Below are 576,716 nucleotides of genomic sequence, written 5' to 3'. Positions count from 1 at the left end.
CTATGGGATTCAGCAAAAGCAGTTCTAAGAGGAAAGTTTATAGCAATACAGTCCTACCTTAATCAACAAGAAACATCTCAAATAAACAACCTAACCTAACAACTAAAGCAATTAGAGAAAGAAGAACAAAAAACCCCCAAAGTTAGCAGAAGGAAAGAAGTCATAAAAATCACATCAGAAATAAATGAAAAAGAAATGAAGGAAACAATAGCAAAGATCAATAAAACTAAAAGCTGGTTCTTTGAGAAGATAAACAAACGTGATATACCATCGGCCAGACTCATCAAGAAAAAAAGGAAGAAGACTCAAATCATCAGAATTAGAATTGAAAAAGGAGGAGTAACAACTGACACTGCAGAAATACAAAGGATCATGAGACATTACTACAAGCAACTCTATGCCAATAAAAATGACAACCTAGAAGAAATGGACAAATTCTTAGAAATGCACAACCTTCCAAGACTGAACAAGGAAGAAATAGAAGATATGAACAGACCAATCACAAGTAATGAAACTGAAACTGTGATTAAAAATCTTCCGACAAACAAAAGCCCAGGACCATATGGCTTCACAGGTGAATTCTATCAAATATTTAGAGAAGAGCTAACACCTAACCTTCTCAAACTCTTCCAAAATATAGCAGAGGGAGGAACGCTCCCAAACTCACTCTACGAGGCCACCATCACCCTGATACCAAAACCAGACAAAGATGTCACAAAGAAAGTAAACTACAGGCCAGTATCACTCAGGAACATAGATGCAAAAATCCTGAACAAAATACTAGCAAACAGAATCCAACAGCACATTAAAAGGATCATACACCATGATCAACGGGGGTTTATCCCAGGAATGCTAGGATTCTTCAATATACGTAAATCAATCAATGTGATACACCATATTAACAAATTGAAGGAGAAAAACCATATGATCATCTCATTAGATGCAGAGAACGCTTTTGACAAAATTCAACACCCATTTATGATGAAAACCGTCCATTGTAAAGCAACTATACTCCAATAAAGATGTTAAAAAAAAAGAAAAAGAAACCAAACCAAAAGTGGCTCAGAGACAGAATAAAATGCAGCAAGGATTTGTCTCTAGGGGGACCAGAGGAAGAGAAAATTGAAACTGAGGCATCTAAATCTTTAAATAACTTTGGAAACTAGTCCAAAGTTTTCTACTTGAACAAAGTTCACTAGAAATCTTCAAAAGGGCATTCAGTTCCCATAGGATTCGTCATTATCTCACCCTGGGTGGTTTAAGATATGGATGCTAGAAATATTTCCTTACACATAAGAATACATTTATTTTGTGTTTTTATTCAGTTGGAGGGTTTATGCTTTTTTTTAAATTGATTTCACAAGTAGCAACTCAACCCTGTCTATATATGTAGCCAAAATTCATCCAATGCTTAACATCAAGTACATGCTGTACACACTAGGTCTCTACAAATAGCTGTTGAATTTTTATGAATTAGTAAAAAATGAATTACATACATTTGGGATTCAGAGGGGGAGACAGATGTGCCTGGCCATCAAGAGGCTATTTTTCAAGTCGTAATACTATTCATCCCATGAATGAAACAGTGCATCAGGAAAGTCATTTCAAGGAAGTGATCTGCTAGGCAGAGAAAGCTCCAGCCAAAAGTATGATGATTAATTAAAATGCCTTTTATTGCATGTAAATAAATTATAAATATTTGACAAGAAAGCTCAACTGTTGAAAGCAAAATTACCTAGGTCCTATACTTGAATTCTCCCTGAATCAAATTAAAAATAAAACCAAATGAATTAAGAAAAGCATAATCCTTCTAGAAAGAATCATTTTGCTTTTGAATAGTAGACTTTGTTGTCTCAACATTTTCATCAGTTTAAAACCACAAGGAGCTTGGCAAATGATTAGATCTGATTTAGAGTCCATTCTCTTTAAAATCTCTAGCTCTGAAGAAATTAATAGACCTTTCAATATACCAATCATAACTTTCAAAGGGAGGGCAAGGCTTGCTGTGACATTAACACTGGCACGAACAAGAACTGGCAATTATTTGCAAACCGAGAAGTTAATCTGGGTCAGAAGACAGTCTCTGTGCTTGAGAGTGGCAATAATACATTATGTACTTATTCTAGAACAGAGGTGGACAAACTCTGGCCCTTGGAACAAACCTAACCAACAGTCTGGAGTTATAAATAGTTTTATTGAAACACACCCATACTTATTCATCTGTGTGTTCTTTGCTTTCTCACTACAACAGCAGAGTTGAGCAGTTGCTTTAAAGACCTTAAGGCTCACAAATCCTAAAATATTTACCATCTGGACCTTTACAGAAAAAGTTTGCCAGCCCTGTTCTAAACTAATATTACCTATGTAGGGTTAAGAATAAAGCTCCATACATTCTGTTTTATTTACCTTTTTTTGCAGATGTTTTCAATATTTTCTTCATAATGAGTGAAACATGTGATGTAAAATATCAAATTTGATTTCCATTGAATGGCTTCCTTCCTTTTTGCTAAATAGATATTAGATCACCATACATTTTGTTTTTGTTTTTAGCATCTATCCTATAATAAACGGTATTGTTTTATTAAACCAATTTTTTCTGATACTAATTACAGAAAATTAGATTGAGAAAACAGAACATTGTATGATATAAATAACATAAAACGATTATGTGATTTGCATCCCTTTCCTTTTCTACTTTCATTTTTCTACTCATGGATGGAACTGATGCTGAAAACTTTAAAGTAGTATTATATATGTTTGTCTCTGACCTAAGCTTGTTGTTTGCCCACCTTGTAATCAGTTTTGCTGGAGTTTCAGTTTCTTCTCTCTCATATATTATTTTTAAATAATACTTCATTTTCTTCAAACTGATTTGAAAATTTGTGTTGCTGTCATTTTTCAGAGGCATTATTTCCTTTTAACCCTGAAAAAATTATTTTATTAAATACTCTTTCAGTGCACTAATTTGTACTGCACTTACTGAAGAAATTATAATACCCTTCTTAGAAATCAAACTTTGGGGGAAATATATGCCACATTATTTAAAACAAATGAAGAAACAAAACTCTAGCCTAACATTTAGTGTTATATTTTGCCAAATATCGTATTATAATGACACAAGAAAGAATAATACAAAGCACTTAACAAAAGCACAGACCACAGTATGTGGGTTTCCAAAGAGTTTGGTAAACTCTGAGCCAATTGATAACCTTAATTTATTGAAGATGTGAACTCAAGGACATAAAATTATGTTAGCCAAAAGAAATATTATTTTACATTTGATTGTCTAATGCTGTCTTTTGGAAGTGAAATTAAGTGTATGCAAATAAATGACTGCATTTTCCCAATTTGGGGGATCATCTAAAGATAGGTAATTGAATGGAACTTCAGTGGATCGTAATAGAATGGAATCTTTTCCATTGTCTCAGAATTCCTGCTGAAGATAAAAAAGAACATTAGCTAATAAGCTTCTCCACATTCTGAAGAGGAGCTTTGAGACACATAGTCACAGGATTTACTAATATTTGACCAGACCTTCTGCTTCCTTACTCCCATTACTCCGTCTAAGCCGAATTAAAAAATGGCTCAAATTTGTCAGATGAAAGAATTCTTAGTGTTCAGTTACTATTAAGAAACATGGTGGTACTTTCTGTCCCAGACAAAGCTAATTGGCCTCCAAGAAAATCATGCACAGAAACTGGGGAGCCCACTGAAAGCAAGGCGCACATAACATCCCCCAGATGGATGGTTGCTGAGCTGGAGAAACGTGTGTCAAGGTGGTCTTCGGTAGAAGAGTTTTTGGTGAGACTGCCAGGTAGCCCCTTGGAGTTTCAAGGCATATGTGAGTGTAGAGGCTGAAAGCTGGTTCTCTTCTACACATTTCTGAAAATTAGATTCCAGATGGAGTAACCACATAAAATGAGATGACAAGAGAGAGAAGCATTGGGAGTGCCATATAAGTCCATTTTTAGTGGAGTAAGAATTAGGGTTGACATAAAATACAGGGTGCCCAGTTAATTTTGAATTTCAGTTAGACAACAAATAATGTCGAGTGTAAACATGTCCTAAAAATTGCATGGGACATACTTATTTTAAATATGATTTCTTGTTTATCTGAAATTGAAATTTAAGTTGATGCCTTTTATTTTTATCTGCTAAATCAGAGAAGCCTAGCTAGAAGGCATGTGTGAATTAGTTAAAGTACTGCTAGCTGCTATGACAAGCTCCAAAGTGTATTATACTTCCAGTATGATTGAGGTTATTTCTTGCTTATGAAAATTACAAAGGAGCTTTTCATTAATTGGATCCAGATTTATTTTATTTTGTGGTTCCATTATTTTCAAAGGCTCCTTCCAAGGTCTCTGTGCTCATCTAGGCAGATGTGAAAAGAACATGGAGGATTGTAGATAGGAAGTTTTAGTGCGCCAGGCCTGGAAATGGCACTTACACTTACATTTCATTGGCTAGAACTCAACCACATCCATATCAGATTCAAAGAAATCTGGGAAATGCAAAATAGCTTTGTTTGCAGAAAGGAAAGGAAATGGGTTTGATACACAACCAATTTCTAGCGCGGTACATTCCCATGTACCAGTGGAAAGTCCGGAAATTAGCTTCACCTTTCTTTAGAGGAACTTGTCAAAGAAGGCATCCTCCACAGTGAGGAGATTCAGCAGTGAGACGTTAGAGTGTATACCTGTGGGTGAAGGTGAAGTGGAGAGAGCTAAAGAAGGGTTTCTGTGGTTAGACGGAGTATACTTCCATATCATAAACTGTTCAATGTAAGGATGCCAATAGACATCTTCATAAGCCCACAAGTTCCATCCAAAAGAAATTCAGCTTTTAAACACTTGTAACAGCACCTCAGGCTCCAAATGATTACTCCTCTTTCCTCCATGCCTTCTTTACCCCAGTAGGAGCCAGGAATACAAGTAAAGAGGATAGCAAGAATGAAAGAACAGATTATACCATCCACACTGTAGGTCAGCTCAACCTCAGAGGCAGGAAAAATGGGGAAATAAAGTCTTTCAGTTGAAGTGAGAATGAATTTATTTGACTCAGACTAACTGACACATAAAGCTGTCATATCTACTCAGATGGACTCAGGACTCAAGAAGGAAAATCTAAAATGGAATTGAAGACCATGGTTGATGAAAAACTGATTAATACCTTGTTTATATCCTACACCTACCATTCAGATTCCTCAATAACCTGGTTACATATGAAAAAGAGAAGTTATCAAGGGGTTCTTCTAAATTCCAATAATTCTAGCCTCAAATAATACCTATTAGTATATAGCAAGTGTCTTCTCAGAAGCAAACTTTTTTTTCAAATTCTATTGAATTTGAAATAGCCATGTGTGTTATATATGATTGAATTCCAGCCAGGAACAGCTTAAGTGTGGGACAAGATGGAAGTTTTGCGTCATGTTGTCTGGTGGAGATCGATCCCAGGAGCCAAACTCTCTAGTTCAAGATTTGATTGTACGAGGGAAAACAAAAGAAAAGAAGAAAAAAAGAGGAAGGAGAGTTATGAAAATTGGCAATAAAGATTGCTACAAATCATAACTGCTAATAAAAGGCCAGAGCTGCTCTTCTTACATCATTGGCTCACAGTATATAAAGTTTCTCAGAGTTGTGCATAAAATATTTTAAATCTTATACTAGGGTTATTAAAACTTAACAGATGGGCTTCCCTGGTGGCGCAGTGGTTGAGAATCTGCCTGCTAATGCAGGAGACACGGGTTCGAGCCCTGGTCTGGGAGGATCCCACATGCCGCGGAGCAACTAGGCCCGTGAGCCACAACTACTGAGCCTGCGTGTCTGGAGCCTGCGCTCCACAACAAGAGAGGCCGCCATAGTGAGAGGCCCGCACACCATGATGAAGAGTGGCCCCCGCTTGCCACAACTAGAGGAAGCACTCACACAGAAACGAAGATGCAACACAGCAAAAATAAAATAAAAATTAATTGATAAACACCTACCCCCAACATCTTCTTTAAAAAAAAAAACTTAACAGAGAGTACTTATATTTTTAAAAGTATATTTTTCTTTTGGTGTGTATGAAAATACGGTTATTAAAACTTAACAGAGGAGAGACCTTCAAGATGGCACAAGAGTAAGACGTGGAGATCACCTTCCTGCCCACAAATACAACAGAAATACATGTACATGGTGGAACAACTCCTACAGAACACCTACTGAACGCTGGCAGAAAACCTCAGACTTCCCAAAAGGCAAGAAACTCCCCACATACCTGGGTAGGGCAAAAGAAAAAAGAAAAAACAGAACCAAAAAAATAGGGATGGGACCTGCACCACTGGGAGGGAGCTGTGAAGGAGGAAAGGTTTCTACACACTAGGAGGCCCCTTCGCGGGCGGAGACGGGAGGTGGAGGAGGGGAAGCTTCAGACCAGAGGAGAGCGCAGCAACAGGGGTGCAGAGGAAAAAGGACAAAGCAGAGAGATTTCCGCACAGAGGATCGGTGCCGACCAGAACTCACCAGCCCGAGAGGCTTGTCTGCTCACCTGCCGGGGCGGGTGGGGGCTGGGAGCTGAGGCTCGGGCTACGGTCGGAGCGCAGGGAGAGGACTGGCGGCGTGAACACAGCTTGAAGGGGCTAGTGCGCCACAGCTAGCCGGGAGGGAGTCTGGGAAAATGTTTGGAACTGCCTAAGAGGCAAGAGACCATTGTTTTGGGGTGCGTGAGGAGGGATTCAGAGCACTGCCTAAACGAGCTCCAGAGACAGGCGTGAGCCGCGGCTATCAGCACGGACACCGGAGACGGGCATGAGATGCTAAGGCTGCTGCTGCAGCCACCAAGAAGCCTGTGTGCGAGCACAGGTCACTATCCACACCCCGCTTCCAGGGAGGCTGTGCAGCTCGCCACTGCCAGGGTCCCGTGATCTAGGGACAACTTCCCTGGGACAATATATGGCGCACCTCAGGCTGCTGCAACGTCACATCGGCCTCTGCCGCCGCAGGGTTGCCCCGCATCCATACCCCTCCCTCCACCCGGCCTGAGTGAGCCAGAGCCCCCGAATCAGCTTCTCCTTTAACCCCATCCTATCTGAGCGAAGAACAGACACCCTCTGGTGACCTACACGCAGAGGCAGGGCCAAATCCAAAGCTGAACCCCGGGAGCTGTGTGAACAAAGAGAAAGGGAAATCTCTCCCAGCAGCCTCAGGAGCAGTGGATTAAATCTCCACAATCAACTTGATGTACCTGCATCTGTGGAATACCTGAATAGACAAAGAATCATCCCAAAATTGTGGTGGTGGACTTTGGGAGCAACGATATATATAATTTTTTCCTTTTTCTCTTTTTGTGAGTGTGTATGTGTCTGCTTCTTTGTGTGATTTTGTCTGTATAGCTTTGCTTTCACCATTTATCCTAAGGTTCTGTCTGTCCATTTTTTTTGTTTTTGTTTTTGGGGTTTTTTTTTTTAGTATAGTTTTTAGTGCTTGTTATCATTGGTGGATTTGTTTTTTGGTTTGGTTGCTCTCTTCTTCCTTTTCTTTTTTTTTAATTACTCTTAAATATTTTTTAATAATTATTTATTTTTTATTTAATAACTTTATTTTCTTTCTTTCTTTGTATCTTTCTCTCTTTCTTTCTTTCTTTGTTTCTTTTTTTCCTACCTTTTCTTCTGAGCCGTGTGGCTGACAGGATCTTGGTGCTCCAGCCAGCTGTCAGGCCTGTGCCTCTGAGATGGGAGAGCCGAGTTCAGGACATTGGTCCACCAGAGACCTCCCAGTTCCACATAATATCAAACGACAAAAGCTCTCCCAGAGATCGCTCTCCAGAAATCTCAAAGTGGTTCTCTGAGAAGATAAAACAAAATTGATAAACCATTAGCCAGATTCATCAAGAAAAAGAGGGAGAGGACTCAAATCAATAAAATTAGAAATGAAAAAGGAGAAGTTACAACAGACACTGCAGAAATACAAAGCATCCTAAGAGACTACTACAAGCAACTCTAGGGCAATAAAATGGACAACTTGGAAGAAATGGAAAAATTCTTAGAGAGGTATAACCTTCCAAGACTGAACCAGAAAGAAATAGAAAATATAAACAGACCAATCACAAGTAATGAAACTGAAACTGTGATTAAAAATCTTCCAACAAACAAAAGTCCAGGACCAGATGGCTTCACAGGTGAATTCTATGAAACATTTAGAGAGCGCTAACACCCATCCTTCTCAAACTCTTCCAAAAAATTGCACATGAAGGAACACTCCCAAACTCATTCTATGAGGCCACCATCACCTGATACCTAAACCAGACAAAGATACTACAAAAAAAGAAAATTACAGACCAATATCACTGATGAATATAGATGCAAAAATCCTCAACCAAATACTAGTAAACAGAATCCAACAGCACATTAAAAGGATCATACACCATGATCAAGTGGGATTTATCCCAGGGATACAAGGATTCCTCAATATACACAAATCAATCAATGTGATACACCATATTAACAAACTGAAGAATAAAAACCATATGATCATCTCAATAGATACAGAAAGAGCTTTTGACAAAATTCAACACCCATTTATGATAAAAACTCTCCAGAAAGTGGGCATAGAGGGAACCTACCTCAACATCATAAAGGCCATATATGACAAACCCACAGCAACCATCCTTCTCAATGGTGAAAAACTGAAAGCATTTCCTCTAAGATCAGGAAGAAGACAAGGATGTCCACTCTCACCACTATTATTCAACATAGTTTTGGAAGTGCTAGCCACAGCAATCAGAGAAGAATAAGAAGTAAAAGGAATACAAATTGGAAAAGAAGAAGTAAAACTGTCACTGTTTGCAGATGACATGATACTATACACAGAGAATCCTAAAGATGCCAGCAGAAAACTACTAGAGCTAATCAATGAATTTGGTAAAGTTTCAGGATACAAAATTAGTGCACAGAAATCTCTTGCATTCCTATACACTAATGATGAAAAATCTGAGAGAGAAGTTAAGGGAACACTCCCATTTACCATTGCAACAAAAAGAATAAAATACCTAGGAATAAACCTACCTAGGGAGACAAAAGACCTGTATGCAGAAAACTATAAGACACTGATGAAAGAAATTAAAGATGTTACCAACAGATGGAGAGATATACCATGTTCTTGGGCTGGAAGAATCAATATTGTGAAAATGACAATACTACCCAAAGCAATCTATGGATTCAATGCAATCCCTATCAAATTACCAATGGCATTTTGTACGGAACTAGAAGAAAAAATCTTAAAATTTGTATGGAGACACAAAAGACCCCGAATAGCCAAAGCAGTCTTGAGGGAAAAAAACGGAACAGGAGGAATCAGACTCTTTGACTTCAGACTATACTACAAAGCTACAGTAATCAAGATAATATGGTACTGGCACAAGAACAGAAACACAGATCAATGGAACAAGATAGAAAACCCAGAGATAAACCCACACACCTATGGTCAACTAATCTATGACAAAAGAGGCAAGGATATACAATGGGGAAAAGACAGTCTCTTCAATAAGTGATGCTGGAAAAACTGAACAGCTACATGTAAAAGAATCAAATTAGAACACTCCCTAACACCATACACAAAAATAAACTCAAAATGGATTAGAGACCTAAATGTAAGACTGGACACTATAAAACTCTTAGAGGAAAACATAGGAAGAACACTCTTTGACATAAATCACAGCAAGATCTTTTTTGATCCACCTCCTAGAGTAATGGAAATAAAAACAAAAATAAACAAATAGGACCTAATGAAACTTCAAAGCTTTTGCACAGCAAAGGAAACCATAAACAAAACGAAAAGACAACCCTTAGAATGGGAAAAAGTATGGGCAAATGAATCAACGGACAAAGGATTAATCTCCAAAATATATAAACAGCTCATGCAGCTCAGTATTGGCGCAGTGGTTGAGAGTCCGTCTGCCGATGCAGGGGACACGGGTTCGTGCCCTGGTCCAGGAAAATCCCACATGCCGCGGAGCAGCTAGGCCCGTGAGCCATGGCCACTGAGCCTGCACATCCGGAGCCTGTGCTCCGCAACTGGAGAGACCACAACAGTGAGAGGCCTGTGTACCACAAAAAAAAAAAAAAAAAAAAAAAAAAAGAATCCCCAAATGGGCAGTAGACCTAAATAGACATTTCTCCAAAGAAGACATACAGATGGCCAATAAGCACATGAAAAGCTGCTCAACATCACTAATTATTAGAGAAATGCAAACCAAAACTATAATGAGGTGTCACCTCACACCAGTTAGAATGGGCATCATCAGAAAATCTACAAATAGCAAATGCTGGAGAGGGTGTGGAGAAAAGGAAACCCTCTTGCACTGTTGGTGGGAATGTTGATTGATACAGCCACTATGGAGAACAGTATAGAGGTTCGTTAAAAAACTAAACATAGAAGTACCATATGATCCAGCAATCCCACTACTGGGCATATACCCAGAGAAAACCATAATTCAAAAAGACACATGCACCCCAATGTTCATTGCAGCACTATTTACAATAGCCAGGTCATGGAAGCAACCTAAATGCCCATCGACAGATGAATGAATAAAGAAGATGTGGTACATATATACAATGGAATATTACTCAGCCATAAAAAGGAACGAAATTGTGTCATTTGTTGAGACGTGGATGGATCTAGAGACTGTCATACAGAGTGAAGTAAGTCAGAGAGAGAAAAACAAATGTCATAAATTAACACATATATGTGGAACCTAGAAGAATGGTACAGATGAACCGGTTTGCAGGGCAGAAATTGAGACACAGATGTAGAGAACAAACGTATGGACACCAAGAGGGGAAAATGGCGGGGGAGGTGTGTGGTGAATTGAGCGATTGGGATTGACATGTATGCGCTGTTGTGTATAAAATTGATGACTAACAAGATCCTGCTATATAAAAAAATTTAAAAAAATTACAAGCATTTAACAGTTTATTCAACCATGTAGTTTGTAGCAGAATACAAATGGTCTTAAATTATTGCATTTTTTTTGGAATGATTATTGTATCAAGAAAATCATACTTCACCAAAACCACAGCATACACTTTCAAACACTGTTTTCAAAGAGTTTCTGATTTTCAGCTTAGGAGAGAAAAATAGCCTTTCATGACTGCATCTTTTGCATATAAGATGCATGATAGACTATATTAGGCTCTTCACAAGAACTGCAACGTATTCATTCCCTTCTTATGTCACCAAAAATAAGCACACAGTGTAAATATGAAACAAACAAAAAAGAATAATAATTGTTGCAGGCAATCTTGTTTCAAATATTTTCATCAGTTGCTTCACAGAGCCCATTAAAAAACTCATACTGACTCATGCAGGATTATTTCCCAGGTTCTAAAACACTTTTATGCCACCAGGAAGCCATAGCAATCCAGTTCCAAGGATAGAATAGAAAATGCTGCATACAAAGCATATACCAGACCACCTCAATCTGGTATTAAAGCTAAGGGACCAAACATCCAGGATCTCTGTGGTCAGGCTACGCTCTTTGTCACCCTGGTCACTCAGGAACCTCTGCAGCTTCTTCCTGACCATTTTCCTGGGCTGAACTGCTGACTATTCCTTCACCTCCCCTTCCTGCCCAGAGGAAACCCTTGGTAACCTTTAACCTACTTTCTGTCTCTATGAATTTCCCTATTCTAGATATATCATTAACTGGAATTATACAGTATTTGTCCTTTTATGTCCAATTATTTCATTTATAACAATGTTTTCAAGGTTTGTCCATGTCGTAGCATGCATCAGGATTTCATACCTTTTTAGGGCTTAATAATATTTTCTTGTATGTATATATCACAATTTGCTTATCCATTTATCTGTTGATGGACACATTTTTTGTTTGTTTGTTTTTACTTTTTGTCTATTGTGAACAATGCTTCATTGAACATTTTTTTGGATCCCTGTTTTCAACTGGGGGAAGTATAAACCTAGGAGTGGAATGGCTAGGTCATAGAGCAACTCTATATTTCGTTTTTTGAGGAACAACCTGTTTTCCCATTTTACCTTTCCATCATTTTACATTTCCACCAGTAATATACCAAAATTCCGGTTTCTCCACATCCTCATTAACACTCGTTATTTTCATTTTTAAATTTTATTTTCTTATATCCATCTTAGTACATGTGAAATGATATCTTATTGTGGTTCTGATTTGCATTTCTCTAGTGGCTAACGATGTTGAATGTCTTTTCATGTTCTTATAGGCCATTTGTATGTCTTTGGAGAAATGTCTATGCAAGTCCTTTGCCCATCGTTTGTCTTTTTGTTGAGTTTTAAGAGTTCTTTAAATATATTGAATTTTAAATGTTTATCAGATCTAGGATTTGCAAATATTTTCTCCCATTCTTTAGGCTATCTTTTCAACTCCTTGATAATGTCCTTTAATACACAAAATGTTTAAATTTTGATAAAGTTCAACTTATTTTTTTGTGGTTGCTGCTGTGCTTTTGGTGTCATATTTAAGAATCCGTTGCCAATCCCAAGGTCATGAAGATTTACCCCTAGGTTTTCTTCTAAGATTTTACGGTTTTTAGCACTTATATTGTTGATCCATTTTTAGTCAATTTTTGTATATGAAATAAAGTAGGTGTTCAATGAAATTCCTTTGCACATAGAAATCCAATTGTCCCAGCACCATTTGTGGAAGAGATTATTCTTTCCCGCTGAGTGGAATTGGCATCCTTGTCAAAAAGCAATTGGCCATAGCTCTATGTTTTATTTCTGTACTCTCAGTTCTGTATATACAGTTTTCTGGAGAATGAGTTAATTGCTTTCATGGGAAGATGCAGGGTTATGATAATCTCTCCCTCCCTGCAAAAGAGTTAAGTTCCACTATTTTGAAAGAAAACTAACATTGTCAACATTTTTTTAAAAAATGCATCTGTTAAACATATGGGAAAGTAATGGAAGGGGGAGGGGGAAGGGGGAGGGAAATATATGATTATGATGGAAAACTCAGAATATTGATCTTCATTATTGAATAAAATAAAATATATATAAATAATGTAAAATAAAATATCTTTTTATTTCTCTTGATTTAGAAAGGAACAGAATAAATCATATTCTGTACTAAGGTTGTCTTTATAAATAAAACAAGACCAGTTAGACAAGCTTTTATTAAATATACATATTTTAGCATCTTGGTCTTTGTGTGGATATAGAGCAATAGTTCTTAAATTGTGGTCCTTGAGCAGCAGAAACAGCAACTGGATGCTGGTTAGAAATGCAAATTCTGTGGCTCCAGGCTAGACCTACAGAATCTGAAACTCTGGGAGGAGGCCAAGCAATCTGTGTTTTAACAAAGAGATTTAAACCAGGGTAAAATTTGAGACCCACTAGTAAATAAAGGTAATAGAATGTCCATGACCTCAGATGAATGGCTTCTCTACTTACCTCCTTTAATTTCCCAAAACCAGCACCAGATCAGAGGACCTGAATATATTAAGTATTCAACAAATGTTTATTTTGAATAGGCAACTATTACCTAATTAAACCCTGAGTTAGATTCTGGGAACAAGAGAAAGAAAGAAAAGCATCAGCACTCAGGGTGAAACAAACTTGCACAAAAGCCTTCTGAATCACTGATAAGCTGAGGGCTGTAGCAGTTATCCCCAGAGAGTGTCATTAGAACCCAGAAGAGTTTTACTTAGCTGCCTGGGTGGAAGAGGAAAGGATAGTGAAAGCTTACTCAGAGGAAGAGAATCTAAGCGGTTTTTAAGGATGAATAGAAGCTTTAGAGAATGACAGTGGGTGAAGGGTATTTCTTGCAGGGGTAATTGTACATGAAAATATGATACAGCAAGGCTTATGTGAGGATTTGGGAAATAACAAGTCTTTTTCCTTTTGAAGGAGGTATGGTGCACATAGAAGCTGACTGTGCATGGCCGAAATTGAAATTAGAGAGATAATAAGGTCTGGATCATGAAGGGCCTTGACTACCATGCTTAGGTAAGTGGCATTCTTTCAGCCTTGACCACCATGCTAGGTAAGTGGCATTCATCCTTGACTACCATGCTTAGGTAAGTGGCATTAGGTAAGTGGTAGGCACTGTGCATCATGGAAACATTTTAAGCCAGAAAGTAAAACAAAGATCCTTAAATTTTAGAATAATGATGTTGACAGCTGATTAGCTGATAACTGGGAAAGGAGTCAGTGAAGAGAGAGAAATGTGTTAGACGTTTATTATGTATTTCTTGCAATAACTTCCTAATACATCTAAAGTGAGACAATAGGTTGAATACATATGAATGTGTTCAGAGCACAAATATTTATAGTTTAAAATATGAATTTTCTATTTATAACGTTAGTGATGTCTTCATTGATATGAGGTAAAAACTCTTAAACAATTGTATTAAAGATCTCAGTAAAGAACGTAGTGACTCTATTACAAAGTAATTTTTTTATGTCAAATGAAAAATACTTGCATAGGTGACTTTTTTGGTTTTTCCTCCAAATTTTTAACCTCAAGGTGCATTTGAAATGTATACTTAGGAACATTTACTTAATAATTGGTTTATAGGATATGGTCCTCAGTTTAGGAAAGAAAAAGATTAATCAGTTGGATTCAAAATAGTAATATATAGCTTTAATAGCATGGAATTTTCAATAGACATACCATTTTCTTTCCTCTTATTGTTCATATATTGTCAATTGATTATTTTTAAATTGGGGTTTCTGTCTTATTTCCTCATAGAAAAAAATTTTCACAACTAAATAATGCTTCACCTCTTTCCTCCTTTTATTCTCCCTTCCTAATATTTCTGTCACCCTTATTCAGGGCCTTTAAGTAAAATAAAGATCTTCTTTCCCCTTTTTTTCTTTCTTCCTTTCTAATTGCTTGGGACCTATAGATTCAAGGGACTCAGGTACCTAGAACACATTTCCCATTTTTGTACACAGAAAAACTCCTGTGATAGACAGTTATAGCTCAGGAAAGGTTAGTAGTTATATGTGTCTAGATCTGAGAAGACCAAAAGATATCACCATTAAATTGCAAAAAGAACACTCACTTCTGCTTAAGCAGATAGAATATAATATTTCAGGAAATCTAAACTCTCAAGAAAAGGTTATTATTTAGTAATAAAAGTAGATGAAATATTTAATAAATTTTTATGAAAAATAAAAACTATACTTGGAACTAAACCAAAAGGATGTTATACTGAAACATTGCCTAGTAGACCCACACAAAAATCATTTAATCATCTAGGCCTATGTTTGACTTGCTGTTTATTATTAATTAAATCTCAAAGTCTATGAAGTTACATCTTGACTTGTGGATTTTTGTCTGGTAGAGATGTAAATTGTCTTCTGTCTGATGGAACCAATTGCCCCAAAGGTTATAGTTTTGTTGCCTTATTGAACATTAACCAGTTTGTATCTTACCACGTCCTTGCTCAGCAGAAGGAGCTAGGAATATCTCTGGAGCCTCTTTTACGGGACACCAGTCTCATTTATGAGAGCTCTGCCCTCATGATCCAATCACTCCCCAAAAGATCTCACCTTCTAATACCATCAACTTTGGGAGTTAAGGTGCAATGTATGAATTTGGGGAGAACACACTCAGACCTTAGAATAGAGTCTATAAATATTCAGATATGGCTTTTGTGGTGTGTCAACTTGCCTAGGATAAGCTACATTCTCCAGAATTGCCTTTCTAGTATGTTTCCAGCTATGGTGGGCTACAGAGATATTCTTCCTGAGAGCTGGAGGACAAAAAAGAAGCAGCAACCATTTTCTAGCATGAATCTGTATTCTTCCAGTTACCCAGTCAAATCCTATCCTAGGTGCTTCTATGAAGAGATTTGGCAGATGTAAAGTTCCTGATCAGTTTTACTTTAATTTAGGGAGACTACTTTGGGTGGGCCCACAAGTTAAGTATTCTGTAGGAAGGCCTTAAAAAGGGTCTGAGCTTTCCCTGAGGACACACCCTGAGCTCTATTGGGTTCCAACCTACTTTTAACCATTCTTTCCTAACTGCCTGTCACAAAAACCTTTGGCTCATGCTGTGGGTGCCAGCCTGCTTGTGATGTTCCCTTCCTGACTTTCTGACCTTTGGGATATCAGATTTGCTTAAGCAGTCCTCATAATTTGTAAAACAGTTCCTTGGAATAAAACAAAAAAATCAATAAATGTGTTCGGGAGGAGTCGTATATCCATATATCTTACTTATTCTGCTTACCTGGTTGAACCCTGAGTGATAAACCTCATTAATAAGTTAAGTAAACCTTTGCTATGTTTATTCTATATTTGTATGAGATTCACACTTTTCAACTTTTAAAAACTTTTACTTTGACAAGATAAATAGTGAAGATCAGCAGTAGTTCCTTTGGGCTCTGCTTGGATTCATAAAGTAAAAAAACAAATATTGTGTCTATTTGAAACAAGTTTCTCTTCATGGTTCTGAAGTAATTCACATTGAGTTGTTACCATGACACTATTAAGGAAGCATCTTAAATAATAATAATTATTATTATTTTTATTATTTAGAAATAATATTGTTTAGAAAGTAGGTTACCTAATTTCTTCTTTAGCATATAGGATCTGGTTCAATTTGGGGAATAACTTTGCCAGAATGTTTCAAACAAGATACTCTAGAGCTGGAATGCTTACTGACAGTCACTTATTTTGCTTATAACCCACTCCATCTGACTGGTTTAGCCAGGTTTAACAGAGACAGGAAAAATACAAAGGATGATGACCAGGTAAGCTACTCTGGTCAAATGCTGCATCCTATCAGTCAGTTAAAATCAACAAGATGGAATGGCAAGTAAGAAGAAACTCTGGGAAAGGCCGACCGTTTCTATTAAGTGTTTCTGTCAATTGAGTCAAAAACATGACTCAAGATGACTTTTGGCAGCTGGAGGGACAGAAAACATTGTTATTTTTTCCAAATGAGCCCTTGGAGAGTTACATCTGGTGAACAAGCATACTTTTAAAATAGCCCTTGAGATTAGAAAAGGATGGGTAAAGTAGGGATGATAATTAGAAATTGGAGGAAATGAAAATGAGTAAGAAAAGGGGGGGGTGGAAATAATGCAGATGAAAAGAGAAAAAGTGACAGGGAAAAAATTCTCTTTCAGATCACTGCCCTATACCACAAAGAGGAAAGCAACCAGCCTGTGGGATTTTCTGTTGGTGACTCAACAGTGGCATAATTAGTTGTAGCTCAGATAGGGGCATGGTTTATGAGCCAACTAGGGCTCTCTACTAGACAGGGAGGGTGCAAAGGGGGAGAATTGGCGGACCACCACTCCTTGTGACTGAAAGAGGAAGGATGTAGCCTGTTTGCACTTATCCTGCATTTCATCAATTCAACTTGTGATGTTTTCATTCACTTAAAAAAAAAAAATGATGAAGTGCTCCCCAATGGGTGTGTTTCAGTTTCTAAACAATAAAGACGTCTGTGTTTTTGGTGATGCTAGAAGAGTACATTTTCACCAACCGCTTTTTCCACATTACACAGGGAGGGTATCCAATATCCAAGTGGGTGGCTCCCTGAAAAGGACCAATTTTGGAAGCACCCACCTAGAAAAACATTTTAGATTTTTATGGTTCTTTTCATCCAAAGATCTCAAGGGATTACCAAGCAAAATATGAGATCCTTGACAACATTTCAAGGTGGTAGGAGACAAGAGTTGCTGACATCCCTTGGCAGATGAAAAAACAGTGGGCAAAATGAGGGTACTATGAGGCAGAAAATAACAACAGAACCAAGAATCCTATGCCTCAAACTACTACTGCTGCCTCTGAAACTTTTGTATACCTCTGTCATAACACAGTCTCGGTGTCATTATGTACAAAGTAATTCCCCTTTATTAAAGTACCGCCATTACCTATGTGTCAGTGTGTATCATTACTTCCTGAATGAGGCACACAGTTTCAAGGTCAGGGGTAATTTCCATTATGTATGTTATATAAGTCTGAATATTTAGTAATTTTTTACCTTTAATAACCATAAGATTCCTTTGGTTGCTATAAATTTACTTGTGTGATTAACAGGCAATTTGGAAGGTTAATTATGCATATGAGAATTATAGGGTTTTATGTCACTATAAATTGAACTTTCAGTAGAATATGCCATTTGGCTTTACTTTGCCAGTGGATTATTTTAGTTTGATGAATGGGAGGGGAAGAAGATTAGCAAATACATCCGTTTATGTCCCTGAAATAGTTATGCTTTATTTTAAAAGTGAATTTTCTTCATTTCCACATAAACCTTTTTGCATTTCACTACACTGTTGACTATAATTCAAGTTGACTATAAGCTTGAGAGTTTTCCCAGGAATAGGTTAAATCAATTAGCATTGGTCTTATCCAGTCTCTGAAAATGCAAAACGTATCTTCAGAATATTAAGTATACTTCCTTTAAGTTCCAGAGCTCAAATTCAAAATATACCCCTCATGACCTAAAAAATATATCATCAAATGAGCTGCAAGGAAAGGTCTTTTTTGTAATATTAGGAAAAATGTTTGCCAAATGAGTCTCTGTTCCATGTCTCAGAAAATTCCTCATATACATATTTCAATATATTTAAAATGCTGAATCTAGAATTGGAGACTGTTAAAGGGCTCATATTTATTTTCTTGAATGTCAAAATGTAGCCAGTGCCAAAAAGCCTCTGGGTGTATGTACAAAATTTGTAAAAATACATAAAAACCTACTGAACCAAAACCACAGTGGAACTCACAATAACTTTCCAGACAGCATAATTTACCACTTAGTCACTGGGGAATGCCAATCTCAAAAGATAGGTTTTACACCAGGCCAAGAAGATCAACAAAAATAAACCCTTCTTGGACTAGGAAAAAACGGAAAGTCCCATTCCAATGGCCTTAAAACAATACTAATATTAATGATAATCATAAATTAACTGTCTATTTTGGTGTGCCAACATTTAGTTGAATGATTTTTCTAAACATTGTGCCTTTTGAAATGATAATGAATAATTAAGACTCTTAGAGTATGTGGTATTAAAGCATTTTCTATTTGTTGTACATTGAGCTCTCTATTTTTTTTTTTAGGCAGGTTTCATATTAGATTAGCAGAGAAGCTGAATTAGATGTGTTTAGCCACAAGAGATAATTATAGTGAGTTTCTGACCTCTCTTATCCCTCTGTAGTCTGAACCCAGGTAAGGAGTACAGAAAGTCCCATCTACTCTATCTCCAGCACAGATCCTAACTTGGCTACCTCTGTCTCCTTCTGCACTGCCCTCCTTCAGACTGGAGGGATCTCTTGCATGGGCAGCTCTAGCAGCCTCTCTTCTGCTTCTGCTCGTCTTTACGTTCCTGCTTCACCACAGCAATTTCTCAACTTGGTCTCTCCTCAGCAGTTCGATTTGTCTTTTAAGAAATGGTCATCAGACCACTTCATCCTCTAGCTTATAATTTCCGGTAGCTTCTCATTGCACTTAGGATAAAATCCAGTGCCTACAAGAATCTATATTACAATGTGTGTAGCACCTGCCTCTTTCTCTATTGAGCATATGTATATACAACCTGCAGGACTGCAGTATAACAATGAAATGCTGAAGTTAAGATGAGTTGTTAGTTTGTTAGACTTCTGTTCTTTAAATGTACTATACACATATATAAATCTAATAAACTGTATTGTCAATGTGGATTTCAGGTGGCTTACTAAGAGAGAGGAGTTATCTTGTTTTAAAAGATAAAACATGGAAAGTTATATGAGGTATGTTGTGCATAAATCTGAAATTCTGGATGTTGCCATTTCACTTACTACGTCATTTTGTGCCTTTCCTCTGCCACACCAAATATAGAATGTTCATGTAAATAATTTATAAAAGTCTATTCTTGGGGAGCCTAGGGCAGCTAAAACAAAAATAAAATAGATAACAGAGTAAAGTATATCAGAGGATTACCATGACATATTACAAGAACTCAAAGGAGTTCTAGTTTGTTCTAGGTTCTAGTTTGGTTTTGCCAGATGTGTGATCCTAGAGGAAAATAATGTCTTAGACTCTATTCCTTTGTCTGTAAGATGTAGTAATGAAGATTTCTGTGTTCTTCACGAATGTACTGTTGAAATGTGATGCATGAATGTGTAGTGAATGGCAGTTTGACAGTCAGCTCTCTTTTTTCCCCCCATTCCTATTACTCGTATCCTTCTCTGCACTGTTAAAATGGTAGGAATATCAGCCTTGGGGTCCTGAGTAGGGCATCCAAGTATCACTTAGAACAAAGAACTCAACTGAGAAGCTAAATGGATTTTGAAATTCATAAACACAACTGTCTAAAAGCCAAAGAGTTATTTACATGTTAGACCCCAGGCATTTATTATGGGGACAGTTTTCAGTTTGTGGTTTTGAATTACAAAATAGGCTTGTCTTGGAAGAACAGGAGGCAGAGCCTAGAAGACTAAACAAAGTCTATGAAACAAGCACAGAGTGAAGGAGAACTGAGGATGGTATCCAAAGAGCAGCTTCCCTGCTACACAGGGAATAGCTAAACACACACAGACCTCTGGAAAAAGGAGGAGTTTGGAGAATATTTGAAGGTAATAATTTAAGGTTTCGATGCTCTCTGGATTCCTGAAAAGAGCGCCAGATCCCCTCTTTTGAGTCTTGACCTGTTGAAGTGGAGAGAAAAGAAAATAGGATATAAATACCCAGAAAGGATTGGCAAAATCCCAGTAGAGAAAATTTATACCTTACATCACAGGAAACATCTAAGGAAATTTCAAGCTTTTTGAAATTCTTTACTTGGAGAGGTGCCTGAAATCAAGACACACCTGGAGAGAGATTAAAAACTGGTCAAAGAGGTGTTTCCATGGATGAACCTAAGGACACACCTTACAAAGTCCAGTGGGGCTAAGAGTGGTAGGGAGGGCAAATGAGATCACACAACTCCCAAGGGGTGAGGAGAGGCAGAAGCACACTCACAGGGTCTTCTTTAGACTGAATGAACTTTGGCCAGGAGTTGGGACAGGTGGAGAGACCACATGACCAGAGACCACAGGGACTAGGGAAAGTAGCTGTGGATGTCAGTCTACAGAGCGCCAGAATCAGACAGAACAAGAAATACCATAGCAGAGGGAAGTCCAGACAATGGCATTTATGTCAGACTCCCTCAGGAGGGAGATTGTTGGCAAACCAGAAGTGACTTCGTTTTCTAGAATTTTCTAGATTAAGCAGGTTACATTGTGAAAATGGGAGTTCCACAACCTCGTTAAGTTCACTTACTAAAAAATAAAGACAAAATCAACTTAAATAGGGCTTCCCTGGTGGCGCAGTTGTTGAGAGTCCACCTGCCAATGCAGGGGACACGGGTTCGTGCCCCGGTCCGGGAAGATCCTACATGCCATGGAGCGGCTGGGCCCGTGAGCCATGGCCGTTGAGCCTGTGCATCCGGAGCCTGTGCTCCACAATGGGAGAGACCACAACAGTGAGAGGCCCGTGTACCGCAAAAAAAAAAAAAAAAAAAAAATCAACTTAAATAAGTACACATCTGAATTGTGACTGCAAAATATCTAGTGTCTTATAAATAGGCATCAAGGTATCTAGCAGATGGAATTTTAATTTATTCTTGTTGCTGTTGTTGTTGTTACTGAGATAATGGATCACTGAAAACGTACAGGCTGCTGCCACTTCTAGCATCAAAGATGACAGATCTCTGCAGAGCAGTATGCCCGTCCCTGAGACTGTTGATCAGGATGGCAGCAAATTACGTGGACCATCTCTTCTTCAATATATATAGCTAGAACAGAAAACCATCTCTTTTAATTTCTTTTTTTTCTTCCTTTTCATAGGGAGAATTTAAGGGAATGTGATAGCTTCTATGAGAGAAAACACAACCTTTCATATAATAGTGATGCATAAATGTATCCCTTAATGTGAACATAAAGGCTTGTGACATTCTGGAGCTGTTGAAGCTGTTGAAGGAGAATCTGATATTACAAAGGAAATATTGCAACTTACTGCCTGGGAGAGTAACAAATATTAAGGGATAGTCAAATTATGTATGTCTTCTTTAACTACGTGAAATCTTATGAATGTATTTAAAATGAGGTTACAAAAAATTGAATCAGAAACATTAACTATGCAGCATAATCCATTAACTCAAGATTGTCTGTAATAAGATACTAAATACACTCAAGAGACTTACTCTTATACACTGGTGCTAATTCAAAGTATGATTCTATTTCTCAGTCACAGAGAGGGAATCCTTTATTCCACCAACTTTACAAATTCTTAGACTCATTAAGACTTACTATAGGTACCCTGAAAAATCACTCAGCCTTCCCTCTGACTATGTGAAAAGCAGAGCAATGAAAAAGAAAATCATATCACTTGATTATATGCCAAGCGTAGAATTGTCAGGATTCTATGGAAAAATGGGGGGGGTTAGAAAATGAAAAGGGGATTTATATTTTTATTTTCCAAATGTTTGAAACATTGTTGTCTTGAACCAAATACACTCTGATACGAAATGTAAACTAAATAAAATGACTGTTCAGGAAACAATGCCAATAGCTAAAGGATCGTAATTGCATGGGGAGAATTTTCAATGCTCTAGAAATATGTTTCAAATATTCTGCCAACATATGTTTCAGTTGCCAAGTCTTATAAAAATATAGTCTTCCCTGAATATTTTGAAATATATTTGTAATAGCTATATTCAGTAAAACCTCATTTATCTGACAACAGCTCGTTCAAAATAGAGTAATTTGAAGAACTACTATGCTATAGTTGGAGAGATAGAGTTTTTCTGTTAATATTCATCATATATTTTGAAATAAAGTTTCAAGGTTACAGAAGTATATGTAAGGAAATCAGATGGCTACTCACCAGTTGTGAAACTATGCTATGCTTCTCCATATGCAAACATCACAAAGATCAGGACATTTTCCCTATACATTTAAATGGCTTCACAGTAAAGCCCAATCAACCATGACTGAAATAGTCACAAGGTGGTCCATTTGTTCTCAAGGTCACTAAAATAAATAGGCTGACCCTGACATTTCTACTTAAATAAGAAAAAGCAGCCTGACTTAGGACTATATAATGGAGGAAAAAAATCCTTATAAATATTGCTCTATATTGTTAATAATATTAAACTTTTACTTTAGTATCTTCCCCAAGACCACAAACAAATATATTTAAAATATTATTTTATAACCAGGACATGGAAGCAACCTAAGTGTCCATTGACTGATGAATGTATAAAGAAAATGTGACACATATATACGATGGAATATTATTCAGCCATAAAAAGAAACGAAATTGAGTTATTTGTAGGGAGGTGGATGGACCTAGAGTCTGTCATACAGAGTGAAGTAAGTCAGAAAGAGAAAAACAAATACCATATGCTAACACATATATATGGAATCTAAAAAGAAAAAAAAGGTTCTGAAGAACCTAGGGGCAGGACAGGAATAAAGATGCAGACATAGAGAATGGACTTGAGGACCCGGGGAAGGGGAAGGGTAAGCTGTGACAAAGTGAGAGAGTGGCATGGATATATATACACTACCAAATGTAAAATAGATAGCTAGTGGGAAGCAGCTGCATAGCACAGGGAGATCAGCTCGGTGCTTTGTGACCACCTAGAGGGGTGGGATAGGGAGGGTGGGAGGAAGATGCAAGAAGGAGGAGACATGGGGATATATGTATATGTATGGCTGATTCACTTTGTTATAAAGTGGAAACTAACACACCATTGTAGAGCAATTATACTCCAATAAAGATGTTAAATCTATATATATTATTTTAAATTAACAAGAAAGAAAAGAATAAATACTATAGCTTTTCTTTTTTAGAATTTATTTTTCTAAAGTTGTGATAAATGCACAGGGAACAGAGTTCAAATGATATTAACATATATATGATTAAAATTAATTTTCTTTTTCACTTCTGCCCAGCTTTTGTCCCCAAAGGCAACTGCTATTATTAGCTTCTTGGATATCCTTCTATAGATATTCTATATACAAATAAGTATTTATATGTAGATTTTTTAACATAAATATTAGCATATAACGAGCTTCGCTGGTGGCGCAGTGGTTGAGAGTCTGCCTGCCGATGCAGGGGACACGGGTTCGTGCCCTGGTCCGGGAAGATCCCACATGCCGCGGAGCGGCTGGGCCCGTGAGCCATGGCCACTGAGCCTGCGCATCCGGAGCCTGTGCTCCACAACGGGAGAGGCCACAGCAGTGAGAGGCCCGCATATCGAAAAAAAAAAAAATATATATATATATATATATATATTAGCATATGGAGCCTTTTTTTTGTCTTGAATTTTTTCACTTGATATAAATGGGAGATCTTTCAATTTCACTGCCTATAAAACTTCTTTATTTTTTTATATTTGCATAATATTCCATAGCATGGATTTACAATAATTTATTGGAACAATCCCCACTGATATATATTTTTCAGTACTGCAAAGTCTATCCTTATACATACATTATTCTGTGCATGTGAAAGTATATCTGTAAGATAAATTCCTAGAAATTGAATTGCTGAGACAGAGGACATGCATTTACATTTGTGATTAGATAAAGATGTATTTAATTACAATTATATCAATTTATGCTCTCATTTAAAGTATAAAAGATCCATACTATAGGGTTTAGAACTTATTGCCATTTTGAAAGTCACCAAACTGAAGACTTATTTGCCTACCACTGCAAAATTTAAAAGAAAGAAAAAAATATAAACATGAATTAGAATTGAAAGGTTGCATGTTTCCTTTCAATAAAACCAAATATAATCTCCAAATCTGAATTTTCTTTGAATGGATAAGCTGACATCATTTTTCACAAAGCCAAGTTATGTAAGACTAACAATTTTCTCCAAATTTCAGCCTCATTGCAAATAAACCAAAATAAAATAACTTCAATATGAATGGAAACAGTATAATCCGTAGAAAGCTATGCAGTTCTTCATTTATATCGTAATGAGGTAGAGAATGTTAGTAATCAATTTAAGATCATTCAACAGTGGCGTAGTGGTTAAGAATCCGCCTGCCAATGCAGGGGACACGGGTTCAAGCCCTGGTCTGGTAAGATCCACATGCTGTGGAGCAACTAAGCCCGTGTGCCACAACTACTGAGCCTGCGCTCTAGAGCCTGTGTGCCACAACTACCGAAGCCCGTGCGCCTAGAGCCCGTGCTTCGCAACAAGAGAAGCCACCACAATGAGAAGCCTGTGCACCGCAAGGAAGAGTAGCCCCCGCTCGCCGCAACTAGAAAAAACCCAAGTGCAGCAATGAAGACCCAGTGCAGCCCAAAATAAATAAATTAATTAAATTAAATTAAATTTTAAAACTCTACTTAAAAAAAGATCATTCAACAGACATCAAATATTTAATTCTATTTTTCCCAATTTACTTATTTTCTCAATATTTTATCTTTTTTTCTAAAATAGGAAAACCTGGGGCTTTAGTTTCTCCAAAAAAAGTACACTCTTAGAGACTAAAAGAAAAATCTTCAGCAAAACTTTGCCTCTTTCAATGACTAATTCTTTCAGTAATTTTTGGAACAAATTTGTGGACTTCTGCATAGAAACCTTTACTCTCAACTTTAATACCTGAGGAATTTCAAGACAACAACGCCTGATTGAGTTACTTATTAACAATATTTTCCTCTAAACAAAAGCACATTTAAAAATTAATTAAAACTGATCAAGTTGATAAATACATTTTTGCCATATTATACCTTCGCATGAAGTTTTTATATTCAAAAGAGCCATGTGGATGTAAAACATCCCGAATGCCTTTGAGGTGTTAATATTTTTCTGTTTGTCCATTAGACATGGGAATAAATTTTCAAGCAAGGAGAAGAGAACTTCTTGAGCATTTAACTATGTGTTGTGGATAAATTCCACTGCCCACAATTATGTTTATTTGCTACTTTATTTTCTATAGGTTGGCTAACTTTCTCTTACATTTCTTTGCATATCAATACACATTCAGAGTAGCGTTTGCTCTGATACAGCCCTATTCATTTTAACCTCATACTTGGAAGCATGAGGCATCAGAGTTAAATGAAACTCCCTGGGTGTCAAAAGTCTTCTTATAAAGAGCTGCTCAAATTTATATCTCTTAGAGATTCAAGAAAAGGCATGCACAAGGCTGGCTCTCTGAGCCTCTTCAACCAGAGTCTTGTGACACTGCGTGTAAAGTCTGGCCGGGGTACCAGCCTGACCTATCCTTGACCAGTGCTGGGTTAAGGGAATATCCAGGCATGACTAAATAACAGTGGCATGAGGTCAGTTCCACTGAGGAATTTGAATGAGGCTTTCAGTAGAAGGAGAAAGAAGGGATGCCTGGGGAAATAGGATAGAAAGAAGAGCCTGAGGTGTGTCTCCGATTTGCTTCAGATGCCTAGCTCCAAGGATCCTTGTCTGAGCAGAACCTGAAAGATTTTCATGAGACACTAAGGCATAATCATAAGGCTTCAGCATCATAAAATACTAATATTCTCCTCCACAGTGACTGTGTAGCCCCATTCTTGCAGTGAGGTTTCATTATGTGGAAACAAATTTTTGGAAATTTCTTATAATTGGAATTATCAGTTATTGATATTCTCTAATTCATAAAAATATGTTGATGTCACTGGCTTTTACCATAGTACATGGGACTTAGAGCATTAAAAACATTTGTCTAGGGCTTCCCTGGTGGCGCAGTGGTTGAGAGTCCGCCTGCCAATGCAGGGGACACGGGTTCGTGCCCCGGTCCGGGAGGATCCCACGTGCCGCGGAGTGGCTGGGCCTGTGAGCCATGGCCGCTGAGCCTGCGCGTCCGGAGCCTGTGCTCTGCAACGGGAGAGGCCACAGCAGTGAGAGGCCCGCGTAACGCAAAAAAAAAAAAAAAATTTGTCTATAATATCTTCCCACTATGATCCATAATCAGCAATGTTGTCAGCTGTCTTTCTAAAGTGAGGCCTTATTAAAGGTCTTTCCCCACATCGCCTACATGATCTGGTCCTCACCTACATCATTTGGTCCTCACCACCAAGAGATAAAGTCCAAACTCCTAGAGTATTTGATATACTATTCAGAATCTGGCTCCAACTAACTTCTAGGTCATATCTGTCTCCATTCACCTATACACATTTTGCATTGTGGACATTCAACACTTCTTGAAGTTCCTCAAACATAACATTTTTTTAATATAACTCTGTGCAATTGTTCTTACCAGTCTACATGGTACACTCTTATTATTTCTTCAAGGTAAATCATGTGCCACCTCTTATAAGAGGCCTCAATAATCACTATAAGAAAATTAGTAACTTCTCCCACTATGATCCCACAAGTCTACTAGAGATTGTGTTAACTTGTAATTATTTTTCTATATATGCTTACCCTTCATTAGACTATTAGTTAATTTTCAGGAATTGATTTTCATATTTGCACACCTAATGCCTACATGACATTTGGCCCGTGGTAGGTGATCAATAAATGTGAGTTGAATGGATGAATAAACAATGAATTAAATACGCAAATGAAGCAAAAATACACAGATCTATAGAGTTAAATATTTTTCTTGTAGAAGGCTGCCTCATTTTTAATATAACTTTATAGAATATATATTTCTTAACACAGTAGTTTTTTGGCCAATATTGATATAGAAAAAATTCATTTATATCTCTAAAACTCAATATGACATCTTTAAACAAATTACATGGGGAAAAGTAATTTTCTAAATAGAATTGATAAAATGTCAAAATCTCATAGATATTTTGAGAAGAAGGACAAATCTCAACAAAGGGGATATTCATCTTAGATGCTGCTGGCACCAAGGAAGCCCATGTTACTCCAATGTTTTGTTTGTTTTTTAAATAAGCATATCAATTACATTTGGTGACCTGGAAGAAATTTTTTAAATAGTTAATAGACATGTATAAAAATTGTACTGTTTTTTAAGAAATTGGGAGTGCGGGGCTGATGAGTAACTTGCTATATATTTTCCCATATAAATAATGGGAATAAACTTCTGGTTAGTATTTTCATTCAGACTGTCTGATTTTGAGGAACAGGTTCTTATTAATAAATGGGAGATAGCTGTATTAAATTAGATATTTAATACATTCACATTGTTGTGTTGTATGTTGTGAGAAATATAAAGATGATTTGTGCCCTACCTTCAAAGAGCTTCCTTTTAAGTTCAGGTCTGAGAATTATGATAGGATCATAGTTAGTCTTCATTTCCAGTGTTAACTACATAGCGAGCTATGTTCGTAAGGATTCTGAGGCCACAGCTCAGCATGGGAGAACGCCATGACTATTAGCGATGTTTGTAACAGAAACATACTTGCCACCACTGCTCTAGGGATTCATAGGGAAAAGAAAGCACTTCTTGTTGAAGTGACAAATGGGAAGCTGCTGCACAGCATAGGGAAATCAGCTCGCTGCTTTGTGGTGATGTAGAGGTGTGGGATAGGGAGGGTGGGAGGCTCAAGAGGGAGGGGATATGGGGATATATGTATACGCATAGCTGATTCACTTTGTTGTAGAGCAGAAACTAACATAACATTGTAAAGCAATTATACTCCAATGAAGATGTAAAATAAATAAATAAATAATTATTAAAAAATAAATCTCCTGAAAGAAGTGACACTTAAGCTGGGTAGGGTAATTTTAGAAATAGGAATGGAAAGAAGTGGTCAAAGTGAAATAGTGCCAGAAGCAGAGCTTAGAAAAGAGAGGACTAGGAAAATTCAATAAAAGCAAGTAGTCATGTTAGTTGAAGCCAGATGAATTCTTCTTGTCCTCAGAAGGGAAGTATAGGGTAACTCCTAAGAAAGTCTCCTTCAACTGGACCAAAATGACCAATGAGAAGCCTTTTCAGTGGAATAGCAATCTCACAATGACTTCAAAAATTAAAACTGAGAGCTACCAATTGCTAGTATATGGGAGGAACTAATGTTAATTGTAAGACAGAATGTACTAAGTAAAGGGGAAAAAGTGAGGAAAAATCTTGACATAACTTTGATTCCGTTAATGAAACATGGGCTAAAAAAAAACATATAGCATTGTAGTTAATAATCTAATTAATAGGGAGCAGTAATAAAAAGGGAGAAATTTTATTTGGGACAAAAATACAAAGTTGCTACCTTTCACAAGGTGAGCTTGAAAAGAGAAAGAAATTATTTCTACCCGCTGATAGACAAAAACTCCAAAAACCTCAGAGCTAAATCTTCAACAATACCTTTTCAGGAAACATTATGCATCCCACGTAAGTACTTTAGACCTAGGAATTATACATCCTGGGGTATTAGTCCTGATGGAAACACAAACAGTTCAGGATCATTCTTAAATTGGCCTCAGAGTCATCTTCATGAAGAGGAAATGAGAGAAAGTATATTTGCATGGAAGGCAAAAGAGGCTTACTGAGAAAATTAAATTTGTTTTGTTATCAATTTACCACTTTTTTTTTTTTTTCGCGGTAGGCGGGCCTCTCACTGCTGTGGCCTCTCCCGCTGCGGAGCACAGGCTCCGGACGCGCAGGCCCAGCGCCATGGCTCACGGGCCCAGCCGCTCCGTGGCATGTAGGATCTTCCCGGACTGGGGCACGAACCCATGTCCCCTGCATCGGCAGGCGGACTCTCAACCACTGCGCCACCAGGGAAGCCCCCAATTTACCACTTTTATTTAATCTCTTCTTAGTCTTTTCTGTATAAAAAAATTCTTGCCTTCTTATTCTTAGCCTCTTTACCAGTCTTGTGTCAAGCTAATAGTAACTTTTCAGCTCATAAAACGCTTCTGTGCCTATCAGCTATCTTGAACATCACCTAATAAGTAAAATATGATTATTTTATATCCTAACCTTTCTTCTTCCCACTCTCCATTCACATGCTTCAATGCCTGTTGTACCAGTCTGGGTTCAGAGTATGGAAGCAGTAAGAGATACATATTAAGAGATTTACTGCAATAAAGTGGCTTACACGATCATACGGGCTAGCTAGGCAAGTCTAATATCTACAGGGCAGACCATCAGAAACGTCAGGCTGGAACTTTCCAGCATGGATTGAAGCTCTTTTCCACAGACAGAATTCCATCTTCTTTCAGGAAAGTTTCAGGTTTTAAGGCCCTGTTTTTAAGACCTTTCAACCTATTGAACTGGCCAACCAAGATTATCGGGGATAATCTCTTTTACTTAAAGTCTCTTTTATTTAAAGTCAACTGATTTTAAGCACATCTAAAAAATACCTTCATAGCAACACGTAAGTTAGCACTTGATTGAACTACTGGGTACTGAAGACTAGACAAGATGATGGTCCAAAAAATCATCACGGCACCCCCCCTTGTCAACTTGGCACCCATATACATTTTATTAAACCATACTGACTATCCAAATGAAGACAATAACAAAGTCATGTTTCCATCTAACATGATACAGCTATCCTCCATACAATTGAAAATACATTAATACTTAACTCCAGAAGAGGATTCAAAGATCTTCCCTGATATTCACTATTCTCTTTTGATATCCTGTAACTTAAAAACTGTGATATACAATTAACTATTATTAATATATCTTATGTTCGATAATAAGGAGATAAGAGAGGGAAGAAAGCAAAATTACTTGGTTAATATATATGCAAACATATTTATAACAAAATAATCAAGAAATACTCATAATTATTACAGTCCTTGTTTCTGCAACTAGTAACACAGTCGCTGTAGGCATTTATGACTACCTTCTTCCACTGCCCATTTTTTATTCCCTTTTCACTCAGCAACCGCCTAAACTGATTATGATTCTTTGCATAGCAAAGTGACCCAAACCTTGATTCATGAAGGTTCTGGACCATTAGCACTCCTGCCTGAATTGGGTTATTTTAGTTTCGCATTGACTTTAATCATAGGACATGGTAGAACTAAAATATATCCTAAGGGATCTCCAATGTTCCAGACAAAATCTTCCATACTTCCATTTTTCAGTAGCAACTTTCCCTTGGCAATTAATATCATCCCAGACAGTACTGTAACTCCCTTCTTTGCCTGTTGATTCAAAGATGTGAAGAGGCTGGGTGACAGTCTTAACTTTTAGTCCACAGTAATAATTGTGTCTCCTGGTGGAAGCATTCTTCCCAGTGGAACTAAGTCCTCCAGACCATCATAGCCTAAGGTTGTGAGGACTAGAAGTGAAAAATTTGCTGGTGGAACACTAAGAGTAATAGAGAGTGGAGCCAGTCCCATTTCTGTGTTTTCATTCCTGTACCAGTGGGAGAAAGAGCAACATATATTGGATGCTGATTCAGAGCATATGCAGCCTCCTGCAGAGTACTGCCCCAACTCTGAAAACATGGCCATATAGCTGACATTGCAACAGAGTCTTTAAAATGTCATTTCACAATTCTATCAAGAAAGCTGCCTTAGGTTGGTTGGGAACATGATAAAACCAGGGAATTCCGTGAGCATAGGCCCATTGCTCCACTTCTTTTGCTGTGAAGTAAGTTCTTTGATCAGAGCAATGCTATTTAGAATATGGTGATAGAGAATAATGTATTTTATAAGTTCAGCAATGGTATTTTTGACAGAAGCATTGTGTGCAGGGAAAGCAAATCCATTAGAGTAAGTGTCTGCTCTACTAAGAACAAAATTCTGCCCTTTTCGTAGTGGAAGTGGTCCACTGTTATCAACCTGCCGTCAGCTAGCTGGCTAATCATCCCAAGAAATGCTACCGTGTTGCAGACACAGTATAGGTCTCTGTTGCTGGCAGACTGGGAACTCATCAGTGACTATAGTCAGGTCAGCCTTAGTGAGTAGCAGTCCATGTTATTGAGAATAACCTCCATCTACGATGGTCCATCGTACGTGACAAGAGTGGCTGGGGAAAGAGACTGACAGGTATCCACAGAATGGATCTTCCTATCCACTGTATTATTAAAATCTTCCTCTGTTGAGATCACCCTTTGATGAGCGTTAACAAGGGACACCAATGTCTTTACAATCTTTGCGCATTCAGAAAGAGCTATCTATAACTCTCTTTCCCAGTCTTCCTTGTTATGAATTTTCTAATTATATTTCTTCCCAGTCCCTGACCATGTAGCCAAATAATTGGTCAGAGTCCACGAATAGGCCTAGACTCAGAACTTCGGCCATTTAGTCTTCCAGGCAAAATAAACAACTGCGTACATTGCTCTAAGCACAGCCCACTAGGAGAGTTTCCCTTCACCACTGTCCTTCAGGAATATCCCAGAAAGGGGTGTAGTGATAGAACTGACCACTTTCAGGTGGTGCCTGCGTATCATGCAGAGCCATCTATCAACCAGGCTTGAGTTTTCCCTTCCCCAGTCAGTTCATCACAGGGAATTCCCCATGAGGTCCTAAGTGCAAGCTAAAAGATAGGAGGCAATGTAGCAGGAGTATTGGCCTTGGGTATTTGGGCTACTTCTTCATGCAACTTACTTACACCTTTAAGGCATACTCAAGCGTGATCTCTTATAACCACCTTCATGTCATGGTTACTGTACATGCCCAAATTTATGGTTTTATGGGTCAAACAACACCCAGTTCACAATGGAAAGCTCAGTCCACAAGATAATTTTGTGGCTCATGATTAAGTATTCAGTATCTACTCAAGGCCCAGGATGGATAGATAGGTGGTAGATAGATAGATAGATAGATAGATAGATAGATAGATAGATAGATAGATAGATAGATAGATAGATGATAGATAGTTCAGTTCTATAGTTTCTGTTTCCCTGGAGAACCTTGACTAATACAGCCCATATGAATAAATTTATCCTGATTCAACGTTATGTTTCTTCCCCCATTACACCCTTATTATCCATTCCCACACATATTTCACAGATTTCTATCTATATAAATTGAAAATAATGCAGTTATGCAGTTTTTTTGGTACATGGTGCAGCGTACTTCCTGGCAGGTCACACTTTGTTCCTCATCTTTTGAGAACTGCTGGGTCTTGAGTCTAGTTATAGGTCTAGAAACTAAGACAGGTAGTGCAGGTAGGTCATGAGGAGAAGCAGCAGTGTTTTGTAAGGTAGCTACAGCAGAGGAGGCCATTACAGGTGCTTTAGGCTAAGGAAGACTATCCTCCTCATAAGTGAATATTCTACATCATTTAAAAAATTTGTTAACAAATACACACACACAATTCATCCTCTAATTTAGCATCTTCCACGTATTTCCAATAACACACTTCTCTACTCTGAGATGTGTTGGAGACCTAAAATAATGACTGAATGATTATTAAACATTTTCTATTTTTTTTCATAAAGCAAGTTATGTTCTACTAATTGGCAAAGAGGAAAAACAAAAGACTCAGATGGAAACTGTGGAAGTTACTATTTTGCAAGAGTCCAAATCTAGCTATAAAATGCTTATCCTTTGAGGTGATTCATCTTTATACAAATTTAAATCTCCTTTGTCTTTATGTCAGTGGTTCATTTCTTAGTTCTATCTCAGTCCATCCGACTCATCACAAAACACTGTTTCTTTTATACATCAAGAACTCCCAGTTGACTTCAAAATGTATTTTTGTCTTATTTTCACAACAAGTTAATCTTTACTCTCTGATTGCACAGGGAGATTTATGTATATATATGTGTGTGTGTATATATATACACACACACACATAAAAATACATGTATATTTTTTAAGGATTTGACATAACAAAAACAGGATAAAAAGAATTACCTTTTATTGAGAAGTTACTATATAAAAGGCACTCTACTGATTATATAAAAAGAGAGAGAGAGAGCCTTCCTTCTGTAAGACCCTATTGTAGAGTCTATTGTGAAAGATGAGGTTACTATAATATTATCCCTGTCTCTAATGTAAAAGACAGATATATAGGCATATGTCATTATATGAGGGAAAATAAAGTATTAGAATACAGATATGAGTAGAGTGCCCTGACCATGTGTGGTACATGGAATCCCTAGATTCCCATCCCCTGGGGCACATGCCTTTATAACCCCTTCCCCTTGAGTCTTAATCCTGAATCTGTTGACTTTGAGTTAAGCAAAAGGGAGATTATCCTAGGTGGGCCTGAGTTAAACAGATTAGCTCAGAAGTCAACTACTCAAAGCAGCAACGGACACCCTCCTCTTCTGTTGGCCTTGAAGAAGCCAACCACCATGTTATGAAAAGGGTCACATGGCAGGAAATTGCAGGCCTCTCTGGAAGGTGACAGTCTCAGCCCCATAACCACAAGGAACTGAATTCTACCCACAATCTAAGTGAGCATAGATAAAGACTCTAAGCTCCAGATGAGAATGCAGCTTCTCCAATATCTGATTTTGACCTTGTGAAACCCTAAATGAGAATTCAGCTACACTGTGACTCAACTTCCAACCTACAGAGACTGAGATAATAAAGGGGTATTGTTTAAAGACCAAGTAAGCGAAGTCTGTAATAACTTATTATATAGCAGTAGAAAACTAGTAGAAAAGGAAGGGTAAAGAATTCAAAATGAATTTGCCAATGTTTCATTTTAAGACAAATTTCCAAACTGATCAGAAGCCCTTTCTAAGTGCCTTCTCTTGTGATCCTGGCTGTTATACTGACTTTAAGCATTTCCTGTCTTTCCAAAAGAGATGTGCTGCTAGGCATACCTGCCAGTGAAATAGGCAGCCAGCCAAGTCACAGAGAAGAACGAAAGTCTCAATTCCAATGAAATCCACTGAAGGAATCGAAGAGCAAGCCAGCCTTGAGTGTTGCCACAGGCTTACTGCTCTAGGATTTCAGAGGCCGTATTTTCACCAAGCTTTGTCTCTTTCATCACTCAGACACAAATACTATGAATTCAATAAGTCAGTGATTTCAAAGTGATTTGGGTAGATCTGTATACTATTGGAAAAAGTTTCTCTTCTGCAGAAATTCCTTAATTGGTGGGAATCACTTCTCTCTAATAATATTTTTTTCCCACTCCAAATATGGGTGCATAACTTCCTTCTGTATGGACTGCAGACTTAGGTTAAATGTATTTGATTATTTACATCTTCTCATGCTCACTTGCCTAGAAAAGCATTCTTGTCTTAGTGGACAGTTGCAATTGCTTTGCTTACACAAATGAACATAACTACAAGTAAATATGTGGTGATATTTAAAGATATTTAATTTTAAAAGCACCATATATTCCAATGGAATACTAAAATCCGTGTTCTTTTTGCATTAATTTTAAGTCAAATCATTAAATTCCACTAATGATGATTTTTCAGTAGTTGCCATCATTCAAACAGTGCTGTCCAAGAGTCACTACTACACATGTGACTATTTAAATCTCTATTTAAATTAAGCAAAACAAAAAATGAATTGCCTCACTCTTGTTAGCTACATTTCAAATGCTCGATAGCCTCATGTGGCTAATCTCTGCCATGTTGGACAGTACAGATTATAGAACATTTCCATCATTTCAGAAAGTGCTATTGGACAATGCTGAATTAAGCCCAGATCCTCAGGCATTCTGTTAAAGCTTTCAGGTTTTATCCCCTCTATGTTTTTATATCTAACTTCTCTCTTCCTGCCACATCTAGCCAGTACTCTAACCATTATAAATTACTTCCCTTTCACAAATCAGATATTATTTAACCTTTGTCCATATCGCTTTCATGGTCATTAACATCATTTATTCCCTGGTCCAATTGATGAATTTCTGCTAATCCTTTAAAACTCAGCCCCACTATCACCTCCAGTGAAACACCTTTCTTGATATCCTCAAGCACAGATAAGTGTTTTCTCCTCTGACCTCCCATGACGTCCTATTCACACCTTGATTATAGCAATGTTTATATGAGTGTAATTCATTCACATGGGTTTGTCCTATAATTGATCACGAACCTCCAGAGGAAAGAGACCTTATTCTTTTCATCTTTATATTCCTCCATACCAAGTATGTAATAGGCACTAAATACCTCGTAATATATCCATTCATATGCTTATTTTCCTCATACTGTTTCCTAACTGAGTGACTTTGGGGCAATAACTTTATTTACAGGTTACAGAAAGGAACCAAAAATAATCCATATGTGATTAATCAAAAGTTGACCTTAGGGGCTTCCCTGGTGGCACAGTGGTTGAGAGTCCGCCTGCCGATGCAGGGGACACGGGTGCATGTCCCGGTCCGGGAAGATCCCACATGCCGCGGAGCGGCTGGGCCCGTGAGGCATGGCCGCTGAGCCTGCGTGTCCGGAGCCTGTGCCCCGCAAGCGGAGACACCACAACAGTGAGAGGCCCGTGTACCGCAAAAAAAAAAAAAAAAAATGACCTTATAAGAAGGAAGCTACAGTAAGAGGAAAGGTAGAGCAAGAAGCTGCCTTAAAAAAAAGTATGATTTGGCAGATAGTGAAACAAGTGAATAACTTACTCAATGAGAAGGTAAAATTATCCTTGAAACTCTATAAAATCAGATACTATCATATGTAGAAAACTGACTATACACACACACACACACACACACACATATACATATATATATATATATACATATATATATAATTTACAGTTCCATGGTTCTTGGCTCCCAGAGAAAGTGGTAGGTAATCAGAAAATTCACTGAGGCCGCTGACGTTTCCTTTATAATTTGGTGGGGTGAGCGAAGGGACAGCTTTCTGGTGCGTTGTAATTCTTTCACTCTATAGGTAACCAGACTCAATTTATAATATATTCACTTGGATATTTTCTTAAATTCTAATTATACTATTCTCTATTATGTTTTTCTGTCTCATTCTAGAAGGTGGTTAATTGTAAAAAGAGAAACTAAGATGTGCTACTAGTAAATGTTGCACTTATGAATAAAAATATTGTTTCACTCGATGTGAGTCATAATTTTTGTTTGTTTTTGTAGCCTTTTAAAAAATCAAAATGCTCTAGTAGCTTCCTGTGGCAAAAGCAGAAGAGCTCTACAGATTTTAGTCTAGCTGCCTGCCAGCAGTCACAGAGCTGGAAAGGACCTCGAGCACACAAGACCATCTGAGTGACGCAGAAGAGTCCTTTTCAAGGGTCTTGGAACATGCAATCACTTGGCTGCCATCAGACATTTCTCGAGGAAAGGAATCCTCAAGTCCAATAGACCAGAGGGTCTTCTGGCTCTGCCAAGAAGAGTGACAGAGGCTATAAAACTGTCTGCTCTCCTCCTCTGCTAAATGTCTTGCCAGGAATCACACAGACTCAGAGCTGTTGAAAATACGGCTGCTTTATTTCAAAATGCACCCTGAAAGACGGGTTGCTGCCTACTCTCTTGCTCCATCTACTGGAGTTTACTAAAAACACTGATCTAGTTAACACTTCGGAAAATTACATTCCAGAGTAACTTCCATTCCCTTAGTGTTTCCCCTTAATCATTAAATCCTCAGGGAGCAATGCATCTGACTGCCTGAAATGTGAATTTGTTTGCTGAATATTGTTTTTAAAGGGAAAAGAGCAATGGGCCAGCTGAATAAAGCAAAGTCCATTCTGAACACATATCTGCTTTATAAGTTCTCCTTCAGAATAACTTTTACTGTTTTCTCCAGAACTCTCCTCCTTTTCTATATTTACCTTATAATTCGTGGTAATTATATCAGTAACTTGCAGTAGAGGAAGGAGTCCAGGATTTGAAGTCAGAGGATAAAAATCCAGTTCTCATCTGCCTGCCTTAATACCAGAGATACACTGGTGTTCTTTGTGTCCAGAACAGATGCTCTTACTTATGGGGACTCCATTAAAAACTCTGGTGTGACAAAAGAGGTTCTCTGTAATATCCCTACTATCCCTAAGTATGGAACACCCACCCTCATTTCTGACCCCTACCACTCTCTCCTGTTTGCCCCTTGCACTTGCCCATAATCTTTTGCAAAATTATTATTGAATAAACTTTATTTCTTAGAGCCATTTTAGGTTTACAGAGAAATGAACAAAGTACAGAAAGTTCCCGTATACCTCATCTTCTCCAACCCGTTCACAGTTTCCTTTATTTTTAACAGTTTGCATTAGTGTTGTATATTTGTTATCACATGTGAACCAATATCATTGATGAACAGTATTAACTAAAGTCCATAGTTTACATTAGGGTTCACTCTGTGTTATACAGTTCTGTGGATCTTGTCAAATTCATAATGTCATGCATCTACATTAGAGTAGCATACAGCAGCTGTCCCCAGCCTTTTTGGCACCAGGGACCAGTTTCATAGAAGACAATTTTTCCACGGACTGGGAGCCGGGGGGATGGTTTGGGGATGATTCAAGTGCATTACATTTATTGTGCACTTAATTTCTTTTATAATTACATTGTAATATATAATGAAATAGTTATACAAGTCACCATAATGCTGACAGGAGGGGGAGCTCAGGCGGTAATGGGAGCACTGGGGAGTGGCTGTAAATACAGATGAAGCTTCTCTCGCTTGCCACTCACCTCCTGCTGTGCGGCCCGGTTCCTAACAGGCCATGGACCAGTAGTGGTTTGTGGCCCAGGGGTTGGGGACCCCTGGCATACAGAATAATGTCACTGCCCTAAAATCCCCGTAAAATCCACTTATTCATTCCCTCCATCATTGATGACCACTGATCTTTTTACTGTATAGTTTTGCCTTTCCCAGAATGCATATAATCGGAATCATAAAGTATGCAGGCTTTGCAGATTGGCTCCTTTCACTTAGCAATTTCCAGTTAAGGTTCTTCTGTGTCTTTTTGTGACTTGACAGCTCATTTCTTTTTATCAGTGAATAAATATTGCATGGTATGGAGGTACCACAGTTTGCTTATCCATTCATCTACTGGAGGTCATTGGGTTGCTTCCAAGTTTGGGCACTTACGAATAGAGCTCCTATAAACATTTGTATACAAGTTTTTTATGAACATAAGTTTTCAACTCTCTTGGGTAAATACCTAGGAGCATGTTGCTGGATTGTGTGGTAAAACTACGTTTAGCTTTGTAGGAAACTTCTAAGCATTCTTCCAAAGTGATTGTGCCACTAGCAATGAGTAAGACTTCCGGTTGCTTTATATCCTCATTAGCATTTGGTATTGTCAGTGTTTGTACCTTACCCATTCTGTAGGTATATAGGAACTTTTTATTTTCATTCCCTTTTCTAATGGCTCTCTGAGCTTCCCTGTGATCTCTCCACTGCTGCCTGGTCTTGCGGGCCCTATAAGAATAAGAACATCGTAATGAGAGTATCTGCCTTTGTCTATTTCCATATCTCCAGTGACTACAAGGCTTGGCAAGTAGAAGGTCCCACACATTGAATGCAATCTCCTGACTCCAATTGTTCTTTCCCAAATGTCCTTGGTACCAGTCTCTGTCCAGCCATGTCACTCTGAGCACCTCATTTTGTGGTGATATGACCTTGTGCAAGTCACATAATCTCTCTGAATAGCTACTTATTTACTTATCTAAAAATGGAATTTTCAATAAGCTCCATGACTGTCATAAAGAATGTTGGTAAAGATGAAATGAGTCAAATATGAAGCTGCTTTGTATGATGCACAATATAAAAGTCAATTCTTTCTTTTTTAAAAAAATTTTATTGGAGTATATTTGATTTACAATGTTGTGTTACTTTCTGCTGTACAGCAGAGTAAGTCAGTTATACATATAGTCACTCTTTTTTAGATTCTTTTCCCATATTGGTCATTACAGAGTACTGAGTAGAGTCGTGCACACATATTGTGAAACCACCTAATTCAGGAAGCCTAAAGAAATCACTTGCTTCAAAATGTCTTCCTCCCCTCTGTTCTGGAGTACATTATATTATAGACACACACACACACACAACACACACACACGTACAAACACATGCATAAAACTAGTGTCTGAATTGAATATATAGCCAAATCATAGTAATATTTGAGAATGTGTCCACATAAATTATAGTACACACCAAATATTTGCTCCTGAATATAACGTATAATCAATTATTGTAAATTCAAAAAGTCAAGTTTAGGGCTTCCCTGGTGGCGCAGTGGTTGGGAGTCCGCCTGCCGTTGTAGGGGACACGGGTTCGTGCCCCGGTCCGGGAGGATCCCGCATGCCGCGGAGCGGCTGGGCCCGTGAGCCATGGCTGCTGAGCCTGCGCGTCCGGAGCCTGTGCTCTGCAATGGGAGAGGCCACGACAGTGAGAGGCCCGCATACCACAAAAAAAAAAAAAAGTCAAGTTTATTATTTATTCTTTTAGTTATTTTGTGTGAACGATTCCCCAAATATCTGATTATAATGAAAGGAGTTGATGAGGACAATGTGGCATTGGTGTTTGGTAACACTAGCAAGTGGTAATCAACAATGCTTAAATATTGCTACTCTGACATAGGAAGCAAGTGAAACTATGCTTCCTGTATTCCAGAGACTAGTATAATGTTGTCCAAAGCCATTAGGATCTGAGATGAAGATAACCATATGATTGTTTTCTGGACCATAAACACTTCAAATATGGAATTACTATGTAACTTGCTACTCTTCAAACTCACAGGTATTTGGGCCATGAAATGTTTGGTTTATGTATCTTAATAATATACAAACTGACCTAGATTTGCAAGAGATCCTGCCTCTAAGAATATTAGGAAAAGAGGAGCTATTGAATGAATGCTTCAAAGAAGCTGACTTACCAACAAATATTTACTGAGCATCTACAATGTCTCAGGCATTGCACTTTCTCAGTTTTTGTTTGTCTTAAAAAAAATCTCTACTTTGCCAACGTTATTGAAGGATAGTTTCAATGGATTATCAGTTATTTCATTTCTTTTATAATATATCTCTGACTTCTGTGTGTCTTTTAAGAAGTCAAATATTAATCCACACACCACTCTTTGAAGGTAATCTGTATTTTTTGCTCTGGGTGAGTTTTAAGATTGTTCACTCTGTCTCTGATATGCTGAAATTTCACTTTAATGTGACTGAGGTTGAAATAATTATTATTTCAAGTCCTCTTTGAGATCCATTGGGAATCTTAAATCTGTTTCTTTCTCAGTTCAGATAGTTCAATAAAGTTTTATTCATTATATTTTTATGTATTACCTCTTCTCCATTCTCTCCACCTTCTACTGGAAAACCAATTAATCATACCACTTAATCTTCCTTTGTTTTCTAAACTGTTCTACATATTATCCATCTTTAAATTTTTCTGTGTTAACTTAAAGATAATTTTTTCTAACTAATCTTTCAGTTCCTCTTCTCTCTTCAACTTAATCCTCTTTTAAAATTATCCATTGAGGTTATACTTTCATTTATTGCATTTTTTATTTCAAGAAGTTCTCTTTTTTTTAGATTTCCTTTTTTTCTTATTTATTTTTATTGAATTACAGTTAATTTACAATTTTGTGTTAGTTTCACGTGTACAGCAAAGTGATTCAGTTATACATATGTGTGTACACACACACACACACACACACACGTATTCTTTTTCAGATTCTTTTCCATTATAGCTTATTAGAAGATATTGAGTGTAGTTCCCTGTGCTATGCAGCAGGTCCTTGTTGTTTATCTATTTTATGTATAGTAGTGCATATATGTTAATCCCAAACTCCTAATTTATCTCTCCGCCTGTCCCTGCTATCCCCTTTGGTAACCATAAGTTTGTTTTCTATGTCTGCAAATCTATTTCTGTTTTGTAAATAAGTTCATTTGTATCTTTTTTTTTAGATTCCACATATAAGTGATATATTTGTCTTTCTCTGTCTGACTTACTTCACATAATATGGTAATCTCTAAGTCCATCCATGTTGCTGCAAATAGCATTCTTTCATTCTTTTTTATGGCTGAGTAATATTCTATTATATATTTATACCACATCTTCTTTAACGATTCATCTTTCAATGGACATTTAGGTTGCTTCCATGTCTTGGCTATTGTAAATAGTGCTGCTATGAACATTGGGGTGCATGTATCTTTTCGAATTAGAGTTTTCTCCAGATATACACCCAGGAGTGGGATTGCAGGGTCATATGGTAGCTCTATTTTTAGTTTTTTAAGAAATCTCCATACTGTTCTCCATAGTGGTTGTACCAATTTACATTCCCACCAACAGTGTAGGAGAGTTCCTTTTTCTCCATATCCTCTCCAGTATTTATTATCTGTAGACTTTTTAATGATGGCCATTCTGACTGGTGTGAGGTGATACCTCATTGTAGTTTTGATTTGCATTTCTCTAGTAGTTAGTGATATTGAGCATCTTTTCATACGCCTGTTGAATAGAAGTTCTCTGTTTTTTAAAAAAAGAAATCTTTTGACCATTTTTTCACTTTTCTACATGTATATATTTTCAGGCTTATCTTTTTATTTTTTAAGCACAGTAAGTATATTTTATACTCTGTCTCTGAAAATTACAATATCTCTAATCTTTGTGGCTATGTTTCTGTCATCTATTGTTTTTGCTGATTCTGACATGTAAGGCTATGAATCCTTATATGGTTGGTATTTTCAACTGTGTGCTGCTCATGGTCTTGAAAATTTACAGCTGTGGATATTTTGAAAATTTTAAAAAAAAGGATACTTTTCTACAGATTTGCATTGGTTTCTTGAAGACACCTAGGGGCACTACTACTCTGTGATCGCTTTGAAATGTATTCACAGTTTGTAGGTTATTTTATAACTACCAGATGATGTTAATTTGAGCTACAAATCTTTTTTTCAAGTTGGTTATAATTATCATTTCTTAGGGCTTCCCCCACACTCTGTTCTCCACATTTCTAAGGCAACTTTCCCCAATGTTCAGGGGATGGAAGGGAGATTCATTTCTGATTTACTATTACTCTAATGCTGTAGTCCTCTGAAGCCCTAGCTTAATGTAGGAAAAATCTCTTATCAGATTTGTGTGGTTGACAGATTTTGGGCTTTAACTTCTATTCCCCTCATGTTTAAGCCATCAAAACTAAAGTACAAATTAGCCTTGATTAATAATTGCATCTCGGGCAAAAACAATTTCAGTACTCCTTTACCTCTTGCACTCCAGATTTTCCTTGGACTTTGGCTTGGTAATTCCTTACTATCTCATCAGATTTTTGATGGTTTTTGAAAGGTAGTCATAAAATATTTTATCCAGCATCTGTTGTTGGTTTCAATGGGAGGACTGGTTTGAATAACCCTACCTGCTGTAACCCTGGAAAGAGAACAAGACATGCAACATTTTCTAAACAAATTGCTTAAATTGAATTTGAGTCTAAGTCTGATTCAAAGTGGAACAGGACGCTTTGTGAAAACAAACCTGACCAGAAAGGAAATTCATGAACCTACCCCAGGGTCTCAGAAATAGTGATACTATTATTCTGTAATACATATGTACTGGCAAGAATTTTGCAGTATGCTTTTCAGGGACTCAAAGTACAACTGAAAACTGAATTTAAAAAATCAACACTGTACTTGAAGAGAAATTTTTACAATTGTGGATAGAAAACAAAGTGTGTCTCTCGAACAATAATAAAGTGTCTTATTCAAAGAAATGGCAATTCAACCTAAGCTGTAGTGGTACAAGAATGGGATGGAATAAAGAGAAGACTATTAAAACACTGCTAGTAATTAAAGAAGATAAATTGGAGACATTGAAACCAGTCCTGCCAGAAATTCTTTGTTTCATAACTAAAGATTTTACCAATTTCATAATGATGAAACATTACAATTTCATTCTATATCATTCACAAGTTTAATTTCATTATATAATTCTACTCTAATTAATTTAAAGTAAATTATGTATAACTCCCTTACTATAATTTGAGCGCAGTCATTTTTTTACAAATCTTTTTGTAGTCTATATAACATCTCAAGTTAAAGAGTATCTCCTGGAAGTGTCACAGGTATATGTCTGGATCTAAAGAGCTGTACTTTTTTCAGAATATTATCAAGTCAGGCTTTTTTTCTGGCTGTCTATCTACAAAAGTAAGATACAGATATATAAAGGACAATAAATGTTCAATATTTCTTTGTTTTGTTTTGTGTTCTGGACAGGAGCATAGGAAATTGATTCCCCAGCAGGAATATCGTACTTTGTAAGTTGTGTAATTATGTAATGTAGACATTTCTTTCTATTTATCTCTGTCTTTTAAAAATTCTATTATCTAAATTCTGACCTCCATAAGACTGCATATCAAAAGCTTAATCATAACATTTCAAGTTAAAATGGTCTTATGGAAACCTTCATTACTTGAAAGGCTTTGTCATCCACTTTCTTGATCAAAATAGGTAGTGACCTGTAAAGCAGCCAAGAAATTTATATTTGGAGTGCTTTCTTCTGATGGATGAAGGAGCAGGCAAAGATTCTTCCTGGTAAAGTGTGGGCGGATAATTTTATGTGACAGACTCATTATGAATGAGGCAATATGAGCATGAAGTAGTTCACAGCACTTCTATCGAGTTCTGCTGATTAAAAAAGCAAGGTGTGGTTCAAAAATATCTGAGTCTCCAATAATTTTTGGCTTCTCTGTAAGTCAGACTACACAAGAATACCCTAGAGGTTCTGGACAGGAAGCCATGTCATCATTGGCAAGAAGGCTTCTAGAACTGGCCCCAGTTGGTTTAACTGAGCCTTCCAATGCAGCATGAAGGATGGAACTGGTGCATGTAATGGCATGAAGCCTTATATATTAAAACTGAATATCACTCAAAGCAATTGTAAGTTTTATCAGAAATCCTAGACACAGGCATCTTTTCAAAAGCTCAAACATTGAAAGGATCTTTTATAATATTGCATACCGTATAACAAACATTGTTGTCATCAGCAGGTTTGGATCTTCTGGAAGTCTGCATTCTGTCAAGGCTTTTGGCAGAGATTCAGGTAGAGAAACATTTACTTTAAAATGATTAATGATTCCCAGCTCTATTTTGCCAAGGACCAAGCTTTTTGTCCTCTCTTTTTAGTCATTGATCCTGAAACACTTCTGCAACTTACTCAGCTTTCAAATTAACATATATACTTTGAAAAATACACATACTTGATTAGATCTTTCTTTTCCCTGGAAACTGATCACAGCAGGCTCTGGGACAAGCACTATGTACATATCTATTTCATTAGTATTATTATTTGAATGGAGTAATTTAATTATTCTAAACCACATTCATGGGCCAACTGGTGAAGCCAGGATTCCATGCTATGACCTTGATTGGATAGGGTTTTAATAATACAGTTATTGTAACAGTGTGTATGTATTATACAGCAATACCATTAAACTATTTCACTATAAACAATAGAATAATCTAAGACTCTTTTTTTTTCTAGTACATGTGACCTGCAGCTAAGAAGTCAAAATCTCAGATGGTTATAAATATAAACTTTGTTATAATTCATTTATACTAGTATTGAAATATACTTAAAAACTTTCAGGCAAGTGAAAATGTTTGCTTCATGTCTCTATCAGATGTGCTTTGCTTTGAGGGAAAGTTTTCTCTCTCCCTTTAGGTAAGGGAAGAAGGGGGTCAGAAGTATTGTGTTTTCAGGTGTTAGTGTGTGTGCATGTGTGTTTCTTAATATGACCAGTTAGTGAAATAATGTAATTCATTAACATAATTTATTACACTTACATTTAAATACATGTTTAAGTCTAAAGTTTTAAAATAGTTTAATTTTTGTTTGGGTTGGGCAGAAAAAAATTTAATAGGAAATTATTTTGGAGTCAAACTTTCTCATCAGCTTTTATTTGTAGGAAAAAAGATTGGTCAAGGGAGATAATTTACTGGACATCCACAAACTTGGAAAACTTGATGGGAAAACTTACTTAACACCAAGGAAGAGACAATCCATGCTCGGCTCAAACGTACAATTTGCACCTCCTAGTGGGAGGAGGCAACATATCCAAACTTTTCCAAGAATCAATAAAATTAACAACTTTTCCATGATGATGATTACATTATACAATTAAGAATTATAAAAACTCTTAATCTTTATTGTCTTTTGACTTGTACTTATACTATAAAAAGTGATTTTTAAAATCAAAAACTACTGAAAATTAAATCTTGAAATCTTCCCCATACAAAATTCTCACATCCATGTATGAATACAGGTATTCTTATAAATTAACCATTACTGGATTTCTTTGGTTGTAATATGTTATAGTTGTTGTAGTGTTTACTGGTTGTAGTGTGTTTTCACTTCCTATATCATTCAACAAGTATCTATTAAGTGCCTGTGTACCAAACCCTGTTCTAGATGTGGGAATTAGACAGTGAACAAACATACAAAACTCCTGTGTCAAGATTTATAGCAGGGATCAACAGTCTATGGCCCCTTAGTGAAACCTGAGCCCCTGCTCTTTTTAAAAAACATTTATTAAGGTATAATTAATACATAAAGAATAGCACATAATTAAAATGTATAATTTGATGAATTTGAACATATGCAAACATCCATGATACCATCACCACAATCAAGGTAATAGACATATCCAGCTGCTCTCAAACTTTCCTTGTGCCCCATTGTTTTTGCTTGATCTTTTTGTTGTTGTTGGAAGAGCACTTAACATGAATTCTAACTTCTGAACAAATGTTGAAGCTCACAACACTATATCGTTAACTATAAGGCACTATGTTGTACAGCAGATTTCTAGAACTTGTTCATCTAGCGTAAGTGAAACTTTATATCCATTAAATGACGCCTCACTTCCCCTTCCCCTCAGCCCCCAGCAGCCACTATTGTTTCCTCTATTTCTATGAGTTGGACTATTTTAGATGCTTCATACAAGTGGAATCTTACAGTATTTGTCCTTCTGTTGTGCAAATTGCAGATTCCCGTCTTTTTTAAGGCTGAATAATATTCCATTGTATGTATATACCACATTTTCTTTATCCATTTATCTGTCAATGTTCAGTTGGGTCATTTCCATATCTTAGCAATTGTAAATAATGCTGCAGTTAACTTGGGAGTGTAGCTATCTCTTTAAGATCCTGATTTCAATTCTTTTGGATATATATCCAGAAGTAGGATTGCTAGATTTTATGGTAGTTCTATTTTTCATTTTTTGAGGAAGGCTTATTTTCCACAGATGCTACAGTATTTGACATTCCCACCAACAACATACAGGGTTCAAACTTCTCCACATGCTCACCAACACTTATCCTTTGTTTTTTGGGGTAATAGCCATCCCAACAGGTATGAATGGTATCTCATTGTAGTTTTACACTTCCCTGACAATTAATGATGTTTTTTCATACACCTGTTAGCCATTTGTATGTCTTCCTTGGAGAAACATCTGTTCAAGTCCATTGTCCATTTTTAATAGAGTTATTTCTTTTTTGCTATTGGGTTGTAGGAGTTCCTTATATATTTTTAAAATTAACTCCTTATCAGATGTATGATTTGCAAATACTTTCTCCCATTCAGTAGGTTGATTTTCATTCTGTTGATTGTTTCCTTTGCTATGCAGAAGCTTTTTAGTTCAATGTAGTCCCACTTGTCTATTTTTGCTTTTGTTGCCTGTGCTTTTGGTATAATATCCAAAAATCACTGCTAAGATCTAAGTAAAAAGCCTTTTGCCCTGGTTTCTTCTAAGAGTTTTAGGTTCAGGTGTTATGTTTAGTCTTTAATTTTTTTGAGATAATTTTTGTACATGGTATAAGATAACATTTTGATTACATTTCTTTCTTTTACATGTAGATACTTAGTTTTCTCATCACCATTTGTTGAAAAGAGCATCCTTTCCCATTGTGAGTTCTTGGTTCACTTGTCAAAGATCAGTTGACTTTATATGCATGGCTTTATTTATGGGCTCTCTAGTCTGTTTCATTGGTCTATATGTCGGCCTTCATGCCAGTACTATACTATTTTAATTAGTATAGCTTTGTAATATATTTTAAAATCAGGATGTGTGGTGCTTCAAGCTTTGTTTTGCTTTCAGTATTGCTTTGACTGAATTCAAAGTCTTCTATGGTTCCATATTGAATTTTAGAATATTTTTGCAAAAAGTGTCGCTGAGATTTTGATGTGGATCCCTTTGAATCTGTAGATTGCTTTGGGTTGTATGGACATTTTAACAATATTAAGTTTTCTAATCCATAAACATGGGATGTCTTTCCACTTGTTTGTGTCTCCTTTAATTATTTTCATCAATGTTTTTCAGTTTTCAGTGTACAAGTCTTGCAATTTATTACAACTGAGTATGATGTTCGCTGTGGACTTGTCATATATGGCCTTTATTATATTGAGGTTCATAGAATCTATGCTTAGCATTTTTTGTGGAAAAGTGTTGAATTTTGTCAAATTATTTTTCTGCAACTATTGAGATAACCCTGTGATTTTTATCCTTCTTTCTGTTACTGTAGTGTGTCACATTTATTGCTTTGTGTATGTTGAAACACTCTTGCATCTCAAAGATAAACATCACCTGATCACAATGTATGATACTTTTAATGTGCTGTTCTTTTGGTTTGGTAGTATTTTGTTGAGGATTTTTGTATCTATGTTCATCAGGAATATTGGCTTGTAATTTTTTTCTTTTGTGTGGTGGTGGTTTTGTCTGGCTTTGATATCAGTGTAGTTCTGGCCTAACAAAATGAGTTTGGAAGTATTCCCTTTTCTTCAGTTTTTTGGAGGAGTTTGAGAAGAATTGGCATTAATTCGTCTTTAAATGCTTGGTAGAATTTACTAGTGAAGCCATCTGGTCCAGGATTTTTAGTTGTTGGAAGGCTTTTATTACTGATTAAATCTCCTTACTCATTACTCTTCTGTTCAGACTTTATTTTTCTTCATGATTCAGACTTGGTAGTTTGTATGTATCTAGCAATTTATACTTTTCCTCTAGATTATCCAGTTTGTTGGTGAAAAATTCATAGTAGCTACCTATAATTCTTCTTATTTCTGTGGCATCGATTTTAATGTCTATTCTCTCATTTCTGATTTTATTAATTTGAGGGTTTTCTTTTGTTCTTGGTTAGTCTAGCTAAAGATTTGTCAATTTCTTTCTCTTTTTCAGAAACCACTCTAGGTTTCATTTATCTTTTCTACTGTATTCATAGTCCCTATTTCATTTATTTCTACTCTAATACATATTATTTCCTTGCTTCTGCTAACTTTGGGCTTTGTTCTTCTTATAGTTCCTTGAGCTTTACATTTAAGTTGTTCTTTTGAGATCTTTCTTTTTCAATGTGGCTGTTTATTGCTATAAACTTCCCTTTCAATATTGCTTTTGCTGCATCCCATAAGTTTTGGCATGTGGTTTTTTCATTTTCATTTGTCTTAAGGTATTTTTCTGATTTCTCATTTGATTTATTCTTTAACCCATTGGTTGTTCAGGAATGTATTGTTTAATATTCATATATTTGCATATTTTCTCATTTACCTTCTCTTATTGATTTCTAATTTCATACCATTGTGGTTGGAAAAAATACTTGGTATGATTTCAGTCTCTTTAAATTTGTTAAGATTTGTTTTGTGACCTAACATGGGATCTATCCTGGACAATGTTTCATGTATATTTGAAAAAAGAAAATGTGTATTCTGCTGCTGTTGGGTGGAATATTCTGAATATGTCTGTTAAGTTCATTTGAGCTATAGTTTTGTTCAAGTCCCCTTTTTCCCTACTGATTTTCTGCCCAGATGTTCTATCCATTATTGAAAATTGGGTACTGAAATCTCCTACAATTATTGTATTGCTATGAATTTCTCCCTTGAGTTCCTATAATTTTTGCTGTGTATATTTTGGGGCTCTGATGTTGGGTACACATATAATTGTCATATATTCCTGATGAATTGATCCTTTTATTATTATAAAATGTTCTTCTTTGTCCCTTTTGACAGCTTTTGACTTAAAGCCTATTTTGTCTGATATGAATATAGCCACCTCTCTTCTCTTTTGGTTACTGTTTACATTAAGTATCTTTTCCCATCCCTTAACTTTCAGACTATGTGTGTCCTTAATTCTAAAATAAGTCCCATTGTAGGCAGCATGTTGTTGGGTCTTGTTTTATTATCCATCAGCCATGCTATGCCTTTTGATTGAGGAGTGTAATCCACTTAATCCAATTACTTTAAAAGTAATTGTTCGTAGGGAAAAACTTACTATTGCTATTTTGGGTTTTGTCCGTTTTGCAGTTTTTTGTTCTCTTTTCCTTCTCTTGCTATCTTCTTTTGTGTTACTTGATTTCCTGTAATCATATTCTTTGATTTCTTTCTCTTCTTTTTTGGTGCATATTTGTATGCATGTTTTGTACCATAAGGTACATTTTTATGTACCTTGAGGCTGACATAAAACATCTTATAGTTATAGCAGTCTATTTTAAGTAAATAATGATTTAACTTCATTTGCATACAACAGCTCTATTCTTTTACTTCTCCTGCCCAACACACTCTATGTTACTGATGTCACAATTTATATCTTTTTATATTGTGAATCCATTTACAAATTTTTGTAGCTGTAGTCATTATTAATATTTTTGTTTTTTAACTTTATTATAAAATTAAAAATGATTTATACACCACCATTATAGAATTATAGTATTTTATATTTGTTTTTATATTTACCATTACCAGGGTTTTATACTTTCATGTACTTTTGTATTGCTGTTCAGTATCCTTTTGTTGCAATCTGAAAAACTCCCTTTAGCATTTCTTGTAAAACAGATTAGTAGTGATGAACTCCCTAAGCTTTTGTTTGTCTGGGAAAGTCTTTATCTCTCCTTCATTTTTGGAGAACCGTTTTGATATGTATAGTATTCTTGTTTGGATATTTTTTTAAATTCAGCACTTTGAATATATCATCCTACTCCCTTCTGGCCCACAAGGTTTCTGCTGAGAAATCTGCTGATAGTCTTATGGGGACTCCCTTGTATGTGATGAGATTTTTTCTCTACTGTTTTCAAAATTTATTCTTTGTTTTTGAATTTGTCAATTAGATTATAATGTGTCTCAGCATAGACTTACTTAGATTTATTCTATTTGATGTACTTTGTGCTTCATGAATCTGAATGTCTATTTCGCTCCCCAGTTTGGGAAGTTTGGGGCTATTATTGCTTTAAATAAGCTTTCAAATAACAGTGGCGTCCAGAGTGGTAGCAAACAGACTGATCTCATCACCCCCTTAATTAAAATTGCATGACTTGTAACTCTTTTAGATCTGGGTCCAGCCCACCTTTTCAACCCCCTCTCTCCCCAACACTTCTCTCTCCATCCTTCAAAGCATAAACACTGGTCATCCTGGAAAATTTGTATCTTAAGACCTAAAATATTCTCAACTTCTTCAAAAATGCTTACAATGGCTTTGCTCAGCTGACTAGTTGATACATTAGCAGATTTCCTCTTCCCAAGGAATCATCTATGTTCTTCTATGGCACCAGCATTTCTCCCTATCAATTATCACAGTGTATTCATTCATTCACCTGGCAATATTGAGCACCTAGTATAAGCAAGCATTATCCTAGTTGATGCATAGATATTACTCTTATCCTTTGAAACGTCAACATCTAATAGCATGTCAGAAATGTCAGCCTACTTACTTCCTATCTCTCAGTCTTCTCTGCGACTGGGATTCAGAAAGAGCTATTTATAATATAAGCACAATTTAAAAGACAATAAAGTTTAAGAGTTTTATAATTCTTAATTGTACAAAGTGATCATCATTTTCTTAGTTTGATAGGTGCTTTAGAAAGCACTCAATTCAGATTTCTGAATGAATAATGAAAGAGATGGTCACCAAATACCTCCTTGGACCTGAGTTGTCCATCTTATATTTTTCTTGTCTTTTGGTAGTCTATCCTTGTTGATAAAGAGACACCTCCAAGGAGCCATTGCTCTTCTAAAATTTCAAGGCTGCTGGTGCAGTTCTGTAGTACAATAAGACCTCCCTATATCACACACCTAATTAACATACCTGAGACCCTCTAGTATAGGAGGTACATATTCCTCAGAGCCTCTGCTCCTCCAGGAAATAATGCTTGATCTGTTTTTCCTAAGACTACCTGTTTCTCAGCAATTTTATTTCTCTTGTTATCTTGTTTTTTTGGCAGGAAAAAAAAAAAAACTGTTGTGTACTTACAAAGCAAAATGCTTGAAGATAGTGACCAAAAAAACTCTTTAAAAAGATATTCTAAGGGCCATCATCAAAAACAGTCCTCTACTAAATTGTTGATATCACATAACAGATTCCTAGCAAACATGATATTTTGGCCATGTATGAACAAATAAAACTAGAATAAGGGAAAATATGTAGAAAAATATTTTCATTTTCTTATTAACTAGAACCTTTGAATGCACTGAGTTGTAACATACTGATTTAACATTAGCCTCATACTAGACTCTTTATGAAGCAGAAAACAGGACCAATTCTGTGATCTCACACATGGCACCCTTTTAAAATCCTAGAGCAATGGGTGAGGTCCTAAAGTAGAAACCCAAAAAATGAAACCATATGCAAACTGCATCACCTCCGTGTAGGTCATCTATCTTCTGGTGTTTTTATGTCTGCTTTATTACCAGTTTTATTTAGGTTACAGAACCACTGGGTTGAGGCCACATCTGTCTTTGTGTTGTGGAGAGTTCTTCACACATTATAAGTACTTAGGAAACGTTTTCCAATGGTAATGATTCAACAAAACAAATCACAAGTAGTACATTCTGTTGCATGATACGTTTATTTATTAGTGCTCTCCAAAATAGAGATTATTATTTTGCAAACTCTGTTTACTTATTTAATGCATTTTCCTAGCCAAGAAGCAATTTCACACCATTCTGAAATACACTCTGTGCCAGCTACTTGGGTGCAATTAAGTGTCACATGAGTTTTTACCTAAATTCTTGTTTGATACTTTCTCAAAGTTTAATAAATGTCTGTCTCAGGTATGGTCTTTCTTCTTCAGAGTCTTTTTAGGTCCCACTTGAGTTTTGCAGTTTGCATCAAAAATCATTTGTATTTAACATATGCTATATTCCTAAACTTGTGAATAACGCAATTTTATATACTTTTTAAAGGAAGCTCACATTTCATTGCCTGACTGACAAAGCTTCATGGAAATTGTGGCTTAGAAGTCTGTAGTCACTTTTACCAGAAGTTTGACAGTGATATCTTGGCTTGGCCTCTTCATATGGTTCATAAAACTTTAATTCCTACAAAATATCCTGACATTTCTGAGTCAGTTTGGGTCCCTGGCATTTTTTAATTAATTAAATAGAATTTTCGAACAAAGGCAATATTGTATTACTTAGTTTTGATGAATATAATAAATACACAGTTACTCAAGAAGTATTTTAATTTGTAAATAGTATACTTAGCTTTTTAAATGTTGCACTTCCTTGTCAAAATCCAGAATATGTTAGGGGAGTGGAAAGAGAGACTCTATAAAGGGGGCAACTTTTAATACAGTTTCTGAAAGTTATGTAGTAGAAATGTGAAGTTGATGGAGGAGATAAGTGCAAGTTCAGGGCTAGTGGTTAGATGTTCCAATATGAGCAAGTCCTTCAAGGAAAGATAGAACAGGAAATATTCAAAGAAAAAAGGAAAGCACAGAATGCATGAAGGGGGATTGCAGGAGGTAGTATCAGAAAGGTAGCTTTAGGTCAAAATTTGGCAGTACTTGGGACTTCCCTGGCTGTCCAGTGGTTAAGACTCCACTTTTCCAGTGCAGCGGGCACAGGTTCGATCGCTGCTCAGGGAACTAAGATCTCACATGCCGTGCAGCGTGGCCAAATTTTTTTTTTAAAAAACCAACTTGGTGGTACTTAAGAGGTTGTGGAGAAAGACAAGCAAGATTGTCCAGTGAATAAATCTTGAGGCTCAGACTGCCTTGCAAAGGACTGACAGAGACCAACCACTCCCCTGCTTTGGTGGCAGGGACTGCAACCCAAGCTCAGCTTCCTGTGGGTCTGAGTTAAGTCCCTTCCCCAAGCAACTGGCATTTTCCAGACAACTCTGAAGAACTGGCATGAATACTCATATTGAACTTTGACTCTTGCCTCTCCCAAAGGGATTCTCCCCACGTACAACAAAGAGGTAGTCTAGCAGAGAGACAGTTATGCCCACCTGCAACACAAACTCTTGTTGTATCCAGAAGGATCCTGTCCTCAAAGAATCTCTCTAGGGGATAATGAGGCATCAGGAGACGACTGTCTTCTCTTGCTTCACCTTGCTATATGTGTCCCTATCGAAGCCTATTCTTTATATTCAGACCCTTACAACATTATGGAATTCTCTCTGATATACTTCCCTATGGTTGCTGGGTATTTTTTTTTTTTTTTTTTTTTTTTTTTTTTTTTTTTTGCGGTACGCGGGCCTCTCACTGTTGTGGTCTCTCCCGTTGCGGAGCACAGGCTCCGGACGCGCAGGGTCAGCGGCCATGGCTCACGGGCCCAGCCGCTCCGCGGCATGTGGGATCTTCCCGGACCAGGGCACGAACCCGTGTCCCATGCATCGGCAGGCGGACTCTCAACCACTGCGCCACCAGGGAAGCCCTGCTGGGTATTTTTAATCACTATAAATCGCTGTTAATTTTTGAACAGTGAAATTTCATTACAGAGGCATTCACTATCCTGAAAAGAATACACATGAGAAAGAAACAGCTAGAATCGAAGAGATAAGTCAGGAGCTGGGTAAGATTAAAAGATCTTAGGAGCCCTAAAGCTTGAACATTTTATGGTATTACCTCCCCTGACTGTGGATCAAAAAGGAAAATCAATGCTTAACTATTAAGAATGAAACATGTGTAGCAAATTTCAATATATTTTTCTAGGTTTTCTGATAGAAAAATCCTGGAAATTTTCGTCAAAACTGAACTTTATGATATACCTGTTTTGTGGTGCTCTAAGGCTATGCTTGACTGCCTTTTGGGTAATCCACCCTAGGTTTGGGGCTAGTGCTTTCTAGATGAAAGGCATGGACATATATACACTACCAAATGTAAAATAGATAGCTAGTGGGAAGCAGCTGCATAGCTCAGGGAGATCAGCTCGGTGCTTTGTGACCACCTAGAGGGGTGGGATAAGGAGGGTGGAAGGGAGACGCAAGAGGGAGGGGATATGGGGATATACGTATGCATATAGCTGATTCACTTTGTTATACAGCAGGAACTAACACACCATTGTAAAGCAATTATACTCCAGTAAAGATATTTTTTTTAAAAAAGAAGTCATAGGAATATTAAACATGTGAGTGGCAGTGAGCATGAAATGGTGGAGACAGCTAAAGGATGTGCGAGCGAAATTGACCTTAGAAGGATATGAATTCGAAAAGGGAAGAAAGAGAATGAATCATGACCCTGGTTTTGAATGTCAATGCCTGTGAATCAGTAGCAGAGCTGTAATGGCATTATCAGAGAAGCAATGGATATGAGGAGGAAGAAAGTGCAGAAAAGGAGGAAGAGGAGTAGAAACAGAAGGAAAAGAATAAAAATAATATTATTACAGCAGTTAACATTTATTGAGCACTTACAAAGTGCCAAGAACGCTTCTGAGCGCTGTATCTGCATTTCCTCACATGTCTTGGCATGTGATTATTCACAGGAGGACTGGTCTGCTTTACATGAACATATTTTTGGCTGAACATATGCTCTTTGCATCTCACTTGTACATATATGGAATTTTCACAGAAATGTATGGCTATATTTCTCTCCTAAACATAGGGACATTTAATCTCTTTAGGAGCCGGAGTCAATTGTTCTGCCCATATGAAATATAACTCTTATCCGGAGGAGTTTCTATTATATGAGTTAAAACTGGAAGATTCTGTAAACCACTGCTATGACCAGCAGCAACCTGTCCTCAACTTCTGGCTTCAAAGGAGTGAATATTAGGTAGTATCTGTGTAAAATAAGTGAGTTCATCTGGGAGCTGGGAGCTGGACCTCCTGGGCCACTATATGTGTGTAGTTCCCTCTCATGATTTCATCAGTTGACCTGAACACAACTGATTCACTGTAAAGGACTTCCAGTGGTTTCTAAAGGTTTTAATTTTTTTTTCTTACTAAGAAATTGTCTACTTGGCTTCTCTACCTATGTGTGAAAACACCAGACAACTGTCATATCCAAAACAAATTCAGTATCTTCCACCCACTCGCACACATTATTCTGTGGTAACCCAACAGAGCAGTCCTTTCTCTCTTGATTCCTCCACTATGGAAATTGGAAAACCTGAATACAGGCACCTCCCACATACTATCAGTAATTCATTTATGGAAAATCCAATATTCTGGGTAAGAAATTCCAAACAGGAACTTGTTTCCCATTATTTAAAGTGGGAAAATTATAATACATTGCATGTGAACACTAAACCTGTAATTAATTTCCTAAAACATAAGTAAAGCATACATATATAAAACACCCACCTATATACAACTAACACATTATAATATATTACTAGTCTCTAAACAAATATGATATTCTGTTAAGAAACATATATAGAAACATGACATTTATAAGACAGCATGACAGGTACAAAATAATAAATAAATTGATTTTAAAAATGCAACAACAGGCTTCCCTGGTGGCGCAGTGGTTGAGAGTCCGCCTGCCGATGCAGGGGACACAGGTTCGTGCCCCGGTCCGGGAAGATCCCACATGCCGCGTAGTGGCTGGGCCCGTGAGCCATGGCTGCTGAGCCTGCACGTCTGGAGCCTGTGCTCTGCAACGGGAGAGGCCACAACAGTGAGAGGCCCACGTACCAAAAAAAAAAAAAAAAAAAAAGCAAGGCAATTCCTTATGACATATTACTCATCAAGTCAAGTGGAGATTTAAAGAAAGTCGAGAAGGGAGGAGGAGGGAGAAAGTGGAAAAGTCACTATTTGCCATTAGTTGTGGAAGATGATGGTTCTAACAAATGAGTAGGGAAGAGGCAATTTTAGACGTTCCAGTTGTTTTTTGCTGTATAACAAACAGTGGCCTAAAATGCCAACTCATCATTCTCCCTACCTACATCTACCTAACTAACGAGGAGAAATTCAGCCTGCAAGTTTTGAAGATTCTTTCTTCCAATTTGTATGGTACGAAGTTATAGGAGAGCAATCTACTTTGACCATGCTGGTCTACTCCATGCTCCTTGCTTATTCTCACAGGGTGTTTTGAGAAAGGCAGTGGTACCACCTCCCATGATAACCTGGTGTTCCCAAGGCTAGTGCCTCACTGATCAGGAATAACCAACACAGACTGACACTCATGAGCTCTTACAGCAGAGATCCAGTCATCTCTCAGCAGGTTCTTTGCCAGGACCCATGCCAATCTCAGGACTGGCAAACTCTCATCCTCTCCCCACTACCAGGGAGAACTTTCCAAACTTCTCTTTGGTATGACTCTGTCCACCTTCCATCAGATTCGTAGCTCCCTTCTCTTCCTTTTACCTGGTAGACCACATGACCTCATCTTTACATGCCTTGAAAAACACAGTACAGTTTCCTTTCACCTGCAGCTGACAGCAGAGTCAGGAAGGGCTGTTTTCCTTTGGTTTGGTTCCTTTCTAACTCATTCAGTACCATGTAATCTATTGTTTATATTATGGACAGACACTTTTTAAAATTGTACATAATGGCATCCTCTTAATCTTAAGAGTTTAGTAACTTCCCATTAGGATCAAGACCAAAATACTGAACAAGACCCATAAAGGCCTGGAGGATCTGCCTCCACACTTCCCTTTCCCCTTTCTTTCTCAGTTCCAGCCATGCTGGCTAGCTTCCTGATCCAAGCAGCACCGAGGTTTGGCAGCTGGTAAGCTGTCCAACTCTCTCCACCCTTCACTGCCTTCTTCTTAATGCCCACTCATCCTTCAGATCTCAGCCTAAATGGTAGTTTTTTAGTAAAATTCCCTACTCTTCCATCTCCCAGGCTTTATTTAGTCACTTTGTTAAAACTCTAATCATTCCCTCTCCCTTGTACTTTTTCTTCATAATGCTTAAAATATTCTGTGGTTATACTCTTTTGGGGTGATTCTTATTTTACTGTCTTCTCTATTAATCCATAAACCCCATGAGAGTGAGGAATCACATCCGTTTGCGTTCCCCTGATTTTTCAGTATCTATCTAGCGTGTGTCTGGCACATAACAATTTGTCTAATTAGCTATAATGAGCTAGTGGTAAGTGCGAACCAGTATGGCTCACGGAAGATTCCCCGTAATGGTAAAATCTGACTTTGCTTTTGTGTTCCTTATTTTTCTCCTCTGGTCTGAGACCCTCGCTTCTTGCTTCAGGGTCCATCGTATCAAGACTTGGTCTTTGTTAACATAAACCCCTACTGTAGGAATTTTGAAAACCAAACCTTTATTTGTTAACCCCTCAAATACCTATGTAACTCATTGTTGCATTGTTCTGAATAGAGCATTTTGTGTCTATCATTTCTCTCCTGGTCTGTCTGTGGGGAAAAATGCCATTTTCTGCCTCAATGATGTGCTCTCTTCACCTAAGTGTGAAAGGGGTTCTAAAGGCTCTCTGGGTAGTCTGTTCCTGCTTGGAGACTGAAGGAGGCATAGATTCTCCATTTGGGCAACAACCATAACTCTTACTGCATAGCATCATTAAAACTTCCCAAGGCAACAGTAGCTGGGAGACTTTCTGTTTAATCACTTTATACCCAATAAAGTGTGGATTACATAATATTTTCATAATGCCATGGAAACCTAATGAGTCATCTTCCATTATAGGCAAGCATACTTGTGTCTATGATCAGGGCAGAGTGTCATCAAAGCTGGGAGGGAGGCATACTGACAGATTCTTACCAACTTTCCTTTTTTTAGACTTTATGATAACCACCCAAAACGTTTGCCATAGTCCCTGAGGCAACAAGCTTAATCTTGCAAAATACCTTCATTATGTATTGTGATTTTCACATTTTGAAATTATTTAAACTTGATAGCATTTAAAGGGACCAGGCCTCTGATGACATTGTGAAAGTTCTTAATCTTATCAATAAAATATTTCCAATTTATGCTGAAGAGTGATAACTTCTGGGTAGTTTTCCTGCCCGTGGGTGGTGATTGGATTAGCTGAGATTGCAGAGATGCCCTTCCCTGACATGGATTTCTTATTCACTTCCTTATCTGTTGTCAGTCATTTCTTGTTCTGCAAAGTGGCATTTTCCACAAATTAATATTTTCATTCCCTATTTTACTGACAGAAGAAAAAAAGCAAGTTTTTTCACATTACTCAGCAGACCTGTTAGAATAGATTAATGTTTTTTGATATACTAATCCACTCAATCTCTGGTTAATTTGTTCTCTACCATGCATTAACATCCTGATTTACTGTCTGTCTGTCTGACTGTTTGGTGGAAATGCTAAAGAAGATATTTATTTTAAAATGTCAAAGTATCATTGAGAATGCGCAAATAATGCATGACAACGTAATACCTAATTTAGCATTCAATTTGGTAGAATAACAGACAGTACTAGAGAAGTTCAGAGGAAAGGAAGCTCAGTAAGATTTGAAGACACAGAAGATTTGGAGAAGGAATAACTGAGTTTTCACTGAACTTAAAAAGGGGCACTGAGCATAAGATTTACCTAAGGAGTGAAGGGAAGAGCAGTGAGCGATCCAACTGAAATAAATTATGTGAACACAAGAACACAGACACAAAGAGAAAAGTATGATCATGGACGATGAGAGGGGATAAGTGGAACAAAGGACAATTGCTTTAGGGATGGAATTTACAAATACAGCATTTGGCTGAATTTTACAAAAAGGCAGAACATTAAATGCCAATTCCCTTAACATTTTCTGAGTGTCAGCATCGGAACAAATGGACAGTGAAGCCAGGCCAGAAAAATATGGTTTTAAATCCCAGAATGCTGCATCCTGCCTCTGAAAACTTAGGTAGTTATTTAACTCCTCTCAGAATTAGTTTTCTTATCTGTAAAATGGGAGGAGGAGGGTTGTCTCATGAGTTTTTTGCGATTATTATACAAGACAATGCATGTAAAGGACTTAAACTCTCATTATATATCAGCTGCTCTTATTATATCCTACGGAGGAATTCCCAGCATCTAGAACAGTGTCTAGCATATATTAGGTTCCCAATATATTTTCATTAATTGAGTGAATGATTACTTTTAAGTGTCCCAAATCTCTCAGTCTTATTCATTTAGACTCATGTTGTTGTTACTGTCGTTATTTAAAAAACAGGCAAAAGAGTAAAGATGGACCAAAGAATGTTAGTTAATAGTGTCACCCTCATATATGAGCCACACATGTTGAACCAAGCAGTAATAGAGTAAATAACAAAATCAGCTATGAAATAAGAATTTCTGATTATATATGCTACTAGAAGTCAATTGTAGCTCTAACCTCTACCTGCTAAACTCTTTGTAATTTCCATAGAGCTATCTGAGAATTGAGAACAGACCCCCCCATCATACCCCCAACACACATAAACCAACAGTTCTGTAGATAAACTTAGTTACATATTAAGCATACATTTCCAAATGATTCTCCAGTTCCTAGATTAGTGTATATTTTTAATAAGATAGTCAAGTTAATTCTTCCTAAATAGTAAAGTAAAACTATATTTTTGCAATATTTTGCAATTTGGATTCAAAATATCCAAAGAAAGACACAAAATAAAACATAGAAAATATGTTACCCTGCTTTCATTTACATTACCTAAAAATGGTACAAAGGTAGTCTATAAATATATGACAAATTGATGAAGAAATCTGGTAACTAAATCCGTTACCTGCATTTCAAATATCAATGCAAAGAGGGCCAGATGGTGAATTAAAAATCTGCATAAGTATTGACTTTTAATGAAAAAACTTACATGCTCTTCATGGCCACAATTAGTATAGCTTCTCTGCTCTCCTCCCTTGATGCTAGGACCTTGTTACACTGACCTCTTATGTCAATAAAACCAGCTTGAAGTTCACATGCAAACACACTCATAGTAAGCAACCTCCCCAGCTAGTTAGAAAGGTTAATCACGGGAAAGCCCTTGGTAGAGGCAGGATATTTATTTCTAAATTGAAAAGTCCTCTTGATATTAAAGTTTGGAGAGAAAAATATATGCTAATCCTATAAAATTGAATTATCATCAAGCAAGGAAAGTTGTTCTGCATATTTCCTACATGAAAAGGAAATATTTGGTATCCCTTCAATTTTTTGCTCCTAAGTCCTGTCTTAGGGACTTTGCACACATATGAATGGAGAAAAAGCATGAAACGAGTGCAATACCTTTCCAATAAGTTGCCTCACTTTCTTCCTGAAGCCCATTTTTTTTCTTTTTTTTTTTTTTTTTTACTGCTGTGAAAAAATAAAAAGAATATACAGGACACAGAACAGCAGTACTCAGACTTTACGCTTCATGAAAACCTCATCTGAACAGCTGGTGTTCAGAGCTGTTGGGGAAGGATGGACATCTGCTCTACAGATACCTCACTTTAACCAATATTAGTTTTCTTAAAATGGTAAGTAATATGGATTGGGATATCCATCTGTCCGTGTACTTGGTGTGAATACTAGCGTTGTCGATTTCAGACTTTTCTTTCTCAATATGACTTTCAGAAAAGCAAAATGAAAAAGAACTGAAAAGCCAGCAGCAGTTCTAGTACACCATGTAGAGGATCAGGGAAACCTGCATTTAACGTGGGAGACAGGATTTCACTGGTAATGGCACTGAAACCCGTCAATTCTCCTTCTCATTTCTAGGATATGAGGGATATTATAAATGTTAAGTATCTGCAGTATAATCCTGTTCCTCATAGGATTTTCAGACTTATTGCATGTGTCTTTTAATATCTACCCTTTCCAGGAATTTACTTTCTTGTACATTTTTTTTTCTTGCACCTACATCACTAGCAGTTAAAGCTAGTAATCTTCTGAGTATTTCATAAAGAAGACTAAACAACTCCAACCAGTGCCACCTAAAGAGCTCAATACTGATTGGTATTCTGTCAATTCACATCAGAAATTTTTGTAATAAAACTCTAACAGAACAATCAAATGTATGTTGTGACAACAACTGCTATAAAATCAGAGATGAAGGTATTCACTCTAGGGGGAAGAATCTATAAAAAGCTTCATAGAAATGGAGTAGAAAATATCCCCTGTGACTGAAACTTGTTTGGTTATTAACTTGAGAGAAATTTTAAAAATATGCTTATGGAGATACACAGATAAAATGAATGGTGTAAAGGCTGGGTGATGTGGTCCAGCCTAAGAAACTTGTAAAGGGTAATTTTAGCTTAATCCTTAAAATATTTTTGGATTTTGATAGGTAGAGAAAAAAGAGCTTGGTATTTTTAAATGGAGGAGATATATGAGGGGAAAAGGTAGTAGGTCTTATGGGGCACCGTGGGTCCAAATAATATAGGCATTAAGATCATGGACTGCTGTCAGAGAATCTGTCCTGAACACCAGCTTCTCAACCTACTAGCATGTGACTTAGGATAAATTACTAGACACCCCTGTTCCTCAATTTAAGCATGTACAAAATGGGGATAATAGTACTTACTTCTAAATGTTGCTCTACAAAATTAGTAAAGACAAAGAACTCAAGACAGTTCTGGCACATCACAAGTACTCAATAAAGATGAATTCTTATTGTTATCATCAACATCATCATCATCATTATTGGCTCCAAGATATGTGTGTTAAATGAATCAAAGCATTCAAGAATGTGTGAATTAATGATAGCTACAGGAACAATAAGGAAACAAGCTCAGACTGAGTAGAGGAGGTGAGAACTGTAATTGGGAGGATCCTTCCAAAGCCTAGATTGTTTTCTTATCCTACTCTTCAGGCTCTGAACACCAGCTGTACAGATGAGGTTTACATGAAGGGCTTAGGGTCAACTATGGGGTAGTTAAAAGTAAGGCCTCTGGACTAAGACAGACCTGCATTTGCATTCTAGTTTCAGTCCTTGCTTGTGCTTGATCTTGGAAATCTGTTTAGATTTCAGCTTCCTCAATGATCAAATCAAGAAAATAATAGAGTCTACCTAAAAGAGTTGTTGTAAATGTTAAAAAAAGATAATGCACAGATAGTTTTTGATCACAATGATTGGAACATAGTATTTAGTAAATAATGACTTGATTATTATCTTTATTAGCATTCTTCTTTTTCTTCCTGAGAGGAGCATTTATAGTATAAATAAATACTTATTTGGGTATGTATGTGGGGTCTCAGGGGGAGTGGGTTTCAGAGAGATATTGGCCTGCAGGCAGAAAACTGCATTTAACCAGAATGGAAGTAATAAAGTTGACAACATTGATGCAACCATAGAAAAGAAAAGAACAGGAGAGATAAAAGGTATGTTCAAGGATGAATCAATTAATCATCTGAGTTGGCCTGAATAACTATGGAAAGTAAAGACCAAAAGGTCTTTGCATTCCAATTAGCAGCAAAACAAGACAGCATTAACTCAATGACTAGTCAATAATGACCTCGAATATCTGGTAGACCTGTATACTAACTTGTAGGGAGCTTTCCTATATGCCACCTCAGCTTATTTTCATAGAACTTTATAATGTGAATTTTATTATGTTTTTTTATTTTATTGGAAAGGGAAACAAATATTCCCAGGAAGAAAGGAAATACTCCCAAGGTGCCATAGCCAGTAAGTGGTAAAATCAAAACTCTCATCCTAGTTTCTAATTTGAAATTCCATGGTCTTTCCATTATATGATTGCCTTTCTGGAAATTAGGTTGTCTCTAAGGCCTTGTCTGTGTAAATCAATTATGAGGAAACAGTTGATGGGTTTTCCAATACTGAAAATTGAATTTGACCAATCGACTTTTTCAGTCATTCCCGACTCTGATTCAGTAAGAGTGTAAAACCCTTGGGGTCAGTCTGGGTTTACTCAAGGAAAAACTGAACCGAGGAATTGTTCTCAGTCCACAGGCATCGTTTTGGAGGTGAACGGAGGGCTGTTTGGTTGTTTATTTCTAACTGGCACAATTTGCCTGACCTTGACCTAGTCCTGAATCAAGTGAGAAGCAGGCATCACGATATTATTGTCTAGCAGAGTGGTTCTCAAAGTATGGTCCCCTGACCAGCAGTAACAGCATCCCCTGGTAGTATGTTTCACATGCAAATCCTCAAATCCCCTCCCAGATTGAATGAATCAGAAACACTTGGGGTAGGACTCAGCCGTCTGTGTTTTAATAAGCCTTCCAGTGATTCTGCTGCACATTAAGATTGAGAACCACTGATGTAGAAGAACACCTTACAAAAGCATTTATTTCATGGCAGAAACCATGTTGTAATGTCGCTTGGCATTCAGATTTTCCGGCGTATTATAGCTGTCTAATAAATGTTCAATAAAGCAATAAGTGGGGATCAAGCAGTGGCACTATCTGCAGTTTTAAAGCCCACATATGTCTTTATTTTCATATCTGCAGGTTGTAAAATTTTCTTTTCATGCCTTGACAGAATTTTTTTTTTATTCATTTATTTAAATTTTGGCTGCATTGGGTCTTCACTGCTGCACATGGGCCCCCTCTAGTTGCAGCGAGCAGGGGCCACTCTTCGTTGCGGGGTGCAGGCTTCTCATTGTGGTGACTTCTCTTGTTGCAGAGCACAGGCTCTAGGTGCACGGGCTTCAGTGGTTGTGGCACACGGGCTTCAGTAGTTGTGGCTTGCGGGCTCTAGAGCACAGACTCAGGACTTGTGGCGCACAGGCCTAGTTGCTCTGCGGCATGTGGGATCTTCCCAGACCAGGGCTCGAACCCGTGTCCCCTGCATTGGCAGGCAGATTCTTAACCACTGCGCCACAGGGAAGCCCCAGAATTTTTAAACTGTTTATTACATGACTTGTCAATGTATTGCCACTGGAAATCAATAACTGGCACATTTATGCATTGAGAGTGGTCAAGGAGAGAAAAGATCATCTGGACACGGTGCCTCAGAAAAGATAAAAATTAAAGAAATATCAGAATAAGAATTCACGTGAAATATGTAAAACTGAAAAATAATTTGTTAATAAGAAATTTACAATTTTATTTATTTTCCACTTAAACAGTATTACTGACCTGTAATAACCCAATACACTTCATGGAGGGTCCTGAAAGTGACTAAGACAGCAAAAGCAGATGACCTAAACAAATTAAGATAGCAAGTCTCTTATAAGAAGTTTCCCCAATGAACCACATTCCCTGCAATTTATGCCTCCCGTAGTGAATTTGGTCTGACCCTGTGTAAACAATAGAATTGCTTGGTTTCTGAAGCTAAGTCACAAGCTTCTACCTCGGTTTCTTGAAACATTCTGGGGAGAGTCCGTCACCATATATATAGTTCAATTCTCTTGAGACTGCGATTTTTTGAGGAAGCCAAACTAGCCACGTGGAGAGGTCAGGTAGAGAGAGTATTCTACCCAGGAACCTTCCAGGGGCTCGAGCCAGCCCATCTGAGGCACCAGCCGTGTGGATATAGCATCTGTCTTAGCTGTCTGGCTCAGCTGAGCCCTCAAATAACTCATCTCAGCCACCATTTTACAGCAATCTCATGACAGACTCTTAGTTAGAAGAGTCCAGCTGAACCTGATCCGTCCACAGAACTCTGAAGAGAATAATAAATTATTGTTTTAAGCTGCTAAGTTTTGAGATGGCCCTCTTTACATCAAAAGATAACAGAAATACTAATGTTCATTTCAAACAATCTTTTTTTTGACATGCATTAATTTTTTTATTTTCCTATTAATATATTTTTTATTGCTTTACAATGGTGTGTTAGTTGCTGCTGTATAACAAAGTGAATCAGCTATACATATACATATATCCCCATATCTCCTCCCTCTTGCGTCTCCCTCCCTCTCTCCCTATCCCACCTCTCTAGGTGGTCACAAAGCACCGAGCTGATCTCCCTGTGCTATGCGGCTGCTTCCCACTAGCTATCTACCTTACGTTTGGTAGTGTATATATGTCCATGCCGCTCTCTCACTTTGTCATGGTATCAATCACAGTGACAAAATATACATGAGTGCATATTAGACATATCTTGCTATTTGTTATTATTTCTATCACTTCTTTTCAAGCCATATGAATGTAGATTTACCCCTCAAATGTGCTAGAAATAGCCACAAAAGTCTTTCCCTTTCTACCTATGCAATTTGATCAACCCAAATTTGGAGAAATCTGAATTTCAAACCAGAGAATTGGTGCAGTTTTATGTACACAATATCACTCATCAAATTACTCTCCATTGAGCTGTGAGCCGTAAGAGAGGGGAAAAAATAAGAACAGCACAGCAGGTAATGAAGCTTAGAATATAAATGAGAATGGTTGAAAGACAACTCTAAACAGTATGATTGAGGAAGTTAATATGCTTAATAAGATGTAAGCACATTTATATTTTTATTCATAATGCTGCTCTTCACACATTGATAAATCATGGATAAAGAGAAGCTACTCCTCTTTATCATTTGCTATTAAAGATAATCAGCCGCTGCTTTTGTCAACTTTACATTGTTGTTAGGGAGGAAATATGCAGCTAAAAGAAGATAATATATAGTTAATATGTAGTCTTGTTTTATACATTAGAATATAGATCACAGCAGGGAACCAGATTGCTGCTAAAATATTATTAGTATGGCTCATCCCGTTCACATAAATTGATCCATCCATGTGCAGGTGCAGATGAATTCCAAGAAACAAGTTTCATGTAGTAATTTTTTTATGTAGTTTGATTCTTTTGGTCATCATGTAACAGAGTCCAACTGATAATATAATTGACTGCAGTATGTGAAATTTGCTATTAAGGAGCTGCTCGATTTACCGCCTTCTAAGATTTGAGTTAACAGAAGACATTTATCCTGGCTCAAAGAAAACTATCTTTTCCGGACCAATGGCTATCTGTTTTATCTTCAAATCATCCATCACCTTCATCCCAGAGAGGCCATATGGTGTAATTGAATGAGCTGTGGACGAGAAGCATCACTCATTCAACTGATGCTGTAGAGTTCTCACAAATGGCAGGCTCCCCATGTTAGGTGCTGGGGAGCCCAGCCCCTGTCCCTGTGGGTTTTAATACTTCCACATGTTAGTGCTAACCCCATCATAAAGTATCTATGTGAACAAGAAGTCATGTGACATTAAACACATCAGTTAAAGACTCTGATTTTGGATTGTCACTTGTGAAATGAGATTTTTTTTTTTTTTTTTTTTTGCGGTACGCGGGCCTCTCACTGCTGTGGCCTCTCCCGTTGCGGAGCACAGGCTCCGGACGCGCAGGCTCAGCGGCCATGGCTCATGGGCCCAGCCGCTCCGCGGCATGTGGGATCTTCCCAGACCAGGGCACGAACCCGTGTCCCCTGCATCGGCAGGCGGACTCTCAACCACCGTGCCACCAGGGAAGCCCGTGAAATGAGATAGATTAGGTAACCACCAATATATCATGATCCTAATACCTTGGAGGAAACTTCTTCCTTAAGTTCTAAACACACCATATTTTCATCAAAATATGATGCTTCATGATTCAACACAAGACAAATAACATTACTCCTCTTTTTATCTGAATAATAAAAATTTTTAATGTTAAATCCTATTTCACTTTTTAACACATTTTACATTTCTTGTCCTTTTAAAGTCATACTGTCTAAAAAGCTTCCTGGATGCCCCACTAGTTTATTCCATTAAAAATCTTTGCACTGAGTTCCCACCTTGAAAATTAACAAAGAACAGCCATATGCTGCAAGGGCTAAAAGTTACCCGTGGGAGATAGTCACAGAGTGACAATTTTTTTTAAGTGTGGAATAGTGTGCTAAATATATATGAAAGCTACTATGGAAACACTGAATAGGAACACTTAACATGACCTAGGTGGGAATCAGAGAAGACCAGAGGTATCTCTCTTATTAAGGATAAAGCTAACTGGTTCTCTACAAAGCACTTTTGGTACCTTGGATGAGAATAGCCTTCACTGTATAGAACCGTACCTTGTATGGCGGGTCATTTAGCGCCCCCTGGCCAATACCCAAGAAATGGCAGTGGAAGTCCCCAGGCATGTGATAAAATCATTCTCCAATATTGCCCAGTGTTCCCAGGGAGAGGGGTGATACCACTGGGTTAAAGGATTCCATTATCTCCTGTCTGCTGAGACGACTTAGACAAATTGAGAGAATGAATCTGTTTACTTGGGAATAACAGGAGAGAACGTGAAATGAATAGATTCAGGAGACCTTATGTTGTTCATTGGCTCGGTGGAAATAAGATGAACTTTATCTTAAATCCCAATTCTTTGGCAATATTTTGTTTACTGTTTAGAGACATGGTTAACTATTCATGAAAGATAAGAAAACCTGTATTCTTTAAAATCCAAAAGGAAACACTTCGTTCAGTGAAATGAAATAGGAGAAGTACATAGTACACTCACCACATTAACATTGTCTTCTGACTGAGGGAGGAAAAATAAAAAATTTAAACTCATGTCATGGTTTATGATCTTTTTCATGGACTGGGAAAGTCCAAATGAGGGAAAAAATAGAGCTTGTAATATCTTAGCTAGTAATCTTATCTTTAAGACTTGTTTTCTTTAAGGTCTCTACCTAATAAATTTGAGAGACCAGAGCATTTAATAATCTAATATAGTCAAACCAAAAAGAACAGAACAACTATAACTCTTTTTAACAGGTAACTATTCGTGTTACTGTTGGTTATAATTTTCTTTGCACATAACATGCAATACTACTAAATATTCGCCGACAGAGGCAATTAAAGCTTATGCCCACCATGAAACTACTTGTAGGCAATAAGGCTTTCGCTTATGCTGACCTGCTTAAAAAGATGTAAATTGTTAGGAAGTTTAAATGCTAGGAAGTCAATGAAAATTATGTTTTGGGGCGGCACTGCACTAGAGATTGCAAGTTATGCTGCATTAAATTGCCATGAAATATCAATAAAGCCTCTTGTGCGTACACATTCCAGCCTGAAACATATTGCTTTTACCCCAGCAATGTAGGCTCAATCTCTCACAGAGGAAGTTTCATTAAGGGACATTAGGGTAACTCTTTATTCTTCCTATCTATATGGGGACACATTTTCACCAGTTCCAAATAGTGCTTCATAGAAAATACTGATCCATGTATAGAAACTGTCAGCTCCCTGTGTGCAAAACAGCTCAGTATTCAGAATAATGGTGTTGCTGTACCAAAAAATAATTTTTTCTTTTTTTTAATTTTTATTGGAGTATAGTTGATTTACAATGTTGTGTTAGTTTCAGGTGTACAGCAAAGTTAATCAGTTATACATATATGTAGATTATTTTCTCATATAGGCCATGACAGAATATTGAGTAGAGTTCCCTCTGCTATACGGTAGGTCCTTATTAGTTATCTATTTTATATATGTAATGTGTATATGTTAATCCCAATCGCCTTTTCCTTTACTATTACCCTACTGTTTGTTTCCTTCATTTTCCCTGAATTGCTTACAGATTCATTTCTCAACTGTATGCTTATTTGCCAGTGAAAACACATACGGGCAACATACACACACACACACACATTTTGCCTCACGAATTATGTGAAAATAGACCAAGAATAGCTAATCGAGGTGTAAATTATTAAACAAGATCTTAGAAATTTTTTCTCATTAACTTTTAATCGTGTTGATTTAATCACATGCATTGAATCATCATAATAATGATATGTATGCACTTAAAGAAAATTGCACCATAAGCATGAAAATGAAAGACTAGCCTCTGGTACTATTTTCAAGCAATTATAGGAAAAAAGTGGAGAAGGACAAAACTGAACATAAAAATAATACAAAGCCCGAGGTAAACCTAAAAAACTAAGGAGACTTTTAATACAGACCCACATCCATAGAGAACTATTTCAATAATACAGCCACTGATGTTTTCAGTAATCTAGTTTGTATATGTCTTTAGTGAGGAAGTCTCTGTTTCTTCCCCCAGGAGATTATCTCAAAATCCAATCAGTAGTATCAAAAGATTTTAACTAACTGTCCTACTCTGACTTCCCTGGCATTGGGTAATAATGCTTTGCTCACTGCTGTTTACTGCTCTTTTATATTTATGACTAGTTTTCTTGCCATTCCTCTGAGGCAATTCAGCTAAATAAAGTAAATATATATATATACATATATACACATATATATAAATGAACATGTGCATATATTATATAATGCCTGTAAGCACACACACACTCACACATACACACCTCCACACATGCACACACATACTTTATAGAAAAGAGACCTAAACGAAAATTGAAATCAGTATTACTGATTTCAACCAGAGCAAATTTTAATATCAATTAAGTTTGCAACGTTATTTATGGTTGAGAACATGCAGGAGAAAACATTTTTTCTCTCAAGAATATTTCCAGTTAAGATGTACAGTTAAGGTAATCATAGCCTCACATTGTGGAAAACAGAGAGCAAAGGAGGTGGTGGCATTCTGTCATTTCTGTTTCCAATGCCAATAATTATACAAGAGTTGCCCACTTGGGGACGGAGGGGAAAAGGTTTTAAATACCATAACTTAAATGAATAGAATTAAAGCAATCTATTTGCTGCAACCTGTGTGTAACTACATTTAACCAAACCAAAATTACATTAAAAAGCAACTGGGGGAATTCCCTGGTGGCGCAGTAGTTAAGAATCCACCTGCCAATGCAGGGGACACGGGTCCCAGCCCTGGTCCGGGAAGATCCCACATGCCACGGAGCAGCTAAGCCTGTGCACCACAACTACTGAGCCTGCGCTCTAGAGCCCATGCTCCACAACAAGAGAAGCCACCGCAATGAGAAGCCCGTGCACCGCAACGAAGTGTAGCCTCCACTCACCACAACTAGAGAAAGCCGAGCACAGCAACGAACACCCAACGCAGTCTAAAATAAATAAATTTTTTTAATTAATTAATTAATTTAAAAAGCAATTGGACTTCACTGTTTTTGTTGGCCATACCAGGCTTGTTCTAATTTTTAAGCACAAGAATGGGTTAATTTTTCTGGAAAGAAAAAATATTCCGGCAGGCATAACCAACATATTAAGTAGTGTTCTAAAAATAAGAGTGTTAACTTTGAACAAAGGAAGCATTGTGTCTATGGCGTCACCTAGTCATCAAGATAACCCTTTAACAAGATACTTGTAGCACCGTTTCTGGTGACTTGACACCATGCTCTTTCCCCTTTCAGTTGTTCCAGCATTGCTGAAACTTAATTAATAGACAGACTTTCAAGCCTCCCTCTGCTGAATGATCCAGGAAGTATCCAATAGGATACAAGAGTCTCAGTACTAATGAGACATCTGAAGTATATACAAGGATATCCACTTCTGAGACAAGGGCATATGCTGGGGAAGGCAAGATGTAACTAAATGTTTGGGAGTCACAGGTGCCAAACTCAGTCTTCTGGGAGACTTGTCAATTGAACAATTGAATAGAAATTGACTAAATATCTCCTACATGCTGAGTGCTAAGAACGTAGCAGTGAACAAACCAGCCAGGTAAATACCTATCTTCTGAAGCTCATATCCTACACAAACCTGTCACCTCCACCCTTATCAACTTATTTCAGAATGCCAGGAAGCTTACTAGGGAACCCTAAATAGGATCCACTTTTTACCTGAAGGCATTTCTGTGGAATAACAACCGTCACAGTCGGCTATGGCAGTTCTGTTCGTATGAATGCAAGAAGCTAGCAAGGATGAAGTAAGTGTAGGAGCATTTTGCAGTACCCTCAATTCAAAGTTCAGCTGTTAGTCTTTCAAATATTCTGTGCCTTGAAAATGGTCATGGAATCCCTCATTTCTTTCTCAAGCTAGTCTCCTCTCTGCCAGCCCTGAACTTGCATCTCTGGTTACTCTGATTAATAACCAATTCAACTCTTGGGTTTCTGAATTACCTTAAGTGACAGGTGGTGCCCTTTGCTGTCCCCCAACCTGTCACCAACTTAAGCACACATAGCACCAAAAGTTACCCACTTCAAAATCATTAAATAAGAGGGTGGGAAAATATTTCCTCTTTTTCCTCTTGCCTTTCCTCCCTCCTTTTTTCCCTCTCTCTGCTTCTCTCCTCTGTCTTCTTCCTCCCCTCCTCCTCCCTTCTCCTCCTTCTTCTTCTTCTTTCTCCCCCTCCTCCCCCCTCTTCTTTTTCTTCTTCTTATCTTCTTACTTCCTTTGCTTTTATCCCTTATCCTCTTCCTGCACCTCCTTCTAGTGATTTATTTCCATATTTCCTTCTTTATTTGAAAGATACTCCTCTCCCCCTTGCATCTTCTAATGGATGCTCCTTCCATTCCTATCACCAAATTTGTACCTCATTATTTTATGTCAGTACTTTAGTCTTATATCACAAGCAAGACACAGAACATCACATAATGAGAAAATTGTTTCAATTTCTATCTACTTTTTAAAACTATTTCTAGCAAAAGATTAATGGGTTAAAAAAAAAAAGAAAAAAGGAAAAAAAAACCTCCAGAGGAAGCCTAAGTCATGAATAGATGCCAACTCTGTTTAACAAAATGAGAAGAAAACTCCAGTGTTAACATAATTCTTGTCTGTCTGGGCAGCCCAGAGGCTTGTTAAGTTCACTACCTGCAAGCTGGAAAGCCTGAGGAATAAACTGCAGGCATGTTCCAATGCCAAAGTCCTCAGTGGAGCTCTGTTCTCTTAAACACATTTTTGCTAAACTGAGAAAAACAGACACATATCATAAGAGCGTATTTAATCCATGCAAGAATGTAACTATTAACAAGGCTTACTCCGCCACAAGGAGGAATTCTAATATTTCATTTTTTTTTTTTATATAGAGTACCATGACCCTTTTCAGAATGCTCACCACTCTGACACAATAAATGCGAGGTATTTTCAGTCGTGCAGCAGGTCAAAGTGATAGCATCTAAACCTCTGGGGTTTTCACATCCTGTCTCTCAGAAATTCTTGCTACCACAGGAATATCTTTCAGTTTGTTCAGTCTCATATCAGCAGTGACACCCAGTGGATGGAAACATCTTGAACAAGCTGGCTCTCAGCTCTCTTGCTGTCCCCCTCCTCCCCTTCTCTCTCCAGGGAAAGAGTTTTGTAAGTGCTTTGTTTCTCTGACCTTCTTACAGCTCTCCACAGGAAAAGAATTTATCAGATTGCCTAATGCCAGCCAGCTTGTCTTTAAAATTCACTCAAATTAGAAAGCCTCAGACATTTCCTTTGCACTGAAGACATTTAAACCTATCAAAATATGTTCAACTAATCTGATATTTGGTTTCTAAAAATAAAACCAGATTATACAAGTGTAGGGATAAAAGAGGAGAGAGGTGGTCAATTAATTTCCTACATTTTGCACTTAAAAAATGTGATTGCCGGCAGAAATCATGGTTTTATTATTTATTCATAGCAAGTCATTCAGAGCATGTTAGACTAAATTGTGAGGAAAAAAATAATATAAACTGTGGACTAAAATCAACTTCATTCCAAATGATGGCTATCAGTAAAAATGTATCTACTCTTTCTAATGCAACTATTTTATTAATATTAACCAGTTCGGCTGGTCTGAGTGAAATAAATGTCTTCTGATTTGATAGAAACTAACAAGCTATAACTCTGTAAAAACTTTCTCATTATAGCTTCTTTATTCCAAACTCTCATTTGCACAATCTTTTTTTAATAAAATACCTTTAAAAGCAAAGACAGAATTTTATTTTATATTTTCTTTGAAAAACAAACTATTTTTTTCCTCTGTGTAGTTAGAGCTAAAGGAGATATTGTGCACCTTTAAGTAGATCATTTTCTAGAATGAAACACTAGCACCAGGTCTCTTAGTTACTTAAATATAAGTCAAGGAAGCACTTACTGGCAAAGATTAGTGGAGGTGAGGCTAAGAATATTTTCTGACTTTAACAAAACAACTACTCTGAGATATCTGGTTTTCCAAATGGAATCTAGCATGGAAGTGGATCCATTTGCATAGAGAACTGAGGGGATTTGGGAAGCAAAAGAACCAATGCTCAATCTTATTAGTGACTGTCACCAAAGTTAGGAAAAGTCAATACGTTCCTTGAAATAAAATTACCTTGAGGGAATAGGAGGTTGTGCTGGTAACCCAGGCTCAAGAAAAGGGGTGTATTTGGTGGGAGATAGTTGATTTGGTTTGGCAGAGTTTATGCGTATTGTTGAAAGCTCCTATATACTTAGATACCATGAGATTGACCGGAGACTGACTGAGCATGGAAGTATGAAGTAACATTCTTCCACCGTGCCTAATATAGAGCAACATTCCCCGGCAGGAGTGAGTCCATTGGATCGGCAGGACAGTTAATAGGAGAAGCAGGATTTAAGAGCCATGACTCCTCTTAAAGGGCATTCAAAAGGTTGTGTTTCTTTTTTTTTTTTTTTTGCGGTACGCGGGCCTCTCACTGTTGTGGCCTCTCCCGTTGCGGAGCGCAGGCCCAGCGGCCATGGCTCACGGGCCCAGCCGCTCCGCGGCATGTGGGATCTTCCCGGACCGGGGCACGAACCCGTGTCCCCTGCATCGGCAGGCAGACTCCCAACCACTGCGCCACCAGGGAAGCCTGAGACACCTTTTATCTCTTCAATGATGGAGTAAAATGTAGGCGTCCTGGCTAGATGCTGGAGCCGCAGGAGAGAGGCAACCCCAGCATAATACGTATGAATCCACATGGTCACGCACACACATTTGGAGGAGCACAGTCTTCCGCTCACTGGAGCAGCTGTTCCTGGCCCTTGCTCTCCTGAGGTTGCTTCTTTCGTCCAGTCTCAGCTTGTGGACATCAATTCCACCTGCTCACTCACTTTCACCCTACTTTGAATGTGACAGGTTGCTTTACTTGAGAGGGCATATATGTGTGCACAGCCTCTATGGCTCTAAAAAGCTCTCCTGGACCAGGCTGTTCAGATTGTGCAATAATAAACTCACTTCCAGCAAATTTCATTTTCACTTGAGGAAGGAACGCTTTGTCTAATGCTCACGAAAGGAGGCATCACCCAGGTTAATTATACTCTAGTCTTTTCTCATTATTTGTTTGCAAACTGGAATAACCCTCTTTGGATTATGTCTTCTGCTATTTAGAGAAAAAAAAGCTGAGGGCTAGAAAAAAAGGTCCACTAATGTAAATACTAAATATGTTTGTAATTGAGCATGTGATGCTCAGAAAAACAGTTATTGGAACAGTGATTGGAAAAATAAGAGAGATTGAGCCATTTTGTACTTACAAAGTGAAACAGGCTATACCATCTATTTATTCGTTCATCCTTTGTTAAACATTTTTTTAGTTCCTACTGTGCACCAGTTAAGGTGAGCAATGCTGGGGATCAAAGATAAACAACATACCTTCTCTGCACTATTGACCTCTAATATGTTGTACGTGTGTATAGGGGCAAGAGGGTAGTTGTGGGGAGATGGCAGGGGTTAGTTACAAATCTTTTCCCCCAAATGATTTACCTATGTTGGTCTCAGAACACCTTGATCATCCTTCTTTCATTTAGTCATCATGTATTTCTTTGATTTTTGTCTCTTTTAAAAAGGGACTGTGAGTATAAATACATTAATTCACATGGAAAGTTGTTAGAAATTTTCCTTTTAGCAAAGTAGGGTGGGGTTTTTTTTGTATTAAATAGACTTTATTTTTTAGAGCAGTTTTAAGTTCACAGCAGAATCGAGCAGAAGATACGAAGATTCCCTATATACTCCCTGCTCTCCCTGCATGCATAGTCTCCCCTGTTAGTCACATCTTCCACAAGAGAGGTACGTTTGTTACAACTGAGAACCTACATGGACCCATCATTATTATCCAAAGTCCATAGTTTCCATTAGGGTTCACTCTTGGGGTTGTACACTTTATGGTTTTGGACAAATGTAAGAACATGTGTCCAACATTAGCAAAGTAGGTTTCCATCAAAGAAAGGAGGTTTGTAAATCCTGATATCTTATAAGGACTTAACCCAGGGATCAAGAAAGGTACTGAAAAACAAGTTGGGAAAAATGACAAAGGGAAGGAAAGAGGGAAGGAAATATGAACAAGAAAGGGACAAAAAGGAGGAGGAAAAAGTGACTGCACACTAACTTCATCTGCTTTAATTACTGCCAAGAGTGGCCAATCTCAGATAAATTGATTAACCCTTGGAAAATGTTTTGTAGTTCTGGCCCAGGAAGCTCTGAAGGCACCATTTACCTACCTGAATGGCAAACATCAGATGGAAACCACTGATGTAGGGAAACATTCTGCAGGCCTTGTGAAAAGAAACTTAAAAAAAAAATTCATATCCAAAATGGAACATGGGCTTCCCTGGTGGCGCAGTGGTTGAGAGTCCGCCTGCCTGATGCAGAAATAGGCTTAAACGGTTTTCTTGTTTTAAGCTTTTTGTAATTTTTGTTTCGTTTTGTTTTGTTTTTTGGCTGTGCTGCATGGTATACGGGGGTACCATACCCAACCAGGGATAGAACCAGTGCCCCTTGCAGTGAAAGGGCAAAGTCCTAACAACTGGACCGCCAGGGAATTCCCTATTTTAAGTTTTTTGGTTTGGGTTTATTTTCTGAACTTCTTATTAAACTATTAAGATATTATTTACAAATGCACAAATAATAAGTGTACAGCTTGGTGAATTTTTGTAAAGTAAACACACTCAGGTGACTAGCACCCGGATCAAGAACAAGAATATTATCAGCACCCCAAAAGCCAGTCTGAAGCCCCCTCTATGTTACTCCCCTAAGACCCCTAGGAGTAAACATAACTTGCCTTCAAACATCATAGAGTAGATTTTTAATTGCATATAAGTGGAATTGTACAGAATATATTCTTTGGGATTCTGACTTCTTTCGCCCAATGTTAGGTTTGTGAGATCCATTAATGCCATTGCAGGGAGGAAAAGTTTGTTCATTCTGTGTTATACAATATTTCATCAAAGAAATATACCACAGATTATTCAACCGTTTTGCTAATAATCAAAGCTTATATTTGTTAATATCTGCTATTAAAGCTAATAGCAAATATAATTTGTTAATTAAATTAAATAAATTAAATTAAATAATTAAATATAATTTGTTAATTAAATTAAAGCAAATATAATTTGTTAATTAAATTAAATAAATTAAATTAAATAATTAAATATAATTTGTTAATTAAATTAAAGCAAATATAATTTGTTAATATCTGCTATTAAAAAATATCTGCTATTTGCAGTAAAAAAAGAAACTTTTAAAATTTTTCCATGAACTTATTTTTAAAGTAGATTCATATAAGCAAGGAACAGTGTCATATACATATTGTTCTTAATTAAATGAATTATTAAACGGCTATGTAAAGGAGGGGAAATTGAGAAAAAGTCTTCTTGCCCCAACACACACACACACACACACACACACACAGACACACATACACATAGGTTGAGTGAAAGAAAGGAAGGCAGATTGGGTCTGTATATTGAATGAACAGTGTGGGAAGGAAAGTGTGGTTGCCAAGTTATCTTTGAAACCAACTGAGCTAAGCCCACATTGGAAAAAATATTTATGACTGATACCACTTCCCCAAAACACAAATGGTTGCAGGTCGATAATGACGCTTATAAAACTCATGGGCTTATTATAGAATGATTTTATTCATGAACAATAAGAATTCCTTATTCCAGATTAGGTAAATTTCTTAAATCTATACAAAAAGAAAATTACAAAAGTTGGTTGGGGTTGGTTTGTTTTATATCTGTGTGTGAGTTTATGCATGCTTACACACACACACACACACACACACACACATACACACACATACACGTGCTATACACAGGCTGAAAAATAAGTTGTTTATAAAACCTACCTACAGAGATTCCACTGAGGAATGAGTGAGTTATATAACTACTCCTTTTCTTTACTGAATTGAAAAAAAAAGGTCTATTTCACAAAATACCTGTAGCATTCAATGAATCCATTAGAAGTACAAGTTTATACAGGTTGCCTGTATAGAAGTCTACATTGTACTGACCTAAAATAGAGGCCTGATCTCAGTTTTAACCTGATGATGGACTCCCTCCATGCCTGTAGTGTCACAGCAATAAAATCTTTGCTTGATGACTAAATTACCCTTGTAGACTGGCCATTTTCTGTTCCACTACATTCAGAAGTCACTAATGTCCTGGGTTCTCCTGGTACATGCACTCACCTAGTAGAGCTAAAGGGACCTAGTTGTCCAAAGTGAAGTTGAAAATTTGCTTACCCACCACTTTGCTACAATGAATATAGGTTTAGTGTGTGTCTCTGAGTTGTCAAATTTAGCTGTCTACACAGCCTGAAATGAACAAAGTTTACTAATTCTCCACCCCCTTTTTTGGCTGTGTTTGTGCGTGTATGTGTGACTTAACACAAATTTTATCATTATAGAAGCAGACATTACTAAGCTCAAGAATAAAATCAAATGTTACCCTGCCTTACCAAAGATTTATGGTTGGAATTTTATTTTATTGGGAGATCAAATTTTATACTTAGGGGGAGGGAGGCACTCAATGTATATCCTTCCCAGCATATTCTCACTAAACAATTTCTTCCAAATAAAAGGAAAAGGACTTAGCTATTTTTAAAATAATATATGTCAACTCTTAAATAAGTTTCTTTTGGCCACAGTGATTATTCTGTCCTCTCTTGGAGAGAAGAGAATTGCAAGTGAGTTTATGAATCAATTCACTCCTGAATATTTACCCTCTTTTAGCCTAATGTTGCCTCAGTTCTTTAATGACTTTGACATGTATTGATAGTATTTGGGGAACCAGTGAGGTGCTGGTTTCCAGAACTGAGTGGGTAAAGGAGGAAACTGAATAGGAACATAGGGGATTTTTCCTTCTCTCTTTACATCATTACGATAAGAGAGGAGAAAGCACTATTCCTTCCAATGATACAAAGTAAATGATTATCACTTCCACTTGCATGCTGCTGAGTTGGCCTAATCTGGGCATTGGTCACAGAGTTCGGAAAGCAGATTGATGATTATTGTAGAATAGTTATTGTGGAGTTATTCTCTGGGGGCCAGATGCTTTCACACAGTTTACTAATCCCTATTTCAAAGCTCATGTAAGAGCTGACTAGTATTAGCTATTCACAGATGAGGACTTTTCCATGTGGTCTCTGCAAATTCAGACATTTCTGTAGTATTCGTACCATGAGCAGATGATATATGCAAAATGAAGTAGAATTTAAACTAATATCAAGATAATTCAAACTATATAAAAACTTTGCCTGATACCTCCAGGTCATTGAGGCAATATTATTTAAAATATTCCTTCAATCATGTGAATTGTTTCCTCTAGTCTCCATTTCACTTGTACATTGTTGGTGCCTCTGTGGGGAAGGCAGGATTAGCACCTCTGCTTCTGCAAACTCAGCTGGGCCTCTTTGCTAACATCATCCAAGAGGAAGACTGCCAAAGAGTTGGGAAGTCTATTTGGGTTATGTTCTGAAGGCTGTGGTCACTGGAAGAAAATTCCAGTCTCCCATGTTTCCAATTCCTATTTCTGCATCACAAAATTAACCCAAAGCTGAGTGGCTCAAATCAATCATTTCATTATTCTCACAGAGTCTGTAGGACAAGAATTTAGATAGGAAACCTCAGAAACGGACTGTCTCTGGTCCACAGTATCTGGGGCCTCCCTGGAAAAACTTAGAGGTTGAAGATGACTTGCAGGCTGGGAGGTGGAGTCATATAAAGATTTCTTCACTCGCATGCATGACCCCTGGGCTGGCAGATTTATGCTGCCAGAACACCTACCATTATGTATGGCTTCTCCATGTGATTGGGGTCCTCACAGCATGGTGGCATCGGGGTAGCTGGAATTTTTTACGTGGCAACTGAGGTTATCCTTTGCAAGTATTTAAATGAATAAGGGAGAAACAGCATTACCTTTTTGATTCCGTCTCATAAACCACATGGTGTCACTTCAACCATGTTCTATCTGCTGAAGTAGTCATAAGCTCAACCAGAATTCTTTAAACCTGCAACTCATCTAAATATGGTAGTGGGACTTCCCTGGTGGTGCAGTGGTTAAGAATCTGCCTGCCAATGCAGGGGACACGGGTTTTATCCCTGGTCTGGGAAGATCCCACATGTCACAGAGCAACTAAGCCCGCGTGCCACAACTACTGAGCCTGTGCTCTAGAGCCCACGAGCGACAACTACTGAGCCCGCGTGCCACAGCCACTGAAGCCCGCACACCTAGAGCCCGTGCTCCGCAACAAGAGAAGCCACCGCAGTGAGAAGCACGCGCACCGCAACAAGAGTAGCCCCCGCTCGCCGCAACTAAAGAAAGCCAGTGCGCAGCAACGAAGACCCAATGCAGCCAAAAATAAATAAAAATAAATAAATTTATTAAAAAAAGAATATTACCTTAAAAAAATAAAGATGGTAGCAAATGTCAAAGGTGTTTTCCATGTATTTATATGAATATAATAAGCTTTTTGATAATATCTCCTGTAGAAATTGCCACACATGTCTTTTTAAGACATCAAGAGAAGCTAGAATAAACCTAGTTTTCAGGTTACATTAGCTTATAAAAAAATATCCATTTGAAAACTTAGAATTTTTACTCTACACCAAACGAGAGTCTGGCCTACCTATTTGGACTGAACAGCAAGTGGTTGACTGAATTATTACACAGGGTCCACTGATTTATTTTGTACTTTGACAGCTGAGCAAAACTGGCTTTCTTTTTTTCAATCTGTAGTTTCCATCTTGTTTGAAACCTATTTCTCTTCTGAAACCAAAGAGGATTATCTAGGTTTATGGTCAAACATTATTGAAAATCCCCAAGACTATGTAGTTATTACTCAACATATTTTTCTACTTGAACATTTCCAGCAAGATTAGTTACCTACTTCAAAAAAAATAGACAAAAATAAAAGCCTACATATTAAAATATCTATTTACTATTTATGTTAACACTTAATTTACATACAAGTGATAATGAGAAAATTATGTATATGAGAAAATCATAATGAGCTTTCCTTTATTTCCTGCTTTGCTGAATCTACTTGGAGATAACATTCCAATTTTAATGGATATCACAATCCTAAAGGCCCCACTATTTCTTAGGGGTCTGTGTAATCTCATGTTACACAGAATGATTAGGTTTCAGAGATGTATTTTTTTTTCCAGAAATGCCAAGCTGATAAACATCTGAAATTTCCACACAGCTGTTCTGAGTGATTTCCTCATTGCTATAATCACATCGAGAAATCAAAATTGGAGTAGAATATTTGGAACGCATTTTCTCTCCTATTTAATGACCTGTTTGAGTGTTTGTGGTGAGGGGATGGTTCCAAGGGAGGTGGGAGAAGAGTTGTCTTTTTCATAATTGTCACTATGTGTTTAGTGCTTAAAGGGAGGGTTTTCTGATATCTGCCTCAAATGTTCCTTGGGTCTGATGGTTGGCATCTTTTCACATATAACTAAGAAGAAAATTCATTTTGAAACTCAGACTAGCTTTACCTACTCAAGGAGAGCGTGGAATTGAATAAACAATTCAGGTTATCCAGGCCCTAGATTGCTTTCATCTCCATTTTTAAAATGTCTTTGGTATTTGATTTCATTGCAGCTACATTTTTACTGATGAACTAATTTAAAGGATGGAAAAGCCAATATTGAAACCTATCAGTAGCTGCTTCAAAAGCCTACACTAGCCTGGTAACATACCCTTAGGTTGTTTGATTTGTATTCCTCTACTATGTCTCTGGGTCCTGTAACACCTCTCATCGCTGCTGCAAAAGATCCCTCATGTTAGGAGCAGACACCAGCATTTTTATCAGAACAGAGAATTCTATTTACCAGGTAATGGACGTAACTATTTCTGAAGCTTTTCCTTCCTGTAAAACAGCAATAAAACTAATGCCTACTTCATAGGAATCAAATGGCATACTGCTTACGAAACCGCTTTGTAAATAGAAACAGGCCATACAGTGAAAACGGATTCAAGGTCCAAGGCCTAAAAATGACTGCTATACATTAACTATGAGTTTGTTAAAAGGGGGCTATTGTGGGGCGTATGGAAAAAGGAGAGGTGCAATGCAATGAAGTATGTTCCCATGCATTCATTCGTTCAGTGTGCCGTGAGAATGAACAAAAAGGGTGGGTTCAGATTAGATTGGGGAGTGAGCTAAGATCTGAAGGGTGGAGGACCGTTAACACCCTGAGGAAATAGAGAAGAGCAGGTGTGAATATTCTGAGCCTCATTAGAGCTTGGTGCGTTTAACGGACTCAAAGAAGCCGTGAAGCCGTGACTTCCTGTATTTGCCAGTTTCTCCAATATTGGGGGCAGTTCCTGATTCTTCAATCTGTTCAACTTTGGGCTTATCAGGATGGAGTGGCAGTTTCTAAGCTCCCCACATGCAGAACCAGAATCCGAAAGTCCTTTCTTGTCCCTTTGTTCTCACTTCTCATCCCAACTATTTTCCACCAACAGTATGCATTTGGTTTGTATGAGTTCCCTGACGATGCAGGAACGGTTCAGGACTGCTCACAAACCTAAGCCTCTCTTCATTTCATGGATTCAACCTCTATTAGCGCAGAGGGTTTTGTCTGTCTGTTTGTTTTTGTTTCTGATTTTAAGATTCTTTTTAGAGTGCTTTATAAGTTGATTCAAATTTTCAGCCTCTCTTTTGTAACCCACCTTTTGTTGGAGGTGAAATAAAATGGCCTTCCCATAGTCCAGAGACACAACAGACATGTGAAATGACAAAAGCAGGACAAGACAGTCACTAGTTGAGATCCAGGCTTTAGCGCCCTTTGAATGAGATTTTTCTGGGAACTTCTACTGTGTGCAGGGAGGGAGAAATCAAGCGTGAGGCTGGTAAACTTCCCACTGGTCCCAAGCAATCCGAGGCCTTTGGCACTGACAGGTATGAGAGGAGAGGGAAGCCAGGGGTTACTGGGGAGAATGTGCACCTTGTTATAAAAGTAACTCCCTGAGCTGTGATCATAAGCAAATTGGGAATAAGGGTGTTTCCTCCACAGGGTGTTGTAAAGGTAACAAAGATAACAATTGTGTCTACTGGTTTGTTAATGGTAAATTAATAGAAAGATATTATCTGTAATTTTTATCAAACCATGAACTCCTTCAAGGTAAGAGGGTGAGTCAAACTCATTGCACTTTCTTGTATCCAACACAGGGCAGTGCAAGACAGGACATCTAGATGACTCTAAATAAATGTTTGTGGAATTAAACAATGAACCTTTCCTTATTCTGGGCAGTTAACAGTCAGGAATGTTAAAAGTCAGAGAGAGCTGGCTTTGCTGCTTATTTACATTAAATTGTATCGTATTGTATCATGTTGCGTTGAGTTGTACAGTGGTGTGGGGTAGTATAATATCCATTTCTCATAGCCTCATAGCTTTTGAATATCCACTGTAATGTAGAAGTCAGAGAAGGTAATTGTGTGTGTGTGTGTGTGTTGAATAGAATTGGAGAGAGAGAAATTGATTTTTCTTAATGACACTGAGAGCCGTCTTTCTGTAAATAAAAGTGAGAATCAGGGCTAAGGAGGGCTATAACAAGGGCTGATCACAGGATTTGCACAGGAGGAAGACACATTTTCCATCAGAATTCTAGGGCAGGTGGGTTAGTGGGTGAATGGGGGTGGTTGCTGGCTAGGAAAGATGTTAAAGCTTTAATAAGGCAGGTTCCATGAAAAGAGCCGCTGGAGCTAATTCTGGCCCCTTTCCAGGTGGTTTTATGCTGCAGGTGGGATATATATTGTCTCCAAAAAGAGAAAACAGGGATGAAGCCAAACAGAAAAACAGTAGCTCCCATTTTATTTCTACCTGCTGCAAATAAACCGCCACGTAGTCCCAGTGAAGTAACTAAAACAATGTTCTGCCTGTTGTAGTTACGTTTCTTTTAATGGCCATATTTAAGTGCCACTTTCTTCTTTGGGTACAGTGTTCTGTACCCAAGAGGAGAAGCATAAAAGAAGGTGATCTAATGGTTATAACTTTGTAAGAATCACAGGAGGACATACATTTAATAAATTGAGAAACTGAGAGTTTAAGCCAGGTTTATCTGGTCACAAAGGACAGGAAAAATCCTCCATGATACCTGGGTAACATAGGTAGCCAACATCTCCCCTGTTTTAGCCATGTCATATTCAGTCAATCTGTCTGACCCCCATATCCTAAATAATATAAAATAGTATATATGGTTTACAAATTAATAATCAAGATAATCTCTTAGATGTATTTTAAAGCCCTTTTGGTTATTATAAGTCCATATGCAGGACCATACACTTTACGATGTAGAAAATTCTGAAAATGTTTTTATGGACAATCTGACATGGTCTCCATTCTTCTTTTATTCATTGACTTTAACCAGAATACACACTCCACTCTGATAAGAAAAAAATGCTGGAGAAAAACATAATTTGAAAAGACACATGCACCCTAATGTTCATTGCAGCACTGTTTACAATAGCCAGGACATGGAAACAACCTAAATGTCCATTGACAGAGGAGTGGATAAAGAAGATGTGGTACATATCTACAATGGAATATTACTCAGCCATAAAGAAGAATGAAATAATGCCATTTGCAGCCACATGGATAGACCTAGAGATTGTCATACTTAGTGAAGTAAGTCAGACAGAGAAAGACAAATATCATATAATATCACTTATATGTGGACTCTAAAAAAGGGTACTTATCTACAAAGCAGAAATAGAGTTACAGATGTAGAAAAAAACTTATGGTTATCAGGGGGTAAGTGGGGGGAGGGATAAATTGGAAGATCAGGATTGACATATACACACTATTATGTATAAAACAGATAACTAATGAAGACCTATTGTATAGCACAGGGAACTCTGCTCAATACTCTGTAATGGTCTATATGGGAAAACAATCTAAAGAAGAGTATATGTATACGTATAATTGATTCACTTTGCTATATACCTGAAACTAACACAACATTGTAAATCAACTATACTCCAATAAAATATTTTTAAAACCTGTTTAAAAAATATAAAGAGGTTTTATACGCTTTTGCAATAAAAGAAAAAATGTTTGGTTAGAAGATCTTGCTATTTATTTCGATACATGAACGTTTTCTAATTCATTCACTTAAAAGCTTAATTTTAAGTACTGATAGTTGGGAAATGTTTTAACAAGTGGACATCCTGAAAGTACTTTACTCACCAAGTTAATCATTTTCACTTGCTTTTCCTACACAAATTACAGAGAGACATGAAGAGAAATACTTTATAGGCATTAGAAAGAAATAAGATTTAAGTTTTAACTCTTGAAAATAATTACAAGAACACCTTGGATGCCAAAGGAATACAGTAATAAAAGAAAATTAGTTCTTTAACCCCTGCTGAATACGTAATTGTATCCTGATGGTTGCAGAAATTTAAATTACCTGCAGTTTGAAAACATCAGTACCTAGCGCCAAATACTTGATTTTTATAACTCTTGGGCTTTGTCTTAGCTTTTTTGATGAAATTCCATAAGTATATCTTTCTACTCATTGAAGTTTAAGGGAAACAGTTTACTTCTTCATGAAGTAAAGGCTTTGGGAGAAAAAGCTGCAACAAAATGAAAAGAGCACCAAACCGAGAACTAAAAAGTCCACGTTTTTGTCCTTGTTCTGCTAGTGGTATGCTTAATGATCTTGGACAATATATTCTGCTTCTTTTTAGTCTTTTCTTTCTTCTTACTCTTTTATGCCTTTAGCTTTTATATCTTTAACATTATGTTTGAACAAAATGTTCTGGAGCTAAAAACAAAAACAACATAGAAGGTGGAGAAGGTTGATAGGAGAAAATTGTGGATTAGACAACTGCTAAATGTTTCTTCTATGTCTTAGATGATACCAAGTTATAGTAACAAGCACAGTCCTTGATAATACGAAAAGTTATATTATCTAAAGCACTTATGAAAGTAACATAATAGTTCTATTTTACAAGGTAATAATACAAGCCACCATTTATATTGGAGATTTATTTCCTCCAATGTCACAGAAGATAAAAGAGAAGGCGTAACAAATGTAGATGGATTTGTATATTCGGTGTTCAGAACATGGTGGTAATTCCTGGCTAATGACTTCTGTTTCCTTCCCTAGTTTCTAGACAAATGACTGTGGACAAAATACTTCTCTGAGTTTCAATTTTCCCTGTAGTGACAGGTTAATATGAGAAAACACGTGTGAAAGAGGCTCATACATACCCATTGCAGGTACTCAGCAACAGCGCATTTCCGTGGGAGAAGAGAGGAAGAATTGTGTTCGTATTTGGGCTGGGACAGCAGCAGAATAAAAAGGGTTGTCATGAGAGACTTAATATAAGAGCCAAATATTTGAGAGTGAATAGAGTTTTTGTAAAAATATGAGACAAGGATATTCAGACATGGAGGCATGAGTACACCGCGGTACATATGGGCAATGGAAAAACGTTTGCTATGGCTGGAAGGTGTGTTGGAAGAGGTGGCAGTAAGAGCCATTTTCCATAACTCATAGAATAGAGTTTCAGTTTTATCTTATAAATATGAGCTTTCCAATACAGTAGCCACCAGCCATCTGTGGCTCCAGGGCATTTGAAATGTGGCTAGTGTGACTGGAAATTAAATTGTTGATACTTCTCTTCAGTTAATTGAAATGTCAAAGCTGAAGCAATGCAAATTTTGTGTTGTTGCTTGTTAAACATAATGATTAAGAAGCAGGACTTCATTTCACTTTAAATGCTAAAATTTAGCATCCTAATTTAAATATTTAAAGTGTGAAATACACATCAGAGTTTGAAGACTTGGTACCAAAAAAGTGAAGTATTGAAAATTTCCAAAGTAATTACATGTCGACATGATAATACATTGAATATTATTGGGTTAACTTAAATATATCATTAAATTAACTTCACCTGATTTTCTTTATTTACTTTTTTAATGTGACTAGACATATGAAAATGTCTCTCCCTGGAGTGAAATGTCTTCCTATTATCTAAAGCAATGCTGTCCAAGCACTGTCCATGTTATTGTTCTAGGATCCATGTAATTTAAGATACTCTTGTTAGAGAGAAACAAGAAATTAATATACAATCTTGGAGAATATCCACATTTATATGGGATAGAGAAATAAAGTAGAAGTAGACTAACTCCCTACCCTCCACCCCAGATGCAACTGAAAAATAGTTGGCAGTTTTTCATAGGTTTTATCATGTATTTGAAAAACTTGAAAATGAGTGTTTGCTGGCTGGAATTCTTCATTGTTTGTGTGCATGGTTCCCATAAAAATAGTTTTTAGATCATGCTCTTTCTTGAATATCTAAGATGCTGTATCTGCTAGGGTATCTGTATCTGGAAGTAAGATCTCCATTTTTAAATACCATTTCCTGCCCTGAAGCTGGGAAGTGTCTGGCTGGAACATTTGTGAGATAATCAGCTACTACTCACCAGCTATCTCGATGGCCTGGCGTCCTGGAGCTGGTCATTTCAAAACAATGCAGAGACTGAGTTGTAACCCCATGGGCAGCTGAGAATTTAAATGGATTTCAGGTGCAGAGGTATATCACTTACAACTGAACACTTATAACTAGAACAAGCTTCAGACCTGGGAAAATTCAAAGTAAACAGAACAGATCTAATCATGACGAGCCAAGCCATAGCCTTGTAACTACAGCCCCAGCAAGCTGCATGGATCAGTTTGGATGGACATAACGCACTCATCATAATGGACTCATTGAATAATTAGTCTAGATCCAAAAGAAGACAATATAGTTTTATCCAACACAGCTTTTCCCAGCATGCTTTCTCAAGCTTAAGAACCCATACAGGCTCTCTGTCATGTGGGTTTATGACAGAATTTTGCTGTGGTGTAGACTGCCTGGCAGTTTATAGAAGGAGTACAGGTTTGTGAAAGGGAAGAAGGGGTTGACGTCAGGAGACTTTGGTCTGGGAGCCTGAGCTATGATCACCAGGCATGTCCTCCTCTTCTCAGAACTTTAGCCTCCATCTTTCCACTAAGGGAACATGCAGTAAAGGATACTGATTTTCCCCATCTTTCCTGACTTTCAATGATTTGCTATCAGGGCACCCTTAATAACAGGAAATACGACATTGTGCATGGCTTCCGTCCTTCCTTAACTAGCTTAAAAGTGAGCACTATATCTTAATATTAGTTCCAGTTCGGGGAATATAGATAATTAAACGTTTTGTGTTTGACCATAAACCCAATCCAGTTATTTTTACTCCAAATGGTGTCCAAAATTGAATTTCTCATCACTTTATGCAAATCATAGCAAGGAAAAAAATAAACGAATGAATGCAGGTTTTCTTTAAATGCTTCAGTGTCAAGTAACCATAAAATTTTAGTAAAGATTTTTATTGTTTCCACATGTTCATATTTTACTTTCAACTAAACATATATATTTTTTAATTTACTTCCTGCACTTACAGAGTTTATTCAAAATGCAGATTTTGTACAAATTTTTAAAATTTGTTTAATCTAAGTCATAACCTGCGAACTGCTGATAGTAGTAACCACTTTATATTACTAGGCTCCACATATATGAAAGTCACCATGCTAAGTACATTATAGATATTATATTTCGTCATCACAACTAGTAGATTTCACTTCCCTGATCTAACATGAGAACATTTAAAGATTATGTAAGTAGTCTGGCATTAAGTAGCAGATAAGTTGCATGACCAGGATTTGAACAAAAATCTGTCTGACTCTCACCTCCCCTGAACTTTTCATTTTGCACCTCCTACTCTGCTACTTCACTGACAGTATTTTTCTCATCTGTCGTCTCTCTAAGCAGTTAAACATTGCATATGATCTGAGACTTGTCTCTGGCGGTAGCATAAGCGCTCTCTTCGTGGTCTTTGAACAAGACCTTTACTGAATTACATAAGTACTGACTTTTGTGGTGAAAAACGTTTATATCTACCAGCATTTGAAATTTCCCAATTTTTACATAATTAAGAAAGAATGTGGAAAGAAAATTAGAGAATTTGAAGTTGCGCAACGAGTCCATTTACTATAACGGTGACAAAAAAACATTCAACTTCTGCTTGAATCCTTTCAATGACAAGAGATCAGTACATTAAAGGCATTTAATTCCAGTAAGGTGAATTTCTAACGTTTTAAAAACTATATCTATGGAATAAATAATGTATATACATTTATGACAAAGCCTGAATTTTAGTCTAGTGTTTCTCACCTAAACTTCAGAACCATATATCCAGATATCAATCCCTCTGTATGTTTAGATTGTTCGGAAGCAATTAAAACTCAGTATGTTTCAAAGTAAACCCATTCTCTCCTGCTCCATATCTGCTCTTCTTCTAGTTTTTCTTACCTCTGTAAACAATACCTTCACCCACCCAATTCCTCAAGACAGAAGTCATCTTTCATTTTTTACCCAACATTCCCAAGAAAATGCCAAGTCTTCTTGTTGATTCTACCAACAAAAAAAGCCTTTGATTTTGTCTGTTCTCCATTCTTACTAACACCATCATATTGTTGCTGGTTTTCTCAACTTTCTCTTGATTAATTTCCTTTCAGACTTTTGAAAAACTGATGAGCATGTAAATTTGAACCACATAGACTGAAACTTGAAACCAGAGGTCACTGTGACCAAGCCAGGACCTAGACTAACTACAGACTCATTCTATAATTGTACAAGCATTTTCCACAAGATCACCAACTGGTATACTACGCAATAATAACAAATGCTTATAACTGGAAAACTGAGCAGATCTTCCAGAAGTAGGACTGAGCCACTTGGTAGAGTGAGATCCAGAGACTATGGATAATTCAGGGAAGAAGCAGGAGGTGTCAAGAAAAAAACTTGAATTTATTTTTTAAAAAGGTAATGAAGGGCTTCCCTGGTAGTGCAGTGGTTGAGAGTCCGCCTGCCGATGCAGGGGACACGGGTTCGTGCCCCGGTCCGGGAAGATCCCACATGCCGCGGAGCGGCTGGGCCCGTGAGCCATGGCCGCTGAGCCTGCGTGTCCGGAGCCTGTGCTCCGCAACGGGAGAGGCCACTACAGTGAGAGGCCCGCGTACAGCAAAAAATTAAAAAAAAAAAAAAAGGTAATGAAGCCTTGGTTATGTAAATAATAATAATAATAATAAATGTTATATAGCAATTGTATTCCTAATTAGTGAATCAGGGGAAATCATTTACATTTAAATTTGAATTATTTTCATTATATTTCAGTAACTAAAGTTCCCATATTTATCACAACAGCATACCTTCAGACTGCTTATAATGTGATAAAAAGTAAACTACTATGTTTTAAAGGTTCATAGTAGAGTTTTCTGTTCTTTGTAGCCAACCCAATCGCTAACCGGTATACCTACATTGGTCCCTTTATTTTTCTCCTATGTGAAATTCTTTTCCTCTTATCTAAAGTATTTTACCTCCTAAATATAAACTCACAATTGTCAATTTTCCAATGCCTTACTGTTATTTAGTTTATCATAATTTAAATTTGACATCACAGCAATCTTATTATATTCTTAAAATGTTTAGACATTAACTTCTGAGCCTGAGATTTGACAGAAAGTAAAATAACCAGAAAAAATATATGAACAAATCAAAAATTAAAGAGAGAAAGGTATACATAGTGTGACTCCTTGGGAGTTTTTCAATAAAATAAAATAAGTAATGAAGCAAGCTACTTTGTATTAATATATGATTATTAAATGAGAGAAATAAGCAGTACTCCCAGTCTATATATACATGACTGTATTCACCCAGCATCAGATGAATCCAATCTAGTGACCAATTATTTTGAAGTTAGTATTTACTAAACACATGTTTAAGCCAATTCATATGGGAGACCATGCCATTTGATTTGCAAAGAGCAAAACGTAAACAACAATCTAAGACAAAATTCTATCAAATATAGTTCTTTTTGAATTACACTTTTTCTCCCAAGGAAAGCATATTCTTCCATCCATCTTTGTTTAATGGGATTAATTGACTATTGCTACAGGATTTTCACAGCTGTATTTTTAATGTCTACAAATTTTAACTGAAATCGCTATAACTACAAGTCAGTCCATTTTCACTAGGGCCATTATCCTCATCCCCATTCCTACCAGAATAAGTCTTTATAACTAAGAAGGGAGATGGTAGAAATAATTTTGCCTCAAATATTTAGAAACTTATATTAAAGCAATTGTTGAAAATTGATTATCGCCAAAGCCCTCTGCATTGCACAGCCCCAGAGGGCACCGTTCTTAGAGAATAACCCAGCTTGGATTTCAAACACACTACTCTTTCCTGTAATATTTTTTTTGCAAATCTGTTAGGGACAAGTCCCCAATTGACTGTTCTGTCTCACCCATAGATCAATGTCTTCAGTGGCAGAAGTCATGTCTTTATCTTTGTATCATTGTCTAGTACACTGGTTGCTACAGAGTACAAAAATTGTTCTTTGAACTGAATCAAACTGTCTGCTTTTCAAAGCATCAACCAGGGAGCTAGTTTGGAGATTCTTATCTTTTGTCTCATAAACTTGACTGTGACTTAATGCATAGCCTTAGGAGGTAAACACATGGAGTTTGGATAAAGAAAGGAAACAGTTGCCAAACCTGCTATGACACGAAATCAACCCTGGGAATCCATGAAATGCAGGTAACTTGAGCTGAACCTCCTCCATATACATAACCAGTCACTTGCCATTCTAGTCAACCTTCTCTAAAAGTTAGCTCTTACCTCAAATTTGCACATCAATTCACCATAGAGTTTTAATTTTTCAGTTCTAATTCTTGCTTTTTTTTTTTTCAGTTTTAGTTGCCAATTCATCAGCTGTCCACATAGGACAGTCCCTCTATTCCTGCATCACTGAAAACTCAATTGTCAGCACATGTCCAATATCTTGTGAAAAACATTACTCTATGCTTCAAATGGTAATTTGAGGGAAAGAAATTATCCTTCTAATTTTTGACTTATTTCTAAAAGGGGATTGGTGTTAAAATAGGGAGTATTTTTTCATTAAAATATTTACCTTTACTACTGTAAATAATTTCATAGTTTAACTCTTTCCTCTCTCCCCATCACAACTGAAAAAACGCTCATCCATTTTTTTCCAAGTGTAGTGATCAGAGATAACCCCAAAAAACACATTTAGAGAGTACTGTTTTCCCCCTAAGGGCTAAGGGAACAAGAAGGAATTATTTTGGATTCACATCTAAGGATATAAGTTTTGAGATTCTAACTGTGGAACTATGATGCCAGACCAGGAAGAGACTTGAGATGTATTTGTTGGCAGCTGAGCTTGGACTGCGGGAGAGAGAGACAGAGAGAGACAGAGAGAATATGGGGGGTTCTTATTGTTAGGAACAGAGAAAATTGAGAAGTTCTCCCATCAGTTTCAGAAAGGATGTTCCTTTGAACTGGTCCGGAAGTAGACCATGGCAGACTGAATAGAGTGCTGGAAAATTTGTACTGTGTGACAACACCCAGGGTTCAAGTGATGTACACTGCAGTTAGATTGCCAGATGCAATACTCTCACCTATAGTCAAGGTAAATTATTTTTCCAAATAGAACAATGGAATATTCTGAATATTTTTGGTGCTAATAGCTCCTTGTCTTTAGCATATATGGCAGGACCTGAATTAACCAGGGTGTTTTCAGTATTTGCTATTTCCTATATTTGAAGATAATGCTACAGTCGGCCATCTTCTCACTTTCAGTAAAATAATACAAATATTAAAATATTGAATAAGTAAACTCAGTCAAAAGGAACTCAGTGTTACAAACTGAAACACAGTAGTTAACTTCCTAATAATATATTAGGAAGTACTGAAGAGAAGTCTGATACATGCCCTTTACTAATGTACAGAAATGTTATTTAAATGAGAAAATAGGTGTGAAGCATTTTGAGAAAGGTGATATGTACCTACAAAGTGTCATTATGATGTTCAATCTGGTATTTTGATTTTTGTGTTCTAGAATTCTGTTTCTCGTGGAACAAATCCTTTAGCATCTTTCAGAAGATTGCTGCACGAGTCATTCTCATGTATCGGATCTAAGAGCCCATATGCTACTTAGGAAACATTAACACCTTCCTACAGAAATATTAACACATGATGCAAACTCTGTAGCATTAGTTTGCAGGTGGAAAATAAGTTATAATATAAAGACATATGAGTCCCAGTTTTTAAAACATTTTAAATTGAGTTTTTAATTTTAATCATTTTAAAAATTATTTTGTTCTTGTGGAGGAAAAAATATTCTTGCACACTTTTGAGCCAACGTTGCACAAAAATTTAACCTAACTTCCCATTAGAATTCAAAAAGAACTTGACAAACATTAATTCTCAAACACAGGCAATAATCTCAGTTTCCCCATAACTGTTCTCAGAACAATAGACTGCATTTGTAACTCTCCCTGCAATCTCCTGGAAAACTAAGCCCACTAGAGGTAGGACATTTAGCTCAGGGACACTGAAACCAGTAAATGTCATGCTAACAATAATAATAGAAAGAGAAGCTGCAAGAACTTTCTCTGGAACTTTCCTAAGAGCTTTTCATGAATTGCCTCATTTAATCCTCAGGGCAGCCCTAGGGAATGAATGCTACTCTTCTTTCCATGTTATAGCCAAGGAAACTAAACTGGAGAAAGGTTGGAACTCAATCAAATTCACAGGACTAGTACCTGGAATATCTGTGATTGAAAGTTACCCAGGGCAGACCAGACCCTGGGCCCTGTCACTCTGTAGGACTGCCTGCCAGCAATTTTTTTTTTTTAAACCGCTGAATTCTTCAACATGTAGGATAAAAAGTAGAAATCTGGGAGAAGACATTTCTAAGTGATTATATTTTTGTTATATTAGACAAATTTCACTCCTGGAAAGAAAGTACTATAATTAACAGAACTCAAGTCACTGTTATAATTCCTAATTTGCCAGCTCAGTGCCTTTACTGTGATGTGTGCAATTATCATGACTCAGAACCTGGGTACCAAGGGGTTAAGTCAGTTTGTGTTCATAGTTCGACACTAAGATTTCTATGAATCAGAGTCTGCATTGACAGTACCTACTAGCCCTGTCTTCTCCAGCTGTGCATCATCTATGCAGAAATCAGGGCCAGATAGCTAAGAAGCTGATTTACAAAGGAAGCGATCGTAAGTAGGTGTTGGAGAGTTTTGTTCTGGCTGATTGTAAATCTATGCAAAATATGTGTTCAATTCAGGAAGCAAGAATACATGTATAATTATCCATTCATCAAATATTTATTGAGAACTCACCATGTACCAGGCACCATCGTTGGGTATTGAGCCTATGAAGTCCCCACTTCCATGGAGATAACTATTCTACCTGTCTAAATAAAATTATGCAATTCTAAATTTTAGATATGTAATTGTCTAAGAGCAATAGGCAATAAACAAATAAACCAGCAAATATTCCGTCAAATAGTGGTAAGTACAAAAAGATAGATGGGGCTTCCCTGGTGGCGCAGTGGTTGAGAGTCCGCCTGCCGATGCAGGGGACACGGGTTCGTGTCCCGGTCCGGGAAGATCCCACATGCCACGGAGCGGCTGGGCCCGTGAGCCATGGCCGCTGAGCCTGCGCGTCCGGAGCCTGTGCTCCGCAACGAGAGAGGCCACAACAGTGAGAGGCCGGCGTACCGCAAAAAAAAAAAAAGATGTATGGTAACGTGGGTACCATTTATCACCGAGAGATAAGTGAAGGTCTCTCAGATAAAGTGACAGGTACCTGGAAGAAGACAGGGAGTGGCCCAGGTTTTATAAGGCAAAGAATAGCCCAGGAAGAAGAAGTAGCAAGTGCCCGAGACCTGGCGTGAGAGAAGGCTCGGTACGTTTGTAAAGCTCATAGGATATTGGTGTGGTTGGAACGGAGCTGGGTGGGCTTGAAAGAAGTGGTGGAAGAGCAGGGAACCAATAGGAGGTTAGGTCATGGGAGTAGTGATCGGGGGAGAAAGGTCAGATCTTGTAGGGCCATGAGGATCACAGCCAAATCTCTAAATTTTTCGCTGCAGTGAAATGGAAAGCCATTGGCAAATTTTGAGTGGAGGACAGATATGGAATGATGAACTTTAAAAGAATCACCCTGGAAGCTATGTCGCAAGGAGTCTGTAGGGCAGCCAAGGTGGATACAAGCGAAAGAGTTAGAAAGCAACTACAAGGATCCTGTCAAGAAATGTGGGTCTTAGATGAGCGAATCGGTGGTGGAAGGTGAGAAGTGCATTGATAGTGGATATAGCCGACGACAAAAATGACACGATATGATGACAGATTGGATGTGACGTGTGGCAGAAAGAAAGGAATCTAAGGTGACTGAGGGTTTTGACATAACCAAAAAACAGATTGCCATAGTCTGTGATTGGACAGATTAGGGGAAGAGACTTCAGACTTTGGTTTTGAACCTGGTAATTTGTGATGCTTATTAGATATTCAAGTGGGGGTGGAGAATATACAAGTTCAAATGGCAGGTGAGTAGTCCATGCCAGAGATCGAAAGTGTGGAGCCATTAGCTTTAGATAGTGAAAGGCGTTAGTTGTAAACAAGGTCACCTACAAAATGAATATAGATAGAGAATAAAGTCCCCTTACAGAGCCTGAGGAATCCAATGACTAGAGATCATACAGCTGAGAAAGAGAACCTAGTAAGGTAGAGAGGAGCCCAGAAAATGGAGCCCTGGAGGCGATTTGAAGAAAGGGTTTGAAGAAGGAGAAAGTGATAAACTATAAAATGCATCTGGTGGGTCCATTCTCATGAGGACTGAGAAACGGTCACTGAATATGACATTATATAGACAGTAGTGATCGATGTAGGGCTGTCTAATTCAGGGGTGGGGAAGAATCGGGATCAAATGAATACAGGAGAGGTTTGAAGAAGACAAGTTGGTAACAACACGTATAGTCACAGCATGGGGATTTTATTTACCCAACAAAAATTCAGGATATATGGTTTCATATATCATGTGTTAGGAGTTGGGACAATCAAATTTAAAACTGTTCCAACAAGTGCAAGATCTACGCTGTTAGGTTACAATGCAAGTACATTTACAGTGACTTCCTTTTTATAGAACAAACCCAGTATAACTTTATCTTCACAAATCTCTGGTTCCTAAAGACAGCTTGTCAAAGCACGCATCCTACCGTAGACTGGTAAATATCGATCAAATGCTCTAGTCATTGTATGATTTAGGAGGATGTTTCCTGAAGCATAAGGTGAAATACTATTTCTAATTTTAAAATACCCTACATATGACGTTTATGCATGTGTGCGTGCTACCACATTTCTCCCCATGAATAATGCATGTCCTATGTAACTTGAATCCAAAATGAGAAAAAATGCCAAGCATCTAATAGTCTACGTTAAATACAAGAATAAAACTGCTGTGCTTGATAATATAAGCCTTGAAATAACAGCAGTTACTGGGTTAATTCTATACAGAAAAAAATAAGGTCAAATAATTGTCTCTATCTCTCTCTTGTTATATTTTTTCCTGCCTTTCATTCACATAGTTGTTCAAATAAATGAACTCCACCTTAAAACTACAAGGCAAAGTGTTTATTTTTTGAACACCAGCTAATGAATGGGTCATTATAGACCAAAGTTAAAAAATGACAGAGGCAGTTGGAAGTGTACACAGCTGGAATCAAGAGATGCAAATTCCATTATTACACATGTCACTAATGCTTCTTTACTTCAAACAAGTCAGGCTACCTCAGTCCAGTCTAGATTATACAAAAATTATCTTACTACAAATTTAGATTCAAAAGAAAACACAGTTTTGACTATGGAGCTGCAGGATTACTTGTGACTAATTATTTTAATGGATTGACTAATTTGTCAGCTAGAGTTTAATAATGTATGCTAGCTACTAATTAAACAGTCCTGGTCCCCGCTGCCTCTAGGGGAGTAAACTCGGGATTCAGCTCTCAGGAGAGTAGGAATTGAGTTTTAGCTCTCAGATATATGAGGTAAGTGACATTTTGTACGTTATGCAACCGTGCATCTTCATTATACTATCCACAGATTAATAACATCATGGTGATTATTATTGTGTGCGTGTTATAGAGAGAGAGACAACAAAGAGACACCTCAGTGAGACAACAGGCTGTCTAATCCGTTCCCCGTTGTATCCTGAGACACTTCACTTCCCAATTATTTCCTTCCTTTGTCTTCAGTTTGTTTCTCTCTTCTGCTCAGGGTACTTTAACCTTAATTTCTCTTTTAGTCACACTTCCTCTTCCATCTTTCATTTCCTTCTTCACCTTTAGAGCCAATTTTTTAAAAGAGCTGTCCACATACTCCTATTCTCCTCCTTCTCTCTCTCTCTCCCCTCTCTCTCTCTCTCTCCGCCCTCATTTCTCTCTCCCCTCATTTTTCATACAGTATTTTACTATAAATCTTCTTATCTGTGCAAGACTTACCTACAAATCAATCTCCTTCCACAGTAATTTATTAGTATTAGCCCAATACTCATTTTTTCTCTTATATTCTTATTTCCCAGGAAAGAGTATGTACAACAGGAAACAGTATCCTATTGCTCAAGCCATAAACCTTGGGAGATGATCTCAACATCTCCCCTTCCCTAACCCACTAACTTACTACATCACCAAGTGTTATCGATTCTACCTCTCTGCACCTTATTTACTCCTCTCTAGTATCATAGTTATATTGAGTTACATCCTCAATCCTCTATTGTCCGCATCCCCCCAGTAGCATCCTAACTGGGCTCCTTGCAAGCAGCCTTACCCCTGTCTGTATGTTATCTCTGGGAAGCCAGGGTAATATTTCTAAATGCAATCTGATCATTCCTTCCTCCTTCTAAGACTTTTCAGTGGCTCCCTATGACCTCCTTCTGTATTTCCTTAGTATACAATCTAAATTTCCTGAGATTGTTTGGTTTAAAAAGGCAATTTTCATCTACATGGTAACTAATCTCTCTACCCTCACCCCTTGACACTTCCCTGCTCTAAGCTGTATACTAATGATTTTGAATTATTTTCCCTCCCTTTTATTTTTTTTTTCATGTACTATATTTTCCCATCTCTAGATTTTTAAATACTTGATTATCTCCCCAGGTAGACTTTTGTTACCCCAGGTTTGGAACAAGTGCCCACATTGTGAAATCTTCTCACAGTCAGTTCTTCTCCCATTGTGGCCCTTTCCACATTATAATGATATTGACCACCACACTCTGAGAACCATGTCAATATATCTGTTGGTTTAAGTTGGATACCTTAGAATCTTCATAGTGCTTGGCATTTAGCAACCAGTCAATGAAAGCATCTGGGAAAGAACTGTATAAATTGTTAAGCATTATACAATTGAAAGTTACAACATATCTTACTGAAATTCTTGTAAAAGGTAGGCATAGAAAATTCAAATTTTATTATAACAATTTCCCAGATGACAATTTCTTAGCTACCTTCTTTTTTGAAGAGGTGCAACTATTTGCTTAATTTACAAACAACTGAAACCCAAAGAAATTTTCTGATTTTGTTGGTTGAAACTATAATTATACTGCCTTTATATGTTACATCTATTTATTTACATTTTATGAGATACACAGATATGTGCTTCTTTTTTTAGATCAATATAAATATACAATATATATTGATTTTTACAATGAATAATGTAATGGAGAAGGACTTCTATTAAGTTTAATATCTTTTTTCAATTCAACAGTAGTTCATATAAACAAAGGAAGGAATTAACAATTTTAAGGAATCTTGAGGCAAAATCTTTTAAACAGAGAATAAGCTGCCAACAAATAATCAGCCTCGATTTCAGTTTGGTGAAAAAAAATTCTCTAGTTTTTTTTTTTTTCCCAAAGAAATTCCTATCTATATCACCAAGAAAAGAAAGAAAGAAAAAAAAAAAAAAAGAAAGAAAGAAAATCACGAGTGACTTGGTCCATGATAGAGAATAAGCACAAATATAATTAGCTGCTACATAATTTTAAAATATATGACTAAATACCTCACTTAATAAATTGCTGCAAACTACTGAAAGCTCTCTTAGAAGCCTTTAAATGTTATAGTTCTTCATAAAATCCTTTCTTCTTCGGGAGCTATTTATTAGACTGTGCTCATATAACTTTCATAAAAACTACCCGTTTGGATTTTGGAAGGCACAGTAACTCAACGGTGGATATTTAATTTAACCATTGCTTCATTAAATGGATTTTTCTTCTGAAGCTATTAAAAAAATAGCTGAATACAGACATTATAAATAAATAACCTAAATGGTAGTGTTTCTGTTGTCTGTTGAATAACAAATCATCTCAAAAGTTATTGGCTTCAAACAATGATAATTAATTATTTCTCATGACTCTGTGAGTTGACTGGGATTAGCTGGATGGTTCTTTTGTAATTAAAGTCATTCATAAGACTACATTCAACTGGGAGCTCAGTTATGGCTAGAACATCCAAGATGGCCTTTATCCTCCATCATCTCATTTCACATAGTCCTCTCATCATATGATAGACCAGCCCAAGCTTCTTTACAGCATAGCATATGGTCCAAGAAACAAGCCCAACATTCAATTGCTTTATCAGGCACTCTGCTGTATCATACTTGCATGTGTCCCATTAACCAAAGCAAGCCACACGGCCAAGCCCAAAACCAATATGTGAAAGAACTACACAGAGGCTTAGAAACTGTAAGGCATGGCCTTTAGGAGACACCAATGGAAGTCTACCATAGACATTTTAATTTGTATACTTGTGTTGTCTGATCATTTATTAAAATTCTAATCTAAACTCTCCATCAGCTTCTGTGTCAGCATAATTTGATCAAAACAACCTTAAAACATGACAGTTTCCTTTTATAGTCTTATCCTATAACTTAAGTATTAAAAACTCTAAAGTCAGGGCTTCCCTGGTGGCGCGGTGATTGAGAGTCCACCTGCCGATGCAGGGGACGCGGGTTCGTGCCCGGTCTGGGAGGATCCCGCGTGCCGCGGAGAGGCTGGGCCCGTGGGCCACGGCCGCTGAGCCTGCGCGTCCGGAGCCTGTGCTCCGCGGCGGGAGAGGCCGCAGCAGTAATAGGCCCGCGTACCGCAAAAAACAGAGTTTTGATACTGGTTTGCATTCACTTACTTTTCCTAAAAGACTAAAGCTTCATACATACTATTGTCTGTGTACTTGAACTCTTCTAAAATTTGGATTTTACCAGTCTTTGAATTGTTTTCATTTTGACATGAATATTATGTTGTATAATATTCCTTAATACTGGCTTAGAGGGCTTCCCTGGTGGCGCAGTGGTTGAGAGTCCGCCTGCCGATGCAGGGGACACGGGTTCGTGCCCCAGTCCGGGAAGATCCCACATGCCACGGAGCGGCTGGGCCCGTGAGCCATGGCCACTGAGCCTGCGCGTCCGGAGCCTGTGCTCCGCAACGGGAGAGGCCACAACAGTGAGAGGCCCGCGTACCGCAAAAAAAAAAAAAAAAAAATACTGGCTTAGAGAAAAAGAAGTTTAACATCTTCCTTTATTGAAAAGTCACAGTAGCAAATTCCTTACTTAGAAGGAACTTGCTATTTCCAGAGTCCTGGCCTTATTATGCAACATTTTCCTGTCTTATTAACAACTAGACTGAGGTTTTGTAAGAACACTTCCCATTCATTCAGCAATCCTATCTTGAAATTCAAAGTTGGAAGACCAGAGAAAATACTGGCTGAGTAGATTGTCTTCTATCATTTCAAGAATTCCTGGAGTTACAGAAAGTCTTCCCATGTAAATAAGAAGAGATTAGAGCACTTTACTTTAAAACAAAGATTGTGTTCACTTAAGCTTTCTTGCTACCCTTGACCGGGCCCCTTTTAAAATGAATCATTAATTAGTGAGATTTAGCATTTAGGAAATGATTCTAAAGCTTACTGAGTTACCTTAGTTCTCCTTTGGCTTTATAATTAGTACACATTAGTTGGAATTTTAATCATGGGGCCACACAAGGCAAGTCTAATCCAGCATCCATGGTTTCTCTGGTCAACAATATGTCACCATTACCTAGACTAGTAGCTCATACATAGTACATACTCAATAAATGTTAGTCAGAGACTGAGAGAAAGAGATACAGAGGGAATGTTAACAATTATTACATGTTTACAATATGTTAAACATTGTATTAACCTCCTTAAATGCTGTGCATTATCTCATTTGAACACATTTATCAAACTTCCTCCTCCCTATGTTCCAGTATTTCTTCTTCAAGACTAAATAGCCAATGGAGTTTCAACCACTCCAAATGTAGCCTTGTTGTCATGGGTTGAACTATGTCCCCCCCCACCCAAAATTCATATGTTAAAGCCCTAATGCTCAGTATCTCAGAAAGTGACCTTACTTGGAGAGCTTGTTTTTACAATTGTAATCCAGTAAAAATGAAGGCTCTATTCCATTATGACTTGTACCTTTATTAAAAAAGGATATTCGGACAAAGAAATACATGTAGAGGGAAGATTATGTGAAGAGACAAAGGGAGAAGACGGCCATGGACAAACCAAGAAGAGAACCCTGAAAGAGATCCTTCCCTCACAGCCCTCAGAAGGAATCAACCCCACTAACACCTTGATTTTGCACTTTCAGCCTACAGAACTGTGAGATAATAAATTTCTGTTGTTTAATCCACCTAGTTTGTGGTACTTCGTTACAGCAGCCCTAAAATAGTCATAAATTGGTTTTCTCATGATTTTGGTCCACACTCTTAAGAATACTAATTACAATATAATACCTACCATTTATTCAGTACAAGAACTTTACAAATATTATTATCCAATTTTATGCTGAAAAGATCAGTGCAAAGAAGATATTATTGATCACTATTTTACAGATGAAGAAATGGAAGTACAGAGAGATAGATTCTCCCGGTGTCCGACAAGTAATAGCAGAGCCAAGATTTACACCTGTGATTACAAAGTCATTGCATTTAAACCCTGCTTTATACTGCTATTATTTAAGTTTCTAAATTTATGGTGGTTAGAAGTGAGCATGGTACTTCATTTGTAAACTTACTGTCCTGTCACTTAACTAGGACCCCATACAATCTATTAGTCAATTTTCTATGAATTTCCTAGATAATCAGGCATTTAATACATATATTTTGAGAAAGGATCAAGAGTGCTAAGGAATCCCTAAATTCCTTTCTACTATCTCTGACCCTGTTTAGTTTAACACATTTGATTAACCTCGTTTAAACACAAAGATTATATTTACAAGGAATTACATACAGAATTTTACTTTGTCAAGTAGTGTTCCCAATCCTCATACAATGATCTGCAGTTCTTTGGAGGAATTCTTCTGTTACTCCATCATTATCTCAGTAGATAGATAACCACGTGAACCTCAACCCATAGCATGTTATCCAAATAGGATAATCAAACTCTCTCTCTCTCTCTCTTTCTCTTAAATTTGATTCTTGGGGTTAAAAAGCTTTCAGGGACATAAGATAGTTGGAAATAGGTTAGGGTGAAGACAGAGCCTTAAAAAGTTTGCCCAGGTAATCCTGCCGAGTTACGAGGACTTCTCTAGATTTTGTGTCTTCCAAGGGTCTAATTTTTCAGCATTTCCTTCTTTTTTGTAATTTATCTAACACTGTTAGAATAAATTGCTTGTATTGTTAAAGATATTAATCTATTCTTAGCTGTTACTTGCAACAAAGAACTAGAAACAATGCAGTTAGAATTGGTGATATTCCTCAGAGGACCTTCATAGTGTTGCAGGAGAAACATATTAATGGAGACTGAGACAGACTCACAGGCAATTGGCCAGAATAGGAGAAATCTAGAAATGTAATGCTGCCTAGAAGTATGGTCTGGGATACTTAACCTGCCTACTAGAAAGTGGGCATCCTCTATCAAGACCAGGGATTATTCTAATATTGTTCCACCTCTAATAAAATGTGAACGATATTTAAAATTCCCAATCTTCCCTTTGCTTAGATGTCAAAAATAATATCATATTTAATGCAGATTTATACATCTGAATCTACAATCGAATATTCTAACAGTACTAGAAGTAACTGGATGGAATTCATATGAATTTACCTGTAAATTTGAATCTGTTGACCAGACTTCAGCAATTAGACAACTTGAGTTCTCTCTCTCTCTAAGAAAACTCTCTTGACCCCAAATATTCTGCACTTGAGTTTGAAACCCGGTGGTCTCCGTAGCCAGTGCCACCTGTCACTGACACAGAATCGTCTTATCCTGACTTTAGAATTTTATATGGCATCTTATGCTCTTTACTTTGGTCTCACACAACTTGCTTCTATTCTCTTGTGTTTCAGATAACTTCTCTTCACTTACTAATCCCTCTGTTTCTGAATTTCTATTGAGAACGTAGCCCTAATTGCTCATTTATACTCTCTAACTTGAACTATAACCCAACTGATAAACTTCATTGTGACGCAGCAGGATTGCCATGAGCCTCTTCCTCTGGGACAGAAAATCACCAAGAACCCCAATTTTATTGCCACCTTTTATCAAGCAACTCACTAGAGCATGCTGTTTTGATACTGACATAGAAGTGAGAGTACTGTGGAGGCCTTTTCTCTGAATCTGTGAGGCGGCCACATAAAACCAGCCTGCAGAAAATGTGGCCAGCATGTGAGACCTGATGAGGTGTGTCCACGGCTGGGCCTGCCAGGGCACGTCAGGTGGGATGAAGGCTCTCACTATATCTGTTCTCCACCACAAGGGCATGATTTGTCCCAGTCCTGCTGCATAAAAGTAGCCAAGAGAGGCATTTAAGAGTGATATATGAAAAGGGGAATTATAAGGTTTGTGTGCTGATATTTTCAGAGAAATTCTAAACTTCAGCAAGTGATGACACTCCATCAATATCTTTCAGTAAAAGACATATAGATACTAATGAACAAATATGCACTAGAGTAAAGGCTTTCAGTATGCACCAACTACAGTAATTAATTTAGGAAAAGCGTACCATCTGTAGGGAATGAAAAATTAGATATAATTTTTTTAAGGCATAAATATAAACACAAAATCACTTTCTTTTTCTTGCTTAGCTCTGAAAGAAATTCATCGTTTCAGGAAAACTTGGTTCAGACAGGCTCAGTTACTCTGGCAATGTATTGGTTGAGGAAGAAAACCGGAATGATGGGTAACTCCTGAGGGTACCAACATATTCAAGTGAGAAAAGCACAGAGTTGACTGCTTGGTCCCTAGTGGTTTTGTTGTCATTCATTGTTGTTGTTGTTGAAAATAGTGTTAAGAATTTTTAAATGTAAGCATGGCACAATTGCTACTCCTGGTTTTCTCACACATGTAAGTATAAGTGGAAAGCTCGCTACCTTGTAGCCTCATCATTTTCTTTCACTCCCTAAATCACAACCAGAGATTTTTCCGTGTGATCATTTGGAAGCAGAAATATTGGTAACCAGTAACTATATGCAGAAATCCCATTTTTTAGCTCTACCTTGCCCCACTTGACTGTATTTCTTGTCTTTGGAAAGAAAAAAAATCGGAAGTTTTAGTTCCATTTCCTACTTAAACTGTCATATCTACCCAACTCATATTATAAAAATCTCATTTCATGGGGATGTAGCTGTCAAATGAGACAGTGTCTACAAAACGCTCATTTGCTGAAAACTTTTAAAGAAATTTTCACTGAATCCAGTTCATGGCATTAAGGTTTTAACTTATCAAGTCTTTCGCTTAGTTTTCAACCTTTGTGAGAAGCCTGATAAGTCACTGTCATCAGCTCACTGAGAGGTAGCTTCAATATTCGTGCAGAAAGTGTGCAGGTTTACCTACTTGGAAGTGATTGGGTAATTTTCTCAATGTCAAGTTCTTCATTACAGGCAGCATTCCTCCTAATGAATCTCCAAATAATCTAACAACCACAAAGTAGCCAAGAACAAACTCTCTAATTTAGAATATTTTTCTTTTTTTAAAAACATCTCCAGTTTGTAATCCGTAGGCGTACGTATAGCCCTCTGCTTACAACTGCATGACTGTTTTGTCATTGGCTTAGAGTTGTTGATCACAGAAACATTTAATCCAAAGATGATGCCTACCAAGATTTTCAGCCTCAGAACCAATTGTGAACTAATTAGTTCACAAATCGTACTCAGAGGTGAAAAATGCCACTGGTCATTAGAATGAAATAAAGATCAGGCATAAGAAGAATGAAAGGTTTCAGATCACAAGAAATAGAATTTTAAAAGACTTCTGAAAAGCATCAAAATATATAAATTAATAATAATTCTATACAGTAAAAATAAGTTTTTAAATTGGCCGTCTTAGAGAAAAAAAACTTTAAAGTTTTAAGTAACTTGGGTAAAGCCTGAACTGAAAAGAATTAGGATATTTATTTAGGGGTACAAAATTGTGAGACTGTGATACAGTTTTTTTTTTTTTAACAAGAAAGCTATTTTTCATTACAATGTTATAGAAACATATTTCTTTCTGATAACTGCAGAGTTGTTCATGTGTAATCATGGGAAAATTAGTTTCTGGGCACCTCAGTTTCCTCATCTATAAATTGAAATCATAATACTACCCACACCACAGAATTGCTGTAAAGATTAATGGACTTAGTATATGTAGAACAGCCTCTGGTACATAGTAAAAGCTTTATAAGTGTTTATTGATATTGATAATATTATTATTCAATACATTACAATGTAGCCAAGCATTCAATAAACACTGACAATTCAGTGGTTAACAGGATAAAGTTCCTACTTTCATGAAACTAACATTCTATGGTGAGGATAAGTTTCCTTATTGAATCTACACAGAAGCCATTCCACATATGGATAGAGAAGCTGCTTTCTAACAAAGCAACTACTTAGAAAAAGTTTTATCTATACAATGAGTGAACACAGAGAACTTGTGTGCAGCAAGAAAATGTGATGGGACTCTTCACAGCAGTGCACTGGTAAAAGTTTAGAGAAGAAGAAGATTTTATTGTCAACATTTTATTCTTCCACTCATAATCTTTCATAAACTGTAACTATGTATTTTTAATAACAATGTTTGCTAGTATTTTATGAGTTTTTTTTTTCTTAACATCTTTATTGGAGTATAATTGCTTTACAATGGTGTGTTAGTTTCTGCCTTATAACAAAGTGAATCAGTTATACATATACATATGTTCCCATGTCTCTTCCCTCTTGCGTCTCCCTCCCTCCCACCCTCCCTATCCCACCCCTCCAGGCGGTCACAAAGCACCGAGCTGATCTCCCTGTGCTATGCGGCTGCTTCCCACTAGCTATCTACCTTACGTTTGGTAGTGTATATATGTCCATGCCTCTTTCTCGCTTTGTCACCATTTACCCTTCCCCCTCCCCATAGCCTCAAGTCCATTCTCTAGTAAGTCTGTGTCTTTATTCCTGTTTCACCCCTAGGTTTTTCATGACTTTTTTTTCCTTAAATTCCATATATATGTGTTAGCATACGGTATTTGTCTCTCTCTTTCTGACTTACTTCACTCTGTATGACAGACTCTAGGTCTATCCACCTCATTACAAATAGCTCAATTTCGTTTCTTTTTATGGCTGAGTAATATTCCATTGTATATATGTGCCACATCTTCTTTATCCATTCATCCGATGATGGACACTTAGGTTGTTTCCATCTCTGGGCTATTGTAAATAGAGCTGCAATGAACATTTTGGTACATGACTCTTCTTGAATTATGGTTTTCTCAGGGTATATGCCCAGTAGTGGGATTGCTGGGTCATATGGTAGTTCTATTTGTAGCTTTTTAAGGAACCTCCATACTGTTCTCCACAGTGGCTGTATCAATTTACATTCCCACCAACAGTGTAAGAGGGTTCCATTTTCTCCACACCCTCTCCAGCAATTATTGTTTCTAGATTTTTTGATGATGGCCATTCTGACTGGTGTGAGATGATATCTCATTGTAGTTTTGATTTGCATTTCTCTAATGATTAGTGATGTTGAGTATTCTTTCATGTGTTTGTTGGCACTCTGTATATCTTCTTTGGAGAAATGTCTATTTAGGTCTTCTGCCCATTTTTGGATTGGGTTGTTTGTTTTTTTGTTATTAAGCTGCATGAGCTGCTTATAAATTTTGGAGATTAATCCTTTGTCAGTTGCTTCATTTGCAAATATTTTCTCCCATTCTGAGGGTTGTCTTTTGGTCTTCTTTATGGTTTCCTTTGCTGCGCAAAAGCTTTTAAGTTTCATTAGGTCCCATTTGTTTACTTTTGTTTTTATTTCCATTTCTCTAGGAGGTGGGTCAAAAAGGACCTTGCTGTGATTTATGTCATAGACTGTCCTGCCTATGTTTTCCTCTAAGAGTTTGATAGTTTCTGGCCTTACATTTAGGTCTTTAATCCATTTTGAGCTTATTTTTGTGTATGGCGTTAGGGAGTGATCTAATCCCATACTTTTACATGTAGCTGTCCAATTTTCCCAGCACCACTTATTGAAGAGGCTGTCCTTTCTCCACTGTACATTCCTGCCTCCTTTGTCAAAGATAAGGTGACCATATGTGCGTGGGTTTATCTCTGGGCTTTCTATCCTGTTCCATTGATCTATATTTCTGTTTTTGTGCCAGTACCATACTGTCTTGATTACTGTAGCTTTGTAGTATAGTCTGAAGTCAGGAAGCCTGATTCCTCCAGCTCCGTTTTTCGTTCTCAAGATTGCTTTGGCTATTCGGGGTCTTTTGTGTTTCCATACAAATTGTGAAACTTTTTGTTCTAGTTCTGCGAAAAATGCTAGTGGTAGTTTGATAGGGATGCACTGGTAAAAGTTTAAATTCCTGTTCTTTAAGGAACAGCAACAATAAAGAGGCTCCGGTTTGTAGCATTTGCCAATTTCCATGGTGTAAATACTCTCACTAGGGCTGATTTCAAGCAATCCATGTGATATTCATGAATGGTGGAGGTGGGAAGAAATACACCGTATACATACCATTGTGCCATCCAGATTTCCAAAATAGAGATATGATACAAAGAAACGCTGTACAGAAGCAGTACAGTGTAGTAAAATAATTAGGAAGTGATAAATTTTGAGTCTTTATGACTTTTGTTTTTATTATAATATAACTGTACACACATAATTTCATTTTTATTAATGGCTATTTTTAATAACCAGCTTACAAAATTTCTGATAATTTAACAATTAGCTCTCATGAGTCAGTACAGCCACTTCTAGCATACCACTGCTTCCCAAGCACAATCCTACCTAAAAGACAGTTTGCACCATCTGTTATTGTATTTTATTATGTAACTGGGCAAAGTAAAGAAGAAAGTCAGCATTTGGAGAGTCTTCACTGTTGGTGAATCTGAATTTTGAAAAAGCACAAAAACTGACAGAACTAGATGGCCTTAACATGATTTCTACATTCAAACAGAAAGGTTTTACAAGTGTTTCCAGTTAACTTATTTCTCTCATGCCATATTACACGTTGACAACTTGTCTTATTCAAAGAAATCATGTAGCTGCCCCAACCCTGGGCTTGAATAGATGTCATCTGGGGACACAATGAGGAAAGGTGACTAGAAGCGGATGGGTTTTAGTCTAGGTGTTGGTATGGATTCAGAAAGATGGCTTTGAGCCTAAAACTTTAGCCCATGTGCCTACAGCAAACAATCAAGGGAGTTCTAATAAAATGAGTGCACATTTTTTATGATCCAGCAGCCTTTAATGTGGACCCTAAGGGGATGTCCCATTAAAATAGATGGAAAGAATAAAAATTTAGAATCTGAACAGGAGACACTGAATGAAATGAAGCAGGCTTTATGTTTTTAGAACTCCCACCTAAAGATAAATTTTAAGGAAATGGATTAGATTTGTTGGACTTAATCAGGGGATTGCAAAGTCTTTAAATCTGAAAAACTCTCTCTTCTGGAATCTGAGGAATGTTCTCATAGTGGCTCACCACAAAGATTAAATTCTGCTTTTTGAAGAAAAAAATGTTACTGTTTTGATCACAGAACAAACAGATCCCCAGGAAAGAAGGACCACCCTGCTCAGAGGGACCCCTACAAGGAAGGCAGCTTGAGAAGTAAATCTGCCTATAATTTTTGTTAATAAGACAAACCCAATGACATAAATTGACAGAAATCTGAAGCCACATGATAGTGTTTTTTCCAATATTAAAGTGATAAATTAGTTCAACAATGTGGGGCTTATTGCCTTTAACTGTTAACGGCATAGGTTTGTATATTTCTATAGAGTTTAAAAAGTACATTAACATTCACTATATCAAATGATTCTCAGAAAAACTCTATGATAGTTTTTTTTTTTCTATAGACTCACAATTTATAGGTAGAAAAACAGCCTCAGACATTAAATGACTTACCCAAGATTTGATCATTAGGGAGGCAGGAAGTCAAAGCTCACACGCAGATTTTCTTGTACAAGTCTAGAGCAGGGTTTAGAAAACTTTTTGTCAATGGCCAGACGGTAATGATTCTCAGCATTGTAGGCCATAGGTCTCTGTGGTGACAATTGAACCCTGCAATTGAAGTGCAAAAGTAGGCATGGACATGGCTGTGTTCCACTAAAACTTTATTTTCAAAAACAAGAAGCAGGCCAGAGTCCACCCTTGTGTCAGACCATAGTTTGCTGACACCTGGTCTAGAGGAAAAGCTTAGACTTTTAAGATAGAACTGAAAAAGTTCGGATCTACCACTGAACATCTATGTGATAATGTGCAAGGTATTTTGAGACTTAAATCAGGTAACACTTATAACATGTAAGCACATATCGACAGCCTCCTCTCTGTTCTCCCATCCCATATTTTATTCTTCTTGAAAGATATCTAATAAATATCCCCTATACTACAATTAACTGGAATATCTTTGATTCAATTTCCCTTCTCCTCAGTATTTTTTTTCCTCTTTTCCTCTCTTTCTCCATATTTTTTTAAATGTTCATATTATATTCCTTTCATAAGGCCTCTGTAACAAATTACCAGTCTGGGTAGCTGAAAACAAAAGAAATTTATTCTCTCACAGTTCCCGAGTCTAGAAGTCTGCAATCAAAGTGACAGCAGGCTCTCGCTCTCTCTGAGCCTTTAAGTAGAATCCTTTTTTGCCTCTTCTAGCTTCTGCCGGTCACCGTAACCGTCGGTATTCCTTGGCTTGCAGTTGAATCGCTCCAGTCTCTGGTCTTGTCATTACATGGCAGTCTCCCTGTGTGTCTCTTCACATGGCACTATCCTCTTCTTGGAAGGACACCAGTTATATTGGACTAGAGCTCACCCTAATGACCTCATCTTAACTTGATGACATCTTTAAAAACCCAGTGTCCAAAAAAGATCACATTCACAGGTACCAAGAGTTAGGACTTCCACATAATTTTGAGAGGGACACAATTTAACTCATAACACATACCACTGCTATCATCTTCCTTGCATAATTTCTCTTGGTAGGCACAGAAAAAAGCCAGAGGAATAGATATAATTCACATTGATCTTTACAGCAAAACATAAGGGCTCTATGTGATTTTCTAATTAACTGGTTTCTCATATACAATATTCAAAATTATCAACAAATGATTATGTTTTGGCACTTAACTCTAAATTGAAAACTGTCTGCATGCCAAATAAAACAGCAGTGTGCCACTGTCTGACACACTACAGAAATTCTCAGATATTACTTTAAGCAATGCCAAAATTAGATATCTATTTACTTTTAATCATTCATAAAATGAAGTGTTTGCTAGTTATATCAGTTAGGATATGCTTTATTGCAAGCAGGAAAAACCCAGCTTAAACTCTTTAAACAAATAGCAAAATCTATTGGCTCACTTAATGCTGAGGGTATAAAGTGTCAAGGTTGATTATATTCTGTAGCTTTAAAAAATAAAATTGTCTCGCTCTTCACTCTTATTTTCTGTGTGTCAGGTTCATCCATAGACTGCCTTCTCCTTTATTTCCAACACCAACAATTTCTTGGAGCTCCATTCTCCCATGTTGGCATTGAAGACAAGAGAGAAAGTTGTTTCCCAAAATTTATCTCAGAGTTGCTGGGAATTATCTTTTTGAGCAACATGAATTAAATCTCATTTATACCACAGTGGCTAAAATTAGGCCTACGGTTGTTCTGGAACCAATAACTGGCCCGAGGAAGACATGCTGTATTCCCCAGTTGCTGAAGCTAGAATAATAGTCTCAGAGCACATGGACAGCTCTAGGTCAAGTAGATATTGGAAGAAAACTGAGGGAGTTACTGAACTATTAGAATGGACATTGCAAAATGTTGCTCTATATATCAAGGTTCAACCAGAAGGAGGTGTGAGTGTGTGTGTGTCTGTGTGCAGAGAGAAAGAGAGAGGTAGGGAAAGAGAGCTTGATGAATTACAAGGAATTGGCTTTTGTTATTGTGAGGACCTGCTTAGCCAGCTGAAAGTCTACAGGAAAAGTTGGAAAAAGGAGATCATGACTCTCTAGAACCCCATGAGCAAAGGCCATTCACAGTCTTTAAACTCAGATAGGGCTTAAGTCCTCTTTTAAAGGCTTCCCTGAATAGGTCAGTCCCACCCAGAATAACATTCCTTTTCTTTAGCATAAAGTCCCTGATTAGGGACTGTAATCATCTGTGCACAATTCCTTCACAGCAGCACCTGCATCAGTGTTTGACTGAACCACTCGGGACTGTAGTTCAGCCTAACCAAGTTCATACATTGAAAAGCCATCACCTTTGCTGAGACTTAGTTCTCTACTTCAATTTTAAAAACTGTCCAGTTTAGCTGGACAAATTGCCACCTAGATAAAAAACTATATTCCCGTCTTCCTTGGTATCTGTGTGTAGCTCTTTTACTGGCTTCTAGACAATATGATGTAAGTGGCAGTATCAGTACTATGTGGGATTTCTAGAATGTCACTTTAAAGAGAGAGAGTAAACTTTTCTGGTGACTTTTGCTTTTCCTGATGCCTGGAATTTTGATGTAATGGGAAGAGTTCAAGCAGCCTCTTGAGCCATGTGGCTAAATGCTAACTATGTTGTAAAAACATCAAGAAGAAACCGGAGTTCCTGATACCAATGAATGGCCACACCAGCCATGGACTGCTCTACTTTGGACATCTTTTACATGAGATAGAAGCAAACTTCTACCTTGTTTAATCTCTTATTTGGGCATTTATATTTAACCAGCCAAACAAACCCCCAACTAACACTGAGAAGAAGCCACAACATCCATTAAACTACGATAAGATTGAAACAACCTTTTCTAGTATGTCGCCCAAACAATAGTCTATTACCAATTGAGGGGGACATTAATAAATACCTCTGAATTTTAAATTTAAAAAATTAAGTATTTTTTTAATTTTGTAGGTTGGAATAGAGTCTAAAAATGCAAGGGGAAAAAAGTCATGCTGTCTGTAAAGCTGTTTCACTAGGCCGCATCTAAAGACAGGAAGGGCACTAATATGATTCCTCTAATTTAAAGGGTGGTTAACCCAATTGATACAGGAAAGTTCAAATTATCCTGCACAGCCAATACCTCTATTGTACTAGAGTCTGTAATATTATTAAGACGAGACACAGACCCTTTAACAAAAATTAAGTTGGCTTATTGTACTTCAAACAAAGAAAATATAGCTTTTAAATTAACATAATTTGCCAAAGAAGATATCAATTCCTTTCTTAAAATATATATGAATTCTTCCTTAAATTTTAAATCTGTGTCTCATTACACAGAAAAAGAAAGCATTGATGGGCAAGTTATATCACAGCCAAATGAAGAAATATGTGGGAGATATGAAGAAAAAAAAGCAAGACAGTCTTTTGTTTAGCCTGCTATATCTCAAGCGTCACCAAGTTTTCCAGGTTTGGGGGTTGTTCTTTCGTTGTTAAAATAAAATATTCCAGTTTTGTTCTTACTGGAGTTTAAGAAAATTGTGTAGGTTTGGTTTCATTAAAATTTGATCATAGGTGTATGCCTGAATAATTTTATTTTTTTAAAGTTTTGCTTCTTTGTGGGATTTACTTGAAATAAAGTGGCTTATCCATCTTTGAACACATTTCTGTGATTTACTTCAACTTTTGGATCATAGTTCAATTTGGTCAATACCCCTCACCATGACAAGGAAAATAAAATGACTCAATATGAAACTGATGAATATTGGAGAAGATTTCTTTTGTTTTCATATGAAATACAGCATCAGACCAGAAAGAAGGATGGGAAACCATAAGTCTTTCAGGAAGACTTCAGAGAGTGGCATACTTCAGTAAATCAGAGTTCACAGGAGATTACACCAGAACAAAAGCTGTGGCATTCCATTCCATCAAAGTCCTTATACTGGCAAATTATTAACATTAACCAATTGAAAAATCTGCATTCTACTGATGTACACAGAATCTCCTGCTGTCTACTTTGTTGTCTTGGTGGGTTTTTTTTTTCCTTAACAAACTGTCTTATTTGAACCTAAAAAACCTTTGTATGAAGATCATTGTACAAATGCTTTCTGAGGCATGCTGTCATAGAAAAATGTGTGCACATCTTGTAAAAGGGCTTTTCTGGTCTTCTCCTCAGAGCACAAATTATAAACACACCTCCTCTTTTAAACCACAAATCACTGTTGGCAAAGTCTAAAAAGTATTATAATCACTCAGACTGAAGATGAATCAATCCACAACCTCATAATATGAAATATATGCATTTTATACAAAATGTTTAGTAAATTGGTTGCTCTATATCCCAGATGGCTCTACAATTTTTGGCTCATAACAAGGTAGTGGTTTTTTAATTGGCCTTTGAGGGAAGCTGAAATTTTCACTGCATGGGTTGGCCTTCTTAATAGCATCTGTGACTTTGCATGGCTCAAAGTCTGAAGATAATTTTTTGTTAGAGCAGACTAATTATTGCTTTCTATGGAAAAGTGAAAATGTGATTTGTCTGACTGGAATATAGTTAGACTGACAATGACTCTATTCTTATAAGATAGAGAATTTTCCATCATTGTAGGTTTCTGGCTGTGGAAAAAGTCTAACTACAAAATAAACAAATAACATATACACACAAAAACTAACAAAATCAAAATGTCACTTACAGACTTTCAGTTTCAGCTATGATATGTAAAGAGCTTGGAAGCTGTCAATCTTGTCCTTATAAGAGGAAAAACCTCAACAAACTAAAAATTAATAACTCTTCTTGGATTCATTAGAAAACTGAAGATGCAGGGAATACTGCCGCCCTGAAACCTGAAAAGATACTCACATCCAGAGAGATACAGAAACCAAGATCTGTTTACCTGCAAAAAAGTTGCTGGAGCCACAACTTGTAAGAATACTTAAGAGGTAACTATAAGGAATTGCATGAGGCTGAGTGTAGCCTAGAATGAGAGTGAGACATTCCTGGGCCTGCAGTCTTACTGGGGCCCCCACACACCTGCAGGTTTTCCCTACAGTAATCCCAGCAGGTTCACACGGTGAAGATTTGAGAAATGTGCCCTCAAGTCTCTGGAAGGGGAAAGGGAAGAGTAATCATTTTAAAATACACCCAATGTCTTCCCCATAACATAGGTCTCTGCTCCTAAGGAAAAGATGACCAGTACTGTGTCCCTGCTGGGGAAGGCATTCCTCTAAAACCCCAGTCATCTGGGGTGGGAGAGTGGAGTGGAGGATGGGTGGGTATAGTCAAGAGTGTTCAGGGCTTCAAGGAAATAGATTAGAAACTCTGTTGTCAGGAAAAGGAATAGGGAACAAAGAGGCAGAAATCTATACTAAAAGAGAAACATTTGTGGTGATCACAACCCTGAAACAAGCCTATGAAAAAAACATAAATTTATTCAGGTTATAGAATTCTTCCTCTCCTTCACACTTGACCCTCACGTCAACAGGACTTCAGGATGATAACAGTGACAGAGCTGCAAGACAGGAACTCTCTAAAGGAGAATTACAAAAGAAAGCCTAATACAGGAAAAGACACAAAACAAGAACTCTTAGAGGAATTTGAAGCCAACAATGTAGTTGAAACACTAAGCAAAGCAAAACCCCCTAGCTAGATTAACATAAATCCTCACAATGAAGCCTCTTTGCCTCAGTTTCTAGTATCTGAAGCAATGTGTCTGACTTTCAACAAAAAAATGGTAAGGCATACCAAAAGGCAAGGAAAACCCGTCTGAAGAGACAAAGCAATCATCAGAACCAGGCTCAGTTATGACAGAGTTGTTGGAATTATCAGAGAATTTAAAATAATTATGATTAATATGCTAAAGATTCTAATGGGAAAGGTAAATATTATGAAAGAACAGATGAGCAGAGAAGTAAGAACTCTAAAAAAAATCAAAAGAAAACATTGGGTATGTAAAACAATTTAACAGAAATGAAAAATGCCTTCACTGGCTTATCAGTAGAATCAACATGACCAAGGAAAGAATTATAGTAGACTTTTCATCAGAAAACATGGAAAATAGGAGATAGTGTAGTGAAATATTTGAAGTATTGAAAGAAAAATCTACTAACCTAGAATTCTATATCCAACAAAAGTATCTTTCAATAATGGAGATATAAAGCCTTCTCAGATAAACTGAAGGAATTCATCTCTAGCAAACATTCTCTGCAAATATAATGTTTAAAAAAGTTCTTCAAGCAGAAGGATAATTATATGTCAGAAACTTTGATCTATGTAAAGAAAAGAAAAGCATCAGGGAAAGAATAAGTAAAATAAAATAAAATAATAAGTAAGAATAAGTAAAATAAAATAAGAATAAGTAAAATAAAATAAAATATTTTATTTTATTTATCTTATTATTAATTATACCAAATATAACTGTGTGTTTAAAACTTAATAGTAATGATGAATCAGATGATTACAGCAAATATAAGTGAAATGAATGACAGAATGTCACAGAGAACAGAAGGGAGAAATTGCACATACTTTGTTGTGAGGTACCCATTCTACATGTGAAGTCATGTTATAGTATAATTTGAAAATGAATTTAGATAAGTTAAAAATGCATATTGCAAACTCTAGGGCAACTGCTTAAAAATTTTTAGAAGAAATATAATTGATGTCCCATGAGATGAGACTAAATGGAACCATATAAAATGCTCAGTTCAAACCAGAGAAGGCAAAAAATGGACATGAGGTGAAAAAACACAACATATAAAAAACAGTTATAAACATGATAGATATTATATCAACTGCATCAATAGTCATTTTACATCTGAATATATAACTAATATACCAGTTAAAATACAATTAAAAATGAGATGATCAGAATGGATTTTTTTAATAAATTTATTTATTTTATTTTATTTTACTTATTTATTTTTGGCTGTGTTGGGTCTTCGTTGCTGCATGCAGGCTTTCTCTAATTGCACCGAGTGGGGGCTACTCTTCATTACAGTGCACATTCTTCTAATTGCGGTGGATTCTCTTGTTGCAGAGCATGGGCTCTAGGTGCACAGGCTTCAGTAGTTGTGGCTCACGGGCTTAGTTGCTCTGCGGCATGTGGGATCTTCCCAGACCAGGGCTCGAACATGTGTCCCCTGCATTGTCAGGTGGATTCTCTACCACTGCACCACCAGGGAAGTCCCAGAATGGATTTTTTTTAAGAAATCCAATTATAGGTTGTCTATCAGAAACGTAGTTTAAAAATAAAGACATAGTTAAATTAAAAGATGTAGAAAGACATAGCATGCTTACAGTAACCAAATCAGAATGAAGTACTTATATTAATTACAGACAAATCAGACTTCAAAGCAAGAAAAATCATCAGGGTTAAAGAAAGGCAGTAAAAAATTATAAAGGGATCAGTTCTCCAAAAAGACATTAAAACTTCTAAATATGCATACACCTAACTGCAAAACATCAAAATGTGTGAGGCCAAAACTGATAGAACTGAGAAAAGAAATAGAAAAATCCACTAGTATCATTAGAGGCTTCAAAACCCCTCTGTCACTATTGATAGGTCAAGCAAACAGAAAACTAGTAGCAATATATAAGACCTGAACAGCACTATCAATCAACTTGATCTAGTTGATATGTATAGAATATTCCATGTAACAATAATAGCAGAATATACATTTTTTTTCAAGCTTCCATGGAACGTTCAGCAAGATAGGCCACATTCTATGCTATTAAAAAACAAAGCTTAACAAACTTAAAAGTATAGAAATCATACAAAGAATGTCTCAGATGATAACAAACTACAAATTAATAACAACAGATAGTTGGAAAATTCCAAAACATTTAGAAATTGAACAACACCATTATAAATAACCCATGTGTCAAAGAAGGAGACTCAATAGAAATTTTTAAATATTTTGAACCAAAGGAAAATGACAACACAATTTACCAAAAATTGTAGAATGCAGTATAAGGAGTGCTCAGAGGGAAATTTATAGTGTAGTAATACATTTATATATTAGATGAAAGATGTAAAATTAATAACCTAAACTTCCACCTTAGGAAACTAGAGGGAAAAGAGCAACTTAAGCCTAAATAAAGAAAAGAAAAAAAATAACAAATATTAGAAGAGAAATTAATGAAATTGAGAAAAGAAAATCAATAGAAGAAAAGCACAATTGAAGCAAAAGCTGATTCTTTGAAAGATCAATAACTGAAAAAACCTTCAGGAAGATTAACCACCACCAACAACAACAAAAAACAAGAGGGAATACATAAATTACTAATGTCAGAAATGAAAGAGAGGTCATTATACCAATATCTCAAACATTCAAAAGCTAAAAGAATACTGTGAACACTGTGCCCAGAAATATGATAAGTAGGTGAAATGGATCAATTTTTTAAAAGACATAAACTACCAAAACTTATACAAGGAGAGATAGATTACCTGAATAGCCTTATGTCTATCAGAGAAAGTGAATCAATGCTTAATAACTATTCAGAAAAGAAAATTCCAGACCCAGACAGTTTTACTTGTGAATTCTACCCAAAACTGAAGGGAATACCAATTTCCCACATAGAAACGGAAAATAAAAAGAGTGAACACTTCCTAAGATATTCTAAGAAGCCATAATTACTTTAATACAATTTTTTAAAAAGATAAAGACATTACAAGAAATGAAAAATACAAATCAGCATCTCTCACAAATGTAAATTCAGAAATCCTCAACAAAATACTAGCAGATCAAATCCAACAATGCATAAAGATATTATACATCACAACTAATTGAGATTTATTCCAAGTATGCAAGGCTGGTTCAACAATCTAAAACCATCCATGTAAACCTTCATATTATTGAGCTAAAAAGAAAAGTCATCTGTTGATATTAATTGAGGCAATAAAAACACTTGACAAAATCCAAAGCTTTTCTAGAAGAGAAGATAAAAATACAGATAAATATCTGGGTTCTAGGTGCTTGAAAAAGAACGAAATCTAAGAACAATTCTTCCCATGTCACGTATCACCTTTCATATCACTTGGTCTCACTAGGAAGCACAGTTCTACACAGATATTTCTGGTCAATGATAACCATACAATCAATTAGCTGAGTCAAACTCACTTGTTTGAAACGTAAATATAATAGTCCAGATACCTCAAAAATTCCTCCCACTACAAATATCTAGAATTGTTAAATAAAATATAGCGAGTATTATTTTAAATGCATATTTAATAGCATCTTATAGAATATCCAAGCTCACATGTGAGTGAGGTGATCAAAGGAGAAGATAACAGAAAACCAGAGTGGTAAGCATTAAGTTGCCCTGGGAAATTGTCAATGCTAGTAACTTTAGTGCTTTAATGTTCACTTGAATACAAGTGATGAGGTCCTGGGGTCATATACATTGAGAAATTGGAATTGAAAGTTTGAGATATGTAACAGATATATACACATATATGCACACATACAGTCAAAGCCAAGACACTGGAAGGAAAAAAAATTCTATCCACTGCAAAGGAAATAAAAAGAAAGTCTTTTTTTGCTTATGCTCTCAATAGAAAAATATATATATTTCCAGGAAATTAAAAAGTACATTCGTTAACCCACATGGCTCTGAGTTTTAGTTACAATCTTCTCATTGTGTGGGAACACATGCTTAAAATTTAACAAGGACCTTTGTACCTGGCCAGTGATAGCCTGAGGTTCCTGGCAGAGGCACAAAACAAACAAACAAAACTGGAAGAAATTTGCAAACCCAGAACACAGGATATATTTTTTCTCCCCTCTCTGTCTCTGTCTCTGTCCTCTCTGTCTTTTCACTTTCCCTCTCTCTTTGTACACACAATCCCATTCAAGATGAGTTCACAGTCAAAAATTGCAAAATACATAAAGATATATCTACCAATAGTGAAAGTGGGCATAAAAAGCAGCAGAATTACAACTTCAAGGCTTTGAAATTATAGAATAAGATGAAAGGGAAAACACATTTATTTAAATTGCTAAAGAAAAAAAAACTGTATGCAAATTTGAAAAAAAATATACAGAATAGGAGTTGAAATGTAAAAAAATAGATATTAAAATGCAAAAAAAATGGCTACATTAAATAGCAAATTTGACCCAGCTAAAATAGATTAAGCAAATTGGAAGATAAAAATGAAGAAATTACACATATGCAACAGGGAGAAATAAGACACAGCATGTGTGAAAAAGAAGTTAAAATATACACAGAATAAAATGAGAAGAGCCAACATACATCTGATAGAATAAGGAAAAATAGAGTAAGACACTTAAGTAAAAGCGAATGGCTGAAGACTGTCCAGATATTATAAAAGTCTTAGATCATCAGCATCAAGAAAAACAAATGTCAAAGGTGTTAAATGAAAACAATCCTACAATTAGACACAGCAGGATGAAACTACATTAAACTAAAATAAAAAGAAAAAAACCTTAGAAGCAATGAGAAAATGCTGCTATAGACTAAAAACAGAATTTTCCACAGCAACAATTTCTTCAGTCTGTTAAGATAAAATAATTTTGAACTAAAAATTCTATACCCATTTAAATCATAATTTAAAATTGAGAGTCGGGCTTCCCTGGTGGCGCAGTGGTTGAGAATCTGCCTGCCAGTGCAGGGGACACGGGTTTGAGCCCTGGTGTGGGAAGATCCCACATGCCACGGAGCAAGTAGGCCCATGAGCCACAACTACTGAGCCTGCACGTCTGGAGCCTGTGCTCCACAAGAGAGGCCGCAATAGTGAGAGACCTGTGCACCACGATGAAGAGTATCTCCCGCTTGCCACAACTAGAGAAAGCCCTCACACAGAAACGAAGACCAAACACAGCAAAAATAAATAAATAAATTACTAAAACTCCTACCCCCAACATCTTAAAAAAAAAAAAATTGAGAGTAAATAAAAGACATATCCCAGCAAATATGACATTTTTTATTCACAAACACTTACTGAAAAATACTGAAAGATTTACTTGAGGAAAAAGGTAGTCAAACCATGAGAAATAAATGGAATTAAAGAAGTAATGAATACTAAAAAAGCTGTATGCATGTTGAGAAATAAAAGAATTATAATACAAAAATAATAAATAATTTTGATTTATTAATAAGGCAAACTAAAATACAGAAAAACAATAGTATGTAAAACAGAAGAGAAAGTATTGGGCATTAATGGTCAATTATGGTTAGGAACTGGGAAGAGAGTAGAGATAGTGATGAATTATATAAATAGAGAGAGAGAGATTTTAAGGAATTGGCTCAAGCAAATTTGGAGGCCTGGTGAATCAAAAATCTGCAGGGTAAGCTGGCAGGCTGAAGACTCAAGGAAGTGATATAGTCGCAGTTCAAAGGCATTCTGCTGGCTGAATTCTGTCTTGCTTGGGAAAGGTCAGTCTTTGTTCTATTAAGGCCTTCAACTGATTACATGAGACCCACCCACATTATGGAAGGTAATCTACCAATTTAAATGTTAATCTAATTCAGAAACACCATCAGAGACACACCCAGAATAGTGTTTGACAAAATATGTGGGTGCCGTAGCCCAGCCAAATTGATGTATAAAATTAACAAACAAAACGCCCAAATTTTTAGAGGAAATGAAAGAGAAATACAATATTAATGCAAGAAGAGACAGGAAATGAGGAGAAAAACATGAAATAAGGTAAGAGCATCGTTTAAAAATGCACAAATATAAATCCAAACAATGTTAAAAATAATAAATCAACTTAATAGTTAAAAATGGAAATTCAGAAGAATTTTACATCCAGCAATACAGTGAAAAAAATAATGTGAAAGGCCCTCTTGCTGCAGACAACTAGATCCTGCATAAAACACTCCTTTTATTGTAACCTTGTGGTTTCAGGAAGCAAAGAAAATCTCCAAGGGCCACCCACACACGCGCCCTAAAAAAAAAACAAAACAGAGTTCAAAATGGTTAGCAGTAAACACACTCAAAAGAAAGAGTTCTCTGAGGGCCAAAGACTAAATAAGCACCACAAGAAGAGTAATAATCATGGGGTAAGTGGCACTATGAAGAAATAGAACTTGAGGCTCCTTGTTAGGCAGGGACCTTAGAAGGGAGATAAATTGATCACAGGCTGGTAGCATCCCTATCTTATAGCAAAAGAAAATAGACATTAAGATCAACCAAATATAGGGACATCCCTTGTGCCAGTGGTTAAGACTTTGCCTTCCAATGCAGGGGGTACAGGTTCGATCCCTGGTCAGGGAGCTCAGATCCCACTTGCCTCGTGGACAAAAAACCAAAACATAAAACAGAAGCAATATTGTAACAAATTCAATAAAAACTTTTAAAATGATCCACATCTAAAAATCTTTTTAAAAAATCAACCAAATATGAATTTATTAAAAAGATTCTTAAAATAGCAGTTTTCAAATATTGAACAACATGTAGAACAAGCCTCAGATTCTTTAGAAGAAGGAACCATATGAGATAAGATTTATAATTGCCCTAGTTTTGTCCAGGAGGAACTAACATGTAGGCTCACTGAATTGAGGAGATTGGAATTGAGGATTGGAATTTGACATGGCTGAGAGGACTGAAATTTGTGTGGCAGAAAATCAGAGATGGAGGAGATGGACAAAGAATTAGCCCCAGAATTTGGCATTCCTGTGAATGTATGCTAAAATCTAAGCTGTGCATGCTAAGAATGCAATTTAAAATTTCCAGTGATCACAGATTATTGGTAAACATTCCATTTCCAGCCTGTGAGGATTAAAAATCTTATTTGACTGTTCAAGACTTTCAATAAACACTGTAAATCTTAACAGGAGAGCAAAACTAGTCTAGATTAAGACTATCCTAGATCTGCTTTAACAAAACATAAACAAAACTCAAAAGGATTAAGTTAATCCACGTGTAATTTAACTAACTGCCAGAACAAATTCCAAAACTCTTTAAAGGAAAACAATAAAATCCAGCAACAATGGCATAAAATTCAAAGCATCGCTTATGCAATAAAAAATTACTAAACATGAAGAAGCAGGAAAATGTGACCTATCACCATGAGAAAATTCAATAAATAGAAAGAGATAAAAAATGACAGAGATGATGGAATTATCAGACAAGAATTAAGCAACTCTTCCTCTAACTATGTTCAAGAAAATAAAGGGAAACATGAACATAATGAGAATGGAACAGAATATTTTTTAAAGAACCAAATGGAACGAGTAGAAAGGAAAAAGAATCTGAAATAAAAACTTCACTTGATGAGTTTGGCAGCAGATTGCACATTGTAGAAGAAAGGACCAATAAATGTAAAGACAAAGCAATGGAAAATTTCCAAACTGAAGCCCAGTGAGTAAAAGGCAAAAAATAAATAAATAAATAAAACAAAACACAAAAAACAAAGGGAAAAACAAAAATTAAAAGAGACATCCAGGGCTTCCCTGGTGGCGCAGTGGTTGAGAGTCTATTTAATTCAAATTGATTAAATTTGAATCAAACAATATATATTAAAAAGTAAAAAGATGTATTGACTAAGTAGAATTTATTCTAGAATTGGAAGGTTATTTTAACATTCAAAAATCAAAAATAAATGACTGTTTAAATGGTGGTAATAAAGGCACTTAACCAAACTAAAAATCTATCATGATTTAAAATATAAGCAAACTAGGAACAGGCAGAAACTCCTCATCCAAATAAAGAATATCTATCAAAAATTTACTTTTATTTTAACATCAAATTTAAGTGGTGAAAGATAAAATGCTTTCATTCAGACTGGAAGTAAGGCAAGGGTATTTGCTTTTTCCACTTCTAGACAACCTTGTAATGGAAATCCAAGACATAGCAATAAAATAAGAAAAATAGGACTTCCCTGGTGGCGCAGTGGTTGAGAGTCCGCCTGCCGATGCAGGGGACACGGGTTCATGCCCCGGTCCGGGAAGATCCCACATGCCGCGGAGCGGCTGGGCCCGTGAGCCATGGCCGCTGAGCCTGTGCCTCCGGAGCCTGTGCTCCGCAACAGGAGAGGCCACAGCAGTGAGAGGCCTGCGTACTACAAAAAAAAAAATAATAAAGAAAAATAGGGCTTCCTTGGTGGCGCAGTGGTTGGGAGTCCGCCTGCCGGTGCGGGGGACACGGGTTCGGGCCCTGGCCCGGAAGGATCCCACATACCGCAGAGCAACTAAGCTCCTACGCCACAACTACTGAGCCTGTGCTCTAGAGCCTGTGAGCCACAACTACTGAGCCCACGTGCCACAACTACTGAAGTCTGCGCGCCTGTAGCCCGTGCTCTGCAACGGGGGAGGCCGCGGCAGTGAGAGGCCCGTGCACCGCAGCGGAGAGTGGCCCTCGCTCGCCACAACTGGAGAGGGTCCACGTGCAGCAACGAAGACCAAGTGCAGCCAAAAATAAATAAATAAAATAAATTAATTAATTAAAAAAAAAAAAGAAAAAGAAAATAAAAGAGTCATATATATTGGAAAGAAGGAAACTGTAGATATTAGCAGACATTACCATGTATATTAAAATTCTTAAAAATTCAGCACAATAGTTACTAAAACAAATAGGAAAATTTAGTGAGGCCATAATACAAAAGAATAATATACAAAAATTAATTGTATTTTACCTACTAGCAATGAAGAACTGAAAAATTGAATTTAAAATTTCTTTTTAAAACAGCATTAAAAACTTTGGGATACATTTAACAAAATATGTGCAAGACCTGTACAATAAAATCTACAAATCTTTGCAACAGAATTAAAGAAGAATGTAATAAATTAAAAGACATGTCACGTTTGTGAATTTGAATATTTAATATTATTAGGTAATTATTCTCTAATTATTCTCTAGATCTACATATAATACTAATTAAAATTTTTGCCACAGTTTGCTGGAAACTGAGAGGCTGGTACAGAATATTAATTAACCACATGTGAACTATCTAAAAATGAAATCCCAAAAACGAGCCACCCAAAAGGAAATCAGAAGAAAAATTATACCTTCAATGCTGATAGTAGAAAATAATCAGGTTTCAAAATTAACAAGCTAAGTATAATTCAATTTAATACATTAGAAAAATATTACATTAATCCTCTGAAAAGTTGAAAATATGATTAGTAAATATTTAATAATAAACATTTCATATTAATTAAGTAAAAAGTGTCTGAAAATATTGATAGAGTAGAAAAATCCTCTGACCAAATATATTAAAGCAGAAAAATATACTAGTATATAAAAGGACAAAACTACAGAAAGAGCAAAGGTAAGAAAAAATGAGATTATTTAGAAAATCTAATCCTAATAAGTTTGAAACATAAATGAACACCTACTAACATAGCTTATCTTTTAAAAACTTACTAAAAATGAAATAGTCACTTAGAAGTTAATAATTAATTGAATCATTAATAGGAATTTCTCCTGAAAGTCAACTCCAAGCCCATGTACATATACATGTGAGTTGTACCAAATATTCATGTAATTGGTCATTTAAATATTATTCAAATACTCCAAAAAATAGGAAATGAGGGTTTCTAATCATTTTATGAGGTCAATATAACCTTGGTATCAAAACTGGATAGAGACATTATGAGAAAGAAAAATTCCAGACTAAACTCCTCCATGAATATCATTGCAAAAAATATAAACAAAATATTAGTAAAATGAATTTAATAAACTGTGTAAAAAAGTTAATTATCTCTGGAATTATCTCCAACAACATTAAAGTAGATCTCCGCATATGAAGAGATTCATCCTGTTACACTATAAGTAGAATAAATTTATAAAAATATAAATTATTTCAGTTTTAACAATAGTTACAATCTAAATTCCAATCAAAGTGCCAACAGATTATTCTTAAGAAACTTGACGATCTGATTTAAATTATTTGAAAATTTAATTATTTAATTATTTTGAAATTTTTGTTTAGTTTATTTGGAATTTTATAAGTTGCCCCAAATAATCAAGATACATCTGCAGAAGAATAATAAAGGAGTGGCATTTGTCAACCAAGAATTAAGGTTCAGTTTGAGCTATAGTAATTAAGATAATTTAACATTAGTTCAGAAATAAAAAATTAAGCAATGAAACATTATAAAAGCCCAGAAACAGAGCCAGACTTAAACATATATGTAGAAGTGGCTTTGCAGATCAGTGGAGAATGGAAAACAAATTTTCAATAACATATGAAAAATGAAATTAAATTCTTAACTCAAACCATATATAAAAACCCATTCTTGGTGAATTAAAGACTTAAATGTGAAAGATAATTATTTACAATTCATTTTAAAAGCACTCTTTAAAACAATATAGAATAAGAAAGAACAAATAAAACTACATAAAAACCACACTTCCTGAATCACATCTGGCTTTCATTAAGGGACATGAGAGTTGAGAGGAGCATCATTCCCACCCTCAAAATTGAAAAGAACTGACTCAAATTCAAAACTCTTTTAGAATCTGTTGGACACTGACGTCACACATCAGCCAATCATCCGGATCAATCTAAGGACAAAGGAGCACCCTCAAAGAGAGAGGACATGCACGTACTCATTTACCTGGACAAGAAGCAACCAGACAAGAATTCAACAAGAAAAACCAATGAGTTGCTGAAAGATGAGAGGATGCTGGTAGGACTGGTTGAAGCACTTGAGGGATCATCAACTGGGAGTGTCTGCATATTCTTAAGAAAGAGCCCTAAGAAAGAATCTATAGTAGTGTGTACATGGGGCTGTGGAACAGCCACCATGAAGGAATAGCATGAAATTTCCCCTAGCCTCTTCTCTGCTCTCTCCCCTATAGAGCAAAAACCTTAATTTGTAGGGAAAGAGTATCAAGCACTCACACTCTTAGGGCACAGGTGAATACCCATTGCAGCTAAGGAAAAGGAACAGGAAAAAAAGTCCTATTTCCGGGGGAAAGGAAAGGAATACACACTGAGCCCACAACTAAAGCTGGCGGAAGGCAGGAGAAGTGAGAAAATCACACATTGAGTCCCAAAGACACAGTGTATTCTACCAGGATTGAGCAAATAATTAAATATATTGTGGACAATGAAAGCCAGTTTTCTCAATCATCAATGTTGGAAAAAGAAATTACAAATAAGAAAAGATATCAGAGGTATCAGTATGAACTCATGTTTTTTTATATATGTACAGATAGAGACCGGTACAATGGTGTGCCTACACTCAAGCCCATGTGTGTATATACATATATTTAGTATGTATGTACTAAATACATACTCTTAAGAGGCTTTAGAAGCAAAGGCACCCCGATAGCAATGAGCACATCTAGCATCCAGATCTTGATTTCTAAATGCCATTCAACAGTGAAAGGAACCCAGACTACATGGAAAATTGTCTGATTCCAGCAATGGGACAGAGAAAATATAAGATAAACTTGTGGTACCACAAAGTAAGGAAGAACTCAAAATGTGATGGGAATTTGTTGAAAGGATATATGAGCAAACTTGAAGTAGTCCCCCAAAGGCTAAATTTTGGGCAATTAGAGCAACACAATAAATAATGATAGTAATGCATTATAATCCATAAATAAAATAAATAACCATAAATCCATACAAGCATAAATACTTGAAAAAATAAATAAATGAAGGAGAAGGGACAAATTTTTCTACAGTAGAAGCCCAATTTATAAGTGTAAAAAGAAAAATGGAAATAAAAAGCAGCATTTGACAAATAGTACAGTAATAATTGTCGCAGACAAAAATCATTGACGGAGGTTGGAAATTAGCAAGTGAAAATGTAATGAGACTACATATCTTCATTATCTCAAAATATCTTCCTACAAGATACTTAATAATTATAGAGGGGAAAATAGTAATTTAGTGTGGATAAACCTGAGAGACATTGTCATATACAAATTATTAAAGTTAAAAATTATCAGTAATGAGACATATATATATCATGTACATCATGATATAGTGTACTGAAAAAGGCAAAACATTACTTTTGTGATATTCTTGCCACAAATGGATAACTTCAGTCTAATCATAAGAAAGCAACAGAAAAACCCATCAGAGAGACATTTTACAAAATAATTGGCCAGAACTCTTCAAAAGTGTTAAGGTCATTAATGATGCTGAAGAATCGTCCTTTATTGGAGGATGATAAAGCTATCACACCTAAATGTAATGTGGAATACTGGATTGGACTCTGGACAAAAAAAAGGATATTAGTGGGACAACTGATTAAATTTGAATGAGACAAGTAATTAGTTAATAATATTGTATTAATGTTAATTTTCTGGCTTGAATAATTAAACTACGGTTACATAAGATTTATTTGGAGAAGCTGGGTGAAAGTATATGGAAAAATCTGAGTACTAGTTTTGCAACTCTTGTAAGTCTAAAATTATTTCAAAACAAAAAGCTATGAAAAAGATTGATAAATTTAACTACAATAAATATAGGTATATATTGAAAAATAGAAATAATAATATATAGCATAAATATATAATTTTATATTATATATATTCTGATACATCAGATGTCATATAATAAATGTATGAAAAATACTTTCAGATTGAATTATAAAATCCAGTTTCATGGTATTTACAAAGAGATAAGCCTAAATCATATCGATAGGAGAGCTGGAGGAAAAGGTATGAAAATAATACACTTGACAGTTACTATTAAAAGAAAGTTATATATATTTACATGCACATATAAAAATGACTTAATTGCAAAAAAATTATTAAGTCTGTGTTAAGGCATACTATTTGATCAACATTCTGCCAAATTATGAGCCCTTAGAAAAAAGCCCTACTAAGTGCAGTGTCTATAATTCTCATTTTCTCAGAAGGGGCTCATAATCTGTCCTCTCTTTGATTCAGTTGAGGAGTAAATAATTGTTGGCTTTTTTGAGTGAGTACACAGAATCTTGCAGCATTTTCAAATATTACTTAACTAAGGTATAGCCAGTCCCTGTGTATCGTCTAATAATAACAAACTTCCTGCTTGAAAGATATCTCCGAGTCCAGTAGCTGTTCTGTCCCCAAAACCTGACACATGAAATGTATTTGATAAATACTTATTGAGTAAGTGAATAAATGGAGGCAGAAAAGATTAAATGCACAAAGTTTAGTTTAGTGTCTAGGGTACTATTAATAAAATCCACAAGAAAATAAGGGAAATGTTCCAATGAAAGGACAAAATGCAAAACAAATGGTTATTTTAAAATAAAAAGATAGAATTCCAATCTTGATTTTATCAAAATTTAACCCTTCCTCTAAATTTAACAGAAGTCAATAGGTCAACCCACAGTTACTGTTTGAAATCTACACTGAAAAGTTAAAATTAAAAAATACTGTTTAAAAATTGGCATACAGGGCTTTCCTGGTGGCGCAGTGGTTGAGAGTCCGCCTGCCGATGCAGGGACACGGGTTCATGCCCCAGTCCGGGAGGATCCCTCATTACGCGGAGCGGCTAGGCCCGTGAGCCATGGCCGCTGAGCCTGCGCGTCCGGAGCCTGTGCTCCGCAACGGGAGAGGCCACAACAGTGAGAGGCCCGCGTACCGCAAAAAAAACCAAAAAACATTGGCATACAATTCTAACCATTTGAGACTTTAATTACTATTATTCCAGAATATTTTTGTAATTTATTACTGAGTAGAAAATTAAATAATTTCATTTCAATGGATTTATAAATATTATGTAATAAATTTAATAAATATTAATAACAACTACTTCCATATCCTACCATCAGCTATATCATCCTACATTCAGACAAATGAAAATTGAATCGTTTTAATTACATTCAGGAAAAGAGATGTCTCACATTCTTTAAGAAATCACTTTGAGAGTCAACTTGGGGCTCTAGATTACTTTAGAACTCTTTTCAAATTCTCTATTGCATTAGTTTAATTTTAAAAATAAATTTTAAGTAAATTCCATAAAGGTAAAAAACAAATAGGTTTTATTCTCAAAGATTCTGCTTGTTGCTGTTCTACATACTTGCTCACTTCCCCCTCAACCCATGCAAAGCATTTTCAGAAGTTAACTAGTGTTTTGCACCTGGAAAATACAGGCATTCATGGAGAGTGGGAAGAGGATTCAGCTGGCAGGATTTAAAGTAGAGTTCTCAGTTGTGGAAGATCTTGTTGCTGGAGAAAGCTGGAATCTTCCCCTTCTGGTCAGCAAAGCAAATTAGGATGGTGTTGAAATTATATCTGTCTTGTCATCTCCCTGGCAGGACACCTCTTGATAGGGCCTTCTGTTCCTCCCATTTCTTGGCAGCATCTGCCTTTGGGATGTCTGGAAATAATGGAACTTTCAAGACTAAATAATGGAGCCTGGCAGAGCTTCTGTAGTTCTTACTTAAAGATCTAAATCATATGTTTGCATCAGGTCATTTAAAGTAAACTCGAAGCACTTGAATTGAAGCTTGAAATATAGCTGCTCAGCAGTAGAATTCAGTTTCGTCAGATCTCCCTGTGATGGCAATGTCATCTAGAAAACAGGGGATTGCAGGATTTCGCTAAATGTATCCTGTTGCTTTTAAAGTATACGATGCTTCACACTTTAGGGAAGAAAAGATAAAATATCCAGACAGATGATTTGGTACCCATCATTGGAAGCAGATGCATGGTTTTTACATGTGGCAAGTGATGAAGATCTGCCTGTATCTGGTTTTGCTCTATCCTTCACTGACTTGAGCTGAGCCGGAGGTCTTGCTGATTTCAGAAAGAACACTACGTCTTCGACTCCAGAACAAACTCCTGTATGCAATTTCACAAGGCACAGAGCAAAACATGAATGTGTTCTGTACTTTCCAGTGTCAGGATGATTCATGTAATATTCCCAAATACGTGTCCTCTGAGTGCTCGGTCACTTGAAAATTTTTATGTATCCCACGATGAGGTCTAGATTTTATTTCTGGTGTTTTTCAGAGGCAACAGATTTAAGTAAGACCATTTTCGTAAGCACTGGAGGACCTCATTCAAGCCTTACTTTTGTTAGTTCCATTTTAGTCTTGAACAAATATGACTGTATAAACTGAATCTCAAAAATATGCAGAGTAAGAGAAGCCTTACACAATAGAGTATATGTTGAATGAGTCCATTTAGATGAAGTTCTAGAGCAAGCTAAACTAATCAATGACAAAGTACGGTGGTCCCTCAGAATCTGCAGGGGATTAGTTCCAGGACCCCCACAGATACCAAAATCTGGGGATGCGCAAAGCCCTTATATAAAATGGTGTAGTATTTGCATATAACCCATGCACATCCTCCTGTATACTTTAAATCATCTCTAGATTACTTATAATAAGTAATGCAATGTAAATGCCATGTAAATAGTTGTAAATACAATTTAAAGAGTTGTCAGCACATGGCAAATTCAAGTTTTGGTTTTTAGAACTTTCTGGAATTTTTTAAAAATATTTTTGATCCACAATTGGTTGAAGCCGTGGATGTAGAACCTGCAGATATAAAGGGCTAACTGTATTCATAAAGCTTTATGAGTGGGAATGAGATGTGTATTTTTTTTTTTTTTGCGGTACGCGGGCCTCTCACTGTTGTGGCCTCTCCCGTTGCGGAGCACAGGCTCCGGACGCGCAGGCTCAGCGGCCATGGCTCACGGGCCCAGCCGCTCCGCGGCATGTGGGATCTTCCCGGACCGGGGCACGAACCCGTGTCCCCTGCATCGGCAGGCGGACTCTCAAGCACTGCGCCACCAGGGAAGCCCGAGATGTGTATTTTGATTTATTTCAAAGTGTCTTCATTTGCAAATTCACCTGAAGTAATAGCTGATACTCAGAAAGGATGCCTATTAGCAGATAACATTTCTCAGCTAAGAGGTAAGAAGCAAGGCATCTTTTAATTTTAAAAAATGTTAACATTTTTTATCGTGATAAAATACACATAACAGTTACCACTGTAACCATTTTAGGGTATTCAATTCAGGGACGTTAAGTATATTCACAATGTTGTGCAAACATCACCAGCATCTAGCTCCAGAACTTTTGCATCAGCCCAAAGAATCTGAACACCTTGTACCCATTAAGCAGTCACTCTCCATTCTCCTCTCCTCCTAACATTACTTTTAAATGCATCTTTTTTCTTTCACTTATTTATTAAATGACCATGTTTTAAGGGCCTCCTATATCCTGGCACTGGGACAGGTGGGCAGATACAGCACCATCAGAGACAGACCCACAGGGTCTGTCCTCTATTTGAATGGCTCCTTCTCTGCCCTCCCCAAAAGAAGGCAGTAAATAAAAGAGATAGAAAGAGAGAGAAAAGGAAGCCGGTGTTTCCAAAGGGTAGCTTTGGCAACATACAACTGCAATATTTGTTTTCTAGCAACACTTTGTAAAATATTCTTCCCTTGGCGAAATTCAGAAACACAGACTTTCATGAAAAGTTTTCCATTTACTTTGAAAGAAAGCCCTTGAAGTGTTTTGACAAATTAGTGGCATCAGCAGAGGAAAGGGAATCAGGAACTTTTGATTCTATTCTTGTATACCGGTGGCTTCCTGTGTGGGTTTAGGCAAATCATTTACTGTTTGCTGTGTTACTTATTGGGGTGTTCTTTCTCAGAATGAGTAAAACAGTTCAATCTCCTGAATTGGAAGGGATGTACAGAATATACATTGCGAGATTTTATGCAACAAGGGTAATAACCTACTTTCTGAATGACTGAGACGCTCAGTCTTCCTCAGCATGACCTTTTTGCCTGGCCTCATCGGCATCCATGTAAATAATGTTAAAAGAGCAACATTTGACAAGTACTGATCATAATCACACACCAAACAAGATTCTACACATATTTTTCACCAGCAAGAGAACGGTCACATTGTCAGGCACATTCATACACGTGGAAAGGATCAACATCTTCTCACACACACACACGCACACGCACACGCACACGCACACACACATATTTTCCTCCGATTTCTCAGTTCAGTCCCAACTTCCAATATCAAGTCCTTTGACAAATAAAGCGTGACAAATGTTTCCTTCTCTGGGCTATTCATTCTCATACCTTCTACTCACGCTCTCATACACTCATATTTCTAGACTGCCACAGTCTCTTTATGAGGAAATTTGGCAATATACCAAAAAATTAAATTTTAAGTTAAAATTGAATTATACCTTGATCCTGAATATCTGATTTTAATATTTATCCTAAAGATACAATATGTCAATAAATAAATAAATAAATATGCAATAGAATAGTGGAATATATATTATCATATAATATATAGTGGGAAAAATAGATTAAAAATTTTATTGCAGCATATTTTAATAGGAAAATTAAAAATAGAAATGGCTTAATACTGTAATAATCTGTATGTATCCGTGTAACTAAATCCATGTGATACATCCATATAACTAAAAACCAAATAAGGTAGAACTTATACTTACAGATATAGAATGATTACCATACTACAGTGTTATGAAGATCATTTATTAAATCAAAAAATAATTATTGAGCACCTATTATATTTCAGGTTTTTAAAATTTATTTATTTATTTTTGGCTGTGTTCGGTCTTAGTTTCCGTGCGAGGGCTTTCTCTAGTTGCAGCGAGCGGGGACCACTCTTCATCGCGGTGCGCGGGCCTCTCACTGTCGCGGCCTCTCACTGTCACGGCCTCTCTTGTTGCGGAGCACAGGCTCCAGACGCGCAGACTCAGTAGTTGTGGCTCATGGGCCTAGTTGCTCCACGGCATGTGGGATCTTCCCAGACCAGGGCTCGAACCCGTGTCCCCTGCATTGGCAGGCAGATTCTCTACCGCTGTGTCATCAGGGAAGCCCCCGGTATTTTTCTAAGTGCTGGGGTTTGGGTTGAACAAAACACATCCCCACCCCATGCCAGAATGAAAAGGAAGATCCAAAGTATGGGTGAGCTGGGTTAACACCTACACAGGCTTCGGGTGCTATTAATCAAGTCCTCTTTGATAAGGTGTATCAGAGCAGGGATGTGAAAGCAGTGATAGACTAAGCTCTGTGGACATAAGAAGGAAGAGCATTCTGGGAAGATGAAAGGGTAGAGAGTGGATTTGAGGGAATTATGCTTGGCACATTTCAGGATAGCAAGGAGGCTGGGCTGATTGAGTAAATGTGGGGCATAAATAATAATGATTGTAAGATAACACCATAGGAGTAGCAGAGATCCTAGCCCCAGAGAGCCTCGTGGGCTACTTACTCTAAGAATTTGTCTTTAATGCTGGGTGACATGGGCTAAAACCAAGAGGATGACAAGATCAATCTTACGTTAAAAGATCATTTTGTCTGCTCTAAGGAGAATAAACTAGGGTCAGGATGCAAAAGTGGAACCAAGGAGACAAATTAGAAGGCAATTGCAATAATTCACAAGAGAGGATGGTGGCTTGGGATAGTATGATGGCACAAAAGGATTAGAAGTGGTTGGATTCTGCATATATTTTAAGGTACCATACACAGTGGGGTAAAAGTGAAAAAAAAGATAATAAATATTACATGCAGTATGATACCATTTGTTCAACAGAGGAGAGAATAGAAAACTCTTGACTGTAGTTACTTCTGGGCAATGATTGGCCCTGGGCGAAAGGAGATATTTACTTTTATTTTATATTGTTGTATAAAACTTTATTTTTTTGCTGTTATTATCAGTAACTTTTAATAACCAACAATAAACAAACTAGAAAACGTGGCTCTTGATTGTACATACTGAAAAAACAAATGATTTCAAAAATATTGTGAATTACAAGATAGAACACTGAAGGAATATATTCAAATTACAGGCATACAAATTTTTCAGTGAAAGAGAAGCATGCATTCAGGTGATGAAGAACTATATCATAAACCATCTATTTGGATCCTCCCAATAACCCACAACTAGCTATCTGAAATGTATTCATTAATTCAACATACTATTATTGGATATTTTACTAGATGCCAGGAATTACATTAGACACTGAGGAAAAAATTAGATGAAAGCAAGCTCAATGTAAGCGTGCAGGGTGCAAGGTATCACTGCTTTAAAAAAAATGAAAAAAAGACATTACATTGAATAACATGAACAGGAGTAAAGGTAACAACTCAGAAACAACTGGTCTACTATAGTCAGCATTTAAAATTCTTACCAGATTATTGTGTCCATTTTGGGGCTCCAAACTACAGACAGATATGAAATCTTGGAGACTTTTCACAGCAGAACCATGAAGGGATTAAGGGATTAGGAAGAAATGTTTATGAGAAAAGGGATTATTTAGCCTGCAGAGAGGATGTGAATGGTGACTTAATATTGACCTTTAGAGTAACCAAATGTTTTAGAGATCCTGACTAACTATTCTGTACCTCAACTGGGAAGAGAAAATGGTTTAAAGCTGCAAAGGCAAGTTTGACAGCAGAGTGAAGGTTTTTAGGTACTGGTATGAAGGCACGGCATTTCTTCCTCGGGGGGCTTGGTCTTTAAAACAGAAGATCAATTTTCATCTGTCTAAATGACTTCCCAAATCCCCTTCATCCTTCTGATTCTCTCTCTGGAGAAAGAGATTCCTTGACCTGGCTTAGCAATCCATTCCTATGCCAAATAGCCTTCAAGGTCAGGAAGCTCTCTAATATAATTCACTTAAATAGATCCGGCTTCAACTTGAATCCATTTCCTCTTGCTCTGGCCTCAGTGGAGAGAAAGAAACATTTGTCATGGAGCTCCATTTCAGAACATTTCAAATAATTCAAGACAGCAATTTTGTGCTTTCACCTTACTTTCTCCATGCTAAATGATTTCAACTTGTTCAATATTTCACAAATTTTGCCCACATTTTAATCTAGCTCATTATGGCATCAATCATAGCACCTCAATTTACAGTAGTGAATTGAAGAGAAACTCTTCTGGAACCTCTCTTTCTTCACATCTCTTCTATGCAAAGGAACAAGCTTTGATAAGCGTCAGCACCTCTAGTCTCATATGATGTCAAGAGATGCATAAGAGCATAACGTTTTCATGCCTTGAAAATGGAATGATCTCTTCAGCTGAATATTCAGCTTCAATAATCCACATCCATGAGGTCAGGTCTTATATTGGATTGTCTCCTCTACTTCCTAAAACTTAAATGTTTGTGGTTCCTGGGTATATTAGTCAAAAATCTTTTTGCTGCAGATGCCAAAAACCCAATTTAAACTAGCTAAGAACAAAAAAGGGAATTGATATGACCAAGCCACAGAGGCACGGGGACAGCTGAGCTTCAGCGATTAGGATAAAAAATCAAAACGACCAAGACTTTTTCCTCTTAGTCCCTTGACTATGTTTCTTTCTGCAATTCAGTTTCAGTCTAACCAAATTCAAGAGACTTTAACTCTTAAATGTCAGTTAAATTTGCCCCCTCCTCTCTATTCTTAATTCAATAACTACCAATGTGTTCCTAATTATCTCTTACGAAGATTAATACAAAGTCCTACTAAGAGATTCCCCTATTCTCATCCTTTTTCCTTCTAATCCATTTTAAATTGCATCTTGTCAGTTCTCTGGTAATAAAACTCCAAAAGCTCTTATCCTTTGCCTAGAGAATAAAAACCTAAACTTCTACAACTCAAAGCCTTTAATGATCGGCATACTTTTGATTTCTCTAGTTTGAATATCTCATTACAATTTAACCATTCTGAACTACTTGCATTTTCCTGTTTCTGCCACAAGCCTCTTAAACACCCATGATTATTGGAGCTGGGACTCCAGTCTGGGTGCTCCTCTCTTCTTTGTCTACCAGGTGACTTATTTTTTTGTCATCCTTCATGAATGGACTCAAGTTAGATACCTTGTTTTAATGGCTCTAGACAGAATCAGTCGCTCCTGTGGAAGAAGTTGTGTTGCAATGTAATATTAAGCACTGTTATATAGTTCATTTTTGGATTATTTAGTTTATCATCCCTGCTAAAGTACGAACTTTTGGGGGAAGCAGAGTTGATTTTTTTTTAAATCCTCAAACCCCACTTAGTTCTTTACTTTTAAAAGGGGATGATGAAAGTATCTACTCCATCGGTTTGTTGTGAGGACTAAATGATCAACACATATAAAACACAAAATAGAAAAAGCCTGGCATGGGAAACGCCCAAAGAATGTCAGTGGTCATTGTTATTATTGTTATTTGGTATATTTATTCCATTACTCCTGGTTCACTGTAATACTCAATAAATGTTGGATGAAGAAATGATTCGATCCGTGTGATATGAAACAAGGGAATGAATATATCTGGTGGCGTCTGAATCTCCAATAACACTACTGCTTAAGCTTCATAATTTCCCTGAAGTTTTTAATGTCAGCTGGGACTTGGTAGTAGCCAGAAGTTTTCATTAACAGAGAGATATTGGATGATGGGTGAAAATAGAGATGGAGATGCCACTTGGGCGTGCCTTGGCATGGCACGGAGCCCGTCAATCACAGCTGCACTAGCTGACAGGAGAGCCCAGATGGCTCATAGCAAGACCCTCCACAGGGTCTTATCTCCCTTCAAAGAATATCCTCTCTGCTAAGGTCAATATCTACTGGAAAGGAAAACTGACAGTCTATAGGCTAGGCAATCGCATCACCTCTTTCCCCAAGTCTTCTCCGTTCTACATTTTATCAGCACTGTGAGATTACCCTTTTTCATGAAGTATATACCAGTCTTGTGGTACTAATGTTTCAAGTGGGCTACATAACTAATAGTAATCCAGGAGATGTCTTATCATTCTCAAATTACAAACCAAGAAACTAATAAACTAAACTCAATGTCCTTTCCACTTTATCGTGTTACTTCTCCAAAATCTACTTTTAAGAGAACAAAGGTAGAAGATAGGAAATACAGATGGGATTCATCTTGTGTGTTTATCCTCTTTTGGAATCAGAGAGATGGACTAAGAAAACCTCTAAAATGCCTTTGGAAAGACGTAAATAAAAGAGAGAGAGAAAGACAGAGACAGAGACAGAGAATGTAGTTAGTACTTGCCAAGAAAGAGCAATAAAATGCAGACTTGAGAATAAAGGTGATGTGACTTGGGCTCTTATTGTTCCTACTTAGTTTTCAGACCTTCTCATTGATCCTTCAGTGTAACATAAGTCAGATTTTGGAGTCAAATATCTTAGTCTCACCTCTGTTAATGGCTGTATCAACTTGGGCAAGCGTGTGCGTGCGTGTGTGTCTGAAAGAGAGACAGAGACAGAGAAAGAAAATGTGTGTGTATGTAGTTCCTCCTTACACTCATAAATTTTCAAGATCTATCTATTTCATCACCAAGAAGAGAGGAAATAGCAGTATACATACATTGTAAATCTTATGGCTTGTGTACTGCAAAGTATCTGCAAGATAACCTAGGCTTGTGTCCTCGTTTTACAGAGCCAAAGTACTTAGAAAACTAATCTTACCAGTCTAAATGTGTCTATGCCTTGTTTTATTCCACTAAAAGAATTTCAGAAAACTTTGCTTTCCTCCTAAACAGGACTAGGAATAAAAGAATTCAGCTGTAGGTAGCACCGTTTTTAAGTTTACATCCATCCATAGACCTTATATAAGAACAAGCTATCATAAGTTAAACAGCAAGTGAGAACACGGTCCCTTCCCATTGCTTTGCTCACTAATAAGGAAAACTACCACAGCTTGTAACAGAATCATAGTGGCAGGTCTATTTCTGAAAGGGTTGCATGCCTGGGGCACACAAAATGAATAACAAGATGAGACTCTGCTCTGTCCTATTTCTCCCTCATAACAGTCTTGCACTTAATGCACTGTTGGTGCTGGTCTGCTACCTACTGGGCCACCATTTGTCACGTTACTACAGGGCTTCTGAAGTAGGAAGCTGAAACAAATTTCTGCCCTGGAACCTTTTTATCCTATGAGGCTCTAGCTTCTTTTTCTTTTGCTTTACTTTATGGAGTTGATTTCCATAGTCATTGAAGGAAAATAATAACCATGATATAATAGATTTCTCAGCAGAATGCTTGACTAGGTCACAGAAATATGACTTACTTATAGAAATTTCTCCTTGATCTTAAAATTGCCAATCATTTCCACCAGCCAAACCTCTAAAAGGCTTTCAAGAAGAGTGGAAAATTTTGATGTTTAACCAACATAGGCCTGTAAAACTTCTTTTAAAAATTTAAGAAACTGGGCTTCCCTGGTGGCGCAGTGGTTGAGAGTCCGCCTGCCGATGCGGGGGACACAGGTTCATGCGCCGGTCCGGGAAGATCCCACATGCCACGGAGCGGCTGGGCCCGTGAGCCACGGCCGCTGAGCCTGTGCGTCCGGAGCCTGTGCTCCACAACGGGAGAGGCCACAACAGTGAGAGGCCCGCGTACCGCCAAAAAAAAAAAAAAAAAAAAAAAAAAAAATTTAAGAAACTATTTACTTTAGTTCCAAACAAAATAAATATATGTGTGTGTGTGTGTGTGTGTGTGTGTGTGTGTGTGTGTGTGTGTGTAAGTTATTGTAAACGGATTTCTTGAGGTTTTTTTTCTCTTCTTTTTTAGTGTCATGTTAGAAAGAACACTAACTCCTCATTTGGAAATGAGGAGATCTGGGTTTGAGTCACAGCTGTACCCATAGCTAACTTCGTGCCTTAGGAAAAGCAGTAAACTTCTTGTGTACAGAAGGAAGGGCAGTTCAACCAGGTGGCACGTAAAGCCCTTCCACTATAAGTATTCCACTCTCAAACTGGAGTATCAACCTTTTCTGAAGACCAAATTCTAATTTGATCTTGAAGAATCCTTCAAGATCTAAAGTCACTCATCCCACCCCAAAATGATGGTAATACACATTGGCTGTTAATCATAATTATTCCCCGAACTTCTTTCGAAGTAGCTGTTGTCTGCATAATAAAGGCACAGAGGCGAAGCAAGAGGGAATCTAGACTACCTTGAGAAAAACAGGAGGAGTGATACTCCGTCCTTCATCAAAAGCAAGGGTGACATTGATGTACGGATTAACCCTACTATGACCCTGTTCTGAGAGAACATGCTGAAAACGTGCCTATGGAAACCTCATGGGGTGCTGGGCAATGGCACAACCTCATCAGGTTACATGTCATTTCCTGTGTAGTGTTATCAGAGAATGCAAAAATAAAATCTTCAGCTCAGGCAGCTGGATAGTAAAGCAGCAGCTTCAGCCTTTGCTCCTCTGATGGCCTGCGCATGTCCACCCATGGCCTCCACGAGGTGCTACTGAGTCTGAGGCAGAATAGACAAGTCTCCCTGAAAGAAGGGGGCAGAGGTAGGACCCAGCGATGAAGCAGGGCTACACCAGACGGAGGGCCTCTCCCCAGGCCTGTTCTGTTTCTTGGCTTTGTTTTTTCGTTGTGTTTTGTTTTTCATTACTTACCCTCACAGAAAAGCCATAAGATTTACTGACTTTGCTTCTGATCAACTTACTTTTGCTTCAGAAAATCCACTCTCTTTTCTGAACTTTTATTTTATAGCCCTCTCCTCAGATTCCCTTAATCCTTCAATAATGTCTCACTCTCAACCGCATAAACAAAACTGCATTTTATTCTCCATGCTTCCCTTATAAATGAGCAGATTCAAACTTATGTCTGAATAGTAAGTTTTAGCTCTGTACTCTCATGTGAACTGTGTGCTTTGCAAAGTCTTCCCAAATTCTGATCTTCATGCCAAAAGCTCAGCCTCTGTACACCGGTGCCAAATCGAATCTCAGAGACAGAGCTTTGGGTGAAGTAGAAAAGAATAGCTTTATTGCGTTGCCAGGCAAAAGGGGACACAGCAGGCTCCTGCCCTCGAAAACTATGTGCTCCAACCCTGGGGAGTTTGGTGAGGAGTTTTATGGCAATGGTTCAAGGGTGGGGATGCTGATAAGATCAAGGTGTGTGCAGGGCCTGCATTCCTTTCATCTTATCTCAGGTAATCTTCTTGATGAGCTTCTCTGGTTCCTTTGGTCTGACCTCAGGTGTTCTCCCATATGAAGAATGCTGACATCTTGCATTTTCTGGATTTTAATTCTATAAAGGGCTTAAAGACATGGTTATGTGTATCCCTTGAAGGGGAACCAGGGCCCTGCCCCAAGGCTGTACTATTGTTTCTTGGCCGCCCCTCCCTTTTCTACGCATCCTTTCCCTTCACAGATTAGCAACTGTTCAAATCTGCCCTTTGGAACTCAGGGAAAGTCATGGAGGCTGGAGGGAGACCAAAAGACTTCTGTGCCTAGGAGTCCCACAGGGTCCTGCTTGGTTTCAATTTCACAGAATGAGGCAATGCGGTCTTGAAATACAGTTTTCAGAGCAGAGAGTGTTAAATCCAAACTCTAACCCCAAGTCTCTTGAGGTCATGAGGAGGAAGTTCACCCAGCCTCTCTGAGTGAAAAACAAATCCCTACTTTGGAGGATTTAATGAGTGTTTATTTGATAATATCAATGGATTCAACACAGTTCCTGACACACAGTCAAGATTTTTTAAAAAGATGTTTAATTTTTATGCTCTTACTTCTGTTACAAAACGTGAAATTAAACAAACTAAAAAATATTAAATGATGCAAACAGTAAGAAAGTATAGTCATTGTACCTAAAGAATTTGCAATCAATTAATGATTCTATAGGAAAGGAAAAACCATCTGAAGTAAAAATGCACAACGTGAGACCTGTGAATTTCAGTTTTATTTGGGGATTTGCTGAGGACTAGAGTCCAGGAGACAGCATTTCAGTTAGCTCTGAGGAACTGCTCTAAAGAAGTAGGGGGAGAGGTCAGTATGTATATGATTTTGGAGAAGGGGTACATGTGATAAAGCACACATCTTGGTAAAAGTTTGCTGCTAGTCATGAGGAATAGACATCTTAGTTAATGGTTTTAGTGTTTTTCTAAGTATGAGAAGATGCAAGAATTGTGGTTCATAAAATGTTCTCCTGAAAACAGCTATCTCAAGGCCTGTTGTGCCAGTTTTCCCACAGCACAGAGTGCCTCATTCTTGATCTCCACCCTGAGTTCCTTTCAGGGTGTGTTGAAGGTCAGCAAGTACAGGGCAAATGACTCAGTCCTTGTAGAACCAGATGGCAAGTGACATTCTTTAGTTGGCATCTTCCACCCTTCTAGGTTCTTGACTGAGACCTTTTTGTAATAAAAGACAGATTAACAGGAGAAAAACAAACAGAAGTTTAATATCATGTATAGCTCCTGTATACGTGGAAGATACTCAAGAAAACTCAGTAGCTCCCAAGTCACCACTTTAAATACCATCTCCAGCAAAAGACAAAAGAAAATGCTGGGGCAGAGGATACCGGGAGGGAAGCCAATTGTGGGAAGCTATCAGGCAAAGCACAGTAAACAATTACAAACTTGTGATGCAGATTTAAGTCTGTTGCCGTCTCCATTGATGAGAGTTTCTAGAGATTTAGTCATCCTCTCTTCTTCCCGGTACAGAGAGGAGACACCCTTACAAATGGAAATTTCCCTTATAAATGGAAATGTCTCTTATAAGAGGGTAACTTCTTGGTTTTCAGAGCCTTTCCAATGTCTGCTCTTTCTTTAAAATAATCAGCCTAAAATAATCCTTATGCCAAAGGGACATATTTTAGGGGCTAATTCTGCTCCCCTTCAATACAATTTTGAAAATTAAAATTTCTTTCCTTATTTACATTGCAAGAAGGAATTAAGTTGAGAAAGATTAAACCATTTTTATAGATTCTAAATAATATCCGTCACCAAGAATAATGTCTAAGAATATTAACTGCTTAATAAATATTTTAATAGATGAATAAGTGTCTCTAACATTTTCTCAAATCAGGAGAGACTGGAAAATTTCTACCTTCACTCTCTTCACTTGTGAGCCATCAAACCTGGACCAAATCCCAGAAGCCTGACAAAACTTTCTGATCAGCAGCTCCATTCCCTACCCTCTATTTATTCCCACATGCTCTGTAACTGCTGAAAGTGCAACCTTCAAGTAGGGCATCCAATTATCTCCCCTGTCTGCTCACTTTGGTCTCCGTCAGGAGATTGGGGTGATTAGATGTCTTTAGAGTACAGCATCCTGGTCATGAAAGAGGTAATGGAGCCTCTATCCTCTGGACAAAATTGCCCATATTAGCACTCTCAAGTCCAATCATGGGTGCTCATTTTTAAAAGGAGCATTAAAAAAAAAAAAAAAATAGAGTACTAAATGTAATGCAGTATCCTTGGACTAGATCCTGGGACAGAAAAGGGACTTGAGCAGAAAATCTGGTGAAATCTCAGTGAAGTCTGTAATTTAGTCAATGATATTGTATCCATGTTAATTTCCTAGTTTTGCCAAATGGACAACCATTATATAAGATGTTAACATCAGGGGAAGCTGGGTGAAGGGTATACAGTAACTCTCTGTGTTATTTTTGCAGCTTTTCTGTGAGTTTAAAATTAAAAAATAAATTAATTAATTTTTTAAAAAATGGCTGATGCTCTGTATTTCCCTACTTTTTACTTTGTTCTTAAAATAAATTTATTTATTTATTTTTGGCTGTTTTGGGTCAGAAATGGCTGATGCTTTGTATTTCCCTACTTTTTACTTTTTTAAAAAAAAATTTATTTATTTTTGGCTGCGTCAGGTCTTTGTTTCTGTGCGTGGGCTTTCTCTAGCTGTGGCGAGCAGGGGCTACTCTTGGTTGCCGTGCATGGGCTTCTTATTGCGGCAGCTTCTCTTTGTTGTGGAGCATGGGCTCTTAGGCGCAGGGACTTCAGTAGTTGTGGCATGCAGGCTCAGTAGTTGTGGCACACGGGCTTAGTTGCTTCGCAGCATGTGGGATCTTCCCGAACCAGGGCTTGAACCCGTGTCCCCTGCGTTGGCAGGCAGATTCTTAAGCACTGCACCTCCAGGGAAGTCTGCATCAACCATTTCTGCCAGGGTTGATTCGGGAACAACATCAACATGGGCATTCATTCATTAATTTAGTCAAAAAGCTGAGTAATTCAATTTTTAAAAAATAAGCCTAGCAAGTCATCTCGTATTTCATAGTGTAACAAATATTAAGCAATTGTTGCAATTAAATAGTTAATGTAATTTAATGCCACAATAATTCATTAACAGAGTGAAAAAATTTTTGAACATCTGCATGTGTGGGGCAGAGAATCAAAGCTGGTTGAACAGAGGAGAATAATATGTATTTTCTGCCCTCAATATTTGGAAAATGCTTACAGTTGGGAGATATAGACTTAAGAGATAATTAATTACAATAAAAGGTGATAACTGCTATGATGGAGATAGGACTAAAGAGTGGGGGGGCATTTAAGCCTGATGAGAAAAAAATGTTTGAACAATAATGAACATTTTTTTAGGTGGAGAAGAGGGGAAGAACATTCACAGAAAAGACTGGGAGATGATGAAATCTGAGAGGTTTGTGTATCAGTTGTATGGAAGGAAATTGGTAGGAGTGGAGGCAAGGGCATCAGTATAAATTGAGTGTGATTGGCAAAGACCAAGAAGGGGAATCAGATGAGGTCTGTAATCAGGAAACGACTTTGATTAGATTTGATTTTGAAGAATGGCATTAACTATACTATTGTGCACTGACCTAATCAGGTCACATCTGGAACATTAGTTCAATTATAAGTGTCCCATTTTGAGAAAAAAATATTAACAAACGGAAGCATGTGCAGAGAGGCTACCAAGATGGCAAACGAGCTGAAAGCTCTCTTTAATAATTAGGAGGGAGCATATTTAACTAATTTCTGCTAGTGTGGTCAAGAGCCCACCCCTAACCCTTGATGTCAAACCCATCCCCCCACACAATTTCACCCAGATCCAAAGGAAAGGTATCTTCATTACTATGCGAGGAAGCTTTTTTTATTTTTGTAAGTGAGAAGGCAGAAGGGTGGGGTGGGAGCAAGTGTGTGAGAGAAGGAAGAGTTAATTGCAGAAGAATTGAGAAGGATAGAATAATATTTTTATCCCACTAGTCCTTTGGATTAGGCATAAATCTACTATGGAGAAATGAGAAGAAGATAATAGAACTTCTGAGGGGACTTGATGACAGGACAAAGAACTGCTTCTGGCATCTGAAGGTAATTTAAGACACAAAGGGGAGGGAGATGCACCCTTCCTCTGTTTGGCGTGGTGCCCAGCACTGTTTTGTGTAAGGTTTGGAAATCTTGGGCTTTTCGTGGCTGGCAGTGATAACAGATATGGACAAGTGGGAGTCAAAGCAAGGTTGAGGCACATGGTGATATGGCTGAAGAACTTGAAAATTCCTTTGAGGCTCTCCAGATAGAGCCAAGGGCAATTTGAGGATGAGAGCCAAAGTACTGTGACATCACAGGAGGAAACTATCAAACCAAGGGACAATTGGCTACCAACTGAATATGGTTCACCCTGAAAGATTGTAGACTGGAAAAGATGATTAAATCCTGTTATGAAGAATGAAATACTAGAGGAATGGGTCAGGAATAATGGATAAAAATAATACAGAATTGAAATGTTTAATGAGATTAAATTACTGGGTATTTATAAGTAAAATCTCAAACTGTTTGAGCTTTGCCTGGGTTTTAAGCAAGCGGAAGCTAAGTACCAATGTTCCCTACAAGGTGGAAGAAAATGGTGAACCTAGATGAGACAAGTTCCAAGTTCCATTGCATGTGACTTTCATTTACACTCAGCTAAGACTGAAAAATAAAGAACTGTCATGGGACAAAAATAAGCCATGAGAGTTTCAACTAAAATTTAAGGTAGAAAAGTAACTTTAGGAAGCCGTTATGTCTCCAAGTAATCCATCCTGTGGCCAAGAAAGTAGTAACTTTATAGACAGAGTAAAGTACCATTGAATTAATGCCTGACAAAAATAAACATGCACACACATTTCTCTGGGCTCCAAACACACAGAGATCCTTCGTTGCCCAATTTTCCTGATTCTAGGGCTGAAGGTTCCTGACACCTATATTTATGGCATTGGCAAAATATACTTTTTTGTTCTTGTAGGACTAAAATTGAGCATAACTCTTCACATGACCTCACTAACCCAGCTATCAGGAACTCTGAATTTTAGTTTCAAGAGTTAGGCTAACTGACAAGAAGATAAATGGGGATGTGGGCAAAATAGAGTGAAGGTGTTCCCACCTAGCAAGTAGCACTGGGCATGAATGCATAATAATTTGCTAGAGTCTAAGAACACAGGTCGAACAAACTAGTGCCACTAGTTCTTCAGGATGCTCATGACACAGTCAAATAACCCCTCACGAAGCATCTAAATCCTTGTTTCTAATGCAGAGACTAGAAATGATATCTTGGGCTCTTCTGCACACACAGCAGGAGAGTTCATCAGTGTCAACCTGATACGACATATTTCTCTTATCTCTACATAAATAAAAATAAAAGCTACATTCCAATGGAGCAAAAACAGCCTTTTGGAAACCACTGCTCTCCAAACCTTTCTGATTGCCCACTACATCGCTAAAATTAATTTACATGCATCATTCATATGTGTGCTGGTTTGTTTATGCTGTATAGACATAAAAAATCATACCACTAAGTTAGCTATATTATAACGTATTCACAAAAATACGTATTTCAAAGAAAAATGAAGGACACATTAGGCGAATAAGATTTGTAAAGAGTTTTATTTTGCTTCATTTATTAATGATACGAATTATTAATGCTCTAAATAATGCTACAATATTAACTGTAAAAATTAGTCCCCTAATAAATGTAATAACTAATAGTTTTTGATATCTAATTTAAGGTCTGTTATAGCATAAAGGAAATCTTATAAGAGCTTGTACATACCAATGGGAGAAGTATATTGTTGGCCACTTTTCATTCCCACCTACAGATAACCAAAGTTTCAGCTTTTAAGAGCGCTGGTCATATTCCATCTTCTCACATAGTCATGAAAAATTAGTTCATCCAAATTAAGGCAAATAGGTTACATTTTTCTACTTTTAATAAATTGATTTAAAATGTATTGAAACAACTTTGGAAGATTTTTTAAAATTCTATTTGCAAGATGTTAATTGTGACGTATCAAAGTTTTGTTTATAGGAGACTCACTTGAATGCTATTTAGCAAAAAAACTCATGCAGTTCCAAGTATCTTTTTCCAAAATACTCTTTCCATAGCGTATGTATTTTTAAAAATCCTTTCTCATCATCATCTTAAAGAGAAATATTGTGTATGTATTGATTTTTGTAACTGTTAGTGGAGCTCCTAGTGTTAACTAAAGCTGTTAGTCATCACAGCAAGCTTATGAACTCTGTCACTCTCATCTTTTGTAAAAGAAAAATGAATAACAATCTGTAACTTTAAAACCCCCTTTAAATATTATCAGATATCAGCTAAGTTGTCACCAATTATATTCTCCTCTTCTTTAGTGCAAGGGTCACCAGACTTGAGCTGGGTACAGGCACTTGGAGCTAATGTTTACATTTCTCAGTTCCTCTTGCAGCTGGGTATGGGCGTGGGAAGAAATTCTGGCAGACGGGAAGGGAGCTTAAGCGAAACACGGGACTTCCTGAGTATACCCTCCTCTTCTTCAGATCCTTTTCCTTTGGTGGCAGGAAGGTGGCCTAGCATTGAACTGTCTTTGTGCAAATGAGAAAACACCTTGGAGTGGCAGAACAAGAAGACAGAATGAACCCAAGTGTTTAATCATCATGAAACTACCAATCTAGCCCTGGATTGCATGACTTATTCTACAAGAAAGAGAAAAAACAGAAATAAAGGTTCTAGCATCTTCTTTCTGCCCCACAATGGATTGTCTTGAGCAACTGCACTTTAGAGAACACTGCTTCAGAGGAGCAAATGGTTAAAAAGAAAAAAAAAAAAAAATGTCCAGGAGGGCTCATCAAAAGGAGGAATCTAGGGAAATGGCTTCCTTCCTTATTTTCCTTGTGTTCTACTCTTCCTTTTGCTCTGTTTTTCCTGTTAATTTGACCTCGAAAGTTAATTCCAGACAATTTAACTTGTTCAAACACGGCTTTGTACAGTTATTTAAGGAAGCATACACAGCTTCTACTGAAAGGCTACATTGGAAATACCACATTCAATTATTATTTGAAGAATGATTCACTTCATATTCTAAATATTTGTTTAAATACACTCTGTGCATTCACTTTACCTCTCTTTTTCCATTTATTATTCCTTTCTTTGTTGAGTTTTATCCATTTCTGAGAATGTACCATTTGCTGTCCTTCAATATATTCATTTTTTCTTCCATTAGTAATACTAGTAATGCTGCTTTCAGAATACTGTTCTCCCTCGTGTGCCTTTTTGTGGGACTAGAGTGTCCGACTTTGAGAAAATTTTTGAACATCCTATGTCGATTTATTAGCTAGCTCTTGAGAAGGCCTTATGCCCACTTTTAAATTTAAACTGATGCTGATCACCAACATAATTAGTCCTCAGATCTAACTGACCTCCAAACATGTGTACGTGTGCATAACATAATACCTGCCTATATCAAGGGGCAGGGTAGCACAGGATACATTGCCTGGGTCGAAATCCTTGTTCTATCATTCACTAGCTCAATAAACTCAGGCAAATTGCTTCATCTTTTCATGCATCCATTTCCTGGGAAATAAAATGAGAATAATAATAATTGTGCTGAATTATAGGGTTGCTGTGAGGATTAGATCATGTTAGGTGCTTAGACCAGTATCTGGCACATAGCAAGTGCTGTAACCGTTATGATTTCAAGCGACTACCTCATTAGATTTACCCCAGCTAGTCAGATACCTTCCAAACTCTAGCATTTGTGATTCAGTACATAGGTATAAGTTGCACAGACATTTTGGAGAGTCTATCAAACAAGACACGTCAAAGTGAGAGAGGAAATTTTAGCAGGAGACAGAGCCGATTTGTTTTTTGCCTAGGCCGAGGTTTCCAAATAACGTTTTATTGGAACAAAACCATCCCCATTCAATTAGGTATTGTTTATGGCTGTTTTTGCACTACAGCGGAATTGTGTAGTTGCAACAAGATTGTATGGCTTGCAAAGCAAAAAAATAATGACAATGTATCATACAGCCCTTTAGAGAAAAAGTTTGCCAACCCCGCTCTAGGCCGTTGTTCATAGTTCTTTCTTCTCAAAGGCAACAAAGACGGCTGTGACCCTGATATGCCTGGAGAGATCAGCTGTCTCTCACACTACCACACACTCAGCACACCTTTCTGTTCTCAGGGCTGGAGCTGTCCCGCGTGGTCCGCCCCTCAAGTTGCGCCATCACTATTATGAGGCTGCTCAAACTGGCTGCTCCTTTCCCGTGAGCTGGAAGCTCTGCTGCGGCGGCACACGCTGTTGATGCCCAGACTTCCTCGGTTCCGGCTCGCTTTGCCTGTTGAGGAAGCCTGGGAGATTCAAACATGGTTAGGAAAGAAGGAGGAGAATCAAGAAGGGGAGAAAAGCGATTGGTGTTCAGGTACAATCATGAGCAATGGGAGAGGGTCCTTGCTCTTTTTTAATGTGAGCTCCACGATTCAAAACCCACTCCTCTACTGCCCAGGGGCTGCATCCCAACCTAAGTCAGACTATCCAAAACCGTGTATGAAAGAGGATTTAGAAGTATTGATTTTCTTTTCCTGAGGTTAGAAATGACTCTAGAGATTCTCTGACACAGTGGTTTTCAAAGTATGATCTGCAGACCATGAGGTACCTGGATACCTCTTCAGGGTCTCAAGGAGGTTAAAACTATTTTCATAATAATACTAAGATAGTATTTGCATTTCTTAAGTTCATTCTCTCAGAGGGGACCGTGAACTTTTACAAATGCTGCATGACCTGTAACATCAAAGATATTTGGAAAAGCCACTCTCAATTTTTTTTTCTGAAAAATGTAACTACATTTCATGAAAAGATTTAGGTTAACATATATTGGACCTAGTTTCATTTTCAATTACTTAATAAATAGATATGTTTTAATTTCTCAATTTTAGTTTCTTCCCTGGTAAGTCAGCAATATGCTGATAAATCAGCTCACTCGATGGATAGCATTTGCCGATTGGTAGAATTTGCCGATTTCTCTGATGTAAATATTCCCTCCACGGTTGATTTCAAGCTACCAATGGTTTAACTATAAGGTTGTAGAATTCTTGAGGAGTTAATAATTGGCTCTCACAGCACAGACACTGGATTAACATCCCCCCCACCAAAGAAGCTCTATAGGACCTTAAGTGATTTGGGAATATAAAGGGGTCCTGAGACTATAATGTTTAACAACTGCTTTTTTAATAAAATCCCATCTTTCCACAAATAAGGCAGTGAGACTCAGATCCCCATATCTGAGATAAGTGTCTGGCTCCAGGTTACCGAAGTAATCAAGTCAAAAGTCTACACCAAAATTCAGTCCTCTTTGCGCTTATTTCTCGAAGCTGAACTGGAAAGAAAAGGAATCTTTTCCCAGCACAGTTAAGCACCTAAACCTGATTAGATGTGAAAGGTAAGGAAGGTACAGAGATGGGTAGTGAACATGAAAGAAGGATTATGTCTCCAAGTAGACAAATGCATATAAAACGTAAGAAATTTTTTTTTTAAATAATAGGATCCCAGAGGTAAGCAAAATTACAGAAAAAGGAGCCTCCCAAGACCAAAGCCTCCTTATTCCTTGAATCTCCCATCCCCGGTGAGAAGAATGCTTTAACAAAGGACATAATCCTTTCAAAAGAAATAAATCATAAGTCAGATAAACACACGGTGTTATGCAGTTCCCCTTTATTTGAAGGATGAGGCCACAACAGTCCACTTTGAAGGAGAGCAATTACAGCTTGATGCCCCTAAGACACCCTCTGTGCACTTCCTCGTAAATCAAAGTCGATCTCCAAAGGAGAGATACTCAATTCTATCTGTAGAAGTAAGTCTTCCTGTTTGTTCATCACTCCCTAAGGAGAAAGACAGAGAAACTTGGGTTAAATCTCCCTTATCTGAGTCTATCCAGAGTGTTTTCCAGATCTATTCAGATATACACTTATGATGCCACATTCCTGTAGAATCCTGTAAAGTACAGGACCAAGATGACCTGGGGACAGCATACTAGTAAATCAGTATAGAATTTATAGGAATCTGTGGAGCACAATCTCAGTTACCATTGGTAAGTTACAGTGACTCCCGTGAAACTCCAGATTTTTCCTGATCCAGAAAGTTTCGTGAAAATGGAGAGTGTGACAGATTTTCAGGAGCCAAACAGCATCTCAAACCACAGATCAAGACGGTATTCTGATCACAGCAGCTAGTGTCACAGGATATTTAAAGAAATCACTGATAACTGCACGAGTGCACAATATCCAACTCAACTGAAACTTAAACAATTACGAAGCAATTCCAGAAAAGTTTTGAAAGGTAAGATGTCCCTCAGGAAATCAACTATGGTTCATCCTTTAGAACTTTAGAATATTCCTAAACAAAAATTCATCTGTGTCTATGCCCCTCTCTAAAATCTCCCATCTATCATTGTTTTTGTTCTGTTTTCATAATACTGATTATGGTCTGAAATATATATTTATATTTTGTTAGTTCATTTGTTTTGTTTTGGGGAGTTTTTGTTTGTTTGTTTTGTTGGTCTCTTCACTCACTCATAGAATATGAATTTTGTGAGAATAGGTGCTGTATTTCCAGAACGTAGAGCAACGCCTGCCACATGTAGGATCTTAATAAATATTTGTTGGATGCACAAATGCACGAACGCAGGGTCACTCTCTTCTCTATTCAATTTTTCCTTCTCTTCTGTCTTCCAGATCTCACGTGCATGCCTCTCATTGGAACCATATGGGGAAGGGAGGCTCAGGGAATGCAATTCCTTATTTCTCTTCTGCCTAATAATGCGTTGGTGGTGAACCTGAGTTGAAAATACACAATATGTCATGGGGGGTTTGTACCCTGGCTTTCACCCCAGGCTCCCTTTGTGTTACGTTACCAAGAGAGTTGTAAAAAGTTTCCTGCTATTTCCAAAACTCCATCAAACATAAAAGCAAAAACATTATTCTCCTGTAGGGAAAGACACTGAGAGTTTGCAAGCAACAAAATGGAGTAGTGAGCGAGTCCCCTAGACAGGCATGATAGAAGTGAAGTGATACTGAACTACCTATGAACAGAAACCAAAAGTAAAATACATCAGGGCAGGACAAAGAAGGGTTGGTGGTGCATTTTAGTCATTTTCTATTGCTTAACAAGCACTGCTCCTGATGTCAGAACAGGCGGAAACTAAGGCTGGTGTGATCTACATGCAGGTGTGTAAGCAGCTAATGGAAATGACAGCTAAGATGACATATAACCAGGGTGTTGAAAAATGAATTATCCATGTGGTTTAAATGGGCCAAATGCATACTGGAACACCATGTGGTTTAACACAAAGCATGGCATTCAAGATGGAAGATCCAAACCCTAACCCTGGCTCTCACACAGGCCACTTTTACGAGACTGAATGAGTCATTTTGACCACACCGTGCTGTGGTTTCTCCCTCAGTCAAATCAGCGTAGCAAAATGTATTGCCCAGTCACAACATAGGATGTTGTGAGGAAACAAGGGAGGTAACAACAAAAGTAGCCTATTCTGAAGACTGCAAGGTGTATGCATTGTGCAAAATAATGGCTCTTAGGTGCGACTGTCAAGGCAAGACTCCTCCAAAATTAATTTGTTCTGCAAACTGAAAAACTCCTCTTTTCTAAACTGGTGCAATGCATTAGAAATATTAAACTTCATTGCTTTAATTGGGTATTCCTTCCTTTTACATGAATTTACATTATATACCACAAACATTTAGAATCAGAGAACTCATTTTCGTTAGAGCAACTGTTGCCAATACTTTGCAGCATTTTACCGCAAGACCCCTCTGGCCAGAAACATGCATCCTTGTCCCTGGATTCACAATCTTATATTTAGTCCTTGCCAGCAGGCCGTTTAGGTTGCTCCAAATCAAATAAACTGTGAAGCCCACACAGTAAGTATTAGATCATTACTGAGCAGGCGGTACACAGGCTGGGGGTGCAAACAAAACTCAAGGCAAAAGGGAATCACCAGGCCTGAAATTAGACACAGAGGTAATTCAATTATAGCCAAGGGGAAAAAGCACAGGACAAGGAGTCAAAATAGTTGAAGTTAAATACCAGCTCTGACACTTATGGTATGACCTTGGTCAATCTCGAACGGGACTTTGGACCTCAGCTGTAAAACTGGGATAAGGGGTTATGCCAGTGACGAGGCAAGAGGGTAGGCATCCCTCAGTTCAGCACATACCGAGTTTCTGTAAAAGGACAAACTTTAGAGTCCACTGCCTGGGGCTTAACGCTAGCTCTCACTCTCACCATGTGACCTTGGGCAAGCTACTTAACCTCTCTGTGCCTTCAGTTTTCTTATGTCTAAAACGAGGACAATAATAGCAGCTACCTCACCATGAGAGGAGAATTTAATGCGTTAACCTATATAAACCATTGAGAAGTCTGTGGCACGATACTGTAACACTCAATAAACGTTGTTTATTATTACTATGTGTCCGGCATAGAGGACATAAAGATCAAATAAGGTATCATCCTTGCCCAAAAGAAGTCCTAACATACATCTCCCAAGGTCTCTTCCAGTTTCGCGACTCCCTTAATTTTAGTTATTTTAAGTTTTGCTTTCTCATTCTCAATTCTTTCCTTACTGCCAAGGTGATTTCATGACAATTGGATGTTTATCGCAAAGAGGTTGCTTGTCTGGCATCGAAAGCTCTCTCTCCCCCGAGAAACAGCCCTCATCGGTGGCAGTGGTAATCTTCTCTGTAGCAACTGCTGTATCACGGAGAACTAACCACCATGGGACCAGGAGCAGGGTGATAGGTATACCGAAATCAGAACAGTTTTCATAAACTTCTTGCTAGAAATAAGACAAGGGGTGGCAAATACAAAGAAAACATTCTTTTTATTCTTTCAGTGAATCTACTCTTTACTGAAGAGCCTCATGGGTGAGGAAGAAAAACCAGGTTTAATCAACTCTAAATTAAAGACACTTGGAAAATGCTATTCTGGTAAGTTTCCTAATACAACATTTTGTGGCAATTACTACAAACCATTTGCCATCTTCACAAACCTCTATCCTACCTGGTATGTTCTTCTCTCTCAGCAGATGTCTTCACTGAAGGCCCCATATTTTCTGTGAAAGACACACTCTGTTGGCTTCACAACACTCAATGTATAAATTTTCCTTTGTCACTTTCCCTTCTAGGCTTTATTTTTGGACAACATTCTTAAATGGAAAAGCTGTCTCTCATTCTTACAAAGAAATCCTGTGTAATAAATCACATTCGGTCTCCCTACTGTAATTCTCCCATATTTAATTATCCTTATCCTTACTGCCCCTTTCTACTGGTTCCTCCTCTTCAGCATATAAACTCAATCCAAGGGGTCAAACTGTAAAAAGGAAGAGAGAAAGAAAGAAAGAACAAATTCTCCCTAGCACACACTCCTCTAGCTTCAACCCTGTCTTTTTCATCTTGTCAAAAGCCACAATGCACAAAACATTGCCATTTTTTCACTTCTCTTTTCACATTAACTCACTCAAAGCAGGCTTCTGTTCCACCGAAACTGTTCTTGCTGAGATATCCAATGATCTCCACCCAAATCGCTAAATCTAACAGACTCCTTCTCGGTTTTTATTTTGCTTGACCTAGCAATGACACTTCACCTGTTAACCACTTCCTCCTTACACACACACACACACACACACACTTTATTCAGTGTCAACACACCACACATTCCTGCCTTCCCACCTACGTCTTTAGCTGTCTTGCCCAGATTTGTGGCTTGTCATCTGCTACCCATTTTTTAAACGTTGAAATTTACCAGCACTATCCCCAAGACTCCATGCTTATCTCTCTTTCCACACCTCTCTAAGTGATCTTACATACGTCCGTGGCTTCAGTAAATCTCACCTCTAGTCCAGACTGGCCTTGTCTGATTTGCAGACCCATATACCCAAATATATGGTCCACATATCCACTTGAGATGCCTCCCGTACATCTCAAAATCAGTTTTCCAAGAATAAGCATAGCATCTCCATTGATAGGTGCCCAAACCAGTACTTGGAGAAAAATCTTACACTCCACCTTCTTACTTCTCACATCCAACCCATAATCCAATAATTTCAACTTCCTCATTTATCAGCTCAAACATCATTTCCTAAGAATAGCCTTTCTTGCATCCAAAGATATAATTAGCTCCCTTCCCTTCCCCTACACTATATTGTCCCATACGTGCTTTCCCTATGTCTCCAACTCTATTACATATAAATCCAAATAACCAGGAGTGTTTTACACTCATCCTACAATTTACACAGTGTCTGTCTTCCCCACTGAGTGCTTCACAGACAGCTGGTCTCACAAACCTGCTCAGCCCATCTGAACTTCCTTCGCTGGTAATAATGCAGAAGTATCCATGAACTACCTACACGTAAAACAGAGGATGTGACACTGAATTTCCACTAATAGTGTAGTAAGAGTGATACACAAACATGTCTTGGCCATTAATGCCTGTGTGATTTTGCTCACTTTGGCCTACCCAAAAAGCCACTTCTCATACCTGGGCCACTCAGGCAATGTTATTCACCTCTTCTTCATGGCTCCCAAAGTTTCAACCATAGCGTCATAGTTCTAACCATAAGTTGGTACACAGCCTTGGTTCAAGTATCTCTTGCTAGGGCAACCTTTTCTTATTATCTTTGATTTTTCTTTCATCTAGCAGACAGCCAGATACAAAAGCACTCAATTTATTTATTTACTTACATATTTAAGTTGAGAAACTGGAAATGAGGCAAACCAGTCATTAGTCTAAAAACTAAAAAGATTTTAGTCTCTTTTTTCATGAAGTTGGTGGAACGTTTAAGAAAAAAATTTTTTTTAAATCTCAATCAGAGACCATCAATGGGCTAAGCACAATGTCATATATCCTCTGAGGAAAAAAAAAGATAAATTATTCTTTACTAGAAAATGGGGGGAAAGTCATAATTAAAGATTCATGCTCACTAATGTGAAAAAATAAAACTCTGATACTTATTGTTAACAGTTTTTTTAAAAAAATAAACAATATGCCAATTCCCTTAGGCTTTTTCTAAAAACACATAATGAGAAGTATTTGAAGAAACTCTGGAGAAAATTCTGAAGAAGCTCTAGGAAAACATTGTCTTGATATATAACATTAATAGCCTGCTGATATTAAAAATAATTTAGCCCTGTCTCAAACTAGGAGAAGAACATAAAGTCTTACAGGAATTGGGCTTAATGGTAAGAAATCACATAAGGGGAATTACCCTCTTCCCTTCTGCCAGGCAGTTGGAGAATATTGCTAATTTTGTTGTTGAAGAAAATCATGTTATATTACATTGGTTGAACTCTAAACATGTATTCAGATTATACTATGTGTTAATAATAGAGAGAAAATTCTGAAATGGTCTCTTTCAAGAGTTTTCTCTCTGGTTGTGGAGACACAAAAGTAAAGAAATAATCTCAATATACTTGCTTCTATGAGTTAAAAATAATAATAATTCAGAGGAGAGAGGGTAATGAATGGTAAGGATGAAGGGTTCAGGAGAAATTCATCAGAAAAGTGATGACCATTGACTGAAGTATTGAGATTTGTTTAAATGTTTTATTTATTGTCAAAGTAACACATTTTAATTGTTAAAAAATTGGAAAGTACAGACTAAAATAACACCTGTAATCTAATACCACCACCTAGAGTTACACACCATAAAATTTTAGACTTTTTTACATTATTTTCTACCTACTTTTCTTTACATCATTGGGTTAGCACTATACCTTACGCTGTGTTTTCTGACAGCACAATGTAATGACCTTGAAATACTTTTAGTAAACTTTAAATCTTTTTGTAAACATGACTTCTCTAGAAGCATCATTTTAAATTATTTGCTCTAATACACTAAACCATCCTCTAGTGGTGTGATTTTTTCTGGTTTTGAGTATCCTATCTACAGTTATTATAAACACAATTCTAATAAATATTGATAGTTGTCTTTATCAATCTTTCTCCTCATTTAAAATAAGAATTTGGTATAGAAATGGCAGAGGAGAGTATTTGATCTTTTTTTAAAAGATGAACAGTTTTCACTGAATAATCCGCATTCAATACATTCCTGATGACAAGCTAGGCATTTTAGGACTCTGGAAGAGACCATACAAAAGCATACAACATTGACACATAGTAAGGGTTTAAAATTCACAAGCACATTGTCTTGTTGATCCATAAAGATAATTCAGGTGAGGAGTAATGAGGGATGAAGCTGAAGAGCTGGGAAGAACCGGATCATGAATATGCTTTTATGCCATGATCAGTAACTTCTCTTTTACCCTGAAGGCAATGGAAATTCAGTAAATGTTTGCTCAATGTAATTGATTTACTCACTGAGGAAGAGTTTGCTTCCTTACGTAAATAAGACTAGTAATGGGATATCTAGCAAGGACCCAGGTGAAAAGTATCCTTTAAAAAAAATATCCTTTCTTCAGGAAGTGTCCCTTACCTTCCTAGCTGAACTTAGAGGAAGCCCTCTTCCAACTCATTCAGGACTTCCAGTTAGTTAATTCATCCAAAAAAACATGATAGCCACAAATACTTTTTACATGTTACACACATATTGTTAATGGACTTTGAAACTTAGACAAATGCTTCAGTTACAAACTTTTGATGAGGGCCAGAGTCTTTTCTTTGATGAGTGATCCATTGATCAGAGTTCTGCCTTCTGTTCTTTGAGTAAGACACATCCATAATTCATGATACATGATGCCTATTTTTTTATTTCTGCAAGATGCAGCAAGACGTTTAAAATGTGCGAAGCACTCTAAATGCAGTGAAAATGTTTACCCTTGAAAATTTTTATCAGTCTTATGTTTTACAAACTTTTTCAACTTTCAAAATTTCTACATCTAATTCAACAGCAAAATTTTCTTAGCAACTCATATATCAATTATTTCTTTAAAAACACATTCCACTTAGATTTCCTTGTAAAAATAAATTTCATGTAAAATTCATATTCATTAGTTTACTTAATATTGAATGCTTTGAGTCATCATATTAGTGAAACTGGCTTAATCTGGTTTGGTTTACTTAACAGCATAATCAGATTTCCAACCAACTCTTAATCTGAATTTAATACAGTCTGAATTTAATACAGATCAGAAGGGCAAGGGTATTAGGGGCCGAGTGGTTAGTTTGCTGTAGATTTCAGTCAGTTTTCCTTACAGAGGGAATGCAGGGCACTGGGAAACACCTCTTAAGTGGAGTCTTGTCAAGGGAGTTAATACTGAGATTTCTCTTTTTTCCAAATTTCCAAAGTCCTTTATCTGAAACTCTCATCACTAACTTCCCAAATATATAATTACTTAGGTACATGATTTTTCCCCTTTGAAAAATGCATTTCTGGTTTTTCTTTGTGTTCAGCCTATGAGAGCTTTCATTAAAATTTTATCTTATTGATGGTAAAGCTAAAAATATTGAAGTAATTCTACATGGACTTTAAAAAATATAAATATTGTTTAAATTGATAAAAACTTTCAATGCATCCTATTACTATTTTGTGTGGGTTTCCTCACAAGTACTTTAGTCATTTAAACACATCTATGCAATAAATGTTTATAACAGATTTTTATGGCTGGGTGACATAATATTATTTTTTAATGTAATGATCATGAAAAAGATAATACAGAAAGTGTTCTAGGACAACTGAGACCAGACAGCCCTGTGCTGGTGGTTCTATTTTTGCATATTCCTTCCCTGTGTATTCTCCATACTTCCTGCTCTGATCCCTAAGAACTGTTTCAGCCAGTCTACATGGCTTTGGAGGCATTTAACTAAGAGCAGGCACCAGCAGATGACTGAAAGATGGAAGGAGACAGTGGCCAGAAAATTTTGATCCCCACTCCCACCTTATCTCAGCAGCAAAGTTTTTGCAGTGGCTGTGTTTATTGACAACTCCTGTGAGGCAGTCTAATTCCCAGGGGCTCCTGAAAAAACACGTCCTCTCCCTGTCCCATCAGGTTGAGGTTACTAAGAGCTTCTTTGTGGAACTCCACATCCTTTATTGGTTCTCTTAATCCCACCCACACTTCTGTAAATAGTCCCTCAACCAATTTTCCTCAAGATGTCAGCTAAATATGCATTCTGTTTCTTGCCAGGACTCAGGCTGATACAACCACCAAATATTTGTCTATAAATCCTTGCATTAAGTTTCTGTTATTCAAAAAACTTAGAAGTTTTTGCTTTTTTTTTTTTCCTATTTGATTTATGTTGCATAAATGTTAGGTCTAGCTGAGAGCCTAGAGGTAAAAGTACTCTGGGTATTTAATAAAACTTGAAAAATAATTTGATAGTACTTTTCAAAAATTTAGCATGACTCTACCCTTTGACCCAGAAATTTACAACTTAGGCTGCTTTAGTACTACAACCTAACTTTTTAATGATACATCTCAGGGATCACAAACTTAAGGGCCCATGAGAATCAGGCAGGTACTGTAAATGAGGAAAGCCAGCCAAGTGCAAGGCAATAGAGAAGGCAGGAGGAATAGATAAGATTTTATAATTGCAGCAGCCTCTACTCTGTCAAACTAGTTATTGCAACTCAAGAAGTAGACCCAGAGGTTATTGATCTTTAGATTTTTTAAGAGAAGAATCCAAAAATCTGGATTTTCATCTAAATTCTCTTAATTTATAAATGTTGACTCAATTTTTTTAAATGTTTAAAACAGCTTGGAGCCCAAACCAGATGAATCTGCACTCTTAATGTGACCTCCGGGGCCAGTTATTGAACTTTGATGGATGTATAAGAATGTTATTGGCTGCATTATTTGAAATAGCAAATATTTAGAGACAAACTAAATGACATTCTTGAGATAGATTTTATGACACATACCTTCTAGGGACTAGTTTGTTGCAATTAAAAGAACAAGGCAGATACATATGCATGAACCCAAAAGGATATGCTATGTATAGTTATTTTTGTAAAGCAATTTGGAGAATAATATGAAGGCAATGATCTAATATTTTTAAAGGGTCCGTGTAGTGTAATTATGTGTGCATGACTAGCAAACAATACAGAAAAATACACATTGGGCTGTTGACAGTGGTTTAACTATGATCAGTGGGAATGGAGATGGTGGACATATATTTATCTTTTCATTTCTACTTTTTATGAATTATTTACAATGAGGTTGCAATATATGTGTAATTAAAATAAAAATAAGATTTAGCTAAAAGTATCTGAAGCTTGTTTACCAAATGTCTTTAGAGCATTTTAGTCCATCATAAACTAGAGCAAAAAGAAATAGTTGAGAGTCAATAAATATTGGCTATTAAGTTGTGCCAGGCACATTTCTAAGAGATGTCCATGTATTAACTCAAAATTCATAACAATCTTATGAGGTAGCTACTATTATTTTCCCCAGTTAACTGTTGAGAAAACTAAGGCACAAAAGAGTTTTAAGTGACTTACCCCAAGTCACACAGCTAACAATTGGTGGAGCTGAAAATCAAACTATTAGCTTAGCTCAGGAACCCACACACTTAACCCCAACAATACTGCCTAAATGCTGTCCTGAATTGCCAAAAATTCAGGAATGGTTCAATATAAAGTAAGCTAAAGTTTTTCAAGCTATTATTCACAAATTATATAAACTGAATTATTTAAAAATTCCAGTAATATTTAATTCAAGATAAAATAGCTCTTTTTATAGGAAAGCAAGCAACTCACAAAGAATTCTCCATATCTCTTTTGAGTAAATTTTTGCCAAGGTTGAAGAATTTATAGATTTACCTTATCCAAATGAAAGTAGTCAATATCTGTCTTTTAAATATTCAGCCAAGGAAGAAGCACTTCAGTTTCCAAGATGTCTTGTGATAGATGCCAAAACTGTGATTTAAAGAGAAGTCGAGGTCATTTCATCTTCTGTGGAGGAAAAATGAGTTAACTTGACCTTGTAAACTCAGAGAAGAAGAAAGGAGAGCAAAACATCTTGAAGACGTGCCTTGTACTATCAGATACTTCTTTTGTTAGGTATGACCACAACAGACATGTCTAGGAAGAGCCATTGCTTGGACATATGGGCTTGGTCCACAGCAAGCAGTATGTTAGAACATGCTAATGTGACTTCAGAATTTTCCCTCCACAAGTTTCTACACTCTGTGTCACTTCATCTAGCATTAGGCAAGGCAGGACTGAGTTTTGACTGGAAGGACTATAATTTTGCCATTAATACTTTACAGGAAATGGCATTTTTGATGGCAAAATCTATCTCATGCTCTTGTTAATGTTATGTTAGTACTTAAATTTACACATTTACCAAGGGATGAAATTTGGCATTCCTTCCTTCTGTTCTCAAGCACTGGTAATTCTTACCCTGATTCACTCAATCAAACATACAGAGCTTATCTGCAGGGCATTTTCAAGGCATCAAAAATAATAATTTTTTTTCTTTTTTCTTTGCCTTTTTGCTAACTAGGATAACTAGATATATTGCACAGTTCCTTTATCTGGGAAATTCCTAAAGTTGTAAAAATTGATTCCTAAAATCCTTATACATAAGAGAGAAAGAATAAGTAAAAATGTAGCACATCACCAAATTATCAATTTCTGTGAGGACATGACAAACAAGGGAGAAAGGGAAACATTTCTGTGCCAAATTCCACCAAATAACTTGAATTCATTCAAGAGATAAAATGGAGCAACAAAATTAAAACTGAGAGAGAGATAACTTAAGAGACTAACCAGCTTATTTATTTATTCTCCTCTCTGCCTCTTACCCCTATGATCAACCACATTGGCCCACAAAACACAAGGCCATTTCCCAGAGCTAAGAGTATGGGGCCTAGAAGATAAATACATAAAATTATCAGTTCTAAGATCAACTGATACCAAGGTCCTATACCAAGGACCAGATTTGACAGATTTCCTGATCACATCTGAAGAAAAGGACCAGTTTGAGGAAGAAACAGACCAAGACCAAGGAGGAGATGACTACCTCCCTAGTGAAGTCATATCACCTTTGCAAACCAAGATGAAAGCTACAGATATGCAAGAATGAAATACCTTAAGATATTCTATTCCAGGATTCTACATGCTAGAGTTAGTCCTTCAAACACCTTTTATCCTGATTAGTTCCCCTATTATCACTTTCTTTGAAAATCCAATAAAGCATTGGCAGTCCCAGAGGTTTCTTCAGGACAAAAATTTCGAGGGATTATTATAAATATTGATCTCTTTTCCAGCTATACAAAGGTTCTTAAAATGTTGATTGGGTGGTGAAATCATGTGACCTCTTTAGGATATTGCAAACACTATGAACCCCTTCTCCCAGGGAAACACAGACAACAGCATTTAGTTATAATTTCAAGGTGACTGCTGAATATCTTCCATACTGGGAACCACTGCCCTGCCTAGGTGCAAAACAAAACAAAAACAAACAAACAGGGACTTCCCTGGTGGTGCAGTGGTTAAGAATCTGCCTGCCAATGCGGGGAACACAGATTAGAGCCCTGGTCCGAGAAGACCCCACATGCCACGGAGCAACTAAGCCCGTGTGCCACAACTACTGAGCCTGCGGTCTAGAGCCCAGGAGCCACAACTATTTGAAGCCCGCGTGCCTAGAGCCTGCACTCCACAACGAGAGAAGCCACGGCAATGAGAAGCTCTCACCGCAACAGAGAGTAGCTCCCTGCTCAAAGCAACTAGAGAAAGCCTGCGTGCAGCAACAAAGACCCAACACAGCCAAAAATAAAATAATAAATTTATAAAAGACAAACAAACAAAACCCTACATTTATAGTTTTAGCTACAACCTGAAGGCAGATGACAACTGAATTTATGACTCTAACTCAGACCTTATTCTTAAGGTCCAGAAATGTATTACCAGCTGCTTTTTAGACATCCCAACCAACCAGGATACAGTGGAAGCTGGGTCCAAATTGTGTGAACTCTTGAAGAATATGGACTTAACTTACCTGGGCTTGAATCACAACTCCACTACATTACCTAAAGTACCCCTGATTCCTTATAATAATTGCATCTATCTAATTAGATTGTGATGAGGACTAAATGTGCTTGTATGTACCAAACACATGGCACAGCCTCTGGCACAAAGTCAATACCAAATAAATGTTATATTATCATCACCAGCATTACTAGCATGATCAACACAGTATTAATACTAATAATACAGACCTCTTCATCCATTCCCTAAAACCATCTTGTCCCGCTGCATTTCCTATCTCCATCAACCGCAGCTCAACGTACTTAGTTTTTTTTTTTTTTTTGGCGGTACGCGGGCCTCTCACTGTTGTGGCCTCTCCCGTTGCGGAGCACAGGCTCCGGACGCGCAGGCTCAGCGGCCATGGCTCACGGGCCCAGCCGCTCCGCGGCATGTGGGATCTTCCCGGACCAGGGCACGAACCCGTGTCCCCTGCATCGGCAGGCGGACTCTCAACCACTGCGCCACCAGGAAAGCCCCGTACTTAGTTTTTTAAGTCAAAAACCTACAAAATATCTTCTCGATCACCTCTTCTCCACCCCACACTCACCTGCTTGTTCCCTACCAACACGAACAGCTCTTTCTCTTATCAAGATCCTATTCACTACGTTGTGTCCCGTCCAACTACATTTTACCAAAAATACAACTCTATTTTTGTAATCCTCTTTCCCACAAACTTTATTGGTTAGTCTCAGTTTCTAAAAAAAAAAAAAAATTGTTAAATATCACTACCTTTAGAAATATTTCTATAATACTCACCCCACCAAATCAGGCAGAATTACTTACTCTCCTCTCTGTTCCTTCCTGTGAATGCCCAGGACACACTTGGCCTACATCCAATGAAGTCATTGTCATAATACATGGTAGCAGGTAGGCTTCTTATCTATATGGGCAGTCATTAGGACTGTGTCTTGTTTAGCTCAACAGACCCAAGAAAATCACAGTGACTAGCATATGCTAAGCAATCCCAAAGATTTATTAAGTCCATGTAGATAAAATCAAGGATACAATTGTCAATAGCAAATACAGTATAACTTAACAATCATCCTCCCCACTCCTGATAACAGTTGAGTGAGAAAGTAATTTAAGAAAACTTGATCACTCCTGGGAATGGAAAAATTAAAACTTCATCACGAATGTATTATTTCAAAGGAAAACAGTTACGTCCAAAAAAGTCAAAGTGGCACTGTCCTTCTTCCTGTGAGTTATATAGTTATGGAATTTTGCCTCCAGTGATCAAATGCTTTTAAGATACGAACCACCAACAATGCACAGAAGGACTTCCCTCATGGCTCAGTGGTTAAGAATCCACCTGCCAATGCAGGGGACACAGGTTCAAGCCCTGGTCCAGGAAGATCCCACATGCCGCGGAGCAGCTAAGTCCGTGCATCACAAATACTGAGCCTGCGGTCTAGAACTCACGAGCCACAACTACTGAAGCCCGTGTGCCTAGAGCCCGTGCTCCACAACAAGAGAAGCCACCACAGTGAGAAGCCCGCACACAGCAACGAAGACCCAACGCAGCCAAAAATAAATAGATAAATTTATTTAAAAAAAAACAAAAAACAATGCACAGAGACTAGAGATTCAGATTAGAGTAACCAAATCTCTTACATTTCTTAACGTCCCTGCTCATCTCAAGATGTGTTTTCCCGAAATCAATTCTTACCTTGTATTGGGTTTTCTAATCACAAAATACTACATTAGTCCATTTTTATAATAAAATATGACTCTTATACAGGCATTACTGTTACACTCTAAAAATTCTGAGGCAACATGCCTGAAAATGTATATTTCATTGCCATCAAGTTATAGGCAGAAATGTGAAATGTCTAAAAAGAAATGCTTTATAATATATCTCTATCTTCCTGACATTTGACAAAATTAAGTTACAGAATTTAACCAAAGGGGAAAATATTTCTAAATTGAATCTATTTGTGATATACTGGTTGCAAATTCAACTGCCAACATATTCTGTTTACTCCCCTGGCTTCTGTTGCATCTGCCAACTGGTGACCAAAAATTAGAGCAGACTTAACTAATTAGAAGAGTCCCCATCTGGTAGCTGAACTTCTTGTTTAAGCTTTCTTTACATTCTAAGTACAGAGATTCGAACCAGAATTTCTGCGTTTTGTAGCAGAGAAGACCCTCTGGCCAGCTTACTTGCTATTGTTCTGCTGAGCTGAACCTGGCGCAGATGAAAATGTTCTGTTTTATGGTCTCTCTTCCTGTGTTCCCCTTGAGAAGAATCATCTTTCCCACAAGAGATACCCTTGTCTCCCAAAACAATTTCTCAGTCATTTTTATCTCTATAGGCCTATATCTAGGAGTAGGAGGACTTTATTGACAAATAAAACTTCCAGATAGAATCCATGATTTGGTAAAGCCAATACTATCTTTCCTAGGAACAGAACTAAAGGAAAGAATTAAAGGAAAACATCATAGTGTCGTTTATTTCTTCGTGGTTTTTATTTAATTCTTGTGAGTATAGCTTGATAATAAAGCAAACTCCTGGCAGAATCAGGCAGCAGTTACCATCTCAGGCTTTAAATAGGACTTCTATTGAAATTTTGACCCTGCCTATTAGGTTAAATTGACCGAACTTCACTAAACCTCAGTTTCCTCATATGAAAATTTAGAATAATATTTTAATTGCTGTTTCATAGTATGATGAAAATGCATCAGTACATGACATAAAGAAAACTGACAAAAGACCTGTCATTACTGAAAATAGAGGCTGAAAATATTTTTTTAAATAATAACTAATAGTCTTTTTGATATAATACATGTTGCACCATTTGGTTGCTTTGAAGTTCAGTTCTTTTGTAATATTTTTAAAGTTTCTCTTAGAAGCATTTTGATTTCCCTGAGCATATTTCATTCAATATTAGAGGAAGATTAGACACATGCCGGGTGGCAGAAGAAAGCAAGCATGAAATTAATGTATTATGAAGAGAAACACAATGACTCTATTTACTTTACCACATTTTGCCTATATTCCAATGTTACTTTTTCCCCTAAGTGGACAAGAAGAAATAGCAAATTTGAAAACAAACTTACTTGGAGAGATTGAGGAGTGGTTCAACATCTGTTAAACACGTACTATGTGCCAGCAATGTTTTAAGCCCTGGGAATACAAAGATGCTTAAGACATGTTCCTTGTCTTCAAAGAGTCCACAATGTTTTGAGGGAGCCAGGTATATGAATAAATAAGTTTCTGTATAAATAACCCCAAGCCTGAATTGTAGTGTCTGGCAATACTTCCTAGGAGAAGTGACTCCTGAGATGAATTTTAAAGGATTCATAGAAATTAGTGGAGCTCCCCTGAATAGTGATGGTTGAACTAAAATCCCATATGCTGTGCGGCACAGCCAAAAAGTAAAAATTAAAAAAAAAAAAAGGATAGAAATATGGGGGGAAATGAACTTTTATGAGCCAAAAGAGGAAGAAGAACCCACAAAAGATACCAGAGAAGGAATAGTCAGAGAAAAAAGACAAGCTAGAATAGAATCATGAAAGCCAAAAACATAAAGCATTAGAGGAAGGGCAAGAGTGAATATGCCTAACGGAGATTCCGTAACATAATAAGAGCTGAAATGTGTAGTGAGTTAGCATGGACTTTGGAGTCAGGCAAACTTGGATTCAAGTCCCTCTTCCACAACTGACCATTTGTGTGGCTTTGGGCAAGTTTCCAAATCTGTAAAAATGATGCAGTGTATCTCCCTCTGAGGTTTGTTGGACACTGTAACAATAAATAGAACAATGTACGCAAAACACCTCGGCACAGTGCTGGGAAAACAGTAATATAGTAATCTCTACATAGGGGCATCTATTTTCATTAGTTTCCTCTAAAGTATTAGTACTATAAAGCGATCCTATAGTTCAAATTTTCTAGTCAACAAATTAACGATATGATCTTTACCTGATTGTTGCACTATGAGTGTTAGTTGTTCCCCCAAACACCTGGAATATACCTGAGCATATGAATTAATGAATGAGGCATAATTAAAATGGCAATTCATGGTCAATTCTTATAATTACAGGTCTAACATTTCATCAATTTAGGTAATACCTTTCAATGTAATGGAAATTACAAAATTGCAATCATGCCTTGATGGAGGTTTGATGGAGGATTTATCACATTATATGCAACAAATTTTAGACTTTTAAAAGGATTTGGCTCTAAAGTAGATTTGCCTATCCAAATCCCCTTTTCTCGTACCCATAAAATTAGATGCAAACTACCTGCCACAGGTGCTCTCAGAAAGAAGTCAGGCAGAAAAACATGAAACATACAAAAACCAAAAGGAGGCACAGAATACAATAAAGCTACAAATACAATCTGAATGTTACCAGATCAAATGGCTTATATTAGCTTCAGTAAGGTACCCAAAAGAGACTGCCCTGAAGAAACGTATCCTCTAGTAGCAGAAACAAGACATTTCAAAAGACGAAGAAATCATTTCAGCATGAGCCCTCAGAAAAAGTTTCAAAAGGAAGATTTTATCAGAGATGAGATAGTAAATAAATAAGATATTAAATAAAGAATAACCTTGCAATAAGTTGACTCACTCAAAAATATGTATTGTGTGTCTGTGCTGGGCATTGATTTCAAGGTTGAGGACTTAATGGCAAATAAGAGTTTATCAAGTCTAGTGACTTGTCTGTTAAGCATAAGTTGAATCATTTCTAGAGAGAGGGAGCCACCCATGCAAGGATCTAAGGCTTTCCATTGAGTTAATAAACAGTAGAGTGAAAGAGAAAATTCAATATTTTAACTATGATATTTAAAACTATCTTGCAGTAAGAATAACCAAGACTTGAATATTTTGTCATTAAAATTATAACTCATTTGATATCATTAAAATTGACACAATTCACATTCTTCTTACTATTTCATTGTAGTATACCCTTTATACAATTTGTCAAAATAACATGAGTAGTGGCTGGCCCAAGGACCTAACTTACGTGTGGCCTCTGTTATGCTCCTTTTGCGGTAGTCTGAGCCATTCTTAATTCCTATGGGATATAAACATTGTATAATAAGACACTGACAGAGACAGGTTACTGTGGACAGGCACCTCCTAGACCCACTGCAGGTCATGACATCTTACCAATGTAGAGCAAACTGTGTGTTTACACTGGCGAACTATATCTAGAAAGATAGTCATTAGTGCTGCCTTTTTGATCTCTTCAGGTTTTTTGGATTTTAGGATAGGAGTTGCTATCAATATTTAAAGAAGCAAACCCCCAATTATTTAAACATAACAGAGGCATAATTGACTGATCACCACTGGAATGACAAAATTAAGACATTCTGCAATAAGATTCAAAAAACTCTTGTAAAAATTATTTCTAGGTGTGTTTTTTCTTATTTTTGATAATGTAATATTTAAAAAATTCTAAATAATTTAAAATGCATAATGAAATAGTAGGGTGAACCACACCAAATTGACTTTTTTTTGTTTGTTGAGTTTTTTTTTTTTTTTTTTTTTTTTTTGCGATACGCGAGCCTCTCACTGTTGTGGCCTCTCCCGTTGCGGAGCACAGGCTCCGGACGCACAGGCTCAGCGTCTATGGCTCACGGGCCCAGCCGCTCCGTGGCATGTGGGATCTTCCCGGACCGGGGCACGAACCCGTGTCCCCTGCATCAGCAGGTGGACTCTCAACCACTGCGCCACCAGGGAAACCCCAAATTGACGTTTTTGTAGATGAAAAACAATTTCATCTAGTCCAACCTGATATATACCTGGAAAATATCATAGCTGATAGCAAATATAACATCAAATCCATGTAACCAGCTCCCAGATAAAGAAATAAAACCTTACCAGTTATGGCTGAGCCCTTCACCCAAACAATTGAATTCCTCAGCCAAACAGCCAAATACCCTGACCTGCATGCCCCCTTCTGATCTCAATTCCACCTCCCTAACGCCACGGTAATTATCTTAAATATTGTGATTATCCTTTTAAGCGTTCTTTATACTTGATTCAAACGGTGCCCTCCTGGCCTTTCTTGCACAGGTTTCCTTGAGCAGATGCAGAAGAGTTCCCCTAAGAACACTAAGGAGCGAAGGTATTGGCTCCCTGGATATTGCCGATGGTTCTGCAATGTGGCTGTTACAATTTATATTCTCACCAGCCAGTTAAAACTTCCCATGGCTCCACATGCATCACCACATCATTGCCAGACTTCTCAATTGCTTCCAGGGTGAAGGGTATAAAGTGGTCACTGTGGATTTAATCTGGGTCTTCAAGTTCACTAGTTAAATAATTAATATAAATATTGTAGTTTCCAATTTGAGCATCAACTCTGTATTCACTCCAAGTGTATGAACTGTCTTGGCATGTCTGTGGGGCTAAAGAAGGAGATCACTTGAAATCTAGTTGAATATGAGTCCTGGGAATCTCTTGGGAGACAGGGAATTCCTACTCCTATGCACTCCTTATGCACACACCTAGCATAATGCCATTGGGATACTATCTAAGGGGAGAAAGTGAGTCTGGACATTGTTTAGGATGGAAGCCAGTGGTCCTCACCATTCACTTCTCTGGACCAGCCTCACAGACTCATGAATGAATCCTAGAAAGAGAGAGAGAGAGAGAGGAAAAAGAAAAAAAGCAGTTAAAAAAAGAACACTTTTGTTCAAATCTCTAAGACATTGGAAGAAGTTCAAGGACACAATGCTTTGAAGCTCCCACAGGAAACTGTATCACAGATTTCACACACATGGCTCCTGCCATTTTTCTCTGTGTTCCCACTCTGGACCCGGCTGGGGCTCTGACTATGACCCCAATGCTCTGTGGGCCTGTCTGCAGCTAAGCCCAGCAATTGCCAGGCCCACACTAAGGCTTCAAACAACGTACTCCCCACGGCTCTGTTCCAGATGTGAAGCTAGCTTGGCTTCTCCTTATACTGCCCTGTAATCTGCTTCAACTTCTCCCTTTCCATTGCCTCCTATCTTTAACAACACAACAAACCCTCCCCTTACACAGAGCAGAAAAGAGTATAAAAACAGAAGGAAAGGGCACAGAGCACCATGTTCCCACATGCTTTGTTGTCATTTTTTTTTGGCTTTGGTTTGTCATCATTTTTAGTGAATGTACCCAAATAGGCAAAACAGTAATTATGTTGCCTTAATTATGGAGATTAAGAGTATGAAAGAGAAAAGGAAAACAAACAAAAGAAAAAACAGTAAAGCTTAACATTTTGCTTCTGTTTGTGGTTATTCATTGCACTTTACATCTAAGACAACCCCCCACCCCTGCCATATAGATTGTAAGCCCTGTCACTGCTAGTAGCACTTTCTGTGTCCTTTGTGTCTTGGGGTCCTACACATGGCATCACACATGCCCTATAAGTATTTGTGACTAGTATCACCAATCAGCACTTCGAAGTCCACATAACTAGGTGGATATCTTGAAGAATTAACTCTTACCCTTTTGGTTTTGCCTAAGAAAAACTGATTGCTGTTAAGCAAAGGAATAATCCAACATATTATTGGATCCAACATATAATCCAAATATAATCCAACATATAATCCAAAAAGTAATATTAGACTACTTTTTATGGAAGGAAAGAATGGGAGATGGAAAAAGAATGTGATTAGTTTTTACTTATAAAAATAACTATGAAAACTTCAAACAGTTAACAAAGGCTTTCAAATAACAATGATAACTAACACTTTGGAACATTATTGAGTCAAGCACTTGTGTCTCTGTCTCTCTGTCTCTCTGTCTCTCTCTCTCTCTCTCACACACACACACACACACACACACAGCCAGATGTTCAGATCTCATCTGCCTGTGAATGTAAAAGCAAGGTTGTTTAATCTCCCTTTAGTGACTTTGAGTCCCTACCTATTAAATTTTCTAAGAGTCTAGTCAACTCCCAGGGTTCTCCTCTCAAATATTCCCAGGTTTTTTCACTTCTGGAGTTGGTTACTTAGACTTGCTCTCAGCCCTACACCCATCTTTTTCCTCTCTACTCTCTAATGCTGGGACTAGGGTTTTGTAAACTGCATTTCTCAGGTTCCCTTGCCAACTGGCTTGCTGCCTTTTTGCCTGTCCTAATAAGAGGGCCTGACAGGTTCATAAGCAAGAAGAATGAAGAAGGCGTGTTTCTTTCTTTCTCTCTGTCTCTCCTCTATATTCTTTTCTGTCTTGCTGCTTTTAGCAGCAGCTCCTGAAGTTGTAGCAATTTCCCAGAAACCAAGCCTTTGCCTCAGTGACCCTTGTCCACAATCTCAGACTGGCTGACAGCCCCGGGCCTTAGTGCACCATCTCCTTTCTTGTTTCCCTAGCTAGAGTAGCTATTTCCTGCCATTATTTATCTCTGGATTACCTCACTTCCCCATCTGACATCCTCAGCCTTTTCAACACTGTGTAACCAATTCCCTACATTAAATTCCCTCCATTTGAAACACTTAAAGTATTTTCTATTTTTCTGACTGGACCTTGGCGGACGCACTTGTCTGTTAATCAGTCTCCTCAATCTTCTGCTGGTTTGCCAGGAGTGTGGGAACTCAAAAACATCCCTCCGCACGAGACTCTGCAAATTTTTGGTCTTATATGTATGTATGGTACACACACACACAAACACACACTCGCACACACACACACCTTAAGGAGTATTCTCAGAGAAGCCTATCTCAGTATAATGCCTTTTATGTAAAAATGTACACACACACACACACACACACACACACACGGTCACATGGATCATCACACTAACAATTATCTCATGTCATGGTAGAGAACATTAATGGTTTTTACTCTCATTTTTTATGTTAAAAATAGGTCTCATTTCACAAAGCTATTTTTATTTTGAAAAAATTCAAATATCTTAAAAGAACGTGAATGCATTATAAAAATTTATGTTCATTAATTTGATTATATTAATTGGACAGGATATGTAATGTGAATAATAGGGGGTGAAATATCAGATACAATGTAAAATAATGTGACCACAATGTGCCGTTCTAATAGATTTAATAAATGTTTATTACATTAATATTTTTTTAATTTAATTTTATCATATTGTGTGTCATTGTCATTTCTTCTATTAAAGCATAAGCTCTCTTAACTTTGATCAATTCTACTCTAAGACATCCTTGCATACATTAATCTGGTACCAATTGGAGTACACAGTAAATGAACAAAAGGCTTTGAATCAAAAGAAAAGCAAGCACCAAATGTAAGATTGATAATTACCTCTCCTGGGCACCTGTTTTTACTATAACTGAACAGCAGGATACTGCATGACTCCAAATAATGTCTAAGAGGAGTAATAAAGCATTTTCCACAGAACAAGTTAAAGACTGAATGACTCCATTTTGCTGGTTTGTGTTGCAAACTTAATGTTATTTAAATGTATTTTTTATAGTGTGTTAATAACAGTAATAAAGAGGAAAAAATGACAACATACACTATGTTACAACAAGCAGATGGTGGCTGGAGATGGGCTGTTCTCCAACTGTTCCTATCCTTTTCCAATTCATGATCAGTAAAAGGAATATACATTAGTGTTCCCCTGGTCTGCCATAATATTCCAACTATAAGGCTCAGAACATCAGTGTCTCACCAGATCAAAATTCTATACAATAATTATTTACCATTCTAAATTCAGAATTCTTAAGTAAGTGATGATTTAGAAAGTTCAAGAGAGTCATCCTTTTGGAATTATAGACAAAATTTGTCTTCTGCCTCCATTAGAAAAGATTAACCAAGGGCAATAATTTACAGGCATAATTTATTAGCAAAGATATATTTTTATTCCCCTCAAAATTTATTTGGCTACAAATTGTTTTAACGAACATCACAATGGAATAGATCAGTCATAAATATTAGGGTCCATGTTTGCAATCTGGTTTATGGTGTATTTTTGCCAACATGAACTGGCACTGATCTTTACATTCCATCTGGGGACGTATTTACATTTGGGGACACATTTAGAAAAACATACACTGTACGTCAAATAGATTCACCCAATCATGGTGAATTTGTGGTGTGTGCTTAGCAACTGGTTTTATGCCGTGCAAATCAGCATCTTCTCTAATTATCTTTACAACATCTAGATTTATACATTCTTTTTTTGAATTTTATTTTATTTTATTTTTATACAGCAGGTTCTTATTAGTCATCAATTTTATACACATCAGTGTATACATGTCAATCCCAATCGCCCAATTCATCACACCACCACCCCCATCTGCAGGCCGCTTTCCCAGAAATGTCTCAATTTCTGCCCTGCAAACCAGTTCATCTGTACCATTTTTCTAGGTTTCACATATATGCGTTAATATACGATATTTGTTTTTCTCTTTCTGACTTACTTCACTCTGTATGACAGTCTCTAGATGCATCCACTTCTCAACAAATGACACAATTTCGTTCCTTTTTATGGCTGAGTAATATTCCATTGTATATATGTACCACATCTTCTTTGTCCATTTGTCTGTCGATTTCCTCTTTCATAGATGTTAGCAGTTGCCTTATGTATTGAGGTGCTCCTATGTTGGGTGCATATATATTTATAATTGCTATATCCTCTTCTTGGATTGATGCCTTGATCATTATGTAGTGTCCTTCATCGTCTCTTATAACATTCTTTTTTTTTTTTTTTTTTAATTTTATTTATTTATTTATTTATGGCTGTGTTGGGTCTTTGTTTCTGTGCGAGGGCTTTCTCTAGTTGCGGCAACTGAGGGCCACTCTTCATCGCGGTGCGCGGGCCTCTCACTATCACGGCCTCTCTTGCTGCGGAACACAGGCTCCAGACGCGCAGGCTCAGTAACTGTGGCTCACGGGCCCAGTTGCTCCGCGGCATGTGGGATCTTCCCAGCCCAGGGCCCGAACCCGTGTCCCCTGCATTGGCAGGCAGACTCCCAACCACTGCGCCACCAGGAAAGCCCATCTTGTAACATTCTTTATTTTAAAGTCTATTTTATCTGATATGAGTATTGCTACTCCAGCTTTCTTTTCATTTCCATTTGCATGGAATATCTTTTTCCATTCCTTCACTTTCAGTCTGTGTGTGTCCCTAGGTCTGAAGTGGGTCTCTTGTAGACAACATATATATGGGTCTTATTTTTGTATCCATTCTGCAAGCCTGTATCTTTTGGTTGAAGCATTTAATCCGTTCAAGTTTAAGGTAATTATCGATATGTATGTTCCTATTACCATTTTCTTAATTGTTTTGGGTTTGTTTTTGTAGGTCCTTTTCTTCTCTTGTGTTTCCCACTTAGAGAAGTTCCTTTAGCATTTGTTGTAGAGCTGGTGTGGTGGTGCTGAATTCTCTTAGCTTTTGCTTGTCTGTAAAGCTTTTGATTTCTCCATTGAATGTGAATGAGATCCTTGCTGGGTAGAGTAATCTTGGGATCCTCCCGACCAGGGCATGAACCTGTGTACCCTGCATTCACAGGAGGACTCTCAACCACTGTGCCACCAGGGAAGCCCAACCACTGATATTTTTACTGTCTCCATCATTTTACCTTTTCCAGGGTGTCATATAGTTAGTTCACACAATATTTAGTCTTTTCCAACTGGCTTCTTTCACTTAGAAATATACATTCAAGATTTTCTATACCTTTTCATGGCTTAATAGCCATTTCTTTCTATCATTGAATCATATCCCATTTTTTGGACTTATCACAGTTTGTCCACTCACATATGTTGATGAACATCTTGGTTGCCTCCAAGTTTGGGCAGTTATAATAAGGCCACCATAAACATTCATGTGTAGGATTTTGTGTGGAATAATTTTCAGCTCAGTTGAATTGCAGGATTATATAATAAGCTTATGTTTAATTTAGTAAAAAACTGCCAAGTGTCTTCCAAAGTGGTTGTACCATTTTGCATTTCCTAGCAATCAATGAGAGTTCATGTTATATTAATCCTCACCAATATTTGTTTCCTTTAGTTTTTAAGCCAGATTTAATGCAATTTTTTAGATACTCATAACTGATAGAACTCTAACCAATAGAGAAAGCATAAGAACAAAAGTGGGAAAAATACATAGGCATAAAATAAGGATCCAGGTCCATGGTACTTGGATTGGAATTCTAGTTCTTTCATTTATTAAATGTGAGATTTTGGACAGGTTAATTAACCTCACTGAATCTCAGATTTTTTATTGGTATAGAAAACAGGGAAAATGGTCTTCCCAAGACTGTCATAAACCCTGAACACAACTGACCACTTAACAATCAGTGTATTTAAGATCAAGACTTAGATTATCACCCTGGAAATTAGAAAAATATAAGTGAGAAGAAATGGAAGAATACCATTAAAACTTCTTTTGGTACAAACCTCAGATCAGTTTTAAATCAGTTTAAAAGTAAATCAGTTTAAAGTAAATCAGTTTAATTTCCCCTTTTGTGTTCTTTGTCAAAACAAAATTTAAAAAAATTAGAAGAAAGCTAAGGCATACGTCTCAGAAATCTCTCTTCCAAAATGGCGGATCTGAGCTCTAGTACTTTTTGCTTGCCTCTGCCTGATTCACTTCCATGCATTTCATGAACTAATTAATGAAGCACAAAAATATCAGTTTAGTATTCCTACATACTGATTACATGGAAAGTGGTGTCATCACTTTTAAGTGGAAAAAACATGAAATAAAAGAAAGATGATGCTGAACTTTTTATTAAATAGATTTCCTCTGCACAAATAGAAAAACTCATGAGGAGACATTTTACTCTTACCTCGGTACTTTGTGTACATCTCTTCCCATGCCTGTCTAAATGTTCCCTTTCTTTTCAATATTTTCTTTGTCTTCAAGAAACAGATCTTCATTCACTAATCTTCTGGCTCACTTTTAGGGTCCCTAGCCACAAAACTTCCTTATATGTTCTTGTACCTTTCTTAGGCCAAATTTAAGAGTAACGTGGATGAAGTATTAAAATATTTCAATATGTATCATTTCTTTATTTTGCTTGAGGAAGGTCTTCAGCAGACGAATCATTCAAAATGCAATATCTATCAAGTGGATCTTTTTGCTAAGTATATCGTAAGAATTCCTGGGAAGTTACAAAGAACTATAGAAAAGAAAAAATCTCTTTTTTCTCTATTGTTTTTGATGTTCACTTTTCTTAAGGATTCCATAAGCTCCAGCTACCTCTTTAAACCCACCAAATAACTGTTGGTTTCTCATGCTTTCCTATTTCTCAAAAGCTTATCTTTTCTTTTTTCATTTTTGCTTCCTCTTCTCTGCTAAACATCAATTTTTATTTATTTATGTCCCTTAATAAATTTGTAATTATAAAAATTGCTCAAGATCTAGATTATAATGATAAATGTAATACAATTCTGAAACATAACATAAGCAAGTCATTGCTTTTTGAAAGTATATAGGTTGTATTCAGCCAAGCAACTAATAAATGTATTAAAATGTAGCAACAGATAGTTACTACCCATTATGTGTCAGGAGCTGTTGCGTTAGATATGAGAGATACCAAGCTAAAAAGAGTCCATTCTCCAAAGAAGTTAAGAGTCTGGTAGAATGTGAACATACAAACAAGCACAACAATACTGTATCAGTCAGTGTCTACCCAGGAAACTAAAAATCACATTAAGTACAACAGAAGGAATTTAATGCAGGGAATTCTTAGATGGGTGATAGGAGAAGTGAGAAACAAACAAGGAACAGGTAGGTAAATGAGAGATTAACAATAGCAGGAAGTCACTCCATCACTGCAAAAACAAAGGGGCCAGAATCACCTTACAGAAAAGAACCATGGCTGACCAGCCAAGAGACAGAGCTGGAGCTATGGAGGAAACAGAGCTCCTGCAGGGGAAGCAGTCTGAGGCAGAGAAGGAGGGGGAAATATCTTGATTTTCTCAATCCTCCCTTTTGGATTTTCAGCCAGTGTGTTCCATTGGCAAATTGAGCAAATCCAACCGGGATCTAGCTGACATGGGAACCTGAAAAATTCACCCCACATCAGTTAAGCTCCCCACAAGACAGAGCAGAGCAAGAGAGAGACACAGAATAGCTCAGAGGGCCAGTGGGCCCAGAAATAGCACGTATACTATGATAATAGTCTGAGCAAAGCAGAGTGGAGGCATAAAAGAACTGATCAATTCTGGAGTGAAAGGGGAATGAGCAGTGAATTCCTCATACTAGTATCTCAGAATAGACATCACAAGGATGGGAGGAAGGAAGGAAAGATGGAAGGAAGGAAGGAAGGAAGGAAGGAAGGAAGGAAGGAAGGAAGGAAGGAAGGGGAGGGGAGGGGAGGGGAGGGGAGGGGAGGGGAGGGGGACAGAGAAAAGTCATTTAATCTTGAGCCTTATTTTTTTTTTTTAAGTGGTATATACAGTCTCTGTTTGTGAAAAAGCAATGTTAGGCTATTAAGATGCAAACTGACCCAGAGAGAACATGTCTATGAGGGTAACATCTCAGGGCATGTCACCACCAGATAGAAACTGCTCTCTAATTTAGTGTCCCAATGGTCATGCATGAAGATAGAACAATAAAAGGCTAGCTCATAAAAGGGAAATTTTAAGATTTACCCTTTAGGTTCCAGGGGACTCCAGGAATGGTGGTGGTGATTCAAACCCTATCAAGGAAACTTTCATTTTACATGTTCATTACAGGATGGTAATCTAAACCCACAAAGAAATCCAAGTGTCAAATCTTTTACATATCATAATTTGTTTCATGCTCCAAGCCTGGCAAGGATCAAGAAAAGAAAGGAAAGTGTTGGGGGCATGAGTTGTAGAAGAAACTAAGTGAATCAGAGACCCAAAACTTCAGAAACCACATTGGAACAGAAGTCTTAGGCTATTCAGCACAATGCACAATAGCCAAGAAGAAAATAAACTGAGAATCAATAACCTCAAATTCTGAAATCACCTGAAAACTTTAAACATGATATTTACATTTCCTTTTCAATGAGATACACAACAGGGTCACAGAGCCACATGGAAACCACAACCTGGGAAATTTTATCTTCCCTGACAACCTCACAAATCTTATTTTGCCTTGTGCCCAGACATTACCAGGGCTGTATACACCTCTTGATGTGAGAAACATGCCCCTGAAAAGACTGCAATTAAAGGTTGTAGTGCTCTATAATTCTGTCTGCATGTTTTTATTTCATTTATGTCTTCCAATATCTTTTTTCAAGATGTACTTGTTAGAAGGAAACACAAATCAGTACTTTTGATTTCCCAAATTTACTGTTTATGTCTTTCTCTCTTTTTGCCTTCTAGTAGAGAAAAACCTAAATTCTCAAAAGATTAATGAATTCACATTGTCAAAATTAGTTCACTTGAGGCCAGCAGATCTTTCACTAAAAAGGGAAAAACATTGCATGATTTAATCCCAAATCTTTGAACTTTATTATTGCCTCCTTTGTATTCAGTTTGTCTCTCAAAATTGTCAAAAGCCCTAAAGTCTTTTTTTTTTTTTTTTTTTTTTGGCTGTGCCCCGCGGCACGTGGAACTTCTGCAACCAGGGATCAAACCCATGGCCCCTGCGTTGGGAGCACAGACTCTTAACCAGTGGAGCACCAGGGGAGTCCCCTAAGGTCTTTTTGATGGTCACAAATACCCATTTAGAAAGCATTTTACTTAGTCAGTGGACAAGAAATGGCATACTAATATTATAACCGTGTCTGCAAATAAGATACTCCAGGTCGGCCTTTGGATGACTGGGAAGGGTGTCAGGGAGATTCCTGCTTTGAATAGACCCTCAATCTTACCCAGAATTTGTAGAAGAAATGACATTTAGGATATTTTTAAAGATTACTGTATACACCTAAAAGTAGGTAAAACAAATAAATGTAAGGGAAGCTTTCTCTAAGGATTCTGTTTCTCTGAAATGACTCAGAAGTGAGATTCACTACAGACAAGCTTTTTGCTTCAACAAGACAGGACCATGTACTTAACCTGCAGTGCACTTAACCCGGAGGTTGTCTAGCTGCTAAGTTGACTTACCATTCCTATCTAATTTATCCTAGTGTGGTCCCCATGATTCAAACTGTTTGCGAGAGTACTACTGGAGGTCTAAACAACGTCCAAGAGAAAAGCTAATAAACTTTCTGAGAACCTCTTCCTTCAAGGACTCTCATCATTCCAGCTGGTTCGCTTTCACCCAAAAAGCTGACCACTTTTAAAGAGACAGAAGTGGAGAAGAGGACAGAATTGCAAAAGATCACCTGGTTCAATCCTTCATACTAGTAAATGTCTGACACCCAGAACAAATACTTAGTTTCTTGAAGACCTCAGAGAGGGAAGGGATGGGAGAGAAGGGAAAGATTTATTGAGCACCTAACAAATGTAACCTCAACATCTGCAATATCCCTTGATACCGAATTTCATCACCTTCACATTAAAAAATTTCTTCCTTGTGCCTAATTCTAATCTTCCTTCCTTTATTTTTACTGAAATTTATTATATTTTTGTGGTCTAGAATTATAGAGAATAACTGTTGAGCAAACCTCCTCAATTTAATATATGTACAGATAAAGATAAAAATCAAAACACCCTTTGTGCTTCCCTAAGCCCCCAAACCATATAATCATTTTCATTCTTTCAAGTATCTTGTAATTTTCCATTTGCACATCTCTTTAAGTACAGAAAAGTAAAATAAAAAGATTACAGCCTTTGGTCCGTTGCATTCTTTTCTCTACACTAAATCAGGTGGGCTTATTTCTACAATGGCATCACATTGCTGACTAATTCAAAATTTACTCAGCCAAGCCCTAGGTCCTTTCCTCTGTATTCTCGTGCACAGACAGTTCTTCCTCAAATTGTATTTATAATGTTTATATTTCTGTCCCTAAGTAACTGAGCAAACATATTGTGGTTATAGCCAGGGGATGTAAGGAATGAAAGACAACAGGTTTTAGAGAATCACGTTTAGAATTACTAGTTCCCTCCAGCACCAAATATTAAGAACAAGTTTCAAAAATTTTTGGAATCAATTATGATGAATATGTCCCAATTATTTTTTTAAAGTCTCACTGATAAAAGGTAAAATCTTGAGCTGGTCAACAAACTACCTCAGCTGATCTTAGTTCCTTAAGGAAGAGATGATATATAGAGGGAATTATGCTTTACAGTAGCAAGAATTTGCCAAAATAAGTGAACAAACAAAAAAGGTTGATTTATCATAATATCATGAATAAAATCTGAAAATACTACACAAACAAGTATAAATTTTGATATTTGGATGCAAAAAAAAAGATAAGCAAGAGACAGAAAGCTAACTCCTCTCAGCCTCTGGGTAGCTTTCAGTGGGAAAGTTTCTATATCTAGGAACAAATGATAAAAGACTCAGCCTGAGGGGGCAGTGGCTAAGAATCCTCCTGCAAATGCAGGGGGCAGGGGTTTGATCCCTGGTGTGGGAAGATCCCACATGCCAAGGAACAACTAAGCCCATGCACCACAACTACTGAGCCCACGTGCCACACTACTGAGCCCATGTGCCACAACTACTGAACCCGCATGCCACAACTACTGAAGCCTGCACACCTAGAGCCCATGCTCCAAAACAAGAGAAGCCACTGCAAGGAGAAGCCTATGCACCACAACGAAGAGTAGCCCCTGCTCACCGTAACTAGAGAAAACCCGCACGCAGCAATGAAGACCCAACGCAACCAAAAAATAAATAAGTAAATAAATAAAATAAAATATGTATGGAATCTAAAAAAAAAATGGTTCTGAAGAACTTAGGGGCAGGACAGGAATAAAGACTCAGACGTAGAGAATGGACTTGAGGACGCGGGGAGGGGTAAGGGTAAGCTGGGAGGAAGTGAGAGAGTGACATTGACATATATACACTACCAAATGTAAAATAGATAGCTAGTGGGAAGCAGCTGCATAGGAGAGGGAGATCAGCTCGGTGCTTTGTGACCACCTAGAGGGGTGGGATAGGGAGGGTAGGAGGGAGACGCAAGGGGGGGGACATGGGGATGTATGTATATGTATAGCTGATTCACTTTGTTATGCAGCAGCAGCTAACACAACAATGTAAAGCAATTATAAATAGATATTCCCTTGGAAACAGGTACATGCCTCAATAAAATTCAATCTTGATAGGATATATACCAATTTACAAGTGTAACCAGTTTTTAGAAAATCTTAATTATATTAACTATAAGAAATAGCCATTATTTTACCTAGTAGGGTGTAAAAAATTAATAAGCAAAAGCCTCAATTAAGTAGAGTTGAGATGCCAGAAAGGGAGCTCTCATGCCCTGTGAGGATAGCAGAGCCCAACAGGAAGAAGAAAGACTCTTCTTGCCTGGCAAGGACTCAGCCAGTAAAAACCTATGGACTCATTGTTCGCTATAGCCCTCCCAGCTTCCTTATTCTCTCTATAAAAGGGGCTCCCGTTCCCTTGGGAGTGGGGACTTGCAGGTGGTTTGCCATGGTTGCAGACCCTGAATTGCAATTCTCTGCCAATCCCAAATAAACCCATTTTTGCTGGAGAAATAACTGCCAGTCGAAATCTTTTAGGTCAATAAGAGTTAGTTCCAACATGCCTACTGAGACATCGCTTAATTTATTCTCATAAAACCTAAGTATATACACTTTTTTCCAGATTGGAATTTATGGGTACCTTACTTAGCAAACTGCTGGAACTCAAACTTTACTCTTTCTTTGACACCACCGTTCATTTGATCTCACAAGCTCAAAATTTCAAATATTTTTATTCTTCCTTTATTCCATATGATCAGTTGTCACTGACCAATACATGCACACCTTCCTAATCTCAATAGTCTGCTGATCGATGTAACAATTCTCAGGTGATCTTTTGACATTTGTTGATATTCTTTTTGCTGTTAGAGTGATTTTTTTAAAATATTATTTTGTAGTTTTACTTTTTCACTTCTTTTTGACTTCTGTATCATTTAGGACATTGGGTTACAAATTACAGAAAACTCAATTGTGTAAGAAAACTTAGTCACATGATTACACATAGCCCCTTGGGAGACTAGGAGATGTAGTCTCCATCTGGGTAGCCACAGACAAGCTAAAACCAGGGTATAAAATCTGTTCATCACTGAAAACATAGAGAGACACATCCTGGTATTATTAGTATCTTTATAGTCACACAAAAAGACTTTGTAATTGTTCTGTTTTATTTTTAAAGGACCATACTAATAGTATCTTTAAGTTGAAGTATATAGTATGATTAGTCTAGCAATATTTTTTTAAAAACTTGCTCTGCTAAGGTTTAATATTCTGCCAAGATGTTCCTAGGCTGCCTCTGGAGCAAAAAAGTAGTTGAGTAATAAGAATTCTGGCCCATCAATTACTCTTCAACTAAAATAGCACCAGCTTTACCTGATATATATATAGAGAGAGAGAGAGAGAGAGAGAGAGAAAGAGAGACTCTATACGACACGGGTTAACCATAGACATTTTCTCATCCCGGGATAGATAAGTATTCTTCTTGACAAACCTATTTCCATTACTTGAACAATTATGTTTTTAAGGTCAAATTGTATTGAAATCAGAAGATTGAACCTCTTCTCAGATTTTACTGTATAAGAGAGAAGAAAACTGAAAAAAAAATAGTTTGGTATGTATGTGAGAAATTTTTTCTACTTGGAATGTGAGAAGAGAATTTGTTAATTTGGAATGTAGAGAAGAAAATGATTTATGGATAGGTACACTCAAAAAATAAGAAAGAACAACTTTGGTCTGAACTGAATGTTAGATCCCAATATTTTTTACCTTCCTGTTGAGTACTTACAACTTCCTATGAAGTCTTACAGTGCCGGTGGAAACAAGGAATGGTATTCTTTGAATTCTCCAAGCCTTTTCCACACCCATCCACTTAATTTTTTTTACATTTGTCTGCTACATGTTTCTTGGTATTTAGAATCTTAGAACATTTTCGGTAGACAGAAAGCTGACCTCCGACATCTAACACACAGTTATAATTTCAGTTCCAAGTGAACACCCACTCAATCCCTTTGACAGTAATCCTAGCCAAAGCTTTAATACATAGGGTGAAATCTCCCAAGGCTAGAACTTTTTCTTGGCAGAGGGACATCAAGGGGATGGAACATGCTTTGAAAGAAGGACCTAAGTTTTGTTTTGTTTTGTTTTAAATTTTTATACACTAAAGCTTTACCTTTGCCAAGCGCGCTTCTTCGAGCGCTTTGGCAAAGAGCGCTTTGCCAGCCTGCAATGTCTAAAGGATAGAAAGTATATATTCTTATGAGATTTTGTTACAATAGAATTTATTAAAGGACTTCATGTGGTTTACACCTTCAGAGATAGCCAAAGGACCTTGGCACTCATATTCCCAACCTGGCTCCGGTGATCTTTGTATCCTTTCACTTCCTCTCTCAGAATTTAAGTGTAGAATCCACATCACTGTAATATTTTTACTCATTTTTTCTTGTAATTTTGCTTTTTTATTTGTGATTATGCTGTTTTTCCAGTTTCAAAATGTATATTATTTCTAATTTTATTTCTTTTGCATTTTATCAAAGTACCCATTAAATTCTGGTTACATAAAGGAAAATTAAAAATAAACCATCCATTTCTTGGAGCTGTATTGATCTACCATATTAACCCTGTGTGAGGCATTTCTTCTGGTCAAGTCCGGAGCTTATTTTTCTATTCTAACATTCATTTTCTTTGTTCTCTTAATTCTCATTTAGGGCTTTCATCATAATAATTTATTAACCTACTCCAAGTAGTTTCCCAGTACTCATTCCTTAACTCTTTATCGAGAAATCTGCAACTGGGTAGTCTTTGTAATAAAAAAATCTGGGTGAATGTATAGTATGTGGTGTGACTGATGTAGGACACATTTTAAATTTATTTGGCCTCCTCTAAAGAAAAATATTTCATTTTAATAAATTGTCTGTGTTCATTAATGTTTCTACTCTCCTCAAATAATAGGTAAAACAATAGCTCTTTAAGGCACTGAGTCAGTCAAAATCAGGAAAATTTTGTGAAGGGTAAGTATCTCTAGGTGATCAATATCAAAGGTAGAGAAATGTTGGTTTCAAAAATCTTAGTCTTCAGTAACCCTACATCCTCCTTTTCTGAAATCCAACCCCTCAACTCCCTCACATGGCTTGAGGGCATAAGGATCAGAACAGTTCAAAACCACTTAATTTGTGAAAACTAATTAAACACCCAAAGAGCATTTCAAAGAGTGAAGATCAAAGATATGGAACTACCATCACTGGAAAATATTTTTCTTTTTAAAATAAGGCAAATACATTATGTAAGGTAAAATTGAAGCATCTGCTACTGTTGTAAATAAAAATTGCCAGGGAAATTAAAATATCCTTTGGCAAGTTTACCATGTGAAACCATTGGAAAAATTCTGGACATTTTGCTTAAGATGGTAACATTAGGGTGATTATATGTATTGTTCAAGCTAGGACACTTGTAAGAGTGAAAGCGAGCATTATTAATAATTAGGTGGGGACTGTTTCCAAACAAACTGAGATATATATATGATCATTCTAAAAATATCACTGATGAACTTTATACACTTAGATATAAAAACAGCCCATAATTCCATAACTATTTTTTTAATAAAAATGTTAAAAGATCCCCAGATACACTAAAAAATGTAGAAAGAAAAAAAATAAAGATAAATTACAATGGGACTAGTTTCTATAAAGAACACCGAAAAGCAGACTTAAGAACTACCACTACAGATAAACAAGGTCCTACTGTATAGCACAGGGAACTATATTCAATATCCTGTGATAAACCATAGTGGAAAAGAATATAAAAAAAGAATGAATACATGTGTATAACTGAGTCACTTTGCCGTACAGCAGAGATTGGCACAAGATTGTAAATCAACTATACTTCAATTAAAAAAAAAAAAAGAACTATATAATTAGTGTCCTAGAATAGAAAAGACAAATGGACAACGGGAATAAAAGAAATGTCCTGATTTCTCCTTCAATTCAAAATAAAATTGAGTAATAAAATGGAGATAAAAGAATGGGGATTTAAAAGAATTTTAATCCAAGTCAACATGATAAAATTAAATAACAGTATGAGCTGATCATCTAAAAGTGTTGGTTATCTATCTGATAATTTAGTCATTAGCAATGATGAAAACTTCTATGGCATGAACCTTCAGGCTGATATACTTAGGTCCCCCTTTGTTAACAGTCTACCCACTTCCGGGATATGAGCACACATATAATTTATCAATAGGCTTAAAGAATTTTTCTTATTAATTAAAAGAGAGCTAAAATTGCATAAAGAAGGGAAAGTGCTTCTTATAAATATTCATAACCTAAAGCACTTATTCAATGACTATTTTCACATGAAATAGGTTAGAATTTGTCCTCAGAACATTATCAAAGTCTAGTGCTTGTTCACAAACAACAACAGCAATGTTCCTTTACTTCTAAAAAAGACAGGCCATAAAGGTTGTAAGAATCATAGAATTCTAGAATAGAGGCCGAATCATAATTGCTTTTAAAGCTGTAAATACAATAAATCTGTTGTTAAGAAAACACTCAACTTAATATTGAAAAGTATTTGGATCATTTATAATAACATAACATTTTCTAACCTAATCTACTACTCATAATACTAGCTCTATTTAGAAAGGCTTGTAAAACAAAACTACAATATTCATTTTATTATCATTGGAACAAAAATCAAACATTTAAAATGATACTCTCACAAGTTATTTCGATTTGCAAGGCTCTGTCTTTGTTTATATAGTCTCACATGTGTTTAGCAAACTGTAAACAATTATTTCATTCTCCAATAAATAAATTCAAATTTATGAAAAGAATATTTATAAACCTGCTTAGATTCCCTATATCTTCTAACACAATTTTTAGAACTAAGCAAAGAGTCTTTTTTTTTTTATACTGTAAATGCTTTTCAGCAAACACTGATTTCAGAATTTCCTATGTAAAAATCAGATTTTTTTTCACACAGAAGCAGACAGAGCTTCTCATTTTTCATTGATATAAGGAAACAAAATATGTTCTCTATTTTCCCTAGCATATCAATATTAATCAGTTATCACTTCCTTCATCAGAAAAAAGATTAATACAACCCAACTCTCACAGAAAGCAGGGCAGAGCTATGGAGCAGGGAGTTTTTCTTAAAGATCAGTACACTTACCATAAGGTCTGAATGCAGATACTTTTCATCTGAAATCCTATGGTTTTCAGATCAAATAGGTTTTAATGCTAATAAATTTGCCAAGATTTTTTTGGTTTTATACAAATAATTAGCTGTAGGGTCTTGTGAAATGAAAATCTTTTTTTTTTTTTTAATTGTTTTGCTTTGCTTCGACTTTCAAATGTATCTTTACTTTGTGTTTCCGCAGTACTGCAACTCCTGGGAACGATAAGTCAACCACCACCCTCCACCCTCCACCCTCCACCCCCAGCCCCGTTTCTGGCCTATTTAAAACCTCCCTAGGTTGCTACCACAAACAGGACTGTGGTTAAAGCAGGCACGGTTCGGTGGGACCATTAATTCGTTTGAGGCTATAATTTTTGTTCCAGTAACTAACACGTCATTAAGTTGAAATAGTTTCATTATGAAAGGAAATATTCACAGAGAATTTAACCAATGAATGAAAATTACTAAGTTTCCAACCAGTTTGATTCAGACTAAATGTAAAGCTTACTAATAAAATTGGTTCACGTTTTGAATTTTAAAAAATTTTTTAATCGTAGGAGAATGAAGACAGGAGGTATTTGTAAGCTTTCAAGTTTACCACAGTGAAACAAAAATGGCACGTAAAAATACTTAATTACTCTTTAAAAATATGTCAGCCTCTATTTCGTTGAAATTGAATCAAAACATATGCTTTGTTTTCTTTAAAAATATATATTTCCTGGGCTTTATGCTTTCATTTAAGCAAGAAATTTAGTCTTGTTTTATATTGTTCATTCATTCACCAACTATCTACTGAGCACCCACTTTGGTCAAAGCATTGAACTAGAACAGGAAGGCAAATAAAACCGTCATCTGTTCTCCCCTGGGGAGCTAACGTTACAGGCAGTGATACAGAAATTACATAACCAAAGCCAAGATTATTTCATTACAACCGTGATAAGCAATGTGAAGGTGAAGTGCAGGGTACTAGGAATGCTTCTCTGAAGAAAGATCACTTAACATCTGAATGAGCAGGTTGAGTTAGGTGAGGAAGATAGGAAAGATAATTAATTTAATAATTTAATAAGAATAGACATCCTAAGGAGGAAAATAGGCTGGTTCATTTGAGGAAAAATAAAATAAAATAAAAATATAAAAAAATAATAAAATACAATACAATAATAAAATAAAATAAAATAGCTATTGAAACTGGAACACAAAGCACCAAGTAGAAAAGTGTGCTGACTGGGCTCAGATGGTTTGGATTCAGATCCTAGCTCCACTGTGACTTCCATGTTTTCTGATCTTAGAAAACTTCCGTTTCCTCATTTATAAGATAGGGAAAGTAACAGTATTGACTATAGTTGTTGTAAAGATTAAATAGTTAATTATTTTAAAAGCTTATGGTAGTGCCAGGCACATAGGAAATACTACAGAAATGTAGTTGTTTTTACTATTAATCCCAATTAGAGCCTAAATATATATGATATTTATTATAGTTTCTTTCTCTCAACTACATCCTCAGTTATACAGTAGGTTGAGAACAGGAATTCTTTGTATTCCCACAGTAGAAGTTGTACAACGTAAAGCAGATGGACATCATGGCTGAAGCACCAGCATACATTTTCAAAAACTGTTTGCAAAGATCTCTTAAGTTCCAGTCACAGGAAATTCAGGTTTTTTTGTTGTGGTGGCCATTGTAATCATTATTATTTGGTTTAGCTAAACCAAGTCTTTACTAAACTAAGTCTTTAACACGGGGGATCATTGTTTTCTGTATCTACCAAGTCTAGAATTAAGTTTCATTATTATGGCCAGACTCTTATAGTAAAAATTCTTTTAGGTTTTTTTTAAAAAAATGCATTCATATGGTACAACAGTAGGATCCATAATAGAGAATAAGGCAATACAAACATAGGTACGTGTCTTTGAACCAAACTGTATGCTTTAAGCTTTAATGTTGATTTTTAGTTTTTGTTTTCTTTTCCTTCCTTCCTTCCTATTTAATGTCTTACTATTTTTATATATTTCTTACTATGTAGATAACACAAGCTATACTGTCCTTATTTCTTTTGAGTCTTGACCACTCATGTTCAATTAGATACTTCTTATTTTGTCTGACAATTATTCTTCCTTTCCTGTCTTTGAAGACTGTGATATTTAGGGCCTCCCCATTTTAGAAGGATTAGCAAAGCCAGTTATTTTAATGTCATTTGCTATATATCCAGGAGATGTTTCCAGTCCTGTTCTCTGATCCGAGGTCATAAAGTTCTCACAAATAGCTTATAAATGCAGAATTTACTATAGAGACCAGCAAACCCACTGATAGTGATGTTCTTACTCCAAGTACTTATCTGACATTCCTAGTGCAACAGAAATTCAGACTCTGGATAAATCCCTTTATGCTCTCTTGGAAAGATTCCCAGCTTTACTGATGTTCACTCAGGAAGAGATTCAGGATTTTTCTAAATTTATCAGAAAATGAAACTACTCAGGGGAGTGACTACAATCCATTTATAGTCTGGCTCTGCATGAACATCTATCCTGAAATCTGCCTACAATCGTGAAAGAGTAAAAGGACTCACTCCTGAAGCCCAAATTAATACTTGCCTTATTTGGTTTCCAAATTCTGTGTTAGGGCTTTCAAATGTTCATTAAAGGCTTCCAAGATCCATATGGTTCCCCAGTTATCTTAATTTTAAAATATGCGATGCTTTATTTTATTATAGGCAATATCATGAACTCCCTCATTCTTAATTGTTTGCAGTTCTACATTTTTTCCTGATTATAAAATTAATAATAAGATCATTATGAAAAATTAAGAAAGCAGAGTAACACACATCCATCACCACCCACTTCCCCAAGAAGACTCACTGTATTTCAGCATATTTTCCTTCTAAATTTCTAATATTATTTAAACAAAATGAATTTTTTTCTCATGCAGTTGAACTCCAGAAAAATAGAATTTTCCTATTCAAACTGAAATCTTTAAGAGTCTATATCCACCTGGCCTTCCCCTAATAGAACACGTTAATTTTTCTCTCATCTTTGTAGCATTTTAACATATAAAGAGGAGCATATGTTTTACAGTTACCACCATTCCCAGGGCAATATAGTTTTCCAGTTTAAAAAAGTGCAATGAGAAAGTTACATATTAGAATCAATGACCCTCTTTAGATAGTAGGAGAGAAAAATGCCTTAAGTTGAACAAAGATACAAGTTCATATTCTTTCCGGATTTTTGCATTTTGAGAAAAAAACATAATATGAAGGCACTAAGCTCTCCTTGACTTCTTACCTTACCAAAAAAATCTGTCATCCTAATTAAAACATATTTCATAATTCTGGGTTTTTTAAAGTAAAATTGCACACCAAGTAATTGTGGTTGAATGTGAATCCATCCATTTCAGGGCTTTTTGTAAACACTATTCTAGCACATAATGTAAATATACACATCAAAATACTGAACAAACCATATTAAAATAACAAAAATAAGTCCCCTCCCCTACATTTGACAATGTAATGTCCATAAAAAGCAGTCAAAGAGAACTGATGAGTAAGCTTGAGAAAGATGATTCAATCTTTATAGGATCTCAGAAGAATAGAAGTCAGTTTTCAAAGTGAAACATTTGTTCACTTTTCCAAATTTTGCCAAACATTCTAGCCAATTAAGTTCTCCTCAATTCCAAAGTATCACAGAAGCATTAATACTCTGGTCTTCCTCTATTTGTCAGTGAGAATAACAAAATTTATTTCTCTGAGATGTACATTGCTCTTTTTTTATTTTACTTTCTTTTTGAACTTTGAGGAAAAACCACTTCATAAAGCTATATGACTGCATTCATCCCATATTCCCACGGCACTTATATTGTTTATTCTATATTAATCTCATGTAATCTAAGAAAATTTTCCAATTAGTTTTCCAAATGTGTTTTTAATCCTCTCTCAGTAATCCAAATGATTCTTGAAGAAAGGGTGGTAGGTCTTGCTTTTCTTTTGTTGTTCTTCAGAATGACTAAAAATATGTTCCGTATATAGTAAGGACTCAATCAATAAATTTGGTTAAGTAAAGGAAAAAACAAACAGTAGACTTAGGTAAGGAATGACATTAATATCTACTATAGTCAAATAAAGTAAATTAGCACAGATAAAATTATTTTATGGGTCAAATAATGAACACACTAGCATAATAATGGGCCATAAATCTCTTGGTTATGTCCACATTGGCATTATACTACAGTATCAGTATCAATCTCTACCAGATTAAACTCTTATAATCAAAGCTTTATAGCTATAATATATAGCCACTTGCCCTTTTAATAGGAAGAAATTAAAAGATATAAGTTTGATGTTCTGTAGTACCATTAAAAATATTGAACATCTAGAATGATCAAGATGTGAGACATCTTACTTACATTTGAATTACTGAGTTTACATACCTATTTTCTAAGACCTGACAATTGACCTCTTTAACATGTTCAAGAAGAGCACAGCTATTCAAATATTGGTATCTGAAAGAAATTTTGCCTATGGACCTGACAACATTTGAATGCAGTAAAATCTTCAAAATTATCTTTACAGTAAATATAATAAAAAGTTTTATGCCATTTCTTATCAAGTTTTTTAACATAGATCAATAGTCTAAGTAAAAATAATTCTACAAAGGGTCAATGAAATATAGCCTACATAGGTAGTTCTCTGATAATCTGGTTTAATTTAAATACTAATTTTGAGTTCTGGATAAATTAAGAAAATCCATCAGGATTATAATTTATTCCCAATAAATTTGAGGAAAGTATTGGCTGGCTGTGAGATGATTGAAGATACAGTGTTGTCTGACAGCTACAGAGGAGGATAGTAATCTTCTGTACCCATCAGCCAAGTACAAAGTAGGTTTGCTCTGCTCTTGAGATAGTTGAAAACTTTAAAAGATTCAATGTATAAATAAAAGCCACTCCATTTTGGCCCAGATTTTATCCAAGGGAACCTTCATGGATACGGCAAATACACGAGACAACGATTGTGAATCTGCTCCAATACAAATGGACTAGACGTCCTTGAAATTCTACATCATAAAAAGACATAAAGATTTTAACATGAAAAACAATTAGGGAAGTATTACACAATTTCAACACTGACTACTAAAAAAAAAAGAAAAATGAACAAAATGTCTCTAGCATGTGAACACATGTTAAAATATTTGAAAAATAAGCTTTCCTTTCCGTTGCTTTGCTGTCAATATTATAAGCTATAAAACAATTAAAAGATGGAGAATCTCTACTAAGTATTACAAGATGAATTTGGACAGAGTTAAACTATTCTTTCGACCTGTTACTTGTTACCAGAACCGTCTCCCTAAGGGCTCTCCCTGTTCGGGAAAAGAAAGCCACATCACCTGTACATGGACACACCAGCAAATATAAATTATGTAAGTAAAGAAGTAAATTATTATCTATACATTAGGAGGAAGTAAGTTCATATTAAAATAGATAAAGGAAAACACAAGTTTGACTTTACTATTTCACCTTGACTTAATAATAAAAGATAAGTTAACCATTATAGAGTGTTTATTAAATATGTGGCATTGTGCTAAATAGTTTTCAAAAAATTTCTCTTTTAATCTTTCTCTTTTTACTGAAAAAAGCCAATGGACAGGTGATGATACTGAGGCTCCGAAGTTTTATGTAACTTGCCCCAGGTTACAGAGTTAATAAATGGAGGAGCCAGCACCTGAACTCACAGTGATGGTTTCTAGAGCTGGGGCTTTTAAGCAAATCACTGTGCAATCTCCCCCGTGGGGTGACTGTGGACGTTCTCACAGCAATTAAATGAAACTAAGAAAGCAAGAGGAAAATCCAAAAGCCAGTTACATAAAACTGGGGTCCAAGGAATGAGGAAGTTATATGTGTCATAATCTAAACAAAAGAGAAATCAGGATAAACTTCAAGGCAGGCTTACAGGTAGTAATGATGGAATAATGCACTTGGAGGAGCAGTGGCGGTGATGATTTGTTAGTTCTAACATTGTCATCTTGTCAGAGAGATGGACAAAAGAACACATTTGGGGAGCAAAGAGGAAACACAATAGAAAGAGGGTCAGATATTTCTCAGAGGAATTGATCCTTGAAGTTTAGAGAAAGAAGGACATTCCAGAGAAAGAAAAAAATCAGAGGCAAATGCAGGGCTTGATGAAGAAAATAATCCAGCAGCTTCAGGTAATGGGTACTGGGGAGGGCAACAGAGGGAGGAATTTCCTGAAAAAAGTAATATCAGATATGAGGCTCGTTGAGCTGCTGAAAATAATGTTTCCACATTTGTAAATTAATCTCTCTAGATAACACCTTGTAATTCTAACACTAGAATTAAAGTAGAAAATTTATAAAATTTATCTAAAGTGCCAGAGAAGTCTCTAAGAACATGCATGACTTTGGACTGGCTGTGGGAGAACTTAAAAATTATCCATTTGATTGAAATGGTGGAGATAAAAGCAGACCAGAAAACTCAGAAAATAAACTGGATAAGAGAAAAATAAGAAATGAGATGAGAAGGCCTATCACTTTTCAGCCTAAAAGACAGAGTTAGAATTAAAAGTTTGTTTTTTATTTTTACAAGATCTGGATAAAATGAGATGATTCCATCTGAAGACAGAATTTTAAAATCATGAATTGTGGTCAGTGTTTTCTAACCTGAAATCTCCAAGTGTTTTGAAATTCATCATTAATTGTTGACTATAATTCAGCCAGTAGTTAATTAACTATTGCTTTGAAATTGCCATGACCTAGGGGGCCCAACACACTATAAGCTGGAAACTCAATGCTGTAGTCTGCTTAGAGAAGAGCAAATAACCAGGACTAGAAAAGTGCTCACCAACCCAGAAGAGTTTTATTCACAAAAGGATAGCTGTATATGCTGAAATCTGGTTTCATTTGGGCTAACATTAATATCCAAGGCTTTCAATCTATTGTTGGACATATAGTAGCAAGATTTCCAGTTTACTATACTAACCAAGAGCAGCTACATGGACTGAGCAATCATGGTTTGATTAGCAGAAGGGGAGTATTTGTCTTCCTGGAGGACTAGCAACTAGACCGATATCAGTGCTGATGTTTCCAATCGTATCCACTGATTATATCAAGAAGATTCCTCCCCTATTTAGAGTGACCTGAAGAAATAGGTGAAACTGAGCCTGCACAGGACAAAAGGCTGTGAACACAGTGAAAGCAGTATCTGTGAAGTTACTTTGTTTTTTTCCCTTTTTTGTTATTTAATTCTTACTATATTACTATCTAAAACATCTATTACTAGTTTCTGCAGCTAGATAGTAAATTTTCAAGAAAGAAGACCAGGACTCATAGGTTATTGTATTCATTCCATAGCACCAAGCCCTTAAATAATATTCAAGATAAGTTGATTAATTTTTATAAACACAAATCCTCTAAAGAGATGAAATTAAAAGATTGTGACATTAGCAATATGGCAGAATAAGAAGCTCAAGACCCTCCTTTCTCCCACAGACAGTTATTCAACAAAAACATGTGGAATAATTCTTTTTATGAGAAATCTAGAAAAGAGCTCAGGGACCCCTGCACCCCAGGTGAGCATAAAACCAGCTGCTTCAAACCCAGTAGGAAAATTGTTGGAGTCTTCTCATCATGAGCTCTCTCACATAATCAGAATAAAACTCCCAGCTTCTGGCTTCTTCACAGAGAGGCAAACAGAAGACTGAAGAGTGTACATCCAACATTCTGACCTTGAGCAGTGAGGGCTGCTTCTTACTTAGAGCACTGACAGGACCCAGCACAAGCTAGATGCCTGGGGGCCACTGAGAACAACAACAAACAAAAAAGCTGGGCAGCATTCTGCTGCTCCAGAGGACACACAGTACAGCAGACACAGGCTGCCGTAGCTCAGCGTCTGCATCCTCGGGGGAAAGAGAAGAGTGGAGCATACCTTCAATGTTCCAGGTTTCCAGGGGCTGCTTGAGGGTCTGGTTCTGTCTACTCCAACTTGGGGACCTGATGTGACCTGACATAATCTAAATGCCTACAGGCTGTTGAGAACAAAAAAGAGTTGGGTGTCCTGTCACTGCTTCAAAGGACCTGTGGTATAGCAGAGAGATGCCAGAGGGTGCAAGAGATTACAAGCTCCTTTGAAAAAAACAAACCAAAAAAAACCAAACAAACAGTATATCCCTTTAATCAGGAATCTACACAAAGCACTTGTTTGTGTAGATTTGTAGTTAGAGACACATCCACAGAAAAAGTCTGAAAGGCCCCTAGAATCTCTATTCAGGCTGATGGGTGAAGGTCTTTCCCTGTGTGGAGCCAGTCCATAAAGGCTGGGAGAGGTGACTGTTTTTTCACATGCACGGGTACCAACACAAAATTATTGATACAAAGAACGCGAACAGGAAGAAATGGCCCAATCAAATGAAAAAAAGAAAAATCTCCAGAAAAAAACACGAAAGAAATAATGTATATGAATTACCAGGCAAAGAATCCAAAAAAACACATAAAGATGGTCAAGCTAAGGAAAATGATACATGAAAAAAATGAAAATAGAACAAAAGAAAACAGCAATGTGGCAAAGAGATAGGAAATATAAACAAGAACCAATCAAATTTTGGAGTTGAAGAAGACAATAACTAAACTGAAAACTGTATTCAGTGAGATGATATATTCCAAGTGTTGAGTGAAAAAACTGCCAACCAAGAATACTATATCCAGCATAACTGTCTTTCAGAAATAAAGGAGAGATAAAGACTTCCCCAGATAAACAAAAGCTGATGGATTTTATCACCACTAGAGACAGACAACCTACCAATCATGACAAAATAGAAAATCTGAACAGACTGATTACTAGTAAGGAGGATGAATCAGTAATCAAAAACCTCCCAACAAACAAATGTCCAGGACCAGATGGTTTCACTGGTAAGTCCCACCAAATATTCAGAGAAGAACTAATACCAATCCCTTCTCAAACTCTTCCAAAAAATAGAAGAGGAGGGAACTCTTCCAAACTTTTCCTTTTACTTAATGAGGCTAGCATTACCCTGATACCAAAACCAGACAAGGACGCCACAAGAAAAGAAAATTCCAGGCCAATATCTCGGATGAACATAAATGCAAAAATCTTCAACAAAATATTAGCAAATCAAATTCAAAAATACATTAAAAGGATTATACACCACAATCAAGTGGGATTTATTCCAGGAGTGCAAGAATGGTACATCTGCCAATCAGTCACTGTCATACATCTCGTTAATGAAATAAAGGGAAAAAAATCATATAACTATCTGAATAGGTACAGAAAAAGCGAATGACAGAATTCAACATCCATTTATGATAAAGACTCAACAAAGAAGGTATAGAGGGAATGTACCTCAGCATAATAAAGACCTATATGGCAAGCCTTCAGCTATCATACTCAACAGTAAAAAGCTAAATCTTTTGTTTTTTATACCACAATAAAAAAGGATTTAAAAAAGCATAATGGGGCTTCCCTGGTGGCGCAGTGGTTGAGAGTCCGCCTGCCGATTCAGGGGACACGGGTTCATGCCCCGGTCCGGGAGGATCCCACGTGCCGCGGAGCGGCTGGGCCCGTGAGCCATGGCCGCTGAGCCTGCGCGTCCGGAGCCTGCGCTCCACAACGGGAGAGGCCACAACAGTGAGAGGCCCGCGTATCACAAAAAAAAAAAAAAAATCATAATGGAGATTAGTAAGATAAATATAAATTTACAGCCACCATTTTGGAACTATAAGAAGAAGAGACTCTTCTAAAGTTTTGAAACAATGAAATTAAGACAAACAGTAAACTGAATAAACTATTGAATTATGCTCAGGAAGTGGTTATCTGTAAATGTAGTTCAGATGAAAAATATAAATAAGTTCAAGAATTATTTTACCAAATCAGCAGAAAATAACCTCAAATGAAATTAGTTGAAATTACAAAATTTTCCCTATCTGACATTGAGATCACAGAGGGTGATGTGATCTCTTAAAAAAATAAAATAAATCCCCTGATGAACTTGACCTCTGTGTAGTTCACTAATTTTTATCACAAAGTCACTTAACCAAGCTAAAAAAAAAAGCCTGGGAGAATAATACTGACACTAAAAGAGATGAAGGAAGGAAGGAAACTTTCCAGCTCTTGAAAATTTTATGCTCAAAAGTGCTGATGACACAGCAGGAATTAAGCCTTTATTCCTGAAGCCAGGTCTGGTTAATGTTTCATGGAGTCACCTCTCTTCAGAAGTAACCACATTAATTCAGTGGCTACACTGAGATCTGAGAGCACACAGCTTCCTCACATACACACTTTACAGAGGTTCAGCTTCCTGTGAAAGCTGCTGGAGCTCTGTCAACACAAGGGAGTCGCCCAGTGGAAGAGGCTGTAATGCCATGCTGGTAGCAAACAAAAGGAGGGAACGTACTTTGTAAAACAGCCCCAGGAAAACTAACACAACCAACACACTCCAGAATCCTGTCAATCATCGAATTTCCATTTTTATTTTATTTATTTATTTACTTAATCATTTGCAGACGATCTCCCTCTCCAAATGAAGTTCTACTCGGAAATCCAATATATAAAGCAGAAAAAAGAAGATCTAATCTGTTTGAAATGGGATGGGGAATACAGAGGTCTGCTTACCCTCCTTGGTTTCCCTATCCCCATAGTGTTTCCCACATTTGAGGGGAACTCCAGGGCTTTCCAGAACATAGTCTGAAAAAGAATAGATATAAGCCATTTCTATGAAGATTTCAATTTTCTTTTCTTTTTATTTAGAATAAAGATTACTAAATATTTTCATATAAATGAAATAAACATAATATTCACAAAAATATTTTTAAGAAAAGTCATCATTCCTGGTGGTCAATCAACTTGTTAGGTAGCTAATCCAGGGAACCTGTGGAATATGACACATTAAAAAAATTATTTAGCTATTTAAATTTATTCAGCAAGTATTTAATAAGCATCCCAGATCTACCAGGCGTGGACAGGTCCTGAGGATGTATAGACAGCTTGTAAGGCCAAAAGTTCAAAAGATTTTGTGTATAAAATTGGGTCACATTGATTTAATACCACTTCATAAATCTCCACATTTTGGGACCCACCAGCTTGACTGGCAGGAGCCCACTCTTTCTGGGGAGCTCCTCCCAAATATTTCTGGAGATTCCTTGGGATGCTTTCCTGTGTCTACAGAGCATACCTGGTCATCTCTTCTCACCAGTGGGGTGGGAACTCATACATACTGCTTAAGGCTCTAAGTCACAAAAACAGCAACCTCAATGATCCTCTGAAAATGCTGCTCCTATTAACTTACCCCTTTCCCCCACTTGCCAATATACCTCAAGCACAGCCAATGATGCTGCTGGGGAAAGGAAAAACTTTTCATTGTTGGAGTCACTGAAGCATACTGAGCGTCTGTGGGCTTAATCCTCTGCAGTTCATAGGGATGTGCCTTGTCTCACTGGCCTTGTGCAATGCTAATTACACAGGCATGATGGATCCAGGGCATGAGAGGTGGACTGTGCCCTGCTTTTGTTATGCACTCAATCAGAGGGTGAGATGCAGCAGTTCAGCCAGTAGGTTAGGTGGAATGGAAACTCACCGTCACACTCTACCTCCTTCCTGGCTTAGGCTCCATCTGCCCCTGTGTTAAGCACATCAGGAGGTGTTTCATGTGGGAGGATGGAGAATAAAGAGGAGGCAAGAGGAGATAAATAGAATATGCATTACAAGGAAGCAAAGAGCGAGGAAAGAAAACCCTTTCGGATATTTTATAGTAATTAAAATGAGAAACAATGAAGATCTAAATCTTGTGGCAGAAGGTATTGAGAAGAGGCTAAGATTTGAGTAAACTCTTGAGAGATAATGCAGTTGAATTGAAAAGAGTACAGTTCATAGTCAAAACTTGTTAGTGTGATTATATATGTTACGATACGTGGCCAAGATGATAAGAAAGCCAAAAGGATTTTTTTTTCAGAGAAATTACTCACAACATTTTTATGAATTCAAGAAGAAGCCCCTTTCTGGAAAAGGATTATGATCGGTGAAACCAATGGCTGTATGGCTATAAAACCAACTCTTGGTTTCCTTGGAGCCTGGCTACTCAAAGTTTGGTCTGTAGACCAGCAGCATTTGGGAACTTGGGATTAAATGCTGAATCCTGTGGCCCACCCCACCCCTTCTGAATTGGGTAATTCATTTGCACATTATAGTTTGAGAAACACCACCACAGAAGACTAGGAAGGCAGGGTTACTTTAAGACACAAGGGGCCCCTACAGAAACATACAACAAACATCACAAAGAGGAAGCTCAGGTTAGTGTAACCTACAGGGAAACCTAGCTCAGAAAAAAACAATCACATCTGCTAAATGCAGCATATAAATATCTTCCTAACTAGACAGATTTCCATCACATTCGGCACTAAAATACAATTTAACAAAAGTTTAAATGCAAAATGTGAGCAACTGATGTCCAATGAGATAAATGAAGAAGTATATTAGCAAGGGTAGCATTAACTTGGGCAAAATGATTTTAAGGAAGCAGTAGCAGCAGCCCCTGTAGCCACAAAACGATACAAGACAATATGACTACCAAGAAAAAAAAAAAAAAACTCAAAAATGATGGATATGAGAGAAAAGAGCCAGGGCTAGGACTTTGCCCCTGATCACTCATCGTTGGGTTACTCATTCTTAATGAAAATAGCACTTGATTCAAAATTGGCATCTGTATAATAAATGATGTAATTAGGTATAGATACATGTAAATAAACTGCTAAGTAAATCCAAGTATCATTTACCTTCTGGCATTCCTTTAAGTTATTTTTTTTTTTCCCCAAAGGAAAAACCCAATTCATGTGCAGAATTTTGCCAAGTCCCATATTTATTGCTCCTATAGCAGTGTTTTAACCCATGGTCCCTAGACAGATCACCTGCAGAATCACATGAGAGCACTTTGTGAAAATCAGTCTCCTAGATTCAACTACAGACAATGATTCATAATCTCTGGGGATGAAGCCTAATAATAGATATATTTAATAAAATGCCTAGGTGATCTTCCTTCATTCATTCAAATATTGCACTATGTCTGGCACTGGGCAATGAACAAGAAAAATACTTAATAACTGTAACGTAGGAAACAAAAGAACAGCCATTCCTACATAAAGGGATCAGGAATACCTCCCTCAGGAGATGACTTGGATCTCTGGGATGCTCAGCACAGATTCAGAGGGGACCAATTTCAGTAGGAGCATTGAGCCAATCCTCAATGTGCAGGTGTTGCGTTTGTGGAGCCCCAGAAGCTGGGCTGGTGCGTTCAAGCATTACAGGAATTAGTTCTGGACACTGTCAGTATTAGAAGTCATCATCATAACCATCCAGAGCTGGGAAGCAGGAAAGAGCAGAAGCTAGAAGGCATCCAACACGGCCATCCATCAAGCGCACAAGATTCCCCATTAGGATCCTTAGAGCTATTTCAGGGAAATGTAGAACTAAAGGATCTTTAAAGCAGGTAGAGAAAGAATAAGAGAAATACGATTGGTAACTTCATGTGATACTATTCTTTCCATCCCTTCACTTTCCAAGATTGCCTCTCTGTCCCTTCTCGTCACCCAGTATATCCTCAGAAACATGAGTTTACTCTGATTTATAGGAACTCCAAAAATTGATTCTTAAGGACCTTGTAATTTGAGGGTAGGAGAGAGTTCTCGGAACACCCTATTGAAATACCTGGGCATTAGATTTTTAGACTATATGGAAACATACCAGCCAGAGAATATTAGCCTTACCTTGTTAAAGGGAGGAGGAAAACCATATGGAGGATTTATCAGTGCGGTTTTTATCTGTGGACTAACTAGAAAAGATATTCATGACGACACATTGGGAATTTTCAATACCTTTTTCAGGGTAGGCAGATACTATTTACAGATTTATACACAAACCTAGAACTACTTGGAAACATGTCAAAATGTCTACCCTAGCTCTCCAAAATCACCTTAGACTTAAGAAATGAAGGCTTCTTCAGTGTTTTTTCAATACAGTAAAAGTGCGTATATTTCTTTTAATTTTTTTTCTTCCTGTAAAAGTATTCAGTTGGTCAATATCTTCTTGAATGGAGCCATATATTCAGAACTGGAGCATAGGAAAACTATATGAGTCACAGCGCCTAACGCCCAAAGCTAGAAACTTCATGAAAGAGGACAATGTCAATCCTTCTGAGAGTAAAAAACAGAAGCAAAATTACATAATCAGTTAGTGATATCGCCTTGGTATAATTTGTACCAAGGAGCTATCACTAACTGATTACGTAATTTTGAGTAAGGGTGAGTCAGGATGAATGGCACCTGTGGTTGTAGAAGTAGATCAAATTTGTCGGAAAAGACCAAGAGGAAAGATGAAGGAAAAAGAGTTCAGTAATGGTTTAAATGATTATAAAGCAGGATCAAGAGGCTTAGAATGTCATTCTAAGTGGAAAGTGCCTATAAAAGAAGAAGCATCGCATTATTATCAAACGCATAAGAAACAAAGAGTAATTCCGGGCAGTGGGCTCAAGTGCCATCTGAAATGAGGTTCAACAAAAAAATGAGTAGATTTAAGTCTGCAGATACCATAATTGGGTACAAATCTTATATTTGACTGTGAAGAGATTTACAAAATAATCCAAAACATGAATGAGAAAGATTATTCCTCTTATACTGACATACAAGTAAAATTATATTGTGATATTCTACTGAATAAAAGGTAATTCTATTTGTCAACTTGGAAAGAGAACTATAAAAGAACTGAAACTGTTTAATAAAATTAAAGAAATGATATTTTCAATGTATGTTGGGCTTCAAAGGAATAATATGGAAGAGACAATAGTGGCAAAGATTTGCATTTTAATGACCAAATGAGCCAGGAGCGAAACATAATAAATTTTACCATTATGAAACACATGCCTGAAAAGTGAATAACTAAAACCAGAGAACTCAATTTTTTCAAATAATTTGAAAATAATTAAACTGTAATTATATAAGATTTAGGTCCTTAATATGACACAAAAAAAGCCTACATAACATAATTGAAACTATTTAGATGCTGCGTAAAACCACAGTCTAGATATTTCTTTCTTTCACAGACTTATAAATACTGACATTTCCCATACACAACTGATGTGTTTTAAAGTACTTATGAAGTTGAAATTCTTGACTAAATAGCTAGTGAAGTTGCATGAATTAACAAAATACAATGAGCAAAACAATCAAATACACAGAAGTGAGATTTTATTTCTACAAAACCTCAGATTTGGGACAAAGTATGACTCTTTCTGAGAACACATTTTAAAAAAGCATTCTAGGATCACTTAGGGCAATGAAATAATAAGGATACTATAATAAATGGATTCAAAACACTGTTAGGGGTATAGTTTATACAGCTGTCCCTCAGTATCCGTGGAAGATTGGTTCCATATAAATGTGTATCTTTTGTGCAAAAAGAGGTACCTTTAATCAGGAATCTCAGGAATCTCAGGAAACAGCAGGAAGGATTATCAGCAATATTATCAGTTTCCCCAATTCTTTAAAATCCCAGGAGTCCCCCTCAATTTCTCCACTAACTTCTTGGATATTACTACTCCATGTCAGGTCGCTAGGAATGCACCAACTCCCGCTTTCCTCTCCATCAACTGAAGCTAATTCTTCCCCCAGTAATTCTAGTACGCCCCACCTCAGTCCAACTGAATCAAAATCTCTGGAGAAGACCCAGCATTTCATTTTTAAAATTCCCCCCAGTGATTACATTGTGTATCCAAAGCTGAGAACTAATGTTTCATTTAACTACTGTTTCTAAACTTTATTGTGCATAGGACTCACCAGGAATCTTGTTAAACTGCAAATGCTGACCCAGTGGTTCTGAGTTAAGGGTCTGAGAATCTGCATCTCAACCAAGCTCCCAGGTGTTGCTGATGCCAGTACTTGGAGTAGCAAAGTGCCCTTTAAACTTCTTGGAGGAGGGAAAATCTTTTTTCCTTCCCCCTTATAGTGGTCCACAGAGCTAAGGGACCAGTTTAGCAAGCTTTTTTTCCTTTTTTTACTTATACTCCTCCCCAACCCTCTTTGCTTCTTTTGTCTCAATAGACCCTGATGATCCTTTTGTCTTGGAGCCTGGCTCTTGGAAAAATAACTTTCACTTGTCTGAGGGAAGGAAGGGGATAATATTCAAACTCTCTCAGAAGATAAAAGGCAGTATTTTTTCTGTAGCAAATGTATAGAATAAAATCAAGACAGTGAAGTTTCCATGTTATAGCTATCGAAAAGCCCCTAGCCAGCCACAGTTTGTTCATTTGAAGGTCTCATCCTACATCCTGTAAGATATAATCATAAAAAGAATTTGCTACTGGAGAGAAAGAGAGAAAAAGAGAGAGAGAGAGAGAGCAAGATTATAATAGTGAATAACATATTTTTTAAAGAAAAATATACACTCTTCTGGTTAAACATCCTTCTCCCTTGATCTCTCCACCTCTCTCCCACCACAATCATTTTTAAAGTACCTTTATGATAGTACTTCTCAACTCCAGGTGAAAACACCAAAGGAGCTTGTAAAAGTAGCACAGCCAAGACCCCACCTGGAACAACTGATTCAGTCTCTTGAGATAGAGTCTGAGATCTGTGATTCTTCCAATTCCCCACTCAAGCACACGGAGCAAGTTATGAATTCCTGATAGAGATGGAGAGGGAGGATATGCCATGGGCTTGTGGGCACCCTACACTTCTAGGCCTCCAAAAGGAATGGCTAATGGAAATTAAAGAATAAACAAAGCTCAGGAGATTTTGAAACTGCATTTGATAAAATTCAATACTCAATTGTGAATTAAAAAAAATAGTGAACAAAAAATGAAACAACATTCTCTAACCTAAGTATTCTATCAAAAGCTTACATCAAATGATAAAACTTTCGAAGTTTACCCTTAAAAGTATAATTTAAGGACGGCCCTATTGCTACTGTTATTTACCATTGTCCTGAAGGTCCTAGCTAAAGAACAAAGCAAGAAAAAGAAATAAGGCATGATAGTTAAAAAAAATAAAAGAAAATACAGGGCTTCCCTGGTGGCGCAGTGGTTGAGAGTCCGCCTGCCGATGCAGGGGACACGGGTTTGTGCCCTGCTCCGGGAAGATCCCACATGCTGTGGAGCGGCTGGGCCCGTGAGCCATGGCCGCTGAGCCTGCGCGTCCGGAGCCTGTGCTCCGCAACGGGAGAGGCTACAACAGTGAGAGGCCCGCGTACCGCAAAAAAAAAAAAAAAACAAAAAAACCCAAAAAGCTATTATTATGTGCAGACAATATAATTATCCTCATGGAGAATCTAGAGAGAAAGTTTTAGATCTATTAGACTTAAGAAGGGTTTGTGGATATAAGGACAACATTTTTTTAAAAACTCAATAACTTTCCTATTCAACAGCGGTAACAGTAATTGCAAAACTTTGCAAAAACTTGAAAAATTACTATTAATAAAAACATGGATAAATTGTAGTACTATATAATGGAATACAGTTCAGCACTATAAATGATAAATTATTGCTGTTTGTCACCATGGATAAATCACAAAAAATATAATTTTGGAAAGTTTCATAATAAAGCATTCCCAATGATACAATTTATTAAAGTTTATAAGCAAATAAATTAATAGCATATATACATAACTATTAATACCCATGTAATTAAAGTATGTGCAGGTGAATGAGAACAGTGTTGAATTGAAACAGCAACTTCAAGATAACTATTGCCTCAGGTAAGAGAGGGGAATGAAATAGGAGAGGAGTAAGAAAGAGAGTTTTAACTAGTGTTTGCAATATTTTATTACTTAAAAAAAAGCCAAGCAAATAGGAAACCAAAATGTTGCCTTTACCTTGAATATTTGTGATGTGATTCCCTGTGGCTTTTGGTATGCATGACATGTGTTATGATAAACATTATTTTTAAAACAGCAATGAGAGATGTATGAGGGTAACTATGGTCATAGGGAATCACAGAACATGAAGGAGGTGTTTTCAGCAAGAAGGAATCTTATCCTTTTGAGCTGCTACAACAAAATACCATAGGCTTATCAACCACAGAAATTTATGTCTCACAAATCTGGAGGCAGGGAAGTCCAAGGTCAAAGCACTAGCACATTTGGTGAGTGGTGAGGGTCTTCTAGCTATAACTTTGCATGGTGCAAGGGGCCTGGGGTCTCTAGGGCTTCTTTTATAAGGGCGTTAATCCCATTCACGAGGGTTCCACCCTCTTGCCCTAACCACCTCCCAAAGGCCCCACCTCCTAATACCATCACCTTGGGGGTTAGGATTTCAACATATTTATTTGTAGGGTGGGAGGTAGGGTAGGGGGGTGGATGGACATAAACATTCAGTCTATAGCAGAAGGTCTATAGTATCAAGGGGTCCATTTGACTGGGTGTTAAAAGCTCAATGATTCATTAATCGACATATAAGTAGAATGGATAAAACTTTGGAAACAAGTATCAGATGGACATGAGTTTGAATTTCTATTTGGTCACATATTAGCTGTGTGGACATGGTTGGTCTAAACTTCACTAAACCTCCATCTTTTCATCTGTAAATGTTAGTAATAATAGTTCCTGCTCAGGGGATTATTTTGAAGATCAAATGAGATAATGTATATGAAGAATTTATTATGAATATTGGTGACCTAGTCATTCGCATTACCTCTCTCAGGCCTGAGAGGATTGATTTAGTGAGATAACCTTCCAAGTATAATAAATTCAACCCAATTGGGATCCATCTGTTCTTCCAAAGAATTTACAGTATCATTAGGGATGAGGACCCTGGGAGAGATTCTGAGTCAGATAAATGGGGCTTCTTGTCCAGGCTCCTCCACCTAAATGACTTAAATCGCTGTGTTTTCTTTCCAAGACTAAAACAATGGAGATAATAAAACATTTTTCACAAATTTGTCCTAAGTGCTGAATGAGATAAAGTATGCAAGAATATCGACCATAAACTATAAAAGACTTGCTCAGTACATGTTCATTGTCTTTGGAAGGACAAGAATAATAGGAAATGTGAGAATAAATCACCAGAATGGGTAATCAGATGCCAAAGTGGGTGGTACAGATAAGTGTTCCAGGAAGAATATGGGTAAAGTGCATAAGAATGTAGGATGTGCTACCATTTTGTTCTGGTAGGATTATTCCAAAGGTGTACTACTTATCGAGACCAGGCAAAATCGCTCGTTTAAGGAAGCAAGAAAATAAAACTCTTCCTTCATCTCTCAGAGAAGCTATTGCATTTTTTTCTCATTACCTTTGAGACGCTTCTTCATCAGTCTTCTGAAACAGGACCCCTTGAGGCTCCACTCTCACATCTTACCTAGCTCAACAAACCAGTTGTCTTGTTCTCTCCTGTTTTAATCTGGAGGTTTCTGGGCATATTTGCCTACATTTTCATGCCTCATTTGCAAGGCAGAAAGCTGTTGTTAAATAAGGCTTGGCAACAGACTGCACGGGTGCACAATTAGTCTGGAATCATCTGAGAGAGCTGAGATAACCCTGGCAAGAGAGTCTTATCTGGCTTGTTTTTACAAGTCGAAAACAAGTTGCTGAACACGGGTTTATCTAAACCAGGAGAGCTACCTGAACAATTCAGATAACCTCCTAATTGCCAACCAACTTTCTGTTATTGGGAAATACTATACCAAGAGGCTGACTGTGTAAAATATGTGGAAATTTTCATCACGCATTTATATTCCGGCTAGAAAGATGATGTTTAAAGAACAGGCAAGGGTTGAAATGCCATTGAAAGTGTACAAAGTCCCTGCTAGTCAAAAAGCTGTCCCAACTAGGCTCAAATATCCACAGCATTGTGACTTTTTGTTTTGCCTTTATCACAGCTTGGTGTATAATGAGCCATTTACCTGCCTGGCACAGGGCAGTTGCCATTTCCCTCTTTTGTTTGAAAAGGTGTGTTTCAGAGTCGTGTGCTTGATGCTCTATACACAAGAGCTTTCTATTCGTGGCGTTCCCAAAAATCTCCAAGAAATTCGGAAGATACGTTTAGAACTCCTCAAGATCAAAAGCTTCCTGTGAAAATTGAGGGGGTGGAGAGGGACTGGAATTCCGAAGCCTTCAAAGGAAAGGAAAAAACATGCTAATTTTCAGCCATGGAATTGATTACCAAGAAATATAAGTGGTTTATCCCACCAAAGAGGACAGGTGGATGGTACATGCTGTTTCCACACTTTGGCAAGAGGGATATAGTACATTGCCAGGGAAATACCACAAAGGGGAGGAAAACATATTATTATGGGAAGATAGTAAAGTAAAGAAGGCTAGAGTCTGACAGTGGGAAGAAGCAGATGCATTCCAGTGACGCTCTGCAGGAAGTTTAATAAAATGTTGCTTCAGATCTGGCAACTACTAAACAGCAGGTCTAACTGAGCATTTATTCAAGTCTTCTAACAGTCACAGGAACAAGAAACTGGAGGATAGGCTGAAAAGTAAAACTAAACAATAACAAATCTTTTGTATGTGGCAAACTGCAGATTAAAACCAACTCTGCTTCTTCTGGGGGATTTCATTATGCAAAAGGACTCAGTTCCACACGAAATAGGACACTTTTTTGAAATCAGCTGGCAGTAAATTTGGATAATGAAGAAGATGAACCTCTCGATTTGAATACATTTTTGAAATAGGAGTGACAAGAAGGAAAAACGGTGTCAAGAACCAAGGTAGAAAATAGCTAAATCATTTACCAACAGGAAGTTTGGGAGAAAACAAAATGAAACTTTTAAAGAAATCTAACTCTATACCTAGGAACTGTGAGACTCTTAAAATACCTGTGAAAGAATTTTTATCTGTGAAAAGTCATTCTCAGCCTCTTACGTGGGATATAAATTCTTAGCTTGAGTTCATTCTAGAATTCACGTGTGGTTCAAACACAAGACTATGGACCAGAAGGGACATGTAACCTTAAACAGCTTACTTCCTGCTCTGAGACGCACAGCTTACTTCCTGCTCTGAGATGCAGTTTTGCTCTCACAGTAAAACGGGAATGATATTGATCCCTTGAGGTTAATGTGATGATAAACAAGAATATTTATAAATACTTTCACACTTCCTTGGCATACAGTAGATGCTCAACCACAGGAGTCAGTCATTATTAATCTTATCATCACAGTCACCAGGATCTTGACTCACTTTGCCCCAAGACCTAAGACACAAGGAACTTTGCCTGAATTCTGAGGGGAGGGCCTGTAATTAAACAGAAATAAAAACTAACAAATTTTCTAACGAATATTTTTCTAAAGAAAAATGGTTCAGTGAGAGCAAGCAGTGTTGACAGTATTAATGCTTACATGCCAGCAGGGTTTAGTGCCATGAAGTAGGAATAGTGCCAAATCAGGCAAAAGCTGGTTAGGATGTTATGACACCAAAGTGGCTACAGGACAGGAAGTAGCTAAACATGGCATTAAATGTCACTGACTTCCTTGCTGAGAGAGTTCTTTCTCATTCAGTTCTTTTAGTTCCTAATTAACTCCAGGGGAAAGTATCAGTAAGCACTAAAACCTCTGCCTTTTTAACATCTCTCTAACCCTTACTTATCTCCCTGTTAACAAAGAGAGAGCAGACCTCAGGTCTAGAGTTCTTACAGGTAAGCATGTCTACCTAAAACTTATTAACATGATTTGTTTTCACTGTCTTTGTTCTATGACTGCCTTTTATATATAACAATATGTTGCTTTTCCAATTAAAGTTAGTAATAAAAAATCTGCCTTCAAAATACACATATGTACATAAAAATGAGTATATATAAAGAAGAATATTAAGTAAATAATTGCTCAGCCTGTCACTAGTTGTACGTTCTTGGTAAGATTGCTTCAACTTTCTATGCCCTAGTTTCTTACTTTATTATGGGGTAATAATTGTACTTACCTCACAGGGCTTTAAAAAGATTAATCAAATGATATCTGTGAAGTGTTAAACAGAATGCCTAGTGTGTAGTAATACAGGCTCAGTAAAAACTTGCTATGATTTCAGAAGTCAATTCCTGAGTTCAAAGCATCATTCTATGTAACCAATCTTCTTAACAGTCTGGTTATCCAAATTATCTCCTACTTAAAAGGGGGTAAGTTAATATTATTATTAAATAAATAGTACAAAACATGTACATCCACATAGCCATACAGAGCTGTCATTTATTTCACTCCCAATAATTGATAGACTTTAAAAAATTCAGCAAGGCCATCCAGTATATCAGAAAAGAGGTTCATATAGCTATATGTGATTGAATGATAACCAAACACCAAGCATCCCAGGAAACATACAATAACGCTTCTGAGGTTCTCAGAGGTTGAAGAAAGCAAAGAGAGAAATGTAATTAAAAATTAAAGATAAGGGAAAATAGGGAATGGAAGGGCCCTAGCAAAGAATTCCTTCTATAGTATGTTAACAACTATTCAAATTCCCATGACTGCATGAAACTCTGTTGACCAACTCTCCTAATCCCTCAGATGACATGGAGTGAAGACAGAGAGGAAGTTATCCCATGTGTTCTCCATGACAGGAGTAGAGGAAGGAGCAGGTCTATCTCTAGTGCTTGTAAGGAGGCCCACACACCTTAGACCTGAATTTTTAACTTATAAATAAAGCTAACAAGCTGATAAATTAAAAGGTGTTCAGTTTTACTAACATGTTACCAACTCACAGAATTGACTCAAATTTAGACTTATTGGATTCTGTGAAGTTTCACACCAAAACATGAAGGTGCTGATAGATTCAACTCCTACACCTTCCCCCAATCTCTCCCCCTTTTCTTACCACCCAGACTCCATCCCTAACTGTGAAAGGCCTCACAAACACACGTGTTGTTAAGGACTAAATATTTGCATCCCCTCTTAAATTCATATGTGGAAGCCCTAAACCCTCAGTGTGGCGATATTTGAAAGTAAGGAAGTAATTAAAGCTAAATGAGGTCATAGGGTAGGGCCCTGATGCCATAGGATTAGTGTCTCTATAAGAAGACCTATCAGAGAGCACTCTCTCTCTCTCTCTCTCCATCCCTCCCACTTGCATGTGTGCACACACACACATTGAGGAAAGGCCATATGAGGACATAGGGAGAATCTGGCCATCTACAACCCAGAAAGAGAGTTCTCACCAAAAATCAAATTGGTCAGAGCTTTGATCTTAGACTTCCAGCCTCCAGAGCTTTGAGAAAATTAATTTCTGTTGTTTAAGCCACCCAATCTATGGTATTCGGTTATGGCAGCCCCAGCTGACTAAGGCATGTATGAACAGTCTGCACTGCACATCCAAGCTCTGTCCACACTCCCTACCAACAGCAACCCTTTATTCACCCTGTACCTGGGGATGTGCACTGTGATGACACAGGATGCCATCAAGAGGAGAGCCCTGTTCATTGCAGCTCTATCTACAGTAGCCAGGACACGGAAGCAACCTAAGTGTCCATCAACAGATGAATGGATAAAGAAGATGTGGCACAAATATACAATGGAATATTACTCAGCCATAGAAAGAAACAAAATTGAGTTACTTGTAGTGAGGTGGATGGACCTACAGTCTGTCATACAGAGTGAAATAAGTCAGAAAGAGAAAAACAAATACCGTATGCTAACACATATATATGGAATCTAAAAAAAAAAAATGGTTATGAAGAACCTAGGGGCAGGACAGGAATAAAGATGCAGATGTAGAGAATGGACTTGAGGACATGGGGAGGGGGAAGGGTAAGCTGGGACGAAGTGAGAGAGTGGCATGGACATGTATACACTACCAAATGTAAGGTAGATAGCTAGTGGGAAGCAGCTGCATAGCACAGGGAGATCAGCTTGGTGCTTTGTGACCACCTAGAGGGGTGGGATAGGGAGGGTGGGAGGGAGATGCAAGAGGGAGGAGATATGGGGATATATGTATATGTATAGCTGATTCACTTTTTTATAAAGCAGAAACTAACACGCCATTGTAAAGCAATTTTACCCCAATAAGGATGTTAAGAAAAAAAAAAAAAAGAGGAGAGCCCTGGGCAGAGACCCATGCAGATCCTGGAAGCCTCCTCAGAACTATTTGTCCAGGGAATTTAGAAATTATGAGTACCCAGAACGTGGTCTGAAAGGGTGGGCACCGGCTCTGGGTGAGCATGCACCCTTGACTCTAAGGAATCCTCGCCTTACAGAGAGGAGTATGAATAAAGGAGGCCCAGAGGGTCCTCTCAATGCTCAGGGTGTACATCTAAAGACTCAAATTTTATAGGTCTGTGGTGCCTCAGAGAAGTAGAATTTTTCCTTTTCAGAATCTCTGGTGACTCTGGCAACCATGGCCCATTGGAAAACACTGTTCTAAAGAGGAAGTATTGTGTAGTAGTTTGGTTAAATGCATTCTAATCCAAAATATCCAGCCTTGAATACTTCCCCTATTATGCTAGCCATGGAACTCTACACAAATTACTTATCTACACTCGATTTCCTCACTGTCAAACGGGATGAATATAGTACCTATTTCATATGGTTGTTACGAGAACGAGATGAGTGACTATATATAAAACACGTATTCATGTGTCTCATTCACAGTAAAAAAAAAAATCAAGAAAAGTTAGTAAACATTCACTCCTATTTGAAATAGCCATGGGTTCAGTGTGCAGGGAAAAAAGAAGTATTTATCAATTAATAAACTGCAAACACTGGATAGGTAAATATATTTAAACCAATATCTATTGTAAGGTTTTTGACAGATGAGAACATTTAAACCCTCTATGTGTTCTTCCTATATTCATTATCTTTCTCTTTCATTAACTCTCATAATTGAAAGGTGGTTTGAAATATGAAACGCAATTGGGCTGCCAAGGGGATAAAGTTGTCGCCTCTACATAGTGTGAAAGTCATTCTGTCTCTGGTATGTAAATTCCCATTAGTAAAAGTGCCAAGTCCATGTGCACCTAGAAGAATTTCCCATTTCTAGGATTACCAAATAGTCCTGTGAAAGAATACCTCACTGCTCGTTTCCAGCATACTGAATTCCTAATGACTTTTCCCCCCGTGGAAAAGGCATGCTTATTCTTCCAGACTAAGCAAATGCTTATTCAGAACACAGATCTAAAAAAGCATGCAGGCTAATGAAATAATATTTCAGATCTCACATTTCCATGTGGCAGAACAGGAATAGAAAGAAATCCTACTAAAGCTGGTACTGACATTCCCAGATGTGCAGCCATTAACACATGCTAAAACTGGCTTTTTAAAGGGTCTATGCATTTTTCTCCAAAGGAATATAAAATATTATTCTCCAAAGCAGCCCCATAATGCTCTGTCTTCCTTCACTTAGGAGTTATCAAAGCAGCAAGAGATGTTCTGGAACATTGCCACTGTCGTGAATGCCACGAGTGGGGAAAAAGGAAGACGATGTAAATCAGTGTGGTATTTATATTCCTTCTTGGTTCTTTTGAGTTCTTACAGAACCATGCAATGTTGATTTAGGGTGGGATTAGCCCAAAGTTGTCCACGCATCCCTGAAAAGTTTAGCTGAGGGCCTGTTTATTGTTTACTGCAGTCCAACATATTTCTGGTGATAAAGATGGAATCCTGTCAAAAAGTTCAGTGAGAGTAAGTAAATCCACTCTCTAGCAGTACTGGTAAACTATTAAAGGCAGCCTCTGCCTGGACCAGTGGTACATGTTGTGATTGAAATGACTCCTTTGGGGAGCATTGAAGAATTTTATGTCATCCAACCTTTCAAAATGTATTAAAATGAAGTCCAGACATTATCATAATAATTTACATCACCTAGAGTCAGAAGCTGTTGATTATTCACCAGAGAGTGAAGCCACAAGGATGATCCCATAAAGCCTTAGGACGCTGCGATAGTTACCACAGTATTCATAAATGCCAAGTCCAAGATAGGTTTGGATTCCAACTCTGGCTTACCAAAAATCATTGATGATATTAAACAAAAAAAAATTTTTAGAAGCTTCCTTGACAAGGTTTCTGAGCTCAGCATCCACTCTTCAGGACCACATTGGGTTCACAGGTGTGCGTGAATATGCCAATGTTGAAATTTCCCAATAAGCTTACATTAGGCATAAGAATGTCTTAGTCATCACTACATCCCAACTCCTTAGTACCATAGCTGACCCATAATAGGCTTTTAATTAAACATAAAACTAAAAATATGATAAATTTCTATTCAATAGTAAAACGGCCATCATCTTTACTGGTTCGTACCACTAACTTTATTTTCATCAAAATCGTTTTACTACGGGACCTTTCAGCAGATTCTTCAAATGGCAAGTTACACGGAGGAGTGCAGTAGACTGACTGCATTAAGGCAGCCTTCCCGTCCCCATTTCACCCGTTTCTGTGTCCCAGATCTTTGTCATATAAACTTATAATCTCCCCAGCTCTGAGGTAGGGCCTGATTACGTGACATGCTTTAGCTAAATAAATGTTTTGTTTATTGTTGTATGCCACCGAAGAGTTGTGATTGTTTGTTTTATGACATTAGCTAACTGATTCAGGGGGCTAGTTCAGTGCTCCTATATTTGGCTTGTGTGCTAAGTCTTCTGGAAAATAGCATTGACCTTTCTGCTCAAAAGCAGGAAAAGTAGAAAGTTTGTCATCTACTCCACCTAAGTCATTCCTAGCTTACAGCTTTTTGGTAAAGTTTTACGTAATATGCATAAGAATCTACTTTTCCACCTTGAGTATTCAGTGCCATACCCATTTTTTTTAAAAAACCTTACTTTCTGTTTAATTTGTTTTGCCAAACAAGCACAGTGAAAACTTTCGTCTGACTAATTGTACAGGAAACAGAATTTGTAAGCAGGCCATGCCTTTTTTCTTTTTTTTTACCTCAAAATATCTATACTGCTCCTAAAAAAATACATGTAAGCGTGCTACAATACCGTGAGTGTGAAGTTGGACATGTATGCTTTCCTTTCAATTGCGGAACGGGGCTTTTCCCTAAGAGCAAGATGGCTCCGGGAGAGCCAATGCTTACTTCTCACAGTAAATATCATCTTCAGAGTTAAATTATGCATAAACCGACAAAGCAGCTTCAGTGGTCCCACAAGAGCAGGGCATCACAATTCTGTTTAGGAGATGTACTGATCATGAACTTCTATAAGAATTTTTTTTCCCAAGCCAAGAAAAGACTCTTTGGCATGTCACCAAATAGTGCAGAAATGTCTTTGGCTTCGTGCTAATGATTGTAACAGACTCTGAGCTCTTTGAAGGTGTAAGCTGGGTTTTATTTGTCTGCTTATGCCAAGTATTGAGAAGGCACTTGGTAGAAGCTACTTAATATTTGCCAAATGAATGGCTAGATGATTAAACACATTCATCTCTGAAGGCACTTCTGAAACAGCCTGGTTAACCATCATGGGAAGGGTAAAATTCAAAAGGGCGGAGAATTGAAACTAGACCCATCTATGAAGATTAGGTATTTGGCCAATGTACTTTGCTCCGGGCCCTCTAATTTCAACAAGAATCGGTACTGTCACACCTTCCCTGTCAATCTGCTCTTAGACAGGTGAGTACACTGCTGTATGTACTGCTCTTGGTTAGTTTTTACTAACTGTATTCTTTATCAGGAATCATAACTGTTCCTGCCTGTATAGCCAGACCAGACATTCATTCATTCATCTATTGATATGGTGAAACCTATTTGTATCCTCCACGTGTTCTCCAAGAATGTTCAGTCAATTAGAGTGTGAGAGCTTTAAACAAATAATTTTAAAACAAAATAGTAAGTGCAATACCAGAGAACACTGGAACAAAATTTACTACTCTCTAATTTCTCTTCAGCTGGAGACAACATGAACTCCTTATAAAGGAGGTGACATTTATGCTAAAACCTAAAGAATGAAAAGGAGTTAATTCCACATTGGGTACTTAACTGTATTTTGGGATATGTGAATACCACAGTGAATAAGAAAGATAAGGTTGCTTCTCTCATGTGGCTCATTCTCTAATGATGGAGTAATAGACAAAATTACAATTACAATATACTTCATCAAATACAATGATATTAGGAAATTATCAAACCTAATAAAAGAGAAAATTGGAAGCGATGGACAGGACCTTGTCTTATTCCTCTTTCTGCTATAGAACTGATGCAGTACCTGGTACATGGTTCAAACTACGAAATCTTATCACATGAATAAATGAAGGTCACAAAATCTGTACTGCAAAATTCAAGATTCACTGACCTAGATAGGCTATGATCAGCTAACGCAGCTTTAAAAATGCCCCTCTCATATGAATCTGAAGCAATACAAATGTTAGGAGAATTTTCCCTAGAGCTTAAGCATCCATAATGTAGTAAGAAAAAAAAAAAAACTCAATAAAGTATACTGTCCCTCTGTCTGAGTGCACGTGGGGATTGAAAAGGAAAAGGTACGTGAAATGGTAAGAGCTCAGTCAGAAAACAGAAGCCATTCCAGATAGTTAAAGAAGAGAGACATTAATACAGGGGATAGACTATATTGGTAATTGAAGAGCTGAAATACTAAGCAGGGGATTGTGAAGTCACCCAGATGTCATCAACAGCAGGAAGCTTCTACCACTTACTTCTAAGAATGGAGGGAACAAGGGAGCTGGAGCCTCCTGCTGGAAGGAAATAATTCAGTATACCTGGTGCGAAGCAGACCTCACTGGAAAGTTCTCCACCCACAGCTGAAGCCACAGATGAGCATCATCTCTACTAGAGGCAGTACCTGAAGCACAGAGAGACAGAGAGGGGGGAGAAATCCTCTGGTTCAGTGGTGTGCTGATAATCAGGCTCTCCCTCTGCAAAATAAATCCCCAATTTGTAGTATTTGCCAATTTCCATATTGTAAATACTTTCAATGTCATTGATTTCAAAGTACCAAGAATTAACAACCCACTTGAAAAATTAATGAGGATTTCACAATCTGTTCTTGCAGCCAGTATCGAGTGGTTTCAGCACACTGCCGGGGCTTCTTCCTGCGCTTCTACCAGAGCTTCCTTCCCTGAAGCCAGGGGAAGAGGCAGCCTGAAAAAAACGTATAAAACATTCACGGAACCTGGACACAGTATTCACAGAGATTATCGTGTTATGCTCTAAGGAGTGCTATTCCCACTTTATTCTTTGTGAATTTTGCCCCTGGAGTTCACCTTTCTGCTCTACATGTGCTCAACACAAAAAACACTTCTGTGTTTTCTGGATGCAGGATCCATCGAAAAATATACAAATAAAAGTAAACTTTAGAGGAAAGCTTTGCACTAGAATTATATCAATAAGGATTCATCAAGGTTCAGAGAGTGTAGGAAGCAGGTGATTTTTTTCTGACCACTGTAACTGCTAACGTGGAATTCCACTTCTATGCCCTAAGGAAAATACTCAGATTTTATAGCTACAGAGGCTGTTTAATGGTGTTACATATGGACTTTCAGGATGCCATGATTTATGCACTGCAGGAAAGGCTTTTCAGATTTAACTCAATCTCAAGTTATTCTTTCCACCAAAAGCAACAAGGGTATAAAAGCATCCTGTGACTGTCACAGCCTGGCAAAAAAATTACATTAATTTGAGACATGATTCATCCCATCTCCAGTGTTTTGTGTTTTTTTTTAAGGTAAAAGCTTGTCTTTGATTGCTATTTATGTTTATACCAAACATTCCTTCTGGATTTTTCTTTAGCCTTTCAATAGTCTATGTCATGTATATTTAATCTCTCAAGAAGTCTCCAAATATGTGTCAGTGAGATTGTCCCTGCTCTTCATTCACTTACTCTAAAAAAAATAATAAATTTTGTCTGAAATTAAAGTGGTAATGGATTCAGTTTGGAGAAGGGTTTGTCTTCAAACAGTTGGGATCAGAAAACAAGTACTACCATTGATTTTGTTTTTAATAGCCATCATTTTCCCCAGACTTCCCCTGGGAAAGGATTTGAAAGGAGTCAAGGTTTTCCACTTATATTAGAGTGAGCAGTTCAATTCAGCTCTGTTTTTATGTCTTGGAGCTATCTGGGGGATTACTTTTATGCTATCCTAAAATGTTCACTATTAAGACAATGGGTTAGTTTTTTACATTATCATAAGCATACTACTTTCAATAAATATTTATTAATGTTCCTATCTTAGAGAATGTGCAAAAGAAAAATAATAGATATACAAAGATTTTTCTGAAGTACCAGTTTGATGGAAGTGGATTGCTATGGGATCCAAATTCCCATGCATGACTAACAATGCAATCCTCACAACTCCATAATAGACACTGGAAAGCTGAGCAAGAAGAACCTTCTGGAAACATAGGAGCTGGAGGTAGATAATATATTTTTAGATGGCAAATTTGTTCATCTAGTAATTTAAAATAATCAAAAGACATGAAAATGTTAACATTTGCTTTAGAGTCTTAAAAGTCAATCATTTGAGACTAAGGTTTGGAAGAGGACTTAAAAATTTAGATGTTCTTACAGGGGAGCAAAATTTGCCAACCCAAAATGTGTCTCTTTGGCATGAGGATTAACTTAGGCTGATTTTTTTTTTGTTGTTGTTGCGGTACGCAGGCCTCCCAGTGCTGTGGCCTCTCCCGTTGCGGAGCACAGGCTCCGGATGCATAGGCTCAGCGGCCATGGCTCACGGGTCCAGCCGCTCCGCGGCATGTGGGATCCTCCCGGACCGGGGCACGAACCCGTGTCCCCTGCATTGGCAGGCAGACTCTCAACCACTGCACCACCAGGGAAGCCCTAGGCTGATTATTTTTTAAAAATAGCAGACTGAGAAAGTTTTTCTTTTTACCCCCTCCCCCATTTGCCTAAAAATTTGAATAATGGACCTGTTCCCAGAATAGAGCTAGCACCAGTGATATCTACAAAAATTATGGGACAGATGTGATAGGGGGAAACTTAGAAGAGTCTAGAGATCAGAGTCCACTCTGTGTCCCATTTTCTCTGCAAGGCTAAGCAAACATTTATTTACCAATCATTTGCTTGTCCATCTCCATGTGAATTGCCTTCCTCCCCTTTGAAGTCCCAAACCCCTATCCCCAACATCCTTTTTTGTCTTTAGTTGAAGATGGTATTTAAGTTGAGGGCTTTGGCCATTTTGTTAAGTTACTCAGTTTTCCTGGTTCTCTCCCATGTGTACATGTAATTAAAATTTTGTTTGATTTTCTCCTGTTAATCTGTCTCATGTCAACATAACTCTTAGGTGAGACAAAGGAACCTAGAAAGATAAAGGCACATTCCTTCTTCCTTGACATTCTGATAGAAGATCTACTCACAATACTTGCACTTCTGTTTTCTGCTTTGAATAAGTTATTTTCTACCTAACGAACCACTATAGTTCCCAAATTGTACATCTAGTGCCCAGAATAGACCTTTGATGGGGAGATGTGTGTGTGTGTGTGTGTGTGCGCATATCCATTTGTTAGGTAACGTGCATGACCGTGCTCATTTGCTTTTTTCCCCTCTAGGAATTCTTTAACTTTAGATGTTCTGAGGCAAGCTTTGTCAGCAATTTTCTATGAAACCCTAAATAATTAACTTAATGTACTTACATTTTATTTAACTTATTTGCAAAAGGGAAAAATAATATTGATGTAGATAACACTTTTACTTAGAGAAATTATCAAGGAAATTATTTTCCAGCTATCTGAGAAAACAAATTAAATTAGTGTCCATTCAGAGTTTTTCAGAGACTTTCAAATCATATAACTCTCCAGAGTAACTAAGTCTTGACTTAGGCAAATGATAAAACGAAAGTAATTTTAAAAATGATTCATTCCCATAATTTATGTAGCTTATATACTGAAAACATTAGACCAATCATCAAGTATATAAATTATTATTGTTAGGAGTATGTTATGGAGTGGACTTCCTTGGCAGTCCAGTGGTTAAGACTCTACACTTCCAATGTAGGGGGCATGGGTTCAATCCCTAGTTGGGGAACTAAGATCTCACATGCTGTACAGTGAGGCTAAAAAAGAAAAAAAAAAGTCAAGAGTATGTTATGAAGCGTATGTATGTTTGTTATGTAACACGACAAATGTAATTATTGAAAAAGATTCTATACCCCACCCATGATATTTTGTTTTCAATTAAATTATGTATATGTCCATTGCTGTCCTTGTATTTTTTCTACTGTTATTTTTCCCCCAAAAGAATCATATTTGTATGCAGTTGCAATTACTATTGGAGTTATTCTGAAATTTAATTCTAAACATGCGCAGGTAATATTACAACCACCATTTACTGAATTAAAACAGCTTTTCTGATGTACAACATCCCACAAATCTCCATTGCAAAGAAATTCCCACAAGGTAAAAATTCAAGTAAAATGTTATCTTTCTTCCAGGTCAACAGCTTTACTATTATTCTCATTCTACATCTCTCTTTTAGGTGGGAATTTTTAATACACCTAATCATACATTTATACTTTTCTCAGGTTTTCCTTTTTTAACTTTGTGTATTTGTGTTCTCTTTCAAGGCACTAGTCACCATGTCACACAGTAAGTAAACTTCAGATACTTATGTAGACATATAAGGTTGGGAATTATTTTCCAAGGATTGGTAGAGGAGTTTCCCTGCAGGGTTTGATTTATTATTTGCTGTTGATGAATAAATAATGCAACAAAATCATGAAAAACAAAATTTGTATGTCAAAATAAGTTGCCACTAAAAAAGTCCAAACCTTCCTCTGTAAAAGACTAACTCCTGGGCTTCTCTGGTGGTGCAGTGGTTAAGAATCTGCCTGCCATTGCAGGGGACATGGGTTCAAGCCCTGGTCCGGGAAGATCCCACATGCCATGGAGCAGCTAAACCCATGCGCCACAACTACTGAGCCTGCATGCCACAACTACTGAAGCCCGTGCGCCTAGATCCTCTGCTCCACAACAAGAGAAGCCACAACAATGAGAAGCCCACACACCGCAATGAAGAGTAGCTCCCTAGCTCCCGCATGCTGCAACCAGAGAAAGCCCGCGCACAGCAATGAAGACACAATACAGATAAAAATAAATAATTTTTTTAAAAAAAGATTAAAAAAAATCTTGACCAATACAGATACTAATTAAAATGCAATTAAAAAAAATAAGACTAACTTCTACTTTGTATAAAAATCTGTAAAATACCAGAGGCTATATGAAAATCCCCACAGTGCTTTCTGAGAGAGAGACTTAAGCATAGCAATTATTGCATTGTCTGTGGTTACAGTGCAGTTAACCTCTCTTTGATATGTCCTTAGGCACAGAAGGAAAATTGACATAACCAAGACTTTAATGTTTTTCTTCCTTTCTTACCTAACATCTTTGCATTAATAACTTTATAGTATGGGAGCTATAGTTTTTTTTCTTTTTTAACAGCAGAGGAAATGGGTAATATTAAGCATATTTAACAATCTGTTCAATATGGATAATGCTTAATCAGAATGTTGCCAAACTACAGAATGGATCCTGTCTGTAAATAACTCATACAAATCAGCTGAATAGCAGCCTTGACACAGGCTCATAGTCGAAGAAATTTCCAGAAACACAGAAAGTTTCTGTTCTTTATTCCTTGTCATTATCTTTAAGTGTGTTCCTGATCTTTGGTGTTTTAATAGCTAGACTGTGTGTGTGTGTGTGTGTGTGTGTGTGTATATATATATATAGTTATAACAATATTTTTATAAAGCAGCCATACAGTAAAGAATTACTAGGCCCAAATGGAAGGAAAATTGAGGACTAAGGGAAGAAAGCCAGTTTGGAATCTGCTTTTGTCTCAAGAGGATTTGTTGCTTCAGGAAAATTACCATATTTGTTTTGTCAGCTTCACAAAAAAAGGGGGGACAGAAATCAAAGCCTGGCATGTATAAGGTGGAAAGCTAAGCAGGAAACCCAGCTGAACAGACTATACTCTTCAGGTGAGGATGAATAAGAAATAGTGTATCCCACAAGGATTTATACTCAGATTTTAATCTTCCATGTTCTTCAGGGATATTTTAAACCTTGAAAATGTATTAAAGTAGTACTGGAGGCTGTGACCATGGTCTTCTAGCAGAAACAAATGTCAATCTTCTCTGGAGAAAAGTATTTCCATTATAGACTTCATTTTATTTCTGAAAAGATTTTTATCAAATACATTGTGCAACACACAGTGATGATGATTCACACAGGGAAAGTAAACTTTATGAGCAATAACCAGAAAAAATAACAGACATGAGCAACAAATCTGCATAGAAGTCAGATTTGGGAAATATTCAGCCCAGATTATACAATAATTATACATCTACATTTAAAGAACTAAGACAGTGACTATAAAACTATAAGCTATAAGAAATGACATCAAAGATCTGAAAACAAAATACATTTTCTAGTTATTGGAATAAATAACTAATTAAACAAGTTGTAAAGGGAAACTAGATACAGTTAGGGAGAGAATTACTGAATTGAAAGATAAATTAGAAGAAAATATTTTGAGACAAAAATTTGGAAAATAAAGAGGGAGGGTAAAAGAGAGACTACCGTGAGAAAGTCAAACATAAGTTTAATCAAAATCCAGAAGAAGAGAATGAGGATCAAATAAAGGATCATTTAAGGAGAAAATAGTTGAAATTTTTAAAAAACTCATTAAAGACATCACAACAAATATTCAAAAAGCTCCAAGAAATCCCAAGCAGATTAAGTAAATTAAACAGTAAATTTACTTAATATATAATGGATTATATTAAATATAAGTGTACCACATATATAATGAATTATATTAAATATAAGTGTACTACATATTCTAGATGAGTCACAGATTGCCAAACTGGATTATGAAAAAGGAAGGTATAAAACAGAAGAATGCAGAAAGATTAAAAGTTAAAGGATAGAAAAAGAAATACCATGAAAATCCTAATAAAAAGAAGCTGGAATAGTGTCAGGGAAGATAGATCTTATGGAGAAATACTGGTAGAATTAAAAGTCACTTCATCATGATGAACAGGAATCAATCAACCTGGAAGTTACCTCAATTTAAATTTGTATGCAATAATAGTATAGCCTTAACATATATCAATCACAATTGATAGAGACAAATGTACCATTATGTGGATGATTTTCATACACCTCTCTCAATAACTGGTAGGAAAATCAGACAAAAAGGCAATTAAGTATATAGAAAATTTGAACAGCATAACTAGCAATGTGTACTTCAGGAACATTGCTAAAAGTTGAGCATGTATCAGGTCATAAAACAATTATCAACAACATCAAAGTATTGAAAATTACATAGAGTATGTTCTAAACTAGGACATAGCAGAAAACCCTATAAATTTAGAAATTAAAAAGACTCATGATGCTATTTCTACTGCCTCTGACTAGTCAAGGCAATTAACATTGGAAAACCCACAACTATCAGGGACTTAACAAATTTTCTGTTAAATAGCAGAAAATCCTGATAAGTTTAGAAATTTTAAAATATACTTTTAAATAACCCAGTGGATAAAAAAGTAATTGCTATGGAAATTAGAAAACATTTGAAACTAAAAAATAATGAAAACTACAGGCCTTGATTCAGTATTTTTTTATTTGGCACAATGACATTCATTCTTTTTTTTTTTAATCCCTCACATTCCCTGATGTTTCAGTATCTCCAAGTAATGGAGAGTGCACTGTCTTAAATGATATATTCTGTATTCCTCTCTTCTCACATCTAAACTATCTCTAAATTTTGTCTATCTTTTAAGTGATCCTTAAATCTGCCCCTCAAATCTGCCCACTTCTCTTCATCCTCACTGCTATTTTCCTAATTCAGGCCACCATTATCACCTCTCTCCTGAATTACTGCAACAGTTTCCTATATGGTCTCTCTGACCCTGTGTTGTCCATCACCAACCAGACTGATATTTCTAAAATTAAACCTAGTCATGTCACTTCCCTGCTTTTCAAAGAAGAGAAAAGAAAGCAAAAAAGCATGTTGGCTTCCCCTTTCCCATGGGATATAAAACATCTTTAATCTGTTTTGAAAGATTTAGAAAATTTCCTTAATCCATTTACCTCTCCACCTTCATCTCTCACCATTATTCTCCTTAAGCTCTAAGCTTTAACCATCAAAATATTTAAATTTATCTTACTATACCATGTCTCTGAGTACTTGTATTTTCTGCACTTTCTGACAGCAACGCTTCTCCTAACGCATCCCCTTTCACTTGACTAGTACATAATCATTCTTTAAATCTTGGTTTACACTTCACTGCCTTTGAGGACCCATCCTTTACCTACTGAGCCTAGCTTAGGTGTCTTTGCAATGTATTCTCATAACATACCCTAACCTACCCTATCATAGCACTTCATAGACCATGTATTGAAAATATTTTCTTACTAGTCTGTATTTACCCACTTGACTGTAATCACAAAAAGGCCAAGATTTTATCTAGTTAATATTATAATCCCAGTACCTAGTACTATATCAAAAGATTGGATCAAAGGTAATACTTAGCTATATTATTTTTGAAAATAAAATTTCAAGTTTTTCAATAAAAGGCAAAAACTCTCAGATTAGACTGTATAATTGTACAATTTCTATTGACCTGAATCCAATTCACTGACACTTTCTTCTGCTATCTCAAATCTACTATTCGCCCCTTCTAGTGAATTATTAAACACGATTTAGCAAATTTTCAGTAAAAATAATGCATTATGACCAAGTTAGATTTATTTCAGCAATGCAAGGGTATTTCCTTCTGTCTCCCTCGTTCCTCCCACTAAAATGTAAGCTCTTTTAGGTCAATGATCTTTGTTTTATAGACTGATGACCCTAGAATTGTAGAATAGGGTCTGCCACAATCTAGGAGCTCAATAAATACTTTTGAGTGGATGGAAGAGTAAGTGAATGCTGTGCAATATCATGAAAGTCAATAAAAAATAAAGAAAATATATTGGCATTGCAGATGACAGTCAAGTAAACTGATATTTATGTAGTTTGACCTTATAATGCCATTTATACATATTTTTATATATTTATTTAGCTATACCTTTTTTGGGGTATTTTGGCCTCACGGCTTGCAGGATCGTAGTTCCCTGACCAGGGATTGAGCCCAGGGCCTTAGCAGTGAAAGCACTGAGTCCTAACCTCTGGACCACCAGGGAATTCCCATTTTTAGCTATATCTTTTGAGACAGAAAGAGAAGGAGGAAGAAACCAACATGGTGGTATGGGATTATTATCTCTGTTATATTTATTTCTCTTTTAAAATTTTTCTTAAATTAGCATATAACTTTTATAATCAGGGAAGTGTAAATATTAACTCTCACCTCCACTAGCAATGCCTATCTGATCACTCAGTCTGATGGAAATTCTCATTTTCTCTGAGGCATAGCATACCTGCAGACATTTAAACCACTGTGAGCTGGTTAATCTAGCCCTGCAGACTGTTAGCTCTTTGAGGAAAACGGTCTTCCTTTATTTTTGTGTGTCCTCACTATTCTGTACAGGACTTCATTACATAAGCAAGCCTCTGTCTCTTGATAATATGTTTTCATTTCTCCAGCAGATGAACCAGTACAATTTTAGAGCTTTCTTTTATTTTTTTTTAAATTTTGCTACCTCACTTAACAAATAAATATTTATTTTTATATGCCCAAATTCTGATCCTTGAATTACTCATGAAATCCCATATTTTTATGTCTTCTCAGTAAGGCATAAATTAGCTGATACGGATATTTTTTTGTCACTCAAATAAATCTCTTATTATAATAATTTGAATTTTATAACAAAAGCAATACATATTCATTGCAGGGAAAAAAGCAAATGTATTCCACTTTGAAAAGAAAAATCACTGTTAATATTTTTGCATTTGTTCCTCCACATTTTTCCTGTCATAGAATTAGATGGATATTGATGCTTATTTAGTTAGTTATTGCAAAGTTAGAATCATAAACCTGATTTTCCTATCAACAATATTTAAGAGTAAATTCTCCCATGTCAATTACACATTTTTATAATATTTTAATGTCTCTATAGTGTTCCATATTATGTTAAACATTAATATTTTGTTTATGTTTTTACTCTTCTGAACAACGCAGTTTTGTACATACTTGCTTATACATATTCTTAATTGTTTCCTTAGAAAATATTCCTAAAAATGAAATTATTGATTACAATGGATAGGGATGTTTTAAATCTTTTTCCTAATGAATAGTTAGATCATTAAAAGTATTGCGTTATCGCGTCCTTTGACCAATGCTCTCATTTTCAGCGTTGGTAGAAAATACTGATCATTTTTAACACGTTTGTGAGCTTATTGGTGAGACCTAAATTTTGATATTTAGATTCTCTTTTGAATGAGCAATATTAAGTGCCTTTTAAATTACTCAAAGTCTAGTCAGAGCAAGTCAGAAAACATCACAAATAGTTTCAACAATCAAATATGGTCTGTTGATATGTAAGAGGTGGTAGGTCCACATGAAGAGCTCTGAAATAAATCACAATTACTTGGTGCTGTAAGTGTGTCCACTAAGTGTAGGAGCACAATTAGGTGCCTAATTATATGGAAAAATGTAATCTCATCCCAGGCAGGAGCCTAAGCCACAAAACCTGTTCCTACCTGAGCCATTGTGTTCTACATAACCCTGGGACTCTACAATGGTTTCAGTGCTTTGCAGACTTTCCACAAATTTGTCCCAGTTTTTACTTTACATCTCTGTCCTTCATGCCCAAGCTCTCTCATCCTCTCTGTCATATTATCTTCATTAAATTCCCTTTGTAAATTTTCTTGGTTTATTTCAGACCATCTGTTCACCTAAGTTGCCCACAAACTTGCGTAGTCAAACCCTGCCAAAAAACAGCATTCAAAATTTGACTTCCACCCTGAGACACCTTTATGATTAAGAAACCAGAAGTGTTTGGCAGAAGATTCCAGCTCTCAACCAATCCTTCCCACAAAAGCTACAATTAAACAAAACTCTTTCCTCTGTTTAACCTATAACCACAAAGCTGTATCTTTAAAAGATTCATGAAAGTATAGAAGACACAGAAAACATAGAACCATATGTTTGCCACTTTATTGTTAGCCAATGTGAAAAGCTATAGACTGGACAAAAAAGTTTTAATTTGGGAAGGATATATGGCGCCCATGGTCACCTAACTCCAAGGAATCAATGAATATTATTTCCTAGTAGAGCCCATGAGGAGTTTTTGCAGGGGAGGGAGTGATGGAAAGAGTTAAAGGACCAAAAGCATTTAGTCACTTAAATCTATCTAATAACCCCATTTTATCATCTATTTTCATTTTAATTTCACTATATAATCTAATCTGAGATAATGCAATACTATGCTTGAAAGTATTTTATTAAACAACGTATCATATGCCATTGTAACAAAAATATGCATATAAATTGAAATTCTCCATTTTATTTTGACTTCATAAGATCATGAAGCTCTAAGTTAAAAAAAATAGAAAAAGTGTTATTTTAAGAGTCCAGTTAAATCAGGGTATAACCATATAGTGGGATACTACGCAGCTTAAAAATCAATGGTGACTCTCTATGTCTTTATAGACTAATATAGAGCATATCCTAAGGTATGTCAAGTAAAAAGCAAGGAACAGAATAATGGGTTAAACAGAGAGTAAAAGAATTTATATGCAGATTTGATTTCTTAAGCAAAAAAAAAAATACCCTCTAAAATATTATTAAGAAAATATGAAGTCATCACATATGATGGGGGTAGAGTTGAGAAGAGACAGGGTGGTTGAAGAATGTTCACTAAATAACAATTAATTCTGCGTTTTGAAACTTTGAATATTTGCTGTACATACATTTGTGTGTATGTGTGTGTGTGTGTGAGAGAGATTATTACTAATATATCATGGCAAAACACTTTGAAATATTATAAATTTTGATAAATAATAACCAAAAATACATTTCAATGAAAATGTATCACTTAATGAGATGAATGGGGCTGGATTTTTCCAATTAAATTACATATGTATGAATTAATATTATTTACCACTACAATGTAACAGGAATAATTCTACTCCTACCCTATTTTTCATGATATAGTTCATTTGCTGAGAAACCTTCTACGCAATACAGCAAGTAGATGGGAGAAGGAATTTTGTATGGCCATTGCACCCTTTTTAAAAACAATCTCTTTCTAAGTTTTATGCCAAAAATCCTATAGTGAACTATCATAAAAATTAAGTTTAATTATCAGATAATAAATGAATTAACTCCTCCTTTTACTTTGTTTAAAGCCAATAACTGGACAACATCTAATTTGCAAAATGATTTGTTACCTGGACTCTAATAATAATGTCATTAACTGTTTCAATTTTGTAGAAGCCTATAAAGATGCTGTAAAGAGTCATCAAGACCATTATTGATACCTTTAATCTTTTACTTAGAGGCACTTTTTTAACACTAAGAAAGAGTTGAGGAAATAAAATTATTGTTAATGTCAATAACTTTTCCACTGTAAGTTTTCTTTTTTTTTTTTTTCGGTACGCGGGCCTCTCACTGTTGTGGCCTCTCCCGTTGCGGAGCACAGGCTCCGGACGCGCAGGCTCAGCGGCCATGGCTCACGGGCCCAGCTGCTCCGCGGCACGTGGGATCTTCCTGGACTGGGGCATGAACCCGTGTCCCCTGCATCGGCAGGCGGACTCCCAACCACTGCGTCACCAGGGAAGCCCTCCACTGTAATATTTTTAATGAAATAGTTTTATCTTTTCCCATGTTTTCAATAAATGTTCTTTAAAACCTTGAAGCTGCAGATTTAGTTTATTTAATTTACTTAAATGTCTTACCAGAGACTTCCGGGAAGATGACGGAAGAGTAAGACGCGGAGATCACCTTCCTCCCCACAGATACACCAGAAATACATCTACACGTGGAACTGCTTCTACAGAACACCCACTGAACGCTGGCAGAAGACCTCAGACCTCCCAAAAGGCAAGAAACTCCCCACGTACCTGGGTAGGGCAAAAGAGAAAAGAATAAACAGAGACAAAAGGATAGGGACGGGACCTACTCCAGTGGGAGGCAGCTGTGAAGGAGGAAAGATTTCCACACACTGGAAGCCCCTTAGCGGGCGGAGACTGCGGGTGGCGGAGGGGGAAAGCTTCGGAGCCGCGGAGGAGAGCGCAGCAACAGGGGTGTGGAGGGAAAAGCGAGGAGATTCCCGCACAGAGGATCAGGGCCGACCGGCAGCACTCACCAGGCCGAGAGGCTTCTCTGCTCCCCCGCCGGGGCGGGCGGGGCTGGGAGCTTGAGGCTCGGGCTTTGGTCGGAGCGCCGGGAGAGGACTGGGGTTGGCGGCGTGAACACAGCCTGAAGGGGTTAGTGCGCCACGGCTAGCCGGGAGGGAGTCCGGGGAAAAGTCTGGACCTGCCGAAGAGGCAAGAGACTTTTTCTTCCCTCTTTGTTTCCTGGTGCGCGAGGAGAGGGGATTAAGAACGCTGCTTAAAGGAGCTCCAGGGACGGGCGCGAGCCGCGGCTAAAAGCGCGGACCCCAGAGACGGGCATGAGACGCTAAGGCTGCTGCTGCCGCCACCAAGAAGCCTGTGTGCGAGCACAGGTCACTATCCACACCTCCCTGGGAGCCTGTGCAGCCCGCCACTGCTGGTCCCGGTATCCAGGGACAACTCCCCCGGGAGAATGCACGGCGCGCCTCACGCTGGTGCAACGTCACGCCGGCCTCTGCCGGCCGCAGGCTCGCCCCGCCCTCCGTGCCCCTCCCTCCCCCAGGGCCTGAGTGAGCTGAAGCCCCCGCATCAGCGGCTCCTTTAACCCTGTCCTGTCTGAGCGAAGAACAGACGCCCTCCGGTGACCTACACGCAGAGGCGGGGCCAAATCCAAAGCTGAGCCCCTGGGAGCTGTGAGAACAGAGAAGAGAAAGGGAAATCTCTCCCAGCAGCCTCAGGAGCAGCGGATTAAAGCTCCACAATCAACTTGATGTACCTACATCTGTGGAATACCTGAATAGACAATGAATCATCCCAAATTGAGGAGGTGAACTTTGAGAGCGAGATTTATGGTTTTTTCCCCTTTTCCTCTTTTTGTGAGTGTGTATGTGTATGCTTCTGTGTGAGATTTTGTCTGTATAGCTTTGCTTCCACCATTTGTCCTAGGGTTCTATCCGTCCGTTTGTTTTTTTTACATTTTTTTCTTAATTTTTTTTTATTTTAATAACTTTATTATATTTTATCTTACTTTATTTTATTTTACTTTATCTTCTTTCTTTTTTTCCTTCCTTCCCTCCTTCCTTCCTTCCTTCCTCCCTCCCTCCCTACCTTCTTTCTTTCTTTCTTTCTACTAATTATTTCTTTCTACTTTTTCTCCCTTTTATTCTGAGCCGTGTGGATGAAAGGCTCTTGGTGCTGCAGTCAGGAGTCAGTGCTGTGCCTCTGAGGTGGGAGAGCCAACTTCAGGACACTGGTCAACAAGAGACCTCCCAGCTCCAAATAATATCAAATGGCTAAAATCTCCCACAGATCTCCATCTCAACACCAGCACCCAGCTCCACTCAATGACCAGCAAGCTACAGTGCTGGACACCCTATGCCAAATAACTAGCAAGACAGGAACACAACCCCACCCATTAGCAGAGAGGCTGCCTAAAATCATAAAAAGGCCACAGACACCCCAAAACACACCACCAGACAAGGACCTGCCCACCAGAAAGACAAGATCCAGCCTCATCCACCAGAACACAGGCACTAGTCCCCTCCACCAGGAAGCCTACACAACCCACTGAACCAACCTTAGCCACTGGGGACAGACACCAAAAACGGGAACTACAAACCTGCAGCCTGCAAAAAGGACACCCCAAACACAGTAAGATAAGCAAAATGAGAAGACAGAAAAACACACAGCAGATGAAGGAGCAAGACAAAAGCCCACCAGACCTAACAAATGAAGAGGAAATAGGCAGTCTACCTGAAAAAGAATTCAGAATAATGATAGTAAAGATGATCCAAAATCTTGGAAATAGAATAGACAAAATGCAAGAAACATTTAACAAGGACCTAGAAGAACTAGAGATGAAACAAACAATGATGAACAACACAATAAATGAAATTAAAAATACTCTAGATGGGATCAATAGCAGAATAACTGAGGCAGAAGAACGGATAAGTGACCTGGAAGATAAAATAGTGGAAATAACTACTGCAGAGCAGAATAAAGAAAAAAGAATGAAAAGAACTGAGGACAGTCTCAGAGACCTCTGGGACAACATTAAACGCACCAACATTCGAATTGTAGGGGTTCCAGAAGAAGAAGAGAAAAAGAAAGGGACTGAGAAAGTATTTGAAGAGATTATAGTTGAAAACTTCCCTAATATGGGAAAGGAAATAGTTCATCAAGTCCAGGAAGCACAGAGAGTCCCATACAGGATAAATCCAAGGAGAAATATGCCAAGACACATATTAATCAAACTTTCAAAAATTAAATACAAAGAAAACATATTAAAAGCAGCAAGGAAAAAACAACAAATAACACACAAGGGAATCCCCATAAGGTTAACAGTTGATCTTTCAGCAGAAACTCTGCGAGCCAGAAGGGACTGGCAGGACATATTTAAAGTGATGAAGGAGAAAAACTGCAACCAAGATTACTCTACCCAGCAAGGATCTCATTCAGATTTGATGGAGAAATTAAAACCATTACAGACAAGCAAAAGCTGAGAGAGTTCAGCACCACCAAAGGAAGTTTACAACAACTGCTAAAGGAACTTCTCTAGGCAAGAAACACAAGAGAAGGAAAAGACCTACAATAATGAACCCAAAGCAATTAAGAAAATGGGAATGGGAACATACATATTGATAATTACCTTAAATGTAAATGGACTAAATGCTCCCACCAAAAGACACAGATTGGCTGAATGGATATAAAAACAAGACCCATATATTTGCTGTCTACAAGAGACCCACTTCAGACCTAGAGACACATACAGACTGAAAGTAAGAGGATGGAAAAAGATATTTCATGCAAATGGAAACCAAAAGAAAGCTGGAGTAGCAATTCTCATATCAGACAAAATAGACTTTAAAATAAAGACTATTAGAAGAGACAAAGGACACTACATAATGATCAAGGGATCGATCCAAGAAGATACAACAATTGTCAATATTTATGCACCCAACATAGGAGCACCTCAATACACAAGGCAAATACTAACAGCCATAAAAGGGGGAAATCGACAGTAACACATTCATAGTAGGGGACTGTAACACCCCACTTTCACCAATGGACAGATCATCCAAAATGAAAATAAATAAGGAAACACAAGCTTTAAATGATGCATCAAACAAGATGGACTTAATTGATATTTATAGGAAATTCCATCCAAAAACAGCAGAATACACATTCTTCTCAAGTGCTCATGGATCATTCTGCAGGATAGATCATATCTTGGGTCACAAATCAAGCCTTGGTAAATTTAAGAAAATTGAAATTGTATCAAGTATCTTTTCCGACCACAATGCTATGAGACTAGATATCAATTACAGGAAAAGATCTGTAAAAAATACAAACACATGGAGGCTAAACAATGCACTACTTAATAATGGTACTGTGCTTCCTCAAAGTGGCTAAGATTTTTTTTCTATTTTTGTTGACAAAAGTAGAAATGGATTGTGAACACACAAGCAAGTTGAGTAAAGTTTTATTTCTGCAAATTCAAGTCATTCTGAATAAAATTATCCCTATTACAGTACAGATCAGAAATGGATTTGGAGATGAATTTTACTCAAGACAATTTGTCCTAGGAGATGGGGGTCCCAAATGCTATTCTATTACAGTCTACAATACTGCGGGGAAGGGGAAGGTGGGATTTAAACAATTTTTAATAACAGAGCTTTTTTTATTTCCCTAAGGAAATATGACACTCAAACACCACACACACACACACACACACACACACACACACACACACACACACACACACACACACCCCTATAAAAAGAAAGGTATTTTGGTTGAAGCCTGAGTTGAGAGTCCAGATCCTCAACCATCTGGTCTCCTCTTTGCCCCTCAGATCTGCTCTTGATACCCCTTCATGGAAACTTTTGTGAAATGTTGAGCCGTGCTGATCTCTTTATGGACTTTGAGATCAAACTTGTAGCAAAATCAACATTGAGAACATAGCTGAGAAACTCAAAAAAGTAAAAAAAAAAAAAAAAAAAGTTTTCTGAAGTAACTGATTCAGCACTAAAAGAGCTAGGGAGTCAGGCAGCCTGGATTTGAATCCTAGCTCTGGTATTTATGAGTTGTATCAGTAACTTGAATAATAAATTTAATAAGTTACTAAACATATCTGCAACTCAATTAGGCCATCTATAATCACCTAGTTTACAAGATTATTAGAAAAATTAGTGATGATACATGCAAAGCACGTGATACACAATATGTACCTGCTACACAGTAGGGGCTCAGCCAATGATAGATAACTTGACGAGATTTAATTTTTTTATTAAGCTACATTTGACAAAGTTCCTTTCTGCATAGCTTATCAATTCATCCCCTCTTCAACAAACACGCCAAATTTCTTAAAGCTTATTTGACTGCCCTTATCTTTGGGATACAAGGAGAAAACAAAAAGCATATAAGTTCAGATTTTTGAATATTCAGGTAGAGAAAATAATCTTAGGGCAGATGGCTCAGGTCTAGAGAGAAAGGAGTGTTGGATCATTTTTATACACTTCCAACATTTTACCTGATATTTTAGAACCCAGTGAAGTCCAAGCCCTAAATGAGAATGGGGAAGATGTATAGAGAGGGTCACACTGCAGCAAAAGTGTATTCAGATAGGAAAGAAAATAAGAACTATCTTAATCTATAGCAGAGGGTCATCATAATTTTTGAAATCATCAACAAATGATTAAACTATCTTCCACATTTTGTATTTAATAAATAAAGTAAATAACCTTAGAAATGCCACAATCAAAATTACATTCCATTTTTTTAAAACTTTGGCACTTAAAGTTTTTGGTTTCCTTTCTCCAGAAAATCAATTTATGGGCCCTACACATTTACTCAATAGTGATAGGAAGTATTGTAGCAGAGCACTGAAAAGTTGATGCCCTGTGGGCATACCACATGATTTCACATGCAGTCAGAGTAGTCGAGTTCAAATTCTACCTACACTTATCCTTAAGTATGTAATTTTGGGCAAATTACTTTTAACCCTGCTAAGGTTTATTTTACCAATCTGCACAATAGGATTAATAATAATAATCCACAGTTTTGTTGTGAGAAATGAAGACGATTATCCAGGTGAAATGTTTAGTGCAGTTCGTGGAATATAGTAAAGACTCAGCAAATACAGGGTCTTAGTATTACTACTCTTGCTACTAGTACTGTACTGTACTAATAGTGATAGAAATAGTACTAGTGATTGTTCTAGTATTACTGGCATTACTGGTGTTACAGAGTCTAAGCTCATGCTGCTCGTCACATGACAGGTCAATAAATCAAGAGATGAGGTGTTGGGGCAAGGAATAGCGACTTTATTCAGAAAGCCCGCAGACAGAGAAGATGGTGGACTATTGTCCCAAAGAAACATCTTAGCTGAGTTAGAATTCAGGCTTCTTTTATACTAAAAGGGGAGGGAGTGTGGCTGATGGTTGCCAACTTCTTGGTGCTGGAATCTTTTGTTTTTGCAGCTGTCCACATAGGTCTGGTTATAACGTTCCTGTAAACTTCCAACAAGACAAACGTTATTTTCTGTTCTGCAACTTTTTAGCTCCATATGAATGGAAAAGTGCTGTAACTTTAAAGGTCAGAGCCTTGAGAATGAGCTATCCTATATATTTTAGGCTGTAGGCAACATTCTTTTGCAAAAGTGCAGAGCCAGCATAACTAAGCACAGGCAACAGAGCACAAAGTTTAGAGCTAAAGGAATAGATTCAATATGGAGTCAGGTTTGTTTTTCTTTGTTACACTAGTATTAGTATTACATATAGGTATTTCAATTTCAAACATTTCAGATATTTTAGTACTGGTTTTCCAGCTACATTATAATTTTCTTCATAATAGGGTCCATTTATCACTTTCTAAAAATCTGCCATCATTCCTAGCACAGTTCTGGTCTTGTAGTAGGCACCTAGTAAATATTTCTTGATTGGATGAATAAGAATTCATTTGCATTTCAACTCAACTTAAAATAACACAGCTTCGCATTTGATATCTTCTTTTACTCAACTCTGTGTTGCAAACAGCTAATTAGTGATGATATGGCACTGTTTGAGTTTTGGCAGACTATAATCTGTGGATTTTAATACAACCAACTGCCTAATTTATCTACATTGGTCCACATGCCAGGAAAATATATTCAAATTGAAGAGTATTATTTGGTTAAAGAAAATCAGAGGAACGGACTTGACTAATTATGACTTTTGGAGTCAAAAATTTAGCTTAGAAAAACGGTTCTATTGATGCTTTCATTTATACTGAGCTTTGTTTATGTCATAAGTACTAAAGAAACAGCATTTTGCCCCCAGGGATATTCACAGGTATAGCATTAGCCAAGTGAACATGTCATTAGTTGTGGTAATGTGTTCAACATTTTTCAAAGAAAATGGAACAAAAACATTTCAGTTAAAAATAAATTTGAATTCTGATGTCCATGAAAATACCATTTTTAATACTCAGATTTTCAACTGATGGGGCTTTTTGTGGAAAAATTCAGAGGAGGCAATCAATATATGTTTGCTGAAATATTTTTTCACTTTTCATTTCTACTCCACACAATTAAAATTAGATACGTCTCTAATTTTAACAGAATGGGACAATATTAAATAATACATATCATGTCATAGCTTACGTAAAACTGTGGTATATAGTTTTGTGTTTCGTTTTGTTTTGTTTTTGGACTGACCAGATGTAACTGATGGCGTTAAACCCATGTGAATCATCTCTCAGAATCTCTTGGAGTATTCAATTGCACCAAGCAGTATTATACTATAAAATTATGTAAATTGAATACATGGCATCGATATTAGGTAGATGATAGATAGATAGATAGATGATAGATAAGACAGTTAATAGACTGATGGGGCATAGAGACAGACTTCAATAATTAATATAATTATTTGTAATAATCCACTTCCTCATGCCCTCTCTTCTCTACCCTATGTACCTTAATTTTTTTTATCTGTCTGAATACACTAGAGACAATAAATAATCAGGTATGTAAATACAAATTTTTATTATGTTGATTTTATGATGAAGAAAATAGCCCCAGGAAAACTAAATTAGATTTCCTTTTTCTTTTAAGGAAAGTACACAGAGTAGAAAGGAAATTGATAGAGAAATCTTAAAGACAGTTGTGAAAAGAACTAGAACCTGTTTTTGACAAGCTAGAATGGATGATTCGATACAGTGGCAGACATCATTTATTGCCATTCTAACATCTATTCTACTCTACCTTACTGATTCTGTGTATGTCAATAATATTCCTTGCGTCCCTCCTGGAAAACAGCTAAATCTCACAGGCTTTCTTTTAGCTAGGAAAAGCCAAGTACTGATCAACGAGGTGGATCAGTGGGAGAGGATGGTTTAAGCAGGGAGGAACTTCTAGGAAGGAGACAAGGCAAAGGAAGAGACTCAGTTGATGTGCCCCTTTCTCCCTTTGACCTTATCATTCTTCCAGCCTTGAATGATGCCCGCTGGAGGGTATGATACTGGAGACACAATAGCCCCCTGTCACCACAAAGTGATGAGCATTAAGATGAAAGCCACATGATAAGGCTGGATAATGTCCATTAAAAATCCAATTTTTTTTTGTAAAAGGCTCTTTTGAGGAAAAGAGGGGCACCCAGCAAGGAAGTTACTTTTGGACTATGTGCACGCCCCCAACAAGGAAAAAATAGTTCAGAGAAACTTCTGTTAATGCGAGACTAATATTCTGTACCTTCTAACAACCCTCATCCTCATTAGTTCTAGGTTGACTCATGTTCATCTTTAAATAAGCATGTTTGTGACTTCCTCAAGGAAACATTTCTGACACCTTAATCCAGATCCACCATTACAGACTCTCATTTTTCCATGTCATTTTTTTCTATAACATTTCTTGCAATTTAAAAACTATTTTATCATGTTTTTCTGATCATCACCCTGTTCTCCATCATTTATATGGGGGGCGAGAGATATTGTGCAGTGCATCCCTCTGTCCAATATAATATCTGGCATATAATAGGTACGTACACATGTGCACTGTGTAGACACACTCTTTCTGTCTCCGTTTTAGTTGAGGCTTCTTAATGCCTAGAACAAAAGAACAGGTTACAAGTGAACCCATCTTTCTAGTGACTTACTAGACCACCAAAGCAGGACTCGCAAAGGTAGTGGCCAAAGACCAATTTGGGACACTTGCCCAGTAGCCATATGAAAAACCCCAAAGGGATACTGGAAAAGAATCAGATACAGGAAAGAGTTCTCTTTCATCTTTAACCTGTGGGAAGAGCTCCAAGAACACCACTGGAATGATTAATACGTGGTCCTTGGAGTTTGCAGCACAGAAGACTGTTGTTTGAAACACACCAGAGAAATTGAATTGTAAGGGGCTATGGCTATCAGCCTGGGCTGGGTTGACAGTGAGGATGAATGGCTATTTCTCGCCGGCTGGAATCATTTTACGTTCTTTGCAAGAGGACTTTCTGAAATGATTACCTGACCTTAACATAAGGGGTAGATCCTTCATGCACAGGGTAAGATGCCCAACCAGAGGAGATGAATAATCCATATCACAAGAGATTAGGGTGAAATAACATTCCTAGTGAGTCTGCAGAAATGAAAGTGTTTCATGAGAGAATAATTCCAGGATTTTTCCTGTCTCACATCAACTTCCTACACTTGCCCGATCTCTAATCCTGTAAGAGACAGAGACAGCCTAGTGGTGAGAGGGTGGAAGAGGAAAGAGAAAAAGATGATGTAGCAAAACTCCCCTTCCCCCTGCAGTTTCCAGCCTGAAACAGATCCTAGCTGAGGAAACAATAATTCCCTATTAAGTTCAGAATTCTAATTTTACACTGGAGTGAAAACAATAGTTACAAAATGAGACTTTTGGGGGGGACACTGAAAATGCCAAGAGGATTTTTATTATGTGAAAATTACTAGAAAAGTAGAGATCTGTCTCAAAATTTCAAGATGTGAGAAGGAATAAGCCTAACAGAGTGGGTTTGATCAGACAGTTGTAATGGGGGTGGAGGAAGTTATTTTCTAAGAAGTTTCTATGAAGTTACACTCTATAGCGATATATTCTTTCAACATAATGGTTACTTTTGAATGAATGAAAAAAATGAACATAAATAGCCCTATTGTCAATGTTCATTTTAATAATTTATTGTTGAATGGAAGTACAACATAGGATTTTAAGTGGCAATCAGCTTTTCTTTTGTGCCTTAAAATTATGTATAAAAATTAACTAAATTGATTATTTTTCTTGTGTTATAAAATATAATAGACTGCTATATTTACTGCATTAATGACACTGAAAATTTGCAGGGCATTAAAGTGTTGCTTGTAAGCAGAATTAATAACTTGACTATCTAACTTTTGTCTAGTTTATGGCATACTACATAGATCTAGAAAACTATTACAGCCTTCATTAAAGTTTTAAACAGTTATGAAATAGCAATATCCACCAATGGTTTAAATATTTTATGCAACATCTTTAATCACCCTTTATAATTTACAGTATAGATTGTAAAATCATTACAGATGTGTGTTAATAATTAATATGTAATATTATCTTCTTATAAATATATGTCATGGATGCATTTAAATCCTTTGCTTGCAAGGTGAATAACAGAGTTTCTTTTACAACTGCTACACACATTTTAATTTTGTTTTAAACTTCTGTTTCATGGTTAGTTTTTCAGTCCAATTATTGTCACCTCTTAAGCATCCTGATAACTACCCTTTGGATTGTACAGATAATCCCTATGTGGTATTCATTAGGACTATTCACAAACATTCAAGTTTTCCTTCCGGATACGTGACATTCCCTTATCCGTTCCCTTGGAGGATAAACATGGTCCTCTGACTTGCTTTGGCTAAAGAAGTACAAGTGGAATCGCTGTGTCACTTCCAGATGGAAATTTTAAGAGCCCCAGTGCAATTCCCCTGCTCTTAGAAGCATGTATCGGGATGCAACTTTTGTCAACCTGGGACCCTGCCTTAGCACGCATGCCCACCCCCGTTAGTCATGTAAAGTGAGTGAGAAATAAATGTTCTTATCCTCAGACCAAGCAACTTGGGAATTGTTTATTTATTCCTACAGCACAGCCTACACCAGGAAGTGGCAAAGTTTTTCTGTAAAGGGCCAGATAATAAATATTCTAGGCTTTGCAGGCCATAATATCTCCATTGCAACTGTTCAACTTTGCTATTGAAAAAGCAGTTGTAGGGGGAAGAAGATACAGGAATAAGTGTGACTGTGTTCCAATAAAACTTTATTTATAAAAACATGGTGTTGGTGAGTCAAGTTAGGTCTGTGGGGCCCTAATTTGCCAATCCCTGGTCTAGCCTACCCTGACAGATAGACAGTTGGCCTTCTGTATGTGTTCTGCATCCATGGATTCAACCAACCACAGATTGAAAATATTCTTTTTAAAATCCAGAAAGTTCCAAAAAGCAAAACTTGAATTTGCCTCACACCAGCAATTATTTACACAGCATTACTTTGTATGAGGTATTATAAGTCATCTGGAGATGATTTAAAGGATATGGTTGTGCTAGGTTATATACAGATAACCAAGCCACTTTATTATAAGGGACTCGAGCATCTGAGGATTTGGTATCCTCAGAGGTCCTGTAACCAATCCCCTGCAGATAGCAAGGGATAACTGTAGTCTTATAATGGAGTAATAAAAAATACATGGAGGTTAACTTAAAGTCATGTATTTTGATTGATTACCCTGATTTATTTTTAATATCTTGGAATTTAAAATAATACTTCCAGAGATTTTCAGATTCTTTGTGGTTTTCATTTTCCATGTATTTTCTAAATAGTATTAGGACTGTGTTCAAGTTAAATAAAAAATAAACATGTTTATACACCCTTGAATTGAAATATTCAAATAACTTTCCTTTTTCTTGGGCTACACATAAACATCTTGGCGAGGTTTGGGAAACATTGTTTTACATTTCAATTATTCAACTATAGGAAAGTGAACCATTCCAATATGTCAGACTTTATACCTGGATAGAGATACAAATACAAATTTGCCTGAATGGAATTAGCAAAAAAAAAAAAAAAAAAAAGTTTATCAATCCAACAGGAAGTCTTTTCCCTAAAACTTAATGGAACTATACTGGTGGGAATATGGCTAAAAATGCCTAGGTATATATTAAAAAATATATATTCCGGGGACTTCCCTGGTGGTCCAGTGGTTAAGACTGCCTTCCAATGCAGGGGGTGTGGGTTCGATCCCTGGTCGAGTAGCTAAGATCCCATATGCCTTGTAGCCAAAAAACCAAAACATAAAACAGAAGCAATATTGTAACAAATTCAACAAAATACTTAAAAAAATACATATGTCCACTTACACACATTATTCACACACAAACAGTTATCTATAGGGAAAACAGTTAAAAAGGAAAATATTTGAGAAAGCATCATTTCTCTCCAAGAAAAACTATATACCCTGAATTCAATTAATAAATAAAATCTAGATTCCTCTTATTCCTTGTGACTTACATTGATTTTTATTTTAATAAAATGTATTCATATTCTTCATTCTTTTCTCTCAGACTAACCTCTTCATCAACATTTAAAAGAAATGAAGTGAAAATGTTAAAAAATATGTGAAGTATTTAAGCATTAGTGTAACAAGTAACAGCATATTTCAATGAACATACTACTTTTTGGCTATTAGACCTGTAAAGAAGTCATTATGTTTCATTTCAGCCAATTCAATGAATGGATTTTTGACAAGGCAAACTGTAATAATTCCTGTAATAATTCCTTTGGATCCATTACTTTTTTTTTTTCCATGTAAAAGCCTTTCAGCCTTGGGATTATTAGGATAGTAGATTTTTATGCTTCTAAAAGTGTTGATGAATTGGCTGGCCTACAAGAATACTCACTTAAAATTTTTTCTATTCATAAATGATAAAGAAAATTAGGTCAAGTTATAGACTAAATGCTTCCCAAAGTCTTTAATTTTCATTCTGGTAGTTGTGAGCAAAGGTTAACAAAAGGAGTTAAAGCATTGAACTTTCTTCTTTGTGTGTGTGCTTGTGTGTGTGTGTGTGTGTGTGTGTGTGTGTGTGTGTATAAATATAAACTATCTAAGCATGTAAAATATGCATTTGCTCTGATTTTCTAGATTTATCCTAAAAGAAACATTTAGAGTCTGGTATTAAACCAGTCAACATTGTGGGTTTTAATGGAAATGTTGCCCAGTCTTTCATGTACTACTCTAAATAATTAAATATTTTTAAATTCCTGGTTTGGTTTTAACTATGTAGATGCATTTATTCCACTCATTAGTGGAACATCGTATAACATAGCCCAAATTAACAAAATGCAAAGAATGTCATCCCAGCAGGAACCCTGGAATGTGAAATGCATTTCTATCACTGGAATTTTTGTTCGAGCTCATTTGGGTACTCTCGATATGCTGTCGCAGTTACTGTTATGTGCCCCGTTCTCTGGCTTAATCTTATGATTTTTATCCATAGGAGGGTAGAAAGACCTTACAAACAAGCAATGTGTGTGGATGCCTTGTTTTGTTTTCTTTTGATACTTTTCCCCTTCGGACTTGATTTATAATTAAAATAAAGTTACTTATGTGGAGGTCTTGAAATTTCCTCCATTCTTTTTTATATTTTAGAAAAATCCCTTTGCTTCTGAAGGGTTGAAAAATTCTTATTACTTGGGTTTAGGTAAATATGTTACCCCCAAAACTGGGTTCCTCCTCTTGGTGGGTGTTGAGCCAAAAGACACAACCAAGGCAAAGAGCAGAAGAGAAGATTTATTACTGGTAGCAAGTAAGGAGAACACCATGGATTTTTCCTAAAGCAGTGTCTCCCCAAACAGCAAGATTGGGGACGTTTTAAGCTAAGGGTACATGCATATTCATGAAGGGCTTGGGCAGTAGACAGAGCCCAAGCATCAGTTGATTGAAGTCATGAGGGTCAGAAAAGGTCAATGTTATCATCCCTTAGATTCCAGTTGCTCTGGTGGTTGAGCGCCAGAGGGGGGAGTTAAATTCTGCAAAACAGCTTGAGACAGGGCTTTAGGCTAATCTTTACCATTGAAATAGAACGGGGAGTCTTTACAACTGATTTGTTACTCTTGGTATTGTTACTTCTCTTGCCTGATAAGTTTGTCCTTTTGTTCCCTTTGTTGCAGGTAGGGGGACCCCTTCCAGGGCCCAAGAGTGGGCTCTTGTCTAACACTTGGAAATGAGTTGTCTGAGGAGACACACGTACTGACAGAGCAAAAGACTTTATTGGGAAGGGGTGCTTGGGCAGAGAGCAGTGGGATAAGTGAACCCAGGAGAGCTGCTTTGCCACATGACTCACAGTCTCATGTTTTATGGTAACGGGGTTAGTTTCTGGGTCATCTCTGGCCACTCATCTCGCTTGGCCCATATTTGGTCTGACTCAGGGTCCTTCCTGGTGGCAAATGCATCTCTCAGCCAAGATAGATTTCAGCGCAAAGGATTCAGGGAGTTTGGGGGACTTCCCTGGCTGTCCAGTGGTTAGGACTCCACACTTCCACTGCAGGGGGCACTGGTTCGATCCCTGGTTGGGGAAATAAGATCCCACAAGGCAAGGTGCAGCCAAAAAAAAAAAAAAAAACACACACACACAAAGGATTCTGGGAGGTTGGTAGGACAATCTTATGGGCTGGTGTCTCCTCCCTCCTTTTGGCCTCTCCTGAATTCTCCCAGTTAGTTTTCGGCAGCACCATGTTCCTTATCAGTCAGGGCCTCCTGTTGTGAGACAACTCATGCAAGTGGTTATCACTGTGCCTGGCCAAGGTGGGCAGTTTCAATCAATGGTTCCCTAACACTTTAAGATCATTAGGTACTGAAATCAGTTTAAGGATAAGCATTTTGCTCGGGCTTAGCTCACAAAATGGCTTAGGCCAAAAATGTTTTCTCTTATGTCAAGAAAGCCATGCCTGGTTCTCTTTCTCTGGGGCCCCTCTACCCTATTTGCTTACAAATATGTCTCCTTTATAAGACCTATTACTTTCTTTAAAACATAGTCTTCTAGATAGAAAAGATAAGGTTATAAAGCAAACTATGAGATATGTTATTAATTTTTAAACCACATGTTCTAAAGGGGGAACAGAATTTGTCAGCCCAAAATATGTCTCTTTGGCATAAGCATTATTTTGAACTGATTCTTTTTTTAAAAACAGTAGAGGAGAAATTCTGAAAACCAAGTATTGATATGTTACCCTTTTGTAAGAGCTATTTACATTTATAAGGGAAATCTCTATTTGCATGGATATCTCCCCGTTCTGTACCAGGAAGAGAAGTATGACTAAATCTCTAGAAACACTTATCAGTGGAGAAGGAAGTAATTTAGGTCTGCATAACAGCCATACCCCTGTTTACTGTGTTTTTCCTGGTAACCTCCCATAACTGGCTTCACTCACGCACCCTCCCCCCACTACACACACACACACACACACACACACGCACACACAAACATCTTTCTTTTGTCACTAATTGGAAATGGTGTTTCAGGTGATGACTTGGGCCATTTCAGGGAGTTACTCGGTTTTCCTGGGTATCTCCCGTGTAAATATGAAGTGTACATGTTATTAAACATCTGTTTATTTTTCTCCTACTTATGTCTTTTATTACAGGAGAGGTCTCAACCAAGAGCCTAGAAGGGTAAAGGGAAAATTATTTTTCTTCTCCTGCTGTTTAAATTCATACAATGTCTATTGACTATCTATTGTAAAAATAAAGAAATTAGTCTCTCTATACTTCCTCTTATTTTTCCTCCTAAAAATTTCCTGGGGTTTATTAGCTATATTATAATGATATTAATCTACTTAAATAGATTCAATAATCTCCACTAGTTCAGTTTCTATGGCTTCTCCTTTCCTAGATTCTTTGTTTCATCTCTTGGTTGAAAGATTTTGTTGTCAAGTTGTTTTTTTCAATAAGGATGCATGGTGCTTTCTAATCCTTCCACACTTGACACCATTTGCTTCTTACCCTTTATGCCTGAGGTGCAACAACAAAAGGTTTGTAAATAAAATTTTTTTTCTCCCCTGAAAAATTTGAATATGTTGCTCTGCTACCTTCTGGTACTGAGTCCTTCTGTGCACTTTTGGTAAGTCTAAGTTTTTCCTATTGACCTGTTTTTATTTTTTTTCCCCCCTGCTTGAATGCAATATAATTTTTCTTCATTACTGATGTGGAATAACTCTACCACAATATTTCCTGGTTTCCTTTTGATCTGAAGATTCAAGTATTCCTTCATTGCAGGAATATTTCCTTAAGGAAAATTTTCATTGTTATCTGTTCTATTTGTTCTGCTGTCTTCTATACTAATTACAGTTTCCAACTTATCTTCCATATCTAAATCTCTCTTTTATTATTTCTATACTTTTCTTCTTTGGAGTTTTGTTTTGTGTGATTTCTCTCTGTTCAACTTGTTTTACTGCACTGAATATGATTTTCTTCCTGCATCATTTTGTTTCTCATCCAATTCTTTCATAAATTTTGCCATTTTTTTCTTTTCTTTTGTTGTATTCTTGTGCTGCCTTCATCTTTGAACCCTTGTATCTCTTTCTTGAGCAGTTAATTTAAGGTAAATCACATCACCTACAATTTAATTAAGAACTTGGAATAAGTTTGTCAGAATGTTTCTTCTGTGTCCTTGAGTAAATCTTTTTACAATGTATGTTTATTCTTTATGTGACTTTTCTGCTTTTTCCTTCCATTGAATTTGTGTTGCTTTGCAGCACCTTGGGTAGAATCCAGTGAGGACTACTGTAGGTATTTCAGACAGAGTGGATTCCAATACAAATGTACTGAGAGGGCAGGAAAAGCAAATGGGTGATGCCAGTGCCACACAGATGTCCCTAACTAGAGGAAACCACTCCATTTTCTAGGGCTGGAGAAGCAAATGGAAGAAAATAGTGTTACCCAGGGCCCATAAGTGTGCTGCCACTGAGGTTACTGGAGTGACAGTTCTGTCACTGCTCTGATTAGAGGTCCCACTGCTGAGGCCAATGCAGCCACTGCATTTGCCCACCACAATATGCTTGCAAACACCTTTATTGCAGGAGGCCCCAATCACCTGCAAAATACCACTCACTGGAACAAAAAGTGGCTTCTCCTTCCCTCTTGCCTTTTCGTCTCCTGTCAGTACCTCTTATTGGACGATCCTCACTAGAATCCACCAACAAGGGAGGCTGTGAAATAGAGATTATAGGTTTCCAGCCCTCAGAAATACAGGAAAAAGTATAGAAAGACAAATTGTGGCTGAGGTCCAAAAGACGAAACCGACATATGTGGTATCCAAGCATAATTCTGGTGCTTTCCCCTTTGAATTGTTGTGTGTGTTTGAATGAGCAAAATGTGGGGTGAAACAAGAAAGTACGAACAGGTGTACATTGTAGCTCTGATCCAGAATTTCAGAATTTTTCCTTTTGAACATTTTCTCACCCAAACTACTCTTTCTTTTTCTCTTATGTCTCCCTTCTGATTCTTTTTTCCTGCTGAAGAGGTTAGTGCATTTCAATTAGAACCACTTAAGTTACAAGCACTTTTTGTTGAAATGTGATAATTGCTCCTCTCTCCCTTCTCTGCTGTCCTTCTGCTTAAAGACTGTCATTGTGACAGAGAAAACTAGTGCTCACCAAATTTCTACACCTCCCCACATCCCCAGTCTCCTTGCTGATAAATGGAAGACATGTAGCTCTTTACAATGACTGGGTTGTGAGCAGAAGTAATATATGTCACCTCCTCAAAGGACCCATTCCAGATGGCAAAGATAAAAGTGAAAAAGAGTTGTCCAACCTGTAACAAACTTTACACAAGCAAAAAATTAAGTCATTGATAGTTGTGGGTTTTCCAGTGTTAATTGCCCTGACTCGTCAGAGACAACAGAAGTCGCATCATGGGTCCACGTCACATACTTGCTCCTCCAGCCCCATCATTTTCCCAGTCTATGGGTTCCAGCTAGGCTCTACAGGAATAGTTTTCACTTATCTTATGGGCCACCCTCATTCTCAGATTTCATTTTCTAATGAATAGACCTTATGTAGATTTTTTTGCAGACAATTTTAGGAAAATATTTTTCTGCTCTGGTTTCGAGAAAGAATGTTCCAACGCTCAGTACTTTGCTTCACTAATACTCAAATGTAATAGTATAGTATTACACAGTTTTTGTTTTGGATTTAGAGCCACCTCCCTGTATGACTGAAGACACAATTTTCTCCATTTTTATCCTTTCAGACTGTTTGTCTTTTAAAAGATTTTTAGTGAGTATAAAAGATAATATTTTCTCCATCATTTGTAACTCTTCCCTGCAATTTTGTACTGAAATTTTACATGTACTATAATACGTAGTGGACCATGTTGGTTCACACACGTTTTCCTTGCCCCTTCCCCTTCCCTCATCCCCAGCATAAACCTCACACCCAAAACAGACTAAACAAACATTCAAAGCAATATTTATCCCCAAATTATGATGAAATTATGCATAAGAGAAGGGTTGGAACCATTATTTGAGTAAACGAATAAACTAGAAATACATTTAGAAAACTGAGTAAAGTATATTTTTGGTATTTTTAATTTCCCTTCGAATCTTAAAAGAGTATTTCACAATTACTATGTTCATGAACTCTTTTGATAAGACATATGCTCACTACTCAAGAGTCTCGCACTCCTTCTCTCCATTTCTAGCTCCCAATTCCTTTCTTGTATGAACACTCATTTTGGTAGTTTTTCACACAATAGGCAGAGAGAAAAGAAATGGTACCAGGTTTCTATGGGCAATTTTTCAACAAATAACTGCTGTAAACAGGTCAGAGTTGTTTGAACAACAATTTTCCAATAGATAAAGTAATACAATCATTTTAAATCATATTATGTCATAAAGCCATATTTTAATTATATTATGTTTAACCATATTTTGACATAAAGCCATATTTCTTAATGGTTCATTGTTATGTTTATATTAAGCAGGTATATTTTTATTGTACTATATTCCTATAAAGTTTGTCAGTCTTTGTATAGATAGGAAAAATAATGAGAGCAGGCTAGAAACCTAGTAAAATATGACTCGTATTTTATTTAATATGAATATAAGGTAATATATTCATATTTATAAATGTTTATAAATATGAATATATTACTTCGGGAAAGTTGCTTTGGATACTCCACATCTCATTTCATGCCTCAATATTTTACACCAAAGTAATTAAATAATTAACTGTCCCCACAGCCATCACCACCACCCCACACTGCCATTTTTTTATCCTCAGCTAAAATTAGTCCTAGCCACCGCCCTAACACCCGCTACTGGGACAACATCAGTGAGACAACCCTTCAAATGTTCATCTCGTCACTGACCAAGACTTCCCTGTCAGCACTTTGTGACGCATCCTGTTACTACTAGTATTATTTCTTCTCTTACTATATTACTACTATTACCATTGTTATGGAATTCATTGATGAGTTTAGCAAAAGTTGTTCAGGTGAAATAATTGGAGTAGGACCCAAAATCACAGTCAGCAGGAGTGAGAATGAAAACTGAGAAAACCATGAACACAAGTAAAAGTAATTATTTTGAAAAGATTGGCTGAAAAGGGGTAGACAGGTATAATGGGAAAGTAGGTATGAAGTCCTGTGTGGTTGATTTGTTAAAACTGAAGATACTCAAGCATGTTTAAAAGTGAGAAGGATTCCCTTGAAGGGAAAGGGAGGGTGAACACATGCAAATGAGAAAGTAAGAGTGAAATGTGAGGTTCCCGAAAAGGCAGGAAGGAATTCGATCGAAAGCTTCCACCCAGGAGAAGGGATTATCGTTAAAAAGAAGTAAAAGCTCTGAGTTTTCTTGGAGTGGAGGAGGAAATGATCAGAGCAAATGTGGGCAAATCTCTAGTTTGCCAGTGGTGAATGGAAGGATTTTCTGTAGGAGGTTGTGTTATCCGCTGAGGGTGACAAGGAAGAGGCGGTGATTAGGATGTTTAAGGAGGATGGAAAATGCACAAACTGGCCATAGAAAAGAACAGATCAGATAGGTCACCAGAAAAATGTAGGGAATGGTCAGGTAGTGTTCAAAACCCATTTGAACACAGTGATTCCAAATTAATAATAGAAAATATGTGCTCTCCAGGGTGACCATCTCCAGTAATGCTCAGATGTTCTCAGCGGTATCTGCACTGACAATCTGAAGGGTTTTACCAGGAGGTGTGAGGAAAAAGTTTTTTATTTTTTTTTTTATGGTACGCGGGCCTCTCACTGTTGTGGCCTCTCCCGTTGCGGAGCACAGGCTCCGGACGCACAGGCTCAGCGACCATGGCTCACAGGCCCAGCCACTCTGCGGCATGTGGGATCTTCCCGGACCGGGGCACGAACCCGCGTCCCCTGCATTGGCAGGCGGACCCTCAACCACTGCGCCACAAGGGAAGCCCAAAAAAAGTATTTTTTATAATGGAAAGAGTTATAGAAACAACAACATATAAAAATCTGAGCTGAATGATAAGAAAAATAAAGAAATGATTTTAAAAAGTAGAGAGATTAACACACTACCATTTTTGAAGACATGGATATAGCTAAAGTTGTAGATTAATTCATCCTCGACTTTCTTAATTAAGCAGAAGCCTAGATTTTCTATAAAGCATGAGATTGGGGATATAATATAACTTGAACCATCTTTGTAAAGTACAGGTCATCCCTTGTACTACATGAATTGTTTGTGTGAGAGCCAAATTCACAATTTCACACTAAAGTTTGTGTTTGTTTTTGTAAGGAGTAGGCATTAACGAATTGTTTTTTAAATTTACTGAAATGCATATTCTCAAATGCACATTTCCTAAATGAAAGCAGATAGCTATTTGTTGAAGTAATCACTAGTTCAAGTTAGGTGCCCTTAAGCTTTTCATCTAAAAGTTCCAACCAGCTCTGATTCTGTACATCAAATAACATTCAGCGTGGATATATACAACACGTATATGGATAACTAACATTATATATGAAACCACAATAGTACACATTCCTTTATAATGAAAGGCACAATTCACTGTTTTAAAAAAAGAACAAAAATAAACAAACATAATAAAGACATTTATCCCCAAGTTTAACTTCCTTGTATAATTTGACTAAGGTCCAAGATTTTTTGTTTTGTTCCTAAATGTCCATGAGCTTCTTGAATAAAGTTAATAGTATTTTTTGAAGAAGTGATTAAGTTCCTTCAAAGGTGATATAAGATGCAAGAAATATCAAATAGAGGTTTTATTATTCTTTTTATGAACAGATAATGAAAATACATCAAACTGCCTAATGGTTTCCTAAACTGACTATTTAAAAATATCTAAGATCCATTCTAAATTAAAGAAGTTAACTTGGCTGAGAAGAAGAGCTTGGATGGGATGATAAGAAAAAAAGAGTCATTTCTAAATATGTCATAGGACAAATTTATTTCTTATCTTTGTCTATCAGATTCTTCCTACTCAAGTAGATGTCTTGAAAGCAGCCTAGAGAACTCAACCATACACTGTTTTGTCTTCTATCAATAGAATGTTTTTGTCCATTAATTCCTGAATTGATTTCTATAACCCTGGAGTTTGCCAATGTCGCAATACATAAAGCAAATAATTGAAATCTTGGATACACATAAAAATATTTGCTGGACCAGTTAGTTTATCTATAACTTGTTAATATCTCACAGTGTTCAGCAAATAGATTTTGCTTCTGTTCAGTGAACTGGTCTCCACTTAATGATTTATTTAATGGAAGCCTATTGTTCTTCTTAGGAAATGTAATATATCAAAACAATCTTTGTTTTGTTTTGTTTTGTGTTTATTTTTTAACATCTTTATTGGAGTATAATTGCTTTACAATGGTGTGTTAGTTTCTGCTGTATAACAAAGTGAATCAGCTATGTGTATACATATATCCCCATATCTCCTCCCTCTTGTGTCTCCCTCCCACTCTCCCTATCCCACCCCTCTAAGTGGACACAAAGCACCGAGCTGATCTCCCTGTGCTATGCAGCTGCTTCCCACTGGCTATCTATTTTACATTTGGTAGTGTATATATGTCCATGCCACTCTCACTTTGTCCCAGCTTACCCTTCCCCCTCCCCGTGTCCTCAAGTCCATTCTCTACATCTGCATCTTTATTCCTGTCCTGCCCCTAGGTTCTTCAGAACCATTTATTTTTTTTTAGATTCCATATATATGTGTTAGCATATGGTATTTGTTTTTCTCTTTCTGACTTACCTCACTCTGTATAACAGTCTCTAGATCCATCCTCCTCACTACAAATAACTCAATTTCGTTTCTTTTTATGGCTGAATAATATTCCATTGTATATATGTGTCACATCTTCTTTATTCATTCATGTGTTGTTGGACATTTAGATTGCTTCCAACCTAAGTTGGAACCTAACCTAAGTCCTGGCTATTGTCTAGCAAAAACTCTGACCCTCACTAGACATTAGTCAGTTAGAAGTAATGCATGCAACAGGAGAGAATGGATACAGCATATGCCCAGACCATCAGAGTTGGAAAGAACCTTAGAGATTCTCAGGTTCAACACCTTCATTTTATGTACAGGAAATTGAAATCTAGAAGAAGCGATCTGCCAAAGTTTACACAAGTACTTATAAACTGGACCAGGACCAGAGCTCAATTCTCAGACTCCACATCCAATAATCTTTCCTCCAGCTGATGATATAACAAGAAATATACCATTTTTGCAACATATTAGCTCCATATAATCTCATAGATAGTTTTGTAGTCTCTTCAACACATTGGAGAGCTAACCTTGGACATGAGAATTACACTACAAATATACTTGTTATTTTCCCATTCTGAAGATGTTATAGATAACATACATAAAGAGTATAAGTTGGGCTTCCCTGGTGGCGCAGTGGTTGAGAGTCCGCCTGCCAATGCAGGGGACATGGGTTCGTGCCCTGGTCCGGGAAGATCCCACATGCCGTGGAGCGGCTGGGCGCATGAGCCATGGCCGCTGAGCCTGCGCGTCCGGAGCCTGTGCTCTGCAACGGGAGAGGCCAAAACAGTGAGAGGCCCGCGTACCGCAAAAAAAAAAAGGGTATAAGTTTATAAACTTATAATTCAAATTTACATATAACCATCACTTAGTCCCCAGACAATTCAAGGCACCATGTCTACTGAGATTATAAATCAACAGAGTAGGAAGCAAAAATGTAATTGTTTAAATGGTTTTCAACTATTTCTTCTTGATAAACTTATGATAACTTTTCACTTGTTTGGGCTTGAACAGTAGAGAGTATTATATATTTTTCATCAGTTGCACTATACTCATAAGGTATTCAGATGAAAAAAGAATATGCTATATATTCTATCAATAGAATAAATAGGTGAGATTTTAACTTTACAATCTGTTGTTATATGTGTGTAGATGGTGAACTTCCTGGGGAAGAGTGTGACATATTTATGACTGTAACCTATATGTCCTGTTTCATCAACTTGGGTATAAAATGAAGTCTCATTTTACATAATAGTGCATTAAAAGAGCTAAGATACCATACTAGATAAATTTTGATTCTTCCTATTGTTTTCTGTGATGCATTCAACAGTTCCCTGGGAGTGCTTACTAAGTCCCGGTTACTGTCAGTAAGTAGAGAAAAAAAACAAAAAATGTAATCTACCCACCAGAGGGTCCCATATGTTGCTACGGTCATTAAGGCGACTACACATGGCATCACTGTTGAAAACAGGAGCTTCTGTAGCCCAAATTTTCTTGCCTACTGCTGGCAACATCCAGGCACACTACACCAAAATATATCACTGAAGCAATTTAGTAAATTCTCTGTCCTCTACTGAAAGATTTCATGTCAGCTGAGCATAATTCATAACCAAAACCAAAGTCCAGTCAAATTTCTATGTACTGGGAAAACAACAATTGGTGTTGAGGAAAGCACCATGACACTCTGTGACAGTAGTTTCCCTGTGTCTAGTTTTCAGGCTGTTGGCAGCAGAGGCTCTTGCCCCACCAATTTATAGGCCTGAACTGCTAATAGTCGGACAGCTTACCCAAGACCTGCCTTTCAATTTACCCAAGTCCTGTCTACAAGGTCAGTGTGACTGGAATAGGCAGAGTCTTAATTTCAAGCTCAGGATATGCCTGAAGTAGCATTTCCCCACAGTCAATTAGGCTTTGGGGTTAAACATGGACCATCAATCCTGGTGGCTCAGTCCTGTCCTCCCTAAAAGCCAAGCCCTATACTTACTCATTACTTTTTCATTCCCATGCTTCTCCCGTCTTCTCCTCATATCATTTTCTTTTCTCTCCTACTGAATCATTTCCAACACGATGCAAGTATAATATTCCAATTAATTTTTTTCTCTCAACCCTATTTCCCCCTACATTCACATATCAATTTGTGAATTTCCCCCTACATTTACATATCAATCTCTTTTATGGCAAAAAGAATTATGGATTCTCAATGTCTTCAAGAAAAGTCTTCTCTGAGGTGGCTTAATGTCTATATCACTCGAGATTTTTAAATGGTTGTCATTTTTAATAGCAGCTTTGCTCTCCTTTTAAAAAGAGAAAAAGTATAAGTCAATCTATTAGGTCCTGAGTTATGAAAACAAACAAACAAAAATATTGTATCATATCATTTCTCTCATATGGATCTACGAAATGTTTAAAAAGGTAAGTGGTTGGAGTTCACAGATGTGCTTATGGGGTTTATCTCTGATGCATTTTTGGAAATCAAATAGGCAGCAGAGACACAGTGTATCTGCCTTTGCCACCATCCCATCAACCCCAAGCTCTATCCTTTGCTTTTTTCATTCAATATTAACTAATATTTATTAAGAATTTATTGTGTATTTGACCTTATAATGTCTCTTGAGAGTACAGTAATAGAAAGACATGGTCTCAGCCCTGAAAGTCTCAAAGCTTAGACAAATAGATATGCAAATAGCATGTATAACTAGTAAGGTACAAAGTATTACAGGAACAGGGATCTGATATTTGCAGGATGCATAGGCATTGACCAGGAGAGGTAGTAGAGAAAGGGATATTCCAAGAGGAGAGAACAGCATTTGCAAATGCAAAAAAAAAAGGATAGGGCTGGACACCAAATGTGTAGGTTGTTTCCTATTTCTGGACTATAAAACTTGAAGCAGGAATGGCCAGGTAATGTTGAACAGAAAAGTGTGGACCACATCCTAACAGCCTTCTGTACTATGCTAATTGGAATTTCATCCTGTCTGTCAGTCAAAGGCTCTGGGGAGAAAATAGGAGAATCACATGGGAACACTTTTCTAAATACACATCGTTACCATATGTGTTCTGAAAAATGTCTCAGATGATTGATATAGCATCTCCTCCTTTCCACCTAATTTGAAAAATCACTGCTGTAGATTATGGACAGCCATTGATTAATTCTGAGCAAAGAAATGAATAAAGAGATTTGCCTCCTATCCAGATGTATAGGTCCTCCATGGCCACTGGGTATCACTTCTTACCCAATTCCTACCTTGTAATTATATTTAGCACTTTGACCAATTCCCAGGATAGATCCAACTCCACAACACATTAAACAGAGATGCAAATATTTTGCAGAAAATTTCATAGGGAAGCTTGTTCCATACAATAGTAATAATAAAAAGTTCACAGTTAAATATTTCTAGTCCCCTCTACTGCCATTTTGTCATTCTTCCTCTTTCCTTTGTCCAATTTCTAAAAAAAAAAAAATTCCTCAGTCATCCTGAGCAATTTAATTTTTACCCTCAACATGTGTACCCCATTCAGGATAACAAAAGTCCTGCAGCTATTATCTTTTTTTTCAAACACTTGCCCTGTTAGTCTCATCCCTCTATTCCAAGTAGTTTATTAAATTATTGAATTCTTTTTAAAAGGAGAGTTTCTAAATTAATAAATTTTTTTCTCTATTTTTATATATATTAGAAACATCAGCATAATCATTCATTCATTCATTATATCAACATTTCTCAAGTGCCTACCATATGCCAGCTTAACTTAATTCATAGCTACTATCTAGTTGTACATCTTGCCATCGCTATCTCTCCAAGTCATAAGAATGTTCTTATAACAGTGAAAAGACAATCATAAAAATACCTTTTTATGTATTAACTTTATTTTTTCAATTATAGAAACACTGCTGCGAGCTTCTGAAAAAGGTTTTTCAAAGAATAGTCTCGGCCCTTGTATATATATTTTTAGTGAAAATGTTGAAACTTCCACTAGAGATAGAGAAATTAAATGGTTATTTTTGTCCTTCTGTCATACAGATAACAAATTTCCCCATTAATTATACAAGCTTGCCATCAATTTAAAAAAATAATGTAATTCCTTCTACATACAGGGAATTTATCCCCCCCAAAAATCAGCAGGCTCTATTTTTATAATCCTTATAATTATTTCACATTCCTAAAGTATAATAAATTAATAACCATAGCAAAGCAATAGCATCTACCTAGTTGTAAAGATTTCGTCTCAACCAAGGATAGATGGTTAAAATTCTCCTCATGCCCTGTTTTCAAAATGTTGCACTGTCATTTTTGAAACTAATTTGGTGAGCCTCAGTGTAGGACATGGAGAGAAATTGCATTTACTCTGAGCTGTTTCCTGGCGAAATTGTTTAGCCCTCCAACAATAAGAAATTACAGGAGGACATTGAATTACTCCCTACTCAAATCTAAAGTTCCAGTTGGGAATGTTTTCCTAAGAAATGTATTAATCTGAAGAAGTCCATCTTCATATCTTTTATTTATCTAAGTCAAATATTTGAATAATACATCAAAACTATCCTTAAGACAAAGCATGCTTTTTTAAAACTCCCTTCAGACACAGAATACTTCTCTATATTTTTGCATGTGATCCAACTCTGAAGAAACCTGCTTTGAGTTATAGGCAATAGATTTCAGGAAAAGAGATTATTTAAAACTAGAATTTTATGTCAGATTTTCATTGTTGTTGTTTTTGTTAAAATGTTATACAAATGAAGTTATTTTACAGAGTAATCACATCCATCAAACAAAGAAAGGCATTAGCAAAGAGAATTACACATTCTCACTAAAACACCTTAAAATTCATCGAGGACTTTTATCCCCTCAATCAGTAGGTGCATGTATGAGGTGGGGGATGGAATATTTTAAAAGAAGTTATTTAAAATTCATTTTAAATTAAAAATAAAAAAGTGGGCATGTGAATTGCTTTATTAAATACTATAAACTCTTATCCTTATATGCACATAGTATACGTACGGTTGCCTGATTTAGCAAATAAAAATACAGGATTCCCAGCTAAATTTTAATTTCAGGTAAACAACAGACAAACCTTTAGTGTAAGCATACACCCTGAAACATTTGATACATACTTATTTTAAAAATATTTGCTACAGGGCTTCCCTGGTGGTGCAGTGGTTGAGAGTCCGCCTGCTGATGCAGGGGACGCAGGTTCGTGCCCCGGTCTGGGAAGGTCCGACATGCCGCGGAGCGTCTGGGCCCGTAAGCCATGGCCACTGAGCCTGCGCGTCCGGAGCCTGTGCTCCGCAGCGGGAGAGGCCACAACAGTGAGAGGCCCCCGTACCGCAAAAAAAAAAAAAAAAAAAAAAATTTGCTACAGCCTGTATTCTCTTTGGCAACTCTAAGTACGTGAGTAAAACGTATTGAGACTTTAAAGAAAAATAATTGGACAAGATGCAAACCTTATGTTGCTTTGATGTTTGCTGAATCACTTATAAATTGTGGGTCCATCCCATTCACGTCCTGGCATAATGTGTTTGTGATTAATTTTTAAAGTTTGGACCTAGAGATCTGACTGTTGTCGAGGTCACAGAACTTGAGCAACCAGGATACCATGGGCTTCTGTATCTGTACTGAATACAACACATTGACTAACTAGGAAAATCTGTTAGGTCTAATCTCATTGTCTTCACTCTCTGTTATGATTATTCATTACCACATTCCCTCTGAGTGGCATTGGAGACAATTCAGTTTAAATAGCAGTGTTGAATTAATTTATCTAATTTTCCAAAGCACCCAGCCACTTTACAAGTTGTCCCTTACATATCTGATCATTCTTTGTTCTTTACCTTAACATTGTCCATTCTGTTTCTGGACTTTTGTAATATCTTCCACTTGCCTGTATGCCTAGTCAAACTCTACCCCATCACTTCTTTTAACAATGATTTTACCTCTTCTAGCACCTTCTCATATAATCAGATAAAGATCAAACACTGGGGAAGGTACAAATACATGTGGATGCATAAACACGCAGACACAAATTGACACAGGGGCTAAAGATGGTCTAATACCCTTTTGAATTTTTCTCCCACTTGAGTGGTTTGAGGAGAGAGCATCTATGAAGTATCTATGAGCTTTGAAAATATCAGGAAGGAAAGGAAAGGCGTTGTTACACCATGTGGTGGATTATAACTGGTCTCCTTTGAGTTTCTCTCAGAAATATATGTAAAAGATTTAAGTTATTTTTGGCTATAGAATTAGGGTTTTTTTGAATTGCAGCACTACTCCAAGATTGTACCAAATATCTAGGAGATTACATTCAGTTAACATCCTAAAAACAACGAACAGAAAAACAGATTTAGATGTACCTTATGCACAAGGTACTGTCCTAAGCTGTGTACATGTTCAATCACATTTAATAGCCAAGATAGTTGGATAAAGTAATTTCTATCTCCATTTTAAAAATCAGGAAAATGACATTCAGTGAGGTTTCATAAATTTTCCATAGTCACATAGCACTTCAGATTAATGCAGGTGAAATACTGCATTAAGGTGAATTTACTGTAATTCTGGCACTGAGTTAGACCCGAGGTGTCAAAACAGAAGGAGGAGAAAGAAAGGAGGATGCTTCGCCTCCTATATCTTATAGTCAATTAGGGGCAATATATATGCAAAAAAATGAATCTAATCATATATTATATTGTATAGAGAATAAAGAATACACAAATGGCTAGTTTTATGGCAGATGACGAGGAAGGGCAGGCGCAGTGAAGTATTCACACGTGTATTGAAAGACAAGACTTTGAATAAGAATCCATGAATGGATGTGCGTATGCAAAGTTTTGTGATTGTGAAACCAAGTGATGTGTTGGTGACACTATAAGTAGTTCAGTAAGATAAAACTGGAAAAATCATGAAGGACCACATATGAAGGCCTTGAGGTGCAGCTAGATGGGATGGGGAGTGTAATACCTCATTCAAAAAATAAGTCCAAATGCCTCCATATAAAATCCAGACTCCTAAGTCTGATGGTCAAGTCTTTGAAGAAATGGGCCCAGACTGACCTTTAAAACTTTATCCTCAAGTACTCCTGTAAATATTCCTTTCCAACCATATTAGTCTACTCGTTCTTTCACAAAATACGCCATGCATACTTCTTCCTCTTTGCTTTTGGCTGTCACTTTTTTTTTTTTTTTTTTTTTGCTGTACGTGGGCCTCTCACTGCTGTGGCCTCTCCTGCTGCGGAGCACAGGCTCCGGACGCGCAGGCTCAGCGGCCATGGCTCACAGGCCCAGCCGCTCAGCGGCATGTGGAATCTTCCCGGACCGGGGCACGAACCCGTGTCCCCTGCATTGGCAGGAGGACTCTCAACCACTGCGCCACCAGGGAAGCCCTGGCTGTCACTTTTTTGATACACTTAATACACACACACACACACACACACACACACACACACATACATGCATACACACGGTTTCTCCGTTAAATTCAACTTAGATCCCTCCTTCTCTACTTCTTTATTATTCAGTTACTAATGAGTTGCCTCTTAAAACATGGTTTTGATAACTAATACGAGAATTTCTTTTAGGAAAAGAATTATCTACTTAAAGAAAATACCTCAGTGAGCTGTTTGGCAGTGTCTTAGGGCATGAATTGAAAGCAAGAGACAAAATCTTACTTGCTTCTCAGATTCTACTTCCTTTGAGAAGCCTTTAGTGTCCCCTCCCCCAATTTTGTCGTGTATTCCTCTCATGTGCCCCAGAGTACTCTAGATCAACCTTTAGCATAACACTCAGCAACTGTATTGTAATGATCAGTTGACCTGGCAACCACACTTCCCACTAGACATTTGAACAGGGACTCTTTGAGGGCAGAAACTTCATAATAATTCCTACTGTTCCTGTAGCGCCTGGCACATAACAGGTGCTTAAAAGTTGTGAATGAATGAACAAAAGAACCTCCCCGGGACAGATAACAGTTCATGATTATATATACTAGAAGAGTGAAGGATCAATAATTCCTTGATGACAATATAGTAACTTGAAAACTTTAATAGAGCTTGGAAATTTAGCTAACAGACTTCCTCGGATAGCTCATATGTCAGAAGAATATCGCATTACCCACCCAAGCCATGTCACACAGGAGAGTTAATGACCTCAGTTGACATAAATAGGTCATGAAGGCAAATTAAAATTAAATTAGTGTAGTTGTTAGTGACTGGACTGGAACTGTCTGTAAAATGGTACCTGGGGCAGTAAGGCTAAGGATGCCACCACGTTGGCCTTTAGGTAGCAGAGGGATACTCAGATGGAGGTTGTGTTCTGAACTTAGTGACACTGGAGATCCACCGAGATCAGTAAATAGGCTGAAAGTCACAACTACGGAGATAAGTAATCCCTCATCTCTTTAAGATTTTCACCAAACAGCCAGAGTCCCAGTCCTTCTAGATGAATGTGCTAATTATTTCTAATGGGCTTTAAATAACAAAAGGAGGTGATTTTTTTGAATTTTAGATTAAGACTATTAACTCTTACTGGATTTTAGATGTTTATCCCTTTCATTTATAAAATCATTTGTTCAGGTATTTATTTATCTAAAGTGTATTGAGTAACTACTATGCACCAAGCACTAAGTGCTGGGCATATAATGAGGAACCACAAGCATATACTTGCTTTCGACCCTCAACAAGTTTATAATAGAGCAGGAAAGACGACACGGAGCAAGTAATTAAAAATGTGAAGAAAAATTCTGAAGTAGTACAGATGGCTTGGGCAGTTGAGGTAGTGTGATCTAACCTAACATTTAATTAAAATTTTTGAGGAATAGAATAGGCTGGAATACTACTGGGAAACTCAGCTGACCCACCCGAGATAAGTTTAGAGGAAGCTATGCTAAATATATGTTATTTTGCTGTCCTAGAGTTTGAAGGGTAAAAGAAAACAAAACAAAACAAAATAAACCTCTCATCCTCATGGATAATTTAGTCACAGGATATTTAGGAGAAATGGGGGCAATTGGGTCAACTATTAAAGCCTCAAACCCTTATTTAATAGCTGAAAAGAATTAAGACCCTATGTGGTCATATGATGGGCACCAGGATTACACGGCTTATAAACAGCAGAGCTAAAACTCAAATCCAAGTGTTAAGGCCCCTGAAAGAGTGTTCCCTGTACATAGAAACTGAGAGGAAAGACCAGTTAATCTTCTAATACTCTCTTGGTTTATCTCTCACCATAATCTTTTAAAAATTATTTTGGTAGGGGAGCCGTCATGGTCATAGGTTTTCAGAATTTGGGGAATGGAGGTGAGGATATAGAGGTTCCGAGAAAAGGGACTCTGAAAAGAAAAAAAAAAAAAAAAAAGAAGCCCAGTGTATAAAAATAGACTGGCGGAGATAAATAATGCTAATTCAGGCAGGGACACAAAGGTGTCCCTCGTTCCTTTTCTAGTTCTCTGAGCAGTGGTGGCACAGGGGTGAGGGGGTGAAAAGGAGGGGGATTAGCAGAGCTTAAGCTCTCTCATAATTTCTACCAGCCTCTTAAGTATCCTTTAATAAGGACAATTGAGTTTCTCAGCCTTATGTCAAGTGTGCGTAAAAATATATGTAGAATGATTTCCCTCTTTTCTTTTTTTTAAGCTATAACAGAAAATCTAAATAGAAACTTAGTCTTCGTTACTCAAAAGCATTTTTCAAGACAGTTCTCTGGCACAATTCCCTTCCTTCACTGCGCACTTCCAATTCCATTGCTTTTTCAGGATACCGCTCTTTAGAAATTTTGGAGCACTCAAGCCTGCAGTAGCAATGAGAGCTGGTTCCCTGGATGATGATGTCACGAGTTACCGTGTATTTTGCACCAGGGCAGCCTTCTTTTGATTGAGCCAGGCAGTCACTGACTGCTTGCTTCTTCACCCTGCATGACCCCATTTATGACCCAGACTCTACTTCCCAGCAACAAAAGGAAAAAAAATAGTTATCCGTTTAAAAAAGAAGTTTGCTTTGACCTGCTTAATACTAGAGGTGGTGTTCAGTCCACATGCAGCAGGGAAGTTTGGGGTCTTTTGTTCCTTGGTTTAATGTTTGACCTTCCCTTGATATCTCTTCCTTTAATGGGCTTTAACCTTTCCCTTTGATCTCTTTTCTTCCTTTGTAGAGGAGAGAAGCCAACTTCTGCTCACCCACGCCACTCACCACCCTTTTTAGCAGCTTTTCCTTTGGTCTTCACAGCAGCTCCTAAGGTATTGGAACCTCTTCAGCAAGGCCCTCCCCCCAGACCCCACCATCAGAATTGTCACCTTCCTGATTAATACCTCCACCATTCATCCCCATTTCCAAGTACTTGTGACAGGTTTGTTCCAAGAAGAGAGTTAGGCTTTTGTGAAATTTCTCCCCAAAGCGTACTTTACTGACCGTCTTTCACCACGTTTTCTTTAACAGCAAGCACTATTCACCCAACAGAAATTCAGATGAGAAAATCATATGAAACCTCCACTTTGAGCACATTGAGGAACTAACTAAATTATTTCAGACCATAAAACATTACCTGGTGCACTGAAGGGAAACTGTAAAAACCGGACCTTCATTGAACTGCTACTTGTTGTTTTGTGCAAAGTGTTTTCACAGACATTATTTTATAACCGTGTAAGGTAAGCAGGCCAGAAGAGAGAAGGAGACCAAGACTCCAAACGGTTGAGTGACCTAGCAAGGCTAAGGCTGATATCCCTACATCAATCATTCAACAACCAAATATAGCCATGCCAACTGGTAAACAGCGGCTGCCTTGAGACCCCTGAGTGCCACTCTACCTACAGCCCCGGCCCCTCCCAGGACCTTCCATTCCTTCCATAGTGCCTGGCAGTACGGAATGGGTATACTACGTTATGGTCAACAGCTCTGATTGTCAACACCCAGCATGTTCTTGCTGTTCAATGTGCAGTATCAACATAGGACTACATCAAGCTAAATTTTCAGCTTTTCTGGCGGGAGGGGGTTGGTTCAGGGAGTGGGGGGTGGTCACAAAAGCAGGGTAGATTTCAGCTGCAAATCTTTGGGAATGCCACGTTGTGGTTGGGAATCTTCAAAGATCTCTTTTTCCCTGCTCCCACCAATAGTCAACATTGGCACAGACAAGTATGCCTGGGCCTTCTAGACAAGAGATTTTGTCCTTAAAAATAGGTCATCCAGCTTCCCTGGTGGCGCAGTGGTTGAGAGTCCGCCTGCCAATGCAGGGGACACGGGTTCGTGCCCCGGTCCGGGAAGATCCCAGATGCCGCGGAGCGGCTGGGCCAGTGAGCCATGGCCACTGAGCCTGCGCGTCCGGAGCCTGCGCTCCGCAACGGGAGAGACCACAGCAGTGAGAGGCCCGCGTATCGCAAAAAAAAAAAAAATAGATCATCCTTTGGTGTCTGAATTTTATCCGAGGTTCGCCTTGCTCTCTGGCGCTCTGACCTGGGTCCTCAACTTTATCTGCTGTCCTCTGCTAACGTGTGCCTATTACAACTCAATCTAGACCAGTGATCCGAGCTGCTCCCAGGCAAATGCCAAACCTAGCACTTGCGTACACATCTGGACTTAAATATTTCTGGGCACTGATTATTTCCTTTATTTTACTGCTTGTTCAGCCAGGCTTTTAATAAGATTTAATATTTAATCCAGCATTTCTTTTTTTAGGTGTTCGATAATGAGAGAGCGTCCTCAGAATAGCTGGTCCTCCCTAATGCCAGAAGCAGAAGTCTTTGACCCATAATTTGTTACGTTGTCCTTTATTGGCTGCCAGACATGCCATACACAAATCTCAAGGAAAAAAGAACTTGCAAAATTGGCATAGAAAAGTGGAGTTACGTTTCACGATAGTGCGTGGAAATGGACCCCAGGGGGGTGCATGGAAGCATGGGAGGCTGTGAAGTCACTGAAGTTGCTATCATCTGGAAAAGATGATGTGATCATCAGCCAGACACATGGGTTTAAGCAAAAGGAAAGTTTACACATTTATTAACTAAGGTTTTCTTTAGACAGAGAGAGGATTAAAAAAAAAAAAAAAAGCCGCGGCTGCCATGGGAATTCTAGTAAAAGTACATTACAGGAAGCGGGGACCGTGGTGGGCCTCAAGCCAAAACAGATTGCGAAGCACTAGTATAGGGGGAAAATGCACTCATCTCCGTTTGGAAGAATGAGAAAATTTGACTTTCCCCGTTGTGCCAGGGAATACACGCTCCCTCGGGGGCCAAAAGAGAGATGTTCCCTCCAGCTCTGTCCACAGTCACCTTTTCAAGCGGATTTATTCTCAGCCAAAGGGAAAGCTCCAGCTCCAGCTGCAAGGTATTCTATTTGCCTGCTGCTAACAGATTTGTTCATTAAAGCAGAATTACTTGCTCTATATGACTGGAAAAATCTTCTAAGGAATGGGTAGAGTAACAGTATGTAGAAAACATCTCAAGCCTATAGGTATATACGAAATATATTGGAAAAGACAAACACCATGTATTAATAGGAGGACAATTACACCAAAAAACTCTGTTGTAAAGCAAATACTGCGTTTGAATACTACTGCAAGCTAAGATTCTTCTCAAGCACAAAGAGAAAAGAAAAGGCCGTTAAAGGTCAATTAGAGGAAGAATTCTAGCACATCTGGAAAAATAAACTCATAGTAATTCATTCACACCCCCTCCCCCAGAAATATTTGTTGAGCTCCTACTATGTGCTAGGCAATGTGCTAACAAATTCATCAGTGAACAAAACATAAATTACTATAGCTGGTAATATATTTTAATATAGGTCTTTGTGGATTTCTAATAATTTTTCTGCCCCTAGACTATACCACCTTCCCTTCGTGGATTGCCCAGAGCTTTGCCCTTCCCTGTTCCGTGTATATGCGTGCCTTTGTGGATTTTGTGGCCAAGAATAGTTTCAGCAGGTTCTCAATCTACATGTGAGGGAGGAGGAACGCCTCTGTCCAGCTCACATGGATTGGCCTTTGTGCCTGTGAGCTTATGTTCTCCCAAAAAAGATGATTCAGGATAATGATTCTGGCACATTATCTCATTAGGCCTCCTGATACTAAATGAAGAAGGCAGTTGAAAAATAACACTCCATTTCACAAGAGATAAATCTGGGGCATGGAGAGGTTAAATAACTTCTCTAAATCAAACAGCCAGCAATTGGGCCTGGGACAAGGACAGAGATCTTTAAAATTCACATCACATTTTCCATCCCTTACATTGCACTGACTTTAGATTAAGTTTAAAGAATTCTGGCAATAATCAAGGATATACAAAGAGGAAAATATAAATTTAAAGAGAGTTGCTATTTCAGAATATTGTTAAAATTTGGATATTGTCAACACTAATCCAAGATACAAAAATTCCATATGGAAATGCATTTTTTAATGAATTCTTATTTTCCTTAATTAGAAAAAACTGTAAGATTATATTAAAAAAATGTTTATGTTCCAGATGCCTCTTTTTCTCCTAATACTGATAATAGAGCAACAAACAAAACTCCCAGAAAGTATTTCACAATATTATGTTGCTATCTGAGCTTTTAAAATTCAAACTTGGAAAATAAAATGCATAAAGGAAAAAAGCAGAGGGAAACACATTTGTAAATAACCTGGAAACATGAAGAGAAGAGATCAAGCCGAAACTGAATATCCAGCTGTGTAAACACATTTAGATACTTAAAAAAATCTCAAATTGATGGTATTCATAAGGCCTTCCTGGTGCCAAATCATATACTTCACATTAATTCTTCTGTGATTCCACATCCTTTCCACACTGCATCAGTCTAAACTGTCTATTTCAGATGGAACCACTCGAATTCCATGAATGTTTTTGTTTAATCAAGGAACACTGTAAACTGCTGTTCTTGGTCATACACTCTACTCTTAAATAAAAATAAGATTTTTGAAGATGAAAGATGGAGGTGTAGGTGCTAAATATTTGCAAATACTTTCCTTACTCCCAGAGGATCTGAATTACAAGTAAAGAAGTGGAGACTTCATCAGTTTCAGTTCCAAAAAGAGTGCGAAATGCCACTATTTAGAGGCAGAACGGTTTTCTATCAAAAAAATAAAACAAAATGACTAAAATGGAGACTTCCCAGAAGACTTCTTTACTGCACTGAAAGTCAGTAACAGATCTAGCCACATGCTAAAATTCCTCTTCCAATTAAATGAAATGAATGGTAAGGAGAACCAACACAGTGTGTGGCATTGCAGCAGGGGTTAATTTAATCCTTGATTTGTAACCTGCATAATGATGATGAAAACACCTACTTCGAAGAAATTGATTACAAGGCAAATTCACATCTGAGTTCTAACAGATGTAACTACCTTAAAGAATCCAACACCTCTCTCACCCCCAACACCCTACTGTGGTCAGTAGGGAAGTGCTAAATTGTTACCAACCCATCAAATTCGAGAAAAAAAGTCTTATTTGTAAATTGTAAAAAAGTTTAGTTTTGATATTAATTAGTTGGCTTAGAACTACACTATTGAAGCTAAGTATGGTTGAAGTCACAATACTTACTACAAATGCTGTGGCTATCAAATATTTTTTTACCTGTCCAAGGTGGAAGACTTCCTATTTCATGATTCATTAAATCTATACTGGCATATTACACAAGTGTACTCAATAAAAATAGCCATTTTTTAAAAATCATACAAAGGTAGGATTGAAAGCTTTAACAAATAAAACTTCGTAGTGCCTAGTTAAATTTGAATGTCCCATGCAGTATCTGGGACATAGTTATACTAAAAATATTATTCATTTTTTTGGAAATTCAAATGTAAGTATGTGTACTGTATTTTATCTGACTACCCAGCTCAAAGCCATCACAATAACCAATACTTCTTATAGCTGTAGAGAATGTGAGATTTGGGGCTGAAACTATTCATCCCAGGATTGTACTTTCTTAAATTGAGCAAAACCCAACTTGCTTCCTTGTCACTTTTAGATTTGTGATCAAAGTGGAGTGTAGGATGATTAAGTGAATGAACTTCCGAACAAGTATAGTGAATAGCTTTTTAAAATTCAACTTTAAAATCAAAGATGAAACTATATTTCTTTTTTTTTTAATGGCCTCCAGGAGCTTTTTTTTAAAAAAAATTAACTTATTTATTCATTTATTTAATTTTTGGCTGCACTGAGTCTTTGCTGTTGCACGCGGTTTTTCTCTAGTTGCTGAGAATGGAGGCTACTCTTTGTTGTGGTGCATGGCCTTCTCATTGTGGTGGCTTCTCCTGTGGAGCACGGGCTCTAGGCACACGGGCTTCAGTAGTTGTGGCACATGGGCTCAGTAGCTGTGGTTCGCGGGCTCTAGAGCGCAGGCTCAGTAGCTGTGGCGCATGGGCTTAGTTGCTCCACGGTATGTGGGATCTTCCTGGACCAGGGCTCGAACCTGTGCCCCCTGCATTGGCAGGCGGATTCTTAACCACTGCATCATCAGGAAAGCCCCTGAAACTATATTTCTTGTAAACAAGCCTTTTAAAATATGGCTTTAAGGATAATTTTAAGACTATTATTTCACAAAAAGAACAGTGTTAATGAAATCTATTCATCTTCTGAAAGGAATAAAAACTATTAAAATTTTTGAAGGAAAAGAGGGCAAGAATTGTAATGTGCTAGTATTGATCAAATAAAATGCAAAAGTTTATGTCAGCTCTAAGGGACAGATAATTACTGAAAATAAGGTTAGTTGCATTTGTTTATTTACAGAAAAGATTTTGTCATATAATACATATTTACACATAGAATTATTAAATTTCCCTCCATATACTGGAATTTGGAATATCCATTATTTTTTTTTAATATCTTATATTGAGATACTTGGATCCATGCTTTAAACATCTTTTCTTAAGAAATAGCTTTATAAATTAGGAAACAAAATGCTTTACATTAAACACATCCAAGAGTAGTTATCAAAATAATTCAACAGACAAAAAAGTCAAAATACAAAGCTTATCAGACATAAAATATATGCCCGAAAAAGTGTGCTTTCTTGATAACCAATTCAAGTCTGCGTTACCAAGTGGGTCGCTGATGCTTAATCCCATTGCACCCTAACTAGAGCCTTATAAAATTCATCTCAGCACTGTCCCCTTAGGGAATGGAAGGGGAAAAGCATTCACCCAACAGCTCTCATGCCCCCATGGTCAAGGGTGATCATACAGGCATCCATTCCACTACATATATGAGTTGCTCAGCCATGCAGGCAAGTTGGTTTTAAAATCAAGTCCTAGGCTTTAAGATACATGCTTACCTATATTTCAAACTGAGGTGATTCTTGTCTAGTAATATGAGTTAGATCCATAACTAGATGATTATCTAAAGACTTTTCCAATTATGATTCTAAAACAAATGTATGAATAGTGAACTTAGCACAATAAAGAACATTTTAGTTGGGTGTTTTCCCCATTTACAAGACAATGAGCAAATTGATTTAATAAACTTGAACTCAGGAAGATGTCACCGAGGTGGCAGTATAAAAGATTCCAGACTCCAGGCCACTAGCAGAGATCAACAATTAGACAGCTATCCATGAACAGAAACAGCTCTAGGAGAGCTCAGGAATCCACTTAAGAAACTTCAGCAAGACAGCAGAATAAAAACCTGAGAATAACCATACAGAAAAGGAAGGAAGAACAGCTTCATTTTGCCTGCACAATCCCTTGGGACTGCTCAGCACCAAGTGGGAACTTCCCAGCTAGAAAGCGTTTCTCTCCCTAGAAAAGGGAGAGTGGGTCAACGTCCAGCTTCCGAAGCCTTTCAGGCACTACACAAATGCCCTGTTTGGTTTCACCCCACCCACCCAGAGACCAGCAAAGCTGAGATGCCTATCAGCTACACAGTGGGAGTGACTGAGGTTCGCAGTTACCTGCTCTGCCGAGAACCCCAGTAGCTTCACCACCGAAGAAACTAATGGTCAGTACAGCTGCCAAGGCCACTCTGCAGATTTCACTCCTTTTTGCCCCACAGCTCTTCATGTTCTCAGATGCCAGCCTGAGTCTCTCCCAGCTCCCTCCCTCACCTCCACCGCCAGCCTGGGAGGATTAATACCATGCAGCCATCCCCAGCTTCTGCGGCTGCAAAAGGGCAAGAAAGCAGCCTTGACCCCTGTGGCTGACCCTCACCACTGGCCCTCCAGTTGTGCACTGACATGCCCTTGGCCAGCTTTTGACATGGATCCCGTGAGAGTGAACTCTGACAGCCAAGGCTCCCACAGTGCTTGTGGGCTCAGCTTCTGCCCTGTCTCCTGTCACTGGCCTGCACCACTCGCCTGCATCCTTCAGCTGTGCGCCTGTACCCCACCACCCTGAATCATTCACCAGCCTGCACGCCATGCCCATGGTGAGACCCTATGACCACAGGAGAGCACGCCAACAGCCAGGGCTTCCACAGCTGCTAGCGCACCCACAGGAGGCCCTGGCCCTTGCTGCTGGCCCTGGCCCCCGCCACTATGTGTGTGACTGCACAGGCACCTGCAGGTGGCCCACAGCTGAGTATGTGCACACCACTGGCTCTAGCCCATGATCAAACGGGATTTATCTCTGAATTGCAAGGATAGTTCAACATATGCAAACCAATAAATGCAATCCACCACATCAATAGAATGAAAGACAAAAATCATAAGTATTTTAATAGATGCCGAAAAATCATCTGACCAAATCCAGCATCTTTTATGATAAAAACTCAACAAATTGGGTATAAAAGGAGCATATCTCAACATAATAAAGGCTATAAATGACAAACCCACAGCTAGCATCATACTCAATGGTAGAAGCATTAGAACTGTCTGACTCCAAAAACCCAAGTGAGTAAATTTAGTAAATACCAAACTATTATGCTTCCTTAACAATAACATATTGATTTCCACTACCTCCTGTATAATTCTCTGTGAATTCTCATAAGGAATGTATCTGGTTTTTTTCTGATATAATAATACAAAACTTTAGCTAGGGCTATACACTACCCCCCATCTTCCTCATAATCTCATGGGCATCCCACGTCTCTTGAGCCAGAAGGGATAACCTCCCCTACTGAACCACCTCTATCCTCTGCTTCTAGCCCCAAATGGTCTTTGAATATTAATGACAGCAAATTCTAAGTTTTGCATTTTAATGTTGCAGAGTTTAGCTCAATTATGTACATGCCTAATTTCCCTCCTCCCATATCTCTCTCTCCCTCTTCCTATGACTTTCTTAGTAATGAGTTTGTTTCACATAATGGCATCCTGAACTCCCAGAGGAGAGATACACTTGTTATACAACATCCCCTAACACTTTAGAAAACAGAATACCGATAGTGAGCAAAACAATTGATAATGAGTTTAGACAGCTGAGTTGTGGCTGTGTTTCTGCCTCTAACTACATATTTGACTTTGGATAAGTCATCTGAACTCTCTAATTTACCAGGATGTGTTCAACCCTGATATAGCTTCTCTATATGAAACAATACAGTTCTTATCTTTTAAAATTTGTCTTTAGAAGGTGACACATGGTTTAGGAGATCCAGTTCCACAATGATTGATTTTCCACTTGTGATATTTATAATTAACAACGGCTAGAAAATCATACAAGAAATATCGAACATATATAATTCAACTTGTCTTCAAGTTGAAACCAATTAAATACAAAAATATAATTATGGAGAAAATGATTATATAATTGCAAATTTTCCCCAAGTTAAAAATGTTTATCAAAAAATTCGTATTTTTCAGTGAGTTCTAGTTTGTCAGTTTATAAAAGGAGTTTCATTCAAACTGGTTGATACAGCCTGCTTAAGAAAAAAATCTCAAAAGGGGTGAAATTACAGTGAAATTAATTTTTATTTATAATGTATTATTGAGTTCAAATACAATTGTTTTAAAACTTCATAATAAATTGGTCTTGCTGCTTTTAAATTCAATTTTTGTGCAATTTAATTGTTTTTAAGTAATCGTTGCTAATTTCACAAGATCACTGACTCATTCATATTATTTTCAATCCATACATTTTTAAACTTATATTTAACTTCTTAAAATATTCTCTGTGGTATAAACTCCAAAAATAACTCAGACCTTTTTTTTTACTTTAGAAAATGAATCTGTTATTCCATATGTCTCCAAATAGATGACAGAAATATATAGATGAATAAGATACAGTGCCTGACTTTAAGGAGTGGTGAGTCAAGTGGGGAAAATATGCAAACAAACAAAAACTCAGAACACTCTAACATTAAATCACGTAATAAGTATTTACTGACCACTCAATATTTGCCAGACTCTGCTCTAAGTGTTAAAGCGATTGCAGCAAACAACAACAACAGAATCTCTGCTCTAACAGAGCTTACATTATTATGCAGAGAGAGAAAAAACAACAAAGTAAAATATACCTACCACATGTCAGGTGTTGATCAATGCTGTGGAGGAAAACCAAACAAAAAAAGGAGTCAAGGGATGGTCACGGAGGGTCAAACAAAGACCCGAAATGGGCAGGGAGCTCAAGGGCAATGACCCTGAGACAGAAGCACTGCTGGTTTCAAGAAAAGCTTGACGTAGCGAGAGTGGGTTGAAGCTAGTGAAGTAATGGTAGGTCATATAATGGGTGTCCTTTGGTGATGAAAGTGTATCAGTTGGCTATTGCTGCATAAAAAATTATCTTAAAACTTAACACCATAACACAATCAACATGTATTAGCTCACAAAGATTTTGTGGGTCAGAAATCCAGAAGTCATTTAGCTGGGTACTCTGTCTCCAGTTCTCTCAGAAAATTGCAGTCAGATGTCTATAAGCACTGCAGTCATTTGAAGGCTTAACTGGGACTGGAGGATCCATTTCCAGGTTGGCTTACTCACTGCCTGGTAGCAGTGCTGGCTGTTATCAGGAGGTTTTATTTCCTCGCCGCATAGATCTCTCCATAGGGATGCTTGAATGTCCTCACAACATGGCGGGTGGCTTTCCCAGAGAGAAAGTGATCTAAGAGAATGCAAGGCAGAAGGCACTGTGCCTTTATGACCTGCTCTCAGGGACATGGGTTCGAGCCCTGGTCCGGGAAGATCCAACATGCAGAGCAACTAAGCCCATGGACCACAACTACTGAAGCCCGCTCGCCTAGAACCCATGTTCCGCAACAAGAGAAGTCACCACAGTGAGAAGCCCACGCACCGCACTGAAGAGTAGCCCCCACTCGCCGCAACTGGAGGAAGCCCGAGCCCAGCAACTAAGGCCCAATGCAGCCAAAAATAAATAAATAAATTTTTATATATATATATATATATATATATATATATATATATATATAAAGAATGAAGATGCATTGAAAAAAAAGCAAATGCTTCTTATATATCCAATACTAGTAACAGATTTATATTAATTTATATTAATTCACCTACAGTTTCATGGCTAAATGAATGGGCATGTTGGGAGAGGTAACTGTTGATATTCTGGATAAAATCTGGGGCCGTGGTCAGAATATATTATTTAACCTGGGTGTTAAACAAGTCATGCTAAACTGCTCCTCTTTTGTCACTTGCTGCTACTGGTCTGTAGGCCTGGGACCCAAGTATGAAGCTTGGCAATTGTCATCCCCTCTAATGGGGTGGTATGAAGAAGCCACCTAGTAAAAGCAAAAAGCTAGCACAGAGTAATGTAATTTTGACAGGATAAAAAAATTTGTCATCAAAGGAAACCATTTGCTATGTCTCCTTCTACTCAATAAGAAATGCACGTCTTAGATCCTGGAGAATATTTTCTTGGCTAGTTGCTTCCAGTATTAAGTGATGGGCATGAGGCTGGGAGATTGGCAGAACCAATGAAATGAAATTATTCTGTGTAAGGAAAAGGGAGGGAGGAAAGAAATGCCATTGGAGGTGGGAGACTCTTAGAGGCTGTGGGTATGAAGAGAAGGGTCAGGAGAAGCCAAAGCTTAAGTGTGGCTTTGGGAGAAAAACAGACTGAGAAGGAGAATTTTGGAATGGAATGCTGTATACTAGGCAACGTAAAGCCTTTGGTCTTTTCCATAAATTCTTTGGTAAAATATCGAACTCTAACTGCCCTTTGGAATCAAAAAAAATTTTTTTGGACGGAATAAACTTTGGATTCCTGCTCCAAGAAAGTTTTGCGTGGGCAAGAACAACCCAGAGGCTTCCAGCCCACATCGGAGTCCATCTCTTTACTGGATGCGGAAAACCTTTTCCTGCGTCCCAGTCTCTCTGCTTAGAAATTGAGTTCCTTTTACATTTTTTCTTTTCCTGAATTCTTAATTCTAGGTACACATCTGCTTCAGTTTCTCCCTTGTCCTTCGCAGACTCCCAGATATCCAGTCTCCTCTCCTTTCCTCATCTAAGTCCTTAATATTCTTATTTCCTCCTCCTAAAATACCTACACAGCTCTCACCTGTACTTTGTCCTAATGTGGCTGCTTGCAAAGACAGTATGGCTTCCTGGCTTTTTGTGATCTGCAAGCCTACTCCTGTTTGCATCCTAGAAGGAGATCTAGCCAAAGGAACTTAGAACTATACTTCCGGAGAGCATATTTTTACAGTAGCAGCACCATTATGATTATATTTTATATATCATTATTATGATGCTATTATCTAGTATTATTATAGATAACACGTCGGGTCCTTAAAGAACTCTAGGAAATTAGTATTAATAGTACTATGTATGCATAAGAAAACCAAAGTCCAGAGCGGTGAAGTAATTTGCCCAAAGTTACAAAGCAGATGCCGTATTCCAACCCAGGCATGTTGATGGCAAACTACAATTAACCAGTATCACCTAGTAATTCACATTTAGCCATCTTTAAGACTCAAAAAGTTTTAATAAATCATATTTTTATTCAGGCATAAAAATACAAAAAAGTGCTTATGTTTTGTTTTGCTTTAATAACGTACAAGAGAGATCATACAAGCAGGACTGGAGAGACTTGGGATACCATAAAAAGAATTTCTCAATAAATTGAAAAACAAGCATACATATCGCTTTTGTGAGAAAATCCAAAAAGCTAAACTTAACCACATGGGTAAAATGTAAAAAGTTAAAAACAGACAGTCATAATTCATGTTGTCAGCTTTCAAAAATTTCATCTTAAACTGGTATTGTAAACTATACTGTGATGTCTCGCAAGAACATAAAAAAAGTTTTGATGGCCGGGAAAAAGTGAAGTAAATTTGAGTATAGTCAGCAGAATGAGGAAAACAAGATCAGAAAAAAAAAGAAGGGGGGGAAGAGGAGAGACGGAGGAGTTTACCTAGAAGCTTTTAAGTTCAGAAAAGCCTGGGGAAAGTGGTTGTAGAAACATTATTAATAGTGACAAATTGACATCATTGATTATGAAATTAATGGAAGTAGGAATAGCCTGTCTCTGAGCTTTTATCCAAAGATTTCAAATGTTTTAAAAGAGTCCCATGGTCAATTTTTTCCAAAGAGACTGATAAATTGAACATAATAAAAGCACAGATCAAGACCCTGTCAGCCTACATTCTGGGATCATTATGTTCTCCCCGAAGGATGACCCGTCCACCATGCTAGGAGTCTGAGGCTGACAGCCACAAAACATTACCCTGCCGCTAATGATCCTGAAGATGAGGGACTCAGCTTCCGACCTACCTTCCCAGTGATTTCCTGTGCAAAGAGAAAGTTAGCTTGGCAATAAATAACCTGTTTGCCCATAGTCAGGGAGGACTACTTGACAACCAAATGAATAGAGACTCTTTTGAAAATAGAGGAAAAATTACCCTTCACCAAGAAAAGACTGATAAATGAGATGCTTATACTGGTCTCAGTTGACCATTTAAAGAGTAGGAACAGCCTGGATAGATCAGTTGGTGGTTAGACATAATCTCCAAACCATCTGTAATGTCAGGCTCTGAAAAGATCCACAAGGCACGGCAAAGCAAAACGTAAGAAAGGACATGCATGGCACGGCAGAGGAGCCGTTAGCCACACCTGGGCTCCGTTTTGTACACTGAGATGGTATGACTGCTCTTGATTTTTCATTCCAGTATAAAACTATGACAAAATAAATAGAATTTAAAGAGCAGGATGTCTGTATTTTAACCCAAGTTAAATCTCAGTTACACGTGATAAAGGGAACCGCGCAGAACTTGAACTCAGGTTAACCCATTGTGGCTCTTCGTTAGATGGAATCTTGAGAGACGGTCCTTAAGCCATGCAGCCAGGAGGAGTAAGATGGTTGGGAAAACACTGGTTGTGAGGGACTCTTTTGAGGAAGGAGACAAGCCAGTTTAGAAGCCTGGAAGCCTATGGCTAGTAAGCTTAGAAGAGCATTTGGCAATTAAAAGTCAGTTTAGTAAAATTCCAATTCAACCCTCATGTTTGGAACCAGAGAGAACCTTTATCACAGGCTTTCTGCATATCAGTAGAGATTCCCAACGACTGAGCTGAATCTGTCTCCCATCTATTAGACAGCAAAATAGGTTCAGCTGGACTGGCACTCTGTGAATGTATGCCTCAAAGATTTGACCTTCTGACGTGGAAGAGGAATATATGCTATTCAACAGTATGTCAGCCACACACTCCATGTGAAAATCTCCATAATGCTCTTGAAGAGATACAAAATATGAGTATGTATTGAATTAAGGACATAATGATCCCCACCATAGCCAAAGATGTTGTAACGAAGCACTGTGGATAATATAGTAATTTTTAAGAAAGATGATGAGAAACAATTCCTTATAAATAATGAAAGGCAAGAAAATGAGGATTGTTTAAAATCTTCCCGCCCTGCCCCATTCAACCACCACACACTCACACACACACACACACACACACACACACACACACACACACATCCCACCCAAACCCATGATGCATAACTGTAAAGCAAAAATCTGAGCTGTTGGGCAAGGGGAATAGAGAGGAAATGTTAAAGTAAGATAAAGATCTGACTCTTACACACTACTGATGAGAATATAGAATGGAATGGACTTTGTGGAGGGCAATTTGGCAGTATTTGTGAAAATTTAAAATGTGCTTACTCCTTGACCCAATAATTCTACTTCTAGACTCCTAATCTAGAGAAATACATTTGCAGGTGTGGATAAAGGTATGGAAAATGTTCATTATATATTGTTTACTAAGCAGAAAACTGGAATCAAACTGAATGACTATCAAGAGATTAGTAGTTAAATTATGATAAATTCCCATAACAGAATACTGTGCAAAGATGTAAGTGAATGAGGAAGAAGTGTATGTTTTAATATATGACTCTCTCCAAGGCATATTATTAATTAGAACAGGAATAGAAAAGGAAAAGGCAGAGATAGATATGTATCATAGTATGATTAAAATCTATGTGTTTACAGTTACATGTTTGTTACTTATATGTAAATACATTGAACAAAAATGTGTGAAGGACTGTTATCAGTGGTTAGGGCTCAGTGCTTCCACTGCAGGGGACAAGGTTTCGATCCTTGGTCTGGGAACTATGTAAGATCCCTCATGACGCAAGGACAAAAAAAAGTCTGTTCCTCCTCCAAACCTGCCTGACTACCTCCCCTTGGTCTCATCTCCCCCTCTTTGCCTCCTCTTTTAAGCAAAAAAAAAAAAAGAGTGTTATCAGTGGTCATCTCTGGAGAGAAACATGGTAAAGGGAAATTTTTATTAATCTTTTATAAATGCCTATATTATTTAAATATTCTTAAAGATTAAAAAGGGAAATATTTTTAAAAATTAAATGTTACTGAGGGACTTCCCTGGTGGCGCAGTGGTTGAGAATCCACCTGCCAATGCAGGGGACACGGGTTTGATCCCTGGTCCGGGAAGGTCCCACAGGCCGCGGAGCAACTGAGTCCGTGTGCCACAACTGCTGAGCCTGCGCTCTAGAGCCCGTGAGCTGCAACTACTGAGCCCGCATGCTGCAACTACTGAAGCCCGCGTGCCTAGAGCCCGTGCTCCACAATGAGAGAAGCCACCGCAACAAGAGGCCCGCGCACCGCAATGAGGAGAGTAGCCTCCGCTCGTCACAACTAGAGAAAGCCCGCGCGCAGCAACAAAGACCCAACACAGCCAAAAATAAATAAATGTTACTGAAAACTTCAACAGGATCGGCTGAGGATAGACAGTGATATTACTCAACACCCAAATCCCACAGGATGTATGTATCACGTCTTTCACAGCCCAGAGGAAGCACTGCTTCACCTGGTCTTTACTCTGGGACCCAGACTGACCAAGGCAGGTCACATGTCACATGGTGGCGTGCACATTCTCTCCTCCTCCTTCTCTCTCTTGCTCTCACTTTCTGTTCTCCAGTTAGTGCCAGAAACGTAAAAGATAATTTGAATATACCTTTCTCTACTGAATTCCCCTGTTCACCTCAGCTGGGACAATTCAACCTCAAAACTCTCTCTCTGATTTCCCATGTTCACTCCACCCTCAGGGCACTCCCCTCATTTAAGAAAGCATCATCACTTCCCTAAACCATGCGAGTGTCTCCCACTTTACTGCCGCCACACTTCTCTCTCTACCTACTAAATGTTCTACCTTGCCTCTGGAGTTATCTTTCTGGAAAGTTAATCCGATCATCAGTTTTCTCCTTAAAATTCTTCCGAGTCAGACTTTCACCTGAGGAGACATCCTTAACTCACGAAGGTTTAGTTAAAACTGTTCATGATTTCCGGACGCGCAGGCTCAGCGGCCATGGCTCACGGGCCCAGCCGCTCCGCGGCATGTGGGATCTTCCCGGACCGGGGAACGAACCCGCGTCCCCTGCATCGTCAGGAGGACTCTCAACCACTGTGCCACCAGGGAAGCCCTCTCTGGTAGTTCTTGAATAAAGACTTCACACCGTGGGAATAGCAAACTCCCTAGTGTTGTGCAGTGTTCTAAGCTATCTTTGTTCTGCAAATGTTTCATCCTCTGCTTGAAGCTCTGGTGCCCTCCTCAGGAACTCTTACTTCTCCTATAAGAATCAGCTCAAGGCTCTGACCATTTCTATCCGGGATATTCTCATGCTGTTAGAGATGTACCCTCAAAACCTAGAGCTTCTCACTGTTCCTGCATACATCACAAAAGATTGTAACTGCTAATTTATTTGTCTGTCTTTCCCATAAAGCATGTCTTACATTGTATTCTTGTGCCAGGCTCAGTACCTATGAGATTTAGGAAATGTGAGTTAAACAAACACCTTCAGTACAACTCAGGTGGGAAGGGTATAGGTAACTGTTCTACGTGGCCCCTGCTTGGCACGCTTTTTAAATCCACACACTTACCCTTGATAGCAAATTGGATTCTTAGACAGGATTAAAGGTAGCTGCCATCATAAGGTCCTGATCAGATCTCAGCCCCTTTGTCTAGGGCTCTGATCCCTTTCACTTTCTCCAGCACTAAGCTGCAACCTAAATGAGCCTCCCTGGACCACCTTGACTTCAAGAATGGCCACCACATAGAGACACTGGTACTGAACCTCTATTCCCTTAGATAATTAAACTAGTGACAATTAATATAAACTCCCATCTTGTTGGCATTGTAGGAACTTAGTTATTTGGGGGTTTCTGCTTTCCTTAGCCTTCTAAGTTTGGGGCATTTGCATGGTGTCAAGGCATTTGATTGGCAGAAGGCTCAAGCTCCTAGGATCTGCAGATCATCAATCCTTGAAGATATGGCTTGATGGCCCGAAATAATCGTGCTGCCTTCCGGGCCTGCTAGAGCATGAGAATATCTGAGAAGCTGTCCAAACAGCTCTTTGCCCAGACACACCACACCTTTCTGAGGTCTTAGCACTACCCCGGACTTCACCAGTCTCCCAAGTACAGGATTCCTCCCTACAGGTTCTTCTGATGTTTTGCCTCTTAGTATCTCTGCCCCATCTCTTTTCCATCCAGAGCAGCAAAATTCATTCCTTTGCTTGCTTCAAAGGCACTAAGCAAAATCTCCTTAATGGACTGACATGTTTAGAAACCAAAAGCCCTGAAGATACCACTTTTTTCTATTGAATACTTTCTGACATGTTGCTTTCTTTCCCTAAGGTAATGAGTTCACTATCTGCTTGAAGGGATGAAGTGAGAAGGAGAAGTGGAGGAGAAAAAAACCCTTCATATTTTAAAAAAATATTATCCTACTTTAAGAGTAGATGGTAATGTTTCAAATAAAAATTTCTTTCTATATGATTTTGATTGTGAAGTGCTTCGCAGCACTGGTTCTGCATCTAGATATGGTTCACCCATGCTGTAACTCCTAAGAAACATGTTTTATTATTGTATTTCATCTACCTGTATTTACCCCCATTTGAACCTGTTGCAAGGAGTCAATAAATATTTGTTGGACTGGAGTGTAAAATCAATTTCATATACCCTAAACCCAAAAAGCAAAAAAGAGAGGATATAAGGCTGAAAATTCCAGATGTGATAACAGATGGATAAGCCATGTAAAATTTATTCTTAGTTCTCAGTTATTTAGTGAGTAACTATATTAGTCAACTGGGAATTCAAATGATCGGGGAAATGGTAAAGTTTCCATGTTCATATAAACTGGTCTGCAGAGATGTAAACATCTACTAAGACTTAGCAAAGATGGGTCACCATTTCCTAAATTGGTTCTGATCAGAGATGGTAGATGTGTAGATAAATAAGGATTCCATAGTGAAACAAGTTTGAGAAATGCTATATATCACACCTGGGAAACTTTACGCACATTAGTACATTTGAAGCCTCTGAGGAGTTGTGCAAAAAAAGGAAGCTGTTTCACTTTGCTTAAATTAGTATTTTTCAAACTTATTTGAGTATATGCTCTCTCCACACACACACACACACACACACACACACACACACGTACACACTAGTATTCCTATTATCTAATGGAACAAAACATCTTGTTAAAAAAAAAAACCACCTTTGGAATTATTCAATTTTAAGCTCATAGTTTATTACTTTACTTCCATTTCTTTTCTCACCTGTTCTTTAGTAACTTATCTTCTACCATAGGATGAACCCTCATTCATTCTATTAAGAAACTGGTAGGTGAATATTTGATGGAGGAGTGATGTGCAAATATTGGTTTAAAATGCTCGTTTTTAAAAATTTATGTATATGTTTGTTTATCCAGACTATTGTCTTTTCCTGTCTCCTGGTTTCCCTCTAAGTATGCAGAATGAATACACTTTTTTTCTTCTTTTTCAATTGACACTCACTGGCATAAGAAGTACCTTTATATTAAACTTTGAAGACTTTGCAACATTCAAATATTTTTTAGATATTTGAGCAAGCTTCAGAAGAAATTATAAGAGATAGCCCTGCTTTGTTTTGTTTTAGAAGTAGTATTGTGTTATCAACCAAAAAGAGATCATGCATCTTTCAGAATCCTGGTCAAATTGGCCAGAAAGGAATGGCAAATTCACACAGTAGTGGAGCCTTTTAAGTCATTCACATTTTATTGATGGACAGGTGCTTGTGTTTACCTTAGGTTCAGATAAACAGTCAACTTCTTCTCAGTTCGAATAATTTTTCTCTTCTCAGCTTCCCACTTTGGCCTTTGGAAAAGTGAGCTTTTTCCACTTCTTCTCTTCCATCAAGCAGAGAGAATTCACCTGATTGGTGAGAGCCACTGGTCAAGTCCCAGGTGTAGGTGACTCTTCCTCAGACACAGGAGGCAGGACTGGTTTTCTGCCCAGGGACCACATGAGTCTTGCATTTCCATTCTCCACCTGTAGACCAGTGTCTCTCAAACTTTGATGAGCACCAGAATCTTTTGGAAGACTTGATAAAACAGATTGTGGGCCCCATTCCCAGAATTTCTGATTCAGAAGTTTGCGGTTAGGGTCCAAGGGCTTGCATTTCTAACAGGTTCACGAGTGATGTTGATACTGTGGTCCCAGGACCACACTTTGAGAACCACTCTGCTAGACAAAACAGGAATGGCTGTTTTCACCAATTATCCAGATTTCCACCATCTTTGTTCTAACATCTCCTTCTCTGCCTGGGCAGGTAATTCAAGTAAGTCTCTTACCTGTGCAGGTGATTTTTGAATTCAAAGAGAGGCTAATAGGCTCATTTCCTTTTAAGCCTAAGCCATTATCCTCCCACATAGGATGAACAGTGAACTTCGTACTTCGGATGATAAAACTGTTGCTTAACCAACATTTGGCTTATTGTGTCTTTTTGCAATTGGTTAAAACCCATTAGGGAGGAGGAGTAAGTGACTTGATAGTCTTCTAGATCTTCTCCTGGTCTCCCTTAAGCAACAGAGATATTCTCCTGCCCAGCTACTCAGAGGTGGGCACATATTGTGAGATTTCTGCATCTGTAATTTACTAAGAATTCAAGCTTTTTCTAGTAGAAGGTCCTTGTATCAAAGTAAGATATTTCAATGTCTGTCTTCCTGTAGAAAGAGCTTTACAGAGCCTTTTTATACATGAAGAAATATTCTCATATCCTTATATCATTTACACTTCACTACCACCAAACCCTGACACCAGAATGCACATTTATCACAGAATTTAATGTGAGAAATTTTGGACCAATTTCCTGGTGTTCAAGCATAATAATCATTTTTTTCTACTGTGCTAAAAAAGTAAGGATGGTCATTTAACAAATTAAAAAGAAAAAAGCAAAGCCTGTATTTTTTCTTTGTTTTAAATTGAGCTATAATTGACATATGACACTGTATTAGCTTTAGGTGTACAACATAAAGGTTTGACATATGCACATATGGCAAAATGAGTACCAGAGTAAGTTTAGTTAAGAACCATCACCACATCTAGTTACAAAATGTTTTTCTTGTGATGAGAACTTTTAAGACCTACTCACTTAGCAACTTTCAAATACACAATCCAGTATTGTTAACTATAGTCACCATGCCGTACGTTACATCCCCAGACTTATTTGTCTTATAACTGGGAGTCTGTACTTTTTGACCACCATCACCCATTATATCAGTCTATTATACTTGCTGAAAAGTGTGAGCTATCACATAGTCTGCCCATGTACCAATGAATTCTTTTAAATAGAATAGTTACTATTTTCATGTGGTAATTTAAACTGAGATTTTGTTGAAGGCTTGGCTAACATTGAAATCGATGTAGTGAAATTTTATAAATACAGATGTTCATTGCATTATTATTTATAGAAGTGAAAAAATGAAATGTCTTAATTTTCACACATAAACAACCATAGCGATTTGTTGATAAAATGAATTATGGTATAGTGTTGTGTTGGGAAGGGACTGAAATTGAGAGAAGATGAACTAATGCTCTGCTAGGAGAAGGGTTTCTTGTGGTCTATGTGGTTTTGTCAACCAAAGTCACCTTATCAATTTTGAGACTGTCTTCAGGCACTGTCTTGATTGTTTCACATGTAACACCTAAAAAGACACTTACAGTTGACCAGTGGGATCTATCTATAGCTATATATGTATATATAGGCAAATAATGGTACCATTTATTTTACAGTTCTGAGTTATTTTAGTTATTCTGCAGTTTTTGGCCTATTTAGAAAAAGTCTGATGAATTCAGTCACACCCCTAAGCTATTTCCCCTCCACCCTTTATTTTAAATGTAATGAGCCCATCTCTATCTTCTAATAATCCGTTCATTCTCAACTTGGAGTGGGGACTGAGAATATTTTCCCCAAGGGAGTGAAAATTGATTCTTGGGGAGGAAAAATATTGTAGTTATTACAATGGCTTGTGATACTCCAAAGGCCACAGTAGAAAAACAGATACATAGTGTAACTGTGGTATTAAAATTTCATGAGGTGGCTGAGCTTAGAAAAAAGTCTTCAAAAAGTCTCCTTATGACGTTAATAATGAAAAAGGCTATGAAATACTGCTCTAATATGTTGTTTCCTAGGTAAACTCTAATCTACTCCCAAGACTTTTTTGTTGCTCTTGTTTCTATAGCATTTATTGAGGACTTCAAGTAATGAATCTGTAATATCCGTATTATTATTCTGTCTCTTTACAGATGGGGCATGGGGAATATTTTAGAAGAATTTTAAGTCACATGCATAGAAAGCAGCAAAGCCAGTGTTCAGGGTCGAGCTGACTGAATCCACAACTCAGGCTTCTAAACGTGATGCTCTCATTCAATTCAAAGGCTATAATAACACAAACAATTCTGTAAATCTAGTCTTTTCCCTGAAGTTACAGACCCTTATATCTAACAAGCTAACTGTTGTACTGCTCTAAATCTACATCTGATCTACTTGAATTGGCAACTCAAAATTTTTTCTGTTTACTTAACTGACTTACTGAGCCATCATTGACGTACAATAAACTGCACATAGTAAAAGAGTATCATTTGTTGAGTGTTGGCAAGTTATACTCTCAGGAAACCATCCCCCATAATAAAGATAATGAGCACATCCAACATCCTCCAAATTTCCTCAAATTTCATTGTAATATCTCTTTCCATTTCCTCACTGAGACCTATCCCAACCACAGCAACTACCGATCTGCTTTCTCTTGCACGTTTACTATTCTCAATTTTGTTCATGGCTTTTATGTAGATCCAGATTTCCATCTGTTATCATATCCTTCCATCTGCTGGATTTCTCGTAACATTTCTTGTAGAGCAGTCTGCTAATAAATCTTTTTATCTATTTTGTGTCTAAAAAAGTCTTCATTTCACTTTTGTTTTTGAAAGATATCTTCATCAAGGGTAAAATTCTAGGTGACAATTTTTCTTTCATTGTTTTAAAGTTGTTGCTCCACTGTCTTCTGCTTGTATTGTTTCCAAGAAATCTGCCGTCATTCTTATCTTTGCAATTGTACAAAGTTTGTCTTTTATCTATGGCTATCTTTAACGTTTTTTTAATTAATGTTTTTAAGTAATTTTATTACGTGTCTGTGTGGTTTTCTTCATTTTTTTGTGTGTTTAGAATTGATTGAGCTTCTTGAATTTGTAGGTTTATAGTTTTCATCAAATTTGAAAATATTTCACATATTATTTAATTAATATTTTTTCATGTCTCATTTTCATCTTCAATTTTACATATATTAGGCTTCTTGAAGTTGTCTCACAACTCATTGATAACTCTGTTCATTTTATCTTTTTTTTTTTTTGGTTGCTTGTGCTTTTGGTAGCCTATCTAAAACTATTGCCTAATCCAAGATCATAAAGATTTACATTTAAGTGTTCCTCTGAGAATTTTATAGTTTTTGCTTTTACATTTATGTCTCTGATAGACTTTGAGTTATTGATAACTTTTGTATATAATGTGAGGTCACAGTTAAGCTTTATTATTTTGCCTGCAATTATCCCCAAACTATTTGTTGAAATGACTGTTATTTCCCCCATTTAATTGTATTGGCACTTTCGTTGAAAATCAATTAACCATAAATGTGAGGGTTTATTTCTTTACTCTCAATTCTATTGTATTGATCCATATGTCTATCCTGATGGCCATACCTCACTGTCTTGATTTCTGCAGTTTTGTAGTGAGTTTTGAAATTGGAAAGTTTAAATTCTTTGTTCTTTTTCATGATTGCTTTGGCTATTCTGTGTCCTTTGAATTTCCATATACATTTTAGAATCAGCTTGTCAATTTCTGCACAGAATTCAACTTGGATTTTGACAGGAATTACATTAAATCTGTAGAACAAGTTGGGGAGTATTGCCATCTTAACAATTGAGGAGTATTGCCATCTTAACAATAGTTAAGTCTTTCTATTCAAGAATATGGGCTACCTTTCAATTGATTTAGATCTTTAATTTGTTTCAGAAATTTGATTTGTAGTTTTCTGAGCATAAGATTTGCTCCTCATTTGTTTAATTTATTCCTAAGCATTATATTTGTTTTTCATGCTTTTGTAAATAAATTTATTTCTTAATTTTTTGGAGGTAGCTAATTGTTACTCTATAGAAATACAATTGATTTTGTATATCTGTGTCATAATTTTGCTGAGCTTATTAGTTCTAACTTTTTTAGTAGATTCAGTAGAATATTCTATATATAAGATCATGTCATATGGTAATAGAGATAGTTTTATTTCTTTTTTTCCATCTGGATGCTCCTTACTTTATTTCTTGCCTGACTGACCTGGCTTAAACCTCCAGTACAATGTTGAATAGAGGTAGCAGGAGTGGACATCCTTGTCTTTTTTCTGATGTTCAGAGGAAAGCATTAAATCATCTTTCACCATTAAGTATGATGCTAGCAGTAGGTCTTTAGATACCTTTTATTAGGTCGATGAAGTTCCCTCCCCTTCCTAGTATGTTGAATGTTTTTATCATGAAGAGGTGTTGAGTACTGTCAAATGATTTTTGTACATCGATGAGATGATTATATGGTGTTTGCCCTTTATTGTATTGATGTAATAAGTCACATTAATTTATATTTGTATGTTGAATCACCTTTGCATTCTTGAAATAAATCCCACTGAGTCATGGCTGCAAAAGACTCTTAACTGGTCTGTCTTCCCCCACCTCCTCCTCCATCAAATCATCCTACTAATAGAGGCTTCTTTATAAAATACAAATCTGATTTAGTAACACTCTTTTATATTAAACTCCTTTAATTTCTCTTTACTGCTTTTGGTGTAAAACCCAAACTCAGCATGGCATTAGATAATCCTTGATTATCTCCAGGCCTAGCAGGATCTCCAGGCTGACTGCATACCACTTCCTCTTTCCAAGAACCATGAACTGCTTGTAATTCCTCATATATACAATTTTTATCTCCTAGTTCATGTCTCTGTACATGCTTCACCTGGAATGGTTTTCATCATTTTGTCTAGTTAGCTGCTGATGATATATCAAACCTAATTTCAGGTGTATGCTCCTCTCAGAAGCCATTTCTCATGTTCACTCTCCCAGTAGGGGATAGTTCCCTGTCCTAGGTACTCGCTTGGTTTATCCCTATCATGGTATTTATTGTGTCATATCAAGATTATTTATTTAAGTGGCAGTTTCTGAGGGAGACAATGAACTCCTTGAAGAAGGAAGGGATCATGCCTTAATAATGTCTTTATTTCTGGTGCCTAGTACAGGTCCAGACCATAAGATTTTTTTTTTAATTTATTTTTTCTTTGGCTGCACTGGGGCTTATGGGATCTTAGTTCCCTGACCAGGGATTGAACCTGTGCCCTCGGCAGTGAAAACGCAGAGTCCTAACCACTGGACCGCCAGGAATTCCCCAGACCATAAGATGTTCAATATCTAAATGTACCTATGATGAAGGCATTATTATATAGTATAATTTAAAGGGTTGTAAAATTCCCAGATACTTATCATTGATTTTATTGCGTAATTTCACACTTCATGCATTTACCCTTCCGTTAGTTTATAAAAATAATTTATTTCAGGTCCCTGCTCTAGGTAATCTGTGTGAAATAACTCTTTAGTACATGAGATACGTATAATTATTGTGGTAATCGTTAGAGCCTTGTCACTGAATATTTCAGTCTCCCTCTTGCGCACATGGTAGAATTGCACTCTTGGCCTTGGAGCTGCATCTGGCCAGTGATTTATGAGGGGAAGTGATATGGGTCACTTCTAGGTGAGCGCACTTGCTGCAGACACCCTTCCTGCGCTCTTTCCCCTCTGCTATATGACGGCATGTTCCACATAGTGACTGCTGTTTCTACCGGGGTCTTTGAGTAAGTGTGATGACGAACAGAGCCCCCAGCTGATCTGAGATGAGCGGGAAGTGTTAGCAAGAAGTATCACCTATTGTTTTATAAAATTCAGATGTGAGGGTTTTTACTGTAGCACAATCCAGGTCAGCATGACTGGTCAAATTATCATCCCCATTTACAGATGAAGAAACTCAGGTAGAGAAAGGACAACTGAATGGTTTCTATCGCACCACCCCGTGATGTAGCCTTGTGGGGTTCCAATCAGGCAATCTCCCCACAGACTGTATTCTTCATCCCCTGCTTCACTGCTCTGCGTTAACATTAGCCATCTTCTGGTTGTGACACTTTTCCTCATGAGCCCAGAAACATACAGCTGTCTATATTCAAAAGGAGAAGTGGGTAATAATATAAAGAACCTGTTTAATAGGGCCAAACCTCAGCGAACCATTTTTGTCTTCTGATTGAGTACTCTGTCATTTTAATGGAACAATCATAGTTTCACAAATCATTTAGTTAGGACAATTTCTGGGATAATTACCTTGTCAGTTAAATTTTAAAATATTGAAATTAAAGTTGAAGTTTGAAAATTATTCACAGCTTTTGCTTTCTCCTTGTTTTATAAAACCACCAATAATGTCCAGAAAGACATGTATACTCTGATACCGTAAACCCCAGATCAAATGAAGTGTAATCAATTTTTCACAGTGGTTAAAAAGGCCCATGGAATAAAGCATATTTCAGCTGACTACAGAGGCAAGGGCTTATTATTATAATATAAAATGACTTTAATATATTTGCTGAAGTAAATTATTCAAAAAATTAGTAAAAATGATGTCTTTTTAAAAAAATGACCTTTTTGATGCTTAAACATTAATACACATAAATATGAAGTGCTTATAATTAATTACTGAGCTTTTTACATAGAAACAAAGGGCAAAAAGGATATTAAGAAAGCTTATTTTGCCTACAGTAGGACAGTATAGCATGAAATCCCTTTTGCGAAGAGTCTAGGGCTACACTGCCCTGTACAACAGCAACCAGCCACATGTGGTAATTTAATTTTAATAAAATAAAATAAAATAATCAGTTGCTCAATTATACTGGCCACGTTTCAAGTGTGGCTCTCGGGTAGGGATGACCAGCTGTATGATGTGAGTGAGGAGAGAGGCATGTGCCAGGAAGTCCAGAGGAGGGGAATTTTCAGTACTCTTCAGAGAAGTCCTGCTAGAGATCATTCCTGATCTGAGTCTTGACACTCCAGTAATGAGGAAGACAGGCAAGTAAATGTGGGAAGGGCACTCCTATCAGAGGCAACATCATAAGTCAGGATGTAGACTCCAAGAGTCCTCGCTGTGTTTGTGAAATGAGAAGCAGTGTAGTTCTCCTAGGGAGTAGTATGTGCGGAGCTGTCAAGATTGATGGGGGGGGGGGGGGGGTCAGGCATTGAAGGCTTTACAATGCAAATACACTTGCGTTTTATTCTGTAAAATAAGCAGGAAGCACGAAGGTTTTAAGTAGGTGAATACCAAGGTCAGCTTTGCATTTTACGGAGTTTACTTGGCAGTTGTGTGGAGTATAAAAGGAGTGTACCCTTTAAACTTGTGAATCGCTATACTGTACACCTGTAACATACAATACTGCACATCAAATACACTTCAATTAGAAACAAAAGAAAAAGTCGAGAACAAACTTGGGTTTGGCAGTTTCTCACGTGTACAGTTTAGTGATACTGTTCCCCTGCATTCTAAATCCTTGCTTAAATACACCCAAACCTTGACCCTTCATGATTTAATCAATAAGTGTTTATTCAGTGACTATTACATTTAAAATAGTTTCATTAGGTATTAAACTGAAAAGAGGAAAGCAATTCCAAAGACTTTTAATCCTCAATTATTTCCCAAATTTTACTTTCTTTTCTGTTAAAACCTCTTCCCCTAGGAGACATTTTTAGAGCCATTAACAAGTGATTCCATTTTATCTAAAAAAAAATGCTTATTGAATGCTCACTATTACTAGATACAATGCTAAAAACTAAGAACAAAGAAGAAATGAACTCTGTCTTTTCTGATTAAGCGGCAAAGTTATCCTAATGCAGTTTTACCTCCTCTTCTCTTCCCTGCCCTCTTCTGGTAGATATAAAAAAGTTTTTTAAAATAGACCAAAGGCGAGTAGTTGGAAGAGAAATTGTCTGTAATTAGCATATGTAGCACCAGTCCCTTACTTAAAAAATAATGGTTAGAGTAGCAGAGATAGGAATAAATAGTAGTGGGCATGAGAATTATTTTGTTGTGATATCCTAAGAGATATATTGAAAATATTCTCTGTCCAAAGGAGAATTTTGGGTACATTCCTTGTGCTTTGGAAAAGAAGGAAGCTACAGTGATTTACAAAATATACAGTGAGAGCAGGTAAGTTCTCCTGAATTTCAGTCTTCTGTGACATTTCAATGAGACATCACTCACCTCAACATAAAACCTATTTACATTCCTCATAAATAGAATACCCTAGCTTTTATCTTTAGAATATTTTTTCCGTATGGGATTTTTTTATAACTGATCACAGAAATCTTGAGTAATCTCAGACTTAAATTGTGGTGAATTTAATTTCGATTATAATTGTGGAAAAGACCCCATTTATGTTGTTTGATATAACTGTAATTTATCGCTCACAGGGAGAAGTAACTTTTATTTTTAGGAAGTATGTATTGTGGAAAGATAAAAATGTTTGAATTTTTTTTAGGTTTTTCTATATTTTGTTCAGAAAAATAACCAACTTTGGAAATGGGGCAAAAATAACTGTTTGAACTTTCAAGGCCATACTAAGCCTGATCTAATTAAAAGGTTTATTATCTTAAGGTTTATTATCATTCTACTGTCGAAGAATGATTAATACTATAAAAATATCATTACTATTCTACATCTTTATAAAGTTACCTTATAGAAAAATGATGATCAGTCATAATTATTTTTTTGTCCAGAAGAGATGCCAATGATTCTTACCCAGTAATGAAGATAACCCAAAAGGTTATGATCATTATTGCCAAATAGAACATGAGACATATGCATCTAATTTAGCAATCTTATTTCATCATTCCTTTATTTTTTTCCGTCTTTCATATCCTTTTTTGAACCAGCTTTATCATGTTGCTGGTTCCCTCTTTAATGAGTTAATTAAAACTTTTGCTTGTGTTCACTCTGCCTGTGAGAATGATGTTTTTGTTGTTTGTTACATTTGAAGTTATGTTTTGACAATCTGAAAATTAAATAATGATCTCGTTATTTTATTTAACATCAAACCCATCATGATGGAACTCCATACATGAGGATGCCATCTGTAAAGATGGTGCCCATAACCAATAGAATTTCTAGAAATGTTTGTGGATAAGGTCAAGTTGATCTGGGAAATAGAAAATTAACAGGTGTCTAGAAGCTGCAGAGCTCAATTCTTTGTATGAAAAAAATCTATGTAGAAGCCCTGGAGAACCAGCCAGACTTTGCTCTTCATGCTTATAGTAAGACAGAGTAGATTGCCCTGGTTGTCTGCTTTTGTAAACTTTACATGTTTGGTAAGTGGTAAATGGCTGATTATATGTAAACTGACTTGCCAAAATGCAAAGTGTCACCATGTATTTATTTCTATTAATAAACATAGTCAATAAACAAACATGCCTTTAGGGGAAAAAAACACAGTTTAAAAAAGGAAAATAAGAATCTCTTTGATGGCTGATTTGATCCTAAGCATTCGTTATTAGTACCTCAAGTTTTTGATATCATGGGAACTGTTTATAAAAATTTTCCAAGAATTCCATGAAAATTGTGCCCAAATTAGAAGTCAGCAAGTTAAAACAACTTTTAAGGTTATAGCTTTCTGTTGTTTTCGTTATCTTTCGTGTCTTCCTTTCGACCAAAGAAACTTAAAACATGACTCAATGTCTTAATGCTTATAAAATGTTGATTTATATTGCCTTGGTCCATCTTAAAATGATCAATTGTCAAAAATCATCATGGACAGTGGTGTGTGTCAATAGGCAGTACTCTTTACTCTAGTGTTTATACCTTTAAGAAATATTGAAAATCTATTTCTATGTAACAGACCATTCTATAACTGAATTTAACTAGCAACAGAACTGCATATTGGTGTTTGTCTTGAAAGGAACAGTTCTTGTTAATTTAAAAACATTTTAGAGTTTGTTTTTGAGGTTAAAGTGGTTGGGGGCAGGAAGGTTAAAAAGAGGAAGTTTTAGCAGGTTCAATACTTGAGTGCATGTGAGTATAATCTGGCAAAGAGACATTCAGGAGTGGGCCTTGTTAAAATGATGCATTTATTTTGAAATTAATTAATTGAAATGAAAGTATGTCTACTCAAAGTCTAAATCGTTAAGGCCACTGATTTCAATCAAAGAAGATGCTCCTGGAGGTTGTGTTTGTATTATACCACACTAGTTTCATGACATAAGGTTTACAATGGCAAAGAAAACTATGCATCACTAAGAATCCAGCGTGTTCAAAAGCAAATGACAATTCATTTCCTTTTGGATGTTAAGATGCTAGTAAGGTGATAGTATTTGACAGGAGCATAGATGACCAAGGACACAAAAGCATCAAGTGAGACAGGCTTCCCCATGCTTTTGCTGTGGACAGCTTCAACCAAACATATCAAGGAAAGCTTAACTGTGGTCTTTAAATGTAAGACTGTCTGGGAAATCAGGGCCAGCTGGCATCCATTCAGAAAAAAAGATTTTCCACTGCATCTGAGAATATTGAAATTGCCATCATTGGTCAGTCATGTAAGGAGATCAGGCAACCTACTGTAATCATGCTCTCCAATGATGGTACAGACTTACCATTGCCTGTGGAGTGGCTTGCTTTAGCTTAAAGTTTGCTTGCACGCAGGAAGTGTGATTGCTGGATTACAGAGCACAGACAGCTGCTGTTTGGCAAGGAAAACTCATCGATAAAATTGCACTGCCTGATTGCGGGATTACAAGTTAAAGAGCTATACATTGTAGGAAAAACGAAACCAATTTCATTGTTTAAAACATCTGTGGGTCATCACTTGATTTCACTTTTCAAGTTTTGATTTTTACCCTATTAGAGATCTAAGGTAAGATATCAATCCTGAAGCACTTTCTTAGAAGTTACACCGTTAACTAAGAAGTCAATAGGGGCTTCCCTGGTGGCGCAGTGGTTGAGAGTCCGCCTGCCGATGCGGGGGACGCGGGTTCGTGCCCCGGTCTGGGAAGATTCCCACATGCCGCGGAGCGGCTGGGCCCGTGAGCCATGACCACTGAGCCTGCGCGTCCGGAGCCTGTGCTCCGCAACGGGAGAGGCCACAACAGTGAGAGGCCCGCGTACCGCAAAAAAAAAAAAAAAAAAAAAGTTAAAAAAAGAAGTTACATAAAAGTTGTACTCTTATCAAATACCAAAGCCTTTCCACCGAATATATTATCTCATTTTTAAAAGTCATAGAGGAATAATAATAGATGAGTTTCTCCTAAAATTTCAATAAAATTTTATTAAGATAATGGGAAGACTTTTTGTCACGGGTACTAAAATCAACAATGAAATGAAATGCAACAACTAAAGTTAAGAAAATACTCCCAAATGAGAAAAGATTTCTAATGAAGCAACCTTAAAACTTAATCGCCATACAGGCACACCTCGTCTTATTGCCCTTTGCTTTATTGTGCTTGGCACATATTGTGTCTTTTGCAAACTGAAGTTTTGTGGCAACCCTGCTGCGAGCAACTCTATTGGCACCACTTTCCCAACAGCATTTGGTCACTTCGTGTCTCTGTGTCACACTTTGGTAATTCTTGCAGTATTTTAAACTTTTTCATTATGATTATATTTGTTAAGGTGATCTGTGATCAGTGATCTTTGATGTTGTATTGCAAAAAGATTATGATTCGCTGAAAGTTCAGATGATGGTTAGCATTTTTTAGCAATAAAGTATTAATTAAGGTATGTACCTGTTTTTTTAGACATAATTTATTGCACACTTAGACTACAGAATAGTATACACATAACTTTTACATGCACCGGGGAACAAAAAACTCATCTGACTCTATTTATGCAATATTCATTTTATTGAGGTGGTCTGGAACCAAATCCGCAGTATCTCTGAGGCATGCCTGTACATTTGTGGAAAAACTCAGAAGTATGCGCCAATTTTAAACCTCTTTTATGTCTTTTACTGGCCTTACACAGTTCTGGGTCCAGAATCAGTACTCAACAAACATGAATTAACTCATTCAAAAAATCAATCACAGTCACAAGGAAAACTTAGTAAAAACCTGCATTTTTATTGGGAGTATCTTCAGGAATTTATAAGATGGTATTAAGAGAAACTAAGAATGCTATACTTCCTGTGGTGATCCTTATTAGCATAACTAAGTGCATGCTGTCTTTTTAAAAGTAGAATTAAGAAAATGAGAAATAATAATTTTGAACTAACTAAACAAAATCAATATGTTGGGGGAAATTTTTATAGGAACAGTTTTTTTTTTTTTTTTTTTTTTTTTTGCGGTACGCGGGCCTCTCACTGTTGTGGCCTCTCCCGCTGCGGAGCACAGGCTCCGGACGCGCAGGCTCAGCGGCCATGGCTCACGGGCCCAGCCGCTCCGCGGCACGTGGGATCCTCCCGGCCCGGGGCACGAAACCGCGTCCCCTGCATCGGCAGGCGGACTCTCAACCACTGCGCCACCAGGGAAGCCCTATAGAAACAGTTTTTGAAGTGAGATTCAAATACCATCTTCAGTAAAGTGACAGTTTTCTGACTTTACCCAAATATCCAAAAACACCACTGGGATGTAAGGAAACTATCTTTGCTTATTTAATGCATAAATTGCCTCGTTTCTGAATGGAGTGCTTTGGAGTTCCGACTAGAGTAATAAGAAGAACAGCAGTGCCACAAGAAAAACATTTCCAAGAAAATCGAGCTTTCAGGGACTCCACGATCACATCCACACATGTACCGACATCTGGTTCTACATAGTCTGCTTTGTCAACTGTGACTATGAAGGTGAATTATTTTCTTTTCTAAAGCCATCCTCTCCACTTGGGCATAAGATTCTATCTCCTTTCACCTACCCACCTATTAAAGAACTATTTTTTCCTGTCTCTGCTGAAGATGAATAAGCCTCCACTTAGCAAAGGATCATGCTCTTAATTTGCCCATCTTAAAACAGAAAAAAAACCTTTCTACTGATTTCAACATCTGCCAGTTATCACCTTGTTCTGTCTGGTCCTCTTTACAGCAAAGCTCCCCAAATTGTTTCTACACTCAGTTCTCCAAACCTCCTCCTATTCTCTTACATTTATTCTATCAGGCTGTCTCGCCCACCTCTCCAAATAAACTGCTCTAGTCAATGTCACCATCGACCAGGGCCAGCTTCAAGGGCATGTAACCAGTGCAGCTGCCCAGGGCCCTGAGCTTCATTTAATGCTCTGATGTCGCCATCCTGAAATTCTTAACTTTTGAACGATTTGCTCTGGGCCCCACACGTTATATAGCCCAGGCTGCTGGTGGCCTTCACGTTGCTAAAGCTAATGGCCAATCCTCTGTATTTATCCTACTTGAGCTATCAGCAGTATCTTCCAAGGTCAGTCACTCCCTCCTTCATGATACATTTTTGTTTTCCTTGGTTTCCAAGGTCCCTTGATTTTCCTTTTACCTCAGGGGCTCCTCCCTCAGTTTCTGTGTCACCTTTCGCTGATTACAAGTATTGGGTATATTTTCTTCTCTAATTGTTTACTCCCTAGATTATCTCAGTGAGTCTCATGATTTTAAATAGCGTCTATACGTTAATGCCCCTCCAACTCCAGACTCTAGACTCATAGACCTAATAGTCTGTTGGACCTTTCTATCTGGATCTTAGACTTTAGTTTGTTCTAAATTTAACTTCTTTCCTTCCACTCTCCCAACTTGATCAATCAAATCTGTTCTTCCAGTGGCTCAGACCAACAATCTTAGCCTATTTCTTGACTCTTCTCTCTCTCACATGCTACATCCAGGCAATCTGGTTGGTTCTACTTTCTCAAATGATCTCTGGAGTTTTTTTTTTTTTTTTTTGCGGTACGCGGGCTTCTCACTGTTGTGGCCTCTCCCGCTGCGGAGCACAGGCTCCGGACACGCAGGTTCAGCGGCCATGGCTCACGGGCCCAGCCGCACCACGGCATGTGGGATCTTCCCGGACGGGGGCACGAACCCGCGTCCCCTGCATCGGCAGGCAGACTCTCAACCACTGCGCCACCAGGGAAGCCCTGATCTCTGGAATTTTAACTGCTCTTCTTCTCACATCTCTTGCAGAAATTACTGAACTAGCTTCCAACCTGTCTCCTGGTTTCTCTCCTTTTATGATTTATTCCATAAATACCTCTCATGATTTATGCCAAGCACAGGAGAGTCCCATAAAAACACAAATCAAGTAACACTCCTCTGCTCAAAACATGAAAATACGTCCCGCTTCATACAGAAGGAAAGCCACTATCCTCGAGGTGGCTTACAGTGTCCTAAATGATCTGGTTTCCTCCCACCTCAGTGTTTTTGTCTCTGAGTGAATTTCTAAATACTCTCCCCGTAGCTTACTCTGCCTGGACCACAATGGCCTCCTTGCTCTTCCTCAGACTCACCAGGTATACTCTCTCACCTGAGGGCCGCTGCACCAGCTGTTCATTCTACCAGTCCTTCCTTTGAGTCTTGGCTCAAATGAGGGCTGAACTGTTGTGTAGCTTATTGAATATGACAACTATCCACTCATCTCCCTTTAATTCTGCTTTACTTTTTTCTCTAGAGCATTTATTACCTTCTAACATAAAATTTTTATTTATATTATAATTTGTTTATTGTATATGTATGTTTTCTCTTTCCCTCCTGCAGAAACAGGAGTTCTGGTCTGTCATTTTTTTTTTTTTTTTGAAATAGTCCAAATGTCTGGAATAATCGCTGGTACATAGGGAAAGCTCCATTAATATTTGTTGAATGAATGCATGAAGCCTGGGTTTGTACTGCATGTCATCACCAACAACCAGGAAAACAACGACAGTGATCATTTCATCAGAGAAAAAAAAAATCATCAAGGCAATTATAAAAGATAAAATTGTAGAAAATAAATCATCATGATAACAAATTGAGCTTTGTAAACTCACTGTATGCTTTTTAGGATACATCGATTCATTAGGTAATGTATGCTATATAGGAAGAAAATATCTAAGGAAACTGAAGCTCTGAAGAAAATACCATTGCTTGCATATTACACGAACTCTAAAAACTGACTGATGGGGACTTCCCTGGAGGTCCAGTGGTTAAGACTCCGAGCTTCCACTGCAGGGAGCGTGGGTTCCATCCCTGGTCAGGGAACTAAGATCCTGCAGGCCATGTGGTGTGGCGAAAAAAAAAAAAAAGAAAAAAAAACAAACCACCAAAATAAAAACTGACTGATGTGTAAATTGCTTTCATGTAAGAGATGGTACAAGTTCTGGGAAAATGCCTGCTATGTATTGGTGGATTTTGAGTTCAAAAATATTCCTGGGAAATTGCTTACAGTTTAGTGCTTATGCAATTTTAACTTGGAAATGTACCTTCCATTTATGGAAATAATTTAAAGAATTTCGATTACACCTTCTAATAATCCTTGCTCTCCTGTTCTCTATTGCTTACCTGAAGAAAAAAGTTAATATTTGTTAATTATTGAGTAGGAAGTTGGGTGAATGGGTTGTTACCTCATGTAAAATATTTTATATAAGTACAATTGACCCTTGAACAACTGGGGTTTTATGGCACTGACCCTCTGTGCAGTTGAAAATCCACCAAAATTTATAGTTGGCCCAACACATCCACGATCCCTTCATATCTGAGGTTCTTCCTCTGCAGATTCAACCAACCATGGATCATGTAGTACTATGGTTATTTACTATTAAAAAAAATCCACATATAAGTGGACCCACGCAGTTCAAATCCATGTTGTTCAAAGGTCAACTGTACTACAACCTTTATGAAAAATGGCTTTCAGAACTGACATCCTGAGTATATTGGAGAACAGCATTATAAATCTAACAATGAGATTTCATATACAAATTACCTATTTTTATTTAAAGAAATTCTACATAACATGAAAACAATCAACTCTACGTAACATGAAAAAGCCCCTCCCTTCCTATCTACTGTTATTCTTTACTGTTCTAGCCCTGTTATTTTTACTCTAAAATATGACCTGGAGAAGAAAATAAGGACATCTTGGACATTACTGGACATTAATTTTAGCAACTTTGAATAGTTTTTGAGATTTCTTTGTTCCTACCAGTGTGTTAAAAAAAAAAAAAAAGAAAGAAAACTTGTACTTGGGGTTACAAAGATGGAGAACAAAAGTACAAAGTAATTAGCAGTATGCTAAAAACAACAGGGCTTTTTTCTCTTCTGTGCAAATGTTTTTCGTCTTAAGCAAATTTGGCTGCGAAAGGGTCAGGCAGGTGCTGCCACAGTGCTTTCGGGTTTCCTGGCAGAGCTGGTGATGCACTGGGACCTGAGACAAAACCCAGAGGAGCCACAGCTAACCTCAGCCTTTTGCCCAATTTCCTCCCTGTCAGTTATCAGAGTTCACTATTGTTCATGCTCCAGGGCTCACACTCTGCCTGTCTAGAGGTGGAATGTATTCTGAAGAAGTGTTTTGTTTGGCTTGCAGTATTAAAAAAAAAAAAAAAAAGTCACTCACTGACATTCAAAATTAGATTTCATAGAAAATTCCTTTGTCCAGATTTTCTTGAAAACTGCAAATCTGGGAACACAAGTCAGCTTGGCAATATTCTTCGAGCTGAGGAAAGGCTACCTTTATAGAGTTCCCAAAGTCTTCCCCAGCTGGCTTCACCCACACAGGCCACTTGCCTGCTCCTTTTGTGCACTGAGTTTGTGACCCCCACCGGAGATGGGATACCAAAAGGTGATTCACTCTTCTTCCCTCCTCTCAAACTATGGTAAAGAGCTGATGGGCACATAGTTCTCCTTGAAAGGGATTCTGACAGTCCTGGGTGAGAACAAAGTGTATTTAACTTTACCTGAAAAGTTTTCCCTGAGAGAAGAATCAAATTCTCTATAAGGAAAACAAATCACATTAAGCGTTCTTATTACACTCTTATCTAGAGAATATTGCCTCCAGCTGTGAAACAAACTTATTACCATTATGATCAGCCCCTCCAAGCCTTTACTCTGCTGTTTTCAAAGCAGGGGAAAAGAGAAAGAACTAGAAAAACTAAAGGATTTGTTAATTTGGGTTCACAAAAAAGAGAAGTGAAGATTGGGCTAAGAGGGTAAACACTAATTCAAAATTTTCAAAATAAATCTTCTGAAGCAATGAGTTATTTGTATACTTTACGTCCTGTGCTTTTTGTGTTTTTCCTTCTGGTCATAAATATTTGGGTGAGTCTTCTTTGCCTACCCAGTTTTCTTCTGCCTCTTCCCTCTTTCAAAATCAACCTTCCGGAAACCTCTCTGGTTAATTTCATCTTAAGGCAACACACAAGGCATGTAGTATATTAACATAAACTTCTTGAGATGATTTATCAAGATCTTCACATCATATTCATGTGGGTATACTAAATTGAATTCAAACTTAGACTTCAAAAGCGGGATTTTTTACATATTGTAACAATCATTTCCCAATACTCGACACTCAATACGTGATACTCAATAAATGTTTTTGAAATAAACACAATTTTTATTGTTAATCTTCCTAAAGAAAACTTGTATAATTTTTTTTTACACAAAATCTATCAATAAAAGATTGATTGGTTAAAGGAAAAAAAAAAGGCAAAGCAAAACAAAACAAGTTGAGAGAATCCAGGCTTTTTCAATCTTAGTCATACTGTTTTGAAAATGGTGATTTGATTTCACCGTCTCCATTCATCAGAACCTGTCTGTATGTTACAATGGTCTGAACTTCCTATTGCTACACGGATGAAAGTGAATCCATATAAAACATACCAACACCATTATGTATAACTGGTGGTAAAACTTTATTATTCAAGTTTAGATGTAACAGACATCTTTGCTGCCTGAAGATTGTTTGCATAAGAAATACACCAAGAACATGTTTGTGAGTAGAAATGAACATGCACTATGAAAACAAAATTAAATAAAACAAAAAAAATTCCATGTGTTGTAAGAACAGAACTATTATAGCCAACATTCTAGTATTCAAATCAGGACTACAAATTGAATTTTTTCTTAGCAACATGAAATCATTCCATATGAAAGACATTTTCTGCTGGTGAATATTGCTGTAGGTGAATTTTACATCGGCATTTTGAGATGTTTCCCGTCCCATCCCACCCCCCCAAATTATTCATGTTGTCACCCAAAGGAATTTGGCATTTCTTATTGTGATACTTGCCCTCTTGGTAGCCATTAAGAAACTATGGTTTTATCAGCCTTGTAATAGTTTTGCCTCTTCATAGTCAACGCTATAGGCTGCCTAATTATGATATTTACAGCTCTTATTTAATAAAAATGACCCCAACCTTTCCTGGCCCTTGGGAACTGAGAGTTTAAATAAGCCCCTTGGCCATATAATAATACTTGGCACTCCCATGGTGCCTTTCAACCAAGGATCTCAAAGTGCTTTACAAACAAGTACTACATTACCATTATTATTATTATTATTATTAATATTATTATTATTAATATATTTTTTTTCCATTTTACAGGTGAGGAACCTGAGGCACAAAAAGAAAAAAGTGATTTGTTGCAGGTCATACAATTAAAAAAAAACCAGGGGTAAAAATCAGTATACAGTTTTGGGACTCATGGGTCTTGAGGGACCGTTTTCTCTGATGAAGAAAGGCTAAACGTTATTTCCTTGTAAAGTTACTCCTGCTTTTCTCTGGTGTAGGACGGAGTGAAGCTTCTAGCTCTACTTTTCAAGAGAACAACATGTGAGCATACATTATCCAGTTTCCATGTGTGGACCAATGTTGAATTTCACATTTTCTTCATCCCTGACTTGACACACTTCAACCTAGCATCTTCCATAGGTCCTAATTACTGCAGATAACTGTTGATGCTTTCTAAACCATTAACCGCTAGCAGGAACACGTGGGTCCACTGTCTATGAAACGCTAACTGAAAACCAAAAGGAAGTGCACTGCAAAGAAGCCATGCCTTCTGCCCTTGGCCAAGTCTTTCTTTGGGAAAATAACACAGCCCTTCCAAGTCCCGGTGCATGTCTTGCTATCCTCTTCTCATTTACAGTTGCCTGCTAATAGAATTCCACTTAGTAGTACCTACCTTTGGTTAGCATCTTTAGTCTCATATTCAGGTTGGATTTCAATTCCTCCATTTTCTCCTGTGATCTAGGACAGTCAGCAAGCTTTCACCTACTCACTCACCAAAGATGCCTTGCATTTTTTTTTTTTTTTGTCATGGCTCTCAACCCAAACACAGGAAGCTGTGAGCTCAAAGTAAACTTTAGGCAAAAAGCTGGCATATGGCACAGAAGCTGACCACCAGCTTCTTCATGCTTCCACCGCGGGTTGTTAGATCTTCTCTCTCTAGAACTGTGTTCATGTTCACTTACTAAACAGGCAGGCAATTCAGAGGTCTTAAGACAGGTCACCTGGTGATGTTTCGTTGCCACACAGGAGGAGGCTAATCATTATTTTGGTAGCAGTACTGATACTCTTCAATTAATTAAGAAAAACATATATCCTCAGGCATTTTAAAAAACATATACATTTAATATTTTTGGAGCTGTATTTGCATTGGATCATCATAGATTATGTGCACATGTGCAATCATAAACATAATGTGCTACCACAGGCTTCAACAAAGAGCTGTTAAGATAATCACTTTTTTTCTTCTTCTCATTAATGTTACCTTAGAAAAAATCCCCATGCTTGCTTTCTAAAAACTACCTTTACTAAAAGAGAACAGTTTAGAAGAAAACATCACTATCTTAAAAGTTGATTTTTTAAAAGAACATCTCAATATGTCATATAGAAAGAATGGGCACACTCTTCTCCTTTTGAACTACAGAGTTAACGTGTTAACCGTGAGAGCTCCATCCTTTTCTCATATACTTAAGAGTACTGAGTAGTGTCTCTCAGTCCACAATCTTCTGAGGTGGGCTGGCTCTTTATGATTTTTCTATCCCAAACAACAATATGAATATATGGGTGAGAGATGAAGAGAGAAAGAGTGAGAAAAAGAATGAGAATGCATGAGCTGGTTTTGGCCTAAAGTTTGATCCAAAGCCCAATTCAGAATATGGACATGTACTTTTAAAAGACTTACAGTTTTTAAATGACACACAATTTTAGCTGGCGTATAGTTTTTATCATAGGAAAAGCCTTTTCCAAGAGGGAAAATTCCTAAGTCATTTTGAAAGTCCTCAAAAAAAAAAAATGTTAAGTACCTAAATAGCTCATTTAAAATAATAATTTAAGACAAAATGATTCCGAAATCTTAAACCCAAATAAAAATAAAGACACTAACCAATCAGTTTTGTAATATATTTTGAGAGCTGGAATGAAGGCTTTCATAAGTCAAAAAAATAAGAGGTATTTTAGTGTTGTGATAAATTTTCATCTTTTTTAATAGCCCAACCTCTTCCCCATCAAAATATGGGAAAAAATAAAATAAAATAATCAATAATAAAGGAATACGGAATAAGATCTATTGTGTCAATGCTATCTAAGAATATTCTACCAAAAGTAGACTGACCATAAATATTCCAAGAACAGTGATATGTATTTCCATTGCTAACCGTTACTACTTGTCTGTCTGAGAAAAATAAAAACAAAAACAAAAAAACAGGTTAAAAAAAAGACATATATATCAAAAAAGAACAACCTATTTGTGTCTGAGAAACGAGAAACACGCTGGAGAAACTGCTTAAGGAGTAGTTTTGCCCGAAAAGTCATACCTGTACTACTACCCAAGTTGACCAAACTTCGGGTATTTTCTGATTTGAGCAGTCCACATATCATGTTACTTGCAGATTGCCACAGTGCACTTTGTTTCTAGTCCTTTCACTAAAAAAATTAAATATAGTTTTGTTGTTTGGGAAATCTCCTCTTGTTTAGATCTTTGTCACCTCTCCAATCTGCCTGTACATTTTGAGATGCATTCATCAAAATTCCTAAGAAAGATAAATGACATCACATAATTTGAATGTCCAAGCCCCTCATTCCACCTCTCTCAGTTCATGTGAATTATATTAGAGCTACTTGACAGGTAAGATCAGAATAGGACCCTTTAAAAATGAAACTGAAGCAGAAGGCTTAGTCCTGATTTCTTTCTTTCTCTCTCTCTCTCTCTTTTCTTTTTTTTAAACATGAAAATGAAAATGCAAGAATGGAAATGACAACACATCAGACAGACATTTTTAACTTCATTCACTACAACAGTCACAAACTGGTTGAACTCTACCTGTCATCCATTTAAAGAAACGAAGACCTGGCACTGTGAAAAAGAAACAAAACCCAAACAAAACAAAACAATACAAAGCAACTGCGAATTAATGTAAAAATGGAGTGCAAATGCGACTACAGAATGCAATAAAAACATCAGTGCTGCAGATTCCAGCAGCACTTATCAAAATAATTTCTGAAATGTGTCATCTGAAACATAGACAAAGCAATAAAAAGAGGATATATGTTTATCACTTTAAGCATAACAATGTGAGTTAAGAGCTTAAAAATTAAAAAAAAAAAGTACTTGGAATGAATAGTGCTACCCTTTTTTTCCTAAGTAGGCATAAAAATATTTTTATTTCCTTCTTGTTTGTCATACCATTATATCAAGAACTTTCATTTGTTTCATGTTACCGTTTACAACTTTAATGCACACACACACACACACACACACACACACAAAAGATATCTACCGCAATAGAAATAGTTGCTTCATTACCTTGTTTGCTACATTTGCAAATGTAAACAGCTAGGCAGAGCCAGAACTGACTCTAATGCATGATGGAATATCTTTGTTGCATACGTACACTGTAGAAAATAATTATTCAATATGTCAGGCACCATTATTTGAAATGTAATACATTAATATTTACTAGAAAAATAAGGTTTTTTTTTTCCTATTTGTTCTCCCAACTTCTTTAATGAAATAAGTTAATCTGACAGTGCATCCAGCAGCTTGTAATATCTTCTACATCTCCGTGGCAAAAAATAAACTACTGGTTGGGACAATATAATGCAAATTATTAAAGTCAGTCCTTGTACATACATCTGTGTAGCAAGCATTGAGGCTCGACTAACAGCACCTTTAACCAATTATTTAATGTTCAGTTATTTAGCCCTATTTCCCTGAGCAGTTATGCTGAGGCTTTCCCTTCATGGATAGTTTTACAAAGCCTTATGTATTAAAAGTACTATGAAGAGCAAACTTCTAAGAATCCTATTTAATGCTACTTAACTAAACCTGTATAAATCTAATGAAGGGATTGATTGGTACATATACCAACTGTCAGTCTGTGGTAACGTAACTTTAGACGCTGCCTGACCACAAAGTTTGGAAATTATACTTAAACCAAAAGAAAATAAATAAATACAGCAGGTTACCTTGTGGAGAAATACCATGTGTTCTAAACCAATGAAGCCCATGGTCTGAACTTTTGTATCCATCTAGTCTTTTGAACTGAGGGGACCCCTTTAGTTAGAACGTGCCAAGTGAGATTAGTGACCAAGAGGAAGCTTAAAAAACAAACCCAAACTGGTTCATCACAAACAAGAAAGAAAAGATCTGGCTAAAATAAAATTACTACGTAAGCACTGAGGACATTGTTTTTAAAAATGCATATATATTTGGACAAAATGAACCTAAATTGCAAACACGAGGACTATTTTTGAAAGGAGTATTTGAACATCTAAAGGACAAAAATATCAGAGAGGGTGTGCATGTGTATGTACAGGCAGGGCTGGCCAAAATCACTGTCACTTTTCCCGCTGCTCTCTCCCCAAGCCTAACCACAGCTCGCATGTCTAGGTCTAAATTCGAAACATGACCAATGAGAGGATTCTCATGCAGGAGGGTGCCATTTTCCTTTCACTGCCCTGGAGATTAGACTTCTCCTCATCTGCCTAGGATTTCAAGACACTTCGAAATTCAGGCAACAATTTATGGTTTTTGAACAAATGGGCCAATGGCCAGCCCAATACTGCTTTAGAATCATAATATGTAAACCCTTCCAAATTCTAGACAGCTTTGATCTCTTTCTTTACAAACATAATAATTATAGTCTGGTGATACTTCTTATGGATGGTTTCCATAGTACACATTCACCAAGATGGTTCTGACCTACTAGGTTCTAAACAGGACTATATACCATCTTCCATTTTTTTCTCACTGACCATTTGTCTCACTTTTAAATCTTGGTAACCTACTCATCAAAAGAAAGAATAATAAAAGAAGGGAATTTCATGTTGGATAAGGCAGGCTCTATGAAGTATTTTTTTTTTTTAAATAGGTCTTCATAAGACATTACAAGCTATTGAATTCCCATCAAGAAAACCTATTTCTATTTAATTGTGCTAAGTGCTAAGGTTTTACTCTTTAGGTTTTCCATTTTTTTCCACTTGTGCATTGTTCCTATGCAGGCCCCTCTGGATATGAGTTGTGAAGTCATATTTGTCCGTGCAAAGATGCTGGCATATGCTGCACTGGAAAGGTCCACTGTCACCATGGCAACTCATATGCAAAGCATACATCACTTCATCCAGAAAGACAATGCCACAGTGCACACATTTTGTTGAAAGTTCATCTTGAGTACTTCTATCAACTTTCTCTGTTTTTACTCCATTCAAGGGACCTTCATTCTTTACATTTGACGGTGCCTTCGTTTTCTCCTTGGAGGCCCCGTTTGCAGTTGGCCCAGGTCTGGAATGCTTGATCGCCAAATCTAGAGGAATGTCATTGTCTGATCCAACAGCTGAAAAGTGAGGAGGCAGATTGAAGGTGGGGTAAGGCACATAGTTTTGGCAAGGATTTGGTAGGCCAGGCACGTGACTCAAGTAGTGCGGATTCCCAGGAACGGAGAGCTTATATTTACTCCAGAACCGCAGCCAATCAGCTTCACTCTGGAAGTCATTATGTACAAAGGGAAGTCCAAAAAGGGGGTACTGGTACTTTTCAATAGGGCTGCCTGGTGGTGAATAATTTGGGTGCTTCGCGGGTCTCATGTACTTTTCTATGGGACTGCCTCTCTCAGAACTTCCTTTCCCTTCAGATACGGATGAACTATTTCCTGGGTCTCCAGTACTTTCCTGAGGACTTTTTATCTGAATGTGCAAAGGTTGCATCCTTTTGTGAATATCCAGAGTTTGGCTGACCAAGACTGGCTGCTGAGCAGAATGGCTTTTAGTCAATGAACCCTGGGCTTCGTATTTACTCAGGCTGGGGAGCGGAATTTCTCGCTGGTGACCTTCTGTTAAGTGATCGTCTGAGCGCCTCTCTAAGGGGCTGCCATTGGCTTGCTCTTCACTGCCGGCCCTCTGCTGTTTGTTGAGCTGCTCGGCCTGAAGTGCCTCAGGGTTAAGGCGCTTTCTTGTTCTTCTCCTAATAATCTGCTCACCGTTGTTTTGTTTAATGATGTTTAAAGGCCTGGGAGTCTGCGGGGAACACACACACAATACATAAAAGGAAAACATTAAAAAACACATTAAAATGCATTAACAATTCCTCACAAATATAAACCATGCTTAAGTTCAAAGCAAAGATGGGCTTTACGTTATAGATTTACTAAATCTCCTCCTTTTGCCCTAAGCAGGATCAGAGGAAGTAACCAAAGCACATTCTTTTATCCTAATTAAATCATGCCCATCTTTACAGGGAGGACTGAAAAACTTTAATCTACTTGGAAACAGCTTTTCCAAACTCAACAGATTTTGGAATTGCATTATTTCGTGATAAAACAGTGTTTAAAGTTACTTGAAGAAATGTGATTTTTCTGAAATATCCTCAACTTTTGAGTCATGCACCAAGATGTCAACATAGTAACATGGGAGATAGGTTTTGATGACAACTGTGGAGAAATGATAACATGGCTGCAGTCTGAATTGTGTCCCCCTCTCCCCACCCCTCCTACAATTCATAGGTTGAAGCTCTAACCCCAATGTGACTGTATCTGAAGATAAGGCCTTTAGGAGGTAAATATGGTTAAATGAGGACACAGTGAGAAGGCAGCCCTCTGCAAGCCAGGAAGAGAGCCCTCACCAGAACCCAGCCAGGATGGCACCCTAATCTCAGACTTCCGGCCTCCAGAACTGTGTGAAAATAAATGTCTGCTGTTTAAGCCACCCAGTCTATGGTATTTTGTTATGCCAGCCCCAGCTGACTAAATATAGAATATTAAACATCAGAACATAAATAATCAAAGACAAACTGACAGAATTGTAAGGAAAGATATCAGGTAATCAAAGCCATTATCAGTGAGAGGTGTTTTTAAAAATCTCTCACTTTTTTTTTTCTTTAATTATATAAGTACTCACTATGGAAGATTTTACTTGTGAACAGGTGAAGCATTTGTTTTCTGTTGACAATCTAAATTTATTTGTAGGCTCGGTACAAATATCCTATCTGTCAGTCTACTCTGTACTTAAATAGAATGCTGACTTTCACTCAGCTTAAGTATTATATGATTCGTATTTATGTACATGGTCAACAGGTGTTTATATTACATGACTCAAATCCATAGATAAGACTATAATAAAAACTCTACTTGCAGTAAGAGCTCTAATTTTGATTTATAAAATCAAGAGAATATGTTTAATAAATCAATGCATATTTACAGATGAAAAATTTAGGAGAATCTTTAAATGGGCTAAAATCTGATTTTTCTAAAAGATTACTGAAATCAGGAAGTAATCTCTACATAAAATATGAATATAAACAATACGTAACTCATGAATTATACCTAGAAAGGAGGCACCTCAATGCAAGAGCGTACTTTATATGTTAAACAAAATACAAAACGTTTTGCGATGTTTTTATTGTCACAAAGATATTTTGAAGGAAAAAGGATAACACACTTGTTACTGACAATCAGATTATTCATTTCAGAATGAAAATGCCACATCCCCTTGGCTATTCCCTGTTCATTTACTTTGTTCAGAATTTCAGGTTTATAAAGAGTTCATATTCATATTATAAAAATATGCAGTAGTTAATCTCTGTCTTCTAAAGAAATCTGAAATATGCATTAATACCTTTTTTAAACTTTCATAATTTTTGTGGCAGTCTTTGACATGAAATGTGAGTATAACCTTTATGTGTTTAAATCTGTGATTTTAAAAAACCTCAGAATTGAAAACATCTCATCTCTGGAGAGATGAATATTAAAGAAACTGTAAAAAAAAGTTTAGTTTATATTGCAGTTGTTAAATTACCATAACCTGGAAGAGCAGCAGTTTAATTAATTTTTGGCCTTTGACTGGCCTGAGTTCAATTAAAATTATTAATGTCAGTACCCACTGAATGGAAGCTTATTGTTGTGCTTAAGTGGTGAAGTTTAAGAAAAAGTAAGGTCATGGTGGTGTGTGTGTGTGTGTGTGTCAGGGGGTGGGGAATCCTTCTATTAGCTCCATGCTAATAACTAAGGTTTTTACAGTTTACTACCAATTAGCATTGTTGGCAGCATGCATTTTTTAAAAGAGTGCTTCCAATGGTCCATTTAGGAGGACATTTTGTCTAAAATTATATTCTCCGTAGCTGTGATCTATTCATTGGCCGGTGCTAGAGCTGTGGTAAAATGCCAAACAAAATGAAAACGGCAGAGGGAAATAGATTTCTGCTTACTACATGGGGCATTCCTATTTTTAAAGGCAGCTCTGGTCAGCAGATAAACTATCTAAACTAAAAAAATATCCTCAAGAAGTCAAATGCATATAAAGATGGGAGATTTGTGAGTTTAAATTTTATTAGAGGATTCCACCTAAAATTTGGTTAGCAATAACTGAGGTACCTCAGAGAGCCCTAGAAATTAGTCAGCCGGAGATCTTAAAACACAAAGCACTTTTGCATCTTGCTCTGCTGTGTGCTCTGCAAGCCCTCAGATACCACTGGAAGCACTGTAGAGCGCTGGCATCCTGGGTCCCAGTTTAGAACTACTCTTCTGAACGGGTCCAACTTCCAGCCCCCAAATGACACTTGCAAATTCCAATGGTAAACTGGAAAATAAGCATTTTCCCCCTGCCCTAGATTTTATAATGAACATGGGAGAGAACCCCTTTTTATTTTTAAATTTGTATGTACTTCTGAATTTTTGAAGTTTCTCCTTTCTACCTAAATTAATTTCACTGAATTCTGATAACCACTTGTTCAACTATCCGTTATGTGACGTTCCCAGAAATCAATCATTTTCCTCTTTTATATCAAAAGAAGCATAATGCATTACTAATGATCTCAGATGTATCTCCCCATAACATCTAAGGCCGGTCCACCATAAATCACATGTGCACTCAAAGCGACTGCATTAAACTCTGCAGGGGCAGGCACTGCAAGCCAGGGAATGGAACTTATCATGCCACAGACCAGGGTGCTTTATAAAGTTTTTCCTGAAACAGTCTAACAAGTTCTTACCGAGTGAAGCTTCTGGTAGAGGCCACACGCATTGCATACATATCCGCCATTTGCATTCTTTCGCCAGAGAGAGGTCTTTGTGGTCAAGCAATTGGCACAAAAAACACCCGAGCCTCTACGCCTCTGAAATGGGAAAAAAAAAAGACACAAGGTCAGAGGTGAGTCACATGATCAGTGGAGTTAGACCAAATCAACCCAGGAGTTTTGTCTTTAGACTAGCAACAATGACAGTATAAAACCACACTGCCCATAATGAGGTCAGGTTCAATTGTGTTTAATAGGCACCACTGATTTTCATTATAATTAACCGTACAGTGATGGATGAGGTGTGTGCAACACCAAAGGCCTTTCACAGAAACAGCTTTAACTTTTTGAACTTTGGGTTTTGTGCCTTTCATGATGGTTCCTAAATGCTGAACCCTAAAATATACCTTTTAAAAGTGTCAAAACAAAAGTCAAAAGACAGAGCCTGCCAATATGTTTAATATACTCTGGAAAGGGAGGAGCACAGGCTACCTGAGCTTTAAAATATAGTCAAGCTTGGAATAAATGCAGCATGTAAACCACTTACAATTAAACCTGATGTGTGTCTTTTTGGATGTCATTCACGTAACATAAGTATTAAGAGACTGTAAGACACTCAGTTCTAATTTTTGGTTTGCAATTGTAAAATCTGAAAGAGAACACACCCTCTATCTCCCAAAGCTGAGAGGAATAGTAGAAACTTCTGCCAACTAGAAGTACAGTATTACTAATGAGAATCCTTATGAGGGGCCTACTTAAGCCAGACAACATAGTCCCATCAATGGCTATTTATTTATTTTATTTGACTCAGACTTGGAAATCACAAGCATTTCTGAACACAAATTGATTTTAGTGGGCTGAATTCTCTAACCACCAGATTCAAAAATAATCCAAGAATATTTGAAAGTAGATCATTAGTACTGCTTGTTCCATTCTTGCTATCAAGTAATGATTCCATTAAACTTCTCATTGAAACAAAAGTCAGGCTGTGTTTGTGGGCGCAAATACTAACAGGCAGGAAATGGAACTCTCTTGCTGAAAAAAAAAAAAAAAAAAAAAGAGCCTGAATTGCAACTCTGCTCTCCTTTCTCTAGGAAGTAAAGCCTTTAATGATAAAATATGCATGTTAGATAAGGAGTGGAAAAAGTCTTGCTGGAGCCCAATTTTGTTGTAAATTTAAAATTACAAACACCATAAGTCAAAATTTCAGGGATTCATAAAATTTAGGCAATTTATTTAACTTGAGTCCATACTGTAGACGAGTGGTATCCCTGCCAAGAAAATACAATGGTTATAATTGTACTCTGATACATTTCAAATGGAAAGCTTTCTGCAGACATAATTTTGGCTTCAAGACTGGAACACTTTCTTGGCATTGAAAGGGCATTTGATTCATCGGGTGTTTCACAATGTATCACTAAAAAGACCTGGTGAGCAGCCAGTTCCCTATAGGGTAATTTTTCCATCCAGATGCAAGTGCTATCAGAGGCCCTCGTCAGCTAAACTAATTATGATCTTGCAATTGCTGATGCCTGCTCACTCTAACATTCAACATCCTCCATTAATCATCGATACAAAGAAAATGAATGAAACGTAAAGAAATGAGGACTGGTAAGCTGCATAGCCATAAAAGTCTGAAATGAGAGCAATAATTTAACAAGATTGGGGGAATGTTTTTAGTGAACACAAAGTCAGGCTAACAATTGTCCTTTTCAACCAAGAACACAATTTCATTAGTGTAGCAGGTTGGGCTACTTTAAGTGATGTAATATAAGCTAGAGTTTTTCACAAAGATAATCTCCGGCTCCCCTTTTTCTTTACTCCCCCCACCCCAAATCAGGGCCAGGAATGTATCATAAATTTCTCAGTCTCAATAAGAGCAGCACAAAAGTTGGGTGTTAGCCCTCAAAGTCCAAACTGGGACCTACTGCAAAAGTACAGACTGCCGTTTCCCCCAAATCAACGATCTATTAGAGGTTGTGTTTATCAAACACTCTGGGGGCCCCCTTTATCCGAGGTAAGTTGGGGAGCCTAGTTAGGTTATAATTGTGAAAATTCCCTGGGGCCATGCTGTCTTTTTTTCCAAGATCGAAATAACACGTTTTGCAAATAAACACCAGTTTGATCCATGTAAAGGCAATGTAAATGTCCATTTGGAAACTGACCCACATATATGTCTGAGGCTCAAATCTGAATGTATAACCATTCATTGCAGCCTGCTTTTTTTTCCTTATGCCCTGGCTGCTTGACACAGCATGCCAAAGTGGGTGTAATCCTGGTTTCAGAGAACGCTTCAATCCTTGCACAACTTTGTGCTTAATTCTCTTGCAAAGAAAATGCCCTTCATTAGTTCGAGGGAAAATCCTGAAATTACAGGACTGGTTTCCACAGGCGTATCTTGCTTTAAGCAGCACTTAGGCTCCAATAAAGGCTGGTATATTTTAGGTAAACCATATCTTATTTTAAATACATCAGGAGTCCTTTGGATTCACGTACTCGGAGTCAGTATGGCATGGGGGGGGTTAATAATCAGATTTAGGAGTCAGACAACTTGTACTCAAAACACGTCTCTGTCTTGAGTTGCTGGGTGCAATTTTGGGCAAGTTACTTAACCTGGCAATGCTTAAATTTCCTCATCTTTAAAGTGTGAGCTGCTGTGAGTATTAATATGGACAAATGGATGTAATAAAACAATGCCAGGTATGTAGTAGGTGCTCAAGTTAGCTATCCATCAAGGGGATTCAATTGTATTTCTTTTGTAAGAGAAAAATATTTTGTGGTTTCGTTTATATCTCCTTAATCTACTTATTGCACATTTTAGATATGCTTAAAGCATATAGTTGGGTATAATCACATGTATTTTATTTGTGCCAACCTTATCAAATATGAGAATGGAAAGTTGAGTCAGAGTGAAATGTCTAGGTGTTCACACCTAGAATTCAACAGGGGCCTGCTTGTGTGCGGGAGGAGAGTGGGAGGTAGGTGAGAAATATTTCACATAGTAAGTTACCTCCCATCTAAACAAATGTATCACTTTGGTGAGCACTGTAGAACCTTATGTTTGATGCACTTGGAATTACTGGAAGCAACAGAGAAGGTGGGAGAAGTGGGCAATATCCTTAGTTGTGTGAGCACAGAGTTGTAGACCGTGCCACATCTCTCTAAATCACACCGCAGATGAGAGCCCTGACCCACAGTGAGAACCTGGCTGGATGGAGTATGGCATTTATTCTGAAGTCACCAACATCCTGAGCCCAATCAAGTGCTGAGAAGCAGTCTGCTGGCGAAGGAAGCAGAATAGAAGTTTCCCCTGCCCCACTTTTTAACAATGAACTTGTTAAAGAGAAAGAAAGGCACTAAAGGTCTTATTTCATTCATAGTTTATCAGGTATAGCAGAGTTTTAAAATATTTTGTCATTCTCCTTTGTACTATGTTAAAGACAGAAATCACGTCTCTTAACAGTCATCAAATAGTCTAAGTAATAAGCACCTAGGACAGTGCTCTCTGTCTTGAGCAGCTAAACATTAATGAAGTTGAAAATAATCTCTCTTGCTATTATTTTTATCACTAGTCATCACTCCTGTTTTTGAAAAAAAAAGTTTTTAAAAAATATTCCTTTGAAATGTCTCCCATTTGGATTGACAAATCTATCTTCAGTTGGTCAGAGAGGGCTAATGAGGTTGTAGACAATAAAATCAAGAGAGTTAATTTTCCAGTCCTACATCCCACACTTATTTCTGAGAAATAGCTGAAGCCAGATACTTGCTATGTCCTGAGGATACAAGGTCAGGTAGAACAAAGCTGCAACTCTCCTGCATATGCATCACTAGAGTCATGCATTGCTGATGGTTCTGTATGTGCGTGTGTATGTTTTAAATAATACATTGTTTCTCCTTTTCCTACAGGTTGTTTTTAAGAGATGATAATAATGTGTACCTCCATGACTTTGTGCAGGAGAGAGGAGAACTGAGTGATATGGATAAGCACACTTCTGGGAGAGGAAATGACAGGAATAAGTAGTTAGTGGATAACACCGGTGGCGTACTTGATAGGTGCTCCTTTCAGGCTGAAGGAAAGCTGTCCTTTACACATCCAAAGCTACACACAGTCATAGCATCCTCTGCCCCTGGCCTTCTCTCAGGGCACCTTCTGCTTCTATGTGGTTTCAACAGAGGGCAAGAGTGAAGGAAGGTTGGCCGAAAACCCCAATCTACCTGAAAGTCATCTCAACTGGAAATTTCTACAGAGGAAATTCTGGAATCAACAAGGAACTGATTGCTTTTAACTTCAAGTTTAAATAGTCTGCCCACTAACTTTTAGGTTGCATTTGTGTGGCCTTCATGTTATTTCTGTTGGCTGGTAACTTCCTGTGTGAAAAAGGATGGGCAGTGGTAGGAACAGTTAATTGCAAGGAATTCCGAGGCCAGCCCAGGGACTTACTGAGAATTTTGGATCACCTGTCTCCTTTCCACGTTTCAAATTTTTAGAACCACCATATTGATTTTCACAACAGCAATTTAGGTGATGAATTTGCACAATCATCCATGCCAGGATTTGAAACAGAAAATGACACACCCATCTTTTAACACAAGTACACTTAAAATCCAATGTAGTGTTTTCCTTTTCCTGCTATAGAGTACACCAAGACGTGTAATGACTAACCGAAAACACCTTTAGTCTTTAGGTTCACAGCTAACCACGGTATGGCATCACTATCATTAAATTTTTCTCAAAGCTTCTGATTGAAGTTTTGCTTCTATGGTGCTTAAATTCTCAGTCAGTTGCAGATCCCTCTGAGTTGAGCCCTAACACATACGTTGGTAAACCCAGATGTGTCTTTAGAAATGAATAAGAATGGGAAAAGAAGTTTCAAACTGGTTCATCTGTTTTATTGCTTATTTTATTTTATTATTTGAAGATCAGCCAAAAAGAAACATTTTAAGGTTTTCAAATTTCATCATTAACACAGAACTTATTCATTTGATTAATAAAAAGTAAATTTGATTGAATTATTAATTCAAGTGGCTTAACATTTAGAGACATGGATAGTCATCTTCCAGATATTAAAAATCCCTACTAGTGGAGTTATTTGTGCAGAAATGATGCTTTATAATAGTTTTCTATGAATAAGAACCATACTGAAACCATGTAATTACATAACAAGCCTTGATAGGCAGAGCATTTACTCACATTTTTTATGGTTTTATATCTTAGCCATTTTAAATCAAATCAATCTGAAATTTGATATACATGCTGTTAGTCTGGAGGTACCTCAAGTATTTTTAACTCTTTAAATAATTTCTATGTTTATTCGATTATATCAAGAATCCTTTGAAAACTTCATTCTAGGGAAATGCACAGATGGCTATGATAGAACCTTCTGGTACAACTTTGCAGTAATAAAATTTCAGTGGTAAATTTAATTCAGCTCAGTTCTGGGAATAATTATTAAACGTCCACCATGTGCCTGACACTGTGCTAGAAGCTGGGGTTACAGTGATGTATATGGCAGACATGATCTGTAATCTCTCAGTTTCCAGTACCATCTGCTAAAAACTAACTACGTGTTGAGTTAACGTGATACAAACTGAGATCGTTCGTGAGCATTGACAGTTTAATTCATGTAAATTATATGGAAACATTCCTGAAGAAACCAAAGCATCTCCCACGAATAAATCTCATGTAAAGGCTGAAAGTTATCTAATAATCAGAGGGCTTACTCTCTGTGTTCCTTAATAAAAATAGGTAATAGTCTAGTCATTTCAGAAGCAAGATCCTTGCTTATTGTCCCATCAGTAATAATGTCCTATCAATAACTTTGCCCTATTAACCACCAACAGAGTTGATATAAACTAAATAATGTGTTCATGACTGTCATATATAACAGACGTTCAATAATTGTTGAATAAATGATAAATATTATTTTAGTCATTATCACTATCATTCACCACTAAGAGACATAGAAGGCCACTCTCCCCCACTTCCGCCCATTAAGGAATTAATTGACTATTGACTACACACCAATAGACCCTACAGAATATAAGGAATGCAGTACCTAAAACCACTTAAAACAGATGGTGGCTTGCAATGAACACCTTTAAATTAATAGCCAGATTTTATCAGAAGCATGGGCTGGCCAATATTTTAGCAAGAGCAGGGAAAGAGCTCTGCCAACAAAAAGCAATAGATATTAATACCTTGGCTGCCTTTTGTTTCAAATAAAATCGTGAAGAATCGGTTGAAACAGCAAGACTATGCCTGCTTGAAAACAGCCCTCTATGCCCTCAGATTTCTTGCCAGAAAACTGAAGAGACTCTACAAGGTTCAGCCAAGCATCCGTCTTGTAATTACCTATCTCAGAGTTTGGAAACAAAACCTGTTTACCTGGCTTATTACATTCACTTCCTCAACACACCAGCAAAGCTAATGGAGACCAGTGTAAACTAAACTGACATCCTTGGCTAGGAGCAATGGAACAACTTCTGTTCCAGGACATGAGGCAATTCATACTCTAGTAGTCATACATTGTACCCAGGTACGAATGTGCCTAGGACCTTCCCACTGACTCGTCACCACATGGGAGTTGCCCAGTAAATCAGGACACGCTAAAACACATCAGCTCCATTTCTTCTGAGATGCAGTTGGTGACTCGTGGAGTGGGACTGCAGAAAATAAGAGTTCCCAAGGTAAATCTCACGCTTTAAATTGTTCATATGGATTCTTCAAATCTTCAGATTTTAGAAATTTATCACACATATAACCCATTACATAGGTCTGAAGGACCCCCATCTCCGTACTTCGACTTACCCCATATTTAGTAAATGAGTAAACATCTGATGTCACACACAAATTACGTTAACAGACCAGGACTAGAAAAATCCAGATCTTTGGAGTTCTAAACCCATGCTGTTTCTATAACAATGTTCTGCCGTTATAGCAATATGTATTTGGACAGCTGAAAATATGGTTGAAGATTTATGTCTACACTGTCTTTTTTCATTTCACGTGAAAGTCATTATTGTCAAAAGAACTGCTCATGTCTCTCACTGCTTCTATTTCTGCCACCACAGATCCATTTTCACCTTTCCTTTAGTAACAACAATGGTCTGAGAGAGTTTCTACAGGGACCTTCTTCTATGCTAGTGCCAAAATCTGACACTGAAAAGGAAAAAAAAAAAGGCTTTTTGGAGGCACAAACAACTTTAGCACCTCTTAAGCAAACCTCAGCATGAGAATACAAGAATTGGTTCTGTTTTAATAAATTTATTGCAAATTTTATTTAAACAGTAAATTTAGCAAACATTTATTATGGGAATTCTTCACATTATAGAAAACTCTTGGTGACAGGGACTTTTCTAGAAAAAGCCTAAAGTTCAAAAGGCTCAGTTTCTAAGCATTTAATTTAAGAAACAAATATAGGTATTTTATGTATTACCTAAGTAGGACTGGTTTTATGATAGTGATGGTGATATGGTCATTTTGAAAGAAACAGAAAATAACAGATAATAATCAGTAATTGTTTTTGTATCAGCTAACAGATAATAGCTGGTCCATTAAGTGTTCCCATCCCTCAAGGCATTTACATCTATATCAATGGTTCTTAACATTCTTCGAAGTCATAAACTCTTTTGATAAAATTTATGACACTCTCCCCAGATAATAAAAAAAAATATGTAAAGTATTTTACAAATAAACTTCAGGCTGTTCAAAAGAATGTCCTTCACAAAATGTATCCAAAGATTTCACATGGGTCCGAGTGCCCATGGATCCCAAGGTTAAGAACTCCTGACATATATTACCTCAGTTTAGATTCAAAATGAATTACCAGGCATTATTATTCTCTCACTTTACTGGTGAGGTAAAAGACTGAGAATGGTTCTTTGACTTACCTAGTGTCAAAAAATACATCCTTGTCTCTAAGTCTAGGCAAAAGCACAAGACTTTTTCTAAAAACCACTTTTGAATCAATTATCTGGTAGAATTCTCTTATTTGACTACTTTTTGTCCCTACTTTTTGTACTTATTAAAAAAAATCACCATCATGCATCTAATATTTATCAAGTATTTATTTTGTGTAGGATAATGTACTAAAGGCTTAGTTTCATTATCTGACATCTTCAAAACAATCCTAAGAGACAGGAATTATTATTACTGTTATTCTATCCACTTTACAGATGAGAAAACTGAGGTCTTCAAACATTTTTCAATTGCTAAATAGTCAGGCTAAGATACAAACCCAGGTCTCCCTCACTTCAGAGCTACAGTCCTTAACCATGTTTCAGGCCATATTACTAAAGAAGTGATCGGGGAATTTTTACCAAAAATATTTCACCATAGTTTGGCTTTGAAGAACCCTTATCTCTTCAAACCACCCCATAACAGCTGATCAAATTATCCAAGTTTTGAGGTACCAGAAAGAAATGACTCATCCTTGATCAGATATGGCAACGATCACTTTTGAAGTTGGTAGATACAGCCGAAGCCAGAGGAAGAGCACAGCGCTTGCCTGATGGAGAGGCAGTGGTGGGGAAGGGGGATGGGTGCAGTGCATGAGTTTTGATCCTGCTGTCTCAAAAAATAAGAGTAAAATATATATGTGAAAAAAGCCTCTGTTTAAAAGCAGAAATTAGTGCATTGACTTAGTTCCTAAAAATGCTAGCATGAAAAGGCAGCCGTGAACCAGGATCTCTTTTGCATTCACCATAACTAGAGATGGGGAAGGAAAAATGGTGCTAGAGTTTTGACAAGTTCTGTAAACACACATGTTCAGGTAACAATTTACTAGATTTACTTTATATATTTGTATGTTCCTTGGCAGAAACCTTTTGCAATGTGTGGTATCCTCATTATTCAAGAGAAAGTGCTGCCAATTCTGAAAAATGAGGTCATTTTACCAAATTCCTGAGATTTGAATAATATAAAAATGTTTACAATTCTTTTCCCTTAAACATTTCCCCCATTATTAGATATAAAAGTACATGTTCTTCAGTGACCTATGGAGTCGACTTATACTTTTCATGTGTGATATAGTTTCCATTTCATTACATACCAGCAAGACTAAAATATTATTAACTCTACAAACATGTTTTACAGGCTGTTGAGTTGAGATCAGATATTAAAACATAGCGTATAGTTTGCTCAGTAGAAAGATGGTAATTGCTGCTTATTTCCTCTTAACAACAACAACAGAACTTATGGAAATACAGTTAAATATACTGAAGTTTGAAACGGTTAAGAACCATGTTAAAAATCTGCAAATGTGTCAACAAGAGACCCTGATACCAAATATGCCATTTGTACTAAATAACTAAATACTTTATAAGACTATATTGGGAATACTTCTTGTACTATTTCATTCTCTGTGACTTTTAAATACATGGGGTGGGACCTAAGGGAAACAAACCTAAACTTCATTTAATTTTTGATTCTATAAATAATTCTTTGAAAATGAATTTTGTATTCAACTTTGTATTTTCTCAGGACCCATAAAATCAGGTACTTAAATACACCTTTCCAAGAGTTATAATAAGTACCTAGTACATTCTGTCACTGTTCAAATGAAAGATGTGTCTTTAAATAAGGATTCTGTGACTGTTATAGGTAAAACCCAGATCTAGCAGATAATTTCATTATTGAGGGTCTGGGCAGACAGGGAAATCTAAGCTGATTTTTAAAGTTTTAATGACATTATTTTAAAAAGACAACTTGGAATTATGCATTTCCTTAACAATAATGATGTAATTTTGTAATAACTGAAATCTTTCATGGGAAAACTGCTTCAATAACTCACACGGTCAATTACACAGGAAAGTACTGTAATCGGGCTGTCCTTCTGTAGCTCCCTGCCCTCCACCCCCATGGTCAAATAGCTCACGTACACGACTTCCTTTTCCATTACCAACTTGTCTGCAGTACCATCTGTAAAAACGAACACATACCTTGTGCTGCTCGTTTCTGCTTTTGCACGTCCATTAGTGGGACTGGCTGCAGCTGCTCAAGAAGAAAGCAAGGATTGTCTTTGCTTTTATATAGATGCAGATATTCCCCCTCCAGTACTGCCATATCAGCGCCAGGCAATACATCGTCTTGGGTAGGGAACTGCACTTAAAAACCTTACTCGGACCTGCTTCTCTGTGCTATCTGGAGTTTGTTAATCACACTGTATCACGTACCAAAGAAAGAACTACTCTCTCTGGAGATGACCCCTCAGTCATTCCTATCAAAAGGAACAGTTAAAATCATTTCATACTTTGACATCTTGTACATGGAGCAGAATATAAGGAAACCAGTACTGAGGCCTGGCTGTACCTCCTGAGACACAAACCTCTTGGTGAGCGAGATTTTATGTCATGAGAGGGGCTCTGAAATTACAACAATGCAACGAACGTTTTTAAAACTTTATTTTCCCCTCCCTCATGTTTATATTCTTTTTCTGTTGGCATTATTTTTTCCCTGCGTGAACACTGTTAAACTGTCCACGATCTCTGCAGAAGATGCAAATAAATTAAAGCAAGAAATGACCCCAAATTATTATTTTTTTACAGTGATCTGCCTACAAAAAATAACATTTCTCCCTAGTGACATGAATAATAATGGCAAAGAAAATGCCATCAATTACTAAGCTCTTAAAAATATTTGAAAAAAAGATTCAGTGAGAAGCTGAAATTTAAAACACACAAAAGGAAAAAACAAAAGAGATCCCCAAAATGGTTTAGTTGTTTTCCTGTGCTAATCCACACTTACAAGTTTAGCCCCAAATATATCAAAACTACTCTTCTTCATAAAAGGTACTCTGTTGTCAGTGTGTAAGCTTAGCTTTTGGAACGTTAGAATGCCAATTCTGCCTTAGAATTCAATTCATATATTGAATTGTCTTAAATCATCAAACAGCTCTGCTTTCTCAGCACTTAGGTACAGGAGAGAGAGCGCTGGATTCCAATTATTTATTGATACATATGCAAGTCACTCCCAAGGGACTGGGGACTTTTGAAGGAAGGGCCTTTTTTTTTTTTTTCCTTTACTCTTTTATATTATCAGTGCATTGCACACAGTAGGCATTTAATTAATGACAGTTTAATTGAATTGACCTCTATCAGAAGAGAGGATGCTGCTAATTTTAATAAACAGTCTGTTAAAATATGTGTGTATGTGTACATATACATACATGCTGTGATCAAAGTGTTATCACTTTAAATGGAGCTGTATTCATGAAATATAAATGGCAGCCATTATCACAGAAAATAGGACTCAAATTGAAAACAGTTTCAGTTTGGTGAAACATAAAAGAAAATTAATAAATTTTGCACCATATTTAAACGATGTATTATATGACAGGAGAGAAAAGGAATAAGCTTTGTTTGCTTGAGCTTCTGAGCAATTTTCAGAACAAGTAGAAGTGGCATATGTTGGTGTGTGTATGCATGTACATATACATACAGATATGCACATACACGCATATATGTGTATATATACACACATACACATATGAATCCACTTTCAGTACAAACACATGGTGAAGTGTCACTAGTTACTTTTATTTTCATTAAAGCAATATAATATTTTATAAGTGAAACTAAAATACCAATGATGTTGTTAGATTAAAAAAGTTCCATGAGTTTCCTGGAGAGTTGAGAATAAATATAATTACTTGTACAAAAGACTGTGAAAAAAATTTTAAAAGGCAGTAAGAGTTCCTAGGCTAGGAGAGTGTCTTATATGTCAGCCTAATAACTATTGATTTTATTAGGCGGAAAATAAGATATCAGTACTCTGTGATTTATTTTTATTACTATGTTAGAGTTCTCTCAATTCACATACACAATTAACAAATATAATTATGTATGAGAGAATAACGGATGTCATACTTAACATGTATCAGACACTCAGTGAGCATTAAATTCCTTCTCTCTCAATTTCAGAAGATACTAAGTATCAACAGATATCAGATTTTAGAAGATACTGAATAACTGAATAAGCTTTGGATGTGTATATATACACGCATAAAAAGGTCAATATCTGTAGCTACATATTTATGAATATGAGCAAAACACATACAAAGGACCTCATATTTATTTTATTTTACAATATGAAAATAAGTATGAATAGTGATCCTAAAACTCTCACATATAGGTGACTGTCTCAAAGAAAGTTCATAACATTAATTATGCATCTAAAAAATAGAAATAGCTCTCTTCCCTCTCTTGACTTCTCTCTCTCCTTTCTGTTTTCACTGTGTTCCAAAAGACTTTTAAGGATTCATTACATAAAGCAGTTTGGTGGTGACTTAGTCACTTACACGAGTTTCATGAGTCTGTCAAAGATACATATTTCTCATCCTAAAAGCTAAGTGGAAATTTGGGGAAGGAATCAGTGGCTGTTGGAATCTTCTAGAACATAAAGAAATGCACTGTAGGTCAAGTTCCCTTATGCATATTACTCATTCTAGATGAATGTGGTGTTCTTTTCATATGGTGTGATCACACAGATGATATATGTTATCACAAAATATGACAATGCACATTTAATTCATGGATCACACTAAGCTGATTCACTTAGATTTATATAGATCAAGACTTAGAAATCTTTGGACAAGAAATAATTTTGGATAAATTTATGTCCGTAAACAACCATTTGGAATTTGACATCCTCTATTTATATATATATATATATATGTATATATAATACATATACATATAGAATATATTCACATATATAAACACATATAAATAAAATGTACACATATATACAATATATTCACGTGCATACAAACATATACTGAAAATATGTATCTGTGTGAATACATGCACATATTTCCTTTTAAAAAAAAGTGGTTTCAAGGTCTTCCAGTTTAATAACTTAAAAAATTCAGGGACTGATGGTCTTGTATTTTAAAATACCTGCTTTTAAAAATCAGAAAGTTATACTTCTTTCCCAAGTTAAAGGGTTATAACAGGCTAGAAGATAAAATATCTCTGATGAAAAAGTGTAATGGCAGGCTTCCCTGGTGGCGCGGTGGTTGAGAATCTGCCTGCTAATGCAGGGGACACGGGTTCGAGCCCTGGTCTGGGAAGATCCCACATGCCGCGGAGCAACTAGGCCCGTGAGCCACAACTACTGAGCCTGCGCGTCTGGAGCCTGTGCTCTGCAACAAGAGAGGCCACGACAGTGAGAGGCCCGCGCACCGTGATGAAGAGTGGCCCCCGCTTGCCACAACTAGAGAAAGCCCTTGCACAGAAACGAAGACCCAACACAGCCAAAAATAAAAATAAATAAATTAAAAGGAGGCTCAACATTAAAACAAAAAAAAGTATAATGGCAGAATTAATGAATCAATGAAACTTAAGAAACCAGGAGATAGATTTCATGAAGAATTAATAATTTATGTATGATTAAAGGAATCTGTAGATATTACATGCTCCAAAAAGTTAAGTGGCTAGATCTGACCTAGGTCATCCCTCTTTTTCTACCTATTTTCCAAGATTTTATTATTTTATTAATTGTTATTATATATACAAATAGATACATACACACATATATACTTAGAATTTTATATATATATATATTTTTTGTTGCTCATGTGTATATTTCTTTGGCAAAATAAAAATGGAAATAACCATCTTCCTTTAAATTCATCCCAAATGAAGGCAATAATTCAAAAATAAACACAGTGGACTGATTGGTACCAGACTAAAATTCAAAGCAATTCACATTTACCAAAAAGAAAAAAAAAAAGGTAAAGAAAAGTGTGCCTTAAACATAAAAGTCCTAACTTTTAAAGAAGAAAATCACCATTAGCAGAGGTTTAGCTAATTAGTCAATCTAATGCAGGGCTTTTATGTTTGTAGGTTTACAAATTTCAGAAAATGACCAAATTATTCCACTTATATCATTAACTTGACCCTTTCCAGGATTTGACCTTCCTAATAGATTTGTTTTATAAGATATGACATCTTGAACAGCTGTGCTATTCTTTCTCGAACTTGACTTTTTTTTTTTTTTTTAAAAGCATGAAAATAGACTGATTTATACTAAGGCACGAGTATTCTTTGGTGATGGTGGGGGAAGGGAGGGATCAAAAATGGAAAAATAATGTGAGTTCCTATGTGAGCGTGTCATTTTGAAACTTAGAGAAGAACACTAAAGCAATACAAACAAACACCTGTGGCCAGTTAAAGAAATAATGTAGAAAGAATTTGAAAATATCACAGTAAATTGAATTCATTAACATAAGGAGGTATGATTATTAAAATAGAGAAACAATTCCTTTGAACGTTCAGATCTTCAAACTCCCACCACTGAGTGTATGCCATTATATACTCATTGCAAATTGTAATATGTTTAAAGTTGTTAAGAAGGCTCTCTGCAGGTTTTTGCTTTTTAAAACTAAACATAAATCAGGATTAAGTTAGACATTTTCAGGGAAATTTTTTTTCTAAATTTCTTACAGGGCAAATAATTTGCAGGCACATTGGGAATTTTAATCTGTGCTAAAGATACCTCTGGACAGATACATTTAATGTAGCAACTAAATAGTTTGATTTAACTGGAATACTGATCTGACTCAGAATTCTCTTAATGATAAAAAGGAACACCGGATTTATGGAAGAAATATGGAGGGGCAAAACAAATGTTTAATAATCTCCGTTTCTACCCCTACTTAATTCTGTATCAAGTTTAACCTTCAGAGGTAGTTATGTTTAAGTGTTGTTTTCTACCTTGGCTCCAAATGGCATCTTGACTTAAAATTCAAGACAGCACCTCAGACAAATAATAAATTGTTGCACAGCACTAAAAGCACATATGAAAGCTATTCTTAATTTCAATTACACCTTTAATACATTAATTATCTATTTATCCGAGTACTGCTTCTGAAAGGTCCACCATTGCCTACTGCATCCCAAGCACACTGTTCTTTTCACAAGAGGTGGAGGCATTTGAGAGAGAAAAAAAAAAAAAATCAGACAACTCTGTTTCCAGTGTCTCAGGGATAATTGTTACCTTTCTCCTTTCCAGCTTTAGAAGAAAGCAGTGTCTATTTTGCTCAGGGCAGTTGTTCAAGGCTCCTGCTGTCAGAATCTTTCCAACTTGAGTAGATATAGGATTATTTGAAAATGATTATTATATCACACTAAGTCTGCTATTGCTGTTGATAACTGAGCATGCATAATTAATGTCCATACATATCACAGTAATTAACCCAGGATATATGCATTCACACTTACCTTTGTGTGTGTGTATACACACATATATATATTCTACATGGGTGATTCTAAATGGTTCATTCTGAGTTAAGAAAAATATTTAGACAAATCTGTGATGGGAATGTAATATTGAAAGTCTAAGGTATAATACAATTATTAAAAGTTTTGTCTTCTGTGTATAGTTCTTAAATTCATACTTCAAAACAAATTCTGAAAGCAATATTCACTTACAATAGAGGGGTTTCTGGAAGCTGATCCACTCTTTTACTTTATTTTACTATGCAGTATGCTACTGTAATGTAATTCCTGACTATTAGCAGAGAGGTTTTGCTTTAATAGTCTAAGAAAATAATCTACACCAGGTTATCGTAACATAACATTATGTTTCATAAAAAAAAATGCCTTCATCACTTTATCACAAAAATCATTATTTTGAAAATATATTTTTCAGCTTGTAGTTTAAATGATTGGACATGCTTCTGTTACTAGAGAAATATATAATTTTTAACTTGGTGATAATGGTATAATTTTCTATTAGAACTCCAAATAAAATTCATTTTGGTCCCAGCCATAAACACTGGTTTCCTTTACCTTCCTTCTCAGTTGATTTAGATTTTCCTTAACAACCAACGCACAGCCTGTTCCACCCTTTTATTTCTTTGAATTTTTATTGCCTGTTGAAATCTTCTTGGCTTGCAGAAGTCACAGACAGGAAAGGAAAAACTCACAATCTAAATGCCTGATATTTAATCAATAAAGGAGGGGTTTTCTCCGTTAGGAATCTGCTTCTCTATAAACTCTGCCTCCTCTCCTCTTTTAGGAGAAGAAATGAAAACTGCTTCCCACGAAATCAAAGCCGTCAAGTCACTGCAACACCCTGAGGAGCTTGAGAAACATGCTCTTAGTTACTAGTTCGTGATAGATTATTCATCCCTTATTTGTGAATACAATTGCTAGGCACTTTCTATTATACAAGGATGACAAGTCCTCTGAATCTAAACTCATAATTCTACTTTCTAAGTTGCTCAGAGGTATACAGTCGACATTCATTATACTGGTTCTCTATCAGAATCAGAACCCCACTGGCTGTAGCGCAGGAGCAGAATTCGGGGGGACCCTCCATGAGGACAGGTTCTGCCCCTTCATTGCTAGATGGCAGTGGTTCCCAGAGAGTGCTTAGGGAGGAGCTGGGATACTAGGGGTGTCAAGGCCCCTCAGCTCTGGGGACACAGGGCTGATGCTAGTCAGTCAGGATTGAAGTGTCCTGACCAGATGGAACGGCAGGGCCAGTGGTGTCACTTTAGTACAAATCAGATGTAACTAGCAACTCGCTGATGTGATCGCATGGCTCAGAAACTGGCGTTGATCATTATTCTAAAGACTTACAACAATGTTCTCTCCAAAGTCAGCAAAACCTGAGTAAATTGGCAGCTTCCTCAGGTGGTGGTTCTGAAAGCCTACACTCACTTGGTATAAGTTCTGGTATGTTTATTTATAAACGTCTTGTTACTTCAAATTATCACCTCATGTAAGGAAAGTTCAGTGCCTTTGAAGTGTTTATAATTGTGAGGGGAGGTAAGGTAAATATACGTGAAGCAATTAAGAGAACGATGCAGGAAAGGAGACACATCTCAATCCCAAGACTTTTATGATTCCTTTGCTTCTAAGTGCTACAACTAATGTGAAATGTGAAACACGCTCAAACACTCTCTTTCTATCTCTCAGCTAAGGAGACCATGCAAGTAGGTGTTGGACTTCAATAAGCTCTTAATCATTACTAACCACTGTATCTTTTAGTTTCTTTCAGTTGCTTGTGGCAGAAAACACAACCCAAACCAGATCAATATGAAGATAAACCTGACTCACGCAACTGAAAACTGGGAAAAACCCTGACTTTAGGCGTAGTTTAACCAGGATTCAAACGCTCTCATGACAGGTTGACTACAGTCTTACTCACATAGATCTTGTCCCTGGATGGCAACATCACTGTTGCACGTTGAGAGCCATATTCTCAACTGAACAAGGAAGGGGGGAGCACTGAGTCCACTTTCCTGATGGCTCAACCCAGTCTCCTCAAATAGGGGCCTTGTTGGCCAAACTCAGGTCATGTCCCTGTCCCACTACAGCCAGGTGGGATATAGGATGAATGCTTGGATTGGTTTATTAGGTCTAGAGCAGTTTCTCTAATGTGAGTTACAAATCATCTGGTGATCATATCAAAATGCAGATTTTTATTTAGTATGTCTGAAATGGGACCTGAGATTAGGCATTTCTAATAAGCTTCCTGTCTAAGTAACACGGATCTTAGCACACACTTAAGCCGTGAATCTGGGGCAAAATCAGCTTCATCTGAACTAGATGAAATAAAAGCGAGGGAAGTGTGGATTCTCAAAAGAATATTAAGGACTGTTACCAGAAGTAAGGCATTAAAAATGAGGTAAAAGATTAAAAAAATAAAACAACATGTTTCTTCTATAAATACGCACACACATATGCGCGAGCGCACACGTACCCGATCATCTGCATGTTATTTACCCAGAAGGGAATTCTTTCAGTAAGTAGAGCCTCTATACTTAAATAGAGTCAATACCGATCACATCTGAGTAGTCCATCCATGCCACCTAGTATTTTCTTTGGTGTGAATAATCCTTGAAAGAGTTCATCATTATCTACACTTCTCATGTAACTGTTGTGACAAAATCGATCCATGCCATTTTCTTTTTTTTCTACAAAAGCCACACTATGAGAAAATAGCATAACGATCACTATACCACCAAAGAGTCTGCTTAAAAGAACTTGGCAAAATGTTGTTGGCACAAAAAGCAAGGATAGCCCCACGACGGACGCCATGATCAATGATCTGAGATTCAATCCATGCCATTTCCTTAGTTCACAATGAATATAGAGGATATGTGTGGAAGGTTCACAATAAAAGCCCTTGTGGACAGCTCACCTGAGAACTCTCCTGAAGGTTTATCTGTACTTGAAAGACCAAAAGAGCTTTTCAGGTGTCACAATGATGACAAAGGTAGCATCAGATTGTTTTCTGAATGCATGTATTTACTATCCTGTGTCAAATATCAAAAAGTATTTAATGGGTCAATAACTGTTTCCATTGGCACATATGTCAAAAAAAATAAATAATTGACCAAGTATCATCCTTATCTTCTAGAAAGACTGAATAACTACATGCACAAGAAGAAAGGCTTACCTTCTTTGATATGAGCTGTCTAAATGGACTGGGAAAAATATATATACCTCTTCTGGTACTCTCTCATATTTACACTGTAAATATTAGATTAGCTACTATCAGTTTCAACTTCTGGTCTAGTCACATCCATAAGGAGTTGGTATTCTCTTCGGTTTGAATTCTGCATCACTGGGCATGTCTCTAGCTTGTCTGGGTTATAATTCAGAGTTAAGGAGACCATGAGACTACGTTTCCATATTCTTTCTAAGGTATAAAAGCTAAGAGTTCTATTTCCCTCTATGAACTGAAAGCATCTTATAATGTAGCAAGTGAATTTTATCAGTGTTACATAAGGGTATTAAGGCTAAAATATCAAAATGTGGCATATTTTTTTCTGTATCTAAATGAAAGCAAATCAATATCATCCAAAAGAAACTCAAAAGTCTAAAAAGTAGAAACAATGCAAGGCTCACTTACTGCTAAAAGCAGGTAAATCTAGCACAAGAAGTCTTCCGTGCACAGAACTGCATAAGCACCAAGGCCACGACACACACTAAATGCGATAATCGGGTGGTATGTATCTGTAATTCATTTACTCATTAATTAATGCTTAATACCATTCACTGAGTATGAATGTGCCCTGTGCCCAGCGCCATGCTGATACTGTGGACACATAGCTGTAAAAGACATGACCCACGGTCCCAAGCTGCTCACCGGCTATCAGGGAAGCCATATAAGCAAAGACCCAATAAGTGCTCTATCTAATAAAGCTATTAGATAGCTTCTGACTAGGTTCTGACTCAGAGAAAGAAAAAAGCAAGTGGCCAACCATTCCAAAGGGTCATGAATAAAATGCATGTAGAACATCTTGCATTGGGCCAGTCGCATAAAAGGTGTTCAATAAATTAGTTCCCTCCTTCCCTCTTTATATATTTATATAAAAGGGAGGGCAGAGAGTGCAAATAACAAATGATCTCCAAGGTCCCTTCCAGCTCTAGTAATCCATGAATAGTTCATTCTTTTCCTAGATGATCAGGAGTAACCTCATTAGCTCTGAGACTCATTTCCTCTCTCTCCCCCATTCCTGGCTTCCTCTCCCTCTCTCTCCCTCTCTGATCCTCTTCCTTCCTTGTTTCTTTGTTTTGTTCATTTGTCATTTTTCAGACTACTAAGTTCCAGGCATTATACACTGGTGATTCTAAGGAAAACTTGATTTCTCAATAAAAGAAACACTTCAAGATCATCTTATGGCAGTATTTAAAACATGATCCAGATATACGACTGGTGACCGATCTAACCTAACATAAGACATATTCATAGTATATGCAGCAATAGGATGAACTAACGTTGATTTTGCTCTCTTAACAGATATTTGTTGAGTACTCAGTAAAATACACATCACTCTTTCCAGGTTCGTCTTTTGTTGGTTGAGGGGAGGGATTCAAATGGTCTTAACTGCCTATGGCGATAGCATTAGATGTGTTCCTTTTGCTAAGCTCAGACAGTCAACAAAGTGCCTGAGCTGGAGTGCAGATGACGAGTTCCTTACTGGCTTCAGTCATCGCTTCTATAAACTAGGAATGGAACTCATCACCCACGGGGCATGGGGGAGCAAGAAGTGAGCCTTTCAGGATGGTAAGTGCTGTGATTTCCATTCCCTGGCACAGCATACTGACAAGCACAGGAAGCTGGGAGTCTGGAGACCCATATTCTATCCTGCTTCTACCTGGGACTCTTTTCGGACTGGAACAAATTGTTATTCTCTTTCACAATTTTCACTTTTTTTTTTTTTTAAAAGTAAAAAAAAAAGAAGGTATCATCTCATAATTATGAACTCATAATGTAGTTGTCTTCTCATAATTGCCGCTGCCATTTTCAGGGACATTAACAAGGTAAGAAAAATTAGGACACGGGAAATGGACGTGAAAGTAAAAATCACACCACAAAGTCAAGACATTTTAAAGAGTATCAAACAGACAGAAACTGAACTTGTTAAAATGGCAAATAGTCCAGAGACATGATGGAGTCATTAGTTTTTCAACTGGCCTGTAAGTTATTTTCCGTGCTATCATCTCGGACACATTTGGTTAACTATGTCATGTCCTTCAGGTCTTCACCAAGTTTGTTTTTAAAGTAAACTGCTGGTAAAACTGAAATGTATTTTCGTAACGAAAATGTTATATTTAAAGAGCAGAGCTTTTGCTCATTAGCCACGGGAGACATTTTGTACCCTGTTTACGTTATTATTAGCACTTTGCAGCTAACAAGCAACTTTTAAACACTCCTCGGCAACAGCTGGAAAACTAAACCTTCCAGCCGTTGGTCTCTTCTGCTGAATGTCCAGAAATGCAGTGTTATGACATGTAAGAACATCCACCCTAACTTCCTTTGAACTGAGAGAGCTCAAGACGGTAGGAAATGAAGGGAACCAACCAGAGTCCTCTCCCTGACTGTATACAGTGTCTCACCCTCTGATTAGAGCCCACGGCACCCTGGCCCAGGGAGCAACAGCTGTTTTCTGTCTTTTCGTTCCCTTCTCCCATTAATGTTGTTTCGATTGTGTTATGGGCTGCACTTTAGATCTAAAAGGAAACACTGAGTTTTATTTGAATGTTTAAATGATTAATGACCCTCTAGTGTAGTTGTCTTCTCATAATTGCCACAGAGTAAGCTGCAATTTACTTTGAAAATCCAGACCTCTGTGTATTACGGAGAGCAAGTGAGAGCTCAGACATTGACCGCTATGTGGAAAATTCATTTTTTAAAAAGATGCATCCATTCCCCAGTATTCTTTGCAGACAAGTTCTTACATTTTTATGTCAAGCAGAAGTCTAAAATGTTGATTCTGGAAATATCAAGGTATTGCCTCACTGTTCATTGGCGCAAGGCAAGGTGTGTACCTGGGAAGAAGAAGATAAAAGGGGAGAAAGAGGCTCAAAAGTCAAGAGGAAGGGCTGTGTGGATGAGGCAAGACTCCATATTCTTCTAAAGGAGGACAAGCTTGGTTTCATCTGAGAGCCGTGCACAGCTGTCCACCAAAGAGGAAGGAAGTAGTTACGTGCTCCTATCATGTAATCAGGAAAAGGTGCCTGCAAGTTGTTACAGACCACGTGAGTCTTACACTCTTTTATTTTATACAGAGAAAATCCCCATAGCCCAGTGAGAGTCAGAACAGCAGTCTACATAACACACGTAACTCCTAAAAATATAGATGTTTACATGTTTATAATGGAAAAAGACATGATGTTTGCCTTCCAGGGTTTTAGCCGTAAGTCTTATAATAAGTTTGTATTGGTCCCCTAGCTTTTTTTTCTTTTTGGGAAAATACAAACTACATTAAAGAATCGATTCTGAGGCACTGCTGCAGAATACACTTGTATGGCATATGAGGATAACGGGCAAGAAGAGTTTCAAAATTGACATTATCAAACCACAGTGCCCGAGCGTTACCTACATAGCGCTGTCAGTTTGCTGTGTTTTTCTTTTTATGTCTTCTGGCTAAAATGTTTTCTGACTTTTGTCGTGGCCAATTTTGGGCCACACTGAATGTTAAATAAACTATTATTTAATCAAATACAGGCATATTAGTCTCACTCCTGCTGACAACTTCAATTAGAAAATTTTTGCTTTGTTAAAAAAAACAACAAAAAAACCCTCATGATCTTTAAACTGTTAAGGCCTCAGCACAACATCTGGTAACAATTTTTGATATATCCAACCATCAAACTTCTATCTCCGTGAAGTGGTTTATCCAAGATTTGTTTTAATTAGGCAGCCTTTCTAACTTCACATGGCTTTCAAAAGGCAGAATCACTCAGATGTTTTAAGCTGTAAACTTACTGAAAGGTTCTGAGGCTGTAATTAGAGCTTGGCCAAGGTGGACTCTTTCTCTTTATTAACTAGATAGCTAGGTTCATTCAGCTGCCTCTTAACAAAGACAGTAAACGATTTCTAATTTTAGTGGATGGGTTTTTAATTTTTATGAAAGCTTAGAGTTGGTCTTTAACACCTTCCTTGTCTTTCTGGTGTTCATATCAAAAGCAGTTTGGGTCCAACCTTTCCATAGGAACCCACATTCCAAGTGTATATTTCTCTGCTTGGACAGCCCAGTTGAGTTTTAAAGTCTTCCACTTAGACCAAGTCCAAGTTAGAGAAACATATCACTGTGAAGATGCGATCGGGTAGTATAGCATCTACTTGAACGATGCATCTAAAAATAAATCTACTTATAGATTCATCTGAATAAAGCATCTTCCCTCTATCAACCAGAGCATCCTGTAAGCTGCTGTTTTGAGTACGAAATTACACTTACCTTGGATGCTTGTTTTTTAATGTATTTGCCTCTGTATAAACCTTCAGGAGTACAAAAATCTCCACTCATTTATTTGCATCAGAGGCACAGATTAACAGCAAAAGTAATGTGGAAACTTAAGCTATTTATTTTATGAGGTAACTATTTTAAAATCCACTGGGAAAATAATGAAAAATGGCCTCATTTATCCCTCTTCTTTGGTGAACCTGGTTTTGGTGAACCAGGCTTCATTCTACCAAAATAGTTCTCCCAACCAAGTGTGTATGTGTTTTGAGGTTGATGGTAGCCTGTGGCTTTTCTCCACAAGTTTTTGATGTTATTCCCTTTGAAGCACTAACACAACTTTATAGCTTTTTATTATTATTAAACTTCTTCATAAATGCACAAGTTTCTTACCATGGTTCACAAAGCCTAAGAATGGACCTGCAGGATCACTAATATTTTAACTTTTTTAACTTTTCTGGGTAAAATTGAGTAAAAACAACGGGAGCAAAGTTCATTACTGAGTCTACTCAGCACGCTTGTACCTCCTGTGACTAACAGATCCAACCATTTGGATGACCATCTAAAGTGTATGGCCATGCCTAATCTATCTGTAAATAAATATTTTAACTTGGATATTTTGTTACCTTTCTAAAATATACGTCTACAATGTCTACAATAGAGATCTAAAATACAGATCTCCCCCCGCCCCAAACGTTTAAAATTCTCCATCATTCAGTGAACAACATAACTGAATACCCGCCTTCCATCCCCATTTGGTCTAGCTGATCTTTACCATCTTATCTTGTACAAACTCCCTCCATCCTCACCCCTTAGCTCCATCCACTTGGGATCACATGCCATTCACTCAGACTCTGTACTTGCCAGACTTTATTTTCTCTGATGGAGACTGTGCTTTCTTACCACCCTGTTCAGTGTCCAACATAGTACTTGCAATAGAGCAGGTGCTCAACAAAAGTTCTGTTGAATGCACGAGCAAATGAAGAATGAATCCAACTTAAGTTCTTCCTATCCATCTTTTTATGTCTAGCTCAGAACACTTCTTCTGCTTCCTCTTCCAGGAAGATTGCTCTGTCTCTCCTGTATCCTCTCATTTCACTTTGTTGGTAGTTCTACCATCTTCAAACTATACTTCTCCAGTGCTGTCTGTGAACATGGCTACTTCTTCCACTAAACTATGAGTTAATAAAGGACAGAGGGCACACTTTTGGGGGGTCATTTTAAAAAATGCAAATCATCAGTGCTCAATTATTCAATTAAATCATGCTTTTTTATCATCTCAAAACCCAATAACTGTTTAAAGAAAATCTTTTTATCCACAACTGGTTCCTCCTGTTTCTCATTATTTGCGTGGCTCCACTGCTTTCCAATCCACCAAGAGTACCATTTCGAGATTAATTATCTGAAGACAATCTTAATTCTATCACTTCCTTGTTCATAATTTTCATCGTTTCACAACTCAGTGGATAATTTCCAAAATCCTTTGTTCCACATTCTTAATGCTCTTCACAACCTAGATTACTCAATTACTTCCCCCACCCTTCCCTGAACCCTCCAGGTAAACTAGCTTACTCCAAGTTCCCTCACTCAGATCTCGTACATTCCCCTCCTCTCAACCTCTGAAACCTGCTGTAACCTTCAAAGCCCAGCCCAAGAGTTCAGACTTCAAGAAGCTTTCACCGCTAAAATGTGGCTTCCAGCACTTCTTCTAAGGAAGCTCCAGGTAACTTGCTTTATTGCTCCTATGCTTTCGAAGCTGACCTCATCAGCTAAATAAACATTTTATTTTCTCTTTCTACTTATCCTTTTCTCCACCATCCCCCAAACTTCCCTTCAGTGAGTCCTGTTGAATCTTTCTCCACTCTAATCATGCACCTGAAATCATATACCTCTTTAAGGTGGTCCAGAGATGTTGGAATTAAATTGCACCAAAATCCCTCCTTCACTTAAGGAGACAAAGAGCCGATGAAAAAATCAAGTGTTTTTTTATGTATTAGATTGTGAATTCTAGGAGGCAGGAAACTATGACTTTTAACTGAACTAAGCGAAACTTTGTTCAGTAAAGAATTGAGAAGAATAAAATGATTCAATTTCTAAACCTAAGAAAAGGAGGTCACTGATTTAACTTAAAGACAGTCTTTCTTTCAAAACATGGCTGTTTCAAAAGGCTAAAATTGTGTAAAGAGAGATGGAGTTACCAGAGAAAAATCACTAAAGTAATCCGTTATTGCTACACTGCCACTACAGATTTAAGAAATGTACCTATAAATATCAGTGCATAAGGCTTTTAATATAAAATGCAGCAGGTCATTTACCGGAGTTTCACTCATGGATTCGTTTACAACAGGGTGGATAGATACAGGATGCGTATATGTATCATGATGGTTTTCCCGTTAAGTAAATACTATTCTTTGTTGCAAAAAATTTTTCCTTTCAAACACTGACTACTTTAAAATTCTGAATTTGGATGAAAGTGCTGTAAAATGACCATTGGGCTAGCACACATGTGGATGCTGTAATGCTGGGTGTGGCTATGTGAGCTGCCCTTTGCTTCACCTTTGTCAAGTATTTCTTTATAGAGTTCATAAAAAAAAAATGTAAGGATGTGTAGAGCGGGAATGTTTAAAACAGGTAAGTGTTTTCAAGCTATTTTAGAAACACCATTTACATAAAAAGCAATGTGCCACGTATACATTACTATTACATGTTTATTACTCATTGTTTCCCCTATAAGAAAAGACTTTCTTTTCTGACTTTGTTTCCTAGCAAACCAAAAGAAAAAGAAAAAAAGAATAAAGGAAAAAAAAAAAACAAAACGGCTGCTTCCCCTGATCTCACGCTTTTCACCTGCACCAGCTGCTTCCAATTACCTGCTTCCACCTGCAGGACCCCATCTAGTGGTATTGAGTTTGGTTCCTGTTTCAAAAACAACCAGGAAAGTGACCTGGGCCTGAGGCAGAAGGCTGCTTCAGTTAGGAGCAAGAATCTTGCATCAATTTAGTTTCCTTGTTTTTCCTCCTCTAAAATTCTTGGTTCTCTGCTCCTGGTGTGGTTTCTAACCACTTGTATTGTTCAGTCCATCATGTCAGCATCCTCCCAATTTCAGTCCTACTCCGCATTCTCTCTCTATCCACGGCTATTCTAGAATCCCCAAATACTAGAACTAGTTTATTTTTATTTATTTATTTTACATCTTTATTGGAGTATAATTGCTTTACAATGGTGTGTTAGTTTCTGCTTTATAACGAAGAGAATCAGTTATACATATACATATGTCCCCATATCTCTTCCCTCTTGCGTCTCCCTCCGTCCCACCCTCCCTATCCCACCCCTCTAGGTGGTCACAAAGCACCGAGCTGATCTCCCTGTGCTATGCGGCTGCTTCCCACTAGCTATCTACCTTACGTTTGGCAGTGTATATATGTCCATGCCTCTCTCTCGCTTTGTCACAGCTTACTCTTCCCCCTCCCCATATCCTCAAGTCCATTCTCTAGTAGGTCTGTGTCTTTATTCCTGTTAGAACTAGTACAGATGATGACCATGAACCAGTTATGGGGATTACAAGATCTCATTCTGACAATGCAGAATTATAGATCAAACCTTATGCAGTTGCCCTTTTATATAGTTTGACCCAGTAGAGTGTGGTTTCCGAGGTTGCCGATTCAGGCCTCCTTTCTGCTTTCCTCTGATGTCTTCCTGTGCTTCAACTTCAGTTTCCCTCCCTGCTTTCATCACTTAGCCATCATTAACCCTGATATTCAGGATGGTAAATCTCTTGATCTAGAATAGTGTTTCCCAAAGTGTGGTCCACCATAGCACTGGCATCAAAATCACCCAGGTATACTTGTTAAAAAATGTGGCGTCTTTTGCCCCATTCAAGACCCACTGAATCAGAATCACTAGTTATAAGGTCTATGAATCTGGAATCTGTATTTTTAACAAGGTCCCCTAGTGATTCTCGGTCATATTCAAGTTTGAGTCACTCCTAAGTCCTTCAACTTCAGTTGCACTATGACCTAGTCCAAGTCCAAGTCCAAGTTCTGCTACGAGTTCTTTACCAAACGTATACTTACTACACCTTTGCTCCATGCCTGCCCCCTAGTACCTTAGCCTTGTCATCATCGAAGTATGAGATAAAATGGCGTTTCCCTGATTTGCTGTTGAATTACTTGAAGGTAATGGAATTTCATATGTAGGAAATTATTTAGCAATTTAGATTATCTGCCTATACGTTGTTCTTGCTGTATTAGATTTTTCCCATTAATTCTACAAAACAAAACAACCCCCCCTGAATTCCTCCATTATGTCCATAAGAAGCTCATAGGCTAATGAATTTTTGTATGAAAGACAGAAGTAATGAAAATTATCATAAAATATGCTAAAAGTAATTAAAAATATGCCCAGATGTAATGTGGTCATAAACAATTACCAGTCAAACCCAGTTTGGGGTTTTAATGGATTAAGCCAACCCTTTTTTTTCTCAAGCCAACTCCGCTCCCCAAATTTATTGAGAAATAATTGACATGCATCACTGTATACGTTTAAGGCATACAGCATGGTGGTTTGGTTTACATATACTGTGAAATGCTTACCACAAAAGGTTCAGCTAGCATCCATCATTTCAGAGATTCAATAAAAAGAAGAAAAAAAAGAAATTCTCCTTGTGATGAAAATTCTTATTAACTCTCTAAACAACTTTCCTATATACCATATAGCAGTGTTAACTATGGCCGTCATGTTGTACATTACATCCCTAGTACTTATTTATCTTATAACTAGAAGTTTGCACCTTTTGACCACCTTCCTCCAATTCTCTCTCTCCACCATTCGCCTCTGGTAAACGTAAGTCTGATCTCTTTTTCTATGAGTTTGTAAACTTTTAAACATTTAGTGTAATCTTTAATAATTCCAGCTTTCTTTTTTTATGGGGGGAACAGGGGGTTAAAATTACACTTACACTTTAGAAATAATGTGTTGTTCTTAGAATGCCATGTTTTATATATCTCAGAAGAAATGTCAATAGCACTATTCAAAATAATTCAGCAGTTTTTTTTTTAAACAGGTATTTTAACTGTTAACTTTTGTGATTAAATACTTAGAACAAACGGAACGTATGTTCAATGTCATCTACTATGAAATCGCTGTGTAGAGATCTGAGTACATTAGTTTACTTTCATAATTGTTGTTAAAGTTACAATGTATTAAACCTTTGAAAATAGAAACTAAAATGTCTCAACTTTCTAAATCACATAAAAGAGAATACATTTTATGCTTGCTTTGCAAGCCTCTGATGTCTTTTCCTTTCAAGTACACTAAATTACTAACTTGCCATGATGACTAACATAAAAGAACCAAGCAAAATACTGTTCACTTACCAAAGAAGATATATAGACTCGTGATAATAAAGTGCAATTAATTTTCATTTATGTAAACTAAAGAACAATGATACTAGTAAGGACCATCTTAGCCATGCTCCAAATCTTTATTTCGGAAGAGTCCAAATAAAAAGGAGGTTCACAGAATTTCATTAGTACATTTTATTCTTTTCTACCAACCACGTTGCTCATATTGCTTTAGACACCTTCATTATTCTTGTGATGTTTGAGAAATGACAAAATTAGAGAAAAGGGATCTGATAAAGATAAAGCATGGCACAAAAGCTAGATGGATAATTGCCTTCACAAATCTAGTTCAGCTCTCATCTCTCCGAATTAGCCTCATTACCATACTTTAAGGCAGACTAGCAGTCACTCAAGACCCTGTTCCTTTTTTGTCAGAACAAGCGCTGACAGCCAAATGGACAACATATGGAAAAGTACCCTCTTTCCGGTTATTCTTCCATGCGCAAGGCCTTTGGTAGAAAATGTAGGCTAGAGAAAGTTTCCTAAAATCCACGCTCAAATGGGTGTCTCTAAATACTTCTCTTCATCCCCAACTTATCACAATTTTGAGAGTTTAGGTCCTACAGTTTAAGTGTTTTCTATAGGAATGTTGATCATTTTCTAAAAGAACATAAAGTTTATAAGCACACTAGTTCTGCTAGATAACTTCATTTTTTTGGACCTGTTCACCGTTAAACAATTATAACGAAAGTTTTGGACCTCCGATGTTAGTTTGCCCTTGATATAACTGTGATATCTCCTGAAATAAGAACTTGATTACCCTTTGAAAGTGAGTGTTAAATATCAATTTAAAAAATATCACGTAATCCTTGAGTACAACATCATTGCCAATATTGACTCAACTGCTGGAGGAAAACAGCAAGTTTATATATGAAAGAAAACATTTGGTGACAGGCTGAGTTGTTTTTTGTTTTTGGAAGCCTCATCACATACATTCTACCATGATTATTTCTGATTATTTTTTATAAAATAAATTTTGGTACGCTTCAAAAAAGTATGTTCAACATATCAATATTATAATATTGGAAAAGATAACTGATTACATTAGTCAAAATACTTAGCGATATTATTCATTTCCCCCATTCTAAAGAAATCAAAATGCTTCAGTGACTTTACTTTGAACAGTTTAACTATGAAATACTTCTATAGATCCTCTCTAGGCCCATTTGTTTATATAATCACAGGTATCTTTCTTTTTTCCTGATCGCTTTTCCAGCGCTCTCAAGATTTTTGCTAGATTTAATTTTGCTTTCATACTGAAAAACTTACGATGCAATCTCAGTGGCAACAAAATCAGGGAAATGGATTTTCTTCACTTTGCAGTTTGGGGAAACTAACAGTCCATTCAGCGTGACTGCAAAATACCCTGAAGGACAATATTTACTAAGTATGGCACACACACAGGAGCCTTGTTAAAAATCCACAACAAATCTCTCATTGCAAACAAATCCAAAGGCTTCAGAGCTTCTGCAACTATCTGAGTAATGTTGATTCTGACAGCAGAACGCTGCTTTCTTACCAATCCAGCAGCCAACTCGAGGTCTGTTGGCCTGACACCAAGATTTCATGATTTCTGGTCTTTGCTAGATACTCCTTTTGTAACAAGCTACCAGAGATGAAGAGCATAATCTTAAGGTGAGCTTCTCTTATCTGCCTACTTAATATTCGAAGTTGGTAAACACCAACTAGCTGTTTCACTTGATCATTCCAATAAAGGCATACATAATTAATGCCGGGTTCCCATCAGACTGTTGGGAGAAAAATAATGGTCAAAGCAGCAATCCCAAATAACAGGAAATACTTTGAACTTCACACATAACACTTTAAAATGCATGTTGTCTTCACGCGGAGATGCCAATATGTGATTTAAAAAAAAATACACACACACACAGACACAGACATACACACACAAAATGAAAAAAGTGAGGCGATTTCTTGTGTGAAAAAAAGAGTCTATGGGAATGTGATGAACTATATCCACAAGCACATCTAGTCAGAGCCACTAGTCTGTGTGTAATGGAGAATTCTGAGACGCAGGAGTCCAACGTTTTCTTACAAAAATCTGATTATAAATTTTGTGAGTTATTTCTGAAATCCATTTCTTGCACCCACCTATGCAGCCTGGGAAACATCTGTTCTGATCGTGATGTAGAGCCAGAAACTGAATTCCAAACCCGATGTGATTAGATGATCGGTATTCAGAATCCTTCTATGTCCGCAGTAGCTTGCTGTGAATGGCACAGGCCTAGCCGACCATCTTAAATGCTTTGAACATGCTTTTCATTCTTCACGCTATTTAACTTTCAAATGCCTTACATTCCATTTCCAAAAATTAGATAATACAATTAAGCGCCAATGATTTTGTGAGGACCGCATCCACAAAATCACTAGCTAATGCTCTGACTCTCTTAAAAATAACTTTTAACCTTGAACTTGAAGTCACAGTACAGATGTTGCTCTTTCCTACCTTTCCGTTTTATAAGTTTAGAATCTGACAGCCTGGAAGATCTGTGTCAGGAACTTTTTTCTGCTCCAGAGTTATGAACTGTAACTCATGTGTCACCCATGCATCCCTGAACACCCATTACACATGAAAAAACAGAGCAGGGAAAAGTGGTCGTGCTCACATGTGCCTCATCCTTGCCTCCCCTTCAATAAAAACAAATTAACCGCAGAGCCTTGGGACAGTTTTTTGGTATTCACGCCTTACAAAAATTTCAGAGATCCATAACATATCCTTTTGGGAACATAGCAAGTTATATACGTTCAAGACCATGATGGAAACCCGCAAAACAACAAAGACAGCAATCAGAACTCGGATGGCACATTACGGATGAAATTTTTCCTATTGCCCCCCAAAGTGTGGTGTGTTTGAACATCAAGGACTACCAGCGTCCAGCAAATTCCTCCTCTAGCCTATTCTTTTTTACTTTTAATTTTATTTACTAGAACTACATGATGTAATATAATTATGGAAGGAAGTTAAAAACTGCATATTGATGTTAATTGATATATTTATACATGCAGTGTTCTATTTCAGGTCAGTGATGCTCTCCACTTAAACCTCTGGCACGCTGTTAATTCACAGAGTGATCCGAACCACTTCTGAAGAGCAAAGAATCCAAATACACTTAAACGTATTCCTGTTTCCCTATTCATTTCTCATTCATTCAAAATTCATTCTTTTTTAAAATTTGTGCATTCTGTGTACCAGACGTTGTGCTAAGTGTGTCATCTTTAATTTTAAGTGACTAATGGGGATAAAAGGAGAAAAAGTGACCTATCTCATGCATGGATACCACATGTCAAACAAGAATGGAACTGATGAACACATGAAAGAAACAGACTGCAAAAAATGCAACCACTTTCGCCAATAAACACTAGATCGTTTAAGGGAAGTCCCTCCAGAGTTACTGCTTCCTGATTGATGTAATCCTAACCACAGCCTGTGGTCCCAAAATTGCCAATCAATCATGTATACATTACAGGAAAAATTGGGTTAACATGTCTTCATGCTGGTGCTTCAATGATGTTCTGTTCCACCCTGGCATAAGATACCCTTTGCAGAGAAACAGCCGGGTGGTGTAGCGTTCGTTTGTTTTCACCTCACCATTTTGTTATGATGTATAGGCAACGAGCCTCATGCGGCCTTCCTAATCTGAAAACGAGCCAAGAGAAAGAACGTGCTCAGAAGTGTTGAAAGAAAGGCCCATTCTGTGCCCAGGGAACTGCATCTAATACAGGAAATGAACACAAGTTTGCTGTAAGCTGTCCAGCTTCTGAATCAGCTGTTCCCCGCTCAGCACCCTCCTCCCTCCCCCACCCTCACCTCTAAAACCAAGAGCTAAAAGCCAATATTAAAGTTTTGAAAAATGTGTTTCCCCCCCTCTTCTCCCGTGTTCTCTCAAAGCTGTGTAAATCTAACTTGAATGCTAAGCGGCTTTATTTTAACAAGTGTGAGTTATCAGAGTTCGCGTATCAAATTAAACCCAATGAATTCTGGACTTGTTTTAAATTTCAAGCCAGAGGCCTTAACTCCCTGCATTTCACTTGGCTGGGAGCCAGACTTAGTAATAAAGTGCTAAGCAGAAGACAGGAAATACTAGAGAAGTCGAACAATGTTATGACAATGTTTATAACTTTTACAGTCAGGCCTGGGTGCACATCTGTACAACATCAGACTCTGGTCAGACCCGCAGAGAGGAAACCATTCCTTAGCTGGCAGCGTTTCGTTCCAGCCAGATGTTATCACTTTACTGGTATCTTTTCACCAAACACACAAAATATATATATTATATATTATATATTTACATTTCTGAGAGGAAATGGGGGGAGAGGGTCCTCTTGTTTGGAAGAAATGGTACCTCAAATGAATTCTGTCCCATAATTGATTTATTCTGACAGACTTAAGACAGTTCACAGACAATGGCATTTTTCCTTTGATGTGATAACATTCAAACTGCTTTTTTTGTATGGGGCGGGAGGGTGGGAGAGCTGTGTTTGATGCCATAGACTTAAGTACAAAGAAACTTCCAAGGACCTTGGCCTTGGCATGCTTGGAGAAGGCTCAGAAGCCCGTAAAATTAGGCAGTCACCTGACAAGTATTTAAATAAATGAGACGATATTAGTGGCATTTCCTTGAGCACAGATGTAAAGTAAGAATTTATCATTTTAGTTGAAACTGAGGAAACTAATGTCTCTTCCACCTAAATCATTTCAAGAGCCTGACATATAAAATGTTGCATCACCATTAATAATGATATATCAGTACGGAAATAGATTAACAAACCTAGGCTAACGGAAAACAAAACAAACAAAACCAGAAAAGCTCAGTGGGTATTTGGAAAAGAGTATTAGCCATCACAGATTTTACATGTCCTTCACCCCCAATTCCTAAACCTCAGGTTGTATGTAGTCACGTCGGTTCAGTGTTAACTGGCAAAATACAAAAACAAAATCAACCACATAAAGATTCCCCCCATGATTTCCGATCCGTTTCTCAATTTTGCTAATAGGTATGTCAGTGTGTGTGTGTGTGTGTGTGTATGAGTGTGCGTGCACATGTGGATATCTCAGTGAACCTGTCCCACACCTGTCTTCAGACAATTCACCACGTGTCTTAGATAAAGTTGAAAGTCAGTTCAAAATGTGAAACCCATTGTGGGCTTGGCATCCTGGGAAAGCCACATCAACTCTATCAACAGTAACTACTAGAGACATTAAAATGAGCCTGGTTTTCAAAACACCTGCACGGAGCCACGTACCTATTGCAGTGTCAACTATAAAAGACTGCCAATTTCTAGAGTACCCAAACTATAAACAGGGAATTGGTTCGGATGAATTTGACTACATAATACCTATGAACTGCTGTTTGCACTGAGATCATTTTTATTGTGGTGTATACATTTGGCCCGACCCAAGTTAATTCACTTGAAGACTGTGAATAAGAGAAATTTTTACTTGCAAGGGAATTTATTTACTTGGTCCTTCAAACTGAGTTAAGCTGAAATAGGGTGTCTAATCTGGTCATTCCCAAACTCCTATTTATTAGTATCACCTTGGTTACTATTCACAAGTAAATAAATGTCTGGGCTTCATCCCAGATCAGGAGTTCTAGGATGGTCCCCTGGAATCTCTGGATATTGGGGTCTACTTACTTTCTCTTAACCCTCCCCACCCTCTACAATTTTGCACTTACTCTGGATGGCGATGTACCACACAGCGTGTCTGTTGGACTGATCGGTGACTGTCATGCTGTCTATTCAATATTTTGTATATCACCCTGGATACAGCCATTCAAACTGGCTGACCTAAAAACATTTAAATAGTTTTCTAGTAATGTTTTAAATTATTCCGCTTGTACTACTGTACTTCCATGCTATGATTGTTTGTCTTTTAAGTTTTTCAAGTCTTTTGGCTTTTATGCAAAGTAAGCTCCACTGTGTATAAGCTGTTTTGACATATTTAATTCCACAAGAGGATTCTAACCACCAGTTCTTTCATCAGCATTCACACTACTGCAGTGATAGAACACTCTATTACTTAATATTTTTCCCAGAGCCCAAGACACTGATGCTTGATTAATCTCAATCTGATGTAGTCAACAGCGATATTATTATAACTGCGCTTTGACGGATTGGATTATTTGTAAATCTTGTAACACTCCTCATTAACTCTGTGAGGTGGAAGCTTGCTGAGTTCAATTTTACTGTGTCATTTTCATGAAATTCACAGAATTATCTTGAAATATAGAATATTTTCAAAGAAAAGAATTCTACATAACAGAATATAAGAACATTAGAAGATCCTTGTTTCCGAAAATTGTTATATGCATGAAATGTAAATCTTTTGTAACACAAACATTTCACCTTAAACTTTGTATACTTTATAAACGTATTCCCATTTCCCAAACTTTTCATAATAATCCATTATTAGATTAGTTAGTAGAGTTGTAAGTGAGGTCTCTAAGCTTTTGGCTTCAAGATAGTGTATGAATTTTTTTTTTTAAAGAACATTTATAGTATCTTGATCAAATTAAACACCATCATTTGCTCCAAGTTCTTTTGTGTTTTTAAAGGTCTTGAGAATTCATTCCCAGCTTTGAATGATGCCAAAGGTCTGTTGGTATTTTCACATTACTTTTCTTGCACTTTAAAGCACATAATAGTCTTTATAGTTGTTCTCACTGCCCAGTTTTACGCTAACCTAATTTAATGGCAACAATTGCAACAAAGGCAAAAGAAATTTAAGCGACTATAAAACCTCAGGTTGTAGCAATGCCTGAATTAGGGCTTAATTCCACATGAGATGTGCTCCTCTGTGAGACATTTTGTCCAGTGACCTGAGATGTTATGATTTACTAATAGGAGGTCCACGGTTTTAATGTTTAATAGATTTAGCATGTATTACCAAATAATAGAAGCTATAATTTATGAGCACATGCTGATTTCTGGCTTATATACATTATTTCTGGGGTTTTCAAGCTTTTTTATACCAGTGAAACCATTTTTTCAAACCTTGCATAGATGCTCAACCTCTATAATTAAGTATAAGTGAAGTTGTGAAGGGAGAAGGTCTGATAAAATTCTTAGGGCTCCACTGGGCTCACACAATTAAGATAGTTTGGGGAATCCTGGCTGAACACTAAAGCATTTATTAACAAACTTAAACAGGTGAAACTAAACTCATTTTCCAGACTTTGAAACAGATCTGAGAGACTAGATAATACATCTAATAAGCTTCAAATCTGGGTCTCTTCTTTTTCCTCCAAAGCTGGAATTGTTTTTTTCTATGCCACATGGCTTCTTTTTGAAAGAGGAAAATACTTTCTTCCACATTTATAATACATGGACAATGTATTTTTATAAGTAATTGCAAATTTTTCTAGATTAAAAATTAGACAACCTATGATGAATGTCTGCATACATCCTATTTTATTTTAGCTGACCTTGAATTATATACTTTAACTTCTCAGGGTGTCCCTCTGGTATTATGGAATTTTTAGCCCTTTATTTCTTGATGATTCAGATTTGATATTGCTTTTTATTCCTAAATTCTTACTCTGATCTGGAACTTGAATTGTATGCTGAATATTTAATTAACCTATAAGATATTGTTAACTTTAAAGATGTGTTTTATACCCTGTATTTTACAGTATTCAAATTAATAATAGTTGGGGATTAAGAAATAAATTCAAAATATTTTAGAAATGAAGGGAATTTAACATCTTGTCCAAACTACTCCCTCTGGCAATGGTCATCTTAAGATTTATACACTGGAAGATTGTCTGGAATATTTCTCAGTAAATTTGGGAAGACTGTCTGGAATATTTCTTAGTATATCTTTAAGCAAATCATAAAGAAATAATAAGAAAATATATGGCTCCTCTATTTTATTCCCCAAGAAAATTCAAAGAAACATGCATGGGCACGCTTCTTTCTTAGATATAATAAAATTCTCACCATTTTAGATCATATGCATCTAAATTTGTTGAGAAATTTGCTAAGAGAATGACTTAGGAAAATCTTAATAAAGTACATGGAAATATATTTTTTCAAGAAGTTCTATTCAAATCAGTGCAATCTAGCATCTAGTAATGAGCAAACTTATTTGCTCATCTAAGAAGTGTTTACTGAGAGTCTACAAGCTATCCTGTGATCTGGGGACAGAGCAAGAGACAAAATTAGACAAAAATTCTTGCTTTCATTCTAGTGGGGGAGAAAACACACATTCAAAAGCTATGGAGAGAACAGTAATGCTAAAACACTGTTGTCCTAAAAAAGCCACGAAGAGAGAAAGTACAGTGTGCACCCAAAACAGTATTGATGCAAACAAGAGGAAGTGGTTCATTTAGACTGATTAGATAAAGCATGGCAGCATTACTTTAAAAGGTAAACAATTTAGGTTAATTTAGATTGATTAGAATATTGGTAGCTTTACTTTAAAGGTTAAAAGAAAGCAAAAACAAAAACGCCATTGAGTCTGGCTCAGATTCAACATTTATAAGGATGGGAGTGGTGACCAGTGTTCTAGGTTGCCCAACAAGAGTTTAGGGACTGTCAAAGCTAGAAGGGCAGTGGGTTGCTACCCAGGGGGAGAAGGGTATGGAAGAGCACAGTAAGAGTTGGTGGTGATTACTTAAAGCAAGGAGGACAATTAAGGGGTTTTGAACAATTAAGGGGTTTTGAGCTGGGTAATATAATATAATCCTGTTTGTGTGTTATGCATATACATTTGTGGGAAGTATGGACTATGAATTGGAGTAGTAAAAATGACAGTACCTTTAGGAAGTCCACGAGGCTCTGATGACTAAGCCGTCACAATGAGACAACCAAAAGGAGGGGTTAAATCCAAGAGAAATTTTGGCACTGCATGAAGTCACATGACTTTTAAGTTCTTTTCAACCCTGGTGTTCAATGACTGGATGTGAGGAAATAAAAGGGGGGCAGTCAAAGAGGGGCTCCCTAGGGATATGGTCTGGTAGCTCACAGAATGGCTCACAGGAGGCTGTGCTCTTAGACTGTTTACAGGGTTCCAAAAATAGAAGCTCTATTGAGTTGCTCAGAAAACTTTGTTTTGTAAATGTGTATGGCATATTTGAACCTAGATCTCTCTTAAATGAACAGTTAATTCAAAAGACACACCATAGTATAGTCTTCTTAATATATATAAATCTATCTAATCATATCACTAATAACAATTTGAGTGACCAGCTGAACCAAATGGGCAAAATCTAAACCCAGTATCCAGTTGCTGTTGGTCATTCACTGCACTTCTGTGGGTCTCATCTGCAAACAGACAGGGTTGGATACATTATGATGACTTCCTTCATTCTCATAGGCTATGATTCTAGTAAATAATGTTGCCAAACTTCAATTCAAATTTTAACGATACACTTGTAGAAAATCAATCAGATGAGACTTAGAACATGAGGAATGACTTATTTAATGAGCAATGATTAACGCAGCACCTGGTATGACATCCAGCACCAGGGAAGCATATAAGAACATAGAATTTAGCACTTAGAGAAGTTTTTTTTGAAAGAGTAGAGAATCGTTTGATTATGGTAGACATCTATAATTCTATTTTAAATTAAAATCATTTATGGGGAGTTGAAAACTATTTGCCATTAAAAAGAAAATAAATCCCTTCAAAACTATGTTTAAATTCTATTTTTAAAACATAATAAAAGATAAAGCTATTAAATTAATTGCTAAGGCCAGTTTTTTAAAAAAATGGAATTGTTAATTGCATGTTAATGCACGTTTGTGCTTTTCTAATGCATATTATTAATTTAAGCTAACTGTTCAAAAATGAAGCCAAGTATTGGTGTTAACCAAAGTAGATAAAATTAACTTGTAATTTACAGTAAACAGACAAATAGTTAATAGGCTAAGATCCTAAAAAAAATCTTAAATACCCATTTCTTGCCTTGTTTACATTTTACCTTGTTTGACATTTTTTCTTCATGGTAGAAAATAAAACTTTGGAGCAACGTAAGGTAAAATACCAGCATATCTGATTCTGAAAATGGAAAAGAACTTAAGACACTCTAAGAGTTAGATATAGCCCATGAAAACCTAAAATTGAAGAAACTTGAAAGTCACTGTGAATGAAAGTAATTAATTAATTTGTTGCTATTGGTTTTCCAAACGGATTTCAATTCATTGTAATGCCATTGGCAAAATAAGTGCTTATTCATTAAAGATTCATAGCTTAAAAACGAATTTTGTTTACAAGTCTTGGAAGTTTTAAATTTACCTTTTCTTTTTTAACCAATTCATATTTGAGGAGAGCTGGCATTCACTATATTTCCCAAAGTTCCAATTGCTGGTATTTCTAAGATAGCTCCCCATTTATCTAGTTTTTGAGTCTTACTTCAAACAGGAACGACACCCCCAGAATCACACTGGGCTGAAAGAACTGTGTAATTTTCTTACCCCTAATAATGGGTTTGTGTAATGACAAAGTTAAATGAGAAAGCAAGTGAGATGATAAAACTATAACCCCCAAAGACTATTGGACTGCTGATTTAGTGATCTTTTAAGTAGAACTGCCTGCCTGCCTGAATTTTTGAATTGTGAACAGGTGTTTAGGTGTGCAGAGTTCTCACTGATTTTAATGGAGTTACACTATGAAATCCCTATACACTACTTCGATTATTTCCCTTATGTAGAGCAGAATCAAATTCAGACCACTGAAGTTATCCACGTGTCTCTGAAGCTAGGATTTTGTCAGCATATTGAGTTATAATAAATGGATATCCATGCCTTTTCTGTATACCAGCAGAGTAAGTAAAAATTGTGCAAAAATGTGGTCAATCATATAGAGATATTTTAAAAACTGTTACATATGTAATATGGAATTATGTATGAAATACATATGTAATATGTAATTCAGTAACACACTAGTGAGCTCTTGTCAGACATTAGCTACCCATTAATAATTGGATTTTTAAAAGTATCAGAAAGGTATTGAGCAGGAAGGGACCTCTCTCTCTTTTGTTTACATCAGTGCCTAATATATATCTTCAGTGCCTCAAACAGTGACCTACACATAGTAGGAGATCAATAAATAATTGATAAAGTGAGTGAACCGCAAATCCCTAAATATAAACACCTGCTCAAAGTTATGATCAGACTGCAGATTTTAAAAGAAGTTCCTTTTCTAAATATTAATATCTTAGTTTATACAGTATGTAAAACCACACAGACACACATACACACACAATCATAGCAGATATAAAGCATAATTATCTTGTTGGAAGTTCAGTGAGAAGCTCATCCTATCTGATTGAAATTGCTATTTGAACCTTAACTTCAAGTTTCTCTGGAGTTAAAACCAAAAATCAGGTTATTTTTTTTCTGTACAACCCTATGGTTTATAAACTTCTACATTACAGATATTTTTCTCTTTATATTGATATTACATTCACATAATACATGCACTGGAAATTATATTTCCTAGGGCAAGAACATTATTGTAGAGCAGAATTTTGCTACTAGATTGTAGGGACATTACGTGGTGGAGGAATCATAAAAGGAGCCGGTCATGCGATCTAGGAACGAGTTGTTTTTAAGAGTTAAGCCTTTGTAACCAAGACAAACCTTACAACCAACACCATGATATTCCCATTCTACAAGCCTCAGAAGTGCTTTTATTCAAAGAAAGGTCTAAGAAGCAGTTTGGACCACTTAACCTCTCTACCACTTCTCCCACTCCCCATGCACTTGGCTGAAATCCTTTGTAAGATGCATTCATTCAAGCAACGAACAGGTATTCATTGATCACCTATTATATTCTAAGTCCTGAGCATACACATATGAGTAAGAGACAGTGCCTGATATAAATGAGTTTATTTTGTAGTTGAAACCAAATTAGGTAACAAAAAATTAAATTATGGCCAAATAAGCGTAGCTACAGGAATATTTACAAGGCCCTTCAATAGGAGAGTGGCTTATAGTTTTGCCAGAGAACTTTAAGGAAGGTTTCATAGTCTCACAAACATAAGGGCTGAACAAGCAATCCTGGCAAAATTCTCTCTAAATGCTATAAAACAAAATGAAAAATCTGGCAATTAGAGGTAGTAACAGATCACACAAATACTGTTTATTAAGAACTCTTGGGCTTCCCTGGTGGCACAGTGGTTGAGAGTCTGCCTGCCGATGCAGGGGCCACGGGTTCGTGTCCCGGTCCGGGAAGATCCCACATGCCGCGGAGCGGCTGGACCCATGAGTCATGGCCGCTGAGCCTGCGCATCCGGAGCCTGTGCTCCGCAATGGGAGAGGCCACAGCAGTGAGAGGCCCGCGTACGGCAAAAAAAAAAAAAAAAGAACTCTTTATGTTCCAGGTACTGTGCTAAATGCTTTATACATATTAACGATAAACAGATGAGACAGATAAATACTTACATACATACATAGGTAGATACATAGGTGACTGGAAGAGATAGATAGATAGACCATCAATTCCATCTTTTGTTAAGGCAATTAATAGTTTGCATTATAATTATTTGTTTACTCAGATGCCTTTCCTCTAAAGACCATGAATTCCTCACGGACACTGTCTTATTCATCTATGCGTCCCCAGCAACACCTAAGGTTCCTTCCTCACGGTAGGCATTCCATAAAAGTTTCTTGAACTAATGAACACCTGACCAACTATCTTTGTGGTATCTCTCAAGTCAATTAATATTCCTATGCCTCAGATTTTTTCAATCTAGTTGGTCTCTAAGGGCCTTTTGAGGTGAAAAATATTATGAAGTTTTCCTTCTAAGTCCATATTGAGTAACTGATTTCTATAAACCTCAGTTATATGGGTAAAAAAAAAGAATATTATTGATCCAGGCTATAAGCAAAAGCTGCTCATACAAACGTTATTCTTGAACTCCTCAGTGCCAGGTTCAAGATGTTTATTGATTGTCTATAAGTCCAGGTTCACGTTCCTTAATTTCTTTTAAAATTAGGAATGAGTTTGAACAAATATAAAAATAATGTAATGAAGGCATAATCTAAAGATTCTAACCTTGAAGCAAACAAACAATATGCATACAAGCAAACAAAGCGAACCCACTCTCAATGGAGTAGAAGTCTCCTGTTTCCCTGTTTCCAATACTTTCCTTCTTTCTCCTTTCCAAGGGATAACGGCAATCCTAAATTTGATGTGTATCCTTCTCTTCCCCAAAGAGCAAAGCCGACAGCCAGAAGTAAATAAAATTCATAATGAGGGTACCCTGAAGAAATATCTCATTCTCAAAGTTTCAACAATGCCGTGGGTCATCACAAACGGCCACCAAGGAACAAGACGGCTCCCAAGCAACTCCAGTACCCACAGAGGACAAAAGATCTCTGCAGACAATCGAGCAGCTGCCTGAGTAGAAAAATCGTTGTGCCCAGTCACTGCTCCTTCATACGATGACTTAAACCAATAGACTGGGAACGTATAAGGTAGCAAGGAGCAGTATAATGCAGTGGTCACAGCTGGGGCTTGGAGTCACTGCTGCTGTTTTGTGACCTTGGGCAAGTTACTTGACCTCCCCTGTACAGCAGTCATCTCCTTTATAGGATGGAGATGACAATGGTGTCTACCTCATAGAGCTGTTCAGCTGAAGTGAATTACTACGTGTAAGATGCTTACAAGAGTATTTGGCACACAGTGAGTTCACAGAAAATGTTAACTGTTATTAAATCCTAGGTTCACAAGCAAAATTTTACAAAGGGAAGAGTTATTTCCTTTTCATCATCTGCAGAAGTCTCTCAGAGGCAGGCATGCACTTCCTGGAAAAACAACACACACTTTTGGAGCCTAGAGGTTGATACCTGCAGCGGAAGATGACAGAGTCAGGCTCTCCTGCTTCTAGTCTTTGTTCATTCATCTGATGCCCTTCTTGAGCACCAATGAAACATCATTCTGCATAAAAGTAGGCACGGGGGGATACAGCGTGATGAACCAGACAGAAACCAGACCGCCCCAAAGTCATGCACTAAACACACAATTGCACCCACATTTGACTAAATGTAGGATCCTTCATTTGCTACCCCAAAATGTTCACCCACTTTGAACCTCAACTTTTTCATCCATAAAATAAGGTCAGTAACACCTGCTCTCTCTTCTTCATCTTGCTGTGAGCCGAAATAAAAGCACTTCTATAACGAAACTTTGTGCAAGCTGAAACACCATCCGAACCAAAGAGTTCAGGACATTGACTTTGGCTTGGATGCTGAGATATGTTTCCTTAGAACTATTCACAAGTCTATTCAAGCAGGGCATGCATCGTGGAAGCCACGTGCCACAAAGCTTAGATAGAAACCTACCTCACAACCGCTATTTCCCTCAGGTGGACTGAACATAAGCTAAAAACAATGGCTGGATATAAAAATGAAATTTAGTACAACGAACTCGAACATTGATGAAAAGACATGTTCATTCTGTTCTAAGAAACGTAACTATTTTATCTTCGGAGGAAGAGTGAAGAGAAAAGTAATGTGTTTTACCACACTCCTCATAAATTCTAAGTTCCTAGACACAACAATGACAGAATTCACGTAAATACTCCTAACCTTAGAGGTCAGATCTGGGGACCCCACGGAGTGGTGCGAGGGAGTCTGGCCAGCTGCTGACCACACTCAGTGTATGAATCCAAATACCCATCCCCAGGCTGGCCAACCTGGAAACCCTCATTATAGGAACTCCCAGCTTTGCTAAAGGAACAGGCTAAAGTGTTTCATTGATTTCAGGCTATCAATTATTCAAAACAATTTAATTTTAAGTCAACCTTAAATTTTAAAACAGCTTTATAAATTAACATTGTAAAAAGGGAACATTTGCCAGCTTGAACATTAAATTTCAGTTTTCCTTATTTCAGAAGAAGTAGCTTCCCTTCATAGAAATGTACTGTTAATGATTGCTTACAAAGTACACATTGAAGATTTTGTTCCAAAGCTAATGTCTTACTAAAATATATAATATAATATAACAAAATATAATGGTCAAATAAATTGTATCCATCTTTCTCGAAATTAGTTCATAGCTTGATTTTAAGTACTCCTCTCCCCAATTTGGCATTTTAAATATTGAAATTGTTTGCACATGCTCAATACTTTGCCTCCTTACTGCTATGTATTTAGCACCTGACAGCTGTTTATTATGGGAAGCAAACTAAGCAAATAGATGTCCTGATATATTTTTGTACTTCAGAGTCAATTAAGTCATTAATTTTCAATTAAAAAAACAGTAAAAGGCCTAGTACTAGAGCATGGAATTTCCTAATCCATATGCTTTGTCACTCTGGCAATCAATTTAACTATAGTGATATTATTTCCCGGTTTCAACCCTGTGTAAAAGGCTACGATATTGGGTCAAAAATTCTGTAACCTGCATATCATTGATTATCCCTAGATGGAATTTAGTAGAAAAATTCAAAAATTATAATGAAGGATTTACATCAGAGCTGCAATATAATTGCACACAAACTATTAGGAACCCATTTGAACTCTGATGGAGTAGTTCATTATTTGTGCTTGTCTGGCAAGAGCACAGTATTCTCAGTAATATTTTATATAATATAAAAGGTTAGGTATGAAAAATTAGCATTACAAATGTCACATTGACTTCCAGCAGGAAATGTGCAACAATATGTGACAATACTGAATAAAATGTTGAAACATGTTTTCCTTTTGTTTTACTTTACTCATTTTTGTAATACAACACTGGTTACTGGAAAATGCCTTACAGCTTTATTCAAAACACATGTTCAAAGATTTGAATGAAAAAACTTTGACTCTCTCTGGAACATCTAACCGATATATCATTTGTGTGCTTTAAATTTTTTCTTACTGTCAGGAACACTTTCATGTCTTTAAGATTTATTTAAACTAGTTTATTATATAATGAAGCTTGTCAGATCATAGGAACAAAGTCAAACAAGATGTGCTGTATCAAAGTATAACGTTTAACATATAGATTTAAGTATACATATCAAGTACAATGCAATCAAGCAAAGTTTAATCTCAAAATGCAAATGTTTCAGATTATTAAAGCCACATCTGTCCTTTGAAGCACAATTTAGACTGTTTATCAAAAAGCTATGTGTAATTATTCTCTCCCACCCTAGACTCTGTAACAACAGATTCCTTTTCTTAAGAACTTTTCAATTTCACTTTAGAGTTGGGGTTTTAAAGACCTAACCACCAAAGAATATAAGATCACAAATGGAAAATTAAAAATCTTTACAATGTGTCCTATTATAATTGCTATGTTTTGTTGGTAAATCAGGGTAATATTTCAAAAGGCATTTCTCCAGGGCTTAAGAAAAATTCTAAATGCTTTTGGAAACCAGTTCAACACAGTTCCAGGCATCAAAAATGCATGCTTAAACACATTATTAAGATTTTTCAATATAAATTTTTATAATACATTTGGCTTTCTCTGCCTTGGCCAACAGAAACCATCAAAAGTAGCAGTTCAGCTAGTTAGAATTCTGAAGCACTAAGTCCCTGAAATTCTCAAATATTAAATTTATACAAAAAATAAATGTCTTTGCATATTCTCTTATATACATCCATTCACTATATAAAATATATACTTTATATATTATATATAAATTTTTTATATTTATATATATTTTAAATATTTACATTTTATATATAATATATGTAATATATATGTATATATAAAATAGAAAAGATACATAAACTATCCTCAGTAATATTCTTAACCCTAAACTGTGAGAATGAATTGAGTTGTTGTAATTCTAGAACGGATCTAATTTCTGGGCAAAGGTATGATCTGTTATTGCACACATAAGAAGTGGGAATGACACAGAAGCTTTGGGCTCTCATTTACAAAATCTACTTAAAGATGAGGGCGGGCTCATTTTATCTGAGATTATAAGGGCTCACATATACTACAGTCTTATTATAAAAAAGCAACAATTGACAAAATTGATTGGAATCTCTGATACCGATTATAGTGAATTTAAAAATTAAATTTTTTTTTTTTTTGCAGTATGTGGGCCTCTCACCGTTGTGGCCTCTCCTGCTGTGGAGCACAGGCTCCGGACACGCAGGCTCAGCAGCCATAAGTCACAGGCCCAGCCGCTCCGTGGCATGTGGGATCCTCCCGGACTGGGGCACGAACCTGTGGTCCCCTGCATCGGCAGGCGGACTCTCAACCACTGCGCCACCAGGAAAGCCCTAAATATGTATTTTAAAACCGAAAAAAATCATTGAGCCATTTACTTCACTCAAGGGTGGAGATTCAGAGCTTGTGACTTTAGACCATTAAGGCTACCTCTAATGAAGTAGGTAGTTACAATCACATAGCACAAACTCTGCTTATACATTCAGATTCAATCCAGAACTCACAAACTGTTAAACCCATAAACTCTCTATACATTATCTCCTCAATATTTTAGTTTTAATTTATAAATTATAATCTGGCTTCAGTAATTAAAAGGGGACAAAGAGAAAATAGTAGCTAGTCAAGCTTCTGCTTGACTTTTTCAACTTTTAAAAAATGAATTTACTAGTACCTGTGTGACTCCACAGACAAAGCAAACAAACACCAGATAGTGCTGATTTAATTTTATTTTGTAAGAAAATGGTGTCAGTAGTTTGATTGAAAGGGGAAAGGGAAACATCACTCTGTAATATCATAAACTCCGTCATAATATATTGGCAAAAGGAAACTGTCGACAAATGTGTTATAAGCGAGCGCGTTTTTTCCTTTCCCTAAATGTTTGAGAGTTTGAGAATTTTTCCGAAACCTTAATGCAAACTCTTCAACAAAGTGATGAAGGGTTTCTAATGAAACACAATCTAGTTTCAACATGAGAAACAATTAGTATGCCGAAGAGCTTATGCTCTAGGAAACATCTGAAATCACAAAACCCTTTTGGACAGATACTGGCTGGGGATCTAGCGTTGCTCAGATAGAACGGTCAGGGTAAAGAAAGAGCAGGATAAAAGCTAGGAGGAGGGGCAGAGGGCCGAAGGAACAGGCATTTTAGTAGGACTGCTCTTTTTCTTTCCCTCCCATTTCACAAATGCCCAGAGGCATTTCTGCAGTGGAACATCTTTGCAACTTCTAAAAAGAAAGTAATAAAGGTTGATTCCTCATCTTTCACAATATTTGGACAGATTCTTCCCACTTTAATTTCCTTTTTGTAATGGTAGTATGATTTGCATTATGTTACATTGCTTCATTTTACCATAAAAAAGTTCATCTCTAGAGAACTGCTCTGAAATTATGCACCACTTTAATAGACCTCCCCTCAGAATTGAATAAAAATAATTTTCTCATTGTAATCGTATACTGTAATGGTTAGTAAGATCTCACCATAGACCTGTATTTGACGCCAGGTTTGAATTTTCTGAAATTTTGAATCATATTCTCATATTAGGTTCTATTTCTCCCCCAAATCATTTACATAAAGGAAATGACCACAACGAATTTACTGAAAATTTGGAGAAGTTACAACACACAAAAATCACATTTGACGTTACCTGATTCCCTCATATAGAGTGGTAGCGCCCTTTTTCTTCCCCCCATCTTTAAAAATAAAAGAAAGCAGCTCTGGCATGTGGAAGGCAAAGTGACAAGCACAACAGTGACGGTAAAACCTGCTGTGTCACAACAACTGGTCCAGAAATGCTGCCTTGCTAGGAAATCAGTAGTACAGAGATGTGAATGGTGGAACCTATTGACAAAAAGGAATCTGGCCTTTAGTTAAGAAAAAAAAAAAATCAATATTCCTAATTTGCTCTTTATATACAAATAAAACTCTCTAAACTCTTTTTTTATTATCTGAATTGATATATGCGTATCCGAGAGCCGAGACAGAGAGTAAGAGACATGAAAAAAAAAAAAAAATGAGGAGGGATAAGTTAGATGTACAGTGTTGAAAATGATGTTAACAGATATGAAAAGGGATGGATCGCTGGCACCTTATAAAGTCACTCCAGGAAATGAGACCAAAGTTCAACAGGATAAGACACCAGCCTTACACATAAAATTCCTTATCACTGCACTTACCTCGTGTAAATAACCCCGTGCTTGGAGCACACCTAAACCTTCTCTGCTACCTAAGCGAGAAGTGTCATTTTTCTCCAGGCTGATCATAACTGAACTTCTTCCTCTGACTGCAGGAAAACCTTTGTAACCTTGGGTGCAACAGAAATGGTATCCAACTGTGGTTGGATATGGTATCCAACCACAGTATCCAACTGTGGTCCTGCTGTACCATGAATAACCCAGACATCCTCCTCCATGGCTGACACTCTAGAATTTTCTCACCTATAGAAATTGCCCATGAAGATTCTACTACTACTTGCCGTAGAACACTTTACTGATGAGAAGTGACACCCTAGACCTCTGTTTTTGTTTTCGAGTTTTACTTTCCAAAATACTCATGCCACAGTAATTTAGGTAACTGGAACTCATCAAGATCTATCTATATATTTTTTCAGTTCATGTTTTTAAATAGTCAACTTTCCATTATCTTCAAAGGATCGGATGTCCTGCAGTTTATTTCTGACAAATCATCCGTTTTATTGTTTCTGACATTGTTACCGACTCTGCTTAATTAAACATTTATTTACATAAATGGGATATTTGCTTAATCTAACCCAGGACTTGAGGGAGAAATGCTCTAGGAATAAAAATAATTTCCCTTGCACATAGGAACAAGCAAATAGAACATCTGCATGAATGTAGATTCCCAGAATAAAGTGGCAGTAGCAATAAAATGGATTTCAAAGGGCAGGGTGGAAAAATTAGGCAGTGTTTCCAGCCTTACATGAGCCACGTATGAATTGTGTGGTTACAGTGTCTGAGTTATGGAGAATTTTCAGATTAGAAAGACTCCACTGAACAATAAAAAACCCTTGCTGAAGCTAAATGGAAATGACTTTGTAAAAAGCTTCATACTTCTCAACAGCACAAAAAAAACAGAAGAGTAGAACAGAGAGGCTACCTTGCTAGCCCATCATTTTGAAAAGCAGAAGTAAAGTGCACATATATTGATGTTTTCCCCCCAAAAGCATACATGCACACAGGGAGCAATTAGAAGTTGAAGAACTCATGATACATTTTGAAAACAGGATATACAGAGTCCCTTACTTGTTTGCTTAAAAGTCATTAGACTTTAGTTAACATATACACATACACGTGCACACATGCACGCACAACCAAACAAAACTCCCAACTGACAAGATGAAACAGTGTGAAGTGGCCCAAGATTCTTATTCAGTTGCATAACAGGCTCCTTGATCTGCAATATGCTTGGCAGCAATAGCAAGAACAGATATTGTGCAAGCTACAAATTAACGAGAATGTCATTCACTGGTGGTAAGAAGACAGTGCCTGGTGCTGTCTTCAGTAAATTGGCTATTTGAGGAAAAAAATTTTTCTAGCTATGCCTTTGCCCATAATGGCCAAATGAATATAGTCAGAATGATATTATCACTTCTCTTCCAAAGACTATCTATGGGTTATATATCAATGTACTCAGGATTAAAAAAAAAAAAAAAAAACCACTACACCACATCAGCGCTACCCCCTGGCTACAGACCTAGTCCAATTCCTTTGAAAACTTTTGGAAATATAAACCTCTCCATTCATTTCATGAAAGGTTATTACTGAAACCAGACTGAGTATTTCCCTGTCCAGCCTTGTATGTGCTTTGGTCGTTGACAGCTTGACTCTCTTTATAATTGGGTGACAAGGACAGGGTTTTAAGGGATGACGTCTCTTTTTACTCTTTGCTTCTCAAGTGATGAGGAATATCAACTTCAAGAACTTTTCTCCTTATTCTTTTTTTAGCAGTATTATTAGGGCTTCTACTCAGAGACTGGAATGTTCTAGGGATCAGCAATCTTAAATCACACTTGCTTTAAACACAATGTCCTTTCCAGTATTGGACTAAGACATTGAAATGAGAAACAATACCACACAACAATTAAAATAATTCTATGCAAGATCTGATCACAACTCAAATTGAAAACGGAATTTTGTTTACTCATTCTTACGTTGCACTTATTTAAACATTTTAATGCATGCTTTTACATATCAAGAATATAATTATACATGTTGGCATACAATTCCACAAAAGACTGTTGTCTAACTATAGGCTTATCTATGAATGTTATGTGTATAATATGGACGGAATAACAAGTCCTTGTGTGTTATTATAGTCAGGCATTAGATTGGTTAAAAAAAAAAACAGTGCCTTTGTTTTGTCTGGTGAATATAATTTTACCAAAGGCCCGTCATTTAAGATATTTTAACATTAACCACTGAAAGGGAAGAATCTTTCTATTAAACATAATGATAGCAGTATATATCATTTAAGAAAGACAAAAGGTAAACAAATGTAACCAAATGGGTAATAGGCAGCTGCCCAATTAAAGTTAATAACTAACATATCTACGACTCATATTCTCCAGGCCAAATATGTGAAAATGCATTAGGTTTTATTAGTCTGCATCCTGGCGAGGTTCCTTTCATTTTATATTATAGATGATTTCATAGATAGTAAGCATTCCATTAGATGGAGCTGATCTTGAGCCAGTTTCTAACTTTTCAGAGTTTATTTCTGGGCATAGAATCTTTGCTTTAAATGTGGGCAGCAGTAGTCTCCATAACATGAGGCTGTGCTCTTGGGATGGACGCAAAAGTCCCATAAAGACACGACTCACTTGTGCCAGGGTTGTCAGAAAGCACTAGTGTTATTTGTTTGCAGAGAACAATACAATTTCATCTGGAGTCAGATCAATCGGAAGTTTTAACACATATCTATCCCACCCTCAGACCCCTAGGATATGCACTACACGTCCTTTTGCTTTTAGTTACTGTGGATCTTTCCTTCCATGTTTCTTCAGATATTTAAAGGAGGGGGGAAAAAGCAAAGCCTCCTTAATTAAAGCATCCAAGATGATACCTGACCTTTCACTTGTGTTGACCAAATGGTTTTATGCCCATTTCAATCACTGCCATCTATCATCCTTAATTAGTATCTACTCAATAAAACAGCTCACTTCTGAAGTATATTAATTACTGTTTTACGACTTTGGTTCCTATTATCCTTGCTGTACAGCAAAGGCTATAAAAAGTGTGGCATTTCCCAGCACAAAGGGGCAGTATATGTTATGGGTGATTCACGTAAGTTACATTAATATTTAGAGAAGTGGTCTGAAATAAGTTATATGTTCTGATTTTGTGCTCTAAGGAGTTGTTTTGATTTTCAGCATTAGAAATATGCCTTTCTGAGACAGACAAGGAAGCAAAACTTTCTGCTATGGGAATTTCAAAATCCCAAGTTATGAGTGGCAAATCCAACAATAAAGGAAGATGCCAGGTTTAGATGAAATATTCTGTTCTATAAATTGTGTAACCATAGTGTGCAGGGGATATTCCCTTTTATGACACTCGTCCATAATTCAGAGAATTGATAGTCATTACACTGCTAGCTTTTAAATAAATCATTTTGAATTATTTTCATGATTTGGCCATGTGGAGTCCAGTAAGTAACAGAATTTCCTGTGATATTTACTGAAAATTGTTCACTATGGATTGACAAGAGTTTACTATTACAAGATCTTACTAAAATAACTTAGAACAATTCTGGTAGCCATGGTGAAATAATTATTAACCCCCCCCAAAAAAAAAGAAAGAAAAGAAAAAATCAGTTGAAAAATTTTAAATTACTGAAACTTCTCAAAAGTAATTCACAAAACACACAGCTTATTTCCATCGTTGTATAATCATAATGATAGCAAGGACCTCAAAAGGTCTGTTTTTTGACTTTGTTTAGGACCATAAATAAATCCACTGAGTCAGGATAACATACTCTGGGATGGATGGATGGGAGGAAAGGATGAGCGGAGGGATTCCTAGAGGGGGAGAATTCACAGCCCTCTGCAAAGCTCCTTCTAGCAATTGATACTATTCTAAAACTGGCTTGTGCATTTCTCTTTCTTACACTGTACTTTAAATCCTTCTCTTGTTCCATTATCAGTGAGAAGAGAGAATAGTTCTTTACTCTCCTCTTAGAATAGTGAAAAGTATCTATTTAGAAGTGGTTCATTAGTAAGCAGAAGTGAGTAACGTAAGGTACAATGGTATTGCCAACTAAGCAGCATCTAAATTTCACTTATTAAAATGTGAAGGGATACAAAGTATTTCTATAAGTTGTATATGGAAAGTCAAGGCAAATTTTCAATTTCAAACAAAGAAAATTTAAAGAAGTAAAAAAAAAAAAAAAAAAAACTATGGGAAAGGGAGTATTTTAAAAGCCATGCATATGGATTTAGAACTCTACTTAAAAGACTAGAGATAAAAATAGCAGACCATAATGTTGCAGGCCTCTCTGGTCACTAAGAAAAAAGAAAAAAAGAAATGGCTCTCCAGATTCAAAAGGAAATTAAAATTAAGTGTAGAATGAACTTGCTTTCTTTCTGAACTAAAATATGGAAAACTAAAGACAATAACTTTTTACTGCAGAACTTTTTAAACTCTAAGTGCATAAAGTAGAGGATTAAGTGAAAAATCAGGTTCATAAAAAAATGCATAAATGGTATTTAAAAGAGCACGTAACAAAAGCATGACTTTATGAACTTTTCTTGTCATAAAACACAAATTTAGTCATGTACTATTTATAAAGCAAGCATGAATTTGAATAACTTCTAGGGATGATGGCAAGTAATTTTACAAGTTTTTTATGGTTTCTGTTCATTATAAAGAAAACACACACATGTACGCAGGCACGCATTTCCTATTTCCTTCTCCTTTTCCTTCCTTATGAAAACTGGATCGCTTTATTTTTACAGTTAGTTGGTACCAATCTGAAATTCCTCTTGGAAACCATCATAACTGCATAAGCCCTTGTAAAGTACTGCACACAAAACAAAAGCCTAAGGTCCAGGAAATTTGAAAAGAAAGCAGTTCAGTCTTAATAAATGACATGGTAATAGAGTGACTATTCAGGTCAATAGAGTACTTTTTTAAAAAAAAGCAAATATTATTTCAAGATTCTGTTATTCCCAGTTTATATTTTGCCCCAGGCATACACTTTAGCAGTGCCATCTCAATAGTTATCATTTAATACCAGGACTGTACGTTATAAATAAGCACAATAAAAATACTCCACGGAATGCTTCACACTGTCAATTACCATTCAATGTAGTCACCTATCCTACTCCTATGTGGCAGGACTTTCACGTATACCACCTGTTCCACATTTACAACCTATGGTATGCCCTAGCTTGTAGCCCAATAAACTTGAAGCAGGGGGAGTGTAAAAAAAGAAAAAAAAAAAAAGACACAATGTTGTAGATTTTTAATGATAATATACACTTTACCTCAAAGGGATCTTCAGAAAATATATTTTTGTTTAGGCACAAGGAAATATGCATAAACTGTTGCAGCTGATTCAAAAGCAGCTCTAAAACAATTGCTGGCAATATTGAACTCAAGTTGGGACTAGTAATTAGCACAATAAACTTTCATAGAAGGAATTATTTCCCTAGGAAGCATGGCAGGCTCCCACTACTGAAGTTTGGCCAATTAATCAACCTTCTATTGAACACATAGCCTGTGGTTCCTCTTTTGCTTCAGAGCATCTATTTTTGAAGAAAATCGTATTGTAACAAAAAAGTAATTCTAATTAAAAATGCAAGCAAGAGTGAGGGGGAAATTTCATTTTTGCCTAACCAGCAAGCAGCAGTTCTTGGTTTATATAGACTTCGCAAATCTAGGTCCTCAATATTTGCAAAAAATTAGGAATTTTCATAAATGTTTGAGTTTCAAAAGGACCAACACAATCAAGCAAAACAAAGAACCATACAATACTGGGAGCTGCAGCTGATACGATGCCCTTGATTTCTATCCAAAGTCTTAACAGGGAATAAAAAATATTACCTTCTATTTCTGAAAATACCCTCGAAATAAGACTCAAAGACTGCTTACCACATGCTTACTTTTTCTCTAGCTAATAAGCATATTGTAAATAAAATAATTCCTTCATATGCCTGCATTTTTCAAAAATAGAATAATTATAGCCATCATCAAAAACATCACATCACAAAGTAACCTTAAATTTCATAGACTCTGTTAAAGAAACACAGTAATATGTTGAAGTTAGTTAGAATAGTTTCTTCAGCATCTGTATCTTTTCCTAGGTTAAAAAAGTGAAATAACACTTGAATAGATTGAGAGAAATGTGTTACAGAAATATCAGGACACTATTTATCATTTCCGGATATGGATTTAGAAAAAATAATATTGATGTGAAAGAAAGCATAAAACTTGAAAGATTAATGCATTTATAGCACAGGGAGATCTGCTCGGTGCTTTGTGACCACCTAGAGGGGTGGGATAGGGAGGGTGGGAGGGAGGGAGATGCAAGAGGGAAGAGATATGGGAACATATGTATATGTACAACTGATTCACTTTGTGATAAAGCAGAAACTAACACACCATTGTAAAGCAATTATACTCCAATAAAGATGTTAAATAAATAAAGTTATTATAAAATAAAAAAAGAAAGATTAATGCATTTATAATGAGCAAATATGTTATAGAAGGAAAGTGACAAGAGCACTAAGGAATGTACCTTCTCAGCATAAAATAGAGATACAGGTACCAATATCCTACTGTGCTTTTCCAATGGCTTATTCATCATTAGCTCTGGACTAGTTGGGTTGCTTTTACATCTTGCAGAGGCCCTCAAGTGCCTAGAACTGCTCCTGTATTATCATCTTCTAGGGGAAGTTGTTAGACGTCTCTCAACTACCAGCCCATGACTTCTTCCCAGCTGATTAGAAATTCTAACTAAAGACTGATCTGGAAGCTCTGTCACAGAGATGAATTTCTAACCACTGAACTCCAATACGTTTCAGTGTTGTAGATACATTGATGCTTCTCCAGCTTAGACCCACAATTTTGGAACCAAGTTGTATCTTTTGAGCATAAAATATCCACCGTCAGCTCCTTAGGCTCAGAGATACATAGTAGTAAGTTCAATTAGAACATGGTCTCTTGTTTCCATCCCTGTATCTCTAGATCCTATATCACAGAGCAAATATTCAAAAGGCAGTAAGATTTTACTATAAAGACTGTTTCTTCAACCTACACTTTTTTTCTCATTTAATATCATTTCAGGTCAATAAACACAAAGCAGTCTACATTGCCCTTTTTCATGTGTGCGTAGGTATCCATGCTATGGTATCAATGGTATATTTAGCAAAGTCCAGGCTATCACATGTTTCAATTGCTCCCAATCTTCCTCTCTCCCTTCTTTCCTTCCTCCTCTCTTTTCCCTTTTCATTCTCTAATACAAACAATATGTGATGAGCATTCACGTTTCATATTTCTTTTGACTAAATTACTAGAAGAAGTGGACCTGCAGAATTTCTAGCAACCTATGCTGATTAAAATTCTGCTATGTATTGTCAAAAAGACATCCAAAAAGATATACAGTAAGGCCCCTACATAGGGACCTTCAAGTTGCAAACTTTCCAAGGTGTGAACGTGCGTTCCATCAGCGCCAGGTGTGAGAAACTGCAGCTTGCCCTCCATCTCCTATTGCTGAGGATCCTTCAGCTCTACCATCTCCCACCTCCTCTCCCTCCTCCAGTCAGTAACTCTTCTTGCCTGTTCACTCAGTGCCAGCCCCTGTATGCCAGCTGTTGTACTGTACTACTGTACTTTTCAAGGTACTGCACTGTAAGATTAAAAATGTTTTCTTTATTTTTTGTGTTTGTTTTTTATGTATTATTTGTGTGAAAAGTATTATAAACCTATTACAGTATAGTACTATATAGCCAATTGTGTTAATTGAGAACCTAGGCTAACTTTGTTGGACTTACAAACAAATTGGACTTACAAACATGCTCTTGGAATGGAACTCGTTCATATATGGGTGACTTACTGTACCAATTTACATCATCAAAGTACTCATTAGCCCAAACTTATGCAATGTAGTCGAAAAAGAGAATTTGATCTTTATTCAAATGTATATTCCTTTTACCAATAATGAGAATAAAACTGGTTTAATATGCTTAATTGGTCATCTGTATTTCTTCATTTTTTGAATTTCACTGGCTCAGTTTTAGTGCCATATATCCATTTTCCAAAAAATGTTTTGAACACATTATAAGTTGAATCTTAAACACTAGAAACATTACTAGTCCTTTCACATTGTTTGCTTTCTATGTATTTGCAGGTGGAGCAGTGAGATTTTCTACATGAGCACAGAAGGTGTGTTAGGAAATTCTACTCTAAAAATGTAATTCAGCTAACTTTCAATAAACATATTTGAACATATACTATGTGCAAGGCCCTAGTGTTTGGGAGATAAAATAATAAATCAGGCACAATTTTCTGACTTGAGTTTATCTTTTCAAGTTATGTAAGAAGACAGTTTTTAAAAATTAAGGATACTTTACACAATTAAGAGACACTACTTAAAATAATAAATACCCATCGATACAACAAACACTAATTGAGCACTTACCCAAGATTATGGGTGAATTAAATGTTGATTTTACATAATTTGTGGTCTGGTGTAAGAGGCACAATGGGACAGATATCACTAATTCAGGTGAGAAAATATTAAGTGAGTTAAAGATTCCTTTGAGTTGGAAAAGCTCTCTAGAGGAAGAAGTATCTGGCCTGGATCTGTTTGACACAAAAAATATAAAGTGGTCTGTATGGCGAAAAAATTAAATCAAGAAAAAAATTCTCCTTTCCCTGTAAAATGTTTATTTATGATCTAATCCTACGCATGCAGATAATCAGTATTAAAAAAAAAAACACGCACAAAACCTAAGACTTCTGTAAATTTCTTGAAGAATTTGATCTTTTCTAAAATCTTATCCCTAATATACCCCTTTCATATGCACTTCTCTATATTTAATGGCATCACGAACTACTGACAGCCAGGATATCAATATATATATTAAAGGAATAAATGAGTAGCAAAGAGAAGCTTTTATATTAACAAGCTGTAAACTTGTCACAGATTTTGCATTTAATAAATAATTGAAGCCAGAAAAATTAGCAATGCAAACATGACATAAACTCTAAATATACTTCTTAGAAGAGTCCCCCAAAGCAACTGATCACAGCATCAGAGAGTCCTCAAAATAGTGTTGTGGGCAGACAGGACTAGATAACTTTGCAGTGCTCAGAGCCAGTGATGGTATTCATTCCCCAAAGAAGCAGAGGCTAAAAACAGCTGAGAGAGGTGGAAGAGAGCAGGGTCATAGGGATATAGTTTTATTCATATCTATCTACTCAAATTTCATAGCATTTGCTTCAATTTGCTTTATATAGATGATGCAGTTTAAACGTGTTCAGGGATTTTCTTTTGCTCAGACTGAAGATGAACATGAAAGTCAGACCACCAGGAACACAAATCCTGATTCCATGTAGAAGCATGTGATCTTAGGAAATTCACTTTTCCCTCTGAGCTGCTCCGCCTAATCTATAGCTTTTAAAAGGAAGATTAAATGAAATACTATACAAAACACTTAGCAGAGCACTCAGCATAAAGGAAGCACTCAATAAGTGGTAGCTATTATTATTAGGATGTTTAAACATAAGAGCTCAACATGAAATTGGCTGAGTATCTATATTCTTTTATAGAGTTTAGAGGGGGAAATGTCAGTTCATAGATTATATTCTGAGAGTGGCTAATTTCAATATGAAGGATCAACGTTTATAAAGCATGGGAAACCTGATGTCTTCTAGGTATGTTGAGTTTTTATCTGGGGAGAGATTTATTTTATTTCCTTCCTTTTGATTCATTTTTTTCCTTTATTCTACTTAATTCTTTTAAAGATCAGAAATCTATCTGGAACATTCCATCAAATTGGGAAGCAATCTATCTTATTGCATAACCTCTCACTGTAAGATGAATGCATGTAAAGGATGCATATATTATACTCAGAAACAATCTCCACGTACATATATATCTATTTTTTAAAAATTCCTTTCATTAGTAAGTTTTAAAATAGAAGCCTTCTTTGAAAAGATTCCTTTCTATAGATGATAATACTTGTATGTGATGAACCTCCTCTGAAGTGCCAATTTAGCATAATTACTTAACAGGACTTGCTGTTGTGTAATTTTTTCACGCTAATGATTTGATTCAATAAGAACACTAAATTTATGTGCATTTCAGCCATTAAGATAAGTAGACAGAATTATTAACATTGGTTAGAAAAATGGTTTACTACAAAATATTTTTAAGTATTTTAGATTAAAATAACTATCAAATGCTATGTTCCTTTTTACCATCATAAAGAGAAATATTAGGTTAGATTTATCCTTTACAGTGTGTTGATATTTGTTTTTTCTTATTTGTTGTTGATATTTTTCTAAGTATCATCCCTTTTCCCCAAGTATCAAAAGATAGAACAGATTCAGAAAAAGGTAACTATTTGGTAAATAAGATATATACAGGTTTGACTTGTTTGCCCATTTTTAGATCAGAAAGTTCAGGTTTACAAATAGCTCTTCAAAAGGCCGGTTGCTGCTGAGAATTAATGAAACAAATTAAGAAGCAAAGTGTGCCCTAGCCAAGTACTATTCATCCAACACATGGAGTTTAAATTTCAATTTGTCTCAAAACTTTTGTGGTGTAGCAAATGGAGCTGTAGTGCTGTTTACCAGTCCCTCCTTTTACCCCCAAACAGTCCTTTGATCTAAACCAATCTCACCATTCTCTCACAAAAATTCCAATACTGAGTAATTATTTTACTTATTTGCCCTTAACAATCACAAGGGTGGGAAAACATGCTGGAAGTGAAACGATATTGTTTCATAACTTAAGCATTAAAGCTCCTCTTCTAACTGTACCGGATCATTCCAAAAACTAGGGCATAAAAACTATTATGAGAGCTCGATTCATGCCAAAATCTGAGCAACTACTTTCACTGTTTAAGGAACCTCCTGTCGGCTCATCACAAATAAAGAGAATCACTATTTGCGGAACAGAAATTGACTATGTTTAGAACTCCTTTCAGGAACACAGTGGAAACCCGAATACGCATATCTGCTGACAAAGTGATACTTTTCTCTCCCTCTGAGTTTTTCTAAAATGTTTTGGTTCAGCTCAAATATCAAACTTTTCCCTTAAGCCTCCGATTAAGAAAAATTCTACTGAGTACCGCTTAGATGAGATGCTACAAAAGGCACTGTGACGAAGTCACAGATGAAAGACGGTCCTTGGGAAATTTCAGTATGATTAGGAAGAAAGTATAATGGTACAAATAAACAGTACAGGGCAGGGTAGGATGGTGTTTTTCATGTCTCATAAAATTCTAAGGGAAGGACAGAGGAGGTAAAGAATCCTTGGGGTAAAGATTGAGCATAAATAAGAGGCTCAGTCAGGACCCCAAACTGATAAAATTCACGGGGCCATTCCCAAATCAGGTCGTTAGCTTTGCTGTTTGATATCAGCTTTAAACGAAAACTAACCATTCAGTGGGGATTAAAAAAACCACATGATTTGGGCTTCCCTGGTGGCGCAGTGGTTGAGGGTCCGCCTGCCAATGCAGGGGACACGGGTTCGTGCTCCGGTCCGGGAAGATCCCACATGCCGTGGAGCGGCTGGGCCCGTGAGCCATGGCCGCTGAGCCTGCGTGTCCCGAGCCTGTGCTCCGCAATGGGAGAGGCCACAAGACTGAGAGGCCCGCGTACGGGAAAAAAAACAAAACAAAAAACCCCACATGATTTCAAATAGGGTAATATATAAATGTTTGGACATTTTTAGTCCTAGCTTGCCGCATTTGGGTTATGCATAAGATGAAACCTAGCCTATATATGAAAACTGATTCCACTGACTCATAATTGAATCTGCAGGTCAATTCTGACTTTGCAAAATCTCACAGTAATAAAGAATTAATTTTACACTTTACCAAGCAGTTTTCCTTGCTTCAATTACTAAGAACATCTAAAATATTTAAGGCAAGAAACAATGCGTTAAATAATGAATAATAGCTATATCTTCTCTTGCAAACATCACATTACTAGGAGAGCACACCCACCTCCCAACTTTCAAGTCAAAACTGAATAAACATGGGTCTTTTAGTATCAATTTAATTTAATAAAAGGAAGTCCCTAAGGCAAGGTACCTCCTTTGAATTCTTTCTGGCTTCTCTCATCAAACATCAAATCTAGAGAGAGAATGAAAACAGCTTCGGTTGACCATCAACACAGTTCTAGCAGCAAAGGAAATAAGAATATAACTTCAATAGCCAGCCTCCATATCCTGTGGGCATTTCAGATAAAAGAACCCCACCTTAACTGCAACCGAAATGAATGGAAAGCCATGGCAAAACCCAGAAAGAAGACTAATGTAATTATTTCCATGTGATCAATATAACTTGTAATATAACTTACTATCTTCTGCATAAACAGCTTCAATTTTACATTTTCATGAGTATTATTTAACTGTTTTGAATTTTAAATGCATATACGTTGTTCTCCCATAGAAGTTGGTCATGCCCTCTTTGTGGGCAGAGGCCATGTCTTACGCAACCCAATACAGATAGTAACACAGAATAAACAGTAACTGTTTGCTAATGAATAAAGAGCTTACTATCAAAACAGACATGTAACCATGACTTATGAAAGAAAGGAGGTAGGTGGAAAATAGTAAGTATTGGTGATTAGAATGTCCTAGACATCGTGTTAGGTACTCATGCCTTTTTATTTCATCCTAAGTATCCCATGATAAAGAGATAACTATCCCCATTTTACAGATGAAATATAAGCACAGAGAGGTGAAGAAACTTGCCTAAGCTCACACAGCTAGTGAGCAGCAGAGTCAATATTCAAATTCTGGTCTGTCTAATTCCCAAACCTTTGTAGATATACTGCAGGTATATATGAAAAGGCACTACAAGACCAATCACAAGCACTGAAATTGAAACTGTGATTAAAAATTTTCCAGCAAACAAAAGCCCAGGATCAGATGGCTTCACAGGCGAATTCCATCAAACATTTAGAGAAGAGCTAACACCTATCCTTCTCAAACTCTTCCAAAATATAGCAGAGGGAGGAACATTCCCAAACTCATCTACAAGGCCACCATCACCCTGATACCAAAACCAGACAAAGATGTCACAAAGAAAGAAAACTACAGGCCAGTATCACTGATGAACATAGATGCAAAAATCCTCAACAAAACGTAAAATAGATAGCTAGTGGGAAGCAGCTGCATAGCACAGGGAGATCAGCTCCGTGCTTTGTGACCACCTAGAGGGGCAGGATAGGGAGGGTGGAAGGGAGGGAGATGCAAGAGGGAAGAGATATGGGGACATATTTATAGGTATAACTGATTCACTTTTTTATAAAGCAGAAACTAACACACCATTGTAAAGCAATTATACTCCAATAAAGATGTTAAAATAAATAAATAAATAGATAAATAAGTAAATAAAAAAGAAAAGGCACTACCTACCTCTTTTCTAAAACTGTAAGCCAGCTATAGATACAAATGCACACCAAGTTGCAAATTTCATTCATGCAGTTTAACATAGCAAAGAAATAGCACTATAATTGGCTCACAGTAGCCTCTAAAATGAACGATGGTTTGAAAGGCATATAGGTGACAAGAACTGGATTTCCTCCAGACAAAAAAACGGCTGAGAACAAGGGAGGCTATTTCCCAGTTTCAAATGTTCTCTCATGGAAAAGTGTGTGTTTGACTCACAGTTGCTTTGTAAAGTATGTTTTCCCCTCTTTAATCACTGTAATACTATAATTCTGGAGAAAAATATAATAATTTTATTCTTGCTATAGAATGGGGTGAGGTCATCAAAAGTCAAATCTTTTATATAGTGAAAGCATCGTTTTTCATTAAGATAAACCAGCATCAGTGTATCTCAAAACAAAGCAGACTACTTCCCAGTTAGAAAATCTAGGCATTCCTGCCATCTTTAACACGATTAGTAACGTCATGTATTTTTTGAGCTTAAGCCTAAAATAAGATTCTGGCAGAGAAAACATAGGCAAACACAGTATCACAATATGTCCATATTCATTCTATATCCATTTTAAGTATCTAATATTCAATACTGAAAGATTCAATAAAAGTGAGAAGAGTCAATATTTCATATAAATTTGCAACTTTTAGTCTTGTAACACTAACCTGGGAGAAGCAAGTCAATACAATGTCCTACAACAGAAGAAATATCTATAGTATCAAGATGTTAAAGACATCTCAAATATTGCCACAGGAAGCAATCAGAGACTAGAAGTCAGGTCTCCTAAATCCTTGTCCTGTTTCCTTTCAGTTCTTTAGAGTGTTGCTTCCATGTTATTTGCTTTGTAACATATCATAAAAGTATTCTTCTTGAGAATACTTCAGCTATTCAGCTTCAACTAAAATAACATCACAAGTACTACTTCTCCTGGGAATAAGTTTCTACAATGCCATCTTCAAAATTTGGTATTTGAGGAAAGACGCCATATTAGTTTCCCAATTTTATCTCACTGATAGAGCCTTCAAAAACTATCCTAGAGTAGTGCTTGATGCATTCTAAGAGAAATTCCAGAAAATACCAGTTGAATGAAGAATGTACCACCAATCTTGAAGAACAAGTTGTCCTGAGGCATCACCTCTAGAACTACATTGCCTTTGGAGACTATGGAATCTGGAACTCCTTGGAATAAGCAGAATCCTAAAATGAGCCTCCAAGACTCCCGGCCCTGGCTGACGCACACCTTCTCCGGCCACTCAGTAACCCTGATCTTGGTGTTGCTGTGAAGGGATTTTGCAGATGTAAGTAAAGTCCCAAATCAGTTGACCTTATGATGGGGAGATGACCCAGGTGCGCCTAACCAAATCACATGAGTCCTATAAAAACAAAGAGATTTCTCTGGTCTCAGAAGAAAAAGAGAGATGTAGCCCACCTTGCCTAGAAGAAAGCAAACATTTATGGGGCCCAAGAGGGCAAGAAACTGCCAATAGGAGCTGAGAGTGGTCTCCAGCCAACAGCTAAAAGGAAAATGGTACCTCAGTCCTAGAGCTGCAAAGAAATGAATTCTGCCAACAGCCAGTGACCTCAGAGGAGGTCTCTGAATCCAGGTGAAAGCTACAGCCCTAGACGACACCTCAGTTTCAGCCCAGTGAGACCCTACTCCAGTCTCCTGACCTACAGAAATGGGTGAGGGAATAAATTTGCAATATCTTAAGCTGCTCAGCTTGTAATCTGTTACACAGCAATAGGAAAGCAATCCGCTTCTTTAGTTTTTTAATGTATCCCATGCTTCCTGAATGGATATAGGAATACAATGTATATAGAAATACATTTCTATATACAGAAATGTATTTACTATATATAGAAATACATTTCTTTTCTTTCTTTTTTTTTTTTTTTTTGTGGTACACGGGCCTCTCACTGTTGTGGCCTCTCCCATTGCAGAGCACAGGCTCCGGATGCGCAGGCTCAGCGGCCATGGCTCACGGGTCCAGCCGCTCCGCAGCATGTGGGATCTTCCCGGACCGGGGCACGAACCCGTGTCCCCTGCATCGGCAGGCGGATTCTCAACCACTGCGCCACCAGGGAAGTCCAGAAATACATTTCTATATTCATAAATGTATTTACTATATATTGTCAACTGATATAGTCAATATTATATATAGCCACTCTGGAGGGGAATGGTAAAGAACTCTGCCATAATCCCTGCCAGAGTTTCGTGTGGAGATGAGGGAAAAATGCACAGACATAAGAAATAGCTCAATGACAACCCAGGTTACAGCACAAATCATCAGAAGGGGTTGACCTAGAACATGATATGATTTGGGAAGATAATCCTGGCAGAAACTGCTGGTGGACAGGAGAGAAGAAAGAGACCAGGAAGACCAGGTAACAGACCACAGGCACTACCATCAAAAGAGAAGGAAAGAGGCCTATGGTGAGCCATGGGAATGAAAGAGAAAGAATTCACTGTGACATAACTGAAAGAAGACTAGACCTCACTGTCTTCTCCATCACACTGTGAGATGTTTATATCCACCTTAGAGGGTAATCTTTGCAATCTATTCATGCAACCAAGTGTTTACTGGGTACCCCCTATGTGCTAGGCACATTGAAGGTGCTAGAAATACAGCAAAGAGCAAGGCAAATGCCATGCCTTTAAGGAGCTTCCCTTCTGGGAAAAAGCAGACAAATCATGTAATTCCAGAAAGCACTAAGTTTGAATTACTTGTTGCAAAGCCTAGCATTGTTGAATAAGCAAGAAGGATGACAGATGAGAGATGAGAAAGAAGGAAAAAGAGAGTGAAGAGTCAAGCACAACCTGAGTTTTTGTGCAAGAAAGACTGAAGAAAAGGTAATACCAATGAAAGAAATAGAGAGCCTGAAAATAAACCTGAAACAAACCTCTCTGTTCCTGTTTTTTTCGTTGATAAAATGGGCATAATAATGTTTGCCTCATGGTGTTTGCCTCAATAGGGTTCTTAGGAACAAATAAACTAATATGTGTACAGAGCTTAGAATGGAGCACAGTAGAGAGTAATCACTATGTAAGCATAAGCTACTATTTTAATTATTTGCTCTTTTAAAAAAATTCACTGATGACTACTATCTATACCACTTTCTCAGTCATTGGTAAATGTACACTATAAAGGAAACACACTATCTCTAACTTGCATTAAACAAAGGTAACAGATTAGAAGATGTTATTGTTAAACCTGAAGTCAAGAAAGATGGATTATTTTTTTCAAAATTCATACTGAATTGTGTTTTCTGATATTTATTAAACATCAGAAATAGCGGTTCTCGATTGGAACATGGATGGACAGTCAACTGATGGAGCAGGTGGCAGTTTCCATATTCATCAAAAAAGGGCATGGACTAAAAAGATTGAGAAATATTGCCCTACCACATGTGGAGAAATCTTTATAACCCAAGTACAGCCATGGATTTGACATGAATGACTTGCTAAAAAATGAGTCTGAGGGGCTTCCCTGGAGGCGCAGTGGTTGAGAGTCCGCCTGCCGATGCGGGGGACGCGGGTTCGTGCCCCGGTCCGGGAAGATACCGCATGCCGCGGAGCGGCTGGGCCCGTCAGCCATGGCTGCTGGGCCTGCGCGTCCGGAGCCTGTGCTCCGTGGCGGGAGGGGCCACAGCGGTGAGGGGCCTGCGTACCAGAAAAAAAAAAAAAAAAAGAGTCTGAAAATTAATTCTTTAGGATAAATCCAATAAAGAATAAACCTGTGTAAAGTGAAATTTGCAAATTGCACATCTCAGTTTCAGTATTAATGAAAATGTGTGCTACTGTTCTCAGTTTCCACAACTTCCTAATTACTCATACATTGAGAAAACCTGGTTCACCATCATAAATCTGCTCAAAAAATATGAAGTGGTAAAAATGACATATACATAAAGGAGACTATTCCTAATGCCTCATTTCAGTTCCTGGTAATATTAGTAGCAAAGGATATACTTTAGCCCTTTCAGGACACACTAAGGTATGGCTTACTATGTTCCCAGCAGCAATTCCCACATAAACCTCATAGTCTATGACATGATACCCTTCCTTAACTGTGACTGGCCAAGTGATTATCAATTAATGACATTTTTTTCTCAGAAAAACTAATAAAAGTTGTAACAGCTGCCATGGTTCAATATTTAAATGAAGAAGTAAAATTGAAACAAATGAAAAAACGATATATGTGTGTGTGTGTGTAATACGTGTGTGTATATATATATACATATATATATATGTATATATATAAATAGTAATAGCAGACATGTGAGCAGAGAATCTAAAGCCATATCTAAAAGTCAAATGTAACCAATAGCTAGCCTCTTTCCCGCTTCCAGTGCTAGCAACAAGGCACAAAGCTAAAGTAACTCACTCAGGGCCATTCATACAGAGGATTAAAAAGCATGTTTTTCTCAATTAAAAGAACTGTTATTTTTCTTTTTTTATTGTCATTGTGTATGTGTTGGGGAAGGGTCATGGTGACCCATCAATTAGGTTTAGTTTTAGCATAAGTAAGGCAGCCAACGAGTAACTGTCATTTTTTAAAAGAGCCTCTCTTGAATCTTTCAGAGACTAAAATTTTCCTTCTCATTCAAGATGCCTTTGGAGAATTCATACCCAAAGGTAGAAAGCAAGCTATTTAATGATAGAGACTGGATAATTCAGAATTAAAATAATCAGCTCATAAGTCACTGAGGCTTATTACAATTGAGGTTAGGGTATGTATGTTTCAATACTTGAAAAATGTTCTCATAAGAATAACTACATATTCTTTTTGGTAGGTCACAACTACTTCTACTTTTTTTAAAAATAAATTTATTTATTTATTTATTTATGGCTGCATTGGGTCTTTGTTGCTGCGCACGGGCTTTCTCTAGTTGCGGTGAGTGAGGGCTACTCTTCGTTGTGGTGCGCGGGCTTCTCATTGCGGTGGCTTCTCTTGTTGCAGAGCACGGGCTCTAGGCAAGCAGGCTTCAGTAGTTGTGGCGCATGGGCTTAGTTTCTCCATGGCATGTGGGATCTTCCCGGACCAGGGCTCAGAACCCGTGTCCCCTGCATTGGCGGGCAGATTCTTAACCACTGCGCCACCAGGGAAGTCATACTTCTACTTTCTTTTAATCGTGACAACATTTCTGTCTTCTAAAAGTACAACTCTGATGATTTTCACTCTCACCTCATCATAATAACACCCTTCGCCTACAGAAAAACAATCTATGTGACTTAGTTTGGCCTTTGTATCCTCCATATCCTGCTCCCATTCTGTCTAAACTTGGATACATATCTAGTCTCAAGTGAATTACACGGTGTACACATTTTCATTTGAGATATGCGGGATGCTATTAAAATGCTAGCACTTCTCATTGCAGCACGTGTGGATGTACTTTCCTATTTCATTTTTGTGTGGCCACATTGCCCAGTTTCTCCCATCGTACAAAACCAAAAGTAAAACTCTGGTTGAATCCTAGTCTTAAAAAGCAACAAGGCTTTAAGGAAAAACAAGTTAAGCCTTTTCCCTATTCTGCTTTTTAGAAAAGATGCAGAATTATTCCTGTAGCATTCACTCTTTCCTAATTAAAAAAGTCTACAGCCTACCATTGTCTGACACAATTCGGTTCAACAATTACGTATTTCTTGGTTTACTAATAGAGAGTTAGATTTTTAAACATTGCTTAAAGAGTGTACATTTTGTTTTCATTGACTTGTATCAAAAGATCATGAATTATGACGCTCTGAGGACACGTTATGTTCTGATTTCAAAGCCAAGTGTGGCTTTAAGCAGGAAGAATTTGTCTATGACATTTTGAAGAGGACACTAAATGTTATCAGAAATATACTTTTCTTAGAATCCCTGTTAGTATGAATTAGGTTTTCTGAAAGAGCTTCTTTAAAGTTACAACTTTCTGAAACAGTCACATTGTTTTTTAAAAACATTCAAAGAGGGCTTCCCTGGTGGCGCAGTGGTTGAGAGTCCGCCTGCCGATCCGGGGGATACGGGTTCGTGCCCCGGTCCGGGAGGATCCCACATGCCGCGGAGTGGCTGGGCCCGTGAGCCATGGCCGCTGAGCCTGCGCGTCCAAAACCTGTGCTCCGCAACGGGAGAGGCCACAGCAGTGAGAGGCCCGCGTACCGCAAAAAAAAAAAAAAAAAAAAAAAAATTCAAAGAACAAGTGTATGATATTTTACCATTCTTTTATATCTCTAGCAGCATATTTCTTATTTTCTCATATTAATTCCTTATAAGAAACTAATGTTTCTTGATCCATCTTAAACTTAATTTTTAAAAAAAGCCATTTCCTGTGCTATATATGTAAAGATGCATTGTATTGTTTTGTGTCCCTCCATCCTCCGCTAGGGAAAAGTTACTGATCCTCTAATTTCCCTTTTTTACCTAAATGTAAGTGTAGAAGAAAAAAGGATGAAATAATGTCTGTGGAATTTGGCTGATGGCTATCTCTACACTTCATTCCCTTTTGTTTTTACACTTGTATTTTTATATAGATATCAGTGCAAGGCACATACGGAGGTTCTGTCAAACAAATTTTGATCTTACTAAAACAAGGGCATTTTACTGGGGCAACGCCAAGTTTTATAGGGAATTCTTAAATGTCTCAATTCTCATAAAATCCAGAAATTATAATAAGCAAGTAGTAAGTCTGTAAAATAACTCTTTGCCTCACAATTTTTCCTTAAGGTGAGGATAATTTAAAATATCTTTATTATGAGGTTAAAGAGGTTTAGTTAATTATGCCATTGCATTTATTCAAAATCTTTCAATTACATGCCACACCCTAAAATCCATATAAAACCTACTATATACATGCACGTGCATGTAATGCATGTTTATACATGTAAAAATAACTCTTTTCCTAATAGAGCTAATGAATAGGATTGTAACAATTTGGAATTCCAGAGTATAAATTCATGTTTCTCCTAGAAGCTGTACATTTAGTACGGAAATTAATATATTTCAGTCTTTTATTTTGTATCCTTCTTGAGTCAATGGACTACCTTTCTGCTTTTAAAACTTGTGTTTGTCTTTTACTGCTGTTGCGAACAGTCACAGGTTGATCTGCCCACATAATGCCATTGTCCCAGACCACAGAATTAATCTCATGGAATTTGAAACTGTGATTATCTTCTAACAAATCTTTCCTATAAGTTGCTATCAAGGACGAAAAAATATTCTTCCAGCATTTTGGGTGTTGGTTTATTATTTTGTAAACTGGAAAGCAATTGCTCCTCTATCCAGATTAAATCGAGGATAGACTCCAGCTCTTTGAGTACAAACCTGGCGGGATCCTTGTACTCATAATCTAATTCCACCATTATCTAAACATGGAATAAGAAATAACAAAATACTGGAACATATATTCTCCACTTTAATTTTTCAGAAAAATTCTTCAACATATTATTCAGGATGCCATTTTTTGTTTAGTAACACTTTTCTTCGTAAGCGCTAACCGGAAGATAAACGAAGTAGCAACTGAACTTCCAGTGCAGCTTTGTTACTCACTATCTTCTTTGATGAGACCTTTGTGTCTTTTTCATAATGTCACAGGTAGCTGAATTTGCCAGATTTTATCTCCAAATAAAGGAGTTATTTGCATGCAATTTAGATTCTAAGATATGCCACTGGAAGGAGAGTATGAACAGTCCCGTAACTCATTATATTGTTACTCAATTCATTTTGAAGTGCTATTGGTTTGCTTTTGTCCTTTAGCTTTGGCTTGGCTGTAGTCTCTCCCCTCACAGTGCCAACAGAAAGGAATCATGGAACAGTTGACAATGCTGCCTTCCCAGCTGACGAGAATCTGGCAGCAACGAGGCCATTAGAGTCACTGTCTAATGATCAATAACGAGAGGACAAGTTAACCCAACTTATGACAGGTTTAGCAGCAAAGAATAAAGCCAAACACAAAATAGTTAACTCAAATTTTTAGAATAAATGAAATTTGTAGAAAGTTAATATCCATGGGATATACTTTTTTGTGTGTAAAGTTTCTTTAATAAATGAAATACCTCAAGGAGGGCCTGATGATTATAAAGTGTTAAGAGTCTTTTAACTTAAAACCAGCTCTCCCTTGGCTTCTAATATATACATATTTAAAAATTTCAAAAAAACCGAGAATCAAAAAATTGAGGGGAAGGAGACTGGATTAGTGGGAAATACTTCAGAGACTGTGGATCTTAAAGAAAATATTGACTTTAGGTAGAAAAGAAAGGGCAAGGGTGCTCTTGAAAAGGGACCTTGCTTAAGCAAAGACTCAGAGGTGAGAATGTTCATAAAATATATTTAGGGGTAATTGGGACAACAGCTAGATCCATTTCCACGAGTTAGCTGGAGAGGCAGATAAGTTAGCAGCAATAGGCCTAGTTTCATTGCTAGAATATCTAAGCATTTCGTGAGAAACAGGAGCCACTGAATTTTTTGGGAAATAATTGTATTTACTGAATGCCATGCATCACTAAATTTATCATTTTTATTTAATTCAATCCATGAAACCATGGGGTGGGTGCTCTCGTCATTCTATTTTATAGGTGAGGAAACTGAGTCTTAGACAATTAATTGGTCCAAAGTCACATGATGAGTAAGTGGCAGAAACATGATTTGAATCTATATCTCTCTGAAAAGTAAATAAACAAATCAGTATTGTGAAGGGAAGAAAATGGAACAAAAGTGGTTTTGATGGATAGGACCTGTAAGATATAAAAAAAGAAAGTCTGATTAAGACCACAAGCTCTCTTTGAAGTGTAGAATATGATGGTTGGCTTCTCGCCTACACTAAGTATCTGTTGACTGGACCATTAGCAGAAGTCTGGGACTGATAACATTTTGTCACTTTCTCTTTGAACTTCACAGGTTTCCCCCACATCACCATAATAAGCCACTAGTCTTTAACTTTCATAAATTCTTTCCAGTTTTAAAAATTAAAATCTACTGTATGTCACATGGTCTACAGCCCACCTTTAAAACATACTGGGCAGCTTTGAATTTCATGATTCTATAATGACATTTTTAAAAGACAGACCTCACATATAATACTATCATCTATTTATACTGTTAGAAAGCATACTGGTACGGATCTTCTAATTACTCAAACATTTGAATATTAATGTAATTTTTATGTATTTAAACAAAATCTAATTTTCAAAGACATGCTCTAAATGGTTATGTACTACAAAGGTAATTAAAGATTAAGATGCAGGTATTAGTTGACATGGAGCACAGAATTATTTTATTTTAGTGGAAAACACTGATTTGTAAAGGAAACTAAATATTTCTGTAGCCAAAATGTATTTCACATATCTTTCACAAGATTCTGTCACAGTGCCGAAAAAATATATTCGATCATTTCATTAACAAAGCTTGAACTCATGCTGGGGCATCTCATTCTCAAGCACTAGATTTAACAATGGGACTGTGAACTCCAGTGTCCATGGCAACAGTAGCTAATTCTTCTTTCCAATCATGGTGGTAATTCTCTCCCATGGCTTGAATCAGTTACAAAACAAAATACTCTCAAAGACCTTTCTGAGCCAATAGTCTTGCAGCTAATCTGCTAATAGGAAATAATCTGCAGCTAATACACACATTCCAGGGCAACAGTGTGTTTTCTTAATACTTTGTTTCGTGGGCCTCTTTCCAAAGAAAGCACGTTAAAGAATAGAAAACAGACATCCATTAAAAATAGTATTATGCTACCTGGCCACTATTAATGCCTAAAACTTGCTGCAACTTGCAGAGTTTGTTAAATAGCAAGTTGAGAGGAGGCAATGCAGCAACAAAGAGAATGAGAGCAAATTGCTTATGCCAAGAGGGTAAGGGCTGAGTTAAAAGAAGACACACTTACAACGGCTGAGTTTTAGCAAAGTTTTACATTTAACACATTTAATTTTTTCCAGTCGCTACTATTTGTGGAATCTGTCTTTGCTTGTATTCCAGCAACAAATATCTCAACTGTCTTGTAAAGCTCTTTTTTTTTTTTTGGTCCCCACTGTGTAATAATGGAAATGGTTTAGCATTGAAATTAGTTTTTCACCTCAAGGGTCAAAGTTTAACCTCCTGAAGAAGTCTAATGACCGAAACTATTCTAATAACAGAGAAGAAACAGTCTTCCCCAAAGCCTGATACAGTTGATGAATCAGCTCCCAATGCTCAATATTGCTTTTTGTTCAGAGGAAGATTGGGATGTTTTTACTTGAGAGAAAAGCGATGAATAATCATAAAAAAAAAATGAAATACCTTTCCAACTCCAATTGGAGTGAGACTTCTGCCTGCTCGGGGTTGGGATGGCTTGACACAGCAGTTTATCTGATTCCGTGTTCCTGAATTCTACCTGGCTCAAAGAGAATGTGATGACTTAAACCTTTATGCTGCAACTCTTCATTTGGGAAGAAGTATGGGTGGGTTCCCATTATTCCCTCTAGCCATGCTTCCCCTTCCACATTTTACAAAAAACAAGCAAAATGAAATAAACAGAAGTAGAGAAGGAATGAAATCTTTAAAGTTAAACGAGTCACCACACCGAAGGGTATCTCTTCATCCTCTTTAAATCCATTTTATAATTCTGGTTGCTATGACAACATAATGCAACTCTGTATTACCATGACAATCTGACACAACTTTCAAAAAACAGTAAGTACTGTTTTATTCTGTTGTTCAATTGCTCCCAAGGAAACATGCTGTTATGTACTTCTGTGATGAAACCTGTACTATAGTCTAAGAGATATTATATCAGAAAAACAAAAGCTAAATTATGGTGGAAATTGGAGGATAAAAAATGACATAGGTCTAATTAACCCCTTATTGAATGGGATTTTATTGAAACTTTTTCCTATTCCTAAAGAATTTGAAATTGGAATGTTTTCCATTTGAAGAATGGAAACAATTTCTTTACAGAGAGGGTGACTGCTTACGCAAAATAGTATTGGTTTACTTTCCCAGCTACTAAACATGTTTCGCCATCACCTGTGCAACATGAAATAAAAATCTATGAAAGGGCTACAGGAAAACCAGAGGACCATGTTAACCCCAAGTAATGGATTATACTGAGCTAATCATACTGTTCAAACAAAACTCTATAGAGAGTCCAAATTCTATGTTGAATTGAGCATGGTGTTTCTTGAATTTTGGGGTATTTTCAAAAAGGGAGTATTTGGAGTCCCTTAGTTCCTTTCTTGGATGATTATTTCCAATGGTCACTTTATAGTAAAGTCAATGATGCAACATCATAGAGTCTTCTTCCACCACCGCCACCTTATCAACTCCTCCCACTGTTTCCCAGGGCTCATATAATAAATTAATAGCTATATCTCTTGAGCAACTACAACATGACAAAACCTGCATCTGAAAACCTTACAAGAATTATGCACAAATTTTCCACGAGGTGGAAAATAAAATTGCAACTTAGAAAGTCTAAGGAACTCTCAACAAGAGTCAGGTACCAATTAGCAGATCACAATTTTAATCTACCTCTTTAATCTCCAAAGTCTAAGCTCTTTTCAAGCAATGGATCACCTTGGAAATAAGAGCATTTTCCAGTTCCTGTATTATGACAATAAGTAATAAAGTCTTTAAATATAACAAGTAATTGTTAAATATAAAAAGCACAGCCTATGTCTGGATTTCTTTCCTTTCCAAAGGGGTAACTATTTTGCTACACTGATATCAACATTAATATTAAAAGACAGAAATATAAATCATTTTAGGCTGAAAGACGATAAAGACTTTTTTTTTTTTTTTTTTTTTTTTGCGGTACGCAGGCCTCTCACTGTTGTGGCCTCTCCCGTTACAGAGCACAGGCTCCAGACGTGCAGGCTCAGCGGCCATGGCTCACGGGCCCAGCCGCTCCGCGGCATGTGGGATCTTCCCAGACCCGGGCATGAACCCGCGTCCTCTGCATCGGCAGGCGGACTCTCAACCACTGCGCCACCAGGGAAGCCCGATGATAAAGACTTTAAATGTGATTAATATCCTATAATAAGTTTGTCTGCATAAAAAGTATGCAAGTACTTGGCTTTTTCAGCCTGAAATATAATGGTCATCACTTACTACAAAATAACCAGGGGAGAAGAAAATCTAGTAAATTAAACTTTGCTGTCAGCAATTTTTCTAGTCAAGTCTTATAAAAAACATGAGGTAGGGTGAATTTCTCAATATTGTGAGGAAAGGATGATGCCAACTTCATATGTGGTGCTGGTCAAGAACAACAAACCCACTGAAGTATGAACAAGAACAACAAACCCACTGAAGTATGAATTTTCAACCTGACCAGCACCACATATACGAAGTTTCAATAAATATTTATTATAACAGCAGCTTCCAACATTTTTTAAAATTTTATTTTATTTTTTATACAGCAGGTTCTTATTAGTTATCTATTCTATACATATTAGTGTGTACATGTCAATCCCAATCTCCCAATTCATCCCACCCCCCACCCCCACCCCCACCCTGCTTTCCCCGCTTCATGTCCATACATCTGTTCTCTACATCTGTGTCTCTATTTCTGCCCTGCAAACCGATTTATCTGCACCATTTTTCTAGATTCCACATATATGCATTAATATACGATATTTGTTTTTCTCTTTCTGACTTATTTCACTCTGTATGACAGTCTCTAGGTCCATCCACGTCTCTACAAATGACCCAATTTCGTTCCTTTTTATGGCTGAGTAATATTCCATTGTGTATATGTACCACATCTTCATTATCCATTTGTCTGTTGATGGGCATTTAGGTTGCTTCCATGTCTTGGCTATTGTAAATAGTGCTGCAGTGAACATTGGGGTGCATGTGTTTTTTTGAATTATGGTTTTCTCTGGGTATATGCCCGATAGTGGGATTGCTGGGTCATATGGTAATTCCATTTTTTGTTTTTTAAGGACCCTCCATACTGCTCTCCATAGAGTTTCCTACATTTGTTTCTCAATTTTAGATCACACTTTTAAAAATATTTTATGTGTGTATAAAAATGTATTTTTACACTTATTACACACCTCCCACCCCAACTGCTGCTTAAAATTCTGATGCTAAATCACCAAATATCAATCTCAAAAATACCTTTTATCTCAAGTAGTGTTTTCATGGGTCCAAAGCAAGGAGAAAAAAAACCCGATGATAGAACATTAGAAAATGAAGGTTAAAAAATATAGGCATCAAGTATTATCTTCACATTGCTCATGGAATATTTCTCTAAGTGAACACAGTACTAATATAATTCAGTGTTTGTTTGTGCCACAGAAAACGTTCATTCCCTCCTTCCCTCAGTTATGCTATTTGCAGCTTACATCAAGTCTAGAGATCATAGGCTCGAGGGTCCTCAACTTCTTAGTCCTCTGAAAATCAGAGGAAATTATACAAAAGCAAGATAGAAAAAGTGGTTAAAGGGTAAGGGATAATTCTACCAGTTCTGTTTGGGGAATAATCACGTGGCCTGAGCAATAATTCTCCCATTTCATGTTGCTCAGGTTCAAAGACAAACCACCTGCTTGCTCAATTCTTGACAACATATATGACACAAAAATATCAGAGTTTAAAATTATGTTACATGAATAAGCCTTTGTGAAAGGCATCTACTGTAAGCTTAGGCTTTGATGGTGGGCATATGCCAACAAGGTACATTCTTGTGATATTAAAATATTACCTGAATACATATTAAATCAATGTTTATTGAATGTTTATAGATGCCATAGGCACCAAAAAAAAAAAAAAAAGAAGACATTCTCGATGGTGTCAAGGAACTACGAGCCTGGATGAACTCAATCAATATCTGAGCTTATTCCATATAAAAACCCTATAGGAAATACGGGGATATTTAAGAGATGGACCTTGCCTACAAGGAGTTTAGAATCTAGAAAGTGGAAGATTTATAAAATTTTATTTACAATAAATATAAGAGTTTGCCAAGGGCATTAAGGGAGATACAAATGTTCCTAGAGTACAGATAAGAGAGGAGAAAAGACTTCACCAAGTATAGCATTTACTATTGTTTGGTCTTTTTCAGTTAGCTTTATGATCTTAATCTGAGCAGGAACAAAAGCATTCAAAGAAGGAGACCTTATATTATTGGTGATGTCTCCGCATATAAAAGAGCTCCATAAAAGTTAGGATTTTTTTATTCACTGTATCCCCAGTGCCTTCCTAGAACAGTGTCAGATTAGTAACAAATGAGTTTTGTTAAGTATCTAACAGTGGAATTAAGAATTCATGACCCTAGGCATGCTTCCACCCGGAGTCTATGTTATACTAAGATACTTGAAACCAGTGTTTAAGAACTACAGACAATGGTTGGCAGATTATTATGAAAATTAGTAAGTGAATGTGCTTCACCTGAGGTTTCTTTGCTCTTTTGAAAGTGAAGTCTTACTGTTTGAGAAGACAATCGATCCCAAGATTAAAAGTTATATTGGTTCTCTAGCCCTATTCTCCGTAGGAATAATCTTGAAGTTCAAAATCAAGGATGAAAATAAATTCTTCTCTCCAAATAAGATAAATGTCCAAAAGATAATAAAAGCTTCCCAGTCAAAACAGATGGAAGGGAACGTGAAGATCATGGCTTTATTAAGAATAAAATTGACTGGGTCGTGTCCTTCATCAGATTCTCTTTTCTCCTTACGGTTTTGAAGTCCTCAGCAGATTGGACACATCAAAAGAGAAAGCAGAGGTGACGGGTAGGGAAGGTCATCTAACATCACTAGCAAGGCAGAAATACTAGACATATGTTGAATTAAAAGACAAACAAAAGCAAAAAAACATAGAAAACAGGGGCAAAGTAAGAAGAGCAATGAGCACTGCTTGCTACCTTATGATACTAAGAATCAATGAAGCCACAAAAGAAATTGCAGTTGATTCACTGACTTCAACTAGGTAGTTTACCAAATACCTTAGTAATACTTCACCCCAAAAGTGTTGTTTTTTTTTTCACTTTTAAGCTTGGAGAATAATTTCAGAATTTGGAGAATTCACTTATGTAGGACTTGGTAAGCCAGAAAAACATGTACTAGAAGGCATGAATATATATTTGAATCTTGTAGTGTGGAGTTTAATGTATTTGAAACAAAAGGTTCATGTTACACAAAGTAAAGAAAACCAAATCTTGCTTGAAAACACAAAAGGAACTTCATGCCATGTAGTTCTTTGAGGAAATGCCAGGGTTGATGGAACTATGATGCATCACAATACACTTCTTGTCACTAAAAGAAAGTACATATAACCCCATACAGAAATGAGGCAGTCCTGGTTGTTTACTGAAGTTGTTATAAAGCAAACTGTTTCTATCACAAGTAGTTACCACCTGGCGAGTATGGTAGACCTCAGAATAAATTTCATAAACTAGAAATGTTTACTCATCCTTTTAGCCTACTCATTACTATATTAAAGTTTTTTGAAAAATGAAGTACCTTTATATCCAAAAAAGATAAAAGTTCTCAGAAACTACATAATATTTTTGGCATTTAATAATATTCTTATGTCTCAAGCAGAACCCGTGATATAATTATTATTATTCCCACTTTTATTTAATAGAAGAAAAAATTAAGGGATGGATGAAGAGCTACTTTGACACAAGGATTATGTAAGTTCAGAGATGATACACTTCTTGGTTATTTCCTAAACTCTGAAATTATGTTGATAGATAGCAAAGGGCAATTGACTCAAATTTACTACAATTTATCTACCAATAAAATTCTTCTTGCTTCTTTATAATGTGTTTGAAGATTATTGAGCAAAAATTTTCAGCAAGTGGAAGGTGCTATGTTAATGATATGTATGTATTATCGATGAATCAATATGCCCTGCTTCTTTGGAAAGCAAAACAATTTTTGGTTGTTTTCATAATGATACACAAAAATAAGACTGACCAGGGCCAGCCAATAGCTTTATTGTGTTTTAATACCAGGTTTCTTTTTCCTTCCTTTTTTTTTTTTTTGCTTCTGTGCCTTCTACCCTCCAGAGGACATTCACTTTAGCTGTTGTAGGCAAAGTTTTCTAGTTTTTAAAAATCTAAGATTTTCAAATTGAGATCTTTTATAGATCAGGCTTTACTTCTAAACAAAAACCAAAAAAAGTTAAAAGTAATGAGAATGTAAGAAGAATCCTTAATCAAAACCATAAGTTAGGGGTGTCTCTTGAAACACACAGTTTTCTTTAGTAATGGAGTCAGTCTGTCTGAAGTGTTTCCATACCATTTCCTGGGGGCAGAAGAAATACTGCTTCAGTGTTCTTGTAGGTTAAAAAAATTTTAATGAACACAGATTAAGATAAATTATTGAGTTTGTTTTCTGTGCCTGAGCAGCATAACTGATTAGACAGTATAAAGATATCTGCACACAACTGGGCAGAACACAGGGAGCTGGTATATCATGTGAAGTTGTTTGTGACACTGGTATGACATGAAGGGCTTTGAGAAAATGCTGGATTTCTTTCTTAAGTTACTTAAACAAGTTCACTGCCATCCTTCTGTCATTGCAGAACAGTCAGGGCAGGATTTTGTCTAATCAGATTTGTCTCAGTGATCAACTTCCACTATTGCAACAGCAACTAACTAGATGCTCGGCGTGCTATTATTAATACAATCTCACTGAATTCTGCAAGAATCTTCATGCTAAACGTGTGTACCTTCAAATAATTTCTTCAGATGTAGAAACAGTATTTTTTAAAAACATTCCTGCCAGTTGATCATTTGATGTGTGGAAAAACATAGAAGAGGTCATCAGTATTCAGGTAAATTGAATATAAACACATGATGAACTGGGTTTTAATGCCAATATAGTCCAGTCACGGCATGTGTTCTTGACGGTGGCAGAGAAACCCAAATTTCAAGCATATGAAACCAAACATCCTCCTAATGTGTGTACAGAACTAGTTATGGGGTAATTTCTTCCATTGCTCTCTCTCATGGAGTCAGGGGTGCAGGAGTTAAAGAAGCTTTATGACCAGGAACTCTGAATTCTTAACTCGGCTGCAACAATACCCACCAGTCTCTTCTAGTTGTCATCAATGTTGTGAGACTACTCTTCAGAATTAGCACTGCAATTCCAAACCAGAGTCCCTTATCACTTTGTGCTTCCTGGGTTTACTCATATATTTGTTTATTTATTCATTCACTAAACACATAATTGAATACTGCCTGTGTTCCAGGTCCTATATTAGGGGGTTAGAGACTTTGAAAGGAAGAAAGATGATTCTGGCCTCAAGGTGTTTACCAGCTAGTGGGGAGACTAACATGCAAATGAAAAAGATAATATAGTATTATTGCTGTAACCTAGGTATCCACAAACTCCAGTAGGAGCTCTGAACCCTGAGAAATCTCATTTATGCCTATGACTTCAACTAATACTTAAATACCCCTGATTTCCAGGTCTGTACAGTCAAAACAAAAATATCTACTGGAGCCACATTCTCACCTGCTTACAGTTTTAAGGAGTGGACCCAAACACGTGGATTTCAAAGACAAACGAACAATATCATTATCACCAATGTGACTCCCACCCATCCACACACACAAAAGAACCCATACGTCTCAGTTCTCTATCTTTGTAAATGGTACAACTTTTCACACCGTCAGGGAAAATAGGAAGGCATTTTCCCTTTTTCTCTTAGGATGTATCTAATCTTTAGCAACGTTAGGTAACTTGATCTCTTAAATTTCTCTGAAACACCACCCTTCTCTAAATTTACTCCATTGCCTTAGTTCAGGTCCTCAATTGATTTCTAACTGGTCTCCTCATATCTGGACACCTTCCTCACTGACAGCAGAATCCTAAAATGCAAAAATCTTGTCCTTCCCTAAAATTTTCAGTGATTTACTATCAAGCAAAGTTTTCAAGTCTACCTTCCTGGCATTACAGAGCCAACACATACTTTAAACTATATGGGAAATAAATTCTCCTATGTGGATTACAACTGAGTTAAGAATGGAATCAACTAGAAGAATAAAGTCACCCCCTTAGGATATGCTGCAGATTTGAAACCATTTTTCCTTGATAGAGCAAAGTACAGTCAGAAGATCAGGGTAAGATCATTTAAGTCGCAACCATTCCTCTGAGTTATGGTTTTAGTCTTCTAAAGCACAGTGATCAAAACTGGAGAAAGTCCACAGACGATAGAATCCAGCAGCTGAAAGCTGATGAGAACATCTTGGAGGCCTGGGCACTAATCAGCCTTAACTTCAAAAACTAGAATAATGAAAGGTTTATTACTACCAATCATTGACTCCCTCCCCCTTATCTCTTTGATGCAGGATCCAGGCAAAACACAAGGGACAGGAACAGAGAAGCCACAGAACAGAAATGTGGACATTTACAAGGCTGGAGGCGTCAAAGCACCCAAAGGCTCTCTGATACCCCAGCTTATATGGTATCCAGGCTCACACCAAAATCCAGAGCTGAAATAAAATATCTAGAAACAATACACTGTGTCTGGCCCACAGAAGGTGCTCAACAAAATGTGGTGTAGGAATCATTATATAATGAAACTGTTAAAAACAGTAAGTCAATTAATCATGCTTAGAATATTTATAAATGCACATATATGTACATGTACACATTTTTAAAATGGCATCTCATTTATTTAATATTTCATTAGTATGATGCATATTCATCATTATTAATAGTGAAGATTGTTTTTAGATAATTTATTTTCATTAAGTCTTCAATGTAAATACCAGAAATAATCTAGCTTCCTTGATTTGTAACATAATGCTAAAACCCTACCGGATGGCATTTCTCTTTGTGTGTAAAATATTCTAAGATTGACACTTAAGATACCACACAAACGCAGGTGAATTACTAGAGAATTCAACCACAGTTTAGTGCTAGCTGTCAAAAAAGCTATCATCAAATAAATAAATAAATAAAGACACAACAGTGAAAAGAAATAGTTCAAATCTAATCATAGATTTGGATAAAGCTCTCTTATTTTCTACATTTTAAGGAAAAGCCCCTTTTGAAATTACTAGGAATAATTGATAAACACAAAGGAATAAATTTAATACCCTGAAATAGAGCAAAATATAGGGTAAAAAAAAATACATATATATATGATATCTTAGAGCCTAATAGCCTCCAAACTAAAATATATGAAAATTCAGTTTTATTTAAAAATTAGATGGCTGGGTCAGGCTTCTTGAAGTTGCCTCAGCTCTAGAAAAATTATACTTCACGTTGACAAAATGAAGAGGTTAAAAATAACTTTGAAAGAGGCAAAATGTATTCATTTATTAGCAAGGATGCAAACCTACAAACTATGCATTTTGTCACCTTGATTGATTCTGGAGTTATTTCTGGGTTGACAGAAAAGAACAAACATTCCTTTCTTAGCATGGTAATATAATTTGTACCACCAACTTGTTACTGCAATGAAAACCATGTTTTCCTTTATTTGGTATTATCATGACAGTGGATGAAAATTATGCACACTTATTATTATAGGCGATAACTTACATATTTTTCCAAGAGCCTTTGTAAAGTCACAACTTGCTTATGGTCCCATGTTTCCTATCTCAGGCAGGATGACCTCCTTGCATCCTTTTTATCATCCCTCAAACCCTTCTCATTGCCAATTGGTCACGAAATCCTGTGGGTCAATTCCACCACAATGCTCCTACTTCAGAAAGTTATTAGGTCTTACCTAGACTATCAAAAAAAGAAATATATATATATATTTTTATATATATATATTTATATATATATATACACACCCACACACCCACACACATATATGTATATATATATGTGTGTGTGTGTGTATATATATATATATATATATATATATATACACAGTCTGTTTTTAGCCTGTTCTGTGGGAAGAAGAGTTGCGACCCAAGATATCCTAGGACAAAAGAAATGAGAATCAGGCATAATGGGTTGAGAAACTGGAATTTTGGGGGACCACCATAAAAACAACCATTGTCCACAATTCTTTTTTTTTTCTTAAACTACTGAATGATACACGGGTAGAACAAGGCCAGGAGCTATGACTCGTACTGCCTAAAAAACAAAGTTCAGATGACTTCAGCATATTCAAGACCCCCTCCATCATTAGAACTTAAACAACTTTTAATTCATGTCATTCACTGCTCTCATGCAAAAAACCCGAAGCACTCAACTGGAGAGCTGGTTCTTTCCCCACCTTTAAATACGTTTGTTAAAAAAAAAAAAAAAAAGTGGTAGAATAGGCAGCTTCAGTAATCTTGTTAAGGGAAATAATTTTCTTAGCATAGGTCAGGCCATGTGGTTATGAGTGATACTGATAGCGCTGAGTCATTTTCCATGAAATTATTATGTTAGGCATATTTATTTCTGAAATCCCCCAAAGACTGTTGCTTTTGAAATGCATGAACACCTACCTCAAGAATTCATTCACGGCTAGTTCATATATAGTCAAGTTACACCTCAAATAAAAGAAAATTCAAATAAAGTAAAAATGAGAACTCATTCGGATGTAAGAAAATCTTTCACTGTCAAATGACCATAGGATAGTGTATTCTTCAAAGATACAGCAGTCCTGTGGTGGTCTTTGGTTGACATTTTTGCAAGGCACAAGATACATGCCATCAGATCCAAGTTGAGAGCCATGTCATCTATTATTCTGGCAAAAAATAGGTCTTACCACGTTCAACAAGCCTCTGTAAATAGAAGTGAAATAAAAGACAGTCCTCTCAGGATATCTGGTAGAATGCTCTGAAGGTTATTGTCATTATCAATTAGTATTTATGGATGATTTCAGTGAAAGAATTATGCCAAATGAACCAATGTACCAAAAAGACAAGAAAGAAGTGTCTTGAAATATAAAGCTGTCCACACCATGTCTGAAACATAACGAAAACCATGTTTAAGCACGGCTGCTGTTAACACGGTTTCACTTAACAGTGTAGACAGGACGGTAAATTATCACACATTCCCCTAACAGGACTTGGCCTCACTTTGGAATCATGGTGGTAATATTTTTAGTATGCAAGAATTCTTACCTGCGGCTAGTCGTAAGAGACAGGAAAATGCATGTGTGCTGAAATTGTTTTAATGTGTGAGACAACCACACATTTCTCCTTTTTCTAAAATGTCAATTGCATGTGATGTCTTGATAGGGTATCTTCTATAATAAGAGTTATGTGTGATTGTGTTATTTAATGGTCTGAAATTATAAAGCCTTTTGGCCTGCCCATTTCTACCTATACATACAAGCATTCTTTCTTAAAACTTTCTCTTAATCCTTTTACTTTTAACAAATAAATAATCTAACTACTGACCAGAGGTATGCATTTGGTTCCAAAGTCTTTAGACATTATTCTTAAAAAGTGATTTTGTAAAGCATTTGTCAAAAACTTAGGCACTTTCGTTTAGCAAAGTTAAATCTTAAGCCCTTATGGAGGCAATCTGAAAGATTTTTGAAAACCTAGGACTTACCAACTGAATGCTTGTTTAGACTTAAAATCTTCCTGATTGAAAAAAAAAAAAAATGCGTGTTTAAGTGTCTGAAAATGCTTTCCTCTCAAAGTTATATTTCTTTATTTGGAAAGTTTTACATAGGTGGAAAGGAGTACATTTCAAAATTATAATGAAAATCTGAAAATCTATAAACATTAATCCATAACTTAAAATGTATTTTAGAAAATAAAATGTTTGATTAACATGTGATTATTTTTTAGGAGTCAAAATAGTTTTTGTTTTTCAGTGAGAGCGGTTTATCTCATTAATCAACTACAAAGATTTACATGATGCCACTCACAGCTTTCTAAAATGTTATTGGTAAATTATTCAAAAGAAAATGGAAAGGAAAGAATGCCATATAAGATGTTGATAACCTAAGTGACCACGAGGTAAAATCAGAAGATCCTGACTTTTCTCTGAAGAAACACATTTTAAATTATAATTTACAAATTTGTATGGAAAAAAAATTAAAGGAGGGAGATGACTTTTCATATACTGGTTAACAAGAGGCCCAGCAAATGTGGTTCTGAGATAACAAAAGAGAATATAGTTTAGTAATAAATTGTCAGAGATAATTAAGAATTGATAATTATCCCTAGAACTGATTTCACGAATCAAACTTCTCTAGGTGGAAATCAAATAGTCTTAATGGAGCTCATATCTTACAGCATTATAAAAGGACATATTTATGGAGCTGTCTTGTTACTGTTACTATTACATTGTCTGGCCCATTATATATAAAGCATTTAGAGAGGCTTTGCTCAAATAACTCTTATTTAATTGGAGGAAAAATTAAATATTGGTTTAGATACTTACCTAAATAAGATGACCTAAATTCAAAGTAAATGAGTCTGTATCTTTAAAACTGGCAGCAACAATCAATTTTTTAAATTACATTTGGACCATTATAGCTATTTCTTTTCTTCAAATATCTACTGTTAGTACAGCACAGGTAGTTTCCTTTTTACCCAGAAAGAAGAGTGAGATCTATCTGTAAAAGGTTTACACTCAACATCTGTCCTGTTTTAAATCTTACAATTTTTTTTCTTCGTGATTGTGCGAAGCGCAAACATGAAATCGTATCCACTCATTCTCTGGGTTCGATCTCTGCTCTAATAATCGTAAAATGTGAGGAGAAGATGGGAAGGTGGAGAGTCTAATTCAGTTTTTATAAATATGAAGAAAAGAATGGTTCAGATTAATAAAGATGGCTTAGTTTTCTCTCTTACAGTAAGTAGCAGAAACGTGAGGCCGAAAACCCATGGAAGCTGTACTCATTTCTACTCACAAAGGACTGTTCTACCGTCTGTCTGCAAATAAATCTCTTCAGTAAATAGCTCCAAGGTTGAGCTAAAGAATATTGTATGGATCAAAGAATTCATGTCTTCCTGTGTAAAGTGAACAGGCCGCAAGCTCACTTGTTTGTCTAAAACAATTAGAGCTAGTATGAAAAGGAGGAGGTTGGGACAAATAAGTTACAGCTGATTTTACTCTGCAAAATATTTAAGGGGGGTTTCAAATTAATAACCACCCAGGCCCCCAAACAGCCTAATCTTTGTCAATTGGTGCCAAATTATGCAAGGTGCTGCCAAGTCGGGTTGTCTAACAAATCAAGGCCAGTGTATGTTACTCCTCAGCTGAAGTCTGATTGATTCTGGTCATTATATGGGCTGATCTCATTTTCACACATGGAATCAATATGCGAGCCAGATGTTCATTTACAGAGAAGCATTGAAACGACTCATCTACACGCAACTTTATCCCGGACCGCAGAGCCCCACAGACCCAACGCCTCTCCTCACCCATACAGAGCTTCACACAGTACAAAACCTATAAAACATTCTGCTAATATTACTGTCAGCTGAATGACTTTTACAGTACTATATAAAGTTGACAGATAATACATGCCAGTCCTAATTTGAGATAGACCTTTTCTTTGGGGACCTCAACCATGGAACAAGCAAACAGATTGAGAAGTAACATTTATTACAACACATAAATCATTTTCTTACAACTACGATAGGTCTGGCCCGAGGGTGAAGCCTCTGCATAGGCTGTGAATCCTAATGACTGCTTAAGTTACTAAAGTGTCTTGCCATTCCACTGTTGGTGTACAGGGAAGAGCTGGTCTAGCTTCTCAAAAGCAAGTTCTGATCACAATAATTTTTGTATTCTCTTCCTTGGAAAAAAATTCTAATAACTTGCCTTCTTGAAATAAAAAAGCAAAACGTTAGCTTCCCTTGAAAATTAATGACCACCTTAACATATTTATTTAAATTACATAGATAGGTCCCATATTTCAGTTAATACAAAAATTACTGCATGGTTCAACACAAGGACTGAATCCAAGTTTACTAGAAAGATGTACAAGGAATCTGTCATTTTAAAAACAAAAAGTATCACATATTACAAATATAAAGGAATCAACGTAGATGGCACGAACTTTCTTTTGAGAAAAACAATGTCATAATAAAGATTGAAGGGGTAGAATATTCAGAGAGCTTACAGGATTCTTCCATTCTTTGAGGAGCTAATTAAAAGCAAAGTTCTCCAAACCGCCTGAAAAATACTGACTTAATGCTATACTCAGCTGATGAATCTAATGTGCTCTTCGCGACGTAGTCAATTGCGCTAATACTTTTCCTATAATACTGTTTTGAAAACGCATGGCTTACCTAACACGGTGAGACCATATTTCATATGCAATAGTTTTTCTGTGATTCCTCAACCATCTTGGCCTCAGTGGAGTCTTCTAATTGCATTAAGTCCTGCTCAGTACCGCATGAGGATAACCCAAAGGATGTCTGTTTTTCATCAGGTAACGACCATTAAATTTGGCTGTATTTCCTTTTCAATCTTGTTGAATGGCATAAGAAACAGAAGCTAGAAAACCTTTCCTTATAACTCTGCTATGGGTTCTGAACCTAGACCTTTCTAGAATTTTAGCATTTGTGCAGCATTTGGGGCCTGCCTTTGCTTCCCTTGAACTAAACAAAAACACTGTCCCATTAACTATTCTCCTTTATGTCTTAAAATTCCTCTCATTGACTCCTTATGCGGAGTTAAAATCTTAGTGTGCTAAGGAGTAGTGATAAATGTTTCTGAGTACGATAACATCCAAGAAAAGTAATGCTGAATGAATCTACATGATGTTTTCCCCAAAGCCAAATTCTCATCATCTCTTTAAAGAAGTAGAGGACTTCCCTGGTGGCGCAGTGGTTGAGAGTCCGCCTGCCGATGCAGGGGACGCGGGTTCGTGCCCCGGTCCGGGAAGATCCCACATGCCGCGGAGCGGCTGGGCCCGTGAGCCATGGCCGCTGAGCCTGCGCGTCCGGAGCCTGTGCTCCGCAATGGGAGAGGCCACACCACTGAGAGGCCCGCGTACCGGAAAAAAAAAAAAAAAGTAGAACAGCTCCTAACAGAACAAGGCCCATTCCAATGAGAAGGCTTATGACAAACCAATCAATGCTGGAAATCATAATATGGTTCCACTTATTTTTGATTATCATTTATGGAGCGTCTGTTAGGTTCCAGGCATGAGGTTAAGGTTAAGAATTCAGAGACAGATCTCTGTCATCAATGAATTTGCTGTTTAGTGTGAGGAAGGGCTTGATAAATACCACAGTACCTTACAATGTTGGTGGCACAGAGCAGGTGAAACATATCTGTTTAGGCCAAATATTAAACCTAATAATCCCAATTCTATTTTTTGTTAGTATTGTCAATTTTCTGTCATCTACAATGCAGTACATTGTTCCTGCAAGGCTAAAGTTCTTGTCTTTTTACAGAGAAGAAAGAAAGAAAGTAACCAAAATAGAATTTTCACTTGGGAAGTTGATCCATTTCCAAAGGAAGTGAATTACAGAAAACAGAGAAGGAAGCTGTTTATACCCTAGTGAGTGGAACTAAACTTGAGGGATCTTTTCTTCCTAGCACTCTCTTCCTCAATATACAGTGCCTCTTGGGGTCCTGGGAATTCTCTCATCTATGAAGCATCCTTACCTTTCTCTCCAATGCCATGGCCCCCATTCTACTGCCTTGCTTTTGCTTCATTATCAGTAATACCTGCTATTCAAATGGGTTTCCAGGGTCCTACTCCCTTCGCCTGATACTGTGGCAGGGTTCACCTGCATGAAACACTACTCTCATCTGCAAACATCAATGGCTTTTCCCATAAGTAAAGTTCAATTCATTTAGCTTGATATGCAAGGTTTCTACCTCTGTGCCTTCAACTCTATTTCCTTAAGGTGAAAGATCTCCTAGATCCAATCTCCTAGATTGCATCTTTCTCCAGTATCCACACTATACATCTCACTTATCTTAGTCTTCCCCATCCTTCAAAGCCCAGTTCAGTCACATCCCCTCATAAAGATCTGGAAACCACCCTCCATGTGCCATTACCCCTTGCTTCTCCTCTTTAAAGAAACACTGGACCTATACAGCCACATAAACACATATACAAAACTTGGCTTGTAACAAATTTATCGTCTATGATGCATTTTTCAGTGGCCAACGAGGAACCTTTAAGAGTTCTTAAAATCCTGCAGTTGCAGACACTGAACTCATTGATCACTCACGCCAGAGCCCAGGTCATCCCTCTATAATTCAGGCGTTATTCCAAAAGCTATTAATCTGTTCTTCCCAAGCCATAAATTTTAAAGTAGCTATTAATACAGCTCGGTTCTCTGGGACTTTGTCTCTTAGGGTCTAAAAAGAATGTTAAACTTCTGACGGTGACACTGCTCCTCAACTGTCAATTTCTTTTTGAAAGAGATTTTCATTAAGATTGAAAATCTTTTGCAGGGAGTCCTGTTTCGGCTTTGACCTTGGCTTTTCCCAATGCATTTCACATCTTGAAAATAAGTCCTTCGTTCACCTCTTACACAGTTCAACAAGTCGATTTGGAATTCAACACAGATGTCACATTGCTTTATTTATCAATATTAGATAATTCCTCCTGCCATATTGAAGCATTTTGAGGAAAGCTATCTATCCTTTATCTCCATTTTGAATGTCAAGGTTATCAGAATTAGTTCCAGATACAGATGTTAGAAAGCTTCATTCAATTGAAGAAATAAATGTAAAGGATTTTAAGGATGTAGTCAAGCAATAGTGCATCACTAATTCATGTACCTGTTTCAAGGACTAAATATTAGAGTAGTCTGTTTTACTTTTTTTTTTTTCCTTTAAACTTGTCCTTCATCAAACTGTTTGGTCTTCTTTTTTTTTTTTTTTGCGGTACGCGGGCCTCTCACTGTTGTGGCCTCTCCTGAGACGCGCAGGCTCAGCAGCCATGGCTCACGGGCCCAGCCGCTCCGCGGCATGTGGGATCTTCCCGGACCAGGGCACGAACCCGTGTCCCCTGCATCGGCAGGCGGACTCTCAACCACTGCGCCACCAGGGAAGCCCCTGTTTGGTCTTCTTTTAGGGGCACTTGTGCCAAAGGCTATGCATGTCAAAAGCATACCTCCTGCCAAATCTGAAATTATTGTCTTTCCAGTGGAGGAAAAAAGCCACAGACATGTACCAGGAAAAACAAGGACTTTTGTCTCTTTCAATCTGAATTATCTGCTACAACAAAACTTATCAGAGGTCTATAAATTTTCTACATGACTAACATTCTGCTCTATCAGGTTTTGCTCAAAATAGATATTTATTGCTACTTGGAAATCTTTCTTTTCGGGAGATAACCAAAATAGTATGCATGTATTTGACTGGTCTTTGTTTGGCAGTATGTCTTCAATTTTGTTTAGGTTCATGCAAAAATGACAAACTCTCCCTCCTGGGTATCTGCTTCCCAGCACTGCAAGTGCTTTGTGCCCAAAGTTTCAATTAGTTACTCTTTCCCTTCTTTGCCAGTCTAAAATTGACCCCTATTTGCGGTAAAGTACCACATGCTATCACTCTGGAAGTGAGACTTTGGGTTCCAATGGCCTAAAATCCCCACGACAGGTTTGGGACACAAAAAAGGTCTGACATACTCTGGGTTTCCCCAAGGACAAGGGACCTTTTGGTTTACATGATAAAAATGAGAGGACAGAGACTTTCACAGGGGATCTTTTATACTTTCAAAGATATTCAGCCATGATCAATTTGACCACAACAAATCCAACTTCCACTGTGAATCTAAACCACATTTAGCAGTTAACTCACAAGATATATTTAATTAACAAGTTAAATTATATGTGACATTCACAAGATGGATAAGACAAAGGCTTCTACACATAAACTACACTTGGTTGAAGACAAATGCATTTTAAAATTTAAAAATGTTTTATCACATGCAAAACTTGACATATCAAATGTACAGCTAAACAAAAGTTATGTCCTTAGAAAAACTATGATAAGTCACTGCTGCCTTCTTTAAACAATGAAAAGTTACCTTCATTGTCAAAAGGTGGCAAGATTTGTAGCCCTTACTAAGGGTGTGTAAGGATTTCCACTTAAAATTTTCTATTTTCAGGGGTTTATAACAGCTATAAAAATTCTCTCCAAGCTGAAACTTGGCAAACAAGAACTCAGCATGAGGACATTTTTTTTAAAGCCTAAATTTAAAAACAGTATGTTCATGTACTTTTTTAAGCATAAGAAGACAAAAAGGAGAGAATTTTTGAGGTTTTAGTTGCCTTTTTAAAAGAAATCTGCATTCCTCAGGAACTACTTTGTTTTTAAAAATGGAAATCTGCAGACTATAAATTCAGAGTTTGGCCCTGTTTCTTCATGAATTTTATATAAATTAAAATAATTTAAAATGGAGCCTATCACGAAGGGAAGAAACTCATTGTTCTCAGAAGACCGTTCCCAGAAATAACTATACTGACCATCCCTCCAATATGGATGTGAAAGATAAACGCATCACTTCTTTTTTTTTTTTCCTGAGCTAAAGAAGCTATTTTCATGGGTGAAAAAGTTCAATGAATCACCATCATATTTTTGGTTGGAGAATACTATATTTTCTATCTCTGCCTCCACCAAAAACTTATGTGTGTGTATATATACATATATACGTGTGTGTGTGTGTGTGTGTGTATGTGTGTGTGTGTACATATATATAATAAATAAATAATTTTATTTATTTGTCATTAATTACCATAGCCTTAGATTTTGGTCAAAATTTAGCTCCCCTGAATTTTGTGTGCATATGTTAAATTCCATAAATACATGCATACAAAAGTAAGGTTATTGTATACCTATGTATACAATACATGATTTATCTTACATATATGTCCTAATAAGGCTGGTCTACTATTGCATTAAACACATCCCAATATATATGAGAATTTTAATTACTATTTCATCTCTCAAAGTATCTAACTACTCTGTCCCAAATGCTGTTATGAGGAATGGGAATGCCACACACAAAAAAATGAATAAGGCCTGGCTCCTATCTCTAAGGTGTCCATAATCTAATTGTGGATCCAGATACAGGAAATGAAAACACTTGTATCCATACCCTTTTACACAAATTCCCTGTGAAATATTTTTCAACAAACATGTCCTCCGTAGGCCTATTGTCTTTCTTCCACACCTGAGTTTTAGAACACTTCTGTAGTTATGCAACCTTATCACCACAGTCTGGTTTTAGAACACTTTTTATCACCCCAAATCTTTCCCTCACGCCCATGGTGATCCTCTTTTTGAAACAAGTCAATCCTGCTAACACAGGGGCCGACCCTCCCTTGCTCTTCCCAAAATTCACTCTCCCTCCGTTTCAGAGGTATCATTTCTGCCTTTGGGGCTTTGTTATCAGAGTTTAGAACTCTAAAACCTAAAGTCCATTTTCCCGTGTGATTTTTCTAATTTATTCTCTTTCAATGGCTCCGTCACATGCCACTCTGCAGTCTGATAACCCCCTTCCACAGTCTGACCCATACAGGGCCAGCCTTCAGCTCCTTCCCGCTGGCATGGAGAGCTGGCTTGGTCTTTTGCTAAGTTATCTAAGCCCCAGAGTGTCTGCAAAAATGCAAGGCTCAAGCCTTAATACTTTCACTGTAGAACCGTGAGAGCTCAATTAGTTCACAACTGCCACTTACCTCCTACTTATACTAGAGATCGGTTGAAAATAAATACCATCAAAAATTAAACGGAATGGACAGATCAACATCTGAAGAACCTCAAAACAAGAAAAGGAGGTGAACGTATTAAAGATAAATCAAAAACAAAAGTACTATTTTGATGTAAAAATCAAACACAAAATTAGAGTGAAAATATCTTGACCACTTCAAGGATCTTCACTGAAAATACAGCAGTAGGTGTAATTAGTCTTTAAAATTTGTTTTTATTAGATAAAGCATATGTTTAAAATGAATCTCCCTTTCCCTTCTTTCTTATCCCATGGTCTATTCCCATGGTCCAAGCTATTACGATTTTTAATAATTTCATCTATATAATTAATAGTTTTAAAACTTCCTGGAATTATTATGATTATCATTAATGTATATGATTTGAGTTCACCATACTGATGCTATTTCTCATTTGTATACATTATAGTTTAATTCTGCAGTGAACTTTACACACCATAATTCTAAACACATTCCACTTTAGCCTTTCAAATAAACAGCAACGGAAAACAGTTGAATAGGAAAAATTACTTCTCAGGCAAGGATAGGAAATGGCTATGGTTCCATTAATATTCTCATGTTCAAATGCATGATGTCTATCATCACAAGATCTTTACACTGTAATGTGTCAATTCCAATATAAGAAAAAGAGGATATATTTTGATGTTGTTTTTTTTTCAAATGTTATTCTTGTATGACAAAGAATAGTAGAGCCAAAGGCTAGAAGAAATCGCCAGAGACGGCATACAAGTACATATTGGACATAATGAAGCTGGTATATGACGGAAATTTGTTGGGGACTCAAGAAAAATGAAGTAACTTTTCCAGGGCCATAGAGTAATTTGGAGAGAGTCAAGCTAGAATACAAAGACATATCTTCACTGTCCAAACTCTTTACTATTCTATGTTGCCTAAATGACACAAAGATCTTGTTGTTGTCACCCCTGTGACAGACATCTTGTAGAAATCAAGGAGATCTGACATTCTTAAAGACCAAACTCCTCGTTCAGACTTCCCTGATGGTGCAGTGGTTAAGAATCTGCCTGCCAATGCAGGAGACACGGGTTCGATCCCTGGTCCAGGAATATCCCACATGCCACGGAGCAACTAAGTTTGTGCGTCACAACTACGGAGCCTGCGCTCTAGGGCCCCCGTGCTGCAACTACTGAGCCTGCATGCTGCAACTACTGAAGCCCTCGCGCCTAGAGCCCATGCTCCACAACAAGAGAAGCCACCACAATGAGAAGCCCGTGCACCGCAACAAAGACCCAATGCAGCCAAAAAAAAAAAAAAAAAAAAGACTAAACTCCTCTTTGAGAGTCATTATCCAAATAGATCCAGAAACTTAATGCAATGACATTAACAAGTTTAGTTTAAAAGCTAGAATTAGCTTACCATTTTATGTGGAAAGAATTTAAAAATCTGCAGATTACTCAAATCTGTGTCTTTTGCCATGAAGAATAAATTGAATTAAATGCCAAATACCTTTTTCCTATGACTTTAAATGTAACTAGTTTGGCGTGTAGCATTAGTAAACACAGATCAACCCCCTTTTTTAATGTAACTGGCCTAAATCAAGATATAATGAATCTTTTAATAAGCTTTGTTTCATATTCATAATGTATAGAATCACATGTTTTGTAATTATAAGATGTTCTAAATGTTGTTTTATCTTCTTCCTTGAATGAAGGACTAGTTTGGGTTAATAAATAAATAAATGTCAAAAGTCACGTGTACCAAGAGAGGCTTATTCTTTCACATGAACATTAATATGAGGAAATGTCATTGCATAGTAATTGTGGGTACAAAGCAGCCGTTTCACCTTTGATTATGCCTTAAATATCTTTATAAAGTAATGAAAGAGAATATACATACCTATGCCCATGCTGTCTCTAGTTAACCATGTAAAATGGAAGGCCAGCATTAGCTGATAGACATTACAGCTTTCCTGTCAGTCAGCACTCATTACTCAACGGAGGAAAAATCAATTTGGGTTCTAAGACCATTGTCTTCTTTAACTCAGTTTTCTCTGATTCCCTGAAAACTTTCCAAAGTCTTCCCAATGATATTGTGTAGGACAAATAACCTTGACGAGCATCCTTTAACCCAAGCATACTAGAGCACATCATTAAAAATGACGAGACACACCACTGGTCTCTGAATCTATGCTGACATTCACTAAGTCATTACCAAATGGTATACCTAGTGAGGGAAAGGGGAAACACACACACACACCCATTTATTATAAATGTGTTAACCATGTTAAGACTAATTCTGAAGAAATGTATGGCAGTAGGCATTTTTTAAATACCTTGATTACAGAATGAATGAATTTTGCTATAGGTATTGAAATTATTTGAGCTTTTTTTGTTCAGATGAACAAATGAATCTAAAATATCTAGTACTGGATATTAAATATATTTTTATACTTAACTGTAAATTTTATATTTCACATAGACCTCTAGACAGTACTCCTAAGAACATTAAGAAACTGATATTTGATATTTTTATGAAAAGTAAGTTAAAATCTTTGAAAAGACTTGAAAAAGACAAGCTGCCACAAAATTAACATTGGTTTGGATACAGATGATATGTATAAAAAAATAAAGAAACGTTATAAAATCTGGAGGCTAAAGGGGAGCAAAATACACCACCCCAAAACATGCCTCTTTAGTATACTGATTACTTTGCACTGGTTACTTTTTAAAAAACAGTAAACAAAAAAAAAAAAAAAAAAAAAAACAGTAAACAGAGCAGAAGCTCTGAAAACTGAGAAGTTACCCTTTTGTAAAAGACATTTACATTTATAAGAGAAATCTCTATTTATAGGTGTGTCTGCCTATAGGAAGAGAAGAATAGCACTAAGTCTCTGGAAACTCTTACCAATGGAGAAGGCAAGGACTTGGATCTGCAAAACAACCTTAGCCTTGCTTACTGTGCTTTTCCTGGTTTCTCTCAAAACTGGCTCCCCCTTCCCCCTCCCCCCTCCCCCCTCCCGGACCCAATCCACTCCCCAAACATCTTCTTCTGTCTTTAGCTGGAGATGGTATTTAAAGTGGTGGTTTGGGCCAATCTGGGGAGTTAGTCAGTTTTCCTGGGTATCTCCCATGTATACAAGAGGTCTACATGTTATTAAACTTCTGTTTGTTTTTCCCTTGTTAGTCTGTCTTTTATTACAGGGGGGTCTTAGCCAAGAACCTAGAAGGGTAGAGGGAAAATTGTTTTTCCTCTCCTACAACTTCTACCCTGAAATTATTTCCTAACTGCCTTTCTGTTTTCATTCAACTGTTGAAAATTGGATATCCCAAGCTGGAAAAGACACATTAAAGGATTGGTTGAGGAAAACAGGAGGTAAGACTACAATCAGTAGAGCTGACTCAGAGAAAAAATTCTACTTCAGCACATGTTCTGTTTGTTTCAGTTGCAATAACATGCTTAAGGTATTCATGTTTTAAACAGTTGCTTGCTTCAACCCATTGTTTTTTTGTTTTGGGGGGTTGTCTGTTCAATAACCAACTGGCCTAAGACCTATTACTTTACAGTAATCCAGTGGCTCTCAATCTGGGGTGATTTTGCCATAAAAGGACATTTGGCAACGCCCAGAGCCATTTTTGAGTGTCACAACTGGGGAGGGAGGGTGCTACTGGCCTCTAGTGGGTAGACGCCAGGGGTGCTGCTAAACATCCTACAATGCCTCCATCTCACAAAAGAGAATGATCTGGGGCTTCCCTGGTGGCGCAGTGGTTAACAACCCACCTGCCAATGCAGGGGACACGGGTTTGAGCCCTGGTCCGGGAAGATCCCACATGCGGTGGAGCAACTAAGCCCGTGCACCACAGCTACTGAGCCTGCGCTCTAGAGCCCGCGAGCCACAACTACTAAGCCCATGTGCCACAACTAGTGAAGCCTGCGTGCCTAGAGCCTGTGCTCCGCAACAAGAGAAGCCACCGCAACGCGAAGCCCGTGCACCGCAACGAAGAGTAGCCCCTGCTCGCCGCAACTAGAGAAAGCCCACGCGCAGCAACAAAGACCCAATGCAACCAAAAATAAATAAATAAACAAATTAAAAAAAATAAAAACAAAAAACAGAAATGATCTGGCCTAAAATGTCAGTAATGCTGCTGTTGAGAACTTAACTTTACTCCAATAGCAAAGAACATGATTGGGGGACTTCCCCGGCAGTGGTTAGGACTCTGCACTTCCATGGCAGGGGGCTCGGGTTCCATCCCTGGTCTGGGAACTAAGATCCCCGCATGCCACTCCACGCAGCCAAAAAAAAAAAACCCCAAAAAACAAACAACAACAAAAACAAAGAACATGATCAATGATAAATCATGTAGAACAGGATTTAAAAGTGTAATCATTGGTGTCTTGCTAATATCTCAGTAACAATAGTCATTGCAGGGATGACATTAGTAATTGCAATTTGCTTGTCCTTTTCATACACATTTTATCTTTGGATCCTCACAACAAACGTAGAAGTAAGCAAGGTATATATAATTAGTCCCATTTTCAAGTGCAGAACACTGAGGCTCATCAAGGGGAAAGAGTATGAACAAGGCCATTTGAGACTCAGACTAAAACACTGATATTCTTAATCCCAGTCCAGTGTTCTTTTGACTATATAACATTACATCACGGATTGAAGCAACTTTATAAATATTTTAGAGAATGCCTGAAAAATTAATAGACTCCTACAATTAAAAAAGCAAAGGGTGGGGAAGAAATTCTATTTCATTCTTATCTTTGCAGGAGAAAAGAAGTGGTAAAATAAATAATTTTCCATAGTCTTTGATATGTACATTCCTAACGCAAGAAGATAATCGGAGACTTTTGCGCTTTTAAACCAAAATCTATGATTGTTCATCTAAATCTAGAACAATCACCTTGCCAAAAACAGGAAATATTTCTGCTTTGATACTTCTAGCAAATTGTTTTAAAATATGAAATCTATTTCTTCCTATAAGCTTCAAAATGCCAGTCTGTACTCAATGATTCTCATTATCATTTAGATAGGTATTCTAATTACTTTCTTATTCAAATCATGCACTTCACTTTTAAAAAGCCCCTGAAAGGCTTTGCATAAACACACACCTTCCCTGGTAGATGCTTGCTCTTTTCTGCCCATAAGAGGAAAGAAGATCAAGGCTCTCAACTTGAGGATCTTTTTCTCACATAATTATGATACAATAGTTGCTATTAAAATGAGGCAGAGTAAAGATGCCAAAGGATGTCACACGGGTTCTGAAGACCTAATTAGCAAGGACAGCATTAAAACAATAACAATAGGTGTGAGAAGAAGCTTCCAGGACTCAGTATATAGAGAAAAAAACTCAGATAAGTGGTTTGAATTAATGTAATGATACACTAAATATTATATCTTTCTGCATGAAAGAAAACAACCTTAAACATGTCTGGTATCCGAACTATATTAAAGTTTGATGCTCCAAATTCTGGTTTCCAGACCACTTTGGAGAGAAGGGGAACTCAAAGACTTGACCATCTTTCATTAGTTTCAAACCGGGGTCAGTTGACTCCAGACTGTCTTTTTCAAAATCATGACCTCTTTGGCCTCATTGGTTGTTGAACTACTTAGCAGTTACTTCTAGCATTGTTTTGGACCCATATGTGTGTTAATTATGATTATTATTTGACTATTTAGTATGACTCCAAGAGAGCATAAGACTGAATCCAGTAGAAGCTAAAGGAAATCTCCTATAATATCATTCACACATAACCAATTTTGATTATCCAGGCTAAAGCAAAAATTATTCTCTCTCTTGAAAATGTTACAAAATTCCTGTCATGTGATGAAGTGTTCAAAGATCATATAGACAAAAATGTGAGAGAAAGGGATCAGAGAGGTGGTCAGGAAGATAATTAACACAAATATTATGTTATTTTTCTAGATTTTCATGATAGCTATGGGACTTGTCAACTTTTAAAATTCTGTAATGTGCTGTGATTTCTTTTCTCACTCTAAACAAATATTCATTTTTAGCCTAATTGTGTAGTCATTATTATGAATGATTTTTCTTAAAAAGGAGGTCCTCTGAATTTTGTAAGCTTTAATTAAGGTCCCATAAAACCGAGATCCACCCTGTGGATGCTAATCTAAATGGAGAAAATGATTAGGGACAGGGGATATACTTGTCATTAAGTCAAAGAAACAGTATGGCCATCTGAAAAGAAATTAATAGATTAGAAGAGTGATAGTGATATTTTCCCTGTAGTACTTTCTGCCAACTTCCAAGTAAATAATCAGATAGAAACACAAACTTATTTTCTCATAACATCAACAGACACAAATAACTGTTCACACACAGATACAATGTGTAAAGATGTCAGTCATGAATACTATTGACCTTTTGTGATTGCCAAGGTCATGTATGTTATGTGCCACTATGCAGCGTTTTCCTAAAAGGCAGGAACCATTTCAATGTACATACGTACTCGTCCACTGAAATCATATGATGAAAAATCCATTAAGATTTCTTTGATGTATTATTTTTACAGCAATATATTTCAACTTTCCCTCCTTGCTATTTTTTTGTTGTTGTTGTTACTGTCAACTTAAAAGTAGTATTTTCATGGGCAGTGAACTTGACAGGAGAAAACCCAAAAAACCAAATGTGTCATGAAAAATAAACCAAATTTCAGTCATAAAGGCACACACTGTACAAACCATGTAGAAACACATCCTTCAGACGAATGTAACTTCTTAACAATATTCCCAGGGAGGATTTACTCTCATAAATGCTCATTAGAGTGATCCTTTGAACTTAAATTTTTAATTAGCTTTGAAATCCACAATGTAAATTTGAAATATGTTGCCTTTAGAAATCATGTTCCGGTTAAGGGCTTGGAATAAACTAAAATCTAATAAAAAGATTCTCTTTCAACATAATTTATTTAGTGACTCTAAGTCCATTTCGATAAATGATCATTGGTTTAAATAAAAACCTTAAGAGCTGCAATTTAAAAGTATGTGCACTTTGCTCTTTCCAATGTATTTAAATACACACTAGATGTGAAGCCAACAAAAAACACTAAATTATTTGGCCATGAAATCCAGTACATGTAAAAATGTTTTCTATATTATAACTTTAAATTTAAAAAGCTTTGCCTAACACTGTGCAGACAATTGTGATAATGTAAAAAGAATTAAAAATAAAACAAAACAAAAAAGTAAAGGATGTTACTTGAATTATATATTTATTAAACACATAGATTAAGGAGTAGGGTTCTAAGACACTTCAAAAGAAAAGAAGGGTCAATTATAATGTATATAAGGTTTTCCCAAAACTCAAAAATACTAACTATTAAACAAAAAGCTAGAATGCGCTTTTCAAGAAATACCTCTTATAAAATTCCTAACTATACTTTGGCATTTCTAGTTCCCACTTGATTCCATGTAAACTATTCAACTCAGCAAAGGGTTGATCTAGATTCTAGACAGTAATGCATATACATACCTCTTTACTGTCAATGTAATCATGATTGTTTTGCTAATTCATCAACAGAAAAGGTGGAAACACTTTAAAAAAGCAGCATTAATATATGTCCTGATTGTGATTGGCAGTGTTAATTATACGGGGTTTTTATCCTGTCAGCAGTTTCAAGATGATTATCCTTAAGTTTAAATTCCAGGAATGCTCTGTATACATGCACAGACATACACTTTGTGCACTAGGAAACCAGAAGAAACAGACTAAGGAGCAGGAAAAGCGAGGAAGAAAGAACACAGGACTGGGTGTTATCCTGACTCATCTCAGATCATGTATCTTCCAACTCTCGTTCCCATAACTATCTATATAAATTCCTGATTCTCCGTCAAGCCACTTATGTTGTGTAGATGGTAAGGACAGCCTATTCAGTAGAAAAATTTATTGTTTATGGAAGCCTTAAGAAAACTGAAAACCTAATTTTAACATGCACATTTTTAAGCTGGCATCTAAAAATTTTTCTACATTAGCCCTATTATGAAAAATTATCCAAAACTTGGGAATAAGGCAAAAAAAGGAGTAGGCATCATGTTCTTTCAATTACATACAGGGGGATTATTTAAACGCTCAGGCAAGGATTATTGAATTATCTAGGGGAATGTACCTGTGTTTGACTTTGCTATTTACTGTTCATTAAAGGCTCAGATTCTGTGAAATTACATGTTAATTTTCTGCCCAAAAGAAAAGATAACCCCAAAGGTTAAGGTTCCACTGTCCTATTGAACGCTATTAACTGTCTTGTCCCTAAGTCAGAATGTCATTCCTGAGGGACTATATAACTCACATCCCTCTAATTTTCCTTCAAAGCAGCTTTGCCATCTTACTGGCTCTTTTTTTTTTTTTTTTTTTTTTGCGGTACGCGGGCCTCTCACTGTTGTGGCCTCTCCCGTAGCAGAGCACAGGTTCCGGAGGCTCAGGCCCAGCGGCCACGGCTCATGGGCCCAGCCACTCCGCGGCATGTGGGATCCTCCCAGACTGGGGCTCGAACCCGTGTCCCCTGCATCGGCAGGCGGACTCAACCACTGCGCCACCAGGGAAGCCCTTACTGGCTCTTTTATTGAGTTAAAAAAATCTTTAACATGTGTTTATCCTATATTTGTACAAGTACACCATTTTAAACTTTTCTAAAATTATTCTTTGACAGTTTTGGAGATTCCACTGAGATACCTGAGTGCGCTCACCTTCCGGAAGTAGTTAAGCAAAGGCACTCTTTTTTTGGTCCCAGGAGTGAATCCCAAACAACAATAAAACTTTACCTTCAATAGTTCTTTGTTTCTTTTTCTGGTTTTGTTTCTGGTTCTTGGCCAAGTTATTTGATTCTGATTCTGATGTGCACATAGCAAATAAGTCATTCCCCTTTGGAGAAACCAATAACAGGGAATACTATTACTGACCATTTGGTGATCTCTAAGTACTGGGGTTCTATTCTCTGTTGGATGTGAGACAACAGAAATTCTGTTTTGTCAGTCTCTTATGTTAATTTGTTTGTGCAAGAACACATTTCATACCATAGAAAATAGAACAAAAATTTCAGATCTCTGCCAGTGAGTTTTGTGTTTATTTACTCTTGACCGTTGGCTGAGGTTGAAGAATTGAAGCTGAAAACTCTCTGTGTTTCTCTGAAAAAGGAGTTTATCAATTTGTGTAAATTTATACAATAAATAATTTCCTATATCCAGAGTGTATTAACAATTACATGATAACGTCTAAGTTAAATGAGTTGTGTTATAATTGCTTTTGAGAGATGTATAATGACATTCATTCTAATGTTCTCAGATTCTAAGAAAATAAAGAAACTGAACTTCTAAAATTTAAATGAGCTAGTATTTTAAGAAAAAAGTGTAATCCACATAGAATCTGCTAGCTCAGAGTATTTTTATATAAGAATATAAATCCAGGTTTATATAATTGAGGTATAGTCTTAGATTACCATGGCTATTGTGATCATTTTGGTTTGAAAATACTACATAACTTTCCCTAATCTTATTGATGATAAGTATAATTCAAGCTTACATTTCATTTTCTATAAAATTTAGTTTTGTGTCCTCAAGAAGAGACCAGTTAATCTGAACTCCTAATTTTTTTTTTTACAGATTTAAAATATTGCATTTATTTTTAAAGACTCTAGTTTCATTGCTGTCTTAAATTTAAATGTTAACATTTTCCCAACATTATGTCTAGGATTGTGAAAAATGTAAAGCTGTGTTCAACCAAAGGTTTTTATATCAATAATAATTACATTCTGTAGTTTGTCAGGCTAAACGTAATTGAGTTAATGAGGAATCTTTAGATAACTGGTGAATATCTAAGTAAGATAGGGTATTACTAAACTAATCACCAATCTGTCAAAATTTTAGCATCACTATATCTGAGTCATTTTAATATAGGTATTCATTTTTTGCACTTAACAAAAGTGTAAAATCAATGAACGTGAATGCAGGAGATTGTGTGATGGCATTTGTGAGCTCTGCGAATCTGCTAAAATGATTGTGAATAACAGCCATACCTTATATCTACCTCTTAGCACTCTTTGTGAAACAGAAATTACTTAATTTGGTTAAACATTATAGTTAACATGGGTGATTAAGACTTCATATAAGCAACAGTGACAGAAAAGTCTAACTCTGTAAGCAAGTTATGGAACATGTTCTTTGTCTACCAAGGGGAAATAATAAAAAAAAGCAAGTAGTTTCCAAAGTGAAGTGTCTGATTGTTCCATAACAGGACCAACTATAATAAAAGATAAAACTTGAGTGTCTGCAATAAGTTGTGTAAGAGTTGAGGGAAGGAAATGTTACTTGAGTTGGTTTAATAATACCAGCAAATAAAGAGCCTGAAAAGATAATAAAATGTGTTAAATTTTGGCAAGTTGATAGACTTACTCATAAAACAGTATAAAACAAAAAGGAGCCTGTGAATCCTTTGCCACTATATATTATATTAATGCAAATTTAGATCTATTTCTTATCTCGGCTAAAATGATAAACTGGTCTTAGAGCATTTAGTCTGTTCCGAGCAAAGGTTAGTAAAAGGTTATTTTTTACCTTCCATGTAATAAACCCAGATATCACAGATTCTGTTCACCAGAATAAGTTTCTATGCTGTGAGCTTTCTTTGGCATGCCCTTGCTTCTAAAAGATCTCTGGTTCCTTACAATTATGTTATTTCTATGTTTATTTAGAAATTTGTACTGTCATTTTGGTCAACAGGTAGCCAAGCTACTGTTTCTCAGGCATCTTGGTCCTATCTTAGTCACCCAAAACTTCTCTGACACCCTTCTTGTTTTACTTTTCAGAGATCAGATCCTATATTCAGGGAGAAAAGAGATTGTACACAGAACATCCAACATAGTCCAAAATACTTAAGCTTTACACAGCAGAAATATATTAAAAATGTAAAAGACAGGGAAAAGCAGGAAGCTTTAAGGTTTAAGGTGCTCTGCTAAGTCTAAAGAAGCATCCAAGAAGACCAATGCTTGACTTACCCCATTGTTTGGTGTCCAGGGGGTTGTCATAGCCTAGACAGAGGTATCATGCTAAGATTTTTGGATATGTGATGGCTATGCCTTTCTTTTCTAAAGTGATTATAAAAGCATACATACTATCTAGACACCAGGTCCCTTAAAACTGTCTTTGCAAACCACTTGGAAAGTTGTCCCAAACTCTAATGCAAACTCCAGTTTGAAAGACCACTGATCTATCCCCAAAATCCCATTCTGAATATTAGGATGTCTCTCTAGAGACTAGGGCTTTAACACACGGCAAAGCTGACCTGAAAAAAAAAATCACTACCTGAAACAGTATCATAATAATGTTATCTGCTTGTACATGGGTGAGTCTCCAGTTAAGGTTTGGCTGGTAAATGGGGAGGCTTCATTTCCAGCTCACCAATGAACCACCAGGAATGGTACTCAAATCAGTTGTGAACTGTAATGAATGGCACTAGATGGTTAAGAAGGTTATTGCTATACTCAAGATACATAAAAGAATCTTCCATTCTCTTTCTAAAATTATTTTAAGAATGGTCTATCCTCCACTTTTTTAAAAAAGAATGCATTTATCAAGACCCTTTATATAACAATATTTTCATAACCAAAAAAACTGTAGGTCGAGAAAATTCCTTTTATTCTAGCTCCTTAAAAAGCTATAAAAATTGGATTTATTGAATCATGACTATGATTAGGTTATTAAAATAATCAGGTAAGTGGGTAAAATTTATGTTACCTGCCCATATAGATGCTAAGGATATACATTAAGCAACGATTTGGCTTTCAATGGGCATTTTATTGTCTATTCTTCAGCAATAACTGGTACTGCTGACAGGCTACTGACTTGTTTCATATCACAAAGTTCACATAATCCTAACATTTGTTTTGGTTTCATTTTCTTCACATTTCTAAGAATAAAATTAGAAGAGGCACATGTCATTTGTATGATTATCAACTCTTCTTCTCAAATACAAACCTGTACTAAATAAACAATGTATAGAAAGTTCTCAAATAATATAAAGATGGCATTAAAATGTTGGTTACATTAAAAAATGGTGTACAAACGCAATTAAATTAACTAGCACCTAGTAACTATCTTAATGTCGTCAACAAAATTGTACTGGCTCAGACCAGTGATCAAAGTTGACTATAGCTTTAAGTAACCTTACTACAGTGGTTATAATCCCTTTCTAAAATTTAGAATTTCTCTAACTTTTATACAGATCTCAGTACGGCTTCTCATGAAGGAGTCTTAAGTTCAAACAACTCCCTTTAAAGGTTGTTTTTTGCCTATATATAGAAGCACATCTATTAAAGATAAAAATGTATTCAAACTTCTTTGAAAGCATCTGATGCATTTTATCCGAGCATTAAATCTTTCCGTTTTACCAGAAATTGAGTGTTAAGGACAATCTTCTGGTTGGGTATTTTGGTGCACTCTGGATTCAATGAAATCAGACCTGTCCTTCTTCCTATGCGCACATGGGGCTGTATACAGTTCAAAATTTTCCCATAAAACATAGAAAGCCTATGAGAGAAAACACTATTAACTTAGTGCCCTACAATTGAATTCACGTACAATTTTAACTGACTTCTAAACTCAGGTACAGTAAGGATTTGCCTGCATTACTAAGAAACCGGGAAAGCTGAGTCTATATTCCAACAGGCTCATACCGTGTTCCCCATCCTGGTGTGACGATTATGCTCATAAGTGCAGCCCATTTAAAACTGCGGAGAAGACATTTCCTTCTACGAAATGGTGGCTGCGGGATGGAAAATAGCAACAGAAACACAATTTATGGGTTTATGGGTATAATAGTAATAACCATTCAGCCTGATTATGTGAGAGATTCCTGAAAACTATAGCTTTCATTCTTGTTAACACCTCAGTAACACGGGAGAGTGGGTAGAATCAAAGCTTCTGAAGGAAGAAAAATGATGTAACAGCAATTATTATTCCCTTTATGTTGTCTTCACAGTTATATTCAAAACTCTGATGCCAAACACATGTGCTATGGACTTTGACCTATGAAGCCAAATACCAGTCATACGTTGCTCAAGATTAAAATGATTCAATTAAATTAATATAGCAATCATTTTTAAAACCCAATAATAATTATTTTCATAACTACATATGAGAAATTGTGAGAGCAAACCCTCGTAAATTGTAACTTACTTCATCTGCGTTTCATAAATTAATACCAACCATAACATCAGTGAAAGTCACTCATTTATTCAACAAATATGGGACAACTACTATTTGCCATGTCTTACAATTTGTTTTTTAGCCTATTTCAGTTTATTACAATACATTAGTCCATTTTTCTTCCGTTTATTTCTTTATAGTTCAAATTTAAGAACAGAAATTATTTTCTTTGTTTTTAGGTATGAAGAATGATTTTCAGAAAAGTTAAGTTTGAAGTTAACTTCAAAGCCATGTCTTTATATCACACTGGGTTAGAGAGTACTGGGAGGGGATAACGTTTGTTTGTTCATTCACAAAATGAACTGAACTCGTGCAATAACCCAGGCACTGTGCTAACGCCCTGGGGCCATAACACACCCAACACTGTCCCTGCCCTCATGGAGTTTATACTCTCCTTTGAATAAGAGGGTCTTGTTAAGGTATTATTAGAAGAGGTTTTATGCTGCTAGGGTGAGAAGGGAGAAAACAAAGATACAATCAAGGGATATAACTGATGCAGCAAAATCTCAGGGAAGGCAGGAAAAGAAAGATCAAACGGTATAACGGGAAGGAAGAACTTTCAATATTTTAATTACATTTAACTACATGATACAAATATCACAGGTGTTACATAGATCATCAGTGCTTTGTTTCTAAAAGATGATTAAAAGATTGTGAAATGTGTATTAGTCTGAGACTACTTGAGATTAGGTCCTATAAACCTACCATATTGTTTTAATTTGAGATCCAAGTATTTGATGAATTGAATAGCATGGACACATAATAGAAACAGCGGTAACAGAGATTAATTTTCTAGAGCTGTGATCTCCAGTATGGTAGCCACTAGCCATATGTGGCTGTTTAAATTTAAAATAATTAAAATGAAATATAATTAAAGATTCCATTCGGTGTGATAGACATATGTGACTAGTGGTTATCGTATTCGGACAGCATAGATTCTAGAAAATTTCCAACATCACAGAAAATTCTTTTGGAGAGGAGAGATAGAGAGTGTAAATGTACTGAAATTTAGAGGGGTTTATAGGAGTGCAAATCAAAATAGGGCTTCATTTGTTTGGTATGACTAACAGATAAAACTTAAAAAATGACAACGATGACAATTGTCTATTAAGCAAGTCTTTTATCTAAAATAGTTATGGTGAGACTGACAGAGTAAACAGTGAGAAATCATGTAGGGTAGGAAACCAACTGCAAAAACTTGACAATACCAGGTTAAATCAGGCTAAAATGGAAATATGTATAATACTCAAGAAATCTCTAGGTCATTTAGTTTATACTGGTAATGCTATAATGGACTCTATTTGGGTCTATTTTTCTATAACCTGAAGATGTCTGAACTAGCAGGTAATGCAGAAATAAAGCACCAGTGTTATTATCTTTCAACGGCCTAAATCTCTTTTCTCTTTGTTCTGTTTTCCAGCAATACACTACTTCTATAATTTGGACAAAGACAAAAAAGTTAAAAGGGGGTTAACAGAATTAGTTTGGAGAGAGTGCAGAGAGAGAAGACAGTCCGGGCTAAGTACTAGAAATTTAAAAATAATGAAATCACAATTAAAAATCACAAATGCACGCCTCACTTAAGAGAAGGCAATAAACTATGTGCTAAAGACAAAACATTAGTTCTAGTACATTAGAAAAGGAATCCCCAGCTTGCCCTGCCTTAAATTATGTGGCAAAGAACCAGACTATTTGTTTCTACTAGCAATAAATTAGCCAGTCACATAAGGATTAATTGCAAAACTGACCCTTGAAACACTGCCCAGTAGCCCAATTTTGAACAATAATTCAAATTTGGTCTTCTACCAAGGAATTTTTAGTAAAGAGAATCTGAATGGTTTAATTCATAGCAGAGAGATATTGATGTGAGTCTTCCTGTTACAAATTTTTTTCAGCTACCTACCTACACTCCAAAGTGTGTATATTATATACTTCTCTCAAGGGTCCAGCACCCTTTGGGAACATAAGAAGACTGCATTTTGTATCCAAGTATTCCAGGGGATATCAAGTTTCATAATAAATTTGAATTTTCATTACTTGTGGATTCAAGAGTTTGATGAGAAGGTGTTGATTATATAAGTGATGTAAACAGAGATTTCAACCCTCAGCCATATTTTTTTCATTCTGACTTCAGCCTCCTTTTTAATTTTTAGCAGTCACTTAAATCTTTATTCTCTAATCTCTAGTCTCCTAAGGAAATGTGTGCTCTGCATGAGAATGACATCATTTAGGTAAGTATATCACCATCTATTTTTCAGATAGACAAAATTATACTTCATGCAGAAGGCGAAATAATTTAACCCCAAATGTGTGAAGCTTTGTTCACCATTGAAATCAGAAAAGTGAATGTTTAAGGATCATACTTTTTCTGACAGTCTAACCAATTAATGCATTCAATTTCCCCACATCTTTCATGCTGAGTTCCTATATAAAAAAAAAAAAAAGGAAGAAAGAAAGAAATAAAAATTCAGTGGCAGGCTTGGAACAAAGAGAATAAAAGAAGTTATAATTGTACTCCTTCACTTCGTTTTTAATACACTAATGGGCAATTTATAATAAAACTGAAACTATATGAGGTAAAGGTCCCATTCACTAGCCAATTATACCTTCACTTGAAAATGGTCCTGAGGAGAAAAGTCAACTTAAAAAAAAAATGTAGTTAATAGATGAGATATTTACCTCCACAAATGTTCAAGATAATTGAGCATTAATTAAAAAAAGCCATTCTGGTATTCTATTTCAGCTGACATTACCTTCTTTGACCTAAGAGAGGTGAGATAAACTGTTCCCTCTCTATAAAAATCAAATGGTCACTGTTATCCATTCTCAGAGAGTCAGAATCTGACTAAGGCATCCAAAGTTAGAGCCTTCCTATTCCTTTACCAGGAAATAAGGACAATTTTGTTTCCAGCCATCTTGAATTTCAATGGATAGGTAAAGCTGGAAAAATCAAAACGTAAATAATTACTTGTTGGTGGACCCCCAAAACCATAGTTTGAAATATGCCTGATCTTCTTACTCATCTTCTCTCTGCTTTTAGCATTAAGAAGCAATCATTGGGGAAAATAGTAAATAAATAACCCAAATAGACAACATAAAAGACAACTATGTCCTTTTACAGGAAAGTAAAACTCAAAACTAACTCTTTACTAAGCGTGATAACTTGTAAACTGGGAAATTCAAGTGACAAAAGTTGTTACACTAATCTTTTGTTAAGTAACTATACGCCTAATGCATATCTCTTTATAATAGGGAATTGATTACAATAATAACTGACATGCCTTGAACACTTAGCCTCACCAGACACTGCATTAAAGTGAGTTTTATACACGTTCTCTCAATCCTCACAATACTCAGAGAGTAAAGCCCTTCCGTAGCCAGGGAGGAAGGGTGTCAGGGTTACAACCAAGAAAGTCTGACTCCATAATGACACAAAAGCAAAATTGACTTTCATTTTTAAATGATAATAAAGGTTCAAACACTCTTGATCTCACTTTAATATTTGGATGATACATTCACATGATACTTTCAACTTCAATGACAATTATTAATCCAGCTTCTGTCCTCAGAATGGTGCTAAAATCCTAGGGGGATAAACGATAAATAAAAAACAAAATTCAAAACTAACCCAGTGGGGCTTCCCTGGTGGTGCAGTGGTTAAGAATCTGCCTGCCGATGCAGGGGACACGGGTTCGAGCCCTGGTCCGGGAAGATCCCACATGTTGTGGAGCAACTAAGCCCGTGCACCACAACTGCTGAGCCTGTGCTCCAGAGCCTGCGAGTCGCAACTACTGAAGCCCGCTCGCCTAGAGCCCGTGCTCCGCAGCAAGAGAAGCCACCACAATGAGAAGCCCGCGCATCGCAACGAAGAGTAGCCCCTGCTCGCAGCAACTAGAGAAAGCCTGCGCACAGCAACAAAGACCCAATGCAGCCAAAAACAAACAAACAAACAAACAAAAAACCCCACCAAAACTAAGCCAGTGGATAAACAGTGGTCTAGCTAATAGGTAGGTCTTCAACCACTAATCACTTTAACTCTTATAAAAGTCAGCTAGAGCTTTATATCTAATACTATTCAAATGTGGAGATGATACAACATGTAGTATATAAAGGTGACGTAATGCGTTATTTATTTATAATTCTTGTAGAAGCTATTTCAAAATAGGATTTGAATGAAATTAGAATGGAACCACATAACAGAGCAGTTAAATATCATGAGTACAAATCAACATACAGAATGGTGACAGTTAACAATCAAATGCAAAGAAGTGGAATTAGAACAACATCACTGGAGGCAGTGGGTTATACCACTCAGGAAGCGATGCTAGGAAGATGATTAAGAACCAGGTTGGGGCAGTGACACAGGGAATAAAAGGAAACGGATATGAACACTGGCAGAAAGAAGACATGTTGGCCAACTGGCTTTAAGGCAAGAATGAAATAAAAGATAACTGAACTTTCTAGCAGGGAAAGCACAGAAATGGTGTACATGAGAGGGGTCGGTGAGCAAATACGTGAAATCTAAGAGTACACTTTCAAACGTCTATGCAAAGTTTTACTGTGGCTTTAAATAACCTGCTCTGAGTAAAATTTTAAAATAACAATTGCATATACAACATGTACATTGAAAACTACACATATATATATTTGCATTAAAACTGTCCCCATATTTTTAATAGTAATTTAAAGACATGGTCTGGAAATTGGTGAGGAAGAGATGTCTTAAGCATTTAACTTATTTGGAAGAAAAGAAGTGCCTTTATAGGACACCTTCATGCAGTAAACATCTACAACTAACTCTCCTGAATAAGAATAGAAAGCTTATCCTGCAGAAAGATTTCACACCAATTTTATACCACATTCATGGGGGAGTGGAACCATCCACAAGGTGTTCCCACAGCATGAAATCTGTATTACATTACAGAAAGTTTTTGGTGTATTTATTTTGTGCAAACAGTACCCATGATGTTGACCAGGACAATAGAAAATCAGAGATCAATGCCAGGTAGTTACTTGCTAACACTAGTTTTCAGCATCTGGTAAACCAGCTTGTGGAAAGCACAGGTCCTCAGTATGTACAGCATACAAAGCACACAAAAACAGACATCTAACAGCAACTGGTAGGGTGATATAAAGGTGTTTTGTGTATAGAAGATCTTTGAAAAATTATTGGGTTGGCCAAAAAGTTCGTTCGAGCTTTACCGTAAGACATGGAAAAACCCGAACTTTTTGGCCAACCCAATAAATCAGCATAAATACTTAAATGAGCATTCAAACCTATGAGCGCTGGCGTAACGAAAGAATAACATAAGGAAAAGCTGAGATTGCTTACCTGGTTCCTATATTTTCCTCCTAATCTGGAAACATCAATGGTAAAGAAGAAAAAAATTCCTCATGTTTTAGTTTTTGAAGGCTTCTTTTTTGAATAAATTTCATAATCTGACCATTTTCTGTCATTAATTATTCTCTGAAAATCTGACTTTTAATGCCACCATAATATTCTATCACAAAGAATATATCAATATTTATTTTACCTGACTTTGTTTTTAGATATTTTCTAAAGATTGTGACATATATCAGCAAGTGTCAACTCCACTTTTAGTACTATGCTGGATATTTTAGAGGAGGTAGACTCTTGTTGGCAGAGTGGAGGATGAATTACAGAGAGCGAACCCAAAGGCAAGAAGAGAAGCTCACCAGTTGTGAAAGTTGAGAAAAGAGAACAAGGTCTAAAGCAAAGGAGTGGATGAGAAGACACATTAGTGATTGATTGGATGTGAGATGTGAGTAAAGATAAAGAAAAAAGGTGAGGAGTTCTAAGTTGTCTGCACTCTAATTATACTGGATGATCCAAATTTTTATATTGCAGCAACAGTGGTGAACGCTGGGCGTTGAGGGTAAATTCTAGCTTGATAAAACTTTTAGCAGCTTGTTAATGGTTCAGAGATGAAAGATTCACAGGCTTAAGCTGTGAGGTTATCTGCTAGGTTGTCCAGTATACTCTAAGATTACACCTTCCCTGTACCTTCCCACCCCATTGTGAACACGTCAGTGGAAAATGAGCCCCAATATTTGAACTGTTGCCAATGATTAAAATCCATCTATAATGTCACACGTGGAGTACCTATATGAAAGCTTTGACACTGAACAGGACCAAATTTTAAGGGCCCCGTTTCCTATATCTAACTTGTCTTTTTTGAAAACAGTTTCCAAAAGACAGTGAATAAGTTAAAATAAAATATTTTAAGTGTTCAGTTGTCATGAGGATATAATGCTTACATAATTAGAATAAAAAGCATAAGGGTTTCCTACAAACTACGCATGTATTTCTTTCCTAGCTAGCAAAAGTAGTTACATTATTTTGTCAATTTAAAATTTTCATTTTAAATTCCCTCTGAACATGGTATCTTAGCTCAGGCTGCCATAAAATATACCATAAACTGGGTGGTTTAAACAACAGAAATTTATTTTCTCACAGTTCCGGAGGTTGGAAAATCAAAAATCAAAGATTCGGCAGAGTTCAGTTTCTGGTGAAGGCTCTCTCCCTCGCTTGTAGACAGCTGCCCTCTTGCTCTGTGCTAACATGACCTCTCCTTTGTACACACCCACATAGAGCAAAAGCAAGCTCTCTGGTGTCTCTTTCTATAAGAGCACTAATCCCTTTAGACCAGGGCCCCACCCTCATGACCACATCTAACCTTAATTACTTCCCAAAAGCGCCTAGATATCATCACATGTTTGGGGAGGTGGGAGGTTAGAACATCAACATATGAATTTAGGCAGGACATAAACATTAAGTTCACAACATATGGCAAAAGACTTCTGAAGATAAAAACATTTTCCACACATGTAAAGGGAAAAAAGACAATGCCCCAAAACTCAATCTCTTTCTTGCCTTTTTTCTTTTCTATAGATCAAGGTTAACTTTTTTTTTTTTTTTTTTTTCCAGTACACTGGTCTCTCACTGTTGTTGCATCTCCCGTTGCGGAGCACAGGCTCCGGACGCGCAGGCTCAGCAGCCATGGCTCATGGGCCTAGCCGCTCCACGGCATGTGGGATCTTCCCGGCCCGGGGCACGAACCGGTGTCCCCTGCATCGGCAGGCGAACTCTCAACCACTGCGCCACCAGGGAAGCCCTCAAGGTTTTCTTAAGTAAATCAACAACAATGATTTCAGAAAGTGTTAAAGACATATGATACTAACTGACATGGATTGAATCTGAAGGGAGAAACATGGAGAAATAAACTGCATTATACATTCCTTTCTTTTTCAATTACCAGTTCTAATAATTATTTAGGTAAAACAGAAATACTCTTTATAAAGTTAAAAATTCACTAGGAACTTCCCGTGCTGCCGCCCCAAAAATGTCTTAGGTTTTAAAAGGTGAAAAAAAAAAAGATAAAAAAAGTAATATCTAGAGTAAAAAGTCATTCACACATCAGAGTCAAGACTTTTGATTCACCTGCTTTAGATATCAGATAAAATTAGTGCTTCAGCTCACTGTAAATCTTAATTGTTATCAAAAAAAATGCAGAGTATTATAATCTGAGTAATATTTCAAACCCCAAAATTTCACATTTCAATTTGGGTGATGATTACATTGCCCACTATTACACAAATAGATACATATAGTCAAGAATTCTACCATTTCCCGTCATAACAGAATTTCTTAAAATTAAATTCTAAAAGAGTAAGATTAGATGATTCTTACTCAAAATATGAAATTACTGAGGTAACTAAGGTAAAGTACTAAGGTATCTGTTTCTGAAATCACTCAAATGCATACAGGGACAGGATACAGGGAAAGGCTAATATTTATAATAATGCAGTTCACTGAACCCTAAACTTTTAAGGCATATTTAAAAAATTAACCTAGGGTACCATAAAATAGTATTTCACAGGATTGTAAAATATCATTTACATAATTTCAAACTACTCCTCATTTTCACCAATACATTTTTGTGTGTGTTCATATTTTATTTCCTTATTTTAATTAATATGAAAGCCAGTATGAACTCAAATGGCTAGTTTGCCAATCTGGTCACCAATATAATCCAAATTGATTCTTAACATGATTAAACCCTGCCTTTTATTGTAATGTTTAGAAGTTAAGTGAGTGCTTCCTAAACATAGCTGAAGTTTCTTTCCATCTCATTGGTGAGAAATAGATGTACTTTAATGTTTTCATCATTTTAAATATATTAACACGAATTCAAAGATCTGAATTTTGCATTGTGAAGGTTTAAGATTTAAAATCTATTAAAATAAAATTAAAAATTGCCTTTGGAGAAAAGTCAATTTGTTTTGACACGTTAGCAAAAAAGTTTCCATACCACATCATATATCATTAATAAAATGTTATTACAGAGGGAGCTCACACATATTTGATTTTCCCCCATCTCCTCCTTCTCATTAGACAAATGAAGGTTGTTTTAAATTTTCTATTAGATGACTCCTTAAAAAAAAAAAATCTTTTCTTAAAGAGAAAGGGCCAGATATAATTTTAAATCAACTCAGAAGCTAACTTCAAACACCTAAGTTCTTCCACTCCATAAGTCTTTTACATGTAGCTTAGTTTTTCTTTTTATAAGAACTTATCCAAGAAATGTCTTTGGAAATGTTCATAGTTATGATTCATTTTGTTTACTATATTGTGCTAAATAAAATGTGTTCTCAGAATTATACATGTAAATGTTTGAGAATGGGAATCAAATCTTGTTAAACACAAGCAGTCAAAAATTTCAAAATCAACTCTTGCCTACAGAGGGCTATACAGAAATCCCATTAACAATCACAAAATCTCAATAAAGCTAAGAAACTCAATCATATATAAAAAGCCATCAGGGAATAAAAACAACTTTTGCCTCCTAAACTCTTAAGTAAGTCTAAGTAGGTCAACTACTTATGGGTATTTAAAACCCATATTTATTTATTATAAAAAATTATTCTCTGATCGCCATGCTTTGGGGCTCCAAATTAAGTCTCTATGAAACAGGCACATCTTATGACTTCAAAAAGATTTTTTTAACACAGGTGAAAATATGTCTGTAAGATATTAAGGTATAATCCAGAAAACCCAATCACTTAAAATTTTTATTTATTCGCCGTTTAAACAAAAGGTCCAGGCTTTGTTGAAACTGAAGTGACAGGTAACTGAGCTGGATGGACTTCAAGTAACTTAAAAACCGGACAGCCGATCATCCTTGCTTCTAATTTGCTCTTGGTTTAATCTTACTCACATTTCACAAAGCTAACACTTATCCTCCAGTGTTCTACTAATTGCTTGGTGCTATGTTGACTACTGGGAATGAACCACAGGATACATCACTGTAAACTGCAGGGAGTGCTTCAGTGATCAGGAGGTTAAAAACTCCCCATTAGCAGAAAGGGAGAATTCTTTACTAACTCACTGGTACAAATTATTTCCAGGTGGCGATAATTATCACTTGCAGTGTTTGATATTCCTGACTTTGCATCTAAATTTATACTTGACAAGTTAAACTTTTCATCCTGTGCATTTTCCCCTAATCTCGCAAAGGCCAAAGACAAGGATAGATGGATTAGTGATGGGTGAAACCAATTCCACCCAAAATGGCAACACTTAATTACAAGCCTTGTTGTTTATAATTAACTGTGTAAATCACTAACGTGAAAGTTTATTTGCAAAGTATTTAAAGCCAACTCTTTTCCCAGGGGGATTTAATACTGTATATTATTACACAGTTAAGTATTATTTTGTTTGTTCTATGAACAAGATGTACAAATGACACATTTTATAGACTGTCTTGCCAGCAAATTTGGGAAATGGTCATGAATTGCATTAGTATTCCCGTTTTGTACGTTTGTACGGGCCTGTATTTCAGGCCTTTCTTTGCCATATATACGTATAAGTATGTGTGTATGGATATATATATTCAATATATACATATATATATGAAATCATAAGGAAGATAATGCAATTACCTAAATGACCACGAGGAAGTAATGTTTAAGAGTGGAAGCAAATGTCAAATTCTCCACAATTTCAGAAAACAAAACAGTGAGTTTCCAAATATTTCTTCTGAGATGCATTCATTTTTCTGCAAGCAATACTTAGAATCAGAAAACATTTACAGAGAACATACTATGTGCCAGATAACATATGCCTTGTAATATTCTAATTTAATCATTTCTATCCGTGAGTATTAAAAATACTGAAAGGCAGGAATAATAACTCCTATTTTACAGATGATTAATCCAAAGTAACCTGTTTATGGCCACTGAGCTAGTAAGAGACAGACCTATAGTTCTGACTCAGTTTTTCTAAATTGAAGCTTTTGTTTTTTCAACCAATCTTGCCAACACAAAATCAAAAAAGTAAAGCATTCACTTACCATGAAGATCTGCATCAAAGGAAACCACATGGGGAAAAAAAACAAATGAACATACACAAAATTCTAGATGCCTATAAATATCACATCGCACTGAGTCAACCTAAAGTAAGTATGTAACAACAATTCTCTAGTTTCTGATTTCTTGCTGCATTTAGCTGAAATTTACTGATGGCCTATACTGTCTCAGATACTAGAAATAGAAGGAAAAGGAATCAAAGAATCCTTCCTCACTCCATTGAGGCAGATGCATCAGCAAAGAGCTGTCCATAACATAGCACAACAGGTTCACTGGAAAGGTATCAACAAGGGTTACAATGAAAGGTTAGGGGATCAGGGTCAAGCTCACTCTAATTTCCAATCTAGAGCTCCAAAAATATCTCTGGATTTTTTAGCTTCGATTATCCAATTTTTGCCACCACTTCCAAATCCTTATGTCTCATCTCAACCTCTTCTAGTTTCTCATTTTCCTGGATAATTCATCCCATCTCAACGATCCATCATCTAGCATCTGAAAACCTGCTCCTAAGAATCACAGTTCTCTCACTCTTCAAAGTTTGTGCAAATTATTTTTCGGTTGAATGAGAATTGGGTACCGTTTGGCAAGAGAAACCTTCAAATTCCACACACCACCTCTTGACTGCAGTATGTTTGTTCTGTTTTTCAGACTGCCAATCTCCCTTCATCTCTCAGAATCTAGAATTCATCATCTGTCTCTTGGATTACAAACTCCATCAGGGAAGAAAGACTAACATCTTTAAGTTTTTGTACAAAATAGCAAAATGGCATAATGGACACTCTAATCAATACTAATATTCTAAAATACACAAATGTTATAGTCAAAGCAGAATATTACACTAGTGAGAAAGTATATAATTTGTAAGAAAATGTAGTAAATATCAAGGGATGATTAAAAATCAGTACTATTATAAAGCTAAGTCCACTCGAAACAACCAACTGATGACTGGTGATTTTAGACACATGAAGTAAAGAAGACCAGTGAGTAACATGTCGTGAGCTTCATCACTGTGTAAGTCACCTCACCAGCTGACTGAACAGTACAATTGAAAAAGTCAGTTGAAGTGGGGAATCATTAAAAACTGCCATATGTAGTATGATATCAGTTATCATATTCAATTAAACCATTTGTCGTATGTTAAAACACATAAAATATATTTTTTGCCAATCTTTGCATTAGATACCAAGTTGTCTTTCTTACAAAAACTCATGCACAAATGGATCCTCTAAGATTTCTGAATGCTTATGATCTTTTCCCTAATCTTTTGTTTGTTTGTTTGTTTGTTTACGCTACACGGGCCTCTCACTGTTGTGGCCTCTCCCGTTGCGGAGCACAGGGCTCCAGACGCGCAGACTCAGCGGCCATGGCTCACAGGCCCAGCCGCTCCGCGGCATGTGGGATCTTCCCGGACTGGGGCACGAACCCGAGTCCCCTGCATCGGCAGGCGGACTCTCAACCACTGCGCCACCAGGGAAGCCCCCTAATCTTTTATAATGATCTCATCCACACTTAATTTGATACTTCAAGTGATACACTTTATTAAATCTTTCTAAAGTATTCATTTTTGCAGTCATGGAAGAATTTTCATTTCAGATGTCATAACTTTATATACTTTTTAATGTATTTATGTGACTATAATAATAAGTTTAAATGCCATAACGGGTTTGGAACAATCCCCACAGACTCTTGGTAGACACACAAGTCAATTAGTAGCTCCAGAAGTGTCTACAGATTACATTACTGAATACAGTCTACTAGCTGGAGGCCCTCAGCATGCTGCGGCCATCAGGTGATGCATTTTACAAGAGGATTCAGGGGGCGCTAGTTAAATGGAGATGGGTTAAGAGGGTTTCTACTGTACTTTCTTAATATCCATCTTTCTTTATCATCATAGTGCAAAATTTTCAACTTCACCTTCAATACACATTAATGCTTTCACTAGGCACCATTAAAAACAAAAAGTTATAATAATCTTTATTCTAGTGTACCCAATTTTCATAAGTTATGCTAAGGCAGTAGAACCATTTCACACTGCTCAGCTAAAATGTAACCTCTATATGTAGACCCACTTCCAAAGTTACGTGCATAATTTATTTGTGTTTTAAGATGAAAACTCAACAACTAGAAAAATTAAATGGGTACAGAGGTCAAGCATTCCACTTGAAAACACTACACTGTTTAGCTCTGACAGACACATAGGTTGCCTCATACCCCAAAATCAATCTTTATTAAGCAGCATTCAATTTCAGGTTCCTCATTTGTAAAATGAGAGACAGATTAAGAATCCACTCATCCTTGATACATTTTATGATTCTGATACAGATTTTTTTTAAGCACCATATTCCATTTTAAGATATATTTGACACATTATAGCTAAAATTCTGGACTGTAACATAATATTTATTAAGTGAGCTGTCAGGCATAAACTGTGCCAGAACCTCTTCTATCCACACACAGCAGGGCCCAACATGAGTAGCACTGTACTGAATTACACCAATATGAAAAGTTAGAGGTCAGAGAAGCCACACAGAGCCCTGCAAAAGCCAACAATGCAACTTAATGTTCTTTCCATGTGCAGAACAATTCTCCATGCAGCTTCTGCAAAAGAGATTAATGGTGATAGTAGCAGCTAGTGGAGGAGAAATGCACGATATGGAAGCCCAGCCAATATTCCATTTGTAATTTGTCACATCTCAGCACAACAAGACTACTGCAATTTACAATGTTGGCAATTTACAATTCAAATGAATGCCCTGATTTTTCAAAGAATGGACTGTGTACACATCAGTCAGGATGACACAAAAATGTCCGGTCAGGTTCATTTTAAATGCATGTTTTATTTGATACTGTTAACTAATCACTATCATTACTTTTACTGTTTACGGATGCAATATTTATTAGACAAAATGTAATTTGGAATCCTTTCTTGCACCCAAACCTAATTCATTTCCTGACTTTCTGAAATATTTATATCCTGATTAGACATATTAGGTCTTTAAAGCTGTTATACTAAGATGATTTATTTATTTCTGGGGCAGTGTTAAAAAAACTACTCTCTAAGAGGAAAACTGAAAAGGAAAACACCACACAGAGTCCCTTCAGGACTTAAAAAAAAAAAAGAAAAGATGAGAAGATGGGGGGGAAGAGAGAGGAGGCCTAATTTAGGGCTAAGGAAGGGGATTTAGGCACCAGCCACTCCTGCGTTTGCATCCTGGTTTTAGATTCTGACTTCCCACTATGGCCAATGGCAAGACTCTTAACTTGCTTGCATCGATTTTCACATCTGTCAAATGGGGATGATGATACTTACCCACCTCACAGGCATGTTGTGAGAACGAATTAGTGCCTGTGAAATGCTCTGAAGATGAAACAGGCTATATAAATACTATTATTATTACAAGAGAACTGTCAAACGCTATAATTAAACAATTTTCAGTCTCACAATGTGACCTACTCCAAAATGATCATAGTTCCACAAGAAGCACCAGCTCTAGCTTTCTCTTTTCAATTTACTGAACAAAACCTATGCCTTTTATTTATTACTTGCAAAAAGCAGAGAATCCATACTCTCCAAAAGCTTGACATAAACAATTTCATGAAGTCATTATATAGCAGGTTTTCTTTTTTCTAGCTACATTATTTTTAAAATATAAATTTATTTATTTATTTATTTTTGGCTGCATTAGGTCTTTGTTGCTGTGGGCGGCCTTCTCTAGTTGCGGTGAGCGGGGGCTACTCTTTGTTGTGGTGCGCGGGCTTCTCATTGCAGTGGCTTCTCTTGTTGCGGAGCACGGGCTCTAGGCATGCGGGCTTCAGTAGTTGTGGCACACAGGCTCAGTAGTTGTGGCACACGGGCTTAGTTGCTCCACAGCATGTGGGATCTTCCCGGATCGGGGATCGAAACCTTGTCTCCTGCATTGGCAGGCGGATTCTTAACCACTGCGCCACCAGGGAAGTCCCTATATAGCAGTTTTTGAAGCAGGTTGGCTTCCTAAGGATGTGGAGGCCCAAAGGAGGGAGAGGGATAAAAATAAAAGACTCAGGATATTTTCAACAGCACTTGAAGCATGTGGGGAAAATGAGCAAGTTACACTGCTCATCATCACTCTCCTAAGGAGGTAGGCATGGTTTTATAGAAAAGATACAGCTTGGAAGATCTTAGGGTACCACACTGAGGTGATAAGGATTAAATTAAGTTTGAATTTATGTGAGTTCTGTTGCTTCCGTTGTTGGGATACGTATATCCATATCTAATATCAAGTTTTTGTAAATTTTGTTTCATTGAAGATTAGGAATAACTTAAAAATTGCCAAGTCATCAGCTTTTCAAAGACCCCTTAAAATTCCTTTTAATATTTTTTAGCCATCTATGATTTTCCTTCTGAAAGAACTGAGTGTTGATTTTGTGTTAAATACTAGATCTTTGATTGTAGTTTACGCTAGTGAGAACTAAAAAAGATTCTACCAAAATAAAGATTTTAAAAATTGAGGCTGCCTCTTTATCAAATTGAAAAATGGTGATGCTATTTTTTTCTTCATTAAGACTCACTTTAGTAACTTGTTTAAAGCCCAAAGTCTTTTCTCTTTCCACGCACGATGAGATCAAATTAAAATGAAGCAAAAATGAAATGATACTTCAAGACAACTAACAGTCTAAATTAATTTATTTTGGATTTTAAAATGGCCCTCTCATCTGTGTGTAGATCATTTACTCATCTTATAAAATCCTCAGGCTTTTCTCTGACAAAAATAACTTGAGGAATGATTTCCCTGAAACTGCTCTAATAAAATGTTCTAGACGCTCCTGTCTGTTCAACACAGTACTGACAGCGCCCTCAACAATAAAACATGAAAATGCAAATAGCCTCAACAGTAGACGGGTGTTTTTCAAATCGTTACTTACAATTCATCAAGGAAAAATGAACAAAAAATGTACCTTAAACGTGAAATAAAATCCTAATAAGATATCAGAGGATTTAAAGGAAACTTCAGGCCAAAAGAGGAGTAATTCTTAATCCCTGAAGCATCGCTTTAGTGGCTGTAACAATGGGAAGGAAGCAGAAGAGGCTGGTGTTTAAGGGAAAAGATCTAGTACCAAATCTCAAATTCAAATTCCAGTCCACCACCAAGTAGCCCCTTGCCTTCTTCAGACCTCATTTTCTTCATCTGTAAAATGGGAGTAATAGTATCTAACTCCTGGGATTGCTGTGAAGATTTGATGAATTAATATATAAAATATTTTCCCACCTGGCCCTCAGGAACTCTGTAATCATGACCTATATGATGCTGGACTGCACACATGTAGGAGTATCAGGAAGGCACTGAATTCTAATTCCTGTGTCTCCCCAGCATCAGTTGAGATGCCAGCTAGTGCTATAGCTAACATCTCAGTGTGGGAAGAATATCTTCTAATTATACCTGAAAAAAGTAACTAAAATTTGTTCTATACTATTTTACTCAATAAAATTAATAGGCATCCAGCAACCTCAGAAAATCCACTTCATGGACAATATTTATAGTAACGTCCAGTTATTTATACCAACATGAACTTAAGCACAACCATTTTTGTCTGACAGAGGCACTGAAGTCCACTAATGCTTTAACATCTGTATTAGTTCAAATGTCTCATTTTTTACATTTAATCACTTCATTCTCCAGGAAAGTGTAATTTCTGTGGGATTCTTGGTTTTTGCTCTTTGTGAACCACAAAAAGACTTCAGAACTTACAAGTAAGTGAACCTAATTGGAGGAGGAGAAGGGGAAGAGAGTGGAAAGGAAGGAGGAGAAAAAGAAATAACTTTTTTGTTTCCATCTTTTCATATATTGTTTAAAGTTCCTATGGTTAAATACACTCATTTTAAAATACAGATAAGCAGTACATGATATCTGAATGCATATGTACTGTCCCTTAACGTGAGAAAATTTTCTTTTAACAATTGTTTTTTTGAGAATTCTGCAAACAAAATCCTCTTCATCAATCTTATCATTTGCAGCTCTTATATGTAATTTCTGAAGTGGATGCTTATGCATGATTTGAGAAGGTATTTCCTTACAACGCTTTCACTTTGTCACTTTTTCACTCTGTCAGAAACTACTTCTATCGCGTGCGGTCCAACACAAGAAATAGCATCTTGATGAGCAAGTACGCTGAAATTAAGAAACCTAAGATGCTGCTCTCCGTGGATCCAATATTAAAGCTCCTTCTACTGATGTCAATATGGTAACCTGTGTGATTAAAACACACGAATTATACTTTTCTATGCTCTATTCAGCAGTACTTTGACTGGATGGTCAAAGAATTCAAATTGATTCAATAGTTAACACTGTGTTTTCTTAAATGTGTCTTTAATTCTCATCTAGATAATTCATATCCCTTCTTTACTATGCCTAAGGGCCATGGACATTGCTGGCAGACACTATCTAATAATCTTAAAGAACAGATAGTCATTAAAATACCACAAAACATTCAGTGCCATCAGTTATTTTACTCTTGAAACTATTTGAAACTAAAGCCAAAATAAAAACAACTGAACAGATCTATACAATATTCTATATTTACTAAAAATGATTATCTTAACACAGGGTAGCCATTTCATTATGCATATTATAGATGATTCAGTTAGGATTTATGAAAATAATCCAAACAACCAATGATCTTTCAACAGTCAATCTCAAAGTATATTTTAATTATACATTATACGTCCATTATTCAAAATTAGTTTTAGGACAAAGGGTTTCACTGTTTCATTTCAAGAATAGACTCAAAGAAGTGAAAATGAATATAAAGTTATATGAGTGAAACACACATATTACAACTCACTTCACCAATTTTGATTCTTTCATCCCCAGATATCACAGAATACAATAAAACCTGAAAACAACATAAGACATTTTCTAATCTGAAAATATACATATACAACAATAGCATGATAATGCCTTTAATTTATTATCATCCCTCCCTTAAGGAAAAACAAAAAAGTCTTTTCAAATTGTCCAAGTTGTAAACTTGACCTGACATTATCTATATGGCAGAACCTATTTAGAAAATGCCAAGAGTAGGCAGAAAGCAACTTTCAAAAGAAATAAAATGTCATGAATTGAAATATATATAATATATAACTAAATCATTTCATGTAATTAACTACATATCTATGCATAAACACATGCATAAATACACGTGTATTTAAAAGTTATATGCAATATGTTTTGAACAAAAATCACTGCTACCTACAAAAAATGCAACCCAAACAAACAAAAAAACGTAAAAACCCTGTACCAATCAGTGACTTTCCTCTAACAATCAAAATCAGTTTTCCAATGTATGTAAGTTACGCTTGGGATACTATTTGTTTTGATGTCAGAAATACAACAGCTCTTACATAATAGTATTTGTTTTATAAGTCACTCTGAATTTGACATGTTTTATCCTTAGTGCTTCAAGAAAAGAAAACACTGTATGCCTATTGGATAAAGGAGGAAAGAAATATAAATGTAATGATCTTGGCATGTAAAAATATAGCTAACACACACAGAGTTTTTAATGTTTAGCTAGTTAATATTTCCATAAATTACTTTAAATTTTTTCAAATTATCTACAATTATAGTTATTTAATACAAACAGACATCATAAACTTGGGCAAAGCAGTTATCTGCATAACTATCCATGACTGTGAATGAATTAACAACTTCTACTTTGATTGAAATTGGCTAACTTTTAAACACAGAGCAGAGGTTCATTCGTTCTAGATCTAGATCTAGGGGGGTGAAAAGAAGGGCAGATGCCCACAAATACAGACAAGAGGCAGTTATTAAATAATTCTGAGAAAAAAATTCGAATCCCATGTTAACTCTCCCCACAAAGGCCCAGTTCAAATGCTTACATAATAAAACTGTCAGTACAGCTGTCAACTACATTTGAAGTTTATCACTGAATTTGTAATTTCCTAGAAATTAGGGTTTTAATCTAGCATCCAAATTACAGGAAGTTTACTTAATTTTACTTTTTAATCATATTAAGAAATATATCAAATAGTATAATTCATGTCTGATAAAATCATGAAAATGCCATATCAAACAGCACTCAAAAAGATATTTTTATTACCCATACTTTGTTAAAATGACTTTCTAAGTATCATTATTTTTTTTTTAGTCAAGGAAGGAAGAGTACAAAAGATGATTGCATTCTCTCTTTCCCCCTTCTCCCTTTCATTTTATTCTCTGTGCTAAACTGAAATCCTCCAATGAGTCTCTCTAGCTTTCACTGGGCCAGTGAAGCATGGGGTTTAAGCTCATGGGCTGTGTTGCAGAGTGACTTGGGTGTGAATTCTTGTCACTAGCTCTGGGACCTTAAGCAAGTGACCTGGTCCTCTGGTCATTAAAAGCATAACACACTGTTAAGTGGTCCAGATGGGAAGCAATCATCATAATCAGCTTCAGGAAAATCAGAAATTTCTTGGCCCCGTCTTCTTACCCTGCTTTCTCCCAACAGGTTCCCTGTAAAGAGATCTGGATCTACTGTCATCCCAGTAAAGGCTTAACCCCTGAAAAGTGGTAACCTTTATGTTAGCCATCTCTCCATCACTTTCCTTGCCTCATGCATTTAACTGGATTTTTCTTTTGGATCCTGTTCTCTGCTTCGAACAGCTAATTAATTACCTAATAAACTAAACTGTGCTGGGGTATAAATGCTAGAAATAAATTAACATGTGGCTCCTCAAAGGATCACTTCTATTTTCACAGAAAACACGTACTCATAACAAGCTGAAACCTAAAGAAATCAAGTCTTAAAGTGGGACTATTATAAACCAAATCGGTAAGATTCATTTTGGAGGATTGAGGAAGAGGAACGTATATTTCAGAAACCTACAAACCAAGGCATAAGGGGGAAGGAGGCAGGTAGAAACCACATTTAAAAACGCTGAACTCTAACAAATTCTTTTATCTTTCTAACAGGCATATTGCTTTCCAGTGGGGCTATAATTAAAGTTTCAAGGCATCGGTAAATAAAGCTATATTCAAATTCATAAAAGAATTAGTAAGGGATGAAAAAATATTCCCAGCAAAATCTCTGGTGTGTCTTGTTCAGAATGCCAGTCTTAATCACATAGACTTCTGATTGCTAACAATTAAAATCCTGATCTCCTTTTTTTCCCCCTAATAGATGAAAGCCTTTGTGAAGAAGATGTAAAATTTGCCCTGTCATATTACTGACAAGTGGCACTGAGCTGGTAAAGTAGTGTATTAATACTGATTACACTGATTAATAGTACCGTAAAAATTGATTCAATGGCGCTTTAACGTTTTTTAAAGGAACAGATGAGAGACATACTGGGCAGAATATATAATTGGTTTATCTCACTCTATCGCAAAGAGAAATCTTTAAAATTTATGAGTTAAGGTGGAAGCTGAGCTGTTTCTAGTTTTAATCAAGAAATTTATTTAAAAATGAAAATGTCTAATTAAACACCTCTCCATCCTCCCCCAACTCCCAACTATTAGGAAGCTTTAAGAAAAAATGCTCAAGGCTTAGGACAGAGCCTTTTAAATTTAAGCACTGTCAATGTTCTTCATGAAAATGAGTATATATTCAGCATGATACCATTGCCACAAGAGTCAATATTTATTGATTATGTGTCCAATATGACAGGTCATAGGGAAATATCATACTGTATAAGGGGAGGGCATCAATACCATAAGCACTTCTAAGGAAGAGCAAAAAGTTTCAGTACATACACTGATAAAAAGTGTTCTCGTATATAGGCGGTCTTATTCTAATATCAACCCCAGAAGATTGGTAGAAAATGGATTCCCCCATGCCCCTTTTGACAGCTAAAGGACTATATGTCCATTGGGTGGCTCACACAAGTTTTTCCATCTAGTTAAGACAGATTTAGGCATCTTGGTCAAGTAGACTTTCCACTATACTACCTTGTTAAAAGCAGCCCTTCAGAGTAAGACTTAAGATACATGAAGTATTAAAATGTAGATTACAGCTTTACTGGAGAAACTCAAGGAAGCTGCAATCTGATGGGCAATGTTGACTTCGGAAGCCTGGATGGATAACAAATGTTGCTAAAGTCTCTCCTTCTTAAAAAAAAAAAAAATCAAGAACGATTTCTAGTGGTAACACATGATTTGTGGAGTTTTAAAAATCTCTAACAGTGGGCTTTTGGAAAGGAATGTAATCAAAAATAGCTTTGTAACAATGCCACAGAGAGGGGCAGCTGTGGTATGGGTTTAGCAGCCAAGCATTCCAGCTCTTGAGGCAGGCACACATGGACCCCATGCCAGGGGGTCCACTAATTAGCTGTGGGACTTTGGCAAGTCACTCAACCTCTCTAAAGTTCAGCATCTTTATCTCCAAAAGGGAGGTGATAATAATTCGTGCCTCAGTCACTTAAATGAAAATTCATGCACAGTACAGCTCTTTTAACTGCTGTGTGCTATTGTTATCAACTGGAGTTGCCCAATCTAGAAACAGCTGCTTTGCTAAGTAGTCATCTCCTTAACACAAGAAAATTTCTACCATGCCTGCCAAGGATCTGTTAAAGAACATCAGGTAAGGAATTCCTGGCATTGGGCAGGAGGTTGTTCTACTTGACTTCTACAGCCCTTGGTATTCTTGGAAATCTGTAACTATCCCTGAAGGTCTCTTCTGCACCTTGACTAAGTTAAGTTTAACCAACTTGAACTGAGCTTCAACCACTGCTAATGCATAAAAACATTAACAAGACTCAGTCCCTGCCCTTCAATTGGGGGAGAGAGAAACACAGACAATTTCATTCTAACATGGTTTTTCAGTGATACAAGCTCTACAAACTTCGGGTTCACAAAGAGCCTCCTCAAGGCTAAATCCTGAGGACACATAACATGGGGGGACCCCTGTGCTAAGCTAAAGACTCCAGCCTTAGTTCTGAAATCTTGTAAAAGACACATACATCCCTCCAGCTGAAGTGTGAAGGATGGATTTCACAGAGGCAACCCTGGAAACAAAAGGGCCAGTTCACTTTTCTCCACACCTTCTCCAGCATTTATTATTTGTAGATTTTTTGATGCTTGCACTGCTGGTGGGAATGTAAATTGATACAGCCACTGTGGAGAACAGTATGGAGGTTCCTTCAAAAACCAAAAATAGAACTACCATACGACCCAGCAATGCCACTACTGGGCATATACCCCGAGGAAGCCATAATTCAAAAAGAGTCATGTACCAAAATGTTCATTGCAGTACTATTTACAATAGCCAGGACATGGAACCAACCTAAGCGTCCATTGACAGATGAATGGATAAAGAAGATGTGGCACATATATACAATGGAATATTACTCAGCCATAAAAAGAAACAAAATTGAGTTATTTGTAGTGAGGTGGATGGACCTAGAGACTGTCATACAGAGTGAAGTAAGTCAGAAGGAGAAAAACAAATACACATATATATGGAATCTAAAAAAAATGTTTCTGAAGAACCTAGGGGCAGGACAGGAATAAAGACTCAGAGGTACAGAATGGACTTGAGGACATGGGGAGGGGGAAGGGTTAGCTGGGACGAAGTGAGAGAGTGGCATGGGCATATATATACACACTACCAAACATAAAATAGATAGCTAGTGGGAAGTAGCCACATAGCACAGGGAGATCAGCTCGGTGCTCTGTGACCACCTAGAGGGGTGGGATAGGGAGGGTGGGAGGGATAGGGAGGGTGGGAGGGAGACGCAAGAGGGAGGAGATACGGGGATATATGTTTATGTACAGCTGATTCACTTTGTTATACAGCAGAAAGTAACAACCATTGGAAAGCAATTATACTCCAATAAAGATGTTAAAAAATAAAATAAAATGTAAAAACAAAAAAAGAATGGATGTTACATTATATCAAATCTTTTTTAAAACACCAATTGGTTTCTTTATTTAAATTTGACTAATGTGAATTACCCTATTATAAATTTCTTAAAATTAAAACAATTTTATTTCTGGAAAAAAAAAAAAAAGGCCAGTTTACCACTCAAAACACTTTTTTTCCAAAACCAGATTACAGGAAAAAAATATGTTCAACAAATTATTTGTCCTACTTTTCCAAAAATATTAGGGTATTTCATGATACCATGATGGGTTTGCAAAATCTGAGCCTATCTAAGGCAAATTTCAAAAGAAGACGAACAAAAGAGTTTCATGGTTTTATGATTCAAGTTTCCATACCATTCCAGTGCTAAAAAGTATGGGTTGTTCCAGAAAAGCCCACAGCTTTGCTCAAGTTGTGATAAATTTAAATTCCACACATACTCTGTAGTTTTTTCTTCTAGGTTTCTCCAGAGCCAAAGCTCACGTACATGTGCTTTGGTTCACGCTAAATATACATTAAAAATTTCCATTTTTGCAAAGTAAATGTGACAAATGTATGCTGCTAAAGCCTTTATCGTCAAAGCTGGATAACTCACATGCTTTACGTGCAGGGTATTGAGAGTTCAAAGAAGCAAAGCAGATTTTGATCATTATGATGCTTCCAGTAAAATGAATGAAATGATTACTCGTATAAAATTTTTTTCAAAGTGCTTTTGAATAGACTTGTATCTATTTTCTAAAACATCGTATATAGCATAAAAACATAATTGAGCAGAATATGATTGCATGGAACAAAATTATGTTCAAAGGCAGAAGTAAAATGCATTCTAAAATCGAAGTTGAGGAGAATACATTTGCAACACTTAATTTAGTGCATCCCTTCTAGAGCTGGACTGCTAACGCAGCAGAAAAGCAAGCCAGTCCGTCTGCTCTCACCTCCATGCAACGCCTGCCTTTTGCAGGTGTGCCTCGAGGACTTCTCCCTCTTACTCTTTGAATCATCTTGCAGACACTAATGAGCATCGCTCCTCAGCTTTAATTATTGGCCCCTGACAAGTCAACATAATAGGAATCAGCTTAACCAAGCATACTCCCCAGTGACATGTTCAATTACTCAGGTTGTACTTCTCCAGGAGAGGTCTGAGGGGTTGCTAATTTAACACTGTCAAAAAAATAAACATAGGTATCACTTACAGTTTATCTTTTGACCTTTATGTCACCAAATCTAACAGGATATGCTTCTCCCCCACCCTCCCGGAAAGGATCTGCAGATTAAGTGTGCTACAAGGCGTTTCCAAAAAAATTAAAGAATCTGTCTGACATCCATGCTAGTGTATGATGTTACATAATGTGCTTTATGATCTGAAAATGCTGGAATTTCTTGGGAGAGTTACTTCATCTCTCTTTAAAAAAAAGAGACACATCAGATACACTCTGATCTGCTGTCTGCTGCTATCACTTTATTTGTTCATATCAGAAGAAAATAATAATTCTGCTACCTTTCATGCAAAGATTAGCTATCACGAGTGTAAAATAAAATGCATATTTAAACTAAAAATTTTAAGGATAATTTTTCAACAGAAATTTCTCAGTATATTGCACAGTACATGACAGTGGTTTATAGTAATACATCCCTTTCTTAGGGTATAGAAATAAATTAGTATTTTTAATTCAAAACTGCAGCACAGGAATTTTTAGACAGTTAACTAAAACTAACCCACAAACTGCACTGTCATTGAGCTGTACCATTAACACTCTTCTTTTAATTTCTGTAATAATGTGGTTGTTATAAAAAGTGTTCCCATTACTTCTTATAAAGCTTACATTCTCCCTTTTACACAACTGATTGAAGACATACTATTTGTCAGCACTTCTTTTTTCTTCAAAGCACTCTCACCTTCAAACTTTAATCCTGACCATATCCAGAGGGGAAGGTCCATCCAAGAAATGACTAATTAAATCTGACCTAGTACAATGGTCACAGACTACAGCCCCTCCATCCTGGTGCCAGAATGCTGAAGCATAAAAAGGCATCACTATCTAATAGGGAAATGAGGTGTCCTAGAGAACAGAAGGATCTTTACAGACGTATTGCATCTACTGCAAAAGGAACTCCAAGCATGCGTCCTAACAGTAATGGGACAATTGTAACGTTATATAAAAATTACTTTAAAATAATATCAAATTATATATTTTCTATTGCATTATTATAGTTGAGTAAATACTCTTTCAAAAAATAATAGTCTTTTACAAAGATTATTGTGATGTAAACTTTATAAGGATCGGGCACTTTGTATATTTGTATATAACAATTTGTAATGTGCAGATCAGTGTCTGCCTTATTTACAGGAAATGCTATAAAAACTGTTTGTTAAAATAAATAAGAAATGAATGAATAAAGGCTTGTCCATATTCCTAATGTTTAACTCACTCTAAATATAGGTATATGTCAATTCTTCAAAAAGTAGTTCATATTTCTTCCTTTCTTATTTAACACACTAATACACCAAGATGAAGTTTAGGCTAACATGCTGTTAAAAACCTTTCTAGAATAGGAAACCATTATTGCTATTTATAGTTTGTGATAATATATGTTATTTTGCAATATTCTACTTTCCTCTTTAATGTGGAGGTAACCTTTATAAGTAAATAGCAATAAAAATAAGTAAATAAAAAAACTATTTAGGAGAGTATAAATATCACTACATATATTAAGTGGATTAATTTTCAATTCATTTATTTTTCTAGGTTAAAATACTATGACAATAGGTATTACTGATATTCAGAAACTTTGACTGCTTTTCCTCATTTTCACAGCATAGGAGTAAGTAAATTCATATTGGAATTACTGAATCCTCTAACAGATAAGAGCTGGCCTTTGGAAGACAGCATCTAAATTTCTGATCTGATTATAAATGGGGACTATTTGGGGTTCATGATCTCCCCTATACAATTACTCCTTTAAAAAACTTATTACCAAACTCTGATAACTAAATATTTGCTAAACTCAATTTCTAAATTTAGAGACTTTATTAAGCACTTATTTTTTCCTAAAATCCTCAAAATTTCTTTGTATAACAGCACTTTTAGGAAAACATTTTTAACTTTAAAGAAATAATGCTTATATTGTGGAACGTTCCACAGTACGGAATATTAACAAACACTTCCATGCGAGTGTTTATATGCTATTTCTCATTCACTGAACTAGTCCCTCAAAAGCATTCGTAAAGTTAATGCAAAGTAAACAAACGAAGGAAAATCTGTAAAACTGGCTCAGCATTCCTCAGCATTAATGAATAATAGGGGAGGATTTTTCTTCCTCTCAATCCCTCAGAGTAGACTTAAGGGTGAAGCCCCACCTGTCTTAAAAGGAAGCTTTTTAAAATGACAGGACAGTCAGACCTCCCAGCCCCATCCAGAGCCCCACTCCGAACCCAAGGCACCTGTAAGAGGGCATTTCTATGGCCCTGAATTCAATGACCACTCCTTTCTCGGAATCAATCCTACTCCCAAAACATGAGAAAACAACATGCCAAATAAAACGATTGATTTCAACTGACAAACCTGAGCTGTTATTTTTTAAATGTTAAACTGAGATACATCTACGATTACTACAACGTGCAAAAGCAGCTACACATTATGGCAAATGGGGGCGGCAACACTGTCTCGAATTAAAGATCACATCAGTTTGATAGCACACCCCTCAGCGTCTGGTTAAATGTGCGAGTTATCAATGTAATAATAGAAGCAGAAATAAATTAAGAGCGGAGGCCAAAAGAAGAGATAAGTCTTCCAAAGAGATTAGAAAAAGAGGCAAGTCAACGGAGCTCTGAGATAAGGGGTGCCTGTTCCAGATGGCACAGGTTCAGAGAAGGCCCTTTGAGAGGTGTGACAATGTGACAAGGGAGAGCAGGAGGCCCGGGGTAGGTGAGGAGAGGGACAAAGGAAAGACCAGGGAGACGGAGACCAGCTGGATAATGAGAGTAATGAAACAGGGCAAAGGGGTGAAAATAAATGGTTCCACCTCAAACACTGAGCTATTCTTCCACTTCACGGTTACAGATACCTTCTTATCTCTTCCCAAAATATCTTCAGGAGTCTCATTCCCTAAACACCCAAACCCTAGAGCTATTAACTGTCAAAAGCGAACACAGTACAACAGGCACTGAGTTTTCACAGCTAAAGCTCTTCCAAATGGATGATTCCAAACTAACAATTTAGCTAAAATGACACAGTTTTTGTTCCCCCAGCCTCTCTGCTAACCTTGCCGTTAAAACTTTCAGGAAAGTACCACGTAGAATTTCAATTAGAGTTTTCATTACCAGGTTACATGTTCCAAATGTAGGAGCATATAGAGTAAATGAAACAGATTATTTCGACATCGGTGTTTCTCACTTCAACATCAAGAGTTCTTTTGTCATTATCAAAAACGAGAAAGGAAAACTCACAGTTATTCATAACGTTTCCAATATGTTATCAAGCGCTAGTGACCTCTTCCACGGATTTTAAAAATCAGATTTGTTTGGCAAGTATTTCTACCCCTTCCCTCTCCCCGCCAGCTGATACATTCTCTTCAGACAAGACCCTGTGAAGCAGAAGGCTGATGGGGCCGGGATAACGACACACAGCATCAGCATATGGGCAGGTAGGTGGAGCCTATACCAGTCTATTTCCACATATGTGAACCAGCAGCCAGCACACAACACCTTCTGCTAAGACGATGCTTAAACCTCTCACAGAACTTTAGAGAATAAGTGTGATCTCAATATATTCCAACCACTCTGTGTGCTGAACTCACATAGAGGTAGTCAAAGATTAACCATTCAGTATTTTTAAAATAAATGTTTACCAACATTAGGGGGGAAAAAAGATTAACCATTCAAAGAGAGAACACCCAGTATACTGGCAACCTGAAGATATCGAGGTTCATGTTGGCTACTATTGCTTCCCCCCCAAAGTTTTGAATTTGTCTTTTGAATAATGAGGTCTTTTTAAAAACTAAAAGTTGACAAAATATTTGTATAATGGAAAAACTGACTGTGGGGTATACTTTTTTCTGAATGGTTGCTTTGAAAAACCTTGATATTCTGAATCGCCAACTTTTTTTTACTGACACATAAGTAGCCTATTTGTATAGGCTACTATGACGCTTACAATGCCTCCATAGCCAGTTAGGACTGACTCTCGCTCCAAATCCCAGAGTCAATTGTACACGTCTTGAAAATTAATGTCCTTCCGCTGAAAATCAATGTCCTTTATTCTGTGTCCTTTTGACATTTCTAGGTGCACTGATACCATAGCTGTCAAAAGGGATGGCCACCGGCATTCCTGTGCCAATCCATGGGCCTACGTTCTTCCTTCCAAAACAGATGCACGCTTCTTAAGCCAGGAAGCACATCCGATTGTTATACATTCCTAATATTTTTGCTACTTTACACACAAACATCCGTTTAGCAAATCTGGTAACTTAATTAATTTGCGAAATCTTCTGTCCAGTATCTCTAGAAATTCAATCATGTCTAGCGGCATTTTAAAATTTTTATGATGCTAAGTACAGCAACATGCCACATTTCCAAGCTGCTTATAATCACAGCCTTGGCACCTCTGACCCCAGTAATTAATATGTCAGCCCATGCAAAGGACAGGTTCAGCACTGAAGTTTATTGGTTACTTAAGACCCTATTTCCCATTCTCATGTGTCTCAAATTCACAGGAGGATGAGAACCACACTGTCCTTTGTCCCCTCCAAAATGTAAAAGTGTGCACCAGATCCAGGAAGATGCGCAAACATGACCCTTAAATAGAAATGCTACTACTCCCCGATTCCAACATCACAGCGCGTTTCAAGCATCATGGCTATTGTCTGCTTTTCATCTCAGAGTTGGGAAGAATAATATATTTCTAAGAATGTTTGTCAGTGACACTAAGACATACAAAAGCACTACTTCTAAAACCTAATGTAACATTAGTAATTATGGTATAATTAAGTGGGGATGACCAAGAAAATCTTACACTGGTACTCAAGTAACCAGATTCCTAACCACAAGGGCAATCCTAAATTCAATTCACAAAACAGATAGAAAGGAATGGTTTTGCCCTTCTTACTGACACAACTTCAAGATTAAGTGTTATATGCTTAAAATTTCTGGGACAGTCTGTAAACTATAGCCTATGACCAGGGATAAATGGGCACATGATGGTAAACAATATTTGAGTAATTTAAATTACAGTATTGATAAAGACAGAAGTTATTTATTGTTAACACGGGGAAAGGCTGAAAAAATAAAACCTCTACTGGCTTCTAATAAAAGCTCTCGAATTTTTAGATTATTATAAATGGAAATCAGGAAACAAGTGAGGAGGGGAAACAACGGCAGCTCAGTGTTTAAACCCAGCTATTCTAGCTCTCCCAGATTGAGAGAAAATCAGACCCAAGAGCAGAGACTGTGCCACCCAGGCACCCTGGCACCAGACTTACATGGAATCCGAAGTTAAAGTCCGGCATAAGGAGCCTTGTACCTCAGTATTTCTCACTGCTTCAAAGCATTTTAGCAATAAAGTACAAGAAAACACTCATGATACAAAAGATTCACTTTATGGATTTATATTCCTCTATTACTGGCCTGTACTTAATCACTGCTTTTTTTCTCACCATCTATCTAGTCAGTGGGGTTCTGTACAATTAAGATTTTTCAAATCCATAAAAAGATATTTCTGTAACATACTTTTATGACAGATTGCATGTGCTTTTAGGGTTATCAAATTATCTAGAATCAAACCTGCTAGATATATGAAAGCACCATGCTAATTTAAAAATAACTGCTGGCACTAGAAAGGATAAAGAATCTTTGGAATGCTAATATGGTATTTTTTTTTCTTAGAAAAAGGACAGGGAGGTGAGTTTAGAAACAACTGTTTTTACAAAGACACTCTATCTAAAGATTTAATTTGTAAGGATAATGTTCCTGCCAGAATACCTGTGGTCTTCAGGAGTTTGAGCTTTATTTAAAATATACCCATGTTTTAAAATCTACTAAACACTACAAAATCTCAAGATAAAGCCTGCTTTTGCTCCTTCGTGTTAATGCTTCAGCGCTGCAAAATACATTAATATTTATGAATGACAAAACCCATTTTGAAATCCTATGAAGATGCTTGAGCCATTTATTTTCCTATGAAGATGTTTGCGCCATTTATTCTATCCAGTTTATTAATATGAATAAAAATACCCTACTATCATCCATGGTTGGCGTCCACATATCAACGCATTACCAAGCAGCACTTGGAGTATTGATACAAAAGTGAAAGCGTGTTATTCACTGGCCCTCTATTGTAAAACCAGGTTTTAACATTATAAATCTAGATATTCACTTTCATATTCTTTGGATAACACTAAATTCATAAAGCGTCAATTTTAGGGCTATAATAAGAATTCAGTAGGTGTGAGTTCATTTTGATTTTTTCCTAAGCCTCACGCACCACAAGTATTTTATGTTTATTAGCCTTGAATGTTCATATATACAAAAACAGAGTAACTACCAAAAGAGCAGGGACATTTCCATCTGGTTTACTCCCGACTAGCCAGTCCCCAGCCTAAGGCTCTGCTCTTAGTAGGCACTGATACGTATTTATTGAATGTGTGACTAAACACAGCATCAACCTATCTGAGGCCACATGAGGACATTATTTTTAGGGCAATGCTGTGTTTACAAATAAAATAAAATTTGACATCAATTTCCACACACTTAAAAAAATTCAAATTCCTGGAAAAATCTTACAGTTGTGTTTTAAATGCACTTTTCTTCTGTGTGTGTATTCGTAGTATGAAACTGAATCATCAAATTGTTAATTTTAATAACAGCCAGTGATGGATAAGCAGTCTTGTAAGTCTCTTGATACAATTCTTTTAGTAATAGTTTATACTTATATAAGTCATTTCCCAAAGATAGAAAAAGGATTACTGTGGGCATTCAAGATGTAACAAAGCTACTTCCGCAAACTATAAAATGGGTCAGGAAAATACAAGCACTAAAATCAGCGATCGATATCTGGACTGTCCCAAAAGCAATCCATGGAGAAAAATTTTATTTAGAGTCCTTACAACATTAACGAGGCAGAGGAATCTTTGCTGACTAAAGCCAGGAGTTGGCAGAGAAAAGAAACAAAGACTTTTCATAAAATCCTAACAACCACGTTGCTAAGGTGTAAAGGGGCCGTTTAAATATCTAGGTTACTTTGTGCCTCAAACTATTTTGAACATTCCAGGGAACTGCTGCTGAATCTGTTTTAGGGATGTCCCAAACGCAAAATTACAGGCACTGTGAGAAGAGTTAAAAGAAACGCTGACAACCGTGAGTAGGTAAAATAATTTGTACACTGGTGTCAACGGCCTGTTAGGTTATGAAGTTTACTGTTATCAACTCTAGGCAGAACTTAGGGGCCTTCTAGAAACTAGACTGGACAAACGCCCTGAAGAGATATGCATATTTATGTTTTCACAATGCTACCTGGCAGACAGCTTGGTGAGGAAACAAATAACTATTTTCACTCCCCTTTTGACTGCAGAAGTATTAAGAACCATCAGCTTAGCAGACAAAAAGTCCCTGCTGAGTTGGTAACACGGAAAATACCTCAGCCCAAATGCAGAAAGCTTGCTTTAGGAGGTAAAGAAGGTAAAGTGAAGTAAAGAAGGAGGTAAAGTGAACCGTATATAACTGATTCACTTTGCTGTACACCTGAAACTAACACAACATTGTCAATCAACTATACTCCACTAAAAATTTTTAAAATAGAAGGAATCTAACCCTCCTTACCATTTTGACATTAACATTCTCTTCCCTTATTACCTCTAACAATCTACTAAAACTCAAGGTACAAAAGGCACAGCTCTATTTTCACAAAGACTAAAGTAACATGAACATTTATCATGCTACGATTACTTTGTACTAACACAACCTTTTTCTATCTGAATGTTTCCGAACATTTTATAAACAGAATTCCAAATGGTGCAAAGTGAGATAAGCGTGAATGTTAGACCTGTTTTTGAAATGCTTATTCCTTGCTTTTGACACTTGCCAAATATTAACCTACATTCTGGTCATCTGAGTGATGGTTTTCTTCCCTAATAGACTAAAAACCCCAAGAAGGCAAGGGCTCATCTTGGCTATTTGTACATTGAGTCTGTGGTGTCTGGCATGCACAGAAACACACACACACACACGCACACACACACACACACACACACACACACACGGCACTTGTTACTTGTACAAGGCCAGGTGGTTCAACTTTAGGAAGCCTGTCTGAATACAGGACAAGCCACATTCTTCTATATTAGCTGTATCAGAGGAAAGGTGATATTTTGCTCTCAATTTCCTTCATCTTGTTTTTATTTTTTCCTCAATTATTGCAGAACTCCAGTAGCAAAATGAGGTGCAATTTTGAGGGCATATAAAGAACCAAAAACACAAATTAAGTAATGAAAATAGAATTTTGCCCCTGGTGACCTTTCGAATAGAATGGATTAAATGAAACTTGCTAAAGGTGAGAACAATAGCATGAATAATGTCTCAAGATCCACCCACACCCAATACACATCTTTGAAGTTACTGGGTCAAATCACACACAGCTACTAAAGGAAGAAAGCAAAAAACACAAGGAAAAGTACCTAAATTGTTCTGATCACCATTAACAGTACTCCCAAGCATGTCCTGAAGTATTGAAAAATATATACGCCATCTAAAAAGAAGGTCTTCAATTGCTAGTAAAAACAAAGACCTGGTGGTTACCAACCTAAACTGAGTTTACCAAGGGAAGGGAAGCCAAGTGCCTTAATCACGTGCAGATCTTGATCAACAAATACAAAAATATTTTTCAAAACTTAATTACAATAAAGGATTTAAATTTTCCTGGTGCTTGTGTAAGTGCTCCCTGAGTAACCAGCTATGACAATACATCAAGACTCTAGCAGTGTGGACAAAAAAAAAAGTTGATACAATAATAAAGGCGTCAAAGAAGGTAATTATGAGAAGGTATTGGTTTGCAGGTAGGTAAAATCCATGCTCTTAAACATTATGATTTTTTAAAGTAACTCAATGATATTAAAAGTGAAAATCCTAACTCAGCAGGACCCTTTAAAAGTATTTACGTGAAACAGAGAGACCATTCCCTGTGTTTTCAAGCTCTCAACATCCCCTTTATTCTGACTGCTCTGATGGATAAAGAACACGGCTGTTTACTTTTGTCGTGGGATTTTTTTTTTTTGGATATTTTTGATCACTACTTTTTAAAAGTTTCTTATTAAAAAAACACTTTTTAGTGTTTGCACTTATTAGAATTCTGTAATTGGGCTTATCAAAGAATTATTCCCTCTTCTCTTTCTCCAAAAAGAACTGAAACTCAAATCAGTTGGTCAGTGTGACTGCCAAAAAAAATGCTTCACTCTCATGCTGAACTGAAGTTTATATAAGGGGAAAAATATGTTTTTGGTTGGATTTTAGGAACATGATTTATTTAAAACAACTTTCAGACTAACTGGAAATAGACTGTATTCAGGACTAAACGAAATTTTGAATTTTTTTTAAAGTTTCCAAGTACAAGTCAGTGCACTGATAAGAAAATATACTTCTCTTTCTAAACAACAAAGTACCTACTTTAAAAAAAATTAAAAGAGAAAAAGAGTAACTGTTTCAAAGGTGGGGAGGAGATATATAATTTATCTATGCTCTAGGACAACACAGACATAAACAGGGAAGGCATGCCTGCAGTTCCTGTGTGTGTGCGTGTGCATTTTCTCTCCTTCCATTAGTTTTATTAGATTGGCTAAGATTTACATTAAAGGTTGCTGATCACCTAAGGCAAACAGCACGATCAAATGGATTCAATGAAAGGCAACCAGCCTCAACAAGCACCACACAAACTGTGGGTTCTGCGAATGGAACTCTTGCCTACTGTACTGACATACCATACCCACTAGCAATGACTGGATAGTTTCTGAAAAAGAAAAAAAAAAGCAAAAATAACCCACCCAATGCATACTTATCATGAAACCGGACTGGGAGTCCCTCAAAGGTAGACAATAAGCGTTTCGTAAGTAGGGGGGTAAGGGTGTGCTTTGGAAGATTTTTTCCCCCTACTTTTCTGTTGTCTGCACTTCTTATTCACCCCTCAGGAAAGGCAACTTGACACTGTTTTCTGTAACCAACCTGGTATGGCAGGATTTCTCACACACCCAGCACAAAAGGCTAACCCCTTACAAAGTACTTATTTCAGATTTACGTCAAGGTTGAGTGAATTGCAGCCAGGGAACTGAGCTCAAAACATATATAAAAGTCTCCTCTGATAATCACTAAACCGGTGGTTTAGCTGGAAGGGGGCGGGGTGGAATTAAAACTTTGTACTGTTTCATTTCCTCTTATGCAAATGTGAAAGAGAAAGAAATAAACTCATAGAAATGTAAGGAGAATGATATACTTCTTTGTTAATTTACTTGGAAAAGCTAAGGCTTCCAAACAACCATACGCATTTACTGTAATAATTTAAATCTTCTGTGGGATCCAACCGCGTGATTTTTAACTTGTATACACAGGCCCTCCTAAGTCTTTACTGTACTCACTTTAGTCCCCTAACTGTCATAATGCTTAAACTCCAGCTGAGGTATTAGGTGTTATGATAACTCATGCAATGATAATGGGTATTTCTGGAGTATATCTCTCCTACGGGAACCAATGCAATCTTGGGTCTACTTAACATTGCCGGAGGTAAAACATATTCAGGAACCAGTGAATCAGTTACCAAGAAATCTCCTGCTTTTACTACCACTGGAAAAAAAAAAAGTGTGCACTTTCCTCTTCGTTTACACACCTCCTAATGCCCCACAGAATTCTCTAGAGAACTGGAAGCATCCTACACAGTCTCCAGATCTTGCAGAGAGCAGTGCTCACACCTTTTTCCTATCACCCCCAGTTACGAACTGAGCCTGCCAACACTGCCAAAAGGCCCAGGACTTTATGTCAAATCACACTTTACATTGTGAAGAAGAGAGAAAAATATCAGTGATTGAGTGAGATACCATGAGATATATTACTCGGATTTACAGTAAAGACGTACTATGCTTTTCTTAACTCTACACATTGGAAAAGAAGCTATGCTGTCGTTTTCACAAGGTGTTTTTTAATCCCACATCAAGTGTCTTTAACACTTTCTTTTTAATGATGTGGCCATCTGCTCTACCTGTTTTTTTTTTCCTTTTTCAAATATGCAAAAATTGTGCAATAAATTACTGGTAGGGGAGACAAGCACAGAAACAAATAAACCATAGAGCCTGATGACACAGGTCTATTTACACAAAAGTTTAAAGCAGAAATCAATTAGGACTGTATCAGTTTATACAGAGAGAAATGACAATTTATTTCATGTGACTGGACAATATGGTGACAGATGGGTTTGAAAAGCTTGAAAATAACTGGTGTATGTTTAAACAGCTGATAGTACCCATTACACATACCGTATGGGCCATCAATTATCTCTTTCCAGTTTTTGGTGCCAAAATGCTGAATTCAACCAACCCCCTCATGATGTTGGGACCCCAAGATTTCTGTCCATTCGTGCAGCAGGCTTGGATGAGGGGAACACGTTTCGCTACAGCAAGGGGCCACAGGACACGAACTGATTAGATAGTTCCGTCCTTTTGAGGAAGGCTATTTCTCTGCCCACTGTCTACACCCACGGTTATCTTTTGAACATTAACGCCACTGGATGTAACTTTCATAGGTTTCTAAATAATGGCACACACCCTTGAACGTTGAGAAAAGGGTCATATACCAAAGACAGCCAAACACTTCTTCATGCTCTTTAACATAGAAATAGAGGTTTCTAATAAACATCTGGGTTTCTAGAAGACAGCTGAGTGAAAGGAAGATCCTTAGGGAAAAATGATGTTTAACACGTAATCGCCACATGGGTATAAGATGCCCCTGGGTACACATCGGACCTCTAAATTGGCTCGGTATTTTAAAAAACCTCATCTTCTTTCGCTGTTGAAATTCAAGTTAGAGACTTTGGGCTTTTATTCTGACTTCTGACCTGACAACCCTCAGGTGTGAAACAAAGACTCCTGCTGACAGAGAGAAAGTAGTTAAATGACGCATAACAATGAGAAGTGCTTGTTGGACTGGAAGCAGTGCTGACAGCACAGGTGTTTTTCTTTTTAAGTTTGGAAGGTGCTCACAAGTGGTTCCTCCAGCACCGTCTTTTTGCAGGCTGGCCTACAACAAGATTCAAAGGCTATTTTCAAAATCCCAACTGTGTATTCTGCTGGGAAAGTCTGACAGCATACACACATGTCAAAAGAAGTAGATGAAGATGAAGCGTTCGCATTGCAGAGACGCTAATTAGATAAATGTAATATCAGCGGTCTCTTTTTCTTTAATTGCATTGGAAAAAATGACAATGCATTTTTGTTTTCTTTATTACAATGCATACTGGAGTTTCCTGTTTTGATTTTATTTTCCATTTCATGAGCCTGTGCTTTCACATGTTAGTGAATTCGCCAAAGTACTACAAAGCAAAGTATTGCAAAGTAAATCAAAATGAAAAGAAAAAATTCCACCCGATTGTCTCAGCTTCTGTAATTTGGTGGAAACTGCAGAAGTTGTCTTTCCAAGGTGCACTAGCTGAGAAAATGATCCTATGAGCAAAAGCAAGGTAACTGAATCATGGGTTTATGGACTGCATTGACAATTGAGGTAATTCACAATGCCCATCTGAAATACATATTTGGTGTAGTAAAAATAACAGCACCAAGAAATGAAAAGCACCATATGCTCCATAATTCTGATTTCTCCAAAGGGCAACATTTTTTTTTATCACACCAAGTTAATGGAGACAAAAACATTTCCTTGAAACTTTCAAGGGGAGGTATTTCTAAGTTCACGTATGAACAACACTGTCTACCTAATCTTGCAATTTCATTTTCTCATAAGGTATACCTCCACTATAACACATATGTTGGCAGGTGTGTGGTCAAATGATATGCAAATGGACATATTGAATTGTGTGCATGCGTATCTAGCCGTACACTCACTGGCACAAGTTTGTGTGTGCATATATATGTGTGTATGTGTCTGTCTGTCTACATGTCATGTAGCCCCTTTGTTTAAGATCTTAGCAGATGATCAGAAGAGCTGCATGTAAGCAAGCTACAGACAGGCTGGCTTCATTAAATGAAGTCTTCAACAAGACTTCCCCAAAGCAGGGAAGTCAGAATTGTGGAAAGAAGCTGCACTTCCACTCCTCCAAGCCTGGAGTAAACAGGAGAGCAGGTGATCTACTGCCCAAGGCCAGTTGGTAGAATAGAAAATGGCAAGGATCCAGGTGAAAATGGCAAGGATCCAGGTGTGCAGAGTATCAGAAGAGCAGAAAGAGCCTGGCCAATGAGCTACAGGCTATAGGGCGCTAAGGGAGGGGCTGCATCCAGGTTCCCTGAGCCATGATTTCAGGTTTTTTGTTGTTGTTTTTGCATTTCTTTTTTTCTTCTTCTTTTTTCAAACAGCCAGCTGGCATTCTTAAGGCCAGGGGAAATGTGGAGAATGGCAGTGCTCCAGAAATCAGAAAACAGTGAGAAGAAACAGAATGTCATCACTTTTGCCACTCATTCTTCCAAATAGGGACGATGACTCTTCACAAAGTCACGGCAATGTGATCCTTTGACTATCTGTAAAAATCTAAGACAGCTACGGAAGTGCTAATAAAATCTGGGCTAGTCATACACTTCTGGTTTGCCTAGGTTTAGTTAGAAATCAAAATTTTTCCAAAAGATGAGTAGCTAAAAATGGATTGGTACCTATAAATTCATCAAACTGTTCTACTAAAGAAAAGAAAGAAGATGGAAAATGGAGGAAAAAATTGAGAAACTAAGACAATTCCATTGCTTTGATATCTGAGATAAATATAATAATCACTTCAGTACCTTATGTATGTTTGCTGCATTTATGTTTCCACTTTTTACCTGAAATCACCCTGCATATCTTACTCATCTGAAAAAATTTACATTTTTTTCCTGAATATTTCTTAAAACTGTAGCAGCTGGCACCATCGAAAGGTAAGGCTGGTTGACACTGTCAAGTCATATGTATCTGTCAAATCCAAGATAAACTCCTTCCAAAGACAGAGAGATAGAGGGATAAAAAAGATGTCAGTACGAGAATTCCTAGCTACACTCTTTCCACACATTGACTCTTCATTCCTACCTTCATTGCCATTCTGATCTAGCAAAATTCGGAACAGACACAATGATTTTTCAAATCATTTGCTGATCTCAGAAACAGGAGAGTAATCCAGCATTACCTGCCCACATGTTCAGGTGCATATCCTTTGACGCAGAAATTCCACTTCTAGAAGTCTAGCCTGGAAGAATCTGTGAACAAGATATCTTTGACAACACTCTAACAGTGATGGAAGTTGCTCAGTAAAGAGTATTTAAAACAAAATTTATAACTCTCCCTCCAAGACAAAGTCTTCCTATATATTCAGAAACATACTCAAGGCAAATATAAGAAAGAATTTGGCACACTGGTACAATGACTTCAGCTCTAACTGGCTTGATAACATAAAACCTTCTACATCCCTGTGGCAAGTAGCCTGGCTAAGAAAGGGACCACCTACCAAGTCACACCTACATAATATGGGCAGAAGAGGAAAGTGTTGTGCCGGTTAACTCTCACTACCAAGGTGACCTTCTCATGTGATCCTTGGTTCCATTTCTGTTCTCACTATAGAATCCACAACGTGGATATGACTCCCTGTACTTCCTGCAACTCTCTCAGGATGGCTGTGGGGTACCGTTAAATATCTCCTCTTTCAGTGTTCATGATGGGGCAGAGAGGAGAACATTGGGAGCAATGATCTTCTAGTTCTAAGGGGCTAGCCCTTAATTCCTCTCAAACACTGAGTTTCAAATCATTCCTTTGCAAAGGGAGCTTCTGGGTAGTTATAGAATTACTCAATGTAATAGTTAAAGGGAAGGGAGTGCAAGGAAGAATGGGGATGGGAAAGAAAAAGGGGGAGAATAGGAAAAGCATTTACTGCGATTGGGCCATCTGCTATCACCAACATTAAAATATTGACATGGCAACCTGGTTTTTTCTCACTTAAGGAGACAGGAAGGTGCTCTTCTCTGATATATAAAAAGGACATGACTATAAATATCAATCAAATCTATCTGGTCTATTGTGTCATTCAAAGCTTGTGTTTCCTTATTTATTTTCTGTTGGATGCCCTGTCCATTGGTGTAAGTGGGGTGTTAAAGTCCCTGTCTATGACTGTGTTACTGTTGATTTCTCCTTTCATGGTTGTTAGCATTTGCCTTATGCATTAAGGTGCTCCTATACTGGGTGCATAAACATTTATAATTGTTATATCTTCTTCTCGGATTGACCCCTTGATTCCTTTTGTTTCTTTTTCTTCTCTGATTGCCATGGCTAGGACTTCCAAAATTATGTTGAATAATAATGGTGAGAGTGGACACCCTTGTCTTGTTCCTGATCTTAGTGGAAGTGCTTTCAGTTTTTCACCATTGAGTATGATGCTTGCTGTGGGTTTGTCATATATGGCCTTTATTATATTGAGATAGGTTGCCTCTACGCCCATTTTCTGGAGAGTTTTAATCATAAATGGGTGTTGAATTTTGCCAAAAGCTTTTTCTGCATCTATTGAGATGATCATATGGTTTTTATTCCTTAATTTGTTAATGTGGTGTATCACATTGATTGGTTTGCATATATTGAAGAATCCTTGCATCCCTGGGATAAATCCCACTCAATCATGGTGTATGATCCTTTTAATGTGTTGTTGGATTCTGTTTGCTAGTATTTTCTTCAGGCTTTTTGCATCTATGTTCATCAGTGATATTGGTCTAAAATTTTTTTTGTGGTATCTTTTTCTGGTTTTGATATCAGGGTGATGGTGGCTTCATAGAATGAATTTGAGAGTGTTTCTCCCTCTGCAATTTTTTGGAAGAGTTTGAGAAGGATCGGTGTTAGCTCTTCTCTAAATGTTTGATAGAATGTGCCTGTGAAGCCATCTGGTCCTGGACTTTTGTTTGTTGGAAGATTTTTAATTACGGTTTCAATTTCACTATGATCAGGAACAAGACAAGGATGTCCACTCTCACCACTCTTATCCTAGTTTTGGAAGTCCTAGCCACAGCAATCAGAGAAGAAAAAGAAATAAGAGGAAAACAAATTGGAAAAGCAGAAGTAAAACTGTCACTGCTTGCAGATGACATGATACTATAAATAAGAAAATCCTAAAGATGCCACCAGAAAACTACTAGAACTAATCAATGAATTTGGTAAGGTTGCAGGATACAAAATTAATGGACAGAAATCTCTGGCATGCCTATACACCAACAACAAAAAATCAGAAAGAGAAATTAAGGAAACAATCCCATTTACCATCGCAACGAAAAGAATAAAATACCTAGGAATAAACCTGCCTAAGGAGGTGAAAGACTTGTACTCAGAAAACTATAAAACACTGATGAAAGAAATCAAAGATGATATAAACAGATGGAGAAATATACCATGCTCCTGGATTGAAAGAATCAATATTTTGAAAATGACTATACTACCCAAAGCAATCTACAGATTCAATGCAATCCTTATCAAACTACCAATGGCATTCTTCACAGAATTAAAACAAAAAATTCTACAATCCGTATAGAAACACAAAAGACCCCAAATAGACAAAGCAATCTTGAGAAAGAAAAACAGCACTGGAGGAATCAGGCGCCCCAACTTCAAACTATACCACAAAGCTACAGTAATCAAGACAGTATGGTACTGGCACAAAAACAGAAATATAGATAATGGTACAGGATAGAATGCCCAGAGATAAACCCATGCACATACGGTTACCTAATTTATGACAAAGGAGGCAAGAACATACAATGGAGAAAAGACAGCCTCTTCAATAAGTGGTTCTGGGAAAACTGGACAACTACATGTCAAAGAATGAAATTAGAACACTACCTAAAATCATACACCAAAATAACCTCCAAATGGATTAAAGACCTAAATGTAAGACCAGATACTATAAAACTCTAAGAGGAAAACATAGGAGAAACACTCTTTGACATAAATCACAGCAAGATCTTTTTAGACCCATCTCCTAGAGTAATGGAAATAAAAACAAAAACAAACAAATGGGACTTAATTAAACTTAAAGGCTTTTGCACAGCAAAGGAAACCATAAACAAGATGAAAAGACAACCCTCAGAATGGGAGAAAATGTTTGCAAATGAAACAATGGGCAAAGGATTAATCTCCTAAATATACAAACAGCTCATGGAGCACAATATCAAAAAAACAAACTATCCAATTAAAAAATGGGTGGAAGACCTAAATAGACATTTTACCAAGGAAGACATACAGATGGCCAAGAGGCACATGAAAAGATGCTCAACATCACTAATTATTAGAGAAATGCAAATCAAAACTACAATGAGGTATTACCTCATGCCGGTCAGAAAGGCCATTATCAAAAAATCTAGAAACAATAAATGCTGGAAAGGGTGTGGTGAAAAGGGGACCCTCCTGCACTGTTGGTGGGAATGTAAATTGATACAACCACTATGGAAAACAGTATGGAGGTTCCTTAAAAAACTAAAAATAGAACTACCATATGACCCAGCTATCCCACTACTGGGCATATACCCTGAGAAAACCATAATTCAAAAAGAGTCATGTCCCACAATGTTCACTGCAGCACTATTTACAATAGCCAGGACATGGAACCAACCTAAATGTCCATTGACAGATGAATGGACAAAGAAGATGTGGCGTTGTATATATACAATGGAATATTACTCAGCCATAAAAAGAAATGAAATTGAGTTATTTGTAGTGAGGTGGATGGACCTAGAGTCTTTCATACAGAGTGAAGTGAGTCAGAAAGAGAATAACAAATACCATATGCTAACACATATATATGGAATCTAAAAAAAAAGAAAATGGTACTGATGAACCTAGTTGCAAGGCAGGAATAAAGACGCAGACATAGAGAACGGACTTGAGGACACGGGGTGGGAGGGGGAAGCTGGGGCGAAGTGAGAGTAGCATCCACATATATACACTACCGAATGTAAAATAGTTGGCTGGTGGGAAGCAGCAGCATAGCACAGGGAGATCAGCTCCGTGCTTTGCGATGACCTAGAGGGGTGGGATAGGGAGGGTGGGAGGGAGGCTCAAGAGGGAGGGGATATGGGGATATATGTATGCATATGGCTGATTCACTTTGGTGTACAACAGAAACTAACACAGTATTGTGAAGCAATTATACTCCAATAAAGATCTATTAAAAAAAGAAGGACATGACTAACCCATCAGTAGTTCTGGGGTGGTTTGTAATAAATCAATGACAATATTGTTCTGCTAAACCTAACTGTGGTCTTTCTAAGAGTGAACTGTTACAAAAATAAATAATAACTGCTTTTGAGAAAAACCTTCTGTGTCTGAGACCTGGTTGTGGAACCCGGTAATGTCAACTGAATGGGGTTCATTCAGTACCAAGTTGCATCACATAATCTAAGGATGGAGAGCTTCTTGGGAGAATCTGCAGCGCTGACCTGGGTTTTGCCAATCACATTGTAAGATCTTGTTCTCAATTAGACCCTCATGAGCTCCTTAGTAAAGAAAACGAATGTAGTAAATTTCACGATACGGGAGAAAAAAGTTGGCACCAAACAAAGTATAACAAATTTCTGAGGTTCCATGTCTTGAAAATGATATACTTTTGCAAAAAAATGTTTAGAAAATACTTAAGTTCAAAACAGCAATTATTTCAGACTAAAAAAAGAATAGTCTTAAATATCTTAAAAACCACAGACCTACCTGCAAGAAACTGAACGCAAAGTTTCCAAATTAAAAAGAAACGAGTTCTAAGAAATGATGGACTATGTATACGATTTAAGGACCTCGCTTATATTTTCCTGTGTAAATAAACTGATGAGGTGCCCAGAAGCTTCTTTAATAAGGCCAACGCATCCAAAATCTGTCAACTGAATAACTCAAATGCACCAACAAAACAATATCAACAGAAGCAACAATATGCAGAAATTCTAAGGTTTCCAAGACACCAAACCATCTCTGATTTGTTCAATCAGTGAGTCAAATTCACTGAATCAAAGCAAACCTGTTAAATATAGCTACCGGAGTTAATATATTTAAAATATTATCATTTCAAAATGTAATTAATATAAAATTGTGGGGCTTCCCTGGTGGCGCAGTGGTTGAGAGTCCGCCTGCCGATGCAGGGGACACAGGTTCGTGCCCCGGTCCGGGAAGATCCCACATGCCACGGAGCGGCTGGGCCCGTGAGCCATGGCCGCTGAGCCTGCGCATCCAGAGCCTGTGCTCCGCAACAGGAGAGGCCACAACAGTGAGAGGCCCGCGTACAGAAAAAAAAAAAAAAAAATATATGTGTGTGTGTGTGTGTGTGTGTGTGTGTGTGTGTGTGTATAATTGTGTAATGTGATAGCTTCAATATTGATTTTTTTCACTCCCAGTCTTAGGAACATGGTGTGCATATTTCAGTTCAGACTAGTGGCATTTCAGGTACTCCATAACCACATATGGTGAGCTCCTACTGGACTGCACAGAACTGCTCTAGATAAACTGCTTGGATACGAGTTCATGACTCTAGCACCGGACACATGCTGTGATTCCTTGGCCTCTTGTTCCACCTTTATTCATCAAACCAAAATTCAGCTTAGGCATCATCTTCTCCAGTATGTCTTTGAGGACCTCCCAGGCCAAGATAGCTACCTGCACTCAGCACCGCCTTCTCTGCTGCTGTATTTTCTGCTTTGCATAAATCACCCTGTTATATTTCTGTCATCTTGTAGATTTTGTTCAAGGGCAAAGACTTGTCTTATTCATCTTGTACTTAGCACTGAGCACAGAGCCCAACACACAACGGGCTTCTGCCACATAACCTTCAAACTTAATTCAACTAGCTGCATGTTATTTGGGGGCACCTTACTCAACTTCTCTGTATCTTTGTGCCTTCACTTAAATGGGGTTGCAAATGTTCAGTATCACAGTGTTGTTCAAAGAATTAAGTGAGATGATGCCTATGAAGGTTCTTGGCATAATTCTGGACATGGTGAAGCACCCTTTACTGTACTTCCTCCCAGGAGGCAGAAACTATGTGTAATTGACCCCTGCATCACCACAATCATAAGTGATGTGCCAGACACATGTTTTATAAAAGAATGACAGATTAACTTGAAAACCTTTTACTTATTAACAAAAATAAACCCGGTGTAAGGCTTAATCAAAATTATATACTCATGTATAATATATAAATACACATATACATATATATGCACATACTTGTATACGATTCAAATTATACTATATTTCATAGAATTCTTAATGCCTAGATGACTTCACATTCTTGAAATTTTAACCTGAAACATACATATGGCACAATTATAGACTTTTCAGCATTTTATCATCATAAAAACAGATATTCTCTTTTTCTTCTTCTAATCTCTCCAAGGTTAAAAAGGATTTTCAAAATGCAGTTTACAATAAAAATATTCAACAAATGAGCACTGTATTAAAAGAATAAATTGTGGTTTTAAATTTCTAATTAATTTATCTGAAAAGTTGATGTTTTATGTTTTGATTTCTGTCATGAGATAGAAAATGTACCATTGCTCTAAAATGAATGAATCAGATAGGTTTTCCCACAGATGACTATTTTAGAAAAAAAAAAAAAATCTACAATTAATGGGATCAAAATTTTGCACTGCCCCACATCTCTAAACTGATATATAAATTTAATGATTATATAAGTTGAACCATACCAGCAAATATACTCCTTTTACTAACATATGTCAATATAATCCCAATTAAAATACTCTGTAAAATTGCCTACAATATTTCAGATCAAAATAGCTTCTACTGAAATAGACTTTCCTGCCACTCTGATTTAGAATCTCACTTTGCCTTATCAGCAGATGGTAAGCCAAGTACTATTTAAATCCATATGTCTTCCATAGGCGTAGTTCAAATACTCGATAAAAAAGATGAACAAATGTTTTAGAGCTAATGACATTAGCCTTTGAGTGAAAAAAAGTAACAAAGTAGAGTTTCACTTCCTGAAAATGACTTTTACTACATCGCATTTAGATGATTGAAGGAGCTACATCTCTGTAAACCACCCCCACAAAAATAACCTACTGTACAGAACAAGGCAACAGTAAAAGACTATGATTTTGATTATTTCTTCAGGAATCCTTCCTCTCTGCATGGATTCCAACCCTGAAAGGCAATGAATCTGGTACCAGAGGGATACCATAGTGTAGGTACAATTCAACAACATCAGGGCCAAAAAGAACAGGGTAATTCACCAGTTTTCTTTTGCATTTTACAGCTATACCCCTTTTCCCTCCTCTCCCCCTACTACTTTCCTAAAGGGTCAGGAAAACAAACAAGAACTCCATTTAAAGAACAAAGCTCCCTGACTTTGTAGATTTCAATGCCACAGACAAAACCCATTCTTCTATTCATTTCTTCTAGGCAAGGAGATTAAGATGATGGTTTTGGGGTTTGTAGTAAAAACAACACATGTATTCCTGAGTTCACAAAAGCTTTTGAACTCTCCTTTCCGGGTTTGTCTCTAGCAAATGGGATGCTGCAGGCTCAAGGAAAAATATTATCTATGAATATCTTTCTCTTCTTCACATCACATTTTCTAGTCTTGTAAGCCTTTGATTCCCTGACTTGATCATAAAATTATTGGAATAAATGGTCCCATCTGCCCATTCCCTCTTATTTTGAACCCAGTGCCCAATGTTCTAAAACATTTCCCTTCCTTAGAGGGAACCGTAGAGAATAGTGAAATTTTCTTCCCACATTTTAGATTCAGCAGTGTTCAGCATCATGTTCTATAAACCGTTAGCTGTGCAGAAGATTGATTATTTCAACCAAAATGGGATTTACACTTATTATTTTAAAAAGAATTTACACAAAGAAAATAAATTTTGGATAAGTGAATTAAAAATAAAGATAAACAGCTTTTACTGGAACTCTTTTTAAGCCTAGAAACACATTGGCAGATTGCTTCTCTAGATTCCTGTATCAAAAAACTCTGTCAACCCTGAGAAATCACTGTTTCACCAGATAACTCAGAAAAATTTTCAAATTTATAAATGGTCCAGTAAAGCTCAATTTTTTTTAATGTGAAACCAAAACTGGTATAATTTTATGGTGTTTTTACCCAGAGTAAACAACTTACCAAATAGTATTATACTTTAAAGGCTACTGGAAAAAATTGCAGGTAAGTAATAACTTACCTAATCCTTTAGTCCTAAAAAGAGTATCCAAATATTAATGTTTGCAATTATAAACTTAATTAATGGTAAAAATTATACAAGCAGTATTGTAGGCTCACACAGAAATTAAAAGGTAGTTTTCCAATTTTTAAGAAGGTGGATATATATTCACAGAATTCCATTCAATTAAGTATGCACTGATTCTAGACTTCCTAAGAGATGAGCAGTATGGCGGGGCCGATAAGAAATAGAAACATAAAAATGGCACAGCCCTTCTCTCTCAGGAGCTCACAATCTATTGAGGGAGAAAAACTCACGAAGGGATAAATTATTCCACGTGAATCCCAACTCAAAGCCATGTTTAAAACTCATCTGATTCGCTAAATATAGAAATATAGAACAGTTAAGACATCTGACTGAACCTGAATATTGTGCAGTCACTGTCTAGTCATAGAAAGGTAGGAGCGGTTTGGGCTGGTCACAAAGATGGATAATTAATGAATCTAAGCTTGTGGGTCTAAGTGTAAACTTCAAGTGCATTATGACTTACCTATCTCAGAGCCTTTATCCACCTATGGTTTGGTTAGCTATTATGAAGCAAGTGAGATTGATTAAGTCATGATTAGAGTTCATGGTCCTGCAAGTGCAGAAAGAATCTCTTAGAAACACTCTAGATATAAAACTTAAAAAGGCTTATCTTTAATAACGGAGAATCAGTACACCAAAGACAGCCTGTTTACTTTTTTTTTTTTTCCTTTTGCGGTACGCAGGCCTCTCACAGTTGCGGCCTCTCCCGTTGCGGAGCACAGGCTCCGGACGCACAGGCTCAGCGGCCATGGCTCATGGGTCTAGCCGCTTTGCGGCATGTGGGATCTTCCCGGACCGGGGCATGAACCCGTGTCCCCTGCACCGGCAGGCGGACTCTCAACCACTGCGCCACCAGGGAAGCCCCAACAGCTCTTTTACTTTTAAATGATGATGGTGTGTCTACAGAGAGTTTTTGAAAGAACTGCCATAAATTCTGTGATCATCACACAATGGGCTGTGGTTGATTTTTTTTTAAATGCATTTTAATTTATACTTCTTACCAAAAAACTAAAGAATAAACTTATGATTTTTTCTTAACATTAAATCAGTAAATAGACTAGTAAAAAGACATAAGCCTATCTCTCAGATCCAAATTGTTTAAAGAACTGAAAGCCTTGAAGCTTGGGAGATTTTAATCAAGACTTCCATTAACCCCCTACCAATATCCCAGGGACTGTAGGAATTTTAAACAAAAGGGAAAGCAATGCTTTTAAAATGACTTAATGTAATACAGTATTAAGATATGTAACACTTTTAGCCATTAAACAACAGGTGACGTATCACAGGCAAGGATTTCTCTTTCTTCTCAATGACTAAATAAGACATTAAGTAGGACATGAAAATGAGCCAAGGAATCAAAGCTAAGAGAAATGATTAGTGAATAAATCAGAACACCAATATATAAAACCAAAATACAACAGTTCTTATATATAATGAATCAATCAAATGAGTATAGTATGTATGGCATACACTTTAAACAGGTTTTCAAGAATTTTTTTTCATTTATATTTCTTTTGAAACTATGTATGGTATGGTGGTATGTAGAATTATTTTTAATTTATATTTGAATAAAAGAGTAACTTATATATGTGCATATATAAAGTATATATATATATATATTAAAAGAAACTTTCTGATGCTTATTTACACTAATTAAAGATTTTATTAAATTCTTCCTTCAGACTTTGATTTAAATAACTCAACTCTGTTCTAAAGCTTATTCTTTCCTTTGGGTTTATGGTGCAAATAATAAGATCTTGAGGTATGCATGTTTCTGCAAATTTCTGAATCCTATCAATTAACAAAAGATTTTTCAATACACAGAGGATCTTAAATTTAATCTCATAAATGTCAAAACAGTAACTGTCACTCTAGAGCAAGACTCATCTACTATGCTATTTTTTTAAGCTGCAGTTACATAGCTCACCTTTGACTTGGATTATCTTTAGACTTTTGTACTTTGATTGTTCCTCAAGTTCTCCAAACACCAAAGTTCTTTTTTGTTGGTTTATTACACCCCAAGAATCCCCTGCCCCATCTATCACCACCTATGCAAACCCCAATCCTTTTTGAACCAACCAATAAGCAACCTCTTCCAGGAGGCCTTTCTTGATGGCTCAATTAAAAATAGATAATTTCCTCCTCTTAAAAAAATTAAATTTGGGATTAACATATGCACACTACTATATATATATATATATATATATGTAACATATAAAATAGATAACCAACAAGGACCTACTGTATAGCACAGGGAACTTTATTCAATATTTTACAGAAACCTATAAGGGAAAAGAATCTGAAAAAGAATATATATATACATTAATCACTTGCTGTATACCTGAAACTAACACAACATTGTAAATCAACTATACTTCAATAAAAAATGCTAAAATATTAAATTAAATTAAATACTACAGCTTATTTGTTCCACTCCATGGCACTTGGCACGCCTTTCCTTATACCATAATCATGTTTCTGAACATTATCTGCCAGACTGGTTTACAAATGGTTTAAAGAATCGGTGACCATAGCTTGTCCATGTTGATAACACTCCTAGAATATTCTGTGCAAACTAGGTTTTCAATATAAACTCAACTATTAAAGAAATGTCGGTTCATTTAGAAGTCATTCCAACTCCTCTGTTCCCTATGAGAAATGCCATTTCTTGCTATCCATTAGATATTTTCATCTGAATGCCCTGCAAACTTTGTAGGTGTTAAGACTACCTTATTTAACACTCACAAAAAAGCTCACGCTAGAGTTCTGCTAATGGCACTACCATTCATCAAAAAGCAATTTAGAAAAGTGTGGACTTTGAAGTCAGCCTATATGGACATGGTCTAGCATGACCCAGTCACTTACTAGCTGGGTGACTTTGGGCAAGTGACTTAATATTTCTGAGGCTCTATTTCCTCTGTAAAATGGAATTAAAGATATCCTCTATGGCATGGGGTTACCTGGAAGATTAAATGAGTTATTACAAATTGAAAGGAGAGCCTGGCCCATAGTTGGTGATTATCAAATGTTAGCTATTATTGGTCTCCTTGTCTAGTCATCCAAACTTAAAGCCTCATTCATCATAACCTCCCTCCTCTTGGTCACCCACACATGTCAACTTGGCTAACTCTTGAATATTCTACATCTAGCATATCTATAAAAATAATCTCTCATTTTCACTATCCTAGTGTAGCCTTTGTTATCAGTCATAGGATAAGGGATTAACCTACTAACTAATCTCCTTTATCCCAATTCTGCCCACCTATCCACCTTCTTCCAAGCCATCCTATGTAAAATGGGATAGATATTAACCTTGTTAAAGGTTTGATCAAGATATCTTTGATCTAAATCCTGTGATGGTTCCCTACTTCCTTCTGAAATAAACAATTTCAAATAAGCATTTAAGGAAATTCTCCTAACATATATGTCACGTCTTAGCTACGCAAACTATACTGCACATACCTTTTGATCAAGCTTTTCCATCATGTATATCTTAAAAATGCCCTCAGCTAAACTCACACTGTTCTCTCTACAGAGCTTGCCTTCCATGCAGTCATATTCACTTGCTGAAAGCTTAGTCTTTTTTTCAAAAATCATCTCAGAAAACTCTACGTATGACAACTGTTTTCAATCACTCAACTGAATGTGATCTGTTCCTCTTTAAACACCCAAAGACCACTGCTCTCCTCTCCTTGTCCCTTTTATGGAAGTCTCACTTTTATTATCATTGTCTGTATACTTAGCTTATCACTTATACATGATTGTATATTACTTGAGGGCAAGAACCCTGATTTACTTATACCCATACTCTTTATAGGATCTTTCATGGTTCCTGAAACAAAGTAGGTGCTAAATTATTATTTATAGGGCAAGAAAAGTTAGAGACCAGTACATCAGGGAATGATTCTACAAAGTTATCTTTTGCTTTGAATTTCTATTTCTTTCAAGTCTGAGTCTAGGTTAGTTTGGTTTAACACATGCTGGTTCTTTGAAAATAAATCCTGAACCCAGATGAGTATTAATGTATTTAAATTTAGATACAACCAATTATGCATTCAAATCCCCCAAACAAATGGGTATATTGTTAAAATTTCATGAACTATAAATACAAATAGTTTCTAGTCTTTGAAAGGACTTTGCATATAGCAGTGAGATGCTTGAAAAAGAAAATGAAAATGGGATTTAGAATGGTTTTCTACACTTCCCTTTAACACCTGAGTTTCATTCTTACCTTACCTTAAACTATGTGAATGACCTTGAGAAAATTAAAATAAATTCAAATAGTTTAAAACAGAGTTTGTGTGTGTACCAAGTACTTCACTAAATAGCTGCTGGCGCCACCTTTATGTGATCACCAAAGCATATTAACTTTAAGAATCTTTTTGGAGACAGTGAAATCCCTTTATATATTAAATACATATATACATAAATATTAAATATATATATACATATATATATACATATAATATATATATTTACCTTGTAAGACTCATTTCAGTACATTACACTATTTAAATACTCTTTGAATGTCAAGGTGACTAAGGAATGTTTCGATTATAAAAGTGAAATAGATACTTCACTGAATCTATGTTGGTGCTTCAGAAATGTACCTTATTCAAACCTTCATACTAAGTTTTCCCCCATAATAATGTTTAAAGAAAATGTTGGGGGTTCTATTTCTTAGCTACCACTGTGAGGCAATTCTCACCAATGAAATGTTTTACCATTTCCCAAGAGTATACATACACATAGCCTGGTAAAGTGACCAATACTTGACAATAAACTCCACTACTGTGTCACCCCACGGAGGAACCTGATTATAGGGAAGCCAGTTCTAACAATTTAAGATTGCAAGCAAGATAGAATTATTTAGCTACAAGGATATTCAATGCAGCACTATTTACCACAGCAAAAATTGGAAGTAACTTCAATGTCTGACAACAAGGAATCAATAATCATCTTTTCTGGTACAACTAGTACAATACATAATGAAATATTATGAAGTCAATAAATGTGATATAGCAGAATAAACACTAATATGAGAAAATGTTTACAATTTATTATAAAGTGAAATTGAAGGCTATTTAATAATAAACACATAAGTCTATGTTTGTATGTGCATGTCTTCGTGTGTGTGTGTCTCCAGAAAGGGATAGATTAAAGTGTTGAGTAGTCATTTTCTTCTTTTTTGCTTATTTATATTTTCTAAAATGTATGTAATGAACGTATATATTTTAATGGGAAAGAAAATGCCAACAAATACTAATTCGATATCCTTTTCTCTTTTCAGAGACTCTTCCACGGGTAAGAAAATGCCAACAAACACTAATTCGATATCCTTTTCCCTTTTCATAGACTCTTCCTAATTTCTTTCTTGTTTTCATCGCCAACGCCACCCTAGAGGCCACCTCCTCTCCTGAAACCCACAGGAACTGAGTGGAAATATGGTCATTTCCATCATGACCACCAATACTTCTAATAATTCACATATGAATAATGAGATATTAACTCTGAAGGAACACAAAGAATCTAAGATAGGTTTATAGTTTTAAGATTTCAGTGGGGCGAAACTGAATTATTCACATCCATTAAATAGAGTTTGAATGATTCACAGCCAATTTTATTTTTATAATTGTAATGAAACAGCTGGGATTAGAGTCTATTCATGGACTCATAAGAAATTTGCACCCCACCTACTAAAATTAGTTTCTGCATCCAAAATTCTGATTTGAACATCTGACTGTGAAAAAAACAGGCAACATCGCTCAATGCCAAGAAACTGAAGAAATAGACTTTAAACATGTCATATTCTCACCAGAATTATTTTATTTCTCATTGTGTAGACTTCCCTTTATCGGCATTCGTAAGTGGCCCCTTAATAGCATGATTCTCTGAAACAAAGGTATTTTCAAAGAATGAGCTTTCTTGTATAAGATAAGTCCCTGTTGAAGATTTTAAACTGTATTGTGACAGTTGTTTATAATTTATGGGTTCTTAGCCATTAGAGGGAAATCTAACTTAGGAACTTGGACATCAAATACATGATATCTCTTTGGACATTAGCATCACTAAGTCCACAATAGAAGATATTTGTCTTAAAGTTGCCTCGGGTATCAATTCACAGACCTAAATGTTTAAGGTTTTATAGAAAATTTGCTTGGCCCCAGAGTTTGCAATTTTAAAGAGATCTGAGCAATTGTATGCTTCTATCTCCATAATTTTCCAAAGAAGGAAACAGGACATAAGGACTGAGTGACTCATCCAGGGTGGTCACACGGCCAGTTAGTCACAAAGTGAGTCGAGAACACAAAGCCTTTTCCTCCAATCCAGTACTCTTTCCACTACATCACAAGGGAAGAGTAAAAAGAAAACTTAAAATATAATTTTACTGGAAAATACAATCCTGTCAAGCCTGAATCACAACCAGAGACACTCCATTAAAGGTGGAACACACCCACCTCTAAACCCAGCTGTAACCTCAAAAGGCTGGGCACACTACTAAAGAATAATTCAGATATATTTTGGAGTCTTGAAAAATATTTAAATCATATGTGAATTTGAGGTAAGCTCTAAATTTTGATTTGATTTTTAAAAAAATCCTACATGAGATACATTATCATAGCATAAAGTTTTGAGAGGCATATTAAGTGGATAGTTCATTTGTAGACCATAGACTGCCCATCGTGACAGTCTACATTTTAAAAACCTCCAAATTTCTTTGAATCAGTTATATGATTCAGGCGAAGTGATGGATTTTCCTGAATTATCAAGAAAAGTTTAGGTTGAAAATTCCTGAGATTAAGAAGAATTAGATTAGCCAAACATGTGTATCTTCTAAAATATGACCAACACTGCTTCAACTGTAGCATGCTTTGCAAAACAGATAAGCTTCTAAAAAGTTATAAGTAAATAAAAACATTTTCATTTTTCAAAGTATCAGGGAAGAAATTTTAAAAGTCCCATGCGGAGGTTCCGGGGTTTTTTTTTAAAGCAAATGATTATTTTTAAGTAAAGCAAATAGCTCTCTCAAATGTAATATTTGTAAATGTTTAGATTCCCATATATAAATCTGACCTAACTTGTGCATATAAATGACATCAGGGCATGTTTTCATAAGTGTCATTAACGGGGTAAGAATGGCCTGAGAGGGCTTCCCTGGTGGCACAGTGGTTAAGAATCCGCCTGCCAATGCAGGGGACACGGTTTCAAGCCCTAGCCCGGGAAGATCCCACATGTCACGGTGCAAATAAGCCCGTGCACCGCAAGTACTGAGCTTGCACTCTAGAGCCCGCGTGCCACAACTACTGAAGCCGTGCACTAGAGCCCGTGCTCCGCAACAGAAGAAGCCACCACAATGAGAAGCCAGCGCACCGCAACAAAGAGTAGCCCCCGCTCGCTGCAACTAGAGAAAACCCATGTGCAGCAACGGAGACCCAACACAGCCAAAAATAAATAAATAAATAAAAATAATGGCTTGAGATTCTGTATTTTTAGCCTATAGCAATTACAAACTCAATGTTAATTGAGAAAGTATTCTTTCCCCTGTCTTTTTAACACGTTATTAAGAAATAATAAAGACTATTCTGACATTCTGAAAATCCTATGAAAGAAAAATACTTTCTAATGGAATCAATGTAAATATTTCAGCGACAATTAAAACTAAAGATCATTAAATTCCATATTTTAAAGAGAAAAATCAAGTTCTCTCTTATATTCCCTCAAAGCCCACGCTATTACCCCACCACATCCAACACACATCCAATGAAGGCAAAAACTGGGTTGAGAAATTGTGAAGGGTAGTAAAAACATCATCCATGAAGGCAAAAGGAAAACAAGGAAAGAGAGTTCTCGCCTAAAAAAGGTAAGCCTATCTGAGTTGACTGCTTTCCCTTAAGAAACATGACTCAACTCTGCAGAAGAACATAGGTCGTACTTGGAAATAAATTCCTCTAGAAAACAAACTGTGCTGCACACATAATGTAAGGGAAGCATATCATACCATTATCTGGGTATTGGATATCTGTCATATTTCATATACATAAGAAATAGCTCTTAAAGATTATCATTTGCTTTTTCCTTGATTACCTGCATTCATCATTAAATAAGTCAATTTAGTTTAACAGCTCTCCTTAATTACGTATTTCTAGGATATTATTCTCTAAGCATTATTTATGAGTGAATTTATTTTTATTTTGTATCTTAAAAATGACCCACTTCAATGACAGTGACTTGGACATGGGACACCATTTATTATCAGTCGGATTTTCTCATTTAAATATTATACAGTGTATTCTGTCTTTTAGAAATATCTCTGTATATCCTTAGTTTTTTCTGATTAATCATGATGTTACAGATAGGTAAATTTCCAGGGCATGAAATGGTTCATCGCTTTCATAATTAATATGCCCAAATTAAATCTTAGAAATTGAGAAACTCTTTTTAAAAAGGCAAGTTAACATGTAAAATTATGTGCGAGAGCTATTTGATCATCCTAACATGAGAGATGATACCACTCAATTGATCACATCACAAATGTCCTGTACTTACAAAAACAAAACGAAAGTAAGATTCCTTTGCCTTACCCCAATCACTGATAACAACATAAAAAATATGCCGTAAGATAAAGTATTGTGGGTTTTTTCCAAAATGACGTCATAACCCCGATTCTGTTTTACTTGTAAATTATAGTTAATTACAAACATCTATAAATGAGAATGTTACTTCGCCAAAATGAAGGAAATAGGGTTCTTGGAGCCTCACTGAAACTATCTGCATCTCCTTGAACTAGTAGCACAACCACACGCGGCAGTATCCTACCTGCCAAGCGTCCTTGAGTTTATTGGTAGACCATCTTAGTAATCAATGTCCTGGTCTATAAACACTTAATGAAAGTTCACTGACAGAGTCAAAGGGAAGGGAGAGTAAAAGAATATGACAATGGAAACAATATTCACTTTTTTGTTGGGAGCAAATACCAAACACAGAAATCCAAGGTAAAAATTTTTCCTGGATTTTAGGTAATGAACACTTCTGTTAAATCCACCCATCAGACTGGACTTGGCCAGAAAAATACTAGATTCACATCGAGGCTGCGCAGCTCATGGCTGACACACTTTGGAATCATTCTGCATCTGTGCTCCTGAAACTTGGGCCACCTTCTGTATACTCTTCACTTCCAACATCTAAGAACACTCAACAATAGGGTCCTTCTTGGGCCCTGTTATCTTCTGACTCATGCCGTCCGTGAAAAAAAGGAAGCCAAGCAAAAGATAGTTATACAGGAAATAATTAACAGATACCGTGCTGAAGGATACCATTTCACAGGGACTACAAACTTACAGCCCAATTCACTAAAAGATACATCTGCTTCCCCTGCCTTAGAAACCTGGGCCAGCAGAACTATGCCAGGCTTCACAAAAAGCCTAGGTTACAAAAAAAGAAAAAAAAAAATGTGCTTTTAAAAAATACTTTAGCCAGGGGAGTTGACTTAAAAGAAAGAAATCAGAATAATAGAAAATCCCATTAGTCAAACATATATGTATCAAATTGATTTTACTAGTGATCTATTGTCAAATATGGTATGCCAATATAAAAGATGAATAGCCAATAAAGGAAAAAAAAAGCTACTTAGATTTTATTTAATAAAAATTAAAATGGTCATGTTCACTATTAAACATAACTAAGAGGATGAATAATTGTTATTTTTAAAATAAATTTATTATATATTTGAATTTAAACCATACCCTTTTCTAATAGGTGACAACAGAAATGCATCTATCTAGGGCAGAAGCACAGAGATATACAAGGATTGTTAATCTCTGGATACAGTAAATGGTTTTTAACATTTTATTCTTAGGCAAAATAAATATCAGCGGCTACCTAAAGAGAAATTTTACAAACAAGGCCTAAAAACTATTTCATAGCTAATGATTAGGGAGGTGTATGCTTCCTATTTCTCCTGGTATAGACTTTTCTCTTTGGTATTCAATATATGCAAATATAAAAAAATTCAAATGGGGTCAGGAAAATGGTTATGTATGTAAACACTATGTTTAGACAACAGTACCTAGATGATAGCTGCTTTTATTTTCATTAAACATGAAGCAAAACAATAAATATCAGACTTTTCACCTGAGATCATCTTTAGCTAAAAAAAAGTTCCTGCGGTCTTCTGTCAATGGTTGTAAAGGCATTCAACACTGTCGCTTGTTTAAACGTCTCTTTGACTGCCAGTGGACTGTCCCCAAAAGAACATTTTTGCATCTCAATAGACTGTCCGGTATCAACAATCTTTAAACTATAAATTTAACGCCGCTGAAGAAAGGGGGAAATAACATCTGCTTTGTACTGTCTTGGTATCACATTTACAAAACGAACAAATAATCATACTACTTTGCCCTTATCTAGAACCCTGCATCTGACGATCTCAAATGGCCCGACAAACATTAATTAACTAAGCTGCGCAGCACTCCTGGGAGGATGGCTGGCATCATGATCCCCTCTAGCAGACAAATGAACGGGATCCTGGGAGGCCCTTTCTCTGAGCCAATGGCTCAACTCGGATCTCAACTCCAAGAACCTGAAACTCAACTCCACAGCCCATGGCCAGACATCTCTGCCAAAACCAAGCAGTGCAAAATGTACATGTTAAACAGGACAAATCCGCAAGTAAATTTACACTGAAATCAATCACAAAGAGATTTATTTTTCCCCTAGGTGCATGTGCAAAGTGGACTGATAACTAGGGCATCTGAACTGGTGGAAGAATTAGAGCCTACGAGTTATCTGACTGTGACGTTCTGTCCTGACATGACATGCAGAAGTTTATTACGTAAGTATAGATTTGCCAACTAAACAATTATACTTCTGAGTTTCACTGAAAAACGAAAAAAATGCATGTGATATTGGCAAAATCTTTGTGAAATTTAATAACAGGTGTTTGCTTCCTTTTAATATGGTTATCAGTTAAAAAACATCGCTTTCTGTGTTATAAAATCCAATCTAAAACGTTAATTACAAGAATGAAACCTAGAATTCCTCAACAGGAAATAATAAAACGAACACAGTTACATCTGCATAAGAAGCTACCAAATAATTAAAAAAATAAATACCTTTGTTAAAATAAAAATTATACAAGACGCTGATCAGAAAAGAGCACCCGACTACACTGAGTTCTGACTATACTACACTGTTTAGTTTAAAATGAGAAAGGAACATCTATTTGAATATAAAAAACCAATTAACTTTTACTTTTAGCAAGACAGTATTAAAGACATTAACATCTTCCTGGAGCCAAATTTAAATGCTGCGTTTTCAAAACATTTTCAGGAGCTGATTCATGTTTTATAAGATCTATTCTAGAAGTTTTAAAAGAGGAATAATTAAACTTTACATATAAACTTGGACTATTTCTAGCAAAGCATCTAAAGGGGCTAATATTTCTGTCTACTCATAAAAAGAAAAAACATGATTTTATAGAAATACTGTTAGTGCACACAAAACACTGATTTTCATAAAGCAATTTACAAGATGAAGCTTATGTTAATGTGCTCCCTGCCATACTCAAAGCACAATGATCAACACAGGTCACATACACGATTTAGAATTTTTTATAACAAGATCAATTCCATACTAGTAACAAGGGAAGTCTAAAGGTATTCACCAAATGAAAATACACATAAATGAGCTGCCACTGAATATAAAACTAAAAGCCAGACACTGACCTAAGGAAAAAAAAAAAGAAAAGAAAGAAGTGAAGAAAACTAATGAATATTTTGAAACTTGAGCTCTTCTCTGTGATTCTTGTATTTCCTTCCTCACTTTGAGTGCAGCAGAATTTCATAACTTCAACCAGTTAGAAACATGTAAAAGAAAGACTAATATTCTGAAAGTGATATTTTAATGATGTGCTTTGTGACATGACCCTAACTCCATTCAGCATACTCTTTAAAATGTTTCCATTATTTAGCAACATAGTGTTAAACTATTTTAAATTAACATTTTCTGTTGGACACATTTTCCACACTTAATTCTTGAATATCACTCTGCCCAGTAGTCAAAGATGATAGTCAAGTTTTTACTTTTAGTATTAGAAACTACATGTATAAATATATTTACATTTGTCCTATTAATGCTTTATTGGATGCTCTAATTAAAAAATCGCTTTTAAAACCTATTTTCCATTTCTTAAATTGCTTACTATTTCAAAATAAACATACCAAACAGCAAGTTAATTTCAAGTTCCATTCTACTATTTAAACTCAAACATGAATGTTACATTCTGTAGATATATACTTACACAGACCCCTGTTTTTTCATTTAAAACATGGAAATTGTATGTGCATATTTCACTTGTGTACTTATAAATTTTTACAGGACACCTTACTTACTAACTAGACCTCTAAAATTACAAAATTAAAGTACTTTGGTTTTGCCTTAGTAAATATGATGGCAATATTCTTTTGGGTTTCCCCTCACTGATGGCAGAGGAAGGAGTGAGAAGTATATGTTTGCCATGATAACTTAGCAATACCAATTTCTACCACCAAAGTAGATTTCTTGTCAAATTCACAATCAGAATTCACCAAAATAGAATTCTTGTCAAATTCACAATCATGCGCTCTTAATTCTCTCAAGTATCTTAAAAAGCTGATCAGCAAGACATGTGTAAATTAAAACTTTTAAATTCAGTTAATATACTAAATATTGGGTCGGCCAAAAAGTTCATTAGATTTTAAGTAAAAATAAAAGCCACATTTTTTCATTTCATCTAGAACTTTACTGAACAGCGTATTCACTAACCAAATGAACATTTTGGCCGACCCAATATTTCACAATAAATCAAATCAGCTATACCTCCTTATTGCAAATGTCCAATAAAATGGGTGACTTCCAAAAGCACTATTCAAATGCAATGAAAATATAAATTTTAAAGATCAAATTTTACTAAAATCACAGAAGAAAGACCCAGGCCACTTTAAAATACGTCATATATATATATATATGTGTGTGTGTATATATATATATACACACATATAGAGAGAGAGACTTTTTTGTCAGCTCTCAAAATTTAGTAGATGATGGTCTTTAAGTATCACAAATCCTACAGTTAGGAATCTGATATTCACTGTAGAACACAGTTAAGTAGCCTCTTGCTGAAGATTTCCTACTTCAGCAGCTGATGTGGAGGAACTGAAAAGACAGTTGAAATGATGCAACAGAAAGTTGAAGTCAGGGAATTAAGGAAGCGGAGGAGTTGAGAAAAACAATTTTTTTAGAAAAGTATTATCATTCTCAGGCTGCTTAAAGAATAGAACTATCCTGCTCAGGCTTTAAATTGCACTGCTTCATAAATTACTGCTCGTTCCAAATGCTTAGTGTTTACAAACGGTGGCAGAAAAGGTAACATTCCAGAAACAGTCTAAAAGAGTCACACAACTTGGTATCAGATGAAGATGTCATGGATGAAAACAGTTTTAAATGGAAAAAAAAAAAAAAGAGTGGGGAGTTCTAGTGATACAGATGTAAGGAAATCAATTCCACCACGCTCTCAAGATGCAACATGAAATTTAAAAATCCTAGGACACTGTCATTCCTGCCTTATAATCAGAAACCGTAAGAGCCACTTGAGACCAGAAGAGTCCTCATATGCTACGAAAATGATGAGCATTTACAATGATAAAAATGCATAATATATGAAAGAAGCTCCCTAAATTGAACACTCACTTGAAAAGCACAGGAACTATTTCTCTTCTTTCCAAAGTTATTTATGATAAACTTGCTCCTTCCGGGCAGGAAGGATTCTTTCTCAGTGTACAAGGAGGCATCTCCTCTTCTGCATTCAAGCCCTTCTCTTAGCTCCAGGGCATGACTGCGGATGGGAAAGGTAACAACTTTTATAATTAACTGTGCTCCTCCAAGGGGCGTTTCTCAACTCCACTAGAGAAAGCCAGAGAAGCACAGATAAGCCTCAGAGAATCTACATGAAATAAGAGCGGAGTAGCCAAGCCGACATTGGCAAGAGTAATTTTTCTCCCCAGAATACATCCAGAGAGAACTCGGTGGTCTCTAACCTCCAGGTCAAAGCACTGGGCTGGCTGAACTAACCAGCTCTTTTGTAAAGGTTAGCTGGATTCTGATCCTACCTTCCATGAAGGAACAAAGCTTTGAAATCAACCGGAAAGCTCAAAACTTCTCAAAGTCAAGGTGAGATGTTGCAGTGGTAGTGCCTTAGGCAAAAAGCAAGCAACACTCAACTGAATTTTCAAAACCTAAAATATTTCTTAACAATTCACAGTCTACACAGCATGAAGAGAGTGAGCAAGGATCTTATCTTACAGAGCTTTTGTTTAGTTTCTTTTTCACGCAGGACTGTGTCTTTCTCCCTACAGGAGCCCGATAATGTAAAATTCATGGTTCTCTTCTTCGGATGCTCTTCACACCATTCACACTTAAGTCTATCTCATTTTTCCCCTCCTCTTGGCAACAAAACAACAAGCATTGTCATTTGTACATAATTACGCTGTGAGTTTTAAAAACACTACATTTCCGTATTAACGTCTCACTGAGGGCTTTGCATTCTTAGCGATTTAAATCTCTGCTCATTTCCTTATTAACCATAGACTGTGTCACACCACCTTAAGATTTAAAAGTCATTTCATCGTTTTAATGTAACAAATGTGCATCCTTCTGGGATTCCGAGCCTCCCTTCTCCAAAAGCGGCCTCATGGTTTTGCATAATCACCAGGGATGATTAACAAACATTCAATCGGAGCTGAGAGTGGTGACAAACAAGTGACTTCCACCCACTCGATCAAGTGTATGTAGAGTCCACACAAACACACGTGAGCTGCTTTCTACCACTTTGGCCTTATTAAGTATACATCCCCAGACAGATACACATCATTTAGTTACACTTGGTAAGTCATGATACTAACTCTAGAGAAGGTACATTCTCCCCATTTTCCCTTCAAGATATAGGAATTATTTAAAAAAATTAAACGTTCCTACCCGTAACAGGGACTGGGATTCATCCTTGGACTTGTTTTCTCCGGATGCAGGATACTGCTGGGTGAGGGCGCCAGCCTTCTCTCCGCCTGCAGGCACCCCCTGCAGGAAGCCCTTGGTCTCCACAGCCAAGCCATAAATAGGGCGCGCCAGGTGGGCAGCCTCTACGTTGGGGCTATCCCTTAAAGTCTTTGTCTGCTCTTGGGGGCCGGACACAGGGGTCAGAAGCCCCAGGCTTGCTTGGGTATAGGATGGACTGCCCCGTAGGATGTCCGCCCCTCTCCAAGTCACGCTGCGAAGGTCATCACTTGAACTCTCAGCCCAAGCTTTTTCTTTCAGCCCGTCCTTCTCTTCTAGCTTCTCCCTCTTCACCACACTCTCAGCAACCGGCTCTCCCATTTTAGAGTCTGGATTGAGCAGACTGTAGACCTTGAGGTCAATCTTGGGCTCCTCCTTGATGGTGGATACGGCATGCCCGTCCTCTTCGCCGTTGGCTGTAGTGCTGTCCTGTTCCTGGCAGTGAACAGTGTTGAAGTGCTCCAGTAGTGACTGAGTCTCGGCAGCTGTAAAACTGCATTGACGGCATTTGTAGCAGCTGTGTGCTCTCCTGCAGAAGAAGAAAACCATTACTCGAAATCTAGCATTCAGAAGGGCTTTAAAAAAATAGTCTTCAAGCACCTGAATTTTATCTCCTGTAATGTAATAGGTAGAATGCAATACAATATTCTCAATACCCAGAAACTGGCATCTTCCGTTCTAGGTAAGGAATGCAATATTCCCGTTTGTTATATTAGCAATAACAGGTATCTGCACACACAGACACACTTATGCGCACACACTCCAGACGAGTCACATTTAAAACTGGTTGATTTGCTTTATTATTGAAGGACCTGCTCTGTTCATTTTACTGTGACTGGATAATCATCAATTCTATATTATTTAATAGATATTCATAAATTTTTACACCTGATTTCATCAATGGACTTTTCTCTTTCCACTTATTTAAACTAAACTGGGATATTTTTCACTATAAATATATATACATTGCTAGTGCTGAAGTGCTCTATACAGCTTTTACATATATTAAAGTAAATTCTACCGAACTGATTACAATGTTCTTTTCTATCATAAAATTTAGATCCATTTAATCAATGAAATGTGGTTGACTGAGCTACATAATCTAGTAAATAAAATATACCAGAAGCTCAAGTTTTTTAAGACAAATTTTTTCTATCTGTAAGGACTTATGAACATTCAACAAGTTGAATGTCTGTTGGGTACCAAGCAGCATGATAGGTGCTGTACAGATATATTCATTAAAAGAGTGTGTGTGAATGTATGTTTACGTGTGTGTTTTCTTTTTATAAGGCATAAGACAAGGAGACCTTATTGTTGGATTTCATAGCATCTCCTGCTGTTAAAGACAGAATGGTAACTGTTAAATTAAAAAAATGTTTGATTAACAAAGAAGAACAGAGGCACTGTATCCTAAAAGGCATACTGGAAAGGTACACAAATAACTGGGAATAAGGCATACATTCTTTAACTGTAAAAACCTTGTATGGCTTTCTAATTAAATAACCATGTGAAACACTTGCTACTCCACGATTTAATGTGTTAGGAGTTACAACTTAAAATAACAAAATAAGTTTTGAGAGCTGTTACTTAAATCTACTGCAGGGGCTTCCCTGGTGGCGCAGTGGTTGAGAGTCCGCCTGCCGATGCAGGGGACACGGGTTCGTGCCCCGGTCCGGGAAGATCCCACATGCCGCGGAGCGGCTGGGCCCGTGAGCCATGGCCGCTGAGCCTGCGCGTCCGGAGCCTGTGCTCCACAACAGGAGAGGCCACAACGGTGAGAGGCCCGTGTACCGCAAAAAAAAAAAAAAAAAAAAGCTACTGCAAAGTAGGTACCCCTATATGTAATCTGTAGATAATCATCACAATATTACTTTGCCAGGCACTGGGTACACATTGGTGAATACAAGGCACATAGTCCTTGTTCACCTGGTGTTTAGAGTCTAGTCAGGAATGACAAGCTTCACACTGTTCTCTAAATAAACATGTAAGGACAAAGTAATATGTGCTAAGAATGGAATGGATGGGATGGTAAGGCGGTGGAAGGGCTGCTTAAGGTCCTCAGGAAGGCCTTTCTGAGGGCGATTTATCAAAGCAAAGGATGGAAAGGAGCTATCCTTGTTGGAGGAGGAGGGAGGGGAAAGGGCAGTACATTCTAGCAAGCCTGAAATACTGAAAGAGGCCACTGATGCTTGAGAGGAATAAATAAGAGGAAGCATAATAATCAACAAGCCGGAGGGTCACCTAGAGCTTTGTGGACCACGGCAAGGAGGTAGGTATCTTCAAAGGGAAAGGGAAGCAACTGCAAGGTTATAGGTAGAGGAGTAGCATAGTTAAATGTGTGCTTTAATCACTTTGGGAGTGTAAAAGTTTCTCTACTGCAGGACTTCATTCCGAGACCTGATGGCTGAAAATCCAAAAGAACATTCTTATTTTATGGAAGCAAAATTCAAAGGTATTAAGACATGTAACAAAATCTCAGCCAATATTTGTTGAGAGTACTTAATTTGGTACATGATTATCTTCTTGTGATTAACAGCTTACATTTGGTTGAACAAATATGGATATTTAACTTCTACTTTTTACAGGAGGTTGTTTTCAATCTTTTGTCCTATTTTTCTTCACGAAGTAGAAAAGATAAAAGGAAATACAATAAATGAAAAATAATTTGATGATGAATTGACCATAAAAATATTAAAATGGGGCTTCCCTGGTGGCGCAGCGGTTGAGAGTCCGCCTGCCGATGCACGGGACACGAGTTCGTGCCCCGGTCCGGGAGGATCCCGCATGCCGCGGAGCGGCTGGGCCCGTGAGCCATGGCCGCTGAGCCTGCGCGTCCGGAGCCTGTGCTCCGCAGCGGGAGAGGCCACAGCAGTGGGAGGCCTGCGTACCGCAAAAAAAAAAAGAGAAGAAGTGCAAGACTCTAGAGTACCACATGAAAAGATTATTTTAAGACAGAAAGACTCCTAGTTTTATAGGAGAAGCAACTTAGTTCACTTAAAAGTAAGACTCTAGAACCAGAATGCCTAAGTTTCAAGCTTGGCTCTGTATTTTACTATATATGTGACTTTGGATAATTTACTGAACCTGCCTCAATTTCCTCACCTGCAAAATGAAAATAATAGTGCATCTAGTATGAGTTAACCAATATAAATCCTAAAATTAAGTAAAGCCCCCCTTCTGTGTGAATCTGCATTCTGCACTATCCAAAGGAGCTAAAACTTACCACCTGGCATTTTGGTATCATTCTTTTCCACTCCCCCAGGTACCTTAACCATGACAGACATCTTTCTTAAAACCATGTTTATTTCCTAGCAGATCCTTTGTTTTAAGACATTACCAGGTAGAATATATTTTTTGCCTTTTCTGCTTCACCTAGTGGTGTTCAATGGCCTGAAAGATGGAGCAGTTTAGCAGTTAATTGTCAAGCCTTACTCTTTTTTCAATAATAGTAGTCAGAGCCATAATCTTAAAATTCTGAATAACAAAGACAGAAAGGGCATTACCTGTGTTTTCCTGAAGTCTTCAGAGGTAGGGATGCTTTGTAAGCGTATTCAGGAGGGTGGTTTAGAACCATAATATATCTAGTAATATATCTCAGTAATTAAGATTATGTGCCTTCAATATCTACTTACTCTGCAATCTAGAAATGTCCTTGAGCCAACCTATTCCTTCACCATAAAAAGACGAATACATCCAACCTTTAACTGGTATGTGACTGACATGTCCTCCTAAATATACAAGGAGTTCTGGGTGTGTCCTGTCTAGGCAATGAATTCATCACAACGTATCACTTTTGACACAAGGTGTCTGGGGGCTTCTAGGTTTTCTAGTTTCAAGTTCCTGTCCCAACGGACAACTCTCTGACTCCTTGCAGGTCTCGGCAAGAGCTGTTCAGATCTGCCCACAGAGGAGCTCTTATTCTGACTGATCAAGGCAAAAGCTTCCGTGATACAGGTGCTGTAGGACTGTCCAAATGCAGAGGACGGTGAGGCTGGGTGTAAAGCAGAAAGGAGACAGAAACTGCAGAGGTAAGTTTTCAGTGAGAACCGGGTTTTACATTGAAAAGAAAAACACATACTAACAGGAAGGATATTAAAACGAGCTGGCAATAACAAGCTCAACGCACACACGTTTTCTTTTGAAGACTTCAAAGCACTCACACATATGTGATCTCACATTCCACTGAGGTATAAAGCCCATTTTATAGATAAGTAAAATGAAGGAAGTGCCTTGTCCATTTAGTCTACGTCAAGTCAAGAATACACGGCTTCTACCTTCCAGACTGATGTTCTATTTTTCTATCCTCGGTTGCCTGAATTTTTAACTTTATACAAAAATAAATAAAATTACTGACAATACTGACAATGAAAAATGAGGGATAAAAATTGAAAAATGAGGGGAAGGGAAAGGTCTTCTAACTGACAGAAGTGAGACTGACTACAGCAATGGTTTGCAAAACGGGCTGCAACTGAAGGAGTTTCTTAGCAATACAGATTCCAGGGCCTCTCAGTTGCCCTATTGAAGATCTGAATCTCCTGGACATAACTTGAGAATCTGAATTTTTAGTAAGGTCTTCAGGGGACACCCATGCAGGGACCAGTCACAAACTACATTAGTAGATATATCCTGGTTCAAAACAACTGAATGAACACACTCAAGACATCCTCTACCACCTGTGGCTCTAATAAAACACAGGTAATGCCCTTACTATCTTTGTTATTCAGAATCATAAGATTCTGAGTGTGACTCCTATTCATGAAAAGAGAGTAAAGCTTGACAATTAAGCAGTAAACTGCTAAACTGCTCCATCTTTCAGGCCACTGAACACCCTGAGGTGAAGCAGAAAAGGCAGTTTGCTGCATAATACTCTGGAGAACTGAAGGACTTCTTTCTCCATATAACAGTCATCAAATAAATGATAGGAAATATATGAAAAAGACAACATCACTGTACTTTCAAAAGCTGGGAGCAACATGAACTTTTCAATCACCTATGCTAACATCTAGAGCGGTGTTTCTTAAACCCTAACATGCAGAAGAATCATCTGGGAATCTTGTTAAAACTCAGATTCTGATTCTGGAAATCTGGGGTGGTACCCAATAGTCTCTATTTCTTACAAAATCCCAGATGATGCTGATGCTGTTGGTTCCCAGACCACACCTTAAATAGCAAAAGTCACGAAGCCATGGTCAGAAATACGTCGATGAGTGTTAGATTGGAATGAACTCTCAGTATATATACTCAGTACTTGACAGAACATTCCCAAATGAATTCTTTATGATGAGCAACATCATCTTCCCTCTTAAGGCACATACTCCCACCTCTGAAAGTCAACCCTAACAGCTTCATAAGCTAAAACTATAAACATGACATTGTCAAGCATAATCCGCAAATAGTCATTCATCTTCTTTATTTCACTGTTTGGGGATCATCTTTCAGTATTCTTTAGTTCTAGGCCATTTATATATATTATTCTACAACAATCACACATAGTACCTATTTCCATCCCTACTTCATACAATAAGAACATGAAGCACAGACAAGTCAATTCATAAAATAATACGGAGTGCATGATGCAGTATTCTAGCTCGTGTCCATAGCTATTCTTGCATGTATGCTGTTTGGTAGTTAATGCAATACTACTAGCTTGTTCAGGAATTAGTTCCTGAAAGATTTGGGTATATTTCTGACTTGTGTCACTCTCAACAATAACTGAAAAGCCCTTCAACTTAATGCCATGTCCCCCCAAAATAAAAAGATTATTTTAATGCCTAGTATAAGAAACATTACTGAAGAATAAAAGTTTAGTCATTGAGAAACTACGTTAGTTTGGACTCTGCTCTAACCTACTGAATACATTTCATTTTATCAACATTAATATGAAAACCTCAAAAGGTTCAGGGAGTTTTCTCTTCATTTTTCAAGACCCACCTTAACTACCTTTTCATCCATAAAGACTTCCCAAATGACTCAAACCCAAGAGTAAACCTACCATCCTCTGAGCTACTCTGAAACTCTGTCATCCAGAGGATTTTTTTCACATTGCATTTTATTAAAATGAATGGCCTTTGATTTAACTGATGGCATAAAAAGATTTATTTCATCATTTAAAAAGCTCTCATTCACCAAATAATCATGTATGTCTTACTTTACAGTTATATTGTAATTGCCTTAAAATCAAGATCAAAGCCCACACATCTCTATATATCCCTTCCAGCTCCACCCAGAACATCCAGATAGTCAGTAAATATCCACTTAATAACCAAAGGAATGAACCACCACAGCTCTGGTAATGCTAGACTTAATATGTAAAGTCATAAAGCAGCAGAGAAATATTAAGAAGTACATAGATATTTTGCAGATGGTATATTTTGAATGGTTCTCTGAATAAACTCTTCATTATTTAAAAACTCCTAGAACTTCTAGCTACATGAAGCTCAACTAATTTAAAAGACACTGCAAATATATTTGCATTAATTTAAATTCTATACTCTGCTGCCAACTGGATAGCAAACATCCTCTTCATGCTACCTGAGGAAAAAAGATGTCAGTCTGTAGATCTCCCTACCATTATCAGTGCCAGATAAAATACAGGATGCCCAGTTAAATGTGAATTTCAGATAATAAACAAATAATATTTTAGTGTAAGTATGTCCCATACAATGTTTGGGACATACTTACATAAAATCTCAATTTTTCCAGTGCAAAACTTTAGACAATGAACACAATCAACTTTGATAAAACAGATAATCATCTTTTGCCTCCAGAAAAAACTACATCAAGCTGCATAAAAAAACCAACTTGTACTTAATTCAAGTGACTTAAAATTTCTTTGAGAAAAGATGTTTTATTCCTTATTCTACTTGACAGAAATTTCATGTGCTATAAAAAAGCATTTATTTCAGATCCATTCATATTTCAACCTTTTATCCTAGCAGTATCATTTTATTCATTAGTAGAGATTAAAAATTATTTTCATAATTCATAAAGAACTGAGGTTTTCTAGATTCTAGAAAAAAAATCAGCTAAAAGGTGCTAGTCGTTTGCTCTACTCTGATAATATTTCTGTATTTTGATTTTCATAACAAACAGCTCACGGTATTTGTGGAGTCAGCTCTAAACAATGCTTTGTTTTTTTCCTTTTAATGTCAACTTCCAGAGATTTATGCCATAACTTAAAAAGCTCTCCTTCCCCGAATAACTGTATTTCACTTTCAATAGTTTTAACCATAGTTTTTCTTCTTCAATGACTAAATGGACATCAGGGTAAATGAATAAATTATAAATACTAATCAATTAAGACTGCAAAGGTATTTTTTGGTAATTATGGAAACAAATACCTACAGATAAATTGTCACAAAGGAAGAGTAAATGAAGTGATTTAATTTAAATATAGTTCAGTATATGTGACAACTAATTAGTCATTTTTTGTGTCATAAGAGTCTACAGGTGTGGCACTTGAGGTCACTGCCACTGTTGAATGTTGGAATGAAAAGCATCTGAAAAGAGTATTTGAGGGACAAAAACAGAAAAGGAATTACAGATGTATAGGTGGGTAACCTATAATCAACTTTTAAAAGCTGAAAATTTAATATTCAGCCTTAGTCAAGTGCAAAGGAGTAGTCTACAAAATATAATCTAAGGAAAACTGAAATTCTGAATGAATAAGATTCCATTCAATCCACTCATCTTGTATTTTTATACTGAAATAATCTGATGAGTATTTACTTATTTGGAATAACTGGGTTCTTTTAGAAGGGCATGGGGTGATTTCACCTTCACGTGGTAGAAGAAAACACAACTAATGTCATAGCTGAAAAATCTCAATTTATGATTCACTTTCAAAAAGAAGATATCCCTACCAAACATTCAAAACAGAAAAATAAATCTTCCCATGAAATAGAAAGTAAACAAGAAAAGAGAAATAAATTATATAATATGAAATGTAAATCATGGCTAAAATTTATCTTATTCCATGACTCGATAACTGTCCTATACAAAGTCTTCAGGACCATTAAATCTGAAATTTCTAATAAATAATGTATCCAAATAAAGGTAGTGCAATTGTGGGTTATTTTCTTGATGGACTATAACACCTTGGGTAACTTTCTGTCTCACAATGGGAATTTTCAACTTGAACCATGATGTCCATTTCAAGGTTTTACAGGCAACTGATTTATTAGGTATTGTTTAAAAGAACACGACACATAAAATACACAAATCTAGATGTAACCATCTTGGTACTCACCCTTTTAGAAACTCTGTACTAATGCACTGTGTACTTAGCTTTTTCAGATGTGCTGATAATTAAGTGCTTATCATAAAATCTATTCTTCAGAACTAGCAGAGCACACAGTTCATGTTCCTTCCCAGAGCTCTTTTAAGGTAGAAATTGTGCAGTAGCTACATTAATTTAATCAGCTACTGCATCCACTGTTATTTCCTTTAGCCTGAGATATATATTTTATGTCTAAAATATTCAAACACTGTTTAAAAAATTTTAACGCATTCATAAATCCCTAAACAGACAGATGCTTGTCATCACATACACTACCAAAAAATGTGTACATTTTTCCACATTCTAGTCAATTAGGTAGATAATGACTATATCACTGATTTTCAAGTAGTTTTTTAATAATAAGGGAAGTTGACTATTTATTCAAATATTTATTGGATATGTGTATTGATGAGAATTGATGCCTCATTTTTAAAATTTTATCGTGTAATATTAATCGCACACATGTACACGTACATATATATACATTCATATCTAGGTTTAGCAAAAAATGAAAATGAACATAATCATAGGATCATAAAATATGATTGATATATTTATATATATTCTTTATCTTTATATGGAGAGATACAGAGTGACAAAGAGTCTATGTACACACACACATATATATATACAGAGAAAGAAAGAATGATATATTTATAGAGGGAAAATAATGTTTATGGTACAGTTCAATATATGTATATGAATGTAACAAATATACATGGTGTATACATATATAAATATGTATGAATATATGTATACAGTTTTGTTTTGCTAGTTTTTATGAACTTCTTTTATGAACTTCTATGAAATGGTATGAAGCTACAAATAGTTGTCTTTGATTTGTTTTTATTCGGTCAAAATTATAAGACATCCATGTTGTATTCAACTGTCATTTATTCAAATTCACTATTGTACAATATTCCACTGTATGACAAATCTATAAGTTACTTAACTAACCTCTTATGTATAGTTGAGGTTTTTTTCTTATTTGTTTTGCTTTTTAATTTTTGTTTCGGTTGTTTTGCTCTTTAAAAAAATACTACTTTGAACATTTTTGCACACGTTTCCTAGTGTTCCCATACAAGAAGTTTTCTTCTGAGGAGTGAAATTACATGGTCTTTGGGAATACGAGCATCTGACATTGCCAGAATTTGCTAAATTCACTTTATAAAATCATACGTACTGGCAATTTTTATCCATTTTTTAATCCATTATATATTTTTTGTCTTAACACCTATATTTCCTGGAATAAATAAAATGACCTCATTGTTTTCTTTGGTTAATATTTGCCTTGTGTGATTTCATCTATCCTTATCTTCCTGCTATGGACGTCTGATTTAATTACACTGAGTATAAGGGTGTGTTCTATATGATACTGTTTTTTTTTTTTTTTTTTTTTTTTGGTACGCCGGCCTCTCCCATTGCAGAGTACAGGCTCTGGACGCTCTGGCTCAGTGGCCATGGCTCACGGGCCCAGCTGCTCTGCGGCATGTGGGATCTTCCCGGACCGGGGCACGAACACGTATCCCCTGCATCGGCAGGCGGACTCTCAACCACTGCACCACCAGGGAAGCCCAATACTGTTTTTCTGAAATCTTATTTCTTATTGGCTTAGTATGTATCAAATTTTATAAGCATTTTATATCTGCTTGAAAAACATGTGCATTCTCTAATTGTTGGGTGTAGAATTTATGTATTTTAATTAAATCAATTTAAAAAAAAAAACGAACAGTGAGTTCCCTGGTGACCTAGAGGTTAGGATTCTGGGCTTTCACTGCCGTGGACCAGGTTCAATCCCTGGTCAGGGAACTGAGATCCTGCAAGCCACATGGCACTGCCAAGATAAATAAATAACTAAATAAATAAGTGTCTTAATTTGTTGCTCAAATATTTTATATTTTGAAAAAAATTTTTCTGTTCAACCTTTAATAAGGGAGGTTTCCTAAAATGTACTACTGTGATTGTGGTTTGTCATATTTTCCCTGTAGTTTTTGATCAATTTGTGCTTTACATATATATTTATTTGTATTTATTTTTACGTATTTGTAATTATTATATATCCCTGATGAACTGAACCTCTTATCATTAGTAATGACTTTTCCTGCATATGCTTTTTGTCTTAGTCTAAATTGTATGAGATTAATAAAGCTACCTCAATTGTTCTTTCATTTATATTTACGCCTATAATTTAGTCTATTTTGCTCTTTCAAACTCTCCATAGCCTTATGCTTTGAGTGTGTAACCTATAAACAGCTTATAGTTAAATTTTTTTTAATATGTCTGATAATATCTTTTAAGTGGAAAGTTTAACCCCCACAGATTCATTAAGATTTTTGATATCTGGACTTTTTTTTTTACCATCTTCCTTTAAAAATTCTATTTGTCTACTTTTTCCCACGTATCCTCTAAAAAAGGATACATTAAAAAAAAGATTGAATTTTATGGGTGTTCTTTATTTTGTTGTCCATTTTTCTCCTCTATAGCTTTGGAAGTTATGTACTCATTTCCTACTCTTTCACTAGTTATCCCTAAAGTTATCAAAATATGCATAACAAAGTCCTAACTCACTAACTCCAGACAATTCAAGCACTTTAGAACACCTTAATTCTGATCAATCTCCCTGCAAACTCACATAATAGTGTTGCCCAATAACTCAGTCTATCCCTTTTTAACTGCATAAATTAGGCATGCTATGGCTGTTGAGACTTACTCACAGTTCCCTGGTCTTTGTTTATGTGAAAATGTCTTTGCTCTTATTTTTGGAAGGTAGTTTTGACAGGCAGGCAATCCTAGGTTGACTTTTTTTTTTTTCTTCAAAACTGAATAGTATTCCTCCGTCTTCTGGTTTCCATTGTGGCTGATAAAAAGTCTACTGTTAACCTAATAGTCTTTTTTGAATAGTTGAGCTGTTGTTTCTCTTTAGCTGCTCTAAGGAACCTCTCTGCCTTAGCATTTCAATTTTTACTACAAGATGTCTATGACTGAATTTATTTGTGTACAGATGGCCCCCAACTTATGATGGTTCGACTCACAATCTTTCAACCTTAGGATGGTGCAAAAACCATATGCAGTCAGTAGAAACCGTACTTTGAATTTTGAATTTGGATCTTTTACTGGGCTAATAATACGCAGGATACGTGGTACGATACTCTCTCATGATGCTGGGTTGAAGAAGGGAACCCCAGCTCCCAGTCAGCCACATGATCAGGAGGGGAAAAAACCAATACATTTACAACCATTCTGTACCCAGACAACCATTCTGGTTTTCACTTTCAGTACAGTATTCAATAAATTACATAAGATAGTCAACACTTTATTATAAAATAGGCTTTGTGTTAAAAGATTTTTCTCAACTATAGGGTACAAGTGTTCTGAGCACATTTAAGTTAGGCTAGGCTAAGCTATGATTTCAGTAGGTTAGTTGTATTAAATGCATTTTTGATCTACATTATTTTCAATTTATACTGGGTTTATTGGGACATAAACCCATCATAAGTCGAGGAAGATCTACATATTCTGCTCAGTATAAGCTATCCTATTTTGTACCTGTGTGTTTATGTCTTTCATCAGTTTTAAGAACTCATCTGCCATTATCTTCTCAAATATTGATTGCTTATCTTCCATTCAATATTCTTTTCTTCTGGGACTCTAATTAGATGCATGTCAGAACAGCTTCTTGTATTTTCATATCTTAATATCCACTTTTGATATTTTCCATCCCCTTCCCCTCTCTTAAGTATTCTGGCTAATAACTTCAGATTTAACTTCTGATTAACTCATTTGCTAATATATTACTTAACTTATCCATATGTTTTAAATTTCAATAATTAGATTGTCCATTCAAAAATGCTATTGTTTCTTTTTTGAATATTCCTGGTTATTTATAGTCTCATGTAGCTTGATCAATTTATAAGTGTAATTTTCATTTCTTTAAACATTTATTAATTATTATTTTCTAAATGAAAACTGCTGATCTGAAGCTCCTGGGTATCTAAAGCTATTATTTGCTTTTCCTACTGATTTCACATGTAGTGATTTACATCCACACTCATATGGTAAACTGCTGTAATGTGGAAGCTCATATAAGGTTTATCTGAAGCCATACATAACATGGAGGTGAAAACTGGAGTATTTTCCTGGAGATAAATCTGTGTTTACTTCTGACAGGAGTCAGAGGAAGGCAGTAATGTTGAATCACATTAGCCAACTTCAAGGTGCCAGCTTAGAGTGAAACTCATGGATTCAACGCCCTCTCTCTGCCAGTGACTCTGGGCTTAGTCTCAATATAACTGCAGTATCAATGTCAGCATTTTTCATCCATGAAAACTTGCATTCCCTGCTTGCTCTCCCCAGTCTGGGTTTAGCTCACTTTTGGTGAAGGGGTGAAGAGAAAAGCTTCAGAACTTACACTTAATTCATGGAAGTCTAACAAGTCACTAAGAAATTATGTTTTATCTGGTATAGTTGCTTTGTAAGGAGGTATTCCTCCCACAACTCCAGAAACACAAAGTTATAACACTGAAAATGTTGATTAGGAGAATGGTAGTCAATTAGAGAATGGGTACACTAGTTAATTAAATAATATATAATAAAAGAAATGGAGTGTGAGAAACAAACATGAGTGGAATATAACAATTCTGTCATGACGTGAACTACGGGGTATCATAAGTAAATATGAAACATAAAGAAAGGAGAACTGGCCAAGTTTCACTTACTAAGTGGATAATGTTGGCAGTTCAACTCAGGTTAAACTGGTTCTTTAGGAAAATGCTCATGGAATGAAATCCACACTGAGGTTTTTCTCTGATAGCTTTAAATCAACTCTCTTGCTTCTTAGCTGTAGTTATTTTATAGCTACATGATTTCACACATTGTACAGCTCTCCGTTTGTGCTGTCTTTTTTAGTACACTATAAGTCTTGTACATAAAGTATTCAAAAGCCTAGAATATAATCCCCAGTAATAACAGAATTGTGGTAAAAGTTTCCCAACATGAATAATATGAATAAATATAAATTTAACTAGAAAGATAGTATTGTGATGTGGTAAATTTCTCTCCTCCTACACTACCTTCAAAATGTAGCATTTGGGGGAAGTGCTTTGATAGCAGATTAAGTTTTCAACATTCATGTGACTATCTGTTTTCACATCCCTGGAGCCTCCACTGTTCAACTTTCAGTAGAGTTTCTTTATACTTCTTACCAAGCTGTGGCTCCTGAAACACTAAGTCTCCAAATTTCAAATATTTCTAAAAGAACTCAAGCAGAGCAACTTAAAGGACCTAGGATCACACACACTACATCAGGTTTTAAGAATAAGTGCGAGAGGATTATAATGACCTAGAGACAAGTGCTGCTAATTATTTTTAATCTAATAAAATACTAAGAAGGTTGACTTAAGTTCAAAATGTACTTCCATTTTGTGTGTCCTCAGAAGGGTTCCAAGACCGTACAATAGTCAAAGATTAAATTAAAACTCACCATGGAGATTTCGACTTATTCATGACTACTGTGAAGTCAAAATCTCACAGGGATCTCATTTATTTAAATGTACTCAATGAGCACCTATTACCCATCCTGGCACTACTATGCTAAATCGTGCAGATACAGCAATGAACAAAACAGAACTAGTCTCTTCCCTCTGGAGCTTACTTTCATTACTGAATATTAATTAAACTCTGAGATTATTCAGTAATATTTTTATTCATATTTATTTCTTAGATTTTGTTTGTTTAACCAAAACATATGGAATCTCTATTTTTCCAGCCAAGTTTTCAACCAATAGCCTCAGCTTCCTCAAAAAAAGCCACTCATCCAAGGGATCTGGTATCTACATGCATCAGTGTGTGTGTGTGTGTGTGTGTGTGTGTGTGCGTGTGCGTGTGTGTGTGTGTGTGTGTGTGCGTGTGTGTGTGTGTGTGTGTTGGCTAATTTCTTCATGATTAAAAAAAGCCTCCTCCTTCAAAAAAAGAATGGGTTATCTAATTTCTACATCGCTTAAGAAATGTACATGCACAGTATACATACTAACAAGGTTCGGAAGGAAGCTAATGTCTGCTTGCCCCAGAAATAAATAAGCATGCAGCTAACATCAAAAGAGCCAGAAACACTCACTGCAAGTGTGAACACATATTTGATCGCAGGACTGTGTCTTTCCCAGGGCTGACCTTATAAATTAAACAGTGTAAATCTCAAGGAAGTGTTTTCTGAACGTTTAGATCCACTGTGAACATTAGGATGCCCTTCAAATTAACGTGTAACATTGTTAGCCTATTGCTGGACATAAACTGCTTCGTTACTGGTGATTGAGAAAACAGACACACACTGGTACCAACACACAACTTTTTAAAATAATGGGAGGAACTATTTAAAATCTTGGGATGTGAAAATTTAAATAACCAGATTTTTAAACTAGGATATTGAGTCTGCAAATGGAAAAGCCCTTAAAAATAGTAAATAAAGCTCTTGACTTTGATGCTTAGAGGCATGATAACAAGAGTACCCAATACTCTGGAAGTAATAACTGAATGCACTATGCTACCAGGATTCTGCTAAATCATAAGTTCCATAAGGGCACTATGTTTATGTTCTTTTCTCCTATTTTATAATCAATGCCTGGCACTATGTGTATTTTTGGAGTTAATTAGTTAAGAAATGAATACATAAATGAAATAAAGATATGTATTCTGGGGCTTCCCTGGTGGCGTAGTTTTTGAGAGTCTGCCTGCCTTTGCAGGGGACACGGGTTCGTGTCCCGGTCTGGGAAGATCCCACATGCCGTGGAGCGGCTGGGCCCATGAGCCATGGCCGCTGAGCTTACGTGTCTGGAGCCTGTGCTCCGCAACGGGAGAGGCCACAACAGTGAGAGGCCCGCCTACCGCAAAAAAAAAAAAAAAAGATATGTATTCTAAACTCATCTCTAGAAAGTATGAAAGATTAATTGGGAAAGTTAATGTTTATAACAAGAATAAGATGAAAGCAGAAGGAAAACAGTAACACACCTTACATCTATTTACGAATCTGAAACAACGTAAGCAGGTTTACTCGCTCAGAGTGTACAGAAACCCAAAGTCACACATATTACAGAGTTCTCTGCTTCACATTACTGTCTGTACGCAAAACAAGGATGTTGCTTAATTTTTTAAAACTAGAAGAATGTCCAATTTCATTTTAAAAGAAAAACGAGCAACATGTTCTCAAGCGGATTGTTTCCCAGTTGGAATAGAGAATAGTACATATTATAGCGGCATCTTTCATTTGGAAGCCGCTCCACCAAAAATCATGGGATGTGGGGTCATACTTAGCAAGGACAGACAAATGAATTGCGGTAAAACCAGCAACATTACCAGCATCACTGAGAATTTTAAAATATATTCAGTAGATGGTATAAAACAGGTATGAATCATAAGAGGAAACAGTTTGAAACAAGTGACCAAATTAAAATCTGTGGTTATCACATCTACCAATATAGAATCTGCAGTCTATGATCTTACAGAACATGATCTTGTTCTATAACTGCCCAAGGTCACCACAATCACTCCCCAAAATTCTTGGGTCAGCCCTCTGGATACTTTCTATCATTTTCTCACTATTTTTCCCCCGTACGGCTTACCTGTAGTGTCGGGAAATCTCTTCTTCCACCTGGGTAATGAAATCACATTTGGTACATGAGTGTTCTTTGCTTTCCTTGACAGCCGGCTGCCCATCCGATCCTTGCAGGTGATTGCCTTCTTGTTTGACGTCCGATGCTTGGGACTCATGCACGCTCTCGTAATGAAAGAGGAGCACGTCCACGTCGGGGGTGGAGAAGGAACATTGGTGGCACTGGTGTTTGACTCTTGAGCTTCCGGCCGCCCCCGGAGACAAGTGCAAAAGCAAGAGCGCACAGTGGGAGCAATTACTTTTCCTACAAGCAAATGGATAAGTAATTTCTCCAAGGTGCTTTTCTGGGCTGCAAAGGCCTCTGGGACAGAAGGGACAGTGTTTAATGGTACACTTATGAATGTTATGGAGCTGTTGATAATGACGGAGAAGTGGCCCCACGACAATAACGTCGGGGCCATGGCTTTTGGAATATCTGAAGTCGCAAAACTGACAATTGTAGCTCGTGACCATATTATCCTCTGCTCCCTTGCTGGAGAAGTCCTTCTTCTTTGCCCCACTAGAGCCCTTGTCTGCCTTGGTCATTGGCTCCCCTTCTGCACTTTTGGCTAGATCATTCTGATTAATGACAGAGCCCCTGGACAGCTTGTCATTCAATTCTGGGTTAAGGCCACCTGACTGTGCTCCTCCATGCTGCTTGCCATAATGTTCTAGTAGCTTAAGTGAGCTTGATGACTCGCAGCTGAAACTACAAAATTTACACCAGTAGTAACTGGTGGCCTCTGTACCATTCTGTCTTGAATCAAGGGGTTTGATGGGCACCGAGTAACCAACAGGCGTGTCATCTCCTGCCTTGACTGTCATCTTGTCCTGCCACTTTCCCAAGTCTCCGGAATCACTGGACCGAAGTGCAGGGATGGATTTGTTAGAGTTCTTCTCCGAAGGTTTTGCACCCTCAGAGGAGGGGAGAGAAGCTTTTATTTTGTTCGGGTGAGTCTGAAGAAAATGTTGTTCTAGTTCCGTTGATGAGTTGCCCATATAAGTGAAATTGCAGAATTTACAGCGGAAGTACTTGGTGTTTCCTTGGCAGTCTGGTGTTTTCCGTCCAATGCCAATGAATGTTCCACCTGAAGTAACCTGGCATGGAAGAAATGGATGTTACTTTAAAGGTATCATTAATTCAGTGCTTTTTGTGGGAGGGAGGAGGTGACACTGCCAAGTATCCCACATCCAAAAATACAATAGTACTTCTGCTTATTATGAAATCACTTGAATAATCAGAGCCAAAGAAATTCACTCTTCATTACGCAACAGCAACTCTATGAGAGGCTCATTATGCAAAAATTTTTGGCCAAAGTACCTGATGAAGGTAAGTTATAAAAGTACTATAACTAATGCAAAGGATTTAATAATATATACTTTAAAAAAAAAAAAAACTACGAAGAAGACTTCCAATTAAAGAGGTTTTACTACTGTCTCCTTCAAATCCCGTGCCCGCGGAAGCAGCCAAATCACGTGGGATTTCTTCTCACAAAGCTAAGGGTTGCCATCAAAACCAGGGGCAGCTGCTCAGAGATTACTCAACGCAGGCGTCCTCCAAGGAAATCCTCTGTTCAGTACCTACAGCAGTAAGGCTGCAAAGATGAAGTCTATCTTTTGGGTAAAATAAAGGTGCTAAATGACCACACAAAATGGCTTATGGTTAAAGCCCGAGAACGCACAATTAGACTGAAAGTAAAATGAAATCATCGGTGGGCTTGAGATCTTGGTGAAGGAGGGTCGATGTGAGGAGTTTAAAATGTTTCCTCATCTAGGACAAATGAAATAAAGAAAACCTTCCAGGGCTTTATTTGATTAAGGCTCTGTCTCATAGAAAAGACTCAGCCCCTCCCATGAGCGGGTCATGGGGACAGTCAAGGGCCAAAATAAAATAATTTCACCATAAAAATCACCAGAGCTCTGTCTTCTATCCAAAATTATAAAATTGTGTATAGTGTTAGGGCAATGAAGGCCTTCAAGGGGCATTTTATCTAAACCTCTTCTCTGGGTGAAGAACCACATCAGGCAGCATGACTAAGTGCTAGCATCCAGCAGCCAAAATTCACTGTTTAGGAGAGTTTTTGACAGAAATGCTCCAAAGGGGGAGAAATTTCCTCTTTCAACAATCAGGGAATTTTTGAATTTTTCCAGCAACCAGATGCAACAGATTAAGCACGTGGCATAATCGTGTTCTTCTTCCACAGCTGCTCAAAAATGACATGTGTGATCACCGCTCACATCCAAATCACTCCATGAGGAAAGTCTCGAGCATCTCAAAATCATTTAAAAGATTCTCCTTAATATGCAAATAATATTCCTTTAGCGCACTGAGAGACACAGTTGTTCTCTACTATACAGGACTAAGATTGAAGTCCGTTCTGTCACTTAAAGAGAGGTGTGACCTGGATCAAATTACTTAACCTCTCTGGCCAACAGCTTCCTCACTGGGGGCCACCTTTAAACTTACTTCCAATATTACAGTTGGAGGCAATGTGCATGAACACATCAACAGCTCATTTACTATACATTAAGATTAATAAATTATGAAGTTCTCCCACAGCCGTTAATCGAAGGATGACAATGTTCCACTTTAAACAGTGTCTATATTCACCATGGCAAACACCCAGATTTCAGTCTGTTGACAGCAGAGCATTATCTAAAGCAGAAGGGCAAGAATGGGGGCACCCTCCTAGGCAGGAACCTGACAATTAATCATTGGTGTAAAGGATGTCAAAGTCAGACTACACAAGGTAAGTCTAACACCATTCTAACCTCACACTTTAGTGACCAAAGCAAATAAAATCTGCACTGAAATGTAATGCATAATATTGCAAAATTCATCCATTTCCCAATTCGCTAGAGGTGAGAAGAACCTTGTTTTCAAAAACAAAATGAACCTTTCAATGGGATGCCACCTACTCAGGTACTTGGTTCAGGAACTTCAACTTGAATCAAAAGGAGCAAATTCAGAACTATCCCAACCTTCTCTAACGTGAGCAAAGAAAGCTAGTGTACAAACTCCAGAAATGGAAATTTGCTTCTCTGAGCTACCACATTGCTTCAGAGCTGCTGAGTTTCCTTAATAGAAAATGTTTTTAACTTCTGCTTGTAGAACGGGGATTCCTGAGAAACCATGACACATCATCACTGTTTCTTTGATTTTGCAATCTTCAGGCCTCACGTTCCATGTCCACACTGAGAGGGCCGAGCAAAGAGCACATACAGTCTTAAAAAAGCCCTAAACTTATGATTTTGAAGGGAATTTAAAGCATCACAACATCCCTTCCAGTATTTGACATCAACTTTAAGAGTCAGAAAATCCATGCTAAGAAAGACTAGTATCAGGTGAAGAGAACATTTCATACCAAAAACTGCCAATAAATCATTTTGGTCTGGGATTAACTAAGCTACTATGAAAACTGAATTAAATCTTTAAAGTTGGCAGTGTCTATGTGTCTAAAGGTTGTGTGTTTAGCCAACTCCATTGTTTAGGATGCTTTTAATGGTTATGTACTTTATGCTGAAAAGTGCCTTCAGACTCCCCCCCTGCCCTTTCAAAAACCAACCAAGCAACCAAATAACACAAGGATCTAACTTAACGGCAAGAACAAAAATACTGACACTTGTACAGATTATCTATTTGCCTTCCTGGTAAACAGCAGTTAATCATATTAGTATTACATATTATTAAAAGCTAATATAGTATTAGAATTACACATCTTACATATTATAAAAGCCAACTTTGGAAAACATAATTACTCAGCGTTCTATTCCTTTTCTCTTTCCAAAATAGGGTTTTAAGGTTACATTTGTGGCCATTTCTATGCTATGTCTATGAGAGATGTACCTTAAGTCATGGTGAAATATGACTGTTGTACAATATATCATTTAACTGAATTCTGAAATAAATATAATTTATTATTTTAGGACACGATACCTAAGACTAAACCATACCCATTTCATGTTCATGACCCACGAATGCTGACTTAAAACAATTCTTTTCTAGGTTAAACCCAAATACACAGCAAGAACAGTTAATGCAAAATCAATGTTTTGCAGCAACAGTTTATTTAATCTTATTGCCAGGAAACAGCACCCACACATTCAGAGAATTATTTCTAACTTTCCAAACGGCTGAACCCAGCAAGGAATAGAAAAACTTATTCCCTAGCTATGGCTATACTAAAAAGAGATCACAAGCAGAACAAAGAATATAAACTTCAGTCTTTCTTCTTTTGCTAACCAGAACTTTAATGAAAACCCATAATCCAGTAGTGCCTTTGATACAGATATCCACATTTAAAAATTCCCATTTAACTGCAAATTCCGTTTGGACTAAAAATTACACCTATTCATTCATCTACTTAGTAGCTACTGGTTATTTAGCTTGTGCCAATCTCTGTGACAGACATCAGGATACAACAGCGAAAACCTAGACCACAACTCTGCTTTTAAATTACTTATACTTTAAGATCAAAATTTGTAGGTGGGCTTCCCTGGTGGCGCAGTGGTTGGGAGTCTGCCTGCCGAGGCAGGGGACAAAGGTTCGTGCCCTTGTCTGGGAGGATCCCACATGCCGTGGAGCAGCTAGGCCTGTAAGCCATGGCTGCTGAGCCTGCGCGTCCGGAGCCTGTACTCTGCAAGGGGAGAGGCCCGCGTACCACACACAAAAAAAAAAATTTGTAGGTAAAATCCTTTATTTATTTGTATGTATCTTTACTTGCATTTGTTTGCTCCCAAGGGAAGTTCTCAAGTTAAATCCTGTAGAAAGACACACTATTTAACCTTCTGGCACCTCAGTTTCATCATCTTTGTGGCTATAAATAATATTGTACACTTTGCCATTTTATAGGATTATCGTGAGGATAACGTGAGAGAATGCATCCAAAAAGTGACTTGCAAAAGTCTACATGACTGCTGGCCAACAGAACTCCTGAATTGACGGTAAATGTTCTGTAGTCCACACTGTCCAGTACAGCGGCCACTAGCGAAGTGCTACTGAACACTTGCAACAGAGCTAGTGCAACTGAAGAAGTGATTGTTTTTAATTATTTGTCATTTTTATGAATTTTTCATAAATTTAGTTTTAATGAATTGGAATTTAAATAGCCCCACGTAGCTGGTGAATACCATATCAGAGCACACTCTACAGTATGATTCACACGAATGGGACTATTATTTAATAAAATGAACTATCTCTGAATTTCTCCCACCAATGAAATGAAAAGACTAAACAGAAGGGGAAGTGGTAAAGTCAAATTCAAATACTTGTCACCCCTAGTATTCTTAGCTGTAAACGTAAAAGTTCAGTTCTGTTGTTACTAAGCTAATGCTTTCATTTACATTCCTTCTTGGACTGAAGGAATGGTATTACATTCATCTTTGGAAGTAAGCAGGAGCTCAATACACTTTGGTTGAATGAATGAACTAGTTATTGGAGATGTGAAATCTCCCACTTACTTGGGCTATGGGAGCTATACTAATTCACGGCCCTATTATCATTGACTCAACCTGACATATGGGTTTCTTCAAAAAACAAGACAAATTGCATCTTTCAACCCAAAAACAAACGACTATGGGGTCATTCGCTTGTGAATTAGAGCTATACAGGAACACCCAAGATACCTGTTAAGGCATGAAAAAGAACAAATTTTAAGTTGTTTTTCACTGATTGAGCACTGTGATGTCTTTTTATTCTATTTTAACCTCAGTTCTAAAAACTCTTCCTTCCATGTAGTTTGTTCCATGCGTTTCATTTATAATTTATCTACATATGGCTTTTCACAAAAATGTTTCACTATAGAAGTTAAAAATATAAAAGGTTGGCTTTTTTTCAAGGTCTTTAACCTCAATTTAGCTCTTTCCTCCTAATAATATGGAACAAAACCTAGTAAGAATAGGATCTAAAAGAATATGTCACAGGGAAAGATCTTCTAAAGCCTCAGAACTCTTAAAATGACACTTTAGCAAATGTACTTATTTTCAATGGAACAAAAAGAGTTGTTTGAACTAAACACAAACTCTTCCTCAGATGTGGTTCATACTCAAGGACTGTAATTGATAGCAACAGAGACAATTAGGAGGGTACTAATTTAAAAGGACTTGAGGTTACAGGCTGATCGTCAAAAAAAGTCAAACCACGACTGTAAAAAACTAAGTTGTTAAAAATCACTGTTCAAATACTGAAGTCACAAATAACGTGAAGAAATCTGTCAGGGCCAATCTTGGCTGAAAATAACTAAATCCAGAATCTATGTGCTAATCTACATAGGGAATGTTTCCGCATTGCACAGTTCTTTAAAACACACTGCAGAATATAGGGTGTGCCTCAACGATGTATCTTTGATGGAAATTAAGTATTTAAAAATTTCAATAACAAATCTAATTAAACGGCAGTCAGCTCAGTCACATGCTATCATAGCCTATTCTTTGTGTCGCTGGTATAAATCCCATATACATCTTTGTCATTGGATTTATAAGAGCCAGCTAATTTTTTGGGGGGTGAGGGCAAAACCTAAATTGGTAGAGGTGCAAATATAAGGATAAAATACTGCTTATCCTTAATTATCTACATTTTTATAATAAATGTTTTGTATTACAATAATAAACAGTCTATCCCAAACTGGTTTTCTTATTTTACTCAGCATAATATCAATCTAATTTTCTATGGTTATTTGGTATTTGGACAGATAGAAAACGGGTAAACCTTAAAGTCAGTCTCACTAATTTAGAAGGTAATCTTTTAGGGGAAAATATGCAAAAGAAAACTGAAAATGCAGTGCAAGTGGATGATAAGACTGAGTACGTTATCCACAGCGGTCCTCTCCTCCAGCTGATCTGCCATGGCCGCTGGCTCATAATGGAGATAAATAATAATTGCATGTTTGTTCTAAAGAGGGTCTTAATGAGAAAACAGAGTTGAATCACTGTGGAACATCCTTCCTCCAGGGAAGGGAGATTTGTGGCATGCTTACTATGTGCCAAGCACTGGGAGACACAAGGAAATGACAAAGTCCCAAACCCCCAACGTGTCTGCATTTTAGTGCATAAAGTTCCCAGGTAAATAGATGACAACAGTGGAATATGTGCTTCTGCTGAAAGCTGTACCAAGTTCCATGACCACACAGAGGAAAAGCCCCTAACTTACACCGACTGGTCCACAAAGACTTCCGGAAGGAGGTGACAACTGAGCTGTGGACAGATGAGTTGGCATTTGGGATGAGCCTCAAAGGCAGTGATCTCAGAAAGGTTTCTCAGGTGCAGGAAACAAAATGAGTAAAGCATAAATGAGGATGAAACAGTGCAAGTTGCTTTCAGGAAATGTGGAGGAAGTTCGGGGGTGAGAGAGAATTTGGAAAAGTGATGTCTTAATGGACAGTCTACACTGACTTACACAAGTATAATTAAAACGATCTACTTTTTTTATAGAAAGTAGACCTATACTTCCTAAAGAACACAGGAAGACAGATCTCTAAGTGAAATTTTTAAAAATTAAAGAAAGGAAGGAAGGGAGGGAAGGAGGATGGGTAAGAGAAGAGATGGAGGAAAGGAAGGATAAAGAGGAAGCAGGGAGGAAAAAGAACAGAAAGAAACAGAAACCAAAGGAAGGCAAGAAGGGGGAGGAAGGAAGGGAGAGCAGATGAGAAGAGAAAGAACAGAAGGGAACAGAAAGTAAATAAGTAAATAAGCCACTAAGAATTTACTAAGTAAACATTAAGGGTGGTGCCACTGGCGGGGCGGGGGCGGGGCAGGACCTCTCTGGTGGCGCATTGGTTAAGAATCCACCTGCCAATGCAGGGGACATGGGTTCGAGCCCTGGTCCGGGAAGATCCCACATGCCGTGGAGCAACTAAACCCGTGCACCACAACTACTGAGCCTGTGCTCTAGAGCCTACGAGCCACAACAACTGAACCCACGTGCCACAACTACTGAAGCCCATGCGCCTAGAGCCCATGCTCCACAACAAGAGAAGCCACTGCAACGAGAAGTCTGCACGCTCGCCGCGACTAGAGAAAGCCCACACGCAGTAACAAAAACCCAGCGCAGCCAAAAATAAATAATAAAATAAAATAAATTAAAAAAAACAAAAAAGGGTGGTGCCAGGGAAAGAATATAGAAGGAAAGCCAGGACAAATCACTCCATTGTTTGGAGAGAGATACAAATCAGAAAGACATCCAGGAGAACTGACATTTCCGGCCTGACTGACTTGAAAATGGGAGTCTAGAAAAAAGGAGAGGAACACAAAGTTGTTTTAGGGAAGGAACTAACAACTTTACTTCTACACACGTCGACTTGGAGATGCCAGTTGGAATATCGAGGTGGAGCTACCTGCCCATCAGCTGGCAAAACAGGTCTCAGAACAAACGACTGTTAATTATTAAGATTCCCAATATGTTACTGGACTCATGAAAGAATGCAGGTGTTCTTTATCTTACATCAACAGGTCATCTAAATATTAAAGGAGAATGGCTGGACAATTAGACTCTCTTTGAATTCTCAAGCCCCTCATGGTAGTCCCCAGTTTCTTCACTTTCAGCATCTGGGGACCTCACACAGCTCTGAGCATGGCTGGGGAATGAGTACACTCAAGTTAGACAGTCTAAAAGTATTCTGAGTTCCTCTGCCTCCACACCCATTCCATTACTTACTCAAAGGCAAAGAGTAAAACCTTAATCACCCAGCCTTGGAGAACATAAATGGAAGCTGGGTGCATCTCCTTAACACTGAATCTTCATAGAAAAACCAACCTAAATTGTGCCTAGTAATCAAAAGAGGGGAATACGATGCTCAGACCATCTACTGAATCATAAAATCCTAAAACGAAGTCCTTCAAACAAGGGGGCTATGAAGTAAATCAAATACATGGATGACGTGTCCCTTAATGTGGGGATAAAACATTTCATCCTTAATTGATAAAATCAAAATTTGGCCCTTATGCACTCTATCAGAACTAGTTTCTGCAGCCAAAGTACCAGTGAAAATGAATCACAGTAATTAAGAAAAGACAAATCAGCAAAATTAATTCTCTTTTCAATGATTTCAATTATAAGCTAGTAAGCTCAAATAAGGCAGCATTACACTCCAGGGTTTGGATAAGAGATCATCTCAAAGAAATCACTGAAGTCCCCAAATTCAATGCAATTCACAGAGTATGCATCAAACAGCCCTGGTGTACCAGTCTTATATCAGCTCCCTTACATGCGGCTGGTCTGTCTTCCGTTGCTTTTCTAGTTGCAGTAAACTCAGTCTTACAACTGGGAAGGCCATATATTATGGTGGTTGTGAAGACAACATTCTGTAGCCTATTGACCCTGGTTTACACCCCCTTTACCCCACTTCAACTCTGTGAGCTTGGGCAGGTTACTTTCATCCCTCTATGTCTGTTTCCTCATTTTTTAAAATGGACATAATAGTAGTGTCAACTTCAAAGGTTTTTATGAAGATGAGTTAATTAATACACGTAAAGAGCTTAGATCTACATATACACGTAAGAAACCCTTAATAAATGCTAACTCTTATTAGGACTGAATCCAAAATTGGGGGAAAAAACAGGACATATGTGTAATTTTGATTATGGAAGCTAAAAAATAAAAGAAGGATAGATAATATTTAAAGTAATACAGAAAAATAAATTTCATATTTGATTTCCAATTAAAATTAAACACGGTCTTCTCTGATATTCTAAACATGCATAACATTGACTTTAAACTTTAGAATCATATGATGAAGAATTCAAGAGGTCTATGGTCTAACGATTTTCAGACACAGACTCCAGGAAGGAAATCAGAAAATGAAAGAGAACTGCTCTTTTTTCCCACTTTCCTGGAGTTAGCATACTACTTATGTATCCGTGTTTCCAACAGCTGTACATATGCTATAATTACAATGACCCAAGAAACAAAAAGCACTGAATAATCTGCTGACGTGATATGGTTAGCAGAACATGCCATGTGGAGATAAAATTTTTATTGAGTTGAATAATGCTAAATTCGATTGAATGCACTGATAACCATGATTCCTTCTTCTAAACATTCTGCTTAGAGAGAAATACGGATATTCAAGAAAGTGATACATGTTTTCTAAACGATGGCAAATAGACTGAAAATCAAAGAGGGACTGACATTTATCATACTGACCCTCTTGTAACAAAGCCAAATGGAGATTTAACCATCATGCAGGTAAAAGGATTAATGAAGATGGTCAAACTATTCCATCCGGGTGGCTACATTATAAAGCTCGCCTATCTTCATGATGAAAATAACCTGGTAAATGCCAGAACATTGCTTTGCTTTTATGGCCTTAGGGTGAGCATATGTTTTATTTTGCACACTTTATTACTTGTTAAAGAGACACAGTCCTGAAAATAAGTACGGGTTCATATGCCAAACATTCCATACTCTAGAGAGAGTCTGAAGTGATTCAAGTCTCATTCACCAGCGTTTCTAAAGAGCAATTGTCCTCAACTCAGAAGAACAAAGCAACAGAACCTGCTAAGATCTACAGCTTCCCTCCTGCTCCAGGATCAAAGGAAACGGCGAGGCAAAAAATAAATATTTGGAGGTTAAAATTCAAGAAAATTCAAAATAGACCAAAACGAGATGAATGTTCTCTGGATTTTCCTTTTTTTCCAGACCAAACTGTAACCCCCCGTTCACATGAATGTACGGGCACATGTTAAGAATCTATAAAGCTCATGGACTTAAATATATTGAAAATACAAACACAAAAGATGACTTCCTAGCTCAAAAAATCTGTTCTTCCTGCTTCTAACATGACATATTGTGCAACTCTGATAAAAAATATTTATAAAACAGAAACTCAGTGCTCCTAGCTCAAACACAAGACAATCACTGAGATTCTTCTGTTAACCTTAAAATTTCATTCAGGGCCAAAATGAATTTAATAGCTGGCATCCTGTAGCTCCCTTCTTAGAGGCCTGAATAATGCAGAATAACAGGAAAGGTTTCCTAATATGAAAAGGCACCATATACATTGTGAGCATTTATAAACTTGGGCTAGCTTAAACACTTTCCCGTGGGAAGCACAACTTGACAAGACTCCGACTTTTATAACTTGATCTGAGGGCTAAGAGCTCCCCCATAAAGATGATGCAAACACCCTAATGCACCACACATTAAGCCCTAATGAAACAGCAAAGTCCGAGTTTAACAATGCAGGCCTCCGTTCAGCGATGGTTTAAATATAAGCATGATAAAGCAGATTAGAAAGAAAGAGGCTGTAATTACTTTCTGAAGAACTCAATCTCTTGTCCTATTATCAGTCTATACGTGAGCCTCAAGGGCTGAATACAGGTAGTAAAAATTGCATGAAGGGCTTAGCCACCATGCCACAGCCATTCTTTTTAAAACTTTAAGCACAATAATTGATAAAACACGCAGGGGAAATTTAAAAATTGAGAAACTAACATCCGGGCCAAGTCAATGAGTCCTAAGCTAGCCATTATATTTTTCCTTATTTTTTCTTGGTAAAGGTCTGTGTCTCTTCTGATTCCAGGGCTGGGTATGCTACCTCATGGTGTGTGAGGGATCTGAATTCAACAGACTCAGAAATGACCGTCCAGATTTTATGATGGCCCTTTAAAATGACCTCCATTATCTGGCCGGGGCTTTGTCGATTATGAAGTACAAAGAAACGTTGTTTGACACTATTTTTACAAATTTGTAATTCTTTGACTTCATGATGTGTAATAAAACTTACACAGAAGTGGATACCGTCAGTAAAAGCATGTCAAAACTTCCTATATTAACTTCAATACAGGTCAAATAATCTGAACTTGGAACTAGAAATCTTAAAATTTGTTTAAATTATTTCTTTTTCCCCAACCGTATATCTCATGTTTGCACTCAAGTCAGTTTGAATTATTTAAAACCATCCATGCCAAACCAAAATACAGATCAAAGCCACAGAGTTCTTAAGTCCTCTACTTCTGGCTTCTGTTCCTTTTTTCTTGGCCTAAAATGTCATAAATCTATCATTAACCACCAACTGTCCTGAATGTTAAAAAAAAAAAAAAAAAGTTTAATTGAAAAAGATTAATGAATCGCTCATCTATTACTTCAACTAGCTTAAATTACAGATTGGTATCAATAATTCCTGGAATGGAATGATTATTTGTCTTTAATCCCCGTATTTACCAACATCTTTATCAGAATACACACAAGCCATTAACTTGCTATCAATTTCTGACAAAACTGCATTAAAGAAATTCTGAAGTCAGCATTTTACTTCCCACAGCTTTTAGTCTCCACACAGCTCACATGCAGGAAAGAACCTCTCAAACGGCATTTCAGCAACACAAACATATGCGGGTGAAAAAGGGGGACTTCATATGCGCTTTTATTCAATGTACGCATATAGCAAAGCTGCCTGATATTTATTTCAGCATAAAAATATTAATAAGTTATTTATCTTCAGACATGTTTCTGCATCAACATCTGGTGTGTGTGTAAAGTATTCAAGATTAACATTTGGCCTAAAGTACATTTAGTGTGCTTTTCCCAAACTGAAGAAAGTTAACTCTCTTTAGGCTTCTTTTCTCTCTCCAATTGTTTCTTCGAAAGAATCAGTCACTTTTTCCATAGATCCCTGTTTTCTATTTTTAGCCATATTATTTCTCTTTGAAAAAAAAAATTGATTTTAACAAGATTATCTCCCTCCGTGCGATTTCCTACCATTTCTGTCTTCTTTACTGGGCACTGCTGCGAGGATTTAGGAGACAGCAGAGTCTAGGATCAGCTGTTTTATTTCTAGTTCTATTAGTTCAAACTCAGCTCCCACATCTGTTTTATTTCTAAAATCACTGCCCAGGAAAAGTGTCCAGCTCGTTCTACCCAAACATAAACTTTACTATAAATAACTAGGAACCTAACAAATAACTGTTTGGGGGAAATGGAAGTGTGTTTAAAAATCTGAATTCTTCCAAACTATAGGCCCTTAGTAATCTTCGTTTTAGAGCCTTCCTGACAGCCCAGATCAGCTTCCCTCAGAAGTTGTCCCCAGAGTGAACAAACTGAAACCCCGGCCGGAAATCCAGGTATTAACATCATATTCCTCGCTAATTATAAAACACCATTTCACATACTGACATTATTCACTTCTAACCCTTTTATCTAAAACACGTATTTGCTTTCCAATCATAGTTTGACAGCAGAATGTATCTGACACAAGCCAGTGAAATGATCTTTAATAAGACAGCAGTTCAAAGCATGTAGCTTTCATGCATAATAACTATGTTGGCTTAATTTGCTGCACCACAGAAATCATTCTATTTGTGGAAATTCACAAAGTAAGATGGAATTTTGAGAGCTTTACAAAGATGAAACTGGCTTTTTAAGAGTTCTTCTTTATCTCCCTTAAAGTGAAAAGATTGCCATTCTGACGTTTTTAAAGCACTTGGAAATTTCTCTTCTGATCCTTCTTACAAGTATTGCAAAATATATTCACTACTTGTTATTTAAAACCCCTCCGCCCGTCTTTCTTAATTGGCACTAGGTCAAAAGAGAGGTCTAGAACAAATGTGCTGCAGCTACTGAGTTGATAAAAATGATTGATATTTTCAGGGATTGAGGAGGCCAAATAAGTGTGATGAGATTTCATTAGTTCTCAGGTACTTCTTCTAATCATTCCTAAAGAAGGTTAATATTAAACCTAACATGTTTTGAAATCACTGGCCTAATAATACAATAAAAATCTACAGACTGTAACAGAAACTAATACACTTTCTCAAGCTGATTGTCCGTTTCAACTATACTAAAATTGCTAAAATGAAATGAATACATTACTTAAGAGTCCGTTCTGCATTTCATTCTATTTGAAATGGTAGGGTTTTTTTTTTTTTTATCTCACATATGCCTTAAGCTAACACAGAAGGGGTAGATCAAAAAGGTATGCCAGTTTTAATAAAAGTGGAAATCTAAATTACTACTAAATGCTTTCATAAATTATGATTTTCTTTAAACGCAGTAAGGAATGCTTTATTGGTCCACACCAAGGTCATTCTGGTGTCCCTAGTACTTACACTCACATTGACTTCTTTTTAAATCAATTTTTAAAATTTTATTTCCAAAGTTTCATTTGCAATTATGTTGCCTTTTCAGTAGTACATCTCTGCAACCATCAGTGTGACCCAACTCTGGTCCAGTTTGGCAGAGTGTAAAATTAAATCCTCATCCAAGACACAGGAAAGACCCTCCCTGAAGTAAAGGCTATAGCAAAAGATTTATAATCTAAAACTAGTACAAAGCATGAATTACTATCATGTAGAACCATAAAGATTAGTGCCATTTTTGGAAGACTCTGAAAACATCAAATTACCATGAAATATGTCCAGAAATATGAAGCCAAGCTAATTCCATGAAAAAACTTTTCCCAGCCTAATAGAAATGTTGGGATTATTTTCCATGATGAGAGGCTAAAGATAACTCTGAATACACATTTGGATGAAACAGCTACAGAGTGCGTCTGTCTCTTCTGCTCCATTGAGCAGGCTACCCCTTTGGTATTGGGAGCTTGATTTTAACAAACATGTAAAAATTCACATTTCGTTACTAACAACTTTTTCTGTACAAAGAGATCACAATACGAAGCACAAACCTGTACATCATAGGTCCCATTTAGTAAAACAGGCCTTGAGGAATTGATATCCTGCAGCACACCAGAAAGCACGGAACGGTTGACTTTCTGGAAGTCTTTGGAATGGCTGAACTGCACCATGTTATGAAGGGCCAAGATTTTGCTGTCCAGCTCAGCATCCTGCCTGGTGCGGTTATGCAGTCCTAAGTGATACTTTCGGAAGTGCTTAATCAGATCTGTGGGGTCGTTGCCATAGTAACCATATCCACAGATATTGCATTTAAAGTCCTGAAGCTCTGGAGACAGAGGTGCCGGGTCTGGGTTGTCATTTACCAGTAAGTCGGTTTTCGATTTATTCAGTCTCACACCCCCATCTGAAGGCACTTGTGGGTTTTTTGAGGCCACTGAAACTGGGCTTGAGCCTTGACAATTGGCTTGACCACTCTGCGCTTGCCCTGTTTCCTCTGTAGCCTTCGGTGACATCTTCTGATCTTCCTTTGTCTCCAGGGAGTCCCCTGATGGGGTGCAGGCCATATCTTGAGGGTCATCTGCCTCTGCTCTTTGAGGAGACTTCAAGGGCTCACAGACTCCCCCAGCAGCTGGAGATGAGAAAGCCAACATATTTCTCTCTGTCACCTCATCATGTGGATAGGAGGGAAGGTTTCCTCCCTTACTGGGGCTTTCATAATTGAAGCCAGCCTTCTCACTCAGGATTGCGCTTTTTAAGTCCTTCTTACTGCTGGAAGACGGATCTTGGACATGCAAGCTATGTTCCTCCTTATTATTTAGTTCTGCAGCATCACTCTGATCCGTGTTTTCTGACATCTGATCTACAGAAAATTCTTTGTTCTTTCCAGATCCCTTGCTTTCTGTACCGACAGGCTCCAGGGTCTGGCCCTCGCCTTCACTAGCAATGTTTCTCAGAGGGGGGTTCTTTTTCCGGACCATATCTGTAAAAATAACAAGGAAAAGGAAGATACAGGGTTAGTTGAAATTTGCAGGCATGTAGTCTAATCTAGAACATTTTACTTACTCTATTCAAGGCTTTTTTAAGGCACATAATAAAAAATGTTCTCTAGGAAAAAAAAATCTGCTGTTTTTTTTAAAAAATAGCAAAAACTTGAGACTGATGCCAACGATTTACATTTAGAATTATTTTTGTCACAAAGGGTGGCTCATTTGTTATTTTTAAATGGTTTTATGAATACCAAGGTATTATTATTACTAGCTCTATCATTCCTATTACTTAACCTTGGCTGCCAATTATATTTTTTGCTCAGCTTCTTTCTTAAGAGTTGATAGATAAATGCTTCTATATTTATCTGTGTTATATACTATGTGTAATATGTACACGTTATGTTTATAGAATATATACACCTGTTTATGTTTATAGAATGTATATTACATGTTTATTTGTGATACGTATATGTGTATACAAACAACTATAAAGTGAAACTCGATATTGTTACACACTGTGCAACCAAGGTATCAATATAGTTTCAACCAAAATATCCTCATAGTCAAAAGACAGAAAGAGCATGTTATAAACAAAGTGAAAACTGCCCCTTTACTTTCAGAAATGGAGGATAACAAATGTTTTATCTCTGCCGTACCTATAAATTACTTTAAGCCCCCTTTGGGGGACTTGCCTGAAAGAAGGGGGACCTGGTACACATCATAGTGGCCAGGTTATGTTTTACTAGGACTCCATCTGGCATGATGAGAACCCACCTAAGGTCAGGGTTTCTAGGCACAGCATGGTGGAAACAGTACCAATCCCAACATCAGGAGCACACTGGAAATTGACTAAAGTAAAATATTCAATTGAACCACGTGACATTGCCATTTCGTAGCTCAACATGGCAAACTGTTAGCAGTTTCCTATGGTTCACCTTCACATGCTAGCTCAACTGTGCCTTTCAAGGTAGGGTCCACATAAGAACATTGTGGGGAGTCTAATGAATAAGAATTCTAAGGGTATAAGGAGATAAGAAACAAATTGTACAGTGTCGATAAAAGAATGCAGTAACAAAGGCTTGTGGAGAACTGACTTTCATGGCCTGTGCTCCTTAATCCTCCAGCCGAAAAACTGCCAGGGCTATGTACGTCGTCACCCCAACTGTCTCTTGGAAAAATCCACCTTATTTACTAGCTGACGCTACCACAGGGGCGAATTTAACAGAGTTAGTTACACCATGATTATCCAAAATGTCCTTAGAAAATCTAAATTAATAGCATGTTTTAGTCATTCTCATCTATAATCTCCCACAAGTGCTGAGGAACCACACTGGCTTTGGATATATGGGCAAACCTTCGCTTCTGAAAAGCTGGTCAAGCAAAATTTGTGTAATATGAACCACTGAACCAAGATAATGCACTAGATACAGGATAAGGAATCAGTTACAAGGTAATAATTCACTTTCTTGAATAATGTCAAAAATAGCGTAACTGTACTTAAGAGAGTATACTGCTCTTCTTATACACCAAGAATGTTAGTCATCAAAATATCCACAGAATCTCCCACTTGGAACGAGAACAACAACCAAAAGAAAAACCATTTGGAGTTTCCAGTGAAGGTGATAGTCATGAGGCGTGTAAACCTGCCCGGCGTGGGGGCAAGGGAGGGAGTATGGTCTTCACCTTGGTGTCATTACCATTAGCTCCTAAAATTAACTAAGTCAGGTAACCATCGTTAGAAAAAAAATGGAACACTGGCTAACTAATTTATCTTCTAATGTTTGCATTTTAATGTCTTATCTGTTGCTGTTGACATTTTAGACCTCTATTCCTCTGTCAGAACAGCCAGAACTTGGGAACTTGTACCAACACATGGAAGACTGGAGGGCAATTTTACTGGTGGTCAACAAAGGGAAAACTAAAAGGGAAAGAATAAAAGGGAAGCTTAAAAGAAATAAGTTACAGTCTAAAATATAAGAGTTTGAGTCAAAAATGTACTGTTTTAACTTGGCCTATAGAAAAGGAAATACTAGTTTATAGAGTATCAGTCATTCCTGCATACAAAAATGTGATGATTTGGTACCGCATTACATGCATTTCCTTCCAGAATTTCCTGTTTGTTTGTTTTTCCACTGGATTTTAACATTGCCTCCATCATATAAATAAAATCTAACAGTGACGCACCAAGATGAAATAAATAAGGCTACACAGAAAAAATAAAAACCTATATGAAAGGCAGGATTCATGAAGAAAAAAGGATGAAATAATCCAATTCATTAAGATTATCCTTCCATTCAAATGAAAAGAAAACGGTTTATGCCCATATATTAAGGTCAAGGAGATGAGAAAAACAGCGACATCTTACACAGCAAGGGAACTAAGACAAAATACTTAGAAATGAACAGATATAAATATGTCAATAATTGAAAAAAATTAATGTATTTTCCAGAACAAGAAAGTTGGATCTTGCTGATTTATTATCATCATGAAGAATAGTAATGGGTCATAGTTTAAAAACTACTCAACCAACATCTATAGTGACTGAGAGAAAATATAATTTGATTAAATTATCATCCTTTCAAATTTCAGTTCATTCTTTCACCCAAGGACAGACCTTTACAAGCCATATGACTCACTGAATAGGGCCCTTAATAATATACATTGCAAAGAATGTTAAACTGCTAAAACTTCAAAGAAGTATCAGAGAGGTCATTTGGGTTTTATTTTTTTTTGTTCTGGGGGGAAGGGGCATGTTCTTTTTAGCTGCTTTTAAAAAAATCATGGTTAATTTAGTTGACTACACTTTGAAGTAGTTAGAGAAAAAATAATTTTTTACTGGAATTACATCGCTATAATTTTTCAGAATGACATATTATGTAAATATAAGCACATTCGCAATGCTTCTAAGTGGAAGAAACTCCCCTAGCAACTCATAAGTTAGATACCGTAAGACCAGACCCACCCTCAAGTTATTATCTCTAAGACAAATAACAGATTGCATGACATTGTACTGTGTGCCAAAAACTTTTCCAGTTAACAATTTCACTTGAAAAAATAGATCACATACTTGTAAAATCATACCCAGCATTGACTTCATAAGGCATGTGGCTTTAGAGTGCTTTTTTTACAATTATTAATTCTATTAGTCAACTAGCAGGAGGGTTAATGCAATTGTCTTAGAAGACGCTCAGAAGACACAGAAGACATTTTGAGAGCTGATCTGTACATCTGCAAAACAAAACAAAACATATTTTCCTTCCTAAATGATGTAAACAATTTTAATGGATCACACCTAAAACACATTAACATGCCAGCACCACAAGCTGCTGGAAAGATACCTGATAAAAGCATGAGTAAATCTTGGGCAAGATTTTCTCCCTCCCCTGGGTTTTAATAAAGCAACAGGAGAAGGAGAAACATGATATAAAAGATTATAGAAGTCATTTTCACAGCAGACTGTGCTGCTGACAAAATTAGTTAGCCTCGAACTCCCCCTGAACCTTAAGGTACACAATACTTACCTACTCTGGGGTGGGGATAAAACATCTTAATTAGTAATCATGGAGGGGGCCTGCTTCTGGAAAACATACAAAGTGCACTTGCCTAACTGCACGGTCACAGCTAAAGACATGGAGTGGTACCCATAACTAGTCTCCTCCAGACTCCCAGTACCAGTGTACATATACCACGAGGCTGAGAAAAGAGCTATTTCAATGCCATCGGGAATTTTGCATCAGATCTAACTCTTGCCTTACCAAGAGTTACAGAAACATTACATATTATAACATGTATTATCTTTTTAGCTATTTTTAAGTCATATTTTCACTCTTGATAAATAAGATTGTAAAGCTATGACTGAACCAGCATTCAACCATCCTTATATCATCTCTTTTTTTTAATCTGAATGAAATTATTGAGGCAGATACTGCATTAATGGTCATAATATAATTGAACAGATGTACTACATATATACACGTGTGTGTGTATGTGTGTGTATATATATATATAATCACATCAATGAGCCTTACTCATGAGTTTTGCCAACTCTGTTTTAAACTTTTTCATTCTATTGTACAGCGATATCCCTCACACTGACTACCACAAAAGTTCAAAACGCCAGTTACAGAAGGTCCACTATAGACAACCATTTAGACAATGGGGCAAAAAATGAACGAAAAGTGAATTGGGCAAGGAGGAGCTGAAGAACCTAAATGAGTACTACAAGGCTCAAAAGTGCCAACTTCAGTGCTCTATTTAATTATGAGATAAAAACTGACCTGGGGGCTGGCTAGGGGACCAGAGGGTAACAGTGAGCATTCCCACATTCACATCATTTTCCACCTGTACAAACACATGAATGCATATTATGTGCCAAGATTGTTAAGCAGGTTCAAAACGTATTTAGCTTCCTAAAAATGCTCTAACTGTATTAATTTTTATTACTGAGATATAAGACATTCCATTTGCAAAAATCTCAATTTCTATTGTTATCTCCTCCTAAACTAAAACTTAAATCTATAAGTTTTCTTTGCATTTTTGGTAGAAGAATTTATTAGAAAAAAGCAATAGCGTACTGCACTATTTCTGTGTTACAGTATCACTAAGACAGGTTTACGCAGTGGAACCAATCAGCATTAGAGCTTAAAATATAATTCTGGTGACTATCATCTCACTGATTAAAATGCTTAAATATACTATTAAAAAATTTTTCTATAAATGACTGTGACTTATGTTCCCGAAATGGCACCTTCACAGCAAAAGGAATCTAAGTTTTCTATTATTATCCAGATATTTTAAACTATTATTTAGTTTTATTTCATCTATATAAATAAGTATGTATATAAATATGTATGTAGAAAAATATATACACACACATACATTTATGAAATACCTTGTTCAAATAACCTTGCCATAGATAATCAAATGAATTATTCCACCAAAGGAAACAACTATCGTAGTAATTTAAAAAGAGAGCTGAGATCACACAACCATCCAATGCAAATGAAGTTAAGAATTTATTTCCATTAGATGAGAAACTCCTTGAAGGTAAGAGATATAAACTCTTATGTTCTTTGTGGCATCTTGACCCGAAACACAGAAAAGAATCAAAACCTAAGAAGGTAGAAGGGTACACAGATCACACATCCAGTTTCTGAACCTGATTCAGATCACCAGCTGATGTAATCAAGGGCAAGCCCTTATCCCTTCTCAGAGCCTCTCTTATCTGTATAATGAGGGAATTACAATAAATTATTTCTAACCTGCACTCTGCCTCTAAGACTCCATGATGGTTCTGGTTAATAGCTTAAGCACTTTAGTTTTACCTTAGAAAAGCTTTACCCAATTTTCTTGAAACATTACAAAATATTAAGCCATCACCAACTAAGGGTAGCATAAATACCACTGACACCTACCATTCACTGTTTTCCATTTTCTCCAACTTTCATTCATCCATTCAACACATGTATATCCAAAAACAGCTATGTCTGAACACATCCAGCAAGAGGACTTCATTTTATTATTTGTCATCATTTTAAGAGAGGAAGGATATTTTTCAAAAGTAAAGAAAAAATTATAAGGAACTCCTCTTTCTAAAAAAAGCTGAAACTTTTGAGTACTTTTCCAAGCAATAATTTCAACTAGGTACACTTTCAACTGATACTTTCTCTCTCTCATGTATGTACATATACATATATATGTGTGTGTGTGTGTGTATCGATATGCATACACACACACGTATATATAAACACACACATCTTTATATATATATATATATAAAACCTGAACAAGACTAAAAAGATAGGGAAGCAAGACTATGTAATCTGATCTCAATCTCTAATTCTGCTGAGTATGATTTTTATTATAAGTAGCAGCTCTTATCATCATAATATATAATACCAGATGACATTTTCTTATTGTTTTTCCAGATAATAAATCTTTCACGGGTTTAAAATCAAAGCTTTACACAAAAAGAAAAGATATCATAGTCTTCTCCTTAATATATGTTTCTTCCAGGCTTGTCTGTGTCAACAGCCCAAGAGTACTGAGTTATTAATTACACATTTCATGTAGCTTTTATTTAAAAAATTAAAAAGAAAGAAAAAAGAAAAGCAAATTGTTTCTTTTGATCAAAAGTCCCCCACAAAGAATTTAAAGAATTAAGCAAGTGATAGCAAAATAAAAGGAAGGTCGAATCTTGGGCTCATGGCAAACTAGATAGCTTCCATATGAACAACATATAAAGTTCAGTTTTTAGAGAACATATGTGTTTGCTCATTGGTTTAGGGAAAAAAAAAAACTTGAATCCTGTCTACTCCATATATACAGATCAAAATCAGATTGCTTAAGTGAACTATAAAATGCAAGAGAACACTGTTTATCCAATTCACAAACCCAAGAATTGTTGAAGGAGTTTAAATGTTTTCTGTTTCTTCAGATTCCAGGGCAATACTTCAATGGTAGATCGCTTTTTCTGTAAACTGCTTCAAACTTCATAAATCCAGTGTCAGATCCTGTTCTTTGCTATCCATGTCTATTTAATTTGCTCTCTCTGAATTGATTATTCCTGAATCTTTAAAGGTATTTCTGGACATCTTAAATCCTGTTGAGATTTAAATGTCATCACCTTCAAACAACTCCCATCAAATAAATCTCTTATTAATTCACATCAAATTAATCCATAATGATCACTTCTATTAACATATGCTTCAGAGCACAAAGCCCATTAACAGTCATCTGGACACTAGAACTAACCCGAGCCTTTCTGAGATAAAATGCACACTATTTAGATATCCGATTTCAAAGAATTTTGATTCTGGCCCAAACACATTTTATTAGGCTTTTATTTCATCATGCTATGCTCTCTGTATTTTAAATATCTCATTTCAAATGTACTAGTCTAGGTAAAAGGAGATAGTCTGGTAAATAAGTAATAATGTCATATTTGCCATAATGAGTATCCACGTATCCATAAACATCTTAGAGAAAGAATTTCATTAAGTACTTACTCTTATAAAAAAATTACAAAAAAAATTTTGGGGGGGTTGCCTTTAAGGACTTTATACTAGAAGTCTAAATGAAACTGTAGGATACATCTGAAAAAATGAAGCATCTGCCTACTTCACTAAATGGGATAACTAAAATAGAGCAAGTGTACATCATGGAAAATCAAAGAGAAAGGGCATTATTTTTCCCTTCATTACAGGTGAGAGGCAAATGTATTAAAGACTCTGATTTGAGTAAGATTACAATTTCACTAAGCAAATTAAGAAACGTTACCATTCACTGCCCATACATAAGTCATTTTTCCTTTTGCATTCCTCTCCAAGAAAAAAAAAAATTCTCCAAGAAAAAAAAAATAATTAAAATAATCTACAATGACAACGGTTGATTCAAACAGGCCAATCTGACTTTGTAAGTGTGCATGGGCCAGGCTCAACTTTATCCTTTCTTCTTTGTTAAACTGAGAATATTTCAACTGGTCCACGGGCAAAGAGCCAAACACAGCACTTAAATTCAAAAAGAATAGCGCATGGAAAAGTATACATGCAATTCTTTATCTTGATGGTTATGATGGGAATTGACATTTTATTTGTATGTAAATTAGATTTCTACTGATAACAAAAATAATGAGTGCTGTGCTCCATAGGAATGCCTTTGACTTTCTTCCCAGCATTTGCCCAAAAAAATCTTTGTATATTAAAGGTAATTTAATTTTAATATATCGATGGTGCTTTGTCTATTTTCCAATCTGTTATTCAATTGTAAAGAAAATCTCAATTATTCCCTCAATCCAGCTATGTAACTGGCTTACAGCTGTCTGTGTCCTTCCATAAGAAATCTGTGTCAATCACTGCCAATCCATTTGGTAAATTAACATACATGTACAGTATGGTGAATCTAACAGATGCATTCCATGACAATTCAAAAAGAATGTTCACAGTCTTCAAAGCATTGTTTAAGTGTATTAGGCAAAGTTTTTGCTCATTTTTTTAAGAGTGCCAAACTAGACACAAGATTAAAACAATCGCCATGAAGGATATTGAGAGCTTATACTGGTTTTATATACACACACATACATTTTTTAAACACACGTGTATCTATGTGTTAAATATAATATCTACCATAATATGATATTTAACAAATGTCATATATAATACATAACATAATGCATACATGTATATGTGTGTGTGTGTGTATATGTGTGTGTGTGTGTGTGTGTGTGTGTATAAAATAGCCAAAGTGATGGGGAGCATAAATTTGTGCCACCATATTCAACAGTTTTTGCTTACAACTCTGGTAAGTAACTTGAAAACCACTAAGGTACCACTTGCTCATCCCTAAGGTACCAAAGGAAGCAGCTTAAAAGGTCTCATCCATCGGAGACCAATAGTCCAATGAGTACCTACCAGGTAAGGCACAAATATCACGAGGAATCAGCAAATGCATACAGGCAATGAAAGGAAATTAAGAGTAAGTTCAGAGTGTTGCTCTATATATAAGTTCCAAGAGGCCAGGGATCTTTATTTAGTTTAGTTTAGTTTTTTTTTTTAGATTCTTTTTTTTTTAACATCTTTATTGGAGTATAATTGCTTTACAATGGTGTGTTAGTTTCTGCTTTATAATAAAGTGAATCAGTTATACATATACATATGTTCCCATATCTCCTCCCACCCTCCCTATCCCACCCCTCTAGGTGGTCACAAAGCACCGAGCTGATCTCCGTGTGTAGTATGTATTTTTAAAAGTTCATTTAAGTTAACAAACAGTACAAAGATATCTTTCACACTGTGTAATGAATACACACTAATGACATGAAATTTGGTTTAGACACCCCCCTAGTTATTGCTAAATGCCTAATATAAGCAACTTAGCATCATTTTCCCTTCTGATAAAAGCAAAAAAACAAATTATACACACACAGGTTGGAATCATTTTTCTCTTTTGTTAAGCACACTGAAAATTTTCAAACAAAACTGGTCCTGTTTTAAATGGGAAATATTTTAAAACTGGAAAGCAACTTCTGATAGTAGAATAGGTTAAACCACTTTTTCCTGACTCCGAGGATGAGAAAAGTTCTACGTATGAAGGAAAAATAAAGTAAACACAGAATTCCTTCGTAATTTGGGTAGGTAACAGGCTTGGAAATCTTCAGCTGTAGGAACTTTTTTTTGAATAAACCATTATTTCTGGACCCTGCCTATGCTCACCCCAAATTTAGCTAGGCTCTATCTGGAATTTTACTATGGTAACTAGTTAAGCACAGATGACAAGAAATTCAAGAATTTTCTCTACGTTCTTTCCATGATATTAGCCTCAAAAAGAGAAATGTAAGGAGGTTCCTTGGTCAAAATAAGTTTAATGGAAACTGTCTAATACTTTATACCCCTTCTTCATAGATCCACAGTGTACATTAGCGATTACAGCTCTGAAAAGTCCTGGCAGTTATACAGTAGGGAGTCTGTTCAATTTGGATTGGAATTTCCCAATCTCATTTGGCTTTAAGTCACATTCTACCACTTACCAACAAAACTAATGTTCTGCTGAGCACAGTTGGAGATGCTGCTCTTCTTGCCTTATGCATACGTAATATTTTAAAATAGTAAATAAAAGCATAGGTAATGTTTTTAAACAAAATAAGTATTCTATCATTAATTTGGCAAGAAAACTAGGATGCTCTGATAGGAAGTTGACAATTTTGAAGGGTTTTGTTTTCGTTTTTTTCCAGCATGGTTATCAACTCTAAAAGATCAGGATCTATTATCATGAAAGATCTAGACTCAGTATTTTAAAAGAATGTGTAATGGCAGGGGGTGAGTCATGCTAGAACATGAGGGGAAAAAAAGGCAGGAGATAAACATCAATGCACACTATGGTCTCCAATGTCTAAATCATATATGCATAAGCATGTATGGATATAAGCCCAGTGTTATCTCTGAGCTAAACAGTTTACACAGATATCATTGCATTAAAAAGTCCTATTTTTTCAGTTATTCTTTCTAATGCTGTCCACTATAGTTAATCAATTTAAAGCACTACCACCTTGTATAATAAATTTGTCTCAGTCTTTTATAATAACTTTAAATGTATCTGATTAAACTTAGGAACAGAAATATGGCAAGGAGTTTAAGGAACTATGGTGTGTGGAAAGCAGTCAGAGACTGACCCAGGACTGCACCGAGGGAACTTACAGCATCAGTAGTTCTCAACTGCTTGAAGATACTGGAGGGGCTTCCCTGGTGGCGCAGTGGTTGAGAGTCCGCCTGCCGATGCAGGGGACACGGGCTCGTGCCCCGGTCCGGGAAGATGCCACGTGCCGCGGAGCGGCTGGGCCCGTGAGCCATGGCCGCTGAGCCTGCGCGACCGGAGCCTGTGCTCCGCAGCGGGAGAGGCCACAGCAATGAGAGGCCCGCGTACCGCAAAAAAAAAAAAAAAAAAAAAAAAAAAAAAGAGATACGGGAGAGAATACGTCTAGCCCACACGCTCCTCTCTGGTTATTAATAAATCCCATTCCCCCAAACTCAGCCTCTGCTTCCAGATTCATCTGTACCCATAATAAAGAATAGAACACCAGTGTCTGGACCACAGTCAGGAAACATGTGTCTTAGGACTGAGTCTGTGACTGCATCCTTTCTAGTATAGCTTAATAGAGTCTAGTTCGTGTTTCTGGGTGATGCAGAAGAGCAACAATATATAGAGAGAGGGCGGCCTCCCTACCTCACCCTTCTCAGCTCTTGCTTCATGGGCTCTTGGATTTTGTTTTATTGCTATTGCTTTCCCCCTACCCCCAAAGATGAAAACAAAAGATCAAAAATAAATTTAAAAATAGAAATAGGCTGGGTAGATGCCAAAGTAAATGTGAAACAGGGAATTTATTTGAAGTTAATTTTAAATGCAGAGTCAGACATAGTGGTGAGGTCACGGTAAGGGCCAACAAGTCTGAGAGGATGACCACATATTCAGGTTACTCGTGGACGCCACAGCACCTCCTTTACCATTCAGCAAGCAAGAAAGAGCGGCGGTATGATGCATATAAGTGGGGCTCTAGAATCAGTGAGGGCAGAAATTAGCTCACTCATTAAATATTTTGTATAGCTAATCTACTCAATCTTCACATTTAAGTTCAATACAAACTTAAGAATCTATCGAAACACACACACACAGACATACCCACACACACCTTTAGAAAAGACTTTCACCACCTGCACCCCAATTAGTAATTTCTTTTCTCCCTCAATCTTGTTGTGGACACCTGTCACAACAGAGTAAAGGAAAAAAATATATATTTATATAATTCCAGATTCAGGTGTTTTACAAATAATTCCTTCAAAATCTTACTGAATTTTGAAAGAAGTCAAAATTCAGAACTAGACTTTTATAGGTTCACAATCGTGAATGTTAATGTATATCATAACCTAAACTTTTAGTGAATATCAAAAATTTCCTATGGTATTGTTACCGTGAGCCAGACACTATGCCAAGAATGTATTATCTCATTTGATTTTCATTTTTAACAACAACTCTTTAAGTAAGATAATATTATTATCCACATTTTACAGATGTAGCAACTAAGATTTAGAAAAGTTAGATCAACTTGCCGAGGTCACAGACCTAGCACATGGAAGAGTTAGGTCTGAAGGAGTCTAGGGCCAAGATTGGTTTACCACTGCATTTCTCACAAACTCCCTAATGTTTTTATGAACTACAGTTAAGCAATGCATTCATAGATATAAAAGTGATAGCACTTTAAGAAACTTACAAGAGAATAAAACCTACCAGACACCATTTTACAAAGATTACCATCAAATGTACTTGATGTACTTGCTTGGCTCTATATTTGTGTCAAGCAAATATACCATCTTCCCAATATTCTCATGGACTACTGGGTTATCCTAATGTTTGAATTTTCCTCCTAACACCTAGCACATCACTAAGGTTATGAAATTATTCAAGTCCCTAAATGGATTCACTTCTACAAAGTCTTTACAATTCCCCTGAGCAAAAGTTGAGTCTTTTCTACTATCATCTGTGGCGATGTATGCACACCTCCTTTTTAAGTGCTTGCAACGCACAATGTAATTATGAGTTTATGCTTTAGGCTACCTCCCTAGACTGTGAAGTCCTCCAGACCAGAAAATACCATCATTAATATTATTAATGTCAATTCAAAGTAGTAATATATATCCATTCATGTATGTGACTACTTAATAAAAATTGATAAAAAATGAATTTATATATTTAAATATCTATATGTTATCAACGATTCTCAGAGGCTACAACACACTTCATCCTTAACAGTGACACACTATGATAATGATTATTAGAGGGAAACGTAGTAGCATAATGGGGCTAGGGACATACAAGTTTTTTAAAAGTTCAATGCTACTAACATGGTCCTCCCCACTGAGACAAGCCTACTACCCAGAGTAGACACTCACAAAAGTTCTTATTGTATAGATGGATGTTAGCACACTTAGAAATCTTTGCTTAGTGTTTATCTTTTCGAGGAAGGCCTGAATCTCTGGACATTAGATAGTCTCGCAAAAATAAAAACTAGAATATTGCTACAGTTGTCTCATTAACGTAATTAATAGCAAATCAAATCAAGACATACAGAGACTCAAAGTATTAATTTTGACATTATTTAAGCTGAACAAAAATCAAATATCATAGTTCTGGATCCACAGTCATAGAGCAATAAATGCATAAGTTGTGAGAAATAAGAATTATTAAATTTGTTTTTTGAAACTGTGACTCACACAACTATGTTGGTTTGATTCGGGTCCTATATATGTCTATATAAATTTACATACTGAAAATATTTGTGAACTGAATTACATAAAGGAAGGTTCATTAAAAATTAAGCACACTTTATATAGTAATAATTCTATAATAATGTTACTATAGTCAGTAAAATGAATTTTACAAGTTCATATATCTGCATGATTATTTCTATTCTATATGTGAATATCATGGTATTTAATGTATTTACTATATATATTAATATTTACTATAACTACATGCATTTATATATATAAATTTTATTTACAAATTTTTCACCACGTATCCTCTAACATTCCAAAATTCAAAATATTCTGTACTAATAGCATAATATATAAAAATAAATAAATGTCTGTCTTTTAAAGGAACAGACTGGAACATAAAAGAATACAGAAAAGTCTAAAACGTCTGGATCAGACTCCTAGCAACTTAAAGCATCTGGACTGACATAAAGCCAGAAGTTCAATTTAAAAATGTGTGCATGCACACAACTGCACGCACGTGCACGCGCGCGCACACACACACACACACATTCACAAGAATGCTCACAACATCATTATTTGAACTGTCAAAACTGGAAACAACTCAAGTGTTCATCAACAGAACAGGTTTAAAAGTTGCAACATACAATGGAATGTGTGGTCATACAATAGAATATTATGCTGCAATAAAAATAAATAAATTACATACTACAACATGGATGAATTTCACAAACGGGATGTTGACTGAGAAGTCAGACATAAAAGAATGCATACTTTTAATGCATTACGAATGCTGTGCTTTACCGCACGCAAAGCCTCAAAACAAGCAAAACCAATCTGAAGTGTGAGCGGTCAGGAGAGTGATTAACTCCTGTGGGAAGGAAAGGAACAGAAGAGGAGGGGGCACAACAACTGGGCTTGGAGGGCACTAGCGATGTCTCTGTTGACATGAGAGATAGTTACACAAGTGTATTTATTTTGTAATAACTCACTGAAGTACAGACTTATGATTTATGCATTTTTCAGATAAAAAGTTAAAGTGTGTGTGTGGTTTTTCAGTGAAATAGCAATTGCTCTGCAGGGACCACGGAGTACATAATACATTGAGAGGAATCCTGTCAGCTGATATTTTTTATGGGCAAATCAAGCCAACCAATGGAGTGGAATGTCGTCATTGACCATTCAAGCCAAGTTGCAGGGCACAAAGAGCCCAGATGTGCCAAGTAGGCAACAAAGTAGTAGAAGAAAGAACAAAAGAGAAATGAAGGGAGAAGAACCTAAAGAGTTCTGGGCAAAAGAGATTTGAACGGGTGAAAGGTTTAAAAAGAGGTCAGAGGTAAAAACAGGAGCAAAAAGCAACAGACACCCTAAGAAAGGAAAAGATAATATCGAAGGAAACAGGAGAGCGATCTTGGTCTTGGACTCTGGTTGTAGTGGAGGGGTGTCAGAAAGGTGCAAAGCAAAGACACATATCTGTAGTTGTTAAGTGTATCATTAGGACACACGACACGCATAAGACCACAGAGACAGGCTAAGGAAAGGTGGAAGAGAACAAATATTTGTTGAGTAACTATTATGTACCAGCCATTTGCTTCTTGGCTCACATAATTTTCTCATTTAGTCCTCACTGAAACCTGCGAGGAATCTATTCGCCCTATTTTAACAAACAGGAAAACTGGAATTGAAAAGGGGTTGAAGGAACCTGCTTACCTGAGAAGACTGGATTGGAACAAATGAAAAACAGCCAATCAAACAACACTGTGGCTTTTTCAGAGAATCCACACATTGAAAGGCTGAATAAATGCCCTGTTTAAATGAAGTGTAGCAGATTCTACCTTGATCTAAGGTAGTTGCTCTCAGTCTACGTAATAAGGTATTCCATCTCACACATCGAACAATGATAGGTGTTTCTCACCTTGTACAAAAAAGATAAGTTAATAGGTAAAATTCTATCAGTTTTAAACTTTCCACCTGGTTAATATTTTCTTAAGACTTTGGCTTCTATTATCACGTGGCTTCCAAAAAGGAATGAACAAGCAGCATACAAACGTTAACAGAGAAACTCGAATGCAGCATTTCTTAAATGTATTTCCTGGGACGTTTAGTATTTGTTTTGTAGGTACAAGCAGACATATAATACAATCACATTTTATCCTACGGAAATAGCTCCAGGCTTGTGTGTGATATGATAATTTAAGACTATTTCAGGGGGTTTCTCAAAGAGAACCATAAAGTCCGAGAATATAGTCATCTAAATGAGCTTAAGAACCTTTGGTTGAAGCAGAACAAGAACTGGTTGGCTGGCCCCGCTTTGTACGCTTCCTGTACGTCAAAGCATTAATGCTCTATATATTTACCTGTTGACTCCAGGAAACAAGTTGAGGTATGGATGGGAAAAGCTGTTTGAGAAAGGAGCAACACAATGCCTAGAAAACAGTGTCACTATGTTGTATTATTTAAAATTAACTGCTTCCATGATTCTTTTGAACTTTTTGTCACCTGACATTTCACAATGACAGTTTTACCTAGTTATTTCAAAATCAAGGTTACTGCAGAGTTCACCTGAACAAACAATACTGGGATCTGGTAATATTATTATTATCTCATACCTGCAAATGATGCCTTGGTTATTTAGGCTACAAATCAGGGTTCTATTCAGAAAATAAAATGCTGTTATCAAAATGACTTCATGAAAAAGTTAACATATCATGAGAGTGACATACAGTCCTTTTAACCTTATTATAGTATTAAGAATGCCCTGTTTTAAGGTTAAAATAGAACAAATTACATTACAAGTGAGACACGACAGAAATCTCTAAGAAAATTGTAGCCTACTAAGTGTATACCATATTCTGGAGGGAAAAAAAAACAGGCTGTAGGTCCCCAAATATCCTGCCCTGGTTTATGAAAATAAACATGGAATTCTCCTTCACAAAGTATCATCAATATGGTCCAAATGAGCTAAAAGAGGAGGTGGACTCCGGCAGGTAAGGACCACAGTTCAGAGTATGAATGGCGGAAAAAATACAGGAAATACTTTGGACAGTGCTAACAAGTTACAAGATAGCACTACTCAAGAATATTTTTTGATGACCCAGAATATTGCTTGAAAGAGAACCGCTTTAGTCTGGTTCAGTAACTTATACTTAGAATAATGTCTCATAATTTATCCCCTTGTGCATCCTTCACCTCACTCTCATGAAAAAATTGCAAATGATTACCCAAACAAGCGACTACTAGAATGTTTTTCCCAGCAACCCAAGTCACGTGTATCTGCAGGCATCAGTACCCGTTTAGCATTAAATCTTATTTTTTTGTGCAACTATGACAAAAATGACCATATGCTATGATTACTGATACTTATACTGAAGAATAAATTAACATCACATTTATTCATTCAACCTGTGTTTTTGCGGGCATCGAGTTAGGTGCTAAGAAGAAGCTGGGAAGGAGGCAAGCAGGGAGGCTGCCCTCCGTGAGCTTCCAGTCTAGCCAGAGAAAAGAAAACCAGGACAGAGAGGTGCCTGATCCAGATCTGGTATAACAAGAGAGGGTCCTGGGGGGAAAAATGAGTGCAAACTGAAAGAGCAGAAGCTGGCCAGCCGAGAGCAGAGAACTAAGGGAGTCAGGCAGGAGAAAGAGCAAGTGGAAAAGGCCATTCTCCCTCAAGAGAGAATGTGGCTTCTTAATGGAACTGAAGGAGGTTCTGAGGGGTTAGCCATTTCAGTGGTGTCTGGTTAAAATTTTCAATTCTGTGAAATAAAGGATTAAAGCATAAATCCTGTGGGAAATTCCTATTTTTCTGAAAAGAGTACACAATTCATTTATCATCCATGTTCACAAAACTTTAGATAAACTCTTCATTCAAAGTGTTTACTACTGGGATATGGATAAATCTTCTCTATAATTATGTTATGGAAAAAGCATTACTGAGATAAAAATAATTTAATATTAAACATACTGTCTCTGACTTCAATGCAATTTTTTTACCATATGATAAGATAGTGCCACTACTCCTATAGTTTCTTATCATAAGCAATTAAGTATAATCCTGGAAATAGGACTATTATATTCTGAATGAATTTATGTTCATTTATATGTTAATATACTAATGGTTATGTGCATATGTATAATCTATTGAAAACTGATCTCTTCCCAAAAGCTTGATATTTAATTCTCATTTAATTCACATTTAATTCTCAATAAAGTTCCTGTTTACTCTGCCATGAATGCAGAATATTAATGGTTTAAAAAACGATTCTGGTTCATCAGTCTGGAAAATAAAGTACCACAGCAATGTTGAATATCATATATACATTCTGCTTATGGGCATTTCATACTAAAATTTCTAATCAATTAATTCACTCATACAGTCTAAATTTATTGAGCACATAGTATATTTTAAACAATGTTGCTGATTACCAAAAAGAGAAGAAATTTTAAGAGAAAATTATTGCTTTCTAAGAAACGAGCTCCCTCTACCAAAGAAAGAAAGTTCACAGTAAGCATCTCAGTAACAATACAGGATGAGATAGGGTTATGCACCAAAATCAGCAGTGCAAACAATAATTCCTTTGGAGGCAAACACTTAGGTCCTAAATGTCTGCTATTATTTTTATGAGTATTATTATCATTTCCACTATTTATTTCACTCATAATAAAAGAATGTAATGTGGTCAAGAGCAGTGGAAACATTTAAGGGAGATGAGAGTGAAGATGATCCTGAGGAAGAAATGAGAAATGCACAGCTCTGGGGAAGAGAAAACGGCACCGCAGGAAACAGGATGTAAGAGAAACCGAGGGTTACTCTCCAGTACAAACGTGTCAAGGGAAGAGTCTGAATTACTAAAATATGTGGCTGCAAAGTTAGTAAGACAGAATCTTGCATCCCAGTTGATGAGGCTGGAGCACTTGTAGAAAACAGGAACCCACTTGAAGTTTCCAAGTAGAAGAGATTAGGAAAACTGAACTAGACCTTGTGTGAAGTGTTCGTTGAAGAAAAGGGAAAAATGAAGAATGTTATGTATTTCAAAGACAATCAACTATGCTTCAACTCTGATCATAAAAGAAGGGTGAATTTTTAAAAAAACATCAGAGATTTCTTACCAGTTCAGATGAGAGGATGCGGTTACTGACATACCTTTGCAAGACATTAATGATATGGGTTATTTAAGCATTTATGTGTCACTATATCTTTCTATAGTTCAAATTGGGAGTTATTAATATTTTATGTACCTGCTTCCAACTTTAAATCCTTGCCTGGACGATGTTTTCCTTTGGTCGTTCATATTGATAGTCTCATGACCAACTACAGTACCCATAAATGAGTAGGTGCTACTTAGTAAATATCTGTTGAGTGGACTTACTGAAGTTACTGAAATTTAGTGAATAAGCTTCTGAAGCTTACTGAAAAGACAAAAATAGTTAATCAGCTAACTAACCTAGCTACCTGACACCCGTTTGTTTCTGAACTGCCTGCCCATATTTAGTGTTTTATTTTAGCCCTGTTTCTCCTGACTCCATTCTAACTCTTCAGTTCTTAGACTTGCGGCCTTTTATGAAGTTTTCCAAAGTAACTTAAAAACAAGCCTTCCCAAATGATCTCCCGATCTTCAGAGTCCCACTGGGAACTCACTCAGAACGTGGTCAGAAACTCCGTAACGATCCAACTAGTACATTCTGATCCATGGAATTCAGTAGTTAAAATCATGGCCAGGAAGACCCCAACACAACACACCTTGAAATAAAGATTTCAAGCCAGATCTACCCAGAGGAAGAGTTGGCAGACCTCAGATTTAAGTACTAAAGATTCATCTAAAATTTTGTTTCACAGCACTACTCCCTGGTCACCACTCAAGTGTCCCATCCTTCTACATCCAGATGGAATTTGTTTTTAAAGTAGGAACACTCCAAAATCAGGTCACTTTTAGGCAGAGATCAGCCTTCTTTGTGCCCACTCCAAACGATTCCTCTAAGACTGTAGCAGAAAACCTGAAGAGCGAGCACAGGGCATGAAACAAGGTGACCTGACAATCTGTATTAAGGCCAGGAAGGTACCCTTAGGCACAAGCCACACTGCATTTTTAGCCAGAAAATTTCAGGTTACAGGTTTGAAGTAATAGAGCTTGCAAAAAGTTGTGGGCAGAGATCTCCTTGTACTTCCAAAAACAACCCCTGGCACAACTGCTTCTTTTTCGAGGTTGAATAGGATAAATAGAGAACTGCACATGCTTAAACACACACAGTTACACACACACACTCAAAGGATTACAGAAGCATATAAACCACAATCAAGAGTAGTTCTAGCCAGGTTTTATCCTCTTCGAGTTTACCTGTATTGTCTTTATTCCTGTAAAACGTGTAACGTGTCTATTCTACAAAGTTAGTTTTTAAAGGAAATGAAAAGAGAAGCAGATACAAATTAAATGCATAAGACAAGAGACTGTAAAAGGCAATGTGGTATAACTGTTGGTCTTCATTCTACTCTTCCCTGCTAGACTCCAGGCTCCTAGCGTGGACAGCACACAGGGTAGGCGCTATACATACTCTGAATGAAAACTGACATCAAGATGCCAGTATCTATTGGGAGGCAAGATGTACTTCTTGAACAGGTAAATTCACAGTCATTATATGATTTTTTTAAAAAGCAGTCAACCACACATTTTGGGGTAGAAAAAGAAAAAAAAGCAAATTTGACTATATTTCTCTTGTTTTCGCTTTTTTCAAAAGTCACTGAATTTTTTGCTTTAAGTCAGCATCTCTCTTAAACAGTTTGTGTACTAGAAGTAAAGGGTAAATCAAAGAGTGTCAGCAGAATGTCTGTCGCCTATGTCACTTCATGAGGTAATCAGTGTAAGCATTGTCTCTTTTAACAAATTAGAAGCCCTTAACTTCTTAAAGCAGTTAATACCCAGTAGTAGCAGAATGTATATTTATAGAGTCAGAACGCCTTAATTACAGTCTATTACCAGGGAATGTCTTAAGCAATAAGAAGATTGGAAAACATTATTTAAATATAATCATATTTGCATCTCATTTAATTATTAAGTTTATAATTGTTTTCAAAGAAATAAACATCCTTTATAAAAGGCATTTTGTTAAAATTCTTCATGATAGATTGTTAATTTTACGTACCTCCCTCTCCTAATATCCAATGATACATGGTAATTGGGAAAAGAGAAACAGTTTTATGACTAAGATGATAAAACAATGTTCTCTGATTTTGAAAAAGGTTACCTTTCCCTTGACAGAAAATATGCACTTTTTTCTAAATCACTGAAGGAAATAAGACCCTCTACCCCATTCCCCAGCTCCTCTCTATCCCTGCCTTTAAGAATCTTTGCAACAGCAAAATAATGAGTGAGTTCTAAGCTCTAAAGGGACACAGTCAAGCCTACAACTCAAAATTAAACCCACCCATTTGTTAGAGCTCATAGCTCTACAGAAATCACAGTGCCAATATGAAAATACAAGAGACCAAGTCTCTGGAAAAGGCCTTGGAAATGAACTGTTGATAACAAATCAAACCAAAGACTGTCCGCAGTACGTGTTCCAAAGGGTTTGAAAGCAATACAACCTTACTTCACTGTCCTGACTTCTAAGATGTCCATCAATGTGGAGGAATATAGTCTATTTCCAAGTGGGTTGTAGCTCTCAGGAAGAGATAAACTGATGTACTGAAGACCAAGTCTTGGATACTTAAGGTTCAAAGGGTAACGCTCTCATCTATACTCAGTCTCCCTTACATGGGAGGCAAGCCTCTGAGGTTCAGAGTCTGACAATGAGAGTTACGTATCCAGGTACTTAGGCTAAGGCAGTCCTGAGCAATCTGTTTAACTAAACTCAGCATTACTGCCTAAATTGGGGGATGGGGTGCAGTGGGGAACAGTCTGGATTCATTTGCAGCAATTTTGCTGTAGAACTTAAATATTTTTGAAGAAATATGGTAACGTGATTATCCTTCTGGAACTAGATCCACTGACACTGTCACATTAACTCACAGCTTGTTAAATACTGTGCAATCTTTCTATAACATTCTTTGTTTGAGACTAGAATCAGCATATGGGAATTGCTCTTTTCCTGTTAAACTGAAGTCATTACTAACTACTCATCTGTGACATGTATGCTTTCTTGTAACCAGGGATTTTAGCTTCACAAAATTTAGAAACTGCCACACTGTTGCTTGGCATCGCTTTCAAATGTGACCTCATTTAAATTTTGGAAAACTCCGTTTTAGTAAAAACACAAGTGGGTGCCAGGTTAAAGATGGCCCAAAAGCGGCAGCAGGGTCTCTAACAGGGACCAACTATGGTTCATTCTTTCAATCTTTACCTTCACATGCCTTTCATTAGAATCACATGGAATTACGATGAGCTCAACAAAAGCATTTCAAAATGGGTTATCAGATTACCAGAATACAGAATGACTTCCAGTTACTAAAGATCTGTATAGGAAAAAAACTGACGTGGAGACGAAAAAGTCCCATTTTCAGTTTCCTTAATTTCCAAAGCCTAAGGAATATGAGTATTTTTAAATAGACACATTAACAAACACTATATATGTGCATAATAATCAAAATACAATATAAAATACAAACACAAATATAGATATGAAACTACTGAGTCATGTAGCGCAGAACACAAAATAAATAGGGAACTGTGTCAAAATGATAAAGAAGTTTGCAGAGACTCAGTATCATTCAGACCCTCTGAGAGTCCCATTTGGGAAATTCTTGAATGATTTCTAAAACTTCCTCCATTATCTGAAAACTTGCATAGCAAACAGAGAAATTCAAGTCACCTCATCAATACAAGCCCCTAGTCAGAACTTATGAATTTTTGATTCCAAATATAATTTTTGACAGCAGCACTTGTCAACAAAAATTTAGGATTAGTGCTCTTAGTAGAGATCTCTTTTCTATCAAATAAAAAACAATTCTAATGGTTCATTGTCATTTCCCCTAGAAAATATAAGTGGCATCTTACGTGTCACTGTTAAGAAAATGCTTTGGGCTTCTAACCTTAAAAGAAAAAAAACCTTTATTAATTTTAATCATTTTGTTATTTTTGATAGACATATTTCGTAAACAAATATCTTTACCGCTGATGTTAAAAGCATGTCTGCTTCTTGGGAAAAAAAAAAAGAAAACACACACACACACAAACACACACACACACACACACACACACACACTTAGCTTGAAAACTTAGGACATTTGGTTGCAAATGATGCCTCAGAATCACTGTACCATGGAATACAACCTACAGTGGCTATGAAATCATGTGACTATTTATTATTCTCCTGTGGAAAAACTGGGTAACCTCAGTAGTAAAAAATCATTTTTATTCACAAAGTGTATATGATCATGCAGCACATATCCCGTATATGGAAAACAAATGACAAATTCTAAAATGTCCAGGGAGAACCACAAAATATTATCTGTGAGAAACTACTCCTCAGGAAAGGGTCTGATGCATTCTGAACAAGTTACCACAACCTACTTACAAATAAGACAGTGATTAATTCTGAAGGGGAATTCTGTAAGAATACAAAAAGTAATAAGGTATGAGACAAAATCTCTGGCTTTCAAAAAGTCATGTATTAACACATGAAAGGATGCTCAACATCACTAATTAGAGAAATGCAAATCAAAACTACAGTGAGGTATCACCTCCCACCGGTCAGAATGGCCATCATCAAAAATCTACAAACAGTAAAGGCTGCAGAGGGTGTGGAGAAAAGGGAACCCTGTTGCACTGGTGGTGGGAATGTAAATTGATACACTATGGAGAAGAGTATGGAGGTTCCTTAAAAACTAAAAATAGAATTACCATATGACCCAGCAATACCACTGCTGGGCATATACCCTGAGAAAACCGTAATTCAAAAAGAGTCATGTACCACAATGTTCATTGCAGCCCTATTTACAATAGCCAGGATATGGAAGCGACTTAAGTGTCCATCGACAGATGAATGGATAAAGAAGATGTGGCACATACATACAATGGGATATTACTCAGCCATAAAAATAAATGAAATTGAGTTATTTGTAGTGAGGTGGATGGACCTAGAGGCTGTCATACAGAGTGAAGTAAGTCAGAAAGAGAAAAATAAATACCGTATGCTAACACATATATATGGAATCTAAAAAAAAAAAAAAAATGTTTCTGAAGAACCTAAGGGCAGGACAGGAATAAAGATGCAGACGTATAGAATGGACTTGAGGATATGGGGAGGGGGAAGGGTAAGCTGGGACGAAGTGAGGGAGTGGCATGGACATATATACACTACCAAATGTAAAATAGATAGCTAGTGGGAAGCAGCTGCATAGCACAGGGAGATCAGCTCGGTGCTCTGTGACCACCTAGAGGGGTGGGATAGGGAGGGTGGGAGGGAGGGAGATGCAAGAGGGAAGAGATATGGGAACATATGTATATGTACAACTGATTCACTTTGTTATAAAGCAGAAACTAACACACCATTGTAAAGCAATTATACTCCAATAAAGATGTTATTAAAAAAAGTAATGTATGAAACTTAAGTATCGGTACAAATGCAATTTAAAATAAAAATGATGGCATAGGTCATTAATGACCCAAAGAATAAGGCACAGATGGACAATGTGAAAAAATAACCCAAAACGTTTCTTTCAAGAACTTTTACAATTCAGAGTGGCCTCAAACACCAAAGTTTATACAACAGAAATCCAAACAGAAGAACTGATGAACTGAGGCATATATTTTTCCAAGGGACCAGTGCCAGCCAGTCTGTTGTAATAAATTGATGCCACACTTCCCTATAATACCTGACAGCTAGAATTCCGCTCTGTATCTATCCTAATTATAATTCTTTAAGTTAAAAGTTAACATAAGGCCTTAGAAATACCATTTTTGAACAGTCTAATGAGTACTCCCATAGTTAATGATATATGAAAATTATAAAGATTAGAAACAGAATGATAATAATTATTATAATAATAAATATTCATACAGCCCTTCGGCATTCACCGAAACCGTTCTACATGTATTATTATTATTATTATTTTATTTTGCGGTACGCGGGCCTCTCACCATTGGGGCCTCTCCCGCTGCGGAGCACAGGCTCCAGACGCGCAGGCTCAGCGGCCATGGCTCACGGGCCCAGCCGCTCCGCGACATGGGGGATCTTCCCGGACTGGGCACGAACCCGTGTCCCCTGCATCGGCAGGCGGACTCTCAACCACTGCGCCACCAGGGAAGCCCTACATGTATTATTTAAATTGACTCTTCCCCTCGCCACACAACCTGAGCCCAAGTAATATTACTCACAGCCTATAGATGGGGAGGCTGTAAACTAGAGATGTTAGAGACTTACTCTAAATCTGATTTTATTCCAACAAAGCCACTCCACAGATAAGAAAACACAGCTACCACCTATGGATCTTCCGAACACAGCTGGACATAAACCTATTCCAGACAATCAGATGGCCCTGAGATGGCTGAAACGTCTTTATTTTGTTTTCTACATAGCTGGTGAACAAATAAGCTTGGAAAGAGGACAAAGTCCTCAGATAATAGAAAAAGACAAAAAAAAAAACAAACCAAAACACCAAAACCAAAAAGGTTGAAACATACTGTGACGCATGTTTATGACCGCTAAAGTAATAAATACCTCTTAAACTCCAGGAATAGTGGTTCCAACAATAAGAAGAATGTATGGTAGACTCAGTCTTTATTATTTGTGTATAAGAACCAGTCCTCCTTGTGCTGGGATTTCAGTACTTTGTTTTAAGAGGGTTATTATTCAGTTAAGAATTTTGAGGACAGAACAGGGCCTACTAATAATTGGGTTTAGTAGGTGTTGACATTTTTATCGTAAGATTATCATTTTCTTTGTGACGTATGACTTTTAAAAGATGTGTTGTATTAAAATCACTTCACATATTTAAGGGTCAACTTTTTTTCAAACATCTTGAGTTCCATACTGTCTTATGAAATCAATTTACGATATCAACTTACATTACTCTCCCTATGGAACTCAATACTAGAAGTTAATTTGTTACAAGTTAAAAAGGAGGATCTAAGTTTCCTTTTTTAAAAAAAATTTTAAAATTAACCAAGGCATCAAGATAGAAATCCTATCATCTACAAGTTAAAATGGACCCCTCAGATCCAGCTATATATCAACTATTTTCTTCATGTCAGGCATACTGGAACCATCAAGGCAAAAATAAAGCAAATGGATATAAATTATATGAATCAATAAAGTTCAATCCTTACTAAATATCTCTTGCAGTAGGGAATTTAAGAGCAAGTTTACTAAAAGTACTGATGTTTCATGATATGGCCATAATAATAGGGGCTTCCAGAAAAGGAAACAGAAAGGATATAAAAAGCATGGCCCGAAAAAGAATTAATTTAAAAATAAACTTGATAATGTAGAGAGGGATAAAACTTGATAGGGATCCATGTAGAGCAACTGTCTCCAAATTTGTAATTCAAGAAAAATATAAAGGCCTCAATTCCCAGAACACCAAAAATAAAACAGAAGCCTCTGGCACTCCAAAAAGGCTTCATGTGCTTATGAAGACTACTAAATTATAACCTGAATTGTGATTTGGTGCATATGACTTTCTTGTGTTCATTTTATTCATAGCTTTCTGACTGAGAATACAGGAGATCCAATCCCTCCATCTACTCGAGAAGGTCTGTGTAAGTACACGTACTTCAAAATGAGTATGCTTAAACAGAGGTTTAAGCAGCTCCTTGAAAACTCTGTATGAGAAAGTATGTAACTGATTGAAAGGCTCATAATCGTTTTCTTTTTTTTTCAACTCATGAAAAACGAGAACTTCAGTTATCTCCACTGGCGACTGTCTCTCCATGTCAATTGCACAGGTACACTGATCACAGGTGAATCCGAAGATCTAAAGCGGAGTGAGGGTTTGAAAAACCCATCTGGGGATCGGCAGGCAGAAGCAAGTGAAATGTGAGCGTCACATCCAAGAGGGGCAGCAGAAGAAGAGGAAGCAAAGGAGAAATCCAGATAGGAGAAAGAGTTCGTGGAGAGAGGAAACCAAGTTGGAAAGTGCGGAGAAGGGCAAGGAGGCGGGAGATGCACGAGGAGGAACGCGAGGAAGGCCGAGCGGGAGGCGGGCGGCGGGCGGCGGGCGGGCAGGACGCGGGTCCCCGTGCAGTCAGGGCGCAGGGAGGGCGATGGGGAAGCGGCGCGGCGGGGAGCTCCGCGCACCGGGAAGCGGGCGAGGAAGCCGGACGGCGAGCGCGGCTGCTTCCGTAGGACTTCCTGCGACTACACGCCCACAGCCCGGTGGAGAGCACGCGTGGCTGCAGCGGCCCCGGGGCGCAGGGGACAGCGAGCGCCACCGACACACCCAAAGCTCGGGTCGGTCGCTGCAGCTTCAAAGGCAGGGCCCCTGACAGTAAGCAGCCTCCTTCCCAGACACCAGCGATTCACTCTGACTCGAGCTTCTTGAGAAGCCCTTGCAAGAAAATGGAATCCTATTCTTGTTACTGATCTGCGGTTCTGATTTTTTTAGTTCTCCTTCAAAATAAGAAGACAGTTTTACTCTTGGCTTCTAATTCTGGGACCGTACTAACCACCAAAACACACTGGGGCTTTAAAGCTCATTCATAAAATATAAATTACTTTTTTTTATTAATCCAACAGAGACAAATCGGCTGATATTTAGATGACGAAAGGTTTTGTTTGTTTATCTGTATGTCTCACCCAATCCAACCTTTGCTTTTTATGTGTTTGTAACAAACAGAAGCCGAGCCAGAAAGCCACGCTGTCAAGACCCCATCTGGTGCAGGGGCAGTTACCCAGGAGTGCAAATAATTTAAGAAACACAAAGCCCAGAGGATTTCCAGGACAGCACCACAGCCCCACGTCAATCAACAACTTCCCCCTACAAGAGTTTGCTGATCACAGCCTTTTTGCTGTAATGGAGCCAAGAAGAGGCAGTCACTTAGACTAATATAGATTTTTTAACGGGAGATTACAGCTATCGCTATAGAAAGAATGCAAGTTGAACATGAATTATGACGAAATCCAGACTTAAAATGTCTTATATAGAAAGGCGATGGTTTTATCTCTCAGACAATAAACAAAGGTAGATTAGGGCTTAAGTAGAAAGCCGAATGGAACACTGCTGATATGACAGTCACCTAGTGTTTGAAACCCCCGGAACATACAGCATCTCAAATCCGTGCTCACCGCAGATGAGAAATAAAGTAGAACTGACCAAGCCTGAGCGCTCCAGCTAGACTGCCTGGGTTCAAATCCTGATGCTGTGACTGCTCCCTGTTGTAGCCTAAGCAATTGATTAAACTTCCCTGAGAAATGGGGATGACAGCAGTTCCTGTCTCAAGTGGAGACAAGCCACTCCAGCAGTGCTCGACAACTGTGAACCATTATCATCATTCGCAGGTGGCCCCTAATGGAAAACTAACCTCTTGGGATGCAGCCTTTCCCCTGCAAAAGCTAGCTCACCTGTGGCCGGTGGTGGCTCTCGTTTCTTTTTTAGTGATCAGTGCTCGCCACGCACCCGCCAAATCAGTTGTACATTCGAGTCACTCGTTTCTATGCAAACTGTGGCCAGCCTCTGGGCAAAGTCTGCATTCCCTCTGCACCCTGATTTTCACAAGTGAAAACACTACGACCCATTTAATACTGTGCTCCCTCCCATCATTAAAGGGCAGCACACGGCTTTAGCAGACAGGAAACTCGCCCAGTGCACATGCTATCCAGCTGGCAAACAGAGGCATCTTCAACAAAGTCCACTCCTCCTACATACAGTCTGATAAGCTCCATTTTAATGGAGCCAAAACATACATTTCCTTCCTCTATTTCTGTATTTAGCAGACACGAGAGCTGGACAGTCATGTCAGGGATTATAAAACTGCAATAAAGAGATTTCTAAACCACCAAGACTACCAAAACAGCAGGACTAAGTTTCGCCTACTCACTTTCAACCAAAAGTATGCACCCCTTCAGTTGTGGAAAAGTACAGAAGATTTAAAAGCCCCTACTCATCAACTAGAGTGTACTCTTCGAGGAAACGCTTTCTCCTGTCACCTAAATAGTTTGTAAATCTCAGACAGATATTACTTTTAAATCTCCAACTATCTCCTTCAAAAAGATTTTTAAAGTTGCTGATAGACACAAGGTGACATCAGAAAACTATGTTTGAAAGATGCAATTAGCTACGGTTTCTAGGAAGCTTTGGAATGTTTTGTTATTGAGGAAGAAATAGACAAATACCAGTCCTACAAGTAATGAGCTGTCCAAGAAGTAAAGAAATTCATCAAATAGATCCTCTCCTTGATTTCGCCTTCATGGCTCCAGGTCCATGCAGATTTGGGAATACACAATAATAGCAAGTCTTAATACTTTCCCAAAGCTGCTTAAAAGAATATTTAAGTGCTTAACAGATTCACACATGAAATCAAAGGGACTTCCCAATTCTCGCATAAAAGCAAGTTTTTTAGTTTAAAAAAGAAAAAACTACAGACAGAAGGCCAAGGGTATGGTCTTATATATAAAAAAAAAAAGCTTCAGAACTTGTTCCTTGGCTTTTAAGATGAAATTAAAGTGATTAGTAAAACTCAAGTATTCAAAGAAGTCTCAGACACTCTTATTTCAACATGAGAAATGTCTCAGCAGCTATTATTTCGTTATCACTTTATTGGCCATCTCTAAAGGAGACATGTATATTAAAAAGAGCGAAGAGGGGCTTCCCTGGAGGCGCAGTGGTTGGGAATCCGCCTGCCAATGCAGGGGACACGGGTTCGATCCCTGGTCCGGGAAGATCCCACATGCCGCGGAGCAACTGGGCCCGTGGGCCACAACTACTAGAGCCCACGCAACTGGAGCCCATGCTCCGCAACAAGAGAGCCCACCGTGATGAGAAGCCTGCGTACCACAATGAGGAGTGGCCCCTGCTCTCTGCAACTAGAGAGAGACCGCAAACAGCAACGAAGACCCAATGCAGCCATAAATAAAAAGAGAAAAGAGGGGTTCAATATCCTCTCACTGCCATAAACCTGAACTTCCCAAAGCAGCCTTACTTATGGCTCTGCTCAGCTCCTGACAAGCCCTACTCATCAATACCCTCGTTAGATCTTCTGAAGGTCTAATCATCCTTGCCCACTTAGCATCCAAGTATCAACCACTTACAGGTAACTTTCACCATGAAGCCAATACATAAACCAGAACACAGCATCTGGCTGACAAATATTCAACAAATGGAAGTTAAAACCATACATTCCCGACTCATGACCGTAGAGGCTAATATTGTTATCCCTCATATTTTAAGGGTACATCATTCATCAATTTGCATCTTTGATTACTTTGTGGTACCTCAACTGTAATATCAATAAAGGGCAACAAGGTGGTGTGGGTTTTCATTTTTTTACGGTTCGCAAATGTATTTGGGCCTCCCTTTGCCTCGGTTTCACTGACCCCGTCACACTTGGTTCAAGGACATTAATCAGTAAAAGACAGAATTTGAAACCACAGTGCAAAATACAACATAAGTTGTAACCAGCAGTATGACACTTTGGGAACAATACATTAGGGCAGACTTCAAAAAATGTCTATCAAGTATGCAACATCAGATAATCCTTTTCCTCTCTGAAACCTGACAATCCAATTTCACAATTTTCTCAACCCCTAAAAGTCTTATGCTCTTCTGGCCAAAGTGTACTTCTCCTAAGTGCCAATGTAATACAACATGTTTGAGAACCCACTGTATCCAAGGCATTGTAAAAAGAACAGAAATTGGGTATGCTTTTTACTCTCCTCACACTTGCAACGCCAAGTGGATTCTGGTATGGGCTATACTAAAGCCATAAATAAGTGAGAGCATAGGGCAAGGATGTTTAAATCTAAATGAGTGGAAATGGAAAGGCTTCAGGAAGAAGAAATACAAAAGTCAACATCTGAGGAATAGGTAGAATTCCTATAGTTAAGCCTGGTTGAAAGAAAGGCATTTCAGAGAGGGGAGAACATGAAGGAAGGTAGGTTTGGCCATGTTCTGGAACTCAATACTACTTTAAGGATAAAACACATGGTATTGTAAAGATGGAACTGGTAAACTGGGAGCAGAGTTTAGGGTCGCGCATGCCAAGCTAATGATGATAAACAGTTGATAAACCCAAACTCAGAGTCAACTTGGGTCTAGAGATAAGGCACTGGAATGATTTCATTCAGATCAAAAGGTGAAAGCATATAATCCTCAAGGAAAATTGCAGAGATTAAGAGGAAAGTCAAGCACAGACTAGAACGAGTGTAGCAGGGATTCAGTGCCTCGGAGGCCAAGCCAAGAGAGATACTCAAGAGAGTGGTTGGCAGCATCCAATTCATTTAAGTGGTGCAGTCGGATGGAAAGACCATTGGGCTTGGCTGCCATGAGGCCACTGGTGCCCTCAGTATAGCAGTGTCCACAAATGGAGGAGTCATGGAGATGTACATGAAAAGAGCCCCAGATTCAGGCTTTCAATATTTTCCCCCTCTAAAGTGATTTTTATATATGAGTATGTTTACCTTTTATCTGAAAAAGGAGATGGGATTCCATATCTGGCTTAGAAACATTCTAATTAATAAACCTCAAAGAGCTGCATTTTGACTTTGTGCTGCCAAGTACAAGATGGAATCCATCTGGAAATAAATAAAAAGTAGCCTTTTGTTTCATTTTACCTTGTATTTTTCTAAACTGTCAAGGGAACTATCTTCATTATTTGCCGACTGTTACCTAAAATCAGTACAGTGCTTGAACCATAACCTATCTCTCAGCTTCAGTAACCATACATTAGCTCTACAATTGCAACTGAACTTTTCCTAGATTCCAAGAACTGCAATTGGATTATAATCCAAAAGAGCAGAAGATAAATGCCATTTAACTACCTTCTATAAAACATCCAGGACAGTTTTTGTTCACAAATACGTGCTGTGAGAACAAGTATAAAATGGTTTAGAGTTGTTTGAGAAGGCGTTTACCAAAAGTAAGTGAATATATTCAGGGAGAATAGTTTTGATTCAGGGGGAATAAAATAAAATTAAATGTATACTGATTTATCAGGAAAGCAAATCCCTTAATAAGTGGAAAGAAAAAATGAAATACAAAAAACTCATTTAAACCTTATCTGGATTTGATCTGTCTTAAAAGCCAACAAAAAAGTACTTTCTGATAAACAAAGCTCAGAGTAAGAACCACTTTAAATTTATTTTGGTCTGCAATGCCAAGAATACAGGATAAAGTTCCACTCTCCTAAAGTCAAAGGAGAAAAACAGATAGCTGGAATATAAGGGAAAGAATCAAGTAGAAAAATAAATTCCAAAATAACATTAAGAAAATCATTAAGAAAGACTAGGGCGAGGGCTTCCCTGGTGGTGCAGTGGTTAAGAATCCACCTGCCAATGCAGGGGACACGGGTTGAAGCCCTGGTCCGGGAAGATCCCACATGCCGCGGAGCAACTAAGCCCGTGTGCCACAACTACTGAGCCTGCGCTCTAGAGCCCACGAGCCACGACAACTGAGCCCATGTGCCACAACTACTGAAGCCCATGTGCTCTAGGGCCCACGTGCCACAACTACTGAGCCCGCGTGCTACAACTACTGAAGCCCATGCGCCTAGAGCCCGTGCTCCACAAGAGAAGCCACCGCAATGAGAAGCCCGCATACCGCAACGAAGAGTAGCCCCCACTCGCTGCAACTAGAGAAAGCCCTGTGCAGCAACGGAGACCCAAAGCAGCCAAAAATAAATAGATAAAATAAATAAATAAATAAAAAGACAGACGAGGGCGAGACAGGCACTGATAGTGTTTCCTATGGTTCGATTAGGTATACATTGGATGTTAAACTGTAATTTACAGCTGGGGCAAAAAAAAAAAAAAAAAAGTAAAAAGAAAAACCTATATAAAGAAATAATAGCCAGAGGAAGAGAAGGGGAAAAGTCCAAGATATTTATATAATAACAATGGAAGTTTTCAGCCTGGCTCTGTATAGTATGCTCACTACACCAAGAAAGAGACGTTCGCTCTGTAGGATGATCAGCCTAACAGTCAAAATGGTTCCTTAATCCATTTTGGAAGAACTGCTTTTTAATGTTAAAGATCATTCCATTCCTCTCTAACTAACTGAATATGATAATCTTCCATAAGCAAACTATATCCTTTTACAGGAATAACTATCCAGCCATTTATAAAGTGTTTTCACCTGAAAGAAACATTGAAGCAACAAAACAACCATATTTAAAAGAAAAAAAAAAAAAAAGTCTGCCCTCTGGCTAAGAAACAGAGGAAAACCCAGACAAACAAAAGCCAAACCAACAGGTATCTTCACCTTGCAACTGAACATGCGGGTTCAAATACAGACCCTGGATCAAACCAGCCCATTTCAGCGGTGGACACACCTCCTCCTGCTTTCCAAAGCCACTTCTGAAGCTGTCTTTTGAAAGAGTTTGGGGATGTCTTGGGTCCAATACCCTTCTGCATGGCATTCACCACAATTCTTTAAAACAGAAATGGAAATGGTGGCATGGGGGGGGGTATAAATCACAAATTTCACTGATGGGGGAGCTGCATTAACATTTTAAATTATATAATATAGCTATTAGGACTGAAAGCTAAAAAGAAACAAGAAATTTACATGAAATACCTCAGATGTCTAAAAAGACAGATTTTTTTCCCCGTTTTTCCAATGCAATAGATTAAATGATTAAAATTAGCTTAACTACAACCAATAAAGAAATGTCAATTGCATCCATATTGTACAGCGGCGTCATAGATAAAAATGGAATGTTAAAGAAATGCTAAAAAATATAGATTAAATATATATTTTAAAATAGTTCATTTTCACTACATGTAGGTTGAAATTTATCATTCAAAAGACAGGATAAGAAAAGCATTTAAAATAAATGAGGTTCCTTCATTATTCTTTTGTTAATTTGTTTTTATAAATGCTGAGGAGTCTACGTAAAATGCCACAAATGGTTTCTCAACCACATTTTAATAACTTATTGCACATTTCAGGCCTAATCTCACAGATATTGTCTGTAGTTTTCAACCTGCCAAGGGGCTTATAGGTGTTACGAGTAAAGAAAAGTCCAGTTTCTCAGTTTCTTGGAAGGTAAAAAAAATCCTTAATTCAAATGGATTGCTTTTTTTAAAACTGGTCTCAAAATAGATAAATGTTGGAGGCATTTTAAGTTAAAAGGAGAATAATAATACAAAGTTAAATTCTTATTAATGATCATTTTATAACCAATTCTTCAGACCAACTGGATTTTATGTATGTGAACCCAAAGAGGCATCTATTGCTCAGGTGTGTGAAAGAGACATTAAGCTTAGATTTTCTGCAGTAACGTTTTAACCTTCCAGGGTAACTTCTAGACTAAATATTTGATTCCCATATCTTCATAAGATATTGATAGAGAAATAATATGGAATATACCAACTGACTTATTATATGATCATCAATTCCCCAATGCATACTAAGTGATATTCTAATTCTATTCTCCCATCCATCTACAAAAGGAAAAATAAAGATGAATGAACAGCAAGTATCAGGCAGATTTCCTCAACAAATGTCAAAATTATTTAGTGTTATAGATATAAATGAGGATGGTGACCAGACACGAATTCTAGTTCAGTCCTTTATTTAACTAGCTGTGTGATCATGGGAAATTCAGTTGTCACTTTTCTCCTTTGTAAAATAAGATGAGTCTGCTCAAATGGATAGAGGTCATGCCCCTTCTATCACTCAAAATAAAACAGGATCCTATGGTCACTCTGAACAATACCTGAATTAAAGAAGAACAAAGAAACAAAATTTAAACTTGAGCAGCAGATACAAAACTGACCATTCAAGGGAAGTTCAGCCATTGAGGAAAGAAGTGTTTCCTTGGCCACGGTCTGCTTTTCCTCAACAAAAAAAGTGTTAAAAGACTCTTAAGAATAGATCCACATGTGCACATGTATGCAGGAAGCAGAACACTGTACACTCATGCACATGATGAAATGTACCCACCAGCCAAGGAAATGGGGCACAGAGCTAAGAAAATTCAGAGACTAAGCAGTTCACTCTACATCTAACCTCCAACAGGAGATGAATTTATTCTTTTCTTAGTTTCCTTTTGTACATGGTTTTATCCATGTTACCTAAGGAACTAAAATGCACAATATTGTCAGGCTCAGTAAGTTTGCTTCAATTTTATACAGTCATCTTTGGTCGAAATAAAGTTGACCAACAATTTCTACAAAAGTGTTTATGCAAATAAGCCCCATTTTCTCCTACATTAGGAAAAGAAGAAATATCTGTGGAATTTTGTCTTTCTTGATCTGTGGCTAGAGGCTTGGAACCAAATCTAAAAACACTGCCCAGGCTGTTCCATTATATTACAAATAGGTGAATTTTTAAAAAATATCTTTTCAAAATAACACATTAAACATGATCTGAAATCGTCATATTAGCCTAATTCCATAACACGGTTTGATTACACCGGACCAAAAGTTCTGGCAAAATGTTCACCTGACGTCACGGGAACCAAACAAGGAGGTGGTTGGTTGAAATGTCCACGTTTCTACCAGTGGAGACACCAAAATGCTGTTAAAAACACTACACTGCGAATGGAAATAATGTGCTTTCTCAGAGCCAGTCCCACTTTCAGTGAATAGCTGGGTGATGTGTTTGGGATACTAGTTTGCAATTTGGTACCTATTTATTTAGGGCTTGATGCACTTGTTCCAAATGAAAATATTTCAAAATAGTCTTTAAGATGAATGTGCAGAGCCGCTGCTTCTTTAGAGTAGCAGCCTTATTTGTTTTACACAAAACTATAATTTAAGGATGCCAATCATTTTAAGCAAAGCAGTTTGCAAAAAAGTAAAATACAGGCAAAACCAGAGGAATTTTTCTTTATACTAAAACAGTTTTACAGTAAAATATGTCAGGTTGAAGTATCCACTATATATGCAGTTTAATTTTAACCCTGTGCATTGAAGATATTTCACATTTTCTTACTAATTTTGGAAAATTCCGTAGGACTATCTTACACTGATTTCAAAGCTGGTTGAAATTTCTTTTCTTTTTCCTTCAATCAAATTTTTAGATACAAATTGCCTCAGACGCAAATGAGAAACAACTAAATGTCATGTTATTTTATACTGTTCATAATTTTTGCAATTAACCTCAAGGAATAAATATATGCTTTTCGAATACCACTCTTGTTTGAAGTAAAAATAAAACTGTGCAAACGACATAAGAAAGGATTTCTCCGTAGTGACTCCTTAGAAATGGCCAAAATATCTTATCACAGGTAGGTATGGAAGGGAAGCTCAAATCACTAATCAATTTCTGATGCCTCAAAATGAGTTTCTGAAAAGATAACACACACACAAGAATAAAAAAATGAATGCAAAATTAATTTGAATTTTATGGGAGATAAAAAGGGTTCTACAATAAGAAAAGTCTCAAAAGATGAAGTATTTCCTCTCCTTTCTGAAAAGCTTAAAAAAGCAAAACTCAGTATTTCAAAATCAATGGACTTAAAGCAATTCAAGAGAATTTGGAGAACATTTCTCTAAAAACCAATCCAGAACACAGGATGTCAATTTGGAAATAATGGAAGCGTACTGTGCTTTAAAATTTGAAAACTTTTTAAAGACAGAAAATCAAGTTAACATCTCAGTGATTAACTCAGGGGGTGCATGGCCAAGAACAACTTTCGGCACTTAAAACATAAAACTGTCAGTTTCCTCTGCTTGGAGACAAAACATACAAAAAGCAAATATTCACCGCTATATTTTCCTAGACGTTAAAGACAGAACTGACTTTTATAAAAGGAGATCACTGAGTATTTCCACCTATTTTAGACTTACGCCGTAGCTCCTAAAAATCAGTTACAAATTCCAAACCTCAGAACCATCCATGGCAGATGGCTACTAAGCGTTCATTACTCCCCAAACCTTGATGGAAATACAATCATTTACTCAACTTCACTACAGCTCAAGGCACAAATATGATAAACAGTCTGTGCTCGATGTTATTGAATATAAGCTACCATAAACAAGTAAAACTCTTTCCTAAAGATCTCAAAGGGCTGAAAGCATGATGCTTGGCATTCTATTTCTCGCAAATCTAAAGCACATTGATGGTGAGCATAATTTAAGTACTCTCTTCCCTGAATCAAGATACGTTCATTTCAAGCATCATCCGTGATCAAACGATCAAATTCATATTTATAAACTTGGAATACAGAGTTTGGTGGAAGCACTGAGTATCTAAAATTGCCTTAATTTTTTTGCCAGAAATATGTCACAGTTGGTGCTTAGAATTGTTGCAAAATTATACCACAACTTTATTTAATTTCATTGGATGCATTTTCTCATAGAAATGGAATGGCAAAGGGCTGCTCAAGAGCAAACAATAAAATCAAATTATTATTTTACAGTATAGAAGTTCTTCTTCTCATGCCTCTCTCCCTAAAAATATAAATATTATAAAGAAATGGAAGTACAAATCCTAGAGCTGGCACATTTTTCCACTGAAAGGAGAAATCCTCCCTCCTCCAAAACCTGAAATATTAGATCCCAAAGAGGGAAAAAAAAAGGTACTAAAGCATGGCAGAATAATCCAGAGGAAGCATGCTTGCTCTCAGCATAATTTTCTTTAGCATCCTGAGATGAACAACATCACGCTGCCCATGATCTCTGCTTACTCCTCTGAAAACCATCCAGAGGATTTTCAAAAAGGAAAAATTCTAGCTGTGCTTTCAAATGCCAAATTAACTTACAGGGCTTCCACTCCTGAAGGGAAACAGCACAGTAGCACACCAGAAGCTGGAGGATGCTTTTTGTCACGCAAAGCCAGAACTGATGAGTGGGATCCCAGTGGGGTTTATCTAAAATTCCCAAGTACCACAGGCAAAGAGGTCAGAGTTTTCCGTGTCAAAAATATATAAATAAGTAAAGCCATACACAGCAACAGTTCCTTATGTTATAATGGATTGTGCAGTATCCAAATCCCTCTTCTGTTCAGATACACATACATAAATCTTTTTAACTAGGAACCGAAAATGGGAAAAACAAAAAGGAGGGAAATCTGCTTATGCTCATATCTACCCCCCTATTTTCCATTTCGAATCATCACTGGTCTCACTTTTTAATTTTTATTACTGCCAATGGAATTATTCAGGGAGTGAGACAAGCATGTATACACATAATTAGATGTTAACAATGAACACTGAACTATCCTGGGAGTAAAAAGTACAAGACAGGTGTGTACAGAGTGTACACAAATATGGGGAATGCTAAAGAGTTGAATGTTTTGACAAAGTGAACATGCAAGATCATACACAAACATTTACACATAAAATGTGTACTTTATGATTTTTACTACTGGCCTGAAATCTTGACTGACAGCTTTCTTATTTAAAGCTTATCAAAGTACAAAGGAAAAGTAAAATGTAAATAATGAGGACACTCTTTCAACAACATAAATTGTCTTAAGAAGGAGACATTTAAAAGTAGAATAAACAGTGATGGGACAGAGAGTAAAATAAAGAGTTTATTGTAATTGAGGTTTAGATGACAGCAAGCTTCATAAAGTAATTTACCACATCTTGCATCCAATGAATGCAATGCAAATTCATTCTAAATACAAAAGAGAAACATCTCCTTACTATCTGCTTGTAAATTACAGGAAAAATGAGGTTTCATATTACTCATTACTTAAATGTGTTACTGCTTACACTGGCCACTTGTACCTAAAGTTAGCTTCTAAAACGTACCTAAGTTGGCAAACCTGAGGAGTAAAATTTGCAATAATCTTTAAAAAAAATACTTCCAAAAATAAGTTAAAGACAGTATTAAACATAATCGTTTGTGTTTTTTCAATTTATAATTTAATCAATTTATTAACATAAAAATTTAGCAGCCAAATACAGAAAAATATATGATTTTAAACAATCTCAAAGATATATCTATAAATAACTGGTGAAGAGCTATTAATTATTTAACAATCAGACTAATATATATTGAGAAAATTTAATAACACGGGCCTTGATTAAAAGTTTTATATATATATATATATATATATATAAAACCAGTCTTAACTTTCATCAGTTGAATGGTATTTTAAAAAATTAAAACAAGCTAGATTCTCTTCTCAAAAATATTTAATGGTATCAAAAAGTAAAGCAGAAACAAATGCCAAAATCTCTTCTAAGAACTTTTATATGTTCGGAGCTACTTAATAGTATTGAAAGAAAAAACAGGCTGATGTATTTCTTTCTACATCTTTCAGAGCTAAAGATGTGTGGATACTGACATCACAAAGAAGTCACAAGTAGAAGTTGGTTTTAATTTGTTTTGCCACTCTCACTCTCATTTCAGAACCAAAATTCTAATTAAATTAATCCTCAGATAGGTGTTGGGATGCATTAAGTAATTAAAATGGATATTACAAAGACTAAAGTCATTTCAAAAAAAATATGTACTATGTTAAAATTCCATTCGGTGCCTGTAATGCGAAAACATTCTATATGAGTGAAAATACAGACATGGGCATGTACATGTACATAGTTCATATGAAGCCACTAATTCATATGCTACACTTGTGCATAGCTCAGAGAAAACAATAAAGCTAAAATAGATTAGTAATGCTTGATCCCTTTACACATGAAGTGTATCATGTAATAGAGAAATTAGATTCCACAAACTAACGTCTGCCGTATAGATTTACACTATTTATAGCTGTATCTGATCTCAGATATAATACATGCTTCTATAAGGCGAAACAGAAATACTGATTCACAAGGATTCACTGAAAGTCATATTGTAGAATCTAAGCAAGAAACACGTTATAGTAAAAAATGTTTGATTTGTAAGTTTCATAAATTCTGTCCAAATTCTACAAGTGAAAAAAAATTTTGAGGCAAAAATCTTTTTTCCTCTCCTTTTTCTACAGCTAAAATACATTTAATGTCTAAATAGCAGTTGTGGTATATCTATCATCCTCTACTGGGTTCATTCTTGGTTACTCTAATAATTTAATAATGTAATATTAATCCTTTTTCAAGCTTGGGACATATATATTAGGAAATATAAATATGTTTATTATTCTTTATAATACCATACTACTCACTATCATGGATACAAATAATTAACAGATAAAGAAATTATAAATGCAAAAAAGAGAAACGTGCTCCCATTAAATAAAGGAAAAAAGAATCAGAAAATAAACTATGGGCACTTGTATATTTCCCTCTAACACTGTCTATAATAGAAGGCTTAAATAGCTGACAGTGAGTCACTTGTTTATTCATGTTAAATAAACTGAATATATAGTTAACTTCTGACTTAATTAAAAGTATTTTCCAGAACGTATTTTGACTGTCAATTACCTAGATACCAAAGTTGTTGTATTGTGTTGCTTGATGAAATAGGACATACAGCAACCCTCAAACCAGTATTACAAGCCTGGCAAATAGCATCACATTTGGGTGACGCACAGAATCCCTCACCCTAGGGATAAACGCATTGGATCATAGTACAAAGTCTTTACATGTTCCATATTATTTCTACATAACGTTTTAAGATGATAGAATCGTAAACTATAAAGTGCTATCCATTAAAAAGATATATTCAGAAACAGCACTGTCACTTAACTGCTCCTCTCAACAGAAATTTGGGATTTAAAAAAAATTATCTGCAGAAGCATTTCTCAGAATACACTGCAAGGTGGCATTTTGACGTACAGTTTTTTTGTCATTTCTTAAATTTCTTAGTAAATTGAGCGTAGGTATAAGTATTATGATCATGATGGCTTCATTATGTTTAAACTCCAAACGCATTTCAAACTTTGAGACTTTATAAAGTAGGTCATGTAGCTCCTTAAAAGATTTATGTTTTAAAGCGTAGAATTAATTGTTTAGCAAAGTGGATTCCACCATCAAGGTGTACCTACGTTATCGTCCATCCACAAATACTACATACATTACACATACCTGCAACAGCGCTGCACACATATCAGCAGTAATTTAAACATACCGTGGATACATCAACCATTTGCAAGCATTCACAATGCTAGATTTCCTCTCATACTACAGACATCCTACTACTAGTTACCAGAATATCACACAAATCAAAATACATTACCTTTGTTCAAACAATACTGCAGTTCATTATATAACAGAAAGGGTCATCCTTAATTGCTCAGGAACCAAGATAGTGGTGGATTCTTGGAGCAGAAGTGGTGCGGAATGGCTTGAGGCAAAACCGAAACATATTGTTTAAGTAAACCTTAAGGGGAGGGGATCCTATGCGCAATTGATGGATTTTTTTTTTTTTTTTGGTATCATCTTCCACAAAGCCTCTCCAACCCCTCCCCACCACTGAACAGTAAACAAACTACTGATATTAAAGGACTGCGGCTCTGAACACCTCTCTCTTCCTTTTTTTTCTCTTCTCACCAAACTTTATTACTGTTCCCTCAGTTTTGCAGTAATAAACCAATATTCATTCAATAAAAACGTAGTGACGGAGAGACCCATCACCTGAAATTCCTGTTTGAAAACTTTGTAAAACATAAATCAAGACTCACTCTAAGATACTCTCTCTATGCTGATGCGAACAAGTTATAGCTTAAGTTCCTACAGTTTTTCCTGACACATCCTTATGTAAAAGAGTGGTTAGCAGAGAAAAAATGCCTCTGATTTGAACTGAAATCTGTAGTTCTCACAAGAAAAAATGAGAAAAACGTAAGGTAAATCAAAACCATCAAATTTCCACGCAGGGAACACTTCTACTTCCCTGAATATACGGAATGCTTTTCATGATAATTACTAATGCCTTAAAAGACATTTTAAGGTCTCTGTATGATACCTAATTTTCAGTATATATTATTTCTAAAACACACTCTGTGTAAAAGGAAAACAGAACAAAAACAAAAACCCTCAGAACAAATTTGGTGTTAAACGCAAAGTCCAAGACAAGTAACTGTAAGATTTAAACCAAGACAAGTAACCATAAGATTTAAACCTTCCGAACAATTCCTACCAGAAATGTCGATAGTCAGTTCTGGCCCACCAAATGGGGCACAGGGCCCCATTTCTGGGTGGAACGTCTTTCTCCAAGGATGGAAAAACTGGCACAAATCTTTTTGCTCTCTGAAAAGATTTTCCTACTTGCCAGCTTCTGAAGTTGCCCTGATGTCAACCAACATCACCAAGTTATCTCTTAACTGGAGAAAGTTCTGTTTGCCTGTACAAGACCAGGAAGAGAGAAAATGACTATTAAAAAAAAAAAAAAAAAAGGAAACTAAAAACACTGTGTGATAATAGGGTTAAAAACTATCATCTAAATTTGTGAGCAAAAAGGGCGGCCCACAGAAACAAAATGACCCTTAAAATTAACGCTTTTGATCTAAAAATGTATTTTTGTAGAGTTTCATCTATTTTCCTTCCTCTGCACATAAAAATGATTAATGTCACAATTAAACTTCCACATTTCAGACTCTTGCTAACAGGTGTAGCGTTCTTTATATAAACGTATTCATTGACCTGTCGCCATTGATAATCTTAATTAATTCATGTCAAATGAAACAAAAACAAATGGTTTTTTTTCCCCAAATAAGAAAGAAATAACGCAACACAAATACCCACTCTCCCCAAAACCCAAAAACTGTTTAAGTTACGGTAACCTGAAATGCACCAGCCATCACAGAGAGCAATTGGAGAAATCCAGCAGGGCTCAGCAGGAAAGATTTTTAATAACAGATTGAAAAACAGAATAAAAATAACTGCATCAACAGAGCCTTTCTTCCTCAGGCCACAAGCCCGTTCTTACTTGAACTTTTTTTTTTTTTTTTTAAATGGCATTTTGGCCACTAAAACCAATCCAGAACATTATTAAAAGTTAAAAGCTACCAATTACTTCTGTCTGTTCTTTTAAAGAAAAGTTTGGCATTACGTCAGTTGGTTTAAAGAAAACAAGAAAGAGAGAGAGAAAGAGTAAGAGAGAAAGTTTCCTGCTTGTATAAACTAAACCACCAGGGAAGGTGTCTAGCCACTTGTAAAGTATTTACTGCAGGTTTTTAAAGAGCTAGAAACATTTTAAAAATTAAAAGTTTTCTTTCTTATTTTTAGTGAAACATACTTAGGAATAAAAAGCATATCCTTCGTGTCTTTCTTTGGGGTGTTTTGATGTTTATTTGTATTTCGATCATAACTTTGAATCAGAAAATGATTTCCACTGATGCTTCAAATGTGAAGTACATAGATAATTTCATCTTCATTTTGCTGCCTGGATTTGTGCTCTTCGGAAAAGAAAAAAGTTTAACGACAAAAAGTAGACATTGCTACCATAACAGCTACTACAGCTGCAGTGACCAGCCAGGCTTCTTCATCTAACTCACTCTTAACAATTTAGATCATTTTCATCCATAGATCCTTCTGCAAATGCAGCAAAGGGGTTTCCGTAAACCCAAAGCTCTCTTTCTAACCTAAACCAAGTTCTACATTATTATATCCATCAGAGAACCAAATCAAAGGCCAACGAATTTGGTTCCCAGGGATCTGAGAACCACTGAGTGATAGGCCATATATAATTAATAGAATATCCTATACAAATAAACAAACGGCTTAAGACCCACTTACACCCGAGGATAAATTTTTAAAAGTGGTTATTCCCTCCCTCCGCAAAACTGTTTGCTACTGAACAGTGTATAAAATACCACTTGGTATTTTAACATATTTACTTTAATCTACTGGTTAAAGCTTTTCGGAGGTAAATAATTTTGACAATTATAAAAAACTGTTCTCAATTGTTTCAACATAAAGAACTGCAAAGTGCGTTAGTATTCTCTATCCATGATGATTACAAGTGCCTTGAGAGAATCAGACTAAATTTCTACTTGACAAAAGCTGTAAGAGTTGCTTCATATTTTATCTAAGAGGGACCCTACAATTCCATAAATCATAACTAGAATAGTAACAAAGAATTCACTTCTTTCTGTATGGTGGTATCAAAAGATGAATATAGAATATGTCTATCTATGTTATCACATAGATAGACAATCAAAGTAAAACCAAGTCTAGACATGCTGTCATTAATTTCCCCAAATTTCAATCAGCCATAATTAAGGAAGCTAAATGAGTAAACAAGACTCAGAATTAGTTATCAAGGCTATTAGTACTTATAACCAGCAAAAGAGGGGAAGAGAAAGAACCCTCTGTTACCTGAAAGCTTGACCGAGGATGAACAACAGAAAGCAAGTCCATAAAACTTGCCTGTTTTTATCAAATTGATTGTAACTTGTGAGCTGCAGTATTTGAGACAAAACTGTCTGAGTTTATAGTTTTCTATGCCTGCCAAAAACAGATGCAGACTACCACACTAGCTGTCCTGCGGAGACTAAATTAAGCAAAGGCAAATACCAAGTGGAAAGTTGTCAGCCTGTTGGGTGAATGGCTGCATTTTACACCACAGAGTATCTTAATAAGAATATGTTTTAATGTGCACCGGTCATTTTATTTTAAGTGCATCACTTTTTACAAAAGTAATAATTTTCCCTTTAAATCAATTATAAACACCTGCCCCTAACTTTCTTAAAGTCTGTTTTGTTTTATACACAATAGTATAGTGTTGTTACATTATTGTTTGCTATCAAAAGGGGTATTGAAGGAAAAAAATTTTTACATACATGTATTATAAAAAAAATTTAAAGGCCTGTTATCAATATCTGTGCTCATGTCAAATTCAAAATAAAGTTCTACCTCAAAAACAATTTGCTGCAAGCCCTTTGAAAACTTTCAGTAATGTTTATTTACTTCAACAAAGAAGGTAAGACAAGAGTTTATTAAAACTTATCACCCTGTGTATTTAGTACAAATGTGCAGGTCGTTAATTGCAAACCGTAGTCTGTATTTCTTCTCTCTCGCGCGCTCGCTCTCTCGCTCTCTCTCTCTCTCTCCCTCCCTCCCTCCCCACAAGACACAGACACACACACACACATCAAAAATAATAACAATAATAATAATAGAAACATCACTGAAATACTAGAATCTTAAAAAGCAGCTTTTCCACAGATGAATTCATTTCCCTGCTTTGAAGCTTTTCCTTATGAATGAAGATTTCCTTGTGTGTGTTAGTGAGACCTACCCTGTGGAAATCAGAGGAAACTCAGGAGTGGTATGTGACTTAAAAGAAAAGTAAAAATAATACTGAAAATATGGTAGGGCCATGTGTAACTCACTTATGACTAGCACACATACTGATTCTAACCTATTTTTAAGCAAGTATGTAGAAGATTTTACAAAATCCTACTCTTTAAAATGCTGAGCTCTAAAACCAAGTCAGACTTCCCAGCTACTTATGACATTTTTCTCCTTTTAATGTTACCTTTAAGAGACAAAGGACAAAGTCTAAAAAGCAGCAAAGACCCTTGCAGCGTCTAAAATTCAAGAGTGACTAACTTTTTTGTGAGGAACTTGCCGTGTTCCACCACTTATTTGGAGAGGGTCCGACTTTGTTACTATGAGTGGAAAAGTATTCTACACACACATATCCTAACATATAACAGATATATCAGGAAGCCATAAACGTCAACTCGCCGATTGTAAATAATACTTTCCCAACAGTATTAATGAAGCTAGGGAATGCCTCTCATTTAGAGAAATCAAGTCATAACGTTGGCACTAAAACTCTGTTTCCCTCTTAGGAGTTTTATTTTCACATTACTAATATCCAGAAATAATTGTCAAACTTTAGCACGTTGGTGGCCCTGTATATTTAACTGAATCTAGAGATGTTTCCATCCAAGGGTATAGCTTAAAAAGGAAGTTATGAAATCTGAGGACAGAGAAGCTCTAAGAACGATATGTTTGACTTGTTAAGATTAAGCACGTCATTAATAAACTTTCACTTAAAGGTAAAAAAAAAAAAAAAATCCTCAAAATGTTGGTATCGTTTCCAGACTGTCCTGTCAGCATCATAACTTACAGGAAACGATTCATCTTCCCATACAAACCCTGTATTTATTCACAACCCTGGCATACTTGGGGAAAGAGAAAAAGCCCACACCGTTTTAGAGCTAGTCTGCTTTTATACATTAACTGGTGGAATATCTGAGAAAGTGGCCTAAGCAAATGAGTAGCATGTAAGAAACTTTACAACAGTGAGCTCAGAAACTTTCATTCTCATTTTGTCCACGTCAAGAACTGGCCGCCCGCATGACTTTCCTTTGCTGCCCCTTGCATTTTTAACTCTGGCAGACTTTTCTAAATGATCAACTTTTCCTAAAACCGGCAGGAAAAGTAACACAATGCCAGCAAGATCCATAGGTTTTAACTTAAGAGCTGGAGAACTCGAAAGAGGTGGCTGGAAGCTTCCTATTTTATTTTTGCTTTGAACAATCAAATTTTTAAGCCAACAACCAGGCCTAGAGTAAGCATTTCTTGGTAATTTTGTCTCAGGCCCTATCTGTATTTTCCCTTTGTACTTGCTGTGCTCTCAGACCCTTTCCTGTTCACCTGGTGCGTTTACAAAAGTTCAATGAATCTATGAAAGTTCAATGAATCGGCCTAGCTGGATTTAACTTCTCCGCTAAGCTTCTCACTTCACTTACCTCACTTAAAACTCTAGCTGTGATTTTCCAAAATAGGATAAGGATGAATATGCTACCATAATTTGGATTCATCATTAAGATCCATCGCTCTTACTCACTTTCATAGTATCAATTCTGAGGCCTAAAACGATATGAGGAAGTAAAGCGAGACCTAAAATTTAAGACGTCCAAGATTCCCTCAGAAACCCACCAGTCCCTCTCGCCCGCTAACTTAAATTGCTTTAGAGTCTTAGGGCCATAAAACAGTTACTGACTTCCCTGGGGAAAAGGGGAAACACCACCATCTCACACAGGTACTAACAAAAAAGCTTTCCCAGCCACAAAAACAGCTTTGCACTTCAAAGGGCTCCCACCTCCGCCTCACCCTCAAATTATTCATGGGGTCCTATAATCCTGGAGTTATTTGAAGGGACAGCGGTGTTTGCCTTGGCCTTTCAAAGATGCGTTTCTCTAGAACCCAAACAGGAACTAGACAGAAGGCGAAGCGCCCGTCCGCCTGGATGTCCCACCGCTGTCAGGCATTTAATCACCGGCCAGTGTCCGCTGACCCGCGACACAGGGCGCATCATCCTCACCACAGAGGAAGTCTGCCCCTTCCTCAGCCCCTACGGAAGCGCCCTGGCTGCAAGGCCTGCCACATGGCACGGGCAGGGCACAGACCCCTCGGTCAAGCTGCCCTGAGCCGCGCAGAGGCGGGTGCATCGGGGGATGCGACACCCTCCATCTACAGCCCAGCTGGGCCTTTAAGGGAAAAAAGTTTGAAGCCTGGCTTTACAAACTCTTCAAAGCCAACGCCAGTCCTGTACTGTTTTCCCACTTTGGGGACCACACGAAGGCCCCTCTCTGTGACCCTCCCAACCTTCCCGAGTTCGCCCAACTTACTACTCTGCATGCTGGTGCCTAGTCTGCTCCCCGCTTGTCAGGAGCCCCAGAAAACTGGCGGCGGCGGCGGCGGCCCCTCGGGTCCTACCGCCCCCAGCTCCTCCGCTGCGCCCGGTAGGAGAGAATTAAAATCAGCCAGAAAGAGACAGCGAGGGGGAGTGGGGCTGCGAGGGGGAGGGGGCACCGGACTGAAACTTCTTTTTTTGGCAAATGGGGATTTGTTTTTCCTCCTCCCCGGCGGCTGAACTTGACCCTCCTGACTCCAAGGGCTACTGCAGTTTGAAGTCGTTCGTTTCTAAGACTCAGATGCCTTCGACCCACCAAAAGTAAGGGAGGAAGGGGGCAAAAGAGAGCAGAAAGGAAGAAAGAAAGAAAGAAATCACACGCGCAAAAAAGGAAGAAAGAAAATGCATGTGAAACCCGAGAAGCCTGCGCTTGGCTTTCTGCACACTCTCCCTCTGCTTTTTTTTTTTTTTTTTTTTCCAAAGAAAGTCACTTTTAATTCCCAGGGCTCCCCGCTTGCGATCGCCCACATTTTGCGCACACACGAGCGGGCGCAGCACTCGTGTCGCGGCTCTCCGGGCCTGGCAGAGGGGCTCCCGCGCCCCCCGAACCCCCCGCGGCCCCCGGCCCCGCGGCCCGCCCGGGCCTCCCCTCCTTACCTGTTGATTAATCGTCAAGAACACCCTCGGCAGCCCGAAAGATGGTGGCGCGGCGGCCAGAGCCATGAACCGTCTTCTGTTGTTTGCAGAGTTGATCTTGGATTATTGGGGGGGGGGGAGAAAAAGGTCTTTCCTGCCTCCCCCCCTTTCCCTTCCCTCCCCCCCCTTATAAAAAAAGAGAGAAAGAGCGAGAGAAAGAGAAAGGAAATAGAGCAAGGATGTGCCGGGTGCCGGGTGGGAGAGGGGAGGGGGGGTGTTGTTTTTTGTTTAAAAAAAAAAAATTAGGAAGGCGAGAGAGCGATCGAGAGGACGCGGGGTCTGGAGAAAGGAGCAGCACCAAAAAAGAGGACGCTTAAGATTGCAGTGAGATCGGGTCTTTATCAGAAATGTTATCGCTTGTCAGGACCTCAGTCTCCGCGCATTACGTCAGTTTCAAGACACCAACACTATTAATATCAAAGGAGCCTTCGCGGAGGAAAGCGCCACCCCAGACCGAGCTCCCTTAAAGAGACAGCGCGCGTCCCCGCGCCGCCGCCGCCGCCGCCGCCGCCGCCGCCGCCGCCCCGCCCGGCTCCGAGCACCCGCCGCCGCCGCCCGCCCGGACCGGCCACGGCCGCGGCCAGCCGGCTGCGCGAGAACTTCGCCCGAGTCGGAGCGAGGCGAATGAGAGCTGCGAGGTGCAGGGACCAGGCTACCTTCCCGCCCCGCCTCTCCCCCCTCCTCCTCCCCCACCCCCCATGTGGGAACGCGCGAGCTGGACAAGGAGGAAAAATCCGCAAGCTTTAGGAATAATGTGATAAAGACAGGGACCTACCTTGGGGAGTGGCGCGGGGTTGGGGGGGGGGAGGTGGGGGCCAGTGCGCGGCGGCCCAACCGACGGTCCCCAAACACTCGGAGATGCTCTCCTGAACAATCAAAAGAACTCTAAAAGTGTTTACCTTTTCAGTTGCTACTTTCTCTTCTCGCTCCCAATTAAACGACGCAGGAGAGAGAGAGAGAGAGAGAGAGAGAGAGAGAGAGAGAGAGAGTGTGTGTGTGTGTGTGTGTGTGTGTGTGTGTGTCCCTTCCCCCTTCTTCTAGGACGTGAAAGTCTTTGGACACCTAGTCGGTGGTCAGGGTTTCCCTTGCGTTTGATGGCAAGAGGGCTGGAGGGGAACAACTTGAACTCTATCCTGAGTTGGAGAAGTGAGGACTGAGGTTGCTATGGTTTTCTGAGCTGGAGAGAAGCTAGCAAGCTCAATGGGTGCTTAAAGGGGGTACTACAAAATAGATAAAATGGGAACATTATTCAAATGCGGCAAGATTAATACCTGCTGCTCTCTGGGGTTTTAGTAGCAGATAAGGAATTCTGACTTAAGCATGACATTCTTTTTACCAATTCACATCTTCAGATACTCTCATTGTTAAATAAAATTCTCTCAACATGAAGTTACTGAATTGAGAGAGTTTTTTTTTTTTTCTTTAACTTCTGAAGATCAACAATACATAAAAGAGGACCAAGACAGTATTTGAAGTATGGTAGGTGTTAAAAACTAAGTAAACATTTCTTGGGCGTTTGGACTTCATTTTCTTCAGTGGGTGACTTTAAGTGGCATGTTTTTTCTCTAGTGAAAGTCAGTTTAAACTCATTTTGTGCTAAAAGGAGAAACATCCTTCTCCAAACTATAAAATGATTAAAATTAGAGTTTTAGAGAGGTACGAATCATGAATCTGTGAATTGAAAATGAAGTAATTTCCTCTAAAATATTTTCACTAAATGATTCTTGCATCTTTTCAGAGGAAAGATGAGTATATTTTTGAAACATACTATTATCAGAAGTGAAAAAGCCAATCATTAAAAAAAAAAAGTATATGCTCTTTAGAACTTTACTGCTTTTGCTGTAAGGTCTTCATTTCTGCTTAATACACATAGTCAGGCAGACATGTGATTCCTTTTGTACCACTTTTGTTCCAGAATTTTAGTATCCTGTCCCATACACTCTTTAGGAGTAGTAGAAAGACAATAGTACTTTTGCAGTAGAGAAATTAGGTAAAAGAGTAGTCAAAATACAGTTTTACAATGAGGCAAACAATATATTCCCTAGAGGAGTGAGAAGACAGTGAACCTCATATGCATGCAGTTGTTCATATGTTATCATCAATTTAAGTGGATTTGGGAAGAGAGTTAGATTTACATATAGTCCTGCTTGCAGAGAAAATTAATATCAAAATCTTCAGTAAACTCACGGTCAGCCACTAATGACCACCTGCGTATTTCCACACCAGAGTCATTTAATACTGTCCACCACCAATTTCCACTGTAAAAAGTACTCATATATTAAATATAGAACTTTATTTTCTTTTTTAAGCCATAAATTAGCTTACCAACTTTTATGGAAATATGCACGGCACAGTGAGAAGCATTTTTATTCAGGAAAAAAAAAAAGGATCTGAGTGAAACATTCTTTAGCCATGACTAACTAAAAATACTAGATCAAATAAAGTTTGAAATCTGTATCTGAATAGTAAAACCATTTGTGTATTTAAAGGGTTAATACCACCTAAAACTGCTGAAGCTGGTATGTAACTGATAAAAACTGAGGCTATAGCATCTTAGCAGCAAAGTTAAATAGTACAATCTATCACAAGGATTCGTCCCCTAATCTCCATCTGCTCGCCAAGATTTAAATGATATTTTAAAAAGGGAAGTGATCTTTTCCTCTCTGTCACCCTCAAGTCTATGGCAATCGTCAAGAGTGTAAATTTACTCACATGAAACAATCACTGATTAACTTGGTTCAAAAAAACAAAATTACACGCTTTTGCGAGCACAAAACCCTTGAGATGGCTGGTGTCTTTCCACCTGTAATAATAAAAAAATTTCACCATTAAGTGTACACCAAATTATATATTGTATAAAAAAAATTAAAGCCAAAGGTCTGAGGGTGAATTATGTCCTTTAATTGAAAAGATAAGGTTACACTTCAGATACTAAGCCAACAAATTCATGGTCAGTTAAAAATGTAATGAATGAAGTTTCACGGACTCAATTTTGCTGAAGTTTGCCTGAGAAATGAAGAATCTCTTCATGTTCCTTTTAGTATTTTGAGTTGGAATATACAGCAGATCAAAATGCTGTCTGTATCAATCCATTTACATTAACCACAAAAGATCTGTGGAGAACTTAATAGAAGCACAGATATTTTTTGTAAACTTTTTCAAGCAAATTATGTATTTATTTATGAAATAATTTATGAAGAAAAATTTTACCTCATGGTTTAGATATATTACATATGCTCTTGATTGGCACAATATGTTTAAGCTCAAAGGCCCTCGTGGCATTAGCATTTTTTAATTCTAGTAGGAATATTTCAAAACAACCAGCTAATACATGAGGTCATAATTGTTTGACAGTTGTTTTTAATATATAAAATAAGCTATGTATATTGTTTTCCTTCAAATGTTTGTTGATTTGTTTTTATAGTCCTGACATTTGCATGGCACAAACTGAATAAGGGGAAATATTAAAGATTTATTTACATTTATTATCTTCTGCTGTCAAACATATGCAAAGCTCTTAAAACCATTCTATTCTTTCACTTTTATTTGCAATGCATTTCTGAACAATGGAGCCTGGATGTTAAAATGACAACCTGCCTTTTTGTAGGATACATCAGAAAATAAAGAAAAAATGAAGAGAAAATTTAAAAAGCAAATAAAAGGAATAACTTCCAACTGAAATAACTTATTTATAATCTTCCTTAATTCTCTGAATTCTGGAATTTTCTCTGATGGCTGGACCACTGATGAAACAATTCCTTGCGCTGTATTAATGCTTATTTATTTCTCAAAATTATGTAATATACTTTTTTCTGTTTTATTATTGTAAACTTCTTTTCCCCCCCTTTTCTTGTAGTTTATTCAGCAGAGATACAAAGACGGATTAGTAGTTAAGCACAAGCATACTTGTTTTACATTTCAACCTTTTAGCACATAACTTACTTACAGCTCCAGTGCCTGTAATCACAATGATTTTACCTGATGGAACACGTGTTTCAGAAATGTAATCCAACTGTTTACTCTAACGCATCATAAATTGCAATTCCTTTCAGAAACCTCAAAGATTGACAGCCCCTGTCCTAAATGCCAACTGCTTCAACACATACTAACAAGAAAATATTTATGTACTATCTGCTCTCAAGACCGTACTATATCATAGGAAATGGAAGACCATTTGGCCTTCCAGCATATCAAAAGAAATTATTGAAGCAGGCTGCCCTACTTCAGAGTCAGACAAGCAACAGAGTGTGTATCAAAGATGAACTTCCCTGAGTCCCTTTCTTCTTGCAATCACACACCATTCAACCTTTCAGAAAAAACACTCTTCTGCAAAATTATGATCATTTTGCAAACTACCTATTCCTGAACATCTCTGGGTGAATTTATTAAAGATAAATTCAGCTTTAAATAGCCTGTATCTTGTTTTCAAATTCACACTTAACACTTGCCAATCCTCCCCCTGCAATATCAGGCAACTAACTGCTTAGTTAAACAAATGGGCCTTGCAGCCCACCCTAAAAGCCAACAAACATGGGCTTTATTTAATTAAAAGAGGAAACAAACTTCTGAGGTGTAGACACACACACACACACACACACACACACACACACAGAATGCATGCATACACATGAACATACACACAGAATCCCTGCCTGGGTGCCTGAGAATAATAATAACAATTCTTGATTTTTCATTAGGTTTTATGAATGTCCAACTATATACTATCCATTGGAGTGAAAGTAGATTTATATAGGCTAGCTCAGCACTGTGTATCCAAGCCATTGCGAGAGATAGCTGGACTCACTTCCCTTATCTCACACCAGAGACAGCATTTACATCTGACTTAACCCAGATGCACCATCTGACCCTGAAAAGTAGGTGTTTTCCAATTTTCTCCATATTTCTAACTTCTGCTCTGGGATCTTCTGCCATGATACTTTCTCATCCCATCCACTCTTCCAATTTTGTGCAATGAACCCTCAGTTGTATATAAACAAGCCCAACACCCAATTCTGCCTAAATTTCAGACTGAAATATTCTACTGGAAATTGAAACTTGTGAATCTGAATGGGGTGATACATATTGAATATCATAACTTAGGAAGAGGAGCCTGTAAAGACAGACAACATGGAAGGAGGAAGGAAAGAGACAAACCCTATCTCCTGTAAAGGCATGAGTCATCCAGACCAGAAACCTTAGACACTTGACATCTTTAGCAATACCCTCCCCACAGGGCCCATGTCCACTCAGTTGCCCAGTCTTCCCATTGTTCCCTTTCTAAAGACTTTTGTACCTCCCTATCTTTCCATCCTCATGGACCCTTCCCAGATTAAAAAGTCATCATCTCCCCCAAGACATCCCATGGAGCTTTTCCTCCTCCCTTTCTCGCCCTCTGTTCATTATCATACAGAGCTACCAGATCAGGTCATCGCCCTTCTGCATTTTTTATTCCTCATGACAAAATTCCCGCGACTCCCAACTGCCAAAAGAATTACACCAAAAAGGGCGGAGGGCATTCAAGGGCTCCCATAACCTAGTCCCCAACACCTTCTGGCCTCATCCTTCACTCCGTTCTTCCACACGGTCCTAACCCACTGATTGCGCCCTTCCCCAGATCCACCTGACATTTCAAATGTCTTGTTTTATCCTTACCACCACCTTCTACTTAGGCGGCTTTGAAGAGCCCTTTCATGCCAGCTCTCCATGCTGAATACCCTGTCTTCTTCTAAGATCGAACTCAGATTCTGCCTTTTGCATGAAGTCTTCCCAAATTCCAAATCAGAATCAGCAATGCAGGAAGTAAGCTTCCATAGGATCGCTTCTCTCTCTAGGTGGGGATTCAACCCAGTGACTTATATAATGGTGTTTGTTGACCTAACCACCTCCTCTGCTAAACTGTAAGATCCTTGAGGGCAGAAGACCATTGAGTCATAGGTACTGAGTAACATCTGTTAAATTGAATTTGGAGGTTGGAACAAGCTCTTTACATTTTACTTAGAAACACACTATGGAGTGCAAGTTTCAAATGCTCCATGTGGCCTTTTCTTCCTTTCTTTCTGTTCTTTCTTTCCTTAATACATATGGGCTGATGCGTGATGTGCCAATTGAAGCTTCAGGGTGGGCTTCATCTCAGCAGCATATTTTTGGCACTGTATCAGAGAAGATGTTTGTCCTGCTCTGAAATATTGTCCTCATTATCGTTAAGTTTGGGTTCATAATTCCACGTTGCTCTAAAAATAGTGAATTAAATTATCTTTAACTAAATCCTAGGCATTAAAATGTGAGCGTATAGAAAATGAGGCTGAAAGCTGAGAATTCTTAGATGGGAAGGGATTATTTGTAGTTTTAGGAGCCAGAAGTATACATTAGGAAAGTTATAGAAGTGAGGTAGAGATAAACAATCTCTTTAAACATTCACAGTGTTTTTTCTCTTTCTTGTTTAACATAAAAATATTGAATCATTTTAGCATATGTCAATCTACTGATAGCTATTCATTTTTCCATATACTAAATTATCAAACACATGTGACACTTAATTGAGGGTATAGATCCAAACCTCCAGGTTCTCACAGGGATCACGTTTCACAGGGTCACATGAATCCCGTGGAAGTGTGTGTGTGTGTACATGTGCATGTGTCTATGAGTGTGTGACCACCTGGTAAATGAAAACTTCCATTTAGTTAACACTCCATCTTGGTGTGCACACAATTGATTCATCCTTGGTGTATCTAGACAATTTGAATGGTCTGGTGTACAGACATCCACGGAGACATGGACAAATGATCAAATGAGAAGTATTAGTTATTACTTTGACTCCAAACTTTGTTCATCAGAACTTGTACACTGCTCAGAGGACAATAAACTATCAGCTTCTGGAAGGAAGCAACACTCCACATGTTCGCTGCTCTGCGCCATGAGAGAAGAAGCACTTCATCACCTGGGCTCCCTTGCGATCTGGATTCTGGAGGGATTTGACCAATGACATCATGAACTCAAAGAATGGGAGGAGAGACAGTCAGGGTACTTATTCCGTTGACTTTTTCCTGTCCAGCAGCCCATCTGCCATGGATACACTCTCATAGGGCTTCAGTAATAAGCCCTCCCACCCTGACCCCTTGTGATTTTAGGCCCAGGAGCAGCTGCTTCTGGTGGTTTTTAGGCCCTGGGTGTTTCTCCACCTCTTTTTGTGTCCCTAAAGGTCTGCCGTTACTTTGTAAATGATCCTTAATGAAACACTTTTCAAATTTTTCTTTGAGTGTGCCTCGTTTTATCTTCCTGGACTCTGATTAATAAAATCATCTTTGTACCCTAGGGTCTAACAGAGCCCTTATAATTCAATAAAATATAGTTCAATAAAGTGAAACACACATATGTTGAGTATATCGTGTGCCAGACACTGTGTTAGGTGTTGGGTGCCCCAGAGGTAAGTGAGCTGACATGCCCCTCCATCTTATGGATTTTATGGTCTAATTAAGTACTTCTTAAACTAGCTGGTGCTTTTTTTAAAAAAGTACAAATGTATGGGCCTCACCTATTGAATGGAGGTGGGGCCTGAGAATGCATTTAGAATAAGGACACCATGTGATTTCTGTCTTCACTAAAGAATGAGAGAGTGATCCTTTGACTATGACATATATTAAATAAGTCATTACAACTGTGAAGATACAAAGAAAGACCTTGATAAAGGTTAGCTGGGTGAATGCATGAAGGCATGAACTTTTGGGAATAAGGTAGTTCAGATATGGGGGGCAAGGTCACTTATTTGCAGTGCTTAGGCACTGGGGCTACTGCATTATCATGGGGTGGTCAAAAGTCAGGGGTAGACAATGCTTTACAAACTGTGATAATTGTCTTTGATCGTTGTGCTCTACTGTTTTAATTCCCATGCCCTCCTCCTTCTTCCACAGCCAGCATCCACAAATCTGCGGCAGCAGCCCCAGCTGCTGGGTTTCCCCAGCAGAGCAGAGCTCTGCACAATTGGTGCAGTTTGCTCCAGTCTAGACTCTGGAGCTAGCTCTGTCTGGAAAGAGAAGCACAGACACTCATAGTTCAAAGCTAATTAAGTCAGTAAGATAAACAAGGTAAGACTCCTGGGAATAAGGGGAATTCCTTAAGCCCCGAGATATTCACGACTTAGAGGTTGAGAACACTGGTAATATTTGAAACTTCTAACTATATTATTCACTTCTAACTATATTATTCACCTCTTGCAAAAATAGCTGAGATCTTTAGATAAGGGGCATGCCAATGACTACAGATGACAGCTACGTGATCAATGTGAGTAGCTTTTTATTAAATGATATTAATTATCTTGTTTTCCTATTATTCTTAAACTAAGTTTTTAGACAGGACTACCTAATATGTTCTCAACCTTCTTTAACTTCTATTTTAAAAGAAGTCCTGGGCAAGCTCCTTGAACTACTCATGTCAAACTATTTAACCAGTCACGCAGAATATCATAGCACAATACATATATGTTCATATACATATATTCACGTGTATATTGAGGCCCTTTAAACAAGGAAACATCATCAAACATATCTCCTATTCTGTCTCTCAAACATCAAGACGTATGAAGAATTCAACTACTACATCAATTATGCTATGAGTTTCTAATTGCTGTATAAGTTAAGAGTCCAGTGCAAATTTGAGGTACTTCAAACCAAATCTTATTTTACTTAAAGAGACATGTTACTTCATATCTTGACCTCATGTTAGGTGAGTAAAGGCAATTCTATCTTTAGACCACAAAAGTAAAAATGAATGTAAAGTAACCATCTAGAAACAACCCCTTCTGTGAGGTACATCTGAACAATGTGTATAGATTAATATACGGAATATGTGCTAAAGATGGTTCAAGTACTGGCTAGAGTTGTTAACTCTATGCTCTGCGCTACTACACTGCATGCACTGCTCAGAATACTATACTGTGATTTTTTTTTTTTTTTTTGCGGTACGCGGGCCTCTCACTGTTGTGGCCTCTCCCATTGCGGAGCACAGGCTCCGAACACGCAGGCTTAGCGGCCATGGCTCACGGGCCCAGCCGCTCCGCGGCATGTGGGATCTTCCCGGACCGGGGCACGAACCCGTGTCCCCTGCATCTCAACCACTGCGCCACCAGGGAAGCCCTATACTGTGATTTTTAACGTCATTAGTCAAACTTAAAATCTTGCTCCGTGTTTTGTCATGTGTCCAGTATGATACTCTATTGATAGAGCAGAGTGAAGCGCTGAGGATCGTTTTGCTTTATGAAGATATTTTATGACTCAACTACATACAAGCTATTCTAACAGATACATATTCCTTAGCCATATTTTTGACAGTGGGTTTCGTTTCTCGTTCTGAATATAATTAGAGGAAAGTTATGTCATTTCTACTGAGGTCATGGTAAAATTTAGCCCCTTTGTGCTGGGCTCTAGGCCTCCTGCTTCAAGGTTTCCTTAGGAAAGGCTATTTAGAGGGTGTGCTTCTGAAAGCACAGTTATGGAGCACTGACTTTCCATTACAGTGTAGATCCTCCCTCTAATTTTACAAATAAGGAAACAGAGGCCTAGGCAGTGAATGACTGCAATGTTCAAGGACACGTTTAAGTGATAATAATGGCTAACACTTGTGCAGGGCTTGTTATGTGCCAGGCTCTAAGTATTTCACATCTATTAATTCATTTAGTCTGAATAAACACTCTAAGCGGTCGAGTGTTTTCCCATTGTTTCCATTTTATAGATAAGGAAACTGAGGCATATGCAATGACATAGCCAAAGTCACATGTAGTCAGGTGTAGAACTAGCTGGGTCAAGGGTCTAATGCCCCACTATACTATATTTTAATTCTGGTGGCCGAGCTGGGAAACAAATTAAAACCTATGATTTTTGACTTGACACTTAACCTTGCAAATACGAAGTGTGTGTGTGTGTGTGTGTGTGTGTGTGTGTGTGTGTGTGTGTGTGTGTGTGTGTGTGTGTGTGTGTGTGTGTCTCCACTTGTGGTGAGCATTTGCTATTTTTCAGCTACCAACAACCTTTCTCTCTTCCCTAGCAAGGTCCACTAGTTTCCCTCTGAAGAAAGAGAAGCCCCCGTTTCCAATCCATAATGATGATTCACTGCAAGAAACCAAGCATCCGACTCTGGCCTTGCTTATCAGAGCTTCACATTCAGGAACCTGACAGAGTCAGAGCCACGGACACCTGGGGGACAATTGGAGAGAAAATCTGGATCTTTCATTCCAACTTGGTCCTGCAAAGATGCGAGGGTGGAGCTCTTGCAGCTTTGTCACCACAGAAGGTTTGAGTGAATGCAGAGAAAACAGACTTTAGACACAGAGAGACAGATTTGGGTTCTGCAACATCGCTGGGATCCCTGAATTACACTGCACCCCGAGTCAGCCTTAACCCTTTAGTTCTCCCTTTTACTTATGGCTTAAACCAATGTGAATTAGTATCACAGAACCGTTCTACTATGGAACTTAAAAAATTACAATTGGGGCTTCCCTGGTGGCACAGTGGTTGAGAGTCCGCCTGCCAATGCAGGGGACACGGGTTCGTGCCCCGGTCCGGGAAGATCCATTATAATTGCATTTCTAGCCAATTATAAGAGAGTTAAACAAATAACTTTTCATGTTTTACCTAAAATTGTATCGCACAGATCGATAAGCCATTTTTCTTGCCAGACTTGGCTCTGTGTAATTTTTGACAGTATTCAACATCAAATCCACCCTCACCCTCGAATGGCAAAGACATGACGATGTTAGAAACGATTTGGAAATGCAGTAGATATCTCCAAAAACAAATTCCAATAACTTCTGTGAACAACAGCAGAATGTTTGAGATACCCTGTGCTCTCTCAAGCTTTGAGATATGTTTGTTTAAATCAGCAGTTGTATTTAATAATCTTAAATTACATGTGTCGACTTCACAAATTACTATTGTTGAATTAATAGAAGACTGTTTTTTGTACAATACCCTTCAAAATATGCTGAAGGAAGTAAGAGACTAACTAGGCAAAATGTTTATCATAACATGTTGATAATCCTTCGATATTTGAAAGCATCCATAAGAAGATGACCAAGGAATTCAAATCCACATACGGAAGTGGAGATTTCATAGAAAGTCACTGGTGGCCACAGAATGATGAGGGACAAGGTTAAAATCTGGTGCATAGGAAACAAAATTATGGTTATCAAAGGGGAAAGGGCAGGAGGAGGGACAAATTATGAGTTTGGGATTAGCAGATACCAGCTACTATATATAAAATAGATCAACAAGGTCCTACTGTATAGCACAGGGAACTATATTCAGTAAATTGTAATAAACTATAATGGAAAAGAAAAAAAATCTGTTCAGTGCAAGAGGTTTACATTTAGTGTTAGCCTCGGTGTGTGAATGATGATTACATATATTACGTCTATAAGCTTTCAGCTCTAAAAGAAGTTTATTGTCCTAAAGATATCTAGGGAGACAAACTCAAATGATCTTTCCGTTATCATTTTTAATAGGGATTAAATACCCACCCCTTACATTGTATTTCATTATTACTTACTGAACTCTACGCAATGTGGCTCTGATGGTATCTATTTTATGTTTACCTATAAACACAGCACATATTAAAACATGGTTATTCTGTGACAATATATGAAACACTAAAAGCACAAGATACCTAGACTCTGGATATTATGCCAAATCTAAAAGATCCGTTAAACAAGTAAAATATTGGAATTATTCTGACCTTCTAATGTATATTTTCCAATTTACCCATGATATATTGTTTACAAAAAATAAAACTGTGGTGTGAGGCAAGATGCAACATAATCTTACTCTAGTCCAAATACAGTCATAAAATGTTAGACCCGAAATGTTCTTTAAAGATTCTTTCATCTGATTGTTCCCTCTTAAATGCAACAACTTTAAAATAAGCAACCATAATAATAATAATAATGATAATGATAATAATTATTATTATAGAACATTTACTCTGTGTCAGGCACTGCGTTAAGTCCTTTACTGTCAAAACAACTCTTTGAAGGAGTTATTATTATTCACATTTTAGAGATGAGGAAATTGAGGCACACAAAGAAATTGCTTGCCCAAGATTACATGGCTGATGGGTGACAGAGCTAGCATTTAAATGTAAGCAGTCTGGCCCCAGAGCTTCCCTAAAAAAGCAATTAAGATATTTCATATCATATTTTATACTTAATGATGATATGTAATTACTAGGCTAAAAATAATCTTTTCACTCACTAAAAATTAGTCAGTTATAGAAATACTGTGTTTATCAAGTGACTTATTCTTTTTAGAATTAATTTTTCTAAAATAAAGAAATATAAATACTGTAAGTGCCCTTGAGCATTATTTCATTGTCTTTAATGGGTCTTTATTTTTTTGCTTGGGCCAAAGTATCAGAAAATCATATAACTAACATGCTCTAAAGTACAGGACTGTAATGAATATTTGTACAAGTTCTGTAATTAAGATAATTTTGAACCTGGTTTATATTGGCATCACTCAACTAATCTTGCAGGCTAATCAAAGTGAAACATATTTTATGATCCAGTTAAAACCTGAGCCAGATCATGTAACACACTTCTATTCAGCGTATTCCAATAGCTTCCCATATCATTCTGCATTAAAGCCAAAGCCCTCACTGGAACACTGAAAGAATCCCACCACCACTCCCCACTTTGCCTCTCAATTAATTTCCTATCACTCTCACCTTTGTTCCCTCCACTCCAGCACTGGCCTCTCTGATATTCATTTAATATGAAAACACATTACCTCCTCAGGGTCTTTGCACCTGCTGTTCCCTCTGCTTGGAATGCTTTCCCCATGGCTCTCTCCCTCACTTCATCCAAGTGTTTACTTAAAAGTCAGCTCCTCAGCAAGGCCTTCGCTGGCTACTCAAAATGTTAAATCCCTCTCCACATGTTACACCCTCTCTTCTTGCTTTATTCTTTATCCTCCATGTTGATCAGTATATGATACACTATGAATTGTACTTATTTACCTGATTTGTCTGTCTCCCTAACTAAGCTGTAAGCCTTGTAAGTGCTGGAGTTTCAACTGTTTGGTTTGAGGCTGGATTCCTGCACTGGTAACAGTAACTGGCATATAATAGGTGCTCAGCAATTGTCCTATTAATCAGTTAATTAATAGTAGTTGGATGTATTAAATTATTTTAAGAGCAATTTCCATCGCAAATGAGATAAATTGCAATGTCATTAACATGAATATACCTCTCAGTCCACCTACTTTGAATATTCCATTTTATCATTCAAGTTCTTTAGCTGGCAGCTGTGATAATGGGGATTTTAATTCTATTTATAAAGCATCCAAATCCAATTCATATCACCATCTGCTGATTTTTCCTCAGCTTTCTAGAACAAGTTAGTGCTCAGCTTGCTGCCAGTTGAGTCTAATCAATTGTATATTACTATGTATAAGGCACTGGGCTAAGAGCAAGAAATTCAAGACCAACAAGAACCCGTCTGTCATAGAGCTTATGATCTTATAGGGAAAAGCCATTGGAGCCAAGGGTTGAAGCATGAGTGGTTACAGGGCTGTCAGGGTACTTAGTACTTTAAGTAAGAGATGAGGGTAGTGCCCAAAGAGGCCAGAGAAGTGAGCAGACTTGAGAGTTAATCCACATGCAGAATCAGTAGGTGTTTCTGATGGATTGAGTGTGAGAAATAAGAGGAAAGGAGGATGCAAGGATGCCTTCCAGTTTATCTACTTGAAGAAATAGGGTGATGGTGTGCCATTTACTAGGAAGGAGAAGGCTAGGGAAGGAATATGCTTGAGTGGGGCAAGTGCAACTTTTAAGTGGAGATGTGACATCTAGAACTCATAGTAAAGAGATCCGGGAAGGAAAGAATATGTATATATCTAGATCTAAATCTAGATCTAGATAGATAGATAGATACAGATATATATCTCATCATCATCATTATCATCATCAGTATACATGTGACATTTTAAGCCATTGAAATAGATCACATCATTCCTGGAAAAATTATAGGAAAGATGAGCACCTAGGACTGAGGCTATAGAGATCAACCAGGGACAAAAATTTCTTCTCAGCCAGAAAAAGGAGACTGGGAAAAAAACAACCCATGTGAAGGATAAAAAACAAGGGCAAGGAGCAGACAATCCAAGAGGAATGAAACTATTATAAGACAGGGAAAGCTAAGAGGTTGAGTTACATAATTTGACTGTATGGCATTCAGTTGTTGGAGACCTTGTCACAGTCTGTTGCAGTGGAATGATGAGAGCCAAAACCATAATGGAGAGAGTTGGGAAGGAGTCAGAGGTGAGGAACTGGAAGCAATGTGAGCACATAACCCTTCTAGGACGTTTGGCAATTAAGGAGCCAGAGGCTTGGTTACTTGAAAGTATGGGGGCAAGACATCTTCTTTAAAGATGGCAGATCCATCAACATGTCTGCATGTTCACAGGGGAAGATTCTGTGCAAAGGGAGAGATTGATAAAAAAAGGACAAAAGGTGAGAAGACAAGTCCTTAAGATTGTGACAGATGGCCTATCTGTAGCATATCCTTTTCCTTGGATAGGGGAGGGCATCCATGCCCCCTGGTATCAGAGGAAAGGTAAAGATACAGGTATGTGTGTACATTTGATGATGGGAAGCAGAGAGTATGAGTGTATCAGGCAGAATCCTCAGCTGCAAGCTGACTGGATGATCGGGAAGTAAATAAATTTATTACAAGTGTTCTCAGTTGCTCAATCATTGGGAGAGCTTGAAAACCAATTCAAAGCTTAGCTTTCAGAAACAACACATGAAACTGTCTTCAGAACTAGACTGATAAAGAAATCTCTGTTGCCACTACTGATCCCAAGATGTGACATTAGCACAGCTGGCACTTTTGCCCCCAGAATCTTGCCCATGCAGCCACCACCACTGTTTCTGCCACCAAGAAAGAGGGAGTATCCCTCCTTACTTCCCTCTTCTTGCCATTATAGCCCCTTAAAGTCTGATGCAGGAGTGTCTGATGGTGGAGGCTGTGCTTTCTCTCCAGGGATACCGTAAAAGAAGTATCTCACATGATTAGCTTCTATAAGGAGAGGTTTTTCTTTACTCCTTATGAAGAGTCACATAGTGAAGAGTGGGTTCAAATGTTGGACAGGCAAAAGAAGTATCCCACAAGGATTATCAAGGAAAGACAAAACATACTAATTTAAAAGATCACAACAAAATCTTGCCCTTCAAAGCTCAAGCAAAGTTATCATATAGTATAATACACTATAGGTATATAAGTTCAGAGATTTTAAGCCAGAAAAAAAGGGAAATCCTTTAGTTACAATAATGTAACAAGTACTTAAGCACAGTTGCAGACATTGTAATTCCTGATACTGAAGAGTCTTCTGAAAACAAGGCATTCCCAGCTTTAATATTTCACAACTTACCCATGATCCCAAAAGAATGCTCACCACTGGTGTAGCTGTTACCCAGGTGTTCTTCTGTATTCCTTTTCGGCTCATTAGGAGCCAACATTATTCTTTATTCATTTTACTGTTTTTGAAATATTGGCACATGTTGATTCTAAAAAATTCAAGTGCTATAGGAAAGTTCCAAAACAATTTAAAAATTCTGAAATCCTACCAATTCATTATATATGTGTGTGTGTGTGTGTGTGTGTGTGTATACACATACAAAATTTTTCATAAATGGTATATCAGGCATCTAGGTCCTTAATTTCGTTTTTTTTTTTTTTTGCGTTACTTGGGCCTCTCACCGTTGTGGCCTCTCCCGCTGCGGAGCACAGGCTCCGGATGCGCAGGCTCAGCGGCCATGGTTCACGGGCCCAGCCACTCCGCGGCATGTGGGACTTCCCGGACCGGGGCACGAACCCGTGTCCCCTGTATCGGCAGGCGGACTCTCAACCACTGTGCCACCAGGGAAGCCACTTAATTTCCTTTTTATACCTGATAAAATGTCCACATTTTCCCATTCTATTTACATCATTATTTTAATGGCTATTTAGAATTTTCATCTCCTAAATTTTAGATTGTTCCCAATTTTTCACATTATAAACCACACCGTCATGAACATTTCACCCATGCATTGTTATCTTCCTAGGTGAAATTCTTAGACGGGGGATCACTGGGACACAGGGTATACACATTTTACATTCTGGTACATATTGCCCAGATCGTCTCCAGAAATAAAGCACTGATAATAACTTTTACCAGCAGGGCATAAAAGTGCCCATGGGAATCAAGACTATTTTCAAGACTATTTTGAAGACGCTGGGCAGGGCTCTATAATTTCATACCTTCTGAGGCAGCTAACCTTGATCCTCTAGAGCTGCTGGGGCTCTATAATCAAGTTGCCATTTAGTATTCCTCTCAGATTTTTTCCCTATGTATTAGTCAGTGCAGGAATGTAGTAGCATGTAAAAAGCAGTCAGCCGGTAGCTCCGGGCTTTCTTGGGTTGATAAGGTTCAAAATCAAAGTTCATGGGTTTCTGTTCAGCCTGCTTGGTCACCTACATAGATTCCACATGATAAAACCTCATAAAATTTAGTTCCATGAGAGGGCATAGAGTCTAATCTCTTCCCTTCACAGCTAAGGACATGAAGACCCAGAGAAATTTAGTAACTTTCTCAAGTTCACACAGCCACTTATTTAAAAAAAAAAGAAACAGAACCAAATTTAGTTCCTGCGCTATGATATTTTCCCCATCCATTTCTAGGTTAGCTTATGTCATATGAGTTCAAGCCATTCTTAGATATGTCAAGCATTTGGAGAAGTAGGTTATCTCTTTCAGGATTTGACTTTAAGCTGTATATCACACGGCATAGCTCTACATCCATGATTTGAGAAACAGCTCTCAAACATTAGCAAATTAAAACCAAAATGTGAATTAACACAAATAACTTTCCTCACAACTTCGCCTAAAACAAATTCTTACAAATAAAATACACTTAAGCATATTATGGGAATGTGTGACTAAGTCTCTGATGAATATTTCTATTGTGAAACAATAGTATATGACTAGTAATTTTGACCTTTTGTACCTTGGATATTCTCTCTTGAGATAGTGCTGCATATAAGATAGAGTCAATGATAAATTTTGAGGAAGAGGGATTAGTTTCACTGCTCTTCTTGGTGAATGTTTTTTGACCAATTTCCCCATTGATAGTCTTCCCAAATGTTATAATTTGGTGCCTAATTTATCTTATGTACTACCCAAAGTGTCACAACCTAGTAAGAAAAATTTATGATTTCAAAAGCTACGTTTTTAGGAGCTTTGTGATCTGAAGATGAAAGACCTCATTTTCACATGGTCCATTGGACCACTTCCGGGCAAAAAAAAAAAATCAAATGAATACTTTCCTTTTCAGTGGAAATGTTAATTTGGAGATCTCCAAAGAGCTTCCACTCCTATATGTTTGCTATCAAAAGTATATATGATCCCTGCCTTTTGGGAACTTACACACTCAACCCTTGTAATGCATTTTGGTCAAGAAAGTATAATACATCCACCCTTCACTTATGCAATATAAGCCACTGAAAATCATGTATTCTTTTTTTTAAAAAAAAATCACCACTCAAATTTTATCAATAATTATAATGAATCACCTCTATCTTAGATATGTTTTTCTTTTTTCAAGTCTACCAACCAAACATTCCTTGTATTCGTTCCACTCCATTTTGGAGTACTACTCACTCAAAATACACAATCCGTTTGCTCAGTGATCCAGATACCACAAGTCAGAGAGGCATATGCAAAGAAAAAGTACATTTTAAAAAAATATATTTATTTGGCTGCACTGGGTCTTAGTTGTGGCACATGGGATATTTGTTGCGGCATGCGAACTCTTAGTTGTGGCATGTGGGATCCAGTTCCTTGACCAGGGATTGAACCCGGGTCCCCTACATTGGGAGCGCAGAGTCTTAGCCACTGGACCACCAGGGAAGTCCCCCAAAGTACATTTTTTAAGTTATGAGACTAAACCTCTCAGTTCCCCAAACTCAAAACTGTGTATTCATCTTTGATTCATTATCAACCATATCCCATATGAACAAGTCATTAGGCCTTATTGATTTTTTCCTTTATCATGTCATTTATTTCTATCATTTTTCCTTCCTTACAGCCATTTCCCCTTATTAAGGCCTCTATCTCATGCCTGTTGGTTTGCTCCATTGTCTTCTTTCTCTAATCCAGATTTACATATTTCTTAAAGAAATTTTTTAAGCCTTTAGTCCAGTTGTTCTTCTTATTGAAATCTTCAGTGACTCCATACTGCTTTACCCACAGATGGGTTAGCCCTAGTGTGCATTCTGCATCATATGGCCATTACATTTAAGTCCACATTCATAGCACTCTCTCCAGCTGAATCTTGAAAATAAATCCTTCCTAGAGCCAATTCATAATCTTTGTTAACACAAATTTCAGATCATCCTCTACAAATCAGTCTATCTATAGATCAAGCAATAAATCAGATGTGATACCATGATATTTACTGCCCTAGACTTTCAGAATGAAGTTTCATCTCTTAATCTAGTTTCAACAACTGTCTAAATCTTTCTCCAGCAACCTTCCCAACATTTTTTCCCAGAAACTCTCCATGGACTCTTTATTCCAACCATACCATTCCATGAAAGCACCTCTTCCTTTCCACCTCTATGACTTGTCTCATAGCATTCCTCCAGTCTAAAATTCCATTCCTGCTCCTGTCTTCCTAACACTATGACTTTAGGAAAGTCCGACTTCTTTGTTACAACATTTACTAGTCCAGGTTAATATATTGTGATAAGTTCCATGCCTAAATCTCTAGTCCTTTGGGTCTATATGACTCATATGGTAATTGACCACATGATAGCCTCGACATTTCTTGTTATTTAATCTTATATAATAATTATTTCATTCTTCATTTCTTTGTGTCTTGAATCATGAAGTGGGTTGTAGGTTTCTAAACCATATTTTTTCTCCATACTTTACTGTATGTAGCAGGAGCTCATAAATACTAGACAATGTTCTAAGTCACTTTTTCTTTATTCCCATAGGAGGAGAAAATGGTAAAGGAAAATATCAATAACACAAGAATGAAAATCAAGTGGCGAGAAATAGAAGAAAACAAGAAAGTGAAAAACATAACTAAAGTTTAAAAACAATAATAAAATGCAAGCCTATGTGTTGTGACCGAAGAGGGAGGTCACCATGCTAAAGATAATCTGACCTTTTGGAAACAGAAATCCTATCTGGCGTTTATAAGCAAGAGCATGATATACACTACAGCAGAGAGATGAATTACACTAACTCTTCTTTCCCTTGGAGATATATTATCCAGCTAACTGCCTGTGCTCTGTTTAGTTTTATAAAGCCAAATGAGATCATCCATATTCAGGCTTGTTCAACTCCACTCTCTCAAGTAGCAATCAAACAGCTGTCTTCAGTTGCAACTTTGTGACTCATAATACATTCATCCCAAAATGTCCTTGTATATCTTGTAGATCGTATCATCATCATCATAATAATAGTAACACTTAAGCATTGTGTACAGTCTTTTTCATCTTCAAAGCTTGCTTAAATTCTATAATGCAGTGAAAACGTGACAGGTTGAAAAGGTAAGGAGGGCTTTATTGTTCTAGGAAAAGAACATTGGACAGTGCAACCCTGATTACAGTGTGCAAACCCCCGAGATGGTCTACAGGTTGGCAGTGTGCACCCGAAATGATATTTCAGAGCTGAAAATGATCAGGTTGAAATTATCTCTCCCTTCAGTGTAAATAGAACAGAAGTCTTAGCTATTAGAGAAATAGCAACTGATTATGCGGTTCATTTCTGAAAGTATAGTACTAAGTTATTGTCTAAGATTCATCTTATGAAGAAATGAATGTGCCACCCATCATTTTAAAAGCCTATATCCAAGCTTAGATGTTTAGATGCTCATCTTTTGGAAATAGTTCTCCATTTATTCAAACTAAAATTTTAGTGTTAGTTACAATGTTATTCTCACTAGTCACCTGAACTGCCTGCCACACTCATTTGTTTGCAGGCTTCTCTTTCTGTGGCTTAACTGACGCATCCTTTTTCTCCTCCAACATATCCTTGGAGCTTCTTCATTATTTTAGTTGTTCTTGGCTCTCAGTCAGAAAAATCAAAATTGCTCTGAATTTCCTCATTTGAATCCCAGAAGGAAAAAAAAAAAACACTGCTTCCTTTTTGGACCTCAGTATATTTCTTTGTGAACCAACTATTTCCCTTCAATTTCTATCATCTACTACACTGCTTCTCAAGTTTCTCTTAAGGAAGCTATAAACTGGTCATCACTATGGTTTCACTGGCCAGACTCTAAGAGTTACTAAAAGAGTTCCACCTATTTGCGCTATGGAAATTAATACATAACAAGGATTATTGTAATAAAACATTGTGGGTCATTGGCTTCCCTGAGTCCCAGGTAGACAGTGAGGATTGTGGATGGCAGCCAGCTCTAGAAAGGAAGGTATTTGTGTGATGTTGATCTGTAAATACTGGTTGCCAGCTCTGATGTTGTGGCCCAGAAAAAGACTTCTCAGCATCCTACTTTTCCTCCCTACTATTTCCTTTTTCCTTGGGTGGAGGGAACTCTGGGGAGGGGCGGAGAGAAAACCAAAATACACCTCCTTCTCCTGTGACATTCTCTGTTTATCCAGGAGGTCAGGGAACACATTTTCCCCCTGAGGATCCTTCCTGACCCTTCTGTAGACCCTCAGCAACTTTAATCTGGGTCACGACCCAAGGAAGGGAACCAATGATCTATGACAATTCTTAAGTATCTTTGAGGTTCACCACAGAATAATACATTTTCAGTGATTTTCCACAGACATTTTGCTTTATATTTGTTTAATTTATATCATTATTTCTGTAACCATTTCCAGTTCTTTAGGACGACTCATATTTTAACATATTTCTTAGTGTTGACAATTTAATATAATGTTGGCATCCAACTGCAAACTCCATTAATATAGATGCCCTTCTTCGATCTTTAAGAAGCTAAAGGAAAATATACTTGCGATGCCCTTTAAATACCTTTATATAACAAAATATACCCTCACAGAGCATTTTTTTGTATTTTGGTCCCTTTTTCTTTCATGTATTTTTGTCTTGTTGCTTAACAAATTCATCGAGAGTTATTTGGGAAGGAAAATTAATGCTTTTCTGAAAGATAAATATTTCATCTTATGTTTTTATCTCATTTGGCATTCTTCTGAGCAATGCTGTGTTTTTCCTAAAACCAATTTGTTCTTATATTCTTACTCTTTTTTCTAAGGTTTTATACCTTAAGATTTTTCTTTTCCTGTTCATATCTGTTTGATTATTTTAATCATAAAATTATACATGCAGTAACTCTTCTCATTTTTGAAATACCGTGAAATCATTTACAATGTTTGGATACAGGATTTAGGAGTAATACTCAAGACAAGGGCTAAAGAGGTGCATCAAGTTCTTTCTTTTTCTTTTTTTTTTTGTACATAGTTCATATAGGCTTGGGGGTTGGAATGGGTGGGTGGGTCTTAATTTGCCTTTTGGCATATATGAATCCTTGTTATAATGCGATGTATTATATATGAAGTTTGCTGTACAACATTATTTTAAAAATTCAACTACACATAGTAACTTTTGCCAATAGTGTAATTCTCCTATAAGCACCTCATTATGATGATTAAATTATTTCCCCACAACTTGAGCAAGCACTGAAATTTATATAATGAATATGTAAAGTCATGTTAGCTAAGTTGCTTATGTTTTGCATATGTTCAAAAATATTCCTTGATGTTATCAGTCCATAGTTAAGTATATTAAATATTTATGGTGTAGAGAGCAAGATCTGTAAGACAATAGAACTGCTTTCTCTAATTTTGAAGGAGAACCTTCACATGTTTCTAACTGGTAAATTAATTTTTTCCATATCTTAAAACTTCCCATTCCCTCTAAAATATGCACTGAGGTACTAGCATTTTTCAAGGGAGTGCTCTGTTTTAGAGAGTTTTTTTTTTTTTGCACATGGTTCATTGATTTGAATATACATTTCAAAGATTTTATCTTCAACCAACATGCAAATTTCCTTCGTTAGGAGTCCAAAATTTTTATAGGTTGTCACTTGTGAAGACATATCTTACTACATTGGCTGAATTTGAGTAGCTCATGGAAACAGAGTAAACATGGTTGTATTTTTCACATTATCAAATTATTTCCATCCTGTCAGGAGCTGTGGCTACAGTCAGTCTTCTTTGGTTCGGAGTCTTTACTTTCTCAGTCATAAATTTTTAGCACAAAAGGCTCTGAGAATCATCAACCAATTGCTCACTTCAGAGTCTTGCAATCTATATTTAACTAAATCAGTAAAGAGAAGATGATGCTGAGCTTGTGTAAGTATACAACTTAAACATGTTTCTTTTATAACAACAAATCAGATAAAATGGCAAAATATATATTCATCGTTAAGATGACATAAACGTTGTGCCTATGCTAAAGAAGAAAGCTAAAATAGAGCTTTTTCTGGGATATCTTGTATGATGACATCTGAATGCATTTCTTCATGGTAGTGAAAAACTACTATATTCAATCAACTTTTTCTAAATATTTAAAGACTGTTCAAGCTATTTTGTCTCTGTTTCTTTCTTTTACTGTGTTTTTTTTTTTTTTTTTGGTATCCAAAGAATACTAAGAGGTAGTTAGAAATACTTAGAATCAAATAATCATAGAATTGAAAGGAATCTAAAAACTTGACCAATTGCCCAAACAATGTCGAAGTTCCTTTGTTCTAGGAAGTCTCTCCCTGAACGCTCCCAGATACAGACAGGAAAATGATTGCTTCATAAGAGAGACAGATCCATTTTTTGGTATTTCTCATTGAAAGAAACCTCTTCCCTGGTTTCCTGCAACATCCACCAATTGTTCCTGCCTACGGATTCTGTATCTGCTCAAAACAAGCTATTCACGACTGTGTCCTTCTACTTACATCATTGAAAACGACTCTTTCAATCTTTTGAAGTCCCTCAGTGGTTTGCCACTCTCAAGTGCCCTTCATAAGCCTTTGCACTCTTGTTTGGACAGGCTTCACTTTGGCAACATCCTCAAAATGTTGGTGCCTCCAAAAGTGAAAATGAGAAGTGTCACGATGAGCTCTGATTAGTTGTAGGTGCAACGGTAATACTGTTTTCCTTCACCTGAAATTAATAGACCCTACCATGTTGTCACCATTTTAGCATCGCTGTCATCCAGCCGCCTAACACAGCGTGTTGGCAATTAAAAACCACAAGTCCTTTTCAGACAGCTCTTGATATATACATTTTTATCTCTCCTGAACTAGTAAATAATTTTATCACCTAAAATACCCTACTGCTTTGGTTTAAGTTGGTTTTGACAATCATTTTAGTTAATAGTGATTTGTAATGAAATTCAGAAATGAGGTGAGTTGGGAAATATTTGTTTTTAGGTTACCCATGAAGACTTCTAGTATTACTGCATTTTTTTTCTTACTTACTTATAAGCCATCTATTTGATAACATAATCTTGAATTTGACTGGGGGCTGACAAGTTTGCCAACATGTAGTTGATGCAATTTGCTTTTACCCCTTTCAGAGAACTGGGATATTTTCACATCTCCAGTCTTTTGGCACCTCTTCTGTCGTCCGTGATTTCTTAAATATTACTGACACTGGTTTCATCATCACATCTGCAAGTTCTTTCAGCACCATGGGATGTTATTCATAAGAAGACTTGAACTCATTTGAAGTGCTAGGTACTTTCTACTATCTGCTCATCTATGTTGGAATTCAATTCCCTCTTAACAATGTTTGTTCTAACTTTTCCAGTTTGAAGATCATGCTCCTTGATAGAAAAGTTGGAAAGAAAGAAGTTGAGTCGTTCTGCTTATTTTTTGTTGCCTATTAACATTACAACATCTTTCTTAAGCAATGAGGATAACCCTTCCTTGTTCGTGTTCTGAAATAAAATGGTAACATTAACAAGGACAATAAAAATCTATTTTTATTTTCAGCACTCTGATCATTAGTAATTAAAAGTCTTAATAATATTAATCAGTATATGGAGGTTTTCTTATGCCATGGCAATTGAGAGCTCCCTCATATAGAAATCATATGGAATCAATCCAAGATGAAATCTGAATTCCACATTGTTCCTTCTAAGTGATGTGAAGATCACTAAAGATAGTTTCCTTTTATTTTATTTCTAAAGTTAAGTAAGTTGCTGTAAAATCAGGAGAAAGGTTTGTTTTCAAATCAAATAATAAAACTTGATTCAAAATCAAGTTGTTCGATTTTATGAGCAAATATGCTCATTTTTGTGATTGTAAAGTCCCCTTTTCAAAAAATTCTGCAAGACAGGAAAACTTGTTTTTCTAAACTTTGCAGACTTTATAATGGTTAGTAGTTCTATGAAGACAACATGGATACGTGGTCCTGTAAAAGATGGGAAACTATCTGGCGTTCAGGTTTAATGATCCTGGAGGAACCAATGTTTTGAGGTCCTTAAAATACTTTGTAACAGGTTACAGGGCATTTTGGGCTTCTCTTTTTAGTATTTAGGAGATGATATGTATTGATTGTTTAACATATGGCTAGATAGATTTATTTACGCAGGTTTACCTATACTAAATACATGTCAATATGTACACATTTATGTATTACTCTCAGTCTAAGGAAACATTAATTAGCAGCTACGCATACAAATAGGCACTTTCACTACATCACGTTTTAAACCATACATATGAAAACATTTTAGGTTTGCTATAAAAGTACTAATGCTTCAGAGAAATGTGACTTTATTTTTGTATATAAACATCTGCCAAAACAGTGTATTTTCAGACAAACTAGTTGAAAATTTTCAACTAATTAAAGATAAATTACAAATGCACACAACATGTTAGTATATCAAAAACAAGAGTAATATTACTAATATTAATTTCTCAGGTTAAAGAATTACTGTTAACATCTTCTAAGGGAAAATCTTGACAAATTAAATGATAATTACTCAATCATTATTACTCTAAAAATGGAAACCATATAGAAATAAGAAAATGGAATCACATTTCACAATTAAACAGAAGTTTTAAAAAACACTTTAAAAATCATCACTGTGTAACAAAATTATTGTTACACAATAAATAAATAGTAAAACAACCAGTGGGAATAGCTATGAGATGGTATTTCTAAACATATGTGAAATACTGTCCACAAAATAAAGGGGGACTGATAAATTATGGAAAGGCTTACATACATAGTGATGAATATCTTCCTGGGCTGTAGGTAAGGGGTTATCACCAGACACCAGGAAATACAACTAAACATTCAGCAACAGCCCATGGGATTTAAACCCATTGCTTGCAAAGACATTCTTCTGGATCAGGCTCAGTCCAAGTAGGCTGTCAACGTGACTTATGTCACCCTTGCTCTTTCACCGCCCTTGTGATTCCACCTCTGTGTGGTTTTATTTACTTCTCTTTTTCCTTCTCTGCTTGCCTGCATACTTTCTCCCTACTTGGTCTGGTTGCTGATGGCTACAATGGTAGACTATAATCTGTTTTGTTTATCTCAAACAACTGTTAATTGTCAGGAAGGAATTATTCTAGTACTAATTCATCTTCTGCAAACCACTGTCTTTTGGTAACATTCAGTGGAATGGGACTAACTCTAGTATACATTAGTTTAATTCATTTTTTACCATGATTATAAACTGCAGGCTATCTCCCGGCCAGCCATCTCACATTTAATGCCACTGGGTACAGGGATACAGAAGAGAAGGTGAACTATAGATCCCGTGAGGGCAAAGCCTGTATCAACTTTGTTTACCAATTCTCAGTGCTTAGCACACAGTAGGTACAAAAATATATGCCGAATGTTCTCTACCTGGACTATTAATGGCAGCCCAGTCTCAACAACCTAATAAAAAATTATATGAACTAAATGGACAGTTTCATTGTTCCTGCTCTGATTTATATATACAGTTGTCTATCTCTTGCAGTCTGTCCATGACTGTAAAATTATGGAGTCTTAGAGCAGAAAAAGACCCTAGATACCATTTTATAGATGATAAAATTGAGGTCTACAATAATTCAGATGTACAACAAAAATTTAAAATTCTTAAGGACCCAGGTACATATAGATATTTGAGTGTTCTTACTATATGCTAAGTTACAACAACGAATTAAAACAACCAAATCTCTTCCCTCATGGAATTTACATTGTCTTTCCTACCAAAGAACTGATCTACAATGAGTGTGCTACACGTATGTTAGATAAATGACTATTGCTCACTTAATTACTCAGGAAACTGAACTTTCCATCCAGGTCTCTAAATTCTTAATATTTGTAGTATTTCTGATATTACTAATCCTAAATACAATTACAACTACTATGTTGCCCTCTGATAATCATCCAAACTATAATTTTCTAAATAATTTCAAGGTGAGATAAGGAACTTTTAAATTATGCCTACTTTTTGGTAATAGTCACAAAATCAATGTGATTCTAAAGGGGTGGGCAGAGAGGATGATTGAGTCTGCCAAATTGCAGGATTTCTTTCTCCTCTTTCTCTCCCTTAAATAATTCAGTGATTCCACAAACATTATTCGTCCCATTTTCCAGATGAGCAAAGTTAGTAATTGACATAAATGGGTTTTGACCACAGAGATGCCTGATTTCAAATCCCAAGCTCAGGATCCCACTACCTACAACTGATATTGCACTGCCAGCTAATCTGCCAGAAAATTAACCTTTAGCGTGTGACTCACTCCCCAAGGGATTTTAGGGCTACCTGTGCTACATTGCACCTGGACCTTCAGGTGTCATCTTAGGGAATCCCACTGAAACCTGATGTAATTTTCAATGTCAGGAAGAAAATTAAATACTGGATAAAGCCACCAACATAGACTGCATTTTTGACTCTGACTCAGTAATGATTGCTATTTCACTTATAAAAGTAATATGAGCTAGCTAGCAGAGTCTGTGAATTTGAGTCTCCTTAAGAAATGAATGTTCCAGCTTTCGAACTAAAACCATTGCCAAATCCCGTAGACATAAATCTTCCTGGAACCCTGCTGCATTGGAATTTGTTGAACACAGTCTCTTGAAATACTCCTTTCCCTGGGCTCCTGGATGTTCTCAGGAATCTCTGACTTCTCTTTCTTAATTTCTTTCTCTCAGCTGGGGTTGTCCTCAGGAATTCTGCATCCTCTTGCTCTATCATGATCTTAACAACCAAATATAGACTGATGGTGTTCCCATATCTTTAGCTCTACCCTGACCTTTCCTCAGATCTACAGATATGTAAATCAAAACTCCTAATGGACATTTCCCTTTGAATTTCCCAGTTACCTCACACTTTGCTTTGCTAAAATTTAAAACTGTCTTCTCCCATATCCTCTTTGTCACCTGTTCTTTACTCTGCATCTGCTTTGTACTGTGTTTGAGTAAGTTTCTCCAGCCTTTGAACAGATCATTTACGCTCATATTTATGGCTCATTAGTGTGTTAGCCTCCAGTGGAAGGCGTGCAAGACCCCAGCAGTGCCTCTCACCCCATCAGGCTTAGGTTCCTTTTTCTCAGTTACTCTCAAACTCTAACCCATTGCCCAGTCCCACTCAGTCTAGTCTAGATCAGTGCTTCTTAAACTTCAGTGAGCACGTGAATAACCAGGAGATCGTGATCAAACAGATTCTGATCCATTAGGGTTTGTGTGCAACCGGAGGAGATTCCGCTCCCAGGTTATGCCCATGCTGCTGTCTGCAGATCACACTTCAGAATCATCTCATTTTTTTTTTTTAACTTTTACTTTATATTGGAGCATAGTTGATTAACAATGTTGTATTAGTTTCAGGTGTACAGCTAAGTGATTCAGTTATACATATACATGTATCTACTCTTTTTCAAATCCTTTTCCCATTCAGGTTATTACAGAATATTGAGCAGAGTTCCCTGGGCTATACAGTAGGTCCTTGTTGGTTACCTATTTTAAATACAGCAGTGGGTACATTGCCTCCATATTTGTCCTCTTATGTCATCCTCCCTTTACGTTGTCTCTAGAATGAGCTGGAAAACTATCTATGTCTGCTGCTTCAAGCTCTTCTTAGGCACTGGAGAAAAGCCATGCTTCTTCCTCTAAAGACCTAGCCCCCACCTGTCAACCTCTCAAGACCCATCCCACAACACCTCACAGATTTTAATACACCAATAATACAAGACTCATCTTAAGTGCCCCTTCCTTCAGGAAGTCTTCTCAGACCTGTAGCATCTTCACTTTTCATTATGATATTCCCCATATGTTCCTGGATATTTCTTTCTATGTGTTTATTTCCTGTTTTTATATATCATAAGCTCCTTAAGGTGAAGAACCATATATTGATCACCTTTGTACTCCACTGTGCCTAGGATAATGCTTGCATATTATAGGTGCTCAGGGATTGTTTGTTGAGTTAACCTGAACATGTTTAAATTTTCCACTTTTCACTTTTAAAAGTGCATCAGCCTCCTGAAGGCAAATATGAATATGCCATCACATTTTTAGTGGAAAACTGTAGTGTAAGCTTTGAAGCCTTGGACCACTTTTAGAAACAGTGGCAGAGAATGATTCAAGAAATTAATTAGGAACTGGTTGCTTTTAAGTCTTGTCATTCTTTGTAGCACATTTTGTTCATGAACCTTAGAAAATACCCTAATTTTTTATTAACTGGAAATACGGAAAAGCCTATCACATTATCTGCCATATTGCTTTGATGAACTGATTTATAATTATAAATGCCAAATGAAGAGAAGAAGACATCAAACCACACAGAAAGTACTAGGTAAAGCCACAGATTTAATGGGACTGAGATGTTTAAAAAAAGGCTGGAAAATAAAAACTATAGCTATGTCCAAAATCCATAATTGACTTTGTTAATTTATAAATTTATTAATGTTATTAAATTTTAAATTATATCTTCTCATTTTAAACATGCAGGTGTCTTATTTGAAGTGAATAATACATTCAGCCCAAACACTCTGATGTCAGCTACAATCAAAGATGAGGTAAAGAAACAAAGTTTGGGTTTCCTTCTGGCTGTGTCTAGATGACTTATTAAAATGTGCAGGTATGGGAAACCCTCCTATTGGTAGAGCCACAGCTGCACATTTCACTGCGTGCTCCGGCAGCACACCAGGGAAAATTCATGATTGATGACCTGTGGAAAGATTAGAAGGAGGAAAAAAACATGCTACACTTGCTTCTCTGCAAGCAGACTGATTTCCCTTGCTTTTAAATAACTGTTTTATCCTCAAAACTGTTTGCATGTAGGCAAATTCAGCGGATTTTAGAAGTTTCTCTCTATGAGAAACCATAAAGTTAAAAAACTTAGTTTATGGAAAAATGAACCTTATTAAATTACAGTGATGTCAAAAAATCTACAAACAATAAATGCTGAAGAGGGTGTGGAGGAAAGGGAACCCTCTTGCACTGTTGGTGGGAATGTAAATTGATACAGCCACTATGGAGAACAGTATGGAGGTTCCTTAAAAAACTAAAAATAGAACTACCATATGACCCAGCAATCCCACTACTGGGCATATACCCTGAGAAAACCATAATTCAAAAAGAGTCATGTACCACAATGTTCATTGCAGCTCTATTTACAATAGCCAGGACATGGAAGCAACCTAAGTGTGCATCGAGAGATGAATGGATAAAGAAGATGTGGCACATATATACAGTGGAATATTACTCAGCCATAAAAAGAAACGAAATTGAGTTATTTGTAGTGAGATGGATGGACCTAGAGTCTGTCACACAGAGTGAAGTAAGTCAGAAAGAGGAAAACAAATACCGTATGCTAACACATATCTTAAAAAAAAAATGGTTCTGATGAACCTAGGGGCAGGACAGGAATAAAGATGCAGATGTAGAGAATGAACTTGAGGACACGGGGAGGGAGAAGGGTAAGCTGGGACGAAGTGAGAGAGCGGCATGGACATATATACAATACCAAATGTAAAATAGATAGCTAGTGGGAAGCAGCTGCATAGCACAGGGAGATCAGTTCAGTGCTTTGTGACCACCTAGAGGGGTGGGACAGGGAGGGTGGGAAGCAGATGCAAGAGGGAGGGGATATGGGGATACATGTATACATATAGCTGATTCACTTTGTTATACAGCAGAAAGTAACACAACATTGTAAAGCAATTATACTCCAACAAAGATGTTAAAAAAAAAAAGACAACAAACTGAAAAAAAAAAATTACTGTGCTGTTCAATGCTCCCTTTATGTTAATGCATTTTGGGGCTGGTTCAGTTGATTTAAAAAATAGGTGATACTCTTAGGAGAATTAATAAATGTGTTACAATCATAAACCAGTTTCTATTGAAGAGTTTACATTACTTTCTGACTTGCATATTTTTTTGCGATAGAAAAAATACATTACATAATTTGCTCCTACAATGTAAGGATTTCGTTCCTCTAATTTTCCAGGTGAAACAGTCTTTAATTCTCCACACCTACATTCTTTAGAATAGGTGAGGACTGCCCCAAAAGAAGATCTTCTCTATCTTAAAGGAACAGCTTGTCTTTTTTTTCTTTTTTCTGTAGATGGCTTTTTTTTTTTTTTAAGATTCTTACTGCCTTGTAGGATTTAAATAAGCGTGATTGGCCCATTTGAAATTTTAACAAAGGATCATACTGTTTTGGAAGCACACAACTTTATCTTTACTCTGTATTTACTCTGAACTCTTTGAAAGTTGAAAACAGTGCTGCATTCTAGCCAAAGGACATTAAAATCAAGTTATATATTGAAAGGGACTAGCAAAGCTGGACTTATTAGAAAACATTCTTAGTGAAGTGCTGAAATGGGGAATGCGTTAGAGGCCAGTGTTTGCGTGAACTCATACCACTGGCAACTTACTTGTGGAAATGATTCTCTTCCAGGACATGCAAAATAATGAATGTTCACCC

At 37.0% G+C, this 576,716-nt stretch overlaps 1 protein-coding gene and 1 pseudogene across 17 annotated transcripts; both read right to left on the bottom strand.

Moving 5' to 3' along the window:
- Positions 1 to 11,092: 11,092 nt before the first annotated feature.
- Positions 11,093 to 11,558, bottom strand: LOC137210717 (vesicle transport protein SFT2A pseudogene; annotated as a pseudogene).
- A 282,134-nt stretch (positions 11,559 to 293,692) lies between these two features.
- On the bottom strand, positions 293,693 to 546,700 carry TRPS1 (transcriptional repressor GATA binding 1). 17 transcript variants are annotated; one of them, XM_067711441.1, is made up of 10 exons: positions 545,744 to 546,230; positions 544,200 to 544,320; positions 539,633 to 539,836; positions 538,733 to 538,840; positions 501,883 to 502,043; positions 497,880 to 498,808; positions 483,236 to 484,362; positions 467,273 to 467,876; positions 303,288 to 303,410; positions 293,693 to 300,319 (listed from the first exon to the last, which is right to left on the bottom strand). In XM_067711441.1, the coding sequence occupies exons 5-10, from the start codon at positions 501,917 to 501,919 to the stop codon at positions 299,258 to 299,260; spliced, it is 3,882 nt and encodes a 1,293-aa protein (XP_067567542.1). In that variant the 5' UTR covers positions 501,920 to 502,043; positions 538,733 to 538,840; positions 539,633 to 539,836; positions 544,200 to 544,320; positions 545,744 to 546,230; the 3' UTR covers positions 293,693 to 299,257. The 17 variants fall into 17 exon arrangements, with proteins under 17 accessions (XP_067567542.1, XP_067567543.1, XP_067567545.1 ...); XM_067711442.1 differs by lacking the exon at positions 545,744 to 546,230 and adding an exon at positions 545,082 to 545,471; XM_067711444.1 differs by lacking the exons at positions 538,733 to 538,840; positions 539,633 to 539,836 and adding an exon at positions 503,093 to 503,156.
- Between the last annotated feature and the right edge of the window lie 30,016 nt (positions 546,701 to 576,716).

This window comes from Pseudorca crassidens, chromosome 17, assembly GCF_039906515.1.
Source record: "Pseudorca crassidens isolate mPseCra1 chromosome 17, mPseCra1.hap1, whole genome shotgun sequence".
NCBI classification, from domain to species: domain Eukaryota; kingdom Metazoa; phylum Chordata; class Mammalia; order Artiodactyla; family Delphinidae; genus Pseudorca; species Pseudorca crassidens.
Note: the sequence above shows the minus strand (reverse complement) of the source record. Positions and strands in the feature narration are given on the sequence as shown.

What these genes read in the sequence shown, in the direction of transcription:
- TRPS1 (XM_067711439.1), bottom strand. Translation starts at nt 501,919, where the DNA reads ATGCCTTATGAAGTCAATGCTGGGTATGATTTTACAA. An exon ending in AATCCCAGTCCCTGTTACGG is followed by an intron (nt 303,411 to 467,272) that starts GTAGGAACGTTT and finishes TTCCCATTTCAG; the next exon opens with AGGCGTAGAGGCTCGGGTGT. An exon ending in TCTACCAGAAGCTTCACTCG is followed by an intron (nt 300,320 to 303,287) that starts GTAAGAACTTGT and finishes TGTTCCCCGCAG; the next exon opens with ACTCCCAGGCCTTTAAACAT.